Source organism: Opisthocomus hoazin, chromosome 2 (genome assembly GCF_030867145.1).
Source record: "Opisthocomus hoazin isolate bOpiHoa1 chromosome 2, bOpiHoa1.hap1, whole genome shotgun sequence".
NCBI classification, from domain to species: Eukaryota; Metazoa; Chordata; class Aves; order Opisthocomiformes; family Opisthocomidae; genus Opisthocomus; species Opisthocomus hoazin.
The window spans coordinates 72,363,385-72,935,696 of record NC_134415.1 but is presented as its reverse complement, the minus strand read 5'-3'; the positions used below and the strand labels follow the sequence as shown (position 1 = coordinate 72,935,696).

Genomic DNA, 572,312 nt, shown 5'->3' with positions numbered 1-572,312 from the left:
CCAAATACGAGTTTTCATTAGTTACAGATTTTTTTCTTGCTTCAGTATTCCCACGATCTTCACAGTGAGCTCTTTTTCCTTACAAAAACCTCTGATAGTCAAGGCAGACTATTTCTGAGAGACCAACATGATCTCTTTTCTTTCGAAATGTTAAATCACAACATTGTTCTCTGATTCTTTCACTCTCTCTGTTGTTTTTTTTGGAGCATCTACTGTGGACAGACACTGAAGCATTACATACGCTTCACCTGAACCAAGTTCTTCTCCTTCATCACACATCCTTTCTAACAACTTTAAAGAAAGACCCTATCTGCTGCAGGAATTCCTCTCCTGGAGTTCTATTACACTTTCAAGTCATACAGCTTGCCTGACAGCTTTAAATCATATTGTTTTCTTGTTTGTGTTGAGGAGCTTCTCACTAAAAACTGCCTTTTTGTCAGACTGTGATTGGAAAATTGGATTTCTCCAGACAAGGGACCACCTGTCAGTTCCATGGTCTGCACAAGCAACTGCCGTCAGCTCCTTCAGTGAACACCAGGTCTGCAGAGAGCCCAGAGCTGCTGATAGAGAGGATTGTAAGAAATGTGAAACTACAACAAAAAGGCCTTAATATTCTCTAGTTTTTAGTAGTCTTTAGTATTGTAACTTGTATTTCTGCATGCATAGTGATCTAACAATATAACTGTTACACTAATCCCTGTTTTCTCATTAAGGAATGTAGTGGAAGGACATGGGCACAAGCTATCACTTAGTCGTTAGACAAAATAATTAAGTGAAACAAAAGTGGTCTTGATTTTCAGCAAATAATTGGGATAATTGTGGGATAAAAGAGACTCCTAAATAACTCTACTCCAGACAGCTCAGCCTTGGGAGGGCAAATGCGCTAAGCTACAGAGATAAGGAGGCACCAAGAGAGCAACAAGACTGGAGCAAAACAACCTGAAGGACATGATATACGTAATGCTAGAACTGAGTTTGCGCAGAAAACAAATGTCAATCAGTGAACAGCGTGATGAAGAGGATGGGCCTTCATCTTGGGACCCCCGAAGACCACCCAAAGATACTAGCAGACATGCGTGAAAGATATTTACATATGCTAATTAGTTCCTAGAAATATAATGAATAATTACCTGTGTGATTGTATTTAACCTGAAGCAACAGGGTGTCTGGCGCGCACGTTTGGAGGAGAAATCCCCCGTGTGCCCGGCGCCGCAATAAAGAATACCTGCTTAACAGTATACATTGTACTGTTAGGTTTTTCTTACCGGATCTTCGAATCAATTTGGCACCCCAGATGGGACTCACTCTGTTCGGCTGCGGGACCCGGTAAGAACAGGACCCCCTTGGGCCCTCGGGAGCCTTTTCCCGAAGGGGCTCCTCGCCTTATCTGGATCACCGCGGGAACAGACAAGGACCATCCATGAGTAAAGGTATTCTTTTACTACTTTTTACTAAGCAACGGGGTTCGAGTCCCCTAAGTCGTAATTTAATTACGCAGGGAGAGTATACCGGGCTGCTAGCACCTTAGAGGTATATAGGGGTTTGAGTCCCCACTGTGGGGGGTTTGAGTCCCCACTGTAGGGGTTTGAGTCCCCACTGGACACGGTCTTGACTGATACATGGATCATTATTCTGGAAATTGACTACGGTTCTGGCAAACGGTTCGGATTGCAGTAACTCCGGGTGAAAATTGTGTGACTGTGTGTGAGGCCTCTGTGTGAATGAGACATAGAAACAAGGGTGAGTGTGGAGTTTTGACCTGCGGTTCTGTTCTCCCGCGAGGGAAGCGACCGGTAAAGAACAAAGCGTAAGAAAACAGTGAATGTTTATTTTAAAGTAATTATCCCATTGTTGTTATCGACGGAATACTACTAGTGATAATTGTAATAGTTGTTTTAAGTGTCGTATAACGTTCTGGTGTAAAATCGCGGTTCAGTAACTATTTCTCTTAGCTTAAAGTATAGAATTTTGGTTAAGTAATTAGAGCTATCGGCGTTAGAAGGATTTGTTTAGGTTTGTTTGTTAGGGTTTGCTGTACATTGATTGGGGAACAAAGAGGTGGATGTGCTGCATAATGGGAACTTCACAGAGCAAAGAGATTCTGAAGAAGAGCCCCTTGGGCTGTATTTTGCAACACTGGAAGGAGATAGGGGGACCCCCAGGAGGTATTGTGAATAAAAGGACGTTAGTTAAGTATTGTAATCAATGGTGGCCGTTGTACAAGTTAAATGAGGAGGCAAAGTGGCCTGAGAATGGGACCCTGGATTATAATACTTTGCTACAGCTAATGTTGTTCTTGAGAAGAGAAGGAAAATGGGATGAGGTCTCATATGCCGATATGTTTTTCACTTTGCGAAATCACCCCGAGTGGCAAAAAGAAAGTGGTATAAATCTAGCCCCGCAGGATCCCCTTGTGTTGGCATTGGAAAGGGATAGAAAGAAAGAGCCGGGAAGACTTTAGCGGTGTTGTTCTGCGTGCAGCATAGGGCAAAGGTGTCTAAAAACAAAAGGGAATCGGAAGAAATTAGAAGAGCGTATGGAGGATTTTGTGTCACCCCCCCTCTCCCTGATGCTGGGTCGGCTGCGGGAACCCCCGCCCGCGCAGACGGGGACGAGGCCTCTGATGAGGGCGGAGCGCCACCTAGCGGGTCAAGTCCCATCACTGCTCGGACTCGTAGTAAGGTGGGACCCATCATCCAAGCCCCTTTAAGACAGGCGATGGGGCCGGGGGGGCCAACCCTGATAAGAACACCCTTCCAGATGGAAGATATAGACAAATGGAGAGAAACTGTAAGGGAATACAGGGAAGATCCTAGCAGGGTAGCCAAGAAATTTGAATGGATAGTTAAGAATTTGAATCCGGATTGGAAAGATGTGGATTTGATGTTAGAGGCAATGACAGAGACTGAGAAAGGAATTGTGTTAAAAACAGCAAGGGATCATGTGAGGGCACAAATTACTGCAGGTACTTTACAAGGGACCGAGGAACAACATGTTCCACTTAGAGACCCGGGGTGGGACCCTAATGATCAAACCCAGTATCGACTGTTACAGCAATACCGTATTTGGATTCAGTATGGGCTGGAACACGGGATCCCGAAAGCAGTAAACTGGTCAGCCTTATATGAAGTAAAACAAGGTCCGACAGAAACTCTGACAGAATTCTTAGATAGATTACGAACAGCAGTGCGGAAATACACTGCCATGGATCCAGCATCAGATGCAGCTAGACAGCAGCTAATATCTCTATTTATAGGACAGGCTGCTAACGATATTAGAAAGAAGCTGCAGAGACTTAAAGAACCAGATGTAAGGAATTTAGAGAAACTAGTGGAAGAGGCGTGGCGAGTGTATCGTAACAGGGATGAGAACAGTAAGAGGAATTACGATTAAAGGAGACTAAAAAGCAATCAGTGTGCTCGTTGTAAAGGATTCGGACATTGGCAGAGGGAATGTCCACAGAAGAAAAAAGGCACCCTGCCCCAGAATAGTTGCTGACCTACAGGATACTGAATGACGGGAACCTGGGGAATCCACCCTAGCGGATCCACTGGTTAACATAAAGCTAGGGAAACAGAATGTGGAATTTTTGGTAGACACTGGTGCGTCGTTTTCTGTTTTAAATCAACAACTGATGCCTTTGGATAAGGATTTTATAACCGTTGTGGGTGCTACAGGCCAATCGGAAAAGGCATATTTTCTAAAACCATTAAAGTACAAATTAGGTAAACACATTGGAATACACAGATTTTTGTACCTGCCTGGGGCCCCTAAGTCCCTTCTAGGACGAGACCTATTGGAGCTCGACCAGTTAAGATCAAACAATACCCCCTTAAGCTAGAGGACCGAAGAGGAATTAAGAAAATAATTGATAGTTTTATAAATTTTGGATTGTTAATAGAATGTGAATCTGAATACAACACCCCCATTTTGCCAGTGAAAAAGTCGGATGGGAAAAGTTACAGGTTAGTACAAGATTTGAGGGCAATTAATAAAATCGTGGAAGATCTCTACCCAGTAGTAGCTAATCCCTATACCTTGTTGAATAAACTGGAAGATAGCCAGGGATGGTTTACTGTACTGGATTTAAAAGATGCCTTTTTCTGTTTACCTCTGGCCTCAAACAGTCAGAACCTATTCGCTTTTGAATGGGAAAATCCAGATTCTGGACGAAAAACCCAGTTAACCTGGACAGTGTTACCCCAAGGTTTCAAAAATAGCCCTACCATCTTTGGAAATCAGCTAGCTCGGGATCTCGAAAAGTGGAATCCTCCGACACAAAAGGGGACTTGGTTACAATCTGTCGATGATCTCCTCATCGCTGCAGAAACAGAGGGGGATTGCAGAAAATGGACAGTGAGTCTTCTTAATTTTCTGGGACTTAATGGTTATCGAGTTTCTCAACAGAAAGCTCAGATGATTCAACAACAAGTGACTTACCTCGGACTCAAAATCTCAAGAGGACAACGAGAACTGGGAAGAGAGAGGAAAGAAGCAATCTGCCGGACTCCAGAACCACAAACGGTAAAAGAATTAAGAACCTTTTTAGGAATGACAGGATGGTGTAGACTATGGATATATAATTATGGACTAATGGTAAAGCCCTTATATGAACTGTTGAAAAATAATGCCAGATACCTAATTTGGACCGGAGATGCAAAAAGGGCTTTTGAACAGTTAAAAAAGGAACTTGTGAGAGCCCCGGCTCTTGGACTTCCAAATGTTCTAAAACCCTTTTGGCTGTTTTCTCACGAGAGACAAGGCATTGCCCTGGGAGTGCTCGCTCAACAGCTGGGGCCGCACAAGAGAGCAGTGGCATATTTCTCCAAACAATTGGATGAGGTAAGCAAAGGATGGCCTGGGTGTCTGCGAGCTGTGGCAGCAGTTGTCCTTAACATTCAACAAGCTCGTAAGTTCACTATGGGCCAGAAAATGACAGTCATAGTCTCACACACAGTTTCTGCAGTATTGGAACAAAAAGGGGACCATTGGCTCTCACCATCCCGATTCCTAAAGTACCAGGCTATTTTGGTGGAACAAGATGATGTTAATATTGTGACAGCTAACATTGTAAATCCAGCATCTTTTCTTAGTAAAGATTCCGCCACTATGGAACCCCTAACGCACGACTGCTTGGAGACTATTGAAACAGTCTATTCCAGCAGACCTGATTTAAAGGAGGAACCGTTGGAAAGCACAGAGGACTCCTGGTTCACCGATGGAAGCAGCTTCATAAAAGACGGAGCTCGTAAAGCAGGGTATGCAGTAACCACCGCACACAAGGTAATCGAGGCAGAACCTTTACCTGCAGGTACGTCTGCTCAAAAGGCAGAGATAATCACTTTAACCAGAGCCTTAGAATTGGCGAAAGGAAAGAAAATAAATATTTGGACAGACTCCAAATACGCCTTCGGGGTCGTCCATGCTCATGGAGCATTGTGGAAAGAACGAGGACTGCTCACAGCTCAAGGTAAACAGATCAAACATGCAAAAGAAATCTTACAGCTTTTGGATGCTATAAATCTACCAGAACAAGTGGCAATAATGCATTGCAGAGGACATCAAAAAGGTAACACTGAACAGGAACTGGGAAATAAACTAGCAGATCAAGAGGCTAAAAGGGCAGCAGAAAGAAGTTTTGTAAAAACCTTGGCACTGGTACCAGACGGTAAACTCGTAGATACAGAAATGGAATTTAAATATTCAAAAGAAGATATGAAATTAGTAAAAGATTTGGGAGCAAGTGAACAAGGTAAGATTTATTTAACACCAGAATATTACACGAAGTAGTTAAAGATGATACTTCCTACGGATTTGAGGAAATGTGGAATAAACTCACCTCATGGCTACCAAATTTATCCTGGTTAAAGAACCTATTTTTCCTAGCTCTTGTGATAGTAGGTGTATGTGTTTTGGCCTGCATAATGATTCAGTGCTGCAAGTGCTGTAATCAATTATGCTGGCAATGTAAGAATAGACTGATCTAATGATTACTAAGACTTTTTGATCTAAAAGAAGCAAAAGTCTTAAAAGAAAAGGGGGGAATGATAGAGAGGATTGTAAGAAATGTGAAACTACAACAAAAAGGCCTTAATATTCTCTAGTTTTTAGTAGTCTTTAGTATTGTAACTTGTATTTCTGCATGCATAGTGATCTAACAATATAACTGTTACACTAATCCCTGTTTTCTCATTAAGGAATGTAGTGGAAGGACATGGGCACAAGCTATCACTTAGTCGTTAGACAAAATAATTAAGTGAAACAAAAGTGGTCTTGATTTTCAGCAAATAATTGGGATAATTGTGGGATAAAAGAGACTCCTAAATAACTCTACTCCAGACAGCTCAGCCTTGGGAGGGCAAATGCGCTAAGCTACAGAGATAAGGAGGCACCAAGAGAGCAACAAGACTGGAGCAAAACAACCTGAAGGACATGATATACGTAATGCTAGAACTGAGTTTGCGCAGAAAACAAATGTCAATCAGTGAACAGCGTGATGAAGAGGATGGGCCTTCATCTTGGGACCCCCGAAGACCACCCAAAGATACTAGCAGACATGCGTGAAAGATATTTACATATGCTAATTAGTTCCTAGAAATATAATGAATAATTACCTGTGTGATTGTATTTAACCTGAAGCAACAGGGTGTCTGGCGCGCACGTTTGGAGGAGAAATCCCCCGTGTGCCCGGCGCCGCAATAAAGAATACCTGCTTAACAGTATACATTGTACTGTTAGGTTTTTCTTACCGGATCTTCGAATCACTGCATTGTGGGGGATCCCAGACATGGCTACACACACTTTGACCTGCAGCAGAAAAGCCCTGGTGACCATTTTGTCTCTTGAGATTCTGTCCTCAGACTGCTGAGAGGAAGGGCGAGCTGGACAGAACAAGGTACACCAAACAGGCTTATGCTTTAGGCTAGGCTTTTCCAAATCCATACTTTACTGTTAGTGCTTCAACATACTGGCCAACAGCATGAGAGGGAGAATCCTGATATCGCTGTGGACAGGAGGCGGACCAGTTGCCTGCCAGCCTCACGCTGAGGGAGGCTGCCCTTGTTGCCATGAGCTCCTGCCCTCAGTGATGGAGTTACTGTTCATTGCATTCGTTGTTTGAAGGAACAAGCAAGTAGGACGCTGGGAACGCAGTGCAAAGAATATCCTGCCTGGCATACACAGAATAAACCCTAAGGCTTGCAGGAGGCGCTGGGTGTACATAGGGCGACCACGCATGCAGCATGCACAGCCAAAGTCCAGCAGCTCTCCACACAGTGTGGCAGTGCCCATGTATGTGTTAGGAATGTGCACTGTGTGAACAGAAGTTAAAACATTCTGTGAAAAATGTTGATCCCAACATGTTTTCTGTCCACTTCCAGTTGTGCAGAAGCTGTGAGCATGTTTCTCCAGGACCTTGCTTCATGAAGCATCCAGCACTACGGTACAGCAGCATCAGACCTTTCACCATGGATAGACTACCTTACATTCACAAATCTCAGAAAAATGTAAAAACAGCTCCAGGCCTTCCCAGACGAGATTTCCAAGCACACACGCAAAAAATACAATGTGTGCAAGGGAATAAAAGGTCACTGTCATGGGGCTTCTCTCATCTTTGTGCTGCAAAGCCAAAATCGTACCAAGCATCAGCATAAAGTTTGGAGGAAGCAAAATGTTCAGCCTTCAAAACTGAAGGAGAAAACTCAGGAAAGCTTTTGTTCTCTTGCCATGGATATGGAGATATATCTGAAGATCATCTCCCCCAGAGGGCAGTGCAACTTAAAGAATGGAAATGTCTCCCAGACGGCATTTACATGGAAATCGGCCATTTGGTTGTGGGTTTTATCTCAACGATGTTAACAGAAAAATAGTCTACAGGGATGAATTTTCTTGAATAAATCTGTGTACACAGCATGACTCTACATTTCGCTCACTTTAAGTTAGATTTAAGTGAAATCTATAAAAATTCCCCTTTTTTCCCCTTGATCATCCAAATTAAAAGTAATATTGAAATCATGTCTGTGATAACAGATTATGATATCCAGGGTTATGTCTCTACTATGAGAGAGAAGCGGAGCACAAAAGCATAAAACTCTTCTTTCTGATGGACCGTGCAAAGACTCCTAAAAAAATCTGAAATTAGACGTATCTGAAATTAAATGTAATTCAGAGGCCATATTTTTAAGGACTCACCTAGCTGTAAATCAAATACTGATTCAAGTAAATAGGTAAGACTATAGAATAAATATTTCTCTTTATCTCTTACTTGCAAGTTTTTTTGTTCTAACAATACCCAGTTATGTAGATCAAAATCAAATGATGCAATGGTTTTAAATGGTAAAGCATTATTATGCCTGTTTATAAAATTATGTTTTGTCATCTAGAAAAATACATTACTGAGTAGAAATTGATGAACAACACACATTTTTTGTAAATATCTATGGTCTTAATCCCTCTTTCGATAAGAGTGAATAATCTGAAACTGTTTTATACAGCTACTGTCATGAAGCAAAGAAGGAAAAAATCATCAGATTGTGCAAATTGCTGTCACTCCATTCATGGCAAAAGAAGATTAAATGCAGATTTAGTCAAGACTGTTATTAACTTTTTTATTAAGCCCCATCACAGTCAAGGCAAGTGAGAGAGGAAAACTAGTTTCTACCTCTGTTACTGTTTGCTTGGAGAAAAATGCTCTCCGAGGTTAAATTAACAAGACAGTTCTACATCACTACATAATGCTCTACGTTCTTAACAGGAAAAGACAGAAATATTTGTAATAAAGTCAAACTCCTTCAATTTGTGTAGCATCGTATGGTTCAGTGTGTCTGAATAATTGGCATTTTGGAGACTGCTGCTACCATTGTACCAATGTGTGATGGATGCCTTTAAAACCCAATACTGACAACTTTCAGTCTATTCCCGTCTTGTCTCGTGGTCCAACAGTGAGAAGCTTTCTGTTTGTATTAGTCATCCTGGGGATCAGTTTAAAGAAGCCTGCGGAATTCATCAAGGAATGATTTTTTTCCCCTTATTTTTTGTCAGCCAGTGACATTTTAGAAGACCTCGGTCCATTTACGTTCTTCAAAATCATCCTGTCTTGTGTATTGGCGGGCTCCCCCGGGGTGTCTGAGAGGACCTGAGGACCCAGAACTGGCATTGCATTGGGCTGCCTCCGGCCTCAGGGATCAGTGACCAGCGGCCTGGCTGAGGTGGCTTTGCCCAACGAAGGCAGCTTTCCGCACAGGCTTGGCAGGGGGCTCGCACTCGGGGTCCCGGGGTGCACGCTGGTTAGCTGTGACTGCTCCGGTGCCCGGCTCCCCAGCCCGTGAGGACACACCGATCAGCAGCCAGATGAGAACAGAGAGAGGAGGTGCGGTGAAAGCTGCCCCTACCCATCTTTTGTGCATGTTCGGTGTTAAGTGGTAACCTGGCTCTCTTCTCTGGATTGTTTTTTCTTTTGCAGGCAGGCAGGGTTTCCTTGGCTTTTGCTCTGAGCAGATTTAACAAAAACTAGTTCAGAACTGAAAGCCATGCTGTCACCACCTCGTTATGTAATTTATCCTCATTGGTACAGACACACAGAGAGTATTTGTAATTTCACATTTTTCATGTAGATGTGTGTATGTAGATAAACATGCATGTGCTTAATTACGTATCTGCATGTTGCACTGATGCACTGTTTAGATGTGTACACCAACCTGTGCACGTACGTACCTGTATGCATCAATATGTTACTTGGAATGAACTGCCGTGGATCTTTATGCTGTACCACCACTTCTGATCCATTTGTTGGCACTTCACTCTTCATTTCAACACTGTTGATACACAGCCATTTGCTTTTTATTTATTTCTTTTTATTAACAATGGGTAATTTGGAGCCAAATCCTTTTCCCGAATTTTTATAAATGCCTCTTAATTATGTGAAATCTGCCTCTGGGCCAGAACCTTAGCTGGCGCAGCATCACCTCTCTCCACTGAAAATAATGGAGGTGCATATACCCCAACATTAACTAAAAAGATGATGATTTTTATATATATAGTACACAATACGTATAATTGTATGGTCTGTAACATTTTTGTTAATTGCATCTCTTTTGATAAATACATGTAACTACAGTCTCATCTAAAAATAGACCAGATATCTACAGAAATATGGGTATTTTTAGCTCAGGATTAATAGGCAAGTTTTAAATGAGGCAGTTTAGCTCTAAATGGCCTCAGAGTTTTGTACCTCATAGTTAAGGTCAAGATTAGAAGAAGATAGTGGTCCAGACACTAGCTGCTCAGTGTTTTCTGGATAGCAGTGACTGGAGCCAGTTGAAATAAGTTTTTTAAATAACCCTTGAAATACATATATACATACAAAGTGCACAACTGTTACAGAAGGCTAGTATATTTTTAGAGAAGATAATGTAATTTTTATTTATTTTGTTGTATCTGCAGGGATGTTATTTGAGCTGATATACATCAGATATACATCAGATGTTACTGGTCTGTATTATTAATAAACTTCCTTTCATTTTCAAAGGCATTGAGGACATATTTCCCTCAAATACGTGTTTCAGCTAAGCATAAAGTTTGCCAGTCAGCGGTGGCAATACAGAGGTTCTAATCTTCTTGAAATGTAGTCATGAGGAGTTCAGGCTGCAGGATTTTAGTGTTTGCTCCACAAAAACATCTAACCTGTTGCAGCAACAAGAAATCACAGAATCACAGAGTCACAGAATGGTAGGGGTTGGAAGGGACCTCTGTGGATCATCTAGTCCAACCCCCCTGCCGAAGCCGGGGTCACCTAGAGCAGGCTGCACAGGACCTTGTCCAGGCGGGTCTTGAATATCTCCAGAGAAGGAAAATTAACAGCTAGGGATCATTTTGCCTTCAGGGCTGATATTTCAGGCACTATGGCTAATTTCAAAGAAATTCATAACGGTAGAATCAGATGCTTTCACTGGCTATTTTAAACAAAATATGAAATTGTTGAACCGCTAGCTGTTATTTAACTGGCTCTGGCAGTTGTCCCAGAAGACAAGGGGCAACAAATGCGATGCCGGTTTTTCCAGAGGCTGCAGGGCACCTGCACAGCTTCGCCTCAAACCTGAGGGCATTCTTTCAGAAAGTGAGCGAGCATATGAATAAGGGTGATTTGGCTTCTGCAGTGTACCTGGATTACTAAAAAGCCTCACACAAGGTCCTCACTGAGAGCTTTCAAAGCAACTAATCAGTCATGAAGTGACAAAACAGCCTCCCTTTTCGATTAGTAGCTACTAGCAAGATCCATCAAGGGCTATTAAACATAATTGTCCAGTTGCAACCTCTATTCAGCAAATCCTTAAAATGGTAATTGCTGGAGCCCGGATGGCAAAGCTATCACCACCTGCTTGTGCTTAGCTCACGCTCTTCCCTAAGCTTTTGCTGTGGGCATCTGTCAGGGGCATAATTCTGGGCAAGAAGTCTTTCACCCGGACCTTAGCGCAGCCTTTACAATATTCTTAGCCAAGTGTAAGATTATACACTAATAACAAGCATCTATATTTTCCTCTTTTTAATGATAAACCGGTTTTTCCTTACATAACTTAATAATTTCATTTTCAAATAGAGTAAAAATTTCCACATCGATAGCTTCTTTTGTGGAGGGTATCCAACTCACAAAATTTGAGCCTTTGTCCATTTTTTTAATTGCTGCAGTACAATCTAGGGGGGCATGGAAAAATCTGTCATTCCGCTTGTTTTCAGAAGATTTTGGAGAGAGGAACGCGGTTCCTGCAGCTTGATGAGCTGTGATGATAGGCCTCTTCCTCAGGGCCCTGGGAGGCCGACAGGGACACATCTCGAGTGTAATGCTTGAACGCAAGAGCTGCCCCTGTCCCGGGAAGGCGCAGGTGGAATTTGTACGTGTGTGCTGTAGTAAGGCACAGGGCCACAAGCACTGCAGCACTGAAAGTTCGAATGACAACATGAACTCTGCAGCTGTATAAACTCACATTAGAGAGGGCAACACTATTTAAGTCGGCTGTTGTAAATGTAAACGTTCTTCCTCAGTACAGCTTCTTTTGCACCATGACCATGTGTGTGTCAGTGGCAGGTTCAAGTGTAGAAGCAAGCAGTTCTGTCCCTTAAACAAAGCTGTTAGGAGAAAAGATTTATGTCTCTGTACAGAACAGACAAATTGCTCTCTCAGTCTGCTAAGCTGTCGGTATCATCTCTCAGCAAGCTAGAATGGTTCGCTGCGGTTTTTTGGAGTGGAACAAATTGCCTGTGTGCTGGTATAGCCTAATAGTAAAAGACACCGTGGATATACTGATCAATGCATTCAAGGGAGTAAATCAGTGTTTATTTTCAGAATCCTTTGACTTCATATGGAACCAGTTTTTAAACAGAGAGAAAAAGAATCAATGTTTTCAGAGATGAATGCCTAAATTAATATGTAAATAAGTCCTCTGCAGTCCCATTATACTTCAGCTGAACTTGCTGATTCTCTGGACCACCAGCTAGCAGACCATTCAGGCCACCCAGAAATCATGCCTAATTTTAGGTCCCTTTTTTTCAAAGAAAACCTTGAGAGAATGCTTAGAGCCAGAATTAATTTTAAACAATTGCTTATTTGTGATGATGGGCAACTTATTTTCCAGAAACCAAAGTTAAACTGATTTAATACCATGAAAGAAAAAAACCACACTGAACAACATAAATATTCGTCTGCCGTTTTTCTTCTCCGGATTGACAGATTGGTTTGAAGAACAGTGTTTTTTCACTGCTAAATCTGAGTTTCAGCATTCATGGTATTCTGCACTGGAGTAATGGTATTGGAAGAATTGCTTTATAATAATGATGGAAGAGCCATAGGCTAGAGGAAACATTCAGAAGCATTGGTATTTCTATGACTGCTCTGGAATGTGTTCAGCACTGATTTCCTCTTTAGGCATATGAAATTACTGAAGTGCAGCAAGGCCTTGTTGCATACATCTGGTTCAGCACACTGCATGTGGAAGTTTGTTATCATGAAAAATACAAGAACCTCAGTAATTTCCCTTATTTGTTTCATAGAGACTTTCTATCAACAGTCACAACTTATTTCAAGGTGTTTAATTGCTGTTGAGGGACCAGAGCAGAACCCTTTTTGCTTTTCAGACAACAAAAGCCGAGCTGATGGGTGGGTGGAACTGGTGGATAACCTGACCGCTCTGTGAACTTGGATCTCGATGGCATGCCCTGCTCCCACCCATCCGACCAGCAAGCTCACAAGGATGACGGTGTCTCACGTACTAAGTCACGACCTATAACCACCTTTGATGGTCAAGCATTGACCCATGAGATGTTACCAAGAAAGATGTAAGTACTAGCAGGTATTGAAGGTCAATATTCACTTCGATACAAATAAACTGTATTTCTTGACTGAGGTCTACGGGAGAGTATTCAGGCCAATCAACATGGCTTCGCAGATACAATTTAGCAACAAGGAGGCTTTTGGGGACACTAACACTTGTCTTTCCCATTTTTTAAACCATTTTAAGTTTTGTCTTTAGACTGCACTTTACCTGTATTTGTTTCTCTAACTATGACTAATGATTCTTTTTCTTCTTGAAGCCTTTATGACAAGGAGGGACACAGGCCAAATACCATACAATGATAATGGTGTCAGGAAATATTTACACAGTCTGCTGTGAATTCAACGTGTCTCCTATAGGATCCATTTCCTGTATATAAAAATTCTGATGTCTGAAAACAAGAGAGGAGGTTATTTAACCATGCAAGAGTTTAGGAGGGGTCTATCTAGTCTACTGCCACAAATGTGGCAGTACATCTTATTTATTACTGGTAGCTTCTTAATTTCTTCCTGATCCCATTTGCAGATTTTTTTTTGTAACTGAAGGCAGGAAAAGGAATCACTGTAACTGTTGTTTCTCTACTAATAACTGTAAATGTAACAAATGTAACATGTAGGGGATGTTATCACTTCAGATGGTCAGAATCATTGCACAACCAAAACAAGTCTTGGTTCTTTGTGAATAATTGGGATGGGACAGCTGCAAGATAAGGGACTCCTGAATAATCCCAGTAGGCACCTGGGCCTTGGGAGAACAGGTATGCAGACTACAGAGATAAGGAGGCTGCAGGATAATCTGAAGACCCCGCCGATCACCGAGAGACGCCAAACAAACATGCGCGACGGACATTACCATATACTAATGAGTTCTCAGTAAAACTATGATAAGCATTTCTTGCAAATGTAATGAATGTGTATGTTAACATAGAATAAATACCAAGTAAGTGTGTCCTTTCGGTGCACACGTTTTGAGGAGAGGTCCCCCGTGTGCCCGGCGCTGTAATAAAGAATACCTGCTTAATAGTCTTCCGACTATTGAGTCTTCAATTCCGGCTTTTCACGGCATCACTACCAACAAAAGATTTTGTACTTTTTTTCAGACTAGTGCAGCTGGATTTTTGCTGTTTCATCTATCTAACATAAGTGAATTACAAACGCTGATTTTAGAAGTCATCGATGATCTAGTATATAAATGTTACCTGGTCTAGGTTTGCTTTCTTAGGTTTTCCAGGCTTTCTCAGCATATTATTATGGCAAATTTGCTTGGTATAATCTCTATATTTTATATAAATCAGTTATTTTATACGAATATCCTTTCAGATCCAGATGGAAAAGTATTTTTCTTATCTTGTCTCTTGACTTTCATGGCAGTTTAACTTTTATCCTGCAAAACATCTGTCTCCAACGACAACATGTGCCATAGGCAATGTATGGCAACTGTAGAGAGAAAGCGTTCATCTAAAGGACATACTACCTGACCTCCCTCCTTCTCTGGGCTTCCAGGGCTCTAGCCTGCAGCGACTAGCAGTTTCTCTAGCTTTCCAGAACCTGCAGTAGTCAGCACCACGGTCAAGACAGCTTCTGCCAGCTCCTCATTACACTCTCATCTTATGTTTTATCACAGCTTGTCCTGAGCACCTGGACTGTTTCACACCTACCCTGACACAAAGCTTGTAATGCTGAACTGGATTAACTCCTATTTCGACTCTAGGGCTAAAGCTAGGACAGTCATGCCTGGGTTGTGCTGTCTCCTGTTGGAGATTGGCACTATGGCTTTCAGCAGCCTCCCACCATTTCTGGAATGCCCCCAGAAAAGCTTTGTTTCTGAGCAAAGTAATTTGGTGCAAGCTGACCAAGCTGCAAACAGCATTTGCCTGTCTCCATGTAGCAAAACTGTTGCAGGTGGGCATGCAAGGCGTCGTTAAAAAGGCTGCCAGATTTTCTGCCAGCTTTGAGCAGTGAATCAGAGCCTGGGGACAAAGGTGTTGTTCTTGCCTACTCCCTTGCTGTCCAGGTAAGAAGAGCCAGCTCCGGGCTACTCAACAGCAGAGGCAGATTTCGATGTTGATGCTCCAGGAAAAAGAATACAATGCAATTTTTCTTCTTTCTGGGGTGGTAAAATCTGTGACAGCAGTGTGTCAAATGAGACAGATGATAGAACAGGCCTGAAGTAGGCCAGTGGTGGTTTCAGGGCGATGTAGATGGTGAAAGGTCCAAGTGGTGATGGGGGTGGATTAAAGGTCACTATCCAGTGTCCATCATCCTGGGTAGATTAGAGGCCCAGAAATGCCCTCATCTATCTCTTGCAACATGCCAAATTAAAGGACACTCTAAAGCTTTCTTAATGCTTTCTTAAATGATGTGCCCCAGATAAACATCTGGTTCCCCAAGCTCCTCTGCATAGTCAGCGAGCAGATGACAGTTAACCCGCTGCTATTTTTCTCACTGATTTAAACATGGAGTCTGGGGGGGGGAGGGCTTTGGACTCTGGCATCTTGGTGACAGGACTCCGAGCCTCAGGCCTGGAGACATGTTTCAGGAGGCAGACAATCTCTTCCCTGTGTGTATATCCTAACCCAGATGATGGTGAATGAAAGTGGAGAGCAGCCTGCTGAGTGCAATCAGGTGGGGTGAATCTGGATTTGCACATCCGAGCAGGTGCATTCTGGTGTCCCAGCATGTGTGAAGTGGCTTGGGCGTATAAATATGCAGTATATTTTTGTATATAAAACATAGACATTAGTACAAAAGAAAAATGTTAAACCCATGATGAATATATGAATGATAAATATATTCATATATTATATGAAAACATATGTATATAAATATAAAATATATTTATATACATATATTTTATGTATATAAATTGAATCTATGGTGTTATGTTTTTATCCTTATTGACTTAGCTAGTGACAAGTACCATTCTGGACCCCAGGTAACATCCTTAGCTCTCCATTTAGTAGCTTTTCATATTCAAGCAGTATAAATGCTGATTCTTGTGGAATCTCATGTTTATACAAGTGTTTACGCACGTCTTTCTAAAGAAAGGGCAACAGACAGTCAAGCTTAGGAGGCTGGGAACCATTTCACAGCTCACTCTGGCATTCTCATGTCAAGACTCGATATGCCCTTAGCAGAAAACGCGTTTTTAAAGCTGACTGCAGGAAAGGAAAAAGGTCAGTCCCAGAAACTTTCATGCGCTGCTGAATGAATAGAAGGGAGCAAACTATAGATCCTTTGTACTCCTACGCTGGCACATCTGTGACCACCTCACAGGGATTTTGTGGAAGGGAGCCTCAGGGCAGCAATGCCTCCTTAATTTGCACTGTGTGATCTAGGAGGGAAAGAAAACCTAGACGAAATAAGAATGTAATGAATATGGAGGAGAACCACCTACAACAAAAATCTGTATTGGAACAACCCAACCTGAACTAGGTTCACCTAGGTTTTAATGTTTATGTTTGGTACTGTATATTTTACTTTCAGCTCCTGATATTTGTAGTATTATCTGGTTATCCAGTTAATGCTTACGAGCAAAATAATGAAAAGGTTCACATTCTGTTGTGTTGCCTGGAAGTCTGAAGAGGAAATAATATTTGGACAATTAGAGGAAGCATATCTTTCAGGGATTAAGAGAGTGGAAAAAAACTCAGGCTGTGTGTCTTCACAGTGATGATTTGAAAATTTTATGTTCTGCAATAACCAAGCTCTTTACTGTTGCTACATTGTTGTGGCAGGAACTTCATAGTAAGTCTAAATTATGGAAAGAGCACATGGACCATTTCTGTCATCTTCGAGCTTTTGTGTGAGTGATTGCAGCTGTTCTCACAGTCATGGAAAGTCTGCAAACAGAGGTGCTGCTGTGGCTTTCTAATAATGTGTGAATAAATTGGAGATACACCCATTCATTGGTTCTGGACGAAGATACAATTTCTAATTGGTAGCACCTGACTACATTCAACTTTTATTTCAGTACGATTTTTTGTTGCAACTGCTTTGGTAGATTTGGTTGGACATTCCACAATTTAATTACCATCAGGGGAGAAATATTTCAGTTCTGCTTCCTAAAAGCACATCTCTCTTCCCAGCCGTTCACTGATGGTCCTTCTGTTGGCTAGATTCTTGCTCAAACTGCCCGCCTCAGAGCTGATCAGATCTCAGATATGTCCATCCTTCATCTCTTCCCCTATGGTCTCATTACCTGGTATAATGTTTTGGAGCTCCAAATCCACAGTGATCATTCTCTTAATGATTTTCTGAATTATTAATATTCCCATTTTACAGAAGCCCAGAAAGTCTTGTACAAGGTTATTTGAGAGGATCAGCCTGTATCTTCAAATCCATTGTCTATGCCCTACTTACGTTCCCTCCCTGAGTTTTCTAAGGAACAAAACTTTTGCTTTCCTACTATTTTCAGAGAACTATAATTCTGACTGGGACTAATAAACACAAAGTTAAGAACTTTGATCTTCAAGGCTGCTTAAATTTAAGATTAATTTTGTGACTAGGAGAGGATTTTTTTTTTTAGGGGAAAAAGTCTTTTTAAAGCAGAGACCATTTAATGAGGGAGCAAGAATAAGACTATAGGTGATCAGTCACACTGCTTGACAGCTGAATTATAAAGATTAATTCTTCAGTAACATTGGTGAGGCACTTTTGAGAAACTTCCCGAAAGAAATTAATTCACTGATTCACTGAAGGTTTCTGAATGGTGAATACACAGAAACAGTCTGTTTTGTAAAGCTAACTTGACGCACTCCAAAGAGCTGATTCATTCTGAGAGGTTCTTTCATGAAACATCTTTTCTCGGCATCTTTTTTAAGACAAAATGTCCTTTCACCCCTCTTCAGAACTGTTTTTTGCTGCTTTTCAGTATCCATGTGCTCTGTCCCTGGAAACTTCTCTGAGCCAGCCATGAAATGAGTACCCCCCACAAAGACACAGTGGAAGTTTATTGCTGCTTACATCATCCCTGACTTAATCATCTCCACATCTGAAGTGGGAACTCAGATTCAAGTCCATTCTATTCTCTGAGATTTTTTTTATTCCAAATTACTTGCATTAAGTGTCATCTTTATTTGGAGCTTTTTAGACCAGATTACTCAGATACCAAATTAAAATGACAGCTAATGCCAAATTAATAGATAGTCATGTGCTTGTATGCCTGTAATAATTTTAGTTCTCTGATCACCTTGAGATGATATGCAGATAATTCTCCACAGTGCTGTTTCTCTTGTCTTTTGTCTCTCTGCTGATTTGTGCTTCATTCCTCATTAATGCATCTCAGGGTTTGTTTGCTCTTCTAGCTGTTGCAGCCATTGAGAGGCTGTTTTATATTCTTTTATGAGCTCCAGCTCCTTTATGCAGCACTTACTGAAGAGTGCACCCTACTTAACGAAAGTCTGAGGAAGAACCTGGCTTTTTGGAGATGACAAAGGTAAGCTGGGTACCTTAACGTGGCATTCGTTTAGCTGGGACTGGCACTCTGAAAAGAGCAGTGCTGCAAAGCCCTGGGAATTTATAGCTGAAAGAGAAGTTATTACTTGCTTTGCTTGGGGACAAAAAAAAAAAAAAAAAAAAAAAAAAAAAAAAAAAGGGAAAATGGATAGAATGATGTTGTAATGCAGCTACAGAAGTATCAAGTACATTATAAACTGAATGAGAAGTAAGACCTGACAGAGACGTCACTGTAGCCTGCGTACCTGTAACATAACGGAACGACAACACACAGTGTCCAGTCATTCGATGAGGAAATAAAAGAATGTGTTATTTTGGGATTTTAGGAAAGAATCAGGCACTCTTCTGGCTTTATTTCTAGCAACTGACTCACCATCTGATGCTATACAAGAAGTCCTTGCTGCTGGTGGAGTTAGCCTGATGCCAGGAGCCCTGGCTGGCTGTGGTTGCTGGCAGACTGCGTATGCTGTGTCTTGTGCTGTGTCACATCTGCGCTTCCCGCGCAGGCAGGAGGGATGTCCCGCTGCTGCTTGCCCCTCTGTGGTTTGAGCAACGTGTGCGTGTGACAGGCACATGATTTACAGGGCCAGCTTTGAGGGACAGGTTGAACACCCTTGGAAGAGCGAAACATGGAAGGGGAGAAGAGGGATGCTGTGAACCCGTCCATTTTGGAGTGAGAAAACTGGAGATTATTCTTTGTATTCAACTTTTTTTTTTTTTCCTCAGTTCTTTGCCTTTTTAGTGCCTTTCCTCAGTAATTAGGGCTTATTCTGGACATCTGACAAGATTGCTCCTGGTAGGACAATTTCCTAACATGAAGAAAGGCTGAGAGAGTTGGGGTTGTTCGGCCTGGAGAAGAGGAGGCTCCAGGAAGGCCTTGTTGTGGCCTTTCAGTGCTTAAAGGGGGCCTGTAGGAAAGATGGGGACAAACTTTTTAGCAGGGCCTGTTGTGACAGGACAAGGGGTAATGGTTTTAAACTAGAAGAGGGTAGATTTAGACTGGATATAAGGAAGATTTTTTTTTTTTTACAGTGAGGGTGGTGAAACACTGGACCAAGTACCCAGAGAGGTGGTAGATGCCCATCCCTGGAACCATTCAAGGTCAGGTTGGACGGGGCTCTGAGCAACCTGACCTGGTTGAGGATTTCCCTGCTCATTGCAGAGGGGTTGGACCAGATGACCTTTGAAGGTCTCTTCCAACCTAAAGCATTCTATGATCCTATGATTTCCAGCTACGACTGGTTAGTATCCTCATCCCATATGATTCTTTTGTCTAACTACTATGGTGTGCAGAGGACAGATAGCTCAGAAAAAGTGAAAATGTTCACCCCAGGAATTCATGCAGGATGTGACATTACTGCAGCAGCCAATGTTAGCAGCTCTGGAGGGTTGAATTGACTTCAGTCATAAAGAAACACCTTGCAGATAGCCATACAAGTAAATGTCTTCTGACTTCCTTGTGCCATTCTTATAGAATAAGAAAAACGAATAAAAAGATAAATGTAAAAGGAACCGATGCATTGAAGGTGTATTTGGACCAAAATCTGACACCCTGGAGATCAGGAACTGTGTAAATCTTCCAACTGAGCTAACTTGCTCAATAATTTCTGTCAGCAGAAGGCCTGGGGTCACTGAGTAGACAACATGAAATCATGCACACCGAAGAGTGTTAAGAAACTATTTCACAAAACAAAAGCAATTTGTGTTGTTTTTCTCACTGCTATAAAGCAAGCAGGCAGCAGTTTTCCAGTGCCTGCATTGCACCTTTCCTGTGCCTCATGCTGCAAAACTCAACTGTTAGGAGACAAGTAGTGGCCTGGCAACTTTTCTGCACTGCTTCCGTTGCACGAGGAACTCAGAGCCGTGCAATGAAATGAACCAGTGTCTTCTCCTTAAATGCTAATGCATGAGCTGGACATTCCACCCCAGCAAAGGGCAATGTCTGAGCCCAGTCCATCTGGCAAGGCACAGCGCTGCATAGTCAACCCGGTTCTTAAGGACTCACCCAACAATTAAGTTAAGCGCATGTAGATGGTTGCAGTACAGCAGAGCTCAAGTGGAGACCATGCTTTCATGATACCAATGGCAATATTCACTAATATGGCAATATTCATTAATGCCTGTGGCCCACCCTGCGCCCCGTTTGCTGCTCCGGTTTACAGCATGACCCTGCAGCCAATTGTACAAGACAACTGAGGAGATGATGCACCATTTCATGGAGCTAAAATTGACAGTCTGTGAAGTAGGTGTGGGAGGCAGAGGAACTCCTGAACTCCGTATTGTTGCCAGTGCACTCGTATAATGAAAACACAGTCTCAGCTGCCTGTATTTCCATTGTAACATCGCAGTAAGGTGTGTTAGGCCTGGAAGACATTCCACAAAGCTCTGGAAAGGCTCATGAACACCAACATTTTGGGTTTTCTGAGCCTGTACGCAACGCTGCTTCTCTTCAGAAGCCCAGCAAGTCATGTCTGAGACACTGCCTTGCCTTCATTGTCTTTTTGGGAATGGACTTAGAGCTCTGCTGCTGCAGTTTATCACTTCTGAATTAAATGTTTATCTATTTATTGATCTGAAAAGGAGATGTTTCCTTCCCAGCTGGGTGAAACATGGAAACACAGCCTGGGGAATGACTGCAAACACATTGCAATTATCTGTGCTTTTCGGACATAATTTTTTTTTCCCTGACTTCATATTTTTCACCCCAGTTAGCTTAAGTTACGCAGGGTAGGCTGTTTATTTCAGAAGTATTCCTTTACTTAGTGTGATGCTTTGTGAAATAGTCAGCTAAGCATTAATCACCATTTAGCCTGTCATTTGGGCTGCATCTGACATATTAAACTGTACCTCAGGATACACACATCTGGCAATGACAGTCATTAGTTAATTGAATGTGACTTCTAATGAACTTTCTAGCCAGCAGGCTATTCCAGGGATTTGTGAGCAACTGTATTTGTTGAAAGTGCTTTTGTAATTTTTGGTAGAAGGGATCAAAGAACAATGCAGTGACTTTGCGGGAACTGCTGCAGCATGCAGGGTTGCACGTATTTTGCCTTTTAATCCCCACAGGTATCAGATTCACCAAAGTTTTGTCTGACTTGATAAATGCAGACTCCTGGATGATGAGTGTTTTGTAGCCGCTCTCAAACACGTCATCTGAATAAAGCCATTCTTCACACCAGCCATTGCAGCGAGTATCAGTGGCAGTATCACCAGCCTGACTTCTCTTCCTTCTTCTCCGTCCTTTGGAGAGAAGGCTGCTGTTGACGGCATGGTGCGTGTGCTGTTGGTGAGGCTGCGTGTGTGTCGGTGTTCCCTGCGGAGGTGACGCGGGAACAGCTCGCTTTCCCTTAGAAAGCAGGAACAGGCATCAAAGGGTGGTGCGTGCTTTTGATATGAAAGAAGTGAGGACGACCAAAATGGCAGGACACAAGTCCCCTGTGTGTATCTCTGGGATGCAAAAAAGCAACTTTACAGTGGGAATGGACCCTTTCCTGATTCTTTTGGTTCTGTTTCTAATAAGGATTTGTTTGTAATAACGAGCCCAAGAGATGCCTCTTTCTTTATCTGGATTTCTCATTGCCGTTATTTGCATTCCTTTGGAAGAACTGGAGATCAAACACAGAACAGGATGAGGGAAGCTTTGGAAATTAGCTATGTATACAAAGACCTGGCAAAGGCATTAATAGATGCAAAGAAAAATTGCAAAAAGAAAGAAGATCATCTAAATGAAGGCAACTCACAATAGGAGTATCAAAAGAGAGCTAGTTTGGCAATGGAAACATAACACACTTGGAATTAATGTAGACTCATTCTAGGCCTGGTGTGATTCATACAGTGCCAACCGGCTGTACAATTGCCATCCGTATCTATGTTTCAATACAATTTTGTAGCCGGGCTATATAAATGCTCTAATGCTTTTATGAATGCGTGCGGGAGCCTGGAGGTGAGGCAGGGTAGGGGGCAAGAGCTGGATATCTGCAGGGCACATCTCACATGCAGACTGTCGGGGCCAACTCTGGGCTCAAAAAGCAGCATCTCTGTTCAATCCCTGGCTTTGTCATTCTGATACAAACACACATTTCAGCTGCATATCCTCTGGGTAGACATTTCTGATTCTAGGCAAGGTAATCGCCTCCCTACTCCTTAGAGAGTTTTAATTCAAAGCACATGTATAGCTGTCAGTTCTGCTCTAGGTCGCAGCGAGATGTGAAGCCTGACGCCGTATCACAGACGACAGGACGCTTGCACGTGGTGGAAGTTTGCATGCATTCGGTGCATACATGTAATCTCACGGATCAGAAGCTTGGTTTTTGCTTCGTACTCGCTTTCAACTCCTGTGGAGTTAACTCTTGCTTCATACTAATTTAGAAGCCGGTTGCTGGAGGCAAATATGTCAGAGGTCCTCTCCCGGTTTTGGTCAACATGAAGGTATGATGGTAACAAGAAAAAGATGTTGCCACTTAGAGTAACTGCGCTATGTAAAGTAGGAAGGGCTCCATGCTGTGCTCATACTGTCAGTGTTTTAATGAAAATACTGGTAAATAAGTAAATTAAAAAATCTAGTATTCCTTCTGAAACACCTTTTTCAACTAACATTCTCCCCAAGAAGATTTTTGAATGTCTCCAGAGTCTGAGCTTTTCCCAAGTAAGCACGAAGACTGCAGGTGTTAAAGCTGCAGGGAGCTGAGACACAGATGATGTGCTTGCTTTTCTGTTTCTGTAGCCTGACATGAGCCTTGTTGCTTTCGGTCATTTATTAGAGGCCTCGCACACATAAAGAACCAGAAATCTAAATTTTTGTGTTTAATTGCACCTGATAGATGTTTCTTGTATAATTTGCACCTTTTTTACCCGTTTATGATTTTTGTTTCTACATCATTCTCTGATGATGTGGGTAAAGTGTCATTTAATAATGTGCTGTGTGGAACGAGTACTTCCTTTTATTCATTTCAAACCCACTGCCTGAGGGTTTCATTCAGTGCCTCTTGTGTTGTGAGACAGAAGTTGCATCTGGACCATTTTCTGCATTATCCCCTAACGGGCCTTTAAGTAGTTATTAAGCCTTTTCATCTTAAGATAGTTGAGTTTCTTTATAAAGGTCTTCATAGGTCTTTCCTAAAAGACCTTAACAGAAGCATTAATGGTATTTAAAAGTCCCATGTAGACTAGATCATGTACAAATGAAGGAACTTGGTGGAGCCTTCGGCAGACAGCGAGGAGGAGGCATGGCTTCCTTCCACAAAAGGCAGGTTGATGCTTCCCCATTAGTTCAGAGTTATTCCTATGCCAACTGATACTATTCTTTAGGATATTTTAAAGTGGATTGCCTCAAATACAAATACCCTCTGGAGCCCTTTTCAAGATTTGGTCCCTTGTGTTTGGCTGACTTCAAAACCTATTTGTATGGTACGTTTGCACTTCAGTTAGCGGAACAGCTATTCAGTATCCAGCCTCTCTAGGGACTTCTGGGTGAATAGGACTTAGGTCAGCTGGTTTTATGATCCATTTTACTTATCTGAGCTATTTTTTTTTCTTCCAACCGTTCAATGTGAGAGAACTCTTCAGACCTGATTTTTGTGAAGAAAGAGTACGGATATGAACATCTCCAAGCTCTTTGGTAGTGAACATTGCAACGAAGCGTTGTGTTAGCACCTCTTCCATGGCCTGTTTCGTGACCCTTCTACTGCAAAATCATCTCTCAGCTCTGCAAAACTTCCTATTTCTTGCGGTCTAAGACTGTATTAGTAACTTTTATACTTGCCTTTAGCAAGTTGTTCTTTGAAATCTTTGTTTATAGATTTAAGCCCAGTTTGTGTGGGTTTATGATCTGCGTAATATCTATGCAAGCTCCCTTGTTGGCACACAACTTCCACTTTTTGAAAAATGCCTTTTTACCTTCAGATAAGGCCTCTTCTTCTATTTAGCTCTGTCATCTTAGTTATAGCCCTCTAAGAATATTTTTTTTTCAAGGAATATTCACTTATTATGCGTCTCTTAAGATGATGCTTTTTAAGGAGGGCAAAATGTCAGCTTTCTAAAGCCAGGTCTCTAGAAGAAGAGTTCAGAAGCCTTTACTGAGGCGAGACTCTGCCTGCAGTACTGTAGCTGCTCAGCTCCCCTGAAAACCCAGCTCAGCAAAGGTCTACCCCCAGCTCAGGGAAGGGCCATTGGCAGGAGCTTTGTGCAAGTCTGCATTTTGCTTTTGTTTAATTTTTACTTTATTTACATCCCATTTATCTTAAAAAATTTCGATGCTAGGTGAAACATGGAACATGGTCACAGGACTAGCAAGGATCTGGGCCACTGAATTCATTCCCCAGCTTCTAGGCACAATCTTCTTCACAACTTTCTCAGCTGGAATTCAAAAATAGTCGTCTACGGTATTTTCCTCACGGGTTGTTTCCCGTGATAACAATCAATTTCATTAGAAGCTTCTCTAGAGTTTAATCTTGTGTTGTTTTCTATCAGAAACATCCAACAATACGTACAATATAGTATAAAGAAAGAAAGGCTTCATATGAATATTATTAAAGTACACTAGGCTTTTTTCCTAATCCTCTAGATATCTAAAAAAATGGAAACTGCACAGAGCTACAGCATCAGAAGTTTCTCAGCAAGCCTTACCGATACAAAATGTGTTTTTCAAGTGACATTGATTTTGCCATAAAGAGGGAAAAATGAAAATAGATCAAAGAAACAGCAGCTTACGATAAAGAAAGGGAAGAGAAACCCTGTTGTGGCACTGCATGGGATGCTCCGTGTTTCTGTCCAGGCATGCCCACAGCAGAAAATAAGTCAATGCCAGCTGCTTCGAAACAGCTTTCCACTACCGAGTATTGCTAAGGTAACTCGTGACAGGTCTGCAGAAAGGACTTTTCTCCCGGTGCCACAGCGTGACCATGCACGTCCCTGGAGAAGAACTTCCTGCCGTACAGTAACCATCCCACTTTCTGGCATTGACAGTTCTTCCACGCGTTCGGTTTGGGGCTGGTTTACAGTAGGTGTCTGAAGTGCTCCGTACTGAACACCGCACGTGGAATCCTGCCTGTGTGCAGCAGGCACGGGTGGCATGAGGAAAGGCGGGCAGCGTCGCGTACCGCCGCAGAAGAAACAGCACCACTACACCGGCCCGAAGGAAGACGCAGGCTGGGTTTTCCCACAGAAGACACCCCGATGGGCTAGAAAGATGTCAAGGTCTTCACGCAGTATTAGCAGGACTAAGTCCAGGGCTGCATTTCGGCACTAGTGTCTGCCGTGGCAATAGATATGGTGGTTGGGTGTATTGTTCTTTCCTCCTGTGCCCTCACACAAATGAAGCACGGTAGGTGATCACCACCCTGACTTCCATTTTCTGCAGGAAAAATGAGCTGCTGAATGTAAATCTATAGCATGAACACTAGCTTTACGGGAAAGTAACTTGTCTTATAACCCAGAAAATGAGAGATATCTGCTATTTATTTTCATCATTAAGTTAAAAATAGTAGTCGTAAGGGGCTTTTTGAGAAATCAAACCATCTGCCTCTAATAATGAAATAAATTACAAAGACACTAATTATTGAAGAAAAATATTTCAGAGCGAGTAGTGGAATGACTCCAAACTAGAGCTCTCATACTTTGAGACGACATTGAGAAAGATCTAATAAAAATGCAAGATAATCAACCAATTCGAAGCTATCACCTGAGTTAGTAGGTATTTAAAGTTCCCATTGTAAATTGGATTACTGTAATACTATGGCTTAAGTAGTCTGAACAATAGATCCCAAGAATTCTAGGTCACACCAGAAAAATGTAAAAAGAAAGACCAAGGGATTTTATGTTCAGGAATGCCGACTTCAGCTTCGAAATAGAACAAAATTTTAACGCCCTGGCTCCCTTTCTTTGTTATCATAAATAACTGACGAAAAGCTGGACACAGTTTGCAGTGTAAGCACTGAAAAACCCAGGTATGATGATACCCATCTTTAGCTGAATCGGTCCAGTTCTCAGAATGTCAGGTGTAAATGGGAAACCTCTGTGCCCGTTCCCTTCTCACGCGGCTGTGACTGGGTCTGGGGCAATGCCGGGGTAAATACGGGCTGCCTGTAGTGAGCTTTTCAAAACAGTTTAGAGGGATTTCAGTAGAAGAGTCTTTTTGGTACAATATTAAAAAGAAAAAAAAAGGATTAAAAATCAGTGCCTGAAATTTCTAGATCTTTTAAAAAGCTTTCAAAGCCAGTTTGGTATGATGCGGTCCTACGCATCCAGCTGTGGGGAGCGTGGCTGTGCCGTGATACACTTTTAGATGCCAGGTGTCAACTTCTGTGCCTCCACTGAAGCAACACCACAACTCAGACAGGGAACTTGCAGTGTTCTTCACAGGGCAACATTTTAAGCGGCAAAATGCAAAGACTGCTGATTTCAGGCCCGGGTTGGATTATTTCAAGGCCGTGCGTCACGGGATGTCCCGGGGGCCAGAAGCCTTCCAACAGGCGCGTGCAGCCGCGCCATGGCCTCTGCCCGCGCCGCACCATCCAGCTCGCTGCCAAGAAGGGGCACACGCACACGGCTACACCCGGCTGCCAGCTTTTGGCCTTGTCTTCACTCCAGGACTTGTCAGGCGACACGGATGTCCCGTGTCGCCTTGCTGGGGCAGTTCGAGAGGCTGCAGCCAAAACCTCCGCGCTAAGGCGAAGAGCTGAGACCGAAACGAGCAGGGCTCCAGGTGAGAGCTCTGCACTTCCCTGCCGCGTTTGGGTGACCGGGCACCGCGACCTGCCCTCCTCGCCAGTTTGCAGAGGGACGGGCCACGGGCGGACAGGGACCCTCAGGAGGCACACGGCCCTCCACGTGTCACGGAGGTGGGGGGGGTCGCCGGCCGGGTCCCCTCTCCCGGCTGCAGAGGCAAGCGGCGGGGAGGGGGAAGGGGACCGGGCCGGCCCACGCTCGGTGTTTCAGGAGCGGTGCCCCGTGCCAGCGCCGAGGGCCGGCTCAGGCTGCCGGCCGCGCCCCTCCGGGCTCGGCAGCCCCCGGCGGTGCTCCCCGACGGGCCGGGCCGGGCGGCGGGGCCGGGCGGGCCGGCGGAAGGGCGGCGCGGCCGCGGGGCGGGTGCGGCATCCCGCCGCCTCCCGCCGCGGCGCGGCCCGAGGGCAGAGACGGAGCGGCACCGCCGGCGCCCGGTAAGGGTGAAGGCAGGCGGGCGGGCGGGCGGGGCCGCGTCCCGCTCCTGTGAACGGGAGCGCTGCCGGCCCCGGCGGAGCGGAGCGTCCAGGTGAGGCGCGGGACCCCGGCAGCGGGCGGCGGGGGGGGGGGGGGGGTCCGGGGAGCGGTCCCGGCGGAGGCCGCGCAGCCCCGGTGCCCGGGAGGGGGGAGGCGAAGCAGCTGCTGCGGGGGACGCGAAGTCCCGCGTCCGGCCGCGGGCCTGCGGTGGGGGAGCCCGCCCTGCCCCGGGTGCTGCGGGGGGAGCGCAGCCGGTAACGGGCGTCAGAAACCGGGGGGGGAAGGCGAAGCAGAGTTTTCCTCCGGCAGAAAAGCAGTCGGGAGGGCTCCAGGTGCAGTTCCCGTCCCCGTCTCCTGGTACTGCCGTGGTGGTTCTGAGGTCGGGGTGACCAGCGGTGAAAACATCAGGAGCGGAGGGTAAAAATGCCGGCGTTATTTACGGGGCGACACGGCTTCATGACGCTGAAACACGTCTCTGAGAAACCACCGGCGCGCCTGGAGCCCGCAGCTGAAGCCGCACGGGCGAGCGGCGAACGCGCGGCTGGTGGGGGCGAAAGGTGTGCCTGGAAAATCAGCTGAAATCCATCACGGACTTTCATCGCGCCCTGATTGCCGGGAGGGTCCTTGTGCTTCCATCACTCGCGAGGCAGGAGTTTTCCTTTCTGATTGCAACAAAATGTTTGCAGTAGGAGATTTTTTTTCTTAATTCAGTTATAAATGGCACTCCTCTGCATTTATTAAAAGTTATTTGTGGACTCTGAAGAGCAGGCAGGTGCTCTTAGCAAAGGGAGAAACATAAGAGTATTCAAAACACTCCTGAAGCGACAGACAAAACGATCTACAGCTTACTGTTTGTCTGGTAGGTGCAGATACACTCAGTTTTTAAAGATTTGAAATTTGAAAAGTCATGAGGCTTTGGTGATTCCCAGAAAATCCTAGCTGTCTTTGGGGGCCTTGTGATTAGGAATTATGAATGTGAGAATTCACAAGTCATATTGACATAGCCAGTATAACTTCATGACCTTTTGTAGCTAGCAACAACATAGTGTGGATGAAACATTGGGTCAGAACAGAGACTTTGAAAACAACTGAAGGAGAGACTGTGACACTTTGTTTACTTTTCTCACTGAAGAAGTCGTGGGGATGAGAATGGTCTGGGTTGGTTTTTTTTTTTGCTCCGATTGTTAATATTCCCTTTGAAATGATGAACTTAAATTTTTGTCCTATGATGTTCATGAAATGTTACGTTGTGGTTGATAAAAACTACTTATATGGAAGTAAGATAAATTGAAACTTCAATAGAAATACACAAGTAACTTCTAAAAGCAGTCACTTTACTGTACTGTTGGAGTGAAGGTTTGGTTCTGTAGATTGGTTTTGAAATACACCTTGTTGGAATAGAGACCAGTCTACTTTATTTTGGCTTGGATGTGTCAGGACAGTAATAAATTTAAGCAAAACAGCATAACGTACATCAGAATGTTGTAAAAGTATACATGAGCTTCAAAATCATGGCAAATTTAAAAAATACTGATGCAAATCATGTAATGCAGAGAGAGAGAAATTCAGTCAGGTCATGTTGTTAATCTGTCTGGAAGTGCAAAATTGTTCCCTTGTGTCCCTTTATTGATCTGTCCTGTTCAAATAATATTTTGGTTTAGTACAATGGTGGTTTTAATGAATCGTTCAGAATGTAACTGTTTCCTTCGATTTCTAAACCTGGGATGAAAATCTGTGAGGATTCTGTGTGTAGTTTTCCCCGTCAGCTGAAGGTCACTCTTGTGGGAGATCGTACGTTCCCCAAACTCCTGCCGGGCTGTTGCTGGGCTTCACTGGTTGATCTTTCCGGTGAAGATGCTCCAGGGCCTTGCTCGCTTCTCTGGGCATGGCTCCCTCCCGACTGGCTTTGGGGGAAAGGTGAGGGGAATTTCTGTGCTCTCCCCGTATCTTGATGGCCAGAGAGCCTGCCTGCACTGCAGAGTCTCTCTCCCCAGTGTGCTCCTTGTTCTCGCGGTTTTGTGAGCGGTGACACAGCGCAGGATCTCGGATTGATGGCTTCGTTTGTTCCGCAAACAGACATCCAGGCATCCAGACCGGCCACTCAGACCCACGGGATCGCCAGCAGCACTGAGAGGGGAGAATTACAAAAATGAACCCAAGCAATCTTATCTGGTAGAAGTATTTGGACAGTGCGACATCTGTGTTAGAATGGACTAAGATTCTGGCATTTACATTTTTACAAGGGGATCATCCAGATTTTCATTGCAGCCTAAGACTATGGCTTAGCAGAAATCCTAGAAAGTCAGCAATGGTGATCTGTTTTTGAAAAGCTCCCAAATCTGTCTTTCCTCACGTGAAATAATGTCTTCTGTACTTGACTTAATAATTCTGGTTTTAGAAGTTTTTCCCATTTGAGATTTCGGTTCGTTATTTCTTCCTATCTGTCCTGACTATATTCTTTTCAACCTGGTTTCCTAAGGAGATGAAGCTAAAATAATAATAATAATGCCGTCTGACTGATAGCTCTTCTCATTGCCCCGCAGTAATTTTTTACCTGTGGGGATCGATTTCAACCAATAAAAGTAGAAGAGTAGAGATTTCAAAGGGGTGAAATTCTTACAAACCTCCAGACGGCTGGTGACCAGGGAGATGAGAGAGATGAGGTTGATGCCCCCACTGAGGGAAGAGCTGTAGCAAGCATTCAGCTTATTAGACATCAGAAAATTCACGTGGGTGCTCCAGAGGACACTGAGCTTCATAGCTTCTGTTACTCAAGGGTTGGTGATTATATTTTTCGATTTCTCTGCTCCTTGGGAGTGCAGAGCCTTTGAAGTTTTGATCATGCCTTTGCTCCTCCATAGTCAGCTCAAAATAAGCTCTATTTGTCGGAGATGTTTCTGGTAATGAGGTACATATAAATGCTGTTGCTCCTCAATTTCATAAACTGACCTGTTGCTTTCCTGGCCCATAATTTAATACTTCTAGATACAGGGTTGATAGCCGATAGTGCAGTGATTTTCTTTTGTTATCTTGACTCAGTCCAAACACTTGATTACTGTGGTTACAGTAACCCCACTTTCTTCCACAGTCAGTCTCTCTAAATTGCTTACAAGTTTTTGATTAGCCTTTAATTTGCTTCCCACTGCCGCTGCTGTTTCTTCTGGTTGTGTCTGCATCCAGATGTCCTCTTCTGCTTTCTCTGCATAGCGGGATGCTGTAGCGCTCTCCCCGTGTCATGACAGGAGAAGGGTAATGGAGGAGAAATGCAAAAAGGTATTGTGAGTTTATCTAACAACACCTTTATAAATACATGATGGTTTTATTGACTTTGAAGTGGTGGTTATTGTTCTGATTTTTGTTACTTAACTAAAGAGCTGTATTTATGGGTAATTGCCCATTTTCTCCTTCATTGTCTTTCCAACATTAATACCATCACAATACTCCCTTTCTTCTCTCTTTCATTACCTCCCTAAAAAATCGCTTTGGGTATTTGTTTTGGTTTGGTTTGTGTTTTAGAAAGCTTTAATAGTGTAGTAAGTTGATTTGCTAGTTTTTTTCCAATGGTAGAAATCCTATCAACTGGACTTGCCGTCTGGGCATGCACGTACATATATAAATCAAACCAATTTAGTAAAGTGCTTAGTGGATAATGTTAATTTCTTTTTAAATATTCATCTTCATTCCAGTTGCACTAAGGTCTCCTTTACATCTTTTAGAAATCATTTATATATTATAAAAGCCTCCATTCCGTGCTAAAGAGAGAGCGCCGTGCTTGTATAGCGATGACATTTGACTTTATTCTCCTGGTTTATATTAGCGAGAGGAGGAACGAGGTGCGTGAGAACATCTGTTTCTCTGGGAGCAAGCCCGTACGCTGTCGTTAATGTCTTGCCCTGCCTCGTCGTCCTGGGCTCCGATGGAGCCAGGCGTCCTTCTGTCCCCGACGGATGGACCTGGCCCCCTGGGCAGCCCTGCAGGGCTCTCCCTGCGCCCCGAGGAGCTGCCGCCGGGCCCCGTGCGTCGCGTTGGGGGCCTCCCCGCTGCTTTAAAGGCAGCTCCCACAGCGGGGTCTCACCCCCCACCCTGCACCAGCAGCCGCATCGCTCCCAGAAGCGCGGGATGTGGCAGCATCCGTAGGTCTGTCCCGGTTAAGGTGCGTCCAAGGGATCTCGGACCCCTGCCAGCAGAAGCGTTCAGCTTGAGCCACTTTGACAGACGGGGCAGGGTGTGTAAACCCCTGCCCTGGCGAGGGCGGGGAGGGGATGGTGGTCCCTGCCCGGAGGCCGGGAGCGTGGCTGGGGTGGGATGGCCGGCGGTGGGGCTGGAAGCGGGAGCCCCGAGCGTGGTTCAGCTGCGGCCGAGACCGCGAGCCTGCCTGCAGCCTGGGAACCGGTGTCAGCGAAGGGAGGTGGTGGTTTCACCAGCTGGTTCAGGTCTGCACTGCTCATGGGAAGACGCGTGCCCTGAGCTGCCTTCGAGCGTGGGGCTGGGTCAGGGGTGGCCGGGCTGAGGCGTTTGGGCAGGGGGTGTTCAGCCAGCGCTGAGTACACACGGCGGAAGCTTTTCTTCTGAAAAGGAGAAGAAGCAGAGGTGGGGGCAGGTCTGAGCTAGGTTGTGCTGCAAGGCTGCAGCTCTTGATTAAAAACCTTCAATTTTCTGTGGTGTCCTTAGGAAGATCCCAGAGAAGCAATTGCAGATCAGGGAGCCCTTTTTGCTTTTTTCTTCTTTAATCCAGATTAAGCAGTATTTGCTGCATGCATAATGATAGCAGTGCGTTATTTTCCTCTCTGTTGGCTTTCCCATCCTGTCCACATATTCCATCAGATGGAGGAAGGTGAAGTGGGTTTGTAGTACGCAGTACACTGTATGTGTTTGCAGATCTGAACACCTGCTGATGCAGGACGGGGGAATGATGTGTTCTGCTTTCCAGTCCTCATGGGCGAATGGGCAGCCTTTTATTGTAGCATTTTGCGATTACCTTTGAAACCAGTTTACAAAATTATTTGGGAAATGCACAAGTTTGTCCATGGGTTCCTGAGTAACTTGTGACTGTGTTTAGTAACCCAGCTGCAGAGTTGTTGAAGTGCCCTTGGAAGAGGTGCTGCATTCAGCACCTCTTGGGTAGGTACAGCTTCCTCCTCTGCAATCAATCCTTCAGAGTCATCCTTGGGTCGGATCGACGTCCTGCGACTCAGTTTGCATAAAGAGAAGCCAACAGGTCAATAAAAAGAAGTATTAAAATGGACATCACTGAAGTACGCAAGCCGTTTTTACAAGGCCATCCCAAATGCCTTCAGATCTTTGGGTCTGGTCTTTGTGGTTATTATTCCTGATGGAGCAGGCTGACTTATTGAAGGGGAATGTCACTAGGATACTCTTCACAGTATTTTGAGTTAGTTGTGAATACAAAATGGTTAGCAGTACCTCTGTAATAGGCCTTAAAAGAAAAGGAACTAACAAAAATGAAAATGCGGAGAACCAGAGAGGAAGAAAGTTCCAGTTTGTCTGCCCAGAGCTTTTAATAGTGCAACTTCTTCATACTTTCAAGACAGTAGTGCATTAAAGCAAGCACATTTTCCCCACGACAAAACATACTCTGATTAGGAAACGTCTTGGAGTTATCCTATATCCTTGGGAGTGTTTATGTGGGAGCTCTGTGGCTGTGTGTCTATTCATGTGCACTACAGAAAACACCTGGGAGTGTGGTATTTCACGATCTCTGTACCATGTCTAATGACTGAGGCTGAGATACTTGACAAAAAATTCACGCAACTATGTGTTCTGTCTGGATAAAATATTCCCTTTTGCTCAGGCTTGACACCTCCTTTAGGTTTTGCTTTGCTTAATTGTGGATCTTGTGTCATCTGTATGCTCTAGCTGAACACCTCACCCATCAATATTTATAATTTCTTCATTACAAGGTGTCTTGCTTTTTCTCAGACGGAAGCAGAAGCGTTGGCAGCTGTTAGATATTTCATACTAACTAATGAAAGTGCTCTGTGACATATCACTCTGTGATGCCAGAGAGGTTATCATTGAGGTGAGTCTATGCCCTCCCTTTGCCTCATCAAAAATAGCTTTAATTCTTGGGCAATATGTGGTATGCTTTGTTCATAAGCAACCTGTATCTACAAACGTGGATTTTACAGTCCCTAGCTAAGAGAGTTTCTATTAAATAGTGTTGGTAAGATTTGTCCTGTAAGTATTTATATAGAGACCTTGGAAGGTCTCTTCTGTCTGTTGTGGATGGGGTTTGGTTAGACAGGAGGACTAAAGGAAGCAGAAGATAGGAAGATGGTGTCTAGAAATTCTGCCTCTGAGTGGACAACCAGTTCTGAAAATAGTATTTGAAATGTAACCAGAATTTCCCCCATGGTATGAAGTAGAAGGCTGTGGTTTGCCTAACACTTGAAGTGTATCTACATTTCTTAGGGCTTAGCCGGTTGTGCATAGCGTTGTTAGCTTTGGCAGATGCTGTAACAAGGTGTTAAGCAATCATATGGCACTTCATCTTAATTTAAATCCAGGATACAGTGGGAGTGCTGGAGCTTTTCTGCTGTAGTATGAGTAAAAATTTGGAGGATTGGCTTTATAAACTGTTCTGCAAAAAAGGGAAGCCGCCCTGGAACTGAGGAGCAGATCTCTGTGTTTCTGTTGCCACTTCTTCCAGAGCATGAATGGGATGCTCTTACGGGGACAGCTTGTGCCTGGAAGAGAAGACACTGGCCTAGCTCCGATCCTGCCTGTAGCAGAGCCGGGCTCAGACGCAGGAACGCGGCTTCACCCCTGACGCGAGGAGTCAGGTGGTGCTGTGGACTTGGCATGGGCTGTCGGTGCAATTCACCTTACCTGTTCCCCTGTAAAATAGGATGCACTTTCCTCCAGGGAAGGAACCATTTTCTGGAGTATCAAGAGCGTGATGGTCCATATGCCCGGTACCCATGGGGAGGTGGTCGAGAAGAGGGAGCCAGAGAGACAAGGGCCATCGGCCGGACCAAGCGAAACAGGTTCGGGTGCTGCAGAAGGAAAAGGCTGTCCCTGGGCCAGGGGGTCAGAGGCGCAGGCTGCCCAGGGAGGCTGTGCCAGCTGGCTCTGGGGGGTTCCAGCCCCGAGGGGTCGCAGCCCAGAGCAGCCCAGTTCAATCTCAGCGCTGAGCCTGCTGTGGCACGGCCGGGCCAGGGACACCCCAGCTCCCGTCCAGCCTGAGCTGCCTGCGACCCTGTAATCCCAGGTTCGCAGCTGAGCCTCTGAAGAGCTGCTACACAGTCCTTGTGGCCATCCATGCATGAAAAGCGTAGCAGGGAAGAGGGACCCTTATTTCCCGGACTGAAAGAAGGCCAGTGACAGTGCCTTTAATAAGAAATAAGAAGTAGGTGCTTACAACAGCACAGTGGTTTGCAGTCCCTGCCTTAAGTATCTTGCCAATATAATCTGTCTCAAACAGGGTTAAATTCGATGTTGCAAAATCATTTCAAATGTGCTGCACGTGCTCCGTTTCAGGCTTCAAGTCTAATTCAGTTTGCTGCTGCTTTTGTTCACCTAAGAAAAGCTTTCTCCAAGGCACAAAATAGTACCGTACATATGCAGGGATGTCTGTAAACATGTTTTGTTGAAGTATTAACGTGATACTTATGTTCTGTGTTCAAAAATGAAAAGCTGATCCTGTTGCTTTCTTGGAAGTAGGCATCATGTGCAATGGTGTGATTTTGACATTTTGAAGAAAGGTCCATCAGTGGGGATAGGGTTTTTCTAATGTCTCGCTTGTTTTTCTTCTTGAGAAGCTCAAGTATTAGAAATTCTACACTACCCTTCTTATGTTCTCTTTATATGTCTTCTCAGAGGAGCTGGAGTGCAGTGAAACCTCATGATAATGAAGTCTCCAGAGAAGACAGCCACTCACTAGTCTGTTATTAAGACCGTGGGTTGTTTCTGTTTAACAAAAAAATACAAAAAGAAAAAAACATAGAAGCAATTGCTTCTAAAATAGATATAGTCTCACTTAAACAAACATCAAGCAAAAAGCTCCTCTCCGTGTTGTCAAAGCTGTTTCATAAGCAGTGATTGAACATGTGTTCCCGGAGTAGTATAAAAGAGTGTGCATTAAGAAGCCAGTGGTGCTTTCAACCACCTCCTCGCTCTTCCCCATCATTACTCAGAAACTGTCACTACAAGTGCTTGCTGTTTACCTCAGAGAGCTTAAAAAAAGCTTAAGAAGATGAGCGTGTGAGGGTTGGAGGAATATTTGTTTTCTTTCCCCTTGAACTTTCATTTGTTTGCTGGAAAAGCCAGAAATGTGGAAGGAATTGAACTGAATAAAAATAAACCTCAGCTGATTATTGATGGAAACATCCTGTTATTGCTGTGGCTGGAAGCTCTCCACTTGAACGTGGAAGGCGTATCGCATAAAGCCAGCACACGATGCTTTTAGGAAGAAGAATTATTGCAAAGGCAATGCTAGCTTTTTCTGTTCTGTATTTGTAGTTTTATTACTTATACTTTGAAGAAAGCATACATGCTGTCCATGCAGTTCCTCTTATTAATGACTAACTCACTTTTATGTACCTTTTCTCCTCCAGATTCTCATTACTTACAGGTAGCTGGAAGCAGCACTTTGAAGTAAAACAGAATAGATGGGACAATGTGTTTCACAAATAGATTTCCCAATAGAGTGAGTGTATTGTTTCTGTTCTACCAAGTTTTGAAAATAAAAGAAATAAATACAAATTCATAGTACTAATCATTTACCTTTAATGATTATTAAAATAATTCCAAATGGAAACCTCCTTGCTATAATCACATCTAAGGAGAGAGAATTTATTGCTTTGAGTAGACTACAACAATTCCTGCATCTTACTGTGGAAATCGAATGTTATTACAGAAACTTCGCTATCTTGAACAGAAACAATCAGACATTCAAATGTATATTCACTGTGTTAATTAAGTGACTGGTTAACAAGCTAGCCTTTGTAAAGTGTTAAATCATATATATAAGGAGAGCACAAACAAGTTTGGAGGCCTCTTTGGAAAGAAGTAGTAATTGGTGAGGTGTCTAAAGAGCGTAGAAGAAAGCCAAACAAATTTACCCGGCTGACCAATTTTGCAGGTCCCGGTGGAGTGATATCTGCCACTTGATTCTGACTACCAAAAAAAATCAGTTAAAACTTCACACCATAATGATCTTAAAAGTTACTTGTTCTGTAAATCTGTGTAAAACTTAAAACCTGAATTTCTATTGCTTAAAATTAAATGAAAATATATGCTGTAGAAGAACTCAGAGATAAGAGTCAGACATATTTTTTTTAAAAAAGGAAACTATGCATACTTAATCACTTAATCAGCTCTTACTGTAAATATTTTAATTATGTAAGTTTTCTAAGCATACATTTTGAAATGAAATGGTAACATATTTATTTAAAATTGTATCATGGCCTCATTTCTATACCTTTTCAGAATTTAGGAAAAAATGTGTGAGATTAGAGGTGAATCAAAGCAGATTAAAAAAGGTCAATTTCAAATTTTGGATGGTGAACTACCCACTCGCCCCACTCCAATTGTGTGCCTTGGTTCCATTTGATTAAAGCCACCAAAAAACTGGGGTTCCAGTCCAGACTTTTCTGTAAAGCTACCATTCAGGGTAGGAATGAATGCATTTGTTCCTGCTGTATTGCTGGTTGAGAACTGGAGAGCAGAGATAACAGCCGGCACTGCTCTCTCTGGAGCGAAGGACTTTTCCCATGGTCTCAGCTTCTTTGTTAAGACTTTCCAATGTTGTCAGTATCTCACAGAGGAAGAAAAGTGGGGCTGACAGACCGAGCTACCACCTGACGGGGGTTGCATTTGATGTGTAGCTGGCAGCGGGCTGGTTAGTTGTGTCCGTAACAGGTGAGGCAGTCCAGCAGTTCAGGCTTAGAAGAGCAGGAGCCCACCGAAGGCAGGACGTAATTACCATTTGCAATTAAACTTCTCCCAAAATGGGGGTATCTGTTCAGATGTCTTACCAGGAGCTGGCAGGGGAATCTGGCTCCACGTCTCCTGTGCCAGTCTGAACTGCTCCAGCAGGCACCGAGCCAGTCCAGACAGCTGAACGAAACGTGTGCAGGGTAAGACCTAGTTCTGATTTTCTGTTGCCTGTGTTGACATCTCCTCTGTTTTGGGGCAAAGGCCTTGATAGAAGCACACACAGAGACACGCTCTTTTGATGGAGACCTTGTTAAGGCTTTTAGGGTTCGAAAGCGTGTAAGGATAGATGGCTCATCACTAAATGGGATGTGATGAGGGAGGGGGAAGATGCTCAGCCTCAGGCAGCATGGGAGCTAAAAGCAGCTCGGTGGTGGTGGAGCTGCGCTTGCTCAGCGCCAGCACAGCCAGTACCTAACTTGGGAACGGCTGGAGCTGTTCTGGGTTTGTTCAGCGGAGCAAACCTTCAGGGGAAAAAAGCCTGAAGCTGAGGAAGGAGCATTACAGCATGGTCATGTCTGGTATCAGTATGGGAATTTCAAAAATTGTTAAGAAAATAAGCATATGGACTGTACAAAAGGCACACAGGCTTATTTTGAGCGAGGAACATAGCAGACGCTCGGTTCTCCATTTTACATCTCTTCAGAAAGTGTCTTCACACGTTTTCCTGTAGATTTGCGACTCTGAATTTCAGGGGGGAGGGTGAAGAGGAAAGGAAGCTGAGGAGAGCGCGGTGCTGGGATCCGACAGAGATTAGCACCGGTTTGCAAATGGAAGCTGCGGAGAAGCTGCAGTGATGTGTTACATTGTTAATTGTGTTTTGGTGGAAACGCTGCCACTCGGGAGAAAAAGGCATTTCCAGCAGCCGGTCTGGAGTTGTAGATCCGAGGAGAAATGCCACCTTGCACGAATGTGGTGCTCAGCATTCGCTGGTGACCTGTGACATCTGAAATGATATTTCTATAGATAAAAATAGAGCTTAACTGTGCTAAACATTCAACAAAGAGTTATTGAGACTGTGATTTGAATGTTTGAACTGTGAACAAAATACCAGGAAAAACCCACCACTGATTCTGTGGCATCCGCGTTCTGGAGGAGACTGCGCCCTCATTTTCTAAATTAGAGAAACAAAAATATCAGTTAGTTTTTTTTTTTTCCTCGGATCATGCTGCATTTGGTAATAAATTGCCGGAAAATAGCTCATGAGCTGTCTGTACTTCTCGTCCGGGCTGCTGAGTTTGCGGGACGTTCGCTTGAGCGCCTTGGGGGAGGGCAGGGCTGGGGTGACCCTGCTTTGGCAGAGGCGGTGGACTAGGTGATCCCCAGAGGTCCTTCCAACCCCTGCCATTCTGTGATTGATCCTGTGGGGTGACAGGCCGGTGGGCAGCTTGGGGAGCGAGGTCTGCGGCGCGTGGAAGGGGCTTGGGCATCCCTGTCCACCTGCCCATCAGCCCTGGGGCTCTGCACCGTGGCTTTGGCAACGGGCGCTGATGATACTGGGTGGAGGGGTGAGGTAAAAGGTCAGGATGGTTTGGTTTTATAACCAAAATGGGCAGGATGGCTCTGATGAGACCTTGCGAGTACTTTCCTGGTCTACTGAGGAGAACAGTGGCTGATGAAGTGAATGGGCCCTGGCAGCAGCAGCTGTACCCAGTTGTCATCTTGTGTTTCGGGAGCTGTGGCAGGTGTCCCGATGCAGGTTACTTTCCCTCTTCTAGGTAGAGGACGCTTTGAATAGCCTTTGAAATCTTGGATCACCCCCTCTTCCATTAAAAAATGGATGGATGCTGTTAAAAAATCAAGGCTAGATCATTTCCTCTGGTCATAAATTTTCCACGGAAAGACTGCTCGGTATCCAACAATTTAATGCTAGGACTGGTACTGATGCTTGGGTTTAATAGGGTTCATTAAAGTATCTTCACGATTCAGAAGAATAAAATTGTACCAGTGGTTTTGCACTATTGTGCACTGTATATGCAGTACTGAATTGCACTGTGTGAGGCTTCTCCTGTTTTGGTGGTAAAGACTATCTTCTTCTCATCTCCACAGTTCAGGCAGAGCCCTGATGTTACCGTGTACCAGTGGATCTGTATAACTGGAAAAGATACCGGTAATGAAAAATAGAAGTCTGTGGGAAAGGTCATTTTAATTATCAGATGCAACTGCCTTTTTTCCATCCACTAACTTGCAGTTTTAATGGATCTGGGGTGGCACAGATTTGTTACTAATCCTTGCTATGAATCAGCAGTGCCTACTTGGATAATGTAGGAATTGTACAGAGCTTTAGACTGATGGATGGTTCAGATTAAACCAACCAATCAACTAAAAAACCAAACAGATCAAAAGAGCTTTTCTACTACACCACCAAATTGATTACTTCTAATTCAGAAATTCATTTAAACCTTTCTTTTTATCTTTCACTACTTGATTTTGGAAAGGCATTTTTACTATGTAAAACTTGATTTTTTATTTGTGTTTTTTTCGCTGGGATTGAGTAGTGAGGGAAGCTATACAATTAATCCAGAATGGGCTTCAACAAATCCCAGATGCTGGTGTGTGGCATAGCAGTACCTCCCAGCAACGTAGCGAGTACCTCCTTTTCCACATCCAGGAGCGTGGGACATGGGGAAGGGGAGAAAGGTCTGCAGGTGTTTGTCTACTGCTTGTTTTATCATCTGTTGAGCGTTCACAGTGTTGGCTTCAGCTTCACGCCCCCTCCTCGGCTTGGTGGTTTCGTGGCCTTTTGTGGCCCCTGTCGCTGCACTGTTCTTCAGCCTTTTTTCCAGCCTGCTGATGAGCCATATCTGGCTGTTGGAGCTGATCTGTCCTGGGGTCTGGGTTGTGGCACCCCACAGATCCTTCCACCCTGTGGTTTGGCGGTGAAGCTCCTCCCAGCTGGTTGTGGGGCATCGTGCACCGGGAGTGTTCTCCCGTGGCTGGCGGCCATGGTTCAGTTGTGGGATCTGTGAGGTAGGCATGGGTTTTCTCATGGATCTCCAGCTTGTCCTTGCTGAAATGGGAAAATGTCACCTGTGTTGTGAGATGAAGCCTTCAAAACACAGAACAGACAACTGTGTCACCAGAGAAGTTTCTTGAAAGACTGAGGAGTTTATGTTCGTCTAACGAGGCAGATGAGTGACGTACCCTGCATTTGGTGGTGCTGAGCGGGCGATAATGGAAATTCATAGTTTGTGAAAAAGTTTATGATCCCATTTATTGGCACGTGTGTAAAACATGCTGCGCAATGCAAGCATTCTGCCCACACACTGACTGGGCACCGTTGTTTCACTCATTTTTCTCTACAGGCACTGAACTACTCCAGTTCCATTGAACTATTCTGGGTCACTTAGCAGCAACCTGAAACCAGACTCTTTTAAATAGAGCTTTCCTGGATATGTACGTTCAGCATATTTTCTTGCTGCATGAAATCTTAGAAAGGCTATTGGTATATCCTGACTTTGATTTTTCTTTTTATAGTCATTTACAGCTTCAAAGAAAATTTCCACTTGCACTGGTAAAGGACTTAGTGTGAACTTGCAGCTCATTCTCCTTTGACCAAGTTATTTTGTCTGCGTCAGTTTTGGATATCTGGTACCCGTTTTCCAGCCTCCAATTGTGTAGTTGAAAGACCACAATTCCAGAAGAGTAGTTTATTTGTAGATATTGCTCAATTTTTCTTCATACGGATACAGTTTTCATACATATATTATTTTGACAGTCAGGTCCCAGATGTGTTCAAAACGCACATCTCTGAAGAATCAAATATTAGCTCATGAAACAGTGAGCACACAACCTGAGAGGACAGTGTAGGACTGGCTGACAGATGCATCCTAGGAAGAACACGTGGTAGGAAGAGCCTGGGTGTTAGGCACCAACCCCTCACGAGTGGTATTTGTGGCAGGGTAGCTTCTATGCTTTTACCAGACATGATACTACAGCTACAGCTAAATACCTGCTGTCTCCTCTCCTTCATGCTGCCCTCCGAATTCTTTGGAGAAGCAAAAGATCACTAAGGACAAACAGTGAGAGAAAACTCAGCACGTTGTACAAGAATGGTGTTGAATAAAACCCTGAAAGGAACTTGGCTGAATACATGAAACCTTGAGGCCTGTGCCCACTTCATTTCTGTGAGATGTATTCTACCCTGTGCAGCGCTATTTCTATTTGGTTTTTATGCATTTCTTTGGAAGCAGAGCATGTTTAGATGAACTTTTTAGCAGCTCTTTTAGGAAGAGTTTCCTGACTCAAGAGGTGCTTTAGGCATCTGAGACCCAGAGCTCATCAAGGTCTAAGGAATGGGCCACCCAGGCCTTGAAGGGCAGAGTCTTGTATTGGTGCCTTGTTGGCCTTGTCGGTGAACTTGGCTTCTGACATAATTCAGAACATCTGTTATAAACTGTGCCCAGCCGCATTAGCCTCTCAGATGGATCTGTGCAGCACAGTGGTACGCTGGCTCTGCTTTTTCTTTGGTGTCATCCTCCGTACCAAGGGCAATTAAAAAAACTGTAGGTCTGCCTGCTTGTTTCTGTGAAGCTGCATGGTTGATTGATGTGTGGCCCAAGCGTACCGTTGTGTAGAGCATTGACATGTGGACTGCAGTCGGAATAAGCCAGTGCATTCGTCCTTTTCCTCCGTATGGGGAAACGAAAGATTTCATTCCTGGAATGAGCAGAGGGAATGCTGTTGCTGTGCGTACCCGAGAGAGAGGTGGACCAGGAATAACAGCTGGGGAACTGGCATCAGAACCGTCTTCAATCACAGGCTGCTAAATGCTGCGTAAGTAGTTTCTCATCATTTAAGTGGTACACGTAGCAGAGAGAAGAGCAAGAACTCCACCAGATTGCCTGAGGTTTGGTTTCACAGCACACTGAATCCGGAGGTGACCTTCAGTTATCGTCGGTGTCATATCCTTGGATACGCAGTGTGCCAAGGCTTCCTTCTGTTGTTTTGTTTCAGGTCTGATCTCACCAATACCGGACATGGAGTAACATGTGGTCAGTCACAGCCTGTTAGGTTAAAAGAAATGTTAGCAAATGCCGTTATAGAGGCTGCATGATGGAGACCCTTACGCTAACAAATGCAATAGGTTCTTGTGCAAAACAGTTTGGGTGGGGGAAAGGGAGGAGAAAGCGCAATGATAAAGTGACATGAAATGGGGGAGAGGAAAATGAATGGTGGATTCAGGAGTGACTCTGGACATAGGACAGTAGTTTTCAAACACTTGCTTCTCTTCAGGCTTATCATCAAGGATTCAGGCTTATCATCCTTCTGCCATTGACATCAGTTATGCATCTTTTGTTGTTGTTGTTGTTATTTGCTACATGCAAATATAAATACTGTGTTTTCACGGTGTGTAAAATTGCATCCCCATACTGATAGCACCATGGAGTCTTGCAGCAGGGCTTGCAAAGCACTTGTAAAAATCCCCGTTTGATGGATGAAGCTGTAACAGAGTGTGCAGAGGTTAGGGTTGGGGTTTAACGATTCCTGCTTTCCCTCTCCTGCTCCTTGCAGAGATGCTGCTGTTCCAGGGAGAGCTAAGAGGTGCAGTCCTAACCCTCAGGGGACCCCTTGGGCTGCAGCTGTGTCTGGGCTGCAGAGTGTAAGAACAAAAACTGAAGAAAAACTTTTTCCACCTCTGCTGCCCTCTCCACCTCTTTAGGGATCAGATATGATTTATTGTCTTCCTTGGGACCGCCTTCCCGTCACCTCCAAGTGCCATTCAACCTTTGGCAAGCCCTGGTGTGCCAGCAGACTGCTTCAGCTGAACATTGGCAAGTGACCACAAGCTGCTGGCAGGGCAGGTCTGGGCTTCTGACATCCTTTTCCTTCTAATCATAGGTTTTAAAGAGGGATTTAGTTTTGGAACTGCTGACTTCAGCTCTCGTGTCTACGCTGATGGCTTTATTTACGGCAGATACAGCACATAAATTGTCATCTCCTGACTGCCCAATGTCAGGAATGTCTCTGTAGACAGGAGAGCAGGTGTTGATTCTTTGGGGCATTTGACTTTTAAATTTCCTCAGCATCACCTTGCTTTGAAGAGCACTGCTTCAGGGATTGATTGCTGCTGTTGCTGCCCTTTCAGAAGGGCAACCTGCAGCACTGCAGGGCTGCCTCTGCAGCCACCAGCGGAGAGTTGTTGGGCTTCAGGGATGATCAATATGGAAAAACCTGTATGTTCATCTCTTTGTGCGCTGTGAAACTGCCCATTTTACCATTCAAGCAGAGTTCAGCCCAAGCGGAGGGGTCACACAGTTTCAATAGAAAAACAAAACTGATAATCATATGTTCTTCTCTGATTGAGGTCTTTTAATCTTTAGAGTGCTTTTTCATTCTCTAATGCTTCTTTGAAATCAAAAAACTAAACTGGATGAACAGTTAATAGGATCCTTTCCCATTTTCATCAGAAAGCTGTAATATCTTATTAGCCCAAAATACCCTTGTAATTTTCCACTTTCAGATTCTGCTTTCTGCCTCTCCAAAATCAGCAGATACGTTTGACTTCTTGCCACAGGAGGGACTGGTCCTTCTTCCCCTCTGCAGGGGATTGCTGTGGGGCTAGTTGGAGGTGGTCTCACACACCAAGTTCTGGGGGTAGAAATGAAAAGTGAAAATGTTTTTTGTGGTCTTCTCTTCATTAGAAACTTGATGTTCTGTCTTGCCACTGCACTGGGAAGCGCACACCAGACTAGAAATATCAGTGTGCTTGTGCTGTTCCACTGCTTGGGTGTCCAGAAAGGAGTGGGTTTTCTTAAATCATCATTGACAAAATGACTTGAACTGCTTTTTGGTAAGGAAAGGAAAAGAAGTTTTCCGTTTGCTTTGAACTGATGTAATGGGGATTTCATTTGAGGGGGGGTTATTTTTATATTTTCCTCCAGAGCATAAAAATAGTTGAACTGGTTCAGATAAAATGACTGTCTAGCGCACAGTGTCTTGCTGCTGAGAGGTCAAAAATAAGTACCTAGGAGAAACACTATGAACACATGAAAGTACTTCCCCCTGTATATTCTCCATGTGTCTAGTGCTAAGCAGCTCATGGGTTACTTGAGCCAGATGCAGTATCTTTGTCTTTGATAACTGTTGATAGATTTTACTGTCATCAATTTTGAATGACCTTCTCAACATTATTAATTATCTCCTGAACCTCTCAATCATCTCTTTAGATTGAGCCTAGTCTTCAGATCCAGCATAGATTTGCCACAGACATCCAGAAATTGCTCCCTGAATGGCTGCACGGCATCAAGCAGGTTCTGTCTTAGAAACAATTGAGATTTGTTGCCTGTTGATTGTTGACATTTGAAATGCTAAGATTGTGTGTAATGGAAAGAAAACCATAAATCTGTGGAGGTGTGGGAATCTGCAGAGTGTTACAGGTTTCTGACAGAGGTCCTGGCCAAGCAACAGGACATCCAGCACGATAGCCCCAGTGTTCTCAAAGCCAAGCCTCACTGCTGCATAGTTTGTTGGATGTCACTGCTGCCTCCTCATCGCCCTCTGCCAGCTGGTGTAGTTGTTGCTGGTCCTGACCCCAGCTGTAGCCATTGCTTTCTTGTCCACTTCAGGTATATAGGGATGTTGTCAGTGTTTTGCAGGGGAAGCAGTTTTGAAGACAGAAGCATTACCTCTCCACACACAAAGAAATATTGAGGGAAGACAGGGTGTTGTGTGCAGCGAACACCCTTCAGATTGTCTACCTACTCTTCTCATTTCAGAAGGTATACATTGGGATGTCCCAGAAGAAGAGAATGAAACAGGAACTAGTCACAGATGTGGAAGAAACAGAAAGAGTTCTGGTGATTTTTAAGATCCTATTGAGAAGGAGAGCAGAGCTCCTTAATGTTGTGTTTGAAGATCTGGAGAAAATATATGTTAACAAAACATCTGAACTTGTGTAATTAAAACTAAAGCCTAATCACATTAGATGATTTTTACACTGTATCGTTTAACTGAAGTTCTTAGAGATCCCACTTGAGAAGTGCAGATACTCAGCAGTTCTGCAAATCAGTAAGTAATTCAGTAGGTAGTTACAGCCAGGGCTGTTGAGGGAAAGATGCTTAATTAAGCCTCATTAATATAGACAGACTTGGTTTTGAAAAATTGTTTTTCCTGTTGCTGAAAACAAGCTTCTTTGGGGTGCTCATTCCTGAATGCTTAGAACAGATTTTGAGTTTGAAATGCTTATTAATAATATTAATTACACTGGGTATGGTAAAGTTTTTTTTTTCTCTCTGCATCTGTGAAATTTCTTTTGAAAGTAGTAGAATGTCCTTGCTTATGCAAGTTACTGGTAGAGGAAAGAGCTACAGCTGTAAGTAGATGTGGCTTAAGCATGAGATTAACCTACTGATCAGCTATAGACATTTTTTTAAACTTGATAAAAGAACTCATGAAACATCATTTTTTTGCGTATTTCACTGCAGATAATGCTCATAACACAAGTTACGTACCTTAACACTTTACAACATGGGATCAGAAATTAAATTGACCTGTTTTATCTGTTCAGACGTAAAGCCCACATATCTCTGTGTCTGAGAATGGTAAAAATGCGCAAATTGATAAGCTCCATCCATTTTTGAAAGATAAACTCCTCAAATATGAGTTTACAGTGTGGAAATCATGCCTGCCAATATCCTTCATGCTCAGCATAGGCTGTATGAGGAGGATTAAGTCATTGTGCATCCTCTCATGGTTCAAAGACGCTTCACAGAAGGCAGAATTCCGCCCTGCTGGTCCAAGCCTGTACGAAATCCCCCTCTTTGAGCCCTGTCGTGCTTCTGAGATCCTGGAAGTGCTCCCCCTGCCTTCAGCATGAGTCAGATCAAGTATGCAATCTATGTTAACTTCACATCCTTATTTCTTGAGTATAAACACGTTTTTTTCCTTCAAAGCCTCCAACGACTGCATAGGCACCACACTGAAGTGGGGACCAGTCACCCAGGTCAACATAATTATACAGGAGGAATTGTGATAAAGGATTTTTTTCTTTGAAGAGACCATGTCTAAACCTCTCACAAAAAGGACAGGATGATCTCTAAAGCTACTCTGCATGCACGTTAAGGATGTCCTATAAAAGTGCTGCACAGTCTAAACTGATGCCGTATTTATATATTTCAGAAGAAAGAGCAAGTTGGTCTCTTACGGCCAAAGCTCTGCTGTAATTGCAGTCATGGGGAAAGATAGGAAGTCTAAGGAGAATGGTTTGTTCCTCGGCTGGAGTTCTGGCTCTGGTCCCTCCCATGCTGTGGAGCTGTGCTCAGCTGGTAAGCCTGTGTGTTTCAGTGGTTGGCATAAAATGCCTTTCAGCAGAGGTCAGCGCTTTGGGGGCTGCTCCTAACAAAGATGCAAACTCACCTGAAGGGCATGGTGAGGCAGCTGGTGAGCACATCAAGAGCCTAATTGTGAGGGCCTCCGTGTATAAAAAGCACTTCTTGAGCAGTGTCTGTAGGCTGCCTCCTTCTGTGTGTGATGGGACAGAGCTGTGTCCTCTGGGTTACCTTCCTCCAGTCCATGGTATGTACAAGGACCAGATGCGCTTGCAGATAAGGGTTTGGAGGTGCCTTCACCCCTCATTGCAAAACAAGCAGGAGCTAGGAGTGGTTATGCCTTCACTGGAAACAGAACATCAACAAAAATCAAAAGAGCAACTATAAAATGCCATTTCTTTCTTCTCTGTTGACATGCCAGTTGCCTTTTACATTTTTATCTTAAGAGTGATTGAGAAAGGCATGGCCACCTTGAGAAGACTGTGGCAGGTGAGCGTCTGGAGAGTGCACTGGTATTTGCCATGACTTTCTGTGATGCGTAGATCAGACGTCTGGGTCCTTAAGGCTGTGCTCAAAAGTATTTGTCATTTAGCAGTTCTTGGTAAAAATCGCATTTGCATCCCCCAGGACTTTAATTTTTCTCCAAATAGGTCGTATTATTTGAGCACAGACAGAAGTGAGGATGGAGTGGGGAGGTGGACATCTGAAGTGTGTGGCTCAAAGATCTGAAGAAAGACTCAGGCCTGGTGAGAAGGGGTGCCCCCACCCCAGGGTGGGTCGGCCACCCCCTGGTTTCAGCAGCCGGCTGGCTGGAGGCTTCTGCATGGGGCTCCTGCTCACGTGTTTCACGGGTGGGAAGGACACGGGTGAGGGTCAGGCCTCTCCAGTGGAGCCTTGGTGGACAAAGGGCGGGCAGGGAGCGTCCTCTCCCAGCCCCTCCATGGTGTGACCCTGTCCTGCTGGCCGGGGTCCTGTTGCTGAAGGAGTGGAGCGCGGAGCTGCAGCAGGCAGCAACTCCTTTTGCATTTCACAGCTAGAAACTAATGTTCGTTCAGTCCGAATTCCACGTAGATGAGCACCATGAGTCCTCCTTTCGGCGACAGGCCTCTGCCTTCTTAGGGTTTTGAGCCTATTCAAGCAACTTCAGGCTCTGCTACCTACAGCAGTGGGCTGAGACTGTGCCCTTCTTCTTCGCTGCTTCAGAGGGCTGTTGTGCTTTTTGACGTTTCCAAGTTTAAATTCAGTACAGCATCAGCCTCATCAATCACAGTGTGAAGACAAACCCCGTCCGAGAATCCCGGCTTTATCTTTGCTTTTTGCTCTTCTCTGAGTCACAGAAAGAGGAGGGGAAAAAAGCTGTTATGCTTCTAGGTGATAGTACTGAGACTTGGAAATTAAAACTGGGCTAGGGGAGAAAAATCCTTACCATAGTTGCCAGGGATGGAAGTCTGAATCTGAAAGGGAAACTCAGAAGGCAGACTTTCTGACTTGTTTTGCTCACTAGTTCTGCTGTTCTGATTCTGTTGGCTTTTTACGGACCAAATTTTTATCATGCTGATTTTATTTCACTACTATTTTACACTAGTATGAAAGGAAAATATATTATCAGATATAGTGGGTTTGTGTTTGCAGTTGTATAAATAACTCTTTAGCAAGCTATTTATTAGTTATTTCTTCTGTATAGCATCAGGGGATAAAGAAGAGTTACAGTGTAGATGTGCTTACATAAAGATTGTGTTTCTAAGGGAGCACAAAGAACGCCTCCCAGCCAAAAAGGCACATGCCATGTCCACAGTCCAGCGTTCTGTATTTGAAGTTCATACGCATAAGGACAGTAGTAAAAGAAAGCAACCTTAACAGAAGCATCGGTTTAGCATACCTTTCAAAACTCGCAGTATTGACAGCTTGTACAGCATTGCGGAGTCAGCTGCATGACGGTGAAAGATTTGTGACCTTACTGTCAGCAAAAGCATATGAAGACCTGCTAGGGAAGGTAATGAATATTTGTGACGTTTTTGACCCTCGCTGCTTTTTTTTTTTTTACAATGACCCTTAATTTATAAATGGATATGGAAAGCAAATGAATCGTGATTTTCCAGTGGTGAGTATAACGTGTTGTTCTGTTCCTTTAACTGAGTTTTTCCTGGGTGCCTGTGTCTGAATGCCTCCCAGGTTGAACTGCGTGGTTAAGTAGTTATTTACAACAAAGCTCTTTCAGGGTGAGGGTAGACTGGTTTTGTGTGTTTCACTGCATGGATTACGTTGTTGTCTTTAAACTAAGGATTCGGGAAGGGCGGATTTTGAGTTCTTTCCTACAGGCTGATGATAAAGCACAGGAGGCCACAGGCAGCTTTTTCAGTTGCTCTCACAGCTCACTTGCGCTTTCCCGATCTTCCCCCGCCCCTTACCTTCACAAAAGATAGTGGATATAGTCCAGGTGTGGTCTCTGATCCTCGCCAGAAACAATGGCTCTCTACAGCTATCAATTCCTATGCAGTTTGAACACCCTAACTGGGCCCTGGCATAGCTTAAAACTCAATAAACTTACTAACTTCTTCATTTTGATTTTGGAACATCACATTTCTGTCGTTGGGGTCTGTTGCCCTGTCGAACGATAATGCCATTTACTGTGAGGCACATGTCAGAATCACAGCTGAATAAATGTAACTTCCATACTGTGAAAGCAGGTTTAAAGCCCGACTTCCTTATGTGTAACAGGACTCCATGACTGCTAGCACTGACTTCTAAAACGTTACGGACGCTACAAATACTTCGTACAGCTGCTGGGAGGTATCTGTATTGCGCGACGACAACATATTGAGGGCAGAAGACAACTGCCAGAAATGTTCACATGTCATCCATTCCCTTTATGTTTCTAGCTTCAAAGCAACACGCATCTTAGTTCTATCTCTGCCGCTCGCTTTGCTCCTGCAGCACACCTGTATGATAGAGGCCAAAATTATAGTAAAACTAGAGGAAACTGGAATTTTTTTCCTACAGAAGCAAAGCAAGTATGATTTGACATTGCAGTTGTGACACATGCAAAGTGACACATATATATCATAACCACCCAATTACTGCACTTAATTTACTACAAAAAGCTTGGTCGTGCTCTTCTTGAACCGCAGTAGTTGCAGTGGTCATCTAATGATTTAAGTAGTTATCCAGTCCTGGATATGACCGTCTCTCTGGGAGTGAGTTGTGGGAGCATTTTGGTAATCAATTTTAGTGTACAGTCACGCAGATGAGCTTAAACAACCTGTTGTAGGAAATCCTGTGCACGTAATCTGTTCTGGTGGTCACCAGTGAGGGCATGGCAAAGGGGGGACAGATTCTAGTGACTTCAGTGAGCTTAGTAAAGGATGTCTCATTACCTGCTTGACTCATAGAGTGTCTACTCCTGTTGTTTTTACACGCATCTCTGGGATGCTGGGAGAATTTCTAACCAACTTTGTTATTAGCATTACGGCAGCTGGATATCCGACTTCTGTCAGTCGATGGCATTTACAAGTTCAGTGGCTCTCCTGTTCTGAAATCACGTCAGAACCTCATGAGAGGCACTGTCAGAATGAAAGATTATAGCTGTGAACTATTTGAAAAATCAAGTATAGAGGGAATGGAAGATGACAAAGATGGAAGCCATCTGAACAGAAACAGTCTTTTTCAAAGGAAAATTGAGAAGTGGTAGATTTTCAAATAATGAAAAGAAGCGTAAATTTGGGATAGAATCAAATAGGAAATATCAAGACTATCTTGGAAATACTGCTGAGGCTGGTTGAGCTTTGTGCATGAGTTATTTGCTTGGCTTATTTTCATCAGCCTGTAGCAGTGCCCTTGCTGGGGTAAGGGGAGGCAGCATGCTGTTGAAACAGGTCCAGCAGCAGGCACAGCACAGGTAGCCCAAAGGCTGCCGGGGTGGAGCTGAGCTGTAAAAAAAAAAAAAAAAAAAAAAAGCAACCCACCGAAAACCCCGGAGACATCCGCAACTTCATCATCTCTTTGGCTGCTGGATGCGTCTGGAGGGCTGGTGGCAGAATGCACCTCAGAAAGGCACGGTGCCACGCTAACTGCAAACAGCATTTCCCTGCACATTCTGCTGCTTCTTCTTTTACCCACACAGAGGAACACAGCTCTTAATCAAGTAAATTGAGTTGCAGTCCGGGAAAGCAAAAAGGGAAAAAGAAGCTGATGAAATTTCTGGTTTTTAACATTTGAGGGGAAATCAGGTGTCCTGGGAAGGTGGAGAGGCACTGTGGTGGGCATTTGTGTGTTTTGTGTCAGCAGTCAGAGCATGGCTGTATTCTCAGAAGTCACAGTTAATGCTCTGGGGGAAGAATGTAACGTATCGTTTACATCCCAGCTGTACTTTGTTGTTTGCCACTCTTTTCAGCACAGAACCATTGTCCTTTCTTATTTTCTATCGCTTTTATAAGCTGCTAGAGAATGGGATTGTGTGGAGGGAGAGCCAAACAAGAAGACTATAAGGTAAAATTTCCATTTTTCTTGCAAGAGACTAGCTTCTTAGTCTCAACAAAAAACCTCCACCTGCAGTTTTCCTGGAGTCTGTTGCTTTAAAAAGATGTTTTCAAGATTGATTGGTATCAGGTGTGCGGTGCCATGTGATTTGGGCGTTACTATGGTGACCACTCTTTTTAGATAGGTTGTCAGAGACTATAATTGCGCTTAAAAAATCCTGCGCATGGTATGATAACCTGCACGGAAATAAGCTGTCGCCTCACTCAGACCTCGGTCTATCTGTGTGAATTTGCTGGTTCTTGACTGCTAGCCACCGGGGATTGCGTACTGATGTTTGGGGGAGATTTCTCTCCCTTCTCCCTTTCTGTGTGACAAACAGGCAGGATTGGCTCTACGGTGGAAGAGGAAAAGACTAGGTCCTTTCAACCACCATCCCTCCCCAGCCCCTTTTGAGTCTGTGGCTCTTTCTGCGCCTCAGGCATGCAGATACGCCGGGTCAATGCTCTGCTGATGTCCACGTGGCTCTGCTGGTGTCTACCTTGTGCTAGGGCACATGAAAAAAGGGGTTTTAGTGCCATGCTGGCATCTGCATGGTCAGACTGTGGGCAGCAGCAAGCCCAAAACACTTTCTCTGCCTTCCGTAAATCTCTGACCAGGGGTTGAAATTAAATTAAATTACCCTTGAAAATGCCGCTTGCTCACCCTTTGTATTTCATGGGTCCTAGCACTGCAACCACATGTTTGCCTTTTACGCTTGTTCATTAACATCTGCAGGGTTAGGGGCACGGGTTAATTGGCCCCTCTGTCCATGCACCGCTTATGTCTGTGCAGAGGTGGTTTGACCTTTTGGCTGCCAAAGCCTGTAGATTCCTGGGTTTCTGCTTCAGGCCAAGGAAGTTGTAGCTGACATGAAAAGTAACAAGCTCACAAAGCTCATTAGCTTGAATTCTGCATCAGTAAGATGAAAGGAAAAGAGAAACATTGGTAAGGAGCAAGGAAGCGATGGCGTGGGTTCAAGGTCAAGAGGCGAGGGCTGAAGGAGCAGCAGAGGTAAAGGGTAACGTGCCTTCCTGCCCCGATTCTTCTGTCGCAGCTACTGCTTCTCAGCAGCAGCAGCGAGGAGCTCCAGGCTCAGGCTCCTGTGGTTGCCCTTAGGCAGGACGGCGTGAGCAGCAAAGGGAAGCCTGCTTCCCGTCACTTGCTGCATCTTCACTCTTTTGGTCTCCTCAGAGGGCTGGGCCTGAGGCCACTGCAGCACAACAGACCTACAAGAATATGTGTCAGTGTATCGGACTGTTGCAGGAGATTGGATGTCAGGGAAAGGTCTAGTGTTCCAACAGAAAATTCCCCCGATGAAAAAACCTTTCTGATGAAGTCTTGCATCGAATTCCTGCAGTTTTAATAGCGCTTGATCCTTTAAGTTGCTAAATAACTTCAGCTCTCCCCAGTATCTGTGGAAGTCAACAAGACTTGGTACTCTTCAGAATTAAGACTAGAAGGTTGAACATTTGGACTTGATGTGTCCTGGTGGTCTCTCTTAAGCCTGCAACTGCTATTTTGAAAGGCAAAATTAGAAAATAAGATAAAATAAGCAATTATGGCCCCAGTTGTACAGGGTGCTTAAGCATGTGTTTTTAAGCATGCAGCTATGAAAATTAGAAGTGCTCCTATGTACTGGAGCTATGCAGAGCAACGGTGTATAGTGCTACAACTTGGAGTTAAAGTGGCATTTGATTGTATGTTGCGCTTCGGTTTATTGATTTGACATTATCTCCTGTTGTATTTGAGTTGTCTTTTGCTAGGTAACAAGTGGGCTCTAATACAATAAATAAATGGAATATAGTCAAATAGTTAAAGGTGAGTGTGGGTAGCAGTCCTTTAAGTCCACTTTGTCATGTCCCTACTGTATTAAGTACGTGCCCTTCAGCTGTGCTGGGAGTCTTTTAGAAGGCAGAGTTACTCCAGGGGTCAAATCCTTAAGCTGAATTTTCCCACTGACTTTTAATGATATTCATGAATGAATTTGAGATCAGTGAGCTGTAAGAAACATTTCCAAATATGGAAAAAATTGAAACAAACCCTAATACAGTCATCAAGCAGTTTGAAAAATTAAATATCAAAAGCAGATAAAGAGCAAAAGAAGTCAGGCTTTGTATAGCATAGAGCTCAAACATTGATATGGAGGCTGACTGAAATCTGAGGGGATGGTAAACAAGAGCATCTGTCCTTTCAAAGACCATGTTTGTTAATAAAGAAATAACAAGCATGTTAATTGGCTGCTTTGCATCTAACTATATAAAGAAGACTGGAAAATGCCAGCCAAAACTACTACAGACAGGACAGTCAAACACAGAGTTGTTTGGCATAGAAGTGAGAGCTTCCCACTTGGATTCCTTACTTGAGAAAACTGTGACACAGGAAGTGACTTAACTTACCAATTATTGCCTTATTCTTCACGTTTTTACTTCTGTGGCCCTGATTCCTTGCTTCCATATGGGAAAGGGCTTTCCCTTCTGATTTTGCTGTACTCCTCTAAGCAACAGAAACACACAACAGAAAACCATCTGGAAAGCAGACTCAGTGCCAGCCCCATTCAGAACAAAAAAGCTGATTTTTGGTGCCTGATTTGGAGTACCACATGCTCTGCCCTACATGTCTCACAGCCGAACTGGAAGTCTGTCACCATGCCCAGTTTCTGAAAGATGGAGGCGCTTAGAATACGAAGTCCTGCTGGATCACTTGGTAGTTCCCCATCTTTTGCACACCTGTTGGGGTGAGCCGCTCAGCCTGAAAGCTCTTGGTAACTGTGGCCATCTTATCCTGCTTTGTGCATTGCCTGCAGCAAGCTAAACACTACCCACTGAGGAAAGCACACTTGTCGGACCATGTCTGGAAGACTGTGTCCAGTTTTGCCCCTGCCTTACCAGAAGGATGTTGATAAACTGGAGCAGGAGACCACCATGTTGATTGGGGAAAGAACACTTGCCCTGTGAAGGGAGGCTGAGGGGCTGGGGCTTGTTCAGCTTGGAGAAGACTTGGAGGAACCTAAGAGCAGCCTTCCCATACCTATAAGGTGTTACTGAGAAGATGGAGCCAGGCTTTTTACAGAGTTGCACGGCAGGAGAACAAGAGACTATGGTCATGAACTAGAACAGGGCAGGTTCGGACTTGAGGTGAGGAAAACGTTTTCTTCATGAGGGCAGTCAAGCCGTGATACAGGTTGCCCAGAGATGTTGTGGAGTCTCCATCTTTGGAGAGGTTAAAAACCTGACTGGAAAAATCCCTGAGTAGTGTGGTCTGAATTAATTATTTACCATACTTTGAGCAGGAGGTTGGAGTAGATGACCTCCTGAGGTAACTTCCAACCTGAATTACTTAATGATTTTATACCAATGATTTTTCAGCCTTGGTTTATCCTCTACTTCTGCCTCTGCCCCAGACACCTCCTCCTCGCTGCATAGCCTGTCCCACTCTCAAAGGCCTACAAGTAATGCAGGATATCACTGCTGTTCTCCACCAAATGAGCCCTGACATGATGAAGAGTGTGCTGGTTTTGAGATGTTGACAAACTCCTATTTTGACAAAACTGTACTTTGTCTTCAGAAGGGAGTTGCTCAGCCAGGACCTGTAGGCAACTGTCCCAGCAGGAAAATGTTTGCTTTCCTTTCATGCTGCCATCTATTTTATTTAGAATAATGTTCTGTTGTCTTTAGCATTGCTGCTCATCTGGAGGCTAGTATTTAACTTCTTCAGATGACGGCTGGAAAGAAGCTATAGCAATAATTAGCAGGAAGGCGGAACTGCATTCCAACAAACACTCAGCTGAGGTAGTTTAGTATAACAAAAAGGAAGTTTTATTTCTGCTTCAGCAAATGAAGAAATAATACTGTCTGGTGTTCTAGCTTCAAATAAGTTCAGAGAACTTGTATTCAGGGTCCAAAATAAAGTGGAGCAATTTCTGGGTGCAGGAGCAGGAAGTGAGCCAAAGACCGTGGGTACATGTTCATTTAGGCAAAAAGACAGATGAAAAAAAAAGTTCAGCCCCACACAGTAAAGCAGTAGTCATTGGCAAGAGACTGAGTGACTTGCTGCAGCAGGGAAGTGTAAAACATGTTTCACACCCAGTCATCACCTTGACTGATTCTGTACGGGAGTTCAAGCCTATGCCAGTCTATCCCTGTGGGCTTGTAAATCTGCTCGGTGAGGAAGGCAGTTCTGACCGATGCTGGAAGTGTAACTTACTGATTTCCACCTGGCTGCCTCATCCATTTACTCCCATCTGAACAGAAGAACTTCATTTTGTTAAATTGTTTTCACTGTGAAAGAGATGATTGCCCCTTTTTCTTTTTCAGGAGACTGACAGTTCAGGATTTCTCTAAATTTATTTTGTTTGATATTGGAGAGTTGGGTGCAGAGGAACCTGATGAAGTTCAACAAGGGCAAATGCAGGGTCCTGCACCTGGGGAGGAACAACCCCATGCACCAGTACAGGCTTGGGGCAGACCTGCTGGAGAGCAGCTCTGTGGAGAGGGACCTGGGTGTGCTGGTAGATGACAAGTTGACCAGGAGCCAGGAGTGTGCCCTGGTTGCCAAGAAGGCCTATGCTATTCTGGGGTGCATTAAGAAGAGTGTGGCCAGCAGGTCGAGGGAAATTCTCCTTCTACTCTGTCCTAGTGAGGCCCCATCTGGAGAACTGTGTCCAGTTCTGGGCTCCCCAGTTCAAGAAAGATGAGGAGCTACTGGAGAGAGTCCAGCGGAGGGCTACGAGGATGATGAGGGGACTGGAGCATCTCTCCTAGGAGGAAAGGCTGAGAGAGCTGGCCTTGTTCAGCCTGACGAAGACTGAGAGGGAATCTTATAATATGTGAAGGGTGGGTGTCAGGAGGATGGGGCCAGACTCTTTTCAGTGGTGCCCAGCGACAGGACAAGGGGCAATGGGCACAAATTGAAGCATAAGGAGTTCTATCTGAACATGAGGAAGAACTTCTTTACTCTGAGGGTGACGGAGCCCTGGAACAGGTTGCCCAGAGAGGTTGTGGAATCTCCTTCTCTGGAGATATTCAAGACCTGCCTGGACGAGGTCCTGTGCAGCCTACTGTAGGTGACCCTGCTTTGGCAGGGGAGGTTGGACTAGATGACCCACAGAGGTCCCTTCCAACCCCGACCAGTCTGTGTGGTTCTTTGTGGTTCTGTGATTCTGAAGGAAGCATCAGCGGACCATAGTGTCTGAGAAACCACCAGAGTCTGCTTCCCCTCAGACTTTTCTTCATGTCTCATGCACCCCTTCTGTTTGTAAAGTATTCGGCAAAGTCAAGTAGGATACCTTGGTTTGATTTAGTTAGTTTTTTTAGTTGTCCCAGGAGCAGTGACCCCAATTCCTTTTCATATGCAGAACTCTTTTATTTTAGAAGACTGGACAGAATAAAGTTGAACTAGTTTGTACTCTTCCTAATTATGTTACTTGTTCCCTTCACCTCAGCTGACTTTGAGAAAAACTCAGAAAGCTTGTGCTTTTCTTTAGCAGCATAGTCAGAATCCATACAGAATGGGCAGATGCAAAGACATAATCTAAGATGTGCCCATGGCTAGTCTGAAATAATGACTTAATAATAAATGTGAAGTAAAGTTAGGAAAATTGCAGAATTTGTTTTTCTTTCCTAAAATTAAAGGGACTCAAAGTTCATATTTCTTATGTGGATTACTGACGCCTAAAGTTTCTAAAATTGTGAAGTAAAGTATATAACAAAGTATATAAAAAGGACACTTTCTTTTTGGGCCACTTTGAATGTTTGGTATTGCATCTTTTCCCAAAAAATGTTACTTTTGGAGCTGAAAATTGCTAGATTGGCTGACAATAAGGAGAACAAAGAGCTGTTCCCAGAAAGCAGGGCCTCGGGTTGACAGTGAGGTAGGATCATCAGTTTGTGTATTAAAAGTCACTTCATTTCATCCAGTTACGCTGCCTTGGCAGCTGGTCATCTTTGTTTACTTGGCAGTTGCTAAGAGTTCACCAACTTCAAATTCAGTGATTAACTTGGGATGTGCCTGAGAACTTCTCATTGCAAAAATGCAATGTGAACAAGCCTTTGGAGAGCTTGCGTAAACAGGCTTTCTGTGTGGTGAGAGGACCAAAACGAGGGGCCTTTTCTGATGTGTGCAGAAGTACGTGCTGGCATCAGTTCGGACTTCACGATGTGGTGATCCAGCTCTTGAACTCAGTGCGGCTTGTCAGTGTTTGGGTATTGAGATGGAGACACACAAGTGATGTAGAAATGATAAACACAGAAACTGATGCTCAGAGCTGCCAAAACAGTTACATAATTATCTTCTATTTATTTTGGGCATTTTAGTGGTCCATTTTGCTGAAGTACTCTGTGTTTAAGTTTGCACTGACCTCCTTTACTTTTTTCAGGACTCAACTCCAGCGTTCGTGACAAACTAATGTATGTAATGCATTTAAACTTCACCTAAAGCTGGCAAGAGGCATAATTTTTTCCTGGGTTTAGTTGTATTAAAACTGTCTGAAAAGTCTTTCCAGAGTAAATAATCACTGTTTGAGCTTGGTACATGCAAATAATACATATAATTGAAAACTGACTTTTCACCTTTCTTTTAATCCTGTTCCTTTCTTTGTAGGTGTGGTAACTTCTCACTGGCAGGGACAAATTCGAATAACCATTCCTCTAGGGAGGTAAGAAAAGTCAAACTATTAGTTGCGGTGAGTCAACATAGCGTGTAGCAACAGAGGCAATTACAACTGTCCCATCCTCAGATTAACGCGTCTGTGTTGTGATTGATCTCATTTACTTTCAGTTACGAGAAGCGTGTCAATGTCCTAAGAATTTTTTCAACTGTTGTCTCCAAGAGAACAGCGTCTTGTCGGGGTCCTCTTTAGTGCTTTCTTTGTCAGTATTTTGCTAACGGAACACTAGCAGTGCAAGGAAAATACTCTTTCAGAGAAATACGCAGCAGTTCCTTGTGGCGTGGTCAATGTTTTTAGTGTCAAGTCTTACTAAATAAACATGAAATGTTTTGGTTTAATTTTGTTTTGATTTTACTCATGGTTGGCTTCACCCCTTTCTAACAGCTCAGTTCTGCAGACACCTTTTGTCTAGCCAGTTGGGAGTTAATTAGAGAAGAGAACACGTAAAGTGGTTCGTGGGGACAAAATGAGCACAGTCATTACGGTACTCAGCTGGAAATGTGGAAGTTGTGAATGTTGGACTGACTCCAAGGCCTCTTTCTTCTTGTATAAGAAATAGTCACTGCATAAATTACAGAAGCAATCTTTAGGTTTCAAGCATAATATTTTTCCTCTGCATTTCAAATGGTGGCCTGATGAATGCCAGTCCTGACCACCAACTTCTGTGACATGCTTTTTTCCTCCTCAAAGAAAGCATTGTATTAGAGGTTAAAGTGTAAAGACTAGGGCAAAGCATACACTGACATCAAAAGAGCAGAATTTCAGTTGCAGTACTTCTGCACAGTGGAAAGTGCTATTGCTCAACTTAATCTCTTCCCTAGGGATCAAAGCATTCACCTAGGAGACAGAAGCTCAAGGCAGTTTTGCTTCAAATCACTAGGTATTCTCCTCTGGGCATGTTTTCAAAAGGAGGAATGAACCCTGCCTGGTGATTTGAAGGAGTCGTTGCAAAGGTGATGATTTCTTCATCAGCTGAAGCAAGCAATGAGTAGATGCGGGTGCTTCCTGGCAACCCAGACCAAGGCGAAGTCTGTGATGGGTAGGATCCCTCACATGCCCTTCTCCCAGGTGTTCCCTGTTGGTTAGTTCCAGGCGGCTCTCCTTTCATGTATGAGATTTGTAGGTTGAAGCAGTTTTCTGAAGCATCCAACTTGGTGAAGGAAACATTGGCATCTAGTTCGGTGATTTGGCTTCTTTCTACTCTGTAGGTCTGGTACCTCAAGCAAAGCACCTGCCTTATCTATACACATGCTCTTGGCTTGTGTGGAACAAGAAAAGAGGCAAGATGAGGTCCAGGGACAGCAGTGGGCCTTCATCTTGACAGTCCACAAAAAGCTTGACTTTGCATATGGCTGCTTGCAGCAGGCTTGACTCCACCTTTATTCACTTTAGAGAGAAGAGGTTTTTTCATCAGCTGTGGTGTGAGCCTGAACAGTTCCCTGTGCAGTGAAGTCATCTCACCTTAATGGCTATGGCAACAGCATTTAGAGAAAAAAGAATTTGGATGACATATGTCCTTAGACTTCAGTGTAGGAGATGTGAAGATATCCATACCTAAGAATGCAAAATAAATGGAAATTACAAATAACCTGAAATGCCTTTATATGTATAGGTAAGCATTTTATTTATAAACCTAAGAGTATTCTGGACATCAAGCCAATAACATATCTCATGGTCTAATTCTCATTTCTGTAAAAACTTTATACAAGATAACTTGGTCTATAAAAGGAATGGTTCAGCCTTAACTGAGGCTCTCAAGTGCGCTGAACTCAAGAAGAGTTTCTTCATCTGTTAAAAAATGAATAAACAGAACTTCTTATTGTAGAAAAAGTCAGCAAGTAAAGGTCTCAGCAATATTATTTGGAAAATAAATTTCTTGAAATGAGAAATGCAGAAGTTGTTGCTTAATAAATTATGACATGCCAGAATAGACTTTCCACAACCCAAACCTTATGTTGTTTGGGAGATTCTGAACGCTTTCAGTACTGCAAGACCAACAAAGTTTATGTGAGTTTACAGAAAATAATGCCCCTATGTATGTAATGGGCATGCTTTCATTAAAGCACCCTGCTGCATATTAGGAAGCTGTTAGATCATTAGTTTATCTGGCACTAAGCCACTTGCCAAACTTCTAGGTGTGAAGGTACAGTTGCTGACTCACAGCTTTGGAAGCTGCACTAACAGTTCCGAAAAACCTATCCTTCAGCTGGTAGAAACCCTGGATTGCTGCAAAGATGGATAATATATATGCTTTTGAACATTAAAGTAGGAATGAGAGAACCCATCAGCAGACCTTTACTATGCGCGTGGTGTTTTCTTCCTCTCCTCAGCACTTCGGTAACTACGAAGCAGCTAAAATCAACACATGAAATGTCAGGCTTGGCAGGGCATGTGTGCAAAGAAAGCATTTCAGGCTGAGGATGTGGTTCAGAGCACTGACTGTACCAGTGGGTTGGCCAGTAATATATTGGCTGAAGTAAAAGCCTGGGTTTGGGGTATTCAGGTGAGCAACAGATTTGGAACAAGAGAGCATTTTAACTTGAGATTACATTCACAGTTTTGTGCTTCCCTGCTGATACCAGGCACGGTTGATTGAAGGGAGGAGGAACAGAAGGAAAGAAAATAGGATGGGAAGGGGGTGAATGGGGCTCTGGCTGCCGCATTACCCCAGCTGGGTTGTGCGTGTGCATCAGCATGGTGGCGACCACAGTCTTCCTTTCCGCTGCTGCAGCACTGCTACCTGTGACCCTGGTAACATTTTCTGTCTCCTTTTATTCACACTACTGTCTTCAGATCCTGGTTCTTAATTAGAAACCCATTCTTGCTTTGCCTTGCTAACGATACTTGTAAAATAAACAAACCTTATCTTATAACCAACGGCCAAGGACAGTTACGTCATGGAAGTTTCTTGTGGACAGTGTTACTTAAGCAAAACCAATGAAATTGGTGTAATTGACAAGCATAAGAAGAAAACCAATTCTACAGAGTGCTAAAAGCTGCAAGGAAGATTGCAGATTTTCCTGTAAATTTAGGCTCTCTATTGTATCAGCTACTGTTGCAGAAATGTTGAGGTGGAGGTTGAAAAGTGGTGCAATGTATTTTGCAGTATTTTGAAATCCAGTAATCTCTCCATGACAAACCCCTGTCTACTTCAAAATGCTGATGTTTATATTGTTACTCTAATAAATTTCTGGAGTGGCATTTTTAATAACTAGCACCTGTGGAAAAGGCAGGGGTTCTCTGAGCCCTGTGCAAAGTTTGTACTGGGTTTTGTGAAGTATTATCACTTAATATGAAAGCGCAGAGGGAATAATGTTCATCCAAGAGAGAGTATGGGGCAGAAAAGGTTATACTTGACAAGTACTGAATTGTTGAATAGATCAGTGTAGACTTTAGTGTGGTTTCATACTGTGCCCAAATAAATACATTAGTGATTTGAAGGCTAGCTTCAAATAACCATTTAAACATATTGTTTCCCTTTTTCTCTTCTTTTTATGTCTAGGTTAAGCATTTGAAATAGAGATGACACCGTACAAAAAAGGAATATGTATCTAGGCAAATTAATTTCTATTTCTGCTACCTGACTTTATGATCCCGCTGACATCCACTGAAATGTCCCATTTTCACTTTAGTAGCTAAGTAATTGGCTGATGTGAACAGTTTGTGGGAAGACCCCAATGTCAGTTGCCCCGGTGTACATCCAGAGGAACAGAACTCCTGCGGGATTGCTATAGATTTACAGCAGTTGAGTTTTACTCAGCTTGGGTCCTCTACATTAGAAGAAATCTATACAGTGGTAAATAAAACCCCACCTTCCCCTGAGTCCCCCACCTGTGGGTGACTGACCCTTGAAAAATGCCAGGTGGAGACTATCTTGACTTTGTACAAAAGGTTGAGTCATTTCCTCAACTGAGAAGTTAATTTTTCTTCAGTGTTCCTTTCCTTTTTTTCCCCTGCTGACGTACTCGGCACACAAGAAGCTTTTTGTGTTTGTATAGCTTCAAATTGTTTCAACCTTTCTGATTTTTAAAAGCACGGAGGCTTTTCCAGTGTTGATTTGCTTCTCTAGTAGTTGTGTGACGGCAGGTTATTTTTGAGGAGACAGTAGAAGCCTGAGCTGCTGGCACCTTCCTGGATGTTCCCCTGTGTGATTGCCCACAGCTCGAGCTGTGGCTTGCTTCTGTAGCTCACGCCCAGCCCCTCTTCAAGAAGGACCAAGCTGTGGGGCTGAAGGCATACCTGAAACATGAATTTTAAGGTACCTGGAATTTTGGGGGGCAGAATTGGGCAGATTGCTAAGAAACCATACTAGATGACCCTCTTCCCTGCGAGTCGGTCGGTTCTCCATGCAAATCAGCTGACAGCCAATACCAAGTTAAGCTGCATGCTTATTTCCAGGTAGCTTTCATGTCTGCTGTGAAACTCTCTTTGTGTAGATGCTGAAATATTAACTCCGTTGTAGACATTTGCTTAAAATGTGGTGGGAAGGTATTATTTATCTTTATACCTGTGTGAAAGCAGTTTTTGTGCCATAGTTAGCGTGTTATCGCTTTGGCTGGCAGAATGCCATGGAACAGACAGGGCTTGCTGTCTCACATGGTGTCCAGGCACCAGTTGCTGCCTTTGGGGTGACTGTAGCAGCGCTACTGGTGCAGAGAGATTCTCTCTCCTTTACAGGAGGATGGAGAATTCGTTTCGGACATGGTTGTTAACAACTTATTTTTGTACCAGAAATGCCCTGAACAGAAGGGCTGAAGTCCAGAAGTCTACCTATAAGATATGTGCTCCTGTATGTGGATTTGAGGTCTGTTTATTTATTTTAAATGTATTCAAGTTTCATTTCCTTCTTGGCAACAGTTCAGCTGTCCCTTGGCGTTTTGCTGTAGTCAGCTGAAAGCCAGACACTGAGATCACGTTCCAGTTGTTTCTGGGTGTCTCTGGTATTCATCAACCCCTTCTTGCTGTCCTGTAAGTAGGTTTTTTTTCTTATGCTCTTGTCTGTTGTATTCTACCATTTGTGTTCTCTACTTTTAGGCTGTTTTTAAACTATTTTATCAAAGTTACAAACTAAGCAAACAGAAACGTTCCCTATTATTTAAGTGCTAGTGGTCTTGCTGGTATTCTGCTCACTGGGCTTTACTCACCTCAGAAGTCGTCTTTGTCTTTCTAGGCTCTCCGCTGAAACACTAGAATAAGAATCTTGTTCGGTATGATAAACGTAGTTAGGTTAAAGACTCTATAGATCATATCTTCAAATGCTGTTCTTTGGCTGTGACTGTCGGTGCTTTAGGGAGTTCCCTGCTGAGAAGTACAGCGGTGGGTTCGGTTTCTCTGTGGGCACATCTCTTCCTTCTTCAGAGAGGAAGAGGGGTTCATCAGGCGAAATGTGGCCCTTCGAACGCCAACTGCCATGTCGGTCCTGTAGAGACATCTGTATCACAGCCGGGTTTCTGAAGCTGTGACTGCGAGGAGTCTGAGATGGAGCACAGGCCACCAACAGCTCTGAACTGAGCACAAGGAGCTGCTTGTGCTTGGACCTGGCCTACTGGTCTGCATCCAGTCCTCACAAATTTGAGGGACTCTTTATAGTTTAGGGAGGAGTGCTACAACTTCTAAGGCAGGAACAAATCTTGCTCTTGTGTTCTTCCCCATCAGAATAAGTGAGCAGGGCTTTTGTGGAGGCATATCTGTAGAGATCTGTTTTCTGTCAGCTCTCTACTAAACCTCTGTTTAATTCAACAATTCTGTAGTGGTTTGGTTGGTGTGATAAGGAAAAGTATGTGACCCATGGTTTAAAAATGAGTGTAGCATACAGATCTGTTCAGTGAAAGGTTGTGGCTTTTTGTCTGCAACCGAGAAAATGCAGAATTAATTCTGCATTTTTTTTTGAGAAAAACGCAAGATATAAATAGACGTTTCAACTGCTCATTTTAAAGTGAGCCATAAAAATGTAGCAGAGAAGACCAGAGAAAAATGTTTCCCATGGTGCCTGTAGTCTTTCATAGCTCTTCAAGAACAAGAGGTCACCTGCAGAAAAAGAGAGTCCTTTGAAATCACACTATCTGCAGTTTGCCACCCGGACTCATGCAAGTCTCCAGGGAGAAGGTGCAGGCTCTACTCTCCCCCAGTGTGCAGTGGAGTTTAGAAAAAGGGAATCCACCATCTCTAAGGATATCTGCTCATCAGGGAAGCATGACAAGCATCCTTATTTTTGACCTTTGAAAGATATAGGTCTTAACACACAAGTAAATGCCAGTGTATAAAACAAAGAGTAGTGTTCTGAGTACCACAGCAACGTCAGCATAACCCCATGAAGATCTGCATTTGTCTCTCAGTATTATTTCCCGGTTTTTGTTTTGAAAACCTCAGCTCCATACTTCCACAAACAGAACTTGCTTGGAGTTTCCATTAGGCGATGCAATTAGGTCTGTGTGTTTCTGGGAAAGATGCAGGTCTGTACAATGTGTCCTCCAAAATGGTCTTAGTATTCTTTCCTGTCTGTCTAGAAACAGAAGTATCAGTTTGCATAAAGATTCACTCAGTGATAATGCCTAACTGTTTCCCTCCTTCTCTCCCGGTCTGCTTAATAAGATAAAATGGAGAAAAAATCCACTTCTGAGGAATTTGCATGGGGGAAAAAGAAGAGAGATTAATTTACACTGCTGGGTGTCAGGCTGTAATATGATTATGCTGGCAAAGCTAAAAAGGGAAATGTTCAGAGCTCACAGACATTTTAGAAGAGGTCATTAGCTTAGCAGATGGGAAAAAATTTGCTTCTGAGCATTCAGCAGTTCCTGAACTCACACAACATGTTACTCAGGTACCTGTATGCACTGGCCAAAAGCCATGGAGGGTGCAGAATCCTACTTGCGAGGCTGCTATTTCCAATTAAACATAAAATCCGAAGGCTACAAAGTGTCCGTGCTGAGCAGTCACCTTTAACCAACTGGAGATGGGTTCTGTCAGGCGCCTCGTTCCTTGGGATTGGGGTGCCTTCAGCGGGCAAGCAGAGTGGCGGATGAGATTAACGGCCCCTCTCTGGGCTGCATCACTCCTCCTCCTGCCCGTCTGCGGGGAGGCTCATGCACAGTGCTGCTGGGGACTTTTCTGTGTGGAGTGAGAGCGTCCTGGCGGTGGTGTGTGTAAATTTGCTGCTGTAGAAGGACAGAGAAAGAGGAGGGAAGGTCTTTGCTGCCCTGTGAGGGTAGGAAGAGGGGAGGCAGGGCTGGGGCCGCATCTGTCAGGGTAAGGGAGGGAGGAGTTGAGGTGGAGGATGCCCAGTCTCCTGCGTGGCCTGTGGGGCTGCCAGGGTTTGACTGTCTTGGTCCCAGTGTGAAGCAAGAGTCCAGAGGAACGACCCTTCTGTGATAATGCCGAGCAAGGTCTGGGCTTTCCCTGCCTCCTGACATTTTAGGAGATGCCCTGACCACCGAGGCTGTACACAGGCTCTTTCCAGGGTGAGGAAACGCAGTGAGGTCGTGTTTGTGTGCTTGCAGGGATGAAACCAGCAAGGGGGAACTTCAGAGGTAACGGAGAGCCTAGCAATTAAAGCACTCACCTAATCCGCAGTAGCTCAAGGTGACTGTCCTCCCACCCCGTGCCAGCCCCTGACTGCAGGCAAGAAACTCTTTGGCAGCAGTCAGCGGGCTCTCTCTTGCCTGGACCTAGTAAATAAGCTTTCTTAAATTTGATGTGGTTCAGACCCCTGTGCAGTGGAAGTGCAGATTCCTTTATAACGGAAAAGGGGTTTCAGTAGGAAAATCCTATCCAATTCTGCTCCAAAAGAAAGGAAAGTAAAACCATTTCCTCGGGCAGATCTTGCTTGTTGCTTTTGCGGCTCCTTGTGGGAGAATGGCTCTGGGCTGACATGTCAAAATTAAACCCACCTCTCACTCGGAATGTAGCAGGCTAAATGTTAAATTAAAAATAATAAAGACGAGGAAGAAGAAAGCTGGTTGATAAACTTTTAACTCAAAAAGATTCAGTATGTGGACCTCCCAACTAAAGCTGCGTTTTTGACAAATAGGAACAAGACTTGATGGCTTGCTTGTATTTTGGTTTCCATCCTCCACTTTTCCTTACGTGTCAATGGCCCATGTAGAATAAGAAAGTTTAGTAAAAGTTCTGTGCCTGGTGGCATTCTACCTAAAATATCTTCCAGCCGTACTTCATTCAAGTCATTCATAAAAAGCACACTTTAACTTTCTACTCTGTCATCTCTTAAATGGTCCTATATCTACTGGTTGTTCTCACAGCCTCGTTATAATTTGGGATATAAATACACTTTTTGGTCCTTGTTTGAAGCACTTAATCCAGGTGTTTCGATAGCAGAGTGTGTTTACTGAAAGATCATTTACCAAAATGGAAACGCCATTTTTAAATGACTTCTAAAGCCATCTGTCTAAATTAGAGTCATTTAAATTGAACCAATTTAAAATACATTAATTCAACTGTATGGAAATTATCTGACTGCCGGCTCAGTACGTGCCTTGGAAATGACTGGTGTTTGTTCTTGAACAACAGATAGGCTATAATATTTGGATGTAGGGATCTGCTTTTAGGGCTTACTTTTTTGAGAGATAATAATTTTCCTCAATTGCCGAGTAAGCTCAGGGAGACCATAAAATCATTTCCTTAGTATATTTTCCCAGAATTTTGATTGAAGTAGGTCTATTTTACCAAACTAGTCTATAACCGTGAAGCTCAAAGATAGGAAGGCTGTTTTAGTGTCTTATTCTAAGGGCATTGGAAGGTAATAGAGATGATTCATACTTTCATAAAATAGAAGTATATTGAAAGGCTAAAGAGATTATACCAAATGAATCCCAGGTGTAATACAACTGACTTGTTTAGGCTTATAACTAGTATGAATTTCACCTATTAGACCTATTCTCATAGGAAAAAGAGAGACTCTGAAATAGCATGAAGTCAGGGAGATTGATAAATCGCTGTGATCAATCGTATCCTTTCAGCAGAGATGGGGAAGAAACAAAAGGACTCATCTAAAAATAGGAAGGCAGAAGCAAGTGTAATACTGCAGATAAACCCTTCACTTGAAGCATAAAATTAATCCAAAATAAGTTGCAAGGAAAAAGTTCTTAGTGTATGCTGTGGCTAATCAAATAGCCTGTTTGTTTCCATCATTAGTCCTCAAGAGATTGTGGGTTTGGGGTTATTTTTTTCATTTCTTTGAAATTAGATTTCATTGGTGCTGTTCAGTGGAGCAGGGTGTAGCTGGCTCATTCCCAGAAAATTTGAGGACAAGATGCTCTCAGATATTTGTGCCCCCACATTCCCTGTTCTGTGGAGAACTTTGTCAAGTTTTTCCCACAGTCTCAAAATTTTCTGGCAGAAGAGTAAATCTGAGACTTGCCTTGTTCTGATCGTCTGTGCCTGCCCATGCATGTAAACACCCTGCGGTCTCTGACCGTTAAGGTGCAGTCACAGATGTTGTGGTGCAGGAAATAACCAGGGACTGTATCGCCACATCTCTGATCCACTGGAGACAACTCTTATCTCCAAACCTGAGAGGGACAAATCCAACCCAGTGATCTGCTCCGGAACATTCAAGAGCACATTCCTAGTGCTGTGTCCTGTCTGTATTATCAAATTTCGATGGAAGGAACAGAAGCCTTTCAGATAGATAAAGTTAAGTACCTGCATAACTGCAGGATCAAAATATAAGCCTATACTATCAGGATATGTTTCAGTGAATTGTAATTTATTGAATTTATGTTTTTATTTGTAAGTTAAAGTCTATTGTAAATATAATTGGGAAGTCTTGTGAATCAAAGTCATTATTTAAATTATAAGACTAAAGGAAGACACATTTCTTGAATCTCAGTCTATTTTCTTGGTGAGTCACTATGGGATGAGGCAGATTTTTCTACCTGTAATTTCATTAAAATCACTAAATGGGACTACTACCAAGATTGAACGGGTATGGTCTAGAGGATATGACCTGAGTGGAATTGTATTAGAGAGGACTTGATGTATATTGGAGAATGAAATAAAAATGAAAATCATTAATTTAATATTGAGGAAATACTGTATATGAAGCAAAAATATATGCTGAAGCATAAATAAAATATAGGTGGAACACACAGAGCAGGGAACTGAGGGTCCAGATTTAAAATGCAATTTTAGAAGACAGCGCAGAGAAGCTATAGAACATGACTTCTCAAAATGTAGCTTTATGTCCTATTGAGTTTTCATCTTTGTGAATGCTAAACTCACTGACATGTCAAGCACAGCAGTAGGAAACTTCAGTAACTCATTAAAGGGTGCTTCAGTGCACCAGGGTGACTTGCAGTTGGGAGTTAGCTCCATTTTGTTTGTATTAGACTTCACCTCCCAAGTGGCTGTTTTCTGCCTGGGCAAAGTCATCAGATTACTGTGAAAAGCACAGTGATCTCTCTTGGTTCATCTTCCCCTGAGAGCAAACTGAACCAAATTGATTTGGTAGAACTTTCCAGCACCTGTGGTGGCCTAACGACATGGTCGAGACAAAGATTTAAGGAGAGAAAATATCCTTTATTAATTAGAAAAATGTCACTGGAAAAACTTCCGGGTAGAGCAGCTCCCCTTCAAGCTGAGATGGCTTTATAGCGTTATCCTACAATAGTTCACTTATATTTGCAAAAATCAAAGACCTTTTACTACCTCTGAACCGAGTTAATAAAATAATATTTTATTAACTAACTAAAACATTTATTGAGTTGAGCAAACATGATTTTCTTTCCAACATCCTATCCAGTGAAGAATGCCAAAGGAAGTATTTTGGATTGACTTTCCAGAAGTGTGGGTGGATGGGCCAGAAGAATAGTTCAGGAAACCCAGATCATTTGTGGAGTAGAAGAAGCAACTGAAGCGAGAGACAGAAGAAATAATTGGGGGAGGGGAGGGAATAGTTATGCAGAGCTTCATGGTCAAAGCAAGGAACACTGAGACCCTGAGAACCATGTTTGAGTGAAGTGTTGAGGTGATGTCTACAGGATATCTTAGTGGCTCTCAGACTGGTATTTGCCCTTTGTGAACAGAGTGGAAGAGATGCTAGCATCAACACTAAATACCAGTGAAATAGCTGAAGCTGTAAACTGCTTTACCTTTCAGGCTGGTGCTGAAGGAAGCTAGTTGAATAATAAAAACTTGGAGTGTTAGATTTACAAACTCACTCATGACAAAGACAAGCAGGCTGTCCCAAAGAAAATGAAATTAGCTTTTAATAGTACATTACTCCTTTGATTGCCCAATAAAGAGTTGAGGATTAAGCTGACTTTGCTTTAAATACTATATCCAGACCTCTGTGAGTAAGTAGCAGTTATTTACCAGGTTTCACTTCAGGTTTTTTTTTCGTTTGGTTTGTGTTGGGTTTTGGTGTATTTTTTTATTTTTTTAATAGAACAGACTGCTATGAGTAATTCTTGGTCTGGAAACAGTGACTTCTCCTTGTGTGTCTTTGGCACTATGAAATCAGAATGCAGAAATGAAAAATATAAAGTTTTACCCCAAGTTAAGGAGAAGAATGGTACTTGGATTTGGTTACGCTTTAGCTTTTCCAAAGGGTTTATCAGACATGAACCGTATCATTACAAGAGAGAGAGTATCCTTTCCTATCTTCAGACAGAGAAGCACTAAGGGGTGTGACTGCAAAACTGGCTAAACACAAGTTACTTCCACATCAGTGAGGTGCAACTGAAGCTGGCCAGGGAAGAAGTCTACACGTAGTGTGGGATGCTCTCCAGGTCTGATCCGGGCCATAAAAATGACACGTCATAGGTTGGAAGGAGGAAGAATCATACCAAGTAAAATGGGGTTAATCTGTTTTTATATAGAATTATGGAATATAATCTGGCCTTGACAAAGATAATAAAATCAAAAGTCAGCTTTCATTTGCATAACTAAATAAAGTGCTTCTGAGAGCTTGTCCTTGCTTTCTAATGGAAATAGTCTCATGCTTTGAAGGCTTAGGGACTTAGCAAGGTGTCTGCTGCTGTTCATACACAGTTCCTGGTCGCTGCCAGACTGTTCCCACCTGACAGCCTGATGGAGAGAAGCCCTGGGCTGTGTCCTTTCTGAGTTTCACAATGGCAAGATAACCATTTTGCCAGAAGCACTTCTGCCTCAGGGAGACCCTCTGGAGGTCTGAATATGAAATAAACCGGGACTTTTCTCCCTGGAAGGGAGCTGCTAGCCAGGCAAAAAAGAGGCACGTGTGCATGGAATCTCACATTGCAGCTGCTTGTTCTCTTGAGGGCTCCATCACTCTGTAAGGGTCATCACACACACGGCATATGCAGTTAACAAGATGTTGAGGCACCTATCGTGTTAACAAAATAATTTATCCCCCTCAAAAAAAAAAAAAAATTCCTTGGTGTAGTAAAATGTCCTTGTATTTCTCGTGCAGACTCTTCAGGTTTCCTACATGCGGGCATAATGGGATAATTACACTCATACTCTTTTAAGCAAAACAAAATGCTTGTTTTACTGCTACCTAGCTAGTTTGCTGCTAATCCGTAGGTTCTCTGTTGTGCCCATCTCTGTGCACCTCCTGCAGCAGAGTTGGGCTCCTGAAATGCTCCCTGAACTTCACCAAGCCTCTCTCCCTCTGTGCTCCCTTCCCGCTTGCCCTCCAAAGCAGCTCCTCATTACTGATTTCACCCCTTTTCCTCAGCAAGGTTCCAGGGCTCTCCTTTCTTTCTGTATCCCTTTATCTTGCCATGTCATTTCTTTACCTCAGACAGACCCTCAGTTAATCTCCCCTGCTTTCTGTGTACATGCGTGCAGTTACAGGCTCCCTGTGCCTCTCACTTCTCCGTCATCCTTGTGCTCCTGACTTTCAGCCCTCTGTGCCCACATGTTGCTACCAAGCCACTCCTCCTCTCTCTTTGCAGCTCCTCCTCTGTTAGCGCTTCCACAAGGATCTTGTTCCTGGGAGCCTCCTGTACATACTGGTACCCTTTGGGTCACTCTGAGCTGGCTGGAAACATTCCTCATTCATGTCAGTAAGATCTCGGGGAGACTTGGGCCTTCTCTAGTAAGAGCATTTGGGTACCTAGGTGCGTTGGTTATGTGCATAGGATTGTTGCGTTCTCATGTATCTGCTAAACTGCAAATTCATCTGATGTCAATTGCATTTTATACTGTACTGTGTTAATTGCTTTATGAGAGTGTGTTGAGTAAGTGGAGTCCAGTATGCCACGAGCTGTTTGCTGCTTCAGCCTTTCCCAGTGGTTTTGTCAGAGTAGTTTTCTTCCACAGCGCTGGCAAACAGAGAAACAAACCCCTCACTGCTTCTAATAAAGAATACAGTACCGATACAGGCGGATGCTGGCTTAGGTCGCTGTTGACTTGTCTGTGTTGCAGGACGCGTTCATGGGATTCTGGGGCAGCAGGCAGCAAAGCAGGGGGAAACAGTCCCTTGATTCTGCCCTGAAGAATTCCCAGTTCTAAGGCTGAGGAACGAGGAGATCCAAGAGGTTGGAGGGAGGGTGTGGTGCGTGTATGACTAGTAACAAAACTTAGTAGTACAGTAAGGATACTAATTTCCTTCTGTGCCTCTGGCAATGCAAAAAAAAAAAAAAAAGTTAACTACAATGTTGTAGTTGCAGGGCCTCTGCAAAATTAGCCTTAAAAATGATTTCTAAATAATTCTTGAATTACTCCTCAGGTATGTGTCTGTGGGTGGGCAAACTTCTCTTGGATTTCAGGCCAGATGCAAATCTTAAGAAAGGATTTGGAAGGGTGGAGTTCTGAGGCTGAACTCTGAAAGGGTACTGTGTATATGTGTCTATGTGAGACAGGCTATATTTATACATTCTGCAACAGGAAATGAAAACTGTGAGGATAAACGGCCAAAATACAGAGGAACAATTAGTCTGGTTGGTTTGTTTGTTTCCATTGAGCTTGATTTCTTATTCCATAGTAGGGGATGTGTTTGATTTCTTTCCAGCATGGCTGATGCATTGGAGTTTCTTCCCTGTTGAATTGTGTTTCCCATGTAGTTGACTAAGGCTTATGTCTGTCATTGCTTTTGGTTACTCAGAGACGTTTGGAAAGTGTCTTGCTCACTTGCTTCGTATTGACTGCCTTCAGCTAATGTCACTCCATTTATCACTTGCTGCAGATAACTTCTGATTCAGCTGTCAGTATCATGACCCCTTCCCCTCTCTTCCTTATTTTCTTTCACAACGGGAAAATTGTACCATTGCTTAGAACTGCTGTTATCTTTGTAATGTGTTCTTCCGTGCATCAGAGCACTGTGCGTACTCAGGGTCAAACACAGCTTACAGTGAAGCTGTTCTAGTCTGTACGGGTTTGTAGAGGGTGAACTGCACCGTGGTATCTGTGCGTTCTCCAGAAGTGTGAAAACAGCATGACTAGTAAGTTACGTGGTTTTTTTTTCTCTTGTCTTTTCTATGAGCATAATACTGCTTGATGGAAGTGATCAGAAAATTCAGCTGAAGGTTTCGAAGTACCAGTCTGAGGAAGAAAAAAGCCCATCCTATTTCATTTGTACAAAAAGCGGTTTCATGCCATACATACCTTGTAATGCTGGTGTGGCATACTTGGCTTACACCAGTCCTCCCACTGCGGGATCTATGGTACTGTATACAGGAGGTAGCGAAAGTTAAGACACGTATTACATTTTGAGCTGAAGATTGCTGAGGTTTGTAGTGGTCCTTATTACTTAATAAAATTAGTTCCCCATCTTCAACCATTCCTCATAAAAGCATAGACAAGATTTATCTAGAAATCGGACTCACCAAGGGGAAAAATTCGTCAGCTCCTGTCTTCATCCTACAGCTTTGGCCAAGGTTTTCAGATTCTGTGCCCCAGACTGATGAACATCTGAACAACATCATCGAGATATTGGACCTTCATTCAACACCTCCGAGAGCACTGAAGTGGGAAATGGAGCAATAGCGTAAACTCAGTGTCCCAGGCTGACCAGTCTGGGACTGGGAAAATCATGTATGGAAGCCATTTTTGCACATTATTAGTAAGGATGTTGCCCCTGGTGCAAGAATGTAGAGTAGGTCATCTATCCAGAGCAGAAGAAACACAGAATCACAGAATGGTAGGGGTTGGAAGGGACCTCTGTGGGTCATCTAGTCCAACCCTCCTGCCGAAGCAGGGTCACCTACAGCAGGCTGCACAGGACCTCGTCCAGGCAGGTCTTGAATATCTCCAGAGAAGGAGACTCCACAACCTCCCTGGGCAGCCTGTTCCAGTGCTCCGTCACCCTCAGAGGGAAGAAGTTCTTCCTCATGTTCAGACGGAACTTCCTGTGCTTCAGTTTGTGCCCGTTGCCCCTTGTCCTGTCGCTGCGCACCACTGCAAAGAATCTGTCCCAATCCTCCTGACACCCACCCTTGATATATTTATAAACATTTATTAGGTCCCCTTGCAGCCGTCTCTTCTTCAGGCTGAACAAGCCCAGCTCCCTCAGCCTCTCCTCCTAGGAGAGATGCTCCAGTCCCCTCATCATCCTTGTAGCCCTCCGCTGGACTCTCTCCAGTAGCGCCTCATCTTTCTTGAACTGGGGAGCCCAGAACTGGACAGAGTACTCCAGATGTGGCCTCACTAGGGCAGAGTAGAGGGGAAGGAGAACCTCCCTCGTCCTGCTGGCCACACTCTTCTTAATGCATCCCAGGATCCCATTAGCTTTCTTGGCAGCCAGGGAGACATTTGTGTTAAATGTCTGTCCAGCTGTGTACACTGCAAAGAACCAAAAGTGAAAACCTTTCATACAGTATACCAGACTTTCGAATATCATCCCTAAAATATCATGTGTTATATGGGCTGGAACATCCAGACTGAGGCAGAAGATGTAGGAGGACTCAGATGTGTTTCTGCACTGTAGATTTACTGAGATGGGATATAATTTAGTTTCTCTGTATGGGAAGACAACTCATGAATTTTTCAAAGAACACGCACTAGAGAGGCCATCTCCAGTGGTACAGGAAACTCAAATCGTCTTTCAAACATGAAACAACAAAAGGATCTCTTGTTTCAACTTTAGTGGTGTATTAAAAAACCTGAAAGCTAACAAATTTACTTTTTTCCCCCAAGTGATTAACTTCTAACTTTCATATATTGCTTTTGTGTGTTAAGAAATGTGTGGTCTCTTGCCCTAAGCCCCAAACAGAATCGAGACTCCTATGTTTGATACAGATGTGGTAAAGACCACTTGCTTATTTTTCTGCTTGCTCCCCAGCACTAGGCTTACGAGTATGTTACAAATGTTATTGATGTGAAAAACACAGAACAGAAATTTTTCTCACAAAAAATGTTATGGGAGTGCCCAGGTTACTGTTAGTCATCATCATAATCCCTGGACTGTCTTCCTTAAAAGCATGAATGTTCCTAGCTTTTTTTCTTTTCTGTGGTCCAGTAGTCCTGCAGGACAAAGCATAAGGGTCACATGAGCGCATACAATGAGAATGTTCCTGTTCTGAGCTCTTTGGGAAGAGGAAGCAAAGCCATGAGGATGCAGCTGCAGCAGAAGAGGATGTGAAAGCACGGCAACTGCACAGCAAGGAGATGTGGTTTCCATCTCAGTTGCACAGTGGGAAGCACTTCATTTCTGTTCTCCTTACTTAGAAACTTTTGAACCTACAGGCTTCGGGGGTAAAGGTGCTTGGAGAACACTCATTACTTACAAGTAAATAAAAACCAACTAAACACAACTACAGGGACTAAAGTAAGATGCTGAAATGCATCTTACAGTAAGAGACCATCAAGACACAAAATCAATCAATCTGTCTCTGAAAGTCCTACTTGGCTATTGTATTTTTCAGGTGTTTGTGAGAGAATGTCATGCTTTGCAGTTTGTTCCTATTAAGGCGAATTCAGAAGGAGCAGTGTTTGGGAAGTGTAACTTTCTCTGATAGTACAGACAGAGACTATTCATAAGACCTAAGAGAAAAGGTTTTGAGAGGAGAAGTGTCTGAGTGGCAAGGAGTGATTTGTTTGGTCTTTCAGTCTCCTGGATGGAGTTGCAACAATACCAGTGTCAGGAACCTTTTGACATTTCCTGAGGAATAGTTTGTCCTTCCAAGCAGAACAAAAACAGTATTTTGTCTTTATGTAAGGCAGTAAAAAGATCAGGAAAAAAAAAAGGAGCTTTCACAAATACCTGTGATGGTGATTTATCTACTTCCTAACAGATAGGGTGAGTAAGAGACAGCACTGACCTTTAATGTGGACCTGGCACCTGCTACAACAGAGCACTGTAAAGCATTTTTTCCTTTGATCCTTAACACAAGTTATTTCAGGAGACTGATTTGTTCTCTTCCTTTGTCATTTATTTAAATACATTCTCACCAGCTTCTGTGACTCATTTCCCCCCATGGGGCTGGCTGTGCTGGCAACAAAAGAAGATTCAAAGATTATAGCAAACTTGCTGTCTCACTTACAGAAAACCCACTGGTAGTTTACCTGCCATTGCTTTGTCTGAGATCACTTGCTTGAATGTCTGATAGATACAGTGATGGAGTTTTACTTTTGGTTGTAGCCAGTTTGACCAAGCAGAGCGTTTCCTTCCCCCGTGCACACCTAAGTGGTCTGCTGTGTTCTGTGTGCTCCTGCGGGGATTCAAAGGTGGGTAGGAGAAGATTAACCAGTACTCCCAAAAACCCCTCAGCACTGTGTCACGGTCCAGTAGTGAGCTGCAAAGTTGGTCTGGTGCCATGGAGTACAGATGGAGTACTGGTTGTGATAATTTTTCATTATTTATCATGCTGGTCAAAGCCTTTGGCCTCCAGTTTTAGCGGGAGAGCTTTTCTGGGAGGTCCACCTGCCTTTCTTCTGTTGACTCTCTGCAAACAGCCTGCTTCCATGCTCAACTCTGTTTCCCACCCAGTCCCCTTCTGCTTTTGAGTGGCCTGGTTTTTGCTAGGGAAAAGAGGGAGCCAGGCAAGTAGAGAACCTTCTGCCCTGGAAATCTGTCATTATTCTTCTAGGGCTGAAGGCCATTAGTCTGGTGAGCAGTGACATGGGAGAAAAATGGCAACAGTCATTTGGAAGCTGAAACAACTGCATGCAGGCATTGGCAAGATCTAAGTATCTTTAACTTGGGTAAGGCTACAGCAAAATGAGTTCGCTGAAGCTGAAGTAGATGTTGCCAGCAGGAGGAGGAGTAGAACTGGGAAAATAGATGTGGTGCACGCTGTGATTATTATTTACCCTGTGAGGAAGCATGAAAAATACTACACATAACAGATTCAACAAGATGCCAAGACAATAACAAGATAGTTATTTCCTGATGGAAGTGTTAAAAAAATTAAAGGTAGAAACGGATGTAGTGGAGAAAATCTACATCCTTACTTGGACATAGGCCTTAGAAAATACTGTTATAAGAGAGCATCAGAATGAAATTGAAGAAACTCCTTAGAACATTAAAGAATGGAATGCCACTTATCTAAAGTACAGCAGCAAGCTGTTTTGAATGTGGTCTGTCATATGTTTGGAGGGAGACTTAAATTTTGATGTATATATGGACCTAAATGGACTTAAGTTTTTATTTGTAAGGTCAATACTGAGCCTGCTGGGGTAGTCCCTCATCTTTTAAATATACTTAGAAAACATCCTGTGCTAGCACAGTGGGTAACCCTTAACTTAACAACTTAGTCTTCTTCTCAGCCTCTAATACCTTAAGTGTAGTATGGAAAAAACAAAGGTGAAAACATAAGGGTAACTGCTACATATATAAAGGATGGAGTACTTTTATTATTTCTAGATAGCTGCGTTTGAGTTACAGCCACCGGACTGATGGGTAACTATCAGCTGATTTTGTCTGACAGATGTTCCCAATTTGTCTCTGTGCACTTTTTTAGTCAAGCACATAAATTAAAATTCACGTACATGACAGCGTGTCACACTGTGTCCTTCACCATCTTCCTGGGTTGTCTAGTATTACACAGCGACGGAAGGCTACACCAGAGGAGAAAGAGATGAGCTGGAGAGGAAAGGGAGGGATTTGAAACAAGTGCACAAGGTGGGTAAGATGCAACTGTACTATAGAAGAGAGTGGTTTCATATAGCATGAGTTGTAGAGCAGATTTTCTCCATTTAAACAGTAGCTATTTATGGACAAAAACATCTGTGCAGGAGAGAAAAGAGAAAAAAACAAGTCTACGAGACAGGTTTGAGAAAGTCTCTGGTGTGTTTTGATGTTAATGTCATTCTGTAGATCTTTATGTGAACAGCAGTTCAGCTCACAATAGTATTAGTTGTCTCACCAACTAAATGGCTGAACTGAAATGGGCAGGAACTGCAGCAGCGCTGGTATTTTGTCGCTGGGAACAAATTTTAACTGCTTTAGCAAGCCAAAGGAGATTCTGGGTATTTTCAGTTCTGAAGTGTAATTTAGTCTCTTTACTTGCTCTGATGAGCATGTGGAGAAATATATTTAGGACACCTACAGTTAAGTAAATACGAACACCACAAAAAGTTGTGAGACTGTGTCTGCAAATACGGATTAATTCTCCTTATTTTGACATTTCTTGTCAAGGGCTGACCTCACCCATTTTAATGAATACATAGTATAATGCTGTATCTAACCAAGAATGTTGATACACATACTTTGTATATTTTCTCGAAGTTGCATTCTTGAGTGTCCACGTACAGTTTTTATATTTCCTATTTAGGGAAAAGAGCCATTTGAACTTGACCTGACTGTTTTCATGCAAGACAGGGACTTTCTGCTAAATCTCCAGATCAGAACTTACAGTTACTGACTTTGGTTAAAGAAAGTGGCTTATTTGCATGTTCAAGTTGGCTTTCAGACTTGCAAATTGTACTCATGCCTTCTTTTCTTGCCAAGAAGGATTAATTTCTTTTATTACGAAGTATTTCAAAGAAGATTAAATATATTTGTTCTTCTTTTGGAGTGACAGAGCTGAAAGGCACTTTGAGGGAGAAAAGGAAAATGCTCTTTGTGGTGGAAACACCAGGTCAGCATCAGTAATCAAATTTCTGCCCCTCCCTTCCTGTGCATCGGAGAGACTCGGGACTGATCCCTGTCTGTCTCAGGTTCTCTATCTGTGAAATAAGAACACTGATATTCCCCAACCTTAGCTGAATTTTAGAAAGGGGACTGTGATGCTTTGCTTCTTATATGAACAACACTAAAGTGACTGAGACTTTCCTTATCCAGTTCTTATTCTAAATACAGCCGGTTGTCGACTGAAAGCCAACAGCCTTCCATCAAATTGGTCTCCAGCCCCATCTGTAGCCCTTCCTACACAAAGCACTGACCACATTAATACAGAGACACCATTCCTGTTCCCACGCTGCACATAGAACAGCACTCATATAGAGCAAGTAAATACTATCTTTAATTGAACAATTCATGTCTAATTATTAGAAATTACTCTTTTAATTATCAGAAATGATTGTGTACAATTCTGGTACGATAGTCTTTTGTGATTCTTAGTAATGCAGTTGCTAATGGCAGTTTTCCCTGCACTGTCCCCGTGTGCCACTTGCAGCTAAGCATCCCCTCCTTCTGCTCCAGGTGTTCTCACCTCAGGTGGTGCCCTGGGGTGTGACCTGCAAACACCTCTGTGCCTGCTCCAGAGCCCATTCTGGGCAGCAGGCGTTCTCCCCTTCAATTCAATGGGCTTTGAGACAGGGATCGAGGGAGCAGAGCACTGTTGGTTCTGTTATCTCCAGGATTCAATTATTTGTTAGATAAAAGTCACATGTGCAAGCTGACAAGGAGCAGAGAAAAACAAATGGTTTGACATCTGAAGGATAAATTTTATGAAGAGTTTTAGTTTGCTTTTTGAGAGGTCTTTTTTGTATCATTTGCTCCTCTGTGAAAGGTATTTGTTATAACAGGATTCTAAATAAGAGTCTAAACAAGGTTCGTAATAAAGAAAACATTCTTTGCTTCACAGAGGTAGTATGACAAAATAGAGTTTCAGTTCCCTTTAAAAGGGAAAAAAAATGGGGCAAAGCCACTTAAAAAGAGGGGTCAGGTCATAAAAAGACATAGAAGTGGCTGGCAGAAAGGGCTGTTGCTGATCCTGTCCACAGGTTTCTTGTAGGTACAGAGCCATTCATTGTGCTAGTCTGATGTGCAAATGGCAACCTAAGGAAATGCACAGAGATTCTTTTATCTTCTGGAGCACAAATAAAGCTTAAGCACTCAGTACTGAAATATACGGCTTTTAATAACAAAAGACCCATTGGGCAAAGCCTACAGCTGTTGTATTGTTGAGCAGGCGATTTAGCATCCATCCTGGCTACAGCTGTTTTCTTCTTACGTTTGTTCCATATGCAGATGTTGCTATGAGGACAGGAGTCAGCAATGACTGATGTAGAGCCTGTGGTCACAGATTTTGCAGCGTCGGGACGGGCAGGCCGCCGGAACGCCTTACCAGATATTCTGGGCTCTCCTGCTGGTGCTGGGACTTCAGACCTGCCGCACAAACTGGCTGAGCTCTCCGTTTCAGAAGGTAATGCCTGCACATTCCAGAAACAGACATTTTTATGTGGCCATCCTTTGCTTTCTCCTTAAGACTTCTGCTACCATGCAGTTTGTGATGTCAATACTAATATTTCTTTCTTCGTTTATGATTAAATTCAGCCTTCCAAAGCAGTTACCGCTTGTACCTCCTGATGAGACGAATTAATTTTAACCCGGACTGAGTCTGCCATATCCACCCACAGACTCGGCGTTTGGTAGCGTGGGGAAAGGTGCTGGGGACTGAATTCCAGTTCCCCTGAGGAAGAGCAAACACAGTTGCGTTGCTGGGCAGCTTGGAAAACCAGCACTTCAGCTATAAATTAGGGTCTGCTCCTGCACGGAGATAACTTAGCACAGGACAGCAAGCTGTGTTGTTAATCCTATTACAGCTATCATCCTAACTCAGCTGTATACATGAAGAGTAGGGTTTACAGTGATTTACTCCTGTTGTTTGGCTTTCAGCTTTGCTCTCTGAGACCAGTGTCATATTTTGGCCTGTCCTGTAGTTTGAGAAGGTGCTCCGTTAATAGGTCTAATCAACACCAGCTTTACATTTGAGTTCTTTTTACTTTCGGGGGGAATTTTCAGATTCAGAAAAAATCTGGATTCTAATGCCTATGAAGTGAGAATTACAGACTGACCCCTACAATTTTAGGTTCTGATTTGGAAGTAACTTTCTTCTCATGCCCGTCACTGTCGCTGCCACGACCAATGCCACCGTGAGTGGTGGTCCCACTTCCAGGAGCAGCTATGGTGTGGGGGCAGCACAGGGGGAGGCAGGCCTGTGCTGAGGAGTGGAGGGCCCATGAAATCGAACTGCAGTAGCTTGCAGGAGGGATTCCCAGGCTCCAAGGATGCAAGTCCTGCTTGTATGTAGCCCGAAGCGATTACAGGGTGTTGGAGTTTACAGCCTCCTACAGCACCATAAAGGCTGGGGGGGCAGGGGGCGAGGATGCCTTTGATTACCAGCTGCTCTTGCTTTGATGATTTAATTTACATCCGTGTATTTGGGGTTCTGTAATCCAGACCCAACATGGGCCCGTCGAAGGACTGTTGGTGAAGAAGCGGGCAGGTAGAAACAGCACTTCAGGAGGAGTGAGAAGGGACCAGATGACCACACCCTGGCTTGAACATGGGAAAGAGAGGAAAATAAGAATCTGAACGGATGCTGGAGGAGGCGTTACTTTTGCAAAAGGAAAGGGCAAAGATTTATGAAGGCGCAAAGGTGGACATAAAGAAAAAAAGGGAAAGACAACAAGGTCAGATTCCCTCAGGCTGCAGGGCGGCAGCGAGGGGAATGGGGGGGAATCTGGAAGAGCAAGTGGAAAGAGCAAGGGGCACCGTGTCAGAGTACATTCAAAGCAATGCTGGGAGCCCTGTGAGTCCAGGGGCAACGATGACAGGTAAGCCCCAGGTAAAACTCCCTTTGTGTCGAGGAGAGATTTTATTTTCCCCTAGGAATGTGAAAAGTATGTCCCTACAGATTTTCTCCCCCTGGTATGTGCAGCTGGAACGCTGGAAATCTATTCCAAAGTGCAGACAGTCACCTAACATTTAATCCTTTGGTTTTCAAATATTACAGGGGTTTTTATTGGAAACAGCTCTTCTGCCTGGTACTGTTTGTGCATCGTGACCAGGGGTCAGGCTGCAGCAGGAGACAACTGTTGCCCTTATCACAGGGGAGGTACATGGGAATTTGTATTGTTGTAAGTGTCAGGAGCTGTGGAAGTGACCAGTCCTGCCCGCTGAAATACTCATTGCTACATTATGTGTAACTAACCTTTGTATTGTTTAGAGCATTGAACCTTGAGGGACATGCACAAAACCATGTTAAACAAAGCACAAAAGAATACAACAGCTGTAGATAAGTTCCTCATGTTTGTTTATTTTGGCCTCTGGAAAGTTTAGTAGTTGGAAAGAATATACTTTTTAAAGCATGCAAAATTTCTCTTTTCAATATTTTTTTTTCCCTGGCTAAAAATAAACATGAAAGAGTGAAAGTCTTGTTAAAAGAAATTTAAAGAGCAGCGTAAAATAAGTACTTAGCCCTCCAGACAGAATAATCTTCCTCTCCTGCTGCCCATCCAGTGCATTAAGAAGAAGAAATGAAACACAGATACATTAATTTTAGCGAGATGCACTGATGCTTTCTTACAAATACAAGGACCATCACTGCCAGGATTTGAAGAACAATTAAGAGCATGGAATTATCCTTTGCTTTTGTCACTGGAAGATAGCTGTGCCAGAGCGTGCCTGGAAGGAGCAGTTTCAGTTATCAGCAGTTTGCAGTAGTGGTAACAGGAAATGAATACAGGATACAGTTAGGTCCACTCTGACTGCTTGGATGCTTTTTCGGGTTGGGAATTCCACAAGTATCAGGTGGGAATTACAGCCTCATTGTGTTGCAAGTTAAACTTCCAACTCCAACGAGACAGCAAGCAAAACGAGGAGAATTCATCAAAATGGGAAGAAAGTTTGGAAGCTCAAATGCTGTGACAGGGAAGCAGTTTGTTTGTGAAACCTTTGGGGCTCTAACAGACGTATCTTTTTGCCTGTTTCTGGTTTTAACAATACGTTGTTAAAAAAACCCAAGCCATTTCCATCTCGGAACAAAGAGGTTGGATAAATGAGAAAAGTGGAGAAGATGGAATATGTGGCTATATAAAGCATGCCCTATTTTTTTTCTATTCTGAAAGATTCAGTGAAGATTTTGAGAAATGGTGAGGAGGAACCTCTCCATCTTGCTTCAAATTTAGCTAATGCTCATTGGATCATACATTTCCTCTCTTTCTAAAATGCTGTCAGCTGCTGTCATGGTGAAAGGTCAGGAACAGGGTGTGCTAATACCTTTTGTCTGGCTTAGAAGAGAAAAGAGACTTTGCATATATTCCTTACGAATATACAGGGATCGTAGCTGTGTGATACGAATTTCCATGTACTCTGCAAGCCGCACCGAGTTAATGTTCTCATGAGATGTACAGGAGAAATTTTGGCACCAGCTGTGTGTCTCAGAGCCTAACTCTGAAATGAAGACCGTCTGTATGCTGTCTGATCATCCTCTGATGACGCCTAAGTTTTGGAGGGCTGAGGCTTTCCACAGGTGCTCCGGTGGGAGGCCATTCTGGAAGCACATTAAACAATTAATTGGTGTCACTGGTGGTCCAAAGGTTGAAGAGGAGTCTGCAAGAGGTTTGAGAGCAAAGAGGCAATACCGGTCTCTCATATTTGGTAATCTGCTTCAGGGCACTGTGCTGCCAGTAACTTTTGTTGTTTGCTGAATTTTTTCTAGGTGACAGTGTATAACTATCTCGATACACTCAGCAGCTTGGCACCTGTTGCACACCTAAGTGCTACCAACTGTGAGGTTAGATTTCCTCTAACAAACCATTTGCCTCTACCCTGTCTGCAAGACTCCGCATCCAGCCCCATGCAGAAACAGCCAGTAGAGGAGGTGGTTCTGTCTCCCCTTCCTCAGCAGCGCTGTGCTGTGTAATACTGCAGGGTGTCAAATGACTCGGGTCTTCATCTACCGGTATAAAACTCCGAAGCCTCCAAAACTCTGAGCAGACTTACAGCATCAAGTGGTTTCTGCCAAGACCTTTAGCTGATGCACTGTGTGCAGTGGTATCTGTTTGCTGTGGCTTGTAGAGAATCACAGAATCACAGAATCACAGAATAGTAGGGGTTGGAAGGGACCTCTGTGGGTCATCTAGTCCAACCCCCCTGCCGAAGCAGGGTCACCTACAGCAGGCTGCACAGGATCTTGTCCAGGCAGGTCTTGAATATCTCCAGAGAAGGAGACTCCACAACCTCCCTGGGCAGCCTGTTCCAGTGCTCCGTCACCCTCAGAGGGAAGAAGTTCTTCCTCATGTTCAGACGGAACTTCCTGTGCCTCAGTTTGTGCCCATTGCCCCTTGTCCTGTCACTGGGCACCACTGAAAAGAGCTTGGCCCCATCCTCCTGACACCCACCCTTCAGATATTTGTAGGCATTTATAAGGTCCCCTCGCAGCCTTCTCTTCTTCAGGCTGAACAAGCCCAGTTCCCTCAACCTCTCCTCGTAGTGGAGATGCTCCAGTCCCCTCACCATCCTTGTAGCCCTCCGCTGGACTCTCTCCAGTAGCTCTTCATCCTTCTTGAACTGGGGAGCCCAGAACTGGACACAGTACTCTAGATGAGGCCTCACCAGGGCAGTGTAGAGACCAAGATACGTAACTCTTGACTGTGATATTTTGTGGCAAGTCTGCAGGGCAAATAGCTGAAAATGTGCCCCTTAGATTATGAGTTGAAGTGGATAGGGCTTGGAAGATGGTACAGCCAGATATGCTGAGCAGACCCCTCCTTGCCCCCAAAAGCTATGGGCTGTCTTAGATCTGGGCATACAAACAGTTCTGTTAGCACTGCGATGTGGGAGTTGAGGGTAGTGTGAAAATGATTATGCTTTGCAAGGAAATCCAGGCAAGAGGAGTTCCTGTTCTCAGTGAGAGAATTTGAGCATCAAAAGCGACAGGGTGGAACTCTTCATCTAACGGCCACGCGTGCTGGGGAGCTTTTACTTACACTGGTCATATAAGCATTCAACTCTAACCTATGGAAGAGTGAGCTTCCAAATCAGAGTAATGAAAAAATCCCCTCATCTTGTGAAGACAGGGTGAATTCTCCTATGTATTTCTTGGCTAAGACGGTCACCCAGATAACTGGCATGTTCATAAACTGTAATATTAGTTACCTGAAACCAAGCAGTGCTCAGAGGAATGCAATATTCTAACTTGATGTGGGAAATGACCCACAAAAAAGAAATAACAATAACAAAAAGTTATCTTCAGTCTGTTTTTTACAACCAATTGCACATTGATCAGCATATGCAAGGAGCTGGCAGATCCAACACCAATAGGCCATTGCTTTTGGAAGATGCCTCTGCAAGTTCTTTATCTTTCAAGTTAATCTCTCTTTCTACAGCACGCGTGAGTGTGGTTATAAAGAGCCAGTCCAAACAGAGATGATAAGTAAACCCAAATATTTGGCTGCATTAAAAAAAGCTGTGAGAATGTGTGTCATATAAATGTTTAATTCTGTCTTTTTTTAGATGAAGGAGCAGAGGGCGGAGAAGTGCCATCATCCAAAGCCTTGCTGGAAAGTCAAGAGGCAGAAGGAAAGAGCAAGGATTCCTAACACCTAAGGACTGCTGGATTAATGAAACCCGTCGACAGACTTTCCGGTTTCCCTGTGTCACCCCTTCCGAAGTGTGGTAGCAACTTTAGCAGCACAGACAAGATTTTGCAACACACTTGCACCTAGATGACATTAACGTGGAACTACTGTTTTTTCTACTGTCGTCCTTCAAAACCAATGTTCTACACGTCCAAGTGGGAAGAGAACTAAAGAATGTATCTCTTGTTTTGGGTTTTCTCATGGCTATAGTATTCATCCTAACTAATCTTCTTTGACAGCTTCAGTTAATATACCTAGCAGATGTACAACCAACTAATAATTACTTCAAAGTAAAAAGCTTGTTTATTTCCCAGAATAGCTTCTTTCTCTCTTGACACAGAGGTGCATTCACTTTCCCCACCTTAAAATGATATTAAGTATACATTAGATTACAGACATTATCTGTAATTTATCTCCTGAGATTTTTTTTCTCATTAGGCATGTGTAGATGGGTGTGAGAAATAAAAAAACAAACATTTTTTTTCTCACTTCCTCCTGTCTCTAGAAGGTTTTGTAAACTACTTGAACACCAGTGTTTGTTTTGAAACTCTCTTTAAATTCTATTTGATTATGGCAGATCATCTTGGTTCTCCCACTCTTAGAAGTCTTGCCATTCTGTCATTTCTCTTTTCAGATAGAATATTGTCGCTGTTCATGTGTATCTAAAATAAAGTAGCCATGTTTGTAAGTGATTAAAATTGTTTAACTGTGGAAATTAAATAGCTATCATCTTTTCTGTCTTGTGTTGATTCCTTGATGTTTCTTCTGTATGACAAGACTTAAAACCCCATAATACATATTTCTTTGATTTCATCTGGTTTTTGCTTTATTGTTTGCTGACAATTAAGATGTTTCAACCACTGTCATGGTTACAAAGATGGTTACAAAGATTTTTAAGCAAACGTTTTTCTCTGCTGAAAGGAATTGTTTTGTTATGGAGGTCACGCTCCTGAAAACACTTAGCATTCATTCCCTTATTGTAGGAGACCTAAAATTCAGGTACAGGCATGTACCTTTACTGCAGCGTCGGGCGGCAGCCATTAATGTACTTCTTCAAACCTGACCTGAGGATCGAATGCTCCTGTTTGCTCACACAGTCTCTCTGCTGGACAGTAGCCAGGTGGAGGAAACATCTCTGATGGGTACATTCCACTTTTGACTGGTATTCCATCTATAAAATATTTCTGTATTTTATAGCTGGCAGAGAGCTTGTAAGAGGCCTCTCTGCACACCGACCACTCCTATTGTGCATTTACTCACGCACTGTCTTTTGGGGACCATTCAGTAAAGGATTCAGTTTCATCCAACTGAACTGACACTTAGTTCCCTCCACTTACCTGTGTTCATTTAACAAGTATAATATCCCAGAATTACTTTCAGGTTTGGAAAGGTAAGATAACTTACTCCACTGGAGCAGAACAAGTGGCTTAAAGTCTGAGAGACTGAACTAGCTGACACTGGTGGACCAGAGCTGAAAACTGCAGTGGACAGGGACTCGGAGCTAACTATATTTGTGGTGCACACTCTTGTCGTGGGTTGCAGTCCCACTCTCACACACCAACCTCCTTTATAGCATCACAGTACATGAAATTGTTCAATTTTAAGAAGCTAAAATGATCGCACGGAAATCAAGTAGCTGAGTATTACTGAAACAGATTTCCTTATATGCTTTTAAGTGGAGCATATGATGAAGTGCTCTACTGGGTCATGGCTCACATGGAATTCTCCTCTTCCTTCACAGTTGCAGCACTGGATATATTTAGATTCTTCTCTTACAGAATATAGACACTGAAATTGGGGTTACAGAAATAGATACTTAAAGTAAGTATTTTGGTAGCCTAAGATGCTTTGAAGTTTCTCACTATTAAAAGACCAATTATGAACCAGCTGAATTTAGCAAATTATTAATGTGCTAAACTCTGTATGAAAACCATTCCACGGCTATATACAAACACGGAGTTAACTGCTCACAGATGTACAGCTTAGAACTAGCCAGAGGGCTCTCAACACTCAGGAAAATTGGCGCTTGCTTTGTACTTGAGCTGTATGAACCTGTCACTGAGAAAACGCTGCAAAGAAAGAAGAATTTAAACAGAAAATTAGAAAAGCTGCATAAGAAGTGAAGACTAACAGCAAGATTTAAAATGCAACTCAATTAAAAGCAGGATGAATGTTTTTGATTATAATATGTGGGTCACGTATTATACAGCCCTCATTTGCCTGTGTATTACCTAATTGTAGATTAACCGAGTTACAGATGCAGAAATACTTCTTTGCCACACGCATGTACAATTTGTGTCTAGACAATTATTAGTCCAGGCTGCATGAGAGAGCTCATTTGTAGTCAGTTCCGATATAGAAGATGAATATCTGATTATGCCCTGGATTTTGTCACATAAACCTTTCCAGTTCTGAGCCAGCTGCATATTTCTGATCAGTATAAACAGAACCACAAACACTGGTTTGTGCTGGACACATTGTGCCATGTAAACCTTGTGTGCAGAAGAATTCATTAGTTCTGTATTACGCTTGACTCAGGCAGACAGGAGCTCCTTTAGAGCTGTCTGGGGGTGTCTATGCTGTGCTGTCCAGTAGTCTGGGGTTTAGGCAGGGCTACAATCTTAAGCACAGCTAAAGTTGGGAAAGCTCTGGTTCATTTTCTTGTTAGTATCTTGAGGACAGGTAATAGTCCTGCTAAACTTTGGCTGAGCCTGTAAAGAGCAAATTAAGTGCTTCTGAATACTTTTCTCGCTGAGTCAGTTTATCTAGGTTCAAGCATTGTCCAGGCAGTACTACCCTTCCATTAGCTCAGGTAATGGGTAATTGATGACAATGCATTCTCTTAATCCACAGGATAACAAAGTTACGGCCCTGAATCAGCAGTGTTTTAAACATGCTTAACTTCAAATACAGACTAGTCTCACAGAAGTCAATAGAACTACTTAGGGCCTAAAATTAGGTACACACTTAATTACCTTGATAAATTAGATGGCAAACTTCTATTAAGGCTAATCTGGTATTATAATGCATTAATCCCAATTTCCATTCTAGCAAGTGTGGCACAGGTAATAGCATCTTTTTCATCAGTTTACAGCACTATCCTGGGCTTTCACAGAGCAAAGAAATTCATTTTAGTACCAAGCAAAAAAGGTAACTGTTGTCTCCAAATTTTAGAATTTAATGGAGTGTTATACGTTCTTTGCCACTCTGCATATTGAAAAAAAAAAAAAGACAGGAAATACCCCTTTAACTTCATTAAGCATATATAAAACAGTTCAGGTACTTTGAATATACCAAAAACTAGCCTCAATCTTTTCCAGCTGGGATTAAGAAGGTAATTTTCTTTGGGTCAGCCCTCCATCAGAAGCTCCATGTAAGAGGTGGATGAACATGCTGAGGTGCATATTTTTGTTGCTATAGAATAGCAAAGTTCAGTTTGTTATCTGGAAGGCAGTAAAGGACTAAATAGGTTTTGAGGTAGGAGACTGATTATTAGAATGTTCTCTTTCAGAAAGATTAAGAGAAATAATTAAGCATTTTTTAAAATGAAGCTTATTTGCTATGATTCCTCATACAGCTATCTCCACCTGTGCCATATACCATCATTCTGGTATAATACTGCATAGGCTGAGCTTGGATGGCTGAAATGAGAGGCAAACCAGTTTGCAAGGTGGTATATTTTAAAAGAAATTTCCAATCATTGATAGTACAGCAATGTTCAGGCCAGATCTAGTTGTCACTGGAGACAAAGATTGGTTTTACACTAACTACAGTGTGAATTATAACTAATTTTAGTTCTAAGTCATGAGTTACTAACCATACAGAAAATTTCTCCCAACTCAGAAAGGCCATGCTTGGAGGCCAGGAGACTAGCCAGTGTGAACATCATATATGTTTGCACTATCCAAGACATCGTATTTAGTTATATGGACCTACGATCTGACCCACAGTGGCCACTTCTCTGTTGTGCAGCTTTCAAACAACAGAGATCATAAAAAATAATGCAACTGCACTTGCATTAGCTAAAAATGACAACAGCAGTGGCTAGAAGAGGTTTAAACTACACTTTACCACCATGTATTCCAAATATCCTTTATGTATCATGTGTACAAAGAGGAATATTTCAAGATTTAGCAGATTACTTAGGACTGCTTCGTATTCCTTCTATTTGCTCGTGCTGTATGTGTGATAAAGCCAATGAAAAGGAATTGAACAGAGGTTTCAGCACGGATTCGCCCACCGGTTTGGCACAGGCTGTATTTGCTGTGCTCAGTAAGCGTAAGCCCCACACCCACCATGGGGGGTGTGTGTGTCCTCCAGGGTCCACACAGGACAGGCCTGTGGGGCTGAGCCCACTGGGGTCCCAGGGCGCTTGCTCCAGGGTGGTTTGGGCAGAAGTAGCAATGGCTTAAACTGTCCTGCCATCTAGTGGGACCCTCACCCTGCCAGGTGGTCTGTGCAAGCAAGCAGGGGAGACAGTTTCAGAGACCTCAGACCCAGCTGGGTGGCAGCTGCTTGAGAGCAGAAGTGCGAAGAGCATGCGAGCTGGCCCGATGAGCGGTACAGGCTGTCTCCAGCTAACCCCAGACCTTCACTTCAAGGGCTTCGCTAAGGGTCTGGCACCTCGGTGTCCCTGCACCTTCAGAAAGTTGGGTGACGGCAAACAGGTGGTGTTTCGTGTCGCTGAGGACATGGCCCCAGCGGCTCGGGACAGCCGCACCAGCTGAAGCCTCCCTGCTGCCCGGGGCTGCCGCTCGGCACCATGCAGTGCTCCTTCTCCTCGCCGCCGCTGCCCCGCGCAGCTGCCTCGTGCTGAGGGCGGGAGCGCGTCGCGCCGCTCTGCAGGGCCAGGCCTCTCGCTGGGAACTCACTCACGCCGCACGGGCGAAGGGATGATGCCAGCCTTGGGCACCGAGAGCAAACTAGCCAAAAGCATTTTCAGCCCATAAGCCCCATCACAGAACAGGTGTCCGAGTTGGGCTTGCAGCCTACCCGGCTTGAGGTGGCCACCCTGCGATTTGGGCCAGGGTGCCAATTCTGCCGCAGAGGGGCTGGTTTTGAACTTTTTTAGGGAGAACTCTGTTTCATCTTCCCCAACGGAAGCTGTTCTGCTCCGGAAAGTAATTAGCAATAAATGATGAGAGCTGTTATTTTATTGTTTTTGTTCACTGCCCTGTTCAGCCCAGCAGGGACCGGTTCACATCCCAAGATAGCCGGGAGCGACAGGAGGCCTGGAGGCCACTGCTCTGCCCCATCCTGTGCCATGTCCTAACGCCAAGTCTCCGGATTTTAATGCAAGACTTCTGTTTGATGGAAATGTTTTTTTCTGGCAGTTGATACAAAGCCTGGGTCCTGTGGGCTGTTCTGGATTAAACATCCATGCAGCACTCCCTGCAATGTAAAGGGCCCTGATGCGAGAGTTTAGACAATCCTTGCCAGTGCTTTATTCCTGGGACTCTGCTGTGCAGTGACTGATGCTGTAAACCCAGCGCTTGCCGTACAATGTGCAGAGAAGCCAACCTGTGAGAGACTGGTTTAACCTTTCCACATACTGCCATTTTTTCCAGATTCCTTGGGCACGTTTGTAAATGACACATCAGCGGGGTAAGTAAAAAGAAGGGGCATGTAAACCGCTGTTAGCCCCCGGCAGTGTTCCAGAAGTAGCTTTCTACAAGTTTTCTGAGGGGACAGGGGCACCTTTAGCCCGAGGGCCCCGCAGCCGCCGGGCCGGCAGGGACGCGGGCCGGCCCCGGGCAGTGCCGGCGGCAGGCGGCAGCCGAACGCGTCCCGCCCGGCGGGCGCAAGATGGCGCCCGAGCCCGCGCCAGGCGCACGGCCGGGCCTTCCCCTTCCTCACAGCCGTGCCCCCTCCCCGCCCCGCGGCTCGCCGCGCCTCGCAAGCGGCAGGCTTCGGACCCTCTCGGTGCCAGCCGAGCCGCGGAGCTGTGGTCCCCCTCAGAGGCGCCTGCCACGCAGGTCGCACCCGCATCTGACCGGCCAAACAAGCAGCTTGTTCGCATTAACCATTACTTCTTGCCCCCCGGCCTAGCCCAGGGAGCCCGGCCGTCCCCGCGGCCGTCCCCGCAGCCGCCCCGGCCTCCGCCGGCTTCCCGCAGGCAACGGGGGCTGAGCGATGGTGCCCTGCGTGCCGTGGAAGAAAAACGCCCTCGACGTGAAGAAGAAAACGGCCGTACGTGCGTTCGCGGGAGAGCTGCAGGTTTTGAACCTGGCTGTTCCTCCCGCCAAGTCTGTACCCATCTTCTGCTTGAATTGCTCAACAATGCCACCCCATTCCTTCCATCCCTCTGAATCTCTCACCCGGCTCCATTCAAAGCTCTCATCGCTTCCTTTCCTCAGTGCTCACCCCTTGGTTTGCTCACACCTCCTTACGCCCAGCACCAGCCGTTAGTACTTTAAATCCCCAATATAAGAAACTAATCTCTTTAATTGCCTCCATATTCAGTAAGTAATAATTCCATATTCCTTCCAGCAAGTACCGGGTAGAGTCCTTATATACCAGACAGGCTCATTAAAGAGCCTTGAGCCAGTCTCTGAATAGTCTTTCTCCTGAGCACTCAGAGAGGGAAAGCTTCTCTAGACAAAAACTAGCATGTGATTATGCAAATAGATATGGTGTTGCAATGTAAGAAATTGTTGCAATCAGTTTCTTTCAGACAGCCTTTGAACTCTTGACTTTTTTTTTTTTTAATGGGGCCGTTATGAGCAGACTTTTCTAGGTAAATTTATAAAGGATAAAATGAAATGCTGACATGTAAGAAGGAGTATATTTAAGGGCAGGGGAGACAAAGGACGATGAGTTGGGGTTCAAGGTGTGACAGTTGTGCCATGTGTCCTCTCCATAGCCCTGCTTTTAGCAGAACAGCTGAGCCAGCTGTGGTGCGTGCAAGCCAGCCCGCTCCTGCACCCTCCGCTGCCTCTGGACTCTGGCTGTTCTGAGTTCTAGCTGCAGAGCTGATCACCCGCTCGAGAAAGTTTCAAAGGTCTGGAGGAAGATGCTGTTAGAAGCCTTGGTTAACTATCACAAGATTAGTTAAGGATCTTGTGATACGTAGAGAGTCTGGGTTATGTTTACCACTGCCACACTGAAGGGGAAAACTTTTGAAAAGGGTACAAATGGAGATACAGAATGAAAGGAATAGTGTGTGTGTCTGTACTTCCCCACTGGCCCCTTGCTGCAGTACAGTCCAGAAAGTGAGTCCTGTGATTATCCAGGCAGGGACTACATGCTTGTTTTCCTTCCTGTGCATATCTACATCTTTTCCCATAGCAGACTCTGGATTTGGCAAGGTTGGAACCTACGCTCAGCAAGTGTGATGTGTTTGTCAGTTTCCTGGTTTAGACTTGCCCATTGTGACCATCTCATGTGATTTCTTGCATAATCCAGGATATGGAACTTCTCTGAATTACTTCCTGCATCATGCCTAATAGCTGTGGTTGTTAGCATAGTTTACAACTTGCAGGGACAAAAAGACTAGTAAGGCAGTTTGAAAGTTGGTCAAGGGGTTAAGTTTCCTCAGAGCCAATACGCGCTTCATTTTTAATGTAAATTTCTCTAGGCTTATCTTCCAGTGACCGGAGTTTTGTATACCAGACTGAAGAGACCCCTCTTACTTGTTTCCCTGGGACTGTCTCCAAACAGCCGGGATGACCGAAGTTTTCCCCGAGTTTGCCTTCGTACTAGTCCCTATTTAAAGCTGGTAATGAGCTATCTTAACCCTGCAGTGCTTGAGGTTGCTCTAGAATTTTGTGTTCCAGGAAGTTTACATATTTAGACCCATGAAAACTCAGAAACGACTCAATGCTTGGTCACAAACCAGTACTTGTAGCAGGGATATGGTTGCACCCTTGAATGGATTGTTCGGTGCGTAATTCTCTCTAGGTCACCCAGCATGAGATTTCGTGTCGAAAGCACCTCTGGCTCATCTGTGTCAGGCATTTTTTCATCGATGACAGGCCCATAAACTGACAACCTAATTAAATTACTTATCAAGACTGTGGAATTCAGACATTTCTCAGGAGTTCATTAACACTCCACTGCTAGTTTAGAACTTTGGAGGAAACGGTTTGCTCCAGGTGAGAGGTTCCGATTTAGAGGAGACAAACCCAGAGAAGTGTGGCTCCAGCTGCATCCAAGGGATCACTTCTGGCTCCAGCAGGCTGGGACTCTGTCCTGCCAGCCCGTAGCTGAGTGGAAAAGAGGAGGACCCTGGGAATACCCAAACACAGGTAGTAAATGAGCTGAGTTATTACTTTGTATCTGTTTTCCAAACTTGGTAGTTTTTTTTTTTTTTTTATTTGTAATTCAGCCAAATAAAACTGATTTTACTTTTCGGCTAAATCTCAGCTGGTATTGGGAGCGATTTCAGGATATCGCAGCAGATGGAGTGCTTCAGTACGGACAAACAGAACGAAGGTACATTGAGCTATTCCAAAAGTTTCCTAAATCCAGCCCTGCAGACTGCAAAGTTGTCTTTTGTTATGCTGCAAGAATTAAGTTTGAGACTGATTATGCTGAACTCCAGACAGTCGCACTAACTGTTAAGACAGCCTCCATGGTGTATACTAGAGCTACAGAAAGAGAATACAACATTTAGAGATCACCTGTACCTTTAGTACTGAAAAAAAATGTATTGGTGATAATAAAAAAACGTTCTCTACCTTTGTTATAATATGGAATCCTTGGACCTTAATGCAGAATGTGTTTCTGCTCCGCTAACATTCTCACTGGGCTGCTCTGAACACCAAATCTAGACACGTCTTCCAGAATCAGTTGCAACAAGTCAAATGCAAGTCATCTAATCTCCTTAAACCTATGTGCCGTTTCTCCATTTATGCACATATGCTTATTCATGTGCCTTCTAAATTTCTCTCATTGCTACCCCTGAAATAGTCAGTTGCTTACTTATAAGACTGTATTTCTTTCTTCCTCAGTGTATGACCTTACATTTCGGCATGCTGAAATTTTAACAGTCCGGAAAGCTGATTCCTTGTATTGATTTGACAATAACTAGGCAGCTATTGTAAGTGACACCCATTATCAGATATTTCTGTTACATTTTAGAGGCTTTTAAATAGTTTTTCTCCTCTTAAACACAAAAGAAAGCAAAGACAAATATTAAAATAACCAAAGGCCTAATGGTAGGAAGTTAAAATAACTGCATCTTCAATAAACAGAACTGGGAGGCAGGAAGGTGGCTGGCTCTAGCGCAGGCTAATTCTTTGAGGAGAGCCTCTGACTTGAGTCCTCTAAATGGCAGATACAGTAATATCAGACAATGGATCACAACCCCCCCAAATGCCTTTAAGAAGCAGAGAAGACCCTGGAGATATTTAGTAGCATTTGCTTCTTTCTTCAAACCATTGTAGACCAGCTGTCCTCTCAGCTTAAACCAATCCAAATAAATGTCTAATAGTTCATAATGAGGTATTAGCGAGTATTTACTTTCCAGGACTCTCCTAATCTCACGTCACACCAATTTGTAACCTAAGAGAGAGTCTACAAGAATGAAATGCATGATCACAGACCGCTTCGTTTCCGCCAATTAGCAAGAGACACCAGAACCAGACCTTAACGTGACTTGTGCCCTAATGTTAGCCTGTCCTGGCGTTCTTCTGGTTGAGCTTTTACAGGGGCAGGAAGTCCGCTGAATGTGCTCCTGAGCTCTGCCTAAGCTATGCTGTGCTCTGAGAAGAGACACGGTATAAACACATCTTCCCCACTCCTGCTTGCACTACCTTGCACCTTGCCTATCTCCTGTGCTGCAGCTCCAGCAAAGCCCTTGCCATGGCGTTCGCGCAGCACGAGACCAGGTCCGTACAGGTGCTTTGTGCCAGGGACCATTCTGTCACAGCTGGCTTGCGCAGCTGCATGCTTGGGTGTCTTCTCCATAAGGCATTTATCGCTTTTGTTCAAACTGGGATTTCTAAAGAGCTGCCCATCAATAGAGTAAACCTAGTGATTTTCTGTGACTCACCGACAGCACTGAGATAGTTTATGTTTATTAGGGGGATCAGCAAATCTCTCAGAGAGCTAGAGGACGCATGAGATTATTTTAGTTTAGAACATTCTACTGCCCAATTTGACATTAGGATTTTCTGTAGTACCAAAAATCAAATCACACTCAGCCCTGAAGCAACACCATCCCGTCTGACACAATAGCTACTAAAATCTGGTCATTTTGGTATTACACTGAGACCGAAGCTGCACACAGATTCACAGCAGGGCTTCAAACAAGGTTAAAATGTGCTGAGAATACCCTAGTCTGCTGTCCCTAAATGGAGGAAATCTCTTCTATCTTCAGCTACATGTTATTTTCAATTTCCTTAATTCAAACGTAGCCCCGCATATGTTTCAGAACTCTACGATTACCAAAATGCCTAGGTGAGTTAGGACCCTGAAGGACGTTGGCTTTCAATGGGATTCAATACCTAGAAGGCCTTCGAGTGCCTACATCTGCTTTTGTACCAGGCGGGCTAGGGCCCGGTGCCACTGCTGCCCTTTGCTGCACACATGGGTACAAGATGCTCCGCAGTTCCAGGGCCTTCGTTGCCCCGAACACAGAAGCCTGGTGGCCATCTTGTGGTGCTCCATTTTTTTGTTTTTCTGAACAAGTGGATTTTTTTTTTCAAGGACTGAATGAAATGAAGGCTGAACAGGCTGAGAGCCTCATTCTTGGAATGCCTGAGGGCATGTGGAGCAGGGATGTAACAGGGGGGAAAGGTAGCCAAAAGTACGTTTTGTGTCCTGTATTCAAAGGCTGAAGGTTAGAGCAGTCCCACATTCACCCTGGATGGCCTTTGGAAGCAAAGATTACTTATTACACAGTGATGTCTTGCCACAGCATTTTCATGTTTCAAGCAGGTCTCGCACAGAGAATGCAGATGTGCCTACTTACACTGCTGGGGTGGTGTAAAGACCTTAGTGTAAAAAAAAATGAGTCCCTGTGTGTTCAGAGAGGAATCTCCAGAGACATCTTTGGTCACACAGGCTTCTTACAAGGGAGTATGCAGTCTGTTCAAAGCTTCAAACTCTGCTGACAGCATAAAAGAAACTCCAAGCTGGTCTCTTGTGCAGCAACCTAAAATGCACACCAGGTCGGTGTATTTCACACTGCTATCTCCGTTCCAGCAGCAGCAAAGCATTTATATAGATCAAGGTGACTTGTACGAGCTGTTGACATTAACACAACCCTCACATAAGGATCCACAAGCAAATACAGGGTATGAGATGCCATGGAAAACATTTTTGGCTGTGGCTTCTCACCCCACAAGGTGTCAATAATGTAACATTTCCTACTGTTGATTTATCCTGCTCCCAAATCATCACTAACACAGACAGGTGGGATCTCACCATCATAAAACCTGGTGTGATGACTTTGGCAATCTATCCAAGCAGCAGAAAGAACGTCAACATTTTAAGCAGATCCTGCTTTACATCCAAAGCGTGGTGCAACGTGTTAAAGAATATATTTTTCTTAAGACTAGGTACTTGTCTTAGCTAAGTATGTTGAGAAATCCTGGTAGAACTGAGCCTTCAGCGTAGGTATGATTGCTTAAATGATGAAGGCTCTTGCAGTGGCTACCTCCCAAGGGCTAGGTCACAGTGCTGCATGGAGGAAGATGCAAGGCAGAAGTGTCCTCAAAGAGTCCAGCTACCAGCAGTGCTACTGAATTGCTTGCAGGAGTTTTATATCACACCACGTCCATGAGGCTGGTGCTACACAGCAAGCCTCGGTGAGTGCAGAGCACAAGGAGCTCTCCCCGGGCTCTGTGCACGCATCTGCACCGGAAGGATCAGCAAAGGCTTCAGGGCTTCCACAAACAGAATCTATATGAGCAGATAACTCCCCTCTTGTCATTGCTGGGAAAGGAGACACTGTCAGTTCATGAAGATATTGGTAAAATCATTTAAGATTTAATACGATGCATCTCAGATGAAGTAGGTGAGTAGCAAGGCCAGTTTGCATGTACTTGCCTGCCAGCTGCCTGGGTGCCGGCCACGAAGCTCTGTGAGACCATGGCTGCAGAGTCTGGCTGCGGGTGGCAAACACTGCTGAATACCTGACTGCATGGAGGAAGCACAACTCCCAGACTGGACGGGAGTCACAGATGATGCCCAGGCACAGCACCAACCCCGTGTGCCCCACGCCACGACAATCGCAATGGACACCCCTCATTCATTATGGAGGGTTTGGCTGGCTCCACACGTGAGGCTAGTGGACATCTGTATGAGACACGCCGGTAAGGCTGGTGTTCTGTGCAGACTTTGGGGACACAGCATTTTTCGACAAGGGACTTGTTTCCTTCCGGCCCCATGAACAACGACTGGTGGTCCGTTGTTTCAAGTGATGCTCTTACTCTCCCCGGCTTTCTGGCTGCTAGCTGAGAAGTCTCCGGAGTGCAGGTCAGAAGAGGGGGTCAGACATAAACTGAGCAGCTGCAGGAGGGCACTTTGCGTCGCTCTCTGTACTTCAAAGGAAGCGGAGGGAAGGATTAAGAGGAATAGGTGCACTAGTTCCCACCCTTAGGTTATCAAGGCTAATGAAAATTGTGTTGTGTGGTAAAAGGAATTGGGATTCTATCCCTGGGGTTAATGCAGAAAACGGTTAATTCTTTCCCAGGACAAGTGAAAAAGTGGCAAATTAAATTAAAAAACCATCAGAAGCATCACTTGCCCTACACCCAAAGGATATGCCATACTAGAAGAGCCTGAAAGAAATGCAAATGACAGTCAAAAACTAATCTATGATTACTAGGGAACTATTCATAATTATTTGTATTTCCTATGGCTGGACCATGTAGAAAATCGCTGAGGTTTTGTTCCTAAACCACTGAAAGTCTCTTTCACTTAGTCCCCAAGTTTTGTCACAAGAGCAAGGTTCACGGCTCTGGAAGCCACCCAGCCCGACGCCGTGGGTCCCGCGGGGACAGGCTGCTTGCTGCGGAACGCTCGGGCCTGGAGACCCCCACAGGAGGGCTTTCAGCGGTGCTGTCACGCACCGCCCTGCCGCCCCCCACTCGCCCCGCCCCGGGGCTGCCCTCTCCCTCCCCCGCTCCGCGTCCCCGCCGGGGGGGGGAGCCCGGGCCCCTTCCCGGCGGCGGGCGGGGAGGCGGCGGGGGCGGACCGCGGCTGCCCCCCGCCTCCCGGCCCCCCGCTGGGCGCCGGCTTTAAATGCGGGGCGGCGCGGCGGCAGCGGCGCTCCCCGTCTACCACCGCCACCGGCCCCCGCAGCCGGCCGCCATGGTCGAGGCTTTCTGCGGCACCTGGAAGCTGGTGGACAGCCACAACTTCGACGAGTACATGAAGGCGCTGGGTAGGTGCGGCCCCCCCCCCCCCCCCCCGCCGCGCCAGGGGTGTCGGTGAGGCGTTCGGGCAGGCTCTACCAACAGGGTTGACTCCGGTGCGGGGCGTTCAGCGGGGAGGGGGGGGTGCCGGCTCCGGTGCCGCCGGGTCGGGGGAGGCGCGGGACAGGCGGCCGGGACAGAGACCGGCGAAGGAGAAGCCGTTCCGCCCGGGCGAGCAGGGCCTGGGGCGCGGCGGGCTGCTGCGGGCTCCGTGTGCGGGGCCGCGGGGCCGCGGGTTCCCCGGGCCCGAGGGCAGCGGCGGAGCGGAGCGCGGCGTGTCACCGCCATGGCGTGAGGCCGCGGGGCGGGGAGGAGACCGCCATACCCCAGCGTCTGATGGGTTTCTCTTTCCCCGTGGCGGTCTAGGAGTGGGATTTGCAACGCGGCAGGTGGGGAACGTGACCAAGCCCACGGTGATCATCGGCAGCGAGGGGGACAAAGTGGTGATCAAGACTCAGAGCACTTTCAAAAACACAGAAATCAGCTTTAAACTCGGAGAGGAATTTGATGAAACTACGCCCGACGACAGGAACTGCAAAGTAAGTGAACTCTCGGGCTGCTGTGCCTGCTTTTTCCTCTTCTTCCTCCCCGCCCCTGCTGTATCTCTGGTAGGGTCAAAGGAAAAAATGGTAACTTTTGCCAGTTGTAGCCCTGTGAAGGGCAGGGAAGAAAAGACAAGATGGCATCTTCCCTACCCGCTTACGCCATGTCTTGTCCGAAGCAAGGTGTTACATGGCCAGCCCCTGTCTGCCTTCCAGCATGGAAGAACTGCATCAGCTGCCCGCTTCTCGTTCAGCCCGAGTATCATTTGGGGTAACGAAATGGGGAAATGGCTTCTTCCCTGCATCTTTGGGGGCTTAACGTAAACATTATCCCAAAGCACATCCAAAACTGTGGCTCTCATGAGGCTGGAACTCAAAGGAAACAACTTTTTTCATCCTTTGACCCAAACAAGAATTGTACGGGGTTCCTGCTTGAAACGGGCTTGGCTTTAAAATGGCTGGGACTACTTTACCATTCTACATCCACATCCCTCTTTTGAAGAGAATTCACTAGAATAGTGGATGCTGAATGTGTGAGCAGAATCCCAAATACTCCGAGTGAATGTCTTTGTTTCATGCTATCTCGCAGTCAGTTGTGAGCCTGGATGGAGACAAGCTGGTGCATGTACAGAAGTGGGATGGCAAAGAGACAAACTTCGTGAGAGAAATAAAGGATGGCAAAATGGTAATGGTAAGTATAAAGCTCGCTGAGCATTCACATACACCGCTAACGCTCCTCACGTACATTTATCTCAAGCTTCACGAACAGATAGTGTTACTTACATACAAACCCTTGAACTAATTGGTGGGGAAAGCTAGCAGGGATTTTTCAAATATTTATTTTGTTTTCTTTGAGTCTTGTTTTATTGACAACTAAAAAATTGCTAGTGGTTTTAGGCAGGCCAGCCTGTGGATTTCCAGAGCATATATGTTCTTTCTAGAGTTCGTGTAAATGCCCAAGCAAAAAAACAAAGTCCCGGTGAGCTGGAAAAGATACAACGTCTTTGATTATATAGGCAATAATCTGTTGCCAGTACTAATGCAGATTTCTTCAAAAACTTTTTTTATATATGCACGTGTAAATAATATTTAATTGCACAGAACAAGTATTTCCTTAGGAAAATAAAATTACAATATTGCAGGAGGTAACAGCATTTTCATATTTAATAATAAAGAGTTTATTCCTCCTATCTTGTTAAAAACTACAATAAACAGCAATTGTGTGAAGAGAAGTCTTGTTTTAAATTCACGTTCTTTTCCTGACTTTTCAGCAACAGGCGTATGGGGTGAATAAATGATGTAAGTTGCTATATATAATGTTCAGGGTGGCACTTCTCATGCTTATTTTTGGCACAGAGATGCAACTTTCAGAAATAAAACCTCTTCAGCTATGCTAATCTATGTGACTTGGCTGTTGGAGAGAACCAGTTAACTTGTTTTCCAAATACTTCAGAGACTATCTGTATGGATAGAGACTTCCAAATGATTAAAACCTTAAAGCATACAGACAGTGCAATACAGTGTGACAAGCGATTCAAGGGAAAATACGTGCTTTGTTTTTGGAAACAGCTACACGCATATACAGAAAAGCTTTTCCTTTGGAATTTGAACATGGTGAGATGCCCTGTTCCACTTGAGGAAACGCCTCCAAAACTGGCACACTGTAGTTGGTGTTCTGAACCACTGCAGCAGCTAAAATAATTGGTAGCTCTAGCTACATAAGTGCACAGAATGCATTTATTTTAATCCAAGGTTCTCCTTAAGTATGTGCCTATGCATAATACTACAGAATGTGGGTAAAGAGGACTTGGGTTTTTAGATTGCACATCTTGTAGTGTGGTCAGCTTTGTGAAAGTAAGTGTTAAATCTGTATTAAAACAATGCTGTATTTAAGAAATTACATTAATGAAAATTAGAAAAATTAAACAGCTCTAGCCTCACTGTAGTTGCCTTGTAAATGTACACATTATGTGCTTCTTGGGTTTGAAAGTAGAAAGGAGAAAGTTACGTTTATTATGGGAACTATAACTCAGGTTTTGCCTCTTGTTCATTTAAAATATCAATAATCTAGACCAGTTTGTTTTTCTATAAATTACATAATGTAAACCAACCTTGCTCTAGCACGGGCTTCTTAATATGTGTTAAGTCATTACAGAAAATGGTCCAGCATCTAACGTGTCTGTCTCTTCCTTGGACTTGCAGACTCTCACCTTTGGTGATGTGGTTGCTGTTCGCCACTATGAGAAAGCGTAGAGTTTACCTGACCTCTGTCCAGATGTGACTTCTGCTGGATGGATTAATGTACCGTCCATAACTGAACGTAGCTAAAATGCACATTTCTGGCATGAAAGGTTAATAAAGAGTTTTTGGGGGTGTGTTTAAAAAAAAAACAAACAACAAAACCAACACCTTTATGCCATCAAATTGGCAAGCTTGTGCTGTATAGTGAAACAGGTTAAACTCGGCATTAAATTTCTGAAACACTTGCCTCTTTTTTTACACTAAATGGAACATATTTGAATTGTTTTGGAATGCAGATCAAACAAATTAAAAAGTTTTTTAAACCTGTGTTCCTTTTGCATTTAATAAGCTAAAACTCCCTCCAGAACACTGGATTATTTGGAAGTTCATTTTTCTGAGTTAACAGAAAAGCATGTGGTACACAATGCTGCAGCAGCCTCTCTACGTGATGTAGACTACATGGGAAATGAAAAATTGCCTTCACTCTACTTCAGTGGCTTATCTTTGCTGGAGAAATCTAAAGCCCCTGTCTTCATATATGTAGGCAGAGAAGTGAGAGGCTTAGGCTGGTTTCAGCTCCGCTCTTCATTGGGAACTTGCTTTCCAGTGCATGTTAAGGCCAATGTCTATTGGCAGCCTTTGGTGTCGGGAGGGGGGGGGGGGGGGGAATCCTGTAGTTTCAGTTTTAATAGTTATGAGAGTTTTTCACTTATTTTGGTGGGTTTTTCTGCTAATATGCAAAAGATTGAATTAAATCAAAGTGCAGATTGAAGTGTTTCACAGGGTGGGAGGAAAGGACTGACTTGATAAAGGGCAGGGTGGGGGGAACCTGAAGTACAAAGCTCCACAGGCGTGGGGGAAAACAGTACAGGACAGACTTCCTGAGATTCCCCTCCTGGAGCTGTAGTTTCATAGCTCGTATGTACAGGAGATAACAATTTGCACTGTAAGCAATTTAAAATAAAATGCTGCTTAAAAGAGATAAATGAAAACCTTATTCCTGAAGAGTATTTCCCTAAAAGATTAGGGTGGGAAAAACTGCCTTACACTTCAGACTGTTAGGAAAATTGAAACAGGTTGCTGCAGGCAGCATGGAGGAGATGATTGTTTGGAGCACCCATGTTTTATGACACACTGACTCGGTGGACCACATCATGGAGGTGTAGCTGCCTACAACCCTTCAGCCATCCAAGTCTGTTTTCTCTCCTGGGGAACACTAAGAGTCCTTAATTATGAACCATTATAAGTATTGTTTTATTTGGTGGATATTGATCGATTTCAAAATCTAGACGCTAACTTTCTTCAGAGAAAGGAAAAATAGAACTTGTTCCAGTGGTATCAAGAGCTGCAGTCTCTGCTTTGGGCTGCTTCAGCTGCTATAGTGCGAGTCAGGTTTAAACATAATCTGCCCTTCGGTGTTACTTGCTCATTTAATCCTCAGCTTCAGTACCGAATACAGCTTTCTTCTGCCCCGCATCCGTTGCTGCCCCTTTGCCCACGGGTGCACTCGCCACACGACTGGCCCTCCAGCCACCCCTTCTCAGAAAGGTGGCGGCAGCTGCTTCTTCGTCGCAGGGGAAAACACTTGGGTCTCCAGTGCTGGCACTCATCTTTGTGACAAGTGATTTGTAGGGTCGTGAATTAAAAGAACAAGGTTTTTATTGAATACAAGGAAAGGAATGCAGAGATAGATTGTTAAGACTTGGTTTACAAATAAACACTGAACAGTAAAGATTTTACATTACAGTCACTTTTAAACAAAGGTTACTCTTCCCTACATGCGTATGTTCTATAAGGCACATGAAACCATCACAAAGCTTAGTGGTGAAGTCTTTTGTTCTGCTAAAGAGGAACAGTTTAATGTCAGATTAAATAAGGGAGAGAAACACTGGGAAGCGGTACCTGCAAAGTGCCTGTGGCACTGCTCAGGGGAGTGGAAAGGTGAGGGAATACCGACACACAGGACTTCCAGCTGCCGGCGAGACGGCTTCGCAAGGCCTGGGGATGCGGATCTGAATAGACCAGCGCAGCGGAACGTTTGGAGGCAGCTACGGGACCCGCGACATCGCTGTTCTGGTCTGCTCCTGGAACTGACACCGGGTACTCTTCCTCACCAGAAACTACTCTGACTTTGGCAACGAGCAGCAGATCCGCTGCCGTAAAGCCTTGGCCATGGAGGCTCCCATTTACAACACACTTCAGCACTTTCCTTAAGCTGTACTAGAGGCATACTCCACGGCGTATTTCACCAGCTTTTTCGATTTTTAAATCGTGTTAAGTGACCAGGATCCATTTTTACGTGTATACTGTAAGAAACCTTCCTTCCAAAAGATGCGGGAATCTCCCGTCGGGCATCGCAGCGCGGCTGCTCGGGGTAGGGTGAGGCCGTGCCGCAGGGCTGCCGGCCCGGCCCAGGGGACGCGGCCCGGGGCTCACGGCCCAGCCCCCCCGCTCGGCAGCACCGGCGGGGCCGCGGCAGGCTCTGGGAGGGGGCAAGGACTTCCAGCCGCAGGTCTGAGCCGCTTCCGAGAGCCGTAACCCCTCGCCGGGAGCCCGGGGCTCGGCGGGCAACGCCGGCCGGGCGGGGAGGGGGCTGCCGCCCTGCCGCCCTACCTTCCTTCGAGGCCCCCTCAGACCTGCCCGCGGCCGGGCTGGCTCCTGCGAGGTCCTCGGCGTCTCGGTGCTGACCTCCTCAGGCAGCACCTCCCGAAGGTCACCCCAGCCCCGGGCAGCGAGCGGGGGACCCCGGCCCGGGGCGGCTTTCGTCCCCCGTCCGTGCGGGCGGGGCGCGGCGGCGGCTTCCGGCAGCCCCGGTGAGGCAACGAAGGGCCCGGGCTCGCCCAAGCCGCCCCGGGCTCGCCCCTTCCCTCCGCGCCGGGGCGGTCACATGAGCAGCAGCCGTCGGCGGGCAGGGCGCTCCCGGCACGGCCGACATGGAGCGGCGGGGGGGACGCGCCGGCCGCTTGGCCCTGGGCCTGGCACTGCTCTGCTCCGCGCTGGAGGCGGCGCCGGCCCGCGGCCCGCGGCCCCGCTCCGCTGTGGGTGAGTCCGCCGGGGGGGCGTGAGGGGCAGCGCGGCCCCGGCGGAGGGAGGCCCGGCCGGGGGGCGCCGCCCGCCCCTCCGCACTCCCGGCCAGGCCGGCGTATGCGCTTCGGTCTTGCGCCTTCGGTCCCTCCCCTTCTGCGGGCTGCTGCGGGGCCGCTGCCTGTCCCGGCTGGCTCAGCCCACGCACCGCCAGCAGACACGCGTGGTCAGCCCGGCGCGGCCTCCGCGGGTTGGCGTTCCCGGTGACCGCCCGGGCCTCGGACCCAGCCCGCAGCGGCGTCCGGGCATTTGGCCGTCTCCCCTGAGCGGGACTCAGTCGTTCCACGGATGTCGGAGCTTGCTGCTGGTCTTCGCTTCCCGAAACAGAACTCGACAGCGTCCAGCCGTGTGGTGCCTGCACTGCCAGAGAGCGAGCCTGTGGCCTTGGGAAAGGTCGATTTCTGTCTGTCCCGGTTTCACAACCACTACCCCAGATATGTGTGTGCCTTTCCCAAGCGCTTTGAAACGGGGAGAAAGAAGTTACTCATACTTCACGTGAAACTTGAAGGCTGGTAGTCTCGCACAGGCTTAATTCATCTTGTTCACCATCTTCCTATACTTCTTGGCCACTTTTTTCTGTGCAGTGCAAAGCAACAGTGGCAGAGAACCTGTCAGCCTGGAAAGCAGTGAGTAGGCCAGGCTGACACACCTCTCTCTGGTGAAAAGCCCAGGCTCTGCTGCCCTGCCTGCTGGGGAGAAGAGGAGCTTGGAAATTTTTGCATGCATGCTGTTTCTTGCGTTTCTTCCTAGGCTGTGATCTTTTACAGGAGCTTCCAGCCAGGGAAGGTTGGGAAAAATAATTAAAATTCAACTCCCTCTCTTTTCAGGTGGAGTGGAGAAGTCCTCCTGTCGTCTCTTCTGCTCTCCAGTTTCCAGATTGCTATTAATGAAAAGGAGCTGATTTTCCACTCCCTGCCAACCTCCTTTCATTTTCTGCTGAGTAGCTTAAACCTGTGCCTCTGCTTCTGTTTTCAGTTTTTCTGAGCAGACTATGTGAAGGACTCTTGTCAGGAATGCAGAACTCGCCCACACTTATCAGACAGGCTAATCGACAATTTGTTAAATTTATTCTCCTCTTCAAGACTTGAAAGAGGAATAGCAATAGACAAACTGGAGCAAACTTGGGGTTACCCATGTATATCCATTTCAAATGCAAATAATGCATTTTCTTTAATCTTTGTTTTCTGAAAACAGGGCAGTTCTGGCATGTATCTGACCTACATTTAGATCCGACTTACCACATTACCCCTGATCGCACCAAAGTTTGTGCTTCTTCCAAAGGAGCCAATGCCTCTAACCCAGGCCCTTTTGGAGACTTTTTATGCGATTCTCCATATCAACTGATTTTGTCAGCATTTGCATTCATGAAGGATTCAGAACAGCAGGTTTCATTCATGATTTGGACAGGGTAAGTGTTCAGGTCACTCTGCGGTTAAAGCTTTTAACAGCTGGATAACCATGTAGTGCAGTAATTCACAAGTTTATGTTTGCACCAACAGATGTGAGTTCAGTATCTCACAAATGCCACTTCCTTTAGTTGTTCAAATGGCGAGTTGGTGGAAGACTGAGAATATAAGGCCTCAGGAGCAGATTTTGATCTCTGTAATCATTTCTGGATATTGTTGGACCGTGCATTGGGACATTTACCACATGACTGTATTAGTGGAAGTTGATAGAAATGGTGCAGGGAGGGGTGGGAAGTGGAAAGAGCAAAAAAATGTCAGAGGAATAATGGACTGGAATGAATTACTATGGGAGGTATTGGATTTTGTAGGTCTTAAGGTCATTAAGTGGAAAGTGCATCTGTTTTTAGAAGATAACGCTTTTTATTTAGTTCTGTAAGAGGTAACTAGAATCAAGCAATATGTATGTATTTTTTTTTTAAGTGTAGAAAGTTACCATTCAGGTTCAGTGCCTGTATGAATTCTAGATCAGGGGCTGGCAGGGGAAGGATAGCAGTGTCGTAGATGCTGTCTCGCTCCATTACTATCACTCATAGCTGCATGTGCGTATAAAGAAAGTGTGGTTTCACAGTCCTTCATTGGAGTATTTTGGATGTGTGCAGTCCCCTCTTAAGTAAAACGTTTACTTCTTCTGTGCTGATGTTCCTTATTAGAAAAAGGGCATAATAATACCCTCTCTCTCACACAGACGTTATCTCTGAGGCTTTGTGCGCCTTAGCAGTGGGAGTGGGGAAGGAAGTGTGAAAGGGAGGCAGATGAGTAGCTCAATGGTACCATGCCCTTGGTACCGTTACTTTCTAGGTATTCATAAAAGATAGCATGAATTTACCCTTCTGCCATAGCAAAATTCTGCGTTCTACAATCACATAATGTTTTGTGCTATACATCAATGGATAATTTATCAGAGAGATTAGTGAGTGTTTGTGAGAACTAGTTTGTTTATCAGTGACGGGGTCTTTTTTCCTGGAAAGGTCATATATGTTACGTCACTTAATTTTGCTGGGGGAAATATTTATATATCACTTGTCTTTACATACTATGAATATGTAAAGACGAATGATCAATTTATGTCACTTACTGTACTTAATTTTCAACAGGATGTTGTTAAAAGGAGAACAATAGACTTATAAGGTTGTGCAGATGACAGAAGATATATAACCCAAACTGCACAGTAGCTCAAAATGATGGAGTTGATTTAATTTAATTTCTAAGAAACCTTAGTTATGATAAAAGTGAATCATAGGATAAACATTAGTCTACCCGTGTGTTTTTTTTTTAAAAAAGCTTTTGCAGAGAGTCTTTCAGGCAATTCTGTGATTTTAATTAAAGAGTCTATAGTAGTTTTACATGCTACAGCGTCGATCTGTTTGCAGAATTTTTTGCCTTTCCTTATGGGGCTGATAAACCTTTGTTGATAAAGCCTTTTCCTTTTTGCAGAGATAGCCCTCCTCACGTTCCTGTAAAAGAACTCTCCACAAAGTTGGTCATTAGCATCATTGGCAATATGAGTTCTACAATTCGTGATTTCTTTCCGGACCTTCAGGTTTTCCCGGCCTTGGGCAATCACGACTACTGGCCACAGGTAAAACAAGTTAGGAATTTGTTTCTGTGTCATATTGAGCATGATCCTAACCCCTCAGAAAGAAGGTGTGAAAAATATGAAAAATAATAAGAAAAACTTGTGTAACTAATTATTCTGGAAACAGTATTCTACAGTTCTCCAGTTAGCATTTAAAATTATAAATAGTTCCAGTCGAGAACAGAAAGTACATCTCTGTGTGTGCGTGAAGTTACCTAAGGAAACATTGATGCCAGGTGAAATCTGTACATTGCCTGAGGTCGTGCAAATTTACTGCTAATCGTTCCTCATGGCTTAGAACCACCAGGTCTCATCGTAGTTAATACACGCTTCTTTTTGTCTTGTGAAGTCATGCGTGTGTATACGATAACTTAATCTAACGGAAATGACGTCCTTAATGGATCTGGGAGACCATGGAGAGATTCAAGGCTTACTGAAAGGCCTACTGGAAATCTGCCTGCTGACATCACTGGGTTTTTTTAATCAGACTAATGGCAGAATTTTTGTAGTGTTCCCATAGTTTTGCCAATATTATTAAAAATATGTCTTTTTTTTCTTTCTTTATTGGACACTGAGAAATATTTGCGTTGATGACTTACTGGATATGTGTGCCATTGCAGCTGAGGACAGTGCTTTTTTACTTTCAGTGTTCTGTTGAATATTGTTCTTGGCATAGCTCAAAAGTAAACAGTTGCTTCATGTGTCTTTTAAAGCATGTTGCGGGTTGATCTGGCAGCACGCAGAACTGAGAAGCAAATTCTGTCATTGGAGCTGAGGGGATCGGAAGGGGCATGGAGCAGGTCAGCTGAAATGTTTTGTTTGAAATCCCTAATGGGAGTTCAGTAACAGCCCTTCACACCCCAAAGGAGTTTTATTCCAGCTTTCTGTGTTATTGATTAGGCTGATCAGGGTGTATCTTGGTGTAGTAGGTGATTGTGTCCTTGCCTGTATCATTGCTGGAGTTAGTGATTCCCAAACCAGGGAGTAACAGAGGTGCTTAGAGAGGGGAAAGGGAAATGTGAGGGGCAAAATAAGAGCTAAACATGTCTTGGAAATGCGAGTGGACAAACCAAGCTGGGACTTCAGTCTCTTGTGTTCTTACTCTGGTAGCATAGCTTCAGCTTGTCATATGCACTGACAGGCAGCCAGGTTGGTTGACCAGAGACCACTGGTAAAGTAATTTGAGAAATAACACCTTAACTGAAGTCTCACTCAGTGATTTGTTTTCATTTTGTTTTGTTTTTTAAAAAGTTGTAACAGAGAATAGTTGTCATTCAGCAGTCTCCTCTGATACAGAAGGAAAAACCTGTATACAGTAACCTTGTAGACAAAGAATGTAGTGACTTTTCCAATGAATAAAGAGTTTTGTTTGTGAAATTAAATCTGAAGATAGAAGAAAGATGGTCAGGAGGGGCAGATGGGCAGCAAATACTGTTTTGAAGCAGGCTGGTGATTGGAGTGACTGTTGTAGCTCCCTCTGCACAAAACTGTACAGGAGTGTTTCTGTGATGCTTTGCTTTGGGACGGCAAGCTTCACCAGTGCGCAGAGCTGACATACTTTTCTGTTACTGTTTGAAAAAGACCGTGGGATCAGAAATTCCCCACTCCGGGGTCATTTCAGGTTGTTGGATTTTTTTGTTGTTGTTGTTGTGACACTTCTGTTTTTCATGTGGACTTGCTTGGCAAACGTCCCATAGACTGGAAGCCATACACTGTAGGCTGTTCCAGAGCAAGTGTGAAAGCCGCGCGCTCACCATGCATAGAAGAATTTTATTGCTTGCTATTGTGTTTTGACCTGTCCGTCTTAACAATTTAACAGTCTTGGGTGATTTCTCTTGCAAAGCCTATTCAAAATACTACTCGGGTTAATCAACCATTGGGGTACCTTTCAGATCGTGTATTGTGACCTTGGTCTTTCTGCACAGTCTTACTTGTTTCACATGCTTGCCCCTGCTTAAAACAAATTCCCGAACTGCTGTCTAATCCGCAAGTTCACAGAGCACTGACTTGTCTGGGTCCAAACCACCTTGAGTCCGTTACATGGCCTCTTATCTGAGATCAGGTTTTGCTCTGTCTGTTAGTGACTGTTAGCTCTGGCTGATCTGGTACTGCTCAAAGCTTTCTTAATAACTCGTATCTGTGCGCTGTGAACAACAAATGTCTGAACAGTCTTCTGATTGCACTGCTCCTAGACAGAGACTTAGTGCCTAAGCCTTTAATAACGTAGGTTCAGTTTCAAAGATCCTAGAAAGGTCAAATTTTATGTTTAAGAAAACATGCACTGTAAGACTGTTCCTATTTTTCGACCTCTGTTCTTTAGTTTTAGCACCAAGAATCCAAGCAGATATTTTAGGAGAGGCAAGGACAGCCTGGGGTCTTGCTGTCAGGGTTAGATGCGAGCATGGCTCTTATCAGGCTGTGGTGCTTGGGCATTGCTTGGCTCAGACTGAGGAGTCCTAATTAGAGCCAGTGGGAGAAAACACTGGCAAAACTTTTCTTTCTGTTGTAAGTGCTTTGTTACTAGAACTACAGGATATCATGGAAGTATTTGTGAATTTCACCAGAGTGTTTCTGAGGGCCTTGGTGGAGTTTTGCAGAGCTGCTGTGAACCCCAAATTGCTTGAAAAATTCACCTCCTATAGAAGAAGCTTATGTTCAAGCTTTTCCTCCAGGAGACTTTACTTTTAGACTTTGAGTCTTCAGTTTATGTGTTTATTAATTTTGCAGAGTATATGGTTTTCCACTCTGCTGTGCTCCTAAGGCCTGAAATATTTCTGGCATTAGTTTATCAATGCGTTAACAAGGCCACGCAGTCAATTCTGATGAAGTTCAGGCATTTGTTCCTGATCAGCAGTACTGGATGTTCAGGTTTTTTTTCCTTTCTTGAATTCCTCTTGGTAATGACTGGATACACTTAAGTGTTACATGAGAGGGCAGGTGGGATAATTTAGTAGTTTTTTTTAGTTTGGTCTGTGTATCTGAATGCTAAGGCTTAGGCAGGTTCTGCTCTCTCACAGGATCAGCTTCCTGTAACTACCAGTGAAGTTTACAATGCTGTAGCAGATTTCTGGAAACCTTGGCTAACTGATGAAGCAATCAATACCTTCAGAAAAGGTAAAATACGACAGTAATGCATTGTAAAGCTAGGGCTTAGAGAACTAATGTTTCTATAGACTTGTCTTGTTTGTTTAGCTAAGTCTCATAGGGTGAATCAGCACAATGGATTATGTGTAATACTTCTCCTGGAAGAAGTTACTTGTCTTTTTGAATAGCAATGCTTATCTTCAAGGTACATTTATTCTCTTCTGATGCAATAATTATTGCTTCTTGTAACACGTACAGTCTTACTGGCTTTGTAGCAATGCATGTGAATCATAATACTTTTTAGATTAAGATGCATGATAGATGAGAAGATTTAAATATGGTTGTAAAAAAAACTGATTAAATGTTGTTTCTGTTTTGATACTATATGTATTTCAGAGCATATTGAATAGGCACATATTTGTGGAAGTTATGATAGCGTGTAGTCTTGGTGATTGTACTATTAATTGCATCATATTTGTGTTGAACTTACTAAACTGGGAGAATACTGGTATCCTAACTACTGTTTTTCTTTTTAGCAAAGGACTGACAAGTTCAACTCAATTTCCAAAAACGTTAGGGATTTGGCAGTTTAATTGGTGTTTTTGTGTCCTGAATGAGCAGGAACTCTGGATAAGAGTGGAAGTAGAAACTCTGACAGGAAAAATGAAACTCAAAGAGGCAGACATTAAGCTAAGCTATATTGTTACAGCTCTGTTGTCATGGCTCCACTGAAGTCCATGAACTATGAAACTGCACCCATTGAAGAAGCTCTGCATGCCATGGAGGGTTTTAGGAGCTTGGACTGAAAAACATCATCTTTGTTTTTCATCATATTCCAGTCTGAAGTTAAATGACTTTCAAAGTACAAGGTTACTCAACTCAGTTATTTCTGGAGGAACCTCTATGTTTGCAGTATTTCAAGAAGTGCGGACTTTTTAATAGTTACTGCATCTCTCAGTGTGGAAGAAATGTTACGGGGCACTTTGTGTATGTCACTTGGATAATTGCATCTGAAAACTGTCAAATAAACAGAAAGGCAATTACAGGCAAGAATTCGTAAAAAATTCAGTGTCAACTTCTGCTACTAAAATGTTGCTGAAAACAGATTCTTAAGATGTTCTGTTGTGATAAGGTGATGCATGGTGCAGCCTGCTGTAGGTGACCCTGCTTCGGCAGGAGGGTGGACTAGATGACCCACAGAGGTCCCTTCCAACCCCTACTATTCTGTGATTCTGTGATTCTGAGTAAGGCTGGGTATTTTGTCAGTGCTGTACTTTCATTCTAAAGTCGTGCTTTGAAGCCTTTCATTTTTCAGATGACATTGGTGTTATTTTCACAGGTGGCTTCTACACACAGCTGTTTGAATCCAGTGATAGCTCTCAACCACTCAGGATAATCAGTCTGAACACAAATTTATATTACAGCCCCAACAGTGTAACTGTGAATATCACTGACCCAGCCAACCAGTTTGTCTGGCTGGAGGGAATACTAGAAACCTCTTCACAAAAGGAGGAAAAGGTAGGGGCTGCGAACAGAACACATCAACATTATTGTTTAAACTTTGTAAAGAAAGAAAAAAAAAGTAAAAAGTAGAGACAATGAAAATATAAACATGATTCTAGAAGAATATTGATACTGCCAAAGATACTGCAAAATTTTGTGGTTTTTTAATAATTCTTCCTTGAATATGCACATTATACTACAACAATTAATAAAATAGTTGAATGCAGTTTCTCAAATTATACAGTGAAACACCTTTTCTTTCCTACTGTGTAAAATACTGTAGAAGCCAGGATGAGAATACTTAATACTTTCACTTTTGTTTCTGACTTGTTTTACTTATAGCCTTTAATTTTAAAATGTGCACCCTTGACCTGAGATAAAAGCTAGCATATTTCATTTACATTTTTACATAATTAAAAGTATCAAAAATAGAAATCAGAAAAGAGTTTGTCAACCACAAAACTTAGCCAAGTTGCAGCAATTTCTATGATTTGAGTGTTATAATAAATTGTCTAATAATACTTAAGTTGTGCAGTGAGGTTGTAAATGGTTGACTCACGTTTGATTGATTAGTGCAGGGACTGGATCAGCATGTGACCAGAAGAAGTATTTAGTTTGAAACATGTTTACATTTTGCTACAGTGTTGTAATTTAAAAAATATTATGTTACAGTTGGGAGAAAGGAGAGTTTTCCCTTCTTCATAAAACCCTGCAGCATATTAGTTGGTATGTGCGGTTGGAACCAAGTCTGGACCTCAGAAAGAGGGGTTTAAACCAGTTCTTTCATGTTTCTGGTGACTCTCTGACCATACGGACTCTGTAATAGTCTAACATCAGTTTTCCTTACTACCCCCTTGAGATGCCAAATCACAAGTCTTGCCCTGGTAACTTATTTTTTCATTTGAAATAATTGATCAAATTTTCCATTGGCCTAAAGTCACATATAGATTTATTGGAACTTTTTTCCCCGGGATATACCGAATTCACTAAAAAAATCCCCAACTATTTATTTTTTCTCACTATGAATTTAAATATTGTTACTCTTTGTATTTTGTATAATGTAACTGTCATGATTTATAGGTTTCAGAATGCCATTTCTAAGCATTGCTATTAAATTGTCGTAATCATTTCCAAGTTACAGCTAAAAGCATAAGTTTCAAATGAAGGTGCTAATTGTGCTTTCTGTATCTAATTCCTTAGGTATATATAATAGGACATGTACCAGTAGGATACTTGCCGTATGCAAGGAATACTACAGCTATCAGAGAGTATTACAATGAGAGACTGGTAAAGATTTTTCGCAAATACAGTAGTGTTATTGCAGGGCAGTTTTTTGGACATACACATAGAGATAGTATCATGGTCCTCCTGGATGAAGAAGGTAATGATGCTTGTTGAATCCATCATCTTTTTCTTCTTGATTAGAAACAAATTAGTACTTTCTTGTATGTTCTTACTAGTCAGCCTCTGTTACAAAATAATTGAAAAAGGAAATTGGGAAATATTGCTATTTATCTACAAGAATTGAAGCCTCACACGCTCTGATTTTTTTTCTAAAGAGAACCTTGCAAGGCAGACTGTCTTTTTTTGTTGAAGTCAGAAGAGACTTACCAGACTTCCTATTTTTTTTTTTTAATGAGTGCTTATGCCTAGACAAGAATTTCTAGTCTTTCCTCTCTACTCTCTCAGTGACACGGGCAAATTATACTGGCCAGTTGCTATTGTGTAATGTGTCAAAGAGAATGTTCTCAAGCCAACTAGACATGCTCTATGTTCTTGTGTTTCCTGCATCATTACTGTGCCTCTCTGCTGAGTTCCCTGCTGCTTCAAAGTTAATTAAGATAAGGGTAAGCAGGAGGCAGGGGAAAGAAAGTCTCTGCCTGTTGCATCTCTGAGATCAGCTAATTTTCCTTCAAGAAAAGCACCCGGGTTTGAAAAGTTTGTTCATTGCTTTGAAATCCTTTAGTTTTAAGCATGGGCATGGCCGTGTGGAGCAATGTAACGTAAGATTTCTAAGAAGTAACTGATTAAATATTTGTGTCTGTACCATAAAACAGTGAGAGGTCCGTTGCTTTGGTGTATGTAAAATAGCCAAATATCAATTGGCTTTTTATCTATGTTTTATATGAACTCAGAAAAGCAATGCCCAGGATGCTGACTGGGGTAACAGTATTCTAAATCATTTACCTTTTTACATGGCATTATCATGGAATTAATCTCCAGTAAAAAGGAATCCAGCCCTAGTGAAAGAACTGGCTTTTTTTTTTTTTTTTTTTTAAATGGTATTCAAGGCAGTCTTATACCTACATATTTTTGTACCTTGTCCCTTTTGTGCATGAAATCATCACCTCTACTGCAGTTTTCACTGAGGACAGACTGATCTTGGTGCCTTGTCATTACAGTTTGCATGTGCAAGTAACTGCTTCCAAATTATTTTAATAATTTTGCGTCTTTTGACAATATTTAAATAGTGAAATGTAGCTGAATACAGTTTGTGTTTATCTGTTTATGTACTGATTTCCAAGCTTTCAAAGCTTCTGCTCTTACGTGGAGACTGGCCTTGTGATTTCACTGCTGTAAAGTTGTCAGAGAAAGGAATAGTTTGGGCTTCTTTTATGTTCTGCAGAGAAGCTCTCAGTATACTTACCTGCATATTGTAATTAAAACCCGTGTATATCCTCATGTTTCAGTTGCTGTAAAGATTGGTGTTCACATACTGGGTGCTGGGCTAGTCTAGATGAGTGAAGTCAGTGTTAGGTGGTGATACCCTGGTGTTTCTAACAACATCATAAATACATAAAGCAAAAAATACATACATGTAAAATGTAGCATGGAGACAGCAACTAAAAGCTTTGAATATTTCTTCAGTAGAAACATGCAAAATACAGAGACCTTACAAAGGGGCAAGACCAGGTAGTTGAATTGGTGGGAAGCCTTTAGTATAGACAAACTTAACTGGTACACACTGGAATGTGTACCACGGTATTTTACACAGGTTTTGGTCTGTCCAGTGGAAGTATATAGAAGGAGGTCACAGTGATACAGTTAATCCAGGGGCAAAAAACCGCTAATATAGCTAAGCCAGTCACTTTGGTTCTTGCTGTGTTGGTTCCCCGCGAAAACATTTATTTGAGAAAGAAATGATTGAAAGGAAACCGTTCCCTCACCTTCCTTCTCCCTCCAGAAAAGCCAGTAAATTCCTTGTTTGTGGCACCTGCTGTAACCCCAGTGAAGAATGTATGGCAAATGGAGTCCAATAACCCTGGTGTCAGATTGTATCAATATGATCTTCTTGATTATAGCTTGCTGGTAAGTAAAAATTTTAAAGCATTGTTCAAGACTTTAAATATAGTGTCGTTAAAAATTACAGCGAGGTGTCAGCCTTTGTAGTATTATGGCTATTGGTGGAACTTTGGTGCTTACCCTTATTTTTCTTCGTGGGCAAAGGAAAGGAAATCTGAGAGTGATCTTGCTCAGTCTTTCTGTGCCTCAGGACTACCCAGTACTTCCTGTTCTCTATGGAATATTCTTACGCTGTAGAGTCAGAGACCGTCAGAAATTTGCTGGGCAGAATCCTGAAACTATTTGCAGGGAGCTCTGCAACCGTGAAGAAGATTCACCTAAATCCTTGTCTTGTTTACATACCAATGTTTTTTGCTGGTGAAAGCCTGAGCTTTGGGATGCAGTCCATGAAATGCTTCTAAAGGGTGTAGAAGAGCAGATGAAGAAAAGCACTTTTAACCATGTGATATCTTTCATAATCTTGCACCTTCCTATATAGAGTTTATACCTTTTATAGGAAATTATAGATAAATTTAGAAGGAAAAAAGTAGAATACTTCTGTTCTTTAGTCTTATGTGATTTTTGGAGATAAAGTGAATCCTGTATAATTATTTGTCTTTAAATGACTCGGATATTCTCTCTGTCATTTAGGGTAAAATCTTGACCTGGTGAAGTTCCGTGACAGCGCATCCTGCAGCTTTACTGGGACTGGGGTTTCTCTGTGGAGACCTATGCTAATACAGACTGCTCCTTTCTTGTGCAGATTTCACTCCTGCATCTTCTTCTCTCCCTTTCCCTTAAATTCTCCCTCGGCTGTTCTTTTTCTGTCCGTTCTGCCCCTCAAGCAATGCCTGCAGAAAAGATGGTTCTCGCCATTTTGCCCCACTCCTAAAGCAGATGTGAGGACAGTGGAGTTTGGTTTACGGTTTGGCCGGGAAAGACCTCTAACGCTGCCACTGCTGCCTTTTGTGGCTCCTCTTCCTTCGCCTCCCCATCCCCCCGCCATTACCGCACTGCGAGTCCCAGCTTTGGGTGTAAGCCCAGCTCTTGGGGTGGGACGTGACCTTCTGTTCACTTGTGAATAATGAGGAGCGACAGCTTCCTAATCAATATATCACTCCACAGACTTAATGAACCAGGGAAGAAAGCAATACAGCCGTGCCTATTTTTTCATTCTTTTTTTTTTTTTTTCAACTGTAGGATCTTTGGCAGTTTTACTTGGACCTCAGAGACGCCAACAAGAACAATGAATCAAACTGGAAATTAGAATACATCCTGACTAAAGCTTACGGCATTGAAGACTTGAAGCCAGAAAGCCTATATGAAATGGCCAAGCAGTTCTCTGTGCCACACAGCGCACTGTTTGAGCAGTATTACAGTAATTTCATTGTGAGTTATGACAAAACCATTGTCTGTGAAGAGGGGTGCAAGACCTGCCAAATATGTGCAATCCAATATTTGGATTACTCCTCATACACAGATTGCATCAATCGGGAAGCAGTGTGGAGATGAAGTCTCCGTGCAATTTGTGCTGATACTGACTTTAGCCTGTGATTTAAAGAACCTGCTCATCCTTTCGCTCAAGCACTGGCATGCTGACAAGGAGCCTGTGGCACTTCTCTGAGTTTCAGGGGAGCAATAAATCTCCCTAGATCTTTCTTCCTATAAACATCTTTTCCTTCCACATCTAAATAAAAGTTTATTGGCTATGTAATAGTAGCCAGATACGTTGCTGTTGTTTCAAGTGTCCTGTGCCCTCTGTAACAGGCATCCCAGTATGTGGGAGGAGGAGTTACTCAGTTCTTTGGAAATCCAAGTCTCTTTTCTCAGGGTGTGTAAACGTAGGCAATACCATTTCAGGCATGGGATTTGTATGGGGGCAGGTTTCAACCATCTGCTGTCACAATTTGCAATCTGAAATCTGCAAAACCCTCATTTGCTGAGACTAGAGTGCAGTTATGTTGTTGATGTGATGCCAGTATTAGCTATCTCCCTGTGCCAAGTTTCCTTTTCCTTCTTAACCCCTTGAAACCACCTCTGTCCAGGGGCATATTCTAATTACAGCATGGAAGTGACTTAGTGGAACACAAACCTCCATCCTGTAAATACTTAATGCATTTTTTCAGAATGTGTGTGTTTGCCCAGCACAAAGTGTTTTCTTTTTTCTTATGACAGAGCTATCTACATTAGTACTGCTATCAAGTAGTCTCCTGGTATGAAATTTTGCAGCAGATCATAAATCAGGTTTAAATTGATCAACATCACTAATTAGCCATAGCATATACATTCTCTGTGCAGCACAGATAAACATGCACTTGTGGTGTTTCTCAGGTTTCTTTTTTCATAGTGCAGTCTAGTACTTAATGTGAAGGTTATCACATGTATGAATTTACAATTGCACAGAACACTTCTTCCTCCTCTTGTGATTAAATATGTGCACAAGATGATAATATTAAGAAGGCCATTAATCTAGTGTGTATAATCAAGAAGGACCTTTACCCATTTTTCTGTCACATCAAGAGCTATGCCTTTGGAACCTTTGGTCAATATAATACTATACAGACCCTACTCTGGATTATATTATTCCAGAGTAACTGGAGTTGTAGAAGTGATTATGAGGCAATTCCAGTTGCTGAGTCTTTATTGTCAGGAGATTAAAGACTTTACTATAGCTGTTGAGGAACTTTCTGGTTTTGTTTCCACCCAAGCTTGAAATATTTAACAGAATATTTCCGGACAACTTCTAAGTCTGCAGTATTCACAACTGTAGATGCAGATACCTCAGATTTGTCATGCATCAGTCATCCACAGAGGAAATGGCTGGTTTGCCAAATTTGCATTCAGAAACAAATCCTCCAGTGGCACTAATGTTTAGAAATGCCATTAATGATGCACAGTGGGCAGTCCTATGTTTTAAATTCTGTGCTTGGAGAAGGTATGGTGGGCATGTAAACTCTTTAGAGCTATCTGCGCTGGCTGATCTTGAATGTACCTGGACATGTAAATAACCTGAATTAACTGGGGTTCTGTTCAGACTGTGACTGGGAGGAAGTATCAGAAAGTTTCAGTCCTGAAAGCTGATGATTCCTTCTGTGTTGGATATGTTTCTTGACCAGATTTCTCATGGGTTTGTTCATTAAAAAATGCCTGTGTTACCAGCATCTGTTCTTCAAGAGCAAGCAAGCAAGGTTGTGGGCGGATAGCATAAGGGCAGTTGCAGCTGAGCTTCCTCCAACTTGCCAGATGGGTTTTGTGCAGTTCAAACTGTGCTTCGAACAACTGTCTCTTTTCTTGTACTGGTTTGCTTCTGTGAGTTCTGTGACTTCTGTTTAAGGTTAATACCTACAAGACATCCTGGAAACACTATAAACATTACCTAGTTGTTTTCTTCCATTAAGGAGTTCTTTATTGCTGAACTTTAGGGAGAGCTGAACCACGTAGCGGATGAGTAGCTACAGAACCCTAGGATGGGTTGCTGGGCATCTTGCTTCCTAGATTTCCTTTTTTTATACATATGTCAGTAGAAGTTACTTAGGGAGCATGAACAAATAAGTGCCTACAAATGTCTAAAAAGCAAGCTATGATCCAGACATACTTTTTTGTTAATCTGGACTTCAATTGAAGCCAAGAGTTGGGTGGCATCAGCCACAGAGGTTGTTTTTCTGTCAGAGAGAGGGATATATCCACCGGGGTTACATTTAGCAAGGGTATATCCTCCAAGATACACCCCATTATGCAGGCTGGCATTCTCTGCTGCTTCTGTATGTAACTGTACTCATGCAAGTGCGAATATAACTGGCCAAGAAAGATCCAGGAGTATGTTTGTCTGCATCGTCTTGTAACTGACATAGACCAAGGAGAGACCTTGTAGGAATGTTACACTGTAAAAACCATGAGATAAATCACATGAACAGCTTAGGTGGCACCTGGGTGTTGATGCCGTAAAAAGCTGGAATTGAAGACTCAATAGTTGGAAGACTATTAAGCAGTTATTCTTTCTTACGGTGCCGGGCACACGGAGGATCTCTCCTCCAAACGTGTGCACGGAAGAGACACAGTTACTAGGTATTTATGCTATGTTAACATACATATTAATTACATTTCCAAGAAATGATTATCATACTGATGTCTTGTCTTCCCCCCCCCCCCCCCCCCCCCCCCCCCCCCCCCCCCCCCCCCCCCCCCGAGAACTCATTGGTAGGTGTTAATGTCCTTCCATCGTTGGGGGTCTTGAGATCATCTTGCAGCCTCCTTATCTCTGTAGTTTTCATACTTGTTCTCCCAAGGCCTAAAGGGATTATTTAGGAGTCCCTTATCTTACAACAAAGAATGAGACTTGTTTTGGTTGTGCAATGATCCTGACCACCTGAAGTGATAACATCCCCTACATGTTACATTTGTTCCATTCACAGGCATCAGTGTAGTGGGAAATAGGGGACAACCGTGATAATTTTGTTTCAGGTTCCTACTTTGTTCCTTCATGGATTTAGGAATGTTCTAAAGGTACCTTTTCCAGCAGAAGCTTTTTAAAGGAATCATAGAGGACACCAAAGAGGGATGACCTGATAAAGCTGCTGACTCCTATAGACCAGATTCCCATTTCACTGTCTGTATGATATTTTGTGGCCCCATCTTGAATGAAGGATTACGGGGAATATTTGTAAGGCCACGTTTGACAGAAAGACAAATTACACCACCTAGTGGAATAAAAACTTTTTCATTTATCTGCAATTAAATGAGGCATATAAACAAGGAGAGTAATTTCTCAAATATTCTAGGATTTAACTTCTAGATTTTGAAGGTAAGAAGTATTTGAAGGAAGTACTGCTACTTCTTTGTAGCAGTATTGCTATGTAGCACACTTCCTCTGGGTATTAAATGGTTGCTGGCTCCTAAAGGCCATGTCCCATGATGAATCCTGAATCCTGCAGTTGGTGCAGGTCTTAGCCCATGTCCAGGGAGGAACTAGAGCCTGTGGAAGAGATCTGCAGAGGCCAGCTCAGCTAGCCAGCAGAAAAGGGATGCAATGGAAACCAAAGATCTAGCCCTAAGCAAGCTGGTGCCTGCTTAAACAGGGAGAGTTGGTCCTGAGAAGCTGATGTGACTGCTGTACATTTCATTAGCAGTTGGAGGACTGTTAGATGTACCCTTGAAGTGCAGTTGCCAAGGGCTTTGCATCTCAAAGAGCACTCTTAACAGCACTCTGCAACATGAATAAAAGCACGGTAGGTGGGGATGGTCAGTAAACAGTTCCAAGGTGTGCTGCTGATCCAAACTAAAGTGAAGGTGCACCCGGAGGAGGCAAATGTTAATTGCTTTAGATGGGGGCAGTCAGTAGTCTCTGGATGTGATCTCGTCATTTCTGTTGTTTTTCACTTGCCAGCCTGAAGAAATTAAAATGACTGGAGGAGATGGGCTGTGAGTGAACATACTGTTAGTAAAACTGAAGTGATGAACTTAAGTTGTCTAAAGACAGAAATAGGTAACTCCGTACATGTAGTCCCTTGTGGTCCATTTCCTGTGTGGACAAATGATGAGCACGTAGTATCTTCAAGGATAAGTATCTAGTTCAACACTCTCAGGTAAGTTTCCTCTGTAGAAACAGCAGTCTCAAGAAGATGATTTGCCACATCGGTCTAAGATTAAAACTTATTGGAAGTCCCCCTCATGCCCAGTCAAGAGGAACAATTGTAGCCGGTTGAACTCAGTGTTATACAAGTATGCCCAGAAGGTCAGGCTGACCTAATTATTTAGTGAGAGTATGTACTCTAGGGTTAACAGAAGGCCAAGATGTTGACAAGAGTGGCTGATACAGGATCCCAGATGGGTGATACAGGTCCCCAGGTGGGACCAAGCCTTGCCCGGATTGTCTTGCTGTCCTGATGGGAAGTGGCGGTCCGAATGGATTCCGGCACGCACCGACCTGTTGATTGGGGATTCCCTTCTGCCTCCCCTCTGTGATCAGACGGTAAGCGACGCAATGGTGCAAGGCGAGTTTAACGAGATATCATCAGGGGACTGCAGAAAGACATCTCAGTGAGTGGGAAATCTGGTTCTGGTTCTGTATCGGTTTCTGTTTTGGGAATGCTCTGCGTAAGACACCCCATAAAGGGAATGCAGCAGGAGCTTAGACTTCTGTACGTGGCTGCATGAGAGGAATAGAGGAATATTCTCCGATTGCAGAGTACATGAAGTCCTGGTTAATGAAATTTTTCCTAGGAAATAATCTCTCTACCGAGATATCTTCCTGCACTCATTTAGGATGCATCCTGAAGAACTGGCAAAAATTTGGAGGGGATCCCCTAACTAGAGAAAAACTCCATAAATATTGTTATCAGTGGTGGCCAAATTACAAATGGGATGATAGGGTACGGTGGCTGGAAGACGGGTCGTTGCAGTTTAATACCATATTGCAGTTGATGTTGTGTTGTCGTCAGCTTGGAAAGTGTTGATGCTTTTGTATGTTGATGCTTTTGTATGTTGTATAGAAATCCAAGTATTCAGAAATAAGTGTAAATTAGAAGGAGGTATGTTGATGCCGTGTATTGAAGAGATATGCAAAGACGTGTGTCAGCAGTGGCAGCCTGCTTCTAAGATTGCTTTAATTCTGCCTCTTCAGCTGTTTTGATTTACTGGAGCTAGGGAAGGTAAAGTGTGATAAGACTATATCGGGTAAGTTACTGTTCATCGCTGCCACAGTAATTTGATAATTAGTCTGTCTCTACTTTTACAGTCTGGTCCAAGGAATTTGAACCAGCCATATGTTTTTCATGTTCTCCTCAGAGTAAACTTCAGTTTTGTTCTTCTGCTTGTTGCGAGGAGGAGAAGATTGGTAGTCTGTGGTGTTTGTACTTTGTGTACAAAATTTGGGATATCATAAGGGTAACAAAGCCAGGCTTTAAAGATTTGCAGTAGAGCTTTCTTTCAGTTTAGACCTTTGGTAGGAAAGTTGTGCAGTTTGTGTCCACAAGGCATTTCTGGGATAAATTTTGTATTTATGTGTTGGAAGAAGAAAAAGAGGGAAAAGCAAGTATCTGTATGTTGTGCAGGGGATGAGCAGGAGGAAGAACTTGCAGCAACTGGATGGAGTAGGAGGAATGTCTATATCTCAACTGATAGAAATAGCTTAATTGGGATGAAACAGAGAAAAGGGAAAAACAAAAGGAGAAATTAAAAGATAGAAAGCTGCAGGATACATTATTAGCCGCAGCAATTGCAGGGAATTTGGCAGAGATGGAGGCCGGGGTTGGAACCCTGGGTCTATCCCCGTTGTAAATCACCCAGTAGGATTAAATCCATGTGCATATTGCAGGGAGGAAGAACAGTGGAAAAACGAATGCCCAAAGAAACTGATTACCAGAGGGGGATCTAAACAGGAGGCTGATCTGATTATGTTGGGAACTTAAGATTCAGACTGATGAGGACTGGGGGAGAACATTAAAATTTCCCCAGCTGATCCCCTGGTTCCAGTTCAGCTGGGGAACAAAATTACAGATTTTCTGGTAGACAGGGGGCCACCCATTCTGTAGTGACTATTTGTAAGGGACCTTTAAGTAATATATATATATATGCCTGTTGTTGGGCTCACGGGAAAGCAAGCTTTGAAACCGTTTCTGAAACTGATGCAACGTAAAATTGGAGATATAGTGGTATCTCATGAGTTTCTCTATATGCTAGAGTGCCCCATTCCTCTTCTCAGGCGAGATTTGCTTTGTAAATTCAGAGCACAAATAACCTTTTCTGATAAATCGATACAGTTACATCTGCCAAAAGAAACTGCTTGGAAAGCACAATTTTGTTCTTGACTATGAAGCAACAAGAGAGTATCAACATCCCAGGGGAGATCCTGACTGCTGTGATACCTACAATATGGGCACCCAGGAGACCAGGAAGAGTGAAAAATGCTGTACTGGTAAAAACTGAATTGAAACATGGAGCACAACTGGTAAGAAAGAGACAGTATCCTATTAGATTGGAAGCCAGAGTATGTTTGGAGCTGTTGACAAACGACTTTACTTAGTATGGACTATTAAGATAATGTCAATCTGAATATAATACTCCAATTTTGCCAGTCAGAAAGCCCTGGACACAGGGGTATCGGTCAATACAGGATTTAAGAGATATTAACTGGGTATCAGTTGATGTGCATCCGGTAGTTGCTAATCCATACACTTTATTATCATCAGTACTTGAGAATAATGTTTATTTTACAGTACGGGACCTGAAGGATGCTTTTTTTCGTATACCTCTGGAAGAAGAAAGTCAGAAATTGTTCGCGTTTGAATGAGAAAGTCCAACTTCAGGAAGAAAAGTCCTACTCTGCTGGACCGTGCTACCCCAAGGATTTAAGAACAGCCCTACCCCATCTGGTAACTTACTAGCCAAAGAATTAGAAGACTGGCAAGGTAAGCATCCTTCTGTTACTTTACTACAATATGTAAATGATATATTAGTAGGACCACTTCAGAAGAAGAATGCAAAAGAGCCACCATTGATCTGTTAAATCTCCTGGGACCTGCTGGTTACAGAGTATGCTGCTCTCAAAGGTTCTGAAGAGATACTAGAATGGACCTCTGGAAAAGCTTTGATACTGTACAGACTGAATTGATGTGAGCGCCAGTGTTAGGGCTGCATATATACAGACTCAAAACATGCCTTCGGAGTGATACATGCCTATGGAGCCGCATCGAAAGAAAGAGGACTGTTATGCTCCCAAGAAACTCCAATTAAACATGGAAAGGCAATTTTAAATTTGTTGCAGGCCACTCTTAAGTCAAAGGAAGTGTCCGTAATGCACTGTAAAGCCCATCAGAAAGGACACACAGATATTATTAGTGGAAATCGAAAAGCTGATGAGACAGCAAAAAGGGCAGCTTTGACAGAGTTTTTGGTGGGGGCTTTCATTCTGACTGCAAGAATTTTACTGGAGCCGCCAGCATATTCAGAAAAGGACAATAAATTAGCAAAACTTTTAAATTGTACTAAAACCAAGGATGGATGGTGGACAACCGATGCTGGACAAATAACAGTCACAGCCCCACTAATGAGGGAACTGAATTAAGAAAAAAGACTCATCAAGAAACTCGTATGGGGGTAGATGAGGTAGTAGCAAGCATCAGACGATATGCTGTAGGGTTGAGAATGCGAGAACTAGCAAATGTTATTGTGAGACAGTGCTTAATATGCTGCAAGAACAATCCAAAAATACAAAAAAGACCTCCTCTGGGACAAGTTAAAAGGGAACAGACTCCAGGGGAGTACTGGCAAATAGATTTCTCTGAATTACCCAGATGTCATCAATTTAAATACTTATTGGTATTGGTAGATAAATTTTCTGGATGGCCAGAGGCTTTTTTGTGCTGAACCAACAAAGCTAGGGAGGTAGTCAGAGTGCTAGTGTTGAAAGAAAGAATTTCTAGATTTGGTATCACTGAAGGAATAGCCTCAGTTAATGGGCCCCACTTTATTGTTAAAATTGTGCAGGAAATTGCTAAGTTCTTGCAATTTGAATGGGATTTATGTACTCCTTGGAGGCCGCAATCCAGTGGCAAAGTAGAATGGATGAATCAAACTTTAAAGAGACAAATTTCAAAATTATGCCTGGAAACCCAAATGAAATGGCTAGAAATTCTACCTATGGCACTGTTAAGAATGAGAATTACTCCCAGAGTCAGGGAAGGGGTTAGCCCTTTTGAAATTCTGTATGGTAAACTGTATCCTGTAAATAAGCTCACAGGAAAGAGTGATCAAATGTATGTTAATAGAGACCAGATACTGAGTATTTGCTGTTGTTAGAGCATACACTGTCTTCCCTTCACAGGCACCTGAATGAGAAAGCAGCTGTTCTGCTAGATACTCTGGTACATACCTTTCAACCGGGAGAACAAGTCTGCATCCGAACCTGGAAAGACAAACCTCTGAAAGAATGCTGGAAGGGACTGTATTTGATATTACTGATTACCCCTGCAGATGTCAAGGTAAAAGGAGTAGATTCTTGGATTCACTACACATGGGTGAAAAGTGCCCCTCTGAAAGACTGGACATGGAGAGAAACAGCACCATTGAATTTGAAGCTGACTCGGAATTAAGTGAACTGTACTTGGACTCAGATAGAATCTATAGCTCACATAGATTGTATTCAAGGGGAATTATTCTTGTATTTTCTCACATTATTAGGAACAATAGTGTTACTAACATATATTTGTAGATATACCGATTTCTTTAAGGAGTGAAAGAAACAGATGGGAATGATACCTCTCTTCTGTCAAGCAATATTTTTACATGCCACCAAAGGGATCCAGGAACGCTGTCCAAATCCATGGAACTTTAATCTCCATCTGGGATTAACAGAAAGAACTACAAAAATTGCAAATAAAACCGACTACTGGGTACATACTCACTTTCCAGAATATACAGAAAAAGGGGTAAGTCATAAACTGGTATCTCGGCTCTGTGTGCATATTGGGTGTTGCACACCGGGTAACGAACTCCGTTTGGGAGACAACGCTATGGCAATGTCAATGAAGAAAAGGACTGTAACTGTCTAAACAATGCTAGTTGCTTTCCTTCCTTATTTTCCAGAAGCTGAAAGCTAGCTTTTATCTGCTTACCACTACAGCTTTCAACAAGAAAATATTGCTTTAGGTAATTCACTTGTCATCTGTCAGCCCGAGCTTGCTTGTTCTGCTGGAGGAACATCCCACCTAGGAATTCTACCAGTGTTGTTATTTGCTGGTCTGCAAAGAAGCCTAGTGTAAAATGAATGTTGTTTTCATAGTGTGTGTGAAATATCACAGCTGTAGAAATTCAAAGAAAACACATAGATAATAAATAACCAAAAATGTTAACCATTGTATGTATGCTTAATTAGTTTCTGATGGTTGTGGGAATGCCAAAGAGACTGTACTGAACGAACATTGCCAGTGTGCTACTGAACACCGTACATCAATTCCTGCAAAGGCAGGTATCAGGAGAGTGGTCACAAGTAGGACGGAATATGCAGTAGGTGGATAACTGAAATTGTAACAAGGGAATCACTTAAAACCAAAAACATTGAAAGCAAAACCACTGGGAATGTGGCAAACCCCAGCCCCGAGCACTTGGTGAAGCAGTGGAAAGAGCACTGATGCGCTTACAGATGTGGCCAAATTACAGCTTTTCAAGCGCAATTTACATTGCCTTCAGTGGTAAAGCTATATTGAAAGACTGGAAAATTCCTTCTATTATCTGCATTTCTATTCAGTTATGATCTGAATCTACTTGTCAAATATGTTATAGCTAATTACTGAAATATTCCTCCATCATGTCTTCCAGCTTGCACTGGGTAAGAAAATTGGACACTCTGTTCTTGCACCTTATAAACTCTTTGTTGAATTTTAAAGCAACCACTCGGGCATCAGGAATGATTAAGCTGGAGAAGTGTAAAACGTGGGGCTGGGCAAAAAAAGTTTTTCCCGTCCTGAAAAGCATCCTGAGATTTCAAGATTTCCCGCTGGAATAAAACCAAGGCCTTGTTGAGGTTTTAGGCAGGGAGATAGGCAAAGTGGGGATTTGCACCTCAGCCTGCCACTTTTCCCCGCAAGCACTTGCTGTGCATCTGTCGTGGTGTTGACCATGCTTTCTCCTTCTACCCCGGAACAACTTTCTAAATTAAAATTTTCACTGGAAATATTATATAAAAACTTCTGATATTGACACAGCATTTTCCACTGAAAACTGTTAAGCAATTCTCAAGAACTTCTCCCACACGCATTAGAGTCTGACACCTTGCCTGTCCAACACAGTACATGCCAATGGTTACCCTGCAGCAGCCTTTTTTGTCTTATATAATCTACGATTTTTGATAGCTTGTGTGGGCCAGATGATCAGCTGCTAAAAACTGACTTTGGAGCACTGAAATTAGTGAAGCAATGAACTAAATTATAAAGTAATGAATAATCCTACTTGAGATACAGGAATGGGTTTTCAAAAATACCTAAAAAATATTTCTGTGTGACATCATGCACCCCACCTGGAACTGAACAAGCAGACTCAGGTAGCAGGAGTGGAGTAGCTGTATCAGCATACTGCTTTTCCTGGAATAATTCCCCCTGTAGCCCAGAGCTACGTGATAACGCAGCTATCCTGCTTCCCCTTCCAATCTATCCTGGATATTTGCCTGTATAGCATTGGTTTATGGCTCATAAATACAGACCGACAGACACCAACCCAAATGAATGGTGCTCCTGGGTCTTCTGGTTTGATGTTTGTTGACTGTAGATGGACAGCCAGCCCTTATACAGTGTTTCTAGGGAGGTGAGATTTTGTGGATTTTGGAGTTTACAAGATGATTTAGAAACGCCTGAGGCTGCTAAAGGATGGCAATTTCTCTGGGCTCTTGTATAAGCACTGAACGTCCCAAAATCTCTAGTGTTCAGTCTAGCAGGGTCTTCCGTCAAGTGGGGGTGGTGATAAAAGCCTGTAGTTGTGTCGCTCAAAATACTTAACAGAAAGACTCTCCTTCCAGAGAGAAGGGTAGGGTAGGGTACCTTAAAACTCTTGCATGCTGCTCTGGCTTTTTTATGCCTTATAAAATGGGAAGCATCCATTTTTAGGAACTTTCAAAAGCCTTCCCTGGCCAACTTCTCATTTCTGTTTTATTGGATGTTTCAGGCAGAACTTGTCCCATATATTAGAATATTTTGCACCTATGAAAACTGCTGTCTGCCACAAAGCATTTTAAATGAGTCGAAACTTGAGACTTTGGTAAAATATCCCCCCTAAAAGATTCTGATGTTGTTGCAGCTGATGGCAATGAAGCGTGCATTTTACCTAGCCTTCATTGAATCACTGCAATGAACATTTAACTTAGTCTCACAGGAGGGGATATTTGATGTTGTTTTTACATCAACCTAGCTGAAACCTTCCAACATTTCTGACAGACTTGGTTGATAGCTAACGAGACATGTTTCAAGCTGTCTGTTCTTAACAAAGTCTCCTCTTTTTTTTTTTCCAAATATAATTGAAAGTATTTATGCAGAGCTTGAAATTCTAGACAGGCGCAGGATTTTGCTCAGAATAATTGTCAGTGTACAATGGAGGACTTCTGTATAGTATTTTTTGTGTTTCTCCCCTCCTCCAATCCCCCCAGCCAAAGCAAATTTCTGCTAAGCGGTGTCAAAAAACCATGGCAACCATCTTGTGACAGAGCTGAGGAGGTTTTGTTCTGCAAAGGACCCATTAATCACTTGTATTGCGCCAGCCCACAGTCCCATCCAATGCAATTCTGGGAATTTTCTGCTGAAAACTGCTGCTAAATATTTGCATGGGTGAAGCGTTCCCCTCAGAGCGACCCACGGGGGAAGCCCACGGCGTTATTTGTAGCGTGTGTGGCCGTGTGAGTCTTCAGGGAAGGAGGGGTTCTCGCTACCGGGAGATGGGGATTTTTGGTCCCCACTGTCAGGGGACGGAGGAGCCAGGAGCTTGCCTGGGGAGGGGGTGGGCGGCCGGCAGATCAGCAGGGAGAGTGGAACATTGTCCGTGGGCTCCTCAGGGCAGGTTTCTATCAGGACATGCGCTGGAGACCTGCTCAGCAGATGCCCCTGCCTGTCGCAGCCACGCCAGCCCCCCGCTCCCAGCAGCTAGCTCGGTGGCCACCCCTCCTCCTTGGCCCGTCACTCTGCTCAGGGTTTTTAAGTTACCTCTCTAAGGCCCAGGGTTCTTCCTTTCCCTGTCACCAAATCGTATTTCCTCTTTTATTTAAAGGCTAAATGTCAGCTATTGCTTGTTTGTTTTCGCGTAGTATCCGTAGTATCCGGTTTTCAGTGGAGTCCATCATTGAGAATATGCCGGCAATTAAGCTTTGACCCATCAAAGCAGTCCAAATGTTCCCACTCGCTCACTGCGTTTGCTGACTGAGCCCGTCACACCTCCCAGCTGCAGCAGAGATCCAGCCCACTGGAGCTTTGTTTTCCTGACCATACCAGCCGCCTACAACACAAACAGTGCCTGAAATAATTTTGGGAACTTAGAGTCAAGAGAAATGAATAATTAGGAAATGTAAACGTGACTCTTCCTCTGTCGTGATTGTCAGTATTTACCCCAGATACCCAAATAATAAATGCCTTACAACAGAAAGTATTTCTATACCCTAATCTCATTCGCTACTTCCATGTAATTCTACGGAAAAGCAATTGCTGTGTGACCAGCCGGGTAGAGGCAAAAGCGGCTGTTTGTGCATGAAAGAGGGGTGGCCCTCAGCTCCCCCCGGCTTCTGGAGTGCCGTTTGGGTGGAAAACAGGATCCCATCTTACCTAATGATTTATGTGAAAACATGTCAGTGCTTTTCAATGCCTCGGCGGGGATGTTTTCCCACAGGCATTTGCATATCTGCTCTAGCGCTGTCTTCACGTCTTCACACCAGGCCGTGTTTTGCCGACACTGCTCTTGGTGGGACAAAGATAAGATTAACAGTCGGGGCCTCACACTGCGCCGTTTCCTTTGCAGATATGTTGATTCCCTCTCGAGGCCCCTAACTGCATTCAGGGTCTCTTGGCTCTGCTTTCCCTCCCGCCGGAGAGCTGGGGCTAGTTGAGGGAGACCCTGCCCCTCCGCCTCTAAGCTGGGGTAAGTTGTATCGTGACCAGGGGAGGTGAAAAGCTCTTGCTTCGGCTGCAGTTAGATGACGGTTGTTACACTGCTGCTAAGCAAAACCTCATAATAGGTTTTTTGGACTTTGTCTCCGAACCCCCTCTTCTTACGTCTGATTTCAACTGATAAACTTTTCTGACACCTTGTATGATTGCAGGCGGGGTGACAGACCAGCGGTTTAGCTCTGTGTAGTGCATTGCCTGTTCAGCTTGCAAGGAGAATCTCCGCGCATTTCCGCCAACCTAAGGAGTGGTTAGTGTCCTTTTAAAAATCCGACTGCAGGAATTTTGTTCACATACATGAGCGACGAGAGTGTGCTCTTGAAGGCATTGTTCCTGGAAGAGAAAGCAAGGTGTGGTGAAAAATGTGAATGATCGGGTGCTAATTGGCTGGGTTGACACCTAGGCTGGCACGCTGTGAGCCTGGTGCAGCTCCAGAGAGGTCAGGGCGAAGTCTGCACCTACATCATTTAACCCAGGGTGCGAGAAAGCGAATAATACATAGACAGCAAACTACATTTTCCGTCCTTTTGTTAGGGTGAAAAAAAGCCTTCGCATATATGCCAAATGTAGAGCTAGAAATAGCAATTTTATTTTGAACTTTTTCATTGTGTAACTAGACAGGTCCTATACTCATTAAATTCATTGCTTCATTCAGTGCCTGCCGTTGTGGTTTTTAGTGTCTGGCCAACTTTTATTTCAAGCATATCCTCTTATTTTTGTCTATACAAACTATAGTGAGATGTTGTCACCCACTGGTATGCAAAATTATAACCCACTTGAATTTAGTGGTTAGGGGATAGATTCTAAACTTTATAGATACTATATGTAATGCATGTGAATCATGAAAAATTCCTTCTCTTTTCCAGTGCAGGTCTCCGGGTGCTCAGAATCCGTACGAATTTTTGTTTCCCTGTACAACGGTTACTAATTACCCAATCTCGCTTTTTCACTCTCACTCCCTCTATTCTGCCTTCATCCCTCTCCCGGTTATGAATTACTAGCATTATGGAGAAGGCTCACTCTTCGTTTCGTTGCGTGTTGTAAAATATTCACTAGAATCATATAAGAATTTGTTCTGCTGCTGGCAGAGAGCAGCTCCATCAACAATGTGCTCCTTTGTTTGCCTGAAGCATAGTAACAAATGGATTATGTGTAACAGCCATCTATAGGGCTTTTATTTCATCTCCATTCAGGCTCTGCGTGTTTTGCACTGCTTTTAATGAGGCTGCCTGAACTATGGTAACCCCGCAGTACATTTGTAAGCAAGAGATATTAGATGAATCAGCCCCTTCCAGGACTGCATTATGAGGTGATCTGCTTTCATTACAGGATTTATTTTATAGGTGGTAGACCTCAGTGAGGGGATGCTGCAGGCACAGGCAGCACTTCTCTGCTCTGTAAGGCCAAGTTCAGGGTCTGCATGAATGTACATCTCCTTTCCCACAGTCAAATCTCCATTCCTTGTGTGGCTTGAAACACAACCTTTTTTGTGCGTGACCTCTCCTTTGCTCCCCTTCTGCTTCAGACTCATACTGGAATGATTGATAGTCCTTTATAAAATACTCCATAAAGAACTATTTTACTTCCCCATCGGCATGAAAGCCTGGGTCCCCACACACAAAACAAGTACAAAACCCAGAATCTCGCAGCAGAATGAAAAGCCTCTTCTTCCTTCTGCCTTTCTGAAGTGTGAAGGTTTCTTCTCTGGAGCTGGAAATATTTATTCCCCGGCAATAGAAACCACTGTTGTCAAAAACAACCAAACACATATTTGTACAAGTACGGATAAGTGCCTTCTTTTTTTCTCTGGAGGCCTATGAAGGTTTTACTGTTTTCTCTTTTTTTTTTAGTATCATTTACAAGTTTTACCAGAGCAAACCAGGATTCACAAGTGGCATAGTGCCCTACTTAAGTCTTTTGTGGTTTCTTTGAATGTAATCTGTTCTCAAGATTGTTTGTTCTGCTGCTCTTCAGTCACTATCAGAGTCAGAACTGGGTAGTTTTGGCATAGGAGAGATTGTTACAATACAGAAATCAAATGTAAGCACGATAACAAAGTAGATAAAAACAAAGCTGCGTGGCACCTCACGGGCCTCATCTTCCTCCTCTCTGGACACATTTTCTGTTCTGCTTGAAGTGTTTAGCTGTTAAAAATCATAGCTCAAGCAATTCTTGACTTTGTAAATAGGGGACCCAGTGAAAAACTGGGAGTTGTGGAAGAAATACAAGTGATGCCATTGCTTCGGATAACCCCCCGAACAGGGCTAGCGATTCAAGCCTTGAAGAAGTTGCTGTTGAGTTTTCAGATTTCATGGCTGGAAGGTGGCTTTGGCAAGGAATTACTGGCAGTAAGGTAACATCAGGTTGAACTGTGAGTTGCTAAGTCTTAATGAGGATGCTAACAGCACAGGGCTGCAGGTAACGCCTTGTGCTAATTGTAGTCTTTGCTGGCTAGCGGTAGTGAGGAGCAGACCCCTGAGATTAGAAGTACCATGGACAAAAACGGAGAGGTCTTATAACACAGCTTGTTATTATAGGAAAAGAAAAAAGTCTAATGATGAAGACAAATTAATTAGCAAAGAAAACTGCTTGGGGGAAGACTCTCCAGTTTTCTAGGTTTTTTAATTTTTTATTTCCTGTCAGTAACAAATCAACCCTAAACTTTTGTCTCCCCAGCTCCATTTTGTGTAAAAACATACAATGGCAGGCTCACAAAAATCCAGCTATCTTATTTTTAGCTTTACTTTTTAATAGAGAAATCCTTTCCATTTTCCAACCACTTATAATTTCTGGTTTTACTAGTGCAATTGCAGTCCCCCTACTGCATACATTTCTTGCTGTCATAAACACGTGTGCGTGTGCATGTGTAAGACATACCAAAGTAGGGAGAGACAGACACTGAATGGACCGGTGGATTCACGGGTTTGCTGTAATATCTCAGTTTTGGCTTCATCATTTTTTATGTGACAATCTCCAAATGCCACTACCTGGAAATGAGAGACTGAACCGCCCAGAAGGCAACTTCTGACCTCCTGAATGAAAATGTTCATTGCACTTTATGTGCATGCACTTTGTGGCATTAAGCTGCAGAAATAGGCAGCACCTGCATACTCTGGGGAAATGACCTGTAACAGAAAGAAGATTACAAATGTATTTGGAAGCACTTAAAAAGGCTGATGAAAAAGTGGAGAGGAGGGCTTTTTTCAATGAATATTTGTGTTGCTGGGTGATAAGCATGGGTTTACTTAGTAGGGCTTTACCGTTTATTTGTACTTTGACTCTATGTTTTAATGAGTATAAAGGCGTGCAGATCAAGTATCTGGGTACTTATTTCCATTATAATTAACAATTAATGAATTAATTTCCAACCTTTAATTAGACTGAATTTAAATACAGCACATTTCGTACTCAAGACTCTGGAAGGCATTTAAAAGTATGAAACTGCATGCTGCCAGACACCTATTATGCAAGTTTAAATGACACCATGTCTTGGCAAGTTGCATCTGAAAGGTCAGTTTGCTGGTACTTTGGACGTGATCCAGTTTTAAGGTGAGAGATGTTTCAGATAACATGGAAAGCTTAATCCTTTCCATTCATGCCCCTACCCTTTCATTTAAGGTCTAATATTTTCTTGGAAAAATCTGATTATATGCTTTCACTCTCTTGCCCCTCTGAAAACAAGCTGCAAGCATCCCTTGCTTTTCATTCCGCACGGATCTGTCAAGAGGCTGTAACTATTGTGAGCAACAAAGCGTCTGGATGTGTCAGCCCGGGAGTCAGTCTTTGATGGGGTGAGTGAAGGCAGAATGAAGGCTGAAAATGTAAAGCTAGTTAACAAGTTAGTTAACAAATGCAAATCCTGTATTTACTACCTTCTACTGTGAAGGAACCTCAAATATTTAGTAAGACCTTTCTGTCTTAGGTGTCTGGAGAGATCAGACAACAAAGGTGAGAACTAGTAAGTGTCTTTCTGTGGTGACCTATCTGTAATTATAAGAATGTAACTCATTTTCTAAATTAAAACTGAAAAGTTGATCATAAGCAATCACCAAATTTTGACTAAGGATATTTTGCTTTTTTCTTTTGAGAATAATGAATATTTTTTAGGCAAAATGAAATATCATAAGATGACAAAAATCTGCAAACTGGTTTTAAACCCACTGCCTAAATGTTTCTGTTGAAATAGATATTAATAGGCATTTTGCTTACTAAGTGTCCAACAAGGAACTGTGCAATGGCTGCAGAGTTAAACAGCTCTCAGTTATCCGACATCATGGACCACCTTTGTACTGACACGTGTTTGAATATACCTGCCACTGAAGGCATGGAGACTACGCTGATTTACATCGGCTGAGATCTGGCCTCGTGTTCTGTGAAAGAAAACGAGTTTAAGTTTCTTCCTTCTGCCCTCACTCCCCTGCCAGCCCCAGTTTCACAAAATCCTGTTCCGCCAGCTAATGACAATCGCCGCCGCCGCCATCACCGCGCAAGCCCCAGGCCAGCACTGCGGCGTGGGCTGGCAGCCGTCTCCGTGCTGAGGGGGAGATCCCCTCCAGCTTCACGCTTGGCTGGGGCTTTGTTCACCGCTGAATGCTCCCCCCTCGGAGCCTTTGTGCAGCAGCGGGGGCCGGGGTGTGAGGCGGCCAGCGGCGATGGCCGCCCCATGCGTGGACAGAGCATGACCAGTTTGGCCGCAGCCACTCACCGCCGGGCTCGGCGTTGCATCACTGTCAGCCCACGGCTCCGCCAGACAGAGCCAGACAGGCTCCTCGTTGTTTTTCCTCTTTTCACAGGCAAGAAGAAAGCCTGGGAAAAGAGCCGGGATCCCAGGCCTTCCCTGAGAACAGCCGGATATTGTCTGCATGGTAATGAAGGGAACAAAACCACCCAGCACACGCGTGGCTCGCTCCCCCCCGCGAGCCGGGGCGCAGGAAAGCGGGGTGTGCGGTCGGAAGGGTCCCCCCGCAGCGCCTGCTGCGGCTCCTGGGAAGGCCGAGTGGCCAGCACGCTGCCCTCGCCCCTGCTTTTCGTGGCGACGTCCTTACAATTGACCTGGGGAGTCCGCATCCGTGCGGTAACACAGCAGCCGCATCTCTTTCAAAATATTTATTGTAACGCACAGTGCGTGCTTGTGATTCTGGTTTTCTGTCCCACCCGCAAATTCAAGATGGGTACACACGCACAGCTCGTCTTTGTTTTTGCAAGCTCCTGATATCATCTTCAGTGAAAGTGATATCTTGTTTGTTCTGTTTTGAAATTCAAAAGAAGTTTAATTTTTCTGTTTGTGATGGGTCTTCGTTGCTGACTCTTTCAAAAGTGGAAAAATGGCCTGGGGAAAGTGAAGGCATTGTGTGTACTTTGGACACCATGAGCACCCGAAGCATTCCCATATCTGCTGGGGGCAGGTCCAGCTCCTCTGAAATTTCTGCACTCCCAAACATCCATCTCTTGGCAGCCAGGCGTAGCGTCCCTATGGAGAAACACTGTTGTCATGGGAGACGGTGATCATGGAGAGAAACAAGTTCCGTGAGCAATTAGGGAACTTGTCTGTCTATACCACGAACACAGGAAGAAACCTTGTACTCCTCCGGAAACCAGAGCAGAACTTGGCCATGGAGCAGTGAGCTCTTGGAAGGCTTGTACTATTGGGCTGTGTTCCACCACACCTTTGCATGGGCTGGGGTCTTCTAGGACTTTCCAGGCAGGCATGCACAAAAATGTGCCTCACTTTGTTCCCTAGCTCTGTTTCGGCTTCATATGATATTTCTTCTAAAACGTTGATAAGGACGATGTCATCTGGGTGGCTAGGAGGAACCCCGTCTACCCTAGACTATCTGCTGTTCCTGACATGCAGTTGTGCTAGTGACAGTGACAGCGTAAACATTTATTTCGGAACTGAGATCTCATGCTGCATGCTCCTGAGAATTATGAGAAAATGTCTTCTAATTTGCAGCCACATTTTCTTTATCATCCATCTTTTATGTTTTTGTGACAACATTTTTGTGTAAGTTGAATTAGTCTTTCCCTTTTCCAGTTATTTAGCCTTCTGCTGTATTTATAGGAGGAAATCACTCCTTCCCAGACTTGTCTTGGAGACATCCAAAATGCCAACTTCTTCCCGAAGCACCATGTGACATGGTTCTTGTCTAGCCTAGGCACATGGGCTTCCTTTTAGAGAAGACTGCAATGTGGAGAAGAGTTGGATGCACATCAAGATCAGGCCCAAGGATGGAGTATATGTATGTGTTCATTGCATACAAGATGTCCAGCAGCACAAGTGTTTCAGGGCTCCTTGATAGCCTTCCTCTGATCGGCTCCACTTTCATCTCATCGTTTTGATCAGGGCTGACCAGGACCGTGGACCAGAACTGTATCAGTGGCCTGTCAAGTGGCATTCAGACCTCTCCATCTCTGTTACAATTGTGTTTCCTCAGGTGCCCAAAGCGAGCAGGCACTGCATACCATTGCCTCATAACCATCCTGTGAATGACCAATGCACCCAGGTTTACTCTATCTTTGTTACCTGTTGTGTAGTGTGAAAGACAGCATAAAACGTCTCCAGAGAAATACAGAACTTTGTACATCCATTGAATATCTATTCATAAAGCATTCCTGATCTCTGCAGTGATACATTTTTCCACTAATGCATGAGATCTGATTATAGCCTGCACCAGTACAAATGTTACCACTGGTTACAGAATTATCCACTGCTTAAAAGAAAGAGTTGCTGTAATTAAAACAGAGTCTTCTTTCAGATGTGCTTTTACAAAGAAGGACCTCAGTGCACGTTCTCAGTTGTGATAGTACACTCTGACAGGCAGAAAATGGGAAGAATTGTCTCAGCTTCTTACACTACTGTGAGCTTGACGGTAATTAATTATGGAAATAGTTGTGCATTGTTCGTCTCTGTTGACACTCCCTTTGCATATGAAGGTGAATAGTTGCTTCCCATAAGGAGAAAAGTCCGGAGCAAGCGTAGTAAATGGCAAATAACCTTGTGGTAGATTTCTTGGAAGTGCAAAGAGGGTCGCAGTCCATTACCTAAACGTGTCAGTTCTTTAGTGTTGCTAGCCCAGCTAAAGCAAAGGCCTTAGAAACATATTTTATTACCCTAAAACTGAATTTGACTGAACTACGGACAAATAAAACTAATGCCTAAACATACTACACTCTGGTTCACACCATGTTTCTGTTTCTCTCAGAGACCGACGTGCTCTTAGAGAGCTATTGATGAGGATGTATTTTTCTACTTGGCTGAAAGATGCTAAAACACAAAAGCAAGGCTTGGCTTCAGCAGCTTTTCTCAAAGGTTGAGGAAGTGGTTCAGTCAGCTAACACAGGCTGCATCAAAGCCTCTTTTCCATTCAAGAAGTATACATGATGAGCCTGAAATAATTTTAGAGCCAACTTACATGTTGGACGAAGCATTTCTGCAGCTTTCAGATCCATGTGTAACTCTTTAGTGCCCTCCCCTGTCCCAGTTTGGAAATGCCCGCGTCTGGTAGGGAGACTGTCCTCTGGTTAAGAAAATAAATGTGTGATCTGTGGTTAAGAAAATAAAATTCTGACTTAATTTCTAAAATGAAACATTACTGTTGGCTGTTTATTCTTCAAGCTCAATATATTTGTTTCAGAATTGGGGCACGGGGCATTTAAGCCATTTGGAGGAAGAGAAATCAAGAGCACTAAAGGAGTGTGTGTGCACGGTCTTTCTGTTTTGCACATTTTTTTCTGGTGCTCATAATGCTAGTGATTTCTCAGTGACCCACGTCCGAGAATGGAAAGCGGAAGAAACCTTCAAGTGAACGGTTAAGCTCACTGCTCTCTAGGACAGTGAGAAATTCTTCCATCTGGGTCATTTAGCCCTGAACATGCCGTGCATTTCACGTGGATGAGAGAGGATGGGTGTGCTAAGTGTGCTATCTAAATCGATGCATTAATCAAAGAACGAAGGAATATAAAGGTGATGGAGGCAAGACACAGGAGAATGAAGAAAAAGATCTATTGGGTTTGCAGATGCAGGAGACTCACCTCATCGGTACTTCAGGATGGCTTCACTGGCACTCTGGACAGCCAGGGCACCGTCTCCATTGCCCTTCTGCCCTCGGACCGTACCCCTGCAGCCTCACCTCATGTCACTGCACGTCAGTCCCGCGCAAGGTCAAGAAGGTCTGATGCACAGTCAAGAGACTCAGATTTCTTTAGACTTTTGGGAGAGGTTATCTGAGCTAGCTTGAGCCCATTTTTATAAAGGGTAGGAAGCAGGACCCTGGGAATTGCCAGGGAATTATCTGTGAGCCTCATCTCTCTGCCTGGGAAGATCATGGAACAGATCCTCCTAGAAGCTATGCTAAGGCACATGGAGGCCAGGGAGGTGATTCAAGACAGCCAGCATGGCTTCACCAAGGGCAAGTCCTGCCTGACCAACTTAGTGGCTTTCTATGATGGCGTGACTAGATCAGTGGACAAGGGAAGAGCTAGGGATGTGATCTATCTGGACTTCTGTAAAGCCTTCAACACTGTCCCTTGCAATGTCTTTCTCTCTAAATTGAAGAAATATGGATTTGATGGGTAGACTGTTTGGTGGCTGAGGAACTGGCTGGAAGGACACAGCCAGAGGGTAGTGGTCAACGGCTCAATGTCCAAATGGATGCCAGTGACAAGTGGTGTCCCTCAGGGGTCCATACTGGGACCAGTGCTATTTAATATTTTCATCAATAACTTAGACAGCGAGATCGAGTGCACCCTCAGCAAGTTTGCAGATGACACCAAGCTGAGTGGTGCAGTTGACACACCAGAAGGACGGGATGCCATTCAGAGGGACCTGGACAAACTGGAGAAGTGGGCCAGTGTGAACCTCAGGAGGTTAAACAAGGCCAAGTGCAGGGTTCTGCATCTGGGTCAGGGCAACCCCTACTATCAATACACGCTGGGGGATGAAGGGCTTGCGAGCAGCTCTGCTGGGAAGGACTTGGGGGTACTGGTGGATGAAAAGCTGGACATGAGCCACCAATGTGCACTCGCAGCCCAGAAGGCCAACCATATCCTGGGCTGCATTAAGAGAAGCGTGGCCAGCAAGTTGAGGGAGGTGATTCTGCCCCACTACTCCGCTGTGGTGAGACCCCCACCTGGAGTCCTGTGTCCAGCTCTGGAGCCCTCAGCACAGGAAAGACATGGAACTGTTGGGGCAGGTCCAGAGGAGGGCCACAAAGATGCTCAGAGGGATGGAACACCTCTAGTGTGAGGAAAGGCTGAGAGAGTTGGGGCTGTTCAGCCTGGAGAAGAGAGGGCGGTGGGGAGACCATAGAGCAGCCTTCCAGTACCTCAAGGGGGGATGGGGAAAATATTTTCAGCAGGGATTGTTGCAATAGGACAAGCAGTAATGGCTTTAAGCTAAGGGAGGGTAGATTTAGACTAGATAGAAGGAAGAAGTTTTTTACCATGAGGGTGGTGAAACACTGGAATGGGTTGCCCGGAGAGGTAGTGGAGGCCTCATCTGTGGAAACATTCAAGGCCAGGTTGGATGGGGCTCTGAGCAACCTGGTCTAGCTGAAGATGTTCCTGCGCGTTGCAGGGGGTGTGGGCTAGATGACCTCTAAAGGTCCCTTCCAATGCAAAGCATTCTATGATTCTATGGTCCTTGGTTGCAAAAGGATTATTACTTCACATCCTTGGACCAGTGCTTCAATAATATTTACTTACACAACATCCATCTCATTTCCTTCCTAGTAAAGAACGATTTCCCCACGTGTTACTCCCTCATCTGCCTGCCACATCCTCCCTACAGGAAGCAGAATTCGCTGATCAGTTAAGCTGCCACATTCTGGTCTGTCCTTTCTCCTTGATAATATGTTAAGTTCATAGCTTTAATGAGCATTGTAACCAACACTGATAGGACATGTATCAGTATAAGCAGCATGAGGGTTTTTTGTTTTGTTTTGTTTTGTTTTGTCTCTTTCTTATTCCACTGTAATTTTCTGGGATAACTATGTGATTGTAATTTTCTAGGGTAGAGAGAAATTTAAGTCCTGCTTTCTGCTGGTTTCCTTCTGCCATGCAGTATGTGCTAAAATAAGAATCTGTCCATCTGTCTTCCTTTGGTACACAGGTACTTTTTGCATGACTGAAATTGGATCTTATATCCCGCAAGACATTTATATGGGTTAGCTTGTCTTAATATGCTATAAAGGCAAGTAAATGGAAGAAAGACAGACAGCAACTAGAATATATAGGTCAAAGATTTCTTCATCCTTCAGATAATCCAGTTATTTTAAAAAGAAGCAGAAAGTAATCCTAAAAGCTGAGCTTATCCAAATCAATTATAAACATTGCTTCAAAATCCCTCATGGATTTTATTTTATATTTCAAAATATGTTTGTAAATATTACATATCTCATTTAAAAAAACAAAACCAAACAACAAAAATACATAGCTTGTTTGTTGGCTACTGGAAGTGGATGTTTTCAAATGGTGGTGTGAAAATGTTCTGTCTCCAAGTATGTGGATTGACTGTGCCAAGCCCGAATTGAAGATTTGCAGCATTTGTCAGAACATCCAAAACAACCAGGAGCTAGTTGGTATTTTGGCATTGAGTATATCACGACCATCTCTACAGGTGAATCTGTGCAGAGTTCACTGTAAGATCAAGGCTTCAGGATATGCACATGCAACGCAGACATACTCACAAGCCATCTGGATAGATGTCTGCCCATAGGAGTTCAAAACTAGAAGGACCAGTGGTTTCCCTTCTCAGATAAGGCTATTTTTTATTACAGAAGAGAGAAAACAGTATTCCAGCAATGTGAAAGACAAGTAATAATATAATGTTTCAAGGTTTTGCTAAGCATGAATCAATACAATTATTTGTTGTATATTTTATAGTATTCAGGCAGGATTCAGCCAGGGTTTCCAAAGACAGCATCACTAGTGAGCTCACCTGCCTCCAGCACCTGAATCGTCAGGTCCTGCTGTCTGCCTGGGGCCGCTCCCAACCAATTCCTATTTTATGACCACACCACTGGGAAGCTGAAGCACTAGAACATGTGAGAACTCTTATGCTTCTGTTTCTTTATCTCCAAAGACCAAGATAATTTATCTTTATCTGCCTTTTGCTGAAGATAGGTCTTGGGACACAGGGCCATATATGGCTGCTGTTTGCAGCACTGCAAAATTTTGTAGCTGTTGCTAAGTGTTCAAAACCAAGATGTTGTTCTAGTTGGCTAAATGTCGTTAAAAGATTCTGGGTTTAACAATAGGTCTTTGTGAGGGATAAAGGTAAGAAATGGTTACGCTTCCGTAGGTATTCAGAGAGCTGAAACGAAAACAGCTTCCATCTTTAATAAAGACACAGCATGAATGGGTTTTGCTGTATGATGGTTTTCAGATCTGTGGGATGCAGAATGACTGAAATAGCTGAGCGAAAAGTCTGCAAGAGGCAATTACAAACAGGCATGGGTGAAAAAGGAGAGAGAATTTTTGGTCTAAGTGTTGTTCAGAAAGGGATGTTGACTTGTGTGCTGAGAAACTTGCCCTTGCTGTTTAATTTCCCTTGCATTCAGAAAAGGTGACTCTGAACACTTTTTGTAATAAACTAATTTGTATCTAAGATACGCTGAACTCTGCCAGTTTACCTCCATTTGAAATAACTGACAAGACCCTAGACTCTTGGCTACCTACTCAGGTTAGAAAGAGGTAACATCATCTTTTCTTCAAAAGAGAGAGATCAGTTATAATGCTGCATTTATCACAGAATCACAGAATCGCAGAATGGTAGGGGTTGGAAGGGACCTCTGTGGGTCGTCTAGTCCAACCCCCCTGACGAAGCAGGGGCACCTACAGAAGGCTGCACAGGACTGCGTCCAGGCAGGTCTTGAATATCATGAAACACCATGGATTGCAAGGTATTAGAATGTTCCTTACTGAGCTGGAGTGAGTTTCTGCACTGCATGCGAAGCGGGTGGCAAGAAACAAACAAGTCCTTTGCCTGTGCCTCACTAGAGACTCCCCATACAGAAATCAGAATCACCACTATTATCCTTTCTGATTCCAACGGCATGTAGGAAAGATTAACCAAAATCTCCCAGCAGATGACTACAATGTATTCTGAAGAAGTGTAGAGATACCGTAGATTTCTAAGTTTGAAAATATCTTGCTGTTGTGATTTACAAATTAGATTCCTCCGTTCTGCTGAGAGCAGACATATTTCCAACCATAGGGTTCTTAGACAGGTTATCTCACTTCTATAATCTCTTTTTGAATTTTCAGCAAGAACAAGTTTTCAAATCGCAGTTGATTTATATTGGCAAAATACAGTTTTCCATGATTTTCTGGCAAGAAATGCTTTTGAATTGTTGGGCTGCAGCCTGAAGCTAGGAAATTTCAGACAGGCTCTTAAATCTAATTCAATGACATTTCAGCAGTGGCTGTGAAAGGGCGAGGCTCTATCAGTTGCTAGATTTTTCCGGTTTGCTCAGATTTTTTATTTTCCAGAAAAGAGACATTATTTTTGAGCCATGTGCTTGGGAAAACCCAATCTTGGTTTCACGAGGCAGAATCCCCTGAAGATCTCTGATGACATTCAGATCAAGGCTTGCCCTCAAATTTTGTCTGTTATTTGCCATTCATTACTTGTTACTTGTGTAGCTGGCGTCAGCTGAAACTGCCAGCTCTTTGGGATCTTCAGTTGCTCTTCCTCACAAAGGTGTAGAGCCTAATGCCACTAACTTTGTTTCAGCCTTCCTTTCCTAGGAAAGAAAGCGCTTTACTTTTTCAAATGACACTGCTGCTTGTCCTGGGTTTTTGACTAATGGCATATTCAACAATGTATATATAGATTAAAAAAAGAGTTCAAGCACGTAAGTCTACGTCGAAGCCTTTGAATTGGAGTATATTTTTCTCAGTGAAATGCACAGAATTCCCCCCCTTCAAAGTATTTTTTCTTTGTATTTAAAGTCCCATACCAAAGGGATTGATTTTTTTCTCAAAAACTAAAAGCTGTATTTTGTATCTAGCATGCTGTGAGTGATACAGTAATTCAACTTTTCAAAATGAAAATTAAACATACTGCAAAAAGTAATTTACTGAAAGTCAATATAGTTCATACAATAAGAAAATATCATTGCAATGGGTCATCTAATTTACTGACTCAACAGTTTATAAAACTAAATTGCACTTCAGATTATCTATTAGCTAGCTACACATTAGATTAAATATAATTGCATTTTTGTTTTAGGACTACTAATTCTTCTAGTTTGAGAAAGAACTTGAACATATTTCTGTATTACGTTAAAGCTGCATTAGTAGTATATATCCATTACCGAGGCAAAACCAGCCCACCTACATGACAGATAAGCAATTCATTCTCCTCAAAGCTGCAGAAGTTAATGAGGTGTAAGAATTACTTGTGAAAAGATATCTATTTATTACATACATAAGCTAGGTTATCTAGTACAATTTCACTAAATATATTTGAAATGTATTTTCATGACATATACTTAATATATATTTAATTATAAATGATTTGAAAATTAATTTATATTTCATGGGAATGTAATACAAAATACATCTGTCTAAAACAGAGATACTAGCAGCATATGAGGGGGTTTGAGCCACTTTGGAAGTAGATAGTACAGAAGCACAGTCCCTCTTGGCATCACGATTGCCTGTGCTGCACTGGACTTTCAAAGAGACGGTCCCCTCTACACACCACGCAGCCGAAGCTATGTGGAGTAAGTGGGTAGTGCTGATCATGTAACAGGCCCAGATGAGTAAACCCAGCTACTCAAGAGTCCTGGAAGAGATCATGGACTGATCAGAAAGCAGAGATTTCAGAGAACTGCCCAAGGAGGTGGCTTGTGCTGAGGGCCCACAACACGAGAAGCAATGTGCTACACCTACCAATGGATTCTGTCATGTTGTGGGAAACTATCAGAAATGGAAAGAAGCTGCTGTGCGGAGACTCACATGATGGGTCACAGAAGCCACTGAAGGAAAAGGTGAATCAAGTCAGTCTGCAGACTTGAAAGCCATCCATCTGGCTCTAGGGACTGCTGAATGAGAAAAGTGGCCGGTACTCTGTATCTATACCGACCCCCAGATGGTGGCAAATGCCCTGCGGGGGCAGGAGATGGCAATAGAAACAGGCCAACTGGCAGTGCAGAAGTAAACTCACCTGAGCTGCAGCATCGTGGCAAGACATTGTTACCTGGGTAGAGAACATTACTGTAGAGGTATGTCATACAGACGCTCATGCCCAAGTGCTGTGCTGCTGAGGAACATCAGAACAACCAGCAGCTAGACCAGGCTGCCAGAACTGAAGTGGCTCAGGTGGTAACTGGCATATTCATTGGATGCAGCAAGGTTAAAATGAAACCATTTTAGTGTGATACAACCCAGAGCTCGTGCCTAACCACAAATAATAAATTGCTTGCCATTTTTGGGGCACAAAAATGGCTGAAATCTTTGAAGTCTTAAGAATGTCTGCACTGTTAGAGGCATCTGAAGATGTCTAGTCATTTGCTTGGCTATTCATCAGTTCTCTCACTTTTTGTCTCAGGCCATAAGATGCTCTGTGTATTTTTTCTAGCTTTTTCTGCAACAGATTCCTTACCTTTCAACATAAATTGCTTCTCTGAGCTCTTCTTCTGATTGCTACTTCTGTTTCCTATAGTTGCCATTTTTCATCATCATCAAGTTTTGTTTTTGAGACTGGTGGTTTCTTTCTTTCAAACAGTTAATTTCCTTGATGGGTTTTATTTTCCATTCAATATTTTTGGCCAGCATCTTGGTGAATTTCAGCTTGTTGAATTTTCCTCTCAGCTACATTTAGCAACATACTTTTATGTCTTCTTTTCTCTTCCTCTTTCTCTTTTGCTCTAAATTTGGCCATAAAACTTCATTCTTCTTCCTTTAGAGCTTTGTCTTTTGATTCCCTAATCATTTCCTCCATCAGCTGATCAAGGATTTCTTGAGATCTTTGAAGGTTTTGTTCCACAGCAAGTCTTTTGCTAAGGCTCATTAACTTTGACCTGCTGATTAACTTACTTCAGGTGTCTGTGTCTTGTCTTTTTGTACTGGATCAGCTCTTTTCTCTTCTTCCCTTCCGTTTCTTTCAAACACCTTTTCTCAAAAGCTGGTGCAACATTGCCTCTGAGGAGACTGTGATTCAAGATAGATCTCCATGATCTGCTTCTCTCTCAGCTGTTTTTCATGAAAATATTTCCTGTACTCACCTTAGAGCTTTGATCTTTCAAGTTTTGCCTTACACTTGGTTTCTTCTTCCTGCAACAGTCTTTCCCACCTCTTCTCTCACAACGCCTTTTCTTTTGGCCTGGCCTCCAGAAATTGTTCCCCATTCAGCCTGCGTTTGGCCTTCCCTTCGCGACAGCTCTCCAGGCTTTCTGCCAGCAGCTGCCACCTCTCTTTCTCCACTTGAGATCCGAGTTTCTTATCCTGCCTTGTCCACGTACACCAAACCCTGGAGGCCTGCAGATGCAACCTGCATGGGAAGGACTGTGAGACCCTCACCCAGAGCTGAGGCCCTAGCTGGGAGGGACGGATGCCCGTCGCAGAGGACTACTGCAACCCTAGCGGTGGTGGGCATGAGGGAGCAGCCTGCTCTGCCCTCCACCCTGTCTTACGAGGAGGCCAATGCTGTCTGAGCTGGTCACCAGACTGGTGGGATGAACCTCACTGCGGGGATGAGACGGCTGGGCTGGGATTCCTGTACGGCTTTGGAGTGTGTGTCACCAGCGGTACTGGCATTGCACAGGCTCACCGCTGTAAGGTCTGAAGGGTTTTACTAGTGCTACAACCCATCCCCTGCCCCTCCTTGTTTAAAAAGGAAAGAGTAGGATTGAGGAAAAGTTATTCAGGATAGTAAGGATCATGCTATAGTAAGCACAGCTGGGACTAAGGACAATCTTAATACCATGCATTTCTTTTAGAGATACCAATTGAGGTTAGGTTTTTTTACAGCAATCACCCCAAGAAGTCCACCCACAGTGTTACAGGAAAATCTGTTTGTGAGGAGCTTGAACCTAGTGTTAGTCTTGGATGTGAATCTTGGTGGTGATGAAGTCCAATGACTTAAGGACCTGAAGAGGAATTTCTGATCTTAGATCCCTCTGTGAATATAGCCTCCAGTTCTGCCAATATGAGGAACACCTCTTCCAACAAGGAGCTCTTAGACCATCTGCTGAGAAAGCTCACCAGATAGCCCAGCCCTGTACCACAGAAGGCCAGTTGGCTGCTTTGTTCGCTTTGGAGTCACGCTACAGAGCAGAGTGCTAGGGGGTCATGTTCTTGGTGGCTAGTACCATTAAAAGAGATTGCTGGGTTTTACACCAGCTGAAGCTCTTTTAACCTCAGCATGTGCATTAGCCAGTACAATGAGGAGTATTAATACACCCTGGATGTTAAGGAGCTGCATTTTGCTGTGACTTTGCCTTTAACAAAAAATTAGAAGGCACAGTCTTCTCAGAGACAGTTTTCTCTTAAACCACCACTGAAAGAAACTGTGTTTTTTCTCACCCCATAGATGACTTTTAACTGATTTTAGAAACAGTAAGTACTTTATATTTATTTTCAATGTTGTTTCAATATTGGGATTTTAGTTAGTTTGTTGTGATCTGGCAATCAATATATTGTATAAATTTTCTTCAATTTATTAACTTTATTTCCTAGAGTTTTCAATATAAGTTCTGTTTGATGACTGATAAGTCTCCATTGGATGTTTTCTTAAACCTGTCTACAACATTGTATAAATACTGCATACTCTCTTTGAAGCTGTGGTCTAAGTTTTCTGAGGTAATACTCCATTCTTTAAAATTTGTCTCAGAAATCTTGCTTGTTTCAGCACTCTGATACAGTTACTTTACACATGCAATTTCTTTAAATATGAAAATAACTCTTTAAACCTTTGAGCCAACAATAATGCAAGCTCATTGCCTGCCATGTGTATATTTGCCAATCTCCTGTATTGCAACAGAAATAATGTTTCCTAATAAAAAGATTTCTTATCCTCCTTTAAAGTGATAGACACAATTCAGTCTTGGGATTAGTATTTAAGCAGCTGCTAAACATAACATACCTCAGAGCAGCAGGAGAATGATGCAAATGAAAGCAGACAGCCTTCTCAAACTACTTGTCTCTGAATTCATAAATTTATTTATGAAAAAGCGATTTATGGAGAAAATTACAGAGGCACCAGTTGCGCCTTATGTAAAAATCATGCTGATGGAAACAAGTGCAAGAAAATACTACTAATCAAAATATTGAAAGCCCGTTGAAAATTGGAGCATCTTTATACTGATACAACAGCATTCCTTGTGGAAAAACAATTTCAATTAAAACCCCTGAAAAATCAATATACCAAAGATATTTATGCCAATACTGTGAACATTGTTTCTAAGAACCTCACATGTCTCTGTGATGTGTAAAAAAGAAAATACAGTCATTACAATTTTAGAGATGAGGAACTGAAGAGGACAAATGGGAACACACAAAATCTCTGCTGAGCAAACAATTGAACCTGTCTTTTCTGACAGGTTACCACTGATTTGCTCTTCCTCTCTGATACGCCATCTAAATATGCACTTCTCTGTAGCATAGTTTTGACATATATTGACATAACTGCACTTGGAGTTACTTACCATGCAAATGGATCACATTATCAGCAATGGTGCTTACCCAGAATCGTAGCCTCTGTTGCTTCATGTTGTGACAGGTGGTGAGGAAATCGGGCTTTAGAATGACTTAAGCTGTACATAGATCCTTTGCACGATAGTTTTGTCTGAAGTATTGAAGGATCAGCATTTTGCTGAGGAGGTACCTTTAAAAAAAGGGGGAATATCAGCTTCTTGGCCCCTCACATAATTTAGAGGAGACAGCTTCAGCGATGATGCTGGAGTGACACACAGCGACTTCTAGCTGCTTGTGACAGACCACAAAATCTCTTCTGCGCCTCTTTCTTTAGCCAGGACATATGCTCTGCTCATGTTGCCGAATACTTAGGCCAGAGCTTGTGTGCTGTATCCTTTCAGTAAACTTGCAGCCCTACATAAAACAGGCAAAAATATGTTATTTGAAGGTGGTATTATTAACAGGAATAATATAATTTGTGTAATAGTAACATTCATTAAGGGATGTAAAAATGCCACTGTGTTGCCTCTTTAGTCTCTTAGAATATAAAAGGGAAATGGTCTTATGCTAGTGATCAGAATGCTCTCTTAAAAGTTCATCAAACTGGTTTGTAGTCTTCATTTTCGTCGTCATGATACCAGGTTTTTGAGATGCAGAATAATTGGTGTAGTCAGCCATACAATCAGTCTTCAGGTACTTGAATACTAAAATAACTGTATGACTACAGTAGCAGGATAAATAACAGCCAAAGCAAAATATTTTGTGGTATTTCACTGCTTGTACCCAGGATGGCTATGTGACCAGGGAGATCTAGCTTTCCTCTCACCTGCCCAGGAGTTGCGGCCGTTGAAATACATTTAACACTTAACAGCATTAGTAATATATATCTATAAGAGCTAAAAGAGAAGTGGTTTATTATTTCCCACTGTCATTGTTTCTTACTCCTGCAGTTTAGCTACAACCTTTGGCTGATGATGTCATGTGTTTGTTCTGCTGAATGTGAAATAGAGATGTAGGGTTCATACTTTGGGTTAAATTTGACTGGTCATAAAACTTCATTACAAAACCAGGCCGTGGTAAGAATACTTCTTTCATGATGCAGTCAGATATAGACAGTGGGACACTGATATACTTTTCTTTCACTGAAGAAATAAATTAAGTATGTGAAACAATTACTATATGTTATGAGAAATGCTAGAGCTGAAAGGTTTCCAGCCTTGTGGCCAAGACAGAAGTTCAGCACAGATTGCTTGTGTCACATGTAGTATACAGCAGATAACCGCAAGCAGAATGGAAGAAAACACGTATTTGACAACCTTATATTAAAACTGCATACACCAGTTCTTCACCCGGTATAGAAAGGTGTCTAGCTATTGATTCTGATAGAGATTTACTAGTTTACATGTGGCTTGCTGTGAGAAAATGTTTCTTTGAGTATCACTGAGTGGTAGGAGATTTTACACAACAGAGATGGAGCTGATCAATAGAATAAATATTTAACCTTCCTCAGAATATTTGCAGCCTGGCTGTTGGTTCAATTTATGCCAGAGACACAGCTAGCTTTAATGTTCAGATCCTGGCGTCTGAGAGGTTTGAGTCTGCTATTACAACGGTAGACACCTGAGAGCTGCCCTATGTTAGCGTGGCTGATGAGAGAAGCTGCCTACCAGAGCACAATGCAACTTTTACCACTTGGTAGTGCGGGTATGGACTGTGATCGCAAATGCTCTTCTTGCCGATGCTTGTTTCAATTAATTCGAGGTGCCGAAAGGATCAAAATGTTGCAAGAAAAGGTTGAAGGGTTTATGGAGCTGGAATTCCTGCTTTCTAGCCTGAGCAGCTCAGCCCATGTGGCCTTTGCCACCGTGACCACCTTGTCCCAGGGAAGTTGCTCCAGGGAAGCAGCGGTGGGCATTCCTTCGGGAGCCCGGCAGGGAGCACCAGGAGGCCATCACGCAGGCAGCTGCTGGGAAATTGCACTGAGATCAAACGGCTTGGGGATTAATTTGTTTCTGCTGCTTTTTCTTTAGAAGGTGGCTACACTAATTTGAAAAACAACAGTACCTTTTATGAATGATCAAAGCTGTCATGTAAGAAATTGCAGGAAACTTAACATATTCAAGCTATCACTGTGCTGGGTTGAACGGCTTTCCGAAGAGAGGTGTTTTAAATACAATTCCATTTCAAGAACACCCTACAACTGCAGCAGAATCATTCATAACGTGATTGAGGTCAGCGATTTTATCTCGAAGTAGGTCCCGCTAATCACTGGGTTTCATGTGTTATTGGTTGTGAGGAAGACTCTAATTATGTTTCCACCCCGTGAAGGGACTGGTTAACACAAAGAAATCTCATCTCCTTTTGTGATGTGCTCAGCCCAGCAGTTACTTTTGTTCTAAATTGGGCCTGGCAGCCTCTAGGGTGAATGATTGACATGTCAATGTGCTAACAGAAGCCAGAACCAATTCTCTTGTCTGACACCTCCTTTCCTCCTCCGAATATTAATGATGAGTGACCCAGCTGAATGAATGAAAAGTGCACACATCCCTCGTGGCTCCGTGCAGATGCTCAGAGATGACAGCAGCACTTGCCCAGGAGAGGACACAAAACCATAAAGCCATCTGGTATTATGTAGTGAGCTTAATCTGTTCATTGACTTGGCTAAATGCTTGGTAAATCAAAAGTTGACAGGAAAAGATTCATAATATTTATGCTTAAAATACAGTCAAAACATCACAGAGAAAAATAGGATTCCTAGGTTAATTCCTAGAGAAATACAAGTATAGTTCAGATTTTGAGCTGGGAGCATGGGCAAGAAAAATATAGAAATATTTTAATTAAATGAGAGTTAGAAACCAGTAATTCACTTTAATAGTGCCTTCAATTACCCTGTGATTGGTTTCAAACAACACAGGGTATTGATGATCACCACAGGCTTTTAGAATACTTTAGCACAATTTCCCAAAATATCCAAATGAGCCAGCCTTGGAAGCCATTGCCGTCACTTGATATTTATCAGATCATAATTAAGTTTTGGTTGAATCAAATCTTCTGCTCTTTCTTCTTATTATTATGTAATACTTATATTACAGACTGATAGTATTAAATGTGTAGACAGACTGTTAAGACTAGGTGGTATAATGCATAATCAGGGAGCAGATTTATTAGTTTGATCATGTCAATTTTATCTATTCCTTCAATAAAATAGATTCCCCTTGATAATGTACGAGTAAAGATTTCACTCTTAAACCTTTCTAGTATCTCAGTCAGCAATTCTGCTACAATAGGCAACCAGAAAAAATCTATGCTAACATGCAATAGGCTATTTCTCATTGTGAGGTCTAGATCCAGTTAAAAGAGAAAAAATATATTTGCTCACTACATTTTGCATATCATGTCTTTTATCTCCACTACAGTGAAAATGCGACCTATTTTCACCTTCAGTGCCTTTCTCATCTTTTGCAGATACTGTGGTTGAGTGCCCTTTGTATTTTCACAATATTCCAAAGATTGGCGATTCTTTTGCACTCCTACAGGAGACTCGTGTATTCATGCATTGAGCGACTTTTGCACTGATTATTGCAAACCTTTCCCCTAGCTACCTTTTCTATTTTCTCCCATACCACATGACAGCACAGTCAGATTTACCTGGTTGCTCCAAAATCATTTTGTCCTGCTCTTCAAACCCTTTTGTGTGGCCCCACTTGATTACCTCACTATGTTACTTCCCATCTTCCGTATTCCTTTCTGTTACCCCAAAGGCTCTTTGCAGTTCACCCTCCTTCTATTCCTCAGCTGTTGAAGCTCCGTTGCTACCGTTTTCACTTCGCTTGCAATACATCTCACCTAACTTTGCTGTCTAAGAGCTAAATGTCTACTCCAAACCAGGTGCTTAAGTTCCCCTATAATTAGTGGAGAGAAAGGATACCTTCAGAGCACATTTATTTCTTCCCAGTCTAAGACAGGTATCTAAGTTAATTGAGATGAATTGCCCTCTGGGTATTCTTCCCATACACAGGGAGTCTAGACAACCAGTTTGGCTAGTGTCTGACAAAGTAGGTAAAAAGAATCTCAGTTTTAATCAGTTCGCCCAGAGTTTTCCCAAGTACCGTATTCCCTTCTGTTTCAGTGGCTTCTTTCTCTGTACCTTATCCTCCTCACTGAAATCCATTTGATACAATTTTCTCTACTCAAGTGTGCTATTAAAATGTAGGTCTTCAAGAAAATATGTAAACTGTTCTTGTAAACACACACTTAAAAAATTAAATCAATTTTAAAACAAGCTTTTGTTGACTGCACAATGCCTCATACACTGAACATTTGTTTCTAGGGTATTGCCATGTTTCTCTGAGAAAATGCCTTTCTGCTTATGCTGTACATAGCGATTACTAAGGCAAGGGTGTCTAAGCTTACAAATTAAAACAACAGTTTACAACACAAGCCAGAATTACACTTGTTACAACAGCCCCACAAAGTCAGCGTGTGCCTGATGGCCAGCCCTGTGATCTGCAGACTGATGATTCAGGCCTGAGGCGGCTTTGAGTTATTTAGATGAAGCATGAGAAATGTTGGGGTTTTTTTAAGTTATGTCTGTACAGAACCCCTTCACTACATTACAGTAGTAAAATCAGTAATCAAAAAAATGGCCTGTAACATTTAGATTTCTATTATTTTAGAACGAAACATCTGACAAAATATTTTAAGCTGATAAATATAGTAGATTCTTTCTTCAATCTTGCATCTTAGAAATAGTCAAGCGGTTAATTTCTAAACATTTACCAAGAGAATCACTCTGGGATTAGACTTTTGAAGGACATAAATCAGCTGCAAGCTTTCGTTTTTTTTTTTAATTTAATTTCTTAATGTTCAAATGAAAACCTGAATCACAACTGTGCCATAGGAACATTCGTCCAAGGTTCAGAAAGAAAGCAGAGCCACACTTCACAGATTCATGACAACTCAATGATCAGTCTCACTGAATAGCAAGGAAGGACTTTTCAGCTGTGGTTTGCTGTCGAATGGGTTATGAACTTCCAGTTTAAGCAAGACAAGATAATGAAATTTTTAAATACTAAAATAATTGATTAATCCCTTTGTTGATATAGATTCTTCTTCCAGAATTAAAAATATATCCTATTTATCTTATTCCAATGGACAAAAACATGAACTCACTTCAGTAAAAATGTTTGCTTTCTGTTGTGCATACCAAATTCAGCTTTGAAATTCACAGAACAAATTTAATTTCTTCATAAAGTATTTGTAGATTCCCACCCTCAATTTACTAGACTCCTACCCTATTATCTATCCTTCCATCACGGTGTCCCAAACGAATCTCTGTAGGTAACAACAGATGGGTCTCCAGGGCCTGGATCTAGGAAGGCAGTTACTTACATTTTGCACTTGGAGGATTATGTCTCTGCAAAACTATTTTACTAGACCATGCTGTAAAAAGGAAGCCTCTATTTAATTTTTTAAATGCTTTATGTTGATTTTTTTTAAACTGATGACAGTGAGCAGTTGTCCTGTAGGCTGTGCATCCACAACTTTCAGACAAGGTAGTACTAGTGCTGGAAACCGAACAGAGATCACTGAATTTTCTCACTCATGCGGGTGAATTCTGCCTCTGAAAGAGCAGAGTGGGTGTGTGTACATATCAATTCCTCTGGCTAAGCCACTCTCAAAAAGGAAAACCAAACAAAAAACCTGGCAGGAGAACAAAGTTCAGTCTGGAAAAGCTTTTATCACAACAGAAATTCCAGGCGCCTCCAACAAAGCGAGATGGTATTAAATTAGTGCCAAATTATTGAAGGCCTGGCTGCATAGTTCCGAGATTGAATGCTGAGAGAATCTGTGCTATTAGGATTAGATTTAGCAGGGTGGGAGTGAGGAGAGGACAAGTTTCCAGCTGCCAGGACCCAAGCAGAGAAACGGTGCAGATGGGATAGATCTCAGCTGAATAGTAGGGGGCATGCTGAATTGTGATGGATGCATTTACGCCATAGGATGCAGTCCACTTAGCCTGTAACTCTGCAGTGTTTAGAATAGGATGTTCAGTTGTTTAACCTGACTCACTGCCAAGGGAGAAGAAAAATACCTGTTGCAGTGAGTCAGAGGGGTGCCCCCTGGAATGGAATTAACACAGTTTCAAATGGTCTGAACCACCAAAGAATGGTTTCCTCGTCTGCTAAATGGGATCTTAATTTGAACTGCTAAATTTGGTCTCCTAAAAGAGCCCCTCACACAAATGACTGTGGGACCAGCAGGAGCAGTACAGGAATGCAGCTTGGGCCATGGCTCTTCACATCTGCTCACGCCGAGCTTTGACACCCGTGGGAAGCCTTCCCATGCCACCAGTATACTCCTGGCTCTCAGGTGGATGTCTACTCAGTGCCATCTGCAAGGGGATAGGGGGTCTGCATGTGCCGTGCCTAAAGAAAAGGGAGTCATGACAAATCCACTCTAGTACGGGCAAAGGACAGAGAAAAAGGAAAGGCAGAATTAACAAGCACACATTATACATGCTAGAAATAAATGCTTTCTTCCACACAATTTTCTGCTGCTTAGTAAATATTAATTAGGTTTTGCAGTCAGGGGCTCTTTCAGGATTCAAATGAATACATTAGCTATTGACAGCTATGAACAGACTATTTGGAGTTATAAATAAAAATAATTTATTTACTGGCATGATGAAGTCTGGAAACCTTCAATGAAAGACAGCAACTAAGGGACACAGTACTAAAACCAAAGAAGGAGGGAGGTAAGAAGAAATATTACTTAAAAAACCCCTGCTTGTTTTATTTTTCAGAAGTGGGGAACATGCATGATAAAAAATCCAGCATGGATTTGAGGTTAGGGATCGAAGGGAGATAAGGAGCTTAAGCCAGTTGCATTAGCACCAACTGGTGCTGCGCGTATGCTCCTGTGGCATCTGACGTAGCTGAGCTTGTGTAACTGCATGGTAAACCCAGCTACCAGCAAGCAAAAGGAAAGCAATCAATTTTTCAGCTGGGCACACCACAAACTCTGGCTTTCCAGTTTGTCCTATAGGTTAAGTAAAACTAATGAGAGCTCATCAGTGCCTTGATTAGATACAAGGCCAAGCATCATCCTTCTCCTGGCAGAACTAACCTTTCTACCAAGGAAGTGGTCCTGCCTCAGCTTACCTAAGTGGGTTGCTTTTATTTGCAACTGAATTAAAATCAGTACAACCACCACTGTGAAGTGTCCTTTTGCTAGCAAAATCCTTAACAATAAATTTCTCAGAATAGGAGTTCTGCTTGAGTAACGTTTATAGGAGCGGGCTCTGGATTTCTCTGCTGACTGTGCTAACAAGAGTGTCAGCTGTGATTTTGGATCTTGTGATATGGATTAGATCCAAGCTGAGTTTGATTTTTTTCCAAGTCAATTATGAATTATCTGAGAACCAAAGCAGCCAAATGAAATTACTCTGAAGTTGAAAAAGAAATTAAATTTCTTGTATATTTAAGAAAGAAGAGAATCTTGCTATTTTTAAGAGGTAGGAAGCAAATTTATTTTGTGGTTCTGGTTGTTCATAATAAAATGGTCAGATATTATGGTGAAGAAGGATCAGTTAGTGAGAAATGGAAGCAGAGAGGAAGAAAAGAAGCAGCTGAAACCTCTTATGCGCCAGTTATTGTGTAGCATTTCAAACCATGTACTACAAGCACGTTTCCTTATGCAAAAAAACCCTCAACAAACCTGCACTACTCCAAAAATGATGTCTTGGGGCCTTGAGGTAAGAAAGAGATGAGTAGTTTGGGTTTACCATAGAAGCATAAAGGAACTTCAAAGTCTTTCCCATCTCTAATTTATTCTGTGGCATTCTGCTTTCCTACCTCAGGTTTTACTGTCAGTACAACTGGAATGAATCGTGTGTCAGGCTTAATGTTAACAAATTTGAAGCACATGCATTTCTGGCTAAAATAATTTTAATCTCACCTAGCTACATCAGTAGAATGAGATGAAACAACAACAGATATGCCTTCATCCTATCCATAGCACAACTTTCATTGTCTGCAGCTATGCCACTGCAAAGCAGGTGAAATATGCTGCAGTGCTTTCTATTCTGAACATGAGCTAAGTGATTGAAAACTGTGTTGAGGGATTAGTAGATGAATTCTTTCATGTCACCAATTTTTTTACATCCAAAAAGATAAAGACCCAGTTGTAGAAAGAGCGAAGCATAACTGATGATCCATCCCACCTGAAGGTAGTGATAAAGGGCCCTTTGACTTTAGTGGAGTAAAATTCTTACCATAGATGTTTTCAATCAATTTGGTTTCATTTTGTTCTTTCAATGAAAAGAAAAGTATGAGGGAAACAAACAAATTTTATTCCATCTGCAGTTTCATTTATGAATCCATTGTATCTACTGTATCTTCATTTTATTTCCTTCGTATGATACATACAGGCAAAGTTTTATTGATGTCCTTCTTATCATTCTCTCTGTATTTTTCTGGGAATAGATCTGCTTCTAAATCAGGCAGATATTGCAACTGTCATCAAATATGTAATGATTTTTCCAATCCTTGTGTCTTGAAAGAATTCTGAAAAAAGACTTATGTGCCCATTAGTACAGTATAGTTTGCTCAGTGGCAAAGGTAAAGTTTAAATAATGCAATTGTTGCAGAATATCGAGAGATTTTTAAAGCTGTAATTTGTCACAGGTTGAAATACAAAAATTTTCTTGTATAAAGCTGTATTTATTATAATTTCCCCCACTCCCTCACATATTGGGCTACGATACACATTTTTCCCCTCCTTTGTTATGCACAAAGTGTCATCAGAGTTTATTACTATTTAAATTTTGGTTTTATCATCAAGAAAATATTACTCTATTTCACTTCTGGCCTTCATATAACCACAAGCATAGGAAGTTCCAGCTGAACATGAGGAAGAACTTCTTCACTCTGAGGGTGACGGAGCCCTGGAACAGGCTGCCCAGAGAGATTGTGGATTCTCCTTCTCTGGAGATATTCAAAACCCACCTGGATGAGTGGGTTCAAAACCCACCTGGACAAGGTCCTCTACAACCTACTGTAGGTGACCCTGCTTCGGCAGGAGGGTTGGACTAGATGATCCACAGAGGTCCCTTCCAACCCCTACCATTCTGTGATTCTGTGTGAGTTCCTGTGCAGCCTGCTGTAGGTGACCCTGCTTTGGCAGGGGGGTTGGACTAGATGATCCACAGAGGTCCCTTCCAACCCCTACCATTTTGTGATTCTGTGATTCTGTGATCTTTTCTTCTCATCAGACTTACCCATTCTTAATGGGAAAATTTCCTAATATTAAAATAAAGGGATTTTTAGTTACTGAACAGTTTAAGTCACATGAAACGGGTAGAAAATACAGTTCAAGAGGGCTGCATTAAACTAAATCACCCTTGTCTACAGTATGCTTCCTACTAATAGCTACTCAGTTACAAACTCATTCTGTGCATTAAAGAAGAACTAACTATACCAGTAATATCCAGGTAAAGTTGGCAAGATTATGGCAGTGATCATGGTATTAGACGAGAGGGAGGCAGACCAGCTGTACAGACCATCAGTACAGCAGCACTCATTTATGTGCAGATACCAACTTTCTCTTCAGCATAGCATGTTGTAGAGAAAAGCTAGTTTTTGCAGCCCAAACCCCAACCTATTCCATAACTGAAAGGGATTTTAAGTCTTAGTCATGTAAGAAACTCCTTTGATTTCCCTGGAAAATAAAAAGTTTAAGAATAAAAAATTCTTTCATTTCAGAATGCAGGAAATTTTGCCTATTCCAAAAAGATTTGAAATCTATATGAGGTGAGATAAAATTCTTGAAATTTGTGGATTATTTCTATTTTAAGGGAGGCAAGAGATTCTATAAATAAAGATGGACTCCTGTTGGGATAAACTTTTTTATTTTGCCTGTAACATCATCAGTTCATAGTCTCTTTCTCAGTGAGAGCTTCTGAGAGACAGTAAAACAAGGCATGAAGTCTCTTACATGCCTGTTCTGTTTGGGGGTAATGAACTTCGCAGCATAACTTGTAAGTTTTTCTTAAGTCCCTCTGTCCCAGTAATGTGATAACTATTTAATAGAAGCTGAGAATACCCTATATAGGCTTGTGCTGTTTACTCCTCATCCTGCTGAGATTCTTTGGTAATGATTTTTGAACTTGTTCAGTGAACAAGTTTTTGACACAGGCTGTACGTCACTTTGCACATGCTCTCCTCTTCCAAATTGAAAGGCAGATGATAGCCACACCTAGAAGCAGCAACCAAAGGCAATGCCCAGCAACCTTGTCTATGATTTATGGAGGATGAGGTAAGCGATGTGCTGACTCAGAAAAGACCTCACTGCAATAATTGTTTGGCTCCTAAACAGAGACTTAGAATGTCTGCACAAACACCAACTTGTCATTGCTGAGCTAGAGGAACTCAGAAGACATATTGAGGACTCAGTAGCTGTTGTTTCTTGCCCTGTGGGCTGCACACAAGAAATTCTGGAGAGACAGCTCGGACACATGTGTCTTGCTGCCTGTGAGTCTGTTGATTTGCAAAGATGAGCAAGTGCAACCCATGAGAGAATATCACTTCTGCTTCCATAAGTTCTCATCCTGAGCCTTGTTACATTAATCTTCTACTTTGGCACTAGCTATTGCGGCAAGGGGGGGCTCAGTTACTCCGTTCTCTGAGGCATCTACAACTGTTTTGAAACAAGACTGTTGAGACAATCATGAATTTAATCTAGGCAAACTGTCCATGGAGAGGTCATCATGAGGAGGTCTTGCTTCAAACCCAAGGAATTGCTTTGGAACAATTTTGTATCTTTGTCTTGATTTTTGTTTTTGGAACTGAATAGGGTGGGGTTTTTTTACTTCAGCTTTAGAAAACCAACCCTCAAGCAGACAAGTACTAAGCAAATGAATGTGGAGGGTTAAAACTCTGCAAAGTTAGAAGCAACTGTAACAGTTATTTAGCTTCATTAATGCTTTGTTAATGACTACTCTCACTACTGGGCAATGACAGATACTTGTTAGTTCATTTGTGTGAGAACTCTGTGTCTTTAAACTTGATTCCAAAATTTTCTTGAAAGCTGCCACTCATATTTTTAGGCAGCACGGTGCTAAACAAGAGCCTGTGCAGGATAACCTTTATAACTGACTAGACCGTACACATTCACTGAGTGAACACCAATTTGAATATGCCAAGTATACCTTTGCTTAGATCAAAGTCAGTATCAAAGTTAATAACAGCATGTTCTTCCTAATTAAAAAGCTTTTGTTTCAATTTAGCCTCCTAAAATGTGTGGGAAATAGGTTCAGATCAGGATTGTGGTGTTCTGCAACTGAAAACTTCCCTGGATAATGTAAGTCACATTTAATCAATGAACTAAAAAGACAAAATTAACTGGTAAGATATAATGCCATGCATACAGTATGCATACCTTTCTAAAAATGTATATGGTATAAGAATCAGCACCTCCATACCTTGAACAAAACTATTGATGCTGTTTCTAATTCGTTATCATTAAACAGTCAGTAACCTACAGAGCATGAAAATGAGTGCTATCAAAGACATCTGTAAATGCACTTCAAATGCCGATAACGCCATATGTAGAGGTTCTTGTTCACCACAAAGTGCAGTTTATGCGGGCTATGATCCATGGAAATTCTTTTTCTCAGCAGCTGTGACAGTCTAGTTTGAACCAGCAACCAAAAGATCCATTTCACTGACCACAAAGAAAATCTTTTCCAAAGATGGAGTACAGGTTGATTTGCATTCCTTCTAGCTGTGCATAATTTTTTTAGTGATGTCTTTTAGAAATCAGTACTGAAATACGACTTCGATGGAATAGCCAAGAAAGTTGTAAAAGACTGTCTTGAAATAAACATTCTGGAATGTAGGTAGTTTCTTCTGAATAACCAAAGGTTTGCACTGTCTCTGCCTCACTGCATTTGCCTATTAGGGCACGAATCTCTAGAGGTTCAAAGTGCTCCTGAAACATCTCAAAGGCACGGACTAGCCGTAGCACAAACAAGGATGGATGAGGGAGGAAAGGAAAGAGAAAGGAAAGCACGGAGGAAGAAAGGAGGGACTGATGGATGGATGGATGGATGGATGGATGGATGGATGAACAGATGGAAGGATGGAAGGATGGATGGATGGATGGATGGATGGGTGCTTTGTCATAATCTACCAGGAAAGAACAAAACACATCTTAATTCTACCATTTGCTCTTAGACTTTTCAATGGTCTTTCCTACCCAGTGCGCACTTTTTTCCAAACATGGTCAATCCTTTTTGCTTCATTGTTTCCCCCTGTAAGCATATACACTTGTCCAAAGAAAGGTAGCACAAGGGACCTAGAGAATATCTACATCTCTTGTTGCAGGGGTTACTGTCTGAAGCCCTATATCCAAATCAAAGATTTACTTTCCCTCCCTGTCAGACAGTCTTGATTACCGAGTTAGATAAATTGATTCATGAGGAAAGGTTAAGGGGCTAAATACAAATAGCTTGGCTGCACGATGACTAAGACAGATGGGAACATCATAATAGGCTGCAGAGTACTATTGCACTGAGAAGGAAGGGCCTCTGGGGAAAGGCATAAAACACAATCTGGCTCATTTTGAGTCTTCCAGTTGTCACCAGAACCATTATGGTGAAAATGGAAGCAGGTGGCTGCTTTACATGCTGTTTTGAATTTAAACAAGTCTCAGCAGAAGCACTTTGTCAGTTATGGGTTATCATAAGAGTGCAATATTTGCCCTGCTCCTTTAGATCAAAGCTCTATAGCTGCAAATCCTTCCTCCTTCAATGCTGTGAAGCAGATGCTGTGGAGCTGGGCAAATGTGCAGTGTCCCTTCCCTTGGTCTCTCCCAGTTCCCAGAAGATTTTGGTGTAGGATTTTCCTGAGGTTTTACTAAGACCATTATGTTTAACACCTATAAGTTAAAATAGCCCTCCATCATTCATCTACTTTTAAGCCCATTGAAAAATGGACATTGGGAGTTATTTTCCCAGTTTAGTTATGCATGGAGTGCAACTGTTGTCTAATCAGTACACTGTCTGTTCTTGCCTGTTGTGTTGAAAGATCTAGTAGTTGTCTTTCCAGTTGTACAGGCAGTGAACTGAAGCTTTATTTCACTTGTCACTTTTCCAAGCTGAATAGTCATTGTCTATGTGGTTTCTTCTCTTAGACTTCCCCCTAACCAGCCATTCCATGCCTCTCATTATCTTTGTTGTCATTCTTTGTCCCCTTTTTCAAGTTAACTACATATTTTTAAGAGTTTTTAGGCAGGATGCACTCAGTACCCGAGATGTGAGTCTATCATGAGCTGTGATCCTTTTGTCTGTGGATTTTTTGACCACTGCTGAGCAAAGTTGACCTGTTCATAGTGTTATACTGTCACCTAGGATCTCTTTCCTACATAGTGCTAGTAAATCATACTATGTTTGTATCGGTGTGGTTGTTTTGTCCCAGGTCTCTTACTTCGAGCACCGGATTTTGAAAAAAGGCTATCCTCTGTAACAGTCTAATGTCTGTACATGTGGAGCAGGCAGAGATAACTCTTTTACTTGTCTCCCACCAAGTATCAGGGAAAAGGTTTTTCTTTCCTCCTCCAAAGTTAATGTTACACGGAGATGGGGGGTTTCAGAAGGCTAATTCCTGCCTTTGTCCAAGAGCCAAAGCCATGGGATTGCTGGAAGGGCAAGAATTCCTGTTTTCTATATTCCTTCTCTGTCTGAAACAGCTTGCTGCATTCAGGAGCAGTTATAATGTGATAAAGAGGAAAAGAAGAGTGCAGGATTTACAGGGGTGGAAGAGAGGGAGAGAAGTAGTAGTTTTACACAGAGGAAGATGGCAGCAGGGACAAGACAAAACAGTTCACTCCAGCAATGCTTTTGGTAAAATACCTATGGGTTATTTTAGACCATGTAGAATACACACAGCATTGATAGGGTTAGAAGCTATTCAGCACAGATATAAAAGCAAAAGTTCAATTAAATCCATGTACAACTTTCCTGAGTTTGCTAAGAGCTTTGTCAGTAAGTGCCCAGACCTTTCTTTTGTAATGGATATATCTTTAACCTATGGAGTGGCAAATACGATTTCTAAAATCTCTCTAATAAAGCCTCTCTGAAACTGAAAGGACTCCGAGTTTCATTTATACCAAAACCTTCCTAAACAAGCAGAACCTGTAGAAGAATATGTTCTCTCTAAAAATAAACCTTTTTTTGTTCAAAGATATTGGCAAGATTAGAAGGATACAGGAATCTGAGAAAAAGTGCATTAGTATACATACATAGTTTGTGCTATTCAGTAGCATTTAAAAACTGATGTTCAAGAAATTAACATATTAATGCTAATGTCTCAAACTATAATTTAACTGAAGCTTTATAGCTGAGACACAATAAAGAGAAGAAAATGTCAAGAACTCACTGTTCTTTAGGAAATGCAAAAGGGGGATGCAACTTGAACGTGTCACAGTGCTCATTTGCCTTTATAATCTTCCAGAAAAAAACTCAAAACACCTGTATTTTGATCCTTATGTATGTAAAAGAACATCTCCCATTGTCATCGTTCTGATCTGCAAAACCATAGCTGTGTGAGAAAGGTTTCCCTAAGTACAAACAAACCACTGCCTAGCACAATAATATGTAAAATCGCTCAGGAAAAGCACATTTCAAATGAAATCCTAAATATAAATTATGATTTTCAACAAAATCATGACACCTATATAAACAACCACACAGACAAAATAATGCCCTTACATTGATAGCATTACAACGGACACTACGTGTAATATTTTCAAATTGGTAATTTTGTGAAAAATACTTTTCCTAATAGAAATGTACCTTAGCATTCATGAAAAACATTACAAATGTGGATTTTGCCTAAATATTTTGGCTTCCATTTTTTAATGAAAAAACCCCCAGTGTAAACCAGACATTTATAACGTAAAAATATATCAACCTACCAAGCATTTAGTTGCGTAGTATTGGCTACAACTTCTAACAAACTGCTTTCTCTAACTGTCTGTTTTTTCCATAAGATGTCATTGGATTCAGACAAAGAGATCCACTGTAAACTGATATGCTCTTAAATTCTGTACTTTCTTCCACTGTCTGGCCTAGTGGGGAAAAAGACAAGTGTAGTATCAATTCCACCATTTCCAGATTTATTCTTTGTTTCAGAAGGAATTTATTTCTACCAACCTGGATGTCTTCAGTATTACGATTTTGATTTGGAACGCTGAACGAGCATGAATCTTTTTCTAGATTAAAAAAATGATTCATGAGCTATTTTGCTCTTTTGGTCTGCGGGAAAAATTCCAAGCCCTCCTGGCTCATACAGAGCATTGTGAAGAAAGAGAGTTCAAATACTGCATGTAAATTCTTTCCTTTTGTACCATATTATTTTAGGCATTCCTAATTTTCAGGATTTGTGGACTTCATGATAAAAGAAAAAGGCTAAATATTAATTTGTAACTTCCATTTTAAAATCACTTGTATTTTTACACAACGTTTCAGAAGGAAGAACAGTGCAGGAGCCTTCTAATTACTGTCTTTCTTGTTACTGAAACTACAAGACATGATGAAATGAAAGTGATATTGGGATACATTTGTGTATGCCATATCCATGCATGGCTTAACTTTTAAACTTGTCTGTTACGTTTTCAGTTCTTGCTAATTCTTTTCTGTATGATGGAATAGCAGCCAATAAATGAGGTAGAATGAATCAATTTTTTGTGTATTTACAATAATTTTTCTATTTAATTTTTGCTCTAGACTAAATCATGTGCTGTACTACTTCTTTTCTTGTGCATCAGGTTTACTCTACTCATCTTTACAGCCAGTCCCTTAAAAGTGTAATGTATTTGTCATCCCTTATTTGTATTGACAATGTCTAAAACTGCTTCCGCTAACCCCACAATTACAGCTGACATAACTTGTTTTTATATTTACCTACAAGTATCTTATGCTGCCCTTTTTCTTGAATGGATACAATTTTTGGGAATTTAGAATGTATTAGGATTTTTAAAAATTATTTTTCCAGGTCTGTCTGCAAAGCATCTTCATTGTTCTTTTTCAGGCTCTCCTTTGCAAGGGGTGACTACCAAAGCCTACAAAAATGGTTAAGCCACTGTTAGTCTGAGGGCCCTGCTTCTTCCGTTGACCTTTGCATTGAAATGTTGAACGTCTTTGAGAAGCTCAGAACTTCAGCCTGACTGACAATCACAAACAAAGATCAGCGTCAGAGCAAAGTGACTTTCCTTATGAATGAAGCACAAAATTGCAGTCAGAGCAAATGCTGGATCAGACTGAAAGAGCAAAGGGGAAGTACCTCAGAGCACTGCTTTCAAAGCCATGCTGATGGATGTGTTAAGTTTTCAGTGAAATCTGGGGGATTCAAAACAGGACATGCTGCTGGCATAGCGACCTGTAGGCTGGCCGAGCCGAATCACCCTTGAGCTCGGGGGGTCTCCTCTAATAACTTGCAGGACTAACAAGTACTAGCTGTGACAAAAAGCATGTGTCTGTAATAGAAGACGCTTATTCTTTCTAGGACCTTCTCATGCTTAAAGACTAGCACTTAAAGACTGAGCACTGTTTTCAGGGTCCAGCTTTACCCCAAGCAAGGCGAGGCACATCCACTTTGGCTTAACGTGTGCTATTTTGGCTGCAGCATCAGGGAAGAGGAATTTTGCTGCCATAAGAGCAGCTCAATCAGCTCCCCTTTTCTGGCATACAGAGAGGCAAATTTTCCTGAGTAAAGAGGACGTACTCGTCCATATTTAAATGCACCTTATTTTTTTCTGAGGTGATGAAAGAAGCACTTGCTGGGAACAAAAATTATTACTGTTCACAATTCCTAAAAGAATCAATAAGGATTTGGATTTTAGAATATTTTTGTCTGGACTCTCCTGAGGCAGTGTGCAATATTCATAACCTGGAGTGAAAGATCCTGACAGCTATTTTGAGAACTGGCTGAATGGCAGAACTCAGAGGGTTGTCATCAGCGGCGCTGAGTCTAGTTGGAGGCTGGTAACAAGTGGTGTCCCCCAGGGGTCAGTACTGGGCCCAGTCTTGTTTAACTTCTTCATCAACAACCTGGATGAAGAGTTAGAATGTACCCTCAGCAAGTTTGCTGATGACACCAAACTGGGAGGTGTGGTAGATACACCAGAAGGCTGTGCTGCCATTCAGCGTGACCTGGATAGGCTGGAAAGCTGGACAGAGAGGAACCTGATGAGGTTCAACAAGGGCAAATGCAGGGTCCTGCACCTGGGGAGGAACAACCTCATGCACCAGTACAGGCTTGGGGTGGACCTGCTGGAGAGCAGCTCTGCAGAGAGGGACCTGGGCGTCCTGGTGGATGACAGGTTAACCATGAGCCAGCAGTGTGCCCTGGCTGCCAAGAAAGCCAATTGGATCCTGGGGTGCATCAAGAAGAGTATGGCCAGGAGGACGAGGGAGGTTCTCCTTCCCCTCTACACTGCCCTGGTGAGGCCTCATCTAGAGTACTGTGTCCAGTTCTGGGCTCCCCAGTTCAAGAAGGATGAAGAGCTACTGGAGAGAGTCCAGCGGAGGGCTACGAGGATGATGAGGGGACTGGAACATCTGCCCTACGAGGAGAGGTTGAGGGAACTGGGCTTGTTCAGCCTGAAGAAGAGAAGGCTGCGAGGGGACCTTATAAATGCTTACAAACATCTGAAGGGTGGGTGTCAGGAGGATGGGGCCAAGCTCTTTTCAGTGGTGCCCAGCGACAGGACAAGGGGCAACGGGCACAAACAGAAGCACAGGAAGTTCCGTCTGAACATGAGGAAGAACTTCTTCCCTCTGAGGGTGACGGAGCACTGGAACAGGCTGCCCAGGGAGGCTGTGGAGTCTCCTTCCCTGGAGATATTCAAGACCCGCCTGGACAAAGGTCCTGTGCAGCCTGCTGTAGGTGACCCTGCTTCGGCAGGAGGGTTGGACTAGGTGACCCACAGAGGTCCCTTCCATCCCCTACTATTCTGTGTGATTCTGTGTGATAGCTGTGGAAGACAAAGGACACAAAGTGAATGTGGATGGATGTGCAGTGGTAAGGTTCAGAGTCTGAGCCTGCTGCTCTTGGGGGAGCTGACGAATGAATACGTCTATAGTCAGTATGATTTCAGAGTCAGTGGCCTCTTTCCACTGACTTTGATGGAAATCCAAGTCAATCTTTGGGACGAATACCATGGAAAAAGATGTTTCAGTTTAGACTTCATATTGTACTTACATGCACAATGACTATCACACGGAGTAACGTGAAAACCCTGGGAAAGGTGAGACCTTGTGGACAGGGGATTAATGTCACCAAATGCTAGCTAACCTAAAAGGTCAGTATGTGGCCTAAGCTCATTATCTGGGCTCCTTCTTAACAGCAAAAAAGGCAGCGAGAGAAAGAACATTCTCCAAAAGGTGATCTATCCTACAAACCTTAGACATCCATCGCAGGACAGGGTGGGTGAATTGCCCCAGAGGTACCTTTCTCTTTTTTTCAGCGATTACACTGCTATTCTAGGCAAGTCATTTAATTTCTGATTGGCTAAAGTTAAATAAATTGAACCCTGTGCTCTCTGTCTAAACAGCAGAACATATTTTGTGGTGTTTCCTAGTTATGCATGCATAATAACTTCTTGTACTCTGAATTTTGGTTATATTATTGCTCACACTATACTTAAAAACTATTCTTCCACTTTGTCAATTATTTGAATTAAAATGATAGAGAATAAAATAATGATATTGATTGGTAACTATATTTATCTTCTTAGCTTGCTTATGTAGTATGTTTTCATGCAGATCAAAGCTTAACTGGAAGCATGAAATATTGTGATGTGTGGAATCAAGCAAATTATGCTTGCGGGTGTCAAAAGATACAGAAGGTTTATTTATAAAGGTAAAAAAAACATTGCTCTTTCTAAGGAGCACATTTTTATTTCCTGCCATCTTCTCCAATAATTGCAAAGACTCTGGAAGTCTTCAGGCATTTTACAAGCAATATAAAGGGTACAAAGCATTACAGCAATAGGATTCCAAATTTTTTTTTGTCTTTTCTCAGCAAAGCCCATCTGTTTCTTTTTTAACTAGGTGTGATCCTCCCTTAGGCTGACTGTGTTGTACTGAGTGGGTTTTGCCATTAACCACAATAGGACAAAATTCTAGAGAATCAGCAAAAGCAGCCCATATGTAGAAGGGGGTCTTGTGGCAGGCAGCCCAATGTGGGATGCAACCCTATGAAATCAAATTTACTTTCCCTTGTCATGTACTGGCACATCAAGTCAGGTAAAGAGGCAAGTGATGCATACCTGGATCAAGTAGTGGGAGAGAAGAAAACATACTGTAAAGCTGGTTGCTGGATGATGCCATGGTTAGGAAAGATGATGAACAACTGGTAAGGCAAAAGAACAAAGAAACAAAAAGCAAAGGCCGGTGCAGACTGTGCAAGGCCTGCTTAAACTTCTGTGGTTTTTATGCTTTCTAAAAAGTCAAGCTGTAAGCCAGCAGTCTCCATAGAGTGGGTACTGGTGGAGTGAACAAGCTGTGGTTAGAGTCCAACAAACTAGTACTGGCAGTTTGGCTGGGGTTTCCATCTCTCAGAAGGCCAGAGGGGAAGTGTCTGTCCTGAGAGCCCACAAGCAGGAGCACTGGTTGGTCTGTACTAACGTGTGGAGGCCTGGGCTAACTGTGTATCTGGATGTAAACTGAAAGAAGGTAAATTTAGGTACAAGAAAGAAATTCTTTACTATGAGGGTGGTGAGACACTGAAACAGGTTGCCCAGAGAAGCTGTGGCTGCCCCCTCCCTGGAAGTGTTCAAGGCCAGGTTGGATGGGGCTTTTCAGTAACCTGTTCTAGTGGAAGGTGTCCCTGCCCCATGGCAGGAGGATTGGAACTAGATAATCTATAAAGTCCCTTTGAACTCAGACCATTCAATAATTCTGTCTTGTCAGCTTGCATCATACAATTTTTGAGGTATTTTAAAACTTAAGAACTTAATTCAGCAACTGGTACTTCACAAAACATCTCTCAAGACTTCAGTAGTGCCATAGGCATGTTACAGATTTGGAGAGGGAGGTGGTGAGGTAGAAGCTACATCTGAACCGAAAGCATCTATGCTCCATAGAAGACTATGGAGTCCTGGACTTTCAAACTTCCAGTTTGAGGGCTGTGACTACCGCATGCGATTGTCTCCAGTCTTGTGCTCAGCTCTCTCAGACATGACTTCTTGTAAGCATCCAACTGATCCAAGAATGCCAGCTCTGTTGGCTTTAAAGTGCCTGGAGTACTTGGCTATATCTTCTCCTTGACAGTGGAAAGACTGGGGAGAGAAGGAGCAGCACTGGTGCCTCTGCAAGTATTGAATTTTCTCTTTGAAATAGTAGCTATGACTCTCAGAGGGGTATAGTGATTACATTCTTGGAATGTGTAAGTAATAAAATAATCCCTGTGATCAGTTAAAAAATGTATAAAAAAGCACTTGGCTTCAGGAAAGTTAATGTTCATGTTTCATTTCCTCTAGAGACAAATATCAATTCAGATGAGCAGGAGAAGACAGAAAAGAATGAACCAGGTTACTGTAGGAGCATGGGGTCATCATCATGTAATTGTAGACATTGTCGCAAAAGCTGGAATATTGAATCTCATTGGGTGGAGAGATGGATGCAGACCAAAGGCAACCTAGAGGGAAATGAGATTGAAATAATGAAAGTTTGCTCTCTCAGTGGTATGTAAAAAATGTCTCCAATTTTGTGCTCACTAAAATAGTGTCTCTGGGCAATATGAGAATAATCATAGGCAGAAATTACACTTCCCTCCTAGAATCACATGAATAAGAATAAAAACCGTGTCTGAGAGAACATGATCTGTAGATTTCAGCAAGCTGTCTCACTCTTAATGACATTTGAGTATCTTCTGAGATTTCCAGACATCATAAAATTTTGGTCTGGGTTAGAGGATGTCTTTATTTCCTTGAATCCTGTAGAGCTGCTGATTACTGTCTGCTTTTCTTCCCTGTTCATATTTGATTTTGTGGAGGTTCTGTATTGGAGTTCAGACAATATATTTCACTACATCTCTTCTGATAGAGCTATGAGATACACTTTCAGTGAAAGATTAAACTAAAGTTTACCCAGGTGAAACAGCCCCTGAGAATTATCCCTTCGATTTTCAAGACAAGACTGGAACAGTGAATGTTGGGTTTGTCTTTAGGAAAGAGAACTTGTGGGAAGTAATACTATCCTAAGGCCAAATATCACAGAGTAAGTGATGCTGGAAGAGGCCTCTGCATATCATCTACTCCAAGCCCTCAGCTCAGATCTGGGCTAGATAGACCACATTGCTCAGGGCCATGTCCACCTAGCTGGGTTTGGATTACCTCCAAGGATGGAGACTCCACAACCTCTCTGGACAATCAGTGCCTGTATTTGATTACCCTCAGTGTAAAAAAGCTTTTTCTTATGTTTAAATGGAATTTCCTCTGTTTCAATTTGTGCTCATTTCCCCTTGTCATCTCCTGACAAGAGGGTGCACTCTGTCCCATCATCCAGACGACACCAATTTGGGTGGGAGTGTCGATGTGCTTGCGGGTAGAAATGGTCTATAGAGGGATCGATGGGCTGAGGCCAGTTGTATGAGGTTCTACATGGCCAAGTGCCAGCTCCTGCACTTTGGTCACAACAACCCCATGCAATGCTACAGGCTTGAAGAAGAGTGGCTGGAAAGCTGCCCAGCAGAAAAGGGCCTGGGGATGTTGGTCGACAGGCAGCTGAACATGAGGAAGCAGTGTGCCCAGGTGGCCAAGAAGGCCAACGGCATCCTGGCTTGTACCAGGAATAGGTGACCAGCAGGAGTAGGGAAGTGATCGTGCCCCTGTACTCGGCACTGGTGAGGCCGTACCTTGAATACTGTGTTCAGTTTTGGACCCCTCACTACAAGAAGGACATTGAGGTGCTGGAGCATGTCCAAAGACAGGCAACAAAGCTTTTGAAGGCCATAGAGCACAAGTCTTATGAGAAGCGGCTGAGGGAAGTGGAGTTTTTTAGCTAGGAGAAAAGGAGGCTCAGAGGAGACCTTATCGCCCTCTACAACTACGTGAAATGAGGTTGTAACCAGGTGGGTGTCAGTCTCTTCTCTCAAGTAACAAGTGATAGAACAAGAGGCAATGGCCTCAAGTCGCGCCAGGGGAGGTTTAGACTGGTTATTAGGAAAAATTTTCACTGAAAGGGTTATCAAGAATTGGAACAGGCTGCCCAGGGAAGTGGTTGAGTCACCATCCCTGGAGGTATTTAAAAGATGTGTAGATGTGGCACTTAAGGAAATGGTTTGGTGGTGGACTTGACAGTGCTAGGTTAATGGTTGGACTTGATGATCTTAAAGGTCTTTTTCCAACCTAAACTATTGTATGATCCAGGTCATTAATGAAGTTGTTAAACAGTCTAGCACGCAGCACTGACCCTGGGGTGTATCACTGCTCTGCCACCAGCTGGGCTACGTGTCACTGATAACAATCCTTTGAGTCTGGCAGTTCAGCCACAGTTCAGTTCACTGTCCATTTTTCTAGTCTGTAGTTTACCAGTTAATCTATGAGGTCGTTACGGGAGACGGTGTGGAAAGTATTACCAAAGTTGAGATAAAATACCTCCTCTGATCCACTGCTCTCTCTTCCAGTTGTCTGCAGGCCTCATCTACTTTTCCCCGACCAGGCTTACTGATACAGATCTGCACCCTGCCCACCACAACCTCACCCACGTTGGTCTGTCCACTAATCCTGATCCATAAACTGTCAGCTGGCTCATTGTCCAGCCCTAGCAGAGCTCCATGCACTCCTGCTGCTCTCTCATGTAAAAGGCAACTCCCTCTCCTTGCCTACCCAGCCAGTCGTTCCTAAAGAGCCTGTATCCATCTACGGCTGCATTCCAGTCATCACACTAGGTCTCTCTGATCCTGATAAGATTGTATCCCTGTAACTGTACATGGACTTCTAGTTCTTCCTGTTCCCCATGCTGTGCGTGTTAGTGTACAGGCCCTTCAGAGAGGCATCCAGTTCTGCTGTTTTCCCAGAAAAGGTATGACAGATTCTCCCATAATATCACCCACAATCCTTGGGCTATGTCTACATGGCTAGCCACAGACAGACCTGGGTGCTTTTGCTCACCCTTTAACCTGAGAAAGGAGATAGCTCTGAGTCTAGCACTGTTAGCTGTTATAGAGATATGTTATTCTTGCACATTAATAACTCCTACTGCAACTGTGTGCGCATTAGCCCATTCTAATCCAGCTGGCGTGAGTTGAAAATTACAACCATCTTTGTGTTCACCCATATAGCCTAGACTGTTGGAAAAATGGAAACATACTGAAATTACAGTTTGGCCACTTGTGAACAGGACAAATAACTTTAGCACCTTCCCCACAAAATTCAGAAGTGAGTTAATAAGATACATTACTCATAAGCTTCATGTCTACAATTTTAATGGAGGAAATGGCCAAAAAGTCTCTATCAAATAAGCTTAGTTTGAGAAAAAAAGTCAAGATTGTAGTCTCAGCTAGATGTAGATAGTTAAACGACAGGGTGATGAGGCATGTAGTTTCATAGACATCTAAACAGAATGAATAAACTTGAACTAAATGTGAGTTCAATGCCATCCCGTCAGTTTTTCTTCCTGTACTTTTATATAAACATTTCTGGATTAGTTACCACTAGTCGTATAAGTGTGATTATTCATGTTAATGAAGAGAGTTTGGTGAGTTATTGTTTGTCTCATTGAGTACCACTGTTGGCTATACCACTGTACTATGCTATTGCCTGCGAAAAGAGAAGCCCTCCAGCCCTCTTGAAAAGCTTTTATCGTCCTCTTTATTAGCTCTGTTTTAAACGCCTGCCCATTCCACTTTGTCCTTCCTGACTATATTACCATTTATTTCTATATTGCACAGATGAAATGAACTGCCCCACATCTTTTTACAAACAGTGAGGCCTCTTGGTAGCACCCCTCTCATGTCTGCCAGACCCCTGTTGTGGCAGATACAGTAAAACTCACCCAAAAGGAAATTCTTCTTTCCTAGAAATGAGAAGTGTTTTAATGTAAAGTTACTTGCAGTGTAATATGCTGTAACCTTTCCTGCCCTTTCTGGAGCAAAAGACAGCTGCTGGTCTGTACACACTTCTCTTCCTGAGGAGTCACAGGCATTTGAAATGGGAATGTAGACAGATACTTTGTTTACTGTTTCATTTCTAGTAACTAGAAGGTAAATAAATTTCCTTCTTCCTGCCCTACAGTGGTATTTCAGAGACGTCAATATCCTGATGCTGGCAAACGTACTGATATTGACAAGTGAGAGGAGACCTCAGGCCTCTACCACCAGAAGGATTTGATTCCAGATGAAACGCTACTAAAAAGCCCTGATAAAAAAAAATAACTATACCTCCTTGAATACAGCTTATTTTCTCTGTTCTTGCACTGCACTGCAGTCTAGTATGGTATCCTCGAGTCACTTTGAGCATAAAGGATGTTTTATATTATGGTACATATCCTCAGGTGTTGCAACCGCAAATGGATAAACATGTCCTAGATTGATCAAAATCATAGAATGAGTGTCCCCAGTATTGCCTGCAAAAGACTGAAGTAAACCCAATTTAAAGCTCCATTGACTAGTCTGAGACAAAAATTTTGGAAGAACGTGGGGAAGTGTTGCTACAATCACTTTTATACTGTGCATTCATCCTCCTCTGGTTACAGGAGAGTTTATTGTCTCCCATTTACACTGAATACAGAGATAAGAACCTTAATTACAGACTGTGTCAGCCCCTTGCCCTTGCAACACGTACTGCCTTCAAAATAGTGTGTGCTGAGAAAATCCCAAGGATCCTATACGAATGGAAGATGTTACAGTTGCTCCATGCCAAATGTTCTGGAGCTCAGTATAACCTACACAATTTGCCTGTTGGGATTTGCAAAGGAATTACCTGCACTAATCCGAAAAGAAAGATCTCATGCATCTCATAGGACAACATGAGCCAAATATAAAATCTAAATGTCCAATTTGTAAACACTTTCTTTCTTACCTGAGGAAGTAGAAGCTTGAAAAAAATTTTCTTCTTCATATCACTTTAACTTTCTTCCTATTTAACAGACAAGCTGAATCTCAGCTTGATGCGGTTAATAACAGTCATTGCTTGTAAGACTTGCAAAAGTGACTGAGGCTTAAGTTTGCTATAAACTGAATCTTTTGTCAATAGATATGGAAACATATTCTTTAAAATCACTAGTTGTCAGGGTCAATTGCTCTGGCTAGTGATCTTTCTACTCCTGTTACATCACTGCCAAGAGGGAAACAGGTACTTTTCAAAACTACAGAAACAAAAGGCAAATGAAGTATAGATCTTGGTGATCTTCAAAAGATAATCCAATGACTTCTGATAGTTAATGGAATAATTGCTGATAGATTGCAGAGAGCTATGTGGTTATTTGGTCCCCTTTTTTCTAAGTGATCTGCTTCATGACAAGATAGGTGAAACCTATAAGTATGAATTTTGTAGTAATATTTTTCCATACAGCCCATTGTTCTAGGTAGTATGTGGATGATATGTAAGTACAGAGAAGAGACAAGTACAATTTTTTCACATGTGAGAGTGCAGGAATTAATGACTGACAAACCCTTGTAGATAAGCACCATAAAAAAGCAAAACAGATCACCTGTAAAATTCATCCTAGAAACTGGTATCATTGGAAAATCTGCTTTTGCTGCCTTTTTTCATCTTGTCCAAGACCGTAGATTTTCAGGGACCTTGCCATTTCACTGTGTGTCAGGGAGCATTTCTTGGGCTCTCAGCCTACATTTTCTTTCCTGTTCTAAAAATCTCTTCAACTCTTTTTTGGGGCCCTTTCATGCCTTCCTCCTCCTGGGTACTTACACCTTTCAGGTTCCTTCAGATGATTACCGTCTCTGATCAACATATGCCTGTAATTTGTACTTTTAAACGTATGAACAAAACAGCATTCTTGGTGGTGGGGGAAGTATCTTTCCCAGACTTACTCAGAGAACTGAAAAAAAAAAAGCCCTAACTAGCTTGTATCATTTTGAGCAAGACTGTCCAAGGAAAGGTAATTTCTCTGCAGAGAGGAAGAGCCTAACTACTTTACATGCCTTTGAAACTTTCCTCCCTCAGTTTTACTATAGCTGTGCTAAAGGACACCTACAAGAGTCAAGTGTCAGCTTGAGACCGGCTAGCAGAAAAAACATCTAAATGGAAAAGCACAGTTTCGCAATTAAACTTAAGTCTCGCTTTTTGCATTGTCTCCTTCATTTCTGTTTCTATAATTTTGCTGGTATTATTCTGACAAGAACTTCTGTAAACTCCCAAGATGCCAACCTGAAGCTGACAAGAATGGTGACAAAAATACCTAAAGCACAAATTCTTTTGACAGCCTAACAGGAGTCTGTCGTCTGCTGGAATCACCTTTCATTTTTCCCTTGTGTATTTCTTCTGCTCTGCCCTCTGCACGCACCTCAGTGACAGCCTGAGTGCGTCAGGCATAATTCTGCCAAGGCACGGAGAAGGAAAAGCAAATGCCAAGTGTCAAGTCTATCATCTCATGACCTCCCGTTACTATATAAACTGAAAATAGAAATTGTGGCAAAGTGGCGTGTTAGGTCCTTAAGTCTTGGTAGGCTTAACGGGTTTCCAAGTGTTTTCGTAGCTACACTGGGGAAATATCTGCGTTTAGGATATGATGCAGTGTCCACTGAAATCAATTAGACTCTTTATACTGATTTCAGTGGGTTAAAGGTTGACCTTGGTTTCCATCGTAGGAGTTCTGTGTAGAACGACCTACTGATGTGCATTTGTAAACGATCAATATAAAATAACTCATTCTACTAGCACGTAAAAATGAGGCAACAAGGGACATTCTGAAGTCTTTCATATTAGAAATACAAGTTCAGTAAAGCTGGGAAGAAGCATGTGAGCTCGTATGTGTGTTGTTATATAACAATAAATTAAGCTTTTTACAGTGATGTAATTTCTACTGTTACTGATCCAATACTGCTGTATACAGCTCTTCTGAAGAAAATGTTCACTGCCGTCACCAACCCTGATCATGCAGTTATATTGCCAATTAAGTCCAAGCAGTAATGTTCAAAGGAAATAAAGATAAGCACACTGTGAAAAAGGGGTAACTATGCAAAGATAAACCACTGACTTTGATAAAAACTGAATCAAACCGCAGCATTTATTTAATACATCCCTCTGAATTTCTGCCATTCTGATTGGTTCTTCTTTTAAAATGGGGACTCTCCACTTTGGAAACAGAGAGCTGATCTTCTGCATCTGTATCCACTCCGTTCGATGTTCCTGTTGTGGCTACTTGCCTTCACTGCCACCTGCCACAAATGCTGATGTGGATCTGTCTGCTGTCTATGCAGATACGTCACAGAGACAAAACAAGTGAAATAATGGTAGATGCTAATAAACAAACTGATGATAAATATTAACTTTTTAATGTGAGCATTGTGTTAAATGAGTTGATGTTATTTCTTCTTACACATCATCAGTAGCTGGAGCTTGCATGGGAAGGAGTTGCAGTATGAAGTACGATGTTCTGCAGATTTGAAAGGTCAAGTTCAATTTTCCAAACATCTGTAAGTTTATTTTCAACACTTCAACAGCAAATAAAATTCACTTGAACAAGCTTGTCGTATAAATAACTTGCAGTACTGAAGATATGAATTCAGAATAAAACTGGGGAAAACACAGTCCCTGTCGGGTAAAAAGAGTTAACATATCCTGGAAGTCAGAAGCAGTTGGTTGGAGTGGTCACAGCATTCTTAAAAGGGAGCTTTTCTCAGCCATGAATAGCAGGCGCAAATTTTCAGTGGGAGTAATGTGAAGTGCTTAACGTTATTCAATAGTTTAGTATTTAATATTATGTAATATTTAATAGTTTAATAGTTTACGCCTGTGCAGGGAACTGCACAAAGGAAGAAAGAGTGCCGTGAGTCAGATTCCCTGCAAAAGTCTTGGCAGTGGCTCTCACGAGGTAACTGGCCACTTTGGAAAGGAGAGGTCTGGAATACCTGGCCTTCTGTGCAGTCTGAATTCAAATGGCACGACCCACTCAGGCTAATGCTCAGGGACTCCGGGAGACAGGAGACTTCCTTGTGGCTGCTGACTTCAGTCACCTATAGAGCAGTTCCACTGCTCTATAGATCTACAGATTTCAGTGTAGTTATCACAGTGACGACAATTGTTATAAGCTGGCAGCCCTCTCGCATGGGCTTGGTGTGAGATATGGTGCCAAGCAGGGAATGGGGCCTGTAGCGTAGCCTGGCGAGCTGCCGGCGAATGCCAGATCTTCCATGTTTTCCTAATCCAGCACTTGCTGCCCTTTGCAGTTGATAGTTATGATACTTATTATAGTGACATACATAGCAAAGAAACCAGAGTTAAATGACCTGAGAAAATACAGATGGCCTATCTTTTCAGAATAATAGGCATTTTATTACAAAGATCTATTTTTTTTCCTAACTTCACTTACACTACAGCGTTGTCTCATGCACTAGCTTTTTCTGTCTTTTCCATTTTCCTTTTCTCATTCTTTTAATTTTCCTTCACCTTCATTCCTTCTTTTCCTGTGCCAGCTTCCAGCCCAAAAAAAAGGGGTGGGGTGGGGAGAGGGACAATTAGGGTGAGAGACAGGGACATAGAAAAGAAAGAAGCATGGGATAAAAATATGGAAAGAATAAGAGGAAATATGAAACAAGAAAGCAGCACATCTCAAAATCAACCCTCCGATAAAAGCACAAAATATAATATTACAAAGAAATAAAAAATTTGTCTATTTTTAAATCAGCAGAATGCAAATAACGGAAAAAATAATTATTTATTTTTCAAGTTGCTCATCTCCACCTTTGGTATAAGTTTACTCAAGAATGGATACTGCTTTTTAACCAGGAAATTTATTTAGATATCCAAAATTAAATGAAAGGATGTGTTTTTTAGAACAAGAATGCTAGTGGATAGAACAAGTTTTCTTCCACTTCTGCTTTGTCTGGCTAACGAAGCAATAATTTTCAGCACTATCCACCATTTATTATCTCAAACCTCCAGTTAATGCAGTTCATCTTCCCTTGTGTCAGTTTTTAACAAGGACATGTGCTTGGATTGTCTTTATTCTCTTATTTATGCCCAAACAAAACATACTGGGTTTTCTTACATTCACTCTGAAATAGCCTCGTGTAATAGATGGGGCAAATATCTAGCTTAAAGAAGAAATCTTTGGTTTGATTCTTATCTCTCACTACTATAAATCAGGGATGATTCTTCGAAGATTAGTGGAGTTACATGAACGTAAATCCAGATAACAGAAGGAAGTGCTTGCTCCCGTTAAGTGTTTGCGACTTTTTCTAAGCAAGGCTCTGGTAATATAACCAGAAGCAATGATAAATCCTTAACAGATACCTATTGTTCACAGTCAAATGGCCTTTTAGGTCAGCTGTCAAATTACCATGACTTACTAAGGAGGGCTATCTCTTCCATTCACTGCCTGGTGTTGAGCGGTATGTTCCTGACAAGCAGAAGAAGATCCAATTATCTACTTTTCTTTCTTGCTTTTTCAGGAAATGTTTCCATTTTTAATATGGCATCTGGCCATACAATACAGATGTTGGTAGGGTGTCTTTAAGAGAATTATATTTTTGTAACCCTCATTCATAACAGTTGTGAAAGACAACCAATTTGCTCTTGCAGCTGTCTGAACAAAACAGCACTAATTCTGTGCCTGGACAGACGCTGTAGGATAACACTGTGAAAAAGTCATAGAAAATATGGTACTGCATTTCTCGCTCCAATCCTTTTGAACCAGCCAGCTAGTCTTAGGAGGGTTGCTGTGAATTGAACGACACCAAATAGGAGCTACCTATCATAACATAATTATTTCTCTGAAGAGTAACCTCTTACATGCCTTTCACAACTCCTGGAGCCAATTTTCAAAAATCCTTCAAAACCAGAAAAATGGCCATGGAGTTTCAAGTTACAGGAGACATTCAGCTCCTGAGAGTATGGAAATTTGTATGTCACCCTTTTCTCTACAACAGTGTATCTCAGACTGTGTTGGAGGATAAAACCGACATTTTTGCGAAAAGTACAACCCAAAATCTCAAAACCACTTAGGTGGTGTCCACACATTATTTTTATTTTTTTTGCTTACATGTACGTAACAGCATTGAGGTGCACATAGGTTTCTTGGCTTTTTGTGGGTTTTTTTGCCAGTGCTTCACAGTAGAAGTAAACTTTGCAGGTAAGAACTTGTTCAGAACCACCTGTGTATCTCACACAAACTTGGAAGCTTAGAAATACTTCTGAATCAGTAATTTTTGGTACAGCCTTGGTTTGCTTTTGCAGTTATGTCTAGGGTAAAGTGCAGGAGAATCTGGCTGGATTCTTGCTATTTTAACAGCCAACATAGTTTCCTGTTCTTTATAAATCATAATAAATGTAACTGGGAGGACTTCTGAGTCTCAACAACTAGATTTTGTGTGGCAGAATAAATAGTGCCATAAGAATGTATTTCATTATCTTCAAATGCCACAGGCACCCTCTGACCTTTAAATGTAAACTTTCAAATTTGTGGGAAGAGGTTTAGCCAAAAGATTCTCATTAACATCTGTGGCCATTAAAAAACTGAATCCTTTTCTGCTGAACTAAAATTTACCTCTATGCCACAGACTATGAAGCCGTATAATGAAAGTCTGAGGAACTGCTAATGCCAAATGTGCTTTCAGAACTCATTTTGCAAAGTTATCTTACAACAGGCTCGGGCATATCCTGGATTCATTTCATGTGGTCCTGATGGTTTAAAACCTGATGATATTCTGCCTTGAGATGTTCAAAGATTTACTTAACGCTTCTATGGTGCTGTAATGTCAAATGCCTTTTGTCCAATAAGCAGAGTGCCTTTTTACAAGGTACAATGCTCTTTTTAAAGAGTATTTCTCTTGAAAGCAGAGAACCTGTGGAGGTAGGCCTGCTGCTTCATTGGTAGCATTTTCTATACATTCAGCTGCATTTTCTGTGAAGGTCTGACAAAATATTCAGACTTTTGGAACACACGTATTTCATCTGATGATTCAGATTTTGCCTTTCTCTGAATTTTACCAATTCCTTGGCAGTAGGTTTCTTACTCAGCACTGTGGTATATCATTAATTCTTTTTATTTTACTATTAATAGTGAGGCAGTTAACCTTTTCATGAACACTATGCTTTATAGATCCATATATTTTTAAGGCCAGAGGGACTGCTGTATTAGTCTAAGCTGACCTCCTGTGTTGCAAGAAGTATTCTTCCTCACTGACACATTTGAGAACTGAGCAAATTCCCTTACATCTCAAGGGCAGTATGAAAACTCCCCCTGACATTGGGCATCAAGACTTCATGTCTGTATGAAATTTTCCTTGAACTGATGTGCAGGAACAAGTAAATGCATTCCAGGTTTGACGCCATCGCCTCAGTGAGATAATTCAGTAAGACTTAGACAGGCAAAAGTAAAAGCTGTTGCTTGCCTCTCCAATTAACTGATCAAGCGTAAGTGTCCTTTTCGTCTCCTGCTACACCACAGTTCCCCAAACAGTGTAACAGCTAAATGTTTAACCTGGGCAGAAAGTAAACATGTGATCCTACACTGTTGCCATTTAATAGGGCTTAATTTGCTTTTCAAAAGGCAGGTCTCCGGCACCATGTGCGATGCCCGGAGATACCGATGGCATCTGGATAGGGCTGGCAGGTGGAACACAAGAGCTATGGGCAACCCTAGTCTTCCAGAGCAGCAGCTGAAGACCACGTGCAATTACTGAAGGTATCTCAAAAGACTCTAACTGCAAGTGCTTTGGCATTTGAATTGAATCCCAAGCGACTAAGTGAAGTTTAAACTTAGCATTTTTAAGGTGTTAAAATCAAATCACCTCCAGCAGTGGCAGAATTAACTTTATTTCCAAAAAGAAATGTGTGGGCATTTGTTACTGTTGAGCTATTTCCATCATTGCTTTCAAAGAAAACTGAATTTCTGTTGCCTGCTACCATTACTGTCTGTGAAACACTGTGACAACAAGCTCTCCATGTGTGTAAGTTTAGAAAACAAGGCCGCCTTTCTGCCCATTCTGGTTTAATGACGTTCAATGGTTCCATTTATTTTGAAACAAGTTAAAGCATAAGGCAATTTTGCTACTTGATAGCTTTTGGGTGCAATCTGTTTTTGACTTAGTAAACAGACGAAGCTCTCAAACAGCCTGAATTCTTTAATTGAAAAAAAGGGTAGAGACAAAAGGCAGCAAGCTTCTGCATGCTTCATGATATTCTCAAAAAAAAAAAAAAATCACAAAATATACGGATGATATGCCAAGTTTTCAAAGAAAGGAGAAAAATGGAAGATTCTAATGAAATTATACCACCAAACATAGCCCATGTTAGTTACATTATCTAGCCACACAAGTATTTGTACTGCAATGGAGTACAAGTACATTTTGCTGAACAAGCTGAAAATGCTGCCTTAGGAGAACAGGCTGACTTCAGCTTTATTCAATTGCTTTGCTTTCAGGCGATTTCTGATATTTCAAAATGACTGACAGAATCAAGCCAAATCCACAAGCTCAGTCACGCAGAATGATATAAATTATGATGTTTAAGATCAGAAATTATGCTGTTTAAGATCAGAATGGATATTTCTGAGCAAATTTCAGGAAAGTATTATCTAGATACGATAGATAAAAATAATCAACTCCACAGAGAGCAAGCGGTTTTATGGCTGCCGTGTGTGGAAGGTGACATGAATGTTCGTGAAGAGTTCACCTGTAGGTTGTACCAAGTAATCTGATCAGTGGCAGTAACCAAGTCAATGATGAAAGATTCGTTACTGTGTCTAGATGTGGGGTTCAAACACTGCCAGAAACGGTGTGGTGATATTGTAGGATTAATATCAGACATTGCATCCAGCTTGCAGCTGGCTGTCACATGCATCATTATTGCTGTGGGCATGGTTGGCATTAAGCTTGCCCAGAGAACACTGACTAATGCTGTACTAAAAACGACCCATGAAACCATTTATGAAACCACATATCATGGGAAAAGTATCCTAGAGGAGATGCTATGTTAAAGAGAAAAAATTCCTATGTGTCTTATCAAGAAATGTGATGTGGTATGAAGTGCCGCATCTAGAGATAAAACACGTGATGCTGCATGTGCAAGGAGGCATCCGTGTCACAGAATGAGTAAAACAGATTTCCAGTGAAGAAAGATAGAGCTATGTGACCATGTGGAAAAAGTAGGAGTTAAAAAATTTTATAAAGAAATATCAGGAAATGACAGCTCAAAGACAGGATATAGTAGATGAAATAGGAAATGTTCAGTTGCTTGGTACAAAATGAGCTCTAAACGTGATAAATAGTTAGAAAGACACACAGACAGACAGAAAGATAAGTCAGCGAGAGTAATAAGCCACAGAAAACTTTGCAAAGGCTGGATTTTCAGCAACTGAAGACCATTCTTTATGAAACAAAGCACTGCAGTCTTTCCAGTCAGATGAAAGCTGCAACTTATTCGTAAGCAAATCCACCAAGAGATTTTAAAGCTGGAGAGACTGAGGTTTCCAAAAATCACTCTTAAAAAGATGAAAACATGTCCCCAGATCCGGCAAAGGAGTTTCGAAAGTACCTTTCACAGCAGTGAACCCATTCTACAGCATCTCTCCCATCAGGATCTGCAGAAAACAGGTGATGCTAGCTTGGATGGTGCTCAGCTTCCTGAGCTGTAAACTGGATGAGGCTTACTGAAGTCACCAGCACCTTTACCCTGTGAAGCCAAACCAAACATCACCTGGTTTGCAGTGCCGTGAAGTTAGCAGTTATTCCCGCATAGGTAATGCCGGTACCATAAAACAGCTGAGATTCACCATTCCACACTGCATCCAAATGTGGCTTTCATCCACCTGCTGCACGTGCTGGTATGTGTGCAAGGACAAAACTGATCACCCTCTGCTCAGATATGCAAGTCTGGATATTGACTTCAAGAAAGTCAAGGCACAGATCATCACTGGGAGCTTTTCAGACTTACATGTCTTTCTCTTACTTGCATTAAAAATGATTTAATGAATAATTTTGTTCCATGACTGCATTCATCCGTTTTTAATACAACGAGCATTTATTCCAAACTTACTATTCTTCAGCATTCTGTATTAATTCTGTACTGAAATTTTGGAATGTTTAATGTTCTAACTCATCATTTGACTAAGCTTACTGAAACTATTGGCTCAGTTATGAATTCATTATCTTTTATTTCCTACATATCTCTGATATGCAGATTTTTATAGTAGTGAAATATGTCTGACTGCTTTGCTCCCAGTTAATGTAGTATTAATATAACAATGAACTTCATTGCATTTCTGGATACCTTTTTACTCACAGTAAATTAATATTTGTACTTGCTTGACAGAGTGCTGCAGCTGCCTAAGTTTGTGTTTGGATTTATTCCCCCCCCCCAAATTAACAGAGCTGTTAAGATATTTTGTGTTGGCACTAATACTGGGTGAAACTTCTACTTTTGTGTATCATCTGTTTGAGATGCTGACTTTTCTAAATAATAGGTTAATTATGTCAACTTAGAACTTCACCTCTGGAAGATTGTTTATTCCAACAGTAAAAATGGCATGTAAAGACCTCCTGTAGATAAAAGAGGAAAGCCTATTAAAATGCTGTCCCCACGATGCTAACACCCTGCTCACACCCATCCCTTCATATTGAACGTCTAAAGTATTTTAAATGTCAGAGATGGAGAGAACATAGGTTGTACAGCCAAAAAAAAAAGAGAGTTTTTACCTGAGACTTTATACCAGTCTCTAAATACAGAAATAAATTATTCTGTCAGTCTACAGTAGATAAGATATAAAACAATGGGCTAAATAGCAGCAAGTGATAGATAGGCCAGACATTGGGAGAAATGCACTGCATGGATACTGAAGCTCTGGGACTGACTGTCTAGAGAAGCTGTGGAGTGTCGGTTGCTGGAGCTTTTTAAATACCACCCAGACAAGCATCCATCAGGATGGGGAATAGATAAACTAGGCAATCTCTTAAAATACCTTCCAGTTTTATTTTTTATGATTCTGTGAGTAGGTTTGTCATACTGAAATATTTCTCTGATTAGGGTCTGATGCTATGCCTTGTCTACTGTAAGGCTATTTATCCTTATGTTGTTAAGAGACCTGTGATGATGAATAAAAGACAGATGACTAGCTTGCTTTCAGAAGCCAATTTTTCAGCTGGTCAGCATCTGAATCTGCAGACAGATTTCCAACAGAGCTCAGTCCTAGAAGTTCCCTTCTTTCAGTCTTAATGGGACTTTCTAGGTCAAGCATCCTGAGATTTTCTACAAATGCACTTAAGTAAAGATCATCATCATGCTCAGACACATGACTGCATCCCTGTAACTCACCTAGTTACAGACCAACATCTGAGCCGAATCCTCAAACTCATGTGGCTTCCATTGAGGTTTAAACTGAGAAGTTTCACCAGCCACTTGCAGTGAGATAGGATCATGCATGAGGTCAGTTGCTAAGTCTCAGCTGTCATATGGGAACTTGTTAAGTCATAGCACCGTGGTCAATGAACAACTTCAAAGTTTCAAAGATTAGCTCATGCTGAAGAAAATATCTCAGGACTGCGGGAGCCTAACACTAAATGATACTGTTCCTTAGGCCTCCACGTTAAGCCACTCTGGAGGCATGCTATGAAGCTGACAACATGCTTGTTCTGACCTCCTCCGGTTGTTCTTATGCTCTCAAAATGTTTAAAAAATTTCTAAATGAATTCTGAAAATGGGACCTAGACTTTCAATTTAGTTGTCATTTGATTTAGGTGTCATTTTGGTGCTTTTGTTAAAGTTATATTTAGCCCTTCTCAAAATATTTAAGGATACGCTTAGCTGTACGCATCTGCGTAAACACTGCTGAAGAGGAATGTGTGCGAGCATGTATTCGTGGTTATATGTAATTTCAAACACATTACTCATCTCTTTAGCTATATCACAACTAAATAAGGCAAACTCTCCTGGAAATCTGATCCTATATGCACAGCTCTCCTGAAGGAATATCCAGAGCAGGATGCTGAGGACAATGGAACTGAAGTACAAGGAAACAGTAAGAGCCGTCCAGATTCTTAAACCACTGCCCAGAGAGCGAGGTGTTGGTCTTGAATACAGTTATTACCTTATCCACCATCTAGTACTTGTTTTGTTTAGTTCTATTCCTGTATTCCATTTTTGTTCCTGAATGCCCTGGCCTATTGCTGATTTTAAACAATTTCATGCTGAATGTGAATTAGCATCTCTGATATCAAACATCTATGCAAACACCTTTGTGTCTTATTTGCTCTTTATTTTTATTTCGAATCAGGTGCCTAATTGCAGTGCTTCTAGGATTGCAGGGTGCTTGGATTTTAATTGTATGAAGTTCAGGCAAAAGTGACTATCAAAGCCTCAAAGAAAAAATAATAATTTGCAAGTGCAAGTGAAAAGATGCTGAGATTTACATAATGGATATATTCTGACACCCCTACTGTTTTATAGAGGGAAAAGTGCATGTGCACAATAAATAAATTACACTGTGCCATCAGTATGTTGCATCTCACTGCGTTAGTGGTTCCATTTTTCCCCTCATGACTTAGGTAGGATGACATATTGGAAAACACATATTTCTTCATTATACTGTTTAAATGGTTTGACAAATCTGCTCGGAGATGACAGAAACATATTTTATTGCTCCTACCAAGTTATTTATATTTAAAACAAATCTTTTATGTGTTTGTGTGCAAGACCTCAGAATATTGCAGAAATGTTCGTATCATAATAAGCTTCATCTGGGGTTCAGGTAGAACATGACCAAAATCTTGTTCATTGACCTACTCTACCTTCAGGCTGCCTTGCTGTGTGTGCTTTTTGTAGTGCTAACCTTCTAAAACCGATCAGTTCAGGAAAGAGCTGTGTAAAACATTGCCTTCACGATGAGAGCATTTTGAGTCATGCTTCAACAACTCCTTGCAAAATTATTTCCTTGAAATACTGTTAAGATTCGGTGAATTTCATATTAATGTGGCAAAGTACTGGTTAGAAATTTTTCAATTATTAAAGCCAATTTATGGAGACTGAACCTTGCTTTGAAAAGGAAATGTATAGAAATTGGATTGGTTTTGATGAAATTAATTAACATATTTGGCTTCCAGAATTTTTTTATCCTCTTCCTCCACATTTTTGCCTGTGTTTTTCTGTGCTTTTCCACTTTAAAAAGAGTAAGAAGAGGAATGGCTTAAATGTCATAAAAAAAGGGGAAAAACAACAATTGGAGCAATATTGAAAATTAAAGTTTTCAGACAAATTCCATGTATTTTCTTAATTTTTTTTTTTAAATAATTTAAAATTTTTACAATTAATATTTCCTGTAGTTTCAAATTCGTTAATGTTTTAATTTTGGCCAGCTGAGTTCTCTTCTCTGTCCAGTGCATCTGTATGCTGGAATACGTGACAAAATCTAACATGTGTGTATGTTTTCATTTTGCAAAAGAAAAATAAAACAAATTAAGGAATGTGTTACTGGAGGTCATAGACAGGATATATCACGGACTTGATTTTGCAAGACACTGAATGCCCGCAGCTCGCTTTGCACCGAATGAATTTAAGGCTCTTGTCACATGACCTTCTCTTTTATTAGCTTAGTTGCAGTGAAAAAGGCAGAGCAGTAGCATCAGAAATGGAAAATGATGGCAGGAAAAGTCTGGTTGTTGGTTCCTTAGGGGTGATGGAAACAGCTATTCTCAAAGGGTCTCTGCTGAGGAATACCTAAGTAATATAAAGGAAGACAGCAAGAGCAAAGGAAAATGAAGATTTAAGAATAACAGAAAATAGAAAAAAAAGCACAAACTATTCCTGGATCAATAACTGCTCTAAGAAAAAGTTATCAACCCAGATGAATCACATCTACGTAAGGGGACTAATTTAAAGGCGTGTTAAAGGCAGACAGAAATAAGAATTTGTAGAGAGTGATTTAGCCCTTAGGTAAACTGCAAGTCTTTCCCTCTTGCAAGGCGTCCCAAAGCACATAGCGAAATTTAGATGGAACGAAGCCGGGCCATGATGACTGAGCACTACCGGACAGGTCCTTCCAACAGCCTCTGCCTGAAGCTCGGCCACTGGCAGCCTGGTACCCAGCTCATCAAGGACTGGTGTTTCTGCCTGCCCTTCCAGCCATCCACGCATTTTGAGATCAGACAACTATGAAGAAATAGGTAAAGCCCGACCCTCACTTGGCACGAAGACGGGATCTGGTGAAGAACTGCAAATCCCTATAACCCTCTAAAACCTGAAAACTCTCTTTAGCCCCCAGAAGAATGATGATTTTATCACCTAACCTGCAGGCTTGCTGCAAAGACATGTGTTCAGAACGTGCTCGTTGCTCAGGGCTCCCTCCTGCTGCCGAGGTCATCCCTTTCAACTGATGATGGCCTGCAGAAAGTGCACGGTACCATTTAAATGCTTTAATGAGTACCTTTATTTGCCTGAGAACACACTCTATACCTCCTGCTGGCGTATCCCCCGTGTATACTCTCCATACGGATCAGTGATCTCGGCGCCTTCTCAATAATTCAGCGTGTGTGCTCTGGCTATGCCGTCTCAGGAAACGAGCCCCAGGATTGCATGTGTCTATACGGACACCGCTGCTATAGGGGGAGGAGGAGGAGGTCCGTGTGCCGGGCTTTCAGCGGATCTTTCTGGTAAGCCTGATTTTCGGGCGTATTTGCCTTGGAAGGGCCCAGTCCCTCAGACAAAGACCAAACGTTCCTCAGCGGGAACTTCTCCCGAAGGCAGACTGCGGCATCGAACTTCCCTGCGTGAAAACAGGCGTCTTCCCTCACCGAAACACTCAACGCAGAGAAGCGAGATGTTTTTGCCCTTTGCAAACATAACGCCATCGAAGACGCACTGCATCCGATCCGAGGCCAGAAACCAGGGTCGCTTCATTTCATTCCCGGGTTTTCAAGCTCCCAACGCTTCACTTCGAGACATTCAGCCAGGAGAGAGCCTGGCGAGCAAACCCGCCGCTCCACAGACGGCGCTTCGCCACCGCCACCGCCCCGGCCCTGGGCCGGCTCCCGCGGGACGCTCCGCGGGGGCTCGCACGCCGCTCCGCAGGCCGAGCCCGCCCAGCCCCCTCCCCGGCCGCCGCCTCAGCCGCGGGCCGACCACCATCTTGTTCCGCGCAGCGGGCGCGGCCCGTCTCCGCGCAAGGCCCCCGGGGCTCCGCCGCCGCGCGGGGGTGGGCGGGGCGCGGCGCGCAGCGGCACCTGCCCTCCGCCGCGCCGAGGCTGGGCAGCGCGGGTGCGCGCGCGCGCGACTGCGAGCGAGGCGGGGCCGCGCGGCACGCATCCCCGCGCCGGCTGGTGCCGTCAGGGAGCCGGGGCGTGGAGCGGGCGGGGGAGGGGGCGCGCACGAGCATCCTCGAGGCCGGGGTTGCGCTGCTCCGCCCGGGCTCCGCGCCGGCGAGCGGCAGGCTCCGCGGTGCCGGTACCGGCGGGCAGGCTGCCCTCCTCCTCGCTCGGCTTTGGGTTTTATTTTTGTTTGTTTTGGGGTTATTTTTTTGGGGGGGGGGGTTTGTTGTTTTTTATCAACCCTCCCTCAGATGCGGGGAGACGCTCCTGCAGCGGGGCAAGGGCTGATCTGACGTGAATGGTGCTGCTCCGGGGCGGGCAGCCCCCCCGCCAGCCCCGGGCCGGGGGAGCGCCCCCGGGCGCCGCTTGCCCTGCCTAGCGACCTCGCTGCCGCCGCAGCCCGGCCCGGGATCGGCCCCGGCCCCGGCCCCGGCGGGGGTGATGCGGCGCGCCGGAGCCCGCGGCGGGGAGGGCGCGATGTCGGGGAGATAACGCGCCTCCGCCCGCAGCCCGGGGCGGTCTCGGCGCGGCCCCCCCCGGGAGCCGCTGGCTTCTCGGCGGGCGGACTGGCCGCGGCGGCGGGGCCGGGGAGCGGCGGGGCGAGGCCCGGCGGGGCGGGGGACCGGCGGGCGGCGGCGCCGGGGCACCCCGCCTCCGGGAGGCGAGCGCCCGGGAGGCTGAGGAGAGCAGGCGGCAGAGGCGGGGAGGAGGAGGAGGAGGAGGAGAAGGAGGAGGGCAGCGCCATGACTCATTTGCAGGCAGGTCTCTCCCCGGAGACTCTGGAGAAAGCCCGGCTGGAGCTGAACGAGAACCCGGACACCTTGCACCAGGACATCCAGGAGGTGCGGGACATGGTCATCACCCGGCCGGACATCGGCTTCCTCCGCACCGACGATGCCTTCATCCTGCGGTTCCTGCGGGCCAGGAAGTTTCAGCACTTCGAGGCGTTTCGCCTCCTGGCCCAGTACTTTGAATATCGCCAGCAGAACCTGGACATGTTCAAGAGCTTCAAGGCCACGGACCCGGGCATCAAGCAGGCGCTGAAGGATGGTTTCCCCGGCGGGCTGGCCAACCTGGACCACTACGGCAGGAAGATCCTCGTCCTGTTCGCTGCCAACTGGGACCAGAGCAGGTAAACGCATAGCCACCCGCCTGCCTTAACTCCTGCTTTCCCTGGGGCAGTGCGTGGGACCGTGCCAGGGCAGAGAGGGGATGGGTGGGCGGCAGGGACACAGCCAGCCGTGCCCACGGGGGGCTGGGCAGCAGCCTGGAAGGCAGAGAGAGAAAGAAGAAATGTATTTGGTGGCTTAGGGCCTTTTCAACCTTCTCATCTCGTCCTTTAGGCTCTGAATTTTGGGAGGGAAGTAGGATGCTCGGGTGCTCTTGTCAGCTGGCTGGTAAGAGGTTTACACCCTTCTGCCTCCCCTTAGCCGAAGTGAGCTGGCACGGTAGATGATGTGCTTATTCCCCAGACAAAAGCTGGTTGCTCTCTCTGTGCTGGTCCTTCTGCTTCAGCACACCCAGAGCAGCTCAGGTGCTGTAGCAGAAAGTGGGAGACGCTGTGTGTAAAACAGGCTTATCCATCATGGCTTTTGAGCTGAAAAGTTTGCCTGTGCAGAAAGCTGAGGCACTGAATTCTTTCCCTCAGCTGGAGAGAGCTCGTCCTGAGCCACCTGGAAATGCCAGGATGGAATTTACAGTAACCGCTTCTTTTCACCGCTCATGCTGCTCCAAGCGTGAATTCCCTGCATAATAAGATCCAAGCACGCAAAGCTTTGGTAGCGAATTGAAAGAGGCTAGTGCAGCCCCCAGAACAATTTCTGATCCTTTTTGGGACTACTGTAGCCTGAAGATGACTTAGCAGGCTGACCCAGGAGCTGTCTCCCATCAAGGCCCTTTCTTCTAGCAATAGGCTTGATACTGTGTGATGCTGTCTGGTTATTCTAAATACCTTATTGGGTGTCATGCCCAGTTTCTCCTGCAGTCTAAAATTATATCCACAAAAATTGGTTGTTTTTCAGTACATGTAAATTAATTAATCCATTAAGAGGGAACTCAAAAGCCTACTCCTGTGAGCACTGCATGGCTTCCCTAGGCTCCCAACCTGAGAGCAGGTTTAGGATCTGAAGCTCTTCTTAATGAGACAACTTAAAATCTTGCTAGTTGCCTTCACAGGAGCCCAAACCATATTTTGTGCAGTCTGCACGGGCTGAGCACAGGCAGTGCTGAGTGCTCGGTGCAGATATCCCAAGCTCAGCTAATTTGAAACATGGGGAGTGTTTCAGTACCTTGCGGTGTGGATAGAAAGGACAAAATTTTGGGGTCTGGCATGCTTAAGCTTGCCCTTTAAGCGTTTGTGTAGCTGCCTTCTTGCAGGCTGTGTCAACAGCTGTTGCAGGGAGTGATCCCACAGCTCCCTGCACCAGTGGGTGTTACAGCTAGGGACGTGTCTCTGCGCGGAGGGCTGCTGGCCCACCATGGCTTTCCTCCTCTCCAGACAGGGTGGCCACATCCATGCTGCCGACAGGGAGAGTTTCCTGGCCCTTGCTAACCCATGACTCATGCCCAGGGACTGGGAGGAAGCTGTCTGGCACAAATCAAAACTGCCCATGACCACGCTAACAACTAGAAAGTGGATGAACATACACAGAGCTGGGGCCAGCGGCCTTTCCCTGCTTCGGTTTTCTGGCTGATGGAGCCATAGAAGCTGAGTGGGGACGCAGTGGTGATGAAGCTAAAGACTCTCTGGGTGGGCTTCATTTCCCACATAAGGACCAGGTCCACTCTTTAGTTTAAAAACAGCTCCACAAACTCTTAAAAATCCCCAAATGAAGAATTAGCAAAGAAATGAACTTTTATTGAGTCATACATCTACCATGAAGGGGTTCCCTTTGTTAAAGGTAGTGTGACCTACTCTGTACTGTTATTTCTCATTAATGAAAAAAACCCCCAAAGCTTTATGTGAGACTTTTCAGCTCATTTTTTCCTAGTCAAAAGAACACCAAGGATTTGAATTCAGAGATAAAGTAGTATTTAAAAAAATAATTGCCATGTGAAGAGAATAGGTTTATTTTCTTCTTAATTTTGGATGTGCTGATATTTAAACTACATGAGATCAGCTGACATAATGGTAAATTTATTGTGATCTTTTTCATGAAGTCCTGTTGGTACAATTATTATTATTTATTTTCCGACAGTGAAGTGACTGGGGTACACCAGAGTACCTAATGGCCGTGTTTGCGACTGGGTGCCTATTGCTCTTCAGTGCTGCCCACCCACGGTCTGACTCTCCTCCAGAGCGAGGGACTTGTTTTCAGATAGACCACTCAGACAAAGGGGAGAGAGCTGAAGCCCAGCTGTGGGGAGTGGCTTGCTCCAAGGCACATGACAAGTCAGTGACAGATCTGGGAATGGAGCTAGGTCACTTTCTTTTCTGGTTAATTTAGTGTCTCCCATTATCTGATGTTCAGCAACTGAACCTGGGAAGCATTGTGTACAGAACTGATACTGGAGCTGCTACGCAGTATGTCTCAAGCTTATGCCTTAACTGACTTGAGATCTTACAGTACGTAAACCAGTGCTCCTCTTACAGCAACACTGGGAGGATTGCTTTTTGAAGCCTGTCTTGTTAGGACCTCTTTGTATGCTTCATAAACTAAGTTAATATAGCACAGCAAGCCTCCAAATTTATCATGTATGTAGGACTTATTATGGCCAGCATGTAACAATTAGAAATAAAAAGTTCCAATTTGTTATTTAAATGAATAGCAGACATACTATAGATGATTTATATAGCACCGGCAGCCTATGATTTACATAGTTCCAATTAGAAAGAAAAGCATGGGAGGCAGAAAATTCCTATGGTAAAACAAGCCTGTGTAGTGGATGTTAAATCATTAAGTTAAAGCAGGGCCTGAAAACTGTACCAGATGTCCTACCATCTGAACAACTAAATCAGACATGTATTTAAAACAAACAAAAAAAGGAAGGAAAGGTGAAGGATAACGCATTGAATAGCCCAGCAGCTTTTCAGTGGGACCCTGTCTAACTGTCCACCCTGTCTCTACTGTGGGGAAAGTGAAGAAGGGTGGCATTTCTGACAGGAGGCTGGATACCGCTTGGGGAGGGATCAGCCTTCCCTGTTAGCTTCCAGGTTGTTGATTCATAACTACATTTGGCTTGGAGGTGTGTACGTGCATTTGAAGACTCCTTTTTCTTTATGTGTCCAGCTGGTAAAGTTTTTTTCAGTTAATGGTACAATTAACTTGAGCTCTCAGCGGGAAGGGATCTGTCGTTACGCATGTTCTTCTATATGCTTCGTGGCACCTGTACACAGGTGTGCAGGAAAATTGGTCCATTTTGATGCTGTTTATTTGAAATCATTCCCTGCGTTAATTATCTCAGAACTTTTCCTAGAAAGTGCAATAGAAAAGTGCAGTAGAAAAGTGCAGTAATGCCTGGTTCCTGGCTGTGTCACAGTGACCCAGTCAGCTCCCACCATCCTTGGTGAATGTGGGAATCCACGGCACACCTTACCATTAGCTCTGCTGTTGCATCAGATGATGTATAGCACGGCAAAGACAGAGTCCACTGGTTTGCTTTCAAAACTATGCTTTCATGCGCAGAAGTACTAGAAACTTTTCTTTTCCTCCTGTTAAACGAAGATGTAAATTCTGTAGCTATTAGGCTCGTCTGCTTCTCAGCTCACCATTAACCACAGGCGAGTTGGCAGGGTATTTTTCAAGCTCTGATGGAGGCAGTGTCACAAAATAAATAGCAATGCTAACAGTAATAACATATTAATAATAACAAAATACCTGGCTAATAGAGTCAATTTTTGTTTGGAAGTAATATCTTTCAAATAATAATTATTAACTAGTGCAAACACTGTCATTTTTTCTACGGTTTCTGCTGCTGACTGATGCTGTCTTATTGTTTCCTAGCTTTCCCCCAGGTATCCGTATCTGACTATTGTCACTTGTATTTAGACTGTGAGTGTTTTGCCTAGCGATCTTTTTGATTAATGCTGATGTAAATTTTAGACCAGCTGAATATTCGTCCGTAGCTGTGACTGTTAGACACTGGGCTAACATAAGGAGTAATGGATGGTGTTACATCTGAATCTAAAAGTTAATCGGGTAAAATATTTGAAGCAGTTCCTGTTTTTCTGTGTATTTTTGTAACACTGGTGGTGCTTTTTGTTTTGAGAATAAGGGCCCCCAGGGCATGCTGCCACTATCTAAGCAGAATAGCTGTAAGGGAAGTTTCAGTCCCCCATCTTTTCAGTATTCAAATCTGTACCCAGACTGATAAACCAAGGAGATCTGAGGCATCACTTCTAGGTACTCATCTGTGTATCTTAAGAGCTCTTGTTTCACTGAAATTCCAAAAATACTAAGCCAGAGCCATAGGTTAGAAATGGGATGATGGCTCAGAGACTTTACCAGCCTTCTCTTTTAAACCATAGTGGCACTAGAGCTCATTTGACAGAAACCTTTACTTGTCAAAATGGTGATGAGCTTAAAATGCAGACTGTGTGTTCCTTACATGTTTGTGACCTTCAGGAGACATGTGGCTTAAATTCAAACACAGAAGAGTTATCATTTATCTCGTCTAGTTAACAGTTTGCATCCCAAGAGGCAGACTCATGTCACTCACTCTTAATTCTCAAAATAACTTCAAATTTCTTGATATCAGGAAGAAATGACAAATAGCAATAGAGATAGTAGGACGACTCTGCCAAATCAGATTATATGTTATTCAGTGCAAATGTAAACCGACTGGGACCAGAATCTGATTAAACAGATGATGCGGTGGATGCTGCCCATCATCAAAAACATAAGATATTGAAAACAGCTGACACAGCTCAGTTTGACATGAGGCATCTGTATGCTATATTCTTACTGTTTCTTCTCTTGCTGTTGGCCTGATGGAAATCACAGTGGCCTCTGGGAGTGAAGAGGATGCATAGACCACATAGCCAAGAGGTAAATGTGAAAGATCGTAGTGTTGTACTACCAAGAGTTGATAGCAGTGTCTGCCAGAGAGTTTTTCCCGGAAATCCTTGGAAATACTTTGAATCTGTTCATGTCCCATAAAAAATTCTCAAAGAACTTTTCTGTGAAGGAGAAATTGCTGCCACTGTTAAATTACAAGAACAGGATGTTCCGTTAGTTGTTTGAGCTGTTCTGTTCTTGACAAATCAAGACCTCAGTGAGGTATTACCCTAGAAAGCTCTGTCAGTGTTGTGGTGGAAATGGTAGCCATCCAGAAGCATTTGAAAGAATCACTGTCAGTGTGGCTATTAACTTGTCAAACCTTCCCAGGCTCATTGCTTTGAAGTCAACCTGAATGAAAAATTTCAAGAGGTAGCAGAGCGTGTCTGCACACCGGTCCCCAGCTCATTTGAACTCAGGCTGGGACTCACACAGAAAAGGAACATTAAGAGTGCATTATATATGTGATAACGTATTTCCAGCACTTGTTACTCACACTAACAACTAGGTTGAAGAAGTTGTCTAAGCTCTTCGTTGAATTAAGTGTGGTTCTATAATTAGAGGACATTAAATACATGTAAATTAACTGTGAGTTTCGACTATCCTAGCAATCAGTAATACCTTGCTAGCTACGATATGTCCTATAAGAGTCTGATTAAACAAGTGAATGCAACCAAAGTTAACCATAGATAAATAAGGATTTAATTCCCCACGGCCTAGCTCCAGGCTGCTACAGAACATGCACTGCAGCAAATCGTCATCAGCACACCCTAAGTGCCTGATAGCACTGGAGCAGTCGTCGTAAAACTGGGGCCAGGGCGAAATAAGTTGCTTGCTGTCCCCTAAATACACACTGTTACTTAACGCAGATTGGTAACACCTAAATAATAGTGTCTTCCCCTCAGACTGAACACCATGGTCGCTTAATATTAAAGGCTAATATATTGATTTTTCTCCTTTTTTTTCTTCTTTAAAGTAGAAAGGCAGTTAAAGCCATCTTGGACCAAATTTATTTCACGCTCCCTAGCTTATCCCATTTTCCCCCTTTTGATTGGTTGTATTTCTGTATCCATATGGAAAGTATTTTCAGCATGGAATAAAAGTTTCAGCAACACAATCCAGAATAATTTTTCCCACCTTCGTTTTACGTAGGATTTCCGTTTCCGTAAAGTCCAGCTAAGAATGGAGCATATGTTATGGCAAAGCCTGTGCGTCCTGGAGGTGAAATGTTGGACAGCATGGAGCTGGAGTGCATTAAAGATGAGTCTTTATTTGAATAACTCTAAGCTGTGTGAAAGCTTCAGTATAGTTTCTTTAATCATGTTTCATTTGCTTGGGCTGTTCGGCTGATACGTTCAATACTCAGTTTGCCGTTTGCAGCACCTAAGATTTCATCTGTCACACTGGGTTTAAATTTCTGGCTTGCCTCAGCATGTGTCTAGAGTAAAAGCTGCTTTAAATATCCACTAATGGATTTGTCTTTCTTGCCTGGTTTTCTGTACTGTACTTAAGTAGGGTATCAAAACCAAGAGAAGAGGTCCATTACAGAATGGAGGATAGCTCCTATCTTCAACTAATTTCCCCGAAGGGTATTTGAGGGGGGAAGCTTGGTTGTTAGTGACATGTCCCTGTATACTCCCATTGTGGCTTTTTAGACTTAAAGAGCACTTCAGATAACTTACTCTGGCAGAAAGTGTTCTTGCTTTTTTTTTAGCTAGACCTGTGTTCTTCAGGACTTGTTTTCACTGAGAGGACAACCTTTTGTCTTTTTCAGTGGGTAAACGTACAATATTGCCATTGTTGTTGTGGACTGTATTTATTACACTAAGCAAATCTGCCACGGGAGTTACGGTGATGGTGAATGTGCCATAGATTTGTGGAAGCCCAGCCCTGCAACCATTGGTTCCTCTCTGTGGTGGCTGAAATCCTGGTCTCACTGATGCCTGACAGTTTTCCCATTGACTTGAATGAATTCAGAACATAATTCGGTATATATGTGTTTAGATATATACATCTATATATTCGTCACTTATGTATATATAAAAGCATTTGATGGCCAGTCTTAGAGGCCTGGTTGGCCTCATAAACAAAGAATCGTCATGGCTAATGCACCAGATTTCTAACAGCCTTGTGCCACCAGGGAGCCATTAATCCAAGGCATGTGGTGTCTTCTTGAACTCCCTAGGGAGGACGTTAGAGATCTGCATCTGGAACTTGGGACCCATCTTCTTGGACTGGATGTAGGGTGCTTGCAGCAGCCTTCTGCTTCGTGGAGCTCTTCTCCTGCAGAATGAGATCCTCTGAATCGGGCAGCATAAATGTCAAGCAGGGTTGAGGCTAACTTTAGGGTTTGAGTATTTCTCATGTCTGTTTCTTGTATGAGCTCTGGTAGATGGTCTTCCTGAGACTGAGGCATTAGCTGCTCTCACAATGTCTCATGTGATGTAATTTCCATCCCTTTGCAACCTTTTCCCTGGGAAGGCCTGTTACAGGGTGTATCTCCATTGAATTTCATGAAGCAATAAAAAAAATAATATTTCTGAGACTTCCACCACCTGTGGAGGTAACCAGTGGGCTCAAAGGCAGTTGGCCATGCTTTGAGCCGAGCCTGGATCCTGAACACGACTCTGTAAGCCTCCTTCCCTCAGTCTAAGCGCGGTGTTTTAATCCCAGTGCTGGCAGTTATACAAAATGCAGATGGTACAGGGGATTTTTAGTTCCCATGTTGATTAGGTGCCCTTCATGGTCCGTGCACCTGTGTTATACTGGATAGGTAGACTGGTCTGCAGCTACGCTAGGCAAACTTTTTAGTGCCAGTAAAACCATCTATAGTCTTCATGCTGCCAAACATTCACACATCCCATTTTCACATGCACAAGCTCATTTGGGGAGGAGCCAATGAATTGGTTTGCTCAGGGCAGGCAGGGCTCTCCAGGTTTGCTTCTCTGTGCCTACTGCAGAAACAGGGTCCTGGTCTCACAGCTCTTTGATGATCAAATTGTGCTAACAATTTGAAGGATCCAGGTTGTGAACATTTTCCTTCAAAATAGGTTTTAAGGCATATACTTTTTTTCCCCATGGACAAAATTCCATTTACAGAAATGGTGTCTTTTTTTTTCTCTGCCACATGGAAATAGAGAATTTTAGAATTTTGAGGGTTTCCACAGGGAATTTACAGAGACAAATTTTTCTTGGGAGCTTTTCTCTCCCAGTTGAAAAAAACTGAACAAAAAAGAGGGAGCCTGCCAAACTTCCTGTAAACCTTAGATCTCAGAAAAGTAAAGCCTTAGAAAAAAGTTAAATCTCAGAAAAGTGAAAAGGAGAAGAGTGAATATGAAAACTTTTGTCCCAGTCAATGAAAGTGAATTAAAAACAAAATAAGGGTCTCCAAAATGAAGAGAAGAATCATGTAAAACAATGTTTCCCCTAGTGTTTTCTGGGGAAAACACACTTTCTGTTGTTCATTTGGTTTAGGCTGACATTAAGAGAGTCCTTTTCTAGTTCCTTTCCTAGGAATGCTTAGTTGGGAAGTTCACAGAGTTTTAATTGCCTAAAAAAAGATGGAAAGATGCAAGGAGTCAGCTAGAGCAGTTTAATTTCATTTTTGTTATTTCCTTTTGCAGATGCTTTCAAAATATAGTTATGTACACAATGGAACAGTGTACTTGTATTAAAGCAAGTAGAATTCAGTATAATTTAATGTAATTTCTAAATAAACACACATTCTCTTTGCTACATATGCAGTATGGTGAGGATTTCTCTGGGGACTCATAATTTTGAGAACTTCTATATTTGATGCCATCATGGGAGACTTTTAAAGGGCTTGATTTAAAAATATCTGCGCAAACATTGAAGATTTAACTCTGTCTTTGCTCCTGGAGTATTTACTTATCTGATATTTTTCTGATTTAACATTCTAATGCTGCATCTGATACTGTGGTGTGGACTGGCAAATTTACATCTGTTTCAGTAACTATTTATCTTACTTTCAAAAAAGATTTTTAGATATAAAACATAGTTAGCCTGGAAAAAAATCAAAGCTTAAAATACTACTTTCATATCTCTTAAAAAAACCCAGATAATTCAGGTGTTTCACTTTTTTTTAAAAACCGAGTAAGATAAACTGCAAGTTGGTTTATAACTCTGTTATATGGCAGTCTAAATATGACATCACTGTATATATTTAAGCCATTCAGCTGCTCTATTAGGTGCTTTAACTTCAGAAAAGAAAGATTGTACTCAACAGGGTTTAGCAGTATGGAGTTATGTCTTCTTTTACAAGATCATCAGTCTAAGAACAGATTATGCGCATATATGTAAAACACATAATTACATATTGTAGGTGAGATCTTTGTAACCCCAAATTTAATATAGAAAATTCTAGGACCGATGAGTACCACATTACAAACTTACTCCTGAAACCACATAATTTGGGTACACAAAGTACTCAGTACTCAGAAGGCAGTTAAGTAACTTTTAAAAGGTTGTTATTGCTCTTAACCAGAAGCACCTCAAAGCCCTAGTGTGTGTTACTTTCTGCTTTCAAGATCCTTGAGTAGTCAGCCTTCTGTAATACCCTTTGTACATTTAAGAGAAAACATTATCTGGCGAGAGGGACAAGGGGAGCATGTGGAAATCCCTTTATTAGCTGATAATTTTGTAGAAGCTGTTATTTCAATCCCTTGGAAAAAAATAGGAGGAAACTTTGGGTCTAAGCTTCTGGTGTTAGACTCAGGTTTTGGTATCGTTATGGTGTTAGAAAAATACAATTTGCATAGATATGTTTGTACAGACATTTAATAAAATGGATAGGTATTAAAGCAGATTAGGAGACTACAAAGGAGTTCAAATGTGTTATATTCTTGTAGTTTTTTCTGGCTGGCTGATGGTCTAGATGTACATTATCCTGCTCCAGAGGATGAGTTCAACCAAGTGAGCTTCTGAGACTTTCCCAGCTTTATATACCCATGACTTCTGAGGATACATTTGTGCTCCTTTGTTTTAAACTTTTGACAAGCAGTACAAAGGAAGAACACTCAGAACTTCTCCACATCTGTGGTTGTTGCTCCTTTCCTAACAAATCTCCCCTTAACGTTCACAGGTACACACTGGTGGATATTTTGCGCGCTATACTGCTTTCTTTAGAAGCCATGATAGAAGACCCCGAGCTTCAAGTGAATGGATTTGTTTTGATTATAGACTGGAGCAACTTCACGTTCAAGCAGGCCTCCAAGCTCACACCAAGCATGCTTAGGTTAGCCATCGAGGGCCTTCAGGTAACATTCTTCCTTTCTTTCTTTTCCTAATTCTCCTTCTTTTTGCAGTTCATTACAAATCTGGGTGGCTAAAAAACCCCAAACAAAACAAAAATCCAAGAACTTCTGAATAGCAAGGCTATTAACACCCTGAGATATGGATGAACAGTCAAGCTACAGTGGCACAAGCTAACATGAGCTCAGTCTGCTAACTGCAGTAACTCCTGGTGGGGAGGCTCCTTCTTTGCCATAAATGAGAGGTAGCTTTTCTGTCTTTATGCCAAAGTGACCGGCTTCCTGTAAATTCTGACCGTAGCTTCTGCAGCAGCAGCAAGTTAGAAGTAATCAGTTTGTCTTGTCATTTTGCACAGGGCTAATGAAATATGGGCTGCTGCTGCCATGCCAGGTTGTTCTTTTTCGTTGTTTCTGTTGGAGACAGGCTCTACATCATTTGTCCTGAAAAGTGTGGGGCACTGTGATTAGACGTTTAGCTGGACTCTTTACTGACTCAAAGTTCAGCATCTGCTTGGCTCTTTTGCTGGTTCAAGATTAATTTGAGCAGCAGCTTCTGGGACTGAGTATACAGTGACTTAAATTTCTTTCTGCTCATTGTAAACGCACTTTACATGGCACAGGCACATTGGTGGAAAGGATACTACATAAGTCTTGGCTGTCTTGTACGATCTTTAATGCTTATTAAAATGAAAAACTAGAATCTGTAAAGTAGTTGTTTGCTGTGCAAACTTGAGTTGCTGTATTAAAAACACCAGTAATTCACTCCTGTGGCAGTGTGCCTTGGTTTTACAAGGACATATATTCCTTTTCTGTGATGTTTTTATCATTTATACATTTTTATTGCTCATAATACAAAATAACAGCCTTATCTTTGAACTTTCTTTACTTTGATATTGCTGTTTTTGAAGAAACTTATGTAGCAGTAGTATGGAGTTTTGATCTAAATCTTGAAGTGGCTTAACCAGTATTCAGTCTGCTGTTGCACACAGAAGGATAGTGACAGTCATGAGACAAAAATCTCATTTTTCATTTCGTTGTGTTTCCTTATGCAACAGTGTGATTGCATGGTCTTGAGAACTACATCAGAAGGCAGCAGTGCAATCTGTACGTTAATAGTGCTGCATTTCCTTTTATTGCTTTCAAAGTTGCGTTCTTTTTTGTGCTGTTATTCAAAGTTAGCCATTGTTTTCTTGCTTAGAACATGAATGAATACTTTAGTAGTCTTTGTTTTTAAATGGTGGTTTTTCTTCTTGGATATTAATCAGAGATGATTATTTTGAGGAAAGCTGTAATCGGTAATTGCATCTGAAAATTTGATGGATGACCTCTCGAACTTCAGGTAGGCTCGGAGACTCTGTATTCTCCTGCCATCAGTTGGTTCATTACCGAGTTGACGCGAAGTCCATTGGCTTAACTTACCCATGCCCCCAGCTTTGTATGTTCAAATATCCAGAGTCTGATGGTGCCCAGCACCCAGGGCATCATTTTGTGCTCACTGTCTTCAGTCCTGTTGACTCCAGAGATGTAAAACTGGATGGATATGAAATGCTCCAGAAGAAGGAATGAGAAGCCACTAAAATGGTAAATGTGAGAGAAAACTCTTCTAATGCTTGGGGAATCTGTCCTCATCTATGACAGGTATTGTTATCTGTAAGCAGCAATTTTTACAAGGCCTTTTACCGCAGGTCTTTTGAAGAAATCAATTAATTGGATTCTCATAATACATCATTTAATTTTCTGTGGAGAACTACTGAGGGAATGAAGGCTAACATTCTTGTACTGGAAAAACTGACTGACTCTCTACTGGTATTTTCCCAGTAATTATACTGTTTGGGGGGTTGTTTGTATTTAATTTCTTGTTTTCTTCTTCTTTTCTTTTACTTAGATACTTTTCTGTGTAAAGATTTATTAGAATCAGTGGAAAGGACTAAACACAACTGTACTGAGCATCTTGGAGGGAGAACCTCACTTCAAAAACAATTACAATCAGGAGGGGAATAAGAGGAAAGCATGATGGAAAGGTGGTACAGAGAGACTCTGGGGAAGGCACAGGTTTATTTGCGCCTTCTTGCAAGATTTCATACCTGGAATGCTACATTCCCTTACCTTCAACAGGAACTGCCTTTTCTTTCATTTTGGACAAAAATGCGTAGCAGAAACATCATTCTGAATGATGTCAAAGTAAGAAGTGCTTAGTCAATGGTATGAAAAGTACAAGAACAACTCACACACACTGTTTGTTTGTGCTCTTTGTAAATAGTCTCTGTTTAATCAGACAAATGGAATTTACTTTGGCATATAAGATTTGACAAGGCTCAAGATGCTGAACTTTACCATTTGGGGAATTTAAATATTTGTGTTACTTGGGTGGAAAGGGACAGGGAAAGTGGGATCAGTGACCACTGAATTTGATGTTAACCAAATCCCTTTGCCTTCTGAATGAAATCTACTGAATTTGCATTATATTTGCTTAGCTTCCATGGTGAGAAGAATATTCAATATGGTACGTACCAAAGGGAGTTGATTACAAGCTATAGCATTTCTAGGCTTTTCACAACTGCTTATTTTTTAGGAAGGTGCTTTTGAAAGTAAGATAAGTAAATATATAGAGTGTTCTACTGAAGAGAAGTTCTACTATACACTTTGTCTGCATAGATATGTTAAATGGGAGTATGAAAAGAATCATACCCCTAACTGATTGTATACATTAGAAAAACGTCCTAGGTAGCTGTTTTTAGGAAAAGAGCCTTTTGGCCATGGAATTTTTAATGTTAAAGGACAGTGATTTTCTGTAAAGTAATGTGAATTTCTAGCATATCCATCCCAGCAGTGCTGTACCAACCACCTGATGCAGCGTAGGTCAGTGCTGGTTTTTAGATCAAATGGTTTTGCTAGCCAAGAAGCAAAAATCTCCTGTGGAGGTTGGGCCACTTGGGTGGGACTCTCGATGCTCCAGTCCTAGCTCATACACTGGCTTTGTGCTTTTGGAAGGAAGTAGTAATACTCTTCCCTGCAAATGCTGGTGGCTATAGCATTTATGTTGCGCCTAGTCAATGAGAAGGAGGATTTGTATTTAGAGCCCCTACACCTCCTGTAGTGAAGAGTAAGAACATCAGCAAATACAACAGGATCTGACTGGATTAGGTGCCTCGGAGTACCTAAGAGCTCAGAGCTGTGAAACCTGAGCAGAAGGAAAACATTTTTTGAGAGGTGAGACCGAAACCCATGCCCTGAATTTAGCACCTTACCTCTCCCCAGCGTATTCAGTGTGCAAGTGTTTGTGAATCCCAGTCTTTAGGCACCCACTTCTCCCCATTTGTTGATTTATGTAGCCAAGCACTGATTTTGGGCTTGTGATGGAGCTCATGTTACTCAGCAGCTGGGTTCCTGAAAGCAGGGAGTGTTACAGCATTGTGTGCTGCAACACACAAGTGCCTTGGATAAGTCCTTTTCAAAATTTTTGAAAAACTTCACAGAATTTTGCCTCTTTCACCAGCAAGGGGTTACAATCTTCGTGCTTCACCTACTGTTCCCACAGAATGGAGAACTCTTGACAGGTCAAAAGAAAACCAGTCCTAACTTTCCATAGACAGTGATGAAGTCTAAGCTCTTACCACACAAAAATGACACTTGATGGTATGGTTGGATATATAGCTCTCTGAAAATGTCATCTCAATTAGTTGAAAAAGCAGATCAAATGTTAGGAATTGTAAGGAAAGGAATGGAGAGCAGGGAACATGATGAAGCCACTGTGAAGATCTGTGCCATCATTTCCATCTTGAATGTTGTGGATGCTTGTGATTTTCTCCCTCAGAAAAACTACTGTAGGACTGGAGAAGGGCAAAAAATCCCAAAAATTAAGATAATACTAGCAAGATCTAGTATTTAGATATGTCTGTTTTTATGGCATGATGATTATTTGTACAATACCCAGGTAATCTGTGGAACTCCATGCCATAGGAAATTCTGCATGCTAAAAGTTTCATTGTATTCAGGGAAGATGGATAAGTTTGTGCTAGAGAAATGAACTGAGGATTACTAAATACGTAAAAACCACATCAAAGTTCAGAATTCCTTGGGCTGCACGTAGTTGGAAATGAGATAAATGCCGAGTGGAAATATCACATATGTTGTGTGCATTATATCTGCTCTAGGCTCTCATTTTTGGCCTCTGTTGAGGACAGGGTATGGGGTTAGATGGACTTTTGGTGGGACATAATTAAGTCAAGTGTATATTCCACCCCTTTCCCCCCACTTTTTAATAACTTTTCTTTCATTTTACTGCTCCTGGCACTCTCATTGGCCCTTCTGGACAAACACTGAGCTGGGAACACTTGGGCAGAAGGAGGGAGCAGGTTCTGGATATGGTTCTTTTCTTTGTGATAGTCCTTTTATAGCTACCTATATGGGCATTTTGTTGAGTATCATGAAAGCATTGTTTTCACAAATCAGGTAAAAACAGTATCAAAGACTGAAAATTCAATTTGAAAATTATATTGAAAGTTGGATTTTTTTATTAACTCTGACAGACAGCTTTGGGGGTAATTATAAGTGAGCTTTGCAAAATGGAAAGTTGTGGATATGCATAAGACACTTTAACTGATTAACTGATATTTAGGATTCTAAACCCTGGAACACTAAATCCTTTTTAAATACTTGATTTCTGTTTAGCTCATAATACTAGTTGCATACATGACAGATTTGTTTTGCATGTTGTCACTCAGGCAGGCTGTACCTCCAAATGCTTTGCCAAACTGCATATTTATTGGTGGCTGAATGTTGATGCTTTTCCTCTAGGTAAAAAGCTGGGGAAAGAGGGGTGATTATACACATTTAAACTAGGAACTGAACATATGTGGATAGTCAGCAGAAGACAGAAGACTCTTGCTTTTAGGTTGAGGATGTTTACAGAAAGAGAGAGCAATAGTGTTGTGGGGGACAAGGCAGGTCTTTCAAATTATTGTCACTTTTTTTTTGTAACAGAGGAAGGCTTCATAAGCTGAAATAAACTCGTTACTGTGAACATGAAAGCAAAATGGAAAGAACATGAAGATAGCATGCTTGCAGCTACTGTTGCTACCCAAAACATCTTTTGAACAGCTGTTCTTGTGAATTGTAAGGACAGTATCCCCAGTCAGATTTGCTGCAGCAGTGTAAGGTGGAAGTAATACAGACCAGAGCCTGTACAGTCCAGTGATGAAAGGGACAGAACTTCTACTCCCATTTTCTTTTAGGGTGAACTTCATCAGTATCTTACAGGGAATCTTATCTGAACGTTGGTGGTTGGTTCACCTTTCTATGTAGATATCCACAGACAGTGCTTAAATTTCACAGCCTAGTTCTGGACTACATCATCTATACAGCCAGCAGGTTGCAGTGTCAAGACTTCGTAAGTCAGGAACTTCCAGAACTAAGGATGCCTCTGAAAACACTATTTTGACTTTATATAATTACATGGTCACACGCTCTGTGCAGTGTGTAAGATTGTTATGATGAGCGTAAGGAACAGTTACTCAATACTAGCAAGGAGTGTCAGTGAGCAGCAAACGACAAAAAAAGAGCTTTAAATGTCTTTGCATCCAGGCTTAAAACCATAAACACCACTCACTCAGTACTTGAGTTTTCCACCAGTTTTTGAGAATAGGGTCCTGACACTTCACATAGTGCTTGGGAGTATATTAAAAAGTAGCAGGCTCACGCTTTTAATGGGAGTATCTGCTGCTTTCAGGAGAGCTAGTAAATTGTGTAGCTGCTTTAATTCTTTTTTTTATCAAAGAATTAAGCTGTTTGTAAATGCTATAGTCACCTGAGCCTGGGTCTAGTCCAGAGAGTGGAGGAATGTGCTTGTAAACAGCACAAGTTTGTACCAGTTCAACTTACGTTCTGTAGCAGCAACAGAATGGGATATTTTTCCTAAGAACTTGTTATTTTACAAGAGTTTGCATATATTTGATCTTCTTTACTTGTAAAAAGGCCATCAAAAAGGCTTGCCAGCAATTTACTGTGGAAACAGGATGGGCTGGAAATGATTGTTAGTTCTAGCTCCTCACCTGCTGTCTATGTGAGCTTAACCTGCCAGGTGAGAAACGACTTGATGGCTGGACCTCGAGCATGTCTGTATAGACACAGACATTATTCATTGTGGTTCCAGCTGTTAACCTGTTATCTGAAGACAGAATAATTAATTTGCTTGCCAGATTCTTTTATGATGCTCATCAATAAAAAATTGTGGAATGCTGTTCAAATAGTAATTTATTTATTGTCACAAACACATTTTTAAGATGAGGGTATACTATTATCTCTTGTTTTTTTCCAGCTGAGAGCTATTCCACTGAAAGATTACTATTAAAAGTGTCTGCTAATTTGGGGTGCCCACTGTGACAGGCCATGGTCTGATTTTCAGTCACTTTCTATATGTTCGGAGTCAAGCTGCCATTTATTTTTGTTCAGGAGGATTCAAGACTTCTGGCATCTTGACTGTGAACTCCCAAGCCAGAAGCTTGAATTCTAGCATGGCCTAGATTTAGAGCTTCTTATTTGATGCTTTTTGAAAGCACGTAACTCCGTGTGGGCTGCAGCCTCTTTGAAACAAATGGTAAGAAGCAGTAAACTGAACTCCCCTTTTACACCCAGAAACTCTGCCGTGTGGCATCTTACTGAAAACTGCAAGGATGCTTAATGGAGTTGAATATGGTATTGAATATCCACCACCCAAAAACTGCCGCTGGACCTAGAGGAGTAACTGCCTGCAGTAGGTTGTCATCTTCCATATGAACCCGCACGAGAAAGAGAGTGGGCACTTTGCCAGTGTTTTGCAGATATTTGCTGTAAGCAAGGCATGATGAGCTGTGGGGATCTTGGCTTTCGTTCAGGTCCTGGGATGTAACTGGCATAGACTCTTCTGCCCGTTCCTCCTGCCCTTTTGCATCTGAGCAGCCTCAGCCCCAGTCCTGCTGCTTCCCCAGCTCCTTGTCCCACTCCTGTTGACATTGCCTTACTTTGCACTAGTCTTCACTGATGTGTTTTTTTTTGTCTCGGTGTCCTGATGTCATGCTCCAAAACCTCAGTCACCGTGAGTGACTGCATGGCACGTTAAGTTCATCTTAGGCTCCTTAGGAGATCTCAACCTTTTGTGGTCTCACGGTCCAAATGGTCTCCACATCTGGCATGCTTCCAATCAGCTTCAAATCTCCAACTTCAAATGTCCTCCATTTCTCCAGTGTTCCCATTGCTCTTCGTACCACTCTGGAAAGCAGCACTAGAAAGGAAGTCCAGGTCTGTTCACATATCAAGTGAGTCCTCTAGCCACCAGTAAGTTAATGAAACCGTCCTTGTAGTTCCTCGGACTGGAGCCAGTCTGCTTGGTATATACAAATCAGTGCTTACAGGGCCGGGCAGGAGATGTTGGGAACTTGTGGAGATGTAGTAGAATGACATGGCGTGATCTGGGAAGACTTTTTGTATCTGAAGTTTTCTTCTACTTCAACAAAGTAGCCATGGTTAGCATAAAAGCCAATGAAAATGCTCATAGTTGACATTTTTCCATCAAGAACTGACAGAACATCAACAGAGAAAAACATCAAATTAAATTATTGCACTTGAGAAAAAAATAGAAGAAATTCTTCTGCAGACTAGAAGAAATTCTACGTGCAGACTGCCTCTTTCATGAGCTTTTGCTAAATGCTAACCACTTTTCTATTTTATTTCATTTTATTAGGGAACGGAATCTATCTGTATTAAATAAAGACAGTAACTGAATTGCCCTGATTAAGATGAAAAACTAATATTGTGCCAAAGTGGCACCAGCATGAAAAAAGAAGGGCTTGTAGCACAGACTTGGTGTAGGAAATTAACTCTTGGCACTGTGATTGACTTCCTCTTGTCCCTGGTAGGCCACAGTTCAACAACTGTATGGTTATGACCATTCCTCAGCTTCAGAATATATAATTATTTTTGGAAGTGATTTTTCGCAGTCAAGGTCTAAATATTTCTCTTTGCTTCAGTATCTTAAAGCCAAGAAGGGAATAAGTAGTATTCTTCCATGTAAGGTCACGCAGAAATAAAACTAATTTGTTCTAAATTGTAACATCAGAGACAGAAGACATGTTTTAAGATCATAGTTTATCTTCCTGCTAATGCAAGATTATCTCATGCATTATATTTTCTAGTACTTCATATAGTTTAATTTAAAGTCTCAAAGGCTGGTACATCCTTTGGAAACCTTTCTATGACTTCTTGCTCTTCAGATTTCCTCTTAGCATAATCCTGATTTTTCTGTTTCAAAATGTCTTATTTGCCACTGGAGATGGTGAGATGTGAAAATCAGTGGGATCCTCTATTTGGGGAGCTTAAATTTACTTTTTTGATATTGTCCAAATTGCCTGTGTTATGAATCCATCTTATATACACATCTTTCAGGTTTACCTCATAAGGATATGCTGGATCATTTTTGGAATTATTTTCTGAAATCAGTCTAACCTTTGTTTTCTGTGATTCTCATAAATCCTCTACGATCTTATGAGGCTGTGTACGGTAGGCTTTATCTTATTGCCTTCAGTACAAACTGCCTTTGCGCATAGTCCCTGTGATATCCACTAAGCCTTGAGTGCCTGTTCCCCAAAACAATACAATGCAATTTTTTGTTATTTTTGTTTATATTCCTTAGCAAGTGTTCATCTCCTATGGCAATTATTTTTATGAATCCAATCCGACTTTGGTTATAAGCAAAATTTTTACTTTGGTTATAAGTGATTGCCATGCAGGAAAAACAGTGCTGTAATATTTCACTAAAGTTGAAAAACAAACATGGGAAACTTCTCTAGGGGGAAGCACCATAAAAATGTGAAGTTATATGGCTGGTGATGGTTTCTTTCATCTCATGTTTCACAATCATAAAAAATTAAGAGAATTCAATTCTCATATGTTTTGATAGGCATAACTATGTTTAAATAAGTGCCACAGGTGATTTAAAGGAGTTCAGGAACTGAAAGTTTAGATTTATAACACATAAAGAAAATCATATTTCTTAAGGAAAAATTAAGTACAAACTCTTTTGAAAATATCTCATACTCCAACTTGGATAGTGTATTTTTAAAAAAAAATCCCACCTCAAACCCCAGGTAAAATGCATTTCTCCAGTCATTTCCTGTATATTTTGCGAAGATCAGAAGAAGTTATTAAAAAACATTTCTAACTTCTTCTTATGTGGAATGGGAAAATAGTGCTTGTAATCTTTTCCAGTGTCTTCTGTAGTAAAAAGGATCAAGCACTAATATTTTATCTATACAGAATTAATATCCAAACATATGGATATTAAACATATGGATATGGGCTGAAATCTGACATGGATGTACATACCATCCTATTGGTGGAAATTTGGGTGTATGTTCAATCCAAAAAACCTGAACACAACTCTAGTGTCTGACACTGAGAAAGTCTCATGTCAGCATCTCACCCAGAAGAGTTCTGGCCATGTCAGGGTGCTTTCTGGTTCTCGTGGGTTACATTTTATGTTGTGCCTCGCAACACAGGCTTGAGTTCTGACTATAAAATGTGTATTCAGTCCTAATATATGGGACTGACTCCAGTACCACACAGTGGCATTGGAAAATGCAATCTTTAATCGGTGATTAAAGCTTATATTTTCAAATGTATTTGTTAATTTCTTGCTCTTTTAAGTTGGTTCTTAAGAATCTGTTACATCTGTTAGAATTATTTTGGGGAGGTCTTTCTGTCTGGGAAGAACTGGATTTCAACCCTTTGCACTTCCCCCATTGAAAACATTTTCTGTAAGGAGAAAGTGGTTCTGCTGTGATTCAGGAGAAGACCTCCCTAAAGGTATGTTTAAACTTCAGCTGTCATTAATTCTTACCTGATACTGCACTGAGTGTGCCTTATTGCCCACAAAATCTTCTGAGTTTGTGGGGAGGTGCCTTCATCCTGCGCTAAGCTATTTGACTGAAAGTATCATTTAGAGCACTGCATCTTCTGGCTGAGAGCCACCGTGCTAAGTAAGAAGGATCCAGGACAAATCATCAAGTACTGGTAGTCCTCCAGTGTTTTTCTGGCAAAGTCTTTGCAAGGTACAGCCAGTCCTCTGAGGTCTCCAATGGATCCTTCAGACCTTCGTACAAAAAACCCCATAGAGTTTACTCCGGACACCAGTGAGTGCATATAGAAACAGTGAATATATTCAGTAATTCAAGTGCAGTAGTTAAAAATCCAACCTTTGCAATAGGGATTTTCAACCTGCAAGAGGGTCTGTGATGAAAAATGTAGCTTCATTTTGGGAGGAAGACAGAAAAGATATTGAAGGGTAGTGCTTAGCAGAGGAGAAGAGAGGACAGAAGGAATGTTAGGAGAAGACAGGATAGTTTTGAAATGATAGGGAAGGGTGTAGCACAGTGGAGACCTAAAAGCCACGCTTCAAATTAGATTTTGAATTGTTTCGAAGCAGACAATTCCATTTCCTGTTTTATGGCTGTTTTCAATCTTGTTGAGTAAAATGTCATTTCTAAAACAAATTTTTAAAAACTATACTGCCATACCATTACAAAACTTAAGATTAACGTTTTTGAAGTCATAGCTGACATACACCTGCAATAATTAGCCTACATCATACCAGTGAACACTATCAGACCCCTCTAGTTTTAGTCGTTAAGCACACACGCCACTATACATGGTGACTTTGACAGACCAGATGTGCCTTACAACTAGGTTCCTCCTTGAATCCTTACTCCACTTTCCAGAAGAATTATATGGGTTAGCTGCATACCTCCAGCAACATATTTCCGTTATGAGGGGATGTAGTTAAATAGTTGTGATTGATGAGGGATTATATATCAATGAGGAACTGGCTGAGCCCTTAACCACTTATTTTCCCATCCTTTATCTTTGGGGGCTTTAGACATGCAGAATTGCAAGTAAGGTTTGACATATATTTTGGGCATTAGCTAAGTGCTATTGGGTTGTGCTTTTCAAAGCTTTTTGTTAGGAATATTGTGCAATTGATTTTCACTGGAAAACCTCAGGGCATTGTCATGCTATTGCTATCAGTATGATCCATTTCTGTTCTCCACAGAAATTCAGTAGGGGTGCAGTTTAACAAGACCAGTGAAAGGAATCTGACCGCTCTATTTATAGCACACTAATTGATCAGGGTAGCCACGATAGGAGGAAACTTCAGAGAAAATCAATACAGTATCAAATGAAAGTAGCACTCAAGCCTTTAAAGAGAGCTGCATGGAAAGCCAATTAAGAATGAATCCATTTGATTATCCATGGGAACAGCATGGGCCATGTGTGTTCTAGAAATTAAATCACACTGAGCAGCATTTTACTTGCAAGGTGAGCCTTACTCTATATTTTCTTCTTCATCCTGTTGATATTGTCCCATTAAATCTTCCTGATGAATTGTTTTACTTTCATATGACAGCTGTGTCTTCTTTTAAGAGCTCCCCTTTGACAACCTTATGCTTTTTTTGTAATGAGCTCTGATGTCCCTCCTTGAGGATGGCAGCCACACTGTGCAGCAGAACTGCGCAGCCTCTTGGCTGTGTGTCTGGGACTCAGGCACAGTCCCAGGTCTCAGGGCTTTCACTTAAATGCAGGGAGAAGGTGGTCCGTCTTCCTCTGTTCTCATTCCTGTCATCCAAATACTTGTAATCGTAGTAGATACACAAAGCCTAGCTATTTGTACTCATTGCTAATGTTTCTTAAAGCTGTGTAATGGATCTTTGCTTCCTCCTCTAACTGCATTTTTTGCTCGTGATACCTGCTAAAGTCCTGAACAGCCCTCCATGCTCCATCTTCGCAGGCATGGTGGTGTTGGGTTGATGGTTGGACTTGGTGATCTTAGAGGTCTTTTCCAACCTTAATGATTCTATGATCCTATGAACCCCGAGAATTTTGGTTTTGTGGCAGGTTTTCTCCTTTACTAGGTGTATCTCCATGCCATAGGGCTGACTGCCTTTCAGTACATTGCTTTTGGGTTGCTGTGGGAGGACGGACCAGGCAACAAACTACCATAAAGGCATTTTTGCAGTAACTTGCCTCAGAAAGAGCCAAAAGGGGAATGCATGTACGCTTTGATGCCTTTAAATGTGTTAGTACATACACAAAACTTTCACCTCTTCTAAAATAGATGGCAAACACAGCGAGGTGGAATATTACTACTTGCGTCTTACATGCAGAGCTGTCCAAGCTAGGAATGTGTGTCTTCTTTCCTTCAATGCTAAAATATGCTTGCAATTAAATGGATAAAGACCTTGCTTCATTTTACGGAATGTGGGATACAGAGCTTAGGTTCATTTTCTGAGGAAGAATGCACATTTTTTTCTTTCAATAGGATAATCAAAGGCATGGCATCATGAAGTAGCTACATGAATAATTCCATTTTTCTGCTGGTGAATGGGAAAGGAGTAAATAATCTGTACCTTCCATGAACAGTTAATTTCTGAGGGCTAAATTTATATAACACCAATAGCTAAGCATATTAATGATGCTACATTTTCTGTTCATTCAGTTTTGAGCATATGTAGTGGCACAGAGTTGTGGCTTAATTAGCTAAATGAATAATGTTGGAAATATTGTCAATTATCAATATGGTCTTCATCCTTCTTTAAGCCCCAACTGGGAATCCAGTTCCCAATGACATCAGCAGTTGCCGTGGTGAACTTTCACAAGCTAGTCTTTAATCTTTCATTAAATCACAGGCTAGGAAAGGAGACATGAGGACTGAGATGAAAAAAATATGCATTTGCAGCACTGATGTCTTCTGTGAGAAAAAAAAGGCAGGCACGCTTTTGTGTTTTTGGAAAAAAAGATGATTTGCTCCATTGGTGAGCACGCCCTCTCAGCCACATATATCGTCTAAGCAACACCATGAAAGAAGAATTTGTAGGATGTAAACAGAGGTGAGATGTGTGGGGCATGAGAGAGGTCAAAATCAGATATGACACTGGAGCCTGAATGTGATGAATGGCTCAGCTCTGTTATGCGCAGTGTTTGAGAGTGGAGGTAAGGGTGGCAAGCTTAGCAGCTCTTGTTCTAGCTACACTGGGCTTTAACTGGACATTCTTCAGAGCAACAGGCTGTGATTTGAAGTTATTGTACCGGAAGGAGCTGGAGAAGAGAAGTCTCCATGCGAGCTACCAGCCCAGAGATGAAGTTTAATCATATGCTCAGGCTGACACATGAGGACAAGAGAAAGGGACTAAAGGCAGAGTACTTCGGGATCCGTGTGAAGCAGGGTGGATTAGGAGGGTCTTCTGAGAAACAACTCTTGAGTTGGGAGGGCAAGTGGAAACCGGATTGTGACTGACAAGCTTCTGAGCATTTGGTGCACTGAGCTGTGACTGGAAGAGTAGAAATATCTATACCACTGTTAAGGGACATAAAGGTGCCATCTAAAGCTTTCATTGTGGAACAACGCCCCAAAATAGCAGTTAGGGTCAATATGTAACTGTCTCATTCTGTGCTGTTTGGTCTAGTAAGAGAAAATTCTTCTTCCCCGTGAAGCTTAATGTGCTTATGTCATTACAGCAGTATGGGTCTAAGAATACCACCACTGTAGCTGTCATTGGCACAGGTCTTCTCAGCAGTTTGTTCCTGCCCAGATCGTGGTCTACCAATGCAAAGCTCTGCCTTCTGTTTCCTCGTCCTCAATCAGTCCTGGCTCCTAACTGGGACCAGATGTTGAGCCAGTACTTCCCTATGTTTGTTTGCTTTGTGGTGTAGCTACTTTTTGGAAAAAGAAGTACAATTGCAATTTCATATTGGTTTTCCTGCACTAGAAATGGGAATGCCATAATTTTCCACTTTGGAAATGGAAAAGATTTTAAAGAGGCAGTAAGGAACAGAGCTACAACTGCTTTGCTTTATTTTGCAAATACATTAATTGAAAAAAACAGAAAATAGAAAAACAGAATCTGGAGGGTTTGGGTTTTTTTTGTGGATTTTAAAGTTGGGATAGATTTCCTTTAAAGTCATGAAGGCTTGCTCAAAAAGCTTTTGTGCTTTCCCTGAGGCTTTTCCTTCCTCAAAAGGTGTTTGACAATTTTTAGTTAGTCAAAAGTGGTACACTAAACTGTAATTTATGTTGCCAAGCATGATTTCCCAAGGCCTTGCCTTCTCACATGTAGAAGCACACTGCTAAAACTGCAGAATAGAATTATCTTTGCCCAAGTCACAAAAAGAGAAGTTGTCCCGGAGAGCACTCTGTTGTGTTTTCCTACCGGCTCCAAGTTCACACTTATGTCCTTGAAAAACACAATTTGCATGGATGACAGACTGTCACAGGGCTGGGACATAGGTTATTGCTGTGAGATGGGAGCCTTTTGACATTCTTCTGAGTCACTGGCACCATCTGTCCCTCTTCCTGAGGTAAGGCCGGATGGAGCAAGTGGAGCCCTGGCATGCCGTCCGGCTTTCTATTTGGCATTCCCAAGGTTACGGGCTGATAGTGAGGTTGATTTAGGAAAAACTTGTTTTATTCTGTGTTCTGCAACAAACCCCAGGCATAATCTTCTTTGATTCGTGTAGTGTATTGCAGGAGTCATGTCTTGCTACAAAGCAGATGGTTTCAAAATGATTGTTTTTGCTATTAGTGCCTCACATTGGGCTAGCATTGCTTGCTTCTCACCCCTCCTTGTTCAGACGCTTGATTTTTTTTTTTTTGAACACACAATAAAAGCTGAAAAGGATGGATCCGGTCAGGATTCGCATAGACTGCAGTTCTGGTCACCCAAATAGTGTCAGCCTGTTTTCCTTCTCTGCTTTTACTGGTGGAAGACATGTTCTTGTGCTTTCTCTCTTGGGTTTGATCCTTTCAACACAGACTGAAATTCACAGCCCTGGACTCGTCAAAACCAAATTGATCCAAAAACCCCAACCCTTAAATTGAATAATTTTTAGGTAACAAAAAGCATGACAGTAGACTAGTAAAGATAAAGGGGTCAGGTTCCCAACACCACTGTGTGTGGGCCGACATGGTAAGTGTTGGTCTTGCAGTGGGTGCCGTGGTGTTAGAGGAGAAAAGGGTTTTACAGATATTCCCAAGGATGTGAGATTACCAGCTGAGTGCTTTGTGGGGATCACTGCATCACTACAGAAAGCCAAAACAGAGAGAATTTGAGCTCGGTGCTGTTTGTGAGCTTTCAGCCAAGTAGTATGGTGAGTGAGGCTTGGCTGTAGAAGACAGAACGAGTGGAGGGACGAGTGTTTTGGCACGGGAATAACAGTGAAAATCGTATAGGTAAAGGGAGTTCTCCAGGGATGACGTTCAGTGGGAAGAGAGCAGGCAATAGGGGCTGAAGTCTTGAAGATAGTGAAAGGAGACCTACAGCACTGAAACCTGGGGAGGACAGTTTGCATAGAGCGGGGAGACTAGGGAGGAGGTGAGGTCCAGGCTGCAGAGTGGGACTCAGGGGTAGATAGAGGTTCATGTTTATGTGTTCCGTTTGTTTTGTCCTCATTTTCAGAGTCCTAAAATAGATCTCTTTTCCCTTAGTATTACATAACAGTGAGTCAAACCCTGTTTTTAAACATCTTTAATTAGTTTTAACAATCACATTTCTAGTTAACACATTTAAGGTAATGAATGCTGCTTTCCATCCTTGCAGAAAAGGCTCTAAGGTTACCTGCAGTGAGCGTGCAGGTGCCTTTTACCAACAGTGATCCAAACCTTTGCCACCCTTTTCCATCCTCTTGAGCTAGACAAGATGCTCCAGTGCAGGAGGTCCGAACTTTCCTGTCTGTAATGCCGGTGTCTTTCTGAGTCTGACATCTGTCTTTACACTTGCTCTTCCCCTACACCCGTGTGCAGGCTCCTACGTGCTCTGGTGCAGCCCCCTGCGCTCCTGAAGCCCTGCAGCTTTGGAGAGCTGGCGGCAGTCACCTGTCCACCGAGGTCACCAGAGCTGGTGTCAATTTGATGCGGCTTTAAACAAAGCTAGGCATGCAAGGTTGGACAGAGAGTTACTTTCCTGAATTTCAAAATTTTGACTTCTGGTTTGATTCTTGCTTCAGGCATTATTTCAGATCCCACATCTGAAGAAAAAATATCTTCTCTGCCTGGCTGGGAGCCATGTCCTGGGCAATGCAGTATGATCTTCACTGGGAATACTTTTCATCTGCAATAGTGGTAGATGGTGCACTTACTTGTCCACATGCCTTGACAGTAAATAGCATCTGTAATTTTTACTGCTTTGTGTAATACTGAAAACCACACTCCAGTATGATAGACACAGATCAGGGAAGAATCATATTTTATGTGGACTATATAAGACTATGTACAGCCTACTAATCGTGCCACAATGCTTTTATTTTATAAACTTGTTGCTGTAGTGGAATGCATGCTGCAAGCCTTTTGCATTGGTGCTGGGTTGTATTAATCTGTCACCACTTGTTTAACAATAGCACTTTAGAAAAGATTATTTATTTTTTTGTGAATGCATCTACATCTGTATTTACTTTTGTGTCAAAAAACACAATGAGAGAGAGCTTTATTAAAAAAAATACAATACTTGTAAACTGATTTTTCTTCAGTCAAATACAAAACCATGAAAAGATCTCGATCACATTATTTATTTACTATGAATTCAGCTTCTCTGTTAGCCTAGCTCCTACTCCCTTTGGGGCTGTGCTGTTCACCCTGCTGATGACAGGGGATAAATTGTTTTTATTATTATGCTTATGAAGCCTCTTACACAGAAAAACCATTCAGTAGATACTCAGTAGTGGGGAACTGTTTCTAGACAGGTACGTTGTTTTGAAGAAAGAGAATCTCACAGCCCGAGTGAGTTACTCTTTAAGACCGTCAGAAAAAACTGTTGCTATCAACATTTACAACCTACACGTGGATTATTATTTAATTTGGATTTATTAATTGTGTAATCAGACTGGGCCTGATTTTTGTCTGATGCAGAGTCTAGCTCCTTAGAGGCAGTTAGTTATGTTGCTGGAGATGAGCTTCTCCAGAATCCCCGTGTGCTCTCACCAGCTCCTCTGGTCAGTAGGCGCTGGTGTCCCTCACTTGTGGCTGATACTGAGTGCTGGGGTCTTTCTGCTCACTTGCTTTCCCCAAGCACCAATTTCATTATTGATCCCAGTCTTTTAAGGTTGAAACCTTTGAGTTATCTATTGAGTTAATGGGAATGTAGACAGAACTTACTTACTTAGCACTTTTCTTAAATATACAGTGCATTGCTCAGTCCTGTAGAAAAGGAACTGGGATCCGAAGACCTGCTATGTAGGAGAGTAATAATGATAAAGTATTTTGCTTGGAGAAATGTTTATATTTTGCAGCAGTTTCTAGTCTGCATTTCAAACTATACAGAAAGTGGACCATGGAAGTTTAAACAACAGGCAAAATGAGCAAGCCTCTGTGTGATACTAATTTTCTTAAAAAAAAGCTATTCAGTAGAGGTCACTACAGTGGATGGAAACAGCTCCCAGGACCCCTTAATGCGTATTTACACAATAGACCTCTTAGTGCTTGAGTAGCCATTCTGTCTAATTAGTGGTATTTAAAAGGTTTAATCTGTGTAATCAATAGAATATAAAGGGTCTATAGCTTACATTTGAAAGTTAATATGCTTGCTTTGTATGAGACGTAATAATTTTAAATTACTTCATATTTTCATGGGTTTCTTGCTGTTTTATAATGGGCAGCTGCCAGTGGAGAATGTCCCTAAGCGATAACTACATCTATACTAAGAAACTAGACATGCCCAGGGCTGCTCCCTACTGCTGGAGTGGCTATGTCCTGGTTATTAACATTTTTGTTATCCTGAACAGATAGCTACATCCAAAGAGCGTTTTGGGAATGTGCCTGATATATGCTACCTTCCAAATTGTCTGGGAGAGAGCTGGGTGGTTTTGACTTCCTCTGGCAGTTTCACAGTATAGGTAATTGAGTTTCTCCTCCATGAATGCTTCTGGGTACTGTTAAATGCCCAGGGTAGATGTTGCTTGGGTTTTGTAAAACATTATTTTGTGTATCTTGGTATTTCCTCTGGTACATTTTAATAGGGCAAGACCTGTCTCCATAGACACAGATTGCAGAGTACACCTGATGCAGCCAAACTAGTGCAAGTCCCCAGTGAGCTCTAGTGAGTGAGCTGTATATGAACAGCATTGCTTTGGAGATCTTTGCACTCACCCTTGCATGCTGGTGGGGCCAGACTGGAATGCCACAGAGTAGAGCTAAGCAGATCCACTTGCTATTAATTTTTATGGATCTTTTCAGTGTTAAGTGTTGGTAGTGATGACACGATCACATCTTACATTGAGTAAATGGTCGTGTCTTGTGTTTTTCAATGTTGGTGACATTTTGAGGCAGATGATTGCTGCAGTAAAAATGCTGGAGTCAGCTGTGAGTATAGAGAGAATTTAGATAGGCAGAATGAGATTACTGGAGTTGTTATTTGACCAAGACTTTGGGGTTAATTCTTCTACAATGGCACCATGGGACTTCATACAACCAAAAGTGGTCAAGACTTCAGTTGCTTTTTTTCTGCTGAAAGCTGGCAGTTCCAGCAAGCACACCAAGCTTGTTCGATTGTGCTGGAGCTTTGGGGCAGAGATGAGTCCAAAGGAGAGGAACCAGTTACTGAAGTGCACCATTGTGCAGCACTGTGGCTTCCACCTGGGGCTTAACCTGCATGGCCTCACTTTGCAGGTGAGGTCTGTCACAGGCACAGAACCGGGTGATGAAGTGTCCAGAAGTCTGACAGCTCAAAATAAGCAAGCAATCTGCTTGAATACTGAGGGTGTCTTGAGACACATGGATAGTGCTCGCCTGTAATTTATTTTGTCATGTAACTCTTCCCATCAGATCTGCAGGAAATTCAATTTCTGATCCTGGCGTAAGGTTGCATTTTGTATGATCATGGCAAATAACAGTGGAATCTGTTAGGATAGCTCCGAGGTGCTGTACAAAACCAAGGGTGCTGTATTTCTTTTAAAATGTAAGCAGAAACATTATAGCCTTTGACACTACAGCCTTTCTAAGAAAAGTTGCAAATCTTCCATGAAGACTATATGAAAATATTTATGTAAAGTGTCTCACTTCTAGAGATTTTCTTTCCATAGACAAATATCAAATGGGTCAAAACTGAAATGCTTCATTTTGGGAAGGCTGCCAGTATTGAGTGGAGCATTCAGACACCTCACGCTCCCGTTTACCTCTAGGCTGTATCTGTTTCTGTCTCCAGGAGACACTACTGTGCATCATAGGAAAATTATTGCAACCAAATGATGTTGTCTTTGTAAGGAAATGAAAGCTTGGAGCACTCAAGCTACAGCTCCTAGGGCAGTACTAATAGCTAGCAAGCATTTTGGGATAATTTCTCCCCTGTTTTTTTTTACATCTGCCTTCCTCCCCTCCATCCTGTATTTCAGTGAACTCAAATTCTAAGGTTGCCTTTGCCTTTTGTATATTGGCAGATTTAGCTGCTGTATTCTTATCACAAAACATTAAAATATTCATGCTGCTTTTAATTTTAGTGCTGAAAGGCTGTAGTGGATATGATGATGCAGGAGTTTGGGTTCAGAAAATGGAAGACTTTTTAATGCTTCGTCTATGTGTGAAGATTTATCAGCCGGGCTCCAAAATGAGCAAAGCTGACTGGAGTACTGCTTTATATTATGTATTTCAGTAAATACACAGCCAGGATCTTTAAATGGCCGAGCATGCAGCTGGTGTCTGATATCTAGAATGTGGCTCGAAGTGTTCATTCAGGATGAGAACAAGTATTATAGATCTATAGTGATACAATGTACACATATATACAGATCAGCAGATTTCTTTGCCTGAATTGCCAAAAAGAAGTGTAACAATGCAACATATTAAAAATGATCTTATGGGTATTCCAAGTGGGATTTATTACATTTAAGGGAATTTAAATTAATTATCTGTGCATTTCTTATTTCCCTGTGTGCTGGCGGTAGGCAGCCTGTCTCTCCATTGCCGGCATTTGGCTGATTAATTGGCCTCTTGCTTGATCTGTTTTCCTTTTTTTTCTGTATAGCTTATTCTAGTGCTTTCCCTTTTTAATATGGTAACATCAAATTTGCTCAAGGTCTGTGAACTAATGTGGATTGAAAGTCAAGCAGCAGTAGCTCTAATACATAATTGATCTACCAGTAGGACACAAAGAACTGATTCTAGTTCCTAGATAGGAAATGCCTTCCTTTTTTTGTCCTACACTTATAGTCTGTGCTCTGAAATCTATTTTAAATTCAAGTGAATAGACTACTGGAAACTGAAAAATTATCCATGGTAATAAATTATTTAAGAGAATAATTTGGTGTTTGAGGCATAATGATTTTTATACGCAGACACAGACCAGCACACACTCTATTTGGCACATTCTTTTTAGATTTCGATGCAGTTCTGTTCATTGGCAGTTGGAAATACCTTATGTCTAGCAAAATCTTGTACACTTTGGGTCTGTATTTGTCTCTTGCTGTGACCCCACACCTGTAAGTACCTAACAGAAGATTTTGCTTGCTTCAAGTAGTTTTTGTAGAGGTCTGAGAGCTTTGTGACATGCTTTCTAGATACCCTCAGCAATTTCATCCCTTTGCAAATAGACAGGTTGGAAGAGGCCATGTCTACTTGAATTGACATTGGCTCTGATTTTGCTTCAGCTTGTCATATGTTGCTTTTCTTAGTTGCTGAAGAATGACTCTGGACTGTTCAGTTAAGCTGGGGTAGAAGCTTGTTTAAGGTTTAATGTTTAATGATATGCTCACTAAGTGAGGAGTTCTGTATTTTCAGGCTCCTTTGGAGGTACACATGGAGGTCACAGCAGGGGCATTTGCAGCTCTAGTATGAATGACGAGTGGATGACGGCTGCACGGTTGGGTGACTAATAGCGTATGTGTGCCGGGTGGTGTGGTGTGGTGCAGTGCATGGTGCTAATGGGTGGGAAGCAAGCAACAGCCGACAGAGTGTCTCCCCCTTCCATTAGGTCCATTCAGGCATACCATATGTCATTGTCCCTGTACTGGGGATTTAATTCTCCTGTTAGCATCAACCACTAACACTGGAGTGGCAGTAATATATGAAAGCAGAAAATTTCAGCCGTGCTGTAGAAGAGGGCTGCAAATCAGAAGGTGGCCAAGTCATAAAAGTAGAAAGGAAGGAGAGGCAAGTAGGATCTTTTTGTGTGCGTTCTTAAGTAGTCTGTAAAAAATAGGTTACACTGTTTTAGTATCCTTCATTGGACTTTAGATGCTGCAATGTGAATAACGTTTTAACAGTAGAGCAATAAACATTTTACAAACTATGGTTACAGACATTTGAAGATGTTACATATGCGACAGCAATATCTTTTGTTAAACAATGCTGTATTTGGAAAAAGACACTTTCAGATGCAACTGCCCTTTATTAGGTTGGTAGAACTAAGAGAGTAGCAGGAAACAATTGGTCTCAAAATGGAAATTGAACTGCTTTCCTAGACGTTTTGTTAATGAAAAGAGTTAATCTGAGTGTTGCCGGCTTCCCCTGATCTGTGAGCTGCCTGCATTGCCCTCTGTGACATCTCTGTAAAGCCAAGCTTGCAGGTGGGTGTTGAGCCAGAACCGGGGGAGCAACTCGTTCCCAGCCTTCGGAAACAGCCTGTTCGGTGTTGTGCAGACAGCTTGGCAGCGGCTACGTTTTGTAATTCCTGGTTCAGAGAGTGTGATGCATGAAACTTCAGCATTTTCAAGTAAGGTAAGCCTTTGTTTAGGTGGAGTAAGCTGTGCGCATTTTCGACAGTCACTTGTGATGAAAAGAAGAGCGATCTCAAGCAAGCCAAACAGCATGAGTGCATTACACAGGGTAAATATTAACATCTACCTGCAAGTCAGTTTTTTATTTAGTCTGAGAAGTCTGTGATCACACTGGTTGCTTTGGCTGATGATGAGCTTCAAAAATAGCACATCTTTGGGAAACGAAGTGTTTTTGGAAGATACCAGCTAAAAAGAACTTATGTAACCTCAGTGATTTTATATTTTTCATCAGTATCTGATTTGTTCAGAGCTCTGCACTCTTACATGGTTCTGTTATGTTCAGAAGAACCCGCCTGTGTTTTGGATTGTGTCCTTTGCTTCTGGTCCTGTCACTGGGCACCACTGAAAAGAGCTTCTTATACCTTCCCTTCAGACATTTATATACATTGATAAGACACCTCTGACTTTTCTCTCCTCCATGCTGGACAGTCCCAGCACTCTCAGCCCCTGCTCTTGTAAGAGGTGCTCCAATCCCTTAGTCATCTTCATGGCCCTTTGCTGGACTCAGCCCAGTAGGTCCCTGTCTGGTTCATACTGGGGAGCCCAGCACTGGACATGTCACTCGGGTTGATTTCAGACTTTTTCTCTGTGGGTATCCATGCAATGTGGAATGAGTCTATTATTTTCTCTTGCTGAGAAGAAATTCACATGGGTTCCACTTTCATCTTGGCAAGAAGAGATCTGCGTTTCTGATTTTGATTTTCCAGCTTCTTGGATATGAATTTTCAAGTGTTCTGAAAGTGTGATAGACTCTACCATCACATTTATTTATTACTGACACATACTGATAGCACAATAAACATATGAGCTTTGTCCTAGATATGTATGATAAAATGAATAATTATTTATTTGCCCAGTTGTTGTGAATCTCTGTTTTTTACTGGCAGGGTTTCGTCCATAACAGCTAATACAGAAGCAGCCATGCTTATATGGCTTTAAAAAGACAGGGGATTGATATCTGAAGTTAGAATTCAACAGCAGTGATTTATGATCCTCCAGAGCAATAACTGGAATGACAGTTCTCCCTTGAACAATATTGAAATTCTCTGGGCTCCCAGAAGTGTTTTAGATGTGTGTAACACCAGCAGTCATTCAGGAGTGCAGAAGAAGAGGGAAGCTGAGGTGGAGTTAACTTGTAGGAAACCGTATCTTTTCAAGCACCTTTGTAAAGATAAAGTGTAGCTGAGCAGTTCAGACTGAGGCTTTCTTGAAGCTGTAAGGCTAAAATAAATCTCCATTCTGTACTATGACAGAGACATTTGGACACTTTTTTGGAACTGGAAATAGTTTTGTACTGCCGGGAACTGACCTCTTGAAAATTTGTATGCCACATAGTTCATGATACCTCTACTTTTAATAAAATACAGTACTTATTAATGGATCTCAAGTCAGTTATTCAATTTCCCCAGTAATTTAAAGCTTAATTATGCTGCATTCTAGATCTCAGTGTCTGTCCTCCACTGATTTTTCTTAAATCACTATCCCTCCAATTTTACAGTTCACTTCAATTCTCAGGACTTTTATTTGCATGGAGTGACAGAATAAAATTGGATGGCTAAAATGATTACTGCTCTTAGGGCCTACTGCACTGATGGAGATTGATTCCTCATAGAATGAGGAAACATATGGCTCATGAAGTGACTCTTGAATCATTTCAGTTTTCAGTCTGTTGTATTATTGTAAATTGAAACTGTTAAAGTGGTAATCCAATGTTAATGCATCCTGTCTGAAACCGAGAGCTGCATTTTTGGAGGAGCTGTGGATAATAAAATTAGAGGCAACAGTTTAGAAGTTCTTCATTTCTAGGGAAAAAAGTGAATATTCTGGTTGGAGAATTGATAACTTTTAAGTCAGTAACTTTCTGGGCTTGCAAAGCTATGCAGTGTTGTTTCAAAGCTGCCACAACAAGGAAACTTGCATTTTTTGCCTCTGTGCAGTATCTCTGTTCACCCTAACCATCTTCAGACCTGTGCACCGCGTTGCCTGTACAGGTACACTGATGTACCATTAAGGAGAGTCAGTTCGATGTAGCTTCTTGCAAATTTTGGCTGCAGCCAGTCCAGAATTAAAAAAACATAGGTTGGCTCTGATTCTTCTGGGAAATTGTCAGTTGGGATGATAGGCAGAAATTATATGGAAGGCATAATATTCGCTATTTTCTTACCCTATTTGAGTTTAGGCCTGCAAAATCTGTCTTGACCTGTGACTGTAAAACAAGGGTTTTCCATGTAGGAATACTTTACATTTTTCTTTCCCTGCCCTTCTGTGCAAGTTTTGAAGAGAGGCTAGAAAAGGATTAATATGTTTTTCTCTTGTGCATCACATTAATTTCTCTATATCCCTCCCTGAATTAATTTTAATTTAATCTCGCCTGTTTTGCTCTGCTCCTCACTTCTATCTTATTTCTATGGTTTCTGCATTGTCATTTTTCTTTCAATCCTTGTCTTAACGTTATCCTAAGGTTTCCTTCCCTTCCTTCTGCTATGAAGGAAATGTGAGATAGCACAAGAGATCATATTTTGGTTGAATAAAACAAGTAAAGTGTAGCTCTCCTAAGGCAATTCTAGAGAAGGTGCTATTTAGCCTACTCACATTCGGAAGTGGTCAGGCACAAGACAGGGGCTATCTGATAACTACTGATGCTCCTCTTTGAAGTGGCCTCAGGGCTGTGGGATGCTTTCCGCATGATGAAAAACATCATGACAGTAATCCTGTGATCACTGGTCTCAACAGAGACCAAGGGCTGTTTGGGCATCAGAGTAGCCTCACTGACTGAAAAAGGGTGACTCCAGGCTAGGGTGGTACAAGCTGAGGTGCTGTTGTGGCATTTCATCTCCTCCTATACAGTCCCCAGTCAAGACTTTTGCCTTCAGGAATTTGAGTGTGGCATTTTTATAAACACCAGCATTAGGAAAGTATTGTTACTGTGTTTATGCATAGCGGTTTGCAGTATAGTGTTTTTTTCCATTTGTCTGTAATCTTAATCTAATAAGACATTCACAAGCTGCCTGGAAAATGTTTTTTTTTAGCTCCCTATGGGAATTTCCATAGAAGAAATCACCATCTGATGGCTGCCTATTGTAAAGAATGATTTTCATCACAGGAAAAGAAAACAATATAGAAGAACCTACTTCTACTATCTTTCTTGGTGTTTCTCTGGCTTTGCCAGTTTGGAAACAGCATCACGCTGTGAAAAAGTTTGGGTTTTCGTTGCCCCCTTTTTAATATCTCACATTCCACATGAAGTGTTACTTAGAATTAAAAAAGAGACAGTGATTGTAGTTGAAGACAGAATTGTCCTTGGAAAACAGCATTTTTCATTTCCTCTTTAAAAGTAAAACATTCATTTTTCCAGGCTCAAACTAAACAAATGAGCCAAGGGGAAAAAAACACCCAAAACTGCAAGCCCCCGTCAAAACAAGCGAAAATTGCTAAAAGAATTTCACACAATATCTAATTAAAATGTTTAAAGAAATCAGCCCAAAACCTCTTGAAGTTAATTTGCAAAAATAAAGCAATTCCAAAAGAAAATGAGAGGTTTTATACAAAATATTTTATTTATCAAGCCCATCTAATTAAAAAAATGAAGCTGATCTGAGCCCTTTATCCAAATAGTGGAAGCACAAAATCTGTGTAGATTTTTTATTTTATGTATATGTAAGCATACAGACATATGTGGTCATATGGCTTTTATATTCCTATCCACATAATTAATTTAACCAATACACAGTTTTTATAAGTAGCATATTGAAATAAAAGATGGAAGATTATTTGAAATTAAAACAGATACTTCAATAAAAAGAGCAGTATTCTCACTTGATAGATACCATCTCTCTCCTTATCTCATTCAATTTATCATATTTCTATATGAGCTGTAAGATAAAATGACTAACAGAAATGAAAAGGAGGACTGCCAAAAGTCAAATTGCTTCACTGGAAGCTTCTTAGGAAAATGACAACATCCAGTTCCAGATAATTAGGTCTTATTTTGTAGGAATGTCACTGAACGATGTTAATTTGCCTTTAGGTAGTGTTCTTTTGGTTGAACACAGTAACAAAAATTTATTTGGGCACTTTTTGCTTGTCTTAGAGATAGTTCAGCATTGTTTAATAAAAATGAAAAGCTCAAACTAGGAGGAAACAACGTTGTAGTCTTACAGAAGGAAATCACTAATGCAGCTCTTCTAGGGATCAAGCAAAATTTCACCACCATTGAAACCTGAAAATTTTTTTGGATCTGAACCTTAAGAGCTTTGACACAGAAGGACAGAGGTGAAGTCTCCTGTTACAAGCAACCTGAAGCTCAACTTCTTCATAATTTAGTAATCTTTGTCTCCAAATGAGTTAGGTTGCTTATTCCCTCCCAAACTTGTTGGAAGTTTGATGATTCAAAGCTGTTTACCACTTTTCGGTCTAGCTGTGTTCATGGTGACCTTTTTCTCATTTGTTTGGGTGTCAGCATTGCCCTTTGTTTTGAAAGGGTATTTCCTCACCTCTTATTTATTCTCCCTGGGTGTGTTTATAGATAGCATCTGCCTTCCAGAATTTGTCTTCATAAACAGAACAATCAAAATTCTTTTAGACTCCACACATACACTTTTCAGTCTCTTTATCATCCTACCCTACCGCTGGATACAGTCCCAGTCTAAGGTCCTGCCTTGAGCACAGGTGATCAGTATTGACACAAGTTATTTTGCTTGGAGACATTGCAATTAACCTTGTTGTGGCTGGATGCCTGTAGGAAGTTTGGCATTAGGAATGGCTTGTTCTTTCATACCTTCTGTGAAAGTTACAGTCTGGGAGCAAGACTTGGGTTTCCTTTCCTGATGCGAACAGCTCTTGGTTCCTCTGGTAATTCAACTCTTGTAGTGCTAAGGAAGTAAGATATTCCTTCTAATCAGAGCTTTTGTTTCTCTGATTTTCTATAGTTTCCTCTTTAACATGCTAAAAATTAAGTTCAGTCATGCTGCATCTTGCATCAGACAGAAAGTTTCAGCGTCTTTCTAGTGGAGCTTTCCATTATGGAATTATGCAGATACTATTTTGGTTCTCCGTAATGATTTTTTTTTCTCCCTGAAGTGCTTGACTTTTTGGAATAGCTGGAGGAGACCTGAATTTATTGTCTTCAGGAAGTGACATTTCTCACTCTTAAGTGACATTTAAGAGATTAATAATTTAATATGCTGTCTTTGAGCTTGTAATTTTTGTTATGAAGATGCAGTTTTCACAGTTTTGACTCTGTAGCTGCTTGTCGCCTGCAGACGCTATGGCCTGAATTCATCACAGCACTCAAGCGCAGCCTTAAGTAAAGCGTGTGGGTGTGTTCATGATATTTGTTTAGACAGTCCGTTGAAGGATGGCTCTAGACTGTCCGCAAAAACGGTTTCACTGCCCATAAGGACAGCAAACCCTCAAACGTGACCCCAGAGCATACGTGCCCAAGCACTCTCGTGGTGTTAGTATGTGGCGAGGTCTGTCCAGGTGGGATGTTTGCAGGTGATGTGCAGCACGCTTCTGAGGCCCTGATGTGACTGGGCTGCCAATGCATCTGTGGGCACACAGTGGTCCCAGCAGTTTCTAAGAGTCCACTTCTAAGAGCTGTGCAAACATAGTAGCCTTCAGAGGTTTAATTGTAAACATGATACTCAAGGACTGGAGAATGTTGTGGGCTTTAAGAAGTTCTTTAATTTTTGCATTTGGTAATGATGAAAAAGGTGGGTCATTTTTAATATTTCTATGATGACAGTTCTGACAACACTAAGAAGACTCATACTGATCTTCAGTAGGAGTTTGACACTTTCCTCTCTGTACTGTTGAAAATGTCATATACTGACATGTCATATACTGTTTTTGCTGTTATTACATGTGCTGTGAGAGTTTCTGCTGGCCACAGCGGAGAGTGGGACCCTCAATGAAATGCTGAGAGCTGGCTCAGGTGAGGGCTGAGCTCAGCACGGGGTGGGATGTGGCGCCCAGCAAGTAGAAACCTGGCTTCCTAGCGTGTGCCGAGGGCGGTAGCAGGCAGCAGCAGCTGGGTCCTTGGAGAGGAAGCTTGTGGAGACAGGTTGTATAGATTATGCGCAGCAAAGAAGTAAAACTGCTGTGCTGTGAGTGAGCAAAACCCTGTCACTGGAGACGGAAATCCGGTGAGGCAGTTTGCTTGGCGTCATTCTCCAGTGCTGGCTTATAGATGTTAGAGGAGAGGTCAGTTACTGCCACGCACTGGTACTCGCCCTGTCCTGTAAACAGTAGTGTAGGGGTCTGCCTCTTACTTGGCAGCCCACTATTAATTGTCACTTGTAAGCCTGTTATCACAAGGACCGTGGTCCCTAGTAGTAGCTACCTGCTTGCCTGCGTCTGTGGCGTGGCCATGTCCCAAACTGTGTTCACCAGAGACAGGCTTGTGTTCTGCTGCATAATCAGATGTTGTTGTGAATGTTAAAAATCTCCACACACTGCATGTATATAATTAGTACTTTTTAGTGGTTTGGTAATACCCCATCAGATTTATTACTTTTCCAGTCAAATGCACAGCTCACTTCATGGCTGAGCTCCTTTTCTTGCTGTTTTCTGGCATGGGATTCCTTTTACTTAGAATTCATATGATTCATGGGCTACAGGTTTTTCTGTTGAAGTGCAATATGTCTACAGAGGCAGTTGTGACTGCCACCGTGCTTGTGACTTAATCTACGTAAAAACCCACAAGAATCAGTGATTTGGAAGAAATTCCTGCCTGCCGTTTGTGTAGGATGGCCATCTGTCTGGCAAATCCCCATGCGGAAGTCAGATACGTCTGAGAAGAGCCAGACAACCTTCTGACACCTGTTTCTCCAGCAGCTGTAGTTGCTGATTCTGCCTTTCTATTTTCTCACCAGGTGCTGTTGAGATTGGGTCTTGGATCAGCATTCAGCAGCTTTTGAATTCTAGTCCCAGCACTGTGTACAGTGCAGGATCATTCTGACCAAATCACCCTTTCGCTTTCCAGGCCCAAATTTTGGGGCTTCCCGATTACACCTTAGGAAGTGGTCCTGAATTTGGGCACCTCAGTTCAGTCACAGAAATCCAGGGGTTCCCGATTACACCTTAGGAAGTGGTCCTGAATTTGGGCACCTCAGTTCAGTCACAGAAATCCATAAATACTCAACTTCTTTAGTCAGTTCTAGAAAATACCTTTAGAATTGTTGAAAAACACTGAGACAAATTGGCTGTTAATATTAAGTGGCATCTTGTATTTGAGAATCATTCCACATATATTAATGAACCTCAGTGTAAATGAATTCCAAGGTGCAGAAAAAGATAGTGGAAGTGTCAAAGTGGTACTTTGTAAAGACATTCCTTTTACCTGCTAGAAATTTAATATCTTCATGAATGACTGAGTATTGACAAGCCATCCATTCTGAGCCTAGGGTAGAATACAAATACCTGTTTGCCTGCGGAGATCTTCTCATTCACAAACTGTCCTCAGTTTCTGTGTGTGAGACACCTTTTGAGCAATAAAGAACAAACATTTTGTAACTTGGTTTCTGTAAGTTTGGGGCACTTGTATTGATTTAAAAGCTTATGAAACCGTGCAAGAAGGCATGCAGCCAGAAGTAGCTGGTTTGCTTTGCTGTCTTCCATAGTGTCTACATTATAAAAAGTGTTTGACCCCCATGATGCTTAGCACAGTTACCGTTCCAGTGTTGATGCTGAAGGTATCTTCAAAGGCATCTAGATGAAACTAGCAAAAGATGTCTTCTGCAGCGCTAGTGCATGCTCTTTTGTGCATGGTACACAGCACGCTGCACCGTACTTTGCTGGAGCAGCAGCCGTGATAAACCAAATAAACAGAACCTTCTGTAGATGAATAGTATCTCCTGCAGCTAAAGGTTAAGGTGTCATCCAATGATTTATCCTTCCTAATGGATTCGTTGGACTGCTGTGATAGGGACATAATTTACTATCTTTTGTGCATCAGAGGTTGTGTTCCCAAAATGGTGTTTGGAGATTTACGATATTGAACAGGGTGAATTACATGTCAAATTATCAACTGTCCTGTTCGATATTTAGTCAGCGCTGACAGGAACTAGGCATTTAGCAAGATGAGGCTTCTGTAGCACAGTCTTTCAATAGTGTTTTTTTCTTTCAAGGCTGTTGTTAATCAAATGTTTCTGGAGAAAATCTGTAAAATAGACTGTTAATTGCATTGACTGTTGTGCTGTGGCCAGCCAGATGTTAGTGGTGTGCGTTGTAGTTGTCATTCTCTCTGTAGAATATTGTTAAGGCATTGCTTCCTTGATGGAAAATATTTTATCTGGTAATCCACTGAGTCGTTGCAGTTTGGAGCCAGGTGGCACCCTGATATAAAGACCCCCCTGGGTTAGGAGTGCCTGTCAGGGTTTGAATGGTAATTTTGAGAGGAGCAAGTGACCTCTTCAGGCTTACTATTCCCACAGCTCTGTACCATTCACAGAACTAAAGAGGTTGCTTGGCACATTGCACTTTTTCAAAGTACATTCCTATCTGGAAACATTTAATGAAGGATTTTCTTCTTATATTTCCTGCCTTCCTTATCCAACAGTTCTTCATACAGCTTATGATTTTTTCTTGACCATTTTTTTACTGTATACTGTGTCATCTTAAATTGATATACTTGAAATGCTACTTTGTGGATCATGTTTAGACTTCTGGATGCTTCTATATAGCCTGCTGTCTTGTCTCAAGAGGAGACAAAGTATGTCTGTTTGCACAGAGTGCCCTGTCTAACCATTTGGTTGCCTCCGTTTGAGCCTCTGATACCACTGACACAGACCTGAAGCTGTCTTTGCTGCATCCACACAGGAGGAGGAGGAGGTGTAGCTGGGTAGCATGTCCTTGTTTGTACCTGTGTTGTCAAATGGGAGTTGCTGCTGCTGTGAGGAACATGGTTTTGGTCTAAGGGACTACCATGGCTGCCTAGAGTGAACCACTTGTGGAATAAGGGTTCAGATGAAAGTCATTAATTTAAGAAGTCTGTATACCTAAACACCAAGAAGGTTCCAATATAACCCGTGAAAACAAAAGTGGGCAAGCCTGTTTACACCTCTTGCTTCCTTGTGCAGTGCTGTAACTTTAGACAGCATCGGAGATGGCAGCAGCTTATTGCATTGTTTGAGCGTATGATCAACCAGGCAAAGACAAAATGGGGACACGTGCTGAATTTGGCAATAGTATTCCAGGACAGAATGGCTGCCCTCTTCAAGCTGCCAAAAACTCTGGCACGTTCTCTTGACTTAGAAATTGAAAATGCAGATCAGAATCTTTCCTAGTGAGTTGTCTGCCCCTTGTGTTTTTCAACAAGAAAAAGGAAGTCATTGCTTCAATACAGATATGCTACCCGTACATTTAAGCTCCCAGAAGGCCCCCAACTACGTGACAAGAATTGCTGTCATGGATATTACGTAACAGTTTATGCATAATTTTTAATGCATTCTCAGTTTTATGAATTATGGATAATATTGGAGACATTTTGAATAGTCATTTAGATTTATGCTTTCTTTTTAAGGTGGAAACAAGAGGCACATTTCTAATCCTCCTCCATGACACTGGAAGAGTAGAGATGGTTGCTATTAAAAATGAATAAAATCTGAAGTGGAAAAGAGAAAAATATATTGCATAGATGGATTATGGGCTAATCATAAATGTTTAAAGCATTTCTGGAGGTTAGAAATGCTGTGCCTTTATTTGAATACCACAGCTGCCTCAGCACGCTTCCTCACTCCACTGTCCAGGGCATGTTTCTGCTTGGTATGGCAGGTTGGAACTCAACTGAGAGGACACAATTTTGAAGAATGTTTCTTCTTGTTTAAGGTTTATTATTACAATGAAATCATTCAGGAAAATAAAAAAAGATTTGATGCATGTGCAAGCTTCTCTTAAGAGTCAGCTCACATTGTGTGTATTTGTTTTGTGACATACAGGACAGCTTTCCAGCTCGGTTTGGAGGAATACATTTCGTCAATCAGCCGTGGTATATCCATGCCCTCTACACAGTTATACGGCCCTTTCTAAAGGAGAAGACACGAAAAAGGGTATTCTTCTGGTTAATTGTCCATTAGCTGGCGGTTGTAGTCAGCAGATGTATCATACTCTAATAAAGTAGATGTACACAATCTATCAGCTTGCGGTTGGTGGAAAGTACTTAAATACATCTACTTTGTAACGAGTGTCTTTAACTGTTTTAGGAACTTATACAGTGTTATCCTGTAAGGACACAGTCAAGCAATGCACTTAAATGTATTTCAAAATGTAAGCATATGCTTTATAAAAAATATTGCCAACATTACCATTTCTATTAAGATTCTATTCAATTCAATTCTGTTCAAATTCTCTTAAAATTATTTGTGTCTTTCTTTTATGAACAGAGGTAGTGAGTATGAAGTCCCTTCCTAGTGTAATTTGCTTGACATTAGCATGAGCTAAAATACACAGCTGGTATATAGTAGTTTGAAAATACTGATTTGAATGAAAGCCAATGAAAGGAAATTTGTGTGCATGCATCTGTGCATAAGCACGAGCAGTCTCTGCGATGTTGCTGAATTTGCAGCATTTGCATCAGTGCAATTAAATTAGAGCTTGGTGGTGATAGCACATAGAATGATATTATTTCTGTAACAGGAAATTTGTCACCTGGGAAAACACAATCATCATCACGTACAAAGCCATTACAAAGAATGTGATGATCTTTTTTTTTTTTTTTTTTTAAATGGATCCGCTCTCTTAAGCAACTCTTTCCTCGAACACAATCTACAAGGCCACAGTGATCCTTGGTGTTTTGCTGTTCTTTACTGGCAGGTTATGTTTGAGAGGCCTCTGGTATTCACAGATTTTGAACTATAGATCACAAAGCCTTTTACATAATATCTATTATAAATATGCAAATAAAACCCCATTTTGTTACACTCTGTTGTCTACAGCTTCAACAAAGAACATTGTAGTGCCAGATATGTTTGAGGCCTTTTTAAGTCAAGTGCTGCGTATGCATAACCAGGTAGTAAAGTACAGCTCATGGGTGTGTTACAACATTAAAAGTAAGTGACAAGGCTGTTGAACATGGGTGCTTGTCAGTTAGTATCCAAAATTTTATTTAGACACCTGGATCAGCGGCATACATTTTCAGAAACATTGACTTTTTACAATGTTTTTTGTCAATACTGAATACCTGTAAGAAGTAGTCAGGTTAAATATTGATGTAGAGTCCAAAATTTAGTGTCAAAATGTGAAAGTTATGTCCAGCACATAAAATTTAAAATCAGCTTTTAAAAAAAGCCATAAGAGGCAACATGAATGATTGTGGGAAAAAACCCAAACCCAACAGAATTCTCTTCAGAATTTTATCAGGCTTATTGTTTATATGTTGTGTTTATCCTGAATTATTTTGTATTTTTTTTAATATATCTGGTAGATTTGCAGCCGATAGCTATATTCGGATAAATGTAGTACTAGGCGTGTATAAAAACAATTGCTAAGAAGTGAAACATTCAGTTGGAAAGGCACCATAAACCAGATTACGTACACCATTAATAATTGTTTTTTTCACACAAGGATAAATTCCTTTCTGAGATGGAAGAATATTACTGGGTTTGCATGGTCATATTAAGCTTCCTGTCTCCACAGCTGACTGGAAGATGGGCTGAAATAATCAATACAAGACAAGCATATATTTGGTCTTTTTGTCTTTCTGCCTTTTGAATGTAACTCTTGATAAATCATGGTAGGGGTATAGCTGTCTGGAGAAGCCCCTGCGAGGTGAAGTGGGATGTGAATTGGTAGCGCTTGACGTCCATCGGTGCGCACACCCCTGCCTGCCCCGTGGGGAGCCAGAGGCAGCGTCCGGCTGTTAGGAGCTGACATCCTACCTTGCCTTCTTTGCTGCTTCTGTGCCAGTCAGTTAAAAAGGGCTGGGCAGTGCCATTCCCGATGTTTAATTGTCCGGGCACTTTCTGGCACGGCACTGGCCGGTGTCAGCTGGTCCTCTCTTAGGCGTTGCCCAGGAACAATTTGGGAATGGCATGGACCAGTGAGCAATGTGGATGAGGTGAGCTTGTTCTGGAGATCAAAGGAGTTTAACCATACGGATGTGAACCGTGCCATGGCACTTGCTCCTGGTCCCAAAGGATGAATCCTGACCCATCTCACTTGCTAGTCTTGCTGTAAGCTGTCTGCATAGCCATACCGAAGAGCAGGCATTTCCTCCCAGTGGGAGGTCTGCAGGTCCCTGGTATATGTGAGAGAAGGCTGTCTGAATCCGGAGGTGCTCTGTTTCTAGTGCTCATCAGTCACACATTCCAGGTCTCTGAGGAGAAACAATAAGGTTAAATATAAACATAAATACAAGTATTCCTATACATATACATTTATATGAATGTAAAACATATCTGAAAATAAATCAGTCTACCAAAACACTGATGGAAAATATCAAGTAGTCCATCAACTATTCCCTCGTGGTTGTCACAGAAATTATTGTACTGTTATTATTTACTTCATATATTGTCAAGTATGGATGGTGGTTACTAGTACCACCATATCAAGGAAGAAAATCTTTTGGATGAGGTTTTCATTACCCTGCACTGTTGATTTTATTTATAGAACTCTTGGCTGGATGTTGAAAGTCAATGCATATTCCTTAATGTATACAGTGACTATTAATTTTGTTTATTATTTATGGTCTTAATTTATTAATTTAATTCAATTCACAGGATTAGGGAAAGTAAATGTCAAGAGATAAGCAGTCTATATGTCTAGTCTTCAGTCCCATGTAGTTACCTGACATCAGTTCTTACCCTCCGTAGGCCCCTTGTCCTGCAAACTTTCAAAGTCATTTGTGCTTTAGTCACTTGGTGGGTTTATGAACATAGTACGGCCATGCTTAAGGCAGAGGCGATGTGTGTGCTGGTGGGCATCTCTGTTAGCCCAGCACAGCTAGAATATTGGAACTGTACAATATCCTCTAATAATGATGATGTAATTTGGGCTTTGATGATTTTTGTGATACTGCTTTGTTTTTACCTGCACGTGCACATACAGATATTCCTGCATGGTAATAACCTCAACAGCCTGCATCAGCTAATACACCCTGAGATCCTGCCTTCAGAGTTTGGAGGAATGTTGCCCCCCTACGACATGGGGACATGGGCAAGAACACTGCTTGACCATGAATACGATGATGACAGCGAATGCAATGCAGACTCCTACAACACTCCTGCAAAGGATATAGAAAAGGACCTCTCTCCCAAATCCATGAAAAGGTGGGTTAAAGGTACTGTGGTCTTCTAGTGTTACCATCAGGTTAACATTTGCTTTCCTCCTCTTTTATGAAGCTGCAGATAGTTCTCTCAGTTTATTATTTACGAGGACCATTTTTTTCCTTTCTTAAGATCACTGTTGATTATAAACCATAGTGTTGATTATTACCCATGTGAATTGTGAGCTCAGTACAGCTATTTCTTTCTGTGGTGCTACATAGGTAGTGTATGCAGTACTGTGGAATAAGCTGATATCCCACCCCAGCCTACAGTAAGTATTAGAGAGACTGCTAGTGGGAGTGAGCCTCGGTGCGGAGGGTACACCAGCTGGGTGGTGATGATAGTTCTTACCTTCCTCCATCCCATAGCCCAGTGCCAGGTATCCACCAGCCTGTAGGTGCCAGGACATTTACAGCATCTGAACTGTCAGTTGCAGTGGCTGCACACAACATGAGAAAAAGTAATGAGGAGAACCAGGGCAAAAATCAGTGCCAATCGTCGTGTTCAGGTCTGGTAAACATCCTGGCATTCTGATATTCTTCTTTTTGAGATTATACAGTATAATTGCTTGCTGCATTTTACCGTTCAACATAAAGTATGGGGAGAGGTTAGTTACCTCTCCAGTAACTATGGAAGCAATGAGGTGATTCACTTGGGATGGGTATACCTGGTCCAGCCTTGCCAGAGCACTAGAAGAGAAAAGCGAAAAATTAGAGCTGGGTGATAGAAAACGTTGATCTGAGCAGCAAAAGTCAGAGTGCGATTCATAAGGGGTAGGCCTGGCGATGAATCAGAAGAGAACAAACAGGGCAGAAAACAATATACAAAAAGTCATTAAAATTAAGTCAGAATATACTAAGCTGAGAGTTCAGTTTCAGGAGATGGCATTTAATGCAAAGGGGAGAGTGACTCTGGAAGCAGATCAAACAGGATAAAATATTTTCAGACTCCTCAGCCAGGAAGATTATTTTGGCTGGAAAATGTTGCATCGACTGGGGAGGACAGTGCGGTTTGAAAGGGAGGTATTTTTTGGGAAATAGAGAGGAGACAACAGGAGATTGCCATAGGAATAAAGAAGAAAAAAAGCAGTGAAGTTTAAGGATATTGTGTTCCAAAAAACCTACAGTACATTGAAAGCGGGAGGTAGCAAGAGACTGGATAGCAATGAACTAGGATAAGGAGAAGTTAAAGAAGATTCTGAAGGTATATGATAAAGATCCAGTTAACACAAGTAATGGAGTAAAAGGGACAGCAAAGAGCCAGGGGGAGGGGAAAAGTGAGCAATACATTTATATAAGATTTGCACGTAATACAACAGTTATGAGACAATAGAGAAGCTGTCTTGGAGAGAACGGTGGAATTTAGACGCTGAAATTCTGAAGTCTTACTGCTGCAAAAAGGAAGTCGTGAGAGTAAATAGCTTAATCCAAGGATGCAACAAAAAAACATGAGAAGGCCTGTGACAAGACCCTTCGGAGCAGACTTTTCCAGACTATCCTGGGCAAACACGTTATTAAATGGAAAAGCAGTGGATTGACCAGATTCTTCATTCTTTTTCGGAAAAATTTTGTTCTCGTTTAACTTGTGCTTGAGAAATCCTTCATGCAGAATTACACTTCAGTGTAAGCTTCAGATTGACATTTTTTCAGTCTGGGTTAGCTGACACAGTAGGAGACATACTGCAGAAAATAAGCATGTGGAGATTTTGTATCTACGTAATATTGAGCTGAAATTTCCTCACCTTCGTCACATTCTTTTTCAGTTAGTGTGCCTGCAGCACCTGCTGGGATCCTCCTTCCCTGCTGTTGGATATAAAAACTACTAAGTAAACTTACTGAGCTAGTACCAGGTGGAAGGGAGTGTTAGTAAGATGGACCGAAAGTCGCAGGACTTCAGTGTATGAAGTACCCAGACTGTGTTAAAACAGAAGTAGAGAACTTAAGGTAAAACAGATAAACCGTATTTGATTAAAAATTAAATTTAACTTGAATTCAGCATCTGATGGATTGTTTCTCTCAGTTTAAAACCACACTTGGTGTGGTATGTTGGTGCAGAAGAAGGTTTTAACATATAAAAACCACGACACTAGGTCAATGAAAAGTGCCCAACTTCTTAGAACAAATTTCACAAGCATCTAGCAGATCTCCAACAATTATCTTGTTTAATTTGGCTTGCCATTTTAAAATTAGTTTATTGCTCTGAAAGAGTATCATTCTTAAACCAAAATCTTGCTGAGATTTCATTCCTGTGTTACTCATTTTTGCCCCTATATGAAGCACTGATGTTCCTCCAGATCTTGAACTTTTGGTGAATTGGATGACTGACACTTGAAAGGAAGGCTGATTGTGGGGAGGGTGGTGGAGATAAGGAGAAATTAATCCCACCTGTAGCACAGGCCGCTGGGAAGAACATGTTCATGTCCCAGGGCACATTGCAGCTGTCTCAGGAGTCAGTCACATTTAGCCTGTGGCTGTGTCCACGTGTGGCTGTCAGGGCTGAGACACCCAGCTGGAGACCTGCATCCTCCTCTCACCTAACCTTTCAGGTCAGGTGTCTGTGTTGTTCAACTTTGCAGAGTATCTGTGTGCAGCTTTGGTTCCTCACCTCTGCTATGGGACTTCATAGTATAACTCGGTCCTACTGTGTTTTGTGAGATTTTTTTCAGTAATGTCTGTAAAGTCGTTTGGGAGGTGTGGATAGAAGGTGCTATAGACTTATACAAATGTTTGTCATTTTGCATACCTTCATTCATGAATTGCCGCTGAATGGAATAAAACATGACAGTAAATGTTGATTTAAATTGAATGAAAATGATTTATCCTTCTTCAAGACAGTTAGGCTCCTGAGCCTGAGCTTACAAGCCATAGATGAGGGCTTGTGCAGTTCCATTTTCACATCTGCCTTGGCATCAGGGAGTGTGGAGGCCGTGGGAATTTGCAGCCCAAACTGCCACAGTGGGAACTTGAGGCCAGGTTTGCAGCCTTTCCGGCTCCCCTTCAGTTCCCCAGTTGAGAACTGGCAACCTGGGCTGCTCAGACATCGGCAGCCTAGGAAAGGGCTCAGTCTGCTATTAGCACTTACATTCAGTTGGGAATCCTTTGAAATTAGTATGCTTCCACAGCGTTTTTATCTTGATGAACTGAATTTTCCAGCAGTACAGCTTCTCACCAGCAAATTTTTCAATCATCTTTGCAATGGCACAGTACCTTATGAAGATTTTAGAAAAGCATTTTTATTTCAGTGATTTAGCTTTCTGCCTGAGGAACTGACCAGCATTCTAGATGAGGGTTATAGTACAGTTTTAATTAAAAATTTTTAATTACGTTTATCACAAGAGAGACCATCAGATTTTTAAAGCTAATTTTCTTGATTTTAACTTTAATAAGAAAATGTGGTAAGTATTATTAGAAAATATCCTTGTGTTTCAAATTTTCACCTAGGCTTGAATTCAGATTTTTTTGTGTGTGTTTTTTGAGGGTTTTCTTTAGATTTTTTTAGAAAGACCAGATTGTCTCCTGTGTCAGCCTCATTCATTGGTTTCAGTGGATGATGCCAGTTTATAATAGTGGGGGATTGACTCCGTATGTTTATCTTAGGAGAGGTCAGAATTCATAAAGGTTTTTCTCTGTGCTGTAGCCCTCCAAATGGGCTAATCTGTAGCAATGCTGCATTCACAGTGTGATTGCACTGATCAAAAATAGATGCCTACATTGCAGAGATGTACACATGCTGTAGCCATCTTAAATCTTTACAGAAAGGAAGAGAAGTAGGCATTTCTAGCATGAGATTCATCTCACTAAAGGAAAAATCTAACAAAGGTTGCTTTTACTGTGCCCCAGAATTGTCTGCTTTTTGACAAGCGGAGACATGGGTGATGTAAGACCCCATCTTAACACTCTGGACTTTGTTTTTAATGGAGCATTTTGATTTTGCTGGAGGTTGGGGTTTTTTTTTTCCTCTCACACATGGCTGTTGCAGGCTTGCAGTATGAGTGTTACGCTTCTGTGCTGAATCAGAGAACCTGGAGAAATTTTACTGTTGTTACTGAATTTGCTCTTACCATCCTTCTCTGCTCTGTTCAGTTGGGCTGATAAGTGAGTTTGACAGATGTGTCCACTGCTCCACAATTCCTGCTGGCCATGGCAAGATTCTGTAGGGTTGGCTTAGGATCTCGCACGGTTGCATTTAATTGTTATTCAGAAAAGGAACAACTTGTGCTTCCAGCTAGCACATGCCACTAATTGCAGCATGCTAGCTAGCTGGGTGTCTGGATTGTACCTCCTTTACCAGCCCAGTGCCGTATAACTTTGTGGTAAAAAGGGTCAGTGCTTAAGTCAGCACAAAAGACAGCTTTGTTTGCCCTCTGTTGTGTGCTGAGGATGCACCCTATTTCACTGTTTCAATGAAGAAATGAGGATCCACTGTATTCCACCTGTTGCTCCTATATCCACAAACCAGCACTGTAATAAAAGCCGTGTAATCACTCCATGAGGGTATTTTCTGACCATTTGCAATGATTAGGTGTTTGGGTAATGCTGTACCATTATTTTTAAGCCCTGGCAGAAATTAAAATAAACAAAAGAAAGCTGAGGTTTACCCTCATTTGTCTTGATCTAGAACTGTCAAATAAACATGTTATCACTCTGCAGGTCTCAGTCGGTTGTGGATCCTGGGGTGCTGAAACGCATGGATAAGAATGAGGAAGAAAACATGCAGCCTTTGCTTTCACTTGACTAACAGTTCCCGAGCATCGGACGTGAACTGAGGTGGAAGGCACTGCCTCTCAGCAGCAAGCAAACCATTGGGAAAGATGTACCGGCTGGAATCCTATTTACTCGTGTTAATGTAGCATAAGGGCAACAGGCAGCAGGTTTTACTATTCTGCCTGAATTCTGGATGCCCTAGGGTGAAACAGAAGAGGAGAAAAAAGACAAATAAAATGAAATAAAAAATAAAGAGGAATCAATAATTTATTCTGTAAGTGCCAACTTGTTTGTAAATACAATATAATCCTCCAATTTGACTTTGTAAGTTATGGTAAACAACTGCTATGGAAATGAATGACAAATATGACAGTGAAGTGCACCATAAAAAAGAGAAGAAAATGTGTGCGCGCACATGCACGCACACATATACACGCAGAGAAACATATACTGGACAAGGAAAAATATCAAAGCCAATTAAATGTTATCCTTCTCATAGGAAGCCATATTGCAGCTAGCGCGTTGACTGCTGTTTTGTTTTCTCTCTGCAATGCTCGTGTAAGATAAAGAAGGAATATAAGGACTTGGAGATGCTGTAATCAGTTGAATATTTCCTAAAAGTAGGAATTGATTTCCCAAATAATGTTGTGGCTTAAGGTTGTGATTTAGGATAAACCATGTAGGATTGTGAAAAAGATAACAGATGAGCTGGAACCAACTCTTTGAGAGCTTTGATGTTTGGCTGTATGGATCTGTGAGGTTTCTTCCTTAACTTTTCATTTACAGTTCGCAAGTAACCTGGCTTGTTACCCTAGTCTGGGTGTTGTAATGCAGGACACTTTGGAGTTTCTTCTCTTGCATTTTGGGTGCACGTCAAGAATTTTTCCAGAACTCTGTTCTTCTTTGGAATGAGAAAATATTCCTCTAAATACAGTGTAATAACTGGTATTTGAAAGTAAAGCCTGGCACCAGAGGTTAAAAGTTAATCGCTGAATCCTGTGCACGGGGAGACTGGATACATATATATATTTTTACCAATCTCTGACAAGCGTACAAGGTGACACTGTTAGATGAGTATATTTAATTGAAGGTTTATACAAGAAATCATACCTATTCAATGTACTTAGATATATTATAGATTGTATATTGAGCCAGTGTCATTAGTAATACAGTAAAACTTTCCATAGAACAACATCATCCCACTCCAAGCAAGGATTAGTATGAATAAGCTGTAGTCAAACATCTCAGCCTATGTATTCAGAACATTTTTGTTTTGATTGTAGTGTAACTGTATATTTGAACATGTGCCATAACAGAGAAATACATTTTACCTCAGAAGGGCAACAGGTTTCGCTAGGGATCGGGTAAATCAGCTGAAATACATGGGCTGGCTGTATCATCGTTGTGTGCTGGCTGATGTGTGTGCAGCCTGTTGTATGCTGAGGCAAGAATGTCATTTCTTATTAGGACTTAACTCTGCAATCAGAGTGAGAAGACACAGGGTGCCCACCAAGACATCTGAATAGTTAGAGGTATTTTAAGAGCATGTCGGGGCAATGCAGGGATTAGTTAAGAACACAGTGGCCACAGTGGAGGCGATAGCTCACAGCAACCCCACCTCCCAAGTGCCAGAGTTCAGAGAGTTTCTTCCATCACCTCAGTCATTACTGAAGTTTCAAAGTCACCATTTGTAGGTCACCTCTCCTCGCCCAGGATGATTGCAGCTGTAAGATTTTGTAGGCTGGGATGAGTTAAGAGAGCGGAGAGTGAAATCTTGGAAGCGTGTCGTCTCAGAGTTTAGCTGTAACTCCTGTGGTGGCAGCTTTGGTGTTTCTCAGGGCTGAGACAACCCTGTCTCTTCCAGCATCACCCTCGATTAGCCTGGGTAGCACACAGATAAAGCTTTCCTACTTCACCGTTCATTAGCAGCACTGATAAATAGTGTATGCCCCAACATGCGATCGCATTGCAGGAACTTGTCTGAACAAGTCATTGCCTTTCCACTCTCCTAATTCTGTTTTCATGATATGTGTTATGAAATGCAAAGAGAACAGATGTGGAGCCTGAACGTCTTTTCAGTCTGTCCTGCAAGTTTTCAGTAGTAGGAACTGTTGTAATACTACTTCTATGACTTCTGTGAGAGACTTGAAAGATTGCTGAATTTTTATTTACTATTTTATTTGGTCCTATTTTTGACATACCTTGTAACATCATGTTGGATAGGAGAGAAGTGTCTCTAGGCTTTGCATAAGTGCCATATTTGAATGTAAGTTATATATGCCCAAACTTATGGTTAGTAGAATAGTAGATTACCATTGATCTGATTTTTAAATCCTTTTCAGATAAAACTCTAACATCAATAGAAATTTTTTCCTTATAAGGGCTTCAGGAGTTATTCAGTATTCCATATGTATGGAAACTGTGACACAATGGTGATCAAAATCTTCATGGATGCTTTTGGATACATGGGCCAAACCTTGGTGTAAACAGCACAATGCTTATTTTGGAGTGTCTGGTCAGAAAATGCAAAAGCCTCTTACATCCCCACAAATCATCTTTGTAGGAACATGTATCTGCTTAACTGTATGAAGCTTAAAATTTGTTTTGAAGCTTAGAAATTTTTTTTTGTTTGCAAATCCTTTATTTATGCACTTAGCTGTAATTTATGTAATGTTTTCTGATGCCTGATTTCAGCTTCAAGTTAATGAATATTAACATATTCTTTCCAGAAAGTAAAAGTAAGATATATTATAATTTTGTGTAACTGGGACTGTATCTTTCATGAAGAACAAAACTACTTTTTCAATAAGATCCTCACTGTTTAAGAGTTGGGCTACAGGTCTTCTTGGCTGCAGCTTTTATTTTGCTGAAGCAAATTCCGACAGTGGTAACTGCAGTTGTGACATTGCATAAGAATATAAAAATGAGTAAGAAAAATAATTGTCCTTTACATGCTCTTGGTATTCTTTGAAGGCATTTCTCTTTTACACATCAGGGTACATAAAGGGTTTCCACCTTTCCCTTCCTTCTTGTAGAAAGTCTTTATAGGTAGGTGAATTTTTAATAGATTAAATTTGGACTGAAACCTTTTTCCAATCTTTATTATCATAGGAATTGATGTCTAATTTTTATAGCAGAATTGAAGTGCTAAAAATAGAATTCAGATGCTTGGGGGGAATTCGTCTCAATTTTTACCTTTGTTGTATATTGGGTAGAATAAACCTTGTAATTCTGCATGCCAATGTGCATATAAAAAAAAAAAAAATCCTGCAATGTGAGGAACTTAGTGGACAAACTGGATACACCTGTCCAAGCAAATAAGTAAAAAAAAGTGGCGGGGGGAAGTGTAAAAGTTGATAATTTCAGGCCTTTGGCAAGCTCTAGAAATATGCCCTTACCTGATTTCTCTTCCATGAAACAAATGTTTAAAAATACATGGAAAAGTTATGGAAACTTCTGTAGCCAAAACCTTCCCCCTGTAATCAGAGGTGTCAGTAGTCTCTTGACCTTATAAAGACAGGTAATCAGTCCCACTAAGCTCCAACAAATACAAAGGCTCACAGTAGTTATTACTTGTATAATAGCTTTAAGATGTCTTTACAGGAATGTATATTTACTGTATAGCATATTTAAAAAGAAGTTTTGCACTCTGCAAACATGCTATGCCTAGTCACAGAAGATATTTGTAGAGACATACATAAACTAAACACAGGATTAAAGAACTCAGCAGTAGAAGGGACCTCAAGAGCTCATTGATATGTGGACCAGACGATTCACTTTAATGTCTCCCTTAAAGAATTGTTTTAGCTCGGTACCTTGCATGGAATGTTCTTTGTTTAATTTAGTCACAGTCACAGCAAAGCCTAAGCACATTACCCAGCAAAATTGTAACCTGACAGTATTTTGTTCATGCCTTTTATTATTTACTTGTTCTCTTTGGGAAAATAAGAACTTTGCCAAGCATCATAAGAGCTAATATTTAGAATTGCCTGGGAAATACTTTGCAATAAGCTTTGGTCATGTCCCTGTTATTGTATTGTTTCTGTTATTGTCAGTACATGTGTTTGTCAAGATTTTTGAAAAAGTCAAGTTTGGAAGAGCACGGAAGAGAGAAAAATTCAAAATCAGGCTTCAGGATTTTGTTCAGAAAATTAAAATAGGATTGGGGTGGGGGTTGCTGAGTTTGGATTTGATAATTTTTATTTGCCTATGGGGAATGTCCTGCTGAGCTATCAACAGCATTGGGTACCGGGACAAATTTGGAAGAGAAATATCAGTGTGAAAGGCAAGAGCAAAGTTCTCAAAGGATTGTAGTGAAATATCAATCCTGTGGCTGGCTGTATCATGTCCTTCTAAAGAAAGGCATTTTGCGAGTAGCTTAGGAGCATGTGTTTGTGGTGCGGAGAATAGTACTTTTGTCCATGAAGTTCAAAGCACACTATGATCAAGAAAATAATAGTTATCCCATCTCTCAGGTAGCAAAACAGAAACACAGCCAGTTAGAGACATTAAAATCTCAGTGGAAAACATTCACTTTGTGTTTATATACAGCAAAAATGACACTTTGATCACTCAGTCTGGTTTGAACTGCAGGAGAGAATGTGCCCCGATTTTGTGTGAGAATGTCTGGTTGTCGGTTCAGTCATGCCTAGTTTCTTTAGAAACCTACCTGAATGTTTTACCATGAGACCTTTACAAACCAGGGGTGATCTGCTTTCCTGTGGAGTTAAACCTCAACGTACATTTTACTATTTCTGCTGAGGAAATGGTAGAAAGAGATTATGTCCCCCAGATAAAATGCCTTTCTTCCCTGTATAATTGATGGCAAAAAAGGGTCATTTACTTTTGAAGACCCTCAAAAGGAAATCTTAGTGGCCCAGTAAAAAAGTATGAACTTGATCAGGGAGGATCTCCTTCTGAGGACCTGGAAAGATACTTACTTCCCATTAACTATACAAGGAACATATTGGCATTTTATTTAGAGGCATGCTTAAGTGACCACAAATGAAAATGCAAGCTGGGTAGATAGGACCCCACATCCTGTATTGCCTTGTAACCTTGAATGATCCCGTGTCAAGGGTCTATGTTTAGCACGTTGACTTGGACATACCCTTCAGTCTGCCTTTCAGCTTTCAGTTGTGTGGGAATTTTTTCCTATCAGCTTTTGGGATCTTAATTTGTTCCCTTCATATGGGTCTGTTGCCACAAAATGGCATTGACCCCTGTTGGATTGCACAATTTTCAAAGTGATTTTGTTATTAAAAAATAACAACTTGTGGTATGCTGGGCAGTGGTGAAGACGAAACATAGGTCACAAGCTCCCACTGCTTTGTCCCTCATTCTCCAGTGTTTTGTGTGTCAGCTGCTTTGATTGATAACAGAGGTCAAACTCGCATGATAGAAGTTCAAAAAGAGAAAAAAGAGAAGTTTCTGCAGTGAGTTCAAAATCTGTGTGTGAGTTGATGGTATCGCTGTGGAGTCCAAATGGAGGGGAAGCACTGCACACTGGCAAAATGGAGAGACCTCCAAGGGAAGTTTTGATGCTTCCTCATGGCAGACGTTTTTGTTAAAACATGGCCAAAGTATTTTGTCTGTGGGGACCCTGGTCAGACAGCTCTGTTGTTTCTGAATCAGTCTGTTATAACAAGTCCACTCTAATAAAGGTGTGACAAAGATTCCTTTTGCTGTTAGCAGAGAATTCACTTACAGAGAACTGGCATATCTGTCAATTTGCAGCAGACAAATGGCGGGGGTTAATTAGGATTTGTATTTGATATGGAAATGCTGTAATTCCTTAAAGAGGCTGATGCATCATTGGCAACACACAGCAGTGCCTAAAGGCAGGCATCTCAGATCAGGTCCCTTGGTTAATAAAAATTTAAGGGGAGAAAAAACCAAGGGAAAAGATAATAGAAGATGATAAAACACAATAATTAAAATAAAAAACAGAAGCAAGCCTGCAGTGGAAAGCCATATGAATGGCAAAAATTGTGTGAGTGGACTTGTACAGACACTTCCAAGAAGTGAATCCGTAGCCTGTCATGTGTCCCCCATCTACATTATGAGCAGAGTTCCCATTTTTCACATGGTCTACCTTCTATGGCCATGGTGGAGTTTCCAAAATCTTTAGAAGACCCTTGAGTTATGATGTGAAATTGTAGGTGCAGTAGCTGAGCTTGTGAACATGGTTTAATGGATCAGTGCATACCACCAGATCCTCATCTGGAGATGGGCCCTGGGCTGACTCGTATGTGGTTACCCGAAGGAATATGTGAAATGTTGTGTCCTGCCTGGCTGAAGAAGTCATTCAGGGAGAGAAGGACAGGAGCTGCACGCCTGTAAGGACAGGTGGGAGGCCTATGGAGAAAACAGCAACGGGGAGTTGGAGTGAACTGATCAATCATTTCAATGTAATGGTGAGGGAGGCTTTCACTCGCTCTGTAGTATGAGAGGACTCACAACCCCCACTGCACATCTGTCATCAGAAAGGAGAGAGAACGTCTTGCCCTCTTTCCAACACAAACTTGGTTTCGATATATTTAAACCTGATGTATATGCCAGGCCTGAACTGCCTCTGCCGCTGCTGTTTCCACGACGACTCTGGGGGTGTGGGTATCGCGTAGCCGCAGGAGCTGGAAAGCTAGCGTTCACCAGCCCGTCCATAGGAAGAGAAGGGAGGGATGTGTTCTGCAGTTCCCTGCTGCAGAGGTAATTTCGTGGGAGAATTCAGCGCTTGCTTGGATTAAAACCTGTCGTGCCCTGACATCAATGTCGGCGCCTGCTCTGTGTAGAAGGCCCTGAGTGTAAGTGGTGTGGGAATCCACCCTGCGCACCTCGGTCTCTTGTGCTGATTATGCAGCCTCCGAGCTGCAGCTGGTGATCTGTGTCCTGTGTCTTCAGACAGTTCTGCTGGTGATGTTAATCGTAGCCATTAGTCACTCAAGAGTGGAGATGATTTAAAGGAAACTGACAACTTTAAGCGCTACACTTAATGTCTGAAAATATTAAACTGTTGATTGTTACAAGTAATGCCCAAGATTATGATAACTTAAAGAGTGTCAGCATTTGGTTGCATTGTATCCTTGATGGCAATTACTATATAATCACTTTCCCTTAAATATGGTTTTCCCTGAGGTTCATGTGCATCCTTCACACATCAGTGGCAGAAGGAATTAAATAGTAGAAAAAGTGATTCTAAACTATGAATATATTCAGAGGGGCACATACAGAATTCCTGACACTATTTAAAAAAAAAAATGGTTTGCTGTTAACTAGTGTTACACTTGTCAATAATGTCTCTTTTAAATCGTTTGGCTCTCTAGCTCTTTCACCCCCTGGACTGTTGTGTGAAATGTGTCCTACAAACCTTTCCCAGCTCTGCAGCCTTTTTTCTCCTAGCCCCTTGCATTCAACAACATCCTACCTTCTGTACGTACTTTATTCTATGAATAAGTGGAGAAAACTGTAAAAAAATCCAACAGCCTGATAATCTGCAGACTAGAACTTGAGGACCGCTATTTTAAATATTTCCCTTGTACAAATCTCTGGTAACAGGGAGAAATGGAAAATGGGATCAACAGCTGACCTCATCATAGAGGAATACAAAAAAGACTGTGGCTAGGAGTCCACACAGGTGTAGACAGGCAGTAATCTGAGACAGCTCTTGTGATTTAAAATGTTACCTTCCCCTGACTGTTAATTATCACTGTTCAGGTAGGGACTACTGACCCAACATTTAAGCAACAGCAGATTATGGAAGTACTCCTGTCCCAGTGAAAGTTGTGCGCAACTCACGCTGACTCTGTTGATTCTGCACTCGCGCAAATGTGAAAACACATAATCTATTAACACTCTGTCAAGAGACTAATGATCAACAGCTACTCGTGGTGATGTCTAAAATTGCTAGATTGGCTAACTGTGCCTTAAGGCTCTCATGATGTGTAGTACTTGTGTAGCACAGAATATATTTTTTTTGCATGCAACAATCTACTTTGGAGCCTTACGGAAAATACTACAGCACCATATCAAAAATTCAAAAATTAAATTACAGGAGTAATTTGCAAACAGTGCTTGTATCCTCAGGATAAAATAAGTTCGTTTGTTTTTTTCTCAGTTTAGTACTGTTAGGACTCAGGGGGTCAGAGATTTGTAAAGCCAGGACAAGTCTATCAAATGTTCTCTCTATATATAGTTTCAATAACTATTCTCTTTTCACAACTTGCTGTCAGTTTGAATTTTGTTCTTGGACCTAGTAAGATGCTTACTTTTGGTCTGTTGTGTTCCAGCCTAGAATCTGAAGATTAAGCAACTTTGTGAACCTTGTCACTCTTTATATTGTGTATTTAAATATCATCAGTTCTCTGTGGTCAATGGGCTGCTTTGGAGAGTACTACTACTTGAAATCATTGTTACTGAGGAAGAATGACATTCTGTTAAATAAAATATGACCAAATGAAAATTAAAATACATATATATTTTTGTCTTTATACATGGGACTGTTTGTCTGGCTTACTTGTGCTAAAATTTATATGGAGGACATCCTTTAATTGGATGAACTGGACTTGATTTTTATCAAGATTCTGACAGAAAAATGAGAAATAACTGAGGGGTGTATCAGCATGTAAGCTTTTTTCTGGTAACAGTGAACATCTCTTTCTGCCCAACAGTGAGTTTTAGAGAGCTAACATACTCCACATTTGCAATACTGTTGTGAGCTCTCACTTCTTGGAAGTCTGCAGCTTGTGAATGCCCTCACAGATGAAGATCATGCAGAGATGCAGCACAAGAAAAGCTCATTTTCCCCTCAAAGATGTTTCCTACTCTCCTGCCTCTCAACTTCTGTACTGTGTTCCCTAGAATCATCTCATGTTTATTGACTTCTCTTTTGATGCCACATCAGGGAGAAGTAATATTAGCTCCTCATGGAGATGTCCCTTTCTTCAGGGAAATATTGCTGTTCTCAGGAGAGAGTAACCAGGGTAGGACAGAACAGGCTGTGTGACATTGAAGCAGTGCCTGCAGAATGACCATGCTTCATTCTAGATTTTATTTTTCTTGGGAGGGAGACACCCAATAAATGATAGTCGTGTGTTTATGTGCTTCTCCAGTGTCCTTTCTGTAATATTCCTTACTTTAGGCACAAGGACACTTACTCATATTTTCAGTACATTTTCCATATCTGAATTTTGGTTTACTCAGATTAAAAAAGAAAAAATAAGATGCAATAGTTTTCTGTTCCACCCATAATCTCAGTGTTGTATTCAGATGCGTTCCTTATGCCAATTCTGCAAGGTATAACTTCCCAAGATCAAGTACAGATTTCCCAATTACCGTGTTGAAAAAATATTGACGGTTTCTCATCTACGTGGGAATGTAGCGATTGTGCTCCTAGGTGCTGCACTGTTGTGTACAGTGTGTAAGCCACTGCTGCACAGGGGTGCATGCCATCATTACAGCTGTAACAAGATAGATGTCAATAGAGCTCTGCTCCCTTTCAAATCCCTTGCTCACATCCCTCTTTCTGAGCAGAATTAAAGTCCCTGTAAGCTGGTGTGCTTTGCTGCAATACTTCACAACAGTGCTTTGGGTTACAACCACTGTCCATTTGTATGCTGCTAGGCTGCTTTCCCCGGAAAACAGTGTGATCGCAGTGTGTGTGTGTGTGTGCACGCGTGTGGGTGTACGTGTCTGCTTGCCTCCCTCCGCCTCCCAGTTTGGAGCCCTTTCAGTTATCTTTGGGCAAAAGACAGAAGCCTCGAAGCTTGCAGCTGTGTTGACATGTGACAGCATGGTGTGACATGCCCAGGTTGCCTGACCCTGGTGTGGGAGCTGGCTAGAGCATCCTGCAGCTCACGTGTGGCGCCAGCACCTTCAGTTCTGACCAGAGGAGACCAGGCTGTGGGCTGGAGGATGGGGGAGCGAGTACCAGATTTGCCTTTGGTTTGAGGGAACCAGAATGCAATGGGGAGCCACGCTAGGGCTACACAGACAGTTCAGATGTGCAGTACCATAAAAGTAGGTACACAGGCAGTGGAGAGCAATGCTTTTCGCTGCCTGATGGTGAGCAGAGTGAGCCCTTGCTGTCAGGTGCCGGTGTTTTGTTATGGGCAGGAGGTCATACAAGACCTCCAGCCAAAAGGAGGGTGTCAGTGCAACTCCCACCGGTGTGGAGGCATGGTCAGTGGGATTGGCAGGAGTATGGGAGACTTGTCTGGGGAATTAATTACCCGTCATGTTGCCACAACTTTGGTACAGCCTACAATAGCACTGTAATGGTGTAGGATGCAGGAATGGATAGTGAAACTGGGAGTGGTGCTATTAATTTCGATAGTATCGGTGGTGTTTACACAACTCAGTAAGTGTCTATTGAATATGATATAAACATAGTAAGTGTTCACAGAGCTGAAAGTTCCCCATGACAGTAGAAAATAAAAAGTATTTTGTCTCATTGCCTGCATGCATCTTGACAGTGCTGGTTTAATTCTCATGAGCTGAGTAGTGGGGAAAACCAGCACTTGGCCTTCTAGACATGTACAGATGGTTGTCTGGTCAAAGGCCCTTGCAGTACCTGAACCCTGACTGACAGTGTCCCTTCCCCTCTGGATGGATTACCAGGCTGTCAAGCAATCTTTCTTCCCTTCATCCATCAACTTAACTGTCTGAAAACTCTGGAGATTAGCAGCTGAGAAGTGCATATGTAGCAAAAATATGTCACGCTGCTCAAAATGGAGATAATGTACTTTTTTTACACTATCGTTCTCATCTATTCAGAGCTATAATTTTTTAACTTCTATCTTTTGTGACATATTTATAGCCTTGCCTCTTCCCAAATTTACAGCAACAAAAATTAATGAAAAAATATTAATGAAATATCATTATTTAAATTTTATTTCCAGCAGTGGTAATGCTAGAGGAAACAGTTAATCATATTGTTTGATGATAATATATTTCATTTCAATCTCTGGAAATAAATATATCTTTTTTTTTAACAGAGATGTAATGCTGATCTGAATGAGTGAGAAAAAAAATCAATTTTTCTTGTAGTTTGTGGTATGAACTGAAAATTTATAAAATTTGAATATGAAATACGAAGCTTGTAATTTCTAAATCAACATGAGAGTGGAAAATGACAACATAGAAGTTTTACAGTCCTTTCTCTTTTTTTAATGCATATAAACTTTTACAGTTCAGACCAAGCTTCCAAACACCAGCAAGAAAATACCCTGAAATCTTAAAGTGCTCAGAATAAAGTATGAGGTACAACTCTGCATCATACTATCAACTGTAAATTTTTTTACTATTAAGGCTTTACATTATTATTATTAGACCCTTTTAATGCACATATACCAAAGACCTCAAGGAGAAATAAAGCATCTTGTTTGCAGAAATAAAAAAAAAAGAAAAACAAACAGAAAAGAAGCATGGAACTGGCATACCACAGCTTATACTGATCTGTCTTGATTTAATTCTTCTTACATGTGACTTTCTTTTCTTCTTTAAAAAAAACTGTACCCACAGATCTCAGCCCATGTGATGCGTCAAGGTGATGCACCCCTGTACAAGCCTGCTGAACCATAATAGCTTCTTACATTATTATGGTATCATTAAAAATATTTGACACATAGTGTAGTTTGAAAATCGTTTTAGACTAACTTTGATCATGAAATAAAGATGCCACACTGAAGAGAGTGTTGGGAAAAACCCTGGCAAAGATACCTGTCAGGTACATAGTCTCTTCAAGAGGTATCCTTTGCAGTCACTTTAGGGTATGACAGTCTTCAAGCTCCAGAGTTAAAGAAAGGGGAAAAAGAATATATCTGCTAGTCATACATGTACGTCAGCTGAATTAGGAAGAGACCATACTATGGAAAAGTGGGTTTAGGCTACTGTTAATTCCGCATTATGAGAAAGCTGCCTCGTTATAAGGCTTTAGTAAAACGTAGAGGCAACTGCAGTGCAGCGTGGATTAAGATTCAGGCATTAACTGAGATTGACCTCGAGTCATAATTCCTGTGAGTAACATCCTCTGCTCCTTGTTGGTTTTGTGGAGGAACTTATGGAGGTTTTCAGGGAAAGTGGGAATGTGACCTACTAAACACTGCTTTTCCCTTCTTTATGTTTCTAAAGCTCATTGCCTTTAAATTTCTCTGCTAATGTCCCTGCATTATGAAAGGAAGCAGGTGGATCTGCTACATAAGAATTTCTTTAGTCTTCATTTATTACCAGTTCCCTGTCTTCTAATTTTATTGAAGCTGCGGTGGGTTTGGTGTTAGGGGTCTCTTAGGGAGAGTGGGGAGATGAGTCCATTTTTCCATTTCAAGGTAATTCATCAAATGATGTTTCCATAACCCTGCAGCTGCAGACATTTATTTTTGACTGTTTAATCTCCCCCAGTTTATTACTGAAAGATCAGCTGTTTGTAATGATTGAATATAAGCATCTCGGAAATGCATAATGATGCCAATTTTCTGCCTAGTTTCCCTTTCCTAGAAGCACCTTATCAGTGCAATATAAAGCCCAAGATGACAGCAATTTACACCTCTACAGAGACAACAAAATGCAAATAGGGTGGTTTAACTGGAGTATTTTCCCCTGGAAACAATTAGTTTTACCTTCTCGTTGTTTTCCTTTGTGCAAAAAAGATATGCACTAATAAGATGACTGCTATTTTGTTTTCATTTGTTTATTTATTTATTTATTTATCTCAAATAAGAATTTATCTATTACAAATGCCTATCAGGGACAGTGGTGTATTTGTTGGTTGCCACATAATGAAGAGGCACCTGCCTGCTGCCTTTCACCACTGCTTGTTTGCAGAACGACATTTGTGGGTTGCAGATTGCAGAAGTGAGTTTGTGTTATGGGCTGGAGTCAGTAAATAATGAAGGGCCGTAGAGACCACATACGGCACAGCTCCTTGGTTTGGATGTGAGATACACAAACCTCTTCTTTACAAATGGCACTTTATGTGGGTTTTAGTTTCTGTGAGTTTTTTTGTCGCGTAGCCCCACTGAACAAAATTACTGCACCCTAGGGAAAAAATTATTGGTACCGTAAGAGAATAATTTTGGGAAGGCAGAGAACAAAACTGTCAGCTTTTCTGAGCTGGAAGAGTTTTCCAAAGGGACTTTTTATTTTGTGAGGAAAACTGCCAGAGGCTTGTAGCGTTACTGCTATTGATTTTAACGTTCCAGTTTGCAGTCTTTAAATGCAAGAGAATTTTATTAAAAGGATTTGTCTTCAATTTTCCTTCTCAAAGTGGCTTTGATTTTAAAAAGGATTTTGTGAGAGTGTATAACATATAACTAAAATGGTTAATTTTTTTTTTTTTTTGAATCAAAGCCACTGTTCTGATTTTTAAAGTGATATTATGAGTCTGAATCATGAACATTACATTTTTGACGGAGGTTTCAGGTTGTGTTTTGTTCTCAGTTCATTTTAGCTTCTGAGTCAGAGCAAACTAATATGCCAAACTACCACAATTTCTCACAGAAGAGAATTTCTTAGATTGAAGTTGCTCTGTTGATTGCCTTCTATCAAAATAAGTCATAGATAGCAAACGTATATTGGTTCCTTTCACTGATTCACTCAAATAAGATTAAAGAGAATAAGGCAGCACTATAAGTTACTTACTTGCTGATTTACGGAACTAGAAAAATAATCAGATCATTAACTCCCATCTTAAAATGTAAGAACAGTCTTCTGAAAATTTTAGTTAATGCTTGCACCTGCTCTATAAATTTAAGCAACTCATCCCTCAACTTTATTACCTCCATGACATCCACAGCTAGTGAGGTCCAGATGATTTATGTCACTCTATTTGGATTCCTTACTGTAGCCCAGCATCAGAGATCGTCAGAAACTGCCTGCATCTGCCTGATGAGGCAGGCAGGGTGAGAGGGGACTGTTTTAAGTCTTTGGATTTTTTCCATCATGAAGCTTTACTTTCCCTATTCTCCTGAGGGAGACTGGTCAGAATTTCTCCAAGAAGCTCTTTGCTACTGAAGATTTTGGATATAGTGAAGTTTAAATACATTTATTTTGATGCAATGTTAGTTTAAAATATGACATAAAATATTTCTGCTTCAGTTTGCATATTTTATTTTGTTAATACTTTTGGGATATTTACACTTCATTATAATTCGAGACAAATATAATTTCAAAATCCATAAACTGGTCTGAGGAACAAAATTATCTTTTTCATTTTTTGTTTGCATCAGCTTCTCCAGTTTGCTGTAGGTGACTTTCAGAAAGGTCATGATGTAATTAGTATATGCCTCTAGCCCTTCAGAAGCATATTCATCCATTCAAAGTTTTACTTTTTTTTTTCTTCCTCTTCATCTACACCAAAATTTCTGCCTCACCCACTCTCACTGGAGGACAGCCAAAGAGATCGTCTTCTGAGGCATACAGCTGGTGGCTTTACATCCTTCCTTTCAAAATCCTACCTTTATCAGACAGACTACGTCAGAAGCACTTTCTAATGTATTAACCACATGTGAAAACAAGCACATTTCTTGATACCACGCCAAGGAACTCATGTACATGAAGGAAGCAAAAATAACCACATCAGAAAGAGAGGGAGTAGATTAGAGAAAGGGGAAAGCGAAGATCCAGACCTGACAGAGAAGGCAAGGAACTAAAGTATTAGGATAAACGTTGCCGTGCTCAAAGTATTATTCCAGTGTGCAAGGGTTCTGCTTCCTCTCTGATCAGCTATGAACTCATAATCAATTTATTTTAGCAGAGAGCACACTGCATGTTATTGTGTTACTTATAAAAAACATTGTATATCCCCCTTGCAGTGTTGTTGGCTGCCATCAGCAGTCAATATAGAAAGTACAGTTCAGAGCTAGCTTGCACAGAAAGCCTATAATAAAACTAAAAATTAATAGAGAGTGATAACAAAGATGATGTAACAGTATCTGCACGTGGAGAGTACATGTGCTAGGACAGTTTAGCCCTGAAAATAGCCAGTGGGCTTTGAGGTATGATGAAAGCCTACAAACTCATGAGTGGCTTGGAGAAACAGAGTAGCCACCTTTTTCTTTGTACAAGAACAAAGAGTCACCACTCAAAATGATCAGACTGCACATTCAAGATAAAGAAGAGAAGGTGAGTCTTCATGCAACCTCTAATTAAAATATTTACATCATTGCCACAGGGCACTGTAGATGCTGAAAGTATATATGACTTCCAAAAACATATTCATAAAAGAATTATTTAGCTAGAGTCATTAAATAAAAAAGAAAATATTGCCACTGGCTCAGGGAGATCTTGAGACACAGGGCTCCAACTATTCCGACAGTTCGTCAGAGCAATATCAGTTCCTGCTTGCAGCATTCTCATATCATTCCTGAACATCGGCTGCTGACCATGTCAGAAACAGGACTAGGTGGGCCGGTAGTCTTGCCCAGTATGACCTTACCTACTTTCACTAAAAATAGCTCTCATGCTGTAGATTTATATAGTGTCCAACTCTGCAATGGATTTGAGATTTACTTGTTATAAGAGCTGTCGTCTCTTGTTCTTCAAAGGCTGTTATGCTATAGGGGCTTGCTGGCTATCATTTAAGACAGCTGTGGGGTATTCATCTCACCCAACTTTAGACATCTCTGTGTGAGGTAATCGCCTGGATCACTGATTTGATTAGTGGAGAAGAGAATTCATGGTTAGGGTCATCTCTTCTAGGAGATGAGCTGTGCGCTGTGGAACCAATCACTCTGTTATGGAAGCCAATTGACTAACCCCTGTGTAGACACCTACACCGCAGTCGTCAGAATTTGGATATGTGGATCCCACTATGTCTGGTGGTGGTCTAACTAGGAAAACTGAATATTTTTTCCCTGTTTATGAAATTAGGAGATTTCTATTAGCAGTGCCATTACCCTTGACTGGCGTCCACACTGAAGACAATGTGAGGGGAGAATTGGTAAGGAAAGAAAGAAAGTAGAGAGCTTTATCCTGGTTCTATTTCCTCCTTCGTGGAGTACATTGTATGAAAAGGGAGTAAATGTGGCTTTTTTTTCGAAAGGAGATTGGTGTATTTTTTAAATCAATAGTGCAAGGGCAAGCCAGCTGGGAGAGCTGCCTGGCATGCAGACCTTAACCAGTTTTGGGCCCATAAAGGTGTTAAAGATAGGCTTTTTTATCCAGAAAGATCCTTTATTTTCTTCTTGAGTGTAACATGTCTGCAGATGATAAATACAACTAGAAAAAATATATTAATTGCTTAATTGTCATGGAGTTCCTCCAAAATCACAGTTTGACAGTTCAAAGGGCTGGGACTGAGAAAAATGCGTTCACTTCACTCCTGACTCTTAGAAGCTGCATTATGGAAATGATTATAATTTGAGTCCAAATGGATGGGATTCTTTTGACCAAATGTCAGCTACATATGAGCTAGCTCTATAAACCTAGTGAATAAAGAGAAACGGTCACTTCTAAGGCACTACTCATCACATCCTAAAGCAGAAATCTTAGCTAGGGGAAACTGTTGGTACGACTGGAGAGGGAGGCGTAATGGGAACCTGAAACCCCGTGCACGCTGCAGTGCAGTGCAGTACAGAGGAGAAGAGAATGTTTCCCTTACAAATTCTTAAACAACAGGAGTAAGCCCTTTCACACCTTTTATTTGTTGGGAAAAGGCAGGTTTCCAAAGGAAAATATTTGCTTAATAAAATACATTTAATCAGGGCCTTCATCTTCAAAGAGGCACCGTTGCACACACATCTGCCCCTCTCCTTCACAGAAGACATGTTGACTTGTGCTACAAGTACTGAAATGTGCTCAGGCTGATCTTTCTGCAGGTAAGTCAGACGGAATGTACTGTGTTATGGCATAAAGCCTTTCCAAGTTGATCTTTGTTGTGGTGAATGTTCAAGTCCTCAGAAGTGTGAGGAATGTAAGCTCACGCTTCCAGAACAACTGACCTACATGGTGATGGATCAACAAAAGACGTGGCAGTGGATCTTAACAAAAAGTGTCTCTTACCCCATTCAGCACACACTGAACATTCACCTTTGGGATGGGTGCATACCATTGTTTGAAATTTTTCTTCTTTCCTTAAAAATAAAAAAACAAAAACGCAAAATATCATAGGATCCTGTGCCATATCTAAGGACTCATTGCCTCTAAATCTGCAGAACAGTTGTGCAGTTAACCAAATCTCTTCCTTGAAAAACGCAGCCTCCATTCAAACAGCAATGGAGGCTCAAAACCTTGCTCCTAGAGGCTTTACTCGCAGGTCTCCCAATGCCTTTTGCTGAGGTGGTTTCACAACCTAGAGATCCAAAGCTGTTTGAAGTGGTGCAGTTCGAACTTACCACATGTTTAAATTCTGAATTACTCCTTATTTTTCATAAAGTACAGGAAATCTTCAGAATGGGCAATGCTTACGTGTTTGGGATTGTGGTTAATGTAGTTTGGTTGGGTGATACCAACAACTGAGACCTCTACTCTGAGCAATGACTTTGTGAGTTTGAGTGCTGGTTGAATATTGACTCATGTGTGGACAGGGAATGGAGACACAGCTCGGATTCTTGGCCCACCAGCCTGCACAAGAAGAATTATTATTTGCTGCTTGCATTGGTCAGCAGAAAATTGTTTTGGTACTCACTTGTTCTGTAATTTAAAAGCGCAACTATCCTTATATGTGCAGACTTTAAAGGAGGCAAAAGAGCAAAAGGGAAATGAGAGAAGAGACGACAGCAAAGCATTTAAAGTATTAGGATACTTATCTCGGTGTGTGAGTTGGAGCTTTACTCTATCTAATGCTGGAAGCTGCTCTCATTTAACGTGTCTGCACACACCCGCCCTTTGCCGTGGGGTGCTGAAAGCAACCAGAGCCACTGCTAGCTGTGCAGTCAGACACAGGAGTCTGGAGATGGACCGAGATGTGTATGGCTCTCCTTTAGAAGAGACAGGCTGCACATCCAGAGGCAAAGCCTTTGTGTTGCTGATGTATCTGAATCTGACTATTTTTCAGTATGACTGAGAGCAGGATCAGAGGTTTTGGGAGCCTGAAAACCAAGTGTGACCAGACAGTATTTGTTGCATTAGGAATCAGGACTTTCTGAGGTCTGAGTTTGTTTCAGAATGGCAGCTTGCTCCTCTAAGCAATCTAAAAAATCCTTCTTTCTGTCTTTTCATGAACTGCCTGAAGCTGTAACACATCAAATAACTCTTACCCTCCCATGCACTGGTGTACTACCTTCTGGCTCCAGCCATGCAATTCTCTGTACTGCTGATTACACGTTGTACCATTATCTCCTGTTACATTTCCGTGGAGGGGTGGATGGTAACAATGATTACTATGCATGTATGAACAATATTTTCTTGGTTAGTTATGAGAATTCTGTGGCAGGGCCACCTAAGGCTAATGAACAAAAAATAAATGGTGTCAGTAGTGGTTAAAAGGTAATTTAAAGAACTCACAGCAGGAAAAGAAAATGATGTGCACAAATTAGTTTATAAATTTCAGACCTTCTTCTTAAACAGAAGCAGGTGGTAGCTTCCCTATTGCGAATCCAAGCCTTTTTTATTGGAAATCAATCATCCCTTCCATGGGAATCCATTAGAAACCGTTAATCATAACAATCTATTGCAACTCACTGATAGGTTTTGCAGCAGTCTGATCTCCTGGACTTGTATTTACCAATGATTTAGTATAGTTAGCATCTCTAAAAGACGTTAATTAGCTGTAGTCCTACTGTGTTTAAATTCTTGCATAAAGACATTGCATATTAATCATAGCTTTTCTCTGGGATTACAGGGAACAAACTTGGTATGTTTAGGAGCTAGTTGGTTTCATGCTAGAGGACTGAGCACATTATTAATAAAAAAAAATGCAACTGTGAATATAAGGGGAGGAAGAATTTAGGACAGTGCAGCTTCACATGATTTTGTGGCTTCAGACTGCAGTTTCAGACCGCAGCTTCAGACTCTACTTTGAGAGGGTCTGCACTGTGTTCCCCATCCCCCATGCTGTTAAAGTAATGCTCTTCAGCCCATGGCCCCTTGTGTTGTCTCTCCAAAAGAGATTGGATGGCCTGGAGCTCTGTGAAGAACCGGGAGGCTCTAGAAAACAACTCAAAATATTTGTTTTAAAGAACAGTAGGCATTTTATATCCTCACATATCTTTGTTTTTTTGCTGTGATCGTAACCTGCATGCACTCCTCTCTCCTTGGATATGAAGGCCAGGCCCTCTTCCAGCTGGGTGGAGAAAGTCCTTCTCTTCTCCTGCCTGCTTTAGGAGAACAAGCCCAAGTTTGTGCTTAGTGCAAAGGCTTGAGTCTGCTTGCTCTCACACATGGGATAGTCAGGAGTCAGATTTTTTTCTGATATGGGGGAGACCTGGCACAACCTTCCTGTCAAATCCAAGCATACAAGGGAGGACATTAGTAGTGACTAGTTATTACATTTGTCAACATTTTTTATTTTTCATATTTATGAAGATATTTATTAAGACTTTTAAACACTATGTATGCAAGCAAAAAGCAGGTATACTTTTGGGCCTAAAAGTTTTCAAGAGACTATTTGGACCTTGGGCATAAGTATATATTTTAATTTAGTGGGAGATAGGGTTCCTGTTAGTAGAGTAACACGATCAATTTATCTTGTGATGCGTATATGCATGAGTCTGAAATGTTAGTCTGAGCAGTCTAAACTAGTTAATTGGGAAGTTTTAACATCAAAAACCTTATTAGACATTTCTGTGTTTTCTAAGAATCTTGAAAAGTTAACCTTCAGAAGTGATGTGACTCCAAGGACATTAAACAGTAGATGTTTATATAATAACTTGTTATATTCTTGATCAACAATAATAGTTTATATATGCTTATTTCATCTACGTAGTCTGAAGAAAATAACATGTTGAGGAAGCGGAGCTGTTCTTTATAGCATAAATCTGTAATGCGTTTTCTTGTTCATAGTAAGCAAAAAGAAGCCTTGTGGGTCTAACTTTCTCATAGTTAGAAAGCTGATTTGAAGATTTATAATAAACTTTTACCTTATTGTTTTACTACGTAAACATAAATATTTTTTTGAAGAATGTCAATAATGTGTTGTGTTTGAAAAGATTTATCTTACTGAAAAAAATATATCTTTAACAGATTTATGTCTGTCTGAAAGCCCAGAAACACGCAGCCATACAGGCTGCCCCATTGTTGAGGTAAATGCCTGCATACATTTTGATTAGAATAAAGAATGCTTTTCTGGTTGTCATGTAATCAGCAAGTCAAGTTCTGTTACTAAATGCAGTGTATTTTTGGCCTCACTGTGCAGCCATGAAAGGGTTAAGAGACTGAGCACAAGCTCTAGGGAGGGCTATTTTTTCACTCCACTTACTCAGAATCCACAGCTTGTCTGCTGATAGGAATGATCTACACCCTTTCTTCCAAAAAACCAAGAAGGTCTTAGCCCTTAAAAACACAACAAGTTTCCCTGCAACAAACCCTGCTAACAATAAGGAGACTAAGGTTTGAGTTGAGGGGATACACATTTACCATCTCTGTTTGGTACACCAGATGAGGCTGTGGGGAAGCAAGGATATGGGATGTGCGTCAGAGGGGCACTCGCTGCCACTCTCACCTGAGGATGGGGCACTGAACAGCGCTGATACCAAACATGTGGAAGCCAAGGCAGAGGGACAGGGGCTGCAAGCTCGGTACTGCTGTGCTGCCCCTGGGTTACAGCACTCTCCTGCTTCTGAAACAGCTCCCATGCTTTATCCAATGGGGGTTATACAAAGGCAGAATAGGATGTGGTGAGCAACAGGCAGTGAGCAAGGTTGCTGCTTGTGTGTGAAGATCATGACAGTTCTTGGAAATTTCTCCACTAGTATCTGAGTGCTGGCCTCACCAGTGTCACATAGAGAAGTACGCTCTTGTCCCCAACCTCTGCTCCACTGTTTACATGCTTACGGTGAGTTCATTAGTTCCCTTTCACATCATCACTCCGGAAGCTCATGCTCAGTTGCTCATCCTGTGTGGTTGTCACCTAGTCCCTGTTCCAGATGCAGTATTTAATTTCACAGGAATGGTTCAGATGCTTTGGTCTAGAGATACTTGGCATTTAAAAAGATCATCTGAGTAGGCCCAGACTGACGAGTTGGATGTCTTCATCACTATTAACTGCTGTTCTGGTAATCTGTGTGTCATCCACACATTTTACCAGCAGTGATACCGTGTATTATTCGAGAGCATTAATAAAACGTTATTGAATTAATCCCTGCAAAGGGATCATCCTGTTAGAATATTTCTCACTTCAGTATGACTCTCCATTGACAGCTGCATTTGGGCATCTGCCAATTAGTGAGTTCTTAATCCATTTAGTGTGTTCTCTACTAGCTTATAAGAGACTAATTTTATAATAACTCACAGGTGCTACTAAATCAAACACTTTATAAAAGGCAAAAGTTACCAATTACTTTTGTGAAACAGGTTAGATATCAGAGAAAACCATAGATATATTCATCTTGAGGTCTGAGTTACAGAAACTGAAAAGTACATAAGTGTTTCTTTAGGGCTAATTTCATTGAGGGAATTTAGAACTGGGAGCCTGAACTGTAACCCAGGTGCAGACAACTTTCAGGTAAGTTCATGAAAAGTGGATTAGTATCAGGTGTAGCACCTTCAGTGGGAGGGAATGAAGATAGCTCTTCTTGCTTCTCTCTTGCTGGGAGTTTCCTCCCTGAATACCTTACTGCTCAAATTGTTTATCACAGGTTGTGAGAGAGGTCTTTGTAACTGTGCTATTGGACATAAGGAGTGGGGGAGCTTGGGTGACAGTGCAAGCCCTCTGGTCCAGACATAATTTTTTAAAAAGCACTTGCTCTTCCTTAGCTTCTGAAAGAAAGATAGCAACTTCAGGAGAAGACAATTAACATTCCTAATGGAAGGAGGTGCAACACAGGATAAAGCATCCAGATTTTTCTCTCCTCTCCTTCCTTCCATCTCTGTTTCTGAATGATTAAGTTTAGATGTCTCCCAACTCAGCCTTTGCAAGACCCATTTTTAGGTACCTGGAAAGATATCTGCACTGACTGCTGCCTACTGGTATGTATGTGCTCTGCCTCAATGTAAGCCTGGTAATTGTAGGTCTCCACTGGTCAGCCTCCCATTTTAGCATGGAACTCTGCTAGACTCAACATACTTTTCCTCTTCGGAGGGAGCAACATAATATTGCACTTAGCAATTTCCCTTCCCAGCCCTACTGCCAGAAATAAAAATAAACTCTGGGGTCTTCAGCTGAAGGCAGGGCTTTCAGTACGTCAATGCTTTTGTGGCTCTAAGTATTAGCATTTGGTAATAGAAGGAAAATCTGCCGTGAAAGTGTAATAAGAGATCATTCAAACTAACGTCACGTTAAACATTGTTTTTTCTTTTTTAATTTGTCTTACTTCAACAGGTACCTACAAACTGAGAACAGTAGCTGCACCAATCTTATAAATATTAATAGACGAGAAACAACTCTTAGGATGTTCCATACTAATAGTGATATTATGCAAAATAACAGCACACAAGGAAAATTATGTAGATGTTGGGAAACCATAATATTCTGTCTTTCCAGATCTATCAAGACATCTATATCACAATTTTAAAATAACATCTTTCCCTTGAATATGACATCAGTCAGCTTTATGGGCTTTAGGGTAAATGAACTGTGCAGGTGTTGAAAGATTTAGAGTTAGTCTCATCAGCTATTCTTTCAGGTAATCATTGTTACTAGAGAAGATGGGAGGAAGTGGATTTAAATATTAAGATTTTGACAAATTGGGGAAATGGTCTGAAAAAACTAGGTTGCAGTTCAATAAGAATGTTAACAAAGACTACACTTAGATGAAGATAAGAGCTGCACACATGGCAGGAAAAAGGCAGCTAGGTAGCAGTTCCCAAGGAAAATATCAAGAGTTGTATTATAATTATAGCCACATGGGGTAAGGTCAAAGGTCCACCTAGACTAGTGCCTGTTTCTGGCAGAGAACAACATTTCATGCTTAGGAAAAGACTGCAAGAAACAGGAAGGGCAGAGTGCCATCTCTCCCGTGGCACACTTTGCCCTTCTGGCACTCTGGATTAGGAGTTCACTGAAGCAGAATGACATGTCCTACATCTCATTTTGGAATACTTTAGTGGATCTTACATGATTTATTAAAAAATCTCTAGACCTATCAATGCTTGTGCTATCCAAGTCATACTATGGCAAAAGGTTCCACAATTCAATTGTGTAGCACATAAAACTTTGCTTCCTTTTGTTTGTGTTAAACCTGTTACCTGTAATTTCATCGTATGCCCCTCATCTTCTATATTATGAAAAATAATGTATCCTTGTTCCCTATCTGTGTTTTCCATGATGTGTTTTGGTTTTTTATTAATTTAAAAAATCATTTTATAAATGTTGATTATGTCTTTCTAAATTTTAAGACACGTCCTACTCTATGTGATTTGTCCTCAGAGGCCATCATGCACTTCTGATAATCCTTGATAATCCCTGTCACATTTCTCAGTGTCTCTTCTGATTCTTTACTAGTTTCTGATACCTACTACAAGATTCTGATACATGGTGTCCAGAATTGCACACTGCGTTGGAGAGACAAATGCATGAGGGTTTTATTCAGTGACCTTATGCAGTTTTCTTCCCTTTCTTTTCCTAATAGTTCCACATTTTCTAATTGTTTTTGTGACTGCTGTTGAGTACTGGGCTAACATTTTCAAAGAATTGTTCACAGTATCTCCAGAGTTTCTTTTTTGAGTCATAAAATCTTATTGAAAGCCTGTTGCTGTACATATAGAATTATAATTACTTGTCTTCGTGGGATTTGTTTTACATTTATTGACTCTGCGTTTCTCCGGAAATCTTTTCATACTTTATCATGAGGACCTTCTTCAGCTAATTCCATCCAGTTTAGTTGTGACTAACTGGAATGTAGGAGCTGGTACTGCACCCCAAATATTAGCCCATCTCTGACTTAAGAGTGGATCTGTATACTTACATCAGTTGTTTGCCTTACATTCAGCTACTCAGAATGTAAGTGTGTATGTGTGCAGATATGTGATTTGTCATTACCCAGCTGACATTTATGCACATCTGTTTTTGTCTGTCACTGAAAATCTGGTCCTCAGTGCATTAAATGCCATCCTAGTTAAAAACATAGCTTCATGCTGCAAAAAACACTGTGTATATAATACAGCCTATGAGTCCCAGGACTGAAAGAAAAGTCAGTCATAAACTCTGCATGTTGGTGCTATTGGTGTCGAATTCTTCTCATTGCTGTGGAATGGAGTCTGTAAACTGATTAATGCCGACACCAACATTGTGACGTGGTGGGACCTTGTATAGTTTTCAGACAAGGCTCACCTGGGGAGGGAAGGGGGAAAGATTATAGGCAGTGCTGCTGTGTATGTTCTTTGTGGACAAAAGTGATTTCCCTTTGTTTGATTTTAGCACTATGAAAGAATTATTACAGAGCCTTCACCCAAAATTTTAAAGGTAAGCGGAAAACTAGGAAAGTAATTTTCAAGGTTAGGTGTGCCCAATTAGATGTGAGTGAGCTGAATACCTGATTGCACACTCGACTGACAAGTTAAATTTGCCATGGTTTCTTATTCAGTTTGGGTAATTGTGCATGCAAATGAACAGGTAGTCATGTAACCTGTAATTTCCATAAGTAATTGACATATTTGCATGTGTAATTACTTTCTTTGTAACTGAAACTCAAATTTTGGCTACCTTAAGGTTCATCAAGAGCATGAGCTTTGGTCCTTTCAACAGGAAATGTAGTTCAATGATCCACTGACAAAATGGAGTTCACCTCACAAAATGTGGAATTATCTTGCCAACATAGGTTATCCTAAAAATGTTTTCTTGCTGACGCAGGAAGAAGGGATACCAGCCTCAATCAGCAGTAATAGGTGACAAGATGCTAGCTAAATGTCAGCAACAAGGGTCTAGATACAAAAAAATTATTCTTAGTATCCACTAAGTCGCTGCTTTTTGTTTAGGAGGAATAAAAATGGGAATAGCTGGTCAGCCAATCAAAGCTGTGTTTCTATACTATACAACACAAATGCTATCTGGTCATCTATATATTAATGCAAGAGACTTAATTTTATTGCTGTTGTGAAGTAACTGGCATAACAGAGATGGGATAACTCATATGACTAGAAGTTGCATGTAAATGGATACAGTATGCTCAAGAAGGACAAACAAAGGAGAAGGGGAAAAAGTATTACCTTCTCTATGCAAGATAATGCACTTGCTTGGTGGTTGAAAGTGTAAAGTGTTTGCCAAAATTCTGTGACTAGTAGTTAGAGAACAGGGAAGAAAGACTGCAGGTATGTTGACAGATCTTGACAGTTTGGTCTGAAAAACCAAGGTGAAGTTTAATGGCAACACAGATAGGAATAGTCTGCAAAACAGAAGGAGGATGAAATACCAGATCTTAAGGCAGAATGTGGGATTTACGGTGGACCACAAGCTGAATGTAAGTTAATAAGGTTGTACAGCTGTGAACATTGTGTCTGGGATGTATACTCAGAGATGCAGCCCATAGGATTTCTATTCCTCTCAGACCTGTACTCCCAAACTGGATTGCTGTGGTCACTACACTTTGAGAAAGATGGATCAAAGAGATTCCAGGAGAATCTCAAGATAAGATGGCCTTTGGGGAAATTTTATTTTCCAAGTCTTTGAGTGATAAAGAAACAGAAAACTTTGTTTTCAGCAAGAAAAGATCAAATTAGATATTAGGAAACACTTCCTACTAATAAGGGAAAGTGACAGTGCTAGTCAAAAATATAGCTGTGCGCTATATGAGCCTGCATCTGCAGAGGTTGTAAAATCTTAATTGCTAGAGATATTAAAAACAGTTTAGCCGTATGTCTTTCATGAACGACACAGGGATAATTGATCCTGCCAGAGCTGGGCTAGCTGATATTCTCAGGGTTGCTCCCAACTGTTCTTTGTATAATTCTGTTATTTTATAGTTGTTTTTAAAGCTATGTATGTTTAGTAATTACTTAGGCTTTTTCAAAACCAGAATTTAAATATTTTAATAACCTGGCACTGTATAGTTTCACAGCTACTTACTGTTCCTGTTTTTCATCTGGCCTCTTTATTTAGTGGCTGTTTCCAGAAAATTGGTGGCTTAGTGGCTTAATGTGCTTGTCCCTTTAGAGAGACCCTGGGGAGGGGCTGGAGGTAACTTCAGTGTCCAAGAGAGAAACAAGCATGAAGACTTTATTCCTCTGAAAACTGGCTAATCCAAACAGTCGAGGCTGTCAGGGTTGGATAATTCTTAAGGTGTCTCAAGAACAAAATGGCTCTGACTTTCAGTCTATCTTACCCTGACTTCAGGCTCTGAGTATTTCTGGGAGGTAACTGTGGAAATGGTACAAAACCCCCAGATTCACATGCTGCACTTCTGAGAGGAGCTGCTTTCGACTCTTTGATCCAGAGATCCAAAATCTGAGAACAGGTACTGGGAAGGGAACACAAGTGGATGCCCATACAGGCAGGGTCTTTCATCTTTCCTGAAATTTGTATCCAAAAAAAAAAAAGCCATTTGCAGTCTCAAGCAAAAAACCTAGAAGAACCTATCTAAACCACAACAGTTGTACAAAATGTTGGCCACTGGCACAACCCTGATTTGAAGTTAGAAGCCAGGCTTGGTGTATGTGGAGAGAATAGAGAAATCCTCTGGAACTTGACTATGTCACTCTTTCATGAAAGAGGAACACCATCTTCTCAGGTCGACATATGCCACAGGGGTCTTGTCTTAAACACCCAGGAAAAGTCAGGAAGCTTCTTATTGTTAAGAATAACAATTTCTATCTCCTGTGCTTGCAGTCCTGTAGGTATAGTTCTGAATTTATTACCTTCAACTCTGATAAATAAGCCTCTGCTTTGTCTTACAGCAAAGTCTGCATGGTACTGGGGGGAAAAATGCATCTGAGTGAAAGCAGGAGGCAGAGGGGGCCCACTGGGACAGAGGCAGTCAGTGAGCATGGGCTAGGGTGTGCTGGCAGCTCGAAAGCTTCCACTTCCTGGGACTTGCCTGGGGGGCTGGCATCCAGACTGCCAGACATGGCAGGGAGTGGCGAGGAAGGCTATGTGAGTGGCCTCGGAGTCTGCAGCAGGAGGTTTCTCTAGAAGTGACAAAGAGGAGCTCTGTCTGTGGAAATCAGGCAACAGTCAATACCTGCCAGTCTGGGATCTCACCTGAGCGCCCAGAGCCACAGCCTGCTGACCACCACGCTGCATGAAACACACCTGTGAGGAGAAACCTTCAAGAAGGATATGAGTCAGTGAAAACTAGTGATGCTGTGCAGAGGTTTGCCCTACCGAAGGCTGTTGTGCAGTCAGGTCAAGCAGGTGTTAGTGAGATTCTTGTTCTGCCCAGGACCGCTGTGCAGCAAAACCCGGCACAAGCCAGGTTCTTGTACCAGCAGCTCGGTGGGGGCTACAGCTTCGTTCATGAGAGGGGAAGGGAGGACAAACATGTTTCCCGTTTGTATTGATAATAAAAAAGATCGTAGAATCATAGAATAGTATGTGTTGGAAGGGACATTTAAAGGTTGTCTAGTCCACCCCCCGTGCAGTGAGCAGGGATATCTTCAACCAGATCACTGATCTTTGCAAATTCAGACTCAAAGTCGTAGCCATATTATTATAACTACTTTTTAAAACTCTATCTCTGTGATATTAGGTAATTGGGCATAAATTCACACAAGCACTCTCTTCAAAATAGGAAACAGAACATACTGATGCTGAGAACTCAGTTGCATAATTTCCATAAGAAGGATCGTTTTATTTGGTGGGTGAATGCTGCCGTAAAACCCATTTACAGCTATCAGTATTTTTCCTTGTAAGTGCATATCTTCCCTGGGCTAAAGTAATTACATTTAAATAATGGTTGTGCTTTCAGAGTGCTGCAGAAGGACAAATATTCAGACCTCAGAGCATTCACAGTGAAATGGTGTCATAGTAGATGCATTTCAGTTCCACTTGCAGCAATCTTGATTGTTTAAGGAAGAACTACAGAGCAAAATTGTTCTATGTCTTATGAAAATACATGCAGATGCTTCTTTCCTTCTAATGTTTTAATAAGGAACTTATTCAGCTGTTATTGCTATGAATTAAATTTTCGCTCTTGTGTCTCAGTCTCTCATATGTATGTATATGCCCATGGCCAAATCCGGAGTCATATTTCTTGTCAGTCGAAGAAGAAATGGCATAGCGTGAGACCCCTAAATTTTCTTAATAATAGGCAGTAAGAAGAAGTAGGCTGGGAAGCTGTAGGTAGGTGGCATCTTGAAGGTGCCTCTGAATAAGCCTTTACTTATTTTCTACAGAAAGGTGTCAGCTAGCGTCTGTCCAGAATACATAGAAAATAATATGATGGACTTAAATTTTAAAGCTTTTTCAATCAGGAACCTTCCAAGATTAAAGTGAAGCAAAGCAGATATCTCCCTTAAGGAAGTATTTTACTTAACAGCTGCTGATAAGAATTTTTGTACATCACTTTTGTATTACTTGTGTAGCTGTAGATGTGGTGGTAAGAACTTAAAAGAAGACTGTTTCTCTTCTGCATTAATTTTGCTGGGTGTCAGGAGGATGGGGCCAAGCTCTTTTCAGTGGTGCCCAGTGACAGGACAAGGGGCAATGGGCACAAACTGAAGCACAGGAAGTTCCGTCTGAACATGAGGAAGAACTTCTTCACTCTGAGGGTGACGGAGCACTGGAACAGGCTGCCCAGGGAGGTTGTGGAGTCTCCTTCTCTGGAGATATTCAAGACCCGCCTGGACAAGATCCTGTGCAGCCTACTGTAGGTGACCCTGCTTCGGCAGGGGGGTTGGACTAGATGACCCACAGAGGTCCCTTCCAACCCCTACTATTCTGTGATTCTGTGATTCTGTGATTCTGTAAAAATGTTTCATTGACAGGACGGCTTTGTGAGGTCCTTTCCTCCCAGTGTAATCAAAAGTTAGGGTAAATGGAAAGGATTATTGTCCTTCCTGTTATGGCTAAGGAACACAGGTCCTCTCCTTCTCTACACTGTTAGAATATTTTGGTTGGAAGGGGCCTACAATGATCATCCAGTCCTTGTTGGTAAAAGGTTTCCTACTATTCTCAAGTAGTGCGTTAGCGAGGACAGTGACAGCTACTGGTACGGGAAGTGTTGGTAAGGTTGATGTACAGATTGTGAGGCACTGGAATGGGTCACCCAGGGAAGTTTTTGCATCTTTATTACTGGAGGGTTTTAAAAAAAAAAGACAGGTATAAATCTGTTAATAGTTTAGGCACAGTTTATCTTGCCTACTCAAGATCCTTCTCAGCTCTGTTCTCTATTACTTATTGAATTTTATCACATATCTCATACTGTGTTGGTTTTTTTATTTGTTTGTTTTCTGTGGTTTTGTTTTGTTTTGTTTGATTGTTTCTTTTGTTTTTTGGGAGCTTTTTTTTTTTTAAGCTCCATCCCCCAGTACTGTGAGAACGTAAGCTGTCAGTGAAAAAAATTAAAGTAATCTCCTACCTGCAGAGCAAGGCTGAAATAATTTGCTCTAAGGTAGCCTGAGGACACAACACAAGAAAGATTTAACAATAATACCCCATTCTTAAAACAAATCTTTCTGTGAACAGCAGAACCAAGGAAGCCTAGTTTCCTGTGGTTTCTTGCACAGTATTTCTTGCCTCCCACTATCATAATCCCAACTCTCTGCAACTACTCCATGCCCCTTGCCATGATACCTCCCATTCCCCTACAAACCCTCTTGAATCGGTCAGAATAGGAACTTCATTTTTCTCGCACAGCAAAAGACATTAATATTCCCCAAGAACCTAATTTACTTTACCTGTCTCTTTATAATGTGGCTCGGGCAAGCACCAGTTGATTCAAAGCTGTGAAGAAGGTGACTGCTGGGTGCTGCTGCTGCTGGTGGGCAAGACAGAGAAGCACCGACCTGCCCTTGCCTTTCCACCACCAGATGTACCACCAGCACGCCACTTGACTGGTGGTTTTTGTTGCACTTGCAGGAACTTTGTGAGACCTCAAAACCTCTGTGAAAATTTGACTGCTATTTGTTAGTGACCAACAGTGACTCTTGGAGACTGGTGGACAGATAGGATGACCTCTGAAGTCTGAAATTAGACCAAATAAGTCTTACAATTTTAAGGATAATGAAGCTTTTGTAAACCTGGCTCATAGTTTTTGAACTGCTGGAATTTCCAGGTCTGAGCAGAATGTGTTTTATAGTAAAAAGAACTCTAAAGTCTAGTATCTTGCAAGCACTGTCACTGACTGCTTTAAATAAGCATCTTTCTTTGCCAGGAATAAAACTCCAAGCTTTCATTTTCACCTCAAAATGTGGAATTGTTCTGACAAACTAATCTGTCTTTCTCTGGAATTGAGAAAACTACAACTGGTTCCAAGTCACATAACTTAAATTATTTTAGAGCTGATAAAAGATGTCCTGCAGATCTGATTAAGAATTTAATCACCGATGAGCAGCATGTTCTGATATCAGGAGAAGTTTTGGAAATATGCTTGTATGTGTTTACACCACATTCTCTCAGGAAAGGATAAAACAAATTGATACTGGTTCTTGTTAGAATTCCTTTGTTTTTTCAGTGGATATGGAATTTCTTAAAAAAATAAGTTTCATTATTTTTCCATTGGACGTAGGGATTATAAAACCAAAGACCATCTTTGGAATCTAATAACCTGACTGTAGTTTAAGTGTAGACAATATTTTGTTTGTAGAATTTTGGTTTTGATAACTAAACAGACAAAATACTGAGTTAACCCGAAGCACATACATGAAATATTCATTTTCATTATGAGCTAAATAAATATTATGAAATGATAACTTTAAAGACTCAGAAATAATACTCAGAATATTACTCAAAGGAATATTGCTGGCAGACACTAATTCAAATATCTTTTAAATTTCTCTTCCATGATTTAATATGACAGGAAAGAAATCCCACAGACTCTACAGCAGCAGGAGTTCGTGGCTTTGCTGTCTTCATCTAACCTAATCCACCCAGAAGGCCAGCTCTGGAAATTGTAGTTGTAAGACTTAAAATAGGAGGATTTTTGTACATTTGCTGGTGATCTATTGTTCTTTTCTGGTTGCAGGTATAAAGTAGGAAATGGGCATGAAACAGACTCTCATCACAGGCCAGCCTGCAAATCACATTTGAAGACTGAGTGTACCGAAAATAACATTTCTTCAATGCTATGCTTTTTCTGTAGTTAAAACAGCAGTAAATGATAGCAGCTGTGACTTCTGTACACTTATGCCTAATGTTACGTTAACTTTATATTCTCAGTAGGATTTGGTTGTCTTCAGGCCAGAAAAAAAGCTTGCATTCTTATTCACAGTGAAGTTGGGACTTACTGTCATCACATTCTCTGTCATCTCCTTCTGGACTGGAGAAGTAGAGTGAGTCCTGACATGGAATCCGTGATACTGAAGCTTTGGATTTCAGAGAATATTGTATGGGAAGTTGAAGTGTGACATGACATTGCTTCATGTGTCACAAAACCAGTGGTGAGAAAGAAATGTCTCTTCCCCCGAAAGTGATGACTACCTGTTGTTCTTTTTTTTTTTTTTTTTATATTTGGACATTGCATTTAGACTAAATATTTCTCTTCTACAGAAGTGTGTGGATATATATTGTATAACCCACTTACTCAAACAAGCGTTCTTCTGTATCTTTTTTATCTTTTCTTCATAGTTAGTTATTCCCACAGTCACAGGTTGTGGTGTAATAATACTGTTGTACAGGTACCTCAGCAGATGTTCTATGAAGTTTGGTGATGTGAAAAGACAAGGTTAGCTGTTTCTTTGCATCATCTGCTTTCAGTTCTACAGCAGTTGAAAATATACTCCTCCCCTGGGCTGGGGGGGTCAGAGGCGCAGGCCGTCCAGGGAGGCTGAGCCGGCTGGCTCCAGGGGGTTTCCAGCCCTGAGGGGTCACAGCCCTGAACAGCCCGGTTCGATCTCAGCGCTGAGCCTGCTGTGGCACAGCCGGGCCAGAGACCTCCCAGCTCCCGTCCAGCCAGAGCTGTCTGTGATCCTATGGTATTTTAGTGCTCTTTACCTCCATTTACTGTAGTATTCCCACATTTTTACTGATTTCTGACCACACCTTTGTGCGTAAAGATGGATTTAGGGACAAGATCACATTTGGTGCTGCCAGAATTGTCTATATTAGGAAGAAAAAATCAATCTGAAACGTGCAATATGAGATCTGAGAAATTGAGAAGCTCCAAATGTTTATCTGGTAATAAAATAACCATTGAGAATTTCACTCAGGTGGACACACCTTTATGAAGATGTCTATGTAGGCAGCGGCACGTAGACATTTTCAGTGACCTGTGAAGAAGTTGATTCTGAAAAGGTTGTGGAGGTATTTACTTTGTATATTGGGATGCCTTCTTGCCTCTAAATGTTAGGCCTTTCCATAATGTCTCTTTTTCACTGTGGGCTACTACTCATGCAATCACCTGATAAGTCTTGCCCAGCAAAATCTTTGCCTTACATTTCAAGAAAGTTGGCCCATGTCATACAAGAAAAAAAAAAATGACAGAAAGTGAGAAAAGGTCATGTGCACCACTGGTAGCAATAATGGGAAGTATCAGCAAAAAAAAAAAAAGGTATTACATGGCTAGCAATTGCTTAACTCTGTCTCATATACATTTGAGCAACTATATATGAGCTATAGGAAATGTACCGCTAGTCTCAGTTTCCTCAGCCTTTGAACTGCAGTGTAAGAATATATGATACTCAGAAAAAAAACATTCATACAGAAAAAACTTCAGTTTTGGCAGAATCACTTTTGTACCGGCACTAGCAATAGCGGAAGTGGTGTCATGGACAGAGGCAGAGGTAAGGGGTGTGCCTGGGCTGATCAACGCAGACTTGCTCAGCAGACAATGGAGAAAACTACAATTCATCTATTCTTTTTGACATGCTTGTTTTATAAATTATAGCTGTTCTCTTTGACAATGCAGACAGGTTCTCCTTTGATGAGAAAGCGATCCTGCCGTGACTTGCAATGAAGATATCCATTTAGTCAGGTGAATCCCCTCTTCCAGCCTCCTGCTCTAGGAGTTTTGTGGGTGGCTCTACAAACTCAAATTCACCTGCACGGACCATGAGTTATCTTTAAATCCTGACTGTTACTGCAGGTCATGGAGGTGTTCTTTGAAATATGTTAGCCTGCCCTGCCAGCTATGATTTTCTCCACTGCAGAAAATTCTGTGCAGATTAAGGAATTTTCTGTCACGAAGAGCTTGCAAAAATGTTTCTGGCATTTTATTCATCCCTTTTGTAAGGAAATGGGTCAAATAAAAGTCATGTTTTTGAAAGAGAGTCAGGTTTTTAGGGACTGCTTGCACATATTGCTATTTGTGCATTCAGTAATTTACGTTTGAACTGACATAGGGAGAAGTGAAATGACAGGCGTGACTAACCTGGCCTCAATGCAGAATTTTTAATGGCAGGGCTGCTCTCTACTCTTATCTTGTTTCCCTCTGCAGCTATAAAATGATGAGCACTTCTTAATAATTTTTGACATGAGGCTTCTAATTTTTCTTCACCTTATCAATGTATCATACAGAAACTGTGCAGATGGGTGAATATTTTGAGGAACGAGGTACATTACAGAAGAGGATGCTCGTATGTGTATATTTTGCTTATTTTTTTTTTCATCACAGTAACATAGGATTGCTATACCAGATCAAAACCCTGGCTCACCATATCTTATAGTCTGCCTCTTGCCCTAGCTAATATCTGAGGGTTTAAAAAACAAGGAAAAAATCCTGTAATTTACCTGGACTCTTGGGCAGTACGCTCGATCCGAACTGCATATAGACAAGATTTCTGTCTGACCTGTTTTACAAGACATGTATCTATATGTAAGATGCGTCATTACTATAGTAATACAATTCAACTTTTTCTTAAAATAAGACCATGATATTTGATGCAAAGTAAAGGGCTTAAAAAAAATATAATCTGCAAATCAATGTGAATCTGCAAAAGCTTTAAGTAAGCATTAGTGGAGCAGACCAGGGATAATAATGCTTTTGCATACAGAGAAAGACAGAAACAGAAAATACTTTAATTATTGCTATATTCCTCATTTCTTTCAAAAAGAACCCATAATTTTTATCTCTGGTTCTTTGTTATTTAGTGAGAGTCTTTTGTCTTCAGCTAAGATCATAGTGGTTTGCTGAATCTAAATAACAGATATCTGCTGAAGGGGATACGAATGAGTTATTGTTATGCTGCTGACCTTTTGTCAAGAACATAAATACCTACTCAAAGACAAAGAAGAATTGGGTGTAATGCCAGAGTCTCTTTTGCAAAGTTTTCAGTTTATTGAAGATTTACATTTTTAATTACTATTGGTCCATGTAAAAAAAATTGGTGTGCAGATGGAAGGCATTACTTTAACAGGCCTGTTTCTGTAGAAACTGCAGCTACCATACTGCGAATGGATAGCTGATTAATCAGTGAGCTGGCTGGAAACCTGGGTTCAGTTCAGTTTCCAGATCTCCAGTTACTCGCACGACCTTGGGTACATCACCCTTGCTAAATCCTTGAAGGAACATCTGTCATTTTATGCATTTTGCAACCCCTGTGCAGTGAGTGAGAAGCCACATAGCCCAGCTTCTGGGCTTACTGCTTATTTATTATGACATTCTTGCTTATTTACTGTGGTGTGAACTGACCCTGTGGTACTTAATGCTACACAAAGCAGGACCAGAGATGGAATTCAGGCTGAGGGAATCACAGGGCAGTTCTAGTTGGAAGGAAACTCTGCAGGTGATCTGGTCCTACCTCCTGCACTGAGCTGAACTGTCGTCAGAGTTGTATCATTTTGCTCAGGAACTGACTGGTCTAGTGAAAACCTGAAAATCTCTGAGGATGCAGCTTCCACCACCTGTCTGGGTACCTGTTCTGATGCTTACTACTCTGACGGTGAATTTTTTTTCTCTTGATGGAACTTGTGACCTTTGCACCTCCAAGAAGAACTTGGCTTTGCTTTTTCTGTAACTGCACTTTGGGTTGTGGAAGATTGCAGTTAGTCTTCACTCTTAGCCTTCCCTTCTCCAGGCTGAAAAAACCCTGTTCCCCTCAGCCTTTCTGCGGGTACTGCAAGCCCCTAACCATGCTACTGTCCCTGCTGTGGCCTGTCTGCAAGTCATGGCTCTTGTATTGGAGTGTCAAAACCATTGACAGGGCACCACATACCTCCTCACAAGTGCCAAACAGAGCAGAATAATCATTTTCCCCCGCCTGCTTACTGTACCCCTGTTCATGCAGCACATCATGCTGTTAGCCTTCATCACTGCAAGGATGCACTGCTGCCTCATGTTCAACTTGTTTCCTACCATGGTTTTTCTGCAGAAGCATTGACCAGCCTCCCAGTCACTAGCCTGTACTTTTGCATGGGATTTTTTCTGCCCTGGTGTACTAAAATTTGTCTTTGTTGAAGTTCGAGTCATTGACCACAACTTTGAGCTAATTTTTGGTCCAGCAAGTGATTCATCCACTTTTTTTAGTCACTCAAGTGAGTTTTGCCTTTTCATTTCACAATAAAGAGGATTGATTTTACTGTTTGAACATGCTATCAAGCAGAAGCTGTTCTGGACAATGTCTGTAGCACAAATGCCGGAATTTTATTGCAGGAAGGGAGGAACATTGTGTCAGGCTGACTGGGAAATAAATAATGCCCACCTCAGTTAGAGCCAGGGGGCACTGCCCAGGGTGGACTGACAGCTCTGGCTGAGGGGGTGACAGAGGAACGCTGAGCATCTGCACAGGAGGTCTCATTCTGGGGACAGTAGGTATGAACATCTTGGCATGTCCTAAATGCAGCAGAATAATTATTCCACGAGCTACAAGTGGATGCCAAAGATTAATTGTCCCAGTCACCTCATTCACTGTTTGCGTACTGCCCTCCCTCCTTGTAGGTCAGTTGTCAGTTTGTGCAGCTTACTGGTTGTGCGTTAAACCGCCAGAGGGATGATGCTAGCAGAAGCTAACACATTCAATTTCCCTGAAGCAGGACTGTTGAAAATATATACATGCAGTTCATTAAATTTTGTTCTCATTAGAGTTCTATTAAGCATATTTATTTGACTTCTACTGATAGTTATCCTATTTTCTCTGGAGTCATCTATTTACTGGACGCAAACATTAATGTTATCGATCAAATCAATTAATGTTATTGATCAAATTTTCAGTGCTATCCTGCTATATATTTAACTCAGTAAGGGTTCTGACCTCAAGAGTAAGTCAAACAAATTTAAGAGCAATGGCCTGTTCACTCTAAATGAAAATTAAATATTTGCTGTAAATGAGTAATTTCAACACCAAGTGTACAATTTTTTGAGCATATTTCTGTTCCTCCTTAATGGAGAAAGATTTTGTTTAGAGGGCACAGTGAAGTGTTTTTTCCTTTGTGAAGGAAAGAACTCTAAAGAATCATGTTAGGAGAGGGAAGAAGAACATGTGAAAGCACAGCTGCCTGGAGGAAGATGCAAAAGGAGACAACCATTAAGTAATTGGATTAACCTCTATTCAGACTTTTTCAGCTGAGTGAGATTTATTTTGATAACATGCTGTTTGTATTCTTTCAGGTTTGCACACAATGTAGAAGCCTTTCTCAAAGACTGAGAAAGAAATTGAAGCATGCATCTCAGTAAAAGTCCCTGGCTGGGTAATAAAAGAAGACGTCTTTCAGTAACCTGGAATCTGGAACAAGGTTGTCCCAGTAGCCATAACCTGAATAATACACGAATGGAGATATTGTCTTCGACACAACTTCTTTCCGAATTGCAGCTGCAGGGACAACCTGGGGAGGAAAAGAGGAAGAAAGCTTCTCTCATTTTACTTGAAAATGGATTTACTGAAGAAATAATATCTATTTGAAATTAGAACAAAGCAGCAAAATCTAAGGCTTTTCAAAATGGAAGTCCAAAATGTCTTTGACTGAAATAAAATATAGATGTCATTAATTTTTTAAAATTTTTCGCTGACGGCTAAGAAAATTGCTTATGCTTAAATTAACTATCCTCAGCATAATTGAAAAAAAAAGTTATTTCAAAGCAGAAAAATGTAATGTTTTTATTAGAAAAGAACACGATAGTTTTGGCAATTTTTAAAAGTTAAAATCCCAGATATTTTCTTCTATAATCTTAGGCTATTGTACAGGTAAGTAATTGAAAAATTCTCTAACAAACAAACATATACATTTTGCAGCATCTGTAAAATGTGCTTATTTTTCTCAGAGCCTCCAACTTAATTTATCTAGTCTCTGCATATTTTGCTTGAGGAGAACTTCAGCGAGGACACAGTGTGTTTCCCATTTCTGTGGATGAGGTGTGTCAGGGTTTCCTTTGTCTGCTGTGAATCTGAGTCTGGTGTGAGATTGGTCCAGCCTGTGACCTTCAGCGGTATCCATCCAAAACACCCAACGCAGCCATAGCAACCACATCTATTATTGACATGAGGATGTGTTTGGGACAAGAGCTGGCTGGCTGGTGTTTGATTTGAAAGGGACCAAAGTGCTGGCTATGGGAAACAGCAGGAACAGATGGCAAAGATAATATTGCTACTTTTGACGCAGAAGAGGCAAGTAGGAATGAAGTTAGTTCATTGCTGCTATTAAAAAATCACAGAGCTACTACAGAGGAAGGGATCTAGTTTCCCTCCTTGTCCTTCACTCTCTTTTACTTATGTAGTTGGGCTCATTTCTTGAAGCCATGGGTTTAGTAGCTATTACTTTCAGCTCAGACTTTGCAATGATTTTTACTAAGGGCTATACTTTACAACCATCTGGAGACTGGAAGCGTAACAGAATTGGAGTCTCTGCTCATTAAGAGCACATCTTTCTGGAGTGCACACACTAATGTTTCTGTACACAGTAGGAACTAAATAGGATTTTGTTTAATTTGTTGGACAGGTACCAGTTTTGCTAAAGCATGTCATTTCTCCTCAGGCCAATCTGTTATTGCTGTGGTCGGAACGAAACACATTCCACTTCTTGCCTCTGAACAGCCCAGTTGCCCACAGAGGACACTGGTCAGCAGCCTGCCTGGCAGGGTTCTGCCTTCCAGAGGTGGGTGGGGTGATGGACAGCTTAAATGAAGCACAACCTCTCTTCCATGCTGGATCGCTACCTGGTGCACTTTCACATGCCTCTCCAAATTCCTGGAGGATACTTACAGCCTCAGAAGCTTTGAAATAGTGTCAGGACAAAGAGTTTGCCCAAATACCTTGTCCAAGCATGGAGAGTGTCAGAATGTATACGAAACTGGGACAGAAAGTGTGGTTGTAATTACTGTCCCAATATCACAGGGATAACTGCAACATGAAATCCTTTCCATAAACATATCATATTCCATCTTAAAACTAGCCAGGACTTTTTTCCCCCTCTCACAATATGACCTCTGGAAGGGCTGTTTCAGATCCTTGTTCTAATGATGTTTAAGATTGCTGACAGTGCCTTCTTTCAATTTCAGTTACTTATGGACAGTTGCTAAGCAGTTGGCCTCCTCAAGATTTCAGTGTCTTCAGAAGTTCAAGTGTTTAACGCTGAAGGAAATTTTGTGCATGACTGCTTCTTTATATCTGGAGAAGGAATCACTGATGCATGAAGAGAATGAACTGGCCACTAGGCAGGAACCAAACATCACTCTTGCCTATCCTGTGCCTTTATTTTTCTTCCAGACTATTGCTACTGACATACACCTATGCTTCTCTCAAGCTAAAGATCTCTCATTCCTCATCTAAATACTAAGTAGCTAGAAGGTACAGAATAATCTGCCATCCTAAGCCTTAACACTCAAGGCAATGGGTCTTTTCACCTGCTTTTGCTATTGCTGTGAGTAAGGTTGCAAAAAAAAAAGACTACACAAGGAGCTAAGAAGCTGGAGGTTGAGCTGATGGTTTGATGCCAGGAAGCAGCACTGAATTGTTTGAATACTGAATGATTTATATAGAAGTTATGAGTTTTCATGAGGCAAGTGGAAAGAGGTTTTTTTCAGGTAATGTCGTATGTATAACACATTTTGGGAGAGAATAAAAGAGAGAAAGATTCTTCCTAAAATCATGAGAGGGTCTCACTGGATTAAAGTTCCTTGATTTTTTTCTTCTCTTGTCAGAAAAGAAAAAAGACACTGTCCCCAGCTGATGTCTCCCTATTTTTCCACTGTTTGAATGAATGTTTTTTACAATGTAGCCAGGACATTACTTGATGAATTATTTAGTTTTCAACAGAGGGCACGAAGACACAGTGACCCCAGTTTTCACTTGTGAAAGGCTCTTCACAAATAAGTACTTTGAAAGCCGGTGCAGCGCATAGGTGAGATGCCCTAGGTATGTTTAATAATTTACTTTCATCTTTTCTCAGCAGGCTTAACAATTTTAATGGGCACTTTTAAGGGAGACTGTGACAAATGCAGTGTCTCTTTTTCACTCTGAATAAGGTGCTTTGTTCCCTCATTTTGAAAATATTATGTCTGGGTTGAGAAAGTGGAAAACGACAGGTTCATATCTTAGAGAACTCAGATTGGATTTGGATTTCGTTATAGCTAATAAATGAATAATACTTGCTAGGAGAGATGTTTTGAAAATCCGCTAAGAGGAAATTGGCTTGAAAGATGTGACCAGAGCTAAAGAAATGTTTTTCTGGCAATTTATATCAATGACAAAATTGCCCTGCCCTAGGAGATGAAATCTTAATCACACGAACAAATTTGGGTGACTTTCCAGAAAATAATAGTTAGGTTTTAATAGAGTTGGCAATGTATTCTGGGATAAGTGTTATTTACTGTCATAGTTTTAAATCTGAAGCAAAGATGTATTCCAGTTAGGTCACTCAATATTTCAGATAAGCAGCAAATGTTGATGTTAGAAGAAACAATGGTGTCAAAATATGTATTCAGATGCTGAATCCTTTTCTTTCTAATAAGCAGACTGTTACAAAAAAACCCTAAATCCTAATATTTGCTTTATAATTTGCTCTTTTGCCTACATGGAGCTGCATTAGTATTTTTGCTTAGGTACGTTATTTTGTGTATGTTCTCACAGCTGCATCGTATGGATCATCAGTCCCTCAAACACTAATCCTCATTCTCAAGCTTTTTCACTTCCAGATGATTAACTATCAGGTCATAGTCCCTCTGTGAACAACATTCTATTCTATAGTCAGTTTCATCCCTCCCTGATATTCCAGTCTCGAAGATCATGTAGTTCTTTCCTATCCTCCCTGAACTGATAAAGTTATTCTTTATTAGGTCCTATAAAAGTTTCATTATTACAGTCCTAGTTATTTTGTCCTTGATGATGTTCTTTGGCAATTAAATTAATTTTTCTGAAGCACTTTCTCCTGAACCATCAGTTCTCTAAATGTACTCCCCAGCCTTTCACACTGATTTCCAATGGGTTACTTTTTCCCCTATGAAAGGCAATTACAGTTCCTTTTTAGGTTCCATCCAAGTCATTTCTATTAGTGCAGGAAAATTTGTGGGAAAAAGATTTAAGTCTCCTTAACACTGAAGAGATCAGACATAAAATCAAGTAAGTCTCTCTCCTGTTTGGATAAACTGACTACTGATTTAAATGCACCGCATGTTGAAAGAATTGCATGGTCCTAGGAAAAAAGTTAGAATTTAGTCACTCATATCTAGAACTTGAATTTGAAATTCACAGTGTGGTTCATTCTAAAGTTTCATAAGCAGAGATATCAGCTAAGAAATCAATATGGTACATTTACAGGCAGCACAATATTTGAGAAATCTTAGAAGGAATCATGCTGCATAAACATTTCTCTATTAGATATGAAATATTATATGCTATACAGGACCTTTCTAAAAAGTAGCAATGATATGGCACAGCAGTGAGTCATTTCACTACATAAGAAATTAAGAAAAGTAGTCTTAGGAGTGCACAGATGTTTTGCTTTAGCCCTGCTTTTTGAAATTTATCCTGGGGACAGTTATACAATGCTATTGGATCCCTTTCAGACTCCAGAAAAGTTTGTTTGGTTCCAAGAGTTATAGATAGTGGGGACTTGTTCGCATTCCAAGTGAAATATCTGGAAAATTAATTAAAGAAGAAATTGTGAATATTTACTTGATTTCGACTGGTAGGGAAAAACCAACCAAGATACGAAAAAGGAGAATTATAATCTTCCAATATGTTAGAAGAATCTATCTAGAGATATTATATATCTATATATCTATTATATATCTAGAGATATTATATACCTATTATTTTAACATTAGTTACAATAGTTGTCCTTTAAATCAATTATTTTGTTCCTATATTTCATGACAGTTATTGAATTTGCAAAGCTCTTGATGAAAAAGGGGTTTTTTTTAATTGAATGGAAACTATCTTGTTATTTCCAGAGGCTGTAGAAAAACGGAAGGCAGAAAGAGGGAGAGGGAAAAGCTAGAAAGAAGAATCAAAGAGAACTATTACCCTCCCAAATGCTGACTTCTTTGGTCTGAGAAAAATCATGGTGGGATAAATCTGTTTGGTGAACATGTTCAAATGCTGTCATTCCAAATGGAATACAAATAATCTTTTAAACATTAGATGATGGCTGCTCAGCCAGCTTTGCTGCTTTTCACCAGTTACCTACCATAAAGTATAACTTCAAAATAATTATTCTGATGTTAATTTCTTCATTCTTAAGAGTAGAACAGACTTCTGTTCTAGTGATATAAAATTGTACCTTGCAAATAATAACACTTCTGTTGGCATTGTTTCTCTGGCATTCCGTAGATAGAAAATAATTTCTTGTTTGGGCAAATACCATGCCTCTGATGCTGATTACACAGCGCCAATACATTTTGGCATTTGTAGATGTTGGATCTGATTTCACCTTTATATGGGGTGGTAAAAGTAATTAGCAACTTGATTAAAGTCAGCAGAGTTTTTCTAAAACGAGTAAAAATATTTTTAGTTTGAAAACATTGGTCCTTGAATTATGAGATATAGAAACTTTGTTTCTCCAGTTATTTCAGTAGGTTTATGTCACTTCCATGCTAGCAAAACTCCATTAAGCTAGCCTGCAGGAGTCATAGCTAAAATTTGTTTTTATTAGAATAATAGATGATTTTGGTACACGCTTTTCAATCTAGCATTCATGTGTTGCTATCTGAAGGAAGACTTATCTACTTTGTTAACAATAAAACAGTACAATTTTTATGTACTGTCTATTTATTGATCTTTAACATGATATCTGAATTCAGAATCATAATGTTACATATTTCTCTGGGTGCAGAGCTTCCTGTGCTGTAAAGTCAAATTTGGTTATTTCAGAATAATTTTCTTAAATAACAGCTCTTCATATGTTTTCAGTTTAACTTTTTTGTTTTGTTGACAGACTCCATAAACATTTGTTTTAACTGGATTTAGATTTGACCATGGAGCTTTTTCAAAATCAAAGTTTATTGAAGAAAAATCAAGTAGTCTTCTCCATAGAAGCAGTTCTTGCCAGCACTCAGTAAATCAGGAAAGACCATCACAGTTGTTACTTAATAAGCCTGGGATATGTCTGCTGTTAGTATTCTAACCAAGACGGAACTGCTGTGTTTATCAGTGAAGCACATATAACTAGTTTGGGACTGTCAGTGTCTCCATAGATACATTATGTCTTGCTCCATCTCTGGCTTTGTTCCAGCCCTACACTGGCAGACATTTCAAAATATAGTAGTTCATTAAAGAAAAATCCCTGCTAGGCTCCATGCTCTATTTGAGAAGACATACTATACTGGACATAAAGACTGTCTCATGTCCAAACAGGATGAGAGCTTGTTATTCAGCTCTTTCAGCATGACTCATGAAGCTTCTGAAAATGAAGACAGCCTCAATTAAGAGTTGTATCAATCTGCTTTTCAGGTCAGATCAACAGCTATAGCAGTATAGCTAATGGCTGCATGTCTCTACAAAACGTCAGTTTGCCACTCTGCTAAATAAGGTGCAGGAGAATCATGGGAGGAAAGAAAGGAAATCAGATATTGTTAAAAAGCACCCATCAACAGAAGTTGTCTCAAGAAAATTTCCAAGATGAAAGGCTCCTTTCACAAATAGCAGACTTGCATTCATTGTCTTAAATTAGAGGAAGGTTGTAATTTATTTGTCATTAATTGACTAAAGAATGACAGTGTAAAGGTGATATGAATTAATGCAATTGGAAATTGGAAACTTACCAAATGCCCAAAACAAATGGCAGCATGTCAAAGATAAGGCATTTCCACTTCAATAATATACGGGAAAGTAGAGGTCACCCTCCTTAAAGAATTAAAAATTTAAACCATTCTGAAGGGAAACATGTGCCATGTCATAGCTCAAGCCAAGTCATATCTGAACTTTACCTAATACTACATTACAGTTTTAGAGAAAATATTCTAATCCAAAGAGCGCTATACACAGAAGGCAGACAATGTGAAAGAAATAAGGTAACAGTAACAGTAATATATTATGTCAGCATAAATTTCCAGTTTGGTGCAAAATCGTTACTGAAGCACAGGTCTGCACTTTTGATAGACAGAGCTTAGCTACTAGAAAGCCTTCCACGAAACGGTTGTGTTAGCACATTTTTGAGACCAGTTTCTTAAGGAAATGCACAGATCAGACATTATGTTCATGTCTGTTTTCTTTATGCAGTTGTGAATTGTTAGGCAAATTTCAACCAAGTTTGACAGAGGAATTAATTCTTAAATTGACTTTCTTCCAGCAAATGTCACATGAAGTGGTGCCTTGTAAAGGAGAAGTGCCCCTGTTGGTGCTTCTCTTGGTGACAAAGCATGTGGAAATGGGAACAGCGATAAACCATCCAAGTGGTGGTGCACATCAGTACATCTTTAACAGGCAATGTCTTGCCCTGCCTCTTAGTTTGCTGAAAAGTAAAGAGTGTGCGCATGTGGCTAGATGACAAGGGGAGAGCTCGTGACATTGTGGGAGTAGGCCATAACGGTTTGGCAGGACATCCTGAGATAGAGAAAGCTAGAAGAGTGTGGAAGGGAACTACTGTCGTGGGGGGACATGGGGGATTCACTAATTCAGCTGCTGCAGAAGAGCACTCGTTTTGGTGTCTTTTATTTGTTTGTTCATCATGACATTAATAATGCTGCTTTCCTTTATGATCTCAAACAAATATCTTTACCTTCCTCTTCCTTAGTTTTTCATATGTGCAATGATACTGACTTTCTTCCCATATCTTGGAAACACACAGACCATTTGAAAAAAAGTATTTTGTTATTAATCTTCTGGGAAGCATCAGTCCAGGTAAGTCTAATCAAAATAGCAAAACAGTGTGCAGGGTCAATTCTGGCAAGAATATATAGTGAAAATTGTATATGGAGAGAAGTAATTCAGTTAATGTATTGCCGGACTAGTGAAAAAGAAAGTCTGATGACAAAAGTGTTCAGAAAAGAACCTTGGCAATGGTGGAGAATGGTAAACCTTCTGTGCTTGGAAGAAATAGTGTGCTGACAGGCTCAAGAATGCAGAAGAGTACAATCAGTACTGGAATGAGTGAATAAATTGTGTGGGATATATCAGACATTGACTGTCGAAGTGAAGCCTAGAAAGTTCCAAAAAAGCATGCAAATAATTGCACAATCATTACTATTACTTTTTGAAAGGACTGGGTTAGGCTTGTCTAGCGCTTTTTTGATCCTTCGTTCATCTACTTCTGTCTTGTAAATCAAAACACAAATTACACAGTTTAAAAAGGAATTGTTTGTTTCAGTCAATTATTTGCAGGGCTTGTGTTGATTATTCTTTGGGGACAAGTCAGCAGACTAATGTAGGTAGCTAAGTTAGCTGATTAGTCTGCCTAGGCTGCCTCTCTAGTCCATGGACAGTGATAAACACTTTCAGAAGGTGATTCAGAGCAATTAGAACTAGCTTCTACCTTAACCTGCTACACTAAATGTTTATACATGAATGGAGTAGATATACTCCAGTCTGGATGTATCTGGTGGGAGGCAATCGCTGTAGTGTTGTAACTTCCTTGGAGGTGCACTAGAAGAGATCAAGGGAAAATGTGGTACAGCTGTCACACCACTTCTTAGTATATCTAAGAGAGAAGAGAAGGTGAGCCTGTTGTATTTTGTATGAAAAGAACCCAAAGTATTCCTGTGCCAGAGCCGAATGAGAAGAAATGATCACTCACAATCTCAGTTCTTCTTCAGATTCTGTAGGGGCTTCTTTGCTAGCATCTCATGAACAAAGTTTGTTGGAATATATAGATCTTGTTGAGAGTTATTAGTTCATCTCTTCCACTATGCAAGGCTCAATACAGGAACATTGCCTACACATTTATATATTCAGGCGACCAGTCTTTTTCTGCTTCATGTGAATCTGTTGTTCTGTGATACATTTACCATGAGGCAGCTTAACCTGAGACTAACATTAAATTTGTACCAGATTCCAAAGGAAAGTCAACAGAACACTTGATATGAGTAAGCACAGCTGAACGCTGACAGACTGTTAAGCATTTGGGAGCTTTGAACCAGGATTTCCCAACAGAAGGGTCAAATGCAGACAGGCTTAGCACTGCTCCAGGGGACTAAATCTGAAGACACTTCACTCTAACTGAGAACATCAAGATGAATCAGAAGCCAAAACCATTTCACCTTGGAGTCTGCTAAGGAGGTACTTTCCTCATACAAATGAACATCCTTTTCCGGGTAGGGTGACACTGTAATCTGTCTTACAGAGGATGCTGGATTTTTGTTTTAGTTTCTTTCTGACATGTTTGAGTTCCAGGAAGAAAAAGTATTGTTGGTAGGATTGCTTTGGTATTTGTGTAGTCACTGGACGTGTCTTTTGTTGCAGATACCTAATGAAGACAAACAAATTGTGCCAGAAATGTCCACTTTTGCTCTATTTCTTGATTGCTTAAGACGTAATTTGAGACATACCACAAAACTTCAGCAAAGGTCAGCACACAGAATGGGCAATGGGGAATACATCTATAATTGTCCAAAAGTCCCCTCCAGATGGCAATATTTTGCAGATCAATAAATAATATAGGAAAAATGAGGATACATACTGCTGACTCAGAAATTGCCCTGGCCAAGCTCCAAGACCCAGTTAACTTTAAACATTTGGGAAAGATGAACCTATATGCAGAGCCAGCATGCAAAGAAGAACTTTATCTTAATAGTATACCCTCTCTTAGTAGTATAAAGTAATCACCTAATATTAACAGATCAATCCCAATCCAGATATGTAGCTTTCAATTTAAAGCAGCCTCTAGTCTAGCAGTACGCTTTCCAGTGCCAAACAGGGTGGTCTAACACAGTGCCTGCCCCATAAACCATAGTAGGTACTGAACTGTAAAACCAATGTGTTCAGCAGTGGAGTGGGTATAATTCTGGGTTAGACTTAATCTCTTCCTGAGAAACATACATTTGTACCAGATAAGAAAGACTACGCCAAGAAAAGGATACTGAAGACAGGAAAAGAGAGGGGAATAATGCGACACGGTCCTGGGCAACTGGCTCTAGGTGGCACTGGCTAAGCAGAGGTGTTGGACCAGATGACCTCCAGAGGTCCCTTCCAGCCTTAACCATTCTGTGATTCTGTAATAATAATTCAGTGTACTTGTTCAACTAGTATTTTAGCTTATTCTAAGTCTCCTGTGCAAAAAAGATGCTTAAGCTCATGGTGAAGGAGTAGTTACAGTAGGAAACAAAGGAAAAATCCTCAGATATATACATGCTTAGTAGAGCTTAGCAGAAATAAATTATACTTCATTAATATATCTTTTACATAAATTTGGTTTTCTTTGAAATATTTCAGAAGTTCATAACTTTTTTGCTTGGTTTGGGTGGAGGGGAAGACAAGAATGTGATCCATCCTATCCACCTCTTTAAAAAAGAATTACTTGCCCTCCTGAGGGGAAGAAAGAGAAGGGGGAAAGAAAAGAAAAGAGACAAAATAAAGCATTTCCTGAATGCTTAGAAACACCGAAGGACTGAGATAATGTGGTGCTGAGCACCAGAATCATGTCATATGCTGAAGCACAGGTGAAAACCGTAAATCCCTCCCCTTCCCTTTTAGAGAACATATCCACCACCAAAAGATAAAAAGAAAGCCATAGAATGAATTTAATTCTATGAATGGCCATTTCAGCGAAGACACCGAGGCGAAGGGCTCCAGAGTGGACAACCGTGCCGGGGAACCCTTTCCTAAAGCGGCAGTATCGTGCAGTCAAAAGCGCAGGGAGGGAGAAGGCACCCCAGCCCCCCCTCCCCCTCAGAGCAGGCAGGAGTCAGCTGCTAACGAGCGGGCAGTTCTGACTCAGCGGGGGCGGAGTCAGCGGTGACGGAGGCGTGACCCTCCTGAGTACAAGAGCAAACCCTAGGGAGCGCGAGTGACCAGGAGCGCAGCGAACAGGGTGGGCAAACAGGGTGTGGCGCGGCAGAAGGGAGTGGAGCGGCAGTTTGCGCAGCAGTTCGCGCATGCAGGGCGTGCAGCGAAGGCGGAGGCCCTCCCCCAGCTCCCGAGGCAAGATCAGGAAACTCATCTTCAGGAAGGAAGCCCAGCCATGGCACCCTGCCGTCAGAAGGCTGCTTCTTCTCTGCTGGCCAGAAAGGAAGCCACAACCCAGACTGAGGTCCCTAGAAAGCACACAGCTGTCCAGGTCTCTGGCTGCAGTGAGTGCCACCAGCTAGCACTGGAAACGGACAACAGCAAAGGGAATATGTGCATAAGGTGCGACCAGGTGGACTATCTACTCTGCCTGGTGGCAGAGCTAAGAGAAGAGGTAGATAGGCTACGGAGCATCAGGGAGGCAGAGCAGGAGATCGACTTGTGGAGCCGTGCCCTGACAACCCAGGAGTGCACCCAGGAATAACCTGTAAAAAAGGCCTGGGACCAAAGGGCACTAGTAACCTCCCCCCATCGGACTGAAGGAAGGGACGGAAAGGAAAAGAGTGAGTGGAAGCAGGTCCGCAATCGGGGCAGGAGGCGAACCCTTCCCTTGCCCACCACATCTCCACAGGTGCCTCTGCATAATAGGTATGAGGCTCTAGATGTGGAAGACAAGACGGTGGATGGTGCAGGGGTTGACCCATCCACATTGGAGGAGGCACAAAGATCAGAAGGATCTCCCTCTCATATTACTACCAGCTCCACAAGGAGGAAGAGACGAGTCACAATTGTAAGAGACTCCCAGCTGAGGGGAACAGAGGGTCTGATATGCTGGGCAGACCCTCCTCTCAGGGAAGTCTGTTGCCTCCCGGGAGCACGGGTCAAGGACATTGCTAGGAAACTTCCTAAACTGGTCCAATCCTCAGACCATTATCCTCTGCTGCTCTTCCACGTGGGTGCAGACGAAGTTGCAGTAAGTAGCCCGAGGGTAATTAAAAAAGAATTCAAAGCCCTAGGACGATTAGTAAAGGAATCTGGAGCACAGGTTATCTTTTCATCACTCCTTCCAGCGGTGGGCAGAGACGTTGAGTGACATAGGCAGACTCAGTCTATTAACACATGGCTCCGAGACTGGTGTCACCGCCACAACTTTGGGTTCGTTGACCATGGGATGACATACACAGCACCAAGGTTGCTGGCATCAAATGGGAACCAGCTTTCTCAAAGGGGGAAAAGGATCTTTGCCAGGAGCTCGCGGGGCTCATTGACAGGGCTTTAAACTAGAGGTGAAGGGGGAAGGGGAATCTATCAGGCTAGGGGAGGATACACAATGGTTAGAGGGATGGGGGGGCTAGTAAGAACCCTCAGCCCGTTGCCCAGCAGCATGCGAGGGACACTGCAGCAATGTGGAAGTCTTGCGGAAGGGAGCTGGAGGCGCTTGAGGTATCAGGTGCCAACAAGAAAATACCCATGAAACACCTCAAGGGAAAAAAGGGGTGCTCTGCTATCAAGGTAACGAGGCCGACAGCTCAGATGAAACGCCTCTATACAAACGCACGCAGCATGGGAAACACACAGGAGGAGTTGGAAGCAATCGTGCTGCTGGAAACCTACGACCTGATTGCCATCACGGAAACTTAGTGGGATGAATCCCACGACTGGAATGTGGCTCTTGATGGCTACAGGTTGTTCAGAAGGGACAGGTGAGGAAGGAAGGGCAGGGGCATTGCCCTTTACATCAAGAAAACACTACAGAGTGAAGAGCTGTCCCTGAAGAATAACCACGAGCAGGTCGAAAGCTTATGGGTAAGAATGGGAGAGAGAGGCAACAAAGGGAACCTAGTGGTTGGTGTCTACTACAGGCAGCCAGATCAAGAGGAGCTGATAGACGAAGCATTCTTCCTCCAACTCCAGGAGGCTTCGCGCTTGCAGGCTCTTGTCCTACTAGGGGACTTCAACTACTCCGACATCTGCTGTAAAAGCAACATGGCAAGCTGTAGGCAATCCAGCAGGTTCCTAGAATGCATTGAGGACAACTTCTTAAGCCAGGTAATAAGCACCTCTACCCAAGGGGATGCGATACTACACCTGGTGGTCACCAGTGCGAGTGAGCTCGTTGGCGACGTCAAGATCGGAGGTAGCCTGGGCTGCAGTGACCACGCGCTAGTGGAGCTAACGCTACTGAGGGAAATGGGAATAATGAAGAGCATAGTCAGGACCCTAAATTTTAGGAGGGGAAATTTCCAGCTCTTCAAGGAGATAGACAGTCAGAAGGACTCCCTGGGAAACGGTCCTCAGGGACAGGGGAACAGAACAGAGCTGGCAGCTCTTTAAGGATGTATTCCACAGAGCGCAAGAGCTCTCGATCCCCAAGTGTAAGAAGTCGGGCAGAGAAGGAAGAGACCGGCATGGCTGAGGCAAGAGATGCTGGTCAAACTAAGGAAGAACAGGGAACTGCACAGGCAGTGGAAGGAGGGACTGGCTTCCTGGGAAGAGTATAGGGAAGCTGCCCGGTTGTGTAGGGATGGAGTCAGGAAGGCTGAGGCATAGCTGGAGTTGAACTTGGCAAGGGATGTGAAAAATAACAAGAAGGGCTTCTACAGGTATGTCAGCTGGAAAAAGATGGTCAAAGAAAGCGTAGCCCCTCTCATGAGCGAGACCGGCAAACTGGTAACAGCAGATGAGGAGAAAGCTGAGGTACTCAACAACTTTTTGCCTCAGTCTTCACTGGCAACCTCTCTCCTCACCCCTCCCGAGTCAATGGATGACATGAAGGAGACCAGGAGGGTAAACTCCCTCCAGCTGTAAGTGAAGACCAGGTTCAGGACGTCCTGAGGAAACCTAAACGTACAGAAGTCCATGGGACCTGATGAGATGCATCCCAGAGTCCTGAGGGAACTGGCTGATGTAGTTGCCAAGCCACTCTCCATGGTATTTGAAAAGTCATGGCAGTCAGGGGAAGTCCCCAGTGACTGGAAAAAGGGAAACATTGTGCCCCTTTTAAAAAAGGGTAGAAAGGAGGACCCTGGGAACTACCGACCTGTCAGCCTCACCTCTGTGCCTGGGATGATCATGGAACAGATCCTCCTAGAAGCTATGCTAAGGCACATGGAGGCCAGGGAGGTGATTGGAGACAGCCAGCATGGCTTCACCAAGGGCAAGTCCTGCCTGACCAACCTAGTGGCTTTCTATGATGGTGTAACAACAAGAGTGGACAAGGGAAAACCAATGGACGTCATCTCTCTGGATTTTTGTAAAGCCTTTGACATGGTCCCCCACAACATCCTTCTCTCCAAATTGGAGAGCCATGGATTTGATGGGTGGAACGGTTGGTGGATAAGGAATTGGTTGGATGGTCGCAGCCAAAGGGTAGTGGTCAACAGCTCAGTGTCCGGATGGAGACCAGTGACGAGAGGAGTCCCTCAGGGGTCCGTACTGGGACTGGTGCTGTTCAATATATTTATCAATGACATGGGCAGCGACATCGAGTGTACCCTCAGCAAGTTTGCAGATGACACCAAGCTGAGTGGTACGGTTGAGACACCAGAAGGACGGGATGCCATCCAGAGGGACCTGGACAAGCTGGAGAGGTGGGCCTGTGTGAACCTCATGAGGTTCAACATGGCCAAGTGCAAGGTCCTACACCTGGGTCGGGGTAATCCCCGGTATCAATACAGGCTGGGGGATGAAAGGATCGAGAGCAGCCCTGCTGAGAGGGACTTGGGGGTACTGATAGACGAAAGGCTGGACATGAGCCGGCAATGTGCGCTGGCAGCCCAGTGGGCCAACCGTGTCCTGGGCTGCATCAAGAGAAGCGAAGCCAGCAGGTCGAGAGAGGTGATTCTGCCGCTCTACTCTGCTCTGGTGAGACCTCACCTGGAGTACTGCGTTCAGCTCTGGAGCCCTCAGCACAAGAAGGACATGGAACTGTTGGAGCGGGTCCAAAGGAGGGCTACAAAAATGATCCGAGGGCTGGAGCACCTCTCCTATGAGGAAAAGCTGAGAGAGTTGGGCTTGTTCAGCGTGGAGAAGAGAAGGCTGTGGGGAGACCTGATTGCAGCCTTTCAGTACTTAAAGGGAGCCTATAGGAAAGATGGGGACAATCTTTTTAGTAGAGACAACAGTGACAGGATGAGGGGTAATGGTTTTAAACAAAAACAGGGTAGGTTTAGCCTGGATATAAGGAAGAAATTCTTTACAATGAGGGTTGTGAAACACTGGAACGGGTTGCCCAGAGAGGTAGTGGAGGCCTCATCCCTGGAAACATTCAAGACCAGGTTAGACAGGGTCTGAGCAACCTGATCTAGTTAGCGGTGTCCCTGCTCGCTGCAGGGGGTTTGGACTAGATGACCTCTAGGGGTCCCTTCCGACCCAAAAGTTTCTATGATTCTATGATTTCTATGATTCTATGAAAGATATCCATGGCTGCTGGAAAAATGATGGAACAGGAAACATATTTGTGAGGGTGATGAAGAGAAAAGTCTCACTGTGTTTTCATTTTATTTACACTTTTGTCTCAAAAATATAATTTTACTTATTTTCATAGGGGAAAGTAAAAAAGAATATGCTGATGCTATTTCTCCTCTTGAAGAACATGGCAACCTCTGAATTCTCTTGGTATATTAAACATAAGCCTTTATTGTTGCTATTCTGTTCACACAACTATTTTTCCAACGACAAGTATCTCCATGTATGGTGTAGCCATATTCTTAGAGGCATACATTTCATAGTCTTTATTGTTGTTGAAATGTTTGGTATTCAAACAGGTTTATTGACTCAATAATATTAATTATTAATTCAGTGTTATTTCCTCTGGGACATTCAATCTTAGATGTACAGTCGGGTTATGAATGTGCTGTTGTCAGTAGTGGGTGGAAGTCAGATGTGTCTACATATGCCACCGAGCTGGTGCAGAACAGGGGTTGGTTGATGTTGCAAAGTTATCCCTTTGGCTCACCAGGGCAAGTCATTCCTTATTTCGTTCACTGAAAGAATAGACATGGCCTTAATGTACGAGGAGATTGAAACTGTAGAAACTGCTGATGAAAGGACCAAGAATGGCCAGTCCTGGCTTTTGTAATGTGGGCTTCTTTTCTTCAGGAACTGAACTGGGAAAAGGCTGCACTGTCATGTGGAAATAATGCTCAGGCAGTAGCAGGCAGGTCTGGCTTGAAATCAGCTTTCAATACTGAGCATTGGTATCTCACCGACATTCCCCTGACCTCTATAGCTGTTTGACTATAGACTTTAGTCCACTACCAACAAAGTGTTATCTGAGCACCATGGTGTGGAAAATGGATAGTTAAGTTTTCAACAGTTGTCTGACAGCAGGTTATTTTTTGCAGGAGATGAACTGTTTTACGGGGTGGTTGTGTTCTGCTGTGCTCTTAGGCCTCATATCTCATCACTCTGGCCTATACTGGTTCTTTGCACAGACATAAATTCGGTAAATTGAAATACATGTGTGAACTGTAGTCCATCATTTTACGCACGAATACTTTTTTTGACTGATTTTACCTAATCTGCTAGATAAATACCACAGCTCCTGAGGTCCTCCATTTTGGTAAAGGGTTGTGCCTCTCCATTGTAATCTAGCTGTGTGTTGGCAATCTGTATGTGGCAGTATTCACGCCTTCCCTCACCTTTCCAGGCCTGCCATACACACCAAGGCTGCTATATTCCAGCTTAATGGCCTTATTATAATTAAGCTGCTTGGGCACAGCCAAATTTTTGCAAAGAAGATGCTGTCTCTATGGCAAGAATTTCCATAAGGGAATCAAATTTTTCATTCTGAATTATTTCAACACTCAGCCTGTTCTTAGGGTTTATTGATCAGCAATGGTAACAAAATAGGTGCTTTTTAATGAAGGGTCAAGCAACTTTGCACATCCAGCACGGCTCACTATGCTGGAATTTACAAAGTCCTCAGCATATTGCCCATGCATGCTAAAACCCTAATGTATAGTGCTCTGGAGGTTTTTTGAAAAGCCACTACCAAAGAGACCCAACTTTTTCTTCAAAACTGCAGATCTTCAGAACTCAGACATCAGCTCCCAAGCAAACACCTGAACAAGAACACCCTCACAGGTGTTTTGGTTTGTTCGTGTTAGTGGAAAGGAGCACATGGATTTCTTGTCAAATTTTTGCACATAAAGAAAATTATACCAGCAAAGGATGTGCACGTTTAGTAGCACATTTGCGGTAATTCTTACGTCAACAAAACAGCACAAGTAAACACATCCACTTCTCAACATTACTTCACTGATGAATGACAACGTAGACTTGGGTCCTTCAGGTGGAAAAAAAGTATGGCTGGGGTTATAAAAGAAGACCATGAAATCAGGAATATCGTAAAGGACAGAAATAGGAAACCACTGTACACTCCCTTCTATTACACAAATGGAGGTCAATCAACTTGAAACTAGCAAGTAGCAGGTGAAAACAAACTAAAGGTTATGATTCTTCACACAGCATGCTACTAAACTGTAGACCCTGTTCACTCCAAAACGTTTTGCATGCTAATATTTTACACAGTTTAAAATCTGGTTAAACTCATGAAAGATGAATTTGTTGAAGGTTACTAATTAGAAAGACAACCCTAGTTCAGGAAGTTTATTTCTGCATGTTGTTGAATTTCCAAGACACCTTTTGCCTGGGACAGGCATTGCTCTAAACAGAGCAAAAATATGTCCATTTTTCTGTTCTAGTGGAAAAATTGTCTAGTGTGGTTAAGTAATGTGCAGTTTTATTGCCCTCAAAGAGACCGTGCTTTCTTTGCCCTATCTTTGATGTGTACTGAGTGACTTCATTTATGTAGTTAAGTGGTCATGGAGTGAGGCAGAAAAATTCAAATCCATCTGTCTTCCCATTCAAGATTGTATCTTCCAATCCCGTTGTTTGAGGGAACATGCACAGTGAGCAGGACCTTTCTGGTACACCTAATGCAATGCTTTGCACTGCAGACTTACCCAAACTATTTCTAAATATGCTTCCAGGATGCTAATTAACTCACTTACCTAGCTGTGTCATAGACTTCAACATGGTTATAACCTAACAAGTATGCAAAATGAACTCTGCCAGACACCTCCTTTGCTTTCAGTAGTTTCATAACATTGGGTGATACTTTCCTCTTTTTCATGTTTCGTCTTACGTGTAGGCTGGCTCTAGCGTCATATCTGGAGAACATGTGCGACAGTTGGGGAAAATAACAGGTTTTACTTCTTCTCTCTGTTGACTGACCAGGCCACTCTTACAGCATTAAAATACTTCATTCTAATCATATGAAAATGTTCATGATTATAATGGATAAGTGCTCTAATTTGGAAGTAATTTAGTGTTTATACTACTTGCATGTATGTGGCTTTCAGTACGATCACAAAGTTGAACTTGATATGCACAAAAGATGTTAATTAACTCCTGAGAACAATTTTTGTTAAATAATACTCCTTATTTACACATCAATACAAAAAAGACATAGCTAGGACTGTGTATAGGAAATACATTATTTAGAGTATGAAAAAAGAGGTGACACCAAAATGTGATGTATTTGGTACAGAGAATTCGCTGGAGAGATCTGAAGAGGAATTCAGTGTGATCATAGTGCTGGACAAAGTGAATGAAGTTTGCCTCAGTATGTTGAAAAGCTGAGAGACTGAAGAAGAAGTAAGAATGTGGGAAGTTAGAATGGGAGAAAATGCACTAGTCAAAGTTTTGAACGGTCAAAAAATGCATTGTTTATTTTGCTGTGGAAAGGAGAAGAGCCCATAAATTTTAACAATACAGAAATAAAGACACATATAATCGTAGATGTTATATTGGAAGGAGAATTTATGGTGGTTGAAATGATACTCTTGGCTAGATAGGCCTTTTTTCCTCCGTCACAGAAAAAAGAAAAAAGGACTTTGAATTTAATTCTTTAAATTGCCTCTTCTTTCTCTGTTGCCCTTAGAGCAATTATGCATTTGGACATGTCCTTTAAGTCACCGACTAGGTCGATATTAAAGCACACACAAGGAGAAGAAAGAAGGCAAAGCCAAATTATAGAGACAGGATGATGAGAAGTTTAAGCCCTGAACTTCACCCAATGACAGAAGAACTTGTGTGTGATGTCAGCCCTTTCAGTGGTGCTGTAATTGAGTAAACTGCAACACAGTTCACCATCAACCGTTTGCATGCATGCTCCTCTGAATACACTCCATATGTAAAGTCTGTATGGAGAGCCTTAGCATGACTGTACGTTATCACAAAAATGAATAAGCATTTAATGTCTACACGTTAAAATTTTACATAATAAAATCTTTCATTTATCATAAGCTAAACGAAGCGCACAGAGCATTCAGAAATTGTTACCTGCCTGCTTTTTATTAATGAATTGGTGTTCCATTGTAACTGTTCCTTATCTATAGAACAAAAATGCCACATAATAATATATTTTGATTTATTAAAGAAGTATTAACTTGATTTCAGTTATAATTTCTCATTTAAGTGAACATTGGATTAATTTTATGAACAAGTTCAAGCGCTAAAAATAGTTAGTAATAGAAATTCTTTAACATTTTTACACTATACCTTTATAACACCTTAATTACTTGGAAAAGGTGCCTGCAAGGAAAACATCAAAACCACAAATGCCTTTATCGTGAATAACTGCAATTACATTGTTCTTTCTATATATTTTCATTATGATTTTTTTTCTATGATATAAATTGCCAACACATGGGATCTTAGTACAAATCCAAGTTAATCTACAAAGTGTGAAGGACAAAACTATTGAAAAGTAAGAGGAAAAAACTGCAAGTGAATAGAAAGATAAAATGTTTCAATTTTATTTTCCTATTTTGTGTTTATAAATGGGTTTTCAATCTTTTCTTTACAGCTTTCTCTTCTCAAATGCTTAAAAGGCTGTAATTCTTACCAAAAACAAAATTTCTAATATCAAAATCTTCTAGAATAGAAAGGTCAAGTAATCTGATAAAATACCATATTTTAATACCTTGTAAAGAAATAACTCAGAAACATATCCAATATCAGTAATTATCAGTATTTAGTATTCCACAGGCAAAACTGTACAGATACAGTCTCCAGGAATTCATACTGGCATAGTGCAGTATTTCGGGGTGGAATGGTTATTCAGTTCCACAGACTCATGTAGAGTACACATATGCATATTATGTGAGCTTGCATCTAAATCTGTTTCTTTGAGAAAGCTGATTGCTTCAGAACTCCTTTGAACATGCTTAAGATACATTGACAACAGTGTCAACAGTAGACAGCAATTGAAAGGTATATTGACTTATTCAGTACAATAAATATAAAGTTCAGCCTTTTTTTGGTGTAGTTTATTATACGTTAAGCATGTTCTGAGTACATATGCTGGGTTGGGTCCTGTGAGGACCTTCAGTGCTATTCTGTCTGCTGGAGCTTGATTTGGCCATGGCGAGCGTGATACCCCACACAGGGTTAGACAGTTTTATGCTTTGTCAGAAATGGTCTTGCAGGTATGTGAAGATATCAGATCAAACAGGAAAGTATCTGATAAGTGTTTCATTTGTGGACCTGATTTTTTCTTAAGCCCTTTTTCATGTATCTAGGTCCTTCTTTCTGGTTCAACAACCAGAGTAATTATCTTCACAGCAGGTTGCATAGAGAAATATATTATTTCTCTCTTCTGTACACATTCAATATCAACTGAACTACTTCTGTTTCATCAGGATATTGAAGGACAAACAGCTGTCTCTCTTTGTAAGAAGAAAGGATATAGGGTTCCAGGGTCCAGACTCCAGGCTTCCCTTTCTCTTACAATTTGTCAGTGTTCCTGACCCCTCTCTGTTTACCTCAGACTGACATAGCTATTACAGCAGATGTATTTTTTTTGAAGTTCAGGAGAAGAATTGGGGATCCCTTCTCCAGTGGGCATGGTGCAGAAATGAAAAAATGGAATTAGATTAAAAAAAAAAAATACAGTATTGGCATGAACAGTGATAAAGACCAGAGGGGATGATATTCTTAAATCACTCTGGATGTTATGATATGGTAAGGTAGAAGTAAAATATGTTCACTTTCATAAAGGTGTAGGAAGCATGACAGAACCATGCACTCAGAGCTCTAAATTTGTCATGTTTGATACATAGATGAAAGAACAGAAATGTCTTGCACTCTGGACAATTGATGAAGAAGTGTAGTCCAGCATGGGCTTGCTCTCCGCAGCACTGTCATTGAGTAGCTCACCACTGAAGGAGAAGAGGTTCAGGGACAGATAATTTGTACCCACATGGTGGGAGGCAAATTGCCTTTTGTATTGCACTTGACTGGCAGCTGTACTTTAAGAACCTGACCTTCCAGTGGTTTGAAGACTAGAAATGTTCCAGTTGACTTCAGCGGTACAAATTCAGGCTTTCAAGCTGAGAGGAAATCCTTTGCCAAAGTTTTTTTGCTGAACAGGAATATTATTGGCCACCATGCTTTCATCAGTGTCTCTGCACAGGAACAAATCACTGATTAAGAAATGAGTGTTTTACAGCTCTCTAAATTTGTAGCAATTGTAATAAGTCAAAGGAAAAAAAAAATCCTACACAAGCAGTATCAGTAAAAAAGAGAAATTTCCCTAGGCTTTTATAACGTCCCGAACAATTCAAATAATCCCTATGTTGTACATAGTTCCATGGCAGTGGGGCAGTCAAGAGATACTGTAAAAATATTGTTCAGAGTTTGAGGTGATTTATGCTCATGTTGTTTGAATTCCACCTGGTTTCTGGCTATCTTTTTTCTTTTTTTCTTTTCTTTTAGACTGTTTCCTATGTTACTTCCTTCCATTCCTGAAGAGCAAACGGGAGCGAAATGGAAAGCAGCCTATTGTTTATAGAGTCAGGGACTTAGCAGCCAGCATTGGTATATAAGGATGTCTTTTCCTTGTTTGGGTCTGCAGTAACTCTGTTAGAAGTACATATTTTCAACATCAGTAAGCCCTTGTATTATTAACTCCCCCACCTCTCTTACAACAAAAAGTCTATAAATCCAAGTTATGCTTGTTCCATTTTCATTCACTAGATACAGTCATGTAAATAGTGATGACCTCTGTGAAATGTCACCTCTTCACTTGGTGGGAAAAAAAATCCAGTTAGAAGGTCTTGTGAAATCTTACTCCTGTGACATGTAGGTGACATGGAATTAAAAGAGGAGAGGGAGTGAGAAGAAAGAAATCATACTAATGTACCAAATATAATACAAATACTGATACTTTTGGCAACTAGAAACTGTCATAAATAGAGAAAATGCTGCATTGCACTTTTTCCGTACTCTTGTGTTATAAAAAGGGGTAAGGGAGTCTGAGAAGTGACAAAAGAAGAGCCCTCCCGTTGAGTCACGAGATTCAGAGCAGACCCCCTTGAGTTCTAAACTCTCTCTCAGAGACGAGTCTAGGTGCGGCTGGATCTACTCCTAGTCCCAGACTTGGTCAAAGGTTTACGTCTAAAGGGTGAAGTGTGTGGCCACTTATCAGATTCAACTTGCCTGTCAGAGCCCTGCCAAGGACTTTCAATGAAACAGTTTCGCAAAGTTGAAACAATGGATAATTTATTCAAGCAACAGGTATCACAGATTCGGGATTGCTGTTGATAAATGCTCTGTCTACAAAAGTTGAGCTCAAGGTAATGGTTTAGCGCTTTAGTTAACAATGTATTCCCAGGGATACGTCTGACAAAGTCAGAAGCACGACTCTTACCAAAATGGTGTCCCTGCTTCAGGGGGGACGAGATGTTCAGGCTCCATCAGGTAAAGTTCTCGCTTGGCTCCTCCTCCCAAAGACAGATTTCAAGTGCCAATTTTCATATGTTTGAATACGTTTTTGTGAGATGGGACTAAGTCAATTATTATGTATCGATTGGCTCTTGGCACGGAATGTTGTGTTGTCAGAAGCGGGACTCGGCAGTTTGACACGCCTCTGCAGCGGGCAACATAGTATGTGCATCTGGGGGCCATCTGTTCTTCATCTGAAGCAATCTCTGGCTGCGCGGCCTCTGCTGCGCCTCGCAGATCACTTCACTCACAGTGATGGGCTATCCCCTGTTGCTTCTGTCTGATAAGCGCAAGTTAATTGCTCTGTTTGTTATCTCTTCGGCTCTTGACGCCCAAGTCCGAGCATGTCTTTCCTCTTGCGTTGACAAGTCCAGCAAGGCCATCAATTACACACATACATCAAGATTCTGGTTGTATACTGAAAGCATGTCCATTTCTGGCTTTAGTACTTGGCACATAGCGTCATAGTATCATAGATGAATCTCGTATAGCTTTGTCCTTAAGAAAGTGTTATGGTTTGGCTGCGGCCGGTGACAAAAGCGCCACGCGGCCGCCCCTCGCCCCGCTGGGGTGCAGAGGAGAATAGAAAGAAACAGGCAGAAACTGGTGGGTCGGGATAAGGGCAGTTTAACAGAACAGCAAACAAAGGGAACAGTAACAACAACGATACAGATAAGGAGAAAACACAACACAAACTGCACAACCCACAGAGCTGCTCTCCCGGACCGCCGCTGCGTGCTTCTGAGCAGCGAGTGAGTTGCCCCCGCCCCGCTCCCCCCATCGAAACCCAGCATGACGGCACATGGTATGGAATACCCGGCTCTGTTTGGCCAGGTGGGGTCAGCCCGCCCGGCTGTGCCCCTTCGTGGAGTCTGGTGAAAATTAACCCTGTCCTGGCCGAACCCAGGACAGAAAGCTAGAGAGATCTACTCTTAGCTAGTTCAGAATATAGCAAATGAAGAAAGATGTGTTCCCCTCGTGGGTGATTCATCCCAAATCTCAGATATGTATCGCAGAATAGGTGAACTGTCACCAGGAGTTACCAAGCTCTATTCATTGACTACAGACTTAAAAATGACTGAATGACTACCTTAGACTGGACACCAGACAGAGATAAAGTTAAATGAAATAAATCACCACCAAAGTTTCCTTTGACTGATACCGTTCTGTATTCACTCTGAGCTTTAGCTGTTCTCCATTTGTATAGCAGCTAATCTTCACTGTGGCCTATTGGGAAATCAGAAATATAGCCTCAGAGCTTGTTCACAGTTTGTGTTATGGAATTATTCTCATAAAATCTAAAGTAATAGAAATATATAATAGAGCTCAATTTTTTTTTTCTCATTCCTCTATGGCTGTACAGATTAGAACAGCTGCAGATTCAGAAGTCAGTCCAGCTGCAGGAATCTTAAATAACAGGTTTTCATTTCTAGATGTTGGTGCTACTCGATGTTCCTGGAAGAGCAGCTGTGTGTCTGGGATTCACAAAGGTTTTACTGCTGAAGTGAGGTCTGAATTACCAGAAAGAAGTTTTATGTAGCCCAGCATTTTCAAAATTATTTGAAAATATTCCGTATAATATTATGACATATTTTATATAATGTCAGAATTAATTTAATTTAATTTATTTAATCAATAATACAATATAATATAATATAATATAATATAATACAATATAATACAATATAATATAATATAATATAATATAATATAATATAATACAATACAATACAATATAATATAATATAATATAATATAATACAACATAATATATATAAATATATAACATATAACATATAACATATAACATATACTATGTAATATGCAATATGTAATATGTAATTTTTTATATTAATTTCAACATTATATATTTAGATTTATTCTTTATATATTTATATTTATTTTATTATATAATATATTATATTAATTTCATTTAATATAATGTCAGAATGAAACCTTATCAATGAAAACACCTCAAATGCTGTTTTGGAAACTGGTGAATTTTGGAAGACCATATACTTTCTTGGCATTTCAGAATTTATTGCTACACCAAGAAAAATGATAAGGATATACACTAACTCAACCATAGCACATAAGGCTAGAATGGACATCGGTAGATGATCATCCTTAGCCCTTGGCAGGATCAGCTATAATGATGTCACTCCTTACACGTGATTATCTAACCTTTCTTTTAAAAAAGTTCTGAAAATTCTGTGAAGTCTACAAATTTTCCACTGATGAACTATCCTTACAACCAGAAATTGGTTTCTAATGTTTAACCAAAACCCTTAAGCATTTCTATATTTTTCTGATAGTTGGAGTGTAGACAGACAATTTAGTCCCGTCTTTATTTCTGCAGTGAGAGGACTATGCACTTTTTCTTCTTTTTATCCTCGTGCATTGGAATTAGAGTCATCAACCAGAATCACATTTGTTGAAGTACTACACCATACAGACCAGAAGAGATGGTGCCTACCCTGCAGGAAAAAAGATTTATTGTGTATGAATGTTTGTTTCACAAACAGAATTCCTAGTACTGTTACATGAGGTTATACTTTTGTGTGGCACAAAGGCAGAAGTATTAAGACCAGGGCTGTGCTTTGCAAGAAAATGTAACGGTTAAAAAGACTGAGCTGCTTTTTATTCTGCCATGACTGACTGGAAGAAGCTGGCAATGAAACAAAAGTTTCGTAGAATCTTGTGGAAGGCTGAGACAGGAACTGTGGGTAGGGAAGAATTTTTACTAGTGTGATATCAGGCTCTGCACATCTCTTTCTACAGCTTAGATAGAAGCTGCTTCATTGCCTCACGGGATATTAGTGATTAATTTTATTTTCTTTAACAAAAAAGAACAGAAGCATTTTTTAATATTTGTGCCAATGGAAAAAAAAATCACCATCTGAAGATGCTTTTGGACATATTAAAGAGCATAAAAGAGCAAACTTCATTGACTTTGCTATGAGCAGTTGGTTTTCTGTCAGGCACAGTTACGAGTTCTGGGGCCTTCTTTTTTCCTTCTTGCACCCGTGAGGGTAGAATAAAAATTATTGCCCACTGAAGTTGAACAAGGGGATAGAACTAATTACATTTTTTGTGTAATCCTGCATGTTTTCTGTTTTTAAATTAGATGAGCTTAGCAGTGATTGTTTTGCTTTTGTCAATTTTCAGGTTAAGACAAGTATTAACACATTAATATACATTGGACTCATGATAGTTAAAGACCACATGACTTTTTAGCTGAATTGTCATTATTATAGTATGTAATTATTAATATACATTATTATGATATTAATGTTATCGTCAAGATGTGTGCTGAGCCCTGTGAAAATATATCGCAAATGGTGGTTACTAATAATGACAATTAACAGAGCATCCAACCTAGACTTCAGGAGCACTCTGCCTGGGTGCCTTGTTTTGCAGGAGCTGAGGGCAACTACCCTAGCTCTGACAAACTCATGAAGCAAATGACTATCCCTGTTCATACACGTGATAAGCCCTATCTTCATAAATACTTCTGAGACCATATCTGGTGTGTGAGGTAATTACTCACCCGTGAGATGACAGCAGTTTGGTCCCCAGGAAGAGTCAAGATTTCCAACACATCACAGAAGCAAGCCTTGGTTGTCTAGCAATTATCCAGCACATGGTTCTCAGTTTTCCAAAGAGCACTGGGATCACACTGTAGAGATGAAATTTTTGTTTCCCTGGAGGAACTAGCAGTCCAAGTGGTTTGAGGTGATGCTTGTCCATCAGCAGAGTATGGTACAGATGTCTCGGTGTATTTGGATGCTTGCCGGACACGGAGAAGGAAGGAAGGGAGGATGCTAATTTTTTAGAGGGTCAGCAGCTTCAGCTGCATAACTGGAGATTCATGCTGACTAGGCCAACTGATTTGATCAGGGACTGATACAGACGAAAGCAATTATCAGAAAATAATTAAACAAAAGCAGACACAGCCTGCTTGTGGTTTGCAAGGGAAATGGCTTGAATTTGCTGTTCCTAAAACTGAACACAAACACTGTACATCTAAATATATCTCCTCAGAAATATTTGCAAAATTGGATACTGCTGTCCCAGGGAAGAGTAGAAAATGCTCAAGGGTACCAAAGTTTAACTTTGTAGCAGTGACTTTATGATTTCTTGAGTTCCACAACCTTGAAACAGCTCAGGGCCTCATGTCCCTCAAGCCTTGGCTTTGCTTTCATCTGCTTTCACTGTCCCCCTGTTTCTCATTTCTTCCTAGGGTGGCCAACTCCTTGCAGGTCTGGTCTCTCCTCTTATCTGGGGAGGGAAGGAATGGAAGAAGGCCTTGCTCAGTAAGGAGGGATCCCACTAGCTCAGCTGCATTCATGTTTGTGCCCTCAATCTCTCACTCTCATGTGTGTGATTTTCCACTCCGCGGTTTGCCCCACGCTTCTTTCTCACAAGTCTAAAATTGGCTTCATAAAGCAGGCAGGCACTAGTTTGGATACTTTGGAAGGCTTTCCGTTAAGAGAAAGCCTGTTTTTTAAACTTTAAAATAATTTAAGTCAGTTAATTTTAAGGTACAAACATGAAATTTTAATGTACATAAGTGTGCACATTTAATATAATATAAGCTGTTGTCCTAGGTAAACTTCTCAGTGTTCCAAAATTAAAACCTTTACAGCTTTTCCACTTTTTTATCTCCTGAAGAACACCAGTGACAGGGTTTGTTTGCATCTGTGCCTCCTACAGGTGTTCATGGTAGGAGAAATCTAATTTTCAGGGTCAAATACAACAATAGTTGGTAGAGGTTCATCAATGAACCACAGTGATTTGTTCATATCTCTACCTCCTGTGGGTTTTCACAGTAGGCAAAGTCCAATTTTGAGAGTCACATATAACAATAAATTAGCATATCTTCATCAATGTCAGTGGGAAAACACTAACCCAGACCATTACTAAAATGATGGTGGTTGTGCCTGTGAAAAGATGAGAGATGGTAACACTGGAGACCGAGACCTCCTATAAATACAGACAACGTCGGAAAGAGGGATTGCTTAATCTATAAACCTTTTATTGGTTTGTCTAAAATGGAGTTTAAACAGTTGTGCTTTATTTCAGCTGGAGTTACCGGACTTTATATAAAAGTCCACAGGATGAAATATAAGGGACTATTGCAGCTTTAAATCCCATGAATTTACATGTGTGTGCTGAGGGACAGTGCTTAGCTCTCTGCACGCACATGTCCGTAGAAGTACAGGTGCCTGGCTGCATCCACACAGAGAGATAGTTCTTCTCATCTGTCTTTGCATGTTCTATGAAACCTACGCCCTCAGATTACTGATACAGTGTAGCTCCACTAAATCTACTTTTCAAGTGATTGGTATTTAAGACACCAACAGGTAAGAAGTCATCCACAGTGTGAAAGGGATTTATTGCTGACATCTCAGAAGACAGCATCTACATTGTATGATTCTAGATTTAATTATTGGTTGTTATTCTTTAAAAACAACCTTTAAAGTATATGAAAGTACTGGAGGTCTTCCATACTATTGCTCAGTGATCTTAGTAAAAGTACTAAACAGCCTCCCAATTTAATTTAAATAATTTTCTTTCACTTAAAAGTTTTGGTTAAGACATTTATATGACAAAAATAAAAGAACAGAAGTGACTGATTTAAAAATGAAATACAAAACTTGCTTATACTGATAGTTCCATTACAAGCCTAAAATACTGAACTCCATACTAAAACTAAGTCTTTGCATCTTAGCCAATAATTTTATTTTTACAGCCTATTAATATTAGAGAAAAAATGTTAGAGAACAATTTTAACACTCTAAAATTATACATATATTTAAACAAAAGCAGAGAATGGTACTTTCTGGAATCAAAAGACTGACAGCGGTTGCATGTGATAGAAGACCATAGTAGGGGTCTCAACATGAAGGGAGAAAGCTGTCAGATGGGGTCATACTCAAACCTTGTTAACTGCTCTATTGCTGAAATTTTTTTTCAGAGAATTTATGATGTCAACTAAATTGCAGAAACATTTTTTATTGCAGTGTGCCAATCACTACCATCCATGATACAGCTGCCCCAAACCAGATGAATGTGTAAAATATCCCCATTAAAGATGTGAAGTGGTCTCCCATACCTGGATTAATTTTACAATATTTCTGCCTTTAGTTACATGGACTTATCATTCTCACTAATTGTAACCGCTGAAGCTATAGGACATCAACAGCACTGCTATAAACTGAAAATGCTAGACTATTTTTTTTCCTTAAATCATTAAGTTTCAGGCAAATGAGAAGCATGCTGTTGGTTTTATTTCCTGGAAGTTGAAGCACTCAGATGTTTCGTTTCCATGACATTAAGTATTTAATAACCTCACTGTCGTCAGTACTAATTTTCCAAATGTCTTTTCTGCTTTTGTTTTGAAAATGAATAGGTGAAAAAATGATTTTGTACTTCAATTTTCTCTTCTACCTTTTGGGGGATCTTCCAAAATGATTATCTAAATGATCAATCAGTTTAAAAAGATGGATTCAGGGTTGGATCCAAATGTCTTTAAAGTCTATAGAATTCTATTGACTTCTATTCATTTCTATTACTTGTGCGCAGAGATGATAAATAAGTTGGCCAGGCATTCATGGGAAAAACACTCTTGAAATTAACTAAAACAGAAGAAGATTTACCTGAGTTAAACAGCTAAGGTCTTAAAATCTTCTTAGAAAAGCAGATATTTTAATTAGTTTTTCACTTCTACTTTGGTAATTTTTTAAACATTGTTTGTGAATTTGAAAAGCACAGTTAATGTTATTTGATTCACCACTCCAGCTTCCTTGTTCTAGTTTACTGACTTGATCTATCAGAGAACATCTTGTCATTCCAATTGAAATGTCAGTGGTAGGTATGCAAGTGTAGTATACCTACCTAGAGGTAGATGAAGTTTTCTACAAGAGGCCGGCAGAAGTCTCACAATCGCTAGCACTTGGTCTCATGGGGGACTTTAACTTACCGGACATTTGCTGGAAATACAACACAGCAGAGAAGAAACAGTCTAGGAGGTTCCTGGAGTATGTGGAAGATAACTTCCTGACACAGCTGGCAGGTGAATCTACCAGGGGAGGTGCCTCGCTAGACCTGCTTTTTACCAACAGAGAAGAACTGGTGGGAGATGTGGTGGCTGGAGGCCATCTTGGGTGTAGCAACCATAAAATGATAGAGTTCTCGGTTTGTGGTGAAGAGGGGGGTCAGCAAAACCACCACCATGGAATTTCAGAGGGCAGACTCTGGCCTGTTCAGGACACTGTTTGAGAGAGTCCCCTGGGAGAGAGTCCTGAAGGGCAAAGAGGTTCAGGAAGGTTGGACTTTCTTCAAGGAGGAAGTCTTAAAGGCACAAGAGCAGGCTGTCCCCATGTGCTGCAAGACAGACCGGCAGGGAAGACAACAGGCCTGGCTGAACAGGGAGATTTTGCTGGGGCTCAGGAAAAAAGGAGGATTTACCACTTGTGGAAGAAAGGGCAGGCGACTCAAGAGGAGTACAGGGGTCTCATTAGGTCATGCAGGGAGGAAATTAGAAAGGCAAAAGCCCAGCTAGAACTCAGGCTGGCCACTGTTGTAAGGGACAACAAAAAATGTTTTTACAAATACATTAACAATAAAAAGAGGGCCAAGGAGAATCTCCATCCCTTATTGGATGTGGGGGGGGAATATTGCCAACGGGGATGAGGAAAAGTCTGAGGTACTTAATGCCTTCTTTGCCTCAAGATTTAACAGTCAGACTGGTTATTCCCAGGGTAGTCAGCCCCCAATGCTGGAAGATAGGGAAGGAGAGCAAAATAAACCTCCTATAATGCAGGAGGAACCAGTTAATGACCTGCTACGCCACCTGGATGCTTACAAGTCTGTGGGGCCAGATGAGATCCACTCAAGAGTGCTGAGGGAGCTGGTGGAGAAGCTGGCCAAGCCACTCTCCATCATCTATCAGCAGTCCTGCCTAACAGGGGACGTCCCAGATGGTTGGAGGATCACCAGTATGACACCCATCTACAAGAAGGGCCGGAAGGAGGATCCTGGGAACTACAGGCCTGTCAGCCTGACCTTGGTGCTGGGGAAGATTATGAAGCAGTTCATCCTGAGTGCGCTCACCAGACATGTGAAGGACTACCAGGGGATCAGGCCTACTCAGCATGGGTTCATGAAAGGCAGGTGCTGCTTGACCAACCTGATCTCCTTCTATGACCAGGTGACCCACCTAGTGGATGAGGGAAAGGCTGTGGATGTTGTCTAGCTGGACTTTAGTAAGGCCTTTGACACTGTTCCCCATGGTATCCTGGAGAAACTAGCTGCCCATGGTTTGGATGGGTGTACTCTTCGCTGGATAAAGAACTGGCTGAATGGCTGAATGCAGAGTGGTGGTGAATGGAGTTAAATGCACCTGGCGGCCGGTCACAAGTGGTGTTCCCCAGGGCTCAGTTTTGGGTCTGGTCTTGTTTAATATCTTTATCGACGATCTGGATGAGGGCAGTGAGTGCTCCTCAGTAAGTTTGCAGATGACACCAAGTTGGGTGGGAGGGTCGATCTGCTTGAGGGTAGGAAGGGTCTGCAGAGGGATCTGGACAGACTGGATCGATGGGCTGAGGCGAACTGTATGAGGTTCAACGAGGCCAAGAGCCGGGTCCTGCCCTTGGGTCACAACAACCCCATGCAATGCTACAGGCTTGGGGAGGAGTGCCTGGAAAGATGCCCATTGGAAAAGGACCTGGGGGTGCTGGTCGACAGCCAGGTGAACCTGAGCCAGCAGTGTGCCCAGATGACTAAGAAGGCCAACAGTATCCTGGCTTGTATCAGGAATAGTGTGGCCAGCAGGAGTAGGGAGGTGATTGTGCCCCTGTACTCGGCACTGGTGAGGCTGCACCTCGAGTACTGTGTTCAGTTTTGGTCTCCTCACTACAAGAAGGAAGATGACTTGTTGGACCTTGTCCAATGAAGGGCAACGAGGCTGGTGAGGGGTCTAGAGATCAAATCTTCTGAGAGGCAGCTGAGGGAACTGGGGCTGTTCAGTCTGGAGAAGAGGAGTCTGAGGGGGGACCTTCTTAGTCTCTACAACTGCTTGAAAGGAGATAGTGGTGAGGCAGGTCTTGGTCTCTTCTCCCAAGTAACTAGCGATAGGACGAGAGGCAATGGCCTCAAGTCGCATCAAGGGAGATTTAGATTAGATATTAGGAAAAATGTCTTTACTGTAAGAGTGGTCAGGCATTGGAACAGGCTGCCCAGGGGAGTGCTTGAGTCCCCATCCCTGGAGGTGTTCAAAAAATGTGTAGATGTGGCACTTTGGGACATGGTTTAGTAAGCATGGTGGTGTTGGGTGGACGGTTGGATCTGATCATCTTAGAGGTCTTTTCCAACCTATGATTCTATGATTCTGTGTATACACTCACGTATATGTATATATACAAGACATCAAAACACTGTATTGACTTCCTTACTCTTAAAAAAAATCACCAAACGATAGTGATTTATTCAGATTTTATCAAGCCAGACTTACACCCACTCACATCAAGGTCGAAGAGAATAGACTCAGTTGTTTTGAGAAAGGGTGACTGTATCACTTTGACAGGAAGATACGATATTTAGAGAGGCATATGGAAGGTTCTCATCAAGTTGTCTTTATGTTGCCTTTTCTTCACTGAAATGGTACAGCTAAGCCAATTTAACAGCATGGTACTCAAGAATCCTCCTTTGCATTTTTCACCTTTTGAAAGAGAAAAAGCACAGAAAGTGAGTTGTACAATGAATGTGTATTTATATCTGTCATTCAGATGGAAAGTTTGTTGGAATATTCATATCAGCTGCTTTATTTTCCCGTATCTTTGACAGGTCCAAAATTGAGAAGACCTTCATTTTGTAAAGCCTCTCTGTAGAATAAAAAAGGTGCTGATTAAAGTGTTTGTGTTTACCCTTTAAGACAATTACAGTTTTTCAGTTTGGTGATTAGGTTTCAAAGAAAGTTTACTTTTTCTGCTAGCTGGAGCTTAGCATATGGTAGATGGATGCAAAATTTAGCACAAAAAAATGAGAAAAGTTTGGAATTATAAAAGATAAATGTCACACTTATCAGGAGGAAGCTGCTTGTTACCTCAAATACTAACCATGTTCAGTGGTTTGCTCGTTCAGACGCCAGATAGTATTACCTATGTGATTTCCTTTTGGTGACTGAGAAGAAACCCAGAGGTTTAGGATATGGGCATGCTTATTATCATTAGATATTCTGAGAGAAAATTAAGAGGTTTCAGGTAACAACAAATCTGAATGAAGTTTGCTTGTGGGCAGAGTATTCTTTCATCTATAGAAAATGAGACTACTTAGGTTTTTATTAACACAGAAAAAGAACCAAACCAAAGGGAACACACTGGACGCTTGAGTAAGGACAAGATTTTCCCTTTGAGAAAAAGCAACTCATGCAAAGAAACAGGCTCAAAGTTGTTAGCAAATTTTACCTAGTGAGTATTGGTAAAACAGAACCTCCCTTTCCCCCGTACATAATGAAAGTGATACCTGGAAGTGCATTTTTTGCAATACCTTTCTGAAAGGAAGCACGCCCTAGTAAACTAAATTGCTGGGCTTTATGACCAGGGAAAATAAAATTGTGTTCTAAAAATTTTACTCATTTCTATCATAATAAAAGACAAGACTGGAAATTGAAGACAACTCCTGAGAAGTATTTACAAGGACTAACACAGTTCTTGAGTGTGAGTGTTACAGACCAGATTGTTGTGTAGAGGATGTATCACAAGCAATGAGCATACACAGAAATCCATAAATCAAGAGAAAAGCCACAAAATGTCATGTTATTCCATTGTTTAATTGAAAGCCTAAGACTCCTGCATTGAGAGATACACTTTGTATAAGTAGGTTTTGCCCACAGGTGAATAATATGACTCCTGAACGAGTTGACTAATTGGGAATTTCTGGAGAATTTCACTCAGGATACATGGATGGTATGAAAGCTAAATATCTAGTGACCTTTTCAGGTGTATAAATACTACATGCTTCACATTTCATTTGCCTTTGTGTTTCTTCCTTCTGGAGAACTAAAAGGTGGCAGAAATATCACCTTCTCAAGGCTGAATCTTTAGCAACTTATTCATTTATACATAGTTCCTGCCTAGGAATCTCATAAGAAATTTGATACTTCCTCTTGTTTCATCAGTTACCAGCTCCTCACACCTTCACTTTCTCCTTCTCCCAGTACTTTTCATGTTATCCTTTTACTTTTTTCCTTGTCTTCCAAAATCTTGAATGCTTGGAGAGAAGTGCTACTGATGGCATGTAACTGTGGGCAGTCAGCAGCTTAAACAACCAGTGCTCTCCCTAAGGGAGCAATTCTTTCACTCATTTCTCACTGTGCTGAGTGGATTATACGGTGGGATTCTGAAGTGGAAGTAAAGTGTTAAATAAGATAGGAAAGGGAAAAGTCTTTCTGTTGCTCTCTTGAGTGCCTATGTCCTAGCAGATAAAGACACCCCTCGGCAACAGTGCTTAATGCACTTCTTGTATTATGTTGGATTAAAGCAAAGTGTCACAGAGTTTTTCTGCAGGGAATTTGACATCTGAACTAGACTATAATAAGTAGTAAATCGCTGTGTATAAAAAACCTAGCAGCGTAGTTTTAGAGTTGGGGATCAATGGCATAAATCTTTGCAGCGATGTACAAGTTATGTATGCTCTGTCTTGTGTTCTAAGTGGAGACCCGAAATGTGGGAAAAATAGCAATTTGTTGCCATTTAGCAGGAGGTGTATAGGATCTGTGTAAGAGCAGGCTGATTATTAATTACTGTTATGGACAAAGCAGATTCACGGAAAATTAACTCATAAAAATATAATTTCTTGTTTGGATAGTGGGAAGCAGAAAGACCAACATTAAACCAACACCTTTCCTCCCCCCTTTCCCAAGCTCAACTTCGCTCCTTCAGTCCAGTCTCCAGCAGGTGCAGCTGGTACATGGTGGTTCCTCTCCGCAGCTCTGTCCTCCTCACACTTTTTTCCTGCTCTGGCATGGGTCTTCCACGGGGTCCAGGGGAGGAAATCTCTGCTGTCCTGTGGAGCACCTCCTCTTCTCCTCCTCTTCTGACCTTGGTGCTCCATCTGCTGCTTCTCACTATTTTTTTTCCCTCCTCATTTCTCTCTGTGGCATTGTCTCCCCTTCCTCACACAGGGTCTCCCCAGGGCACCGCCATCTTGGCTGCGGGACAGGGCTGTGCCCTGTGGTGGGGTCGCTGGAGCCGGCTGGAACCGGCCAAGTCCGGCATGGGGCAGCCCAGGCAGCTTCTCACATGGGCCGCCCTACAGCCCCCCGCCGCCAGCGCCTGGGCACCTGCGCCCACTACATAAGCACAGTTAATCCCCAAAGTAGCTTCCTACACAGACTTTCCAACCTTCCCTCGGAAATTGTGTCGGCAACAGGAGCAGTAGAAATGAGCCGCTGAGGAAAACTCCCATTTGCTGGAAGGTTTTAAAATGGACAAAACTGGACTCCAGCTGTGATGTGGGTAGAAGTGTGAAAGTCAACGTGGCCTGAGGGCTGCAGGCAGGGGCCGTGGACTGCACCAGCGAGAGCAGGCAGCTCTGGGGCAGGGAGCTTACTCCTGGCTGAGCAGTGCAAAACTGGTCTCATTGGGCTTGGACAGGTCTTGATTTTCAGAGTTACTGGAAATATATTATAGAATCATAGAATCATAGAGTCATAGAAAGTTTTGGGTTGGAAGGGACCCCTAGAGGTCATCTAGTCCAAACCCCCTGCAGCGAGCAGGGACACCGCTAACTAGATCAGGTTGCTCAGAGCCCTGTCCAACCTGGTCTTGAATGTTTCCAGGGATGGGGCCTCCACTGCCTCTCTGGGCAACCCGTTCCAGTGTTTCACAACCCTCATTGTAAAGAATTTCTTCCTTATATCCAGGCTAAACCTACCCTGTTTTTGTTTAAAACCATTACCCCTCATCCTGTCACTGTTGTCTCTACTAAAAAGATTGTCCCCATCTTTCCTATAGGCTCCCTTTAAGTACTGAAAGGCTGCAATCAGGTCTCCCCACAGCCTTCTCTTCTCCACGCTGAACAAGCCCAACTCTCTCAGCCTGTCCTCATAGGAGAGGTGCTCCAGCCCTTGGATCATTTTTGTAGCCCTCCTTTGGACCCGCTCCAACAGTTCCATGTCCTTCTTGTGCTGAGGGCTCCAGAGCTGAACGCAGTACTCCAGGTGAGGTCTCACCAGAGCAGAGTAGAGGGGCAGAATCACCTCTCTCGACCTGCTGGCTTCGCTTCTCTTGATGCAGCCCAGGACACGGTTGGCCCACTGGGCTGCCAGCGCACATTGCCGGCTCATGTCCAGCCTTTCGTCTATCAGTACCCCCAAGTCCCTCTCAGCAGGGCTGCTCTCGATCCTTTCATCCCCCAGCCTGTATTGATACCGGGGATTACCCCGACCCAGGTGTAGGACCTTGCACTTGGCCATGTTGAACCTCATGAGGTTCACACAGGCCCACCTCTCCAGCTTGTCCAGGTCCCTCTGGATGGCATCCCGTCCTTCTGGTGTCTCAACCGTACCACTCAGCTTGGTGTCATCTGCAAACTTGCTGAGGGTACACTCGATGCCGCTGCCCATGTCATTGATAAATATATTGAACAGCACCGGTCCCAGTACGGACCCCTGAGGGACCCCACTCGTCACTGGTCTCCATCCGGACATTGAGCTGTTGACCACTACCCTTTGGCTGAGACCATCCAACCAATTCCTTACCCACCAACCGTTCCACCCATCAAATCCATGGCTCTCCAATTTGGAGAGAAGGATGTTGTGGGGGACCATGTCAAAGGCTTTACAAAAATCCAGATAGATGACGTCCATTGGTTTTCCCTTGTCCACTCTTGTTGTTACACCATCATAGAAAGCCACTAGGTTGGTCAGGCAGGACTTGCCCTTGGTGAAGCCATGCTGGCTGTCTCCAATCACCTCCCTGGCCTCCATGTGCCTTAGCATAGCTTCTAGGAGGATCTGTTCCATGATCATCCCAGGCACAGAGGTGAGGCTGACAGGTCGGTAGTTCCCAGGGTCCTCCTTTCTACCCTTTTTTAAAAGGGGCACAATGTTTCCCTTTTTCCAGTCACTGGGGACTTCCCCTGACTGCCATGACTTTTCAAATACCATGGAGAGTGGCTTGGCAACTACATCAGCCAGTTCCCTCAGGACTCTGGGATGCATCTCATCAGGTCCCATGGACTTCTGTACGTTTAGGTTTCCTCAGGACGTCCTGAACCTGGTCTTCACTTACAGCTGGAGGGATTTTACCCTCCTGGTCTCCTTCATGTCATCCATTGACTCGGGAGGGGTGAGGAGAGAGGTTGTCAGTGAAGACTGAGGCAAAAAGTTGTTGAGTACCTCAGCTTTCTCCTCATCTGCTGTTACCAGTTTGCCGGTCTCGCTCATGAGAGGGGCTACGCTTTCTTTGACCATCTTTTTCCAGCTGACATACCTGTAGAAGCCCTTCTTGTTATTTTTCACATCCCTTGTCAAGTTCAACTCCAGCTGTGCCTTGGCCTTCCTGACTCCATCTCTACACAACCGGGCAGCTTCCCTATACTCTTCCCAGGAAGCCAGTCCCTGCTTCCACTGCCTGTGCAGTTCCCTGTTCTTCCTTAGTTTGACCAGCATCTCTTGCCTCAGCCATGCCGGTCTCTTCCCTTCTCTGCCCGACTTCTTACACTTGGGGATCGAGAGCTCTTGCGCTCTGTGGAATACATCCTTAAAGAGCTGCCAGCTCTGTTCTGTTCCCCTGTCCCTGAGGACCGTTTCCCAGGGAGTCCTTCTGACTGTCTATCTCCTTGAAGAGCTGGAAATTTCCCCTCCTAAAATTTAGGGTCCTGACTATGCTCTTCATTATTCCCATTTCCCTCAGTAGCGTTAGTTCCACTAGTGCGTGGTCACTGCAGCCCAGGCTACCTCCGATCTTGACGTCGCCAACGAGCTCACTCGCACTGGTGACCACCAGGTGTAGTATCGCATCCCCTTGGGTAGGGGTGCTTATTACCTGGCTTAAGAAGTTGTCCTCAATGCATTCTAGGAACCTGCTGGATTGCCTACAGTTTGCCGTGTTGCTTTTACAGCAGATGTTGGGGTAGTTGAAGTCCCCTAGTAGGACGAGAGCCTGCAAGCGTGAAGCCTCCTGGAGTTGGAGGAAGAATGCTTCGTCTATCAGCTCCTCTTGATCTGGCTGCCTGTAGTAGACACCAACCACTAGGTTCCCTTTGTTGCCTCTCTCTCCGATTCTTACCCATAAGCTTTCAACCTGCTCATGGCTGTTCTTCATTCTGTTGTTCCTGTTGCCTTCAGCAGGATTTTAGCATCTCAGAGAAAGGTGCAGGTTTTTGAGAAGAAGGTGTTAGAGATGCCAGTCTACCTGCAGAGCCAAACTGCTGAGTGGCCAGCCTCTCTCGTGGGAAGGCTCACCAAACTCCATGGGGCACGGGGCTCCTGCATCCCAGCGCAGAGCTGCACGATTGCAGCTGTGCTGTCTTCAGGCTGCAGTCTGGTTCCTGCACCAGGTCACCTGTTTTAGCAGTTGCTGATACGGGCAAGCTGTAGTTCCTACAGGGTGGGGGATCTCTCCATTTTTACTCTTTCAGTTACTTGGTGGTCATTTTCCCAACTGTCTGGACTAAGTCATTGAAGATCACAGGTTTGTCTGTGTTAGTTGTGCAGCTGTATTTTAAATAACTGCTTTGATGATTCTATGTGATTTTGGTACAGATGAAGTCCTACCTTGAACGACTGGAGCAATCATTTAGCTTTTCATATGTCAGAGTGTAATCCACAAAATCTGTAAAAAGCCTAGCTAAGATAAGTATTGTAAAAAGCTCAGTAGGAATAAATTCAACGCCAAACAATTCATTTTTTTCCATCCTAATTGTAAGAAATACCACATCTTTATATTCAGAAGATTTGTATATACTTTTCAGGGATAGAAAACTTACAAATGTAAAGCCTTGTTCTCTACTTTTCGATTCACAGGAAAACATCACAGCGACTGGAACAAGGTCTATATTCTTTATTTTCCAAAATCGATGACAAACAGCATATAATTTTGCAATAATTCAGGCTGAGTAAAACCATGCAATTCAAGTAATTTCTCTACAGTTTCCAGGTGAATTTAAAGAGAAAAATGCTTGCCACTTTGAGAGTGGACCTATTTCTCCTGTTCTTCGAGGCAATGACTGACATTAGGAAACAACAATAAAACTGATTTTATATCACTTATTCAATGATTTATTTCCAAAGCTTTCAGATATCTAATTGAAACATTATGGGAATGAGATCTGGAACATATTCTTGTCATCTCTCAACTCAAATGGGAAGAAAGGTTTAAGGCTAACTGTAATGAAAAAAATTTATTTTGCCAAAAGAAGATGAAAAAACCAACAGCTTACAGTATATTAAAATTGTGTACTGATTATTGGAATTAGTGAAAATCTTGAATTAAATTAACTGATTTTCAGAATGTTATAATCTCATTTTAAGACAGCTGTCACAGTGAAATCCTACGGCAAAAACAGCCTTAATATTATGCACTAAATCACAAATTGAGTAGGAAAAAATGTCACTGGAAATATAAAAAGGCCCACCAAAAGAAAATTAAAGGTTGTCATTTTACTGTTAAATGTTCTCTGTTGGCAGCTCTACCTACAGACCAGATTTCACACGTGACTGTGGAGGCATTCACCATGAACGGTTTTATCTGCAGTGTGCTCCTGGGTGGGGAGAGCTACTCCAAGGGCAGGACCTGTTCCTACCTCTTTCCAGAAACCACTGTCTAGACTGCTTGTTGCAATGACAGTTTTTTCAGTACAGGACCTGTGCAATATGAGAGCGCATTAAGACCAGGAACCCAGCTCAGATAAGGCCATGACCAGTAATCAGAGAGTACGAACCTGCCCCAGCAGTGTAACAGCAAGGCTTTCTGAATTGCATTATCCTGTCAAAGACTCAGTAGTCCAAAACTAATGTGAGTCAATTATTTGATTAAGGCAAGAATGAGTCAACAGGGAGAGGGGTGGGGTTGGGGGAAGGGGTTGATGTTATCTTGAACTATGCTAAAAATAAAACAACAGTATATAGTTACTGATGTGATCAGACTCTACAAGTAGCCGGATTGTACGAAGAGCATCATGCTGCTTCACCAGGTAACTATGTAACTAAGATCACTGCTGTACTTTTGACAGATCAAATGCAAAAATATAGTAAGGAAATGCAAATAGCAGCTTGCAAAAAGGAGTGACTATTTACCTTGCCAGACATACAGACAATTGAGATACCAGTTTTGAGACATGTGCCTTCACATGGATCAAATGCCATCCCATGTCTTTCTTCAGGCAAAAAATCCATTATTTCTAGAGAAATGCACAAATGAAGGTTGAGAGTTGGCAGGTCTACTTCCAGTTCTCGTCCATAAGTGATCAACAGTAATGTACTGTGAGGAAGTGCTTTCATTTCATCTAGTAAAATCAGCTACCCAGATTATTTCATATGCTTCTGTTTGGTGTTCTTTCTTGTTGTTTTTTTTTTTTTGTTCACTGATCTGAGATTGCATCAAAATGGCTGTTTACCTACTGGAAATTTTGGTTGGTTTAGTTTCATGAGCTTTTCATAGCTTTTCATCCGATTTATGCTAATAGCAAATGATTGGCTGATATATTCCCTGCTTATATGGTCTTTGCTGTGAGTCAATCTAATTTATCCACAGGAGGAAAGTAGAAGTGCTAAAGTTATTCCATTTGTTTCTTGAGATCTTCATGCCCCTGTACTTGGCACTGGTGAGGCTGCACCTCGAGTACTGTGTTCAGTTTTGAGCCCCTCACTACAAGGACACTCTGTTGCTGGAGCATGTCCAGAGAAGGGCAACAGGGCTGGTGAGGGGGTCTAGAGATCAAATCTTCTGAGAAGCAGCTGAGGGAACTGGGGCTGTTCAGTCTGGAGAAGAGGAGGCTCAGTGGAGACCTTATCGCTCTCTACAACTGCTTGAAAGGAGGTTGTGATGAGGCAGGTGTTGGTCTCTTCTCCCATGTAACTAGCGATAGGACGAGAGGCAGTGGCCTCAAGTTGCATCAGGGGAGGTTTAGATTAGATATTAGGAAAAATGTCTTTACTGAAAGAGTGGTCAGGCATTGGGATAGACTGCCCAGGGAGGTGGTTGAGTCCCCATCCCTGGAGGTGTTCAAAAAATCATGTAGATGTGGCACTTTGGGACATGGTTTAGTAAGCATGGTGGTGTTGGGTGGACGGTTGGACTTGATCATCTTAGAGGTTTTTTCCAACGTATGATTCTATGTTGGTAAAACACTGGTTTTCCTCAACTTTGCCATGATGTTTCACTTTCTCTGCTCTCTTTGGGCTTTAGAAAGTGAAGAGTTTGTATTTTGCCAACAGACAGGGCAAACAGACCATGCTTTTACTGCTTTAAGTTAAACAGAAATATTCATGATTAACATGACTTGCGGAGTCAACGTACTGATAGTATATTGAGCCACTAAGAGCAAGTGTGAGCTTCAGGCTACAGTGGTCAATGAGACATAAAAATAGCACCAGTCACAGAGCACATTTTCATGACTTAGTGAGGCTTTTTCCTGTCAGCAATTTGATTGAACGTTAAGAAGAAATGATTTAGGATTGCAGGTAGTCTTGCTGATATAAGAGCTATTCAACCTTTCACTTTCTAGATAAGATTAGATGGAAAACAGACTCACTTCAATGCTGAGGCAGGTAGGTAAAGAAAAATAAGGATAGCAAAAGAGGCAGGAAAACACACTCATACACGCTCACACACACAATCAGGTCAACACTTTGCTAGCATTGCAGACTTTCCACGAGAAACAGGGCACTTCTACATTTCTACCTTTGTCAAACACAGTTCATTAGTGCTTGTTTTGCCTCTGCCCCATGGAAACGTTTTCCAGGTACATGTGTCCAAGTGGATCACATTCTTGCGATGACAAATACCGTTATAACTACTGTGGACCTCAGCAGAAAGGTTAAAGTGCAAAATGTGAGTGATCACAGGACTCAGTTTCTCTACTGCCCTGGTTTCCTTGTCTTTCTCTTGGAAGTCTTTGAGTGAGTCTTTTCTTCCTTGTTTGAAGGCGGATTAGTGGGAAATTGTAGTCCAAATCCATTAGGTCCATTTAGGAAGACACATTGAAAGTAGCGGACAGGAGCTAGGAAAACAAGGAAGAGGTGGTTAACGCTTATGGCTTCCAATCTGGGGCGATGAGTCTATTCTATGTTCTTTCAGAAAACTTCAGTATAATTTCATTCCCATTAAGTGAGTTATAACAGCATAAATCTCTAGTGTGATCACAAGCCAGGTCCCACATATCAACAAGATTTTAGCGAAAAGGCTCAATGAGACTTCTTTGTAGCACAAGATGAGAAATTATTGACAATTGCACAGCTAAATCCATTATTCCTCTCAGTGTTATTCTCCTACGTCTCCCAGAATATTTGCCTTTCGGGATAACTGAATGGAAGCTCCTAAAATTCACACACATATTTTCTGATTTTAGATTTCACAACCACTATTAGATACATTGAGGAGTTCCAGAAGGACTCACATCTAATAGTGATAACGACATATTTTATTAGGCTTCAAATGAATGATCTTTTATTCTGAATAAAGGGATCACAAATGATGGTACCTCTTTCCTAGTTTTTCACAATCAGGGAAGTTTTCTCCCTTTTGATTTTTCAGCACTAGCCTGTGCAGTCACACTTTTTTCCATTATGTTTTAAAAACTTTCAAGAACACATAATTTAGCACAGAGGGGATTGACCTAATTTATTCCAAAACCTGAGTTTTGCACTCTGAGATTAACACTGACAAGATTTTAAATGATAACTATTAGTTATGTATTTGGGAAAATGATTGGAGGAATGTTGGCATTAGTTTTCATGGAACTGATTTTCTGATGACTTTTTCTTTCTTCTGTGCTACATTCCATATTAAAAAAATCAGCTGTTCCCTATGACAATTCTCGTCTGAGATGGACTTCAGGGCTCCCTGTCTCGTAAACTGAGGCGTAGCATTTATTTATTGACTTCCAAGCCACAGTAAATGGTGGAACACAGCATGGTGTGTCAGAAAAGCTAGTATATTCAATCCAGTTATATTAACCTCTGTGGTCTTCTTGCCCCACTCATGCAAATGTTGAGTCTTTGTTATCTAAAAAGCACACTTGAACAAGGATTTGGAAATCAGATCCTTCTGCAAATGAATTGCTTCTTTTCCACTACACTCTAAGAAACAATTTTGTCCCCCAAATTTTCAGTATTTCTGATGTTCCTCTGTGAGATGAATCTGAGATTTCTTCAGAAAACAGAGACAAAACATCTCCCATGACTACAGCTTACAGCCCAAATGTCCCAGACCAAGGTTCCTCTGTGAGGCCTGACAAGCCACAGACTAGGTGCATGGTGTGGATGTGCTGTGTCCTCTATCATTGGCCATTTTACAGTGGCATTTGGACAAGAACAGAAAGTTTCTGGGATGTGTTATAGTTTCAGCAAATAGATTTATTCCATCCTTGAACTAAGGTTACTTTTGTGAGTAAAGCTAACTAAAACCAGTATATTGCCATAAATCCTGCTGTGATTAAAAAAAGTTATCCCACCAAAATACCCTATCAAAGATTTGTCAATCAGATCTCCTTTTTTTAAAAAGCAAACACATAACTGCCTAAAATTTAATCCCTGTTGGTGCCAGTTTGACAAACAGAAATACCTTACAGGAAGACAGCTGCCAATTAAAAAGTTACCTTTAACTGTTTAAATAGAAAATATTTCTGCATATTCCTCTTATGGATATAAAAATGAAAATAAAAAAGTCAATAACTCTCTATTCTTTATGAAGAAGGCAAATGGGGCATCATGCACTTTCCAGCCCAAATAAATATCAATAAATAGTTTACTGAAGGGTAAAAAAAAGATTATGTCCCCCTGTATTTCACATGCAATCAGAATGCAAAAATTTATCTCTTTTTGTTTACATGCATTCACAAAGTCCTGATACATAATAGTTTACATAGGTACTTACTTACAAGTGCGTTAAACATGGTTATATATTGTAATCCCAGCATGCCTGACAGCACAGCATTTTTCAGAGATGTTATCTGATCATCATTCTAAAGTCACTAGTAGTACTGGCCACTGCAACAATTTCACCCAAAAATCTGATTTACAATGTATTGTTAAAAGCCACTAAATTCATGGAGGGAAAGATTTTTGTAACTTGGCCAACAGCCGCAAAGTAATTATGGTGGGCCGTAATACTAAATTTGAAAAATAGGCACAGAAAATAATTATTTTGAAAAAAATTCTAAAATTTATGTGTATTTGGAATGTGTAACGCTAAAGATCACCCTTGATTGTGTTATTTCTGAGATGCCTTTAGTGTTTATGAAATGAGCTCTGTTTGGATAATATGTATTTATGTTGAGTGCAACATTTTGAAGTGACATTCAAATGTTTATACAGCTTGTTACTTATCATCCTTTTTCAGAAAATATCAGGAAAATGTAGGATAAAGAAGAAACTCAGGAGAGATAGGGACCGTAGTAATGACTTTTATTAAGTTTGCCTGCTACTTCCTTTCATAACACTCGAATTCCAGTAACTTAATTTGTTACCATATTTAACTACCTGTGGTGAAACTTTCGGTGTTGAAATTAGCTGCAAGCTGAGCTTGTTTTTTGCTAGAGAACCCCAAAAGCACAATGTAGGTACACTGAAAAAAGAAACATCTGGGAAAAAAAAAAGGTTTTCTTTTCTTGGTGTCCTGGGTTTGGCCAGGACAGGGTTAATTTTCACCGGACTCCAGGAAGGGGCACAGCCGGGGGGTGGGGGCTGACCCCACCTGGCCAAACAGAGCCCGGTATTCCATACCATGTGACGTCACGCTGGGTTCCGGTGGGGGGGGCGGTGCGGCGGGAACGCTCTCGCGGCTTGGGGGGGCGCGGCGCCAGTGCTGTTCGGGAGCGCGGCTCTCTGGGTCGTACGGTTCGTTGTTGTGTTTTCTCCTTATCTGTATGGTTGTTGTTCTTGTTTCCCTCTGTTTGCTGTTCTGTTAAACTGCCCTTATCCCTACCCACCAGTTTCTGCCTGTTTCTTTTCATTCTCCTCCGCACGCCGGCGGGGGGAGGGGTGGCCGCGTGGCGCTTTTGTTGCCGACGGCAGCCGAAACCAAAACATTAATTTGGCGCCCAAGCGTGGGGCAGGGATAACGGCAGGGCTGAGCAGCGGGTGTTAAAACTGCTTTCTTAGATCTTGTTAAATTTTGTTATAGGCATTTTTCTGTGTTAGTTAAATAGTCGCCAGTAAAAATGTTGCTGACTTTGTTCAGATGGCTGTGGTTTTTGAAGCCTTATTTGCAGTATGTGTTTATTGCCATGCTGTTCATCATCACTGGAAAAAGGATTAAGATGATGATTTTGCTGTACTGTACGATATCGACTTATGATATGATAACATCACTGTGCATGAAATTAGTCTTGTATTTGCATGCGGCACTGCGGTCATTTCCGTACCTCGGATCCTATGTCTTAGATTTTGTTAATAATCAAACCCAGTCTGTGGGGAAAACCGAAGGGGATACCTTCCCCCACTCTTTCGCCCCCCCTCTCTTCCTCAGGCTGGTCCTAAATGCTTTTGAGAATTTTGAGTACCCGTGGGATGCTCAGGGCCGAACTCTCCTTTTGTTATGCCTCCTGAACGGGTTCTGGGTTTTGTTTAGGGTTAAGCAAGTCGTTAAGAACATCCTGCAGAGACCTGCCCCGGGGCTGGATAGCTGTGAGTGGCTGGGTTTGTGGGACAGCATGGGCAGATGTCTAGAGCAGTGGGCACCTGCGGTGTGTTTTAAACTCACCCCTGAACAAATACAGAATCCGGACAATCTGGTAAAATATCTGCAAAAAGTGTGCTGCCACCCTGGGAACTCCAGAGAGACGCAGATCACCACAATGTGCTGGGGTCTGGCCCATGCCTACCGAGCCATGTTCAACACTGTTCAGTGCCTTAAAGGGGAAAGGGGGGGAAGCGAAGCGGCAGGTGCTGCAACTGGCGCTGCCCCCCCAGCCGGCCCTGCAGCCCCTCCAGCCCAGCAGGCAGTCACAGCCCCCCAGACCGGCACCGCCGCTGCCACAGCTGCAGGGTCTGCCTCGGTTTCCCTGGCAGGCACAGCAGCTGCTCCAGCCCCAGCTCCACCTGCAGGCAACGTGGCTGAGCCCAATGACCAACCTGTGCCGGTAGCAGTCGCCCCTGTAAAACTAAAGAAAGACGCAAAGAGAGCAGATGGTTCCGGGAGGGATGACGATGAGCCAGGGTCATCGCGGGAGATAGAGACAGAGATCATCACCCAGTCCCTGTCCCTGGGCGAGCTGCGAGACATGCGGAAAGATTTCAGCCGCCACCCTGGCGAGCACATTGTCACCTGGCTGCTGCGGTGCTGGGATAACGGGACCAGCAGCTTGGAGTTAGAGGGCAAGGAAGCCAAGCAGCTGGGATCCCTGGCCAGGGATGGGGGCATTGACAAGGCCATTGGGAAAAAGGAACAAGTCCTCAGCCTCTGAAGGAGACTTCTCTCAGGGGTGAGGGAGAGGTACCCCTTCAGTGATGATTTTGTATGCTATCCTGCCAAGTGGACCAATATGGAAAGGGGTATTCAGTACTTGAGGGAATTAGCTGTGCGGGAGCTGGTTTATAACAAACCAGATGATGACCAGTTAGCCACAGACCCAGATGAAGTCCAGTGCACAGCATCTATGTGGAGGAAGTTTGTGCGGAGCGCACCATCCTCATATGCCAACTCACTGGCAGTAGTAAACTGGAAAGGTAAAGAGGCACCAACAGTGGATGAGATGGCTGTCAGACTCCGCCAATATGAGGAAAGTCTCTCTTCCTCCCTTGTCTCAGCTGTGAATAAATTGTCCCGACAGTTCCAGCAATTCAAAGAGGATATGTCCTACTCCCCATCTGTGCGGGCCCGCATCTCAGCTATTAGGGGCAAGCGTTTCTCTGCTCAGGAGAGAGAGTACAGAGGCTACACACCATGGGGCACCCTGTGGTTTTACCTGCGTGACCACGGAGAGGACATGAGGAAGTGGGATGGAAAACCCACCTCAAGTCTAGAGGCACGAGTACGTGAGTTGCGAGGTAAAACAATCACAAAAGGGGATTCTGTTAGGAAAAATGCTGCTCCAGTTTCCAGAAGCCAGCTCTCCAGACCAGGCAGACAGTTTGACCTTGATTCCGATCCTCTGGAGGGGACCTTCAAGTCATTTTTACAGCAGGTGGGCAGCAAATTCTCTGACGAGGATTAGAGGGGCCCTGCCTCCAGCCAGGTGGAGGAAAGGGACAACCGTGTTTATTGGACGGTGTGGATTCGGTGGCCTGGCACGTCAGATCCACAAGAGTATAAAGCTCTAGTGGACACTGGTGCACAGTGTACTTTAATGCCATCAGAGTTCAAAGGGTCAGAGTCCATTTGCATTTCGGGAGTGACAGGGGGGTCCCAAGAGCTGAGTGTACTGGAGGCTGAAGTGAGCCTCACTGGGCAGGACTGGCAGAAGCACCCCATTGTAACTGGCCCCGAGGCTCCGTGCATCCTTGGGATAGAGTGTCTTAGGAGAGGGTATTTCAAGGACCCCAAAGGGTATCGGTGGGCTTTTGGCATAGCTGCTGTGGAGACGGAAGAAATTAAACAGCTGTCCATTTTGCCTGGTCTCTCAGAGGATCCTTCCGTTGTGGGGTTGCTGAGGGTTGAAGAACAACAGGTGCCAATCGCGACCACAACGGTGCACCGGCGACAGTATCGTACCAACCGAGACTCCCTTCTCCCCATTCATCAGCTGATCCGCCAGCTGGAGAGTCAAGGAGTGATCAGCAAAACTCGCTCACCCTTTAATAGTCCCATATGGCCAGTGAGAAAGTCTACTGGAGAGTGGAGACTGACAATAGACTACCGTGGCCTGAATGAAGTCACACCACCGCTGAGTGCTGCCGTGCCAGACATGCTAGAACTTCAATATCAGCTGGAGTCAAAGGCAGCCAAGTGGTACGCTACAATTGACATCGCTAATGCATTCTTCTCCATCCCTTTGGCAGCAGAGTGCAGGCCACAGTTTGCTTTCACCTGGAGGGGCATCCAGTACACCTGGAATCGACTGCCCCACTGGTGGAAACACAGTCCCACCATTTGCCATGGACTAATCCAGACTGGACTGGAAAAAGGTGAAGCTCCAGAACATCTGCAGTACATTGACGACATCATTATATCGGGCGACACAGCGGAGGAGGTTTTTGAGAAAGGGGAGAAAATAGTTCAGATCCTTCTGAAAGCCGGTTTCGCCATTAAGCGAAGTAAAGTCAAGGGACCTGCTCAAGAGATCCAGTTTTTGGGAATAAAATGGCAGGATGGGCGCCGTCAAATCCCAATGGATGTCATCAACAAAATAGCAGCTATGTCTCCACCAACCAGCAAAAAGGAAGCACAGGCCTTCCTGGGTGTTGTGGGTTTTTGGAGGATGCACATCCCAAATTACAGCCAGATTGTAAGTCCTCTGTACCACGTGACCCGGAAGAAGAATGATTTTGAATGGGGCCCTGAGCAACGACAGGCATTTGAACAGAATAAACGGGAGATAGTTCATGCCGTAGGCCTTGGTCCAGTCCGGTCAGGGCAAGATGTTAAAAACGTGCTCTACACCGCAGCCGGGGAGAATGGCCCAACCTGGAGTCTCTGGCAGAAAGCACCAGGGGAGACTCGAGGTCGACCCCTGGGGTTCTGGAGCCGGGGATACAAAGGATCCGAGGCCCGCTATACTCCCACTGAAAAAGAGATTCTGGCAGCATATGAAGGCATTCGAGCTGCTTCAGAAGTGGTCGGCACTGAAGCACAGCTGCTCCTAGCACCACGATTGCCGGTCCTGGGCTGGATGTTCAAAGAGAGGGTCCCCTCTACGCATCATGCCACCGATGCTACGTGGAGTAAGTGGGTCGCTCTGATCACCCAGCGCGCCCGAATGGGAAACCCCAGTCACCCAGGAATTCTGGAGGTAATCATGGACTGGCCAGAAGGCAAAGATTTTGGAGCATCGCCAGAGGAGGAGGTGACACGTGCTGAAGAGGCCCCACTGTGTAACCAGCTGCCAGAAGATAAGAAACAGTATGCCCTGTTCACGGATGTGTCCTGTCGCATTGTGGGGAAGCAGTGGAGGTGGAAGGTTGCTGTATGGAGCCCTACACGACAAGTCGCCGAAACCGCCGAGGGAGAAGGTGAGTCAAGCCAGTTTGCAGAGGTGAAAGCCATCCAGCTGGCTTTAGCCATTGCCAGTCGAGAGAAGTGGCCAGTGCTCTATCTTTACACCGACTCTTGGATGGTGGCCAATGCCTTGTGGGGGTGGCTGCAGCAATGGAAGAAGAACAACTGGCAGCGCAGAGGCAAACCTATCTGGGCTGCCCCATTGTGGCAAGATATTGCTGCCCGGCTAGAGCAGTTGGCTGTAAAAGTCCGTCACGTGGACGCCCATGTCCCTAAGAGTCGGGCCACTGAAGAACATCAAAACAACCACCAGGTAGATCAGGCTGCTAAGATTGAAGTGGCTCAGGTGGATCTGGACTGGCAACATAAGGGTGAACTCTTTATAGCTCGGTGGGCCCATGACACCTCGGGCCACCAAGGAAGAGACGCGACATACCGATGGGCTCGTGACCGAGGGGTGGACTTGACCATGGACACCATTGCACAGGTTATCCAAGAATGTGACACATGCACTGCAATCAAGCAAGCCAAGCGGGTAAAGCCTCAGTGGTATGGAGGATGATGGCTAAAATATAAATATGGGGAGGCTTGGCAGATTGACTACATCACACTGCCACAAACCCGCCAAGGCAAGTGCTATGTGCTCACAATGGTGGAGGCCACCACTGGATGGCTGGAAACCTACCCTGTGCCCCATGCCACCGCCCGGAATACCATCCTGGGCCTGGAAAAACAAGTCCTGTGGCAACATGGCACTCCCAAAAGAATTGAGTCGGACAACGGGACTCACTTTCGCAACAGCCTCATAGACACCTGTGCCAAAGAACACGGTATTGAGTGGGTGTATCACATCCCCTACCATGCACCAGCCTCGGGAAAGATCGAACGTTACAATGGGCTGCTAAAAACCACTTCGAGGGCAATGGGGGGTGGGACTTTCAAAAACTGGGATACCCATTTAGCAAAGGCCACCTGGTTGGTTAACACCAGAGGGTCCACCAACCGGGCTGGTCCTGCCCAGTCAAAACCTCAGCGCCCCGTAGAAGGGGATAAAGTCCCTGTAGTGCACATGCGGAACATATTAGGGAAGACGGTTTGCGTTAGTCCTGCCTCGGGCAAAGGCAAGCCCGTCTGCGGGATTGCTTTTGCTCAAGGACCTGGGTGTACCTGGTGGGTAATGCAGAAGGATGGGGAAGTCCGATGTGTACCTCATGGGGATTTAATTTTGGGTGAGAATAGTCCATAAATAAATTGTATAAAGTTAATTGTTAAATAACCCTGTCACTGTCTGTTATCACTGTTATAATTGTTATATTTTGTACCAGTAGTAGCATAGTAAGAATGGTCCAGATTAAAGAACGATGGACTTTTTCGATGAAAACCTAGCAGAGCACAGCAATGATGGAACTGGACCTGGTTTTTCAACAACTGGCATCCAGCAACTTCATCAAGATCAACATCTCCTGCAGACTGTGGGCACGGGCCGCACCAGATACATCAGCCGTGAGCTCCGGATGCAGCAAGTGACTGCCCATCACCACACATCACCTCTCCTGCCACGGAAGACCATTACGACAGATGGAGCCCGAAGTCATGGATAAAATGAACTCAATGGACACTTTAGAGTGATGATCCATACACTAAGGGAATGATATCTGGAGACAGGAGAAGTGGTGGTGATCAACTGGACAATGGGGGACCTGGGCATGACGTAGATGGTATGGAATAAGGGGTGGATAATGTCCTGGGTTTGGCCAGGACAGGGCTAATTTTCACCGGACTCCAGGAAGGGGCACAGCCGGGGGGTGGGGGCTGACCCCACCTGGCCAAACAGAGCCCGGTATTCCATACCATGTGACGTCACGCTGGGTTCCGGTGGGGGGGGCGGTGCGGCGGGAACGCTCTCGCGGCTTGGGGGGGCGCGGCGCCAGTGCTGTTCGGGAGAGCGGCTCTCTGGGTCGTACGGTTCGTTGTTGTGTTTTCTCCTTATCTGTATGGTTGTTGTTCTTGTTTCCCTCTGTTTGCTGTTCTGTTAAACTGCCCTTATCCCGACCCACCAGTTTCTGCCTCTTTCTTTTCATTCTCCTCCGCACGCCGGCGGGGGGAGGGGTGGCCGCGTGGCGCTTTTGTTGCCGGCGGCAGCCGAAACCAAAACATTTGGTATGAAAAATCTTTTCTTCAAAAAGCATCAGTCTCCTAGGAGGCTAGAGGTGCAATGTTGAGAGCAGAAGACATCTGACTTTCATGTCAAAGGTGATGAGACTGAGATGGGAATCTGTGGTGGAGATTTTGACTGCTCAAGCAAAACAAGTAGTCCGCCTTGGTAGAATACTAACGCTAATCTAGCAAAGTGCCTGGGTCAGGTGATTTTTGGGGTGACTGGAAGAAACAATAGGTGATGTACAACTTAAGCAAAGAGCTTGAGGAGAAAAATGGACGTTGCTGTGTCAAGAGATTGTGGCCAAGCGGCTGGAACACAGAGGTGTAGGCAAGGCTACAGTCATCGATAAATTTAGCTGTAACTACTTTTCACTGGAGAAAAGCTTACTGACAAAAGGAGAAGATATAGATTCTGCTTAAAAAAAAAAAAAAAAATCAAAGCCCATGAAAGAATTAATCAAAGCTCTTCGTCGACTCTTTCATCTTAGGGAAGGGTATACTAAAAAAAGCAAATGCTTTTTTCATCTATACTAAACAAACTATAGTAAAGTATTTAAAATATCCAAATATCCAAAAGCATCTTTGTAAATAACAAGTGACATCTGACACAAGAATTGGAAACTCTACCTTTTGATTTTCAAAACTTTTCAATGAAACTTTTCTAAAATCTATGGAAATTCTACAAATATTTGTGAAAAAAATTGTTCACATTTTTAACTGGAATGGCATTGGAATGAATCTGAAATATTTCACTCTGAAATGAAAGTTCCCCATTTTCTTCAATTTTCTCTTTTCAGGGGGGATTTAGATGAACTAAAGCACAATGTTTCATGGATTTATCCTCATATTAAGACAATGTTTATACATCAGTAAATTAAGCAGGTTAACTTGCTAAAATATTGAACTATTTTGGTACATTGTATGATATGTGAGATCTAGTAGCTACTATTAGAGTACAAGATTTGTTAAGCAAGGTGTTATGCTTCCAGATGCAGGTACAGAAAGAGGACGTTTTTAAGGCCTATTAAAAAAGGCCTTTTATTCCATGTGGTCTTTGTGGATTCTGCCAGTACAAAATTACTCATTTATAAAAGAAAATCTCATCATCATGCCTTGCTGGGATGGGTCTTTTATATAATCAAGCAACCAGAGCATTGAAGTAGACATATTGCAAATGTCTGTTGTATTTTTTTTACTTATTTATACATTTTCTGGTAAGTATCTTATATATTGTCTTCTTTATTGCTGATGAGATTCACACTTTCTGTAAACTGAGTGGTCTGTCTTTAGCATATTCTAACTTTTTAAGCAAACCAAAGTCAGCTGTCTGTATATTAAGTCTATGCAGGATGAAATGGTTTCAGAATGACAGTTTTTGGTATGTTCTTTTTCACCATTTCTGTTTCATGTTGTCCTTCTTAGGCTGCTTTATCATGCAAACCTCAACTGCAAAACAAGCAGTTAAAAACTTCGTTCAAAGGATAGCAATGTCTTTGGAACTGTGTCTGTATCAGTATCTGCACCAGTGTTATGATACAATCCATAACCAGGAGAACAATTTGAGTTTTGGCATGCAAAGAAGACTAAAAATGTCCTATTCTGCCTTCATAATTCCCACATTCAATGTGAATGCAGAATGTGTCTTTCAAGCCGAAGAGGGTTCTCACTGTCAATGCATTGTCTCGTATCTTCAGGGCCAATGTTACCCCAAAAAGATAAAAGTAGGAGTAAAACATGTGGTTTAACACTAGATGTCTTTTTTCAGGTTAGCAGAGACAAAAAAGCCCTAAGCTTTTGTTTTGGAGGTAGTTTATGAGAATGCATATAGTTACTGTAATTTCCCTATGAGTATTACTGAGGAAATAAAAAAAGCCTATGCTGGAAAAATGTATAAATATTTTTTTAATAAATTGCATTTAATGTTGTTATGTAAGTTCATCTGATACCTAAGACTAATTTGTTTCTGAAAGGCTGGAGGAGAGTGTATTTGCTTTTTTGTTTTTCACTTTGTGAAAGGGCACTTTTTTCCTCATAAAGAAAGAGAAATCTCTGAAATTATTTTTGATATTTTAAAATGATTTTTGCCTGGATGGAAATCCGTTTGGAGTGAGAACAGCCAAGATGAGTTCCAAAAGGCAGAGAAACAAACAACCCCTGTGGGTTCAGGGTTTGTGTGAAGCTGTTCAGGTCTGGTCAAAAGGAAATGCAAAGTACATTCCATAGTATCAGCCATTCTTCCCTGTTTTGTGTCATCTGCAAACTTGCTGGGGGTACAGTCTACTGCATCATCCAGATCATTAACAAAACTGTTAAGTAAAACCTATATTGACCGTTGGGTTGCCCTGCTAGCTACTGGCCTCCACTGGAATTCCTGCCACTGATAACCACCCTCTGGGTCTGGCAGTTGAGTCAGTTTTCAGTCCACCTCCCCAACTGCTGTGATTGTTCAAAGACTGTTAATTTGGCTTTGAGGATTTATTTTAACATTTAAAGAGCCAGAATGCAAATTACATACTATTCATTGTTAATTGTTCTCATCAAGCTTATTGTATGGAAAAGGTAACAGGTAAAAGGCAACTAGCTGACACAAGTCCCAGTAATGAATGAGACACCAGAGAACAAATACAATCCCAAAGTCATAAGGTTGTTGGAATCGTTAAACAGTGATTTTAGATGCTGTTTCATTTCCACATATTCACACAAGGCAAAGATATCAGCTTAAATATGACTTGGCTGAGAACCAGCAGACAGGCTCATGGAAGTCCAAATACATTCCAGAATCAGATCTAATTTTCAAGGCATGCGGATCTCTCATATCCCCTACAGATACTGTTATGGTGTCATCCACAAGTCCTTTACCATCCCAAATAGACTGATTACTCTGTGTCTCTTCCTTGGTAAAAGCAGTAAAGAGTTAAATCCACCTGTATATGGCATAAACCATCCATTTATGTAAATCTGCATAGAATATTAGATTTAATATATGGGAAAGCTTCACACTCAGGTTTGAATATTTCGTAACAGGTGGTTACAGTTTTTTGCCTTATGGTGGCTGATATTGGGTAACAGTCTTTATTTACTGTATGGGCAGAAAGATTCACACTCAGCCATTTACATTTCTGAAACATGAGAAAGCAGACACTGACGAAGTGACAGTAAGATCCCAAGTCTTTCTCTGCCAAGAGAAGTATTAAGGAATTGCCGGGAAAGAGAGGAGTTTTAAGTGAGAATATGTTACCATTCCACACAAAGGGAATAAAGGGGTCCTCAACCAGGGACTCTCCTGTGACAGATATGGACGGGGAAAGATTTTCATGAGAAGCCAGGTCACCAGGACACAGACTATTAAACATCTGTCTGCTAATTATAAGAACCTTGTAGTGGAAGAGACACTAAAAATCTCAGTGCTAGGTAAGCACTGACTTGTTCATTTTCACTCTGCATATTTTTGCCTGTACAGACACTTGTATCCTGAGTAATCTATTTTGGAATTTTTTCTGTGTCGATTTAGCTGAAGTAGTTCTTTAAGAAAAGTGATGAGTATGGGGACACTCCATCCTTAGACACGTGATGGATCTTGAAAGTCAAGGTGCTGTAAAAGAGTTTGGCTTCCAGGCCATTGATCCACAGTTTCCAACGGATGATAGGCTCTAACTCCATTTAAGCAGCATGTCTGGTTTGGGAATTGGTAATTCAGGGGCTAAAGAGGGAAAAACAGTTTTAATTTCCTGCTTTAGCTGTATGCTGTCTGGTTGGGAACACATTTAAACTCCAAGGATGTCCAGGGACCTTGTGATAATTATCATCAAAGCTTCTCTTGAATTATTATAACTTAGCATAATTTTAAGGAAGATTAATTAGGTATAGCTTTCTACCATTCAAAATGCCAAACTACCATTCAAGTGCTTACTCAAGCAATAAATGGGAGTTTTGTTTAAGGAATTATGGTGATCAAAACAAACAAAAATGTATTTTTTCACTATAGTCTTTTTTAAAATTAATCTTATAAGGAAAAGGAGTAGAAAAATCAGAGCAGAATAAAAGTTGCTAATCCTAAAGAATATGAAGGCATTCCTGTTTATGTGTTATAACGGTTAAAGTCCCATTTTTACTATTGTTGAATAGCTGGTTTTAAGGAAAGTCAGCAAATAAAATATTCATTAAAAAGCAATAGCTTTTAGCAATAGCAGTTTTGGTATTAGGGAAAAATTACAGGGAATGTGTGAGGAAATAATTTTTATTACTAGTGTTATCTAGTTTGAATCAAATTTCTTCACTTACAGGCTTACCTAATAGAATTAAACAATTCAACAAAGCACAAAAATTCAGGTAATCATAGCATTAGAAACAACTAATTAGTAAGCAATTGTAAGTAGGAGGAAAGTATTAACAACTGCACTCATTTCTTTCTGATTGCTTCTCAGGAATGTACATACTGTTTTTTGGTTCAGCAATCAATATTGAACCACACAAGAACAAAGAAAATTTGTTCCAGCAACTGCGGAGCTGAAATTTTTTTCACTTACTAAAAGGCAAGGAAGACAAGCAGGTACTTTCCCCCTTGCTCTGCTCCTTTCCCTGTAAAAAAATTTGAGCTCTTTTCCTTAACATGTCAGTAAAACTACAGTATGACAAACTGACCAGAGAAAGCACAGGGGCAGATAGGGAAGTGAAGTGGTGTGGAATCCTTGCTAAATGTCATAAATTTTTGCCTTCACACTTTCTAAAACAAGTATGCAAGTCTTTGTGCTTAGTGGCACTCTGTGACTGACAATTAAAAACCATTTCTCTAATAGCAAAGCTGAATGCTGAGGGACTAGGCAGAAGATCAAATACTGATTCCTTAAATTCATAACATGGTCCATGTTTAGATATTGGCTATTCAAAACAACATCATTTGCTTCAAAAATTATATTTATCTTTTTTTGATAAATCCTTTTCAGCTCCTTTCTTAATATTGAGCATGCTCTACAGCCACACTACTGCAATTCTCAGGAAGTACAATGCTTAATGGGAAGGAGAAGGGGGAAAAGCAGAGGAGAAAACTTTTATACGTCCATTAAACATAAGGAAGAAATATCACTACCACTTTATATCAAATCCATATATCTAAAAAAATCCCCTTAAAATGATTTTTTTATAGCATTTTATAGACAAAATGTAGACAGGGAAAAAAAGAAATTGTCCCAATGGGATGTTTCTTTTGGATCTTATTTTGTGTCTTGAAAAAAGAAAGAAAATGAAGGATGTCAGAAAGTAGCTCTCAAAGCTACTTTCAAATTGTCTGTGATATAATTCAAGTAATTACTCATCTTTGTAAAGACCATCCAAGTTTTCATATTAATTTTAGCAGGGGGTCTGTCAAGTAACAAGCTATTGAATAAAAAAGTACTAAAAGTGTTTGAGTAGCAGAGTTAAATACTAGCAACAACATTGTTATTACAGCCGTGAGAACTCAGATTGCATGTTCTCCTTAATGGCTCTTTTTCAAGAATTGTGGGACTGCAAGGTCTGGAGAAGGTGAAATATACTTCAAAATAATAAACACACTTTCTCTCAAAAATAGTGCTCAACGGTGAGCAAGAAACACCCATAAGATTGTTTCACTGCTTATGAGTGTCTGTGATCCCAACTCACTCAGGAAAATTGCTCAATACACAAAAGAAACCAGTCTTTATCAGTATTTCAATCAGTGGGACAAAAATAGTATCAGTACAAAGTCAGTAGAACATGTCTTCAATAACACTTGATATAAAGGATGTTGTAAATGTATCAAGTCAATAGCACTAAAGGTCACTCTGGTTGTATTTAATATATTAGAGGGGAAAAAATTCACAACAGTAAAAACATATACAAGATCCCAAGACCAGAACTGGTTAACACCAGTTATGATTTGTTACTTATCAAAGTCAGTGCTCTTTTTGAAACAACAACAAAGCTCAATGAATGACATCTTTATTCCAACAAAACCAATTTCTGCAGTAAAAGGAGAAACCTATCATGTCTGTGTTTTAGCTTGAATGTGATAGATGACACCTAACAAACATTTAAAGGAGTAAAAATTCTGTATGTTGCTAACTGGCTCTTGCATTGTGTAGTAAGAAGGCGTAATGGATAAATAAGATGTATGTCAAGGGAAAAGTCTTCTATTCCATGTTATGGTCACTGCACATAAACTGCGTAACTCTCACATAGATGTGTGAATATCTCCAAAGTGTGACATTCCCCCAAAATTCATTAAAAAATCCTTTTTGTTAGACAGTAGAACCATGCAAGATGTAACAGTGAGACACATACGTGGTAAGACGGACACTTCCAACACAGCATAGCAATGATCAGAGTACACAGTCTTTACAATTTTGCTGGCATTGAGCTTTCAAAGGAGTCTTGTCCTGGCATTATGTGTTTTACTAGTGAAACACAGGAGCAAACAGATGAATCATTCAAGGAATGATATTTAAGAAGGACCAGAAATTAATGCAGGCCTGATCCAAATTCTGTCAAAATCTGTTGGAACTTTTCACAGTCTGCAGTGGTAATTACTTCAGACTGCAGTGGTGTTTGGTGGGCAACGATATAGAACTGGATTTTACTGCTATTGCTCAATAAACACGACACTCTCTTGACAGGATGCACTGTGTGCTGATCATGTACCTTAGGCATGTTCATGTGACACGGTCTCTGTTGACTCATTCCTATGGCCAGCAGGTCCAACTAATGTGATTACAACATATTGCATTAAAATCATTGTTTCTAAAGAACTCTCAGTCACTAAAAGATCGGTTTAAACTTTTAACACATTTATGCACACAAAAAACATATAGAACCAAACAAGAAGGTAAAAACAATCAGGGATCTTCTTATGTTAACAAGAATAGATACCAAGTAACTGGAAGTTAATAACAGATATTCATTCAGCTGTGAAGGCAAGGGATGGAGAGAGGAGGGGAGGAGAGAGGAAGACAGAGGAGGGAAAAGGATCAGTGAATAATATCAGCGAAGCAACTAATGAAAGTGAAGCTGGTATTTGAATGATGCAAGTGCTTTCTTTGTTTCAGTTATCATAGTAAAAGAAATAATTATTAAATAAGGGTTTTTTATGATTGTAGTATTATGTGTACACATTTATCTTCCTCAGTGAGAGCTTTTCTACTGGGAGCAGCAGCACTGCTTTATGGCAATAAAAACTCAGGAAACGGATAGCGCTTGAACGATGTTATTGATGAATTCTGATAGGCCCAAACTCACCCTGCTTAACATCAGACTCTCAAGGCACTACCTGCTGGATTTAGCTCTAGCCACATGACATAATAGGAGGCAATCCAGATTTTGAAGAGGGTGACTAACGCGTTGGAGAAGTTCTTCTCTCATTGACCATGGAGCTTGTGCAAATATGGCCTTATTTAAGTGCTTATGATTAGGAGGATCAAATCTGTGCCTGTGTATTACTTATAATGAAAAATGAACCTAAATTAGAAAGTCTTCTTCACCCTGAATTTGTACAGTTCTAGGAACAAGGAAAACCAGAAGGAAACTGTAGGAGCTCAATAGGCTGGCTTCTTTAAAATATTTCACAGCATCTGCTGTCAGTTTTTGGTCTCACTGATTAACAATAGATTATGGTTTGTCCACTGGATTTCACTACACTGATGATAATTTGGAATCATGAACTCACTCCAACTTCAGGATGCCTGTTTTTCAGCTGATAAATGTTAAAAACAAAATATATGTTGACAAAAAAGTGAGACAGTTGCTCTGCCCTCTAAGCCATGTCCCCATTGGAACAAAAAGAATATGACATTGGAGGAATTACTTTCCTAAGGTTCAAGAGGGATTTGAAGAAATGGCCATTTATCTGGAACAAAGATAAATAATCTCTGACTCAGAAAACTGTTGAAGAATTACATTTTATATAGATCTTTACTTCCATGAGACATGTCATGGAGATACATAATACGTACTTTTCTTCTCTTTTCTTGCAGTGTGATTTAAGAAGGTATACCAGTCAAACTGAAGGGCAAAGGCAGCTTAGCAATGAGAAACCATAAGATACTAGTTATTAATATTTCATTTGAGGCAAAATAATTCAGAGAATTATACTGAGATATATATTTAATTTGACTTGGCACAAATTTAGTACATATTTATAAATGCTTGGAGTCATTTAGTTTAATTTTAGTGAAATGTTTTGACCCAGTGAAGAGGAAGGGAATGAAATCATTGTCCAACAGGCATAAATAACATTACTAATTGGATTCATTTTGCAAAGTTAGGCAAATCAGATTCTCATTACTGGATCCAAACCACCATGCTAAAAAATTGTAATTTTTTTTCATAGTTTTTTTTTCCATAGGCTCTGACCCTCATATGTTGTTTAGTTAGACCAATTTATCCCTACTTTTACAGTAAATACAGGTGTGCCTCTAATAATTTGGTAGGCAAATCAGTATGAGAAGTAATCACTTAATGAACTACTTGTAAAAAATCCAACTTTCAACTACCTTGTCCATTCTCAACTTCTGCTCATCCTCCAATTTCTATTTTTAATGAAAAATTCCTCTTTATTTTTGGGATCTCTCCCTGGAGTTTAAGTTTTCGCTTAGTGTATTCCCTGGTAGAATTTTTCTCATTCCCTTTTGATGTAAACAACCATTCCAAGCTCAGAGGGTACATTATGAAGTGTAGCGGGAGAGGTCCAGTAACGTTTGTGGACCAGGATTTAGAGTGGACTTCAGGCACCTTGAACATGGTTTAGCTCGAATGACAACACCTACATTTGAAGTCACGTTTGTGACACTCCAGTAGCAATTCTCTGGAATTACGCAAATTCAAGAGGAACAGGCAGCTGGTCTTCCACCCAAATTATTAACTCAGTAGCCCTAGTGCCCTCCTGGGAAGTGGAAGATATAAAACTGAGTCTCTCCAGGTAAAGAGAGCTCTGAAAGAGAGTCAACTAAACCCCTTGGAGAGTACACAATGATTACAACAAATGGGATTACATCAGGCTGTCGGGAAGTCACCAGTGGGGTTTCTCAGGGCTCAGTTTTAGGGCCTGATCTCTTCAGTGTTTTTACAGATGATTTGGATGCAGGAATCAAATGTATATTAAGTACGTTTGCCGATGATACTAAATTAGGAGGAGTTGCGGACTCTCTCGAGGGTAGAGAGGCCTTACACAGAGATCTGTATAGACTAGAGAGCTGGGCAATCACCAGCTGTATGAAATTTGACAAGACCAAGTGTCAGGTTATGCACCTGGGGTAGGGTAATCTTTGTTAAACATACAAACTGGGGGATGAGAGGCTGATGAGCAGTCATGCAGAAAGAGACCTGGGGGTTTGAGTTGATGGCAAGTTAAATATGAGTCAACAGTGTGCCCTGGCAGCCAAAAGGACCAAGCGTGTCCTGGGGTGCATCGAGCACAGTATAGCTAGCTGGTTGAGGGAGGTGATTGTCCCACTCCACACTGCACTGGTGTGGCCTCACTTTGAGTACTGCGTGCAGTATTGAGTTCCTCAATACAAGAAGGAGATTGAGCTACTAAAGTGTGTCCAGAGAAGGGTGACCAAGATGGTGAAAGGTCGCAAGGGCAAGACTTACGAGGAGCGGCTGAGGTCACTTGGTTTGTTCAGTTTGGAAAAGAGAAGACTGTGGGGTGACCTCATTGCAGACTACAACTTCCTCAAGGGGAACAGTGGAGGGAGAGGTGCCGATCTCCTTTTTCTGGCGATCAGTGATAGGACACATGGAAATAGAATGAAGTTGCATCAGGGGAAGTTCAGATTGGACATTAGGAAAAGGTTCTTCAATGAGAGGGTGGTCGGTCACTGGAACAGGCTCGCCAGGAAAGCAGTCAAGGCACCAAGCCTGTCAGAGTTCAAGGGGCATCTGGACAATGCTCTTGGTCATATAGTTTAGTTTTAGATAGTCCTCTCAGGAGCAGACAGTTCAGCTCAATGATACTTATGAGTCCCTTCCAACTCAAGAAATTTCATGTTTTTATGATTCTATGATACACAAGGATAGAGAAAGTATCACTGTCATCACCATTTTAGAAGCAAAGTAATCACAGCTGCATTGTGTCAAGCGCTTGATGTTGCTGATGTGTTAGTTGTAGCCAAAGTGTATCTGGCAGTCAGGAATTGTCAAGCAAGTTTCTGGATCCTAATGAAGTTTCTGTAGGAACTGGGTACTGGGCCAGCAATTTTACATGTTTCAAAACCAGAGATGTAGGGGCCAAAAAGTTCTGTGCTTAATGAATGTGAAAACCTTAGGCTTTATGGAACCTCTTTGACAGACTCTTTGGGATGTTAAAATCTTCTAAAATACTGTCTTGGGTCTGACCTTGTATTTTTAAGAGTGGTTTTCACTGTTGATTGACAAGGACTCTCTCCGCTCATTAATCTTTGGGATATATCTCTCATAGCTTTTAGATTAGAACCTTGTCAATGTGGTCTATAAAACACATTCACAGTAGCGGCACAGCTAAAGTTTGCAAAACATTAAGAAAATGTTCTTAAAGGAGCTAGTAAAGTGTAAGTGCTAGTAACATGTAGCTAATATTTAGGTGCTACATAGAAAATGAACTGAATCAACCCTTCTTTTGTCACTGTGTTGGTTACTGTAAAAACTTACAATTGTTTACTGGGCAGGTGGACTTTACATTGAGTCCAAGTAACTCTTGTCATAATGCAAAGCTGATTGAGAATCTCTCCCAGTAATTCCCAGTTGTAAACAAATCTTCACAACAAGTAAACTCAATGTAAGGTAATGGAATTACCAAATATAGCCAAAGATAAAAAAAGGAGACTAGTTCAGAGCTAGGGATAGATGTCCTCCTGTAGAAGACACAGCAAGAACCCAAAGATTCTCCCCATGACGTTCTTTTGTCTCAAAAGAGAAAACTTACCCTTTGGGCACTTAAATAGAATGTCTGTAACTTGTAATTTAGATTACAATGTCACTATGCAGATAGGCTATCTATTTTAGCACAAAAGCTGATGTATTGTTTTAATTTGTGGTGTGTATTTAGAGATTTCAAGTTTCAAAACTGAATTGCAAACTAAAAGAAATTTTCCAGTGACATTTAATCAGCTTCATACCAGACCATAAAATTTGTATTTTACCTAGCTACCACATTATGTCAGATATTTCCCTCTTTCAAGGATTTTTCAATGTAGAAAAATTCAGGAAGATTAATTCAAATTAACTTTAAAAATTGATTAATTAGGCCATATGAAAGTGTTGTGTGGGCAGCCATTCAGAAGTTAAGCAACTTCAGTGAAATTTTCATCAATTCAATTTCAAGATAGGTTAAACTAAATTAAATCAAGGTCACATTAGTTCTTAATAAGTGACTGCTCGAGCATTTAGCACTGTTTCACCAAGCTCTATAAAGTACACCTCTTGTTAATGCACAGTGTGCCTCTGGTTAGAAAAGCCTGCCGAGATTTAGTCTCCAAGTTTTTCTTTAAAAGTCAACTTCAGAATAGTGGAATGACCAACACAAAGTTGTTGGAAAGCCTGCATGTGCAGCCTTGGTCCTCACAATTCTAACAAACATGAAATGTTGAGACGTTCCTGCAAATCTGCAGAACGGATGCAGTTTTACACAAATTCTCTGGAAAGCAGCCTTAGTGCACAGCTCATCCTGCTCTCATGCTGAGCACTTGTACTGCAGAGTGATGAGCACCCGGGAAAATCTTACCGAACGAGAATACCTTCCTTAGACACAGGTCTAGTAAATGGATGAGCACAGATCTTGTACAAAAGATTCTGAAACTTCTCAGAGGGCCAGTTCCTTCTATTATTTTCCACCCAATGATCCCTTTTCTTATGTCCAGAAAATACAGTAGTAGGATTAGTGACAATTTGCTGAATTGTGGTGAGAAAAAAAATAATCTCTAATATAAACTTTTTGAAGGATAGTATTACTTTTTTCGTTGTTAATTTCAGAGACACAGCTATGACAATTAATGGTTCCTTGCTTGATCTATGTTTCTATGTTGAGAAAGGACATAATATCTTTTCTCTTTAAAATTTTTGCTCAGCTGCTTTGATCTAGTTGCATTCAAATGGTCAGCTTCAATAGCAGTACTTTATGCAGCAATAAAGCGACCTTAAGGTAATAAACCAATCACCACATGCTAATACAGACATGTAATGAATTTATCCACTGGAGTTGCTGAGGTTTTCATGTGATGATCACTATGTGCCATTGAATATCTTTTGCTGATAATATGATGAAATGATGCCTACTTATGCTAGAAAACATCTGAAAAACTGTTGTTCTCTGTCACTGCAGAAGCAGAGGATAAATCTTGCTGACAAATGATTTTTTCAATAAAAGGGCTAGCACAGTATGTTCACATGAATGTTGATCCGGCTCTGCTTAATGATAATTTTAGTTTTCCCTGAGGTACAACTTCTTTGACGAGACAGTACTTATAGAAGTTCTCATGCCCAAGAAAGTTTTAAGCCTCTAATAATGTACGAGAGTAGATAGAAGAATTAAGTAAGTCCATTTATGACACATGTATTTATGTGGAAATTAACATGACTAGCTCAGTTTTTATTGACCTTGAAAATAATCGACACAGTTCTCTAATTTAACAAAGAAATTTATATGCGGTTATTATCAATCTCATTATTTCTCCCTTTTCATGCTGTTTCATCACAGCCTCTCTTTACTTCTGCCACATCCGTACATCCGTGGGCTCAGAAAATAGCACAGAGAAAATGTCAACCTCTTGAACTAATGATAAGACAAACGTAACCCACATCATTTCTTGAGTTTTCATCTGTGAGGACAGTTACAAGGTAATTGCAATACAAATAACCTACTTTTGATTAATTTAGATTTTCATGTGCTGTTGTAAACCTTGAAACAAACTAGGGTTTATATAAAAGTATAAAGTTGTTCACATAAAGTGTATGGAAGACACTCCTCATCACAGAGTTGAATTTGTACACTCCTCAAATTTTACTCCAAGAGTCAAAAAATCTTAATCTGTCTGCTTGTGAATACATTTGTTATAAGACAGAAAAAAACCCCAGGACTTCAAAGAACTTCCCGCCCCCCTTTTTTTTTTGTGGGGGTAAGTTTCAGTCTGGGTACAAATGTAAATTTTGACGCTTAGAACTGGAGAAAGAAGGGGAAAGAATTTTAAGTAATTGCTTGCAGGTCTACAAGGGAGTGAAATTTAGTGTCTACTGCATATATCACCATTATTTATGAAAGGTACTGTACTGTTTAAAATTCTGTTTAAATGTGCATTCTAAAATTGAAGATATGTACAGCTGTTTAAAATTGCTTATTTGTTTTTATCTGATTGCTTTTTAATACTAGGGAGAGGTTGAAGGACTCTGATCAAAATCTAAGAACATATGAATCTACTCTATTCAGCTTTGGAAAGCTGAAAGAAGATTTACTATTTAAATTTTTAGATTAGCTCAGAAAGTGTAAATCCTTTTCTACTTCCATTTATCAGCAAAAAGTGTTAGCATTCAGTACTTTGGGGGAAATGCACTGGCTTCATCTGCAAATAACACAGGAAAAAGATATCAAGTTCTAACTGAAGTGTACATGACCTAGGATTTGGTCTCAACTTTTAAATTCTCAATTTGAGCAAATACCCACAAACAACGTTCATAAAGAGAAATCACTTTGATGTTCTTCTGGAAACCTTTCATCCATTGTCTGAAAACTATCTTCTTTTTTTAGTGGACAAAGAATTGATTGAAAATATTTACATAGCAAGTTCTGTTTGCAAAGCCAGTTATGAAGAACTGTTTGCACAGAGCTGCTAAGAATAATTGCACTATGATAATGTACAATTAAATTAACCAGTCATAATAATTATTGTCAATGAAAGCCACAGTAACACAGTTTTTGAATGATGTGAACTTTGCAGGAGTGTGGTGTGCAGAGAAAGTCCACTGGCAGCCAAGTTTTAGTACATTCCTGGTTTACAGTGAATTTGAAATTTTGCTCCATAAAATAATTCTGTTCTCTCCTGGAAAAAATCTCTAGTTCAACTTACTGGTTATTTATTATGATGTGTACTACTTGACCTATATGAATTCTAGACTAATGACATACTAATAACTTTTTGCTAGCATAGATTGTACCTTCTGTATTTATCCTTCAACAACAGAATCATTAAGAGAAATTAAAGCTTAATCTGACTCTCAGACTCCATGTTCCTAATGATAATAAAAAAAGACGAAAAAAAAAAAGTAAGCCACTCTTATTTGTAAATGTGCTTGCCCTTATACATCAAAGACTTGTGAGCTATGTGTGCAAATATTTTCACACAAATAAACATGCTAACATTTGGATGTTTGATCTTAGTATTTAATTTGCATTTTCGCTTCCTTTATGTCAGGTTAGTTTGTACTTTTTTTTATACTTATCTACCATTTTTATTTTTATTCAAATATTTTAAATTTATACAGACAGATAAGTAGATATTTCTAAATACAGATACATACATTACATATTTTGTATCATGTATGTAGGAGTCTAAAGCATTCTACTTATAGTAAAAGAAGCAAAAAAATTGTATACAACAAAACAGTCTGGATGATTAGAAGTGAAATTCTTTCCTTAGTAGTTTAAGACAACAAAACTGCACTAGGAGGAACCATGTTATTAGTTAGTTCATTTTTTCTGTGCAAACAAGTTGTACCTCACAGGTGAGATTAAAGAGTTTGATCCTTGTCTGTCATGAATCAATGCAATTCCATTGAAGTCACAGGGATTAATTTATGCTAGTCAAGAATGTGGAACATATTTTTATTTTTATTGTACCTTGGGAAAAACATGGAGCTAACTGATAGCATGATGCAGGGAGATTTCCTCCTAAGATGCTCCTCCTTTACTCACCCTTTTTGTGGGGAAGTTGTGGCAGAGGGCACATAGTGGTGGAAGACAGTATTTATTAATGTGAGAGAAAATAAATTGAACATGCTTCCCCTTATGTGGTTTTGTTATGGGACAGATTTTCTATGAGGAGCATATGTTTGTTTTAAACAATGCACTGCCAAATCAACTGCAGGCCACTTGGTTTATAACTTAATTAGCTGAATATATACTTAAAAGTTCAGGAAGAAGGTAGAGCAATACCATTTGAGCAAATCATTCTCCACAGGAATAATATTTATGGATTTGATCTAGCTGGCCTACATCACAAAGTGTCCCCTGGACTTGAATGAAAGATGTGAAAATATTGCAAGTATGATCTTCTTAAAAAAAAAACAAAAACCAAAAATCAGAAAATAAAAAGGAACATTTTGGAAAGGAAAAGGGAGTTCCTTTACAATAAAGTTAAATCACGTACCTGATGTCAGGTTGTGATGTCGTGGAGCTTCTTTTACCGGAGGGACTCCTAAAGTACAAAATAGATGACAAATTAATCTTCAGGTTTAGGCCACCATGTTTAAATAATTTTTAATGAGAAACGTTCTAGTTTCTTGAAATCAGCTCACAGATAGGAATCTGTGTAAAACAGACATTTTTTTAAACATGACTTTCTTAGTAAATTATTTAAACATAGAAATTTTATGTCTAGTATAACCATAGAAGAAAACTGCTTCTAGATACTAGTTTAGCAAACTTGCACCAGTACAACTAACTAACTGCTACCCTTCGAGGTTCCAGGACTTCACTATACAATGTTTACATGGAAATCACTGTCTTTAACCAATGTAGAGAAGACATTTCTGTCTTAGACCACTGACTTAATAAATTAGTGTAACTTATCATGTTAATTATCTTCAGAGGTATTGCAGAAACCATTTCTCTGTTTGCATCTTACAGTAGGGAAACAATCAAGGCAGTGCTGTGTCCAACAGGCTAGTCAGAATATAGGTGAGCATGAAGTCTATCTTCTACAATTTGAAGCTGGTGATCGAAAGTGTTGCACAAGCTGTGGGGATGAAATTTACACTCTCTCACTAGGGACCATGACAGCAGACTAAGTGGGAACTACTAATCCTACTGGTCTGCGGACAGAGCGCTGGAGGACCCTGCAGAGAGCCTGATGCTGCACCAGCCGGGGAGGGTCACAGGCATGGCACCGATGCAGCCAGCTTGGGTGTGCTGATGTAATCCTTTATACTCTCATGCAAAGGAGCCATCAGACATTCAATTACTGGGGATTTATGCACAATTTCATCATTTTGGCTTGCTTATATTTAGAAAGACTAACAAAGCTCCTCTTTCCAGTCCCAGGAGAAAACTTAATGTTTACATTCTCATTGCTGTTTGCAGAGATCTTCTTCCCTTTATTACCTTTGTTTTTCTGATCTTTCAGATGTTTCTTCTCAGCTGTTTTTTCTAGCAAGGAAAAAGTAGCACAGTTCAAGGTAGGTAATTGACTGCTGAACAGATTATTATGTAAAGTTTTCAAGTAAAATTTTTTGAAAATTAACACAGATCTTTTAGGGGTTGTTTCAAATAGCAACACATGCAAAATTGTAATCTCATAAAATTTTTATTGTGATCTTCCACATATATATGCACAGGCAGAATAAATTCCTACCTTCTTTTTCCTTAGCTGTCTTTGTTTTTTTCGTGGCTAGAAAGATTTGCAAGGAAACAACATTAAGTGACAAACATCAGAAATACGGGGCTCTTACAATAAGTACATTGCACAAAGCTGATCTCCCTAGCAGTTTCCCTGGAATAATAACTGTGGTAAATGTATCTCATGGCATGTGTATAATGTATCTAATACTACAACGGTGGCTGCTACCCTTAGTGGCAGCAGCAGTTCTGGGCTTTCCGAACAGTCATTGGAAATTGTTTGAATATTGCTGTTTGCAGAGTAGTTTGGAAACTCCTGGTAAAGGCTTTGGGCACTAGAATTCTGTAATTCCCTAACTGCCAGGATTCCCTAATTATTGGTGGCCAGAATGCATCAGGGAAGGATCCCTGTGCCTATTGCATGCTTCTTACCCTCTTTCCCAGGGCAATGTCAATTGTCTGAAACAAAGAAACAAAAAAAAACCCAGCCCAGGACACAGAGCTATATGGACCTTTGGAACCACCAAATGTGACCATTCTGAAGTCCTGCAACAGCAGATTCTAATTTATTTTATTTAATTTATTTTCCTCTAACTGTACATTCACTTGGAACATGTGCTTTTTTTCTTTTCGGCATCCTTTTCCCCAGCCCGCAAACACAGACATTTTGTCTGTGACTCTATTCAACAAGGTAAAATGAAATTAAGTAAGGTGTATTGCTTCAGGTGTCTGAGCCCATTTCAGTATTCCCTGTTGACTACAGCAGAAAACTGTCAGGCTCCCTTTGGATTGTGCATTTTCACTTCATATCTTCCAACCAGCTGTAATAATGCTTTATTCAATGTATTCTGGTGCACGTGTTATCTGATTAACAACAGCTTGCTCAGTGCTGATCACCTGTGCCTAGCTCAGTGAAACATGCTGCAGAAGATGAACAGTGAAAATAACATCACGAGCCGATCAGAAAAGTCTTTCGTAGAGAATTGGTTGGCTGCAATGCTGTGAGTTTACCAGCGCTGGTTCACATTAGCATTGTTCATTGTTGATGAACAATATGTATTAATCAACACAGCTAAGTTCATTAATTCTCTCCTTAAGACACACCAGAGAAATATTATAGCTACCTGCTATTGGGATTTCACCTGTTGGCTCTCCAGGATAATAATCAGAAATGAAGAGGAAGCGGGGAAGGAAAAGAATATGAGGTTCAGTACCATGTTTTTTCAAGGCAAGTAAGCACTTAAAAAGACTTTCTCTTTCATCTGCAACTTTTCTGCAGGATATTAATTTGCAAAGAAATGTGCCTTAACAATGGGTGTGTACAAGAATTTCACACTGAAAGCTAAGAGTCTCACTCTTTGAAGTACTGTAATCCAGCATGTAATTGTTCTTGTAAATGCAAACACTCTGCCGGCCAAAGATTTCCACCAAGCAAATATTTAATTAGAGTTATTTTTAATCAGGCATTCAAGGTTGTAGCTGACTATGCTATTTTCAAATAAATGTATTCAGTTGAATTATTACCCTCTTTTCACACCCCAACCAATGACTGACACTGACTTTGAAGAGCGGGCATTCACCCCTGTATAACAGTTTCTCCTGAATTACCAGTTGGCCTTGCCTTTTAAGAGTAAAAGCCCTTGAGAGCTGGAAAAAATTTGACTACATCTTTGCACTGCCCCTAGCACAAAAGAAGCATATATTCCTGTGCTATTATAATACTCCTAATAATCAATGAAAATGGATCAATTAAATGGGATAGAAATTCCCTGGTGTAAACAATCATTACTCTTTTAAAATCAAAGTAATGAATTAAATTGTGGATTGGAATCCAAGATTTTTTTACCTATCACTACTTCAGTAGTCTCAGATTTATTTTAGATCACAATTTTAAGGAAAGAGAATAACCTCACCAGCCAAGCAAAACCTTTACTCCTTGAACCTAGAGATGCATAAAAAAGGAATATGCTCACGAAACATTTCAGGGTCTCCTTTGATTGAATAAGCTCTGTATTTTCTTCATGCTGAGCTTTGGCTTCAGATGAACATGAAGTTCTATAGCTCACACCAAGGTGAAAATGCTTCATTTGATGGCTTTTCAACAGGAAGACTGAGCAATTAAGCATGATTTTCACTAACACATCCCAGGAAACTTTAATTCAGGTCTTTGTTCGTAAGGATACTCATAAATGTCAGCCCTCAATATTTAGGCAGCACGGACGTTCAGCAAAGGCCAGTTTTGCTGCTATTAAATGCTAATGTGCTTAAGTCCTTTAATATTTACATTTCTGCTTATGATCATGCTTATAGTTGCTGAAAGCTGATACATTACTGTGTTGTGACCCATGGATTAACGCATGTTCTCATTTTCAGAAGAAAAAAAAAAAGAGGTTTGTCTGAGGCACTAAATCTAGGAAAGTGGTTCATGCTTTCACTCCTTAACTGAGGGGCTGCCTGACTGAGGGATCTGTACTGGCTCAGTTATATGCATATATCCTAATTTAGGATTAACGATTGATTCCCTTAGACTGTGAGGTACAGGAAGACTGTTGACCTGAAGGGTAGTTAGTTTTGCCCTCTGGTGTATGTAACATAAGGACAATTTTCTCCTCCCAACACATCAATAAACTTCCACTCACTCTGAGGGCTTTGTGAAATAATTTAACCTTATCATGGGACTTTCATTATAGAAATAAATGGGAAAATAGTTTGGCCAATGCTTAGGTTTTTCCTGAAACATCAGCCTACATGTTCTTCCTCTTGATTCCAAAGTGTGGTTTGGTATGACTTCTTGCATGAGTAAGGAATGCCACTAGTTTTGTCCTCTGTTCAAGGTAACCTCTCACAATGTGAGAGTCTTTAGTCAGTATGCAGGGGAGTAAATTCTGAGTTTCATTACACATTTGGATTTGATATAGGATCAATTGCTGTCAAAGACCCTTCTGCATGCCAAAACAGAAATAGTGAAAAATAAGATAGTTTACTAACTGCTTTTATAATTGCATGGTAATTCGCTTAGCAGGTTACTATACAAATGTATTTGTTGTTAATTCGGGGACTATTCAAACTCAGCCTTGTATTTCTGTTTATAACGTGTCATTCACTTAATAATACAACCTCTCTACTGATTCAAACCCCATTTACTTTTATAGCAAGATTGCTCAGGGTAAAAAGTGTGTATGAATTCAGTCCAAGATATATGTATGGATTTATTTCACATTTCTACTAGACCTGAACTCCAAAATCAGCGAGTATTTTGTGTCCATGGCTGCATCTCATACTGAATTACATGATAGCTATGTTCATGTTATGGCAAGTATACTGTACACCTGGCTGAGAAATATATGAAGCAAAGATATATAGAGCTCTAAAAATAAAGAAGGCAGTGATCCAACTAAGTTTTCTTCTTTGAGTGGAAAAAAGTAGTTTAAAATAGATAGCTCTGGTGATTAAAATCTTGAACTAGATTTATTCAAGGATGGTTAGCTCAAAATAGGCAGTATAAGCAGAATTACTTTTGTATATGATCGTAGGTCTACTTATTACTGTTTTTTCTTTTTTCTTTTTCTTTTTCTAAAGGCACAGTTAACCTTTATAATAATTTCACGCAGCAGGATATAAGCTCAAATATGTGGTACAAACATCCCTCTGAAAAGGTCAAGGGAAAATTTCTTGGCTGTTCCTTTTACTCACAATATGCCAGTGTAATATAGCTCTTGATAAAAAAGCATTGTAGACAGTGATTTCGGGTTAAAATAATCCTTATTACAGAACGCATGAGGAATTAGTCACTTAGATGTCTGAAGATTCTCTAATAGAGAGTTCCATCGGTGGGTCTCTCAGATAAATCAGTGCAGAAGACATAAAACGTCAACAAACAGATCCAGTGAATATAAGACTGAACAAATCTGAATAATGGAATCAAATAGAGGAAAATTTTCTTAAAATAATGACAAAAAAAGGAAATAAACCCACTAATAGCTTCAGAGGAAGTAATAATTTTGCAATGATAACTTGAAAACCGAACACTGTAATTCAGGATTGCAGGAGATCCTTCAGTGTTGGCACAATTCAGATGCTTCATGTTCCCCCTTTCCCTTTATAGTCGTGGTTCAGAATAACACTGTGTCTTCTGACAGGTGTTTAAGAACGGGTATTCTTCTGGTCTAACTTCCAACACCTAACATAGGAGACTAATTAAAAAAGCTTAATGGAATCAGTTTTCCTTGTCTTATTGTCAGCTTTTGACCTGGAGCAGAGGAAGGTCTGTGTCTCATGGGGCTTGGCTTTGGTTTTGGATACTCTTTGTAGATTACTTCACATCAGAATAATACATGGTTTGGTCTTGACACTTGGCACAGTACAAAAAAGAAAACAGAGATCCTGTTTTTCAGAGGCTACAACTAATTCATCTGTGAAGGTCCATACTTCAAAATTTTCACAATTCAAAGCACACAGTTTAAACACTGTCCTTCTGATTGTTGTCCGATTGTGATTTGCAGTATGTAATGTGTAATGACTTGCCACAATAAGCATAGATCCCAGTCTCTATCTATGAAGAAGTCTTATTGACCTTAACAAGGACTTCATCCAATGCCTTCAGTGGCAGTCTTTGTTATGCAAAAAATTCACGTTGTATCCTCTTCAAAATCCATCTAAAATGGAAATATTCCTTTCTCTAATTTACATGGCTGAGGAGCATCCGGGAGTGTGAGAGGGAGATCGACTGGTGGAGCCGCATCCTGCCCTCCCTGAGGCAGCGGCAGCAGGAGGCGGCTCCACAGAAAGCAGAGAACCCCCAACCCTCTTGCCACCGAGCAGAAAGAGGGGGCCTAAGAGATGGGGGGGAATGGAAACAGGTCCCTGCTCGGGGGGGCAAGCGAATTTCCCCCCGGCCTCCCTCACCTGCTCAGTTGCCCTTAAGCAACAGGTATGGGGCTCTGGAATGTGAGGGACTGGCCACAGAGGATGTGGGTGAAGGTGAGGCTCCATCCAGGGGGTTGCCTAGAACGAGTCAGACAGCCCCACGTATTACAACTGCCTCAACTAAGAAAAAAAGGAGGGTCATTGTCATAGGTGATTCCCTTCTGAGGGGAACAGAGGGCCCGATCTGCCGACCGGACCCATCCCACAGGGAAGTCTGCTGCCTCCCTGGGGCCCGGGTTAGGGATGTTGCGAAGAAACTCCCTGGTCTGGTGCGGCCTTCTGATTACTACCCCCTCTTGGTAATGCAGGTTGGCGGGGACGAGGTAGCAGAAAGAAGTCCCAAGGCCATCAAAAGGGACTTCAGGGCACTGGGGCGACTGGTTGAGGGATCAGGGGCGCAGGTGGTGTTTTCCTCCATCCCATCAGTGGCAGGGGACAGCACTGAAAGGGGCAGGAAAACTCACCTGGTTAACAGGTGGCTCAGGGACTGGTGCCATCGGTCAAATTTTGGCTTTTTTGATCATGGGGAGGTATACACAGCACCGGGCCTGCTGGCAACAAGTGGAGTTCAGCTATCACAAAGGGGGAAAAGAATTCTTGGCCACGAGCTGGCGGGGCTCATTGAGAGGGCTTTAAACTAGGTTCGAAGGGGGAAGGGGATATTGCCCAGCTCACTAGGGATGAGCCTAGGCTTGGAGTGCCAAGGCCAGGGGTGAGATTGACAGCCCAGCTCAAGTGTGTTTACACCAATGCATGTAGCATGGCCAATAAACAGGAGGAGCTGGAAGCCATTATACAGCAGGACGGCTACGACTTGGTCGCCATCACAGAAACGTGGTGGGACAACTCGCATGACTGGCATGCTGTCATAGATGGCTACAGACTCTTTAGGAAAGACAGACCAACAAGGAGAGGTGGGGGAGTTGCTCTATATGTGAGGCAGCAACTGGAATGCATTGAGCTTGGCCTGGGGGCAAGTGAAGAAGGAGTTGAAAGCTTGTGTGTTAGAATTAAGGGACAGGCTCACACGGGTGACATTACGGTGGGTGTATACTACAGGCCACCCGACCAGGAGGAGGAGGTTGATGAAGCCTTCTACAGGCAGCTGCAAGCAGCCTCACAGTCACAGGCTCTGGTTCTCATGGGGGACTTCAACCACCCTGACATCAGCTGGGAAGACCATACAGCTAGGCAGGCGCAATCCAGGAGGTTCCTACAGAGCATCGATGATAACTTTCTGATGCAAGTGGTGGAGGAACCAACAAGGAAAGGCGCGCTGCTGGACCTCGTGTTAACAAACAAGGAGGGACTGGTGGAGGACGTGAAGGTTGGAGGTAGACTCGGCTGCAGTGACCATGAAATGGTCGAGTTCAGGATCCTGCGTGGAGGAAGCAGGGCGATAAGCAGGATCAAAACCCTGGACCTCAGGAGGGCTGACTTTGGCCTCTTCAAGGAGCTACTGGGAGGAATCCCGTGGGCCAGGGCTCTCGAAGGCAGGGGGGTCCATGAGTGCTGGTCGCTTTTTAAACAACACTTCTTCCATGCACAGGAGCAATGCATCCCCCTGAGAAAGAAATTTAGCAAAGGAGGAAGGAGACCTGCATGGTTAAACAAGGAGCTTCTAGCGGAGATCAGGCAGAAGAGAAAGGTGCATGGCATGTGGAAAGACGGACAGGCCACTTGGGAAGAGTACAGAAACGTAGTGAGAGCATGCAGGGATGCGACGAGGAAGGCCAAGGCTCACCTGGAATTGAAGCTGGCAAGGGATGTCAAAAACAACAAGAAGGGCTTCTTCAACTACATCAGCAGCAAAAGGAAGGCTAGGGACAACGTGGGGCCGCTGCTGAATGAGGCGGGTGTCCTGGTGACGGAGGATGCGGAGAAGGCAGAGCTACTGAATGCCTTCTTTGCTTCAGTCTTCAGTGCTAAGACTGGCCCTCAGGAATCCCAGGCCCCGGAGGTAAGAGAGGAAGCCTACAGAGAGGACGACTTTCCCTTGGTCGAGGAGGACTGTGTGAGGGATCGCTTAAGCGATCTGGATGTCCACAAATCCATGGGCCCCGATGGAATGCACCCACGAGTGCTGAGGGAGCTGGCGGATGTCATTGCTGAGCCACTCTCCATCATCTTTGAGAGGTCCTGGAAGACAGGAGAGGTGCCCGAGGACTGGAGAAAGGCCAATGTCACTCCAATCTTCAAAAAGGGCAAGAAGGAGGACCCAGGGAACTACAGGCCGGTCAGCCTCACCTCCATCCCGGGAAAGGTGATGGAGCAGCTTATCCTGGAGGCCATCATGAAGCAAGTGGAAGAAAAGAAGGTTATCAGGAGTAGTCAGCATGGATTCACCAAGGGGAAATCATGCCTGACCAATCTGATAGCTTTCTACGATGACATGACTGGCTGGGTAGACGAAGGGAGAGCTGTGGATGTTATCTACCTTGACTTCAGCAAGGCTTTCGACACAGTCTCCCATGATATCCTCCTGGGGAAGCTGAGGAAGTGTGGGCTGGATGAGTGGTCGGTGAAGTGGATAGAGAACTGGCTGAATGGCAGAACTCAGAGGGTTGTCATCAGCGGCGCTGAGTCTAGTTGGAGGCTGGTGACAAGTGGTGTCCCTCAGGGGTCAGTACTGGGCCCAGTCTTGTTTAACTTCTTCATCAACGACCTGGATGAAGAGTTAGAATGTACCCTCAGCAAGTTTGCTGACGACACCAAACTGGGAGGTGTGGTAGATACACCAGAAGGCTGTGCTGCCATTCAGTGTGACCTGGATAGGCTGGAGAGCTGGGCAGAGAGGAACCTGATGAGGTTCAACAAGGGCAAGTGCAGGGTCCTGCACCTGGGGAGGAACAACCTCATGCACCAGTACAGGCTTGGGGTGGACCTGCTGGAGAGCAGCTCTGCGGAGAGGGACCTGGGTGTCCTGGTGGACGACAGGTTAACTATGAGCCAGCAGTGTGCCCTGGCTGCCAAGAAGGCCAATGGGATCCTGGGGTGCATCAAGAAGAGTGTGGCCAGCAGGACAAGGGAGGTTCTCCTTCCCCTCTACACTGCCCTGGTGAGGCCTCATCTGGAGTACTGTGTCCAGTTCTGGGCTCCCCAGTTCAAGAAGGATGAAGAGCTACTGGAGAGAGTCCAGCGGAGGGCTACAAGGATGGTGAGGGGACTGGAGCATCTCCACTACGAGGAGAGGTTGAGGGAACTGGGCTTGTTCAGCCTGAAGAAGAGAAGGCTGCGAGGGGACCTTATAAATGCCTACAAATATCTGAAGGGTGGGTGTCAGGAGGATGGGGCCAAGCTCTTTTCAGTGGTGCCCAGTGACAGGACAAGGGGTAATGGGCACAAACTGAGGCACAGGAAGTTCCGTCTGAACATGAGGAGGAACTTCTTCTCTCTGAGGGTGACGGAGCACTGGAACAGGCTGCCCAGGGAGGTTGTGGAGTCTCCTTCTCTGGAGATATTCAAGACCCGCCTGGACAAGGTCCTGTGCAGCCTGCTGTAGGTGACCCTGCTTCGGCGGGGGGGTTGGACTAGATGACCCACAGAGGTCCCTTCCAACCCCTACTATTCTGTGATTCTGTGATTCTGTGAATTTAGATTTTATTAAAGTAGGAAAAAAAAATTATACTGAAAGAAGGCCAAGAACGTGCTTAGTGAATTAACAAAAACAGCAATTTCCAAATGGCAAAAGAAGTCATCAGGTTGTCTAATTCAGTTATGGTACATGCCATTTTGTTATTTTTAATAAAAAAATATATTTGTATAAAGATAAATCGTGTGTCTACACTCCTCTAAAAGCACAAGAGCATCAGTTATACTACTAGCATAATTTACTGAACTGATGTAAAAAGTAAAAATTCCAAAAAGAGTTTGAATGTTGCAGGTCCACAATATTAAATTGTAAATGTACTTAGTTTTGGTGTGTTCGGTTGTTACTAAGCAGATGGAATACAAGAGTATCTGTAGTACAAGCAAGAAAATAGCATTATCTAACATGACAAAATTGCAGAAATGCAAAATGAGACAACATACATCCAAAACCAAGATTTACATTCCGTAGGAAACAAGACACGACACGTACCTGCAGTGTTTTTCAGTTTGACTGGGAAGTAAAAAGAGGAAAGAAAAATGGTCAGAACAGTCAGGTGCAGCATAATACTCTTATGGTGGAGAATGGCTTTATTAGTTCTATGTATGTACTGCATATCAAAACGCTTTTTTAGTAATCTCACAGTAATTAATAACAATAGTGATGCATGAAGATAGTAGGGATGTTCTCATCTGCACATGATAATTGCTGAGCTGGAGTTAAGGATGAATGATACTAACAACAAGAAGTTTAATCCTTCACTTGTTTCCTTTCACAAAGGAGCATGGAGATGGGATTTTTTTAACACATGATGATTGCTTCACAGTGAAGCTGAACAGTGCTGCTTCCTACACCTGCAGTAATTTTGCTCTATCTTGTAAAAGTGAGGCCACATAGGAGCTATGATATGCAGAGACATTTATCGTAGAAGATGGATAGTGCCAGGTCATGATCTGAATAGTCTATCGTATAACACCTGCTATGGACAAAAATTAAACCATTGCTGGTCCTGAGAATTTGAGTCATACAGGAAGGCTGTGAAGACCAAATAAACAGCAGATACCCACAATTAGTGAAATACAGCCATTTAAAGCACTTCTTTCAGAAAGTGGTTCTAATTCTTTGCTATAACTTCTTTAACATTGGTGGAATTACAGAAGCAGAAATTTGACCTCTGATATATATATGGTTTCAGAAGATGACAACCGTCATTACAAATACGTACTGTGCTACCTTAGCTATAGTATGACATGTCCAGACCATTCTATACAGCAAAACAGATCACAAGGCCATGATTTTGACAACAGTCATATACAATTGCATTTTGCAATTTCTTTAAATAACAGCTTCAAAAGTAATGAATGCATAAAACGCAGCATTGCTTACCTAGTTTCGTAGGTGGCGTATCTTTTGCATGTTTGACTGCTTCATTCTCTAAATAAAAGAAATGGCATAACAAAATTGCCGTAATGTTTCTAAGTTACATTTTCTATGTCCTTTTTTTTTTAACTAAGAAGGATTGCATGTGTTTTTCAGGAATAAACATTTATTTTCTTTTGCTTCATGCTGTTATTTTGGAAAAAAAGACACGACTAGTTACGAACAGATTACCCACTGAGTGATCTGCCACAAAACAGCGAAGTTCAGTAGTACTGCACATAGCTCCACAAGTATAGCTACTGTTAATGTTACTGAGAGTTATGCATGTATCTTAAGAAAGAAGTCAGTTTATAGGGACTCCCCTCAATTTCTGGAATGTAATTTGTATCTAGTATCCATTTTTGTTATTTGAAAGGAGAGTACAGAGCAAACTCAGCAACCATTCACTCGACCTTTATGTTGTTGATTCAGACAGACATGAGCTGAACTCCCAAAGTCTCAAACACATTCTATTCCATATGAATAAATTATATCTAACTGTGGAAAATTAGAAAACTGGCGCTGCTTGCTAGGAAATACGTTTCCCCCTCCCGCTATCTTTTCTATTTCATAATCATTACTGGAAAATATTAGAATTTTTGTTAGGTTGCTGGAAATGGAAAAGATGAAGAAGCTTTGTTTTAAAAACAAGATCTAGCACTACATAATTTATACAAAAGTCACACCTGCTTAAAAGGAATTGAAAAAAACCCACACCACAAGTCTCATAGTGTAACAGCAGCATGCAAATAGGGGCTCTAATGCACTTTAGAGTTGAGGAATCAATGGACAGCTATGCTGGCCTTGTTTCCAGGTGATATTTCCCGCAGCTAAAAAAGTGTGTATCAGTTTCTTTTTGAGCAACAAGGACACAAAGGTGGGCTGTAAGGTGGAAAATATTGAAAATGTGAACATGCCTCAGGCCTTCTGCTACTTAGATGAATAATTGAATGCCTAGCAACCGTGATTTCAGCTGAAGATATACGCCAGTAAATGCTGAGATGAAGACATTATACGGAATTTCAAACGGGAAACAGTTTTATGAGGTGGGAATTCAAACTCATGTCAGTGAAGAGTGATATTTTTCCCATATCTGGGGTTTTTTTGAGCACGGCGGTATTTAGGGACTTAACTGAATATTTGTTTATTACTATTGCAGTTTACCTTGCATGCTGAAGGTATGAAAGATATAGAAAGTTAACAAGCAGGCTGTGTGGTAAGTTAATGTATGGACTCTTACTTCAGTTCTTTTTGACTGAGAAAAATTCTAGATACAGTTATACTAAAATAATATATGATTAGGAAAAAAGTTACGATTTCTTTCTCTTACTAATCCAGCAGGAGTATTTATTCAACCCCACTAACTGTTAACAGTGATTTTTAAAAATCTTATCACTACTGTATTGTTTTTTTTTTTGTTGAGACTTCTGATATGGGAAGCATCGAATGAGGTGACTCCTATACTGAAGCAACTGGTTATTTCAAATCAGCTTTTAAATGGCAATGACAAGACACTAAGTTAAAGAAAAGTAATGAAAGGCATGGTCATAAAGACACTATAATTTTAAGGAAAACTAGAAATTGCCAAGGGAGAGTGTCCATATGTTAAAGTCAAAAAAGCCACACATATTCAGCTATTTTACAGGAATTTTTCTGATTGAAGTAGATACTACGTACTTGCTGGCTTTGCCTGGACTAAGAAAGACAAAAGAAGGTAAATTGTAATAGTTAGATACAAAGAGAAGAGAGATACTTGTTTTCTTTTTATAATTCAAAAATTTTTACAGCAGTAAGTTCTCACTTGTTCTTAGCTTCCCCCACTTGTGTAAAGACGCATGGCAGTCAGGTCCCTAAAATGCAGGCAGGCTCCAACACTTCTAGATCTTTGCAACTCCCACTAGCTACCAGCTCCTGCTGAAATAATGCAGTATCCTGTCATTTAGGACAGTAACATATTTATGTATTCCAGGATCATTTCTTCCTGTGCAACTGTGTAAATCAGAAGTAGCTCCAGACCAGTGAACAGACGATTGGAAATTTTGGGTGGGATTAAACCGATTTGCAACATTGAGAACACATTGGTCTACACTTTTATTCAGGAGAGCACCAGTCATCTCCAGAGGCTAATGCGTATCATTATAAAATGTTTGAATGTTAAAGAAAGCTGGGATGACTTACCCATGGTTTGAAGTTGCCTGTTTCATGCTCAACAGGTATTGATCTGAAAACTTACAAGTTATTTCTGTAGTGGCTTATGTGAAGCTGGCCAACCTGAAATACTGCATTTTCGATTCGGTTCCAACAAACAGGAAAAAGACTTGACAAGCACGTAATTCTAACATATCTTACAAAAAGTAGTCAAGATATTTCTGGCAGTTTGGTTTCCATCCACTGTTATACCACAGTTTGAGCCTTCTGGTTTTGCTCACAAACTAAGAACTAAACTTAGCTGACCCTAAAAACAAAATTGTGAGTTTAGACGTGAAAATCCTGTAAGTGTAAAGATGTAATTTCTTCTTTCTCTGGACTTGTTTGCCTATCAGCAATTGCTAACTCATTAAACATTCAGGTTAGAAATATATTGAAGTATTTTGCAGTAATTTCTCCAATTCTATTAACGTAAATATAATTTATATGTTTTTGAACAAGCTGCAGCAGTATATGACCAGTCAAAATCTATCAAAACATTATTTCTATTGGAAAAACAGAGTGCTGTAAAACATCACTTCATAGTAAAATAAGAGATTATCATGAGAGTTCTTATAGAAAGCAATATAAACCCCAAAATTATATGAATGTTCACAATTAGAGACAGAACCATACTATTCTGTACAACATCTGTTCTGCTACTGCAGAGAAGAAAAGACATATACGAAATAAGAATAGAAATGAGGTAGCAACCAGCACCATTTATCTTAAAATAAAACAGTATTATATTTTTTTGAAAATATTCATCATCATCATCACCATCATCATCGTATCAAATGAAAATCCATTGTTGGCATCATTGTCCAAGATTCGGCAATCTTTTATTTTATGTTTGGATCAAGGCTACCCTGGGTAGAAATTGAGCGGTTGATATCTAGAAAAATCCTCCAAAACAGTTTTGTATTGACTGTTAATGATGATGAGAATGTTCTAACTCTTTGCGTGACCCTTTAGGGCTTCTATAAGAGTCCATATAACTTGAATTTTTTCTGTCAGCACTATTATTACAAAATCTACAATGTCTAAATCATAGAAAGGACCCAAAGACTTAGAGATTAGTTCCAAAAACTTTTTCCCTGTGAGAAAGCCAGTTTAAGACACATCCTAGTTCCTAATCCAACTGGTGATTCATGCTCCTGCATCACTCCCTGCTTGGGCAATGGTGTCTGTGCTGTAAATTCAGTCACTTGAAAGATATGAGGCTGAAAAAAACAAACAACAATGCCTTACAAGTATATTTGGGACCATTTCAGAGATCCGATTTACAGCTACACACCATTTCATTAGCTGAGCTCTGCCAGAGGGGTAGGAACAAGCAGCCAAAGAGTTGAAATGCCTTGATCTGCTTCATCATTGGAAAGACTGTGCTTAGAATGTTATCTGCAATGTCGCTCTGTTGGATATGCTCTAAGAAAGTGTTATCAGTCCCATATTTCAAAATACTGTAAAAAAACTATTGCAATGCAAATGTACTACATTAGTAGAGTACTGAATAGTGTTTAACACCCCCTCTCCAACGCCCCCTCCCAGTAAATCAGGAGAGAAAACTTGTTCCTACCTGACTTCTCAGTGGGAATTGTCTTTTGTTGTTTAATTTTCTCCTCTATATTGTGAAAGAAGCATTAAAATTAGAAATCCACACTGTGTCAGCATAGCTGCATATAACTGGAAAAAATGTTTCTATATGTGATATTATAAATGCGTGTCTTTAGCTTCACTATCCCATTGTAGCATGCAAAGCAGCACGTATGCATTACGAGTTCTGACTGAAAGGTGAGATGATGCTCCATGGAAAAACTAAATTACTGAGCCGAATATCTCAGCCACCAGAAAAAAGCCACATATTCTTTCAGGCAGGCACTCAGGTAGAAACTGTATTCTAATAGCACAGCTATTATAACTTTGTGAACATCAGATTCCTAAGTGTCTAAGTTCAACAGTTTGGTATTACACAACACTGAGAACTTCTGCTTAGATACCACCTAATCAGAAATACATACGGAGATATCCATGTGTGTCTGCACTCTGAAGATGAGAAAGATATGGAGACCACCAAACGCATGCTAACTCGCAGAGGCACATACACGTGGGGCAGTGCCAGTCTGAACGCCAGTTCATACCACCTGCTACTGGGCAAGATTTTCTAGACCCAGCTGGACACCTGTCACAAAACCTTAGATCAGCCCTGAGTTTCTGCTGATCTCATGAGAAAAGCTGCCCAAGTTCACACGCTTTTGAGCTGCCTGTGGCTTTGCTCAGCACAGTTCTCAGATGATGTGGACCCATGTCAACATCAGCCACCAGACCTGAGCTACCTCTCCTCCAGGTAGGCTGGAGGATGAAGTTTCAGGCAGAGGCACAGGTGGGACTACACTTTCTGATCAGGTGGGGTTTGTCTTAACTGCCCAATGGCCCAGTCAGGTTCAAACTGGGATGTTTGCTTTTAGATCTCTGCTCTGCCCAGTTTGATTTACTTGAACTTTACCCTTCTTGATCCTTTCATAGCCCTGCTCCCATTTTCTCTCTTTTCCCATACCTGAATTCAAACCTCTCTCTTAACCCCTACTTTTCAACATCACAGCTTTTCTTTTTAAACATGCTTAAGACACATTCAGAATGTATTTCACCTTCCTCTTGCTGATGGAAGCAGTTTAGAGCCACATGCCTCTGGCCCCTTCCTTTTTCCCAAGGCCTCTGCAAGGCATCAGATTGAATGGCTGACAATGGCTGGGTGGATGTCAGGTCAAGGAGGAATGTCTTGTCCCCTGAAGCCTTTGAACTCATCTGAGTATTAGTTGGCTGGAAACCCTCCCGGGTAGTCTATCTGTGCATGCACAAAGATGCTTGGCTTCTGAATAGGAGTAATGTTTCCAGCCTGGCAGTCAAACTTGTTCTTAAACAAAGTGATGGAGGGAGGTGCTGGGAAGGGGATGCGTGTCTAGAACCACCTGTGAATTATCAGATCCCTGGTTTACCTGTCACTGTACCTAGGCATCCTTGTAACTGTCAGCCTCAAGAACTGCTGCTCTGTTATGGGAGCTACTTACCTGGAACTCAAAGTCCTGGTATGGATGCTAATTTCTATTCTGGAATCTGACTAAATATATGGATAGTACAGTGTTTAGAAGAACAGACTCTTGAGTGGTCTCAACACACATGAAATTTCCTGTGAATTTAGCATGTGACTTCCAGAGGATTTTTTTCTGAGGGCAGAGAGCACGTTTATCTTCTCTGTGCTGACTTCTTTTTAGCTTAGCTCTCTGGGATTCCCAGAGGTGTACACTTGCCACAGAGGCCTAAAAAGACATTTGTTGTATATCAATAGATGAGGAAACATCCTCACTGCTGCACAGTCCATGCTTCTCATTGATAACACAGCAGCATCCAGCAAAGCTACAGTTGCAAGTATGGACATGAAACATACAGCAATTGTGGTTTGGGTTTTGTTTGTTTGGCCAAGTATTTTTTTGATTTGTTTCACAAAACACAGGGAGGTATAAAGCTCCATGGTTACTGATCGTTTCTGTTTTTTGGAAGTAAAATATAGCCCTGCATTGCTTTTCAGTTGTCATCTGATAGGTGGCGATTTAATTTATCTTCACTTTTGTTAAGTTTAGGGCTTTTTTTTCCCCTTACTCAGCTATTGTTATTGTTAGCTTCTTATGAAAGCAGTGAATTAAAACATCTCACCTCCATTTCATGGCAATCGGTGAAGCCAAAAATATTTTTATAGCATAACCAGCAGCTTGAATATGCAACTTGTTGAGATAAAATATTCTTTTTCTCCTCTTACATGAGCTTTAACATATAACAGGGCATTTCACTAATTTAGACTGGGGTGTTAAGTTTTCCCTGTACCAATACACAAAAAACCCAGCATGATGACTTTAAACATAGGCCCTGTACCATCCACTGGATCAATGACAAATAAATCTCAAAAGGTTTAGAGCTTCTCTTTCTTTAGATATTATCCTTGCTCTTTTGAATGCTAAATAAGATATTTTTGCTTTCTCTAATTCTGGTGAGAATTTACAGCAATGTTTACTCTGTAACTCCGGGATTCGATCAAATAAGCTTGTGAGTGGATGGCACATCTGATCCATTTAGAAGTATGGGAGTGATTTCTTTTCAAAATGGATGCATTATTGAAAATACAGTGTCTTGGAAAAGCCTGTAGGCTTGCATTCATTTGGGAATAAATACAGTAATTCTCTGGTATTCGTTCACCTACCAATTCTGCAACCTAGCCACACAGCAAGTATTGATCTGCTGATTCTGCTGGAGAACACTCTGATGTGTTTCCTGGCAGATGTCCAGGATGTGACTGTACGGCTTTTTCTCTGAGTTCCTAGCCATTGGTTGGAACCAGGTGGAAAATTGAAGGAACAGATCATCAAAATTTAAGGAGAACACTCTCAATGAGGAAACACACTTGACGACATAAGGAAGGTTCAAAAAAATAATTTCTATTCACCAGATTCAGTATGAAAAAAAAAGTGACAAAAAAATCTGATGAGGAAAATACATAGTATTTTGGCCAGAAGTAATATTTCCAATATCTGATGTATTTTTTTGTTTAACGTGTCATGGGGAGTCTGGCAAAAAAACCCCAAAACAAATATTGATGACCATAAAGCTACAAAAAGTCGTAATAATTTTTTGTGAGTATTTCAGAAAAACTCAGATTTTGTCCTGATTTTGAATAAGCCTGAAGTTTAAAGTTCTGAAATCTTTAATTGGGGAGAATTTCTTTCTTCTGCAGAGCTCTAGTTTTCAACACTACAAGCATTAATATTTATTTTTTCTCTGATGTATCTAATTTAAATGGAAAAATACAAAGCTCTAAATATTTCTTTGTGTATTGCAGGCAATTTCAGAATAATTACGTTAGGAATGAACTCTGTTGCTTTGCTTACTCTCACACAAATACACTAAACACTCTTTAATTTAAACATTTCCCTACGGGATCAATGTATTTTCTGAAATGCTTTAGTTTCTCAGTCATGGTATGCTTCTAAGTCTGATGATGGAGGCATAGAAGTAACAGTTTGAAACTGCTCTGAATCAAGGTGAAAAAGGAGGCCACTGCTTTGTACAGAATCAGGCTTTTATAATTCAGTCTGCTAACTCAAGAGTGCTCATTGACACACAGCAGGCAGAAGTACTATTACCACCAGTGCTTGCAGATTAATACTTGCAGTCATCAACTGAGACCCAAAACAGCCACTGCTCGCCAAAGCAACCATTAATCACTTGAGAAGAGATCTTTTATGTTGATGGAAATTTAGAAAAACTGATTTTTTCTTTTTTTTTCTCTTTTTCTTTTTTTTCCTTCAAGCATGTAAATTCTAAGGGCTTTAGCCTGGAATATACTGTACTATGCTAGAGTAAGCTCCAAATCAGTCCAGTGTACTGGTTTGTGACATGATGCTCTGATGTTTGCAGATCCCTCACCAAGGAAATTCATTTTTATGCTGTTATCTAGATGAGATCAGGCTGATTGTGCAACAGGACTGATTTAATTTTACAAGAAAAGTGGGTGGTCATGCCACCCGCCTGGGCAACCCACTGTTTGACCAGCACTGATGCTTCCCAGGATGCACAGAGCTGGATAGCGTGGCTTCCTCACTAGGATGTTCCTGCCTTGGCTGAGCCCATCCATACCCACCTGCTGGCTGAAGTACTCTGCTAGCTGTTGATACACAAAAAGTGATCAACGAGGGAAAAAAAACAAACTTGCCCTCTGTGCTTGAAGGCTGGAGTGAGAAACTTGATTTTTTCCCTGTTGACTCAAAACCAGCAATACAGCTTCACTAAATCAGCTATTTAAGGCTTGCAGGAAACTTCAAAACACCTATGGAAATACATAACTTACAAATGAAATATTGTAATATAAAAATAAATGAGAAAAATAGTAAATGCATAGGAGAATTTTTTTCCTTCAAAAAAAATTCAGGAAAAAAAGTGTAATGAACAAAAAGGCTGCCTTCTTATCATTGAACACCTAAGTTTTTAAATGGCTTATCTCCTTACTTATTCATGAGCATTTCATTTTTATGTGAAGTTCAAACAGCAGCACTGCCAGCAAAGTTCCACGGGATGCTTGTACTTGCTTTTCCGTGCTCGCTGCATCTGGTGAGACCACTCAGGAGCGATGTAAGCGGAGCACCAATAGCTGAGTTTTCTGTGAGTTTATCCTCAGTCTTGTTTCTTCACACCAGACCCAACTGTGGATCCCTGAGTGCCTCCTCAAAAAGTATGAAGAGGCACAAAGCCCTGGTTTGAAAGGGGGACCTCAGTCCTGCTCACCGCAACTCCTTGTCACTGGTTATTACGGTTACAGTTTATCTAAGTGCACGGTCAGCCCAGGATTATTACTTTTCTATTTTTTAAAATTGTTCAGCTTCTCCTGAAATTCATAAACTGGAGGCTGAATCTGTGCAGGCTATTGTACCCAGTGGGATTGTAGCTCCTCCTTTTGGGGACCAGACTCACTTCATGTAACAACCGGTTTGCTGAAAAGTCAGAGATGGGGTAATTCCCAGTATTCCTCTTTGATATACTGAAAGGCTGTAGAACACTCTTTCTCCAAACTCTGGAAAATGGGTTTTGCTAATGCTTTATAAGCCGTACTGCACCTTTGAGAGAAAGAGTCACAGGAACTATGAGAAACTGTGAAAGCTGAATCCTTTTAGTTAAATCTCACCCTCATTTTTGTTCCTTTTCCAAAATTTGGAAAAGCCAATGACACAAAGCAAAAAACCAGTGCCCAGCTCAAGAGAGTCTCCAAGTTTTGCAAACCACACATATCCTTACTGAGTGGAGCCTGGAGTAACTGGAAATTAAATCACCAAACCTACCTGGCTTATTCTGAGAGACAGCTTTTTCATGTTTAATGCGTTCATGCTCTGCAAATAAGAACAACCCCTACATTAGAAGGCTTTTCAATTTTTAGAGGATTTTAAAAATGAAAGACTCTCATTATGATTTAAAAATATGAGTTTGCATTACATATTCACACTAGACATAAGAAGAATTGATAAATATATTTCTGGAGAAAATGTATTTAAGTAATATTTTGCGTAGAAAATAAAAATAATGCCAAAGAATTTTTTTTTTACATTTTACTGTGATTTAAGAAATCACAGAATTCTGTTCTGTATTTTTTAGACATCTCATAGAATATCTAAAATTATGAAATGCTCCTTCTACTAATTTTGATTTCTACCGCGTATCTTCTATAAAGAAAATATATCCTTGATATTTAATAGAGGAATCATGAAAGTATTTTTTTACAACAGAAGTGGGGTTGTCTCTTACAGAATGGCAAATAAAAGTTGAGTGTATTGCATAAAGAAAAGATGGCGTTTCATGTTTCTCTGTTAGCCTGGATCCCATAGATACAATGTGAAGCAGTAGCAGTAGTAAATATCATACTATATGAAAATATAAGCTGTATGCTACTTAAAACCAGTGTGATATCCAAAACCCAACATTACGAGGCGGAAAAAAGAAAGCTGTGGCATTTCAGAGTATTGTTAAAAATATGTTTCATTCTGATTTGTAGCAGTTATTTCTAAAATGTGTAACAGGTGAGGGGTGCAGCATACCAAGAGCTAAATCTCTCTGCTGCTTGGATCAGAACCCTCGCCAGAGAATTGCACAGACCCTTCCTTGTCTGTGTCCCCCCTGATTTTTTTCCACTGTGAAGCTGCCATGGAGGCAGAGGGCACAAGTGGGTCTTCTTGCAGCCTTAACTAAAAAATGATTTCCACGCAAAATGGGACTTGTGAAACACATCTGGTCCTGCATTACAGAGAGAGTCACTGAAAACCAGTTTCATAAGTCAAAATTTCCTATGAGCTTGTGTTGATGAATCCCATCTTAAGCTGCTAAAACTTTGACAACATGAAGGAATACCTTCGTCCTAAAAGCTGAAGTAACAATATCATCTGTATCAACAGTATCAACTTGATACTTACTGTGTTCATGAGGTTTCTCTGAGGTAGCTAGAAGCAAACAAAAAAGGTATACTTTAATATTTTTGTGACTGTAATGCAGATTTTAATGCATTTATTCATGACATTTGTGGACACGTAAAATAAACGTTCAGTGAAATCTGTATTTAAATGTGCAACAGTTAGCATTGTCTTATACCTAACTGGGACACTTCGTTAAGGAACACAGGCACCCTAAATTCCTCCTTCAGCTAACATTTGACACGAATACTCCTGGAAGGTTCTGCCCCTGCTTGGTGGACTAAGTTGCCCTCAGTAGATTGTTGCCATATAATAAACCTAGGGTAACTACTTTGCTAAGTGAGGTGCTCAGGTCAGTGCCCACTAGGAGACAGGGTAAGTTTTGACTATGAGGTGCCCAATACTGGACAAAGCCAGAGAAATAATTTTAGGTCAAGTGAGAAAACAACAGCTAAGGCAGTCTAAATGCAAGAGTCAGAGTCCACGACAGTTGCACCTGCCCTAGTGAGGTCAATGAATTTCAGATGGTTCAGTGATACTCTAAGCAGCAGAAAGACATATTTGAAAGCATAATTAGCATAATTAGGGCACTTCCAAACTTGAGGACTCAGCATTTCTGTGCCACAGCTCCTAAATTTTGTGCCATTTCATTTTTCTCTTTTTTTCCCAGAAAAAACAGATGAGAGAAAACTCAAAACTGAGACAATACTTTCCATGGACCTTAAGAGAACACTTGTTGGGTAAAGCGAGAGCTCAGGGAGCTGTACCCAGTGCCACTGCTGGTTCTACAGAAGGAATTGAAATGCCAAGATTAGCCCACCAGCTGGATTTTTATTCTTGACTTTTGCAAGGCAGCTGTTGTTTTTAAGAGAATAAAGGCTCTATCACCTGCATGTAGCAGTCTGCTGTGTGGGAAAGAGCATAATCCCGCAGAGAGGAGCAGCAGTGCAAGGGATAAGCTGTCTTTGCAGGCCCAGCACTGCAAGCAGTAATTCTGCTGCCATGAGCTCCCAGGCTGTGATTCACTGAGCTCCTGAGCTACCACTCAGGGCAAAAAGTAAGTAACTGCTGTGCAAGTGGGTTTTTGTTTTGCTTATTTTCCCTGCAGTAGAAAACTGCTCCCATTTTATATCCAGTCTCTATTTAATCCAAGTTGTTGCTGTGCATTTAAGGAGATAGCAGCTTGACATGGTGTGCAGAGCAAAGCAAAAATAATGGAACATTTTTGAAGGTAATAGAGACTAAAGATAAAAATTAAGTGTATATGCTTGCTCCTAAGTGAGGAATCAGAAACAAGAAACAGCAGAAAAACAAGGATCCTATGATGAAGCCACATTTGTTATATTTATGTGCATAAGAAAAACTTCTTGTAAGTGTAGGCTGAATTATTTTGCCGAAACACCCCAAAACCCACAAAAAATTGTTCCATAAACAATATAAACTTAGGTAAATTCTTTTCTAATTGAGAATCTATGAAATACCTCTGAAATTTGTAGAGGAAACTCACTTTATATTGTGTCAAAAGACATAGCAAGATACCCCATCTAGCTACAAATTTCAATTTGCAAAAGGAAATTCATGGCAAGTATTAAAAGAAACCTGAACTTCAGGGACTGGTATAATGACTTACGTAACTATCACAGAATATTGTGTTATGGGGCCCTTTCAATAACCACTAACAACGATCAGAGCTAGGCCACATACAAACGGTATTCATTTGCAGACTCTTTACTGATACTGCTTAATGAATTTTACAAACAAGACTTTGTTACAGCATCCTTATCTCAGATCTGCAGTTTGTTTTAAAATACTAAAGCCAAACCAAAGCCATTATGCCTGAACTTTCTAGTGAAGCCAGTGCTGTTATTTCCCTTTTTCTGGTGATTAATATGAGTCACAGAGGATGTTCACAGCAATAAAAATGCAGCCCAAGTTTAGGAAGGTATCTGTGTTGCCCTTGTCCATATCTTTTGTGGTGATATTAATTAGCCAAAGCAATGTAGTGTCAGTATCCGGCCAGAACTTGAACACAGAGATTATTATCAGAGCTTTGCCTAAAAGCCCAGCCTTTCTTTTTCTGGCGTAACATAGCGATTACAGATAAAAGCCACTCAGAGATATTTCTACCACATATTTTGATGAAATAATGAAGATTTTCTAGAGTCAAAAGTGTTTACAGGATGTGTTGGCTATGCTAAAACATACTGATACTGATATTTTGCTGGAAAAAAAAATCAAAGTGAAATTTTGAGATCGTAGAATCGTAGAATGGTTTGGGTTGGGAGAGACCTCAAAGATCATCTAGTTCCAACCCCCCTGTCATAGGCAGTGACACCTCCCACTAGATCAGGTTGCTCAAACCTGACCTATGTAATCAAGATGGTCTTCGGGCCACAAAGCTAAACTTTTATATTTTGCCAAATCTGATGGCTATGATTTCAATCCATTCAACATTAACCCTATCCCTCTGATATACCATATTATCTCATCAAAGATGTAATATGAACAGTTTATACAATAAGCAGAAAGCCCAAAAATGATATCCCAAGACCCTCAGTTTCATTTTTACAGTATCACAATTGTTTACAACACAGATACTCTGATTTTTAGTGTACTTAGAGAAAATGGGAAAAAGATAAAAGCTAAATGTCAATGACCTAGTCAGACTTTCTAGAATATTTAATTATATATTATATGGTGTTTGCCTTACAGCGTGAGAAACGAAAGGCTGTATTCTGCTGCTCTCACTCATTTCATGTAATATCTTGAACTAAAATAAAGCGGCTCTATACAAATTTTGTTTTTGAAGAATATTTCTTTACACAATGCCTGGATAAGCTGTGAAACTCTATGCTGTAAAATGTGCAGATGTTGAAAATTTTTGTGATTTCAAAAAGTGAGTGGGTAAACTAGAGAAAAATCTACCAAGTCCTTTTAAACATGAAGATAGAGTTTCTGGCTTAGGAAGTTCCTGAGCTCAGATCGTGGGAGGTCACAGGGCGATCTCTATGTGCCTGTTTTATGCCTGTACTCTTCCCTAGGCTTTTGATGCTTTGGTCATTGGTGGAGAGAGGGTGTTGGGTTAGATGAACTAACTCTTGGTCTCACTTTAGACAGCCATTCGGATGCTATTAACCTGCAGGACTATCTGTTGGCTAGATAACTGCTTGTTGCTCACAGTGTTAGAAAATTCAGTCCTAAGTAAGTACTTTATCTTCATTTGTTTAACACTTAAACTGTATTAGAGGACAAAAAGGGTCAGATTCCGATCTAAAGAAAACAGATGGATCTTTGATGGAGTACTTGAAGCCATGTAAGATCTCAGCCTGGATCAAAGAAATTATCTGGTTCTACCCTCAACAAAAACGTCGTTGAAATGTCTTTTGTGTCATTCTAAATTAAACTTGGTAACTGGGCTTGGTAGTTATCTTGCTGTTTTTCACATTCAGTTCAAATTTTCTTTGACTCTTGCCTGCTATTCCGAATGCCAGAAGGGTATTAATTATATACGGCATATTTTTGTAAATTAGCTTCTGATATGAGCTCAGAAAAGAAATCCTCTGGTTTATTGAACCATAAATATGTAAGGCTAAAAGCAGAACATGTTTTTTGATTATAACACGTCTATTTTCCACCTGGATAACAGTCATTTGCTGTTCAGACAGCAAACACATTTGTGAGTGTGCGCACTCTGTAAGAAAAGAATATGTCATGCAAGGAATGAAAGCAATGCCAGAACTATTTGTTTTAGTGAAGAATAACACAATAATAATACACTTTGTAGCTGAGAAAATAATTTCTAATTGGCTAGTTATATGTGTATTACAAATAAGAATGTTAGTTTCCAGTTGGCTAAGTAAAAGCCTTGTTCTTCTCTCATTAAAGGGAACACAAAGATTCTTCTACAGGATTTAGACTGGGCATTAGATGAACACACCCATGATGTTAATCTGTAATAACATTAGAGGCCAAAAGAGGAATCAGAATAAAAAGGAGTGTTTTAATGGAATTCTCAAGTTTCGTGCCTTAACTTTCTGGTTTATATATTATGATGAAGGATGAATATTTTGTTTCCTTTTTCAAGCTAACCAAGTCCACCTTCCCTGATAATGGATTCTAGACAAGTTAACAGTCTGGGCCTTAGACAAAGTAATGGACATTCCTTGTTCGAAAATTCAGTGGGACTACTGTAGTCTGCAAGAAATTAAGATGCCACATTATTCTGCCTAATCACCAACATGCTTTTAATTTAAGCTTGAACAAAACAGTTTTGTTCAACTCAGTGCAAGGTTTTTCAGATGGTGGAGCAATAGTGCTATCAAAAAGTCAACCAGAATAAAACATTTTCGTTACATTGGAGCAGTTCAGAATGTCCCAAATGATAATAACTTTGGAAAAAATAGGGATTAGTAGGATTTATTACTCTGTTCGAGAGCAGCCCCCCACCTTTGTGAAGTTATTGTCTGTAGTCTTTGTCATTCGAAGGAGAAGTCAGATGTTCCCACAAGTTTTCTAGATCAGCAAACCTGATCCCTCATATCTGCCCATGTCCTTCTCAAGTCATGCTGGCTGGCTGAGCACCTGGCAGACTGATTGTGCAGAAAAAATAATCTAACGAGCATACGTCTGAAAAAATTATTCCTCACAGAACAGATTAGCTGTTGAAAGTTTCCTATAAAGAGAATGGCTTGTGCTTGCCCTGACCCATGCTCTCCATTAGGAAATTGCCTTGGCAGTGTATGGCCGTTAGTTACCTTATGAATGGGTCAAAGTAAAGAAAGCAAGAAGTGTGTGGTGGTGATGGTGACACAAATAGAGGGAGCTGGTGTATGATTATTTTGACATGCATACTGTGCCTCATCCTTACAGAATCTCTTAGTTGCCTACAGTGTCCATTTTACATATCTGTTTTACTCTAAAACTAGCATTTTCCAGGATATTTGTCCAGGATTCTACACTTTCAGGAAGTATTATTCCAAATTAACATGACATGTATGAAGTACCAAGCTATTTATCTAAGGCTATCATCCAGAAGGTTTGCAGGAAAGCAGAGAACTTGAGCTTCCAGCTAGCTCTCTCACTCTTACTCATTATCAAGGAGTGCTTGTCTGCGTCTCTGCAGCACCACAGACTTCCTTAGACCACTGTTTCAGCAGGATTCTTGTGACTAATTATGACAATACAGTAAATGGTGAAGGCAAACACTCCTAAAATGCAATGGTTTGCCATTATAATTAATAATTAACCAGTGATATTAGAGCCTGTAGGGTACTCTAGCAATGGACTGATTATTCTACTGCTCCTTTCTACCAAAAAAGCTGGCAGCCTGCGCTTATAGTTCCTTCTGCCTTATTTCCGTTACGAAAGCAGCCTGGTCCAAGATAACCTGCTTTCATGCAGCTAGCACAATCGTGTCCTTGCTGTTTGGTTTGTCTTACACCTCGGGGCTGCATAGTGCAGAATGAGCTGACTCTTGGTTTTGGAGGATTTTGCTGTTGTCTAGAACAACTTGTTTTTTAAGACTTATTTTTAACTGGCAACTCAAGAGTACTTTGCATAACTGGGAAAAACAAAAAGTAGTTCAGAAAGCGGAGGGAAGGGAGAAACTGTAGCGTGGGGTAAATATAGTAGAAGTTGCAAAGAAGTACAGACATTTAGAACATTTTTTAATGATGTTTAATGAGAGGAATTGCTTCAGCTTGAATCTGAGATGCATGCCTGTAGGGAACATCAGTAATGATCCCAATCATTCTCTGTTTCCCAGTTTGTCAGTTAAACAATGGAAATGAACTGGGAAATGTAAGTCTTGTTGAAACACCAATCTTGTGTGATAGCACTGAAAGTTAATGTCTTTAAAGTACTATAAGTCTTAAAATCCCAGGAGGACAAATCTTCCATCGATGGAGCTGGAAAGAATAAGATTTCAGTCAAATGTAGATGGGGTACATGTGCTGTATTAATGCTTTTCGTCTTTAGGCACGTATGGCGAAAGGCCTGAAGAGCTTCCTCCCAATATCATCCTCAGCTTCTGACGTTCAGTGCTCTTCCCTGAAATTACGGGATGGGTACATACAGATGAGGAAGAATATGCTTAACAAGCTTTCATTTTCAGTAATATCAGTTTAATATTTGCATATTGCTAAGGCAAAACATAGCCAAGCTCAGGCCATGCTTTATTGCAACACAAACTATTGACTCTTAAAGGGCAACTGAGTGAAATCGGGCAGACTGAGGTATGCAGGGTGTTAGTGATAACTTTTTTTCTGAATATTGACTTTAGTTTATGCAAAAACAGTGTTGTTCACCATTCTGTAGAAACAATAGGAGCCAAAAGGAGCACCTCTTGCAGATGTTAATATTCATTAACATTTGAATCTTCAGTCTATTTCATAGTACCTGTTATTTGTGAAAGGTGCCAAACTAACCCCCTGGGTATGCAAATACCTAAAAGATTAACTTCTTTGTTGAGGTGCTTCTTAACTATGACTGGCTTTGTAAAAGTATAATCATGGCTGAATATGTATTTACGTATGTTATTAAACAACTGTAAAATAATCATCATTAGGACAAGAATGAGATGACCTCATGAAAATCTAGAAAAGAATTTTGGAGCAGAGAGTTGATATTATAAGTGGAGAACAATAAAAAAATAATTAGCTTTTGAAAAGATGGACTTCTCCCAGTGTGCTACTCAGATTAATATGGTGATTAAAGCAGAGGGCTAATGACAGCTTCTAGATGCAGAACATCCTGAGCCATCTTCATTCCTCATGAAACGCTGCTGATCACTGTTTTTACTTTAATTACAACTTTGTAACAGCACATTTCTGAAAATGATGTCTGCATAGATAAAAAAGGAAATGAAGATTACCACTAGAAGAACTGTTAATTCTGGAATTGCATCTGAATAGAATACCCCTGAGCATTCACTTGCAGACATCTTTGCGCAGAGCAATGAAGTAGCAGTTTATTCCATACAGAAATTTTTAGCCAATTAACCAAGTGTTATATGGATATCCAGGTGTTTAAGCACATTATGCTGATTGACAGGTGAACGTATTACTGACTTGATGCCAATATACATGTATTACACCTAACGTAATAACAACACAGGCCACCAATTACACAGATCACTCTTTGTTCAGAAATCGCAGCTGTTTCATAATCATTAAAATACTTATTTAATTGCCTCCATTTACTGATAGCAGGGGCTGAATAAATTATTGTTGTAATTTAAGGCAAGTAAGAATGATAATCACAAGTTGTAATCATAACTGCAGTTGAAATGCTATGCCAGGTCTATCAATAAGAGTTGCTTTACGGGTTTATTGTTACATATGACACACAAAAAGTATAATCTCAATTTTACTTGAATGCATTACAAAGGTGTAGCCATTGACAAGGCTTAGATTAAAATCTGTTGAGAATAAAGTTGTGGGTGTTTTTTTAAAAAACATTAATGCAAATTAGCATCATTAGTTTTGTAGGCCTTAACTATGAGTACAGTGAAAAAAAGGTGCTAGGGAGCTAAACATGGAGTTTGAAGATTAATGTTAAGAATTCTAGAGTAAATATTTGCATTAGCCCCTGCATCTAAGTACAATGACAGTGGATATTCAATCAGCTATTAAGATCTATAAATGACTTGCTGTTTTTCTCACCTTTCTTCTCTTTCAATGCCAGATTCTTAAAAGAGAAAAATTAAAGATTTGAGGAGGGTTGTTAAAATAATTAACAAGAAACTATCCTGATGTTCATTGAAGTCTGTTACCTGTTTTTGTTACTAAACCTAAACTATGTTCCTTGTTGTAGACAAGTCAGAAGTATACATATCTCCAGGGGCCAACTATTTGCATTGACAGATATAGAAGACAGATGAAACACTCTCTGTAGATGCTTATTCCTCTCCCTTAACTCTAAAGTGAGGGTGAATAGCTTCAATGTAGATGACTAACTTCAGACATCTAAATCTGTAGGAGTTAAAGTTTCTTAATGATTAAATGAATCTGAATATCTAAAAAAGTTCTTCAAATTCATGACCTCAGTGAAAAGCCTTGAGACCACTGCATTCGTATTTCCTGTCCCTTTCTACTTTCTACTTATATTCAGTGGACTCTTTGGAGGGTGTTTTCTGGTCATGTATTTTCCTAACTGAAATATCTGCAACATGGAAAGTATATAAGCCTGGTCTCTCAAGATCTGGCCATCACCTAACAGAGGTTGCACAGATCATTACATGTCACATAACCCTACAAAATGGACATAAATTACTCATACCCCCCAAGATAGCTGAGACAAGGTAAACAAATGTCTGGCAAATTTCAGCTAGCTAATATGGACTTTTCAAAGCATTTTCTGTGTTTCTTGCAAATTCTGCATTCATCAGTATTCCTTGAAAATGCCGAGGTTTTGTTGCTTCAGCATGGGAAGTCAAAGCTCACCAATGTATGCCCAATCATCTATTAACTGAAAAATATCTTTAGGCAGGAGTGGATTTACGTTGAAGAATACCTTGTCTGTAGCTTAAGACCCCCGTAATGTGTTCTTTGGGAAAAAATGCGTGATTTTGTTCTTAATCTGATTCAGGAAGGCAACATTAACTATCTGCTTGAAGATCATTTGGGCTCCATCTTGTGGCTAATTCAATGACTGTTACCTCTTGAGAGAGATGCCTACCTTCAACTACAGTCAAAAACGGCACTGTTAGTTTAAACAGCATAGTAGCATGTGACTTTTAAAAATTATTTTCTCATACATAATACTGATTTTTTCACACTATTTTAAGAAAATGCTTATAAAAGTATTTCTACTTTTTTTCCTCTGTTCAGGAATACACATTAAGTTAAGGGGCTGTGTAATACACTTTGCCATTATACAAGTGGGTCGTCTACTTTCTTACCCTTTGAGATATGCTAGAAAAGTAGATAATTCAGGTGTGGTTCATGTTGCACCAGTGGCATTTGCGTCTGAGCAGAAATCCCACTCTGCTGTGACAATTTGCTCTACAAATAAGAAGGCTGCCTTCCATTTTTTTCTGGTCAACTCCAAAGCTAAGCAATTGTGAAATGAACTACTGCTCAGTTCTTTTTCAGTATGGAAAGTGTCTTTATTTTTATATACATTGAAAAGGGACACTGTTGTGCCTTGACCAGTTTATACCACACTCTGTATGCAGAGTAGCAGTTTCCAAGTGACGGACAGGGTATCATTACCAGGAGTAATTGAAATAAATAATCCTTTACTGGACTGGCAAAAGTATGTAGTCTGGAGCTGGAACATGCATGCCTTGCCCATTTTCTTCATTTATTTGATATTCACTGCACTCAGACTATATGCAGTTTTTTAGACCGTGATGCATTCATTGGGAGAAGATCAAATGTGATCCTGCAAATTCTCCTGTCAATGTATTATCATAGAATCATAGAATCATAGGTTGAAAAAGACCTCTAAGATCATCAAGTCCAACCATCCATCCAACACCACCATGCCTACTAAACCGTATCCCAAAATACCACATCTACACATTGTTTGAACACCTCCAGGGATAGTGACTCCACCACTTCCCTGGGCAGCCTGTTCCAATGCCTGACCACTCTTTCAGTAAAGAAGTTTTTCTTAAGATCTAGTCTAAATCTCCCTTGATGCGACTTGAGGCCGTTGCCTCTCATCCTATCACTAGTTACTTGGGACAAGAGACCAACACTTACATCACTACAACCTCCTTTCAGGTAGTTGTAGAGAGCAATAAGGTCTCCCCTCAGCCTCCTCTTCTCCAGACTAAACAGCCGCAGCTCCCCCAGCTGCTCCTCGTGAGACTTGTTCTCTAGATCCCTCACCAGCTTTGTTGCCCTTCTCTGGACACGCTCCAGCACCTCAATGTCTTTCTTGTAGTGAGGGGCCCAAAACTGAACACAGTACTCAAGGTGCAGCCTCACCAGTGCCGAGTACAGGGAGACGATCACCTCCCTACTCCTGCTGGCCACACTATTCCTGATACAAGCCAGGATGCCGTTGGCCTTCTTGGCCACCTGGGCACACTGCTGACTCATGTTCAGCTGGATGTCGACCAACACCCCAAGATCCTTTTCCAATGGGCAGCTTTCCAGCCACTCCTCCCCAAGCCTGTAGCATTGCATGGGGTTGTTGTGACCCACGTGCAGGACCTGGCACTTGGCCTTGTTGAACCTCATACAGTTAGCCTCAGCCCATCGATTCAGCCTGTCCAGATCTCCCTGCAGACCCTTCCTACCCTTGAGCAGATCGACACTCCTGCCCAGCTTGGTGTCATCTGCAGACTTACTGAGGGAGCACTCACTCCCCTCATCCAGATCGTTGATAAGATATTAAACAAGACCAGACCCAAAACTGAGCCCTGGAGAACACCACTCGTGACTGGCTGCCAGCTGCATTTAACTCCATTCACTACCACTCTCTGCGCTCAGCCATTCGGCCAGTTCTTTAACCAGCAAAATTTTTGTTATCATTATTGGTGAAATATGTCAGATGACAAGCTGACTTTAGCTTTCGAAAAATTTTTAAATTAATTTAAGAGCAAGCTGCCAGAGCAATAATACTGAAAATCAGAATGGGGTGTTATCAATGTGTTATCAACTGGCAACTAAGTTCTGCAACTCACTAAGTTACAAGTACTCAAAAAATCTAACTGTAGGCAGTCCATATAGGAGATTAGACTCCCAGAAGACCACGACCCTGAATTAGATGTGCACTCTAACTTGCCCTCAGAAGCAAGACAGATCTGTCGCTCTCTCTCATTGGCTATAGGGACCCTGGAGCAACAAACTTCCTGGCAACTCAGGTTTGTGATTCACTTTAAACAATGTAAAGGTTCTTCTTAGATGTGTGCATATGGATGTGTAACCCACAGGGATCATGCGCTGGTTGAATCCTGTTTGGGTTCAACAGAGTCACCAAAGTAACGAATCTGCAGGCAAGCTCTCCTGAGACTGACCTGGAGACCAAACTTACTAAGCTTGTTCAGGTTGCTTGCTTGACATGCCCACCTCAGCCCATCCCCTCTTTAGTCAGAAATCGATAAGGTATGGGAGCTATGAATTGAAATGAGAAATTCCATTTGATGCAGATCTAGGAAACTTTCACATTCGCTTTAATCTTGCTCCATTTCACAGAAAAGAATTTCCGGAACTCTCTGTAACGATGAAATATTTTTGAAATCTAAAAATACCGTTCTGATTTAAAAGTATTAACATTTCTTTCCTTTCAAAATGTCATTAAAAACTGAAATAATGCAGAAATATTTTGGTGTCACAGCTCTGTTTATCGTTTTCTGGAGATGCCCTGAAGCTCATGGGCTTTATCTCTCTTCACCAATACACAAGTCTGTTGTAATTCACATGAATCCCTGCTTGCAGTGCTTTGAATTATGAGCAAGAGTTAAAAATCTTCACGTACTGGCAGTCAGATTTGCTCTTGGGGATTTTAGGAAGTGTCTTCCTCATGCAAAGGGCTGCTTCCTCTTGCCCTTTAGAAACTGACAACTTTATACACTTCTGTGACAGCTCCTCTATCCTATACACATTGAAAGAAGGCATAACAGGATGCTAGAAGTGGAAGCTGACTATTTTCTAGGACTTTGGTCACAAGAGTTAACCTTTCAAATACAAATGGTTGATGGACAAATTTCATGCATAAATTGTGCCTTAAAGTTCCTGTTAGTAACACTCATATTTGGAGAAACCAGTGAATTATCTAAGCTTTCTCTATCTTAATTTTTTTCTTTTCTGTCTCTTTCAAACTCCTGCATGTCTGATTTATGCTATGCACAGAATGTACTGTCGACAGAAAGTGTCATTCCATCTTCTTATCTTCTCTTTTTATGATGGCTTGTCACTCTGCATTGCTCATTATTCATGTTTTTCTAGATGAAGGGTGTGTATTTGAATAAGATAGAATAAATGGAGAAAGCTTTGTATACAGTACAGTGTGTATGTGCTGCATGACTCACATGAGAAAATACAAAGTGTTATTTGAACTGTACATGCTACTATCACAATATATTTTGGATAATGAGCCAGTCAATTTAGAGCATTGCCTGGCTACTTCTATTATTTTTGCAGCTGGGCAAAAATTACTGCTTCCTTAAGCAAAACCAGCAAACATTGCCCCTTTTTCTTGCCAGTCAGAGCAATACACATGCAGCCTGGAGCAACTTTTGATGATAACAGAATAAGCAGAAATAAATAAAGCCTGATGATTTTTTAATTTAGCTAGTAACATGCAATATTTTATATGTGGGGCCTGCAGAGAGTGTGAAGCTAGCTGAGAAAGCTAAAGCACGACACGTTCATTTTTTGGAAGAGGCCTTGTTACCTCTCTCCAGTTTTCCAGTTTAGTGCTTATCCACTGAAGACAGGAACATTGCTGAATCAGTTTTCCTTAGTTACTGGACTAGCATGTTTTTCACTGCTATCACTACTTTCCTTGCTGACAATATCGGTTATGATCTCAGAAAACCAGAGGAAGGTTTAGTCCGAAAAAAATAAAATTATTATGTTAGAAGAATGACCAAAGCTGACTTTCAGTTGATACCTTCAGGTTTTTGTTAAGTAGATTGGTGGCAACTAGCAGGATGAGGTACATCCTGCCCTAAGCCAGGCGCTTGAAAGTATCCTACCTGTACTTGCTGGTAAAATCCTTTCAACAAATTAAGAAAGCAGAGGAAATAGCAGAAAATATATTAAAAAAAAAGAAAATGGAATGGGGAAATTGACCCAACTTCAAAGAATGTCCATTAAAAATGTATTTTTTAATCATTTTTTTGGGAGAAGATTATGGTTAAGCAGGAAAAAAATCCTAAGATGTGAAAAATGAACCGAGGGCAAGCAGTAGGTATTTCAAAGAAATTTCTGTGATGTTTTGTAAATGAATGGACCCATAACTCCTGGCAAGACTGACAGAAGTAGCACCACTAGCAATTACCTCACCCCCTTCTTTCCATTAAGGATGTAACATTCCATGTGATAAATTCAAGGATGTGAACACATCAGGCATTTTGATGTCTGAAAATCAATGGCTCTAAGTGCAGCTGCCAGTTTTCTGATTTCCCCTGCTTTGTGTGCTACCTTTCATGCCTCAGTTGTTGCAAATTAATCTTTGGACAAAATATCCTGCTTGATACCTATTAAGCATGGTTGTTTTTGATAAGCAAAATAAATTTTACCGTTCTGTTAAACACATGAGGTGAAATTTTGGCTCCAGTGGAGTGAATGGGAATTTTGCCACTAACATCAACACAGCCAAGATTTCACTCATGGCCTGTTAGAACAGTTGTGACTAGCATTTTTTTCCAGTTCAGTTAATGACTTTGTACAGGGATCACAGAAAAAAATAATAAATGAGCAGTATTAAAAATGTCTTCATGCGTAGACAGCAAAGGTTGTCTCCTTTGTTCAACTATGTGAATTACAGAATTTCCAAACCTTTTTGAAATGACAAAAGACATCTCCCTCCCAAGAAATTACCCCCCTATCAGAAATAAAGAGACTTTTTTTTTTACTTACTCAATGCTAAATCTCAAATAACCCTCTGAAATCTATGGAAAAGTTCTGGAAATGTTCCCAGTTTAGTGAGCAAGACCAGGTTTATAATCCAAATAATCAATAAATTTGAAGGGATTAGAGAAAAATATCAGCTTTCTGCTAATATTTCATTATTTTTGCAATTGAAATAAAATTGACAAATTACAAAACAATATTTCAACTCAGCAAATCTTATTCTGAAAGATAAGACTATAAATAGATATTTAGGGTCTGATAAATACAGTGAGTTTATCTTTTAGCATTTTAAGTAATGTTTTAGGTTCTGATGCAGGGCAAATTTTTCTACTAATCTGTGAAAATACCAAAGAACGACTTCAGCAAAGGTTACATACATACTCCAGACATATCTGATAAGAGGAAATTAAATGTGCCTCGGAAAGCGCCTTCTGCAAAGAACAAACAGCCAGGTCAGCATGCACAGCGCACTGCAAGTTTTGTGCTCTTTGACAAATCCTAACAGGGTAACAAAAGCTTTTCATTTTCTTCGCAATCAGAACGATGAAGTGTCTGATACCGGGCTGTGTTGGCCTGTGGTAAAAAGGAGCTAACAATACTGGAAATGACAACTGTGTTATCACAATAGGAGTAGATAAAGCTGGCTGATGGTAACACATGAGGTGGTGTATGTCATCGCAATTGTATCACTGAATGAAAGAAACATTTCTCACAGCAGTCACAGCCTGAAAGACACTTCAGTCAAGGGAAAATAATTGATTTACCTTTCTCCTTCGTCTCCTTTTTCACTGGAGCTGAAATGGAAACAAAAATACTCTATTTTCACAACCAAAATTAATACCATGTAATACCAGTAAAAATAATTCAAACACCTATGTATGAGTCTTGCACACAAATCTCAAACCATACATATATTATGCAATAAAGGCATAGATTTCTTTGCCAGATGAAGCAACTAATAATAAGAAAGATGAAATCTTTCCTCACAGAAGCCCACCTCTGCTATTGATGAGAGAAATTTCAGCTTTCTAGATTCTCATACTTAAATTTAGTCACAAAGTCATCGTTCCTCCCAGACACTAATACTGAGAGGTAGAGGCATAGAGTGAATGTTTCAAAATCAGCAAAGAAGAAGGAGGAATGGGAAGGCATGAAGGGGTAAGGGGAGGCAAGAGGAAGTTTATGAAGCATCATCTGCTTTAGAGAAATGTGTAGGTTTTTTGCTATGAAAGACTGAAGTTGTAAACAAATGCGTAAAATAAGAAGTGAAAAGCCACCTGAAGTCATGTTCAGGTTTCTAAGCCTCTGCCTAACATGTGATCTTGCCTGACAAGACCTGATCATGCAGCATTCCCACCTCCAAATTCCACAGTGTGAGTTTTATGGGAAGGAGGATTGGACAGTGAAGGGAAAGAAACTGCTGCGTAGTTCCCAGTTTAAACAACCTGGAATTAATTCCCCAGAGCAAACTATGCTGTGTGACAAGTATTCAGTCTCTGAAGAGAGAATAAAAGTCCCCCAAAGCTCATCCTGGGATTCCAATAAAACATTTGCATGTGTCTGGAACGGGTACTGTGAAAACTTCTCGAAACTTTACTAAAAAGACTGAAATGTCTCAAATGGGAGAGTTACCTGCGTTTGCAGATGACTGCTGCAATCCTGATGGAGATGTGTCAAGCTCATACCTCAGTCCATTTGAAATCCATGCACTATCCATTCCCAAGCCTCTATTTACAGGACTGAACCTTCTAAAAATGTAGTTACAGATGTCCCTTTATTTTTAAACCTATCTGCTAGAAGTGGTGGTAGTAAGCCTCTGCCTTAGGCTACCATTTGTGGTCAAAAGAAGACAGAAAGTGAAAATTCAGAGCTCTTACTCTCCAGAAAAGAGGGACTGGCACCAGGCTTTGAAGTGACCTGATGTAGCACTGGAACTGGAAAGGAAAGCAGCAGAAGCAGACCTTTGCCCTGCCTTTGGAGAAAGTGCCCTGGTGCAAGAGAGAAATCAGGGCTCATGAGGCCAAAGGAAGGAGCAGGCACAGCCTCAGGTGTTTGCATTTTGGATATACATGCTGATCTCTGCCTGTTTAGTGTTCTTAAAATGAAAAGCCCTTTTGTTTCAAATTATCAGTACATTTGGATAAAACAAATCAAAAAGCAAAAGGTTAAACCTGAAATTACTGAAATACTATCTATCAATGGCCTGTGGCAAAAACCTGATTTCAAAAAAGGTTTCATGTGTAGAATTAGTGAAAAACAGGCATAAGGTATCCAGGATCTGGTCCTCTTTGCAATCACTTTGCTTTCATAGGTGATGTGCATATCAAAACTGTGAACTGCGCCTTTCACAAAACTGTTGTTACAGCAGATTTAGGGTTTTTTTTTCCCCCAGAAGCTGCTATAGAAGCTTCTATGGCTTTTGAAAGGCATATTTACATCATGACTTGAAGTGTGTTGGAGGGACTCCCAAACCAGCAGAAACTGCAAATATTGAGACTTTGGGCAGGGCTTACAAGCAAATGTGCAGTGCAGCTCTGCGGTCCTCCTGGCTTCTGTCCTGCCAGCTTACGGGATGTGGCTCACCACGCTTCTGGTCCCGAGGCAAGCACGGACAGAGCAAGGGCCATCCGTGTCTGCCACTGCACTTACAGCTAGCTAATTCCTGTTATTAAGCTATCATATCCTCTTGTGACATCTATTTGAATTTTCACCTTGGCCACAGTTTTTCTGGTGCAATGTGCTGTAAATGCTCAACAAATCTTAAGAGACAGAAAAGACCTCATTCTGACTACTATTGCCAATAGCATTCCTCTGATCAAATCCTGTTATTCAAACCTAAAATGAAAAGGAATAAATGAAAAAGAGCACAATCATCATCCTTTACATCGCTCTTTCAGAAGTTGAGCAGTGAGTTTGTATCTGAAATGCAGCAAAAAGATGGACAGATTACCCAAGGAATTTGGTCTACAACTGATAAAGAGCGAGATTGCCTGCTGAGAACAAATGTGAGTAATATATTTTAGCTGGGCAGGGATCGACATGAAATAAAGTAGAAAGATGAACTAGAAAATGTGATGCTCAGATATGAATGATGCGCTTGGTCTTGTTCTTTTCTGCCTTGATTATTTGGATAAAGAACAAATTCTTAAGCCAACTTTTTTTGCACTGTACTGATGAGAGGTATCATCTAGTTCTTGAATTAGGAATTTGTACCTGCAAACCTATTCAAAGAGAACTAGATTAACAGCCTTACATCACAGTCCGTTTCCTAGACCTATCCGAATCCAATCTTACATTTCCAGTTAATATAGAAAAGATACGAAGCAAAATATCTTTATCAAAGATACACATTCCATTCTCAGGGATCACGAATCCAGATTGACAACTGCTCCAGAAACTGGAGGTAAGCACCATCATCTTTTATGTTTTGGGAATGGGCCAAAAAATAATCAAAACTGTAGCAGACCTCACTCAAAAATTTTTCAGTGCGATGGGAAAATAAATTTCCAGTGGTGAAAACGTCACAAAAATATGTCAATGTAGTAAGTATTTTCATGGGGAAAAAAAAATATAATTCAGGTTCAGAATGGTTCTATTGCTATTAACTTGTGTCAGAAATTGGAATCTAGATCACCAGCAGTCCTTCAATCCCATAGAGAGTGATGGTTCGGAGGCACAATTTTATGAGCTGTTCAGCAAACAGAAGCATTTCTGAAACCTTGAAAATATCTTGAAAACACCAAAAATCTTGCAAACAATGTTTCCTACTCAACAATAGTCTGTTCCATGTAGCTTTATGACCCAGCAGTAACCAGGAACAGGTTTTTAGTCTAAATATTGTCAAAGAAATGATTTCTTCCATGAATGCTCCTGTTATATTCTTATAACAAGCAATTGGTTTCCATCCTGACATGTGAAATTTAACTTCCTTTCTAAATTTACAATAATTATGAAAATTTGTGCTATGAAAACTGCACTTCCATATAGATATTCAGTTCCTCTGGGGTGTTTTTGAAGAGCCCTTAACTTAGATTTGTGATTTTTAAACTTATCATGATCACACTAATTAACCTCAAAGGTAATCTGAATCTTTCCCGTTTCTCTTTCTATGAGACATTTGTTGCTCTTTCCTAGCCCACTCCAGCACCACATTATCATGTAAGAGTTTTGTACACAACACTCCAGACAAGATCCAACTTTGATTTATGAAATGGCTTTAAAACACTACACGCATTATTTCTAATGCATCTACATATGGAAGAAAGTTCTTCACTGACTTGTCTGCAGTAATACGTAGCTCCTTTCCTGAATTTACACAGTTAATTTAGAGATAAATTCTTTAATGTTTTCCTTCCAGTATATATTACATTCTATTTATTGATACTAAATTTTATTTGCCATCATGTTACCTGTTCACCTTGTAAATTCAGTGTATCACAGCCCCTTCTGATCCTGATTTCTTTACCTAATTTTATATTACCTGAAAACTTCATTACTTCAATATTTGTATCTTTTCCTGTTAATTAAGGAATATAACATGAGTCCAGACATGGAATCGCTAGCAATTATTCTGTAAATGGGCTGCAAGATCAGAATGAATCAATTGCTTTCTGCTTCCTAATCAGATATTTATTTCCTTCAATACTGTGCCTCTTAGGCAGAGTATCTATTTAGTTTCTGCAGTAATTGCTATACTGGAATTTTCCAAAGGTCTGTTTAAACCATCCCATAAATGTTGTGCTTATTACTTTATTAAGATGTTCAAAACTCTTATTACTAAGACATAATTTCCTTTTGCAGATACCATGCAGGCTAGATCTCTGTGATGTGATTTTCCAGATATTTGTTTTTTTTCTGATTTTAATTATGATTTTGCCAATCTTCTGACTGATTTTTAAATTTCTGAATAACCCTGGAGTAATACAAAATATTGTATTTACCCTGACACAATTTGAGACAAACAGTAACTGACTTGACAGAAGTTGGTGGAAGTTCTGAATATGTTCTTACATTTATTTTGGCTATAGACATATAAGTCATGGTAAAACATGATCAAATGCAGACTCATCCGCTGTGTTAGCTACTCTGTGATAACCGTGCATACGCATGCTGTTATGCTGAAGTGAAAACCACCTCCTGTAGGCAGCTACAGCAAAGCAGCTGGCATTCACGAAGTAGGTACTGTCTTTGTCCATCTCACCATAAATTGTCCATCTGTTCATAGCCTGAGAAGAAGGTACTGTTTTAAAATATTTAAGAACATATAAAGTGATATTTCTCTCTCAGGTCTTCCTAACAGATATTTTACCCCCTCTTCCAGTGTTTTTGGCTTCAGAATTTCTCTTATTCATGTCAAGGGAAATTCTAATCATGTTAAGAAACCACAATTAAAAGAACCAGTATAGTGAGAAACAGAGAGGAGAATTTAGCCTTTACATTGGTTGGAGTATCTGTGTTTAGAATTATTTTCATTCAGTAGCAGGAAACACCTTTCCTGCCCTTCTCCTCTGATTCAGGTCTTAATGAATAGGTTTGGAGAAATCACTTCTTATTCAATTATCTTCATGATTTTATTATTAATGATGGAGGAAGGTGTTGCAGTTGAACTCCCCTGCATAACCTGACTATGTCTTTTGTCCTAATTTGTATGTCATAGCTGTCAGACCTACCTACTAAGAAAAATTTAATTCAGTGGATAACCCCCCAAAAAGTTTACAGTGTTTTTCTCTTTATTACCAGCAATGCCTTAATGCGAATACACAAGCACATTGTCTAGAATGAAAGCAAAACAAGCGTGCAAGCTCTGCTTCAGATTATCAGGGTTCACACTACATGGATTAGCAGCCCCCCTGTAAAGTCACGGGGTAGAGGCAGCAAGAGAGTGGTTACAACCCTGAGCGAGTCCCCTTTGACTGTGTGTAGTGTCTGGTCCAACCTCTCATCGACAGCGAATGAACAGGAAATACTGACTAGCGGCAGAAGCTGGACTTCTCCTATCCCTATCTGAGTCTGTGAAACTTGATATACAGTATGTATGAAGATTAATTCAAGCACTCTTCCAAAGATAGGCACAAATCTCTGAAAACATTCCAAAAGGCCACGGAGTGAGGCAGAACTGCCCAGGGGTCTGATCTCTCTGCTGCATCAGATGGTGTAAACCAATCTCTGCCTCTCTTACTTTTCAGAGAGAGTGCCCAAAGTTCAAAGTGTTTTTCAAGAGGGACGGTGTTTCACTGGATCTGTGCAGAAAAGAGTGCAATAAAATGGCAATAAAAAAGAGGGACCCTGATTCTGTGAGCTGTTGAGAAGAACATTGTCCCACTCAGAGAGAAACCTGGTTTCTGATGTCAAATATTAAGTGAAAAAATAATATGCAACAAGAACTTAGCTTTATTTCATAAACATGTATAAATAAGAAGTTTTACATATACATTCAGAAGACTTTTCAGAGTGCTGTTATGGAGACCTGGGAGTCCCAGCATGTAGTAGTCTCTACCTTCAGGAAAACCTTAAGTATTCAGTAGACATACTTTCATTTACAAACCTGTTTTGACTATTTCTACATGTATATGCAAGTGTTACTTATTCAGATGGAATGTTTTCCTTAAAAAAAAACCCACAAAAAAACCAGATATCAAACCAGAAGGACAACATTACACTTCATAGTTTGCCACAAAACATGCCTCATCTTTAATTTACATAAATTGCTTTCTGGTATTCATATTTTATATCCTTCCTTTTATAAAGTGGTATTCATTCATATTATGTATGTTATGTCTGTTCTTTTTCTCTTATTTTCTAATGTGTGTTGAAGATTTTTTACTGAGAAGTTCTGACTCACAATGGGAATATTCTACCTCCCACTACGAATCAGTCTTGATATTTATACATGTGTCATTATCTTAGTGTCTGACTTTTAAAGCTCTGATGTTTTCTTGAAGTATTTATCAACAATGTTTGGCAATGAGGTTCTGTAATGGATGGATTATTTGAACGGGCTGATATTGTAATTTTTGTATACCTAACATATCTTATATTTAGGTTCTCTATTATTCAGAATTTTTAGTCACAATTCTATATCCAGCTTGTGTGAATGCGACCTTCACATTTCAAAAATCTATATATCTTAGCCAAGGGATTAAACTCTGGCCACTTCTACTGATGCAATTTACTCTGGTTTTGACGGATCTCTGTAAAGTGGCAAGTACTAATCAAACCGCTGCTGTTACTCAGGGTGTTTTTTGGTTGGCTGATTTAAACAGAGATGTCCACTGAGGAAGCTCCCTGTGTACTCTCCGTTGGCTAAAAAACAGTGCCAGAGCTCACAAAGGTGACCTCCTGTTTGCAGTGCCTTACAGGGCAGCGGACACGAAATTTCTGGAACATTTTTCCCTATAGAGGCTTTCCTCAAACTGTCTGCCTGATCTATGTGACATGTCACTTATAATTGTTAAGAAAGAGAGGTTTAGTGAAGCACAGCATCCCACATGGATGCTTAAAGCCACTTTACACTTTCGGGTTACGCTCTTCTGACAAAATGTCAATGTCTTGTCATACATACTCAGTGTCACTGAGTTAGTTGTGTTTGCTTTTGGAAGTTCTGCATTTCACAGAATCACAGAATCACAGAATAGTAGGGGTTGGAAGGGACCTCTGTGGGTCATCTAGTCCAACCCTCCTGCAGAAGCAGGGTCACCTACAGTAGGCTGTAGAGGAACTTGTCCAGGCAGGTCTTGAATATCTCCACAGAAGGAGACTCCACAACCTCCCCGGGCAGCCTGTTCCAGTGCTCCGTCACCCTCAGAGGGAAGAAATTCTTCCTCACGTTCAGACGGAACTTCCTGTGCTTCAGCAGCTAAGAAATTGCTTATGAATATCTGTCACATGGAACAGAAGAGGCAGAAAGAACATTTAAAAACCTGCAGCCACTGAGGTGAACTGCCTTCAGAGTGAGCTTGTATAAGGTTTGCTGTGTCATGAACTTCGGTATCTAGCAAATGACTGAATCCTATTATAGTCACTAAGGTGGCGTCACTATACACATGTATACAACTCGAGATCTTCCCACTCAAGCTGCACTCTTCTGCTGCAGTCTTCCTGCAGAGGCCTTGAAGGATCTGCAGTCCTTCTCAGGACAGCCACTTTACAGACCTAAGATACACAAGACTTAAAAAGAGGGAAGTTGGCCTGACCATGTGTCTGACAGCATCTAAGCTAAACATTTTAAGTTCTTATAGAGCCAGCCAGAGTCAGAGAAATGCTCTCACTGCTGTGAGATATCAGTTGCTCTCAATGAGCTGTGCAAGGCATGAAAGACATCCGCAGGTCGCATGCAAGGTCATATGAAAGCCGCTAGGAAAAACTGAAGTGAGGAGTGCTCATCTCGCTTGGGAAGCTGGTAAAGGCTATGCAGACTCAGCACTATTAGTCCCCACTAAACTACGGCATTGCTCATCCAAATATTCTGCTGTTACTTTAAAAATCTATCAGTTCTAGTTCAGACTTCACCTAAGCCATTGCTCTTCATCAGAGTAATCACAGGTGTCTCTAATGTGACCTTGTGCTGCAGTGGAGTTAAACTCAGCATACTCTGCACTAAACATTCAGATCTTGGTTTTTTTGTCTTGACAAGTACGAAACTGTAAGACTGTAAGTTGACACAATGACACAGAATCTTTTACATCTCTTACAGAGTTTTATTCTATGGGTAAAAAACATAGCCCATGTAGAAAAATTCTACGTGATGTGAAAGTTCACTGGGAGCATAACTCTTATTTGCTGCTGCATTGGTATAAGGAAAATATTGCATGCGTCCTATCAACTACTATGTGAAGAAGACTTAATTTTGTATAAAAAAAGAGCTAGAGTTAATTATTTTGGGGTACTGAGTTTCATTCTCAAATATACCAAGCATAGACCTCTTCATGTGTAGTCCGTGAAATTCTACAGTGTTTAATTAAATACATCCTTTCTTGAAAGAACTCAGTTTTGGAACTTGAAAGGAGCTGTTATTCACCAGTTATTTCACTGGCTGATCAAATTGAGTTAATTAAGTCCTTTTAAGTGCTTTTTTCCTGTGTAGTTGGGTGGGTATTTGAGACTTCACTGAAGTTAATTCATTAGCAGTGCAGCTACAAAACACTTACAGATGTGTATTACTTCTTTGGAATATTTGATCTTTTGTAATGAATAGTGGTTTACTTTTATTATCACTTAAATGTAAATCAATCTGCACACCAGAAATATGTATGGAGAGCTGAAGACAAAAATTAGATAAGAAACTCAATGGGAAGCTCAATAGTTGAATACTTACAATTTAATGAATGTTTAACTCTTCCTTAACCAACCTATGTTTCACAGATATGTTTGCAAGAACCTAGCAGGAAGTCCATAGGCCTTGCTTGCCTGAAGCTCAAAATCTAAAAATCAAGTTGTATTAAGGCAATAATCAATAGACAAAAAGCCCTCGTGACTCAATACTCCCTGATGACTAAAGTAAACTAAAAGAAATGGTACAATAATGTGTCCTTACTTTGCTGATGTTCTTGACCTTGAACTGACAATTCAGGTTCATCTACTTTGACTGTTCCAGAGTTTCATGCTGTTTAAGACCCAGTTCCTTTTGTAGCACTTAAGGCTTCACTTTGCTTTAGAATGATACAACCTTGCAAAGTAATAGCTGTTTTTTACCATTTTGCTATATACTACCTACATACTCTATGTGAAATAGCTGCACTTAAAAACTTGCAAATGTATGGTTCATAACTTTGTCAAAGAAAATATTGCCTAGTGATCCTCAGGGAAAATCTAAAGACAGGAAGTAATTAAATTATCTGAAGTAGATTTCAAAACCAACTGGAAGTTTTTAAGATTGACTGCTATATTCCCATGGCTCAAATTACTGTTATTAGTTAGCAAGTTATTACATATTCTTATCCATGTTAAATTGTTTACACATTTAACCTGAGCGACTGCTTTCTAATGAGCAAGTGGTATTTAATCAATATGCAAATAGAGTCAAAGTAAAACTAAGTTTTGTTTGAATTTAGCAGATAAGAATAAATAAACCTGAAAGTATTTGGTTGATTATAATCACAATTTCATCACTGCCTAAAAATATCTAGTATTTAAGAAGTCATGTACTATAAATTGTAATTGACCTTTATATGATGGTTAGTGCTGATATTTCAATGTAAGAAGAGAGAGCAAAGCACAATCAAATAATTACAGAAGAAAAGTAAAATGCAATCTGAAATGACAAAAAGTTAAATAGAAAAAATGAGATGAAATTAAGAAAGAAGAAAACAAGTCCTCATAACTTTGGGGGCTATAAAATAATGCTGCTACAACTTGCTTGTATAGCCTCATCTGTATCTCTCATTTAGCACCCAGGTAAAAAGAATATCCAGCAGCAAAGGATGCCAGTCAAGGATATTTAGGGATGGCTAAGTGAAGAATCTAGGATTTCTTTTGGGAATACTTGCACAACAGATGCATTTTCTCAACTGAATCTTATGCTAAGGCTCAGCTCAACTTGGGATTGTTACCTTTTTCCTTAGTTGTAGTTGAAGCCTTCATTTCTTTTCCTTTTGAAGAGTCTGGGAAAGAAGTTAAACACAAAAAGGAAAGGAGGAAGTTAGTACAGTACTGTAACAAACGTGCATAACACCAGATCAAGCAAAATGTGCAAACGAGGTGTTAAGAATTAGAATTTCTGTTTATGTCAGTAAAAGACTGAACTTGAGATTTGAAAGCAAAACAAAAATAATTCTGGGCGAATTAGCTGGCAAAGTTTCTGCGATTCAAACCATGTACTCATTCCTGTGCAGTCTAGTATTTCAGCCTGTCAGGTGAATTCACTAACAGCTCTGTTACTAATTCACTCAGAATAAACCAGCATTCCTGCTGCGATATTGGCTGTGCAGGTCAGACAGTGGTTAAAGAACACCACAGCAAGTGTTATGATTTTATTATTTCTGAAATGTGCCAGACACTGCTCCTTTCAATAGATCAGATCTATTAAGTGAGAAGAAGCTAGGATTAGTTCCTTTTCACCAAAAGCCTGTAATTCAAAATATATCGAAACTGCCCTGAGATACCAGCAGACCCTTTCATGAGGATTGGTTATTTCCCAGCCACGTAATGATAAGACATTACCCTTTTCCTTTGAGGCTGTTGGAGGTTTCACATCTTTTCTTTTACCAGTTTCTAGAAAGAAACATTTAACATTTATCACTAGTCAGGTTAGAGAAATAAGATGACACTTGAAAAGAAAGCAAGTCAACTAATTTGATATGAAGAGAGCAAAAGAGATGCAGTAATTAAATGGATTTAACAGCATGGAAGTAAAGAACAGGACAAAACAACAAGGTCATTCCTCCATCCTTTTAGACCCGGATATGCAAAATACTAAGCCTTCAATATGTCATTTTCTTCTTCACATTTTGAGGAAACTGTTAACCTGTCTCTCAAGTGCAATGAAGAATAATAACTTACAAAGAGAAAAGCAATACTATAGAGCAGTTGGCATCAATGGAGTTTTATTTTGCTGAACCCAAATAAAAAATTAATCCACACCGATACAATTCAAATATCAGGAATGCTGGTCTTGAAAGCCAGAGGCTGCTGATAAAGGTAAGTGGGAGTTTTCTTTATTTGGGACTGACAAAAGGACCAGTTACTCATTCAGGACTCCATTATTCTTTTAATATCAAAGAAGCCATGAGGGTATTGCTTGTGAACAGGATTTTACTTCCTGCATACATATAGCCTTTTAAAATCACAGGCAAGCTGAGTATAAAATAAGAGCAGTGCTCATCCTTCAAACATAAGTTAATATATTTTATGTCACAATGAACAGTCCAAGAACTTAATAGTATCTTTAATTTTTCTTCAGTATATGACAAAGCATTAAAGGAGATGACAAAAAATATTGAAATTCTAGTTCTCTCTTTCTTGTACCTGACAAGGCAGAACCCAAGGACAAAAGAAAATCCAGAAGTTGGTTAAGCACAAATAAAGAAAAACACTAGTGGTGCCCAGGTGAGATACATGGACTCACAGAGGTGATGAAGAGGAGAATCCAGAGCCCCAAGTGCTGCCCTGGCTTAATTTCCCAGAGTTTTCACAAGGAAAGATACATTCCTCCCAGAAGTGCATCACTTTGCTGTATGTCTATTCAGTACTCTGCACTATGCCACGCATTATCTGGAGTGCTTGAATATCTTCAGCTTCCAAAAAAACGGGACTTCATCACAATTTGGACATCAGATGCACCTTTATAGCTTAGGAACCATGCACGATTCTGCTAGCCTTTGCTGTGTCACTGACATTTTTGTGCTGTTTCAGTACTCTCTAGAAAGTGATCAGTGCCCATGACTCCTATAATTCTTTGTGTTAGAGTTCAATGCACGTCATATTGTGACAAGTAGGGTTTTCTCCAAACAGACACTATCAAAAAATCCATGACCTCTGTGTACAAAGATAACAGGCCAACCTCCTGCAACCAAAAACATTAGAGATGTATGTGTCTGTTTGCCATCAAATTAGGAAAAAACCCTGACTTCTATCAGCCACCCTCAAACACCTGGATCCGTCAGCAGTCTCAGCCAGTCTCATTCTCAGTGAACCACATTCTTGAGCCATAGCCAAATGGACCAGATTTAGTCTAGTTTCCTGCAGGAAGGTCCTCACTATGGGATTTTGACAACTTGTTTTTGACAGACTAACATCCAAAGATGGTATAAAAGTACATTTTAGTGTTTCACCCAGGATGCAAATTCAAATCTCTGCATTTAAAAGGAGCCCAGGTGGTTACTAGGGACTCTGCCGGAGATTTGTACAGCACAAATGTTATTAAAAACAATATCATGAATAAAATAACCTAAACATGAACTAGGATGGATTTTGTTTTCTGACCCCATATATTCCTACTCAAGAACTGTTTCTAGCATTGAATAGGTGTTCTGATATTCGGTTCTGAATTTCTTAACTTCTTCACTTACCTTTTTCCTTTGACCCCTCTGGATTCTTGGGATTTCTTCCTTTCAGAGAATCTGTAGGGAGATAATTAAGATTTTGAGACCTGGAAGATAGGACCGCCCTTCTAGACTTAAAAGAAAAACCAACAAATATTTAAAAATTAAGACTAAAATTGTGAGCATAAATGTATGCAACCTTGACCTGTCTTTACATCCTCTCTAGTGACCTCCTTATATTTTCAAGGTGCAATGATGTTAGTATAGGAAATGCAGGAGCAGATGGTACTATATATCGTTCTGTTTGTAAAGAACTCACAGAAGCGAGAAATCAGAAAGGAGAAGGGGAAAATGGAAGTAATGACACAGGATTAGGGCCTGATCCAAAATTTCATGAAGGCAGAAAGGATTATTCTGTTTTCTGTGGTGGGCTGAAGCCTAATTTTTTGCCTCAGTCCTTCAGGGAACATGCTTTCAGGGTCAGCAAGCACAGGAAAACCATACATTATGTTGTATAAACAATGAATATTTAAATTTTTTTTAAGCAATAACCTCTTGACCTCATAAGCGTATGTATCAGGGAATACTAGGAGGAAATTGTTTTTTCAAAGTGAGGAAGTAATTTCACAGGCTTGTGAACGTCTGTGGTTTGAGTGGGAGAATATCACAGCTTGCAGGATGCTGAGTAGAGCCAAATGCAATCCATGTGACAGGATCTAGCACCTAAGTATCTAGAAGAAACATGCCATTTATTCCAAATGAAAGTTAACAAAATCTTCAGTAAAACAGATAAAGCTAAAAGAAGATCCTTTCCAAATAAAGTTTAACTCTGATCATCCTCCGGGCTGCCATGATACCAGGAAGCGATCCCACTTATCCATCTGGCTTTAAGTATGAGTGGTAACAGAAAAAGTTCACTTCCAGAGTGGCTGAAACTGTTGGAGAAATCACACCATGCAGGGATAGGTACTTATTTGGAGCCTGGTCTTCACAGCAGCACGTGGACTCCTTCAGTGGATTGAGAGGAAACTTCCAGTGTGCAGACTGAAACCCTTTGAAGGAGCCTGTGAGTTGACTGTATAGGAAGCCTTGAGACATCAGCTACCCAACTTGACCATTTTACTGTGTGCACTTTCGTGATGTCAAAGATCAGCAGCCACTGTTCCAGCCACAGGCGCAAACCATTGCCTTTGGCCTTGTTGATTTGGTAGCATATGCCCATGAGGGCTTTTTTTGTTATCTATGTAACAGGTCTTCCTGAGATTTCTTATGATTTGTAGCTCCTAAATCAGGTTCAGCAGTTTTGACTCTGACAACTTTTGGATGCAGTTATCTATGCAGGACACTTTCCATGGTGCACTGACTGACTCACTGAAGACTTCTCAAAATTCAGCTCTCGACTGACCACTTTCCTGCTGGTCCCAGAAAGGCAAAAACATGAGGTTGTCTTAAAGCCAACATTCACCTTGCTGGTTTCCTCGTGCATCCTACCCCAGAGGTGAAGATGGGTCACGTTAGGGAGATGGTATAGAAAGATGCAGCAGCACCAGTATATGAACTCTTCAGAGTAAAGATCTAGTTCTCATGCAAATGACAACAACAAATAAGTAGCTGGAAATAGGAGGAAGTATCAACTGAGCAGATACACTTTTTCTGTAGGAGAGTCTCACAAAATAACTATCTACTTTTAAAGACATGAAAAGCATATTATAAGTTAATATAAAAATGCTACAGACAAGATGTTATTTCATTTTACTTTGAAGGAAGCATAAACATTGCATAGCAAGTGCAAATCAGTGGATTTGTTTCTTTAATGACAATGTGCCATTATGTATATGGCAAGAAAGAAATACACACTGCTGACTTATTTCCGCTACTAATATGTGCATAAGTATAAATAGGCTTATTATCCACACATAACTGACATCAGAAAAGATGCAAAGATATCCCAGAACATGGCAAAAACAAACAAGAGGGAGAAAAGGAGCATTTGTTTGAAAAACAAATCATAGGACACAGGGTGAGAGTGAAGAGAGTGAATTTACATTACCTAAACAGCATAAATGCTGTCAATTTAATAACTCAGCATAATGCGATTGTAGCAAATTTTTTAGAAAAATACAGTGAGTAGTTATACATGATATATCATGAGCTTTTATTGCCACTGTTAAAGACTCTGGATGAATGATCTTCTACTCTGATTAGCTGGGTAAGATAGCTACCAAAAAACCACATGGCAAATTATACCTTAAAGATTCATTGGCCTCACAGTATTTGTATATGCTTATGCCAACAGAAAATCAGCTTTTGTATTCATTATTGTAAGTGTGACTCTTCTTTAGTTCAAGAAAAAGCTGAAAAGCTAGTTATAAAATCAGAAGGAGTCTTGAGATGTCCTTTATCACAAGACAATGGAAAGTATATTTTTCCAGTGTTCTCCTTAATTACTGCCAATAAAATTAGACTCTAAGATTGAAGACATTTTATTCACTTCATAAAATAGATAAGGTAACATTGTGAGGTTGTGATCTGTAGAGTATTAACACCAAATTCAGGGATTTATTTTTCCTGTCTCTGCTTTAAATAAAAAGACTTTGCATCAGTTTATGAAAAATAGCCTGCTTTATGATAAGGTTTTTGGTCTGGACATCATTTTTGTTCCTCCAAACTTAGCCCATCCTTCAAACAGAATGAGGTATGATGATGCCTTTTTTATTGCCGGGTGCCAGGCAAACATCACAAGTATTGAACACTTCATCTATAAATGTTCCTTTATTAGGTTTTACATGAATAGTAACAAACTCCCAAGATACATAATTAGCACGTGTATGCAGTCTTAAATATCCTTACTTTCCTGTGTCCTTCAGTGTATGTTTATTTGCCAGAAACATTCACTTTAAAAAATAGATTGTACGACATCAAGTTGCAAAGAGTGGAAAGAAGGCCTCAACAACTTGGTCAACCATTACAGAGGCTCGCTGAGGAGGCCTGAAGAGGTGATGGAGAGAGGAAAGAGTGTCATGCAAATAAGGCTTTGATTAATTTAGGAGCTACAGTTTGGGCAAATAGGGTGACTGAAAGAGGGGATTTATAGTGCTAGTATGTGCTTATGTAGCAGAGTAATCCAGAATGCAATAGGGAAAGCACATAGCCCAGAAAGGCACTAAGGTTTCTAACAGTTTCTCCCACACAGCTTTAGAAGTTCTTCCTACAGAGTCTTTGCTACCAGTGTTTTGAACATAGCTATAACAACGCTCACATTTTTAGGCACAGACACTGAACTGTGCAAGTTTGACTCCTGTCATGGGAAACTGTGACAGCTACATCAGCAAGTGCCCCCAGGATCTGAGGGGCAGGGCCTGGCTGGGCTGGACACCAGTGTTGCTGCAGGGGCTCAGGAGCCTGTGGTGTGTTTGCAGCTGCATTCAGCATTGAGTAGCAGGTTGAGATCTTGCTGTTGGCAGCAGAAATGCATTGGGCATACATGACTGTTTTACATGGGGTAAAGAAAGTGGTGTGAAGCTCTAGTTGATAACACTCTGAATAATACGTTGGAATTTTTACAGAGATTTTTGCCTTGTTTTTCTTAAATGTAGGAAATCTGATATAACATGGCTTGCACTTGATATTTAGAGTAAACTCCTGCCTGCTTCTTTCTGGAAGCTGAGTGGAGGAGGTCTAAACTCCTCTGTCATGTTAGAAGGATCTGTTAGTAACTTGGCGATTGAAGTTGCTGACGTATCGAGCATGAGTACAGGAGATTAAAAGCAGCACCGTCGGAGCACTTGACAAAGGACATACTATAGAATCTTGTTCAGGGATGGCAAACCCCTTTCCACTGGTTCTGAAGAAACTCTTGCCAAAGAAGAAAAACATTTCGGGTCTCCACTCTCTTTCTTACTTTTTTTTTTTTTTTTTCCACCTCCCAATAATCCTTTGAAAGGAGCAGCAGGCTGAACATACCTGCTCCATGCAGAAGAGGAGGGGGCAGAGTTGTCACCCAAGTGCTCTTCTGGTTTTTCAGCACAACCCCATCAGGGAACAACAGGCTATAGGCAGTCTGTGGAGAGGGCCACAGGACCCCAGGAGAGTTTGGATATACAGTTCTGGTCCAGATAACTAAACTCCTGTAAATCGGGCATGTGTATATTTGGAGTAGAATACACATAGAAGAACAATACATGAACCACAGGATATTCAGATTATTACAATTTAATTTTAATTTGTGTATAAAGAAGTTATTAACTAGTGATCTTCCAATTAAACAAGAGTGAGAGAATGAACACCATTTCCAGGATTTTGAAGATATGTCTAGCAATAAGCTTATTCCTCTTTTTGTTTTAGAATTTTTCATCTTTCCATAGTGTTTGAACTAAACTCCTCATTCAGTTCTTTGTTTGAAAGAGCATATAAAGACTATAATTTAGAACAAATATCAATATATCTATCTATATGGGAGATCTTTTTACCCTGAAGAACCTAAAGAACGTGTCAAATAAGACTTCTCCATAAATCACTTCTCCTTTCAAATACAGCTGTCTCTAGAAAGGAAGGAAGCAATAAGATGGGTTAAAAGCACCCAGCAAAATAATAGATGAAAGGAAATTCAACTGAGCTAACCATCTACCCTGACTAAATTAAAAAAGACATGGGAACTGTTTGACTGAAAATACGGAACAAAAGAAAGATTCAGACCAACTTTCATGTTGCAGGTGGCTGACTGGATAAGGCTATGGGGTTTTAGCTACAACTTTCACAGAGTCCAGAAAGCATGCCACTTGCTCATCTGCTCGTAAACTTTATGATTTTCATATTTTATCCATAGATTTATGCAAGCATGCAGTTCAGTCTTTGTTAGCTGGCTCCTATTAAACACTTTGCATTGTTCAGAAGAGCAAGTTCTTTGGAAAGTTCTTAATTATTACTCAGAGTGGTTTTGTGATATACATTTAATTAATTTTGAGACTTCTGAATGTTAATTGGCTCGCTATATTCTACTTATGTAATTTTTTTCCATTTTTACATGCTATAAATCCTGTAGAATATTTTAACCAATTAAATGTTGATTGGTTAAGATTTATAATGGGAAATATTTATAACAATTATTTTTAAATTAATATCTTCATTCTACTTTATGTGGTTTTCAATGAGGTCTATATTCTGTGTACTCTCACTCTTACCTTTATCTTTTGAAGATGTAGGATTATTTCCTTCCTTTTCTTTAGCATGTTCTGTAAAAATAATTTATTACTCTTCAAGCTAGAGTGACAAAAGGTTAACACGTAATACGTCTGGCATAATGATTGATTGAATAATTGGCAGTTTCTAACTGAGCCATAATACAAATTAAATGTACAGTACAAGACTCTTTTTCATCAGTTTTAACATGCTCATGAAGTGAAACCACAAACTTTTCGTAAGTATGATGAAAGAACAAAGATCACTCAAAACTTCTTTCACTTTGCAACATGTAATAACAAACATTAACAAGTGTTCCAAAGTTCTGAGTTTGGAATTCTAAGTTTTCATACAGATGCTTCATATTACCAAGGCTCTATCTGCACTTCTCCTCCAGGTAATGCCAATTTAGTTCTATCATTAATTTACTGAAATAATATTATGCTCATAAATTCCTAACTAAACTATACTGTAAAAACAAAATGGCCAATGGATTGCAAGTTTTTTTTCTTGATGCACATAGATCTTAGGGTTTTATACAAATTCATCTTGCTGTGTTACCTTTATCTTTCACAGCAGCTGGAGATTTCAGTTCTTTCTCTTTTCCAGGATCTGTAAAAGAAGTATTCACACCGATAAAGTGACAGTCAGAAGCCATAACTGAGTGAAAATGTAAGATTTAAATGTAAGAGAGAATGAAACATCTAGGTCATTTGAGAGGCTGTAACAGTATATTGGATGAAATAATGAAAAATGAAGCAATTGAAAGAGTTGTACAAAATTCAGTTGTTTCCGTTCAGAGAGTTCAGTCCATAAAATGTGTTCTATCAATTTAACTGTGAAACCTATAAAATTTGCAAGCTTCCAGTTAATATGGAACAGGATTATTTTTCAATTTTCTTAACCAGAAAGGACAAAACTGACCCTTTGCCAATTTTGACTCTTCAGAGCTGGCTGTGGCCTACGTCCCTCATCTGGGATTGTCCATTCTTGCTGAGCAAGCCCAAGGGTCTCCCTATGAAAATAGTTCTTTTCTAAGGGTTAGATGCGTATCAAATTGAGCAAGCAACACAATAGTGACCAGTAGGAGGACAAAGAGTTCTTTGTATTCTGCCTACAGACAAGTAGTGAAGATGACTAGGTCACACTATACTTGATGGATACTGGAAGGGCAGTCCCCTGTAAAATGCACAAGAAATAACTAGACAGAAAACAAGAGTTCTGTTTCAGACAAAATGCTAGAACACCATTCAGGGCTGATGAAACCAAGGTTTTCAAAGCTTTTCCCACCAAAATTAAAAGGACAGATGAGACTGTCCCAAAACATGCTAGTCTCAAAGAACAGAGACTTGGATTTTGAATTCTTGAGTGTTAAGTGAGCGTTTCAACGATCTGACTGATGATTATGCTGGTTTATACATGTTATCTGAAAAATATTAATTAACAGGTATTTTCTGGAAAAATAAATACTATGTTCCCCATCAGATATGAAGCAAAAAAATTCTTTCTATTGAGAAACTTGACAGCCATTCAGTGCCAGAAGAGCTTAAAGAACTTTGTTAGAAGACTCTCTTGGTTTCTACACATAGGATAAGAGGTCAAGACTTAACGAGAAGGAGGTTGTGTTTAGCAGATAGATATGAAACTTGAAGTACCTACAGTGAGTAGCTGCAGTGATAATTGTTTACTGCCTTATGCACACACAATTCACAAACTGTTGCTTTTGTTATAAAAGCATGCAATATGTCCCGTATCAATTTATCACGGTATTAATAAGGCTTCTTGTTCACGATTTAGCATTCAGCTCTGTGTAAGACAAACTGAGTTCATGGGGAATCTGAACTAAAGGAGTCCAGAAATAATAAATTTTTGTTTATGGTAGAAGTAAATATCAGGTGGAAAAACTTAATTTACCGTTGACATTGAAACTCCTGTTCTGTTGGGGCTGACGTCAAAGGATAAATGTTTCATTATTTTTCTCCTTCTTCACTGTGTTTCTAAAAAGGCAACACTTCCAAGCAATATAATTTTTAAAGGAGAAGACTTGAAAAGGATTTTGTTGAACAAGGTCAAAAGTATAATTTTATTGTAATAAATCTGATGCTTTCCATCCTTACTAAATCTCAGATGTCTGCTTCAGAAGCTACCCCTGCTCTCCTGCTTCTACCTTCAGGTTTTGTACACACAATTTTATGATTCAGTCACTAATTTTTAAAGTATGAAAACAATTTATGGCAGATGTCTATGAAGCATATATAGTGGAACTAAGTATCTCTAATAGACCTAATAAAAAGTCAACATAAATTTTTAAATATTAAGTTAGTGACAGAAATCTGTGGTAACAGAAATAAAATTCAGTGACAAGACTAAAAAACTTGTCTTTCTGTGTTCATGAGTTACGAAAAATTCCCAAGAAAGATTCCATGTTTGGTGCAAAGGTCGGTAGAAAAAGAAGAGTGGAAGACACGGGCTTTTTTTTTTTGTCATTCACAATTCAAATAAAGATTTCATGATTAATACAAGAATACAAGTAATACATCTAAATATTACACTATTATACCTTTCCCAAAATAAATGATTTCATGCACTATATAAATCCTTTATTTTCAGGACCCTGCCTGTAAGAACTTAAAGCTGTTATTCATCTCCATTATTAAGAATATGATTAGCCAAACTGTTGCAGAAAATGTTATCTCAGTTATGCATTTTCAAAACAAGAACATTAAACAATTCTGAACTGAAAGATTAAGTCATTGCTGAAAATCTTGAAGTCCTATGTGATCCCCAAACACAGAAACCTTTGGAAAGGTGCTTCAGAGATAGTTGTCTTCTTCAGGAGAAAAAAGGGATGTTAGGATCCTGTGGCATGTGCTACCGAAGAATTTAAAAAATAATCCAATACTGGAAAAGGAAATGCGAAATTTAAAGTGTAAATAAACACTGACCATTTTCTGTAGGACTGAACTTAACTGCGGTCTGTTAGACAGTCTGCCATAACTTGGCAAAATGACAACCTGTAGCACAAATCCCATGACAAGAGCCTTATGTTACTTGCTCTGCATTGGTTTGCAGTGTTAAGCTCATACTGACATCCAAATACATAACTGAGACCTGTAGTGAGCCTAGCAGGTGTGGAGAGAAGAATTTTGTGTGTAAAATAATGAATATAAATTTTATAAATAGATTTTTTTTTTGTGCTGGCATTGCACAAGTGTCTTCCTTTTGTCAAGAAAGAATACAGAGTATTGGGACGAAACTTCTTTGGCTTAAACAGAATAGCATTTCTCAACCTACCCGTTTTTACTATTATCAGCTTTGCTGTATCAGTTCTAGTCTGTCTAATCAACCATAATCTGCAATTCTGACTAGCAGCAGGAACCTTTATACATTTTGTTTCATTTATAGATCTGACATTGCTTTATCAGTTACAGGGAGAAAAAATATGTAAAACTGCAGCTTACTTCCTTGTTTCGTCTTCGGTTTATCTGAGGAAAGAGAAGAGAAGAGAAGAAAAGTCAAAAGAGGAAAGAAAAAGGAAATATTAGAATATATGTTCTTATAGGAAATTATTTTTAATATAGGTAATGAAAATGTATTTAAATATATGTTGCCCATAAGTGCTTAAATATATCTCGAAAGTGATTGGCCCTCCACTGTTGCTCAACAGTCTATGTGAAAGAAGTTCATGGTTCCCACCTAGTATCTTGAAGACATGCAACAAAAGCAGAAAAAAACCAGTCTCATATGATTTGCTTTAATTGATGGTGATTAACTACTTTCTTAGTACTGCTGGATATCACAAGAAAAAATCTTTGCCTTTTCCTCATTTCTTTTAAGCATTAATTCTCAGTTTCCTTAATAACAGACAGTAGCTCTATGGCAACAATCTGACACTTGTTCGTGTAATTTTAAAAAAAAATAGGGCAGAGAGTTAAAGAGCTGTCTTTTTCTAGACACTTCTGGCAGTTGTCTGCTTTCTTCCTTTCAACAGTTAAAAATGTTACATGCAACTTTGCTCTACTAGTAATAGAAGACCAGTGAACTGAAATGTTGCTACAACCTTTTAGCCCATTTCCAGACCATAGGGATTGGAGGTCAAAGCTGCAATAGCATGTTTGATCACTAAAATCTTCAGGTTTGAAACAATGTCCTGCTTGCTAAACAAATAGAACTAACAACAGTCCAGATTTTCCTGCAAGTCTCCTTATATCTAGTGTTTTTCTTAAATTGCAAATCCTAATTTTGACCAGGTCTGAACCCCTCTACTTTTTGACGTGTGTCCTGCTGTACTATAGCTAGCAGAGCTAATTATTTCATTCCTCAGTCTAAAAGGCTCAAAAATCCCTTTCAGTTTAAAAACTATTTCTTGGTGTATTCATACTTCCCTGACTAAGAAAAAGAGTCCTCATCTTTCCTCGGATCTTCCAGATACCCATAATCAGTGAATTAGGTACAATTTTCACTCAAAACATAACTCAAAGCTGTTTCCATCACCTTATATTTTACTCTTCCATGAGAAATATGAGTACTTGTTAACATTAAAAATAACTTCTTGAAAGTTTTCTTGGCCCATTTGTCTTTGAGTGATCAATGTGTTGTCAGTAGCTCTGTACACATAGGGTGCAGAAATGAGAAGCAGAAGCAATTGCTGTCTACAAGTGTTTATGTTCACTTCTGTGCAGCAGAGGAACTGAGTTGCTGCCAGGGTTTAGAAGTAGCTGCAGAAATAGTTGCAATTGACATTACACGTTGCTATTATTCCTTTGACTTGCAGGAACAAGATGGCTGCTAGCATGGGGAGACAGTGCTGCTGGTGCTGACTGCTGTCGCGGGAAATACTTTGTTCCCCTGTTGAGCTCCATGGGTATCACAACTGACAGTTTAGAAATCCCTGCTCAATGCCAGCCATGTGAAACTATGGTTTGCACTGCTCAGTCTGTGCTCTTTATGGCATGGTTAAAATATCTGGCGGATGAAGTCTCAGCTAATGGTGGCACATTGCAGAAAGGACAAACCTTACAGCAAGCACCACCTCACTGCTGCACGAGACAGTCAGACAGAGAGGAAGTAGTGCAGATGGCTGGGGAAGCACTTGTACGGCAATGGAATATCGTGTGAAGATAGCCAGACTAACGATGACTGAAATCTAGGCCAAGGCCCACCTAATTATACATTTTCCATGACAACTAACAAGCAGCTGACAGCTGCTGCCGGGTGCCTGCTCAGACTTGAGTTATGCTGGGTAAAGCTGAAGCTGAGAAACTGGAGGAAAGCAAGGGATAACAGCTCAGTTTACCAAAGCTGCATTAGTAAATATGTCGTATACTTTATTTTAAAGGTTACTGTCAAGTTTGGAAAAACTCCAATATGATAAGACTGAAAATGCCAAATTCATCATCAGGGCTCTAATTGCCTATTCAAGCATGAGTAAATACAAAAATCACCTTGGTAGGCAGTAAAAAAACCACAATAGATTAGGATGTGTATCATACAAAGGAAGCCAGGGCTAATAAGCTTTCGGTCTTTATTTCAGTGTTTTACTAATTTGCTCCTTACCGTACTAACCTAAAAAAAGTCTGGATTGCCTCAAACAGGTGTACAAGAGGCAGATATGCAGGATATCAAGATGAAAGTAACAATAATAATAAAAATAAGTGTATATAATTGGAAAAGTCACATCTTTATCTGGACGCTTTAAGGCTCCAATCCTTTTCTTTTTATGTTCACCATCATCACTCAGTGGCTTGAGTTTTGTATTAGCCTGGGTATAGACTGTCCCTTGGTGTTCCTGCTCTGGTTGGCTTGGGACTTTGTGACCTGCTGAACTATGTACCATCAACATGTGCAATTCTTGTTTCTTTTCTTCTTCTGATGTTCCCACTCCCAGAGATTCCCATTCATGCCTCATCCATACAAATCCTAAGCTTTTTGCTAAAAACCTCTACAAGTTCTGCTCTCAAAAGCTTTTGAGTCTCTCTGCAGTGGACCTTTGTGGCTCTTCATGGGAATAATGTTTTGTCTGGGATAAGAAAGACAGCTCAGCTGACTTTAGGGAACCTCTGCCCCTTTATGTCATTGCAAGTCACTCTCTAAGACTAAATAGTAAAGGCCAATCCCTGCCCAGGCTACAGGTGCAGGAAGCCTCTCGCGAGATCTGTGAATACAAAGTCCCAGCACAGGACCTTTAAGCTGAAGCAGGCAGCCTGTTCACCTGAAGGTTTTTGTGGGTGTTACAGTTTTGTGAAAGTAGGACAAAGCCAGTTTCCTGGTGGAAATTCCCTGTTGCTCTGAGAAACACAGCAGAGCCCTGGCAAATACTAGAAGAGCAATGGATTTAAAAGTTGCTGTCATCCAGCTGCCTGAGGTTTTTGTTTCTGTGCTGTTGTCTTTTAACACAGATAAAGCCAACATGCTTTTTTTTTTTTATTTTTATTTTTACCTTGCTCTGCTGCCTTTGTTGCTTTTTCTTCTTTCTTTTCAGGTACTGCTGCAAAACAAAGATAAGGTTTAAGTAAGAATTCTAGCCAGAAGGGTTGCTCGAACAGGCAGTTTTCTTAAATGCTTACAGATTACTTTAAGGCAAATGATTTCAAAGATTTGCAACCATGAAATACCCTTTACCCCCTGATATGTGACTGCAGAAGAAGTTTTTTTTACCTATCTTAAAAAGAAAAGAGAAAAAGCAAACAGGGAATTTTTTTCTTGCAGAAAATAAATAGCAGCCTTGTCTTCTTGATCTCAGGTGGAACAGCGACTAAACTGCAGTGCATAACACATGACAGAGGAGAGAGAAAGGCAAGCAGGTCTCTATCTTGTCCAGTCATGTGAAGGTTCTACACACGAGCGTGGTTTTCTGTTTGCACCAGCGGAAACCTCCACTCTGCATCCCTGATGCAGCAAAATTCCACACATTCTTAAGTTTTCCCCTGTAGTAAGTCTCACTGAGGACAGTGAGTCAGTCAGACTGTGTATTACAGACACCTAACTTAGTCCTTGTGAATACTGCGATTTCTGCGTGCAAGAGAGAAGAATGAGCCGAACCACTTGTGCAGCGGGGCTGCTAGACATTTACTGATGCCAGGGGAAGCAGTTGTAACAGCCTAGGTCAGGGTGTCTAGACATATCCAACTAATTATTCACAAACTTTAGCTTGCACAGTCCCTAAATAGATTTGCATAGCTTGAGACAAGGGACAGAGATTATTTTTTCATGGCTCCGCACTAAGGATTAAATGATCTAAGAGGAGGAGCTGCAGGAAGGAATCCCTTCAGACTTTGCTTTCTTACAAAACTTACATAAATATGGGTGTGTTTTGTAGTTTCTGGCAATTTACATGGCACATTTGGCAATGTAAAAGATTTCCTGTAGATTACCGAGTATATTTAGGACAACATATATTGTTTTCTCATAGAATTGATTTGTTCAGGGTGAAGTTTTGCAAATATGTAAATATATTTATTTAGGTGTAAAAGGCACTGCCAACACTTCATTTTTGTAAAATCGTGCTTTTTTGGTCATGATTTAAAACTATTATGCTGAATGAGAAGCATTGCTTTAATTTAAAAAGGTATCCTCTTACAGTGTTGAGACAAAAAAAGTGGCATTAAGAGAATAAACTTCGCTGTCATTGCCTTGTTTAAAAGTAGTGCAAAGAATAAATAATAAGCAAAAATGGCAGGACGCAAAGTGGACAGTAAAAATTAATTTACATCAAATGACTGATAAGTATAGAAATGTCTTTGCAGCTACAGAGTTATCAGCACATAATATCCCCTCCGCTTGTTACTTCAACCTGTCAAGCACATAAATATTTTCAACACAATGTTTTATTGCAGCAAATCACAGTTTTAAATTAAGGGCTTCCCTTTTAGAGGCAAGGTAAATACTGAGGGTCAGGTTCTGTTATCATTGTTTATGCTGAGAAAATCAGGGAAATCAAAGGACCTTCAGAGTGCCTCCAGCTGTGCTCGCTGCTCTTGGAGGGATCTCTTTGTGGTCCTGCTGGGGCTAGGCTTGCAGCCCAGGCAGCAAGGAAACCTTCTGATCTGCTGGACATGATGGCCCAAGCAGGCCAGCTCAGTTAGTAAGCTGTGGCCAGTCTGCAATGTCTGCACATGGGCTGGAGGCCAAAAGAAGGATCTTCTGTTCCTAGCAGGAAACCTTTCCTGAGATTCAATGAAATGTCTGGTATGGACTGATGAACTGCTTCAGGCTGAGTGGGATGGACTGACTCACACACATCAGTCACCGCCTTGCCTCTTGCTTTGTTTATCCTAGGATGCACCAGAGAGAGCGGGTGTTTGTCAACAAGATCCATGAAAACGGTGAAATATTGCACCTCTGCACCTCAGTTACCTCAGGTAACTTATTTTATTGAAGATAATCTTCAGTTTCCCTGAATATCAGGTCTAGACTGAAAGGATGACTGACTGGATCCACAGAAAAAAAATGTGAGTGCGCCATTTCTATACAAGTACCTAACTTTGTATTGGCATTACTGGACCCAGAGAAAGCCAAAGAAGAGCAAAGTCTCTTAATATTTGTTGTAGATCTCTGCTATTAACATCCATGCTACTTCAGCCCAAATCAGAAGCGCTACTTATATCAGCAATAAGCTAGACACCTGCATGCCTAGATGAATCTGGGCATTCAGCCCTCTCACTGAGCAAAGCAGTATCACTGTCCTTCTAGAAATCTTACTGAAGTGGTCAGCATATTAAAGAATAAGCTTCTTTTAACATGGAAAAAATATATGAAAAGGGGCACCAGAAACCAGTCCCATATTCATTCCAAAATGTGGTTTTAACATCTAAAGTTGCAAAAGCAGCTATGATAAGAGTGAATGAACTATTGAGAAGTATTGTTTTCTCCAAGGTATGTTTATCCTTTTTAGCTCAATCTAAAGCAGTTTTGGTTTGTTCAGTTCCTGAAAGCCAAAATACTGATAGAATAAAAAAGAAAAGTATTTTCTGGATGAACTGCAGGCTAGAAAAGCAATAAACTGTCTGAGAATATCAGGTATTTAGAGCAATCAGATTCATGTGGTGGTGACAGATCATGAATGCAGTTATGATGAAGGAACCAGCCATGCTTGAGAAGTGTTGAGGCTGCTATTTAAAAATAATAACTAGCAATATTAATAGTATTCTGGCTATCAGTGCATTCAGTAATGCTAGAATGCTTCTATGAGTGAGTGTTTGCAAAGAACTTGCTGAGGCAGATCAGAGCTTTAGTGACTTTTGGGAACTGCCAAGTAGCATTATCTGGACGTGGCAGAGTAGTATCTGGAAGGACAAACAGGACTTTGCATGAGTCCCTTTGCTTTCTGAGAACCGAATTGAGAGCTACTTTGATAATGCTGAGAGGTCTTTCATCATAAGGTAATAGTGTCACTTTAACAGTCTGTATAAATAGAAAGTCTGCACATATAGTGTCAGTGTTTGGAATAAAAGTCTAAAGAGGGGTTTGTTTCGGTTGATTTATGTTAGAACAGGGACAAGTTTTCTGAGTAGCTCAAGATTTCACCCTTTCACCGAGTATTTTCAAAGTTCTTGCCACTTCTGAGTCGCAGCCTGAAAGATGATCTCTTTATAAAAAATGGTTCTATTGCAGGTGTTCCTGCTTTGACAAGCTGATCCTTCAGCCATACGACTTAATTAACATGGATGTATTATAAAGTATTATAATTTTCTACTCAGCAGAAAAACATCAGATATCTAAAAAAAATACAATAAAAACTCCCCAGAAAACCAGACCAAAACCATCAAAAAACCCTGCCTGAAATCAGATGAAATAAAATGAATGCACATAAAGGTTAAAGTAGAAATTTTTCAGGGATCAATATTTTCAGTAAATTATAGTGAAAATATAAAGTAAATGGAGTCTGGACTCCCATATATATTTTGTCATTTCTCAGCAAAATTCTTGACAACTTGGCATAATGTAGATCAAATAGATGATTTCTATGATAATTGTTTCTCTGGTTCCATCATAAGCTCTTTGGAAGCAACTGAGAGACAGCTTAGCAGACACTGTTTTGTGCTGAAAGTAGCCAGGAGAGCAATTCATCAGTCAAATATTTCTGCAGTCTTAATAGTTGTAGGCTACAATCAAATTTGGCAGAATATTTTTATCCCAGAAGAGTCAGGCTGCATAACTAACTTCCACATCAGAAATATACATTCCAAAATGTCACTGATTTTAAAGCTATTTTGAGATGTTTGCTCAGTGTGAAGGAAAGATGAAAGAAATCAGTCTGGAGTCAACAAACACTTCCTCACTGAACCCTGAGGTCAGAGGCAGGAGCTCCTCATTGTGACATCACTAATATCAAGAAATCATGAACCCAAGAAGTGCCAGTTATGATTTAGGACCTGTTCTGTTACATGGAGTAAAGAAGCAAATCCCTGCCATAGTGGTGTTACAGAACCTTTTGTAAGAAAATTAAACAAAACTTTATAGTTCATATAAGCTTGATAGTACAAGATAGTGGGAGTGGCCCAGACCTCCTTCTGTGCCAGCAGATTAATTTTTTTCTTTTCCAAAGATAATTTGATTAAAAGCCTCACTTGTTTTCAGAACAGCACTGTTTGTCTTCCATGAATATGCATAAAAATTTTAAAATTTGTAGCAGCTACTGAATGTTGGAAACCACGCCACACCCAGAGAGTCGATAAGTCTAAATGGATTAACAACAGAAAAATAGGAAATAAATAATTAAAGAGCAGCAATAAAGAACAAACAAATACAGATTGAAAAGCAAAGGTTTTGTTCAGACTTTGTAAAAAATAGAGCTATTAAAGACTACTAGAATTCGTCTGTCAAGGTAAAAAAATATATTTAGAAGAAAACAACAGCATTCCTTTGTGATTCTTACGAAGAGGCAAAAGGAACAACAGTAACATTTTAATATAAATATTTTTCCCCTGGACTACAGGCTATGGTTGTATTTCAAAATTAGCAACATGAAGTTAAATTTATATCATTCATTAAAAAGTAATTTTTCAGAAATTAACAATTACTCCAGTGCTAACATCGGCTATTTCTGTTTAATGGGGATAGGTGACTGATTAAAACAAAATTGTTATTTACTTAAATGCTGGAGAATAATTTCAGGTTCAACATTAGGCAGATCCTATGGTAAAACTAAGATGGCTGAGACCAACATTTGCAGTTGTAAGACTGCTCTTTTGGCAACAGAAATAACAGAATGATTCTTGTTTTATAGAATAGAAACCTAAAATTTTTGTTCATTCTTAATGAACTGTGAACTTCCTGTAATTTTTTTCAAGAGTCCCTTAATTCAATAACTCATAAGGAAGTGTTCACTGCCATCCTACAAAACACTGGAGGCACAAAAAAGACCTATTACATACACAAAGTTTAATTCTTATCTAAATAAATATGAATCATGGTATTCACTAGAAAGATTTGAGGCTACTCACAGCAATAAAGCATAGAGGTTAAAGCTCTGTTTTTTCAAAACCACTGCTACTTCTGTTTGTAAACTTTACAAGTGACCTAAACAAAATAATTTTTTATTAAAATGGTGAATATCATTGTTGGGAATAACAATTTCGAAAGATATTTGACAGCATTTCCCAGTATTGGCCAAAGAAAACTTGAAGTTTGCAAAAAGGGACATAATTCTGTAAGAAAAAACTGCTTGACCTCGCTCAGGCCCTGATGGACACAGGCTTGGTAGAAATGGGTTTACAGATGTTGCAATGTTGACTTCATGTTCATAGTATAGCATTACAGAAGTAATAATAGTGTATCAAAAAGATTTACTTAGAGGCTTCAAGCAGTAGCGGAAAGCTTTATTCAATCACCCATAAAAGCAAGACTACCTTTATTTTCAGCTTTGGCTGTTCAGAATTTGCTAAAAATGCAAAAGCTTAACTCAACATGCTTTTTTTTTCCCCTTTAGTTTCTGTGTTTTGTCTGGTGGAAATATAAAGAGCACAAATGCCTAAATTACTCTGGTTTCTGTTTTGCTCAATACAATTAGTTGCAGAGTAATGACAGCATTATGAATTTAGCCCATGAAGCAGGGAGCTTAAAAACATCCAGTAAAGACATTAATGTATCAGCTTTGATTTCCTTATATTAATCTGCACAGCTGCAATTCTGCAACCCTTACTCCTGCGCCAGAAGAGCACTCTGCTGCCTTGCAATTCAGCCTGACTGCTTGGGTCAGTATTTGTTGGTTGATGTAAATGATGTTCCAGAGATGAGCTCCAAAGTATAAGAAGGCACTTGAATAATAGCTGGATATTGAAAACTGGAAATTCTCGTTTCCCTTCCTTTGACTTGTGGTGGATACCTCAGAGACCACGATCCACAAATCTGAGCAGTTGATACATGCAGTCCCATTTGTTTGAAAGGGAATGTTTGTAAAGCAAGGTGGTCATTGATACGAATAAACATGGACTGAGAATGAAGTGCAGTTTTTAACTTGCGATTCCGTTTTCCATTTGTGTCTAGGATACAACTGACATCTATAAAGTAGTTGCAGGAAATTCAAAGCCCTAATATCTTACATTGTATTTATGTAAAAAGTCAGACGCTGACACGAGCAATTAAATATTGGCTCAGCTTGAACTTAAGCCCTTGATGTTTGTCACCAGACCCAGTTCCCTGTGCCTTCTAGAAAAGGGCAACATTTGGAGCAAACACTGATGGTCCCACCCCTCCCACATTCTCCTCTCGGCAGTTCTTGTGTGAAAGGAAGGCAAAAACCTTTTCACTGAACCTCCCTGTAAAGCCTCCTGGACTCAGTAAAGAAAACCGTTCAGTCACTGGGTTTGTGCTGAAGCTGGACAGGCAAAAAGAGAAAATTCTCTCTTTGCATCATGTCTCTGTAGAAGGTGGGTTACTTCTCCTTTCTGCCTTTCACAAAAACATTATGGTTGAAGTCAGGATTAGAAGCTGAATTTGATATAGTTGGAGAATTATAGTTTGTTAGCTGATGGACAACCTGGGGAAAAGACACCTGTCTTCTAGAGGTGCTTTGAGGTGCTGTGAGGAATGAGCCATTACAATTTAAAAGGCCCACTTCATTTTACATGTCACACCTGTTAACAGTTTTGTCACACGAAGGTTTTTCATGAACAGTAAACAAAAGCATTCTTTCATTTCAATTTTAAAAACAAATAAAGTTACTCACCTTTTGACTTCAGAGTTTCCATAGATGCTATAAAATAAAAGAAAAAATTCCAAGAATCAAATTTTGCAAATGCATAAATTTAAGACTGGTCCTAACACCTCTTCCCTTGGTCAATGTGCGACCTATCTATACAGGAAAGGCATTCATTTTTTCTATGCAGAGAAAAACTGACATGCACATACATTGCTTGTTTGGATAATCTCATGGCAGATGACTAATTAACCTGCAGAATAAAATCAATTGAAAACAAGGTTAGTTACATATGGAGCTTCAATAATTCCACTGTTTTCAAATAATGAAAATGAGAGAAGGAGTAAAAAGAGGCTTCATAACAGGCACATATCAAACATAGGTGGAGGGTATGTGATAGAAATATCCTTTTAACAATTTCAGTAATTTCGAGAAGTTAAGAATTTTTTTCTTTTTTTTTTTTTTCAGTTTGTTAAAAACTCTAAGCACAGAACTCTTCTAGTATTGACACAGGGGAAGATCCACTTTCAAAAGTCTTCCACGATCATATGTTTTTTTCAGTTAAATTTATTTATTGTTCTTCGTAACTGCATTAACTAAATCCAAATTAATTGAACTACCACATTTCATTTTCTTCATTGTTCACACCTTCATTCTGAAGCACTGTGACAATTTTTCATGCTATAGAAAAGGACAGATTCACATTTCTATAAATTGACTGTCTACTGTAGGTTTTTTTTGCTTAGAGTCATCTGATGAATGAGTCATCAAGCCTGGCTGTAAAACGAGTTGAAAATCTTTATGCTCTCCCAAATTTGGATAAAGTGGAGAAGTAGATTCCAGTCAGGAATAAGAAGAGCACCTAGCTACAACAATAAAATACATGGGTGCATAGAATAAAACCAAAATAAAACAACATATGTTTTTCCTCCCCTCCACACTATGAAGCTCCTATTTTATGTTTTGCTCTCCATCCATTTCCTGTAACCTCCAAGCAGGTCCCCTTCCTTGAAAAGATAAACCTTTTAAAAACTGAAATAAAAAAATTTTCACCCTCTTTGTTCTTCTCAGCAACATTTGATCAGATTTCCGTTCCAGAAGACCAAATGGCTACATGTCTGCTCCACAGCCGTTCATTTGCTCAAGTACCTTTCATTAAACCAGGAGATCTTTATCTCTGGCTTCACTTCTTTTGTCCCTTTACCTAATCCTATTTTAGCTTAAAATCAACCAAATAAAAGAGACTATAAAAGTTACAGTTTTTCAGAGGTCTTACCATGTACTTTCACTTCTTTCTTTGCTGTTTTTGCTGTAAAAACAAAAAAATAAAAATCAAATATAGACTTCTGAGGTGCATTAATTTACAACATTAGGATAGTTTAAAAGTAAGATAGAAAGGGGAGAATATTCACCAGTTTCCATCACTTTTTCTTTCTTGTGTGGTTCTGAAAAAGAAAAACATTGAGTATTTTTTTCTTTTCTTGTAATGTTTTATACAGTTGCCCTGGACAATAATTTTCATGTTACTAGCAGTGATTGGATGTGGCACATTCCTTTGGACTCTCAGTTCAGGTGAGCCCTTCCCTACTTTATGACGTGTTGAAATAAGACCTTTACAGTTGTCATCAGTCTCTCCAGTGGTTTTCCCACTGTGAAAACAGGGTCAGATTAGCTGTTAATAAGGGACACCAAAGGATTTAACTCATAATAAGGTGCTAAAAGGAAACTGTATAAACAGTGCAGGTTAAAATATCTGCTGTTTTACTTCAGGGTTGTCTAAATGGAAGCTTGTGAATCAGCTGTACATGCCTCAGGATGCCTGTGATAGGGTCCTTGCCTTGCTTCCCTGTAAAGACTGGAGAACAAGCAGAGCATCAAGTCCAGCCGCTGCAGCTCTACAGCTGTGGGAGAATGGGAGAGGGTCCTGGCCTCTTTTACAGGAATACGCAACCTGTCAGAAGCTAGTCGCCCTAACAAGATCTGGAAAAGCTTCATCCACCTAAACACTTCAGCCTCTGGCAATCTACGACTGGGATTTACAAATTTTTCATGGTAGTTTCTGTGACAGCGCTTTCCGTCTTGCCAGGATATGCTTCAAAACACGCTCAGAGAAGGAGTAGGTGGCCCACCAAGGGGAAGAGGGAGAGACTGAATGTGTCTCTCAGAAACTGAGCGTGATGTAACAGCCAGGGCTGACGTTCACAGTAGCAGAAAAATAGATAAGCTTTTGGTGTCTGCAGATAATGTCTGCAGATGCTTTTAAATAGCATATGGACAGGCTCTGCTCTGCAGGTTTGGATCCACACAGGAATATTACCTAATTGCAAGAATATCTGAGCAGACTGCTTACAAGATAAACGCAGTTTCTATTAAATACATGCTTGTCACTTACCGGTACCTGATGATTGTATTTTCTGCATGCTTATTATAGGATATATTTGTATTAATGCTGTGGTATACAGTTGAGGAATATTAATGTTTAAACAGTTTTGACTTCATAATTAAGATCCAAAGTTCCATGTTCAAAGTGATTCTGAATGTTGTACCTTCACTAAAAGCAAACCTGTCGTTAAATTTGAGCTATCCTTGAACTGAATAAGCAAAAAGGAACAGCAACTGGAAGTAGGAATTTAAACATGTTGATTGATAACATTAATAAGAGCAATATACACAATGAATATTATTTCACAATCAATATTAGTATTGAGCGCACAGTGGACATCTAGAAGAGGTATACTCCATGCAGAGTTACGAAAATAATTGATATTAGAAAGGGCAGGCTGATCTGAAATATGAAAAAAACCCTACTATTGCTAAGTTTTTTAAAAAATATATCAGTGTTCCATATTCCCACTCCCAGTAAGTTTGTATTGAGCAATGTGTGTAGTTCTATGTGATATAAAATACTCATTTTTTTCTGAGTTTTTAAGTCTATCTGAGGAGCCATCTTACATATGTTTGAAAGAAAAATGTAGTTACTGAAATGAAGTTTTGCTCTGAGTTCTTAAAAAAAAAGAAAGGATTTTTATTTCTCTGTTTTTACCAAAAATAGGGATGGAATGTCATCACAATTTCATACACAATATCTTTCAATTGAAATGTACACTTTAAAGCATCAAGACAAGCTGACTGAATTCAGGGACCTAGACTTAATATGGTTATATAAGGCACATTTTAATATATTTATGATATAACATATATGTATTGAAAATTTCATAGGTGCTTTATAGTCACGTTGTATAAGAGAGGTGAGATTCATTGGAAATGGCCATGGAGCAGATTGATATGGTCAAAGCAATGAGCCAGGGATATGATTTTCCCAGCAATATGGAAAAGTGGTGCAGCTGCAGAGCAATTTGGGGTTAAATAGTTTATTGCCTGAATAAATATTATGTTTTCTTGATGGCATCCTACTTCGGGTGGCAACTCTAGCATAGGTCAAAGAGGAGAAATATAGTGAAAAATGAGAAGTCAGAAGTTTGGGACACAGTAGTCTGGCTGACTCAATGAGCTTAATCATGACAACAGCTGCAGCTTTTGTTTTGTGCCTCCCAAGTGCTCTTCAGAGTATCCAATTTCATATAGATATTTTAGGACTAATTCTGTGAAATGAGAATTTTGATTGGTTTCATGGGGTTTTCTGTTTTGCTGTTGCTCAGGACAGCTTCCTGGAAACTGAAGGAAATGTAATTATGACTTTAGTTTTTCTGAGGCAATTATTTTTCCCTCTCGTTTGAAGATCTGTCAGCTCTCATGAGATCAGGGAACAATATGACATTAACGACACTCAGCAAGTGTTTTTGCAAGGTATAAAATTTTCCATTTATTTAACTTTGTTTCCTGTTTTTCAAAACTGTAGTTCCAGAACCATATGAAATAAGATCTTTTCCTGTGAGAAAATTTTTTAAAAATTAATAATATAGAATCTGACAGCAAGCATTTCTGGGGAAATCGACTTTATATGAAATTTCAGGTGATTCCTGCTCTGATATTTTAAGGGAATGAACTGAAAACTTTCTTTACATGAGCCATAAACTTCAGGAACATTCACACCTCGGTTTTTCCTTTTTGTTACAAATTATCATTGCTTGATCTCAATGTCTTTTTATTTTTTTTTTTCTAACTAGGAGTTAGTATAACACATGAAAGCATATTTGCCAACAGTAGACACATTGGGTGTTTGCCATGACATTTGCCATTCTTTATGTATTTAAACATTTTTGTATGTGTATGAGACTCTGCAGCATGTTTTTATTCAGGAAACTTTTGCTGGTAATATATTATTTTTCTACCATGGATGGAACAGAGATTTGATTTAGTTTGACATTTGACCGTCTTTATAAGCTCTGATGCTTTGAACAAATAGCTTTTCTTTTTTATGAAAATTGGCAAAGTTATATATAACATGCCCATAAAACCATATAAATGCATTTTTTGTTTCATTACTAGTGACATACTCCCAGACACCCCTGGAGCAGGTGGGAGACAGAAAAGAAACTGAACCTTCCTTTGCAGCTCTTCCCTAAAGCACAGACAGTGCTGAAAAGCACATTTGCTGTGGTGCACTTTAATCTTTACGACCAGGATGGATAGTCACAAACTGTGATCCTCTGCCATCCACCAGGAGAGAACAATTGTATATCGCATCCTAATTTACACAGCTATGTGTACACAAGTGTGTGTGTGTGTGTGTGCGCGCGCGCACACGTGTTGACTCCTAGTTCAGATAAAGCATGTCCAAGAAGCGTTCAGAAGAAGAAATATTGTGCATGGAATCACACAGATTGGGAAAAATTTAAATAAATGGCATTTCAAGTGGGTTTGCTGTTCTGTGGTTGCACTGCATGTTAAATAACCAACACCATTCTGTTTGCACTCAGTAGCTGCATAAAAAGGGTGTTTTCTGTACTGTTGTTTCAATTTTACCACAAGTATTTCAGTGAAGTGTATTGTTGTCATATTCCATGTGGTGTCCTCAATGTTTAAATCGTTAGAGAGCAGAAAGGTAGTCTGGTCTTTCAGTCTTGTAATCTTGGTTTTACAAGCTATCTTTATAAGAAGCTTTCCCTTCTCAGACCTTTATATCATGCTGGTTAATTAAAACCTAATGAGATAGGGTGGTAAAGCTCTCCAAGATATCCTTTCATTAAGAATATTGTGATCATAAGCAGCTAGATACAGAAAAGATCCCTTTAGTCCCTTCTGTTGAAGGGAAAGGTTGCAATATGAGCTCAGTCACATAGTTAGAACTGAGATATTCGACATGAGAAAGTTTTGCATTAAACTAGATTTTTCCAGTTCTTCTGCTCCCAAGAAGTACTTGTGCTGCTATATATGACTGCCATTCTACTTACTGGATCAATGTAGAAAAACTCACTGCCATCATACGCTTTAATTTATAAAGATGATGACCTGGGCAAATATATTTCTTTCTGGAATAAGAACACACGAAGGAAACTCCGTACTTGGTGAAATTACGCTGCACATATACCTGCTCCTCTATAAATGAACAGCTTTTGAAGAACAAACAGTTTTTCTGATGAATTTTTGTGAAGAAAAGGAAAGCAGGTGACAGTTCTCCATATCAGGGTCTTTGTATTAGAAATCAGCTACCATGTTGGGAAATATTTGTGAAAAACATTGTGCAAAGGAAGAATTGAGGCCAACATGAAATGCAAATGCTTTCAGTGAAGTCTGTTGGATCTGCAGCATTTCTTCACAGGCAGAAAGAAGTGGCATCAAAACTGAGGATGGAAGTCTTCATTGCTAAGTAATGTCTCAGGATCCCTGAATAAAGTAGAAGCCACCAAAAGAATTTAAAGATTTTTCTGCAGAGGATTGGGGTTATATTATCCTCTTTGGTGATTTCGGTTAACAAAATAAATAATTAAATAATTGGAAGGCAGGAGATGGAGGTGCCGCCTCATATCCAAACACTTGCTTTCACTAGTTGCCTTAGCTTTGTTTTAATACAGCTTGTTTCTTGTTTAATACACCTCCTGCATCATTTTGGATGCATGACTGATGCTTAGAGAGGAAGCTCAGAGAGGAAGCTAGTATTAGGATAGACACCATCAAATTGGCCAGGGTCCCTAATTCTGGGTGGATGTGGTCAGTCCTCACCAAAAGCAAGTTAGACACTTGTGTTTTCAAAATACTCCCGTATGACCATATATCAGTTTTGTTATCAAAGTCATTATGGGGAAGAGGCTAAACTGGTAGTACCTTGGTAAATCCCTCTGTATCTTTTAAAGGAGTCAACAGGCTCTGCCTTTTCCTCAGGAGGTGTACACAACTGAAAAAACCCATCCTGACATTAAAATAAATGTAATAGCACATGATCTTCTGTGTTTCATGGTTATACTTGAATAAAGATTGCTAGAAACCTTCACTCAGGTGTAGCACACTTTTTCTTACTCATCAGCAACCTAGATAAAAGAAAAAAAAAGAAAAAAGGAAAGAGGCAATAAAAATACATTGAGCACTGTCCCTAGGATGTGCATCTTAGAAGGTGGAGTCATTCTTCGATTTCAGATCCTTCTTTGAAGTTGGTGGGATCTGTCCTCCTGTACTTGAGTAGGCAGAAAGTCTATCATCTTGTTTTAGAACATCAAGTTGTAGTAACTCCAAGGAAAAGTAAGCACCTTCTTTCCACAAGGCTCCAGCATAATTACAGTGAAACCTAAAGACATAGCTGTCCCTCAGAAATCAAATAGGTATTTTTTCCTCTCCAGAGCCTGAAATGCTCTCTGCTAGTTCCTGCAAAAGTTGGGATAATCAAGAGAAAAAAAAACAGCATAAGGAAGAAATGGAAAGAATGCAGTTTTCTGTTTGTCCTACCAGCCTTGCAAAGCTCCTCTCAATTAGAGGAAAACCACTCCCCCACGACTCAGATCACATTCAAATAGATCAGTTGCTCAAGTCAACACTCTTGAAGCACATACTTGTGTAAATGTAGAGTATGTTCGATCACCTCTAAGCAAACAACACTTTCATCACTTTTGCCGTGTTAGAAGGGGAAGGTGTGGGTATTCTGGTTTCCCATCAGAAGGGGCAGAACCATTATACAGTGTAAATGTATTCATAGACCACAGATGCCTAACTTCCCATTGGAATAAAAATCTTTTTGATCTAGAATCCTTAAAAAGAAAATCAGATTAATCCTACAATTCTGACTAGGGCACTGCCTGTATTCAAAACCAATATACCACCCTTGAAAAGGACTCTCTCGGAAATGCTTACACATTATGAACAGAGCCTTTGTGAAAAGATCCATTTTTAATGCCTATCATTATCACTAATTTAATTTAAGAACAACTTAATTTCACTAGTGGTATGATTTCTGGCATGGACATTTAGGTTAAGGCTCAGGTGGGAAAAGAATTAATTTTTAAACATGTGATTCTTTAATGCAGAGGGCTAGTATATGCTAGTAAACCTTTACCTGTGAAAAAAACTTAACCTGTATTTCCTTTTAAATAGGGAGCTGAGGGGTACTTCCAGCCTTTTGAGAACTAAGATAACTAAGCTGCTCAGGTGCAAGTATTTCTGGTCAATCCCCAATGAATAGAAGGACACTCTATTGGGTTTAGAAAAATCCGGTGTTGAACCACATCTGTTTGAACCAGGAACACCTCTAGGGAAATATTTCTACATCACTGCAGGTGGAACTTCTCAAAGGAGCACAACAAGCAAAGTGCAAATTTACTGAGCATGAGATCAGGTGTAGCAGTTACACGCATGCTCATAGACCACAGCAAGGTGAAAACGATTAAGTTTTCTTAATAGTCTCTCTCTGTGAGGTAGAAGGAGTCATATTACTTTGTAACTGGTGTATGATGAACATATCCACTGAGACTGGTCAAAGCTTGGATGGCACTCAGCCATTACTACTTGCTCATGTTTTAACTTCTTCATACTCCACCTTCTTTTGACAAGGGAAGGATTTCTGCTTCAAGCTCTGTAACCAGTTGAGAATATGAGTCTGGAACGGACATTTCAGAAGAGAAAGGAAACTTTGAATTGAATACCAGTTCTAGGTCTTGTCTGTCATTAGGTAAACAAGACGTGCAGATTAAATTAGGTAATTCAGTAACAAAAATGATAGACTATAAAAATTAATGCAATGAGATGCTGCAGGAACAAATTTAATGCAAAGTTAATGAACTTGGAACTGGAGCTCTAACTGTAGTGCCTGACTTTGAGATGTCTACTGATGTTGGTTAGCCCAAAGGACTAGGGTGGGAGCAGACACTGAGCGAAAGCTTTGGTGTATTTGGTCTCAGAGCAAAAATCAAGGGATTATGTGGTTAAATATTTCAAAAGGCTTCTTTGACTGTCTTAACCACGACAAGCAACTTCTTCAGAAGGTATTTGCAGAGGCAGTATCATGAAGCAGGACACTGACAGAAGGCACTAGGAGAAGTGTGCAACTCAGTCAATAAAATGTTGAGAGGAGTCTACTGTATGGATGAAATCAGTCTAGCAACCTCTGTTTCCGAAATACGTAAAGTTCCAAACTTGGGCATTCCAAGCAGCTGTTGCAGAAGAGAAAAAACTCCCCAGATTATTTGTGGCACTTTGCTGACTAAAGTGGTATTGTGCATTAGTCATGACTTGGTTTGTACTTCTGATACCGTACTGCAAATTCTTAATACAGAAACCTTCAAATCTGTAGACGATGTAGACCTGTATGATGATGTGAGAAAATTCATATTTAAGAAACATCATAGTGAAGCGTAATGTATTTCCTCTTGCTCTCTCTCTAAAACATAGCACTGCCATATTCAAGAACATCACAAATGGTAGATGTAATATAATCATACACAGTATAGAATACTCTAGTCCACAAAACTGCTCCCCTGATAATCAAGCAACATTTTCATAATGGTCTCTATAATCAAGATGAGGCTCATTTATTGCCTTTCTAGCAAAGCAAACGTGGTACCACTTCCAAAAGCCTAGAGCTTGGGAAAGTAACCCTATACACAGTGTATGTGGTAGTCTGGATTCATCAAAGCTTAACCATGCACTTAAGTGCTTTGCTGACTCAAGATAGAGCTAAAGATTCATTAAGTGCTTTGCTAAAATGGGCCTGATTCTTGCCAGAAGTTCACTTAAATCATCAAACAACTTCAGAGCTATGAAAGATAGCCAGCCTCAGAACAAAACAACTTAAAATGTCTTTTCTGTAAAGACTGGACACTTAAATAATCCTTTAAGCTCTAATTTGTATTTAAATAGCATTTAATTTTGACACTGTTTTATTCTCATTATTTTTAATTTCATGCATCAAATAATTTCTTTTTTGTAGTTGACTTGCTCCCCCTGCCTTGCTCTCAAAGTAATGCCATTTTTGTGTTAGTAATACAACAGTGTTTTGCTGCATGGCATAGACTGGACTCTGGCATTTAATAATATCGGGTAATAAAAAAAGATACAAGCATTTTAGTACAAGTGTCTTCACAGTTCACTATGATGTGAAAGGAAATTTTTTTATCTCTATATGATGCTGAAACAGAGGATACTGGGAGGAAACTGTGAATGCAGCTGTAGTATGACAGGCTATGAGACTGGGCATTTCAACTTCCTAGCGAAAATATCCTGAACTCTAGGCCATTTGCTCAATAAGATTTAAAAAATTGGTGAATAAAAACTGGATTTCAGATTAGAAAGCTTGTGTAAAATAAGCGATTTCATGCTCCATTTAAATAAATCCTGTATGTAAAGAATTCAAGGTTGTAAAGTAAAATCTTATAACATTGTAAAATTCTTCCCCTTTACAGGTGTGCATTGTGACATAAGTCAAGAACTCATTTTTCCTTTCCCATTCAGAATTAGATAATGATCCAGTTTACATAATCCTGCGCACAGTTTAAGACCTCCTAGTCTGCAACATTTTCACAGACCTGAGCTGGGATGAAAATGTCAGTGGGTTGGAACAATTTCTGGAATTCATCTCCAACCACATAATAGATTCCTGCAGACACTAAGAGCAGCTGGGTGATGAACTATGGCAATAGCAGCAAGGTTTTAGCTGCTGAGGATACAGTGCATTCCTGGCAGATAAGGACCAGAGTCAGCTGTGAGGCTTTGCTAAGCCTGGTGGAAGATCTCTGGGATAAACAGGTGAGGACCTGGACCTGGTTTCTGTTGTCCTTTTGCAGGCTGCTAGGGACTGAGATCAGATAATTTACACCTTCTGTGCAAAGACAGCCAGGCTTGTGACTACCCCTTTCAAACCAGAAGGAAACTGAATAAGTCAGAGCAGATACGGTGTTTAACTTCCCAAAGAGTTAAGGTGGAATAGGGGACTAATTATACTAACCTGGACCTAAATAAAAGCCTCTGTGAGTCAAAAGGGCTGCAGAATGCTCCTGCACCTAAACCCAAGGACCCTGAGCAACAGGACTAATATAGGTAGGGTTTCATTATTTTCTTTACCGCTGCATAAACACCTACTACCTGAGTGAGGATTTGTTTTGTCTCGAAAAAAACTGCAAAACCTATCCTCATGCATGCAGTAGATTACCTCTATCATTTGTGTCTGAAGAGTTAAAATCTAAACCCAGAAAATAAGCCCTTAGAATGACTGCTTACACTACAAAAATTTCTGAGAGGGTTAGCATCAGGGACTAGAAAACTGAACAGACTCTTTCAGCTACCAAAGAATTTTCTTGGTAACATCTGTACCACAGAAATACATACAGAGATGCTAATCAGGAGCAATGGCTGCTTATAAAGAGAATTTGCAGGTCACCTAGAGGCACTGAAACATCAGATTCTGAAGAGACTGGAGGATGGCAAACTCTACTAGGGCCATGTCCATGTATGGTGAGAGAGAAACAGAAAGAAACGCTGTTCCTCTCTTTTTCCTCTTTCCACAAGTACTTACATGGGGTTGTATAACATACAATTTACACTGTTTTTTGATGTCTTTTCTCTTAGGTGACATATCTACACAAGAAGATAAGAAGCAGGTGGATGATTGTTGCACAGTTGTGGTGTGTGATTAAAACACATCCCTGACATGTGACTTGAGAGAGCTACCTGACTGTGAGAAAAAGAATCCATGATAATTTTGCCTGTTCCACTGTGCTGGTGAATTATTCAGTAGATGTGCTGAATTTTATTAATATTTTGTAGCATTTACATCATTTTAGCATGCTTTCAATGTACTTTTGTCATATAGGCGATTACTAAAAGACAACAAATGAACCCAGCTCCTTAATAAATCTTTTCTCCATTTCAAAGTATACCTGCTGTCCCATAAACTTTCTTCCTTTTTCAGTAGAATAGCATTGGTTATACCATAATGCGAGTACAAAGATTTTTCCTCACTACCATTTTAGTTGCTGTTGTTCACCTTGAAGCAAGAATTAAAATCATTTGTCTGTTAAGTAAATACTGCCCATTACCGGTAGAACCAGTAATTCATCTTGCATTAGACAGATCTGAACCTCTTGAACCGATCATCTAATCAGGTTTTTCAGTATAGGCTGTGTTCTAATATTCTCTACTTACCTCAAGAACTCATTTCCTATATAATTTCCTGTATTACGTCCCCCCTTTTTTTGTCTTTCTGCCTCTTACCAACAGTGGAAAAATCAGTGTCATAATAAAATAATAATAATTCTAGCACAACTGACAGAGTCAGTTTGAGAGATTGCATGCAGCTGTCATCTGAGCGCTTAAACCTGGCTATTTGTCTGTCATTTTATTCTTTCTGGGTCCAAACTAAATTTTATTGATTTTCAAGGAGGAAATGGTGCTGAAAAAGAGTTTCTGTTACGAACACAATGGGAGCAATGAATAAGATTTTTTTAGCCTGTGTGTGGAGAGGATGATGGGAAAAATTAGGTATTAAAAATCAGTAATTATGCAGTTAAGTGACAGTAGAATATCTGTTAAACATACCATAAAATTAAATTAAAAAATGCAAGACCATTCCAGGGAAATTCTAATCTGCAATTAGGATTTAATTTTTACAGTGCTGAAAAGAGTTAGATCTGATTTTTAAATCAGTCAAACCATCAGGGGAAAGCACTGTCACCGATGCTTAAAAAAGGTGCAGGAGTGTTGCCTATAATGCGAGGTTATCCCAGGAGAGGGACTCACAGCTGAGTTGTTCCCAGCCCTGGCCCTAGCTAAGGAGCGTGCAGGACTCAGTGGCACAGAGGCTCCTTGCTGCCTGCTGGGGACCCCGGTCACCCTTCTGCTAACTTGATTGCAAACACGCGCTGCGTGGTTTGAGCTTGTGCTTCCTTCCCTGCCCTGCACCCCATGCACTGGTTTTCCTCACGGTGCCAAAACCGACCCAGCGAAATTACCAAGCTGAAGTGTGATGTGTCTGTGCCCCACCTGAGGGTGGCAGCATGAGGTGGGTGCTCAACACCTACACTCCTGGCTCTGAGCAACCTTCATGTCTAGCAAGCACAGAGTGCCTGGGAAAATCCTGTGGAAGAAACCTGTGCCCTCCTCAGGGAAAAATGATAGACAGATATTTTGTAAGGCTGGGTTGCTCTCAGGCCTGTCCTGCTGGCACAGCTGAGGAGGTGATGCGCCTTGGTGAAAGAAGAGGAACTGGTGGTGGGGCTTGGGATGGGAACATCAGAAGACAGTGTAACTAAAGAAGACTAATGTCATGAAATATCTCCAACTCTGGTTTCTCCCTTCAAAATAGCATCACTTGCGTATATCTATGAAACTGTCCTGCTTTAAAGCCAAATACCATGCTCTCCAGCCCAGCTTCAGATGGGTGCAAGAAAGTTAATTTTTTCCAGTTGGAGAAAACGCTAAGCGTGAAAATACCGGCTTTGAAAATCAAGTAATGATAGGTATTGATTGAGGGTGGTTTCCTAGAACAGCCATCAGTGTCCAGATGCGGAAGTTCTCATAGAGTTCCAAATTTCACATTCACTTTCTTTACTTTCTCTATCTAAACATATGGAGATAAAAATAGTGCACAGTGCATTAGGCAGGATTTTCTTCCCCAGTGACATTAAGAACAGGAACATATGTGATGTAGAAGCACTGGAAGATGACCAGCTGTGCTCTCAGTCTGTTCAGTCTGTTAATAGGACTAAACCTTCAGCTTTAGGCATTCTGGGGTACAGGTTGTGACGTACGAAGATATGTGAAAGAAAATAAAATATGAAATTGGGTAATGTGTTTAATTTACTGTACTAATAGACATTAGTCTACTTACAATGTTGCCAAACCAGCATATTTAATATTTTACTATGGTGAGTTATTCCGGAGGTAAATGAATTTTCAGAGAACAGTGCCATTTGGGGAGGGCAAATAAAAATGTAGAAGTCAATGCCTACTGCTCTTTATCACTTTTAAGGCAAACTAGATATTTAGAAATGTGTCAGAACAGACAAACTCATTTTATTTTTCCATAATAATCCATGCCAGTTTTTCTCCTTTTCTTTATCTTAAGCAGAGTACTGTCATCACCATTCTTGCCAACAAGAAGACTCATTGGAATATTTTTCAAAAATGAACACAAATATTGGATGCTAGCAGGTGGAATGAATTAATTATAAGCATATGCTTCTAACATAACGATTTCTGCAGTGTACTGTCGAGATGTCTAAAGGTTTAGCTATACAACACATTTTGGCAACAAAGCTGCTTTAAGAAATTATCTGTTACACAGATTTAAATGTATGTGGAGCCTGACTTACTGAAATGATCTAAACTGAACCCCCTGCCACACACACACATTTCTAGGACAGTTTTTAGCTCTAAGCCATGGCAATAGTGTGGTTTACACTGTTCTCCCAGTTGTGTTAGCACAACTGAACACGGTGTCAAACAAACACAGCAGACAGGGACTGAGAGCATTGCTGGGGAAATGATGCTGCTTAGGCCAGCTTCACACAGTACACCATACAGCTGTACAACATGCCCCATGATAGCCTGTACTGACTGCAACTGCAGGCTGTAAGTCCTTTTGTGTTAGAGGCAACTGAAGATGTTGTTGGCTTGCTCTGATCCTTGAGCGATTTCCAATCTCTCCTACTGATGCAAGTTATTGTTCCCTTGTTCAGTGGAGGAGATCTCTGAGATAGACTACTGAAAAGGTCTGAATTAGAGGAAGACAGCCAGAAAACAATCTTAAAGGAAAAAAAGAGAAAAGATGCCAGATCTACATAGATCCATATGGCCATATAGCATGGGGTCAGCTGGAGGCCGAAAGCAGCAAAGGGAGTGGGCTGGTCACCCCTGCAATGCCAGCACCAGGCACAGCTCAGCAGCACAGAGCCTGGTGCAGCAATGGCCGCCCTACTTTGGAGTAGAATAATATAATGCTTTTATATTGATCATATTTTCACATGCAAATTCCCTGTTTCTTTGTTACTTAATTTAAAATCCAATAAAACTGTTAATATCCTGTGTATTTAATTGTTATTCCTTACATTAGGTTTTATTATATTCATCAGAAATATGATGTGGCATTTTTTAAAGGATGGCTGTGAAGCAGAACAGATCAGAAATCAATAAAAGTTTGTGTATCCGGATATGAATTTCTGCCATTATTTTCTTTTAAAAAAATTTGATTGTCTTTTTGGTGCATATTTATGATTATCTAAGAGCTCCATTTTTGTAATACCTACTGTGAGACCAGGACTTTGGAAAAATCAAATCCCTTCTTGAATACAGCTGCATATGGAAATTAATTTTTGTAAGTATTGCTTTTAATATCAGTTTTTAGATTCTGATTCAGTTTGTGCTCTCAAGCCCTGCAGAATGGCCCAGTATTGCACCTTTCAGCTGCCATGCGAGGACAAGCAACCACAATGATAGAGATCAATGCAAAATGCTGCTGGTCTTAACAAGGATTTCACATGCAAATTATCACATTAATTTAGAGCAAAAAGACAAAAAAACCCCAAACCGTGGCTTTTGTGTATTCCAGCAGGTGGTGCTACGACGCAATAAACCGCTTCAAGAATACAAGAAATACATCGAGTGTGAGCGTTTTACTCCTTTACCTGGTGCTGCTGCCTTTTTGGTGGCTGGTTTGGCTGCAGGAGCTTTTGCTGCCTCTTAAAAAAAGAGAACAAATTACTACAAAGAGCTATATCTTAAAAAATCCAGATATCTGAGGAAAGGCTTATAATGAAGTACAGCCCGAAGCAATTTTTTCACTGAAGAGTTGAAGAGATTACGCAAAGACAAAAGAACTGAGTTGCCTTCAGTAAACTCACAGGGATAGCAACATAACCGTCCAAAGGGCTAGTAAATTCTTGCCATTAGGTACTGAATTGCTTCTTTTATCTTTTTCTGTCCAATAATTCAATATCTGCTGGCAAAGCATAGCAAAGCAGGTATCTAGGGGTTTGGGCACATGGCCTCACCGCTCAGGCAGCAGCTATGGGCTGGAAGCCTCCACATCTGCAGCTATGAGAGCAGCAGGTCCTGAACCAGCCTACGACAGCTGGTGAGGATTCACTGCTGTGAATTCAGGAGTGGTGCTTCTTGGGATCCAACAGCTGTTCAGAGTGGCATCCTCTCCCCTAAACTGAATCTCTCCCTCATGAGAAAAAGCGAGATTGGGCTACTTCTGCAAACTACATTCACAGACACAGCTGCACCAGGAATCTCTCTCCATCCTGAGGACTGGAGGAGCGTTAAAACTTCATGTTTGATCCTGCACTTGAAAGAGCAACTACTGGGTTCTCCTAGCAGAGAAACAGGGTCTCTCAGGGAGGCCTCTGCTTAACTGTAGTTCTTCTGTTCTTGATCTCTTCATGAAACATTTGCACTGTCCTCTCTTTGCAGAGTTAGGACTTTTCCTTGCAGAATGAAGATCCAAACGATGAAAGGTATGTGCATCCCTAAGCAAATTTGGAGAATCTCAGCCCTGGATGGAAGAACTTAACTACCCTACTGGACATATTTACACTTTACCAGTGTTTAGTTAATAATTATTATGCTCAGGAACTACTAAAACAGACTGTACTTAAATCACAATAATTTAACAAATATCCATAAACTAAACTGTACCAACTTTCATAACAGATTTTTTTGTATCAACTAGAAGATCCTCTAACTTAGAATTCACATTTCCGTATTGTGAGAGGAAATAATTAATCATTTTAGTCACAAGCTGAATTACAAAATGCAAAAAAAATGTTAGTTAATCCTTCACATCTGTCACTGTGTTATTACAAAGAAAAAGAATATGGCTAAATCAGGAATGTAATTTTGAGCTCTTCCCCTCCAGTCTTTTGAGAAGTTCATAAAAGAAGCATCAGATTGCCTTGTGTAACAGAATGAAAACAAAATATAGTTTGCATGTGTGGGACTGTTTTGTTTCCATTCTTTTAAAAGTCTGCAGCAGATAATTATATCCTAACTTAGTTATCATCGCTGCATGGTAATTACTTGGGGTGCTCACTCCTCCTTCAGGGAAATACATAGAAGACCTTGAAGTAGAGTTTGCTTAGTATTACTTTCCTGAGTGCCTGTTCTTGCAGTAGAAGCAGAAGATCTGACACACATGTTCTATAAATGACAAGAAGGACCGAATACCGAACTGCAGGAATCCAGCATTTATTTGCTTCTGAGCTTTCAGCTAGAGCTTGCTGGCCAGCAAGATTTTTTTTTTCTTTTTTTTTATAACATCTGTGAAAACACATTCTTTTTGTTCTATCAAGATTTTTATCTTCATTTGAAATATTTCATTTCTGAGCAAATAAATTAGTTTAATTGAGGAAAAAAATTAAAACAAAGGATAATTTTGACCAAAAACTTATGTAATTTATCTATTTATTTAAGTTTTCAGTAACATTGAAACAAAAGTGCCAAATATTTTAAACTTTTTTTTGGAAGCATATGCTTTTTAGTTTGTAATTCACAAATAATTTCAGTGTTAAGGACTGAAATATTCATCTTTATATTACATTATTTTTATTTTATTTTTTATTTTAATTCATCTTCATATAAATAATTACGAGCTGAAAATTTCACCCTGCAAGTTTCACTCCTGCAATGGAGCTGGGATGTTTTGCCATAACAACTGCTGGGGAGTTCTCCCAGGAGAGGAATCATGTGCCCAAATCAATAGATCCTTTAAGACCTGCTTGCAAACAGGCAGTTATTTCATTAACAGGACATTGCTTGTAAAGTAAGTCCATTGACTCTTTCGTTCAATGTTTCTGCAAAATTTGAGTAGGAAACCAATGTGTAAGCTTTTCTTGATTGCCAAAAGAAATCTTTCAATAAAGGCCTGCAAAACTGAGGATGGCGGGGGATTCTTCTGCCATATAGGTCTGGAAAGATCTTATTTGGAGGCGGGAGTTAGTGCATTCTTAAACTGTGAATTTTAATAAGATTTCAACGCCCCGTAGCTTTACTAATTTTTCTTATATACCGTACTTTCAGAACAGAGATCTAAGCATGTGAAGTCTTACCAGTGAAACTGTCTTACTGTCCTTACTGTGTTGAGACTTACTTTGTATCCTTTGTTGCGCTCACAAATTTGTAGAAAAGGAAGGGTGTAAGAGTTCCCTTGCTAACAGTTCCATGTTTTCAGAGAATTTTTTGGTTACTTATACAGCAGAGCCAAGCCCCTACCTCTTTTCTGCCTCAGAATTCTCTGAATCTGCAGTAATCAGACAGTCAGGGCCCTTGTTTTGCATTTGTGAAGATGAATTTTGTGGTCCTCAGCATGTTGGACTCAGTTTTCTGAGTCCATTTACCAAACTTGCTGCCACCGAGAGCACGTTCAGCTAAGACCTCATTTGACATTTTCTTCCCCATGAAACCTTTGTTTTTGAAGACAGTGATAGAAAAGAGACAAAGGCAAAACTGTCAGTCACAAAGTTGAGTGTGGAATTAGAAGAAGAATAAGAATGGATTTAGAAAGTAGGAGGCAGCTGAAGTCTAAACATGTCATTTTTCAATTATAAATGGTGTAGCTACTTTCTCTGTGTTTTAAACAATTCAATAACTATTATTTTGGATTATCGAAATGTGCAGTTTGAAACTACATGACACATAAAAGAAATCATAACCTATGGCAGAGTAGTTTCTTACTTTTGAGTTCTTTGGATGCAGCAACTTCTTTTTTATCTGAAAGATAAAAAAAATCACATATGCATAAAAACGGTTAGGAAGGACATAGGTAGATAGAAAACTGCAGTGTGTGCTTTAGAGGTGGAACAGCTTATTTGCTGCAAAGTGCGTTTGAATGATGCAGTGAATCACTTCTCTTTTGTTTCATGGCATAGCTGCACTGGTTTAACCTGAAGTGCAACAAAACCTGTGTAAATGTGAACATTTTTGTTTGATTTCAATATAGTAATAAGTGAGGGTTTGACATATGATTGAGTTAGCACGGCTTACATGTACTAGTTGAGCCATGGTCGCCCACAATGTGCACACCGTCAGTTTGCAGAAATGCAAGGGAAGGTGTGCTAGGAGCCGAAGAATAGAGACGTATAATGAAAGGCATTATCTTCTTACAATTGTTGACAACCATTCCTACAGCTCTTGACGACCACACAACTGAAGCCTAGCTTGGAAGGCTGCACGTAACACCTAGCCAGAACTCCAGCTGCCACATACTTCCCACATGCCGAAGCAAGTGGAATATTTTCAGCTGAAGAGAAGGGAGAGAGAATCCGAGTCATCCCTCCAGTCCAGCCTGGATGAAAGGTCCCTGCTTCTCCAAACTTTTCCCAACGTTCAATTAAAGTTCCAGCTAATGTATTTCTTTCATGTTTGTGAAGAAAAGCACACATATGACTCTTACCAAAACTGAGCCAACATGGAATAGCTTATGAACCTGAAGAAACTCAGTCAGTCCTATATATGGACCACGTATAAGTAGGAAAAAATCTGTCCATGGTTGATTTAAATAAAGTTAAAATAACTAGGCTATTTCAAAATACAGCTTGGCCAGGCAGCCTACTGGAGAGACTTAACTAAGTTGCTCAGTCTCAACTTCAGTTAAGGTGGTAGTTTCGTGCCACTTTTTTGTAGGATTTTTTTCTGATGGCTGAGAGAAGATGTGGAATCTTTACTAAGCAGATGTAAGTGGGCAGAAATATTCAGTGACAGCTTCTCTCTCCGTTATAATTCTCGCTGTTATTTTACCTCATGGCTTTTGTCAGAGTACAAAAATCAGACTTCTTTACAAACTTACTTGGGGCCTTATGTACTTTTTCAACTAGTTTCACCTGTACAACTAGGAAATGGTTCATGGAGGTCCTGTGAGACAGGAAGTAAAGCGATATAGAGAGTAGTGATAGAAGTTACTCCCCTGGGTGGCCATGAGGAAATGACCACCCTCTCTAATAATCTCTACTGTGCCTAGAATACAGGCAAGATAATGCTTATGTCCACAACACATAGGAATGATAAATCAGTTGTGCTCTTAAACATTAATACAAGAAATACTTCAGTGCAGAATCTGCCAAAATAACTACCTTGCAAAACCAAGACTATCTCTTTACTGACAAATAATACAAAGTTGCTTCAGCTTCTGTTGCACTATAAAATACTGTGAAGTAGTTGATAGGAGATAAGGTAATGCAAACGACTGCCAAGTAGTTTAACAAAAAGTCCTGAAAAATTCAGGGGAAAATACATTTCTGTTTGGGTGATGTGCTGCTCTGAACTGAAATGTTTCTAGGTTAATCCTCTGCTTCCACAAACTTTCTGTGAAAGTATGTTTTGTAGGCATTATTTAAAAGTATGATAATTACCACATTTAGATGAAATTAATCATGAGGCAGCTTTCAGCCACGTTATCTGGCTGAGGAGCCTATGGAAGCCTTCAAGAACTGCCTATTAGTTGCCAGATATGGAAATTTTGAAAGGTGTTTATTGCAGCGATATGAATCATTTATCACAATAATCTTCTGTTGCTGGAGGTTATAAAAAAAATAAATTGGCAGCATTGTTTTCAGTAACAGACTGGATCTAAATAAAAGCCTCAAGTTCTTTCTTTCCTTTTTTTATAGAAGTCATCATTTATTAGGACAACATACTTAAATACATTTTAGAACCATTATTTATGTTAAAAGAATCAAAGTGTTTTTCCATCATTGGAAATACATGACATATAGTAAAGTCTGGGTAAATATCTGGACAATTTTTCCGGTAAGAAAATCTTAGAATTTGGTGGTTTTGATGTAGTTTTGTTTTGGTATAGTTTGTTTTTTAAGAGTGGAAAAATTACCAATAGGACATGATGATATGACAACATAGCAAATTCCAATAGTACATGATGGTATGAAAATACAAATATTTTTACTCTTAGGTTATACTTCTCAAGCCAAGGTGCCTTTGATTTCTAAAGCCATGTTTACGCAGCTAGGCTGGAATGATTTACAGAATATTGTCCACAGGATATTTTGTAGAACCTTGAAGTGGAGATTCCTTCGAAGGCATAGAGTATTTATATCTAGCACCTCAAATGAAATAAATGACCTAAGCACAAAGAACTGAACATTTGGTGGATCTCACAGAAAGAGAGAAAACTGATCAGGGCTTCTGAAGTCTCTAGATGTAGTTTCCTGCTATAAGGCACAAATAGCATGTAACTAAAAAGCTCAAAGGAAAATAATACCAAAAATTAATTGAACAATGAGTTATATTAGAGTAATTAAAGTAATTAATTTTTGTTTTGCACAGGTCTAGGGTTTAACTTTTAAAATATGGGAGTGTGGCTGGGCAACACATCTTATATTAGAGAAGGTTTTTATAGACATGATGTCTTTTTCTTAAAAATAACAACAAGTTCTCTAGCCTCTTGGTGGGTCTGTTTTTTTGGGGTTAAGTAAGAAGAGGAATTTCCAGAAAAAATTAACTTTTTTCAAAAAATACCAGTGTTAGGCAATATATGAACATCATCCTAAACACATCTTTGCCAATCAGCCTAGGAAGTATAATCTCCAGAGCTTTGGGCTATTTTATCTTTAGAACTTTACATCTGAAGTCTGGCAACAGGAAGATGAGTATATGGCATGAGAATGGCACCCGCACTTCCTGGGAGCCACTTTACTTCATTAGGCCCCATATAACACATGAACATCGGTCTGGGCTTTCTAGCAGCCTTGACCAACAATGCAGTTAAAAGCAGTGTGACTGTCCTTGGTATCGGTGACAGAGTTAGTAGATATCCAATAACAGGGATTGGGGTTTATTTTCCATGAAAACCCCACTTCCACAACAATATAAAGCAATAAAAAAACACTTCAGTAAACTTACTATAGGAGATAATACTTTGAAATCTCATGCTTCTGGAAATTGGGTACTGAAACTGAAGCAGTCAACTGTTTAGAAGTTACTGAGGAAATGTCTGATATTCAGATCCTCTTAGGGGGTTTATTTACACCACCCAAACACTGAGCAATCCAAAGTTTTTGGATACCTCACACAACCCTAGCCACAGAATTTAACAGACTGAGAACCACAGCTAACAAAATAATTCGTCAGCTGTGGAGGATGGTGAAGCACACTTTTCTTTTTACAGTTATTCTCAGGAGACATTTGAAGACAGTTGTATTCTAATCTGTATTCTCAAAAAGCAAGCATGGTTGTACAGGGTCCCCTCTTCCCTGGTGAATGAACAGGTTTTTCTTTTACCAGCCCTTTTAAAAGATTATAGTACACTAAAACTTTTTTTTGTTATTTTGTTAAAAAGCACCAAATATGTAAACAAACATGATCTGACTTTGTTCTTATCTGTGCAGACTAAAAGGATCAGTTTTGAATTCAAACTAGGAACGAGCATCTGGCAGTCAGCACAGATGTATCTCAGTGAAACAGCAAAGCAGTACTTTATTCTTTCACCTCTTTTAGCACATAGCCCGATCTTTTCCTCAGGCCTCGATCAGCATTCTTTTGAAGTAAACTAGCAGTACAGAGTAACTGCAAATGACATCTAAACTACACATGGGGCAAGAAAAAATATCCCTTTAAGCTTATATATTGCTTTTCATGCCAGCGAGTCCCGAGGTTGGTAATAAGCCATTAGACAAGGATGCCCCAGTGCTCTAGTTGTTTGAGTTTAAACAAACTTCCAGAGCAGAATATTTCAAACATTGCTCTGAAGTGAATTCTAGATCTGGGGTTCACAAAACTTTTACATCTTTTTTAGCAATGGATTTATAACACAATGTACATTGTACATATGAGAACAACAGATCTCCAGCAGCTCCATACAACCTAAAATTATTATACATAAAAAGAAGTTCTGAGAAATACATGGGTCTCAAATTGTACTCTCTTGAAAGGCTTCTCTGTGCTTTTTCTTCCTAGAAATCTCTCACTCAAATATATACAAGCATATAGAAAATTCTTATATTGAAAGTGTTACTCAGATAAATTAATATTTCAGAGACATTCTATTGATAGTTCTGCTAATGATGCATTGTTTAAAATAGTTGTCTAAAACCACTTTTATTGTTGGAAGCATTATTTTGTATCTTGTAACTAAAACAGCATTTCTCTCTGGAAGCTTACCAAAGAACATTATGGTAATATCAAATTTACAAACAGAAACTAATTTTAGCATCCACTAGATGCCTCTGAAAGACACGATTCAATGAATCAAAAACTGAAGAGAAATTTAAAATGTTAAGCATATACTAAAGAAGGAATTCTCATCTTAAACATCAGCTAGCTCTGACCATCCACCTTCTCCATCTTTTAGCTAATGGTCACATACTAGAATGGACTTACTCAAACCTCACTGATGTGCTAATGATCTACATAGACACACAGAAAATAAGTTGTACGGTGAAGATGCCTCACACAACATGACCATAGCCTTACCAGCTGACTCACAGAAGAATGTTTCTAATAAGACTTGCATCATAGTTTTGCCCTTACCATTTATTTTCACTTAGGAATTTGATTTGTTTTGTAGTTAAAATTTGGAGAAGAAAAAGAGAAGAGAGCAGAAAAATGAGCAAAAACTTCAAGAATCAGAGAGTTGTGTTGAAAATTTATTTTCCAGTGTCTTGAAGTCATAATTGTACTGGTTCTCCAGAAAAAAGGCTTCTGACTGTTATTACTGACCAAAGGGCAATCGAGAGCATGCTTTGGGAGCTTGGTTCTGGCTTTGCAAATGCAATACAACAGCAGAGCGTTTAATACAATGCACCTTACAAGTACAACAGCTAATGTTCCCTTTGATGCCCTGAGCAAGAGTTCACAAGAGTGGAAATAAAAATGATAGCAGGTGGCATCTGATGGCTGAGAATTTCCATCATGTGAATGAAAAACATAATTAAAGTCGCCTAGAGACCAGTCTCAGTACAGTCTGCTCCCAAGCTAACAGATGCACCAGAATTTAAAAACAATTTATTAAGTAGCAAGATTTGCAGTTAATGCGATTTACAGTGGTAAAAGAGCAAGACACCCCAGACAGCTGAGCAGTATGAAGAATGAACTGCTATTGACCATATAGTATTTCAAGTAGCATTTTCAAACCTCCTATTGTAATATACTGTGGTCTAGCATTTTTTTTTCATCTACTTGGACTTCTTAAAACTTATTTCCACGGAATTCCAACATTCTGAGAAGTGTTTCTTTCTTTAAGAATTTATTACACATTTGCTTCCTAATTTATACTACTTATGATAATTTTACACTGATTGTATGTCATTAATGAAGTAATTGTCATCTTATCACATGTCAAAGCTTTTAGGAATGTTTTTTGCTTTTATTTCAGTCACTTCTGAAATTGCAGATGCCCCCATGTAGGACATTTTATCTGAGTGCCTGAACTTTATATTGTAGTGTCTCCATTTTACAATTAAGATTTTAAAAATTTCGTATTACAGGGAATTAAAACAATATTGTTTCTTCTATTCAGTGGGCTGAAAATCTAGGAAGGCTTATCAAAACTGCTCACACTAATACAAGATTCATTTTCTAACATACTTTCCCAAAGCCCTAAAATTGGACATTGGCATAAAAGAGCTGTTCAGAAATACCAATGTTTTTCCCAAGTGGAAAAATCTATGTTTGGACCAACACTTGATTTTGTTCTCCATCTTAATCACTGAGCATGATATTGCCATATGCTCTATGACAACTACTGACAAAACCTCCTCTTGCCTTTCCAAAATATAATTTCTTGGTGAACCTAAGAAAGGCATCTCTCTGCACCAGCGAGGCTGAAGACTTGCACAGGGAAAAGCAAGATACTACGCCACTGCTGCTTCCAAGCTGTTCCCAGACCCATTTGGTGACAGCAATAAACTCGCAGACCAGAGTCTAGCTATGTCGCTTTGAGAATAACTTGGGACTTCTTGTCCTTACAATTCAAATATCCACAAAGCCCTTGTTCCTGTCCTTTCTTGTTTGTTAACCAGTTAGAGGAAATTCTAGGATCTAAACAGCCTTCTTGACTGTTTTGTAAATAAAATAGTACCTAAGGAAGAGTAGTGACAGACCTAATAGGTATGCCTTCTGTAGTAAAAATGCTCAGGGAGATTGCTGGGAGAAGCCAGTAAGCCTTGAATCCCAAACTGCAGGTTTTGTGTTTAAATCTCTTCCAGCTTTTGGACATGAAGTGAGGGGAAACGCAGATGACATTACTATTGCTGGGTGGAACTGGGGGGAGGTGGAGGTTCTGGAAGGTAAAATCAATTTTTCCTCAAGCGACTTGAGACTGGACTATAAGAAACAATTATCGAAACGTACAGATAACCAATGTGGGATATAAAGGGATTTGAAGAGTTCAGGTCTATGGAAAACTAGCTAACTAATTAACTAACTAATGAAAGTTTTTCTGTTGTTTACTACAGTAGAAAATAGGTGATAGTGCTCTAAAATTTTGACAGATCATTTTCCATTAAAGTAGGAAAAATATTGAAATCTGCTCTTCCACTCTCTTTGGAGGGTGCCCTCTCTCCTTACCATCATCTCCATTTCCTCCCCACTCACAGTAGCAGGCTTTTTCATCATTTCTTTGGTGTTTCTGAGTCCCTTCCAGTCACCAGCCCTTGCATGCGTTGCTTTCTCACCCTGCTGTCTCCTCACATCACTGTGTCCATCCCCATTTACAAAGCAGCTCTGTATTCTGTGCAGCCACTGAGGGCCTGAAAGCCCTGAGCAGCACAGCATCAGAGGCAAGTAGTAGCCTAAAGCGCACAGAGCTTTCCAGAAAGCTGTGTGGCAATGCACGTGGCTGAAATGTTAAATGTTACCTCATACATATTTCCCAAGATCATCAGAAAAGTTCACTCAACAGAGTAAAAATAAAGCGAGTAGACAGGGATGTGAGCAAACAAGTGATTCAGCTACACTTGTAGTAAGAAACAGCCTGCACTTTGGGAATGGCCAATTTCAACTGTACCAGTGATTCATGGTTCCACTAATTAGTGATTTCTCCCTTCTGCTTTGTAATTGCTGAGATGGATTCAGTCTCCCCCACTGCAGAGCAGGTGGAAACATGTTCCATTGCCTTCTGCATTCATCAGGAGTGGTTTAAAAAAGCAAAACTCTGGAGCACGATGTGAGATCAGTCATCCACACACAGGAAGCTGTAAGTGCAGTTAATTACACAAGCTGCAGTTATTTAGGGAAAAGGTAATGGCTTTTGTGTAGCAAATGCAGGTAATAACATTAATTCTTAAAACAGAAGAATCAAATATTTTCCTGGAATAAACTGTCATTTGAAATAGTGTAAATATTACAAGAGCTGAAAACTTCAGCCTTTTTTACCTTTTCTTACAACAGCATGGGGGATATACTGTCTCTACAGTTTTCTTAAGAAAGCTGAGCAACAATACTTTTTGAATGATTCACAAGAGGATCTTTTTTACAGTCAGAATAGGCTTTGTTAAGTGTATGTGTGTTATGTGTTGTTGTGATATCTCTTTCTGTACTTCTCAACAGATTTCTGTTTCTTTCTTTCTGTTGGATAGAAGGAGGTACAGATGGCATCTGTAGATGTTGCCACTAGGATGAAGATATTTTTCATACTTCTGAACATAGATGTAGTCAGCATTCTCACTCTGTGAAAAGGGAGATCTTGAAATAATGTATTGTCCATACGCTCATCTTTATAGGTGATACACTATTCTAATTACACTCTTGTAAGTGAAGCAAAAGCTATGAGACAGCGACCTCATGAAGAATCAAGCTAAAAATCAATGCACTTATAACCATAGCTATGTATGGCTCTTTCGCTTAAGATCATCTGCCTGTTCTATTCTCCTAATCATTCAATAGTAATTCATCCAACTTAGTCTCTCAAAGCTATGTACAGCAAAGCCACAAAGTTGGCTCTGTTTCTTGAAAAACAGATCAAGAGAACAAGCATGGCCATTGGGAACATTTACTGAAAGGTTAAAGAATTGTAACTAAGAGTAAGTGTAAAGGATGTCCTACTAGAATTCAAGAATACCTGTGGTCTATGAAACTTTATAGGGGACTGGCATCCGAGAGACCAAATTATACTTTCAAATAAATGACATGAAAGTCTTTATGTATTCATTAAAACTTAGTAAAAACCTTAAAAACTTCATTCCAAGGTCAAGGGAAAATTTAGTTGTTTTTTTTTTTTTAAGTGTAAAAGAAAAGAAAAGAAAGAAAAACAGCTTGACCCAAAACTGTGAAGATCCCTATTGACTTGAGCTGTGGGTCAAGCCTTCTACTTGTCCATTCAGGGACAGCAGAAAATAGGTAGCACTGCATAGATATGTCATTGCAACCTGCTTGATGTGTCTGTGCATGGATGTTTCACATAGAAGAATTATCTTAAATATCAAGCCTGCTGACTCAGATATACATCTTATTTTGAGGGCACAGAACTGTTTTCCTTCATTAAAAAGATTAACTTTGCATTGTTTGAGGCATAGGAATCTTCTAATCCTGTTACTTCTGGATGTGACTGGAAAAATAAACACTGCATTAATCCCCAGACCAACATAAACATGGTTGATGCAATAAATTAGATTCTTTAATTAAAACTATGCCACCCAGCTGCTTGCACAGCACAGGGGCTTCATTCTACATATCTGAAAGTCCAAAGGCAAACATTACTTGGTTACCTTGGTGGCCTTTATATTGTATGTGTATCACCTTTGAGCTTGATTATTTCTGGGATCATATTTCCACAAAAGTTTCTTTACAAGAGGGACAACGCAGCATCAGAAAAGATTGCCTGTCAGACACTAAAATGACTCCTTTGCTTTACACATGATTCTTTTGCCAGCTCATCAGTACAAGCCCAAGCCTCCTCCCTTTTCTCTGTGTTTATTAAAGGCTTGACATTTCTACTTCTTTGCCAACTAGATCTTACCACCATTATTCACCATTTGCCTTTCTCACATCACTCCCTGCATTGCGCAGTCAAAGATGGAAACGAACAAACACAGAGAAACAGGTCTCGGTGCAGCAACACTCAGCATAGCCTTGAAAGTGCTCAACTCACAGTAGTTAGCAGAGCAGCCACTGAAAGGTGCTTACAGTTTATTTGTCTGCTGCTGACATTTCATGACAGAGCAGGCACGTCAGACAGTGATTATTCACCTTCTATTCTAGAGCTTTTTCCACGCTACACATGGAGGCGGGCCAGGATGGAAAGGGAGACAGAAATTCCTCTAAAAGTAATTCACACTAAACGAAAGAGGAGGTCAGTCTTCCACTTCAGAGTCACCACATCAATCACAATGGAAAGTCAGTCTTACGTTGAGCCAATTGTGACTGCAAGGTGAGGGAGAGACAAGGGGAAGGCAGGAAAAACTTATTTCTAACTCTTTACCTTGTTGCATATCACCTCATTTCTAGCTCTTGAACACTGAACCCTAACCATGTCCTGGAACGGCAGAAGTGTTTGGTTTGGTCTTGCTATGAATAATGTTACCATTCCCAGCTGAAGAAGTCTTTCAACAGGCAATAAGGGATAATATTTTCAGAAACACCATAGTGACCTTGCAGCCTGTACTTTTTTTCAAAAGTGGTAGAGGTGTTCAGGATCTCAGTTCTCACAGAATATCAATGGGAGTTATGTGCCTGGCCTACCTTGATATGCTTGTAAATCCAACCAGTTGCTAGCCATGCTAAGTCTTTAGGAACCTAAATATCTTGGAAATCATGTTGTCAATCACTGCTGCTGCTGAAGCATAGAATTCAAAGTCCACTGAGTGCTTTGAAACTGTCAGCGTAGGACATATTTGAGCTGCCTTTGGTCTTGTTTCAGGAGCAGACTCTCTGAACAGCCAGTCACTGGTAGACCTTGAGAATTGCTTTTCTGTTGTGTTTGCATCTCTACTCTGCTGAATTTTTTGCCTTGTCCCTCACTGTGACCCCATTTTTATTCTTCTATTTTTATCTCTTTGGGGACCTGCAATTTGTTTTTTACTAAATATCCATATCCGTCTCTTGATGATTATTGGAAATATCAATTAAAAAATCAGGCTTTCCTGTTTTCCGTGTAAGACTAAATACTTAGAAGATGACTACCTGTCGTGTTCAGCTTACAGAGGCTTAAAAAAATAAAACAGAAAGGAAGTTCTGTTTTTTCAATGAACCTGCAAGACAGTTGTCTCCAGCTGCATTCCTGCACTGACTCTCCAGTGCATTCTCTTTTAGCTTATCATGTGTATCTCTGAAGATATACCTCCATAATATTCAAGGCTAGAACACACCATCGGGTTATCTAGTCTGACACTGTTGTCAGAGACTCCTATATTTCAACTAGGCACCTTTTCAGCTGATGTGTATCTTCCATTAGGTAAACAATCATCTTCTGCAGACATCAGGGAAAGCAATATCCACCCTATGCTGTGGTAGTTTATCACTCTTAGTGTTGAGAACATGTACCTCATTTTCAGTCTGGATTCAGTTAGCTTCAGCCCCCGGTCATTCGTTCTTGTTAAACTCTTCCTACGAGATTAAAGGGAGATATAGTAGCCTGAATCTTTTTTTTCTGTGAAGGTACTTAGTGTCCACAATAAGCAAGTAATCTCTTTCTGAGGAGATTAATAGAATACTTTATTCCTCTCTGCGAAGAACATGCTTAATTTGTAAATAACTTGAGTGACTTTTTTCTGTTCATTCTCTAATTTGGACACCGTATTGGCAATTAAGTTTCAATGTCTCCAGTGTCTTGCATGCAGATGGTTTGTGGCCATGGTCTGTGTTCCCTGTTGCAAGGTTTATAATTTCAAGGCTGTATGAAAAATATCAACCTCAACTCGCCATTCACTGTGTCAGTTTTAAAGCTACTTTCCAGATCTAAATGTAAGTGGCAATATAACACAAGAGGCAGTAGAGAATTGGGCCCTGAGGTTAGAAAGACTATATTTGCGTGCCTCTTGAGAATATAACTCTGAATAATGGGATAAAATTAAGCAAGGGAAAATTTAGGCAGACTGGGATGAAATACTTTTTAACTGTGAGATCTATTAGCTTGTAGAATAATCTTCTGCAGGAATTGATGAAGGCCTAGTTACTTCAGACATTTAAAACTAAACTGGATAAAGCACTTAAAGATATTCTGCAAGGAATCATCCTGCATTGCCAGAGGGAAGGATTAGATGACCTAATAGGTCATTTCCATCTCCACTTGCTGTGATTTTGTTGTACAAAGCCTCACAAACAGGTAATTGTTAGCAAAGTCAAGAGATGTCACTAAACCCTGCCTGTGTCAGAGAAAGAAGAGTGAATAACATCACCTGCTGTTAACTGTGCAGGAATCCTAATCCAGCATTTCTGTGGGTTAGTAAATACAACCAATGCTGAAGGCTGGGTGCATAGCTTGTGTCTGAAAGCAAAAGCCTCTACTAATGAAAAAATGTCAGGAAACAGCAGGTGAGTTATGAATAGGATTCAGGAGAGGAGGAGTAGGAAGGAAAAAGTGAGGATGGGTCTGACGTGCCTAATAGTGTCATGAGCAAGTTATGAGTCAGAAATGAATCAGCCTGTAGTACAGGAGATGAAACCTGGAGCTCCAGTCAGCCAGCTGGGAAAACTAGATGTTTTTAGAGGCTTTGGTATATGGGCATTGATTCGTATAATGATATTACCAATTGAAATCATAGTCAAAATGAGACCAGAGCCAGGGTCTTTGCTAAGTGTTGTAGAAGCACACAGCAAGGCAAGCCATGGCCCCTGCAAAAATGTACAAGTGGATGAGCAGTCTGGCAGAGAAAGCTGTCAAGAGAATATTGATGAGTAATAACCTAAAGAAGGATCACACAGTTCTAAGGCGCATAACTTGATTTTCCTTTTTTGTGCGTGTACTTTAACATGATTTATTCCTAAATTCGGTCTCAACTCATAGCATACTGTGCTCTCTTAATTATTAATTTCATAAATACATTTTTTCTACATGAGGAATCACCAGGTAACTCATTGCTTATTATTTCTGTTACTTAATTTTTACACTTGTCTCTCCTTCTGACATCTCTAAAGCTAGTTGCAAATAAATATGAATTCTAGGTGCCTGTACTGGATCTGGCTCGAACAGAGTTAATTTTCTTCATAGCAGCCTGTATGGTGCTGTGTTTTGGATTTGTGAGTCAAATATTGATAACCCACCAGTGTTTCGGCTATTGCTGAGCAGTGCTTGCACAACATCAAGGCTTTCTCTTTTCCCCACTCTCCCTGCCCCCATCAAGCTGAGGAGAGGCTGGGAGGGGACACAGCTGGGACAGCTGACCCAAATGCACCAAAGGGAGATTCCCTACCATAGAAGGTCATGCTCAGCAATAAAGACTGGTGGTAGAGGAAGAACAGGGGGAGGGTGTCTTCCAGGGTGGCCGTTGCTCAGAGACTGGCTGGGCATTGGTCTGCTTGTGGGAGGTGGTGAATGACTGTCAGTGCATCACTTGTATTTTTCCTCTTTCTTTCACTTATTAAGCAGTCTTTGTCTCAACCCACGAGTTTTCTCACTTCTTGCTCTTCCTATTCTCTTTCCCCATCCTGTTGGTGGGAGAGGAGTGAGTGAGCGACTGTGTGGGTGTTTAGCTGCTGGCCAGGGTCAACCCACTGCAGTGTCATTTTTCATAAAAAATAAAAAATAAAGCAAAGAAACAGTCAGACAGGGTTTCAACCCTCACAACTCCTACCTTCTACATGTTATAGCAGTCACTCTGAAAACAGGCCCAGCTCTTTCAAAATGTACAATAACAAGTATACATGCAATTCAGTTCCTTACCACTGCAGTTTTTACCCCTTCCTCATACTTTGTCTAATAAGCCACAAGAATATTTGTGAATAAACATGTTTTGTTTTCTGTATGTGACCAGCCACTTTCAAAATATCTTGGGCCCTCTTGGTCTGGCTTCACAGCTCTATTTTGCCCTTGTAAGCAGCCTAAATTCAGACAACCTCTACACCTTACTGGCACTTGCAGGTATGACATTGGGGTTCTTTTGAAAGCACCCATCTCACTCCCATCTGCTGGCATCTGTCATGTGACACCTATCACATTAGGAAACAGGAGACACATGGCAGTGCCCAAGCCAGGCTGCCGAAAGCTGTCAGCTCTTCAGTTAATACCTAGCTGGAAATACACTCCTGGGAGTGAGCACGGTAGAGCGAGGAGTTTCAAACCCTGCTCTTGAAGAGACAACAGACATGTCTTCCTACAAATGTGTGCAAGCTCAACCCATTTGCTCATCAGAAAACATCTGGGATCAACATTTGAATCCCAGATGAAGCGTTCATTCCACTGCAGATGGATCCACCCAAAGTATTTCAGGCAGTGTAGTGTGCATCTGTTCCTCTAGATCGATGGGTATGCAAAGCATGTTTTTTTCCTAAGTATAAATTATATGTTAAGGTATATTTTAATCCTTGTCTATTTTTCTGGCAGTGCTGAAAGTACTGTCATTCCAAAATATTTCTTCTGAGAAAGGCGCCACATTTGGAAGGCATTCTAACATGTTTCTAGCCATGAAAGCAATAGAATAAGGAGTGTAGGGAAATAAGCAACAGGTTCGTCATTTCATCAGCAAACTCATTAAATAGCCACTTTTGAAAGCAAACAAGACAGGCATATAGAATGAAAGCAAAAGATAATTGGCCACCAGGTGTCAGTAGTTATTCTCTTATTGTAGTGGAAGGGTTACTTATCAAGACTGCAAACCACCTTGAGTCAAGGAAGTCACAAAATTAAACTGATTTTTTGTTGTTGTTCAGACCAGGAATTTAAAAATTATGAGAGGAATTTGTGTTTCTGTCTGTATAGAGTACAATAATACAGAACCTACCATTCGTGTATAAAATGGTCTTTTCCCTCCATATCCTATGAAATCATTGCTTTTTTGCAAATTGCAAAGATTGGCCTTCAAAGCAAAGAAAGTGCAGTTGATGAAAGTGCATCTGTGGTCGATCCATGCAAGAAATCACTTGGGACCTGGTAGGTCTTCTTCACTCTATCCTGATCACCTCCACTCTGCTCTGCCTACCTAGTACTATAACATCCCTCCTCCAAAGTGTGATCAAACATAGACTTTCCTGCCAGCTACGTGGTCTCAGTGGATGACAAGGCAGCACGAATAACCTGGTTAACCTGGTTCTATAGTAGTCGTGAGATAATGTTTTCAATTTTTACATCTAAGATTAGCATTTATTTTATTTTTTCATGACTGCAGAGTGAGTTTACTTGATTGTTACAGTGACATCATTAAAATGTACCTCAGTGTTTGTAACTTTAAACCCCCAGAGAGTTTTCCTGTTCAGAAGGCAAAGATTTACTTTGGTATCTAGAGAGTCATCACCACTCCCCTTCTCTGCCACCACTGCCTGCTGTGAAACATGGCACAGTATCATGTGTCATAGACATATCTTTATCACAGTCGGGTCTTTATCAATGATCTGGGTGAGAGGATCGAGTGCTCCTTCAGTAAGTTTGCAGACAACATCAAGTTGGGCGGGAGCCTTGATGTGCATGAGGCTAGAAATGTCCTACAGAGGGATCTGGACAGGCTGTATCAATGGGCCGAGGGCAATTGTATGAGGTTGGACAAGGCCAAATGCCAGGTCCTGCACTTCAGTCACAACAACCCCATGCAATGCTACAGGCTTGGGGAACAGTGACTGGCAAGATGCCTGGCGGAAAAGAACCTGGGGAAGTTGGCAGACAGCCAGCGGAACATGAGGCAGCAGTGTGCCCAGGTGGCCAAGAAGGCCAACGGCATCTTAACTTGTGTCAGAAATAGTGATGCAGGAATAAGGAAGTGATCGTCCCCCTGTACTCAGCACTGGTGAGGCTGCACCTCAAATACTGTGTTTGATTTTGGTCTCCTTATTACAAGAAAGACATTGAGGTGCTGAAACCTGTCCAAAGAAGGACAATGAAGCTGGTGAAGGGTGTAGAGAACAAGTCTTATGAGGAGCAGCTGAGGGAACTGGGGTTGTTTGGTCTGGAGAAAAGGAGGCCGAGGGAAGACCTCGTCACTTTCTACAACTACCTGAAAGGAGGTTTTAGCCAGATGGGGGTCAGTCTCTTTTCTCAAGTAACGATAGGACAAGAGGAAATGGCCTAAAATTGCACCTGGGGAGGTTTAGATTGGATTGGAAAAATTTATTCACGGAAAGGGTTATCAAGCATTGGAACAGGCTGCCCAGGGGAGTGCTTGAGTCACGATCCCTGGAGGTATGCAAAAGACTTGTAGATGTGGAACTTTAGGGACATGGTTTAGTGGTGGACTTGGCAGTGTTAAGTTTACGACTGAACTGGATGATCTTAAAGGTCTTTTCCAACCTAAATGATTCTGTGATAGAAGCATCCGCAACACTGGCTGTGTGCAACCACTGCAGCTTAGCTCCCTGATTCAGACAGGGGCTGCAATGGGCCTTAGTAATGGCTTGGATGCTCTGTTGGAAGCATGTGTGTACCAACATGACAAAATACAAACTAGATCATGCTCCCTGATCTGCTGTGAGTTGATCTGCATGCCAAGACCTTGACTTACAGAACTGCTCAGGGAGGCACCTGAGTTTGACACCCTTAAAGTGTTTGTCACTGCGGGTCAGAGCCCAGGGATTCTTGAACGCTTGTCCACCTGATCAGGTCATATGTTTTTAAGCAAAAACATTTTCTTCCTAAACTTCATTTGCATTGGTTGGTGTCCCTGTTTTTTCGTTAGGGAAATAGTGAAAGTGCATAAAAGTTCGTGATCCTTAATCCAGCTAGCATTGATTTGGCATTCAGAAGACATATATCATAAGCCCAGTGGACAATTGGCCTGGGTGACGTGTCTATATCTTAATTTCCCTGTGTGGAAAGTGGAGGAAAAGGCATTGACTGTCCTTCTAAAGTAGTTCTAAGATTTACTATAAAAACCTGCCACACAACACCTAGATATTTTTATTATTGTTATTATCTGAAGTTATGCAGCAATAACAGGAAGGCAAGATCATCAATGACAGCTGAGCAGAGCTTTAGTTAGAAAATGGTGTGATGATCCAGGCTGACATTTTCATTCCTTTATAAGCTCATTTATTGCCTATAGCATTTGTTGTGAGAAGCAAAGAAAAGTGGGAAAGCAGTTTGAAGCAATCAAACTCTAATACAAAGGCTGCTAGTGAACATTATGAATTTTTAGGGAAGCTGATAGAAGAAGGAGCAGAGAAACTCCAGACCCTTGAGACTCTGAGAAACAGACATCAGGAGACACTCTGCAAGCAAACTGAGTACCTGAATACACCAGTCTCTGCATATTCATTTTCATGTAGGGCTGGGCACTAAAACTTTAACAGAGAGGGTCCCCTTTCTCAGTCAGATTGCAGGCTGGACACCTCGAAGCGATGCGTCCCAACCACCGGGAGCTTTGGGATAGCCTGGTAAACCTTGTCTCTGCCAAGGCTCAACAAGCCCCTTCACAGGGATTTGGAGAGGCAGGTCCTTCTTTATCCAGCATAGCACTGGATAGATTTTTGTAAAATGTTTTGAAGTGTGACTGTGCCAGATCCTTGTGTCTGACAATTATGTTTGTTTAAGCAAGACCTCTGAGTTTGTAACAATGGAATTATCTATTTTTCAGGACAATTAACACAATGTTTTTGTACGAGCTGAAGGTCAGAGGATTAATGTGGTTTTATCTACAGTGCATTTTTAAAAGCTAATTAAGAATCATTCAGTTCATTCTGTACTAAAGACTCAGATCTTTCACATTGGGTGACTCTTGATCCTATGCAGTAGCAGAAAGAGAGAGGGAGAGAGAGAGGAACGGAAGCAGAGAGAAACAGAGAAAGAGTGAGCTGGCATGCAAATAAACAAATACATTACAGGGACACAGTTAATGGAAGCAATAAAAAACTCCATTCTGGTAACATTAGAGATAAAATTATCTCCTGGACAAAAGGGCTAATCTAAAATATTAACCAGTAAAAACACTCAGTGTTTGCAATCACAAGCATTCCTTGTTTGAGGAAGAGAGAAGGAGAGGAATAGATGGAAGTGTTGCTATCAGAGCATAATTTTAGAGACGTTTCTATCACCTCATGCTTACCGAGTATCTCCTCCTCTCTCTCTTTCTTTCTCACCTGACAGCTTGTGCACACCACTGCTCCTCTGTGGGGAAAGCTTGGTTAGCGGGCCTCCTGTCAGGGGTGAGTCTTCTGGGACAAGGTAGGTGAGAGTGAGGAGCAGCGGTGGCAGCTCCTGGCAGAAGGAGATGCTTGTGGACACGGGGATGGGCACGGGGGTGGTGAGGAGGCTGCGTGCCCCGCACACGCCTCTGATTCAGGGATTGCAAAGCTTGCGGGAAGCAGAAGGAAACACAAAATCAGAGGCATCTGGAGGTAAAGCAGGGATTTAAAAATGAGGGCGAAGAGTTTATTTTTAATGCGGTGGCCTCTGCCTAGCCTTTTAATGGGAAAAGGTAAGAAAATTGGAAGCTGTTCCTACACTCGTGCTTTTGGATGCTTATCTGCACTGCTGATTCAAGCACTCTGAGGTTCCTTTGCTGTGTCTGCCCAAAGCTTGTAAATACTATCAGACATTGAGGTGCATCATTTCAAAACTGGGCTATGCACTACTGTTCTGTTGATCAAATGTGGCAATTATTTCAGGCTTAAAACCTTTTAGGGATAACAATAGACGCTGCCAATCAAAGCTAGAAAGTACACACACATTCAAAGAGCAAGCTGAATGAGAAATAATGGCAACATGTATAGCTAGAATATATGATAGATTACCATCCTCTTACACAAAAGCTAGTAAACTCTTCAAAATGCAGCAACCCAGGGAGCTAATAAAAGGACAGAAATGTGCGGATATCTCAGTTTGTCTAATTTGTGTCTTTCTAGCATTGGAAGGATGACTCACTGGATTTAGCAACAGCTTGTGAAGATGAACATATTAATAACTTTATGCTGCAGCTCTGCCACAAAATGTAATCTTTTACAATTCTGTATTCTCAAATGAAACACAAGCTTAGAACCAGAATAAAATTAGAAAAGATATTTGAATTATCAGCTTATTTTCTTTTAAAATCTGTGTTTATACACTTAAATATGCAACTTTTCTTGGAAAAGAGTACTGCCTTTCATTCCCATCCCTTACCCAGTGTGCCACTCCCTACTATAACAGACTGAAGAGTATTTAAATATGGAGCTACCAGGATAGTACTCCAAGGTATTCTGTGTCATTCTGTGTATTTTTGCATTGTACCAAACATAAATTAACTTCAGTCTTCCCATCCATAAACACTTGAATAGGAAAGATTATGTAGACTGTGTACGACTCAGTGGCAAAGTCAGTTGTGTATTGAAATTTGTATGTGTAATCCACAATGTTTGTAAATGATGGGATATATATCCTTTCAGCTTTTGATAAAATTCAACATATTTTAATAATTAGGTAACAAAGCACAAGGCCTGCCTTGAGGACACAGCAACTGTAGCCCTGAATCTTTCAATCTCATTTTAAATCTTTCTCCATGGTATTAGGCATTATTCTAGTCTACGGAAAGATTCCTCTGAGTACTTGATGGCTTGTAGAAGGTTATATAGAAACTGTCTGACAAAGCAGCAAGTAGAACCTGTGTTTCTAAGTATTAAGATGATGACCAAACCACTAGATGGACTATTTTGTTTCTCTTGATTTTAATGAGAAAGCTTCGCAGACTGTGTCACTTACTGGAGTGTGTTTGTATTTGTGCATTCAGCATACTTGCAAATTTGCTGAAATAATGGGATAGAAAATTTACAAGAACTTCAGTGTAGAGAAGAGCAAAATGTTAATTTCTAATCTTACTGAAAAAATCATGTTTTTATGCTAAATAGCATACAACATAACGGATTAGGTTTAAGACATTCACAAACTTTTTTTTTAACTTTTTAAAAAATTGTTTTCTGGGTGTGGATAAAGGCTCAAAAAAATAGCTGTTTTCTACCACATTAGGTGGTTTGATGTGTTGATGTTTCTATTTATTACCTAAAATGAGCTGAATTTGTGCAATAATTCACAAAAAAATCTGTGCACTCCATTGAGTTTTTCCATGCAAGGCACCCTTTGAAACTACTTATGCTCTTGATTGATTTAGTGTGTAAGAGAAAGCAGTGTTTCTAATGTTTTTGTAAAAATCCCAAGCTCAGAGAATTGTAAATTACATGTAGTATATATATACATACATATATGCATATGTATAATATGCAAAAACTACCATATATATATAATGTAATGGAAAAACTTTACATATATATATAAATATACTCTGAGATATAGATATATATATATATATATCTCCAGCTTGGATTCTTAAGTGATTATGAATTACCTACACTCCTATCTCAAAAGCTTAAAACCTGAAAGTGGGTACACTAAATAGTCAGATATGTACTGCAGAGAAAGACAGTCTTGAATTTCTTACCTGCTTTTTTAATTTCAGGGACAGCTGTCTTCTCATGAGCTTTCTCTTTTTTCCCTTCTTTTTCTAAGATTTAATTAAAGAAAGTAATTTGATATGCTGGAACTCTGAATCATACACTCAAATATGCAGTCAGCCAAGGCGTGGTGGGGACTTTTTTGCGAGCTTAGTTTAGATTACTGCCTTTTAGCACTTGCACCCAACTAGCCACAAAACAATCAGTTGAAAATGAAAATTAATCAGTATGCAGGAACTATGGATGCTTTGGACCCTTAATAATTCATCAAAGGCTGGGCAAAAATCATCAGTGCATGAATGTGGTGCCTTTTAGCTTAAGTTTCACTAGCAATGAGATCATTAATAAATAATGAATGACATAAATATTTTCCCATGAAAGCAATACCTTAGTGGATTTTAAATGCTTCCTGGGAATGAATGATCCAAAACGTTATTTTGATGGATATCAAGGTTTTGGAGTTTGGTCATGGCAATCCCTGCCTTCAGAAAATGACATACCATGAACTGAATGATATGTCCCATTAGTGTTGTATATGGCAGTGTCGCTATGTCCCGCTATACAGAGAGACTCCATTAAATTATTTAACAAGCCTGTAGATGGCCACCGAACAGCACTTCTTATTTGTCGCAAAAAGAGTTTAGAAAATAGCGGACACTGAACACATCAGGCATCAGATACTGAAGAAGCAGTAACATGCAAAAAGAGAAACTAAGCAACTAAGAGCAAGACAGTACAGAGCCAGAAGTGTAGGACTATCCTAACAAAAAACAATGGGATTTGAGCCAGGAATGAGAGTAAAAATGAATGAGACCAATAAGAAACATTCCCAAACCATACCTTTCTTCTTAGTTTCAGTTGCAGCCCTCTTTACATCACTCTTTTTCTTTTCCTCTTTTCTCTCTAAAAAGGAAATAGCAGTTCATCTGACTATTTTTACATATAGATATAGATATACATATATACACATGTATATGTAAGTACTTACATTTGGTATGGGAATCCTTGTAAATGCGATAGGTTCTAGATTTGATAAGCAGGTCGCTTATTTAGGAGTTTACTGTCAGTAGCTTAGAAACACAGCTTAATACTCAGAGTGGATGTGAAGCTAAGGATAGAACTGGAATCAGTATGTACACCAGAAAATTACATAAGTACTAATTAATGAAATTATGCCCATTAACTTGGCTCAGCTGAGAGTTTATTGTGGGGATTCAGTAGCCATGCACCAGTTCTGCTTCTTTTATAAAATCTGACTGAATGGCAGCAAAAATTGCAAAAGGTATTTGGGAATAAGTGCAGAATTCCATGAAAAGCCTGAATATGTACTATATCTTTATACCACTTTTTATGAATTGATTCTTTGAAACTGTTATTACAGGACTTCTGTTATTCATGGAGAATTACCGTTAAAGCATCATCTACAAAAGAACATGACTTGCTCTTTTAAAAGAAGTCTATTTTGTCAATTAATTGGACAACAGTAAAAGTAAGGATAAGGTTTTTCCTTTTTTTACAAAAAGCTGCAACAATTTAATTACTTATTCCATGAATGTTATTAATTAGAAAATTGAGAATTCAGTAGAGGAAATAAGGAAACTAAAATATTTATTTTTCCTTTGGGAAATGAATTCTTATTTTGGTGGGGAAGAATTAGAGTGCGAGAATAGCTAACCTAAATGCTTTTTTTAACTGCTTATCCACAGAAAGCCAAGTCTGTTGCCTTCAGTTTATGCTGCATGGCTTTGGGTGATGACGTAATTAGTAGAGCTACAGTTTTCTTTTTGTGATATTTTACTGTTATGTATGTGGATAAGAAACCAAGATTTGTTACCATACAAACCAGCACAAACACAGGACTATAAGCCTTTAAGTGAGAGTCTTTTCTTTACATGAAAAATATTTAAGATATAGGAATATTTTCTGAAGCCAGCAGATCCAAGAAACAAATATGCTGTTATCCCTTGCATAAATTAACATGAAGATAAAGGAAAAATGAAGAAACTTACTTTTCACTTCTCTAGTTACCACAATAGATTTTTCTTCTGCATGAAAAAATATATACAAACAAGGAATGAAAAAAATTAATTGAAATATTGCACAACATGCTTCCCAAAACAAAACAAAATACGAGTATGCTTGATAGAAAAATTGTGATTTCCATAGAGTACATGAATTCCACAGTCAGTCCAGGGTGGTTTCATAAATAAAGTAATTTTGGCTATTGTGGAGGTAATGTTTTTACCAACATGCAGGATCTCCCCTAATCATACTTCTGCTGATTTTCTGACAATAGTGTTTAATGTTAAGCATCAACTTGACATGTTCCAGTTCTTTGTTTTAAGCAGATTGGTTCAAGGTGTTCCGCTTGTTGTTGTCTTGACATAATGAAGCAGAATCATAAATCCTTGCATGTGTTTTACAGAATGTTTCTCCCAGTGTTTTGGATGCTTAATTCTCCCTGCTGAAACCCTGAGTGTATTGGACTTCAAGCTACAAATTCCTTTGTGTTGTGAGTGTGTTTTATGATACTCAGGTTTCTTAAGCACACACAGAGCATCAGAGCAGTGATCATCCTCCACGAGCTTGTTTGGAGCTTCATTTTTTTGTGTATTTTGAATATTCTTGTTATTGTCTGTCTCTGTGGTTCCCAGGAGTCTCCCTCTCTCTCTTTGACATGCTGTTCCAGAGACTCATGCTAGGGACCGTGGGTGCTTCTTCAAAATGGAAGATTCTTTAGCCTCAGATTACAGACAAGCTGTTCCACAGCTCTACTTTTCTATGCCGCCTATGACTTTTCAGTGTTTCATTTCCACGCGCAATGTACAACCCTTCTAATTTTTAAAATGTAGTTTAATTGTTTGCTTACTCAGTCTGATTTAACTAAAACTGTTAAACATATCAAGTCAATCAGCAACTTTCAGAAATAAAGAGCTTCCTTCTAATTGTCTTCCTTCTACTAGTCTTTACTCCTAGTAACTACAGACTGAAGTGCTGCTGGTACTTCTATGATTTACACTTTTTTTCTGAGTGCCTCTGTTCTGGCGGAGCAGTTAACAGCTCCACTCTTCCAGTTAGGTTAGGTTTTTTGCTTCCTGATATTCCTGGTGCTAGGTGATGGACAGGAATATTTTCTAAACCCAAGTTCCTTACAACCAACAACATTCTCTTTAATCAGAGACCATTTCCGCCTGCAAATGTGCAGCATGTTTCATGCTTCTAGGGCGCAGCTAAGCCACATGAAATCTGCTCCAAGTTTCATAGCAAGGTTCAGAGCCATATGTGTCTTGAGAGCCATGAGCTGAGACATGGAGCTTTGAGAAATGGAGCTTTCTATGGAGGATGTACAGGAGGTAGCAGGAATTTTTACTGCAAGTAGCCTAAAGTGCAAGGAGACTACATCCTTGGATGCAAAGTTTTTATTGCTAAGTCATTCCACTAATTAATTCCACTGACATAATTTTCTTCCATCAAGCTCTCAAGTTGCAATAGTCAGAGCGTCCAGGGAGCCTAGAGACATCTGTATTCGTTATGAATTTTCTAGAAGATGATTACATAGAGGTATTAAAGGACTGTGGCCCCTATTTCCTATTAGCACTGCCCAAGGCAAGATGTGTACTCCTGCTCAAGTCTCAGAAAAGTGGTCACAGGGCTTCCACTTACATCTCAGCTGCATCTAGCCCCAGTGATGTCCCTCAGAACTACTGGTGACAAAAGGTTATGTAAATGAGAAGGATGGACTTGGTAAATGGGTATTATAAAAAGAGCTATTTGTGATTTAAGGAAGCAATCCCATTTCTTGAGTAACTTTTTTTCCTCTCCATTTGAGTAGCTCACATTTAGATTGTTGCATATTAAGTGTATATTTAACACCAGCAAAAAATGTCATTTTTGAAGCAGTAAATGCAGTGGGTTTTCTCCAGATATGTACACAGCTAAATTACGAGGCAGAGCAAAAAATTAAATAGGAACTTAGGCAGGTCTTTTGCACTGTAAAATACAAACCCCATCTGTTAATTGAAAGTGCTTATTTTTTTCTCTAGGAACAGTAGCAGGACTACCAATCTCCACAGATCAGCTACACAAAGAGGGATCACCATACGCACAAACAGTGGGTTACTCAAGGAAACACAAGGTGCTTTTGACAATTCAAGGTTGAATACAATATGGAATTCAAGTGCAATTGACTGTTGAAAAATCTATAGTTATTGTTACTGGTTTTTGATAATGTAATTAATACTTTTTTTTCACTGGGGAGCACTAGTCCTGAAACACATCTTTACGTACAGGGTGTAAGAGATATGCATACAAAAAGACCTCACCTTCATAAGCCTGCAATACCTTTACAAGAATGAAAGATGGCAGAGTACAAGGTGACAGAATTGACCAGCAAGACAAGCAATGGGCTTTGCATTTAGTCAAGTTTTTTCTGTAGACTCTACTCAGAAGTGAAGATTTATGTAGTACAAGAAGGAAAACAGTGAACATGAAATGTGTGAATTCAAAGCAAAGTAACATCTGAGACGGAATTACTTATTCCTCGATAAGCGGCGAGGGACTGTGGACACTGGTAGAAATCCAAGTAAGATTCCAAAGAGACCAAGCAAGAGGGGTTTCTATCTGAATCGAAGCCTTTAGCAGCTTTGACAATGTCTTTGTGTTATTCTTGTGGGATGTGAACTAATTCTTGGACAACAGGGGGAGGGTAGATAACAGAAACATGCTAACAATGCAGCACTTGAAAACAGGCCTGGTAAGACCAGCATGCTGCTGTGCCAGCACTGAGTAGAAGCTAAATTTAGGGACACGTGTAAGGTACTGGGCACAGTGGCATGGAAATGCTACCTGGGAACTGGAGGAGGACGGTGCTCTAAGACTTTCTTCTCCATATTGTTCCAGATGGTCCATGTGCCTATGTTGACACCGGCTCTGGAAGGACTTGTCAGCTCATCCCTTTCCCTTTGAGAAACTGAGGTAAGGAGGGCAGCGGAATACAGCCACGAGTACCTTCTCGTGGAGGGGCATGCATATAACAAACACTAGCTAGTGGGACTGAATGCCAGAAGTTTGAAGATGTTTTGGTGCAGATAAGCCTTCTAAAGTTCAGATACTTATAGAAGGCTTATCTGCATTTATCTAAAACCTTGTTGTCAGGAAATCACAGGAGAAAATCTCTTGTGAGAGACTGGATATTGTCTGGCTTTGTGAAATACTGCAACAGCTTTTCTTGCCTACTGATTCTGGTCCTGGCAGAAATGAGGAACAGCAGAGATAATGTGTATACTTGCTCACAAAAAAAATAGAGCAAACCAAACATTAATTTAGTTTTTTTCTCAGAAACTATTATTCAGACTGAATTCAATAACTTTATTCCAGGTAAAACTTCGTTCCATTTTTCTTCAAGTACCTCTGTACCCCTTAAACTGTCACCGGCATAGTTTCAAAAGACCATTCCAAAAAAAGCAAGTTGTATTTAAAAAATTGTATTTCCTTACTAATTTTTAAGAGATTACAGTTGTTCTTCCTTTGTTTTAATTGGTGACTGAAATCCTCTCCTGCTGAACGCAATGAAAGTTTTGTTGCTGATTTTAGGGGGACCTGAATATCATGTTGGATATTAAAAGAACTCATCTTTCTGCTTCTGATGACATTTCCTTCCCCTTTCCACGCTGCTTAGGGTTGAGACTGACAGTGACTGGCCAGTGGCACTTTTGATTCTAGACAACTTCACACATATTCACACAATAAGGCCCTTTAATTGTTGAAAGCATTTTGGAGGAATTAAAAAAATGCAAGGAAATGTTTCTGCTTTGTTTAGGATGTCATGGGAGCTCATATTTTTAAAATCTAATCTAAATTTCAAGTAAAAATTGATCTCAGCTGTCTCTTAAAAAAAAACTTCCCTTTCTGGGGTAAGACTGTCCTTGTTGGTCCAGTTATTTTCTCTATGAGAAATAATTCTGTCTTGTCTCAGCCAAACTACTGAAAAGTCAAGAAATACCAAAGAAATCTAAATACCATTAATCTAAAGTTCTTAGAATAGCTTCTTCTCACACACCAAATACATATACGCAGGCATGCGCATGCACACACATACACTCTCACATACTCTCCTGAACTTACAGGTGATTGCTTAGGCCAAAATTAAGGGCATTTTTTACAAAGCTGTCTTTAAACCACATCATTTCAGCAGAGTAATACAATACAATTTGTTCTCATCTTGAGCAAGTGAAAGAGAAATGGGGCACACAGGTCATTGGAGATATAGTACACCCTGAAGTCCTAAGTAATCTCGCAAGCCTGATTCCGCTTTTTTGAAACTTCTTCACTGTTTTCAAATCCCAATTTAAAACACTATTTGGCAGCTTTGAAGATTGCTTATGGAGATACGCTTGAGATCTGCAGAAAGCGTGTAATAGCAATACCATGCTTGAAATTCCTAGTGCTTTCATGTGACCCACAGAAATGTCCCTTATTTCTTCCTGGACTGATTATGGGCTTCTTTTTCATGGCTCTGCTGAATTAAGCACCAAGACTCTTCATTAATAGCACGGGGCCATATGTTGCCCTCAGTAAACAACACAGTGGGGAGCAAAAGAGTACAAATACCAGAGTAATAAAGCCAGAATATGCATGCCAAGGGAAAAAAGATGGGCATGCCAGCTTCCATGACAAGAACACCAATAGAAACTCCATTGGACAATGGTCCATGGCAAATATGATGCAAATATGATTATAATGAAGAATTAAATTACCAGGGGAACACTACTTCTTATGGTATGACCTTCCCCACCAAGAGCCAAACCAGCATAGCTAGGGCAGCAGAGTTAGCCTTCTCCCTCTTTGTGACATTCCTACTAAGCAGCACGAATCAACAGCAACACTAATTGTGTTACCAGTGCTGGGAAGGGTTTTGATTATGCTTTTTATGGGACATGCTTTTGAGCAAGAATGTCTGAGGCTTAGGAAAACAGGATGACCAGGCTATGCAGGACCTGTTCTGCGTATTTCCCTTTTCTTTCCAAAGAAACATGGAATTTCTGCCTTTGAAAACCCAGATAATCTTAATCCAAGTAAGTATTTTCCATTTGCAGGTGCATCATGTGCAAAAGATTATTTCTTTTCCATAACAATTAAAAAGCAGTTTAAAAATTTAAAATAATCTTCAGAATTATTTGCTTTTCTTTTATTGGGTAGTTTTTGGTGAATATTTTAAATGCATAATCTAGTATTGCAAATTGGATTATTAATAATAAAAATAATGAGAAAACATAGTAATATGTCTAATCAAAATACATGTATTTTTGTACATATTTTTTCAGCATTCTAGTAAGTATTTTTCCCAAAGTCTGTGTAATTTTTTATGTCTTACACTAGAATAAAAGTAGTACAGAAGAGCCTTATGTCATTAAGTAAAATGTCAAGGGCTTTCTGAAACAGTGAAAGTTTAGGCTTTTTTCATTGTAGTTAAATCATTAGAGATTACTGCTTAAACGTCTAATCTAAATCATTAAATAACTCACTTTAAAAACTTTTGCATATTATTACAAAGGCTTTACTGTCCTCAGTACAGACTCATGGAGATGTAGGGCCCATATTTCTCAAAAAAAATTTTATGCTGTATATACAGTACTCTGGTAAATCTACTTAAACTGTTTCTTCTAATAAACCAGATTAAACCTAGCCCACTGTATTATGATATTTCTGAAAGAAACATTTTTGTTTTTTTATTCTCCCTTGAAATAAAATTTATCAGAAAATGAATTTTCATCCACAAATCATGTCAGTATTATTAAAAGTGTTCTAAATGGGGAGAAAATTTCAAAATTCTTCATTTTTGAAAGGTTTCTGTGGTATCTTGAATTGCAGTTTTTCACTAGAAGGATTTTTTTTAAGGGTAAGTGATTTTGCAGTACAATAGAAAAGAAGTTTTTTATAGAACAATCTGTGTACAGAAGAGAAGGTGGACATTGACAGACAGTACAACAGCAGATTAATTTGTGCAAGATTTCTACACTTCTATACATCAAGGGAACTTTGTCAAAATTTATACTGGCTTTAGTAATTTAGATACTCTTGGTTATATCCCCTAATGTTATATTCATAAACTGAGCTATAGACTAGAAGTTCTTAAGATAGTCAGATAGTGTACATTCTACACAGCAGCAAAGATAGATGCAGATTTCTATTTCAATGTCAATTTAGCCTCCGCAAGGGTTTTGGGGGAAGTTAACTGTTTTTCACAGGAACTCACTGTACTGTATTATGCAAAATCTGTAATTAGAGGATTCAAACAGTGATCTACAGAAAATATTTTTTTCCTCAGAGATCCTCCAAAGACGTTACAGAGATTTTAAATTTTTCTTTTTTACCTCATTTAATACCACAAACACCGGCGAGATGGAAAACAACAACCAGTATACTTCAGTCAAAGGCGGGGGAAATTTCAGAGCCCGTCACGATCCGTTAACAGATCAGAACGGTTACGTTGATGACTCTTCTTTGATAAATGCTCTCCCACTCAAATATACAAGCACAGATTTCTAGGGCAATATAACCTGGATAATCATTCTCAGATACAACGCTGTTCAGAGATTTTTGTGACACAATGCTCTTTAAAGTGCTACAAAGCATACTGTCTGTTTGAGATCATATGTGATATGCATTAAGATGCCTTCCACTGAGAGAAGGATTTGATACAGGCTTCTCACAAAGATTTTATGATCTTGTGAGAAAGCAAAGACGTGTTATTCTGGAACAATTAATAAAAAACTTTACTAATAACTAACTAAGCCTCTGAGCCTAGTTTCGACATTTCTTGTCCAGCAGCAGCATCTTCCTGAGAAATTACCCTGCTATGACAGAGAGCATAACATGGGAGGACTGTCAGAGAGGAGACTCCCTCTCAGATGAGAGGGGAAATGGAGAAAGCTAAAAGGTGTGTGAGATGAGAAAAAAAGTCAAGACCTGAGAAAGAGGTTCACAGAGAATCAATGTACACTGCAGAGCATTTTTAGGATGTCAGTGGATAACAAATATCAGAAAGCTAGAGTTAAAAGAGGAGGAGAAGACTACAGTCAAGGAGAAGCATGTGAAAGTCAAAGTTCAGTTAGCCATGGAGAACAGATCTGTTCGAATTACAGCCAGCACCACCACCCTCCCTAGATGGTAGCATCAGAGTGTCAGCCAAGCTGAGAGCGCTACTTCTAAGCCCTTGTGAAAGCCCCAGAAACAGATAAGATAAAGAGTTTAAAATGAGTTATTTTACTTCGTGGTTTTCCAAACAAGGTTTCCAAGCTTGCAACACGAGTAGAAGTTATCTATCAGTGTCTTTCTCTTCACAAATTACCTTTCCCTCTTTCTCTTGTTTATTGTTACAGGATCTTTTGTTTTGTTTTGTTATTCTCTTCTGTTGGTGACCTGAAACTTCAAACTCTTCGTTGAACTTTGAGTGTAACATCTCGAGAGAGCAGTGCTTTTTGGAAAGAGCCAAACCACCATGAAACAGGAGAGCAAAGATCTGTCCTTTTCCCTTTTGACCAGAAGAATACTAAGCATTTTGCTTTCCAACCAAGAGATATCTGAAAAGTTCATTTCACATACACTCACTTCAATGTAATTTATTGCATACTGTTAGAATACAGTGTACAGATTGGGATTGTCTTACATAATCATCCCTTTTCCAAAACATTTACTGTAGGGGTGAAGGAAGAGAAGATGGCAATGACAAGGAGAGAAGGGTTGAGCTTTAATACATTATAAAAGTATGTTGATTTTCTAACCCCTCACAAATTCAGCAAACATAGTTTCTATGGGGCGTTGAATACTATCCAGGAAAGTGTTCCTATTTGAAAGTATCAAATAATCTAAAAATGTTATAGACATCTGGCACATATGCTACCACTATTTCCACTTCATTAGAGATCAAGAACGGTCAAAGATTACCTAAGAAGGCAGTGGCATAACAGGGCAATAGTAAAAACATCACAATCCAGAAAAAGAGTAAAATCTTTTCAGGCTTTACTAGCTGCATGGTTTTGTATCTAGTGTCTGAATATCACTGAGCTGCAAAGCCTAGGGTCTAAATAGATTGGTTTCATAAATTTTCGGTGTGACAACTGTTCTGTTACTTCCTGTGGTTTTACCTTTTTTCAGAGCTGGTTGCTTCTGTCAAAGGTTGGACCTGTTCTTCCGTGTTATATAAAGTACATTTCTCAATTAAGACATGCTTGTACTTGTTCCTTCTTTTGAAAACTTATATTACCTTCAACTATATTTAAGATAAGAAGAATATATTTTGTTTTCAATCTGTCTCTTCACCAGGTCAGGGATATTTAATGATGTACCAGTCGTAAAGGTATGTAAGCATTATGAAGTCACAGACAGATGTCTCTTCAGCTATTTCAGAGATTTAAATTTCTCTGACTACTCCTTTTTTTCCCTTCTGACATTGTGCCGAATATTCCCATAAGTTAATTATTTTCCCCAGGGCTGAAAGAAAGCTTCAAGGTTTAGGGTTCCTAAAGGCATCGTGGAATATTTTCTCGTATGTAGAAACCACACTATAGTGCAATACAACAGCCTTTCACAGCAGCATTTTGCAAGTAATTCTTCGTTCTTCATTTCCTCCAAGCTCTTGCATGAGCAGTATTGTATCCTAGTGATTGTCCTTGAGCCTTAAAGGGAATTTAGTTGTATGATACTGAGGAGATAATCTGCCCCCCCCCCCCCAATTTGTTTGCCAAATGGGTGTCTAATTTACATTCACAATTATCTCAATTGCATGCATAAATGAGCTAATGAAACACACAAATGTGTAACTGGTCATAAATAGTCATTTCCATGTGCAATTGCTGTAATTGCATGCTCTTAATGATTTTGAAAATCAAGAACTTAATGTTAATTTGATGCTAGTTCATGTTGTATAACAGTTATATTTAAAGATTATCACTCAGCAAATGCAGCAGTGTTTTTCTATTATGTCTTTCTTCCATTATGGTTAATTGGTGGATAACAGTGTTTAACATTGCAGGGACTTCGTTTTGCTGATAAGCAGGGTTCAAACATTTCCCTAAAATAAGCAAGACTGCAAATCTATTTATATACTATATTGTGCCACAATAACCACAGTTTTATGTTCCTTTAAACAGTGTGTTTATAAAGAAATATTCAAGGTAAAAGAGATTTGGGGGAAATAAATAATTGGTCACATAACTATTTTTATCCAAATGTTCTGATTCACAATAATCACATTACAGAAATATCTAATTAATTTAACTCTTTTAGTCATAGGTTCTGCCAAAAGCTAACCCTCTTTTTCCTGTTTCCAAATGCAGGCAAATTTTGTAGCTCTTCTTACTTCTTATGCTGCCATCCCATCTGTTTTTCTCCTAGATTGCAAGTGCTTTCTGGATAACATAGAACTATGACCTCTATGAGAGAGATTAGTAAGTGCCACGGTGTGGTTGAATGATTTGGAAGTATTATACGAAAATTGCTATATAATTACACGAAAAGACTTGCGTATTTTGTACCAGTAAATTATGTTATATAGACCAAGAAGGTATATTGCAGTAGTAGTTTTAAGTCATTGGACACAGCATATTTTTAAATTAAAGTGCATATTTCAATCATTTTACTGATATGATTAGACTGTAAACAATAGAATTCAATGGCAAGGGTTATGTTTTAATCTTCTGAAGGTAAGGTCTGACTTGGTATTTTTCTTTCAGTGCTTTTAACAATGGGAACAAGGTTGATAAAAGCAGAGCCAGAAATACTATGTTCATTATTGCAGATAATACACAGAAACATTACTGAATAACAGTAGTAATAAGAGTAATCCAAAGTATATTAAGAGGATAACGTTGATTATGTTTACAGTTAGATGGCAACCTATGGCTGAACACTGTCCAAAGCATTTTACAGACTGGGCCTTGATCCTGTAATCTATTTCACTCAGGAAACCTCCCAAGCCATCTGTGGGATTACTATAAGAAATATTTAGGTCTTGTCATGCAAATATGATTGTGCCATTCATGTCCCAGGCCTAATCATCTGATCAGTTTTGTAGTATAGGTTATATTTATCAACAAAATCCAGTAGAACAGAGAGTCAAGTTAATGAGTGGAAGCCAATAAAGGAGGAAAAAAATCAAACTTGCCTTCAATAGCTGTTGGTTTCTTTCTTGGACTATGTTCTAGAAGAAGACGAGGTGGTACCATTTCCTTATGTCCTGCACATAAGTATACACGTTAAGAAGCATAGAAAATGTATTCACTGACAGGTGGAGCAGATTCACTGCGAGGTTGAGCTCCCTTCAGAATTGTTCATGTTTAAAATATTACACTCTGCATAAAAGTTATTATCTTCCAGCCACTATAGGAAGGCAACATATTTCTCAACAAATAATTTATTTGAAGAGACACGTTTTAAATCATTGAAGTCCAAGTGACTCAGATATATGCTGAGAGCCTTACAGTTCTATTTTTCTTCATTAGACTAAAAAACTCTGAAGAATAATACTGTGAAAATAAGGTTGCATATTCATGATGCCTCTTCTACAGTAAAAGCTTATTTTCTTCTGTCAAACAAATGATCTTCAGTTGTTCTCCCAAGTCCACTTATTATGAACTTCTTTGAAACATCAGCAAAAAATTATTATGCTTCTCATCCTTAAGGATTATTCTTAATTAGCCAATACCAACCAGGTCATGCACTATAAACACTGACGAGATTCTGATTCCAGCTGCTGACTGAAACACCTGTACTCTCTGAGTGTTGAACTGTACTGTCTCACGGCATTGAGCTGGGACTTTCTGTACTGTCTTAGCCTATGTGCAGATACTATGCTTTATCCAAAACAATTTTCATTTCATTTCCCCAAAGATTCACAAACAGATCTATTGCACTCTTGTATTATTTATGGTTCTTTCTGGTTTATAACACCTGTTTGCAGTCTCCTTATTTCCTTTTAATTTCTTTCTCTGACATTTATGCTCAGTAGCTATCATGTCATTGTCATTTGGAAAGCATAATCTGTTGTGACCTGTGAAATAAAATTAAGTAGTTAAATATAATAACCATTTAGTCATATGCACCAGCATACGTTCACTACACCAGAGTTCACATGCAATCAGGTTGTTAAATCTCAGAAACTTAAAGCCATGCCTCATGCTTGGTGATAGACTCAGAAGAGAAATTAAGACCTTAAGGAGCCTTGGAAACTGCAGTATCATACTTACTCCTCTCATTTTACAAAGATACATATACTCATGGGAAGTGCATGAGCAAAACATCGTCTTGAAGACAGCAGTGGGACTTGAGCGTCATGGTCTTAATGTTATTACATCTCATCAGCATATGTATGATTGCAGGCAAATAATTTGGAAGCACATACTTTGGTATATCCAATAATTTTAATGAAATGTCACTCACGGAGCTCCTCAAACTTGACTCACATGTCTGAGCCACTGGCATAATATTGACACATTGACAAAATCAATGCATTGAAGGCCCCGTGCAACAAAGGGTAAAAATCTTAGGTTTTACACATATTTCCTATCTAGACAATAATCACAAGTGGATATTTACCAATCTCATCACAGAATGACTCTAGCCTTAAAAGAAATGGTAGGAAAACTTCAGGAATCCAGATGTCTAGCAATGATTTTCCAAACACTTTATGTCTTAAAAAAAAAAAATCATCTTTGTATTGCAAACTGAGCCAATGAGATACTGAATAACATTTGTTGCCAACCAGAACAGAAAAGTTGTATCCACAACCTCAGTCGACATACATAAACTTCATTAGTTGAATTCCTAGTTCAGAACGAAAACAAAAATAATATAAAAATTAAGGAAAACAGGTAAATAATCTTATTTTTTCTGCTAGTTTTGATTAAATTCTTAGTCCTAGACTATAATTTAGTTATTTATTTTCTTTTCTTTGTTTTTTGTCTAAAGGAGATCACCTAACCCTAGAAGGAAAAAGTGTCAAATTTCATAACTTGGACTAATTGTTTTGTGTGAAAGATGATAAAAAGCCATGGCTCAGAATGTTGAATATATCAGTAATGAAGGATAGTCAATAATTTGGAGTGCAGTGTTGTATTTGCTGTGTGGGGCAATGATCTAACACTTTTAGGTCAAAGCACAGGCTGGCCCCATTATCTTCCTGTTCTTTGCTGTAGCAACAATTTTGTAATAATTGCACCAGTGTTAGTTAGTATGATGCCAGTGCGATATCACTTATTGCTAATGACTTGTCAAGTTCTATTTTATAGTTTTACAAGTTTTAAGCAAATAATTTATTTCATGCAAATTGACCACATGATCCAATAAGAGAGTGTTTTAAGCACCAAAAGCTTAAGCTTCACAGATCAAAAACTTTCCCTTAGGCCAGAATGTTTGTTCGGAGCAGGTTTCCATCCACTCTGATAAAAAGCTTCTTTAATGCTTCCATGTGTTATTAAATGTCTCTCTATTCACTTTGACGGGAATGCAAAGGACAGTAGCTGAATAAATATGTTATCCATTTTTTGATGAAATATGTTAAAGAGGATATCCTAAGTAAAATTTCTTTTCTCTTCCTTTTTCTTTCCTCTGTAAGTTATAAAGCACAAGTGGTTTTCTGCAGTACAGAGAACTCATAAATAGAAATCAGGAATCTGATCTCAGCAGATCAGACCATTTGGGTTAATGGTGTCTACTATTCTGACTCCAGCAGTGACCAGTTGAACACATATCTATGATGTAAACGAGAGGAAGGCAGGATGTTTTTAATGATCCCAGTGGACAATCAGGTTATGTTGCTGCTTTAAAAATGCAGCCACAGAAGAGCACTGAAATTTAGTGTCTGCATATTTATTTGCTTCTCATTTCAAATGTAGACTTTATTTTTCTAATATGAGGTAAGGTGAAAAGGTTTATTTGACTTGATTTTTTTTTATTAGGGTCTGACTGATCCAAAAGATGTAATTGCAGACATGAAAATGTGCATACTTTTCTATGTCTAATCTGTCCATGCAGTTGTGCTACATATACCTCCTTCACATGTGATGTTGTAAACAGCTATCTGACAACAACTTACAGCTGATGGAAACCAAAACAGTGAAATGTTTTGACTTTAAACTCATGGGAATGTGCTCACCAGGAGAAAAAATGTCATGTTAAGACATGAGTAGCTGCCTTCACTGCCTGAAAGCGAAGAAATATGGTGCAAAGAGGAATAGAAGGTTTAAGACACTAGATAGTAACCTGAATACTTCATTGAAAATAAGCTATAGTCGTCAAGCTCTGTGCAACTTTTGTTGTCAGTGTTTATTAAATCACTTGAGATGTCATGAAGAAATTCATTCTGACTTGGTTTATGAATATTTTAGATCTTATATTACATGATAAGGAATACAAGACAAACTCTAATTACCTTACTTTTCTCAATCTAGAAAGTCTTTCTACATGTGCCAGAAATGCCATGTCCAAGCATTGAGGATGAATTACTTATGATAACAGCAAATCATGTGGGTTTTCTTTCTTTCCTGATCTGCCCAGTTCAATTTGTCTGCAGCTACCTTAATTGACATAGATAAAGTGTATAAATTTATATTTGTAAATCAAAAGATCATAGGATAAAAGAAAATACTTCTAAAATTATTCTAAAATTATTCTTAATATTAAACAACTAAAGGCATTGTAGATGGCTGAATATTCCACTTGGATATAGGAAGAAATAATGCCACCAGAGAAACCAGTATGTGGAAACACCGTTCCAATGTCTGTGCACTTCCGCATATCAATATACCAGTTATCCAAACAGTGGGAATCCTACAGTCCAACAGCACCAACACTTTGTTACAGTGTCTCTCAAATAGCGCAGCAAAATATCTTCAGATAAATCTCATTCTGCCCAGAAGTGACATCTTTCCCTGATGGCAGTAAAAATAATTGATATAAAGTGAGTGTGCTTCTGCAGAGTAATTTGTTATAAAAAGTAAATTAGAATCAAATGTTTCATGAAGCTTGGAACAAGACAGGGATCAGCAGAATAAGGTAAGATTACCAAATATTCTTTTAGAGGATTGAAATCTTAATGGAGTCCCACTGTTCTGTCCAGGCTTCCAGTTTTGATATGCAAGTTGCTTGAAGTTAAAGATGAGCCTCTCCTTTGTTATCAGTCGTTATTCTTCAGACATTAGACTGTCACTATTCTGAGGAAGGGTTTCTCTGCTTAGTACATGTGTTTGAAAAACTGTGAGCAAACTGTTTTTCATTAAGAAAGAATAGCAGAGGATCAAGAGGTAACATTGTGTAACTGTTTCGAACAATGCAAATGCTCATTTTGGGGAAGGAATGAATTGAAATACAGATGCCCCAAATAGCAACATCATAACACCATGGTTTTATGTACATTAGTAAACTAAATGGTACCTGGGAAGCTTACTGAGCTCTGGAATTCAGACATACATATCCTGCAACATTGTTCTGAATAGCCTCTGACAATTTTGACCTATACCAAGTAGCAATGTCTCAAACAAATCACTGGGTCAATTCCGGGGTTAGCAAGGGCCAGGGACCACTCCAAATAGCCAGCCAGGATGCAGCCAGCCCATTTTGACCTTGAGGAAGCATAATGGAAGTGGATCTCTCTATGACAGCAGGGATCACATTCAGAGAACAGTTGAGTTGAGTTTGATTTACTAACCTAGATGTAGCCCACAAGTCTTAAAAGTGTCAACAAAATTATGTCAAAAGGAAAGAAATAGTTCAAACAGGGTATTAATGACCTATTTGGAATTCAATTTTTGACAGTGGCAGATGGAATTAATCGATAATAAAGTGAGGTTTTTAAGGAGGTCTACACTAGTAGCCAGCATATATTTCAGTTTTTCAGTTAAACTCAGGGTCTGGCTTTTTATTAAATGGATAATTGCGCAACATACAGTGAAACTCTCATTTTGCACGAGGTTGATATTACCTAGGGAAAAACACTACTACAGTTTTTGCAGTCATTACCAGTAGCAATACAAAACTTCAAATTTTCATATTCTCTTACACTGGCTATCAGTCAGTTACTCTTATGATGCAGAAGAAAAGAAGAAAAGGGAGATTACATGGATAATGTCCAATCTATCTGTATGTCCCATTTGGGTTTAAAATACATTAAAAATATCACACATAATACTGGAGCTCTACATAATGTCTAACTTCTGTGTGAAGCATGTTATTGAGAACTACTCCTCCCCCAACACACAGACAACGAACTCCAACCTATTACAAATAACCTAACAGCCTCGGGAGGCCATCCATCTATTAAGCTAAAAGCAAGGACCAGCAAGTTAACAGTGAAGGTGTAGGAAGAATGAATGCAGACTGGTAATCTAAATGCTCTTTTGACTGGAGTAGGGGGAAGAATTAAATTTCCCTTCTCAAGTCATCAAACAGAAAATAACAGCAACTTAATAGTCTGTTTTTAATACAGAGATATTTGTGTTTATCCTTTGGTTTTGATGATGCGTTCTTACACATATTTATATACCTTTACATGTATATAATATATACCTTCTATGTGTGCACACAAGAACTTATGATTACATATGCATGCACATTTATACACAAATACATATAGATTTTTTAAGTGATTTTTCTGAACAGAAAATGTTTTTTCTAGTCCTACTTGATGTGGGAACTGAACAGGTGTGAGATTCCATTGGCGTAGATTCCTGGAGGTTGTGTGATCAGTTAACTGGTAGGTTTTCACTCAGCCACTAAACCCAATTAAAGTCACAGCTGGGTATTTGATAATTTTTTCTTTTCCTGTGGGTTTATATCTCACACAACGTAAATGAGCATAACAAGTTTACAAATTAGGCAGGTAAGAGAGGCATGAGTAGAGCTATGAGTGTGGGTTTTTTGCTGTTTTAACCTACAGCTGATGTTCTTGGTCCCAACGAGAAATGTATGCAATGTATCTCAGCAGCACGACAGAATGGTGGTGTTAAATCCATTTACAACAATATGTCTGGTGAGAATTCTTTTCCAGAGGTTTTTACTACCTTGAGGCTCCAAAATCCCTCTTTAGCTCAACCCATATCTTGCAAAAGCTGTTCTAATTTTTGTGTTCAGAAGACTGAAGTCATTAAGGAGTAAAAAGTTAAGTTTTAATAGTTTTGTCATTGCACATTAAGAAGTCACACAGCCTTTCCTGACTTTAAAAGAAAATTGAACTGAAAAAATTGAAAATTTAATTGAATTGTCTCCACTTCCTCCCATTATTTCCATGTGCATAAAATAATCCTACATGTTATGTTTAGAAACACAGAGAAATGGATCTCAAAGAACTAAATCCTAGGACGGTGAAAATGATGGGCTATTGTGTGGAAATGATGGGCTATTAAAGTTATTGCTATGTACTGGAGTGCAAAAGGACTGTAAAAGCAGATTATAAAATGAAAATACATGTTCAGCCTTCCTCTGTCTCCCCAAATAACTTTTAATAAATTGGTATCATATACACTGATCCCTTGCATTGTTAAAGTGAATATCAGGATTTGGTATAGATGCATACTTTTCACAATATGAAGTATCCACAGGAAAATAATTAGAACAGAGAAATGAAAACACTTCAATTAAATACTTGCTGCTAACAATTAAACAGAATGGAGGGGACTGATAAGCTGTTATGATGAAAGACAACACTGACTATGCCATGGGACCACTGCTCGGTAATTTATGAGTTATTTGTAGTTGGTTTATCTGTACATAGCATCATTTCAACTGTCATTAGTCCAACTACATCTCAGAAGCATTCAGTGCTATAGTCAGAAAATCTATCTAGATGTTACTTCAAGAGTGCTAAAACTATGTTTCCAAGAAAGAGTGCATATGCCAGGTCTTACTTAACGAAAACAGCCTAGCACTGAAAAAGTCAAATTACAGACACTATAATGTCTCACAATTGGAGATATTTGTAGATAATGAATATGTATAATACAGACTTCACTGGAAGTCCAGCTGAATCCATATAACTGTGACCATAAGCCAAGAAGTATTTCACCTCTCTGAATCTTGTTGCCAGAAAGTGTGAAATGATTACTTTACCTGGCTGGTCCATACTTGACATTCACCTAAGAGAGTGAGTCTAAAACCATTTTTCTGAAGTTAGAATTTCAATAATGCAGTTTGAAGTTAGAGGGAAAAGAACTGAGAGATTTTATTAGATCAAATATCAGGAGTAGGTCCCAATAGTGCAGAGGTGTTGGATACTGACTAGTGTTCCTCACTCCCACTGAAATCAATGAGAGCAAACTATTAGGTAGGTGTTAAGTATCTAATATCTTTGAAGGTTAGGATCTGTGTAATTAAAAAAACTCAGTGAGCTTTCTCTTTCTTCCAAAAGTGCCATGGTTGTAATGTTTTGGGGAATTACAAGATTGTGACATAGTGATAGTAAAAAAGAAATATTGAAATTTGAGTCTAAAATTTACACTCTTTAAAACATATAGTGATGTTAGCTTTGATGCAATAGTCCTAAGCAGCTGTGGTTTCTACAGCAAGACAGAACACACTGCCTGAACTGTTTCAGGCTGAAACAAATTTTTGCTGGTTTTGTGTAAAGGGTAGGAAGAACTATCAGAAATACTGAATCAAAAACAATGTAAAACCTGTTTTGGTAAATTCTGATTCTTCTTTCCCTTTCATTTTCCCAGGAAAGATCCTCTTTCCTATAAAGAGGTCATTTTTAGGACAAGGATTCCTAGGATTTATTGTCATGAGTTCCAGCTCCAGTGCTCAAGGCCTCCTCTATGATTTTTGGGAAACTGACTTAACTTACCATGCCCTTCTACTCCACCTATAAATGGACATAACAGAAATTTTCTAAAAAAAAAAAAAAAAAAAAAAAGACATGAGTGTTGTAAGCATACAAAAACAAATAATTCCAAATCTTAAATTCTATGAAGGTAGAAGCTGTAAAGACTGGGGTTTTGTTCTGGTGCTAAAACTATTTAGGCTTCTTTTGCTTGACACATTTAGATGTATTTATTCAGGAAAATATTTCCTTCTACATTTCTTCCTTTTTCCCTTCTCTCGCTCCCAAAATGCTATAGCAATGCTATTATTGCTGCTAATACTTTTCAGAGTGGCACTGCTGGTTTCTTGGCTGAGCTAACAGATGCTCCTGATAATATCATTTGCAATCTTGCAGAAAACTTGTCATTTCAAGTCTTGATTTGAGCAAAATCCTTGCTTGCATATTTTTAGCTTTACTTCTTGAATGTGTATAGGCTCTTTCTCAACCAGACATTTAGAAGTTAACTTTTAGATAGTTAAATCTAGATAAGTCACCCTAGAGATCCATTTATAGTCAATGGAGAGAAATTGGTACTTTCAAAGGGTAATTCATCTTTTCTGTTTTAGGCATCTTTTTTAGAATGAAATAGTCCTCTAGAGGCCTCCATTTCATACCATTGGCTATAAAGACAACTAAAGGTTAAAGTTTGACAATTACTTTTTTGGGGTATCTAAGTAAGTGATGTGCAATAAATTACAAACATCTCATTTTGCAGTTCTACATAAAGATGACACTACATGACACCAAAATATTCCAGGACTAAAATCAAAAGCTGTGCTGATTTTTCACACTGTAGCTGCTGCCTGGTAAACACAGTTCTCCCCAATGCTCTAGCAATTATATGAATGAATATCTCATAGAAAAAAACGTATTTTGTTATCAAGCTTAACTAAAAAGGAAGATAAAAACATTGTTTAGGTTTAATGCGTGTGGGCATTGAATGCCTTTTGAACTCTATGTGCTGTTTACCTTATCAGAAGATACTGAGTGTATTGAAGGACAAAGTGAAACAAGAGGAAGGAAAGTGAAGTACCAGAGGGAAGAATAGTGTTTCCTGATGAAGAATAAATAAATTAGTCTTGACTAATTCTATGTGTATGTCAGTAAGTTGCATTTCTTTTTTGACAAAGAAGGTACAGGCAGAAAGAAAGTGGACAGCAAAAGAAAGAAGTGCCTGAACAGAGAATGGTGAAAGGAATGGACCTGCTGCAGCTAACTGTCACAGTGGTTATGGACTAGACGCAGAAGGAAGTGGTGATAAGAAAGGCAGGGGGAGCACATGCTGCTTAGGCCACTGCTGAACATTCTTCTGTCCTCTGCATTGCTTGTTCCTACAACAGTAGAGGTGAGGAATTATGGCTAGGCTGGAAGCGATTCATGACGGAATGTGTCTTGCCAAAGTATTTTTAGATCCTGTCTACGCTCTTCATATCTGCACGGTATGGTGACTGGATTCTGTTTCTATTGTTAAACCTGAGTTTTGTTTTCCAGCAGAGACAACAGAGAATCTACATTTGGATGAGGAGAGCAACTTCTCTCAGCCCCACATTGGAGCTGCAGGTTTTGCCTAGTTAATGAAAAATTCAGAAGAACACTGGAAGCCCTTCAGTATACAATCTTCTTTCTTCATGATGTTTCAGAGTATTCAGTGTCCGGAGGTGTTTAAAAGCAAGTTTGCATAGATCTCATACTCTTACCTTTCTATTAAAGTTGAGAGAAACTAATTGTATCGTGGTTGATTTCCCTAAGACAGTTTCAGGAGTATATTCTAAAGGTAACAGATTCATTAGCTCAGCTATAATTTTAGAAGTGTATAGATTTTAGAGATGTACAACCTGGGCTTGAATAACTAACTGAAGGAGAAGACTGTGAGTTGTTATGTCTCGTCAAAAACAGAAGTTCACTTGCAACCTGTGTAAGGCTCCTAGTTTCCTGAAATGATGGAAATTTAAGAAGTAATTGGCTGGCTTGGTTGGCTTAAGCAACTCCATGTGGGCCTTTATGGTTTCCCAAACATTATGTAAGTAGATTAAGCAATTAGTTAAGGTCTGCAGAGACTATTAGGTTGATAAGTGTTTAAAATTTAGATTCTGTAGTGCTCAGTGTTACAATACCAAAATCTTTCTACAGGTCAAGCTTGCTCTCCAACATTGGAAAATGACAGAACCAAGAGGTACACATACACAGATCTGTGTAGATAATCCTAAACGCTTCTTGATTGTACTATTTGCTAACAGGATGCTGCTAAGCAGATGTTCCAACCTGTAAAACAAAGAAGTCAAGCCTTTTAGTGAGTCCCACTTTTAACTAGTTTAGGAATACTTAGAACATTTGAAAGGGAAGCACTGAAGGAATGAAATTTTTAAATGGTTATCACAAAAGATCTTTCTAAGTGTTGGAAATGTCTGAAACACTTTGTCTAAGCTAATCATCTTTACTGGAAGAATGATCTGTCATGGCAAGTTTTGAACCCTACCAGCTGAAATTTGACAGAGCTATATGTAGCTGACTTCAGTGATAATCTTTTCTACCAACACTGCTTGTAATGTGATCTCAGCTCTGTTGACTATTGTATCCCATTCCTTTAAATAATCCTCTGTGTGTTCCAAATAAAGAAATACTTTCAGCAAAATTGGCAATATACATAATTATTGTCTGGGTTCTTTTGCAATATACTGATTTTTAGAAGCTAATAAATCTAGGCTTGAAAAGGAGGGTGTTTCTTTTGGGAATTGTGTTTTTCCCCATATTCGAAGCCATCCAAGCTGCAAGAAGGAAACATATGCTTTTACAGGCTGACATTTGGAACTATGGTTTTCAGGTTTCTGTGTGTGTTTCCTTGCCAACTATGCCTCAAAAATATGGATAAAACTACTTTTGGCTTAAATAATTTTCTGAAAATATTTTTCACATTGAATTCACTTCTCACAATGATATTGAATATTGAAGAAGGGTTGTGTAGCTCTATAATGCTTCCATTTTTTAATCTACTTGAAATACCATCAGTATTTGTACTAATTCTAATTTGAAATCAGTGTTGTCAACGACTCACTAAATATAGTAACTATTTTATAAAGTCACTGCTTAAAATGATTTTTACATTTTTAATATGAAACTCAATTTGTTTATTATTCATTATTTTGATTTTTTGGCCTTTAATGTTTGCCTTTATTTTCTAAATAGCTTATTTTTAAAAACTAAAGTGATTGAGTCTTTTGATGATCCTCCAAAACACTACTAGTTTTTTTTTAGACATTGTTAATGAATCTTTTAAAATGATCCTTGATTTTGAAACTTGATTACTGAACTATATGAAATAGTGATAATATGAAATAGTAGTAATAAAATATAGTACAAGTGTGAGCATACTTTTGTTAATCTAGTCTCTCTGCCTTCACAGGTTAGATGATTGGTTTATTTCCATTAAAATCACAGATTTAGACTCATTTAAACCAAAAAGTTTTTGGCTTTCATCTGTATCACAGAAGTCTAACTCCTCAGAGATGCTTTCATTGAACTATCGAAGAAAGACATCCATTCCTCTCTACACAGGCAGAATATCACGCATTCCCTGGGTAGCTGCTTCTGAGAGAGTGAAAGTCATTTGAAATATTTTTGGCAAAGTTACAATAAAGTGCCATAAGAGTGTTGGCAGACACAGCTTTGTGTGCCAGCATCTGGCTCTGATTCACAGTGGGGTGATATAAATGGGCAATAATGGAGAGTTGTTTTGCCTCTGTGGGATGGTGTCAGGATTGTGTGCTGATAACGTTCCCATTAAGAGAACAATGTAATATCAGAATTTGACCATATGTACACAGCTTTTGGGGTGAGAGGGGAGTCATAGACAATAACCTCATTAAAATGACATTAGTGGATAGCTTCTCATAGTTTTACATAACTGGATAGAATTGTAAAGGAGCAATATTTAGACTGCAAATGACAGCTGTAACTATTGCAAGAATTGCACGTTAGTAAATTAGAATTTTTTCAGTAATTAAAACTTAATTTTCAGTTTCTCACAAACATATTTAAAATTACTTATCATTATTTCTTTTCTTTCAGGCAGTTTGAAAAGTATTAAGAACTCTCCCAGGACATTAGTAAAGGAATAAATGCTTCTGTCACTCAGTCATCTCCATTTATGTCATCAGCAGAAACAAATGTGTTGACAAGTCTTTCATCATATGAACAACTTTTCTACAAACTGATGGGCAATTAACTATCAACTCTGAAGATGAATCCACATGAGTCTCTGCAAATTTTTGGGTACAGTACTGCTGTCAGAGGGAGAAGACATGTTAGTTCTCAGACACCTTTCCTGCTTAAAAAATAAAACTAAAATAGTTTCACAGCTTCCAGACTCTGCCTTTAGTGTTTCAGGAAAACAAATATCTAGTTTGCTTGTTCGCTGCTGTAGGGGAGAGGGCTATTGAATAGGTAGCATCAGGAAGCATCTCTCCACAGAACTAAATAATATTCTCTAGTGTTCTCTCTCAAATGTGAAAGCCTGTAACTCAGTCCACAGTTTTTAATGCTGAAGCAAATAATATGTTACTTTCTTATTTATTATGACTGATTTTTTTATTGCACTGCATCAAATATATCCCCAGAGAAACTACACTTATCGTAGTTGTCCCCATGCAAATGTAATGTTACATGGTGAAAAGCTACACCCTGTCATTCATACATCCACCACACATCCTAGTCTTTAATCAAGTAGGAGTGACACTTAAAAATAGTTCAAGAGCCTAAAGTGTTTTGCTATCTGAACAGCAGAAGGCAAGTATTTAACTCCAGTGTTACAGCCCACCCACAGCAAATACAGGCATTGTTACTTTCAAAATTAGGCACTTAATGTGTTCATTATTTTTGCAGTAATACACTCATATTTAAGTAATATTATTTTTGTAGTAATATTTGGGTATTAAATGGCAAGTATTATACTGACAATGTCTTGGAATTCTCTCACCACATTGTGCAATAACAATAATCCCTACTTTTTGACTGAATAATTCTAGACAATGGAAAAGAAGAGACAAGCCTTGGAAAACCATTGTAGACATGAAGGGTATTCAGTCTGCCACTTCTTTCTGGGACCAAGCTAACTGCAGGTTTCCCTACAGACTCTTGCCAAAATTTGACTGAATTTATTAATTGTCTACATTTGTCATTACTTTTTTTTTCTTTTTTTGTGAATATCTATACAAAGGGTGAGGCTTTGAGAAAGTGGGATGAATGTTTTACCTTATAGGATACACTCTTACCCTGTAAACATGCTAGAAATCTTTGTGAATTTCTCCAACACAAATAATTTTTCAACAGTATAAGATTAGCAAAATTGTCTGCATCACTTTGGATTTTATATCCTGGCATGGAAATACACAATAAACATATGAGGGTAAACTGAAGAAAGGAAATGGTATGGCCAAATTGCTTTGCAGTCTAGCTATTATTGGAAACAGTCATGTGGTGGTATAAGCTCCACAGGGTGATTGGGTGCTTCAGTGCAAAGATTTCAGATAGGGTAAATGGCAATAATATCACATCTGTGCTCCCACTGCCTTTGTTGTCAGTTAGGTAACTGCAAAGATCATTCAGTAGTGAATCCAGCGTTCTGTGGAATGCCAGTTTTTTACCCAACACTAGAACACAGTAAAACTATGCATGTAAAATAATCTTTTCCAAGTGATTAAAATGATACAAAAATCTGACCATAAGTATGCAGTATGTCTGTGGGAAACAAGGGTCCTATGTTGTGACCAGATACCCAAGAGATGCTTATTACTCTTAATTCAGCAGTATGCAGCATGCAAAACCACATGCTGAAGTGGGCATGCAAAAAGACAGACATGCAAGAATCTGCTTTAGGTAGCTACAAAAGAAAAGGCTTTTGATTGGAACAACTCCTTGATCTGCCAGAGTAGTTCAAGAAATGTAAATGTAAAACAAGCTGGCAAACATTGAAGTGAAAGCAGGGGAGGAGTGGTAAAACAGGAATATGGCACAGGGGAAATAAAATAGAGCAGATCCAGTTAACTTAGAAAACTTGTGCTACATGCGGAAAGAGTGACCAACATGAGTCCCTCAAATCCATCCACATGGGCGAGGATTTCAAACTCTCTCAGGGCAATAAAACAGTTAACAAAAATAAAGTTACAGGTTTGTACTAAGATAGAACCTTTTCTCCTACCAATAAAATGTAAAAATTCAAATAAGAACACTAGAAATCTTGCTCAGAACAAAATTCAGGAATATCAATAATCCAATACATGGAAAAAGCTATATCCATGAAACTAAACAGAAGAAGGTCAGAGGCCTTCTGTATCAGAAAGGTTATCTCGGACCTCAGAAATATCAATGTCAGTAGAAGAATAGAGGTGCCGGTCAGAACCAGTGTGTCTCAGCATCTCTTAAAGAACAAGCTTTCCTCTTTAGGTTTTAAAGTCTTTGAAGTAAAACTTGGAAAATTAACCCTGGAAGAAATGCATATTCATTCTTCATTTACAGGCAGCCAAAAGGAGTACAAGGCAATTTGGACAGAGAGATTTGTTAATACTGAGACGATAATGCCTCTACTTGGCTCAGAAACTGCTGTCCAGGGATAAAAAAGATCAGAAAATCTGTCCTTTGGAGGAAAGGTGGCTCGACAGTCCCTCTGAGAAATTGTCACTTACCACATGCCTATTAGACAGAAAGTAAAAAACGTTCTCAAGCTCCATACTTCATCAGATAAAATCAGAAAGCAATTTTTTATACTGTATACAGTGGAGCTCATCTCTCTATATAATATTACATTTATTATATATTATACATATTTTATATATTTTTAGTATATATATTATAGGCTATCTATAAATGTCTCAGTGGAACCCAGTGTAGGTCACAACAGCGGTCATGATATTCATGAGATGGACTTCTGGTTTAGCAAAATCTGAGTTTATGGCTAAAACTGCACTGAAATCTATTGTATGGGGCTGAGAACCTCAGATACTTTTCTTTGATAAGAAGCAAAATAGAAGTCTCGAAAGTTAGTTGATGTTGATATAATTATTGCAACTTACAGGAGGATCTGCATGAAAATAGTCAGTATCACAGACAAATCCTGGCCAGAGAAACAAGAAAACCTAGTACTGCTTCTTGAAGTAGCTTAGTAAGAATTCTCCCCTCTATGGCTTCCTGTGGATTTGCTGTGTACTGTTTACGTATATAGCCTTCATTTTGTAAAGTTAAGACTGCAGTAACATGACAGAACTTGGAGTGAATGTACAACATTTTAGCCTCATTTTTTAAAATCAACACAAGAGCATTAGCTGGCCTCCAACAAATTGTTCAGGTGACTGTCAAAATGTATTAACTTATATATTTTGAAAAGTGTATCTAATTAATGAAACCCAAGGATCTGATCTTTACTTTTAATTATTTGATCACTGTAAAATGGCATCTTAAGTGGTCTACTTCACTTTAAATTCTTGCATAAAATTTATATAAACCTAAAATAATCTAATGTTGCCAGTAATGAATATGATTTTTTCAATAATACAAATATTCCAAAAATACTATCAAAGTATAAATAATGAATGGTGTTGTTATTACTAGCATTATAAATCCATATATTGTGCCTAAGGAATCTAATGAGTGGGACACTGCTCTTATAAACTCAAGAAGACAGATATTTCTATTTGGTGTAAACAATCCTACAAAAAGTCAATATACATATGTGCAGGAATTTTCTATGAGAAAAATGTGTTTTTTCTCCTTCACAAATGGCAATATTGGGATTGACAGAAACGATTTCTAGTTTCAAAGTATTGCAGTGTCAGGGTGACTGTAATTAAATTCCTTAGCTGAATTACACTCTGATGTCTTTGTTTGGACAATGTAATTTAGCATAAAATATACAAACCGATAAAATATAGCAGATTTTAAAGTTAATTGGATATTAGGGTTATTAAAGGGACTTAGTGTTCTGGTGTTTTGCCCACATTATTTAAGAAAATGAATTACAGCAATATTTCAATTCACAAAGACCATTGTGAAATGAGCACGTTGCCTGAGAAAGGGAGTAACAAAAAATAAATGAGCAGTGTTTGGTGGCACTCTGCTCAATGATTTCTGTAAAGAGCACAGAGCTGGGCATACCTGGACTTTGACTTACTTCTCAGTGACACGGTCTGGATGTTTCAGCACTGCCTTTCACAGCTTGTGGGTTGACCAGATCTTGTTTTGAAGGCAATGCTTTATTTTACCTCCCACAAAAATGTGTCAGGATCCATCACAACAACCGTTCACAGCATTTAACTTCAGATGTTCCTAAGTCATTACCTAGCAGGTCAAAAAGCTGTTGCTTTACAAGTGGAGCCATGTGTGTATTTTTGGAGACCTTAAGTTAAGGGGCTATCCTCTTCCTTTTCACCTACAAATCAGATTATTTAAGCTGCTTTATGACTTATTTCCACTTTCTGGGACCTCGGCTTTTCACCCTAGCTTCACCTGTAAGGTCAGCTGACTTCCCAATGACTGTTGAACATCTTTTAGCTGTTTAACCTGTGATTTCTTAGAACAACTCTGTCACAGCACACTGAAATGACACAAGGCAAACATTGGGAGTCATGTCCTTTATCTTCTGAAATTCAAATCCCTACAAACTTCTGTCTCTATGACCCTGCTTCCCCTTCATGGTCTTCAGAGTTTTTTCATACCTGAAAAGGTCAAAACTGAAAAGCAATCTTCTCCAAAACTCCCTTCCCACAGCACGTCTGCTCTGCCTTAGGAGAATGTCAAACAGCCCAGGGAGCCATCTGGAAGAAAGGGCTGTGACGTGTCAAAGCTGCTTGCAAATGTCAGGAGAACTGTAAGATCTTGAAGATCTCCATACAAGGTTTGTGTTGTGATTTATTAACAGTACAGCTGTGTAAAACCAGAAGCTGGGTGAATCACGTCTGGTACAGGGGGTTATTTTTTAAGTCAAAGCATAACTGAAGGTCTCTGGAAGGTTTTGGTAGCCTTTCTCCTACTCTGAGCCTAGACCAGTCCCTCTGTTTATAACTGAAAGTCTTTAAAAGTCCTAGAGGTGATAAAATACTTTGCTCTCTTTTAATGAAATCCCTTATCTCTCCATGTCACTCTTTGAGAACAGGCCATACAAACACTGTCCTTCTAAAAAACCAAACTTGTTCATTTTCCTTCCATAAAAATCTGTGTCCCCTCTCTCCCCATTTTGAGAGTCTATGTTTCTCAGCTACATCCTTAGGACTTCCCAGTCCAGAATGGACCTGGGCATGTCAAGAGAGGACCTAAATCACAAGGCAGAGACAGAAAAACACATGCAATTCAGAGAAGTACTAGTGGACATCTTGAGCAAATAACTGACTAAATAAAGCTTGTAAGGCTTAGTGTGTCCTTAAGTAGTCTATCCTTGTCTCTTGTCATAAATACCATTGCTTATCATTCCTAGGATTATGTCCTTTCCATAGTATGTCCTCTTGCATTGGATTTCAGAAGGAAGAGTGTTCATTAAAAAAAATTAGGGCAGATTGACTTAATATTGTAAGACCACGCTCAGTCACCATCAGTAGCTCTAGCTTCTTTTTTTGGTTAAGAATTCAGAGTCTGTGTTAGGACAGATGAGCATGGAGATGTGGGAAGAGAGAAGATTAAGCACAGAAGTGATGGATCCGCTAAGATATTTTTTATATTAAGAACAATGGCAGTTCTATTTTTGAAGTATTCTGGGGTTAAGGCTTGCTATTTGCGGGGAAAACCCCCCAGTAAGCTATTAACAACAAGCTCCTTCCTTTTGCATCTCAGCCAAAAAAAGCCTGGAAAATTTTAGTAATTTCTATAGCCTTCCATTGACACTACTTCTAACATAACCTTAATTTTAATTCATGCATTGTAGACAGAAAATTAAAAGCTTTAATAATACAGCCATTAGCATTTATGCTTTATTAAAACTATTTGCACACTCTTTGTTGCACTTGTGAGACCTTTCAACAATACAGAACACACTTTTAATACATAAATGAGCAGAAACTCTCAGGGAAACAGAGGAATATTAGAACAGAGTTCAATGATGTAGGAAAGTACCTGGATAAAATTCCCCTTGCGCAAACATGTCAATCACATAGCGACAGAATGCATATTGATCTAACAGAGCAAAAAGGAAAAAAAAGAGTAATGAAGAAAGTAAATTTAAAATATTGTTTCTGTTTAACAGTAAAGATCAAGCTTGGCAGTGCAAAGACACATTTCAGGGATAGTCTTACTAATATGTTTGGGGTTTTTTTCTGGGACTTCAAGTAATACACATGTTCAGAAAAAGACAATTTATTGTTCTGATCTAATACAAGTCTCTCAGTCAAGAACTTCAGAGCTACCAGTGCCCCAGAGCTACCAACTCTTCTTCTGGGCTGGCAGGGCATAGTGCACGCCGCAGGTCAGCATTGCCCAGCCTCAGTTTTAGCATAAGTCCTAATCCCATGCACAAATACTGTGCAAAATGCTGCCTGGCCACAGGTCCTTAAGACTTTTTCTTATCCTTAAAGATCCATTTCAAATATTCGCAGCCAGGTGATAGAAAGATTTGATAAAGTTTTATATCACAGTACGTACATTTAGTGAATGGGAATACAAAGAGAACTCTGTGTACTTACACTCCTGTAGCAATGAGATGTTCCACAGTATTTTATCATTTCACTACAGAATTATTTTCCAAACACTAATCTTTACATATATATATATATATATATAAAATCTGGATCTATATATATATTAAAACTATGCTATTCAGAAATTAAGGCTTCTAAATCTAAACAAAACTATGATTTCAGAAATGTTAATTGTCTATTGATTTCTCCTATACTTAAGCAGAGTTTAAGACATTAATAATAATTTCTAACATTAAGGATGGTGAAGAAAAATTACCAGTTGTAACTCAGTGCAAAAGAATTGCAATATTATTGCAGAATTCTCTAGTTGGCCAGAAAAAAGCACATTAGCTTTGAAAGTTAATGTTGATGACTAGATGCCAACTCTGGTTAGCTATGTTAGTTACCAACTGTCCTTGAGTTAAGCATGTTCAGTTGTCTGTCCTAGACTGTTCCAGCACTGCTCCTAGGCCATAGAATTTACATCTCTTCCTCTTTACACGTCCTGTCACATCTTTCTCCTAATCACCTACAAAGCCATTTAGTTTCTCTTTGCCAACTTCAAAACAAAATTATGCAGACTTCGAAATATTTAAAATTTTAAAAATGACATAACTTATATTTAACTGCAAAATTACTTTCTCAAGTATGTAACACTCACTGTATTATTTTGCTTTCTTACACTGTTCTCTGGAATATCAGTATTAGTTGATGCTGAGGCATTTAAGTGATTGATGCTCTGTTATATTCACTGCCATAGAAGTCCTTGGGTGCAGAACTGCAGCATTCAAGTCATGATTTCCTATGCAGTTGTAGAAATTAGGGAAGGATTTACAAGCTCAGCAAATACCCATTTGTTTCTACTAGTCCGTAAGAGCCCATGCAGCTATTTCCTGCTACGGAGATGGAGAGGGTAATAATACTAGTCAGTATTGTGGAACCTGGGGCAAACCTTTCCAGATGTACACCAGGCTGTGGCTATAAACACTGCTTTTAAAACCTTTCATGACTATTCATAATTATTTCGGAATCCAAATTTATCATTCTACTTTCATAATTAGGAATCCAAATTTTTCATTCTGGCTGGCTCCAGCTTTGGATTCCATCCTTAAGGAATTTAAAGAACTTGGCTGAAATATCTGTCCCAAGTCTATGTGCTAATTTTCTGAAAAAAAGTAGCAGCGTATGTGTGAGGAGAAAACGAGTATGTACAAATCCGTACTCTCAGTAAGCCCATCTAAAGCCATTGAAGTCAGCAAATCATTTGCACTAATTTCAATGCACTTGCAAATAGGGCCTCCGTGAATCAGTCTGTGTTAATAATTAAAATGGACCAATGCCAAGCCTTTAGCCCAGAAAACAAATGGCAGGGCACAGCTCTTGCCCACAAAGCTGAGTTTTCCTTACCCTTCTTTTGCCAAAATAAGCTGCATTCATCCATGCTCCACTCTGGGAAGAGCCCCTGGATTATTCTGGGGCATTGTATGGAAGACTGCTAGATAGCCTGGGATGAAACTATGTCAGGGGACACAAGCTGTATGGACAATCACATGACAGGGCGCAGTTCTCTGATGGGTATATTTAGGTTGTGATATACACATAGCCTGAGGGCCTAGCAGCTCACACCATTTCATTGATACTAAAATAATCCATTTTTTAAATGTAGCAACACAGATCAGGACTGAAATAGACTCTGGGTGTCTGGGTTTGTTGGTGTTTTCGTTGGTTGGTTTGGGTTTTGGAGGGGTTTTTTGTTTGTGTTTTTGTGGAAATGTAATTTGAATAAACTTTAAAAAAGAAACTTGAATCTTAGTTGTGCCTGAGAAGAAAGATTTTGTATTAATCTTCTCATAAGAATTCTTTAGTAAATCAATCCCTGAAAACTGGGATTTATAAAAAAATCAAGGCACAATATTAAACTCTGAAAAACAAAAATAGCTTGTATATGAAACGGTAAGGTGCACAGTAACATCCCATTGAAGTTCATTGGAATTCTGCCAATCAGCAAAGATTGAAAACTAAGGAATTGTAAATTAATATGTTTTCCTAAATGTCTCTTCATGGCTAAAAATCATTTTAATCTAAACTCTCCTGTTAAAAAGAAAATTTCACAATGTAGTTTTCACTTTATAACTCTGTAGACTGGCACAGATATTCATCCGAGTACTAATAAATCATGTCAAAGTTTGGGACTAGATACTTGTTGATCAAAATAGTCATACAGATTTCTATTGTTGGATCTCATCTGATTTACCCTAGGACATGACCCATCTTTTTTAATTTTAAATTGAGTGAGGAATGATGCAACAGCAGGAACATCATAACAACCCTTCTGTGACTACTGTTATATTTTTTACACTGTTGCAGAAAAGCTGGCAGAACTACTCCCCTGAGCAAGGAAAAGTAAGGATTGCAGGATCAGGAAATCTTGGCAAAACCACATTGACTTCAAAATTATTTTCACCTTGGGTCACAGCAGGACTAAAATATAGAACTGAATTTTCTGAGAGTATCCAGCTGGGCAGCAGTTGCTTAAGGTGGAAAAAGCAAGGACAAAAGCAGAAAAGGCAGCTTTAACTGAACGTGTGTAGCCCTATCTCCAGTGATAAGGGCAGCTGAGGAGCCTCCTGCCTTCATCCACTCCAGCTGCTGATCCCTGCTTTCACCTGCCAGGGTTCAGTGCACAGTCATTGGGGTCACACTCTAAAGCAGACTTGGAAAGTGATCTGTTAATGCTTGATGTTAAGGTGGATCATTTTGCTAACATTTCTTAATTACAGGAGGAAAAAAAAAACCACCAAAAAGCCCCAAACAAACAAACCAGCCACCACCATTGTCTACTGCTCCCTCTAATCTTTAACCCCAGCTTACTTAAAATATTTTGCTGTCAGGGAGTAAAGTGCCTAATCTACACAACATTGTGTTTTGAGAGCCTTATCCTGAACAGTATGGAGTGGATCTCACTGTGCACTGAAACTCTGTCCGAGCAAACAAAAACTGAAAGAGATTTGCACCTCCTAAGAGGAGCCTGACAATTTGCTGAACTTTCCCCGTGGTCACAGCAATCAGATTGCAAGATGCTGCTTTGATTTTATGCCTCCAAGTCTCCAGCACTTCAGGTAAAAACCAAATTAACCAGAATACAAATAAAAGTTAAAATATACTGATTTAGCACACTATGCATGTCAGAAAGGAGGCGATGTCTCAAGATGTCTCAGCTTTCTAGAAACATATAATTTAGGAAATTCCTAAGGGGTCCAGAGCTGATGGCTATGAAATTCTGAGATAATCTGCCTGGGCAGATTCAGCTGTCCAGGCAGGGGTGGCTTCTTTGATGCTCAGGTGTAACGATTTATCTGTGGTTATCAGCTGAAAGGATCAGATAGGTGTGCCACACAAAGCTGAGCTGCCTCTATGAATGTCGGAATAATCCTGTCCCTGCCGTGCGGCAATGTGTACAGAGAGCTGTGTCCTGCTGCCTTCATTCCCACAAAATTGTACCTAACGCCATGGAACAGCCAGAGGGAAATCAGGGGACCGCTTAGTGCAATTCCGGAGTGGCTCTTAGAAAGAGGGGCATCTATTTAACATCTCTGCTTGGTGTTGACACACGTTGATTCTATGTTTTATCACTTAACTTCTTCTTTTCTCCAAGGTAATGGCGATTCTTTTCCTTTTAGGAGAAATTTGGAAGCTGATCACATCAGATTACCACAGGTAGGTATATCATTATGTCATATAATACCTGACAATATGACAATGCCTCATAAAATCTGATGTAGTACAAATTATTACATTCCCTTTCCTCTGCTGCTACCTTCCTTATTGTTACAGAGGATATACACTGATCTAGAAACAAAATACAATTCCCAACAAGTCATTTGACAGTCTGTATTTTCCAAAATAACTTTACTAGCACTACATACTACGTAAGATGCTACTGAGCAAATCCATGAAGACTACAGACTATCTGAAGAGAAACTGGTCCTTGTTAAAGAAGAATTTAAACTAAAATGAATCTTAGCCATGACAAGCAGAACATTCTGGTTATTTAGGTTAAACTTATTTTATGTTTGATAGCCTCCTTCTAGCAGTCTGAGATTCTTCTGGAATATATATGTTCTGTACTTTTCCTTTTCATGGGTTGACTTTGGTCCTTACCAGCTTTAACTCCATTCTTTCTGCCTCTTCCCTACTACCTTTTTAAGATCTTCATCTGTTTCCTCCTCTTTTTGTTTACCTTTCTTTTCCGATTTAGTTACAGTCTGAAGAGCTTTCTCCTCCTTAACTTTTGGCTTGGCCCTTATTAGCCCAACTTCTGTTGTTTTAGTCTCTGCCTGCTTGACCTTCTCAGCCGTCTTTTCTTCTCCTTTTCCATCCTTCACTTCCTTTTTAACTTTTGCTTCCACTTTAGTGCTTTTTACTTTCTTCTCCTCTGCAGGTAGTAAAGAAAAAGCTTTCAGTGTCATTCTTTCCCCCCAGAGTAATAATCAATAGCATTTATTTTATATTGCGTTATTACTAATGAGCATTTCTTCATCATTAACACCTTGCTCAGATATAATGAAAGCTATAAACCCCCCAAACCAGACAGACTTAGACAGAAATATGAGATGCAAGCATGTTTTGTCTTCAGTCCTGTACCAAGTATTTGGCTGATAATAAGAATAGTAGGTTATGGCAAATAATATTCAATGTTTGTAATGACAATATGTTAGCTTTTATGGCATAAACAAGGGAGACAAATGTAGGTCATGAAGCTAACAAATATGGAAGGTATTTCCAGGCTAAATCTGACTAACTTTAGACTTCAGAAATTAGAGCTAAACTCTGTTGTAAGCTGTAAGTGTCATTAATTTAAAGTGTGGCTATTTGCAAGGGTCGCTTTAGTGCACCGATACTAGGTCTCTGTTCTTGAGTCTCTTTCTGCACCAATTCCCTGGGCTGAAAGACTAGTCTGCAACAGGCCGGTTCATGACGTATCCTGCAGCAGAATGAGAAGGGTTTCCAAGGAGAATCGCCAAATTGTAAATATCAGTGTCTGAAGCCACACAGAGGTTGGTGAGACCAGGACTGTTCCTTTGGCTCTTATGTATCAGCAGCTTTTTCTCGGTTGAGACATGGATGCTGGCAATATTTGTGTTTCTAGTTCACTTCAGTGGAAAATCCAACAGTAGTGTAAAATGCCACTGAATATGGCTTAAACTAATCTCTTTAGTGTGATGTTTTCTTCATATATCTGAAGGTCTCCATCCTTGAGGCAAAATATGAATGTTACAAAATCCATGTTTTTTGTAAGTCTCCGGACTTCTATTCCTATTAAGTCACTGACCTGACTAGACTGATTTTATCAATATGTAAACTGAATAGTTCTACCTATTCTAAAACAAAATACAGATATTTTTATAAGGAACAACTCCTACTTTCAAACAAAGCCACGGCAGGACCAAATTAATTGCTGACTAGTGAAGAAAGAATTTGTGGTGAAAAAGTGTACGTCAGCTCACTTAAGGATACGTATACCTCTTTTTCAGGGAAATGGTGATTCATACCTTTAATTTTCATCTTTGACATTTCAATATATTTTAAAAGGGATCGTGCATAGAACTAACCCCTGGATGTTTTAAAGTTATTTTAATTTTATTTTAATTTCGTTATAGTATTATGTAACTGATTTTTCATATGCATTATATTGTCTGCTTCAGTAAAATAAAGTTTCTGAATTTTAATGTAAATTCTGGCTAAAAATGTAGTATAAATAAATAAATACCTTTGGGGGGAGGTTTCTTTTCAGCTTTTTCATGTCTTTCAGGTTTGTCTTTCTGAATTACTGGAAATGAGTACAATTATACATTAGGGAAAAAAAATGACAAAGAACGACAAAATGTTGCTGAAACAAAATAACATCCCTGGAAGTTTCACATTTCTTCATGACTCCTATTTTTTTTTTTGCAAAAATTCTTGTTTTTTTTTCACAGGCTCACACACTGGTTAAAAATCTTCAAAATATCTGTTGAGACTGACCTAATCAGCAGACAAAGCATTCACAAAGATCTGAAGCTTTATAGGGAACGTTTATACTGCATATTCCAGATGACAAAAAGCTTCGAGCAGACATGGGCTTGATCTTGTGCTTCAGCCAACACGAAGCCGTGTGACTACATTTGTCTTACAGAAACATGTTGTTCTTAGCTTGGGCTCACTGTCCCACAAATAGAGCCACAAGCCTGGTGCTCACTTCAAAGCCCAGCTTGAGTGAGTTCATGTCTGCACAGGATGCACTGTGTAAACACACACATTGCTATGTCCCAGAAAGGCTGTCAAATTTTTATGTGGAGATTTCTGTCTTTTCTCTCTTAGTTGCCATCCAGACACATTGTCAGAACAAAACAGTCTTGAGAGTTAATTACACTTATTTCAAGCGATAACTACAGAATGGCAACATCCTTCCTAACTGAATTCCAGCCTGGAATTTCTGCTTATATGAGCCATGTTTGATATTTAGACTTGTTTTTCTTAAGATAGTTGTTTCTTAGATGACGTGTTTAAATGGCATTCATATAACTGAAACTGTCTGGAGCCTTTAACAGGGGCTAAAGAAGTACCATAAGTCTTGAGCATAGAGAAAATCTCTGGACTGTGGGGGAACCAGCCACCTGATTTTCAGTACGCTTGTTCCCTAAAGTTAGCCTGAATCTGAACATCTTCATTTCCTAGGGACTGCAAGTGGTTGAAATGGCCCCTCCGCACTGCTGGTAGTTAATCCAGTTTAGGGCATACCCCAGATGAAAGGGAGGTGAGCCTGGCAATGGATAGCTCAGTACATGGCTGGCAGAAATGTGCCTTAGGCAGAAGAGCGGAAGGCAAAGAGTGCCCCAGCGCACTGAGTCCAGCCACAGGGACTCGCATGGTGTGGAAGCTCTTCAAGAGAGGGTAGAGTGTCTATATGTCATAACACAGCAGCAAATCCCTCTAGTTACAAGGCGGACAAATTCTTCATAAAATTTTCCAGCCAGTGACTGGAGTCATGGTTGCTACTGAACACATTAAAGCACTAAGCGATTGTTTGATTAGCCAGCAGAAGATAAATGGGCAAACAGGCTGGCTGCTCATTAGGAATATCAGTGATTCTTGGAAGTTATTTGCTTTTCTGATCTATACAGACAGTGTGGGCATTTATTTTCCCTGGATTACTTCAGTGTGATTTCACTTCAATAAAAAATCCTACTATTTCAAGTTAAACACTCAAAGTACAAAACCAGACCAAATATCCCTTTTAAACAGAAACTGGACAATGGCTACCTTTCAAAGTCTTTCCAGGCTTTAAGTTTTCATTTCACTTTTTCTCTTTCTTCACTCCTACTTTCTGTTTTACGTTTCTCCTTAGAGTAAGTTCAAGTCCAACAAAGGCTGATTCGTACATTTGAATTTATGTTATCTGGACGGATTCAAATTAAACCTTATTAATTCATGTGTCCTGTCATCACCAGATTAATCTGAATGTTGTAACAGACTGATATTAAGATACTTTGCATAGGTGGTTTTTTTTCAAGAGTTAACTGAGTAAAAGTAAGAAGAGAAAAAGGCTGAAATCTAACTTTGTTATAGAAATAACTGGCTTCTGAAAAGCAATGTGTATTAAAAAAAAAAGAAAACTTCAGGGCAAAAACAATCAAATGCCAAGCAATAATAAATGTTAGTCTTTAAAAAATGGCATAACAGGGCAAGCTGATTGAATTTTTAAATACCCCTGTCTAAGTCATGGCCAAAGATGGAGTTCTCAGTCAAAAGAATATTGGTAATCTCCTCTTCTACACGATATTGCATCAAAATATATATGATAATTAGTAGATATGTAAATCTCAGCCAAAAGCCACCTCTGTCGTGGATGACAGTACATATCATGTACTGAAGTGAAAATGTTGCAAAAAAATAAAGGAAAGAAAATGAAAATCTGTTTTTGGATGTGATGGACTACCCAGATGGAGAGTTAGTTAACACTCTCAGTGCATTAGGTCTGCACCAGACTGAAAAATGATACACAAGAAAAAGTCTTCTTTACAGGCAAATTACTGAATCCCATTGTGGAGGAAAAGACATGAAGGAACGGAAATGTAATAGTCATAGGCTTATTTCTTTAGCTGCACAAGAATGATTTATAATTACCTCTGTGCATCAAAACAAGAGAACTAAGCAAATAATATATGCTGAGCCTGACTTCACTCAGGGGCTGATCAAGCTCTGCACAAGCAAACATGAGAGCACCCAGAAAATGTACAGCATGGACTAGAAGAGATTTATACTTTAAGTTAATCTCCACTGTCTCCCAAATTATATAAATGCTGAAAATCTAAAACTGTACAACATCTAATATCCGCATTACCTTTAGAAGGTTCTTTCTTTTCATGTTTTTCTGGCTTTTCAGGTTTCGCTTTGTGAATAGCTAGAAATAAATAGCAACAACATTAATGGTCGTTGGAAAAGAAAAGTGTTGCATTTTAAGTGAGAAAGAGGACAAAAAATATGAAGAAACACAACTAAACACCTTGGCTATCCATGCAAAGAAGCAGAAAGATTGATTCAGCTTCTGCTGTCTGCTGATGATGCCAAAACACGTGAGATGAATTTTCAATAACTTGTCTAACCATCCCTCAGGTCTCTGCCATTGGCTGGGGGGAGGAATGGCCTTTCTGGCACAAACGTAATCCCAGGAAAGAAGTTAGTAAATAAAAGTCATGCTTCCTTATGTTGTCTACTGGTTCATTTTGTTTATTTTGTTTATACTGTGGTTTCTTGGTTTATTTTGGTTTATTGTTATATTTGAGCTTTCTTGTTTATTACTTTGGTTCATTTCTGAAGGATTTTCTGAACTCCACAAAACAGCTAACAGTTTTTCCAGCTATGAATGATTAAAGACTATAATTAATTACAAATCTAATTGCAATGGCATTATAACTCATGCTCTTTGGGGCTTTTTGTTTGCTTTTAATTTCCACTCTACAAATTGAAATAAAGTACACTATAGTGACTAGATTTCTGGCTCAGGTTTCAGAATACACCTGAACTGTGCAATAGTCACTGAGTGGTGGGTAGTCTGGAATATTCTCTGATTTGCTAAATTTTTGTGTTTTATGTTTACACAGTAACTAGCCCAAGGGTGTGCAGAACTGATATTTGTATGTGTTCATATCCCCTGAGGTACCATACAGGGACCGGGCGTGTGAAAGCACTCATCTGTCTATTCGATTCTAGCATAGGAGTTTATACAAAGAACACAAAAATGTATGCATGAGCATTGCTGCGTGCTCTCCAAACTTGTGTTGGTGTTTCAAAACAAAGTAAGAGTTTCAGAAGATAAAGCAGTGCTAGATACCCACTCATTGCAAGTAACTGCTCAAAGAAATAGTCCTGCCCTATTAATTTCCTATGCAACAGCCCTACTCAGTATTGTAGTTAAAAGATTGTTTTCACATGGCCTGCCTCATTAGCTTTGTTCACATTTTCCCTTTTCAGGTTTTTGGGTGTTCTTCCTGGATGACCATATTCTTTAGGAACCATGCTTAATGAGAGTGTTGGAAATACTCGGAGGTTACTGGGAGATTAGACTAATCCAGAGTATAAAATATATTACCTCCTTTCCTCAGAAAAATCCCCACAACAAACGTGCAGAAGGAATACAAAATGTTACTCAGTCTGTGTGTCTGCAAATCATTACGTTCCCTCACGATTTTTACTCATGAAGTTTTATAACATTTTTTCCAATCAAGGGGATAAATAAATGGAAAATGAGTGGGCAACTAGTCCCAAGGTACCTCAAAATGTAAAACAAGGCTTGACATTAAATCATTACCTGCATGCCTTTCCTTTTTTTCAGGTTTTTCTTGTCTTTCCAGTTTGTCTTTATGGGTCACTAGGAAAGAAGAAATGTGTTCGTACATATTAAAAAACAAAAGTGTGGAAAAAATGAAAAATTGAAAATAGTTGTACCAAGATAAACCTCAGCAGACGAAATGGCAAATTGTGTTATTCCTGAGCTATTCCACACCTATCTGCCCAGCACACTTCATACTACATGGATGTGAGTGACAACTTTGGGTAACAAGTTACCGCTTACTGTCCAAGCCGTGGTAACATGCCTCATCTGTTCACCACAGTCTCATCATTGCTGCAATTGTCTGTCCGTTCCTGAAGACTGTTTTTCAGAGAACTGTCAAGGACTAAGGCAAAGCTCACTTTAAATACTGCTGCCTGCACTAGAAACAGGACATCACCTGGGCCACCCCATACTCTGAAAGGCAGAGGCTCGTAAAAACCCTGGAATCAATCCTGGAGCATAAGAACATCACATGCACAAATAACACGCCTGTCACTTGCCAGATGGCTTGAAATGGATAACCAGTAACAGATACGGGTAGCTAGGAATGGATACAAATAGCTAGTAATGGACACTAGCCAAGATCAGTCCCTGGCAAATGATGATCTCAAAGCCATAATTAAACGCCCAGTATGTGCAAAGTAAAAACTAACATTGTGACAGTGGAACTGTATTGTGCTATTTACTCATTCACATAACATTTTCCACTCACCCTTCTTAGCATCTCACACAATAATTTCACGGACAACGGGAAATAAGCATGTGCATTTTAGAGCACTTGAGAAAAATCAGCTGCGAAACTGCAAGCTAGCTTTAACTCGAACTCCTGTGGAGATTTCCTCGCAGTTTTGTAAAAATCCTTTGTCAAACATGAGAAAATAAGAAAGTTCTTCTACAGTACTGTGAATTCCAGATCTAACTGGAAGCAAAATCATAGAATCACAGAATCATTAAGGTTGGAAAAGACCTCTAAGATCATCAAGTCCAACCGTCAACCCAACACCAACATGCCTGCTAAACCATGTACATGTGAAAAAGAAGGGTACAGAATATTCAAGCCCTCGCATGTTTTTAGCAATATTGTAATGAAATATATGAGAATGAGTTCCTGATGTAGCTGACTGAGTCACTTCTAAGTGACTGAGACACTTCTAACTATTCTCTGTGTCATTAGGTAACTTTCCTAAGCTTCATCACAGAAGTTGATTAGAAATTAGAATAGGCTATTATTTACTCTCTCCATTATCCAAATCTTAGAAAGGCAATGTATATGAAGTAGAAAATAAGCAGTTAAAACACAGGGTAGTAGTGAAAACTTAGTCTCCCAGTCACACTACAATGAAACGCACCTCAGAAAGCCATTTATCCACAATCCTCGTTTGAAAATATAATGTACATTCTGAAAGCAATGTTTCTTAGTACTGTGAATTAAGAGAATCTCTACATGCAGTAGTGTTTTAGTAATAATTGTAGCAATAGTTCGCTCAACAAAAATGAGTCATACACTCACTTTAAGATAAAATAGAGTTAGTAGTACTGTCACGTAGATGGAATATTGGTTGAAGTTATGACAAGTTAAGGCAGTATAATAATACTTATTCTTTTCAATGGCGATCTGAGATTAGCTGGGATCATTTTTTCCTGTTCTAAGAAACTTTTTAAAACATTCAGTATTGTTCTCCTGTCAAAGCTAATTGAAGTTTCCCAAATTTTCCACAAAATAACAGAAGTCTTAACGACATATTTATGCTTTAATATGTGACATTACAGACTTTGCTCTGTCATTTTTCCAAATCTCAGAAAAACTCTCTTTTATTATGACCATTCCATTTTCTAGTAATAAATATTCATTCTAACAGAAACGTGAACTTCTGTGCCTGCCATTAACCTTGTGAGTCAGTCTTGATAACTCAATGTATTTTTAATTTATATAAAATGAGGAAGCTCCAATCAGAGACCATTAGAAAGGCCTAGTCAAACACAGATTTCAGGAAGATGCATATTCACTTGGGCTGTGAGACTCGTGTTCTTGGTCTGAAATAAATCAGCCGTGTCTGGATATCGTGTCTTCCCTTTTTTGGGTGATTTATTATGACCACTGGCCTATCTGCTTTTCCAGAATGTGTTTCTTCCTCCAGCCTGAGACTTCATTAATCACATTTTTATTTGAAGGACATATTCTCAGAAGGCTTAAAGGGTTTTGACAAGTAGGTATGTTCCAAAAAAACTCCATTTTTCCAAAAAGCCCCTAGCAAGACTCAAGCTAGACTGTGGTTCTTGGAGCCCAGAAATAACTCATGAGTCGTGGGTGGAGAGGAAGCGATATCCTGATTCTGACTCCTGCAACAGGCAGATCCGTAATTCGTTGTTGGCATACACCATCAGCAAAGTAGTAAATCCTCTCTAACACCCTCTCTCCAACACCTCAGAAACGAGTCGGGGAATTCTTTTCTTCTAAGGCAGGTCTCTGATGTGGAATGCCTCCAGGGACCATGTCCTGTCTGTTATAATTTACTCCTTACATTTTGCTCAGAAGTATTCCCAAGGACAAATATTATGCTTGGATTTATCCAGGAAGAATAAAAAAGGCATCTATTTATGCTCTGGGCATCTTTTACATGAGTTAATCATACACTAAAAACTTACTCATTAATCTCTGATTATAATTTTAGCCTTTCTGCAGAGTGACGAATTCAAAGTGCTTTTAAAATTGTCGTTCTCCTTCCAGCTGATTTTCATAACACCTACTCCATCCTTAAACATAATTGGGATTTACAAAAAGAGTCTAAGAGCCAATAGATTAGATCATTTTGAACCACTGGTAAAAGGACAAAGAACACAAAATGTTGAATACATACCCTTGAGGGGTTCCTTCCTCTCAATTTTTTCTTGTTTTTCAGGTTTATCCCTGTGAGTTACTAGAAATAATAAGAAAAACCACAATAAATCTGTAATCTGGAGACATTACATACATTTACTATTTCACCAAAGTGATCGAGGAAAAATGTTTGTAAAATCAAATAATGGATTTTAACTCTGAGTACTCTGAGGTACTAGATGATGTATAGGCCTTCTTAATATCAATATTTAATTCCAGGTCCAAGAGAAATATTTTTCCTTGAATAAGCCTTCAGATATTAGACTATATATTTGCAATATAAATGATTATTCAGCACCTTTACCTTAATCTGTGAGATCTCTTTTGGCCCCATTACACAAGCACCCTGACTCTAAGATTTCTGACAGAGGAAATTATTTTCAGTCCTTGACAACCTTGCTTTCTATTATTAACAAAAAATGTCTAGCGTATTTCTTTCCATGCTCTTTTTTCTTTATTTTTAGCTGTTACTTCAGCCACAGAATGGATTAACAAGAGAACATCTCTTTTAATCAGAGAGTAACTTCAGGAAGAGCAGCTGTTCAAAACACAACCAAGTACATGTCCTTCTAGAAGGAGGCAAACATGAATCCTTACAAGCTCTGTTGCCCACCCAACTTGCAGACCATGTGTTTGGACATAGTTATATTCCACATCCTAATCATTTAGATAGACAAAAACACTCCTTGTCATCCTCTACTACTAAAAGACCAGGTTTTTGCAACTTCAGGGAAAAAATACTTTCTTTGCAATACTCAAGTTTCTGTCAACATGTAAACCACAGAAAACACAACAGATTAGAAGACAACTGTGAGCTCTATACACAAGCACAGTAATGTTTTTACATACATTCATTTCACCAGCTTTACAGCAAATGTAATTTCACAGAAGTGCAAGCATATTTTTTATTCGTTAAATATTTCATCATTAAAGTTAGGCCTATGTCATTAAGAAAAATTGTTCCATAAATTCAGTAATTTCATTGCATCTTGGATGTGTTTGCATTATCCAAATACAACTCCAGTCATAACAGGTAAATTATTGTTGATAACAATTAACTGTACAGTGGAAAGAGATTGAAGGGAGATTTTTCAAATCCTCCTTTAAGGAATGTGGACAGCCAACTTACACTGAAAAAACAGGCTGTGAAGAATGCAGCAGCAGTAGCAATGTATTATTGAATGAATTACAGACTGTAACTCATTCAGTTGCTTTAGGACACCTAGTAGCATACCAAGGAAAAGCGGTCTCCTTTCTCCCTATGCCGTATAGAACTTAGACTGAACAGTTTTGCATAAAATGTAGCATGCTTTTACATCTTACATTTGTATTAGCAGATGCTAGGTCTGTGCAAAATACTTCAAGCCAGCACATTATCAATTTTGAATGGGGCAACAGCACAGTTGTGCAAACAACAGCTCTGTGATCGTCAATGGCAGTGAAACATGAGCTTCTTGCACATCGAACAAAAGGACTTGTAGTCTCTATGCCAAAAAATACAGCTGAACTAAGCAGAACAGACTGGCAATCAGAAAGCTTGTTTTTAGCCACAGAACATCTTACCTGTGTAAGGAATACTGCTGTGGTGAGTTTTTTAATTTATTCTAGTTTCTCCATAGCATTTCCCTATTTCATCCTTTGGAAAGAAACCCAAACCAAGCTGTGAACAACACTAGCTGAACGGAGTGTCAGCGGACCTTGAGTGGCCGGAAAAATATATTTTAAGGTTCCTTCACATCATGAAAATGATATAAAGGGCTAACATGCAAGGAAATATTGTTTGTGTGGAGTCCAAGCTAAAAACATGAAGGGATCAGTTGGCTCCTTCTTGTGAAATAAAAGTAATTTGATGTATCTAGGCAGGGAGCCTGGAATGTGGATAAGCAGAGACCAGGCTGGCATAAGCATAAGCTATTTTTCTCTTCCCAATGACAGACTGAAGGCGACCTCTGGTTAGTTGAAGAGCCCCATCCTTTGTGTTGATGTCCCCATAGCCTCAGAGCTTGCTAATCTCAGATTGTGATGTTTACCATTACCTCTTATGGACACAGTCAGAGGCATGGTGTTTGGGTAGAACCTTATTTGGGAAGGGCAGGAGATGCCAAAACTTCAAGGTTCATGTTTCAGGGCTGTGATGAATGGCCATTTTTAACAATCACAGTGCAGCAGGGACACCAAAGTCCACAGAAGCTTTTGATCTAACAAACATGAATATTATTTTTCTGTTGCGTATTAACTCTGTTTTTTCTCCCTGGAATGTTTTCATGTTCAGCATCATATGTAGTCCTACAAGCCCTGTCATAAAAAAGACTTCACTGTCTACAGTTATTTTCCAAATTTAGTCACTTGGATATCTGTTTCTTTGTAAAGGGCTTAATACATGCCTGTTTTCAAGCCCACATTGTTAGGTGCAAGTATTAGGTTTTAGAACTAAGGCAGGCTGGCCATACTGTCAAGTTTCTGTGCAACAAACTAAAGTTAATAAGATTTTCTTTTTTGCATATAAAAAAAAAAAGAGAAAGCACATAAAAATATTTTTAAGGCTGCAAGGCCAAACACTCTTCAGCTGAAAATTATTAAAACTAAAACTGCTCATTCACCTTTAATTTGACCATTTGATTTGCTTCATGACACACTTTGTAATTAAAAGATCATATCTTTATTTAATATGTTGCTGAATTCACTCAGAAAAAACAGTGATAACTAAAACTAGTTTTATGACAATTGTGTAAGCTAAAATTTTCCCACAACTTAAAGAAATTTTCTTGGACTTCCTTGCAAATACCAAAAAAGCATAAGTTCAGAATGAACTGTTATTAGCATTGGAAAAAATATAACACCCCAACCTAATTTTCACTAACCTAGATTTTCGAAATTGCTGAAATATTTTTGTATGACTTTGAATGGAAATTCAGCCTGAGGCAAAAAAATGAGCATGAAAAATTTCATCCTCAGTGACTGGAGTGAGGTAAATTTATAAATAATCTAAAATAGGAGCTTATAATGAAAAATTTTAAGGTAATTTAACAATGTATTCCATACTTAGTCATTTAAGAATATTGCTATCTATAACACACAAAATTCAAAGCAATAGATATAGCATATATGTGCGAGATTTTTCCGAATTTCAATAATCTAACAGTATATATGAACTGCATCAAGTGGAAGACATAGTGAAGTGGTATGTGATTTAGTTTTTCTTCATTAAAGTGTTTGAGACAGAGACATTCCCCATCCCAAAAAAGCAAGTGCAAAAAGAAGAGATGTAGTAAGGAGGCATTAATTCCCTACCTAAGGGAAGTAAAAATAGTTTCCAGCTGAGTAAGTCTTAAGTCTGCTACTTAGTATAAAGCTAGGTGATGAGTGCAATAAGCATGAAGAAGAGATTGCTTGCTCCAGCTAACTGACTAAGTGCTAGTCTACAGAGCTACGCTCAGGGAAGTTAAGATAAATGAACTGATACAATGCAGTTAGAGTGCATTAGTCAGAAAGCATTACACCTCTGTGTAGATGCTTTTATTCAGAAGTAAAGTAACCTTAGATGGCTATAACTTAATTCTTCTTGAAGGAACACTCAAAAAAAAAAAAAAAACAAAAAGAGGAAAGGGCTTGATCTGGAGAGAGGTACAGGCTTCCAGGTCCAAAATAACAATGTCAGGAAATCTCAGCAATTAGTGGACTGTGGAGGCACCTGTGCTCATTACAAATCACCTCAGTTACCTGTGAAGGGGGAAGAGGCTTAGCCTCTGAATTTGCCCAGATCTTCCCCAGCTGGCAACAGACATCCACAAGCTGCCCACTGCAGCACCTGACCCTGTGCTGGATTTAGCCCTTCATTACCAAATATAAATGCCTATATAAGAGCAAGACAATGTCTCACGGGTTACATGTTTGTACAATTTAAAACTAGATTTAATTGCAGCAGTCCGACTGTGTTACATCCATCTGAACTGAGATTTAGGTTTGACAGCTACTGGTCATAGTCAAACTGCCCACAGCTTTGGTTTTAACCTAGGCTGCTGTAAGCCCATACAGCTAAATGAATACTTGACAGTTGTACCTGAGCCACTGCAGCTGCATTGCTATCTGTGCCATGCCACCTAGTTTAAAGTCTCAGGTATATCTGTAACCATACATCCAGAGATCAAAGTAGACAACCCCTGTGTCAAGTGTAAATATGCCATGGAACTTTCTAATTTTATTTCTAGCACACTGTAGAATTGTATGGTCCAGCACTATTTACCTATTTGGCTGTCTCAAATACTTTATCTTTCAGCTAGAGCAAATTAAAATATGAGGCCACATTATATTTGTCTTTATAATCTCATTATTTATCCATATGTTAAAAGACAGAGAGATTTCTTCTGTGGTGTTTAATATTTACATTATCAGTACGACCCAACTAGTTGTTGAAGCGTACAACAAGTTGGTAGGGGTGTGAGGGACAGATATGTGCTACACGTAGTAAATGAAATAGTTTTGAATGGCCTGGAATCAATTTGTCAAGTCAGGCTGAATTCAGAGATATTTTCTGCAAATAAACAAGAGGCTAGTGCTAATTCAGAGGTACATGAATATCAGTCCTAAAACCACTATGATTTAATCTTTGTCTGTCAGACGTAGCATTTCATCATCACATTGTCTTCTTCCCTCCCTCACTCTGACAGCAATGTATTAGTGAAGTGTATTTGAGAAAAGCCACACAGTATATCAGACTTTTCCCATTCCTTCTCAATGCCTGTTGTGGTACGAGATATTTCCCAGAAATGCAGGTCAATTAATTTCACTGCTAATATCAGTTTTCCGTAAAAATCAGAAATGATCTGTTCATTTGGATTATCATTGGATCTTCCATTAGACGGAAGTTATATGCTTATATCTACTTTTATCTCAATATGTTTTATTATTGTTCTTCCTTATTGCAAAGCATTGCATAGTTACCTCTTCTTCATTGATAGTAAGAACAATTGTAACACTTATTTCTTAAGGGCAACGAGGCTGGTGGGGGGTCTAGAGAACAAGTCTTATGAGGAGTGGTTGAGGGAACTGGGGCTGTTTAGTCTGGAGAAGAGGAGGCTGAGGGGGGACCTTATTGCTCTCTACAACTGCATGAAAGGAGGTTGTAGTGAGGCAGATGTTGGTCTCTTCTCCCAGCTATCCATCAATAGAATGAGAGGCAATGGCCTCAAGTTGTGTCAGGGGAGGTTTAGATTAGATATTAGGACAAATTTCTTCACTGAAAGAGTGGTCAGGCATTGGAACAGGATGCCCAGGGAGGTGGTTGAGTCACCATCCCTGGAGGCATTTAAAAAAAGTGTAGATGTGGCACCTTCAGGACACGGTTTAGTAGGCACGGTGTTGTTGGGTGGGTGGTTGGACTTGATGATCTTAGAGGCCTTTTCCAACCTTAATGGTTCCATGATTCTATGACTCAACAGCCTTCAGCAGCAGCTCAGAGCCTTGCAAAGTCTGTGTATGTTACAAAATGACAGACTCACAGGACGACTGTCCCAGACTGAGCCAGCTCCATCCCTCAGCTTCTCCCCTCTGGGCAACTGTGTCAGCCACGACCATTGCAGTGGCCCCACACTGAACTCACCCCAGTTTATTGATGTTTGTCGTGTACTGGGAGGTCCAGAATTGGACGTAGTGTCTAAATGTGGTCTCCGGAGAGCTGAGTACAGGGGGATGATTAATCCCTTACCTCCACTTGAGTGACCGAGCTCCTGCTCATACAGTGCAGGGTGCTGTTGACCCTTGTGAGAGTACTAACACATCAGACACCAAACTGGAAAACCACTATTTTGCAGTGAATTTGTGCATATGTGTACACATAATAGTGAAATAGTTTAATTTCAGTGCATGAGTAAATGCTTTGTTGAATCATTTCTCAGAGTATTTCTTCTTTTCAGAATTAAATTGACTAAGAAATTGAAATGGACTTTGTTACTACTAGTTTATCAAAATATTTAATTGAAAGCAAATATTAGAGAAGAAGTTTGCTTGGCTTCTAATACCATAAGAGTCTTTCTTCTCATTTCAGCCACTTCTGTCTGGGATTTCCATGCATTGTATCTATCCTTCATATTTTGTTACAGTGTTTTAGAAATGAAGCTTATGAATGGAACTCCCTTGTAAATCTTGGGACTTGAATTTGGGTGGTTTGACTATTCAAAAAAAAGCTTAACATTACTTTTAACACTCTAGTGTCCCCATATTTTTGAGTGGAGGACTGAAAATTTTGGGTGGTGTTTGTTTCTATTAAAAACACTCATTTTACCTCTAGATTTTTCCTCTTGAAAGCAACAAAGGACTGTATTTCCACATGCTTCCTGGAGATACGTTAGAAGGTAACAGTAAAACCCTCTATAAATTCATGCCTTTATCACGCTTTATCTTGAGGCCAGACAGCATGTTTTCTTGTAATTGTTCCTCCTATGTACAAGATGCATTTTTGGGACTACATATGAAAATGAAAAATAGAAAAATAATATTTGCCCTGTGCTTCAGTAAGTGATTATATAATCAAAGACTGGATTATCAGGCATATGCATAAAGGGACTTGACTAATAACACCTGAATGCTTTTTTTCAGGCATCTTATACATTCTTAGTATTCATTTCTGCGGTGCTAATGTTCTTCTATATAAACAAATGCACTTCTGTATAGATAAAATGGTACGTAACAGGCTGTTTTGGTCAAGGCTGCAACTTCATTTGTATTTTTTTCAGAATATTGGGCTTGAACATACCTTAACTGGGATCCCTTGCTAATGGATCTGAGTTCATTATTGCCTGGCTAGCCCACTGATACCCTAAAAAATTCATTTTCATACAACCTGATTTATTAAGTAGTTGGGAAGCAGTTCTAGGCACTCCAGATGACCCCCATTAGCACAGAACTGGAAAGTTAGCACTAGAGGTCTAAAATACTATGAAAACCTACAAAGAATATATACAGAAATGAATATAATTGTGTGAGGGAGAGTGTATGTATATGTACACTATTTTTAATAAGCTTCCTTCTTGATTTCTCCTGCCATTACTAAACACAGTACTGCTGCATCAGAGAGATGCTCATCAAATTTTATGTGGCCTACACTTCATGGAGGAGGCTTTCTTAGGCAAAAAATGCGCAAAACTTCTTTGTTTATATGACCTCTGAAAACCAGTCCAAACCAGTTCCTCTGTGCATTTTTGGAAAGTGCAAGTTAGAGGAGACAGAACAGTCTGAAAAAGAGTAGGTTCTTAAAATGTAGGCTTTTCTTATCTCTGATATACACCTGGCTCACTGTTAACTGCAACTTCCTAACTTGGATGGCACCCACTGGCCTATAAATTTGCTTTCTTCTTTGCCCAACACACTTCATGATTTTTGCACCAGAGGAAGTTCGTCAACACTCTACTTTCTTGCACCTTTGCTACAAAAAAGATTCCTCAAAAACTTTGGGCAGGAAAATCTTATGAATGTGCGTTTATGATATAGCCACACAAACATAAAATGATGCTGTTTGTTAATGCTAAGGTATAGATGAATGTTTGATAATTTACAGTCTGTGCCAACTGATCTTTGAATGTTGCTATAATGCAACAGTGGTAACACACGTAGTTAACAAATACACTGTATATTACACACATACATGAAAGTAAACAGGCAAAAAAAAAAAGTTACCCTTTGGTGCTGTTCTTTTTTCCTGTCTCTCCAGTTTCTGTTTATGAATTTCTGAAAACAATGCAATGTAGATTTAGCAATATTAAAATAATTTTTGTAGAAGAAATTTTCAAATGCATTCTCATAAGAAAAAATAACTAAATGCTTCAAATATTATAGCAGAGCCATGGCTTTATCATCTACGTATTCAGAATTATATACAATAAAGTTCAATTTTATATATATACATGCAGACAATATATACAGACAAAAATCATAACATTAAGTGACTTTAATATTTATTCAGTTTTTAATCCAGCAATACAGCTACTTTTAAAGTCAAGGATGGGTTTTGCTGATCTGTAATAGCTATACAGTAATGTGTGTTCGTCAAGAATCAAAAAAACAAGTTTTACTAAACATTTTCCTGTATGTATCTTGAATTATTTACTAGCATTAGTATTTTATGTTTTCCAAAATACCTTTCGAAGGAAAAATTGTTCTTTTTACTACATTTTCTAAATTTTTTAAAGCTTATATATTCAATTGGTAGCTCCAACACACAATAAAAGGTAGACTCAATATTGTATACAAATTACAGAGATAAAAGTTCCCAGGTTAGGGATCATTGTCTCAGAGAATGACTCATTTTAATCATGCTGTATACCAACACACTAAGAACTACCTTGTTAGAAGAGGAAATGGTACAGTATTTTCCTTCCCTTGCTTTGCCATCTCTTTCAAACAAAATTCCTCACCTGTGACACTGATGTTAAATTACTGCTATATACCTCTGTAACTGATTTTTTCCTAGTGTCCTTATTGTGCCAAAACCAGGATAATATAAAAATTGCAAGATGTTGAATCTGAGAAAAAGCAAATGAGAATTAAATCAAGATTGTATAGCACTGTTTGCATACAGTGATAGAAATTTAAAGGCCATTTATTATAGATCTACAATAAAATCATTAAGAATATACAGAGTGTCTGGTTTATGGTATTGAGCATATATTTCTTGCAGTAGAAAACTGATATGAATTACTGGATAAATTCATCATTGACAAAATCACATGCAAATCTCACTAGAGTTTATGGTAGGTGCCTTCTTGTATTTCAGGTTTAGATCAGGTCTGAAGGGTCTAAATAACAAGAACACTGACCCCAAAATTAATCCAACAGAGAGAAAGTTACACATATTACATCTCAACCCTGAGGAGCTACTTTAATGGCTACAGAAGACAACTGAAATCTTCCACTTATACCCTTAGTTATTTGCTCAGGTTATAAGAGAATGCACATTGCCAAAGAGATACAACAGAAAATTGTATTTTTACTTCCCAAGATTTTGATCTTTGCATAGATCCTTGAAAATAAATACAGAATGTTTTTATTGGATAGTATTTGCCATCTGAAAGAATGATTGTGTCTGGTTTTCAAGAAACATAACTATTCTATGGCATCAGCCTATGTCGTCTTCAGATAGAGAGAGAACATTCTTTCACTGAGATAAGGGTAGTAATTCCAAAATACATATCACTGTTGGCCACTTATATATGGCAGCATAACTAAGCTAATTATACAATGTCGTTAAGCTAAAAGGACTTTCTCTTCAGTTTTTGTCCTGTTCTTTGCAACCTGGGTGTGTAGTTCATTTATTGTTCTATAAACCTCAAAGGCTGCAATTAGGAAGAAATCATGCCATATTGATTTACTGTGTTTCAGCTGAGCCTGGATTATTTTTCTTTCTGCCACTCTGTGAGGATTTTTTTGCTGTCAATCAGTTGAGAGAATCTAGTTGCTGGATTTTTGAACTTTCCCCACCTGTTCTGCTTAAAAGGATGCAGAACCTAGTTTAGGTAGCATAAGTGGTAGCAATGGTGTAAGACAAGAACAGCTGGAGGATTGCTCCCTGATTCTGAGCACACCTGAGCAGTTCTCCATTCTGCTGCTCCGGACTGCCTCCAAACCCTGACTTAGTGCATGTGAAGAGAGCTGACTCACTTACTCCGTGTTGCAATACACAGCAGACGCTTATCTCACCCAGCTCAAGAGGTCATCTTACACACTGGTGCAAACATGGCCAACTAAGTGATAAATCGCATTCTTCAGGCAGTCATCTACATGGACAGTTATTCCTTGCTTACCTTAAGATGCCTCAGCTCTGCTGGGTTCCCACCAATCTATAATTTGCCTCACTACAGAAAATAGGCCTCTGGTATAAAAGCATAGAAGTATAAACCTTTGTTATTTCTCAAAAATGCTTTTAAAATTACTGTGGTTTTAGGGAATTTCTTATTGCTAGTTTGACTGTAAAATATATATGGAGCAATGACTGTAGAGCTGTCCATCTGAATCAGCCTCACATTGTATTGGTGGTGAAGCTTACTTGACATTACTACTTCAGTAAGGTACACAAAAAGATACTTTCTAAACAGCTGCACTGAGAATCGCATCTAACTTGCTGCTACAGTTAGGATACCACACATCACAAAAAACCCTATGGAATTTCTTGAAATGAAATACATCTTCATAATACATAAGTGTGTGTATCTGTTTTTATATATTGCAAAATATACCGTCATTAAGATCTCTTCTCAAGCTCCCCTTTATAATTTGAACTATCATAAAAAATTGCAGCCTGGAACACATCAATTCTGATACATTAAAACCAACATTTTCTTGGCATAAATAGATCTAGTCTCAATATATGCTGTTCTTGATCAATTTACAAGACAGAAAACAGTGACTCTTTGCTAACTCCAAAATATTTTAAATAAGGAAACACATAAGATTATTGGAGACTTTTTTTTCTGTTCTGAGAGGTTTGATACTATGTCTGCTTCATCTTCTATGACAAATAGCTTTAATTTTCTAGTAATCACATCATATCTTATTGCTGAGTTGACAGAGCGGCTATAATATCATAGAAGACTTACACGGCCAGTTTAAAGCATGTAATTTATCTCTATCAATGTGACACATTGTTAATAAATCTTAAATATTATGAATTCATGTTTAGAAAAATGACAGAATCAAGCAGCAACAAGGATAATCTTTGTCACCACGGCAACCATCCTGATTCTTTATGAGATGACAGCATAGTTTATTAAATTATTGTAAGGGCGTATGTATTTTAGAAGCTGTATTTCATTGTTTGGTTTCTTCAGTTATCAAGCAGACATGAAAAATTATTTTTCCCCTTGCATTTCTTGAGTTTTGAATAGATAAGTACTTTATTTCCTTAAATATGGATACTGCTTGACACCAACATCTCTAGACCTCGGGTCTTGTGAGATATACAGAACATGCAGGGTGATTATTGTAAATAACTCGAAGAAGGGAAGCTAGTAGTCTCCTCAATGACCATTTCAAGATGTTAAAAGGAGATATACTTGACTGTATTGTTAGCAGGCTGACGTATCTATGTTCTGTTGACCCAAAGCAGGCCCTCACAATCAAATGAGGATCAGTATCCCAGGCAGCTTTACTGACAATCCCTGCTGAAATGTGCAGTTTCGGCACTAGCTTTCCCCACATCTCACCCAGCTAATTTTTTTAACAGCAGTTCACAGTGTCAGAGCCAGGCAGTGGCTGCATGCTACAAAGCCCTAGCTCTGGGAAGATCAGGGTGGGAGAAAGAGAAAAAAATTGCAGTGCCCTGGATCCATGTAAGCTGGTGGTGCAGCATGGTTGCAGATTTACATCAGCGTGAACTGAGGCACAGCCCCTCGTGGTAGAGCATGAGGAGATTCCCCCTGTTCCTGAAACAGAGTTCCCTTCTTCACCTGTGCTTCTTTTCTGATTTTGATTTTTTGTCATCTTTTTTAACATTGTAATAAATATAGCATTATTCTTTGCTATTTTACTTTAGTGTATTATGATAGCACCTATGGGCCTCAGCCCACATGAATTTCTTTAGGTATCACTTGGAGTTAGAACACAGTATAATATCTCATCTCTGTAACACAGGAGTTCAAACTTTAAAAGGGCTACATTTTTTCTTTTAGTGGGAAAGCACAGCCCTGCATCTTGCTTCATTAGAGGATGAAGTGGTGGGTAGCAATCTGGCATTGCTAAAACAGCTTCCTAGACCTCATCCTCTGCTGCATTTCCATCTTATGGATAAAATATATCTTAAAAAAACAAAAACCAAATAAAAAATGTCCCTGATATGACAGGCATGTGAGAAAAAAAGGGATTATTGTCACCATATGAAACACAAGAATGCTTTACTGAAGGTAACCCAGCAAGTCAGCAAAAGAACTGGGAATTTAGCTTTGATCCTTGAAATTCAACATTATCTCCTCATGCTTAAAGCCATCCTGTTTCTGACTTAAATACTGTAGCGAGGATGCAGTGTAGGTTTAATCTATCAGCTGTTTTAAAGGTATAATTGAACCAATAGAATTTCATTTAAAATTATAGTACATTGTTCTTTCTAAACATACTTTACCAGCTGGTTGTCTTTTTTGTAATGTCTTACAGGTAGCACAGCGATACACACCTTCAGTGCTTTGACATTCTTTTTTTTGTAAATATGTAAGTGAGAAGGAAAATGAGTCCTATTCAGAGTCCTGGTGAACCAGAGGTTAATAATTTTCAATTGAGCAGGCAAAACCCTTACAGCTATTGCCAGCAATTTAACTAGGCTATATCCTTGCTAGTTTGTCAAGACTAATTGGTAGCAGGCAGCTGATTATCTTAAAGAGCTGGTGGAAATAGATACTGAGGGCAAGGCAGGTGAGTGGTGTTAAGAGCTTTAGAAGATGAGAGGGATGTCATTTCTAATGTCTTTCTAGATGCTGTCTGTATGAAGAATTGTAGTCCTCTCTTGCTCCTGGTATCCCCAGGAGAAATTTGCAGTTGTGCAGCTGATGTCTATTTTTAATCTAGATAGTACCAGCTGGTGAGGGTGACAGTTATCCTTGTGGGGCTAGGAGAAGAATAAAGGAATTTGTGCATTAGAGCAACTTCTAGCTAGCTACTAATACATCATGTAGCTGTACTCTAGAGGAAAAACCCCAACAGGAAAAAAAACCACGGGAAAAAAAAAAAAAAAAAGAAGATTAGGAAATATTTAGTTGGGGAATTAAATTTGTGTATTATGTCTATATCCAGGAACCAAAGACAGTGTAACAGAAGGCTTTAAGTACCAGCATTCAGTGTTGGAAAGTCTGAGTGACACATAGAACTCATTCAGGTGACTTCCCTTCTAGCTTGCTGGTAGCACAGTCTTATCCCCAGTGTTTGCTTAGATCTAGCACTGTTCTGAGGATTCGTAGCAACTTCAGGTTGGGGTACAGAACAACATTTCCTGAAATCATGTGTCTAAAATCTTTCTTGAAAATGTGACAGGAGTTGAATTGCCTCTTATCAATGAAAATGCTGAATGGTTTATGTGCTCTTCCCATGCGTGAGATACCAGGCCACAGTGCCTCAAAATAGTTTATCCGTCTCTTTGGAAATCACAACTACAATCTAGAGTGAGAATGAAGGTTTCTTTCTTCTTTTCTTTCTTCTTTCAGATATTACAGAATTATACAGCATCTTTTTCATTTGCTGTGTAAGAATACTGTTGACAGAGGTCACAGAAGACCATTTCTCATTCTTCTTGGTGAAAATCCTCTGCTCTGGTGTATATTTACCCAAAACAACATGTTATTCTAAACCGAAAACATCACTGTGAAGTGACGTTGATTGGTCCTTAGCCTATTGAGCAAAGCTCAGCTACTTCACCTTAGTTGCCTTTGTTCCCTCCACTTGATACTTTGTTTGGCATCACTAAACAGCTATCAGAGATACAGAGAACATGACCTTCAAATATTTCTGAACATTTTACCTATCTTGAGAAGCATACAGCAAACAAGCAGGTTTTATGTTCCCCCAAGAATACAGAGATTTGACATGGCCTTCCAGATATGTGTTAAGCCTGCTTTATAATGCTAGAACAGGACATATCCAAATAGATTAGATTCCAGTTCAAGAGATACTAAATTGTTTCCACACTATTTTACTTTCACTGGTCTATAATAGAAATTCACTGTAGGTGACTTGCTGATACCTTCATTATCTTGCTGAGGGTGATTCCAGGATGATGTTTATTTTTATTTTTACAAGACTATTCAGTGAATGAGATGCATTGCAAGGAAGGCAATTTCAGAAGTGTGCATGTTATTTTTGAAACAGGAAAACATCCCAGCCTGTGTAATGATTTTGTTATAAGTCACTCTTTCATAATCTCCAACTTTCTAAACTGAACTTATTCCACTTCTCCTATTCTTGTTGTTAAAGACAATTGAATATGTACATATTTTTCCATATTGCGGTGTTTGTAAAAGCATTCCTTTTGCTATAGAATAAAATAGCTTTAGCAATTAATGGTGATTAAAAGTGTACCATTATATTACTATGTACTTATTAAAACAGTTTTATCATGAAATCACTGATTGGTGTAGTTGACCTTTCCCCTTTGTTTTTGTACGTTTGGGCATTATTGTATATCTACCAGGGCTGCTTAAAAAAAAATCCTGCAAAATCTTTCATTACAAAATTTTCTTTCAGCAAAATAGGAAAATATTTATTTTTCCTGAAAAGCTGAGATGAGAGGGAAAGATTGATAGAAGTCCCTAAGGCTGAATAATTAGCTGTAAACATGAGAGCTATTACGTAGTTCTCTTAAGATTTGTGTTTTTGAGATAAATCCAAAAGTTATACTACATCCTCCACCAAAGAAAACAAAATAGTTGTGGCTAATTCCAACTTTGAAGCCTCAGTTTACCAAGGCAACAGGAACTTGTGCACAACCCTTTCTTTTGTCCTCTTTCTAAAGCTTACCTGATTTTATGTTTTGGGTTTACTTTTCCCTCTGGTAAGGTTTCCATTTGCAGCAGAAAAGCAATATCTTAACAGACAGGTTTTTAAGGGGAGGAGGGTACTGGCAATTGCCTTTAACTATCCTGGAGGCAGCACTGGTGTCCTTCAGGAAGACCATATACAGAATGTTTTATATGGAGAAATTTTAATGACTGGGCTTTTGAAGGAGTTAGAAGTGGAAGATATTAAAAGATATTCAACCCTAAACATTTTTTACATAAAAGAAATTTTTCTCCAAGCATATAAATATGTTAACACTGTTATTTTCATTCCCAGACTGCAGTTCTGCAGCTTGGTTCTGAAATGTAAAAGGAATGTTAATTACACTTTGATTAAAAAACAACAACATAAAATAACCACAGAAAACCCATCTTGAATCTCAGATAGAGCCATGTGATCAAAACCAGATCTTTCTTTTCTTTCTGTGGAAAGTAAAATTGTCCTGACATGTTTTTCTTTATGGATTCCAGCCTGCAAAGATGTTATTGGACCAATTTTAAATGGTGTTTTTCATAATAAAATTTATCACAGTCTGCATTTAATTGAATGTAATTTTAGCAGATAAAATGCAGACAAAAATTGTAGACCTCTAAGTAGAGCAAAATGATATATACAGTAATACATAAAATCTCTAATCTCCATTAGCATCAAAGGAATCTTTTCCCATATAAATCTATTCAACAGGACTTTTTTTGTGAAAGGAGGAAAAAATAGAATAAAGAAATCACGAGACTAACCACAGCTCATCTGCTCATCTTTAAAAAATATCAGCTCTGCAGATCCTAGCTTAATGTATTAGTCTGCAAATATATTCCTATATATTCAATCACTCTGGATCCAATTTACTTTTTTTTAGGGACCTGGCATGAAGAAGAGAGATACTGTTTCTGTGAGTCATGAGCATAGGGCTCCACTTGGTCTACCCTCTGCTTGGCACAGCAGTAGATGTGAGGGGTTTTGAGTTCTCTCTGCAACCTGCAGGATCCTTGTTTTGGTGTTCTGGTTTTTACTGAGTTTTGGATGACACCCTCACTTACCAGGTCAGACACATGGTCTGTCTCAGGCACAGCAGGCTCCCAGCCAAGGGGTCATCTGTCTAACACTCCCGTTTTCTCTTAGGGTGAGAAGGTCCCAAATGGTGCCCCAATGGGGCACAAAAGGAGGATTTCCACCAAGATAACATGGATAGCCTCGCTTAAGGTTTTCCCTGATTTAAGAGGATAGCTTAAACAGCTGCAAACCGCTGTGCTGATACACTTCTACCCAAGAATCATGCTAGTCTTCTGGCTCAAAGTTCTCTTTGTGTCTTTCAAAAGATAGCTGTCAAGTTTGATTAAAATGTTTCAACTCAAGTTGAAACTCAATCACTATTCTTGAATAGGCAAAAGGACTATAATTGAATATCCCTATTCCCTAGTGCTATATAGTTTTGTTTCATCTTGATAATACGGAAAATAATTTCTTTACGTTATAAAATGCAATTTTATAGTAGCTATGCTATTACTGTATTGATCAGAGTAAGTAAAAAAAAGATGAGATTGTTAAAAAAATATTAATAACAGAAATGGATGCCACAAAAATGCAAAATGCAAAAAATACCTATCTGGAAAAGCAGTGTAACATCTGAGAATTGAATCAATCAATGATTTTCATCTTTTAACACAGGATGTACTTTACATAAAGATATGGCAACTTAAAAGAAACTGAATTCAGAAGGCATTACCAGTACAAATAGGTATATGCTTTAGAGATAAATGGAACTGCACAATTAATTTCTGAGACACACATATAATAACCACCCCATAAACTAAGTTTTCAGGCTGCATCTATGGTACTCTGAATTTCTTTTCTGTAGTCCATTTCCAATTTCTTGATAGGAAACCTTTTTGTGAACTTGAATATTCTCTTCATAAAGCCCTCTTGTTTTCTTTGTTTTTCCAGATGTGTTCCTGCATAACAAAAGGACTTCTAATTTCAGTTTTCTGCCCAGAAATAGTTCGTTGTCATGTCAGATAGCAAAGTGAATTTTTCCAGTTATTCTTCTGATATAAAGTATAGTAATAACAAATTATTATTTATATATAACTCACAGTTATTTTCAGATCCAAATTAGCAAATCCCTTACCAGTCTTCCCTAAGCAGGTTGTTCCTACCTCTCACCTTTACCAGCAAAGCTGTCATAGATATTTGCTTGATCACTTTTAAAAGGAGATGTAGGAAATGATCTGGTCTGAGAAGCTTTCTTTTGGGAGCATTTTTTTTGTTGCTGTTAATGCAAATTAATACCAAGATCTGAACAAATAAATAGCTTGTGCTGAATAAATTATGATTGTCTTAACCTTGGACTGGAGAAGGGGTTAATGGGAATGAGTGTCTGGAGTCAGGTCTGGGGGAGCTGTACCTTGGCCAGAGCTGCTGAGGGTAAGTCAGTGTAATGGACTGTAGCATTAGAAGTTGCCACATCTTTTAAGAGCATGATGTGTACGTCTGCAGCGTATTAATAACCAACTTAATACCGAGGAAACAATATTCTCATCTGAAGTGAAGACAGAACGGTAAGGTGCATTGCTGCAAAGTTTATTTGCAATGAACAAAATTTCTTACTCTCTCTGACACAAATTACTGCTGTTTGTGGCTTCTGGTTTTAAAATATGATTTTTAACTGCATTTTTCTGAACAAAAGTGGATTGTATATATCTTCTTATCTCATACACAGGGTAACTCATGGAAATTTAGAGATCCATCTCTACACAGCAAAATCAAGATTCTTTGGATTGTTTGTATTGCATAATTTTATGCCAATAAAAACCTATTTGGTAACTCAGAGATGGTTAAGAGTGTCATGACGATGCTTTATTTCTTACTCTGATTTCTGAGTTAATTGTATTTATTGAAATGAGAATTACTTACATAGTGACCTACATGTGCGTCTGTGTGTGCGAAAGAGACTGCAAGAGAGAGCAAGAGAAAGAGAAAGACAGAGAGATTTAATCTGCGCTCAAATATAAAAGCAGGGAAAGATATCTTACAAAAAACAATTACCAAAGCTTCAAATTATAAAGTAAAAAACCAAATGATTCTGACCTTAGAATCTTTTTCAAAGGTTTCCAATAACTTACTCCTAAGACCATATACCAGATTCACTTTTCCCAGCCAGAACGCATTGGCCATTTTCAAGCAGCAGAAGATGCTACTTTAAGATTCAAAAACCACTGTTGTGTGTGCACAGTTTGTCTGGTGTACCCTGGCTAGCTAAATGAGGAATTCATGTTCCGATTTTAAATTTTCAGCTACCCTCATGTAAACTAGAGTGAAGTCAAAGAACAGTTTAATAATGACATTTTTAGCAATGGCTGACAATGCTGAAGTGTCTGCACTTGCCTGTATTTTACAGATTATTATTTCCAATTTTGTGCACCAGGTTTCTCAGCTCTCCTCCAAACTCACAAATGATGTCAATAATGTCCACCAAACAATAATAAATATTTCTCTATTTTTCTATAACAACAATTTCTAGTAAAAAGGGACAAAACATGAGAAAACACACTGCTGTCAAATAATTGGATTTGTCTCTAAAGGTTAAACTAACCCTGAAGAAATGAACAAGATTATCTGTCATATCCATTGCTCTAGAAAGGAATGAAGCCAAAAATATATTAAGCCTGCAAGAAACTGTTATTAAGATTCTCACTATCTTTTGTGAAAATGCTCTGTAATTTTAGGATTTTGAGAATATGCATTGTTAAAGACTGCAAAGTTCTCCACAGAATAATCTTTCACTATCTTCACTGAAGAACACATTTTTTTCCAGACAATATCAAATATTCACTCGTTTCCAATTATTAAAGATAAATATTAGTGATAAGACTTGGACTGGCAAAAATAATTGCAATAAAAAAGGCACTCAAGAGGCATTTTCATCCTTTCTAAAGGATTCTGAAACTGATATTAGTCCTGTTGCATGTGCAAGCCCATTGTCACTATTTGTACTTTTATTATCTTTGCTTTCAGTCTCTAGGAAGGTGATATTTGCTGTCTTTGGGCTCATAATTATCATTGCACTTCTCTTTCTTCATTGCTACACAGTGTCCTTATCACTCCGCTTGATTTTTTTTTCAATATGTAATTGTACTATGATACCAGCAATATTATTTTCTCAGTTACTATATTCCATTATAAAGTAAATTGTGTGCCAACATTTTAGCATTCATAAAATCTGCTAGTCAACAAAGCATAAGATAGAAGGCTTTTCCACACACCAAAAATAGGTAGGGAAATTATTCAAAAACTCTCAGCCCATTAATGGATACCACAATAACTGTGGATTAGATCCAATACAAATACTTAAAAATCAGGCACAACAATCATAATGCGTATTTTTAGCATGACATTTGAGAGATGTTTCCTGTAAATATGTGAAAAAAGTCTAACTTTTTATCTTCTGGAGATGGCAGTAGTGTACTGAACAATCTCACTAGGTCATTTTCTGTTTAGGATGTTCAAATGCCACAAGGATAAGAAAAGCCACCTAATCAAGGCTAATGTACAAAGCTATAGGTAGCAATGCTGCACAGAGTGGAAGAGACTTTGGTGCAGAAATGGTCCTTTAAATGAAGGCAAAGAGTACTCCATAGCCTAATTATTTGGTTCTCATTTTGTGGATCTAACTGCTAAAATTTTGATACCCAAGAAATCACCAAATTTTCATAGCTGGCTCTCCTTTGGGTCCATATGTCACAGCAGTCACACGGGAAAAGTCATGGATGCAATGTCTTTTTCTGTTTTAGAAAGCTTTTTTTCTGGAACTCTTATTTCTGGACGATAGACATGACAGCACACATTAGTTAGGAAAAGCTGCTCAAAGAGTCCTGCACCTTGTGCTCAGAGGAACAGATTGAGATTCTTGTGAGAGAGTTACCTGCATGTGCTCTCCTGAGCCCTACCCTCCTCTCCCAGGGCTTTGCCTTCTGTGTTCACGAGCTTTAGGCCTGGGAGTGAATTCCACTGCACCTAAGCAGAAAATAAGTTGACTCTAGACTTTACCACAGAGCTCTCAGAAAACTTCTATACAGGCTTAGACCCAGGCAATTCAGCTCCTTGATGTTTACACAATTTTAAGAGGAGCCTGCAAAAAGAGACAGTGACAGCCCTGAGGAGCTCGCGGCTGCCTGTCACTGAGCAGACATATGCAATGCTCTTGCCCTGGCATTTATAAGGGACTGTTGGCTTCAGGCCATGTCTGTTGTATTTCTGTAGCCCAGAAACAAAGGTGACAAAACCAAGCATGATCAAGGCCAGATTCTAGCTGCCAGGATTAAATGGAGAGCTCCAGTCATCTGGAGATGGCAACAAGTTGTCTGAAGACGTTGCTATGTGGAAGCTAACAGCTATACCCAGCAAGGATCTTCGACCACTTTCTTCACCAGTCTCAGTAAAGAAACAGCATTTTTTTCAGGGAGACAAGGATGGGACTCCTCATCTTCTGAAAGACGGAGGGAAAGATCTGGAGCATGCATCCAGGAAGTGGAAAAGCCCACTCAAAATCTGTTTTACTGGCATATGGAGTATGTTTGAATTTGGGCCCTTTCATGTTTTTGTGACTGATTTATCCTGTAAGCTACCAGCTCCAGAAGAATCACCAGCTCCTTGTTCATCACCTTCACATCAAAGAACGAAGACTTCCACATATTTATCCCCAGAGCAGGGTGGTAAGCTTTGAATACTGGGGAAAACATTTGAAGCTGGCAGTTAGATACTCATCTCCTTGGCTGGAGGACTTTCAGGTCTGAACAATCATCTCATCCCTTCCAACTGACTAATTTAAGCAGCTTCCAGCTTATTTTGATGGTTTCTCTTAATTCTATTCCTACAGCCTAGTGTCATAGAATCACAGAATCATAGAATCATAGAATATTTTGGGTTTGAAGGGACCTCTAAAGGTCATCTAGTCCAACCCCTGTGCAGTGAGCAGGGACTTTCTCAAACAGATCAGGCTGCTCAGAGCCCCATCCAACCTGACCTTGAATGTTTCCAGGGATGGGGCATCTATCACCTGTCTGTGCAACCGGGTCCAGTGTTTCACCACTCTCACTGTAACAAATTTCTTCTTTGTATCTAGTCTAAATCTACCCTCTTTTGGTTTAAAACCATTACCCGTTGTCTTATCACAACAGGCCCTGCTTAAAAGTTTCTCCCCATCTTTCTTATAAGCCCTCTTTAAGTACAGAAAGGCTGCAATAAGGTCTCCCTGCAGCCTGGTGTTCTCCAGGCTAAACAGCCCCAACTCACAGGAGAGGTGTTTCAGCCCTTGGATCATTTTTGTGGCCCTCCCCTGGACCCACTCCAACAGGCCCATGTCTTTCTTGTACTGGGGGCTCCAGAGCTGGACGCAGGACCCCAAGTGGGGTCTCACCACAGCAGAGTAGAGGGGCAGAATCTCCTCCCTTGACCTGCTGGCCACTGCATGTGTCCCAACGCAATGTGTAAGGCGTGATTATGTCACCGATTTCCACAGAAGCAGGCATTGCAATGCTGAACTTGGTGTTGTCCATAACGTTTTTGTGTATTAAACCTTCTCAGCAGTGAAATATCTCCACAGTACTTCCAGCCTGGTCAGCTACAGCAGACCATGGTGAGTAGACACCTTCCACCCATGTACCCAGCATCCCTGTCAACAATGTACTACAGCTTCAGATTTGTTGCATCCACTTGTCTTCAGGCCTATTAATTCCTTGGATGCCCTATTGAGACTGACAAAATGTGTCATTAAATAGAAGCCTGATCCAGTTCCAATTAACTTCAGAGGAAACTGGATTGTAATCTCAGCACCAACTAGGTTGATAGATTCTTCAATATGGGCATTCACCTACTGAGAATTTGACCGATATCAAATTGAGATCACATAGAGCTGGTTACACATCTTGTTGTTATCAAGCTGTTCATGATTTGGAGAAAAAAACACATCCTAGTTTTAAAAAGCTTTACATCCCATCACCGATATCTCAAGATTTCTAGTATGTTTCATTTTGATTTAATAGAATTTGAACTTTTGTGTTTCAGCACAACAATATTCATGTCTGAAAAGTTTTATATTATATATCCTACTTGCTTCACTTCTCTGCTTTAAAAATTCAATAATAACTAAGTCATTTCTTTCAGAAGAGTCAGAAGTAGTCCTTATTTTAGGATTTTGTGTTGGCACAAAGTAAAATGCTTTTACAACACCTCACTTATTTCTCACTAAATAATCTTTCTATATTATTATTTCTAAATATTATTTCTATCCAGACATACACTTAACTCATATTGGCATTAACAGGAGTCTCATATGCAGGTCAGAGGTACAGATAATATTTCTGTAATTATATAATTTTTTACTGAACATTTCTCAAATTCTTACAGAGCAGCAAATACAGCAAGTATTATTACTTGTTAAGTTTCTTATTTAGTGAGTTTGTTAAAGCTCATGGCTCCAATTTACATGGTTAGTAGACTGACATGTAACTAATGACTGAATCTATATCACAGATATCCTAGTTAATTCTTAAAATGGTTGAAAAATATTTGCCCTCTATAGTAAGGCAACTGACCAACCTTTTGTCAGGGAAGGTTCCACTTCACCTAAACCAAGAGAAAAGAACAAATGTCAGAGAAGATATATCATCATAAAAAAAATCATATTTTTTCTCATGATGGCTCGTTTAAATTTAAAAAATAGTTCTAGTCTTTATAAGCTAAATGGCAAGCACTCTATTCTGAGATTTTTTGGGTTTTTTTAACAGATCTCTTACCACAGAGGTTTTCCTGGGCCTGAGGTAGATAAATGCAATGTGCAGTAGCAACCAAGGACACGTCCAAATCTGTGTTTATGCTTCTGAATGTTATCTTGTGACTACATTTTGCAATTTGCTTGATTTTATGCAGGTTTGCATGTTTTAAGGAAAGGCCCAGTGGCTATGTTTTAGCTCTAAACAGTCAAATGTGTATGCAGATTACCAAGGTTTTAAGTCTAGCAACATTTCCAGTGAAATCCAAGGCAAAAAAATATACTAAATTTCAGTGGAACTATGAGCACTTGATTGCTGCAGTGTGTTGTTCCACCTCCATGTAGGACATGCAATTTGAAGGAGTGAGCCTGAACGACCGTGGAAAGCGTGCAACCTGCGCTGCACTGACTGCAGCACTCAATGGGCAGGGTGTTTACATGCACCTACTTTTTATGATCTAACGCAGAAAGTTGCCTACTGCCTTTTCACACTTCTGGTAGATATTGATGAATATTTCGTTCCACTTGAACAAAAGGCTGGTGGGACTGAGGTTTCCAAACACTTCTTAGTGAGCATTCAGATCTTGAATTTTTTTACTTCAAGTATTTTATGACCTTTCCTACTTGCATTAACACTTATCCACTCGAGCATTCGTAAGCTTGCAGGTGCTTTGGGATTTTTTTCATATTTTAGCTAGCTCTCTGTGTTTCGCCTTTTCTGTTTCTCAACCACGTGAGACAGTGGCTTTCTCTTGGTTGTAAATAATATCTCAGAATAGGATGCCCATTTCACAGTGTCACATATAGCAACCTATCTATTCGTATATGGTGCTAATATAAAAAGCTCATGCACACATTTAAAAGGCAGAAATTTGATAATATCTCAACTTTATGAACAAACAGGTAGAAATCAGTTTCAGTACACGTTGCTTTTCAGTTATATTCTGGTATAGCCAAATAGAATGTAAAATAAACCACTGTGAAATGAAGGTGTCACTCCTACAATCACTGCTTGCCAAAATGACCAATACGATGTGACATGATGATCCACTACCGCTCTGTTCATACCATGGAACTACTTTTTTTTTTAGAACAGAAGGATAGTGAATTCCAAACTTGAAATGCTAGCAATTTACTTTAATTTATCAGATGATGTCAGACGAAGAATGTTACTACAGTAGAAGAACTAAAATTTCTAACAAACTGAATTATTTGCTGTATGCCATCAAAAAGCCCCTTAGTTCAGCCAAAAAGATATTTTTTCTTTACTCTTTTTTTTGTGTTTTGATATATGGTCCAGTCATTAATATATGAAATAAAAAATTCGAAGTTTCTTCGTCTATCTTGTATGTTTACCTGGGTTCTTTAGATTCTTGCAGATTAAAAGAAAATAGCTATTGCCATTCTCTGAAGCGATATCCTGATGCATATTTTGGTTGCAGCTTTGAAGTCTTCTATAATTTAGCACTCTTTACTTCAAGATGTACTAATGGTAATATTTAATTCTGACAGCTTTTCTGCAATGGTACATTAAACACGAGATGAAAGCTAACAAAGAGACCAATTTACTGATTGGAATAGCCAGTAGATGCTTTATTAGCAGCAGCATTCACTTTTCATTTTGCTTGACCTTCTTGTCTGTGAGGTTAAAAGCTGAGTAAGCCAACATAATGCATGTAAAAACAGCAGTTAGAGCAGTTACAGAAGTCTTTACATTACAAATACCTTCATCACTGTCATCATCATCACTCCATACGATGTCAGACAGTAAAGAAATAAAGCCATAAAGCCAATCAGTGGATTCTTCCAGTGTCTCATGAATGATTCTCAGAGGTTCTGTGCTGAGCTTGTTAACAGATCTTCCTGAGTACAGAGTTTAAAACAAAAGCAGTTTGAAAAAAAAAAAAAATACTTCTTCAGTGATTAAAGTTAATCTTCATTTTGTACAGGACTAATTGTATTACCCCCTTCAGCAGAAATAAAAATTGTGAATGTTAATTTTTATTATTCCGGGGTTCGAGGACAGCTCTCCTTCCTGTGCAAGACTGGTATAAACTGTATCCTACTGTAGTTGGTGTTTGCAGAGTGATTAAGGACCCAGTGGATAATTTGGTCTGATAGTGTGCTCCAAGTTCTGGCCCTTCTGAGGCTTGGTTTGGTGAAGGATAAACACAGATTCAATTCTACCTAGTATTCATCCTTTTAGATAATCTCTATCTTTCAGCCCATTTTTTTTTTCTCTTGCCCAGGTCCTCTGCCTCTTGATGCCTGTTTTGGATTCACTGCCTTCCGTGTCCCACTCCTCATGTCACATCTCCCCTTGAGCCCCCTCCTGTACACAAGTCCTGGCTGAGGAAATTGCTGAGCCCTGGCTTAATCACGCAGACAGGTTGCATCATTGCCATGGAGTACATGTAAAGGATGGGAAGATGAAAGTTGTGCATGCTTGGGCCAAAACAATCCTGACTCCAGAATGAAGGGGAACACAAAGTCTAAATTGTCACACAGAAACAGCTACTTTCAAACCTATACTCCTGTGTATCTGGTTCTTCTCTTAAAAAAATTTCTAGGGTTTCTTTCTCATACACTTGTGCATATTTGTATACTTAACTAGTTCTCATCTTGCAGCCCTGGTAGGAAAGTAAACTGGCTGGCAAACAAGGAAGCTGTGCAGTTTAATGTGCTCCACCTTCCTAGGACCTCTGATGGAAGTGGGGCCCCTGCTCCCCACTGCATTCACACCAGGGAGAGCAACCATCAGTGGGTAATACAAGAATTCACTTAATGGCTTTTCCAGTTGTAATTTCACCAGATTTCTTTCTAACCTGTTTATGCTGACATAGTATTTCAGAGGAACTTTCCAGACTCTGACAGAGTATTTCTTCTGACCTTTCTGTCCAGTAAACTTTTATTTTCTTGAACTCTGTACCAAATGCTGCTTTGAAAGAGTGACAACTCTTATTCAGTCTACGTTACTGTCCACTATACTACATATAGCAGACTGAATGATTGCCCTATCTGTGTGAAGTTTTCCCTCAAATGTAGACAGTAGAAGGTACATCACAAATACAATTTGAGTCATTGGCCTAGTCTTCTTCCTAGGAGTTTCAGCAGAAATATATACATTGAATTTAACAGTATCAAGATGGGAACCATATCTCTGTTTACCACACTCTTTCTATATTTAGTAGAAGTTAAACACAAGTCTCTTCGGAACTACTTCTGGTTGCAGTGTTCTGACTCACAAGCCAAATCTTAGCAGTAATCAGAAGTAATCTCACATGAACTTGCAGGTTACAAAGACAGGCAAAGTGCAGGCTGGAAGCAGCTTCTTTGATGGCAGCAATATGAACAGTTATTTTCTAAAAATGCTGTAATGAAATATACAAGTAACTTTATTTGAAATACAAATTTCTTACTAAATATTTTGTTTTATTTCTAATTAATTAATCTGAAACAAAGAAGACTAGGCTGATTTTCTATTATTTTGAATTTACTTATTAATAATGTGGACCAAAGAAGTATTTTGATTAATATTTTTTGAAGATATAAGCTACTGAACAATCAGGCACATCATATATATTAATTTGTGCCATGATGAAATGACATAATTGCAAAGAAATGTGCACGATCTCTTCATTTAGTGTACTATTGTGTGCACTATTTTATTCAGAAAGATTGAGTAGTATAACAGGGAATATTTGCTTTGCTTGTCATAAGGCACTTATTTATTTACATTGGCCTCGTGCATTGAGATGTAGACATTTTATTTTTTCAGCTGATTTGCCACAAACACTCTTCTCAAGTGTTTACCAGGAGAATGAAACCTAGATTTAGGCTATTAAAAAGTAAATCTGCAACTCAACTCCTGTTATCTTTTGCATTTTATTCTAATCTAGAGGTGCTAAGGAGTCCAAGTGGACTAAGAGAATGGACATGGCCAGAGGGGTCTTAACATAAGTAAGGTTTTGATTCTCAAGCAGAGATGGTCTAAATTCAGACAGCTGCCTTGATGTCCACTCTGGCCATCCACTTACCCTTTATCCACTGGTTGCTTAGGGATGGCTCAGCTGCTCATACAGCCAGAGGCTTTCACAGCTGCAGGAACTACAGCTGTAAACTAAATAAGAATTAGTGTCAACTTATTTTAATACACTGGTCTATCACCTAACAGTTCAAGAACTGCTTCACAGGTAGCAGAGCTGTCCCCCTGGGTAGGCAAGGGAAATGCTCAGAGAAGAATAAGATCAAGAGCAGAGGAAATTATTCCAGCCACCCCAAGGCAAGCCATATTTGCTGATGAATCAGAGCCCTCAGTGTCAGATCCTGGTCTTTAATTCATACATCTTCATAGCAAACTGTGAGAAGGGATTAGAAATTCTAGGTGTCCAGAGGCGAAATTCTCCAGTCATGCCTACACTAGCAGGCCTCTGTTGCAAATCCTGTTTAGCATAAAATGTTTAGAAAAATCAGTTTGGGGCTGTGTAGAGGACACTTCAGTGGTATTTGTAAAATTAAATTTTGTATACAAACTAATACTGTGTGATCCACTTGTGGTCTGACACAAGTGACACAGGCCTGGAAAGTTGTCTCCTTGTGCATTGATCTTCCATTAAACTTTTGTTGTATTTCCTACATTTTTAAAAAGTAGTGCTAACAGTAATGGTATGTCCTAAAATTCTTAAGAATGCAACACCAGGCAATGCTGCAGTGAAAATTACTACTGTCCCGAGAACTTTGACAACAGCAAGTACTTTCCCTAGTAGAACAAAACACACAAGCAACAAAGGAAACACCGCAATTCAGGGGATGACAAGTAGAGAGATGTCATTTGCCTCACACACATGCAAAGAAAGGTAGCCATTTCCAGAGGATTTGCATACTCTTGCTTCAAGAGTGAAGCTGAGAATGCAGATTTTCATATTAAAATTTGAGGTTGGTATTTTGATGTAATATAGATTTTTCTCCTATTTACAGATGTCCAGCAAAGGTACAGTATGATGAAATTTTTTAGAATAGTCTTGGATTCAACACATTCAGATTGGATTAGCTGTCCTCTGTCTGACTCTTTATTTCTTGGCAGACCTTAGAACACAAATTATTCATAATCTAAGCTCACGATATACTTCTCTTGCTAGCATATGTTGTATAGTATGCAATACATAGTTTGTAACTAATTTACAACTATAAAGTATAATTAATATATGATCTATCTTTTATTGTGCTAGGAGCAGCAGGGGAAAGATCTTGAATTTAAACTGTAAAGAGCCTTTATGATGATAGAGTATTTCTCAGATAGATATGGGCTGTGAAGTTCTACCTTTTGCTGAACTTGCAAACAGGGACTGAGCCAATTGTTCCTCTTTGGTAATGTAGTAGAAAAAATATTAAATGTCTGTGGAAGGAGGAAGGAGGGGAAAGGAAGTGAATGGTTACTCAGCAGGTTAAGCTCAGGAGTGAAACATGCAATTAATACTAAAGATTTCTTGTTGACCGTATGTAAATTCATTTAATCACAACTTAAATTCAGATTATCCTATCCAGCCAAATGTACCTGAAAGCCAGGTATTTAATCCTTGGTGGTTTCTAGACTTCCTCAAAAGCCAGTGCAGGAAGACATATTGCGACCTTCAGAAGGCGAGTCTCTTGCCTTCCTCTGACATCTATTTTAGGGTTATATGAGTTAATTTCCAAAGATGCCCATCCCTTTTCATTGAGTAGGAAGGAAAGGAAGCCTGAAAATCTAGCATGGACATGACACCTTATTTTCATATGCTGGAGTTATGTGACAGAGATCCTATTAGTGGTGATATTTCACATTTAAACCCTGCTTGTTATTGTACACTTTGGCTAAGCACTTAGATTTGTAAATTTACATTCACAATTAACTGCAGGTCAGCTGTTCACCTTGATAAATTACTTGCATTTCAAAACAGCACTGGTACCACCAACAATGCTTTGCTATAAAAAATTCCAGAAGATTCTGGCAAATGCTGAAATTTGGAAGAGTTAAAGCTGACAAAGAAAGAATCTCAGCCATTGAAAGACTTTGTATACTACATTTCAACAAAACCTTATTGTATGAAAAATCAACTGAATTTGTTACCTATTGTAGATATCGGCATTGTTTGGATTTTCTTTACTAAACATATTCAAATTTGGTTAAAATAATTCTTTAAGAACCCCCTATGCTTTTTCAAACTGACTTTCAGGATCATTACATCAAAGATAAACGGTTAAACTTGTTTGTAACTCTTCACAATTATAGGTACAGAAATAGTAATTTGAATAAAAATTGTGAGAACAATAATCCTGACCAAATAATTTCTTCCATTTGAACTCTCCTTGGCTTATAATTTTAACTCGGATTGATTTGAAAATAGAATTCATATCTTTAATGGTAATTAATAACTCACACTTAACACAACTATTTGAAATCAACCAATGACAGACTTCCAAAGTCCTTTAATCAGCATTAGGTATGTTCTTGGGACAGAAGATAAATTTCATAAAGTGACAAAGCCATTTCAGTAAATTAGTGGTATTTTGTGAACAGAAGAAACCTTTTTTTCATCAGGATGGATAATGGGTTCTGTGGCTTTTGGAAACAGGGATTAATTAATCATGTGGTATGTTTTGTTCTATCAAAACAAGCAAATTTGGTTATGTTTCATGGTCTGTGTCATTTATTCCTGTGAAGCGCAAAACAAAAAGTGACTAATTGACTTATCTGTGCAAATCACTTCAGTCATTATTCCTGTCTTAATAACTCTGCCAGGAATGCAGTTGTCTATCAATCTTTTTTACTTGTCAAATAGTTAAAAATATACTCAGTGTTCAACCTATTTTAAAGCCTTTTTTTTTTTAATGAATTGCAGCGAATTACTTAATAATTGCTGGATTTTCATCAATTGCATATTTTGACTCCAGTGAATTGAATACAATTAAATTACAAATGATAGTAATTGTCTGGTGTAAAGATTGATCTATGAGATATAATCTAATTCATTGATACTGATAAGATACAGCTGATGAAGACAGAATTTCTGTCATGTTTGATAAAATACAAAAGCCTAACACTTGTTTACGATAATAAAATATATCCCAGTTTTAGTGAAATATTCCCTTATAGAGACATCTGTATTTTAATTTGAAATTTTATATATTTTTAAGGTTTGTTATTATTAGTAGCAGTTTGTTTCTACTCTGTGGTCTTCTGAAGAGTAGTATCTAACGTACAAAACTCAATATACACATGAAGTCTTCCATTATTAATATTCCAGTTTATCAGCATGGGTTTCCTTAGATCTTATCTTCCTGTTTCATAGACTAACATTTTTGTCATGTTTACAGCACTAAGGTTCAGGACAAACTCTGGTGGGTATCATTGAATTGTAAGTGTAAAAATAATAATTTAGTTTTGAATTACCAGTATCTTGAATTATAAGTATACAAAAAATGTCAAAGAAAACTCAGACTCAGCATTATGCAGTCATTTCCATTTTGTAGGTACTTAAATTGTAAATATGAAGACTCCAGTCTGTAGTATAAATTTTGCCTGACTCTTTCCAATATCAGCCTTAGATAATTATACTGAGGTCAAGCCGATAGAGAAAACCGCACCTGAAAGTGTACAAAGGCATTTTACCCAAAATGAGAACAAAGTAGTTCTAACTAGAATGTACGTGCCAAAATTTAGAAAGAAATTCATGAAGTGTCATGAAATATCAAGTAATTTCAAGTACTTTTGATAAAGACATACACTTGGACAGGAATGTAGGTTTAGGATGGGTTTTACATTTAATTTATATGACTTGATTTGATATCAGCTGAAAGGCTTCTGAACTGATGGATCAGACCATAATTAGGTGGTGTTTTCTGAAACAGACAGACATTTTGCCTAAAATAATTTGAAGCTTTCTTTTTTCTCATTCTAAAGATTCAATTCTCTGACTAAGAACACAGATCTCAGCTTCAGGTTAAAAAGGCAGTGCTGTTAAATAACTGTACAGCGGCAGTTTTAAAGGGCACATATGAGCGTAAAATAAGTATCTCTCGGCTTGCCATCATTTCCTGGGAATTTCTTGACTGAGGGAGTCTCTCAGCTGACAGATCTGTTTCAAGTATGACATGAAAGTCGGGAGGAGGCTATTGCAACGAGCGGTGCAGCCCCAGCCAGCCAGGTCTGGGGATTAGCAGAGAAGCAGTGCCGCTGCGGCCCGGCGCTCTGCTTATGCCCATGCTTTGTTATCCCCAGCCAGCAGACCGCAAGCGTGCACGCGCATTCAGAATACTGCAGGCAGAATGTCTTTACCGGGTGGTAAACAGGGATCATCGCAATGTTGTGAACAGGTGGCTATAGCGGATGGCAACAGGATGGACCCCAGAAAGGCCAACAAAAAAAAAGGAAGAAACACTCTTAGCAATAATGAACATCCTCAGCTGTCTCTTGACTAAAGGGAGCAGTTACGGAGTGAAGTGAGGAGTTACTTGATCTCTGTGGGTCTGCTGTTATGAAGCAGAAATTGGAGTTCATTGAAAAGAAAAACAATACACTGTAGGTGTGAGATAATACAGTACGAATCAGAGCAATGGAAAAACATAGTTAAATAAGGTAAAGGTATTTTCTCAAGTAACAAACATATTCTATTGCTGAACAGAATATATTACATGTAGTTCATTCTGGTTGAACTATTTTGATATCTTCAACAGCAAATAACCAAAGAATTACATTACTGCAATTGTTACGGAAATGAATTACTGGCTTTGCTTGTTTGTTTAAAATTAAAAATTTCACAGATACCATTATGGACCAGTATTTTGGTTTGTGTTTTGTATCCCACGAAGTGCATTTAAGCATGTAAGACCTTTCTTTTCTTAGATCCTTTGCTATCCATTGATGCAGTTTCTGAAATTTTGTGTTTTCAACTTCATGACCTCATGAAGTTTAATCTATCAAAATTTGTCATCTTATATATGCTAGACCATTTGGGATGGACACAGTTCTCGCAGCATTGCAGTGCTTCATAGACTGTCATTCTTTCCATTATAAACTCATTTTCTAGGGTTTTATAACTCAGCTGTAATATTTGTTACAGATGAGTCAAACATGGGAAGTAAGATGTCATCTACACAGCCCTTCTTTTAACTGTAATTGTGTTTAAATCCTTTAAATTGTCTTTATCATTATGAAAGGCAGTGGAAAATAATTGTTTGGTAGGTTTTGGGTACATCAGTGCAAGTCACATACAATTCAATAAAGAATTGCATTAAGAGCTTTGAAATGAGTAACCTGTTTAGTCATGTTCTGGACTGACAACTGTAAATAGAGGAATATGTATTTCAAAAGACTGCAGCACTGCTTTGATAAGTTCCAAGGTGAGCATAGCAAGGTCCAACACTTTTTTTTGCATCCCACTCCTTTGTTTGTAGGAGATTTGTCCAGGGTTTTGCAAGTATGGAGAAACTTTTCCCAATCATTTCATTTTGGTGAGGCTGTGAAATACCTCTTGCACCAAGAGACAAAATTATTTGTTCCATTAAATTTGCTGTTATTTTAAACTAAACCAGAAGTTAATTCTTTTTCCTGAATAAGAGCAAAGGTATTATCAGGTTTAAAACTGGTGAATATACTGATGTAAAATACAAGAGTAAATATAACTACACTCTTCATTTGCAGTTCTTAAAAGTTTCCTGTGAACATGAGCCCAACAGACTGACTGCAGCATGATCAATCCCAGCGAAAAACGGATGTGAATATTCCTAATAATGATTATCTCACAAAAAAAGAAAACAAAACCAGTAGAATATTCATATTTTGCTGACAAACAAATGCTCGGCACCTAACAGGTTTTGCACCTTACAGTTTTATCATTCAGGAGACAGGGAAAACAAATGTCTGTGTGTCAGTTATACATTGGAGTCCTGTTCTTTACCTTCTTGTGCCTTTTTTCATGTGAATATATGATTCCTAGTTCTTTTTTCCTTTGCTTTCCACTGCTGGAGAATATTAACAGGTATATCATCCTGACTACCCAAGGCCAGGCAAAAACTTTCTGTGGCTACAAGACAGTAATAGAGGTGACCACAAGCTAGGGCAGGGAAATTGTGACTTCACACTGTGTTAGTCAGAAACTCATATGGGACACCCCAGAAAAATTTGGCCAGGTGTTTTGATGTTTTGCCATTAACTTAAAAAAAGGGGGGTGAGAGGGAGGCATTAAAGAGAATATCTCACTGGAATCCCTGCTGTTTCATGTGGAGCTGGGAGCTTTGTGCCTCCATCCGCCATGTGCTGTTTGCTCCCCATTCCTGTTGTTGACAGGCATTACCCCCACAGAGATTCGCCTTTGCTGCAGGTCTCTAAAAAGCCTCTTTATGGCTGAGCAAACTGAATTATGCACAACAAAGAGCCTGTTCTTTTTTCTTTTATGAAAGAAGTCACAACAAGGTGGCAAGCTCACCGTGTTTTGTGTGTGTGCTGTATTTTCACTTAGAGTATTTTGTGGATAGATTTGGGTTTCACAGATTGGGTGAGGTTTCATTAGGCTTGATTTAGTCTGGCCTTTAGGTGACTGGCTAACTCACCACCAATATACTCTGAATATTGAACATTCTGGAGCTGAAATCAGGGCGGTGTTAATTAGCTGTAATTGGTCACAGAGGTGGCAGGGAATTCTGAACACTTTATTAGCCCATTAGCAAATGTGGATTGATGGGCACTCAATCTTTACGACTAAAATAATCTTAAATTATTTAGTTACATTTACCAATTAAAATATATAATCCAGTTATGTGTACAAGAAATGCGTGAAATACATTCATGAATTATGAAGCCAATTAACAAGGTGTCTTTTCTAACACAAAGGATGATTGTAATAACAAACTGCTGCAAAGCACACACCAAAATACAATAAATCACTTTTCTGCGTTTCTGAAAATTCTGAGAATCTACAAGACATCTTCCAAAGCGGTGGATTACTTCTTGCATATTCATATATGCTACATACTGCATGAGATTCATAGTTTCTTATCTCAGGCTTTTGTAATGCATGTCACCTTCGTACCACATTAGAAATATTTCGCTCATGTTTATAGTTGTACAACACAGCATGATAGGAATGCAAGCTTTCATTTCTTTCCTCAAAGGAATGAACATAACACACTAAAGCGAAACACTGCAATTTCCTTCTTCTGGATAGATAGAACAGGGGTGAATCTTTCAGCACTGATCTAATTATTGGCTCATACTTTCCTCAAATTCCACTGCCAAAGCTGACTTGTAGATGCTGTCTCTGTTCTAACCTCTGAACAAACTGACACATAAGCACCAAGGAGGCACAGCTTTATACATGCACCCCATTACACAAGGTCCTCGTGCAATATTTTCTATTATAACCAGCACTTCCTGAATACTACAGAGTACTATAGAATTTACAGTAATCATGTTTCGGATGTGTAAAATTCCACAAAAATTAATCTTTATATGAGAGGAGCTTGAATTTATGTCATCTAACTTCAGCTACCTAAAACCCAGAAGTTATCCAACCTCAGCCTCCCTCAGTTCTGAAGTCTGCTTTTCAGACAGTGAAGAGAGGCCCTCCACAAAAGGAACTTACTACATATATTTTGGGATGAAATAAAACACTTCCTTTCCATATAGTTATTCATGGGACAAATATCATGTTGTATAAATTGTCAAAATTTCTAAAATTGATAGTTAACTTCTAAAAGAACATGCAACCATAGTAATCAAAAAGCAAAATCTATGGGTTGGCACCCTGTAATCACAGAGGCAACATGAAGTTTGTACCAACAAATTAAAAGAGTGCATAAGAGATAAAATGCATATACTAATAGTATAATTTTTTTGAATTATTTACCTTTACTATAATGACAACAAAATTGGTAATTGTTCAAATACAAAGCAATGTTTGAGTTCAACTCTAAAATAATTCCTAGCCTGCTGAGGTCAATTCTGTTGTGTTTCTACTTAGCTCCATGAGTCTCTGTGTAATTTCAGGGTGCATCTAGGTAAAGTCATAATTTAGGGTGTAGCACTTCCTTTAGAGGCTAGTAGCTCTGTAGTATAATCAGGAGTAACAGATCTGTGTATATTCCTCAGCCACACAGTTCCCAACCTGGTTTACCATTTCAAACCTCTCCTGTTTTCTACCGCAGTCGGTCCTGTGCAATACAGTCACTACTAGTAGCTTTACTACGGACATGGTCATTTGTGGCAGAAAAGCATAGTGGAAGTCTCCAGTGGGAACCCGTAGGTCAGAGCCAGCCCCAGTGTGGAGGTGTGTAGCACTTTAGTCAGCTCTCCCAGAGCTCTCCCAGCTCAGGTCCTTACTTCCCGCAAATCTGGCAAAGGGCTGGCTCTGAAGATGTACACAGTATGTTTTTAAGTCATCCCACTAGGAATTATTGTGCAACATCTGCACAAAATTCAACAGGATTAACTGTATGAATGGGTGAGTGAAATCCTGACTACAAAGGTCTATAGGTTCACTTCTCACATGCAAGGGTGGGAGAAGCTGCCCCTCAGTTATCTTTGTGTCCCCACTGAGACCTCTGGCTAGGTGCTTTGTAAATGCCTTATGTCCTTCTAACAGATGTTTCAATGAAATCTTGCAATCTCATAGATGTAGATCAGTAGGAATCTCCAAAGATTGTCTAATGTAATCCATCTCAGTGAGGGACTGTTGCTGACACTGGATCCAGTCAGCCATGGCCATCTGGCCAAGTCCTGAACATTACCAAGAATGGAAAATCTGCAGCCCCTCTAGGCAACAGATTTCAGTGCTGCACTGACCTCCCGGTAAAGACTTTTTTCTCCCCTGGCGTTCAGTATGAATCTCTCACACAGGAATTTCTGGCCATATGTCCCTTGTTATATCACCTGATGTACCAAGCATATCACCTTGGTAACTATTTGTCCTCTGTCATCTTTGTAACTGCCCTTCAAAAAGCTGCAGGCTGCTCTTAGGTCACCCCTCGGTTTCCTCTTCTCTAGATCAATGGAGTGCAGCTCTCTCAGCTTGCCTCATTCGTATGCTATGCATACTTTCTAAACTTGAACTTCATGGAACTTCAGGTAAAGAAATAGGAAAGAAATTGACAGCACTGGCTTATGAAACGCAAGTGTTAAGGAAAAAATACACTGAATATTCTGTGGTTTATAGAATAAAAAATATACAGTTGAATATATTTTCTTTGGCATCTTTCATTTACATTAAAAAACTAGGAAATTAATTTTAATCATGCTTGCAAAAATAAACTTACAGTCCTGAAAATAGCTGCTCACTTTTTTTATGCAGTTCCGGTTGTTCAAAGGGCAGTGCCCAACCCAAGAGAAAATATCTCTGGGTTTTAGATTTAAGGAGTCATTTAAAAATATGCTCCAAATTCTACTTTCTGTCTGAAAAGAAGGCACTACTTTCTGTCTGAAAAGGAGGCAAAGAGCAAAACTGTCAGAGGGTGAAAATCATTCTAGTATCAATAATGCCAGCTAGGTGGTCCTCTGTGAAATCTTCAGCTGTTTCCATTGAATTTTTGTAATTCAGTGGGTTTCACCTAGAAAAACCAGACTGAGTAGGAACTCCGGAGTTGAAACCCAGGGGTCGTGATAAGAGCTATGTAGCCTTTGTTATATTTATGTAAATACATAAAACAGTCTAATAAATCTTGGTCTGAAGAAGCAGAGCAGTTCCTTCTCTTAATATTCCACCGTTGAGACCTGGTTTAAATCCTAGCTTAATTAATCACTTAGGAACAGAAATATCTTTGGGAAGGAAAAGAAACTAACTCATGAACTCAAAATACTGAAGTATCATCTCTCAGAGATCTCCACAAAACAAAAACTCACCCTGCAGATTAAATTTTACATTTTTTATTTCTGCAGCCTGATCTGAAAATGTCAGTTTCCATTGACAACTTTGGGATTTAAGCTCATTTAACCAATACAACATGAACATCAGATTTCCATCTGCTTAGAAAGTTTCTTTCAGTCTCCCATATGAATATAGATTCTAATTGCTTAACATTATCCTGACTAGTATATCGAGCATGCATGAGCTGACAGCCAGTTCAGGAATCACTTATTTTAGGAGTTTTGCCTGAGTTACGCCCTGGTTCCTGACTGCTTATTGAAAACCTGTTAAGAACTCGATTGATTCTTTGATTGATTGATTAATTGTTAATATGGAAAATTAAAAGCACAATATGGTGAGTTCTGTCTCTTGGCTGACATCTGTGTTGTAACATTAGGTGTGTTGTGTACAAATTGAAATCTCATGTCTATTTTGGGAGGATCACTCAAAAGGAACATTGTTTTGCTGTGACTCAAGTGAATTCCTTCTGAAAACATAGACAAATGAGAAGCAAAACATTTAAAAGAGGTTTGTGATATTTTTTCTCCACATTTCAAGGTTCTACGTCATCCATTGATCCAGGATTGGTTGGCTTCTTTCAAGTTCCATCTATGTCTCAAAAGCTTTTTAAATAAATTTTGAGGTCAATATTGATATACAGCAGGACAAAAAATCTTTGATTTTATCAGTAAACTGATAAAGTTCAGGAAACTAACTGTGAAACATCAGCTCAGTTTGTTTTGAATTAAAAGGCTGAAGTCTGAATTTCAATTCCTAGTTAATTATTGTGACAGATACGATAACTTTGAATCTAAAGTTCTTATTTAAGAAAGAAAAGGACCCTAATAATTTATTTTCTGCTTCACTTAAATGTTTCCCAGTCATTACAGCCTGGTTGCCTCACAAAAGTTTTGCTGTTGAAGTGGTTTACAGAACACTGTACACCCTTTACAAACATAGGTACTTAATTGATTCTATTTTCCATCATTGCCAGACATAAGGCATAAAAGTCAAGTAACAATGAAATAATTTCTGTTTCCTATTCCTTTCTTCGCATTCCTCATCCACAGTCACAGCCCTTATAGCACACACTTCTTTTTCATGTTTACCCTCAATAACTAATATGTACCACAAAACTTGATCTTCTTCAGTCAGTTTATCAGGTCTTAAACTAGGCGAGACTTACTGCCTTACTGAAGACAGGGGTGTGACTTAGCTGATGCTAAGAATCTGGTCCTCTGTGCTTGTGGTTTTTGAAGATGAATTTAGGGTTAGCATGTTTAGAGATGATCTTTTGCATATTTCTTGTTGTTGAACTACGTAAGCAGATGTCAGAAGACTCAAGGTAACTATGAAAAATTTTAAAATATATTTCAGAAAATGTGAATTAAATTTAATTTTATTTTTCTTGAAATAATTTTATATAGAAATTTCAAGACAGAAATCTGACCACACATGGTCATATACATATTATATTACTGTCAACATACACATTTTCCAGGATGAGGATGGGCTGCAAAATGGAGAGATTCATATTATAAAGATGTGTGAAGTGTAAACTAATATATTCTGACATTTCTCACAATATCTCCTCTCTTAGTAAACTCAGCAGAGACACTATGCTGGCCCCAAGAAGACAGAAGACATGAAAATTTACATAACGCACATTCCTTAATAAATTTTTAAATTTTAATATACAAGATGTCAAACAGAATATGCTGAATATTACCTGCAAAGGCTTTGTAATCCACCAAGTCAAACATTACAATAGCTACTGCTGACCAGGTAACAATCAGAGCAACAACAAGAAGCCATGCTGCTGGTGAGCTGAACGTTGTCACAAGGTCTTCTGTAACTGATTTCTTGCCAACTTTCATGGATGGTGAGGGAACGGATCCGTTCTTACCATCTATTATCGTCGTGGTTGTAGACACACGTCCTAGGCAAATAGTCAAAGCAGAAGAAATAGAATGTAACACTTGGAGCCTAAAAATCAAGAATATTAATGTTCTTATGAAATTCTTCTGTACTCAGAACATTTAAAATAAATGTAAATATTGCATTATTAAAGACAGATTCTTGTGCTTTCTGCAAGGAGTTTTTCCTGAACTGGGACCACTTTTAGTAAAATTCATTTGGGAGCAAACATAGCAAAATAGCCATGACTTGCCTTTTTGATTGTAATATGACATTTTTAGTATGGAACGAATAGCTACACACCTAGGAGAGTGATTGATGAAAGCATAAAATATTATTACTCTCCAAAGGGCTGTCTTGTTACAGGCTGTAGGCCAGATTCTCAGGTGATGTGATTAAGTGTACTTCCATTGACTGTAATGGAGTTAATGAGCCTACATCACTCAAGGTTTGGCTGGATCTCTGCTGTCAAGGACATGTATCGATGGCAATAGGAATGTATATACTCCATTTCATCTAACAGAAACACAAACGATTTACATATCCAGTATACTTATAAGTTGCAAAGAGGTGTGTAGCTGATTTTTAAATACCTTTGTGGCATTTTTTATTTAATGCAATAATCTCCTAAGAAACAAGAATCACAATGCCAAAGCAGGCTTAATTCCAGAAAACATAGGTTTGGTACTGGAAAGGTGGTAGGAGGGTGAATATGCACACTAGCTACTTAAATAGTTGACACACATTAACTATTTAATGGACAGTTAACAGTAGTGACTTTGTCTAATTCTTCCTAGGGTATTAAGAAATGTCAATTCTGGACACAAACCAGAATTACGGTAAATGAAACCTGACAACATTTGAAAATTCTGATATTAGTCTTCCTTACAAAAGAAAGTGATAATCTAAACAGTCTTGGTTGGTGTTTGTTTTCCAGTATATATAATAGCAATAGTAAAAGTATTCATAACTCTGCAGTCAACAATGGTAGAAGAGCACAGTACCTCCATTAACTTAGTTTACATTATCTACTTGCAAGCTACTGTTAAAATATTAATAGATATGCTACATATGTTTCTGGACTGGTTGATGATAAGAACTTTCGAAAATTAATGTCACTGATTACAGGGACCCTTGCCCATAGACATTTAAAATGTCAAGGAATCAGGTGCTACCTGGTTTGCTTATACCTTTGCTTCTCACCCTGAGATTGCCTATCTTCTGTCACAGCTGATACAACCTATAAAGCTGATAATTTTCTACGATGACAGAGGTAAGGCAAGTGACAGAGTTGCTCTATACAAAGATAATCAGATTCAGTTCCTCTTTTCACATAGAAAATGGCAAATCTTTTCAGTAGAGCTAAGGAATAAGGCTTGTGAAGACTTTCAGTTATTTGGCATGAAAATATGTATGTAGCCTCTATTTGAGAATCACTACATTGATATTCTTTAAGAAATAAATGAAGAATTACATCCTTGATACTACCTGTAGGTAGATATATTTCTTCCTAAATAAAATGGCCTAATAAATCTTCCAATCCTTATCCTAAGGAATATTGATTTTGTTTCTTTTTCTGTAGAAAGGGAGAACAATAGTCTAAAGTGACACTGAAATGACCTTTATATATCTTACATACAACTGTAGAATAGGGAAGGACAATTCTGGCGTCAGAGGCACCCTACTCTTAATCTGTTTTATCTGTAGTGTTCAAATTCATACCCTGGATTATTCTACATTACTTTTGTTTATTATATAGTGCATTGCATTTGTGTGTACTTTTCTTAGATCTTCCTTTTCAGCTTGTTTCTGCACAAGCATCCCGACACTGATCAGTGCCTTCTTTCAAGCCCCAGAAAGCTGCTCTGCTAAAGAGCAGTATTGCATAAGCAGAACAAGATTGGCATATTACAGGTTTTTTGTTACTTATTTGAAATTTAGTCTTATTTATTGAATGTTTATTCTGCTTGTGAATAATGTCTGTCTACTAAGATAGAATTTATGTTCTTTTGTATATTGTAAAACTATCACTGCTTCCATTTCTTCAAATATAAATTTTGAATCAAACGTTTCACAGCAGGAGGAAAAATCTGCCAAGTGACAACTAACAATAAAGATCAGTTTCCTAAACTCTAATTCAAAATCAATAGCATTTTGTTATCCTGCTGCATATGAAATGCAAGTGATTTGTTCATGCAACAGGTCATAAGTGACACATTATGCATTTTTTTCCCTTAGGGATATCAGTCAGAGTTTATGATGTGTAAGAGAGAAAAGTACTGTCTCATCTTGACAAATGTGATTAGTATCACAGCACATCTCCAAGGACATACTAATGTGCAGTTTTAATACAAGCAATTAAAACTCTATGTGTGCATATAGATATAGACATATACATCTAATTACCATTCAAAGGATCATTCCCTTAGGTCTGTTGCTATGTAAAAATAGTTTCTTCCTACTTACTATAAGCAACTTTTCAAATTCAGACTGCTGTGTGCCTTGTTTGGTGAAGAAAATAGTTTCCCACAATTTATCATTCTGAGCAATGCTGCGAGACAAAGCTTAACTATGGTAGAAGGTTATCTATTGCTGATATAGCCAAGTCAGATGTCTTCTTAAAAATTCAGGAGGTCATACAATAAAAGGAGCAGCGTTACATTCACTGAAGTGGGAGTGACCAGCTATTGACACAAGTTTGCCTGGAGGTCAAGCTAAGAAAAATTTTGTTATGCTGCTAGAGGTTTGTGATGCAGATGCTTGCAGTATGATTTGGGTGCTAAAGAAAGGTCTCCAGTGTTGTTATTGGTGTTTTATGGCATCAGAGACATCCTCACAGGACCGGTAGACATCATCTACAGGACAGTAACTTCTGAACTGCGTGGAGGAACCCAGACAGGATGCCCTAAAGCACTGAAAATAGAAACTAGATTTTTATGTCCCTAGCTACTAATATACACAAAGTTGGCTGGAGGAGTTTAGTTGAGGACTACTAAGGAAGTCTGTTTGCTGCTACGTAATCTCATGTGAGGCGGATTGTATACTGATACCATTGTAATTTCATTACTTCCAAAAGAAGAGGCAATAACACCAAGACAACTGCCCTCCCTCCTACCACTCTGTTATTACTGTACCCATGGTGCTATCCCAACACTTTTCTCTGTCTGGTCCCTGCTTTGCAGTGCCCAGTTGTTGTGTGCATTTTTGTCCATCTCCTACCAGTGTTAACCTCCTCCCCAAACTTACAGTGATGCTATTTACACACCTAGATCAGTAAAGAAAGAAGGGATCTACACATGAGCAGTCTTTCCACCAATTCAGCCAGCAGCAATTTTCCTCTTTCTCTGAAAAGTGGCAAAGGTAAACAGAGCTTCGGCCCTAACGGTCAGTGGCGTTTCAGGTGCCCAGTGGGGGAAAGAGCAAAACAGGCATTTTTGGTGCTTTGAAATCACCTGATGAAGCCTATCAATTTTTACTTTTAAAATTGACAGGGGTCATTCAGCAACAGGTTAAAATCAAATTCCTGAACTTCTCCAGACAACCTTGCTGCCCGTATAATACATATTTTCTCTCCCAAGAAAAATTTCGCTGTCTGTATTACAGCCAACCAGACTCCAAGTCAGTTTAGTATACTTAGATGAACACTGCAGTCAATCAAGAGATTCATGAGCTGATCAGCTGTCCCTGCTTTGGGGGAGGCAATATCCATCACAGGAGTTGCGGGTGCAGCTGAAGACTCTTACAGTTTCCGCCATTTGATTTTAATCCACCACCACTGGTCTGCTAGAGACTCCTGGCACTTTGAGTTGTGACGGCTATTGATTTTGAATGAGGATGGGAACTTTAAAATGTTATATATACATTTCTATAAAAAGATTACTCTGGGGATATATACCTCTGACTCCACGTCACAATTTCTCACACACACAAAAATACCCCATCAGGTCACAAATGTCACTTTTACAACAAGAGATTTAATTGCTAAATTCCAAATAGCTAAAACTTACTGTTTCTTACTGTTCCTCTGGTTTCATATTTTTCACTTAGGATTAAATCTGAAGACCCATAGGGTCTCACAGATATAAATAAACCTTTGACAATTGCTGACAACTTTGAGGAGAACACTGTGTGACTTTCAGCGTCCAGGGTGAGCTTGTAGTCCTGGCAGCTTAGATAAAGTACCTTTTGTATTTGTGAGCTGAGATCTCCTTAAGGCATAAAAGCATAGAAGTCCACGGTTAAGGATGGGCACATGGTTTTTCAACAGCTATACCTCCCACTACCCCAGAAGCAAAACAAACAATACCCCTACTTCATTCGGACTAATGCAAATGTAAAATAATAATTTTCTGTATTTGTGTTGTTTCATAGTTATTTTATGTATTACAGTACGTTCTGCCCATAGCACCAAAAAAAAAATCAAGTAAAATATTTAATGTGAAATGCCTTTTTAAGTCGGGGCAGAAAGCAGAGGGCTAGTCGTGCTGCTAAAAAAAAAAAAGAGGCTCTTCCCTATTAAATAACGATATTGATGCTGGGGCAATTCAACTGGGATGTGAGCGACCTCAGTGCATTCTGCTCTAAATGAGAGACCTGATAGATTTTGACTTGTCTGTTGCACTCCCCAGATGAACACTCCAATAAATAAGCTATAAAGTATTCTGAATTCAGGTCATTAATGGCTCCTCTTCAAGATATTCTGCTTCACTTGGAATATTTACATAGTAATTAAGGGAGCAGAAAAGAGAAAGAATGACTGTTTAAATTGACGCTGTATGTTAAGCACAGGCTTGACCCTTGGGCTTTAACCTGGTGACCTTATCAATCCACCACTGTTGAGATCAGGCAGGCAGGAGTCTCAGCCTACCGTAAGGAGGGTACCGAAGGGAGGAGGTGACTGGGGATTAGAACCTTGCAGTGAAGAACTAGGCAATGGATACGCAATAATCTGCTGCATTTTTTCAGGACTAGCATATCACCTTTAGTGAGTTCACAGACCTCTACAGCTCTCACAGTAATCACTCTGTTCCCATGCGGGGAAAACACTTTCTACCACAAGAAAAGACTATGCCTACAGCAGGTGATACTGATCCCTGATTAAGGAGCTCTTTTTAATTTCTCTGCTGTGATTTCTGCACTCTTGGTTTGTACAGGTGGAAATGAAAAGGCAGAATTTCTGCTGTGGTCAGTAGTTAGTAGCTTGCAAAAGAATAACAGTAGCAATATTCTTTCCTGAAGTAGTCTAATGACTTTGGTCCAGAAAGCTTTTGATTCTTTATAAGTATGTAGCCAATTTCCCAGCACTTCCATAGACTCAGGGAGTTGGAAATTCTTCACTGAACTCCTGCCTTTTGTCTTCTTTATGCATTTATGTTGGAACAAAACGATGAGCAGAGAGAAGGAGGAACCTCAGAGCCCACTGTACACACCTGAACAGAGAGCCTCAACCATCTTATCCAGCCAGCACTAGAGGCCAAGAGATGCAGATACTAAACGGTGAGTAACATAGTGCAGAACAGCTCAGAGAAAGAAGAGCAAGAACTGTCCAGCTCGGCAAAACCTATTGCTCTTCTCCAAATGCTGATAAAGCATGAAATTACAATGGATTTAAAACCACTTACTTGTAGTCCTGGTAACCTTCAATAGGTTAGGAACTTAGTTAGGTCTACTAATATGGATCATGTTTTCTATTGGACATACATAGTAATATAAAGGCGAGACTCTTCCTAACATGGATAGAGGGGCAGATGGAAATAGGGAAAGACAACTTAAATAGGCAAATTCAGCTTAACTTTGAATTTTCCTTTCTCTCACCGTTATCTGCACCAGGCTCTGCACGCAGGGCAGCGATCTAACTTTCAGCCCAGGAATAGGTGGCGGGCACCTAGTGTAGCTCTGCTGAGTATGAACAAGCTTCTGCAAGCTGCTGAGCAGAAATGTGACATTTTTAAGAAAAGCTAATTTATTTAGAGCTGCAGCATAAATCTTCTCTTGAGATTGCTAACATTCATCTATATTTCTTTGTATCATATTACTTTTGTATTCTTTTTTTTATTTTGTATTTCTTTTGTATCATATTACTTCCCTGTATGTATGAATGAATGAATGCAACTGGAATAACTAAAGGGGAATAATACAGAAAAGGAGTTTCACAACCAATACCGGAATTTACAGACTTCAGAATTCATCACATGGAGGACTGAAATGTCCCTCTACAGTTTATGTAATCAAAGCACAACTAGAAAAATCTCTCAACATATGTCAAGTATATATTGGCAAATTTCTCTAAATTAAAAAGTAGTGTTTCTGCAGACTAAAGGCTTTGAAAGCTGTGACTGGGACTGCCTGTGAGGGAACACTTGCAGATTTATTGGTGAATGATAGTTATAAAAATGTAATATTCTTTATGAACTGTGGGAAATAGGGTTGGAGATTATGCAGCAACCAATTCTACATGACAAAAGAAATAGAATAGAGATTATGGAATATGGAGAGGATGATGCATGAAAATTAACTGAACAATTTAATTCAGAAAAGGCACTTATAATTACATGTGCTGCTGTGTATTTTTTTAATTTCCTTTTCTGTTATTATATCTGTATTTGTTGTATTTTTGATCAGTAGAGAGCATCTGATAATTTAAAGAACTAAATTTTATTAATATTTCCTATTCATTCTCCAAGAAATTATGTACACCAATCTTTTTATCTCATCAATTTCAATACGTTTGTAGAATAAAAGATAAATCCTATAAAGTCATTTCATTATCTAGTTCAAAGAAAATGTGTACTTCATACAGTATGAGTAAATGATACTAATAGCAGTACTACTACTAATGAATGCTATGAGGTGAAAGCTAGAAGATTTTAATGCTGTATTCTAAGGTGTGACATATTTTGAGATTGTAATAATGACTGTTTCTTAGGATACAGTACACTGCCATATACTATGTAGAAAAAAATAAAGTGAAGCAAATAGTTTAACTAAGACTAATTAGAAAACATCCATAATGCAATGAAGAGATAATTATTTTCCAGAGATGTATAGCCAGGATGACAGGGACTGGGCAACTACATGAAAGAAAGAAGGACTTCTGAATGTTAAGACATACTTTCTGACTCCGGAATTTTCTTTATTTCATAACCTTAAATGCTAAGCAAGTATTCTGGCGCGGCAGTAGTTAAGCATTTAGTGCCTGAACTTATACTTCTTCCTCAGCCAGTGGCTGCTGCTGAAGACCAGACAACGCACCAGTGGGACCAATCATCTGACATGTTGTGGTTCTCATGTTCTTGCTGACCTTATTTTCATCAAAAAAGTACCAATTAAATATCAAGTCACATAAATGTCCATTTTTAACAGTATTTTATTTCTGTTGTTCTTCTCCATTTCTCTTTATGATGTTACTTGTAGGGAAATAGGATTTATCACTTCAAGAACCTGCTGCTTATACCCTATGTGCCGTGATAATACTTCCATTGTGATATTACAACCGTTTCCATGTCACTATTGTGAGGATTATGATGATTCTAAATGGAAGGGAGAAGTGAGAGAAAATGAACTTTTAAGAAACAAATCTACTATTTTTATGCAAATGTCCTGTAGAATGAAAAGGAGAAATGTAAAATGTATGGGAGGACTTTTTTTCCACATGGACAATTTTTCAAAACCTGCTGTGGAGTGCTAGTGACTCTCAGTAAAAGAAATACGGAAAACTGAGAAACTAAGCCCCAATGTTTTTAAATAAGTTCTTTACTATATTTTTCTCTTTCTTATATAATGCATTGTATACCCGGTATAAATCCTGTTTTGAAATAATTAATCAACTGAAGCACAGCAGTCCTTCATCATACTCCAGAATACCAAATCAAAATACTTCCAGACCCCACATTTCTGTCTAGCTACAATTATTTGAATGTATGTATCTGATTCTGTTTTTCTCTGAGGACAGCTACAAAGATTATTTTAAAGATACTACTGTGTATAGAAAAGATTGGTTACATGTCTTGTGGCAAGTTGACATATATGGTTAACTCCTTGCCATGCAGCTTCAAATGACGGATTTGGACCATTGCTATATGCAAAGAGTCAGAACACCCTGAGGGCAACCTGGTCTTCACCCCCACGGGAGCCCTCCTGATCAAGGGGACAAATCTGAGTAGCAGCAATTAAGGATGGTTTGTCTAGAAAAGCTCAGAGTGTGCATGAAATAGTAGAAAAGGAAGTCTTCTACAGGTGAGAAATTAAACTTGCTCTAGCAACAAGTGTAGTTGAGAAAAAAGATCTTCAGAAGATACTGAAAAGCAGTAAGGTTATGTAACTGAGAAATGGTCTCTTTGCCCTAGACAGATTTCACCTGCAGAGAAGAGTGGAAATGAAAACCTTGCCAAACGCTTCCCCCACCTCAAAAAAAGCCTTGTTAGCAAATCTAATAGGCAATATCTGCATTTTGGGGAATGCATCATTGAATCCTGTTGAAGAAATACTAGTACCAACTATTAATTATTCTGGAGTAGGCCAAGATATGAGCTGTAATACTAGATATATTACATATGAAGAAGAGGCATTCTACCTATTTGTACAGATGTCTTAAAGCAATCTGAGAACTTCATGGGGGAGAAATGGAAACCAGTTTCAGTCTGACCCTGACTACACTGTGTTTTAAGGTACGATTAGCAGTAAAAGATGTTAAGTCCCTGTTAGCTGACGTACTTCTAACTTTGACTTCAGAAAGCCCAGTTAGATCAGCAGCTGTCTGCAGGACTTAGGAGCCCACATCCAACTGCAAATCCACATGAGCTGAGTCCTAAACTACTTGAAAAGATAGACTTCAGTGATGTGGAGCTGAATTCCAATCTTTCCTTACATGTTTGAATTTCGTAATCTGGTAAAGTATTGGTCAATATTTCAAATGAAGCAGGAGAATATTTGTCTCATATACACTTGCAAGGAATTTTAAAAATTGCCTTCACTTCATTTCAAAATTACTTATGATGAACATTATGCTGATATGACTTTTAACCTTCTGTCTCTGTGTGATTGTTTCTTATGTGCATATATATTTCAAAGAGCTTTTATATTATTCTGATTATTCAAGTACAACAGACACAGAAGGGATTAGGGGTTAGTAGTTAAAAGATCTGTGTTGTTGAGCCTGCTGAAATAGTGTTATACAGCTGATTGTATTGTGAGTTTCTCTGCAATAATTCATAACTGAAATGATGTTGGAAAGAAAAGTAAGGGAAGACCCTAAGGATCAGATTTAACAACAGGTTTTATTGAGAAATTTTATAGACCATTTTTCTTACGGCTATATCACTTTGTTTAGTAATTTCTTGAGAACTTGGAAGACCACAGGGGTTAATAATAATCAACACGGAATACCTTACTTCTTTAAAATCACCACTACAGGAGGTACATTTGATAAGAACAAGAAAAATGCCATTTACTGCACTTTAAACCAACGACCAAGCATGACAAAGGGGCATTGAGCTGCTCTCTTTCCAAAAGGCAGTAGACTTTGCCTTTTCATGATCTGGAAGTTGGGCGTTTACATTTTTCTCTTTGAAGTAACTTTTCTGTTTGATACAGTTTTACATTTTCTTTTAGAGAAGTTGAGATTTGTTCAAAAAACAAATGTTTCATTTCCAGCTTCTCAGTATGTAGATGAGAGAAGAGTGTAACTGAATTCTGAAAATGCCATACTAAACTATCAGCACCCTGAGAAATCCACTGTTTGGTTGGTTCCATACCTGAAATTTTCTATCAGTCAGTGGTAATGCCTTCCCTTCTTTGGAAGCAAGTTGGTGCTCTAAAACTGTAAAAAGTTTTACCTTCCTGTTCATCTTAGAAATCTGACATTTCTAGAAGAGATGCCAAGGGGATATTTAGATGTACTTGTGAGCTGATATAAGCTGAAAGGTACATCTTATCTTTTAAAATGTCAAAATGACGGTTGGAGGAAAATGGTTGTCATTTATCTTTAAATAGCATGAAACGTGCTGCAGCAAGATCACTGTATGCATTTCCTTCGTAATTTGTTTTTGGAAACTCAACTCTACACATCCCTGGAACCTTCAGAGATGATTACAGAAAAACACTGACTTATTTTTTGTTATGGAAAAAAAGAAAAGAAAAATCTGTTCCTGTTGTAATATTATGACAGTAACAATAAATATTGAAAGTCACTGGGATAAACAGTGGGTTACAAATACCTCATGTTCACTCTGAATAAGTGTACCAGTATAAAGAAACTATCTAAATTCCAGATCTGTCTTTCCTCTGGTGAAACTATCATTATTGCTCAAATAAATGTGTCTAGGAATGATTAATATGATCATTTGCATGGTTTCATTTATTCTGAGCTAACTTGACACTGGACATAGGACCAACTTTATATGTTTTAATGGACTGATATCTAGAGACTCTGAAAATGACAGTAGTTCAATATAGTCTCTACAAGTTATAGTGGAAGCAGGGTCTCACATTGCAAGTCTGCCAAGTCTTCCATATGGAGCTATCTGGTCATTACATCACTAAAATAAGGAGATCATCATCTGCGTACAGCTTGAATATATATATACTTAAGTCATATTGAAGAGACCTGGCCCCAGCTATCTTACCAGAGACTGAAGAAAAAAAACATTTTTAGCCAACAAGAATACAGAATTGCTATACTATGAGTTATGTAGTAAAAAAAAATAATATATATTGAAAAGACTTTGCTAAAAAGTGGAGAGACAAAATTCCTCATCTTACAAAAGGGGAAAACTAAAGTGTTTGTGGCAAGTTGATCATTTGCATCACTGATATATGTCATCTGTAAATGACATTTTACTATGAAACTATTACAGGTCATGCTGTCTCGGAGAAAGAAAACTGAAAGAGATCTACTGTAGAAAACTGTTATGTGGCTTGTAAAAGTGTAGAACCAATTTCATGAGAAACAGTAGTTAGATATAGTCCCTAGTAAACAGGAAGAGATGAACCAAGGTCTGTCTTCTGTCAGGGAGTTATTTTCTAATAAATAGGAGAGTACCTCATCTGTACATGTACAGAATAGCTAAATGCAAGTCCACTACATAGGCACCTAAAATAATAGGGAAACAAGGTTTTCTAAATATTGCTCTGAAATCTATGAGGCTATCAAAATATACACCCAAAATGTTTTCTGATATATTGTTTGTATTCAGTACGTGCTCCCATAAGAAAAGAATTCTAGGAAGCAGTAGCAGTCATGATAGAAATGGTTTCTCTGAAGGTTTTCTTTTGGTATTTCTTTTTTTTTCTGGTCTGAAAGAATCCTTTGGAAAATATCCCTTCAGATTTAGAGCACGAGAGGACTCTTGAAATAACACTGAGGAATAGAATTCAGTGTTTAGGTAAAAGTTAGTGGTGTGTTTTATAATTTTCTTTTTGCAATATTTATTCCAAAAATGGTAATCGGAAGTTGAAGTTTAACCTTGATAGACTAAATTAATATTATCATTCTTCTCTGATCTTTATTTGGAAATAGGCATGATCTCTATGGGCAGCTGAGACACACAGGATATGCTGTCACAGTAAGGACAGTTGATCTTTGTTGAGGGTACATATTCACAATAAAGCTGTCAAGTAAAATTTGTTCTGAGATTCTCAGAAGCTGGGAAGTATTTACACTACCTTACACAGGTTTCTTTAACAGAAGTTTATGCCAGATGCTCACATTTTAGGAGAAAAATTTGTTTCAAATGAGTATTAAGTAATCTGGAGAAAATGGGAAGTCTTGGAGGCTAATGAGACCCTTTCTAAGTAGCTATTGAGACCCTTTCCTTTGACCAAGTAGGAAAAGGTCACTGTGCCTGCCCTTACCCACAGTCATTCCTGAACCAGCTACCATCTATTAGCCATGTCTTAATCTGTTTTATTCAGGATTATACCCTGGCCAAGTTTTGGAATGTGTGAAAAACTTGTCAATTCCAGTTTTATGAGAAAATATCACTACATAGTATTCATGTACTGCAACAGTCTTAGGTATCTTCTCTTTTTTTGCTATGCAGATATTTTCACGGCACCTAATCTACACACTGAAAAGAAGGAAAACAAAGAAAACTTCAGATTACTTGAACATTACCTGGGGAAAAAACAAAACCACTTCAGTAATCATATCCATTCTCTGCATCCTTCCTCCTGTCAGCCCAAATCAATCAACACCTCTCAGGAGAATAAGGTCGTGACCAAATTTTAGAAATTATTAGTGATACCTGATTTTTACCCACAAATAAATTAACAACAAATGAGACTATTAATGAGTCTGTCTTGTACCCATACATAAGCCTGGAGGACTTCTAATATCGCTAATTTTCACACTACTGAATTCTGAACAAACCTAAAAGAATTGCTCAAGAGCACAATGAATAGTCTACAGAATGGTTTAGGGACTTTTGTGTTTGTGAACTGGAAATCAAGCTTACAAACCCTCCTCATCTAATCTTATCTGTTATAATGGACTGTAGATTGACCAGTAGTTCGTATCTTCCTATCACACTTCTTCAGATCTCTACAGAGTAAATGAGATAAAATAATAAAGACCTCAACTGACCTAACACATATGAGATTGAGACGTCTCTAATTTATCCCAGTGATAAATGTCAAGAAATCTTTACCTAGCTACATTATTTAGCTCCAGAAATGGGACCATTCTCCATAATAATTCCTAGAAATATCCCTCACGAGACAGTGAGATATCCATGTGCAATATAAAATGAAACTTGAAGTACCAGGCAAGTCTGAATTAAAATAAATGCATGAGTAAGTGCATTTCCATGCATCTCCACTATTACTTGTACGAAGAAATTACAAAATCCGAATTCAGCTTTTAGGGGTCAGCTGTGACTTTTTCTTGCAAAAACGAATGCATGAAAAGCAACAGTTTGATGTGATCACCTAAAAAGGCTATATGTTTTATTTCCAAACTACATTTCGGCGAAGCTACTGAAGGTGAAGTGTTCTGGAGCAGAGGCTCGCGCCGAGGGACCCTTTCTCCGGTGGCAAAACCGCAGCGGCGAGGCGGCAAAAAGCGCCGAGAGAGAGAGAGGAGACCCCAGCCCCCCCCCTCAGCGGGAAAGCGGGAAGTGCCAACGAGCAGCAGCTCTGACTCAGCGGGGGCGGAGTCGAGTGTGACAGCGGCCAAACCCCCTCAGGGATAAGAGCAGCTCCCAGGGAGCGCGGGCGACCAGAGCCGGCAAACAGAGGCGGCGCGGCAGTTTGCGCGGCAGTTTGCGCGGCAGTTTGCGCGGCAGTTTGCGCGGCAGTTCGCGCGGCAGTTCGCGCGGGCAGGGCGAGCGGGGAAGGCGACTGGCAGGGTGCAGCCGCCCCTTCTGGCAACTCAAGTAGTGGGCATCGCTCTTCCAGGAGATATTCTAGCCATGGTTACCACCCGTGGTAAAGCTCTTGCTAGAAGGAGTGTGGGGGACCAGGCGGAGGCCCCACGCAAGAACGCAGGTGTCCAGGTCTCTGGCTGCAGGGAGTGCCTGAGCCTGGCGCTCGTACCGGAGGACAGCAGAGACAACGGCTGTGTTCGGTGCGAGCAGGTGAATGACCTGCTCAGCCTGGTGGCAGAGCTGAAGGAGGAAGTGGAGAGGCTGAGGAGCATCCGGGAGTGTGAGAGGGAGATCGACTGGTGGAGCCGCACCCTGCCCTCCATGAGGCTGAGGCAGCAGGAGGCGGCTTCACAGAAAGCAGAGAACCCCCTACCCTCTTGCCACCGAGCAGAAAGAGGGGGCCTAAGAGATGGGGGGGAATGGAAACGGGTCCCTGCTCGGGGTGGCAAGCGAATCTCCCCCCGGCCTCCCTCACCTGCCCAGTTGCCCTTAAGCAACAGGTATGGGGCTCTGGAATGTGAGGGACTGGCCACAGAGGATGTGGGTGAAGGTGAGGCTCCATCCAGGGGGTTGCCTAGAACGAGTCAGACAGCCCCAAGAATTACGACTGCCTCAACTAAGAAAAAAAGGAGGGTCATTGTCATAGGTGATTCCTTTCTGAGGGGAACAGAGGGCCCGATCTGCCGACCGGACCCATCCCACAGGGAAGTCTGCTGCCTCCCTGGGGCCCGGGTTAGCGATGTTGCGAAGAAACTCCCTGGTCTGGTGCGGCTTTCTGATTACTACCCCCTCTTGGTAATGCAGGTTGGCGGGGACGAGGTAGCAGAAAGAAGTCCCAAGGCCATCAAAAGGGACTTCAGGGCACTGGGGTGACTGGTTGAGGGATCAGGGGCACAGGTGGTGTTTTCCTCCATCCCATCAGTGGCAGGGGACAGCACTGAAAGGGGCAGGAAAACTCACCTGGTTAACAGGTGGCTCAGGGACTGGTGCCATCGGTCAAATTTTGGCTTCTTTGATCATGGGGAGGTATACACAGCACCGGGCCTGCTGGCAACAAGTGGAACTCAGGTATCACAAAGGGGAAAAAGAATTTTTGGCCACGAGCTGGCGGGGCTCATTGAGAGGGCTTTAAACTAGGTTCGAAGGGGGAAGGGGATATTGCCCAGCTCACTAGGGATGAGCCTAGGCTTGGAGTGCCAAGGCCAGGGGTGAGAATGACAGCCCAGCTCAAGTGTGTTTACACCAATGCATGTAGCATGGGCAATAAACAGGAGGAGCTGGAAGCCATTATACAGCAGGACGGCTACGACTTGGTCGCCATCACAGAAACGTGGTGGGACAACTCGCATGACTGGCATGCTGTCATAGATGGCTACAGACTCTTTAGGAAAGACAGACCAACAAGGAGAGGTGGGGGAGTTGCTCTGTATGCGAGGGAGCAACTGGAATGCATTGAGCTTGGCCCGGGGGCAAATGAGGAACGAGTTGAAAGCTTGTGGGTTAGAATTAAGGGACAGGCTCACACGGGTGACATTACGGTGGGTGTATACTACAGGCCACCTGACCAGGAGGAGGAGGTTGATGAGGCCTTCTACAGGCAGCTGCAAGCAGCCTCACAGTCACAGGCCCTGGTTCTCATGGGGGACTTCAACCACCCTGACATCAGCTGGGAAGACCATACAGCTAGGCAGGCGCAATCCAGGAGGTTCCTGCAGAGCATCGATGATAACTTTCTGATGCAAGTGGTGGAGGAACCAACAAGGAAAGGTGTGCTGCTGGACCTCATGTTAACAAACAAGGAGGGACTGGTGGAGGATGTGAAGGTCGGAGGTAGACTCGGCTGCAGTGACCATGAAATGGTCGAGTTCAGGATCCTGCGTGGAGGAAGCAGGGCCATAAGCAGGATCAAAACCCTGGACCTCAGGAGGGCTGACTTTGCCCTCTTCAAGGAGCTACTGGGAGGAATCCCGTGGGCCAGGGCTCTCGAAGGCAGGGGGGTCCAAGAGTGCTGGTCGCTCTTTAAACAACACTTCTTCCATGCACAGGAGCAATGCATCCCCTTGAGAAAGAAATTTAGCAAAGGAGGCAGGAGACCTGCATGGTTAAACAAGGAGCTTCTAGCGGAGATCAGGCAGAAGAGAAAGGTCCATGGAATGTGGAAAGAGGGACAGGCCACTTGGGAAGAGTACAGAAACGTGGTGAGAGCATGCAGGGATGCGACGAGGAAGGCCAAGGCTCACCTGGAATTGAAGCTGGCAAGGGATGTCAAAAACAACAAGAAGGGCTTCTTCAACTACATCAGCAGCAAAAGGAAGGCTAGGGACAACGTGGGGCCGCTGCTGAATGAGGCGGGTGTCCTGGTGACGGAGGATGCGGAGAAGGCAGAGCTACTGAATGCCTTCTTTGCTTCAGTCTTCAGTGCTAAGACTGGCCCTCAGGAATCCCAGGCCCCGGAGGTAAGAGAAGAAGCCTACAAAGAGGACGACTTTCCCTTGGTCGAGGAGGACTGTGTGAGGGATCGCTTAAGTGATCTGGATGTCCACAAATCCATGGGCCCCGATGGAATGCACCCACGAGTGCTGAGGGAGCTGGCGGATGTCATTGCTGAGCCACTCTCCATCATCTTTGAGAGGTCCTGGAGGACAGGAGAGGTGCCCGAGGACTGGAGAAAGGCCAATGTCACTCCAATCTTCAAAAAGGGCAAGAAGGAGGACCCAGGGAACTACAGGCCGGTCAGCCTCACCTCCATCCCGGGTAAGGTGATGGAGCAGCTTATCCTGGAGGCCATCATCAAGCAAGTGGAAGAAAAGAAGGTTATCAGGAGTAGTCAGCATGGATTCACCAAGGGGAAATCATGCCTGACCAATCTGATAGCTTTCTACGATGACATGACTGGCTGGGTAGACGAAGGGAGAGCCGTGGATGTTGTCTACCTTGACTTCAGCAAGGCTTTCGACACAGTCTCCCATGATGTCCTCCTAGGGAAGCTGAGGAAGTGTGGGCTGGATGAGTGGTTGGTGAAGTGGATAGAGAACTGGCTGAATGGCAGAACTCAGAGGGTTGTCATCAGCGGCGCTGAGTCTAGTTGGAGGCTGGTGACAAGTGGTGTCCCTCAGGGGTCAGTACTGGGCCCAGTCTTGTTTAACTTCTTCATCAACGACCTGGATGAAGAGTTAGAATGTACCCTCAGCAAGTTTGCTGACGACACCAAACTGGGAGGTGTGGTAGATACACCAGAAGGCTGTGCTGCCATTCAGCGTGACCTGGATAGGCTGGAGAGCTGGGCAGAGAGGAACCTGATGAGGTTCAACAAGGGCAAGTGCAGGGTCCTGCACCTGGGGAGGAACAACCTTATGCACCAGTACAGGCTTGGGGTGGACCTGCTGGAGAGCAGCTCTGCGGAGAGGGACCTGGGTGTCCTGGTGGATGACAGGTTAACCATGAGCCAGCAGTGTGTCCTGGCTGCCAAGAAGGCCAATGGGATCCTGGGGTGCATCAAGAAGAGTGTGGCCAGTAGGACGAGGGAGGTTCTCCTTCCCCTCTACACTGCCCTGGTGAGGCCTCATCTGGAGTACTGTGTCCAGTTCTGGGCTCCCCAGTTCAAGAAAGATGAAGAGCTACTGGAGAGAGTCCAGCGGAGGGCTACAAGGATGGTGAGGGGACTGGAGCATCTCCCCTACAAGGAGAGGTTGAGGGAACTGGGCTTGTTCAGCCTGAAGAAGAGAAGGCTGAAAGGGGACCTAATAAATGCCTACAAATATCTGAAGGATGGGTGTCAGGAGGATGGGGCCAAGCTCTTTTCAGTGGTGCCCAGAGACAGGACAAGGGGCAATGGGCACAAACTGAGGCACAGGAAGTTCCGTCTGAACATGAGGAAGAACTTCTTCCCTCTGAGGGTGACGGAGCACTGGAACAGGCTGCCCAGGGAGGTTGTGGAGTCTCCTTCTCTGGAGATATTCAAGACCCGCCTGGACAAGATCCTGTGCAGCCTACTGTAGGTGACCCTGCTTCGGCAGGGGGGTTGGACTAGATGACCCACAGAGGTCCCTTCCAACCCCTACTATTCTGTGATTCTGTGATTCTGTGATAGAAACGAAGTTCCAGTTTCTGCATGAACTCTAACTTGAAATGTCATGTAAATTGTATGATCGCCATGGAAATATGCATGGAAGATACCAAGAAGTGTAAAGTTATTAAAATAAATACTTTTTTGTGTGTCTTATATCGGTGTTACTGTACAGGCAGGATATTCTCTGTGCTTAGTCTTTTCTGGTATGTAATAATGTCATTATACCACTTTTGTGATTTACACAGAGAGAACTGGCAGAATTATCAACTGATGAATGCAGCTCAAGATTTTCCTGTTTCCTGCGAGAGATGGTGAATGTCCCGGTTTCGGCTGGGATAGGGCTAGTTTTCCTCCCAGTAACTGCTATGTTTAGGATTTAGTTTGAGAAGAATGTCAATAACACTGATGTTTTCAGTTGTTGCTATGAAATCAATGACTTTTTCAGTTCATCATGTTCTGCTAATGAGCAGGTGTACAGAAGCTGGGAGGCAGCATAGCACACAGATAACCACGCTGGCTAATGGCAATGTTGCATACCATAAATGTAATGCTCAGCGTATGAATGGGGGTTGGCAAGCAGGCCGGAAGCTATGTGCTCTTCTCGTTTTCCATGAGTTCAAATCCTCTCGTCTGGGAGTTTAAACGTTTCCAGGAGTTCAGTTCCTTTCCCAGGAGATCTGGGAGTTCAGGGTTCCGTGATCATTGCTTGGGGACTGGCTGCGAATTGGTCGTAGAAAAAAATGTATTGTATATAGTTTGTTTTGCATATTCATTATGATTATTATTATTCTTAGTAGTAGTAGTAGTAGTAGTAGTAGTAGTGGTATGTACTTTGCTGTCTTATTAAACTGTCTTTGTCTCAACCCAGGAGTTGCCCCTTTGGTCCATTTCTCCTCCCCATCCCACTGAGGGGGAAGGGGAGGGGTGAGCAAGTGGCTGTCTAGTGTTTAGTTGCTGGCTGCTGAGTTTATCTTTGACACTAACATTTTCCCACTTGGCAGAGTAAATCCGAATCCCAGACGAACTCTTTTTTCAACTATATATACCAAAAAATTCTGTATTGTTTCCACATAAAGCAATAATGACATAATTTTAAAGCAACATTTTTCATTAAGCACAAAATTACCAGTTCTGGTACAGAACTTTTTCCTAATGTTGTGAATGTATCTATTTTTTCAGTATTAATTTGCTGAATTGTAAAAGTAAAAATGGTCTTTTCCCTATCTACTTGAAAATGCAAATTGTTCTCCATATAAAAGCTATAATACCTGTAGAAGATGCTTTTGGTATATGATTAAGGCCTTAGAAAGGAAAGAATAATTTTGATCTATGGTTTAATTGTTAAGTGACTCAGAGAAGTAACATCTTAATCTTGAAAATGATTCATATGAAAAATTTACTTGTAGGCTAACAGTGTTTAAACTTCTGCAGTGACTGATAGATAAAAATCTTCTCTGAATTCAAAGATATCTAAAACATAAGATGACTTATTTTTAGTATCCATCTATATAGACCACGTCTAACATATCTCTTTACATTACTGTCGCCGTTTAACCTGGCAGCCAGCAACCAGGACCAGACAACCGCTCACTCACTGCTCCCCTTCCCCCCAGTGGGATGTGGAGGAGAATGGACAAAAGGTAAAACTTGTGGGTTGAGATAAAGACAGCTTCATAAAACAATGAAGGAAAATACTAATACTAATAGTAATAATAATAAATAAGCAGAACAAACAATACACAAGACAATATATTTCCTCACTTTCCGATGACCATAGCCAGTCCCCAAGCTCTGACAGCAAAACATGGAACTCACAGATTTTGCAGAGCATAGAACATTGTAAAATGACCATTAATTTTAATTCACTCTCATTGCATTTTTCTAATTAGCTCTAACATAGAAACGGAACAAAATTATTGAAACATCTCTGAGCTGTGCTTTCTGGGCACCTCTCTACTCTATTCATGGATTGGTCATCCATTTGCTCACCATTTTGGAACGTGAACCTTTCTGCAGTTTGTAGCCTCTCTCAGTTACTATGTCTATATTAAAGCATTAGACACTGAGACAAAATAGAATTCCACCTTATTTGGTCATGGAAGACTAACTGACATCTAAGTGGAGTCCAGCTGAGCGGTCCTCAAATCACAGTGATGTATCTTAGAACAGAGGATAACCTTTCTACTTTTTTAATGGCATAATCAGTCCAAAAAGCACTCATAATGTTAAAGCTTGTCTCAGTGCAGTTTAAAAGACTTTATTCTAAGTTAAAAACAGTCTCCATCTCAAGGTGGCCCCTCTATGCTGTTATTGCTAACTGGAACAGAAAGTGAGCTACACCCAGGAAAAATTTTGACCTGGCTGGAATGATAGTTTCCTTATTTCCTCCCATAGATTCTAAATCAAATAATCTTTAACATCTTCTGTAACCATACACAAAGTCATCCCCAAACCATTCAGCTCTCATTCACAAGCTGCAACACCTCCCCACGTTCTCTGTAATAGCAGATCCATATAGTAGGAGCTCCAGTATTCCCAGCCCACAGTAACAGCAGGTGCTGTAAAGTTTCCACCCACCTTGCAAGCACATCAGACAGTTGCAACACCTCCATAATGTTCCTGGCATCTCGACCCAAACTTAGTCTTTTGTGCTTCGCTCTCTGACTCTCGTGATAGGAAAAGAAAAGAACAAACTTGCATACCTCTGCCTGAAGTTCAACCGTGGTGCCTGAAAAGGATGTTTATGCATACTTGTCCTGTTTTCATCCCACACTCTCATCCAACCAAAGACCTTTTGTTCCATAGGAATGAAGTAGAGAGAGCAGCTGAAAGGACATTTTTCACCCTGATATTGCTTTCCAAACTGCCTGTGCTGTATTTACAAATCTTTTCGTGATGCTCAAACATGTCCATATAAACACAATGTTTTCCTAGTTACTAAACCTTCTCACAGTCTCAGGTCACATTCAAAATGTGCAATTCTGTTCTGGGTATTTTCATAAATCTTCAAATCCAGATTTATTTGCCCCTGGTCTTCTAACAGTTATGCTCCCTCCAGCTCACACTCTGATGTAAGGCCATACTATTTTTCATTGCAAAGAAAGGAAGCCATGAAGCATTTAAGCGAAGAGCAAAGGCCATACTTAAGTCTGTCAGGAGACAGAGCTGTACTCAGGTCTCCTGTTTGAACTCCTGGCTCATTGCTCCTTTACATTGTGCAATGTTTAAGGTGAATATATCGCATTCTTCCTCTGAGTGTGTTTGTTCGTTTTATATGCCCATCATTCCAAGCCATTTACACACATTCAGCATGTGAATAAATATCTTCAAACCTTTCCATCTTGGATTTTCAGAATACCACAGCTATTGCTACTTCCTCATTTCAAGAAACTTTCAAGCAATCCTCTGAGGTTTCTTTCATATTAATACTGCAGTCTCAACTCGTAACTTTGTCAGTATAATGAAAAGAGACAGAGATGTCTTCTGCAGATGTAGAAGTTGATAGTCCTTTCTAAATTTTTAAGAAAGCTTTCGAGAACTACTTAGTTATTCTGTATACATCTTTGCAAGATTTTGCTGCCTGTTATATTCTGGTCAAAGCCCTATTCATCATCTAACCTTTCTTTATTAATTTCCTTTTCTATTGTATCCATACAGTGCAGATTCAGCTGTAATTAGATAAGCGCTAATAAATAAAAAATGCATGCTTTCACATTTATTGAAGATGAACATTACAGTCAATATTTTAGCCTTACAGCTTACATTGACTATATTCTTATGGTCATGCATCTTTCACTCAGTAACACAGTTCATCCTCAAAAAAGTACAATACATTCAGAATGCTATTGAAGTATTATGGTGGAACATGAGAATAGGCACAAAATGTATCTAAAATAATTCAATGACTAATAATGAATAACATTCACAATATGAACTAGAAGTAGGCTAGAAGACTTTGTACTACACTTGCTATAACTTCTCTTGGCTTTTTATTTAAGGTAGTGTTTTATTTAAATCTTGGGCCAGGTGCAACATAGGAAGCATGAAAAAAACTGTATAGGATGATGTTCTTAAAGGACTCTACCTACATACTGCACAGCATCCTGTGTGCTCCCCAGGACCTGTGCAGGCAGGCTGCTTTTGACGGGTAAATGGAGAAAAGCTAAAGGGCCTTCAGGGTTTTTCAACCACCAGGACCTGCGACAAAATGTTTGCACCACCTAAGCAGACAAATAAGACTTAAATAAGGCATCAGTTTTATTTACAGTCAAGCCTGTTTCCAAGTCCAGAACAACATTCCTGCTCATCCTGCTGATCCGTGCAGGAGTAGTGTTGTTAGCTTTTAAGGGAGGTTGATACGATATCTGTTGTGGGAGGGAGTTGGAATGTTCTCCTTATCACCAAATGGGCAGATGCAGGTGAGATTTTGTTCCCTGCATTTCCAGAAATGCTCAGACCTGGTGGACTACAACTTGACAGAGTTCTTTGGGTATTCATTCCTCACAGGGTGCTATTTCCTAGCAAACCACTGCATAAATGGACGTGGAAGACCATTAAACATCAGGGGCTTGTTAAAGTCACCGTGCCTGTGATCAAGTGCTGAAAAAGTTTATAACAAGTCAGCAGGCGTTAGAAAGCGTAAGATCTACTTGTCATGGGAAAGTATTGTCAGGCTTTGTATCATGCACAGCGTAGTTCTGTCCCTGCTGATACTTCAGTTATGGTCACCTTTAGTCAGGAGCTACTTTTCTGCACACAGCAGCATAGATTAAAAAGAGTTAGAGTGCTGAATCACTTGCAGATTCATACAGTGGAAATTTTGACAGGTAACTTTTATACAGAATAAATTCAGATGATACCTTCAGACGCACATAAGACATGATAATGGTATTTGTACAAGAGATCCCCGGAAAATTAATAGTCCATGTATTGGGAAGTTCACATTATTCAAGTCTATGTCCAAAAAAGTGTTCATGAAATGCTGGTTATAAAATCAATGAAGAATAAAATAATTTATGACTCCTTTATCTCCCTGCTTCATTGCCCTAGCATCTAAGAAAGTTGGAAGCACAAAACAAAAGAAATGTTTCTGCAACCAAAAGTAAATCAGCAAATTACTAACTGATAATAAAGGACTGAAAATATATGCTCTTTCACAGAAAGTGTGCTCTTCTTTTTCAGCTGGTGAGACACTGCTATAGTTCTACTTATATTCAAAACCACTGAAAATATTTTCTCCAATCACTGTGAGAATAAAAGGTAGTATTTCCACATTTAATGTAGCAGAAAAGTTTTATTCTTCCAATTAAAAGAATAAAAGGCATAAAAGAAGAAGAAAGATTGAAAGAAAACATAGATATGAAGTCCTGACTGTAATTGAAAGTGAGAGAATCTTTTCTGAAACGAAATTCAGACTTCGCAAATTTCTTGTAGGCAACTTTCATTAAAGAAAGTATATCTACTTTTTGAAGACTTAGACTTCTACAATTAGACAAAGTGAAACAATTCTCAACAAAAACTTAAAGATAACAAGGATTGTGTTAGTAGTAATAACAACAATAGTGATTTCAAAGATACTGACTTGACATTTTCAATGAGTTCATAAATGTAAAAGAGTGTACAGTAAATGAAAAAAGTGGAATAAAAATAGGACTGAGACAGAAAAACAGGTGGAATGCTGTCTTCAAGAATAGGAGTGTAAAGAACATATCCTGTAAAAGCATGAAATGCTTAGCTGAGTTTTCATTCACCCTAACTTGAGCAAGTTTATCTGTGGAAATGTTGTTTTTACTTGTATATTCCTTAGAGACAGCTGACAAAAGTTTTAGTGAGGAAACTATTGAGACAGCTATTCTAATAAAATATACTTTCAGCAGTAAGCTGAAGTTTCTGAAATTTACAATATGATTCTGCAAAAACACAGACTTTAATATAGGGTGCAGTTCTTCATGCAGCCCACTAAGCCTGAAGCTTTTAACACCTCCATTTCTCTATCTTCAGAATATGCAGAATATTCTATCTTAAACTGCATTAGTGTTGTATCTTAAAGTATTTACTTAAACAAAGAACACTTTAAATAAGAATGTACGTACCCTTGGTATTGCTTGCATTCAGAGATGAGAACTGAGAGGAGAAAATGGAGTGTACAACCAGGACTTCACAGGCTTTTGTAAACACGCATTTTTTTTAGCAAACATTACATATTTTGTTTGTTTTGATACAATTTCTTTCACAAAAATAGAAAAATATCTGTGTTTTTCTGGTTGGTTGGTTGCTTTTTTTTCAGATTAGAGGTTGATCTTCGTACTACATAGTGAACTACAGGATGCTTATTGGTTATCTGAGAAAATTTGTAGTGCAGGGTGGGAAGAAGATCTAGGGAATTTTCTAAGGACTTACTAACACAAGCTTTATTCCACCATTCCTTTCTAATTCTTAACACAAGAATCTAATATTAATCATAAGCATTTGTTATGTCCTATGTGCCTACATGACCAGGAATTCAGACTTCTGCACTTTTTTTTGCAGACATCCTACAGGAAAAGAGGAGAAGTATCCCTTGCTGCTTATTCACATACACATAGAAAAAGAGGGAGAAGTGGAATTGGCTGAAAGTGAGATTGTTGAGCTAGAAAACAGACAAGTAATAGGATTACAATGTGTTTTTTATTTCTAGTTAAACAATTTCACCTGGAAAACAGCTGCCTCCTCCAGTGGGATACAAATGACACTTGAATTGCTCCAATGCAACTGATGTACATCTATTTTTGAGAGAAGATGCAGTCCATATCTGTCTACCTGGGCATTTTAATGGATAGAAGGAACATCTGGAAGTTAAAATTGTGTTCACATTTAAGAAATGCCAAGAAAATGTAAACAACTTAATGAAAGAATAAAGGGGAAAGTGGATGAGTCTGTTGATACAGGAAATCAACAGTTACAAATTGATGAAATTTGTAAATAAACATTATGTTGGATTCAACATCTCTTATAGTGGCTTAGGGCCACAGAGAGAAGGATGGACATGGGTTAGGTGAAATTCTACACAATGTTTGCAACATCTAAGGAAAGGTCACATTACGAAAGGAATCTCTGAACTTAGACCTGCAGAGATATTTGTCTATTTTTAAATTTGGGCACTTACATTCCAGGGTCTGAAGCTTTATTGTTAAAACTCCTTAAAGATGAACATGAAGATTTCTGAGACTTGAGAATAGACTCAAAATCACTGCAAGTACAAGAGTCGAGAAGTACTACTGCTGCCTGTCCTTCCTGGAGTAGTGGTGATTTGAGACAGCAGAACTAAGAATATAATAGATGGGATGATTAGGGGGAGGATCGAAGGTGGGGAAAGGGAGGAATGAAGGTGAGTTGGAGAAGCGTGTGACTATGGTGAGTACGGGCTCGGCCGTCCTCCTCCCTGCACCTGGGGATGTGGGACCACCACCGCCATCTAGCTCTGGGTGGAGAAGTGTCCCACTGCAAATGGCTCTGACGCGCAGCAGTGAGGAAGCTCGTAGGTCCTGAAGCCCACCAGATCTGACCATCTCCAGCAGAGTGGACAGTGGAGTAATCTTTTTTCTTCTTGTTTGGGTTACTCATGTAAAAAAAATCCCTGTCAGCAAGCAGAAATGATTTATATACCTAAATAGCACCAGTAAACAATAAAAATATTCTCAAGAATTTCAGTGTTTAGTTTTGGAGAGTTCTATATTTTAATATTTACTTTGCTAGAGCACTAAAACTTTAAATTATCATCAAGAGGACTTTATACTCTACTATATTAAGGAAATAAAAAAATCTTTACAAGTTAAAACAGTGTAGAGACTGTTTCTTGTCAGATGAAGTGATTAATCCAATGCAGCCCTGACCTCTAGGCACTACCAGAGTAAATAAAGAAAAGAAATATTGAGCCAGTGCCATTTTATAGTTCTGGCAGCCTCTGCAGATGTGGTATTATTTCTGATTTTCTATGCTTAACATGACATTGTGAAGAGAGGATAGCAACCAAGTTATAAAACTAACTTAGTCATATGTATCTCTTTTGTGCAACTGCCTTTAGCACTTCACAGTGTGAAATGCATTAGCCTATACTGGGTGACAAATGAAATGATGGAAACTGTATTCTTAAAAGAGACTTCTTGCTAATTAGTTTTTAAGACAAAAACCTAGCCCTCATCGTTTTGCCCATATAGTTGAAATTATCTTAATTCCTTAACTCTGGCAAAACTGCACATTGTTCCCACAACTCAATATATTAGTATCTGCATATGCACGTTTAATTCACATTTAAATTTAGGTGTGTGCTGAAGCCTTATCTATATTTGTAGCTAACCTTGCAAAGCACAAATATGTTCCTGAAATTGCATTCTCACATATTTTGTAGCTGTTTTCTCCATAATTTTCAAAGTTACTAAATTCCCGTATTTTCAGAATAACAGCCACCTTGCAAAGTTTCCCTTGTGATCTTTAGTACATGAGCTCTGTATGAATCACTACATGTAAGCAACAACAAATCACTGGAAACCTCTGGTTCAATAGCAACTTGCAGGCAGAATTTAATAAAGGTGTATTACAAAATCTATGGATTTCTCAATTCTGATAAATGCAGGGAATAGGCATGGAGGTGTGTCTCTGGGCAGAGTTGGGAAAAGTTGGGAAAGAACAGTTTTGGCTATTAACTGATCTGGAAATTCATCATTTCATCTGGTCTACTAACAGCGGAATAGAGCATCACATTCTCCAGTGCATTTCAGGTGGTTTTTATGTAATCAATACTAAATTACAATGTCTAGAACAAGAGATGCATTTTAGGATAGATGTATTTCACATGGATTAATTCTGCTTGGGCGTCTGATAACAGGGCTATTTTTGCTTGTATTTATAAATATATATTATAAAATATATTTATAAATATATATTATAGAATGTTTGTATTTAGTTCAGAGATGACATGCCTCTTACTGAAGTGGTAGCTATATCAAATATATTTATAGACTAAAAAAAAATAAAAGAAAAAGCAGCTTTTTGAGCCCTTCATTTTTTGAAGCAGGAGAAAACCTTGTACCCTCAGAAATCACTCTCTACTACCAAAATAACATCTTCGTCCACTTTACAGTTTGTGACACAAATTAAGAGCAGAATATGTAGTCGTTCTGCTCCAAGTGATAGGATGTAGTCAGCCATCTAGTCATGTAGCTATCCCAGGCAGACAGGGTCACGTTCAACCTCTGTCACAGATCTTTTGCTATAATTAGTATTATAATAATACTCCAGATAAAAAATCAAACCAAACCAAACCAACTTTAAATATTTAAAAGGATGACTCTAACTTTGGATATCTCCTTGTGAAATTCTCACATTTTTTAATCTTATCATGAATGGTGATGCAAGGAAATCTCTAGGAATAAGAGGATTTGAAGTTTTCCACTAAAAAAAGAAAGCAATGGAAATTATATTCAATTCATGTTACTATTACAGTTTAAATATTGGGGTTATAAAACTATGAAACATATATAGGCTGAACCGTATCATACACATGTGATATCACCTCTTTGGGATGTTAAGTTGCATCCTTCATCATATGTGCTCGTGTACTAATCCAGCTGACTTCAGCAGGAGTTACACAGATAGACCTGAAGCCATAATTAAAGGTGCTACTTATTATAGGAGGAAAAGGTCAAAGCAAAATGAGGATCTTAAAATTTAAATAGAGGTATTAAATTATGCCTCCAAAAACAGTAAAATAGTTACCAGAAAACTATATTTATGATAATTGTGTCAATTGTGAATAACCTCTTAGCGCAGATGGAAACAAGGTTTAGCCTTCCTGACATGCATAGAGAACCACAACTTAAATCTTCATAGTGGAATACAGAAAAAACAAAGAGTGCATTTACATGCCAAAGAAGGCTACAAAGGCTTAGATTCATTGTGACTTTGACAATTTAACTCCAGGCAAAGGTACAGAGATACTTTTGAAGTTGTGAGAACATAAGCATGTACAGGATGTAGCAGGTCTTTACTCATTACATATTTGGAAAGGATTTTTTAAAACTGTCTTTGAAGATAGAAAGAGGAGACTTCTCCATTGAGAAAGTTTTTCTGTGCCTGGTATTTTATATTGGCATTTCTTATGGTAAATGCCTTTGCATGGCACCAAGCAGAACTTTTAGTCAAGAGACAAGTTCATACTCTGCTCTAGAGTGATTGTAAAAAAAGCCCAAATCAGCCATAGGGCTCAAGTGAAGCTTATGTGGGACTTGCAGCCACAGCTTTTTCATTCTCTTTTTCTAAGGGCAAAAGCCAGCACTGACGATGATTTTGAGCACCTGAACTCATTTGACTGATGTTGTAACGTAGGTGAGTTTTACCATATGACACCATTTGGGATGAAAAAGAAAGATCGGTATCTTCTACAGCTTTTTTGTTTAGCCTCCTGTACATTACATGATCTGTTTTGTTAACTCAATTCTTTTCCTCAAAATCTAATGAGTCTGAAAACAATTTAGCTTCTTACTGTGTGCTTTACCATGTTCTTCTGATTATGTTTTGCATTTTTAGAAGGGACCAGAGTTATATACTGCGTATTACCTGCACTGGCATCTATCACATCTTGGAAAAGGGAGGAGAAAAGAAAGAGAAAAAGGAAGGCTATTACAGAGCAAAAAATGTATCAGAAGCTATGAAGAAAAGGACAGAAAGTGGGAGAGGACTAGACGTGTTCGCAGTGTCATCTGGTATCTCTGCTGCTACCTATTGGTGTCGCTGTCTCTACTGTTAGTCAAATGTTTGGTAGCCATGTAGCTGCTTCACAATTCCTGAAATAGACTGACTTACATAAATCAGCTGTGCTGTAGGCATATATCAGGAATAAAACCAGCAGCTAAAACTTGCTGGTCCCTTTTGACCATATACTGCTTAAACACATTCCCACTAAGGGATCTAAAGTCTGAATGGTCATGTTCCAATGCACCAAAGCAAGATTTGTATAAAGACACAGGGCTAAGACTGATTTATGGAATAATCATAATTTCCTATAAAAGTATTTAAAGCTGACAAGAGAACACAGCAGTGGGATCATGTGGATAAGAAGTCTAGCTAGTTGTCCATAGCTTTAAGTAGTCTTTAGATGCAGTGACTTTAAAGTTCAGATCTGCTTATCTACTTCATGTTCCCTGTTACCGGTCCGATCTGTGAATGTAAAGCAGTAAGGATATTAAGCCTGTACTTCTCTGTATAGTTCTCCTTCACCACACCTTCGAACTAGTTTTAAATTAGTCTGAAAGCACTGTAGAAGAAACATTGTTGCTGTTTTACACCTATCTATACACCTGCAACTACTAAAGAGATTTCAATGTTAATCTTTAGTAATTCTCCTTTTTAAACCTCATTGAAATGATGCTGCAGTGGGGGAAGCCGGGGAATATAATTATAGGTGTTTTTTGAATCAAAAACTTGAGTTTTCTTTAAAGGCTTTTAAAAATACACTTTCCAAAAACTAAATATGAATTTAAGAAAATGTGTGCTAAGGACTATACTTTTCCACTACTATCTATTAAAATCAGTTTTATTTAAACAAAAAGCTAGGACAAAGCCGTTACAGTTGCGAAGAAATTTAAAGAAATCACTGAGCTGTTGGAAATCACTGGCTAAGCTGATGGAGTCAAATTAAGCTAGCTGCCTTATTGTGAGCATAACCTGTTTGCAAATGCAAAGAATATGTTCTTAATTTCAAGTTATTTTACTATTTGAACCCATTTATTATCTTATTCTATGTCAAGAGGTAATTAAGGTTTTTTTGAAAAGGTAGGAAATATGTTTTCTTTCTCTAACCTTTGAATAAACATTACACAAAAGAAAACGAGCTCTATCAGTTATATATTCTTGTAGGATATAGTGGTCAGAAATAAAATTACAAATAGTATTGTATTTGTTTAATAAATCACTTAGATTTTCAAAACAGATTCTATTCAAAATTGACGTTTCCTATATATCCAGTACTTCTACAGTACACAAATATACAAATTAAAATGCTGGGTTTGTACCATTTTAATTGAATTCCAATTTCCATTCTAATGAACCTTGACAGAAATCACAAGTAAAAATGAAATCATTATCTAGTAAAAAAGAAAATATACCATTTACCATTCTCTGTCATAAAAAAGACCATGTAAAGACTAAGAATTTGGATAAACAGCTCCTGAAAAATAGAATTGTTTAATAGACACACGTTTAGGTTATCTTCCTCTTTAAGAGTAAAAGGCACAAATATAGTGAGAAAGGCTGTATTCAGATGCCATATTAGCAAGCAGCCAACGGGAATCAGTGTCTCTTTTCCATTCGTTTGGGAAAAAGAATGATAGACATATGCAAAAAAGATTAAAATTGCTGTTTTGAAATCCAGGTTTCTTGTTTGCTCATTTAAATCATGATTAAAATTGGTGATTTAAAAGGTTTTTAATTCATTTTTATTTAAAGCAATCCAACTTCTACTGCTTAATATATGGTTTAAACTGGTAAAATGAGGACTGTCCACTAGTTTAACCTGCTTAAACAGAGCAGAAACCAGTCATTATTAGCATCAGAAAGGAAAGGAAAGCTTCTTCATTTCTGTAAGCATCTGACGCGCCTCAGAGAGGGCAAATCTGGTTTCTCCAACCTCAGCGTGTCCTGAACTGAAGCCAGACCTGCATTATGAAACATATTTTAAACTAAACCAATTGCTACTTTCCAGAACAGAGCAGTAAAAGCAGCATGAATCCACCTCTTAATGTTTACATTGTAGGCAATGTGTTAAAGTACTCAAAATATTTATAGAATAGATTTTTTTCAAGGAGTAGGTACCTGAAGGTGTAGATTGGGACTTTTGAGAATCTAAGCAGTTGCACAAAATTAATTTTGAAATCAGGGGGCAATGATCACCCTAATAATTTCAAAATGCTACTAGGCTTTTAAACATATTTCTTATTATATAAGTAACTGTAAAATACATTCCAAATACTTAGGAGCGCAAGGTTCTTTTAAAGAAGGTGAGTAAATGGTCAGACCTACAGTCCAGCTGTTCACACACAAGTAAACACGGGTTAACTGCACACACACTCTTGTGGCCTGTCATGGACTAGCAGCATAACACATTAGCTTAAATCTCTGGTTTATATGTCTCAGGCTCCTTGCTGTCCATGGCTAGTTATCTTTCTGATGGGCTACCTAAGATAATGATACCTTAGAGTTTCTCTGTACCGACTGCACATGCGTAGACACCATACCAGCTGTGAGTAACGTTGCCCACAAATTCTTAAACCTAAAGCTTAAGCTAACAAATTTGGTCTCGTACTTGCTTGCCTCAACAGGCTATGAGAAAGCACCCAGGCTACAGTCAAACTAACCAGCTTGGGTGTCTAGGCTCACAGGGACAGGAAAATCCAAGTTATGAGGAATTTCAGTGAAAATATGGAGCTTCTGCTCACCCTAAAGTCTTTTTTACAGGCAGTCCTGGGTTTTCTGACTTTTTGTCTCCCTGGGTCACTAGACCACTGACTTTACCTGGTACTTCTGAACAAGAGCAGATTGATTCCTTCAAAAAGTCATTGCCAAAATTGTATTTTCCTCACTTCACTGCAAAAGGCATACTATCTGTTCCCTCGTCAACACTGAAAACCAGAAAAAGAAGACATCTTTTCATTTTGCAAATTCGCTTGTTGCAAATAAATGCTACAGAAATCTCCCAACTCACTGTTTAAAGAGCAGTCTAACTGAAGACTGGAAAACACCTCACGTGCCTTTAGCCATGAAAATGAATCATTTAATCTAATTTATTCATCTAGACCCCTTTGTAGTCAGCACAATTAGCACCTCTAGCAGCAACTCATGATTTACCATGAGAAGCAGCTATCTCCTTCTTGCCCCTAGTGTGACTTGGCTAAACTTTTTGGCTACTGGAGACTGCTGTTAGCTTCTGGCCATCACACTCGTGAAGTTGTCATGATTTTACCCTCTGGCTCTTGTGTATTATTTCTCATACATTATCAGTTTCATGTATATTAATCTTCAAGCATACTTATCATGTTAATTCTACCTTTTGAAATGGTTTACATCTTAAAACTTTTCAGAGTTAGCAAATAGCCTGAGAAAAGGGCTGAAATCAGAAAGCTAATTTTGATTTTGTCACTGACAAGCTGTGTGTGGCCGCAGGGCTAGACTGTCTCCTTGCAGCCTGCTCCGAGACAGAGGAAATGTGCAGTTGCACTGCTCTCAGCAGCAAAATACAGACCAAATTGTGACTCGTTGTCACATTTCTGTTTGACTCCTCTTGCTCCACTGGGGAAGTAAGTTGTGGCAGACAAACAGCTGGCATAGAAACCTTGTCTTTCTCCCCTCCTCACCTCCTCAGATTAGATCAGTGCACAGTCTCTGGTGCATTGCAGCAGGCAGAGCTGAGTCTCTGTTCACTCTTCTCTGCGTGGGAGGACAAAGTGCCCGGGGACAGCCGTCAGCCTTGCACTGTTGACCTGCAGTAGATTGGACTAGAAAGGACCAACTATAGGGCTGCTGCTGGAGCTATCGTGCACATACAGATTAAGCTGTACGTTGGTAGAAGCTGTTTCTCAGAGTGCCAGGCTTTTTGTATTCATATTTCAGCAGTGGTAGCTCTAACTACATCTGCCATTGAGTCCAGCTTAATGCCCGTGTTCATGACCACAGCAGAGTAGTATAGTTAGATACCCATGCCTTTCTAGGCAAAGTCTTGAGTGGATCACAGTGAAGTCCCTGGCCATTACAGAATATTCAGTCACAGCTGAAATGTAACAACAACAACAGTAACAATAAAAATAATAGATCCTGAGAGTGTTGCAAAGATGGAGTACTTAGTATCTGTACAGAGATTTTTTTTTGTATACAATTTTAAGGACTTCCACATTTTGATAGTACATTTCTGTGGCTGCAGTTCCATGTAATCTGAGGAAGCTGAAGATAATCCTTTGGAATCTTCTCCTAAATATCTACCAGCAGGAGACCTAGGTCCTGCCAGCTTTCTGAGGACATTTATAAATTGCTGTCTTCAGAGATTTCCTTTTGTCTTTCACCGGGTGCACTTCACCAGTATTTCCAGAACTAACAATTTGTAGCTGTGGAAACGAACAGACACCACATGTGGCTTGTGATGCAAGTAGATGGACCAACGTCATTGCTTGGTGGCTACATTTTTAAGCTACTTAGTCACATTGTCATTACCATGATGTTGACCTGAACAAGCACCCCATTGGCCCCATGCGTCTTGTCTCTGAACAGATCATGGTACTGACATAGGCTGTCAGGAAAAGATACCTTGAGACGTGCACCAACAGTATCACTTTGCCAGGGCTGGACCTTCTCTCTAAGCCAGCAGCCACACTGTCCACAGCAGTGTTGGAGCCCTTGTTGCTGTTGTGCCATGCTCTCTGACATGTCAGCATGGTACCCCAAAAGGCAAGGAGCCAAACAGTCTGGCTCATGTGTGGCTGGCAGTGGAAAATAAAGTTAAGAATACCTACCACACGGAGCAAGTACTTTAATCTTAATAAAGTCATGAAGACCCGAGAAAATCATGAGCTGGGACGTAAAATGAAACTAAATAAAATAAAAAAGGAATTGTGTGAAGCAAGAGATACTTTAATTGGTTTTTCTTTTGTCCAAAATATATGTTGCTGCAATTCAGTTATGAACTTTTAGACTGCCTTGTGAGTGCCAGCAGTAGCCCCAGAGGAAAATAAACTGCAGTGAAACATTAGCCCCAGGCTGAATTCTTAGTCTTCTGCCATGAGTAAAATTTCCATCTTGTGGATCCAGAGTTTAAAAATCAGCCAGTCAACAGAAGTTCATTCCAAATATAAGAAAGCAAAACTAAACTAAACTAAACTAAGCTAGGCTAATTTTATGGCTTATTTACCTGTCATGCTGAAGGTCAGATTACTGTGGAGCTGATGTCCCTTACCACCTGAAGGCTATTGCTTTGCACAGAAGAAACACAGAAGACAGACACACAATATTATAGCTAAGGAACACGTGTAAAAACAGAATATAAGCACTATAAAAAATTTCAAATTCTTTGTTGTGTTTTTATTTTATTTTAGAGTCTTTTATTACCTTTCTTTAGTAAGCTAAATGACTGAAAAGTCACTTCCAGACTGACTGAGAAGTCTTCTGGTTATGCTATAAATTTTAGACTAAAACTCTGGCTAAACATGGGATTTACTTCTCTTGGAGAACCTTGCAAGAGGTACTTCCATACTGCTTCTCTGATAGTATTAATGCATGCACTTTGGAAGACAAATATAATTTCATGCATTTCCCTGATGGCAGGTACAAAATAACCAATGTTTCCAACAAACCTGGTTAAGAATATCCAGTAAACTAGTGCTAGCATTTGGGTTAGAGCTGTCAGGCTGAGCCACCTGTTTTGGAAGTCTTTACTGCCAGAAGCAAATTATAGATCCGTCCAACTGCTGATTAAAAAAATCACACGCACGTTGTCTCCTTGCTGGGAATAACCAGACATCAGGCAAGGATTGTGCAATTTGACATTAGTCCTAACTTCAGTCCTTTAGAAGAGCACAGGCTCCCTCTCTAACAGCACTTAATGCAGGTCCTCTTACAAATATTAACAATGAAAAATGGAAGATGAAAAGGACAGCTTTCATACACTGAAACAACACATAATCTTGACAAGTAGAGTAAAAATAACTTTCAGATGACTGTTTGGAGGCATTTTTTTTGGCAGAGTCATTATTAAATTTGGATAAACGGTGGAGTAATCTACACTGGAAAAAAAATTTGGAATGAAATTCAACTAAAATATTCAGCACTAAATTTAAAGAAGGTTGCCTTTTAAATATATCCCCTGTCTGACTGTGGTTGATAAAATATTGTTATGCATCTAAAATGTTATTTAAATATGAATGGTCAGGAAATATTAAAGTACATGAAATATTCATATCTTAGAATATGTATTTATTGGTTAATACAATTGCTTTTCATTATTGCAGGCCTAGGTCTGGCGTACTTCTTTCAGTAAAACTTTCACTGACTTCTTTAGTAGTTTACCTGATAAGGATTGCAGAGTTGATAGCTTTTATCCTTCGGTGACTTCAAATACAGTTCACAAATGCTATGTGCTCCTTATGGAAAAATCAGGGCCACCAAACTAAGCTGTTCTGACTCCGGCAAACCTCTGATTATAAGGGGCTACCAAAGCTTTGCCTGAGCAAAGGCTTCAGGGTGGAACCACCTAACATTTGTATGTTCCTGTTCTTGTACCACTCTAATGGAGCTGCCTAAGCAGTGCTGTTCTGCAAATGAGACTCATGCTATTTTTAGAGGTGTACAGAGATCTAGCTTCATTAACTGGTAGAAACTCAGGCTAGAGGAGTGAAAAAGAAAAATCAGGAAAGAAAAGTAGAAAGCAACCCAACGAACAATATTAAATGGTCCTGGGGTGAAAACATTATTTGCTAAAAGCGACAGATCATATTGACACTCTAGCTCAGTTACACTGTCAAAGTACATATAATGTTTGGTTAATTATATTTGAAAATAGTTACCGTACCTTCTGCTGTAATCTCGGCCATGATGATGATGATAAGAGATACTCTGTTAAAAAGGTCAAGATCTACTGTGGCAGCTTAGATAATGCTTCTGGGCTGCTGGCTCTTGCAGGAGCTGCAGAATGAGAAGGAGGGAGGTCCTCTGCTTTTTCTAATTCTGTTCCTTCTTCTTTTGTGCCCCTCTGAACTTTCTGTTTCCTCTGCAGACTCCTGCCCTCCCAGAGCAACCTAAGGCCTTCCAGAGGCAACACTTAAAGCTCAGTCTAAAGTATCAGCTTCTAACAAAAATAGCCACTTCTCACAGCGAATCTTCAGCATGTTTTTTCTAATATCCTAAGAACGATGCACACGACAAATAAGAAAGTAAGAAGGCCCAGCTCTAAACAGGACAGGAACACATGGAAAGGCAGCAAAAAGCAAAAGAGCTGGGAAAGAACTGTTTTAATGCTCCTGCAGCCTCACTAGCATAATTGCAGTTCTTTGGGGGGTATGTCAGGAAACATGAAATATAGAGTTCAAAGTAACCTTATCCATCCCAGCTCAACTTTATTCTTAGCACACTCGGTGCTTAGCACATTCTTCCTGGCCTTATTTGGTTTGGGGAGGGTCCTGTGAAGCTTACCGCTGACTAAGGGGGAGGGTAAATTTAGGTGATTTTCTCCACTTTGATTCTTAGTCGCAGTTCAGAGCCAATTAAGACGTCATTTTAAACCTATGAAACTGGTAACTTCTTCAGTTTGGGGTTCTTGTTGTACTCTTCTGATTTGCTGCAATTAACACACATACCTATGATGTTCATCTAAGTATTACAGAACACTGTTAAAAAAGTAAATAGTAATGGTTTATATAGTTGAATAACATGAAGGCAATATGCAAAAAATATTAAACAGATCAGATTTTTTCTAGATCTGATTCATGGAAACAATTCATCAGCTCAAAAAATATATACTTTTAAACAAGATTTTATAAAGCTAAAAATAAGTAGACTTTTAAAACAATTTAGAGGAACAAAAATATTAACAATTTAAATAAGAATAATGGTTTTATAAACCTGAGCAATCTTTTCATTCTATTGCTTGCACTTTCACAGCTGTGGAATTACGTATGTGGGTAAGAGCTTGAAAATGAAATTTGCAAAAACGTGCCTTCAAACCAGCATACCTCTACCTAAATGTCATCGTCCCATGAAATTAGACACCACCTGAAACAGTTCTTACTAGGGAATCTATAGTCTGCTCGTCTCTACTGCATGGGCTGGTATTTGCACTTCTCATCTTCCTCCCAGGAGATATAAGCACCTGGCTCTGTGGCAAAGTACAAGGAAAGGAATCCATTTATCCAGTGCACAAGACACAGAAGTGAACATTCACAGAACAGTTTACAGTCACCACCAGGATTTTTTTTTTCCTCTGCTCTAACTCACTTCTAACCTGCCACATGTCTGAAAATGTCAGCCTTTTCTAGACAAAGCTTACAATCAGCACTCCATCCCCTTTCTTCTTCGGCTCTACTGACCAAATCTTTTGCACTGACAGGTTTTGATTACTCATTGCTCAGTAGTCAGTGCTTTTCTGATCACCCTTCTAACCCTCCCTTTGCTCTGTTAGCCTGTCCTTCAGAAGATTCTCCTCACTAAGACTGATGAAAAGATTTTAGACAAGACCTCATTCCCTCAGAAATACTCTTTCTTGAGTACCAAAACGTTCTGTGGAATCACATTCACATCAACAAAACACCTGCTCGCAGTAGCTTGGTGATTAGTAAAGGGTGCCAGGATGTGTGATAATAAGGCAAGGCCCTTGTCCTTCTTCATTACTTCTTTCTCTTCTGCTGGAGCTGTTTCTTTTTACACAAGCAGTTAAATATTTTGGGTCACCTGTATTTTGACAGCTATGCTACTTGCTTGAGATGTGAGAGATATCATCTGATATGAATACCCCATGCACAGAATTAATCAATATTGTGAAGTCAGGATTGTTTTAGCTTGTATTATCATTCAAACTGAAATAAAATAATACAAACCCAGTTTGGGTATACAAGAAGAGAGAACTGGGGAAAATATTAATGTCTGAATTTTGTTCTTGTTTTATGTAGCAAGATCCTGAGCTTGCGGACTATATCCAGACATATCTGCTTGTATAACTGTATGTTTCTGGTTGTCTGTCCCTCAATGTTTCCATTTCAGCTCCTACCACCTGCCCTCTCGCCTCCATGCCTTACTTCCTTTGCTGTTATTTATGCTCACTCAGTCACGGGCCAATATTCTGAAACCAAAATATAAGAGCAAAGAAAGTGAGAGAATCCAACTGGAAATCAATTTTCCACAATATCAGCCCAGTGGCCAGAAAGAGAACTGCTTGGTAGTCTCTGCATCCCTTGTATATGCAGAACATTCATTCTGGGAAGCAGGGTAAAGCTGTCATATGCACTGATACCTTACAGCAAGTATAGCTCTAAGGAACTACTATATCAGAAGTTACACAGTTGCTCCTTTTAAGGGGAGGCAAAGTCAAGGGAGGTGATTGTCATTTTTACTGGAGATAATCATGGCGTTTGCAAAAATACACAGAACTTAGATAAACCAAGTTCTATTTCAGTGTATATGCATGTACATTTTTTTTTGAAAAACAAACATTACCATCTGATATTTATACAGAATATCATATTTCTTCTTTAGGAGTCTAAGCAAGGGAAATTCTCAAAATTTTGTTCAGGGCTGGTTAGAAGTTTTGCTAAAATCTGAAGTTTAGTGCCTGGCTCGAGATTAGGAGTTTCTTCTGCACTAATCTGTGAAACTCATGTTATGCAGAAGGGCAGCAGAAAAACTATACAGCTCTCCATCCAACAAAGTAAATATTGATTCCTTATGTACTGAACTTGACCCAGAATGTATGTTGGTGGGACCCTTCTCTGTCTAACCTGATAGGAAGTCTTCTTTTGTAAAATGTCCCTTTTCTCTCCTTGTTCATACTTCAAACTATAACAAAACTGAAAACAAATGAAAACTACTTTGGTTCTTGCAAGTGATATCCAAACCTGGATACACATGAGTTCTCCTCATTTTCTTCCCACCAGGTCTCAGGCACAATGTGAAAATGCTGTTGGCTTGAGTAAGCAATAGGCACTCTCTTCCCACTTACAGGGGCTACACAGTTAATGAACTGTCCTGGGATCAGATCTCACATTCAGTAGTGATGGAGGGACTTGTAGCAGCAGGTTAAGTATCTCTTCTCACACCAGATACATGAGATATACAAGTCTGTGCTAAAGAAACTAAAATGAAGGTTCTCTTTGTTCAGTAGTTGCCTGGGTAGGGAAAAACTAACAGTCTTATGAAGAGGTGAGAAGGAAGCACTACATGCTGCTACAGACGTCTGCAGGTGACCACGTGCCTTGATCTCAGATAATGTATTTCAGTGAGAATCCTAACTGATGAATCAAAGAAAAGCAATTATTTGAACCTTCTATTTCAGGAAAATGTCAGAGGTTTGCTATTTGACACGCTCTAATACAATCTCCCGCTTTTAAATGAAAATTTGTGTTGTTCATATAATCAAGGTAAAAGTATAAGAATACTTTATGAGCTAATTTCTGGGTTGCCTTGATGATATTATTAAATAAGGAATAGGGAAAGACAATAGATCACATTGAATTACTAGGTAATGAGAGGAGAGATTTTCATACTGATACAAAGAAGCATTTGAGGAATTGAGTAAAACCATCAGTCAACAAGAAAATGCAGAACAATGTTTGAGCTTGTCTCTAACACATTACCAAGGAATTCACAGAGTTCAGTCTTACAAAATCAAACTAAGCAAAAGAAAATAGCTTTGTATCTCAGTGCATGTTCAGCAGCACAGCAGGGTCAAGGAAAGGAAACTTAACCTTAACTCCAATTTATCTGATGAATCCTGGGAGTACGTTGTTATCAGAAACAGTCAGTAATCAACTGATAAGAACTAAATATAGGATAGAATTATAATGCTAGGGAGAGGGTGGGCGGTACTGAAACCAGTGAATAGTAAAGACACATGCAGGAGCAAATATAGGGTAAGAGTGATGTATGTAGCTGAGCTTTGATGTGAATATGAAGAAACACACTAATATAAGTTTGAGGCATCAGCTGATTTCCACTGAAACAGGTATTTCCATTCCGATTTTTGTTTGATTTGTATTTAGGAATACAGTTACTTATAGATGAGATTTTCATTCGATCCCAGTGTTATGGCCCTTTTTTTCCAGTACAGATAGGACCACATTTTCATATTCTGATGTCCTTGAAGTCCTGATCCGTCAGAGATGTAGTTGTGACCTTCTATGGACCATCACAAAACTCCAAAATAATTGTTTTCTGTTAGTGATTGATATTTCATGAATAAGAGTTGTAAGATTTTTGGAATCAACATGACAAAAATATACACCTATTTTTGATATTCTGAAGTACACCAAAACTGCAGAACTAAATAAGACCTAAGTATCATATCTGATCTAGGTTAAAGCTTGGTATATGTTTAAACATTCTCATAAATCAGTCTGCTTCATTTCTCAATTAGAATTACATACATAGTACCTTTAAACAATTTCATCATTAATATATGGGACAGTCAGTTGAACTCCATAGTAGTTCTGTCCTACATTTGATGTGAACATCTGACAGACAGTTAAGAAGCCCCGTCTCTGCAGGCAGACTGGTCTAAGTGCAAATCAGCCTCCGTCTGGGGACTACTGACAGGCACCCTGGGATCACATCACCTTGAGGCTCTGAGCTCATTAAGGGGCATTTGGTAGGTTAGATTTCACAAAAAGAAATTACTCCAAAGCTATGTTATAGAAACTCAGCAGATACAAAAAGAAACATCTATGATACTGAGTATTCCACTTTACCATAGACAATACTCCCAATTAGACATTATACTGCAAAACTGCTGATGTAACTTCAGTCTGCTTGTGTGACTGAATAATGAACCATTTCCAACACCCAAAAAGGCCCATTGACTATAAAACTACTTCCAGGAAACTAAGATGTTGCAAGATATCTTATTTGGTCTTCCTGCAAGATGACTGAATAGACAGTCAGTGGAGGGAAATCAGGGAAAGGCAGCCCCCTTGTTTAGGAGAGTGGTTTTTTTCAGTATTTTTCTGTATTCTTTGCTCTAACCAAGAATTATTATGAGCAAGGTTCGTGGAGGGCATCTGTTGCAGCGTGTCAAGATGGACTGTATTTGGATGAACTTTCGCAGTTCCAAATTACATGAATTTTCTTTTGCTTTAATCTACTTCATTCTTGATGTTGTTAACAGATTTTATTAGCACCCTTGTGCCTTTACTTTCTCATTTGGTAAAATTCTCAGAAGCTCTCTCACAGATAACACAACCTCCATGATAGTGAAGAACGGGTATCTGGAACTGACCCATTTTAAACACCCGTGACAAGAAGTCCACTTTAATTGTCCTTTCCTTTAGGATGAGCTGCATCCAAGGTTGATGGTGTAGAGAACATAAAAAGTAGTCAAACAATTAGCAGAGATGGGGGTTGGCTCTGACATAACATGAATTACCCCATCAGAAATATTGATTGAGAACTGTTCTAATATCCTAATGAGCTTGGTATACAGTCTGGTTAAAATGCTCTTTCAAAGCGAGATGACTTCACTTCTGACAATGCTTTCCTTGAGAATAGGACTTTTAAAAAAAAAACAAACCTGCTTTTTCAAAATTTTATTCTGAACCAAGTGTCTATGTTGAAAGAATAAGACACAGAAACATATCATAAAAATATATGTAGCAAAAGTCCTAAATTGTTCCTGAACTTCAAGTTTCAGACCCAGGTCCAAATTTCCACTGATACATTTCAAGTTTGCCTTCAGAACTTACTCTTAAAAAAAATTTCAATAGAAAGCAGCATACAAATTTTTTTTTCAGATATGATCATAATTGAGTAAACTGCCAGAAAAATAGATCAGAAGAAAGACAAGTTTAGATCAAAATCTGATGTGAAAAGACAAAGACAAATACATGTTCTCATGTATTTGTACTTGTGAAAAAATATGGAGTAAAACTAAGACACAAGTATTTTCACTAGTGTGAACCCTTTTTGGGATGCTTGAAACTATGTGCTCAGCCTGAACTTTACAACCAAGGGCAAGTCTCACCATCTTTTCCCTTTAATGGCTTATTACTCTGCTAGAGATGTTATCTACCACATCTTCTTAGACACTCAGGCTTGACTGGACTTCCCACAGTCACATTAGCAAAGGATTCCCCTTCTAAATAACAAGCAACAGTGAAGACCTCAGGAGACCCATCTGGATTTTGGCTCTTTCCTAGCTTTTCTGAGAGCAGACATGCAGGATCTAGCCACAGTGCATTAAAAGCCATTTCCAAGCTAAGCATCATTTGTTTGGAAACGCACCAGTTGTGTGGAAATAGGCTTGGACAAAAGAAAGTTGTATCTCCTAGTCCTTTCTTGCAAGTTTAAGTAGGCCTTTTTGTCCTAGATGTCCCCCTGTGTGGGATACAGTTGCATCTCCAAGAGCAGTCCTGCAGACAGAGTGTGTCTCCTGTGGGGTATTTTTAGCAGCAGGTTTTTCTGTTAGTCCTAGGTCCCTCTTTGCCCTGGGACATTAGGACCTGCTTGAATTATGCATTTCCACAGATGGGATAGATATCAGCTCCTGGCAGTGGATAAATCATTCTTTGACTCCCAAAATACAAAAGTCTGCAGCCAGAATTAAACTTTTATGTGCCACAGTCAGTCACCCACCCAGCAATATACAGACCTATGATGCAAAATACCCAAGAAAAACTGGCGTCTGTTATTTGTCATAAGTATACAGAGAGACAGATACAAAAGAAAGGAGAAAAAATATAAAGCATGCAAAATGTTTCAGCAATCATCAGCTATAAGAAAGAAATTACATAACAGCAACAAATTTTATAAAATTATGTTTGTTTCAATTATAACTATAATTCTTTCTGTTTCCTCTTTCTTTCTCCCTCATTCTAGCCACAGTCTTGGACAGATCAAAGTCAGAATTGCAGATGAAGAACCCACTTTATTATTATTCTTATTATTATCTTCACTATTTAAAAAGAAAATCTAAATGGGAAGCTTTTTTATAAGGCAATTTAGGCTCTTTACAGAGTTCAAGTGGAAGATATGAATCGGTAAAATCAACCTTGTCAGTGCTGACAGCTGCAACTGCACAGAAAAAAGTATGTCTAAAAAATAAAGGATCTTTTAAAAGGCAAAATAAGTTTGAGCATTAATGTCTTTACCTCTCATCATAGCAGATATATACTAATTTTCCTTGAATAGCACATCACCAGTTGTCACTGTCAATCACATTAGATTCCTGTCCAAGCTCCAACATATGTCCAAAGTCAACTTCATAATGCAAACAATAAAGAATATTTGTCTGCAAAGTAATTACTGAAAAGATTTGCTATGTCTTCCTTACTCCTCTGCCTCTCTCCCTCAAACAGCAGAACAGAGATAGACCAAATGCAGAGGAATACGGTGATCCTAAAGGGACAGTTAAACCATTTCTTTATTCCAAAGTCACAGTTTAAATGAAAATAAAAGTATTACCCCAGAGACACAGAGTAGAAAATCCTCAGCTGCGCTCTCAGAGCTCAGAAGACAAGACAAGGACATTGGGGACTTTTGGAAGCTCCCGGCTGCATTCCCAGGGCCTGAGGAAACTGTGCAGCTCCGGTACAACTGGCACAAACCACAGCTGCCAAGGAGCTATTGGCAGTTGTTCCCTGTGGGGTGAAGGGGCCGTGCAGCCAGATTCAGCAGTGCAGCATGTTGAACCGTTGTGCCACAGTAAAACATTCCAGACTGGGACACAAGTATTTTCTGCATCAGCAGAATTGGACTCCAGTGTAAAGCTTTCTGCTTTAGATCATTTTGTGCGTCTTGGAAAAAATTGTATTTGTACTTGTATATTTTAATTTCAGAGATACTTTTGAAGTGGCATTTGGTTAGAAAACCTCTTTTTATACCGCTGATGCCTTAAAAACTTTCCTGTCTGATCACTTCTGGTTCTTCTCTTTCCTGAGCTACCTACATTCAGTTTAGATTTTTGCTCATATTAATGCCTGGCGAAAGGATTTGTGAAGCAAACATTACCAGGATATTTGGATTCTGCTTCACCTAAAAATGCTACCTCATGATGAACAAAGAAAAGCCATGTTTCTTGTTACTTAGGTAACAGACAGTTGAGAGGGGAGTTGTGGTTTTTTTGTTGTTGGAGAGAGGGAAGGTAGCTAGGGTTTTACTCAATCTCTGTGGAAGGCAGATATAACAATACTACTATTCCCCACATATCAGAGTAACAACAAAAAATTTTGTCTCTTTTACAAACAAGAAACAGAGCATGACAGGGAAAGCAGCCATTTGGTTCAGCTGCTGTAATAACAAAAGCAAAGCAGCATCGAAACTATACAGATGCAGGACTGGAAGTACAACCAACCAGAACCACTTTTCACACACCACCACGTTTTAGCTAATGTTCATGATCAAGTTTATGTCCCATATACTGAAAAGCGGTCCTGACAGAAATTTCTGTGCTTTGCAGTCCTTGGGGAGATTATGCACAGAGGCAGAAGACTGCAAGCAGTGAGAAGTGCATGTTACAAGAAGGATTACAGTCCCAAGACCCCTCCTTAGCTGCCTGACTTGACAGACCTGCTCTGAAAATGACACCACCCTCTTTCCTTTACAGCACTTTTCCCACATCAGTACGTTTCTTTTCTTAGTTAAAGAGCAACTCTTTACCTGCCACAGTAGTGTCCTGACAGTGACCAGCAAACACTACTGGCAGACTAAATCCTAACTGTCTTTTTAAATCATTCAGCATAACGTTACCAGTGCTTCCACTCCATATAACAGAAGTGGGCTGGGAAATAAATTTCCTCCTTCTCTTTTCCTCCTGAAAGACTGTCATCAACGCATATTAGGAAGAGAACAAAAGCTCTTTTGTCTTGTCCGGCCATGCAAGGTCTATCAACCCTTTCACTAGAGTCAGGAGTGGAGGATCAGGCACTTAAAGCTCATGGTCCTGAAGTAAATTCATGTCTTGAATAGTCCGGGTGTTTCTTGGGAGGTTCATTTTAAACACACCTGTCACTCTTAAGTACCAGGCAGTTGGAGGATATTAATATTCTCTTGAATTATTTAAAAGATATGACTAATGCTTCATGTACCAGAAGACTTATCTGCAAAAATAACATCTGTGTCAGTCATTGCTGGGCAGTTAGGTTTTCATTGCTAACATTCATTAGTATTTCTGAGTCCTGAATGTAAATAATTCTGCCAGGTTACTAGCTCTCCTTCACCTTCAGGTGTAAAACCCAACCTACAGACTCCTTCACATTGTTCCTTTTGATCAGGGATGAATCAGACAAAGGTATGGAGTCTCCTTCCCAAGCAGAATCTCATATAAAATGATCAAAAATATTTCAGAAAGATTTCTGATAAACTATTTATTTTAACCACCAAAGAATGTGGCGTAGATAAGTTAGTCTGGTGTGATATCAGTCTTCTTTCAAGAAGGCAGAAATTGATCTTACAAAATTTTTTTCAGAATCCTGCAGAAGCGCAATAGTACCTAATGCAGTATCTCAGGGAACTGAACTGAATACTATCGACTAAGTAAAAAAAAAGTATTAAAAGTATTCGGAGTTTATGCTGATAAAATCCTCCTGTGGCTGTGTTAATGTGACCAGGTTCATATAAAACACAGTCTTCACTTGCGCACCATCATTGAATCATCACTGGGGGGAAAAACGAAAGGGTGTTAAAAAGTATGACAACCATATTTTAGTTCCTTAATTTATGGCACAGCATACCTGTCTCCCATCATAGGTGTGTGATGCCTGACGAAGGATATGTGGCTATGAAAGTTATTTCTGAAAATCATCTGATTCTGTTTGAAGGAGTTAATGAAAGAGATTTTTTCTGCATTTTGCTGCTTCCAAATGGAACAGCACCAGCACAGCAAATGATGTGCTCCTTTAAAAGTGTAGCTATCTCAGCGGTTCATCAAGCAGAAGGCAGGTGTGAAGTACACGAACATTTCAAGGAAAGAAGTTCTTTTCCTACAACAGCATGGATGGAAGAAGCTTTTTATCACTTGTTGCTCATGCATTACGGTAGAGGTCCTGGCACCAAAGAACTTCTTCCTCTTGCTTACCCAACTCAATTGGTTAAAGCCCAATTTTCAGAGTGTCAAAGATCTCAGTTAAAGCAAGTGAGAACTACTGGAAATTTTGAAAACAGAATGCAGGCTATGTACTTGTATTGCATGTACACTTGCATTGCATATGAAATGAATAATTGTAAACATAAGAATTTAATTGGAAGTGTGTATACACTGTGATCATATTGAAATACAATAATTTCATTAAGTTATCCAAAGTTTTGCAGTCATTTCACCAATTGCCTTTCATTAAATGCACAACACAGCAGAGAATTTGAGCCAGGTTATGGAAGGAATGTGTGAATGAATGAATGAATGAATGAATGAATGAATGAATGAATGAATGAACAAATAGTGGACACGTTTTAAATGTCTAGCCCTTTATTACATGGTATTCTCAATGTAAAAGCACATGTGATATCTGTTACATTTCTTTGCAAACCTTGCTGCCGTCTTTTATTTACTTCTAAAATAATCTTGCAGAACACTCCACAGAACTGAAACTTTATATCCATAACTGGGAGTATCAAGACTTTGGCTGTCAGACTGCAGTTTAATTTTGTAAACATTGTAAGTAGTTTGTTTTGCACTTCCTTGGACTGTTACAGATGTACTGTACAAAATTCCGTAGTTCATCAATGGAGTGTTAACTGGTAGTCTTATACCGTGGCAGCAGCTTGCCTCATCACAGTCACTGATAGGAATAAAATGAATCTCAGTGTGCACAATACATTACACACACACACATCAAATATCTTCCCAGAAAATTTCTGAGGATTCAATTTTCACAGTA

The 572,312-nt window shown here is 40.4% G+C and overlaps 5 protein-coding genes and 1 long non-coding RNA gene across 29 annotated transcripts; 5 read left to right on the top strand and 1 right to left on the bottom strand.

Moving 5' to 3' along the window:
* Window positions 1-27,863: 27,863 nt before the first annotated feature.
* PKIB (cAMP-dependent protein kinase inhibitor beta) lies at window positions 27,864-85,882 on the top strand. Of its 5 annotated transcripts, none has more exons than XM_075446848.1 (4): window positions 27,864-28,028; window positions 58,315-58,369; window positions 79,674-79,848; window positions 84,945-85,882. In XM_075446848.1, the coding sequence occupies exons 3-4, from the start codon at window positions 79,701-79,703 to the stop codon at window positions 85,028-85,030; spliced, it is 234 nt and encodes a 77-aa protein (XP_075302963.1). In that variant the 5' UTR covers window positions 27,864-28,028; window positions 58,315-58,369; window positions 79,674-79,700; the 3' UTR covers window positions 85,031-85,882. The 5 variants fall into 5 exon arrangements, with proteins under 5 accessions (XP_075302963.1, XP_075302994.1, XP_075302968.1 ...); XM_075446860.1 differs by having other exon boundaries at window positions 27,918-27,936; XM_075446879.1 differs by lacking the exon at window positions 58,315-58,369 and having other exon boundaries at window positions 27,864-27,936.
* A 12,357-nt stretch (window positions 85,883-98,239) lies between these two features.
* On the top strand, window positions 98,240-101,543 carry FABP7 (fatty acid binding protein 7). Its single transcript, XM_075414121.1, has 4 exons — window positions 98,240-98,402; window positions 98,800-98,972; window positions 99,565-99,666; window positions 101,178-101,543. The coding sequence occupies exons 1-4, from the start codon at window positions 98,261-98,263 to the stop codon at window positions 101,226-101,228; spliced, it is 468 nt and encodes a 155-aa protein (XP_075270236.1). The 5' UTR covers window positions 98,240-98,260; the 3' UTR covers window positions 101,229-101,543.
* A 2,482-nt stretch (window positions 101,544-104,025) lies between these two features.
* SMPDL3A (sphingomyelin phosphodiesterase acid like 3A) lies at window positions 104,026-116,938 on the top strand. 2 transcript variants are annotated; one of them, XM_075414119.1, is made up of 8 exons: window positions 104,026-104,258; window positions 105,495-105,708; window positions 107,201-107,345; window positions 110,360-110,456; window positions 111,766-111,944; window positions 113,130-113,310; window positions 115,114-115,238; window positions 116,412-116,938. In XM_075414119.1, the coding sequence occupies exons 1-8, from the start codon at window positions 104,150-104,152 to the stop codon at window positions 116,721-116,723; spliced, it is 1,362 nt and encodes a 453-aa protein (XP_075270234.1). In that variant the 5' UTR covers window positions 104,026-104,149; the 3' UTR covers window positions 116,724-116,938. The 2 variants fall into 2 exon arrangements, with proteins under 2 accessions (XP_075270234.1, XP_075270235.1); XM_075414120.1 differs by lacking the exon at window positions 104,026-104,258 and adding an exon at window positions 104,587-104,693.
* A 70,627-nt stretch (window positions 116,939-187,565) lies between these two features.
* Window positions 187,566-246,440, top strand: CLVS2 (clavesin 2). The gene is made up of 5 exons (XM_009931889.2): window positions 187,566-188,095; window positions 198,061-198,235; window positions 229,948-230,058; window positions 233,054-233,274; window positions 237,921-246,440. The coding sequence occupies exons 1-5, from the start codon at window positions 187,707-187,709 to the stop codon at window positions 238,006-238,008; spliced, it is 984 nt and encodes a 327-aa protein (XP_009930191.1). The 5' UTR covers window positions 187,566-187,706; the 3' UTR covers window positions 238,009-246,440.
* Window positions 246,441-313,243: 66,803 nt separating this feature from the next.
* On the bottom strand, window positions 313,244-569,005 carry TRDN (triadin). 19 transcript variants are annotated; one of them, XM_075414134.1, is made up of 40 exons: window positions 568,903-569,005; window positions 526,112-526,321; window positions 518,823-518,864; window positions 512,234-512,371; window positions 510,337-510,363; window positions 495,892-495,942; window positions 488,201-488,260; window positions 485,319-485,378; window positions 483,852-483,911; window positions 481,239-481,298; window positions 479,709-479,903; window positions 474,909-474,968; window positions 457,134-457,205; window positions 446,980-447,015; window positions 445,811-445,873; window positions 444,958-445,020; window positions 425,198-425,233; window positions 422,149-422,202; window positions 408,559-408,591; window positions 408,423-408,455; window positions 407,177-407,203; window positions 400,448-400,495; window positions 397,470-397,493; window positions 394,570-394,620; window positions 394,011-394,061; window positions 388,858-388,908; window positions 387,011-387,061; window positions 386,401-386,451; window positions 376,618-376,647; window positions 362,325-362,351; window positions 361,203-361,250; window positions 355,901-355,945; window positions 353,812-353,829; window positions 352,102-352,149; window positions 351,208-351,228; window positions 343,325-343,351; window positions 342,217-342,252; window positions 341,967-342,011; window positions 341,014-341,061; window positions 313,244-316,418 (listed from the first exon to the last, which is right to left on the bottom strand). In XM_075414134.1, exons 2-40 carry the CDS (start codon window positions 526,257-526,259, stop codon window positions 316,276-316,278), a joined length of 2,181 nt encoding a protein of 726 aa, XP_075270249.1. In that variant the 5' UTR covers window positions 526,260-526,321; window positions 568,903-569,005; the 3' UTR covers window positions 313,244-316,275. The 19 variants fall into 19 exon arrangements, with proteins under 19 accessions (XP_075270249.1, XP_075270237.1, XP_075270238.1 ...); XM_075414122.1 differs by lacking the exon at window positions 568,903-569,005 and adding an exon at window positions 561,314-561,800; XM_075414123.1 differs by lacking the exon at window positions 568,903-569,005 and adding an exon at window positions 561,314-561,800 and having other exon boundaries at window positions 400,448-400,492.
* On the top strand, window positions 442,622-455,695 carry LOC142360577 (uncharacterized). Its single transcript, XR_012763183.1, has 4 exons — window positions 442,622-442,712; window positions 449,014-449,552; window positions 449,870-449,944; window positions 454,351-455,695. It is a non-coding gene; the product is annotated as an uncharacterized LOC142360577 (long non-coding RNA).
* Window positions 569,006-572,312: the final 3,307 nt, after the last annotated feature.

Coding starts and splice junctions, on each gene's coding strand:
- PKIB (XM_075446879.1), top strand. CDS start 79,701: ATGACTGATGTAGAGCCTGTGGTCACAGATTTTGCAGCGTCGGGACGG. Junction 79,849..84,944: donor TGAGCTCTCCGTTTCAGAAG/GTAATGCCTGCA, acceptor GTCTTTTTTTAG/ATGAAGGAGCAGAGGGCGGA.
- FABP7 (XM_075414121.1), top strand. CDS start 98,261: ATGCGGGGCGGCGCGGCGGCAGCGGCGCTCCCCGTCTACCACCGCCAC. Junction 98,403..98,799: donor CGAGTACATGAAGGCGCTGG/GTAGGTGCGGCC, acceptor GTGGCGGTCTAG/GAGTGGGATTTGCAACGCGG. Junction 98,973..99,564: donor CCGACGACAGGAACTGCAAA/GTAAGTGAACTC, acceptor GCTATCTCGCAG/TCAGTTGTGAGCCTGGATGG.
- SMPDL3A (XM_075414119.1), top strand. CDS start 104,150: ATGGAGCGGCGGGGGGGACGCGCCGGCCGCTTGGCCCTGGGCCTGGCA. Junction 111,945..113,129: donor CTTCACAAAAGGAGGAAAAG/GTAGGGGCTGCG, acceptor CTAATTCCTTAG/GTATATATAATAGGACATGT. Junction 113,311..115,113: donor GGTCCTCCTGGATGAAGAAG/GTAATGATGCTT, acceptor TTCTCCCTCCAG/AAAAGCCAGTAAATTCCTTG.
- CLVS2 (XM_009931889.2), top strand. CDS start 187,707: ATGACTCATTTGCAGGCAGGTCTCTCCCCGGAGACTCTGGAGAAAGCC. Junction 188,096..198,060: donor GCCAACTGGGACCAGAGCAG/GTAAACGCATAG, acceptor TAACGTTCACAG/GTACACACTGGTGGATATTT. Junction 233,275..237,920: donor TCTCCCAAATCCATGAAAAG/GTGGGTTAAAGG, acceptor ATCACTCTGCAG/GTCTCAGTCGGTTGTGGATC.
- TRDN (XM_075414122.1), bottom strand. CDS start 561,335: ATGGCCGAGATTACAGCAGAAG. Junction 457,206..474,908: donor GCAAGGGGAATTTTATCCAG/GTACTTTCCTAC, acceptor ACTTATGTGCAG/GACATAAGGAAATGGTACCA. Junction 408,456..408,558: donor AGAAAAAGTGATGGAAACTG/GTGAATATTCTC, acceptor TTGTTTTTACAG/CAAAAACAGCAAAGAAAGAA.